The sequence below is a fragment of the Tyto alba genome, unplaced genomic scaffold, assembly GCF_018691265.1.
Source record: "Tyto alba isolate M040663 unplaced genomic scaffold, T.alba_DEE_v4.0 Super-Scaffold_42, whole genome shotgun sequence".
Lineage (NCBI taxonomy): Eukaryota > Metazoa > Chordata > Aves > Strigiformes > Tytonidae > Tyto > Tyto alba.
The window spans coordinates 27,368,069-27,944,784 of record NW_024881318.1 but is presented as its reverse complement, the minus strand read 5'-3'; the positions used below and the strand labels follow the sequence as shown (position 1 = coordinate 27,944,784).

The following is a 576,716-nucleotide window of genomic DNA, read 5'->3' as shown; positions in this document are numbered from 1 at the left end:
CAAAATAGGTCTGTGGACTGATTCAGTACAGCTATTTAGCTGGCATATTCACAGAACAGTTGTGAGATTTTTATTATTTGTTAAGAATTATTTTATATTTCCAAATCATGATTTTTGCAAATGTATATAAAGGCACTAATTTACTACCATAAAAAATGAACTATGATCATGCATTTGAAATCGTTGTGAAGTTAATGAGGAAGAAGTCTATTCCTCATTATAAGTCTATCAGAGTGAGATGAGAAGAAAACAAACAAAAATGCAAAAGGGTCTAAATCCCGAGGAGGTAAATAACACCAGGGGTTTTTTATTCTTGATGAACAAGTAATGCTATTTGAATGCAGTTAGGATAACAATCCCAAAAATGTCATAGAGTAGGAAATAATCAGTTTTTCTCCAGATTATTTCTTATTCCTGAACTGCAGTTTTGAAGATCCAAAACCTGGGAAGATGGGAAGCAGATATAAGGGTGAGCTGGTCAGTTGGTTGACAGGTGACACAGTTTCCAATGGTTTGTCACACTGAAGGAATGGAAAGCGTCCTGGAGAGTTGTGTGAGTTTTGAACAGAGGGAAAAGATCTGCAATTGTGCAAAAGTAGTGGAAGTCCTGCACAATTGGGGAAGACTTTAATTAATTCCTGTGAGCTGAAGCTGAAACAGCTATCGAGGCTTAGTTTATAGGTGACATTTTTAAGCTGTTTTCTTCATTTGTAGATTATTCACTAGTGGCAAATGAATTTGAAGCCACACAGGAGGTAGGGACTAGTAGTCAACTGGGTACTACATTAGACAGCTCCAGCTGCTATGTAATGGTCATGTTAGGTAAAAGCACTAAATAAATTTACCTGGAATATGTTCTGGTTTAAATTTAGCTACTAAGAGGAAAAATTAACTCTATCCCAGATGAAACTAGGACAGTATGAAACAGCCCTGATCTTTATAGCAGGGTTAGCATCACAAATCTGATGGTTACACAACTCTAATCAGGCTGGCACTCGGCAGAAAAATGTTCCTCTGAACAATGCATTCTGCTCGGTTACAAAGTGTGATATGAAACCTTCAATTTCTGAGAAAATATGGGTACTCTGAGATGATATGGAGTGAAGCATGGCCACTTGCAAGATGACAATCTGAGGTCTGCAATATCCATATTTCTTCTCTGTACTCCTGGTCATAGCATCCCCACTGGCCGGGCTGTTCACTGGAGGACATGGCTTCAGACTCCAGCCCAGCTCTGGCTGAGTCCCACCCAGCTGAACCTTGGGCTGCAGCAACTTGAACACCAGCTTCAAGTTTTGCAGTGTGTTTGCTAGGCAGTCCCAGGGGAGTTGTTGGGGTGATTTCCCCTGGAGATCTGCAGACCAGCATCCTGAAAAAGAAGAGAGCAGGATTCTGCAGAGGAAAGATGGGCATGGTGCCCCAGACAGACTTGCCAAGCGTGCTGCTGGCACCAGGCCCTCTCCTGCTACCACTTAGCCTGTGCGGGCTAATTGCTGTTACAAACATCCATTGAATTACACCTGCCAGGGTAACCTCCGTGGCCAGATGTGGTGACATGGGAAGTCAGGACCCTTGTGTCCTGGAGCACCCACTGAAGAGTTTCCCAGGGAGGGGCGGCTTCTCCAATCCACATTCACCATCTGTTCACAGCATTAAAGCAACTGCATGGCAACTGTGAATGTAACTGTCCATTTCCTTGCCACAAGTGAAGATCTTCCATTAATCCATGTTTTAAGGAGAAAATAATGTTTTTGTGACTTGTGCCTGGGCTTGGCCTTGCTTTGAAGCACTTTCATATATCATCCGTATTGACTTTTCTGTATCAGAGGCAGGGCTGGAACACACAGCACATCTGCACTGAAGCTGCTCAGAAACTATTTTGCCTGGGGAAAAAAAAAAAAAAAACAACCAAAAAAAACAACAGCAAAACCAATTTTTCATTGTAAAATTTCTGAGCAAAATATCTGACACTTGAATGTTTTGTCTGAGGACCAAGACTTTTTTGGCTTTGGGATGTCCATTTGAATGGAAGTTAAGCAGATGCCTTGAGGGATGTGGACACTTCCTGTGAATCACTGCTTTCGTGAAATGTGGCTTCATACTGAAGCATGCTTAGACATAACATTTATTGACTGGCGGTCTTGAATCGTATATTTCAGAGATGGCTTACAGGTCCAGACAGTATGACCAGCACAGGACTCAAAGGAGCAGCAATCCCCTAACAGTGAACTGAGCTGTAATATTTCTACAGACAAGGAATCCTAAATAAGCCACAGTTAGTAGCCTTGGGAACAATATTTATTTCTCAAGCTTAAATCATCTCCTATAAAACAAAAGGTAGCAATTTTTTTGGGTTTTTTTGTTTTTTTTTTTTTTTGTGAAAGAAGTGGTAAATATCTAGTTGTAGTTCATTAATGAAGGAAAAACTCTATACTTCAGGACAGTGAAAACTATCTGCAAGGACCATATCGTCCTTGTCCATGACATATAAAGCGATCTCTTCGGTTGGAATTACCCCCTGTAATTCAACACTCTGACACACCACATTTGCAAAGGAGGTTGGAGGGAGGAATGGAAGAGGCACTCTTCTGTGTATTACTCACAAAACAAATCCATCTGTACAGACAGCTCACCAGAATAGGTCATCACTCTTTTTAGACTTGTAAAGAATCACATTTTTTTATCTCCACAGAGATCCTTGAGCTTGGCTTTACCACACTGGGAAAATGTTAGGCTTTTTGAGTTCATCTCTCCACCTTCCTCACTGTGGCTTAGATGTCCTATTGAGTAATTCTAAGCTCCTTTTGCTTGGAAAAAACCCATAGACTCATAGAATATCTCAAAGTGGTAGGGATCCATCAAGTCCAACTCCCTGCTCCTCTCAGGACTACCTAAAACTAAACCATATGACCAGGAGTGTTCTTCAGAAGTTCCTTGAACTCTGACAAGCTTGGTGCTGTGACCACTTCCCTGGGGAGCCTGTTCCATGACTGACTACCCTCTCAGGGAAGAGCCTTTTCCTAATGCCCCACCTGAACTTCCCCTGACGCCACTTCATTCCATTTCCTCATGCCCTACTGCTGGTCACCAGAGAGAGGAGATCATCACCTCTCTGTCTGCTATCTCCCTTGAGGAAGCCGTAGGCTGTGATGAGGTCACCCCTTGGCCTTCTCTTCTCCAAGCTGAACAAACCAAGCGATCTCAGCTGCTGCTCCTAAGTCTTGCCTTCGAGACCTTTCGCCACCTTGGTTGCCTTCCTCTTGAACACACTCTGCCAGTTCGATGTCCTCCTTACACTGAGGCACCCCAAGCTGCACACAGTACTCACGGTCGGGCCGCAGCACTGCCGTGCAGGCTGGGACAATCACCTCCCTCGACCGGCTGTGCTGTGCTGTGCTCGATGCACCCCAGGACACTGCTGGCCCTTTTGGCTGCCAGGGCACACTGCTGACTCATATTGAATTTGCCATGAACCCAAACCCCCAGATCTCCTTCTGTGGGGCTGCTCTCCAATCTTCCCTCAATCTGTACATATAACCAGGAGCACCCTGTCCCAGGTGGAGAATCTGGCACTGGCTCTTGCTAAAATTCATACGGCTGGTGATTGCTCAGCTGTCTAGTCTATCCAGATCTCTCTGTAAGGCCTCCCTACCCTTGAGGGAGTCCACAGCTCCTCCTGGTTTAGTATCATAGGCAAACCTACTTAATGTACAATTGATTCCTTCATCCAGGTCATTTATAAAAACATTAAAGAGCACTGGCCCTCCGATTGAGCCCTGGGAACCCCACCGGTGACCGGACACCAGCCTGATGTAACCCCATTTATTATGCCTCTTTGAGCCCAAGCCATCTGCCAATTACTCGCCCAACGTGTTATGGTCTTGTCTAGCTGTGTGCTGGACATTCTGTCCAGAAGGATACTGTGAGAGACAGTATCAAAAGCTTTTTTAAAACCCAAACCTACCACATCTACTGGCTTCTCTTGGTCAACTAGGTGGGTGATGTTGTCATAAAAGGAAATAAAGTTGGTTAAGCAGGACTTACACCTCATGAACTCATGCTGGCTATGACCAATGACTGCATTGTCTCTCAAGTGGTTTTCAATAAATCCCAGAATAACCTTCTCCATAATTTTACCAAACACCACCAACTGAGGTGAGACTGACAGGACTGTAATTACCAGGGTCTTTCCTCTTACTCTTCCTGAAAACTGGGTCAATATATGCCAGCTTCTAGTCATCTGGGACCTCTCCAGAGTCCCAAGACCATTGAAAAATAATGGAGAGAGGTCCCAGAATAACTTCAGCCAGCTTCTTCAGTACTCTTGGATGAACCTCATCAGGTTGCTTCCAGCGGGAGTAGCAAGTGTTGAACAACTTCAGTCAGTTGGGAGTTTATCAACCCCCCAGTCATGCTCTTCCAACACAAGGCTCCAGGGGTCCCAGGGCCCATCATCGGTGTTGAAGACAGAGGTGAAGAAGACATTAATCATCTTTTCTTTCTCTAAGACCCTATTTGTGAGGTGACTGACCTTGTCAAATAATGGACCAATGTTATCTTTGATTCTCCTTTTGTTATTAACATATTTTAAAAAGCCCTTTTTGTTGTCCTTCATAGTGTTGGCCTGCTTGAACTCTAAATAAGCTTCAGCCACATGAATTTTCTCCATACAATGGCAGACAGCTGGTCCATAGTTTTCCCATGTTACCTGTTCCTGACTCCAATGTCTGTACAGTTTCCTTTTCTGCCAGAATTCTAGAAGAAGATCCCTGTTCAGCCAAGTCAGCCTTCTGCTCCACATGCTTGACACTTTGGAATTACCTGTTCCTCTACTCCTAAGAGATGGCTGTTATGGAACCAGCATTTATGGACCCCAATACCTTAAAAAGGATATTCCCAAGGGACCTGCTTAACTAGCTCCTTCAACATCCCAGTCTGCTCTCCCCATATCCAGGGTCGAAGTTTTTCTCCAGTCAAATGATTTGAAACTCAGCTACTTCATGGTCACTGTGACCAAGACAGCCAGTGATCACCACTTCACCCATGGGTCCCTCTCTGTTTGCAAACAACAAATCCAGCAGGGCACCTTTCCTAATCGGTCCCTTAGTACCTGCACCAAGAAATAATCTTCAACACACTTCAGGTATTTCCTGGACATCTTTGTGTCCACTATATGATATTCACAGTAGGTAACTGGGAAGTTAAAATCACCCATAAGGACAAGGGTGGTTGAGACAGGGATAACCCTTAATTCCTTGTACAATAATTCATCGGTGTCACCATCATGGCTGTGTAGTTAATAGTAGACTCCTACAACAACATCTGTTTTATTTGCTTTCACCTTCATCCTTTTCTAGAGGCTCACAATTGTGTCGTCACCAACTGTAAATGCCATACAATACAACCTCTCCCCTACCTTCAGCATCAACTCCCCACCTTGCCTGCCCTACCTATCCCTCCTGAAGAGCCTATAACCACCCATCAGGGCACCCCAGTCACAGGACTCATCACACCAGGTTTTGTTTCTGCCAGTGATGCTGTAGCTCTGGGACTGGGACAAAGCTTCTACCTTCTCTTGTTTATTCCTCATGCTGCATGCATTAGTGTTAAAACTCTAGTGTACAAAACACATTGTGGAACAGCCCAAAGGATCTCACTTAGCACACTGTCCCTCAAACTTTGACCTGTCTCCCCCAGGCTTATCTCTAATATCTCTAATATCTCTGGTTTTATCACTTTCCCCCTTTGAATCTAGTTTAAAGCTCTTTCAATGACCCCTGCTAACTCCTGTGCAAAAATCCCTTCTCCCCTTTGACACAGGTGTACTTCATCCATCATTAACAGGCCTGGTGTCATGTAGACTGACTAGTGTTCTGAAAACCCCAAATTCTGCCAGTGACACCAGTCTTGGAGTCAGGTATTGATCTGCTGGATCTTCCTGTTTCTTCCCTCACCATTTCCTACAGCAGGAAGGGTAGAGGAGAACATCACTTCTGCTCCTGATCCCTTAACCAATCATCCCAAGGCCCTGAAGTCTCTATTGCCCTTGGACTTCTTACTGCAACTTCATCGCTGCCTACATGAAAAATCAATAATGGATAATAATCCAAGGACTATACTGGGGTAGGAAGCTTTCTCTTCACATCTTTAACTTGGGTCCCAGGGAGACATAAGACCTCTAAGAAGCAGGTCCAGTCTGCATATTGTGCCTTCTGTTCCCCTCATAAGAGGGTATCCTATGACAATGACTTGTCTTTTTTAATTTATGGAAGTGGTTTTGATGCAGTGAGTAGGCCGACTTAACCTTGGTGACACTTCTAACCTAGAAGAACCTTCATCCTTGTCATTGTTCAGTTCCATTTGCAGAGCCTCATACCTATTATGTGAGTTCCTCTTCCTTCCTAGGCAGGAACTTGTCACCATTTCCCTCTATCCGTTAAGTCACCATGTTCTTTTGGATGGAAAGAGAATAGGGAATCCTCTGTATCAATCAAACTAACAGAGATCTCCCACACCGCACCTGTTCATTGTGCCCAAATGATCACATGATTTTAAAGCTCTTTAATTCCCTAAGTTTCATTCATTTGACAATAAGCAAGGAAATAATTTTGGTTTTATATAAATTATGGATGTGCAAAGATGTAAAAAAAAAATTTTCTGCTGAAATTTGCAAAATGTGTATGCTGTAGAGACAGTATATCCTCTGGAGAAAGAGCATACCTCTTCCTTATAAAAGGTGTCTCTAGATGCTGCAGAGCCAAAGAAGAGACCCAAGTATTCTTAGAATGAGAGGATAAAACACACAAGCTGTGAGGGCTGTGATGCCTCCCCCTCCCTTGACAGCAGAGCAACCTGGAGAAAGTTCTCTTCTCTGCAAATATTAATTTGAAATAAGATAATGAATGGAAAACTGTGAACTTCACAAGATACTATTAAAGATGCATAGACTTTGCCACAGGGATTTCAAGTGAATATCGGTTGGTTTATCCTCTCTTCTAGAGGGCTGCGTTTTATTCTCCATTATTGTGAACATTCTTTTCTACAGAGAAATACAAACCAATCTAGAAACATAAAAAGCTTTGCCTTTTATTCTCAATCTCAGCTTTGACTGCAGAAATGGATTAGAGCATCAGAAAAGAGCAGCAACTGCAACCGAATAATCTAATTAAGATTGGCAAAGCGCTATGTTAGGTACATTTGTGCATGCCTCTGCATGTAGATGCAGATTCATGTAATTGGACAGCACCTGACCAGATGCCCTAGTTCAACCAGGACAAACACATTAGTTAATTTGTTGTTTTTTTCCAATTTCTGTCAGGAATCTGTGGTCTCTTACATCATACTCACAATTGGAAGCCACCATTAAAAGGTAGCTTGTCACTTGTTGATCTATACCTCTTACTTGTCTCTGCTGTACAGTCATGGTTGCCATGGATGCAAAATGAGGTATTTCCACTTTCAAAATTTATCCAGTGTTCATTTTCTGTGTGCTTTTTTCGTACACCAATGTTTCTCCTTTAAAGGTCCCACATCTCTCACTGCTTTCCTTTTTCAGGTTCCCTTGCCCTGATGGGATGATTTTTTTCTCCTGCTGTCCCCTGCACTTGTCATCTTCTTTCCTACACAAAGATGGCAGAAGTACACAGCAATGACTATGTTGTTATTTCCAGAGGGAAATGCTGATAAGGGACACTTGTACCAAACTCTGTATTCTCCATACAAACCTCAGAGTCTTGTTCTTCTCAGAAGCTGCATATTTTTAGGTCACTGGTTATCTGAGGGGTTCAAAAAAGAAATAGGCTTTTCACTCTTTCCCCAAACACAGAATCTGAGCAGTCTTGACAGGTTCCACAACATCTGTGAAGTACCACCTTAGCCACAAGTGGATAACTGGATAGCAGCACTACTGCAGCTGAGATCAACAGAAAGCCTGGGTCTGGGTAAGCTGGGTTTTCGGGTCCTTCCTCTACTGTTTGGTTAAGTTTTATGTAGCCTAGCTCAAAATTGCACAGCATTACAAGTAGTCTGAATAGACAAAACTTCAGACCACTAAAAATCCCGAAATTTCAAGGACACCAGAAAAGTGGGAATAGAGATTGGTGGTGCAAGAATGAGAAGGGAAGGTGACTCAACTGCCAAGACTTTTTTCTGGTGAGTTGTCTTGGTTTGGGCTGAAATAGAGTTAATATTCCTTTTCAGGGACTAGATGAGTGCTGTGGTTTGGATTCAGCTTTGGGTTTGGTATGGGAAGAATGCTGGTAGCACACGGATGTTTTCAGCTGCTGCCGAGACTTCAAGGACTCCCCGACTCCCCACGTCCTGCCCGTGCGCCAGGGCACAGGGAGCAGGGAGGGAGCACGGCCACAGCACCAGACCCAAACTGGCCAGTGAAATATTCCATATCATGGCACGTCGTGCTCACTGTATAGAGGAGGGGTGGTCGGGAAGGGGCTCTCTCTCTCTCTCTCTCTCTCTCTCTCTCTCTCTCTCTCTCGCTCTCTCTCTCTCTCTCTCTCACTTCTGGGATCGCGATTGTGGGATCTTGGTATCTCAGGGTCGCTGGCCGGGAACGGGCTGGGGATTGGTCAGCGGGTGGTCAGCAATTGCGCTGTACATTGCCTGGTTATATATTGCTTTTTGTTTTCCCCCTATCATCGTTATTGTTCTCATTTTATTGCCATTATTAAACTGTTCTTATCTCACCTGCGAGTCTCCCTTCACCCCTCTGATCCCCACCCCCATTCCCAGGTGGGGAGGGGGAAGGGAGGGTGATTAGCTGCGGGGGTTGGTTGCCGATCAGGCCCAAACCACGACATGAGTGAACAGCTCTGCTGCATTTTAGGTCTGGTGTGGACATTGCTGTCAACCTTTTATTTTCTTAAACCCAGAAGAAATGAAGGAAACATCGTCATAATGCATTTACCTTTCTTTTTTTCTTTCTTCTTTTTTTTTTTTTTTTCTTTTTCTGTGATCTGTGCCTTCCTCATACATGCTGAACTACTTTTCCATTGTTATCCTTCTCGCTGAACAGACAGATTCAAATATGTGAGTCTTGGGGCCAGTCTCCCAGCAAGGCACCAAAACAGGCTGACAAACTTCTTTGGAGTATCCCTGAGCCAACCACACACTGGTTTGGCTCTCTGGAGCCTGCAGCCATAAACAAATTCTTGCAGAGAACCTTTCTTACATTGAATTTGATTTATGTTTCCAGTTAGAGTAGATTTTTTTAGCTCGTTTCCCAGCTCTGCTTTATTGCTGTTTACATGTTGTCTCTATTTCCCAGTTGCATTTAATAAGCAGCTTAGGTTTTAAGGGTGACTTTTTATTTTGTGGAGTCTGGCTTGGATTCCAAGATGAGGGACAAAACTTATAGGACTCCTCAACCCTTTACTTTTAGGGTGTGAAGAGAGCTTGGCTCCACTTGTCTGGCTGCATTTAAGGAGCAGACTTCTCTTTTAACAGCTCCAAAGAAATATCCTCATGCTGCACATTTCTATTGTTTCTTCCAAATGTCTTATGCACTCCATTCACCCCAGACTTCCTACAAAATACCTCATGGTATATTTCACAATAACCAAGTAATAAACAGTATCATGATTGTATCTTTTGATAATGAACAGAATTCTTCACATATGCACATGCTATTAGACCAAGCAGCAATATAATTATCATCTGACTTGTTGAGTCAAAGAACTGGTCTTTCAGGAATCCTCTATTGCTAAAGCCGCAGCCAAGCCTCACCCTTCTCATGGCCAAGTGTTTCTTAAGAAATTTTCCAGCCAAACTCCACATAGGTAGGTAGCAGGGGATAGACCTATGTTAAGGACATCTCCTGGTATAGATGCTTCATAAATGTCCCACTACACATTTTCTATACTTTTTGTGTGTACCATTCTGTAAATTACCTGTGATGTTAGATACGAAAATAAGAAAGGAGGTCATCACTAGGAATAAATACAGTGCTAAAGATTCATGTAGAAATGTTTTAGGCTGCAAATATTACAAGGTTACTGCCTTTAGCTACTCTGTAAAAGATTACTGCACAGCAGTCACTAATAAATCATTCTTCAGATCTGTCAGAAAGAGCACAGGAAGTAAAAGGCTTAAACTGCAGAAAAGAAGATTTAGGTTGAGAGTGGTACCTTCTTCTCTCTACCTGTAAGGAGACGGAAGCAGGACTCAAGGAAGTCATGAGGTCCCACCTGTAAGAACTTTACAATAACAGGTTAGACAAGCATCTGTCAGAAATGATGCAAGTGTAATTGCTTCTGCATGTTGGGGTAGGGGGAAGAACTATATGACCTCTCGAGACCCATTCCATTCCCTCTGTGTATTTGTGTGCGCAGTTCTGCTGTTTAAAGAACTGCTTCAACCTGGAGTGAAACAGGATTCACTTATTAAAAACATCTCAAATTGTGAGGAAAACTGTACCAGTTTTGACAGTTCTGGTCTTAGATCATTTCAAGTGCTTCAGAAGCAGAAGAAATCTGACTTGCAGTTGTATGCAGAAACAGCAGACTGATAATGATAATTCTGCGTTTGATCAGCTTGTGTGTTTGTTTTGTCCCTCTCCATGCATGTTTAAAGAGAAAAAGGACCATTGTAAGAATCCCTAAGTAACCAGTATGCTCAGCACTTCCCTGAAGACATGTCGCTTCCCCATCAGCCATCATGATACACTCACGTCCTGGTTTCTGCCAGTTTGTGCTGCTCTGCAGTTTTTCCAGGAGTGAAGCTCACTCCAGAGAAAGCCCTTCCTGCCCTCATCAGGCTCTCTCTGACTGCCCTGCATGACACCTTTTGCTTAAATTGGTGAGACAAAAGCTGTGTATCTGTGTAAAAGGGTAGGTCTGGATTAGTTTAAGGAGGGCATGAAGATTTGGTACATTTATTATAATCAAATCTGCATCTTGACTGTTGTTAAATGTAGTCTACTGGTTGGCATGGTAACAGCTAATGATATTTAAGTAATATATGTCCTTTTTATTCTTAGTTACAATGTCTGGGACTTTCAAAGCAGATCATGGAGAAGGAGTAGTGAGTGATGATAGAGAAGGAAAGTCAGAAATGAAACACTGGGATACACCAGTTTCTTTCAGGATTACAGCTGTAGCTTGTCTATTAGTTTGCTGTTCATCAGACTGAAAAAATGCACTGCTACCTGTTTCATGACCTGAATTGCAAGGGGACTCCACTCTCTCCCTGGTTTGAGCCTGAATACTCTCCATGACCACACACTAGTGAAAAGGACCCTGCACTTGTTCCTTCAAAGCCTTTGTGACTGGAAGTCTCACAGATGTGCTTTGCTTGCTCTGGCTACTCAGCAGCTGCAGGCTACAACTCACTTTATCTTTCAGGTTTGAACATGGTTCACCAAGGTGCAGAATATGAGACAAGACACATAATGAAAATCATATGACATTTCCCAGTGATCTGGATTGGCTAATCTCACTTCAGGCTGTGAGCAGGATCAGTTCACCTCAGTTCATTAGAAACTAGTTTCTCAGTGAAAGAAGCTGTATGTGAAATATAACCTGATCCACCTGGAGAGTCTCAAGTTAAAAAAAAAAAAAAAAACAAAAACAAACCCAAAAGCAAGTTGTGCTTCTTTGAGTCAGCGTTTACTAACACAGACAGACAATGCCCTGAAACATACAGTGCCTGCTCTAAGGCTTGTAATTCCCCCTGTATTACAAGAGGAAATTAATTTTTTTTTCCTGATATCTAAATTCTCTCATGTTATCAGACAGGCCTACATTATCTTTGGTCAGGGGCATATACAGAATAAACACTTTTTTCAGAAATCCATGTTGGCATGAAGTTGCTTAATACTATTATTTGTGCGTTGCACTCTTTTCAGATTCACAAGGACAAATCAGTAATGTTAATGGAATCCTACTGCATTCCCTATAAATAACATCTTAGTCCTAAGCAGTGACTACACTGTATTTCAACAGGTCTCTTATTCAACTATTTAATGTTTGCAACACATTATTTTGCATGAAGCCTATTTGAAGTATTTGAATATGACTTTTCTCTTTGTTGGAGCTTATTTATCCATCTTGGAACTAAAAGTTGTATTGTGAGAACTGTGTTTATTGAATATTCAGCAAAGAAAAGCCAGGGGTGCAGAGAAGTAACACTCCAAAAAAAGATAAACATGAAGTCTAGCATGAGCCAAACATACCAAGAATGCATATGGCTTTGCCTTTGCCACTTAGGCTATTCCCCTTCCTATTCCTGTATGGAGTTTGGGATACTCCTTGACTGGAGCCTGGTTTTGAGTGAGGGGTAAGATCTTCTCCCCCTTCTCTGGAAAACCACATGTCACTTCTGTCTGCCAAGTCACAGGATCTAAGTTCCAACTGCGACATGAACACAGGGCAGCTCTAAGCAAAGTGTGCACATATGTCAACTCTATAGGCTTACAGCACAAAGCCAGAAACCTGCAATCAGGCAAACAGAAACCTTTTGCATTGTAGAGACTCTAAATGCAACGTTCTTCTTTGACCTGAAGGTTTTGCCTAAAACTCCAAGTATCTGGGTCACTTAGTGGCTTGAAATGTCTTTTTTGAAACATTGTTTTTTCAGACTCCTGCTGGCACTGATATGCCCAGAGCATGAGTTTAACACATGTTGGGAGTGCATAAAATCACTGTAGCAGAAAAGCAAATGTATGAGCAATGGTGGCACCGAGAAGCATCATATGTCAGCCCTGGCATCAGTAAGATTAAAGTGTCAATGAAAAAAGGAGGAACAGTGACATAAGAGAAAAAGGTAGAAGAAAAAAGCAAGTAAGATAGGAAAGAGTATGCAAAAAGATGATCTATACTGACATCATTTGTCAAAGACAGTAACAATGATTCTGGCAGAACTTTTTCAAATAAACAGTTACTATAGGCTTTTGATTAAATTGCACCCAGGAGTGACAAGTTTGTAGATAATTTCAAAGCCCTTACAGCACAGCCATACATACATAATATGAAAGTAGATATAAACTGCTTCTGTCATTCTCTTGCAAAAGCCACCGTCATGTAGGACCAGTCCTGAAATAAATGGTATTTCTTTCCCCTCATCCTGCAAGGTCGAGTAAAAATCAGCACTCTGAATGCAAACTCAGCTTCTAAAGCAGTATCAGTATTCATGGCTGGGAATGAAAAAGTGAATTACAGCTGAGCGCATTCAGTATGCCAGCTGGTGAATAAAGAAAAACAGCTGCTGGTGGCTGCCAACTGTGGAGCTCATGTGGACGATGTTATGTTCAGAACATAAAATGAACAAGTTGCATGCTGGCATGGAGTCTGTTGCAACAAAAGTGCCCAATGCCTTGTAAAATTTTGCAAATGGAGTCCAACTCTACAGATTCACCGTCCTTTAGAAGCAACACAGACAGAAATATCATAGTTGTTGCAACACAACTACTGCAGCTAGCGTGGGTCTTGTCTTGCACCATGCACTGGAACCGAATGTGAACTATGCACTTCCAGTGCAGGGTTTAAATCTGATTCCTGCTAACCTGTTGAAAAGGATATGCAGAACTGGTGAGCCAATAAATCACCCTTCAATATCCATGTCAGCCTGAGCAAGAGAAGCACTAATTCATGATGACACTTTTATAGATCTTTCTTATTTCAGAACACTTTACACCAGAACTGGGATCCATAGTTTGGAGTGAAAATGAGTCCACATTAAGGAGAGGCAATACTCTGTTATCCAGCATAAGTATACGTACTGGGAATCCAAAGACCTGGAAGCCTGTTACCAAATTACTCCCTGGCCAGCTCTTCCAGCTGGGCAATTTCCATCTCCCAATTACAAGAAAGGAGGGTTGGCTCCTACCACACTTTTTTTTTTTTTTTTTTTTTTTTTTTTTTTCTCTCCCCATGCAAATCTTCTGTGATATGCATAGGAAGTGTGAAAGTCCATGTGACCACATCTCCAACATGGTGTCATTGTGCAGGAGGATGGGGTCGCTTGACATATATCTTGTCATGGGTGATGACGACAGAAGCATCTTTTGCAGCATAGTCCCTTTTAATAGAGAAATGTGTCTTATCCAGGTACAAGACAATGTCTTGTCATATTTTATCCCTGTTACCTGCTGCTGTGAACACAGCCCTCGAAATATGTAAACCCTGAGGACCCTTGTGGTAGTGGAGGCTGGGAGCCTGGCACACTGTAAAGAAGGCTTGACGGCTCTTCAAAGGACAGTAATTTGTTGTGATGCTAAATCACCTCCATAGTGCAGCACCTCACTTCCTCCTTATTTACTAATGATTAACATTTCTCCCTAGCATTTCTTTTGTCTCTTTTCCTGGTTGTGGGACCCCTTGTTAAACTTATCCATGCAGGCCACTGTAGGCTGAACATTTTTGGGTGGTTAGTTGTTTCTCCCCTCTTCCATTTCCAGAATATGGTCTTTTTTCCTCCTCAGAAGGCCATTTGTTAAACTACTTCAAATATTTTGTATTTTGAATGCAGTAGTCACCTGACAGGCAGAAATATGAATCCTACGTGCAAAGCCTGAGTGATTCCTGTGTATGTGTAAGATGCATTTACAATAGACTTCTCCTCTAGAGACAGTTGTTGCACTTGGAAAGCTCCTCCCACCTGGGATGTTTTCACTCCTTAAAAAGGTGTTCCCCATCTTAAGTACCAGAGATGTCTCCCATTAGAGCCCTCTTGGATGCTCATGTGGCCCTTTTCACTGACACTTCTGATATTTTCAGCACTTCTTCTGAATGTGTCCCTATAGGAGGTGTCCAGGCCTTTTTCACAGACATACGAGTGGAGATGCAGAAAGGCTAATGGTGGGATCAAGCTCTCCTCACTTCACCTACCCCCAAAATCAGGCATCTAATCAGAGCTAGTCACCTAGGCTCTCTATAGTCAATGAAGAAAGACAGGAGCCTCCAAAGCAGAATTTGTTCCTCCTTTCTCAGACAGCTATCCAAAAAATAGGTTGAATCATACTTCGGAAATGCCTGCTTAGCTAAGATACCTATCTGCTGGATGGCTTCATCTAAGTGCTGGGCTCCTGCTCCAAGTGATGCACCCAAGCTCAAGTGTGGGGTCTGGGGCAGAGTCAGGAGTCACACTTTTTCTCTCACCTCCCAGGCACCTGCCCAGCTAGAGGGTCTCTCTTCCCCACAGAGACATTCTTTAAAGCAGGAAATTATTAAAAACTTTCTCCCTGTGCCTCTGACATCATGTCTCTGACACCATCATTGTCCCATCCAAAACCATTTTAAATCCAAAAGCTGCTATTAAAACATACGTATTGCTCTTCCACTGTCTTTTTGTTTTTTCTTTAAAACAGCAGCAACAAGAACAGAAACCCACAAGCAGGAAAATTCAGGAAGAAAAGGCTCAAGGCTAAGGCATAGTTTCTAACTCAAACTCAAATAAGATTTTCATTATTTTTAAATTTAATTATAGACTTCAAATGTATAAAACTGTATGTGAAAACAGTACACAGAGCTTAAATATACCCTAGAACACCAGACAGAATCACACACACTGCTAATTTTCAGACATGCTGTTGTCTTGATTAGTGGTACCTTCCTTTGTGTCCTCAGCCTAAGAGGTTGGAGAAATACCTTTTATATACCTTACAAATGTGTACAAACATGGCCTTATCTGAGGTTCAGTGAGCAGATTTAACCTTCCTGGGGTTGTTGGGACTTTTCAGTTATAAAGTGCCCTGGAGAATGTAATCGGAACCAGTAATTTTCCAGAAGTACCATTTAACTAACCATAATTGTTCTTATGTCACATATATAATTTCCTAGCAAATGCTATTGGAGATTTTCAAAACTCTCTGTATCTCAGCATTAAAATGTAGTGCAAGTGTCTCAGAGGACTTTCTATAATTTCCCCTTTCAGTCATGTTGAACCCACTTGGCCTATTCCCCTTATATTCTCAACAATGTAATTCATAGTAATAAGGGTCTAGGGCATGATCCACATGCAGTGGCTGTTTCTCCTCCTTTGTTCAGTGCTTTCACAGAAGTCTATCTTGCTTTTTCTCAGAGAATATAATTAAGATTGGGGGTAATAGTGAATTGCAGCAGGTTTTTTCTTTACAACTCCTGAAAATAATTTTATGCAACAAATGAAGGGTAGCTTTTTAACCCGCAGGCTTTCAAGGTCTTTTGAGAGTAGTAAAGATGTCAGAATCTCTTCAAAAAGTCTTTAAATATATTATCTTTGAAATATTAGGTAACTTAATTCAGTGAGTCTTTAATAGCTCTCACAACGGTATACCAATAATGATGAACAGTTATGGAGCTGAATGGGGAAGTTTGTATCTTTCCAAAGACCTGCATTTTTGTTTGTTTGCTTGTTAAATAAGACAAACCTGCAGGGCTCTAAGATCTACTCAGCATTTAGCTAGCAGTCAGAAAGACAAAAAATGTACAACTGTTTATTTTCTTTTTTTTTTTTTTTTTTTTTTTTTTCTGTAATGGGAATTCAGATTCTTGTTTTGGGTTACCCTAGAGCTCATTTGTCAAGAATTTGATGATGCATTGTGAACTAATTCAAGCTCCAAATCTGTGTCATCCCAGACTAAGAAAATGTGGGGGTTTTGTTCTGCTTCTAGCTCAACGTTTAATTCTTTTTTATTGTCACAGGTATTTCAATTATTGTGTGTTAAGGCTTCTGTATGACACACATCGCCTCCAGTGATAGTTTGCACACTGCTTTCCCCTTGGTGCTCAGACCTCAGAATTTCTCACAAAATTCATCCATGAATGTATACAGCTCTGGTTGTGGAGGTTATAACATGTGCTGGTGCTCAGAAGAGGACACAAGCAGTTTTTCCTGCAGTGACTAATATGCATAATGTATTTTTCATAGTCAGATGAAAATATAATAGTGTATTCTTTCTGTGTGGCAAAGTTTTTGTAGTGGGGGGACTATAGGGGTGGCTTCTGCACGAAGGTTCTGAGGTGCTAGAAGCTTCCCCCATGTCCAATAGAGCCAATGTCATCCAGCTCCAAGACATCCAAGGCCAAGCCCATCTGCAACAGTGTTAATTTCTCTGTGATAACACATTAAAGAGGGGAGAGGATGTGTGGGGGTGTAGGAAACTGCACAATTACAACCAGAGAAGAGAGGAGTGAAAATATGTGAGAGAAACAACTCTGCAGACACCAAGGTCAGTTCAGAAGGAGGGGGAGGAGGTGCTCCAGGCACCAGAGCCAAGGTTCCCCTGAAGCCCCTGGTGAAGACCACGGTGAGGCAGGCTGTGCCCCTGCAGCCCAGGGAGGTCCATGGTGGAGCAGATCCCCACCCGCAGCCCATGAAGGACCCCATGCTGGAGCAGGTGGTTGAGCCTGAAGGAGTCTGACCCCATGGTAAGCCCACACTGGAGCAGGCTCCTGGCAGGACTTGTATACCTATGGAGAGAGGAGCCCATAACAGAACACGTTTTCTGGCAGGACTTGTGACCCTGTGGGGAATTCACGCTAGAGCAGTTCATGAAGAACTGTAGCCCATGGGAAGAACTCATGTTGCGGAAATTCATGGAGGACTACCTCCCATGTTGGAGCAGAGGAAGAGTGTGAGGAGTCCTCCCTCTGAGGAGGAAGGAGCAGCAGAGACAACTGGTGATGAACAGACCGCAACCCCCATTCCCTGTCCCCCAGCACCACTCAGGGGGGAGGAGGTAGAGAGTTCTCATTATTCTACTTTGATTTTGATTCATAATAAAATTGAACTGATTTCTCCAAGTTGAGTCTGTTTTGCCATAATGATAATGGTGAGTGACCTCCCCATCCTTATCTTGACCCGTGAGTCTTTTGTTATATTCTCTCTCCCCTGTCCACCTTAGGAGATGGAGTGATAGAGCAACTTTGGTGGGCATCTGATGTCCAGCCAGGGTCAATTCACCACTAATATATTAATTGTAAATTTATATCAGTACACTGGAAAATTAAGGAAGTGCAGTGTGTTATTGACGGGAGAAGTGAAATTACCTGGCTGCAAAAATACAAAAAGGATGTAGGGTCACATCACCTGCTCTTTCAGGCACGGAGAGCTGAGCACAGCTGCCATTGGATCTGCTCCTAACCTGCAGGGCAGGCTGCTGCTCACTGGAGACTTGTCTTTGGAAATTTCTGAGTCAGACCCTTACCCAGCCACTGCTAGCCCTGTTCCCTTGATGCTGGTTCCCATTCCATCTCAGCAGGGTCAGCCACTAGCTTCCAAAATGACAAGAATCTAGACAAGCCCTCTCCCACCACTCAGTTCTTGCAGAGACCCTACATGGCCAACTCAATAAGAAACAGAAGCAAAAAAGGATGCATGAACCTCCTTCATACTGGCATAAAGTGCCAATAAACCAACAAACTGGTGGCTTAACCAAGCATTTGTGTCTAGGTCTCACACTGTCTCTTGCAACATTTTCCCTTTCTCATGCTCAGAATTTTCTTCTCACCTTTGGAAAAAACATCTTCAACCTACAGCCAATGTGCTCCATCCTCCATTAGTAAAGTTCACAATAACTTGGCTTTGTTCCCACTTGGGAAATGTCCTCTGCACTAACAAGCCACTGGCCAGATTTCTCCCTGGGCAGCTTGGAACCTGCCAAACAGAAATGAGATCTGTAAAACTGAGCTGACAGCACAAGGTCTATATAGACTTTTACAGGCCATTTGCCAGGCCCTAGAGGCCTAGTTTTAGAAAGACAAATTGAAATCATAACTAGCTAGCTAAGCTCTCCTCAAACCCTTTTACAGTGACAAAACTCTGCCCTTGCCAGGCCTAACCCCTCATTCTGAAACAACTGCCAATGGCTCTAAAAAGATGTAGCAGAAGAAGTCAGGGAGATGTTGATAGAACCAAATCTAAGAGACCCTCCAGCCACTTCTCGTGTGTGAGGCTGCCCAGGGGGATGGGGTGGTGGCAGGTTCTAGAATTTCCCTTCATGTGTCTTGGAGGTTATCTCCTGGGTACCAAAAGGGAAGAAAACAAGCCCCCAGGATCCAGCAGTGGTGCAAGTGCATGCCTGGGAGACAGCATGAGCAAAAAATTAACCCAGAACCTGATTTCCTCCAGTATCCCTTTGGATGTGATCCTCCAGCCTGCTCCTTTCCCCCAGGGTCACCCTCCTCTTATCAGTATCCACCGCCACTGCTGCCTCTCACATCCCATGTGCTGTCCAGGGGTCCAGCTTGACTAGGGACTGGTTTTCAAAAGCCAGGACTTTTAAAGCATTGTATATTATCCACATCTGGTTTTGTATGCATGGAAATCCATGTAGGACACAGACATACAATAATTTTTAAGCATACATCCTAAATAACACTCAGAGGTGACAAAATATTTGGACTTAAGTGAATAACATGCCCTTTCAAGACTGAGGAAGACATTGCCATGGCTTGATAATAATCAGCGTTTCCTTTTTCTTTTGAATGAACACGTAGGAATTACTAAGTCCAGAAAGTGGATTTTTTTAAGTGGTGGCACTCTTCTGTTGTTAATGTTCTACATTCCCTGTAAATATATTGGGGAATAAAGAGGAAGTAAAATACTTTGTGTGTTCGAGTATTAGCAGATATCAAACAGAAAAGTACATGAGATCTGGTGTCTGCAAAAACAAGCTATGCTTATGAGATATACAAATGGCTACAGAGACCAGCTCTCTGAGGACTTAATACATTTATTTATAGCTGATTGATTTGGGACTGAAGTACTGGAACACGTTCACATATTCTTGTTTCTCTTGCCTCAGCTTATAGTTGTTTTATCATTTTTTTGCCAGCAACCAAAGGAAAGAGAACATTTTTTAACCACAGCACTTGTCTCCTTTCCAAGGCATAAAAAAATAAATAAGTGTTTACTAAGCACAACCCACAAATCGAGGGGAGGATCTTTTCTATCCAGCAGTCTTTCATCCTGGAAAACAATAATATTTGCTCTCTCTTACACAGAACTCCAGTATATTATAGAAATCTTTCAGGAGAAAGGGGAAAAGGCTGCAGTCACGGCATCTTAAGGAAGAGAACAAGACTTTGATTCTTCAGCATTCAGTGCAACAGCCTAGATTGGATCAGAAAGTCTTGGAAGTAGAGGAATACAACAGTATATAATCCCTGGACAGCTTTCTTACCTTAACCACAGTTTCCCCAATCCATAGTATTATATTCTTGAACTCTTGCCTTGTTCCCTGGTGCATAAAACACGTGTATGTTGTTAGTGTTTTTTCTGCAACAGAAAACGATGTTGATTTTGAGGCTAATCTGTGATATTTGGGAACATGTTGTTGCATATCTTGAAAAATTCCTGGCATGGAAGTAATCGTGGTTTTTAATATGCTCATCTGTGTATTACCTAGTTTGGTGGAGAATCTTGCATAAATCTTTTCCTGTATGTCTAGGTTTGTATTTTGGATAGCTTGTCCTTCCTTGCTTTTTGACAAAGCTTTGTAGTGTATCAAAAGATGAGGCTGTTTCTCAAGAGTACACTTTGTGCTATGTATAAAACAACATTAGTGACAGGGTGTGCTTTTTTCAGTTGGATCTGACATTTGATACATTAGCCAAATGGGGACCACAGCCAGATCATAATTGGATATGTATTTTCAACATCCTCAGCCCTTCAGCCAATTGGCTGGGACTCCAGGAGGCTTATTAGTAGAAATGCAGCTTTATCTTTTTTGCTAATCTGACTAAAGTGAAACCATCAAAGAAGGAGCCAAAATGAGGGAACAAGGAAAAGATAGAAATACCAGACCTTAGGCGGCAAGCTGCAGTTCAGGAAGATTATGGCTCATTAGGCTTTGCAGGCAATGGCAACGTGCAGAAAAGGTAAAACAGAATGGCTTTAAGATGAAGAATCTTTTCAAGCTGTATATATCTCTCGTAACCAAACATTGAATGGCCTAAAGGAAGATTCCATAGGGCAATACTGGCCAAAAGCTAGAGACTTTAATTCTGTTTTCATTTTCTGCTAAAGCAGATTGAAGAAAGGCTGCCGTTGAATGCATTTGAAAAATCACACCAAGTCTTTTTCAGACACTTTGTTTTGCCAAATGTTTGTCATTGCACATCTGGAAGAAAAGTTTATATATGATGTCACAGAGAGAAGAAATAAATTAATTTAGATTTAATCCACAGATTTTGTGGGCTATCTTCAAAATGAAGTAGGTTAAAAATCCTTCCTTCTTGCATGGTTCATCCTGATGAGGAGTTCAGTGCATTTTAGTGAATAAGAATGATCATGACAAAGAGATGGCAGGAACTGGGCAAATGGCTGTTGTAAAAGGAATGGAACAGAAGTTTTGCAGGAAAATTTGAACTGTGTACAAATTAAAAGTCCAGCATTTCTGAAAAGGAATCCTCCAAAATAGATCTAATCAAAGACTCCTGTTGAAGTAAGGCAGCAAATGGATACACTTACAGAGATTTCTTTGCAGAATATGAGCTTGCATGTTCATTTAGCAAACCTGCAAGTTATATGACACCTCAGTAAACTGTGCTTTCACATGTCCACTTCCAGCTGATATCAGCTTATGCCTTTGCCATGTGTGAACTGGTAAGTTCTGCACTGGCTTGACACACGAAGTTAAACAATGAATCAGAAGTAGTGCTTGGTAAAAGTGGAAGCTGTAATGAACATGGTAGTGGCAATCAGCCATCATTCACTGCAGGACAATAGAATGAATACTAAAAAGGAAGATCACCACCCAGAAATTTTCCATGAACAGTTCAACTACTGTAATATGGAAACACTTAGAAAAGGTTTATCTGGACTTTTTTGCTTTAGGCAAAGCAAAAATTATGAAACCCATGTCAGACATTGGTCTAAGTGGTTTAGTATTTTGTACCTGACACTGATCAGAACCAGATGGTATCTACAAGCATTAGGAGTTGACAATATTCTCAGGTTTTCTTCTTAAGTGGTTAGAGTTAATATAAAAGTCAAAGAGATATGTCCAAGCACTTAGTTAATTTTAAAGCCAGCAAGACATCTATCTTTTAGCCCCTAGCACAGGGGAGGTAATTTAAACTAGTTTAACAAAACACTTGAGGAATCCAAGTCAAGCAAGTTGAGTTTCACCTCCCATCTACCACTGGTGAAATTCAGTCACATGATGGAGATCGGGGGTGAGAAGAAGTGCAGTCATTTGTTCTTCTCTGGTGTTTTTACCATGTCTGAACATCATGTGGAGTAACTGGGAAGGTCTGTCTGAAGGTATCTCACAGCATTGCAGTCGGTGGGGTGCCTGGTTTCCTCTAGAGCCACAGCTCTGGAGTGAGACATGACAGGCCTCAAGGTTTTACCCTTTAGGGAAAATCCATCTGTTGACGGCTGTTTGGTCTCTATCTGAAATGTTCCACTTCCTGAGATGTTCCTGATGTATAAACAAGAAGCTGAAGGGGTGTTTTTAAACCAGAGCAAATTCACATCTAAAAACAGAATGCCCTGCAAAGCCTCATTGCTCTTCCAATAGTATAGTGCTGCCTTCCTTCTCTTCCCCTTTTCAGCTGCCCCCAGTAATGCCAGTGAAGCCAATGGATGACCTCTCTCCCCATAGTCAGAGCTTTCTGTTTTTCCCTGCTGTGTTTCCCCCTGACTCCCTGGCCACAGTGCTATACCCCCTTGGGGTATGGGGACTGTTCCCAAACACTATCTTTCCACTTCTTATAGGGATAAAACCCTAGAGCTTCAGTCACTTTCATGGTTTAAACAAGTTTAGCTTCACATCTAGGGTGGGCTAAAACCAGGCAAGCAGCAATTTGATCACTTATAATCATCTGGCTGTACCCTTTGCTGATTTCTAATCCGTAACAACATTTTACCCAGCCAGACAATATTTACAGTTTTTCATTAGCCTTTGGAGATGAGGTAATGAGAAGGGGTGGCTAAAGTCCAAAATAAATTGTTTTGCACTGTTTTACTCATATTCACAAATAATTCAAAAAAGCTCTTAGCTTTAAGCACATGGGGTGCTTAAAAGTCATGGATCTAAGCATGTGCAGAATTGAATTTTTATAAATTATGGTTCTTCTGTTTCGTTCTGCAGTGCTCTATCTTTAAATGCTGCCTCATTTTACGATATATGTTAACATTATGTAAGCATGTCTACTGAAAATATTTTTCTTAAAGAGTACAGGTGGCTGACTAAATACCATCCCTGGTAAAATATCTGTATAACAGTGTGCTACCAAACAGTTTTGTTGTTTACACCAGAACCATAAGAAGCCAGCACTGGCTAAAGACACAGAAGTTGTAGGTGTCAAAGCTGCCTATATTTCTTACAGATTTTCCAGGCTAAAACTCAGTGCTTCATGGGTTGCCTAAATTGGCTACTGTGAAATATCTTCTTTAGTTGATTATTTTGCTAATATTCTTCAAGAATTTTTTATCTTTTCCCTCTTCTACGGGCAAATTTTGTTCTGCTGATCAGTTTCCTGGCCTTTTTATTTATCCCATCTAGTGAAGAAATTTAAGATAAAGGAATAGGTGATGGATAGTAAATCCAAACCACATGCTTCTGATAAGAAGGTGGCTAATCCATCATGCTGAAACATGAAACTTTTGAGATATGCAAAAATTATTCATGATTACTTTGATACTGGGCTGTAGTTAATGCAGACTAACTACCAACAATAAAGGGTGTAGGTTCAAGTGTCAGAAGTACTCCAGGAAACCAAAGAAAAGAGGGCAGCAAAGCATCATCTACAGGGAGAGTATAGTATAATGATGAATTAATTTACTGTAAGTCTACACTGTCAGTACAGTGTTGGTAGCCTGCAAACACAGCCTGGAAGCAAAAACTCCATATGGCTGCTTCAATCCATGATACAATTTGAAATGTTGGTGTCCCTTAAAAGAAACCAAAAAACAAAAACAAACCACAAAGCAAAGCACACACACACACACACACACACAAACCAGAAAACAAACAAACAAACAAAACAATCCAAAAAAACCCCCACAGAACTCTATTTCTGATCCTGTGAAATAAAAGAGTTGTGAACAACCACAGCACTTGGGGGCCCTATAAATGCATGAGGATGCTTGCTGCCAAGTGGGGTCATTGTGGAGTTGTACCGTATCATAGGAGTATATATGTTGCAATAACTTCAAGCATATGAAATGCACACATAAATTTTGATAACTGCACTTTGGAACTGCATGGTGAATGATTTATAATACCACTGAGTTAAACCCAAATCAAACAAGTAAGCCATAGTTTAATTCTCTGTTTAGCTGATAATTTGACCATGCCCCAGAATGTATTTTCAAATAATTGGAGGAGTGTCTAGTGAATTACACCTTCTTTTTCAAACATTATTTATCTGCCTATCTCTGTGCTTTTGTGGATCCCATTACTAACAGAGCTGGAAAACTTCCAATATGATGAAGACTTTATACTCAATACAAAGCGTACTTAACTATCTTTGGCTTGTCTTAAAAGCAAAGGTCTTTAGTCAGGTGAACTCCTGTTGACTATAGCTGAGGTTTGCAAAAATCTCTTTCAATATAATGAATCTTTGTCCTAAAAGGAATGCAGGAAATAAAGTCTCCAGGAACAACCTTCAGAATTTAATTCTTTGCCACTAGTGTGAATCTGGCCCGAGGAAAGACAACAAGCTGTCTAATTGGATACAGGTAAGCAGCAGCAGGATGGAGGTCCCCACTGCTGGCTGCAAGTGTGTCCCAGTGAAACACAGGGAGGAAAGCTATGGTACATCAGCTCACAGGAACACATTGGAACATGCTGTATTTTTTGCCTTGAAGCTTCTTGACTTGTCAAACAACCTACTTTTAGCCATTAAAATGACTGCATGCTAGATTTCAAAGCACTATGAACTGGCTGCATGCAAAAAACAGGAAGACAATATCTGTAGAGTTGTTGACATCAGCTGAACCTCATGGACCAGTTAAGTCTGTTAGGAATGAGGCCCCAGCTACGCTGATGAGTCAGGAAACCTTGGGGCCCTCCCACAACACAGGGCCCCAAGGAGGGTATGTGGTGCAGGCTGAACATCAGTGAGCTGGCCCTGGGGACTGTGCCCCTCATGCTCACATGGTTGGTGGCAGCAAGGAGAGGACAGACAGCTATGCAAACTCTGCAAAAAGGGACCTTTGCTTTTTCACTGGTGTAAATCCAGGTCAGTGACACTGGTTTTGGTGCTGTTCATTCAGATTTGGTGGAGGGCTAAGAGTCCAGGCCAGATTTGGGGCCCCAGCAAAGTTGTATAAAATAAAAGGAGAGTAGCTGAGAGTGAAGGGGAAAGTCAGAGGAATATGAAGTTGCTTATGATGCACATCTCAGGGCCTGTGATGTTCCCAGCTCCTCTTTCTCACTGAGGTGGGTGGGAATTGCCACCAGGGATGAGGGAGACATGCCTCTTCTGATATCTTTTGGTCAGCCTTAGGGACAGTGCTCCTTCCTGGCTTGTGCCTGCTGTCTGCAAGTGCTCGGCCAAACAGGCTCTGGAGCCTGTCTGAAATGCCATACTGAAGACTAGATCAGATGCAAAGATATGAATCCCCATCTAGCTCTCCGAGAGGGAAAATGGGGGAGCAGTCCCATTATTAGCTCCACTGGTGCTTATCACATGATTAAAATCAAGCATATTCTTGCTTTCTCTGCTGTTTTGCAGCCAGTTTCCTTTGCTTGAGTCCCATAAAGTGGAGGCAAGGGTGGTGCTTGGGCTGGTTCGCAAATGGACGGCTGTAGGACTTGGAGGGAGGCTATCTGAGAAAACACTGCCTGGTCCCCTGAAGCACATGTACCAGTCCCAGACCAGAATCCTGCTCAGTGGTGCAGGTCTGGGCTGAAGGACTGACTGCCAAGGTTACAACCTAATTAAGGAGTAACAAGAGTATGAAAAAATATCACATCCACTTTGAAGTACTGGGTGAACAAGATGCCATTAGTTTAGCTGTTGACATCTCCATGAAGCAAGCACTCCCACCAGTAGCTATACTGCTGCAGCACAGCATGCACATGGGTTAGGACAACGCTCCAAGATGAGATCTGGCAGAGCCACTGGCAAAGATCTATGCTGGCCCATGACATGGTTTATAGAGCCATGCTCAGGGCATGATGGTGAGGTCTGCAGAGTGTTACAGCTGGCTTGCACAGCCCAACCCTTTCTTCCTGCTCTGCCCCCATCAGCTGCACCAGTGCAGCCTCCCCACGAGTCCTGCTTCAGCATGTTGTGTTACATGGTGTCTTGTGTGCTGCCACAGAATTTAGGCTATATCAAGATGAAAACATAATTGTTCTCAACAGTGGTATAACTGTAATAGCTACCTCCAGGAGCAACCCATCTGTATGTGAGGTTTATGCCAGAGACTCAGGAAATCACACGTCTGGTTTGCTTTATCTCCTTTCTCTGGGCTTGCTGAAGACTGGGCTGCAGATTTACCCCCTAGCCCAAAAAGGAGGACAATTTACTCCCTGAGACAAGCTAGGGACTGTATTATAATTCAGCTTCTGTCCAGACTATGCTTTCTTGTAGCTCCATGCCCAGCCTAGCCTCCTGTCAGTGCAGACTGGCCCTGGGGGCTGGTAGAGACACAAGCACACCGTGTAGGAGCCACGAGGTGCAGTCCTTCCCTGAGACCCATCCCTACAGCCCCTACCGAGTGTGGGCCACCAGGAATAACCCTGGAGCAGCAGAGGCCTTCGCCACAGATGGGGAGAGGCGGTGGAGGCGAGGCAGATGTTTTACCTGTACTGAAGAGAGAGTTCTAACAGAACAGGCTCAGACTCCAAAGCTTCATTTACAATTAGTGTCCTCTGATGGCAGCAGGCTGGGAAACAACCAGCTGCTGCTGCCTCAGGGAAGGGACACAGTGCCGACCAGTGCACAGTACCAACACCAGTGGCCAAGCAGCCAGGTGCTGCTTGCCAGAGGCAGTCCCTCCTCCTCCTCACAGGGCAAGTGGCTGAAACACAGGCAGTGTTGGGATGGGATGTTGGAGACCCCCTTCCCCCACACAGGGTCCCACAGAAGTAGACTGAACACCCTGGTTGGTATTAGAGTGTGGCGGTGCAATATCCGGGCCCTGTTTTGACTCTGTGAGCACCACTGTTGACCCCAGTTCTCCATTTCTGCAACAGAAAATAGCTTTTTGATGAAACATGAGTATGAAAGGTAGAAATGTTTTCACTAAAAAGGAAATCTTCATGAAAAGTAGCAAGGGCTTGGAAACTCAAATTGTTCTCTTTAAAGACGGCAGTGCTGCCCAGAAGGCTAATGAACACTGATTTGTAGTGTAACTTTGTTACAAACATGGGTTCCCATTCGCTCCTGAGAGCCAGCTTATTTCTACCCTAATTAGCAAGCTGAAACATAACCTCGTGTATACTGCCGAAGGCAGAGCCAGAATTCTCCAACACAATAAAAATTCTCTGTTGCCCTCAAGCCTTCATCTAAAATTGTATCCAAACCTGAACTGAATTATTTCTAAAAGGGTAATTACTTCTTGATTACTTTTTACCAACCTCTAGGCTCCCAGGCTCCAGGCAGAAGTCGAACTGTCAGATGTCAAAAGGGAGAGAGAAAGAAAACGTTCATACAGCAACTCCAGCCCAGCTGGAAGAAAGAAGTGCAATAAATCTTTTCTTGTGGGAGCTCCAGACCGCTTTCCAGAGGCTGTGTTTGTTCTGATGCATTTCTGATAAGGCTCCAAACCCTGCCAGAATGGTGACCTGCCCTTGATGAACGAAGTGGGAGAGGAGGGGAGAGCTTGGCACTGGCAGTGCATCGCAGAGATCAGAGCACACGAAGGGCAGATTGTCTCCACTGAGTCACTCTTCAGCCCCCTGTGGAGGTGGGCTAGGAAATTTCAACCACAAGCCAGCACAAGCCAAGAGGTTATCCACCCTGCAAAGCACCACTCACCACCAGTGAGTTGCCTGGTGCTGTTGCTGATGAGGTGCAGAAGGGAATTGGGGTTCATTCCCCTTGCCAGGAGTCTCCCACCAGCCCTCTGCCAGATAAGGTGACACGTTTTCAAAGTCTCCTTCCTCTCTGAGCCTCACACTTCATAGCAAACACTTCAGGAGAGAGGGCTTAAATTCTTCTCTATCTGGCTCTGTCTTGTCTGGGCATGACTGCAACCTTGCACACCGCCCAGCTGATTTTCCACATCATCTTGCACAGCACACGAACCACTGGCATGCAGACATCCCTGCTGGGACCAGACAACAGTTCATTCAGGCTGGGGATTTTGTGGCCCAGCGCATCACCTTTCTGTTGCCTGCTTTCCAAGCCAGAGAGTCCTAACACTGATCACTTTCTCTACACAGTAGCCCCTTCATATTCCTAAATCTTCTTCGTCATATTTTTAAAAAATCTTTTCCTTTCTGAGCAGGAATTGTAGGTACTGGATACAGTATGCCTGGAATAAGTATGTTTCTGTTTTCTATGGCAGCATATGATGATTTCTATTTTGCTTCAATCATTTTAGGAGTTCCTCACATCCAACTTTCTCAGTATGGAGCTGGTGCCGGTGAAGAATAATTTTCAGCAATTCCAGTCTTCCTGGATTTCTTCTTGAGACATATTTACTCATTTAGAGTAGCCGTATGTATGCAGGGTTAGAGTTGTTTTCCACTGAATGCATAATGCAAAAGACTCCTTTTAACATTAAATTTCAACATGGCAGTTTATCACCCAGTCATTCATTGTTGGTGAACACTGAGAAAGTAATTTTTCCCCAGAAAAGCTAATGGAATTATGCATGGCTTTTCCTTTGTGGCGCAAACAGCACCAGTGCTGCATCCCTTGACCAGATGTCTGGGTTATAGCTTTTGTATTTGAGTGAAGAATGCTGCAAAGAACATGAAGCCCAATTCATTCTCAAAAGAGAGTCTGATCCTGAGCATCTTTCATTCCTTTGAGTGTTTTGAATGGTGGATTCTTTCCTTCATTTCTCTTTGATTCAGCAGATGCTGTGTAACATCAGGGCTAGTATGGGTAATATTTTGTACCAAATCACCTAGTGGCAGGATGTGAAGTTTTTCTGTGTGTATGTGTGTGGGTGTGAGTCTATTCCTAGGATGAGAAAGGAAAATCAGAAGTGGAGTCACAGCACAAATTGATGTGTAATGTGGGACCTAAAGTTTCCATCTTGCACATCACCCTGTCATCTCAAGGAGTCTTTGGAAAGGAACCACAAAATTATATTTTCATTAAACAGTGGAGCACAAATAGGCCCGGCTGAGGGAAAGCAAGGCTCCTGTGCTGACTGAAGGTGGTGTTAACATTGGGCAGGACAAAAGGGAGGTGTCATGGGCTTTTAGACCAAGAAAAAGGTCAATGGGCTTCTTAAGAAAGCCAAAGCCAAGGAGAAAACTCAAAAGAGATCTCTGTTGTGTTCTTGACCAAGTGATCCAATTTCAACAGAGAGATGCTAATTTGGATTTTAGTTCAGGCTCCTCATGTCTGGGTGAGAATTGGTAGACAATTCAGTCTGCTTATGGATCCAGAATGACAATGTGTAATTAATAGGAGTAGTTATTATTACTAACTCTGAAACATGCAAAACCTACAAGAAACATATGTAGCTCAGAGAGATGCCCGTCATCAAACCACATCAGTTTCATTTGCCCTGAATAGTGCGTGTATGGGCAAACAGAAATTCAACTAATAGAAAAGCATAGGAAATAGAAAAGTGCAGCTTTGACCAGAAAATTACAATACTCCATGGTTTCCAATTCATGTAGGTGTTTTCCAGTGGTATCAATGTATTTTCTGGTGTTGTCTACACATATTACTTCAGTCACTTATTTTCCTTTTCAAGCTAAGCAGCTATTTGGTTCAAATTCCCACTTATTTTTCAAATAAGTTAAAGAGCTATCATCTCACAGCAGGTCATGCCTGTAAAAATGATACATGACAAATAAATTCATATTTATTTGCTTACTGAGTATATTGCTTACTGAGTATATCAACATCCATTTTTGAGTGCGTTCTCCTTTTTAATTTTAGAGAAGGCCTGTAAGACTTTTGATGCCATGTGACTGTTTCTCCTACTCATAATTAATTACATTCAGAAAGAGTCAAACTCTTTAAAATGAACCAGTAGATGAGTATTCACAGACAACAGAAATACAGGAAGAAAGAAAACATGTTGAAAAGCTTAACCTAATATTTTATTTTAATCAGGCCTTTTATTTTTCCCTCAAAGTGTAATAAAGAGAATGCACACAGTCAGCAGAGTTTCATTTCCTCAGGAGCTATGCAGACTGAGTGTTGTATCAGGTGCTACAGGGGCTTCTGTGGGAAGTGTGGCTTCTTTGCCTGTCCTTATATCTTGTCAGGCAGTGAAATCTGAGTAACTTCTTGAGACAAGACCTGTGAGATTTTCCTCCCCTAGTTTTTTGCTGAGGCTGGGCGGAGAGGCAGATGTTGGTGTTTGTGGGGAGAAAACCAGCGGAAGAGGAGAGGGTGGGGAGGGAGGCTGCAAAATCAACACCTAGAGCAGGTCAGACTGGGACCCCAAGGCTTGCAATGACAGAGGCATGCTCCACAGCCTCTGATTCAGCCATCTCCATTTTGATGAGAGATGGGCACAAACAGGAACAAGACTGATGTAGCAGCATCTCCTTGGTCAGTTGCTTAACTCAAGTGGCTTGGATCGGGGAGCTGTTTTATTAAAACCAACCACATTTGCCTGGGTGCATGTTTCAGATAACTGGCTCTGGTTTGGACCTATTTTCATGTGCAGCTACAGGCTCACACTCCCTTGCTGGCTCCTTTTTGCAGCTCCCTCTGCCCTAGCCTGTGGCCGCAAAAAGAGTGTTTCATTGTTAGAAAACCAGCGAATCAAGTTTATTTACTGGGAGTGACTGAGTTAGAGCAGAAGCTGGGAGGGGGGAGGGGGTGGGGGAGAAGACACATCTAATACAGTTTATGATTTTGAATGAGCACTGAAACAACTGCTAGCCATCCCCTGCATACTTCACTTCTTGGATCAACAGAGGAGTCCTGCCAGACATCAGATTATATATTCCTCAGCTGAAGTGTTTGCATAACTTTTCAGTGGCTACCATTTAAAGAAAGAAAACCACTGATGGGCCTTTTCTTAATATATTCCCCCAAGTTTGACATGTTCACGGTGTACTGCCAGCAATCATTTTGTACTTGGAAGGCGAAGTTACTCATATCTCTGCCATAGCCCTCGTGCCAGCTAGCAAGACAGGACTGGTCTTCTCTGTTTTCACAATCTCGGCATTTGACTGTGGGCAGCGTTGGGGGGTGTGAAGCCTTTGTGCACCCACAGGGGGTCCTGCCTTCCAGCCCGGGAGTGTGTGGACTTTTTGCAGTGCCAGTCACGTGTTATCAATAATGATATCTAGAAAATGTTCATTTGGACATTTTGGTTGGTTGCCCAATGACTCAAAAGGAATTGTCTGGTATTTCTCTTTGGAGGAAAGGAAAACGTGACTCCATCCAACTTCAACATTGGCTTTCACAGCATTCCTATCACTGCCCAGATTTTGTCCTTACTAAGGAATTATCCAAGAAGCAGATTTCCTTTTCTGAGCAGAAGGTATTCAGATAAACCTTCCAACTCTGTGGTTATTGAGTACATCCCTCAGTATAACTTTGCTCCCTTTGAACCCTGAAGGTTTTAGAACACTTCTGTAGCTTTTTTGTCAGCCATCACCCTCCTTGAGTGACTCAAATTATGGCTTGACCAAATCCATGCATCTCATGTACCTTTCCCCTGCAGTGGGCTGGTGCTTGGTCAGCCAAAGAAGGGCATTTTCTATTCCTGCTGCAAGCCAAAACTCCTGAGTATCATCTCTGAAATGACAGGTTGTATGCCAAATGAGAATTCACAAGCAAACCCTGTAATTAGACAATGTATTACAATCAGTGAAAAAAAATGGGTCCAGGAAGATAATTAATATTCTGTTTAACTGTTTTTGACTGCCCTGTTAAAGGGCAGAGTGGACCTTTGATGTTCTTCTATAGCTGAGACAGACTAAGACTCTGTATACTGATTTACATTTGAAGACTTTGTAGATTGTTTTCCTGCCCCATTTCTGTTCTCTTCCATAAAATAATGCAGAGTTTGGAGTTAGAGCAAACGAGCATCTTTTCCTGGAGATTTTCTTAGAAAACCGACCTTTTTCAGAATGTTAACTCCCTCCTGTTTTCAGGGAAAGAGATAGTCTTATGATGCAAGTTAGATATCATGAACAATGGGATGGCATGCACGAGGGAGATGGATGGTTTAGAACAGAATGACATACTTTTTAAGCACCTGTTAAACTTGTAGGAAGTTTCTCTACATGCTGCTGAGGAATTATGGTATTTCACACCAACCATACCAGGGATTTCACCCTCAGGGATTTCTGGTGGAGGATGTAGTCACTTAAGTGCATGAACAGTAAAATTCTCAACTCCTAAGAAATTAAATATTGTCATATAAATGGGGGGATATTATTTATGTCTGTTGACACTAACTTTGAACATCCTGCTTGGAGCAGGATGTTAGACAAAATGACCTCCAGTTTTCCCTTACAACTGAAATTTCTCTACAATGTTCATTAGATCAGAATCCCTTTCTGTACTTGCTGTTAATGTCAGTCAGTATCTTCAGATAAGCTATTGCATATTGCTACGTTTTTCTTGTCCTGTCTATTCAGACATGAGCACTTTTTTCTCCTTTGTTTTACATCTTAATACAGACACTATGGGTGTAGACTACAAGAGCACACTCTCTACAGAAACATGTTTTAACATCCAAGAGATCCGTCATTCCAAATGCAGGATGCTGCTTTGAAGGTAGCAGGCTTTTGCCTACCTTCAGTTTCACCCATCCTTAACTACTGCAATAACTTTCATCTTCAGTACAATAAATTCTAGGTTAGGAGAGGGCAACAAAGGGGTTAGTTGTTACACGGCAGTGCTGGGGGTGGTTGTGCAAGGAACAAACTGGCTATGGTCTAAAAGGTCAGTACCCTACTGAATGGTCATCTGAACACAATCCAGCTCAACTTCCTTCTGGCTGATTGATTTACAGGTGTGTCCTGTGGCTTTTGAGTCTTTCTGTGTGCCAAGCTTCATTTCCATGCCAGTTTCCTCAACTAGACAGTTTTCCACCAGCTTTGTGCCAAATGCAGCAACTGCTAGACAAGGCAACAGAGTCCCCAGACAGGCCTCTGCTCTGTAAATGACAGACAATCCCAGTATAGGGTTTCTGAAATCTTTGCAGGTTCCATGCAAGGTAGAATAAGCCACAGGAACAGATCTAGCTATTTTATGCCTGTGGAAAGGCATGAACAAAGCCTAAACTTGAGTCAGTTGAATCCCGTGTAGACTGACTATAGGTATCATGCAGAAAGTCAAAGCCCTGCAGCCTGTATTGAGTTGGTATTGAGGATACCTTCTCCTTCACTTGCAAACTGTGCTTCAAAGCATTTTTTTTTTTCAGGTTAAAACCATCTAACTTTGGCTGTGCTCCATTTTTCAGGCTGTACAATATTTCACTGGATTCCTTTTCACATGTGGTTTAACAACACCCCCACACCAGCTCTTAAGTGCCGAAGAAATCAGGGAGTGGAACAGCACAAACAAGGGTGGACACTGTGAGGGAGGGAGAGTTTGCAAGAGGGCTTTTGTGGAGGCAGATGTCAGGTAAATATAGATTCCTGTTAACTTCTTTGAAGAAAAAACAAAAATAAATACTCTAAAAATAGAATATATATAGCCTAGCTGAACCCACCAGCTTCATCAGTTCTCATTATCAGTGGCCTCCATCACTTTGTTAACAGCTATGCAACCAGTGCTTTTATAAAAAGTTATTTTCTCATGGGCCATGTGACATCCGCCTTCTCTAAACAGACACCCTTTACACATAGGCATCTTACATACCGTTTAGGTGGGATGTTTTTACAAGTTTTTCCTCTGTGAGGTTTACACAGAACCAAGGAATTACTGTGAAGATCATCATTAGTCTAATAAAGCAATACTTCATACTGCTAGGTCATTCACTAAGAAGCATGTCTTAAAAGTATTCTCAAGAATACGCATTTTTTCAGGGTTATGCTCTCTCCTTCTCTTCCTAAAAAAAAGTTCACAAAGGAAGGAAGGAGAGAGGAACTAAGTGCACAAACTCATATGGCAGCAGGAGACATGCTGGTGCGAGGAGATCTGTGGTCACTGTTGTGTCACCATGGCCAGTGATTCCCCAGACTCCATGTAGGCTTTTGCAGAATGGCTGGCCCGTGCATTTGAAAGAACCAGGGGCCAAGGAATACATAAAATTTTCAAAAGAGCCATGGGCTGTTTTCAGGAGATGTGGTTTAGGTGCCAACTGATAAATAAGAAGTCCAGCACTAGCTCACGCCTCTGTGATGGTGCTCCATCACTGATCTGAGGAAAGATAAGATGCAGGCTTAGGAATAAGCAGAATTTAAAAAAATAATGAGACTTTATTCTAGCAAAACCCTCAGTTCTGGCCTGGGTGCAAACCACAGCAGAAAGGTACCCTTGCTTGGAAACAGTAACTGCTTCTCTCTGCTGGGCAGAGAAAGAACCATACTTCAGCAGCCCTTGATAATAAGCAGAGCGTGTCAGCGTTGTGCATTGTCCTCTCTGGAAAAATTATTGGAGCTGCAGTGGTGATTAAGTCAGATAGCTACTCTAGATGGGCTCTTAACTGACTAGAGGCAGGGATCAGAAACACAAAAGTCAGTTCAAAAATCAGATAGGCTCCCAGAGGATTTTCAAAGTTGCTTGAGACCACTGATGGATGCCTTGAGAGACTCAGAAAGCAACTGACTTTCCAGGGAGATAGGCTTTGATTTCTGTGGAATTAACAGGGGAAAAGACATTTAAAATTTAAATTAGAAATGAGTGAGGAGAAAAGTTTGAAGAATCTTAATCTATATGCAAATTAAAACCTATAAATATATATTTCATATATAGATATATATATATTCTGAATAGAGTCTTACAGGAGTTAACCAATGAGCTTACAGAACCACTTGCAGCAGCATTGGAAAAACCTGGGTTCACAGGTCTTCTCCATTTGGTCACTCTCAGAGACCTTTAGGCCAAATGTCACCACTGTCACTAGCACTGAGTCATCTGTCACGTCAGCTGCTGGTCTTACTGGAAATGTGTAAAAACACAGTGAAATCAGGAAGCTTTTTTTGCTAAAAAGTTCACCTAGTGACTACTGATAAAGGTGAAATTGCTTTTGCATCTAAATATATTTGAGGATATGTATCTAGCATTAGGATTTTGGCTTTGGTTTTCTGAAAACTGGCTACCAGTTGGTATATACACAGCTTGCAAACTTGGTTTCACTCTAAGCATTGGCATGTGTTGCATTTTTCTGATATTTCTTGTGGTAGCACTGACTGCCTTATTAATCTGCAGGAAGGAAGGGAATACTGGCACCTGCAAGTCTGCCTCTGAATTGGCAAAGTATTAAAAACAATTAACAAGTAAATGGTCTGTTTTCCATGCAGAACAATTGCTGCCATCAAGATAAGAAATTGTTTTTCAAGTCTGGCCTCTTGATGGCTAACCCAGAAAAAGACAGTCGGATGGAGCCCTTGATTATCTATCTGATGGGTAGATGTTGAGGTTCACCTGTCAGAGGAGGCTGGAAGTTATAAAAAGACAAAAACTGCTGAGACGTGGCGTGAAAACAAGACCAAACAGGAAGCAGAAAGTGGGTGAATGCAGCAGATTTGTCATCTTCCCACACAGCTATTACCTCCTGGGGTGAAAAGCAGAGTGGGCAAGGGGTGTGTGAGGTTGTGTTGATTTTTTGGTGCCTCGCAGGTGCCATCTGCATGTAAAATGTAAACAGCTTAGGTGGCTCCTTTGCACAGCCTGTACATTCCTGCATTGACCAACCCATGCTGCCCGGGGGTGTGGGCAGGAGAGCAGGTTTGGGACAGTGTACCTGTGCTGCCCTTTGGAGGTCTGGGCTTGGCACAGAGGATCCCAAAGGGCACTGGGACACTGGACTGCTGTGACAGGGGCCATATCTGGTGACTTGGGCAAAAGCCTGCCAACATTTAGAGGCTGATAAAGCAGATTTACCTCAAGATACCAGTCCAAGTACAGTCATGTGGAGTAGCTGGTCCGGCCTGAGATCAGGAGTCATTAATCTCTGAGAGCACCCTTGTCTGGTAATGAGTCTGAGCTGGGCATGGCTTTTTGCAACCCACAGCTTTGCATTGCAGCTGTACCCAGGCTTCCTCCCCAGTGGGGACATGGACATGCCAGGCAGGAGTGGCAGTCATGGACAGTTGCTCTGCAGAGTCAGGAGAGAGGACTGTAGCCCTTGAGTTGCCTGGTGGCCAGGTGGGCAGGCACCTCTTGGTACTTTTTTACCTTACTTTGCATCTCCCTCTGCCATCACACAAAGAAAACCTGCAGTGACAGCAAGTGAGGTGCTGGTTCTGTTTTCCACTTATTAGCATGCACAAAGACACCCCACGTGCATTTGTGCATGTGATGGAGCTCCCCCCAGGAGCCCCTGCTGCTTCTTCCTTGAAGGAACAGCATGTCTACAGTGTGGCTCCTGGTCCTTTGTGGCTGAGAAGCCACCAGGTTACTTACATTCACAGGGAGCACAGCCGAAGGAGTCTGCTCCAGACATACACCCTGACCCCAGGGTTTTCTCATGTCCTCTGGCTCCATTGTTCATGTTTGCATGGATTTCTTGCTTTATCTCCACTGAAACTCTCATGTAAGAAGTCATTGAACGTCTCCGTTGACAGCCTGCTCCTTCACCTGTTGTCCTACCAGCACATCTGCATAGCAGGATGAGGTAATTGCTCTTTGCTGTCTTCTCCTGGACAAGCCAAAGTAAAACACATCCCTTTACCTGAGCTCTCTGTATCTTGAAATGAATAAATATATAATGTATAAGCATTTTCTGAATGATCTGAACTCTCTCAGTTCCTACTTTTGCCTCATCCGAAGCTCTCTCCTGCTGCCACGTTTTTCTTTGCCATCTTCAATTCCCATATTCTGAAGACCATCACATCAATCTCCCTTCACCACCTGGTCTGGTGCAAAGTGATGACTTCTGCCTCAGCATCACTGGTGACAGCGGACTACTGACATTTACAACATTTCTCCCTCCTCCTGACCCAAGGTGCAGCTCTGCACAGTAGGGCGCTGCAGGGCTCTGACCCAACATGGTGTGAAGGGGATGGGAAGACCAGGCAAAACGGGGTCCTGTATTTGCAGTCACATAGCAAAATGTCCCCCCACAGCAAATGGCAGAGAGAGCCTGAACCATGAATGGACAGAGCTCTACTTGTCCTGGACAGCCGAGGCTGGCACAGCTCCAGTACTCAGCATGGCACGCCTGACGTTTCCACCGCTCAAGTGACTGCGACTGGCACTTCCCCAGGGATGTCTGTAATCCCATCACACATGATGAGGTCACCCAGGCATGACAGGTTTTGGCAATGCAAGTGACTGGGAGACCCCAGGTCTGCTGGTGTCTGAACTCTCTCCAAGCAAGCTGGCTATGTCTCACCAGATTTATTCTCCAAGTGACACCTCCAAGCTCTCATACTCTGCTAGAAGCAATCTGCTTCAGCCATCACTGAGTAGTATCCTCATTCACCTCTTCACTGTCTCACCTCTACCTGGTGTGTCAAGCAGGATCCTAAAGTGGGGAAGGATGGACCATGATGGTTTTAAGCTGCCCCTTAGCTTTTCTGCAGCTGCAGATGCTCTACTCAGTCTGTTTTTTCAGTGACAACTCAGTGATGCCAACATTTCTTGACGATGAGGTATTTACTTCCTAATATGTTCCAATTCAGTGCCATAGCCCAGCAGTCACATGCCATGGACTGTCAACCTTTTCTTCAGAGCTATGCTGGCCATCCTCAATTAACATAATCAAAGTATCATAGCTCAAATCCCAGATTTGTCACTTCTTCTTGAGCTTCCACTGAACTAGACTCATATCTCATCCATTAAAAAACGTAGTATTTTTCAGAAGAATGGAGCCTTTATCCAGCTCTTACATGCCTGCTCTGAAGTGTAGCAAAACTCTGTATATGCTGTTGTTCGACCATTTGATATAATTTGCCTACATGTAGTCAACATTGGTAATTTTGTTTTATTTAATTTTATCTTATTTTATTTTGTCATTTAATTTCATTTAATTTTATTTTGTTTAATTTGATGCACTATGTTTCTTTGGTCACAATATATGTCAGGCTCAGCAGTGAGTTGATTCCCCAGATTTTCTTTGCTGTCCTTCTCAAAGCTAAACATGATCATAGAACTCAAGTAATATCTGAAAATTCCTGACAAAATTATCCTCAATAAAGTAAAATTAGTATCATCTGCATTCAGGCCTTTGTTGAATTCACTTCTAGCAATGTTCCATTAAGTACTGGCAGCACATTACCAAAGAGAAGTGAATTTGAATTAATCCTGACAGAACTTTTACTGAAGTTAATTATAAGCTCATAATTGTACCTGTTTGCAGCAAAAATCTTATTTTAGGAATTATATATGTACAGCAAGACAGTAGAAACATTTCTGTGCATTACTTTGTGCCTCATTAAGTGTTACTAATATACTTCAAATGACAAATGCTTGGAACAAGCAGTTCACAATGACCAGGCCAATAATTTTTTGTAGGGTCTGATTTCTTCTGTAACCAATTTTGAATAGCAAATGCATTCTGTAAAGCCACGGGCATGAAGAGCAGCTAAAAGTGGAATAAATTGTAAGTTATATCCCATTTTTTAAACTCTGAATAATTAATTTTTTTGCAATGTGTGTGAAAAGCACAAATGGTGCCTGTGAAACAGAAGCACCTGGCCTATAGGTGAGAGATTTACTGCTCTGCAGACATCCTCCCATGATGAAGTAATTGTTCCCAGGGTGTTGAGGGTAATGTTATTGCCATTCACCTGCTTCCATGTTTCCTTTTCCAAGGGCATAGGAACTGAAGCAGGAGTACAGTATGTCCTACCTCCAGCCCCAAAAGCAGGGATGCATAGCTGCCTGACAGCCCTTCTTGGAGATGTGCCAGCTCTCACCATAAGAATGCAGATGCAGGCCCATTAAAAAAAAAAAAAAAAAAAAAAAAAAAAAAAAAAAAAAGTGCACAACAGCACTGCTGATGCCCCAAGAATCACTGGCATGCAACAGGCGTGTGGCAGGAACCCCTGGGCCCATTGCTCTATTTTGGCACAGGAGAAACATCAGGGCACAGGGACAACAGAAGCCCTTCCTGGTGCCAGCACAAGAGGATCTGCCCCTTGGTAACTTTGATCCTGAAGTCAGCAGGATTAGGTACCCGCTGGGAGATAAGCACATACTTATATTCGCAGCTGGGTTGGTGCCAGCCTGGAGCCCAGGCTAATGCCTCCTGTGGTGGTACTCAAGAGAAGGAGAGAGACTTAGGAATCTCTGGACATCCACTGAAATGTCTGCAACAGCCCAGTACATCAAGATAATTGTATATTTATTTTTGAGTGACTATATAATGAGCAAGAAGGGAATTAAAAAAACAACTTGTGTAGGATGACATGTTTAGGTCCTAGACATCCAAAAGATCAGCAAAGTTATTTTTTGTGTTCAGTCTCCTTGGTAGCTACAAATAACCTTAGTTTTTCATAGGCTTTTCCTTACATGTATGCACCCACATGCAAACTTATAAACATATATGTATGTATGTGTATGCATTTGCCCTTCACATTATTGACTTATAAGTTAGCCCTGAATATCTGGGTGGGAGTAGGTCAAAGGAGTCAGAGCTCTAGTTTCCACTCCATCGGCGTCCCCAGGGAATCCTCCCAGTGAGCGCAGTGAGCAGGAGGGACGAAGCAGCTCCTTTCCTGCAGCTGGCCGTGTGAGTCCCCCCAGTACTGCGCTGCATCACTCCGATGCATGGCTGCCCAAAGGGGAGCCTGAATGTCTTCCTGTTACATTTTTAACATTATATGCCCTGGTTGCAGCTTAAAACTGACCAAGCAGTCTTTATTCTAAATGCAGGAAGTGCATTTCATTTGCATAGCTCTGACAGGATTAAAGGAGGCATTAAAGTAATTAAGGTCAGAAGGGTTTGCCATTTACTAAATCCCTAAATCCACCTCCGCTCCAACATAATTCAGTAATATCATGGGGCAAAAGGTCACTGTAGCAATTTATGTCCGTCTAGCCTTCCATCACAAAGAGATAAACCCTTTTTTGGACAAAAAGCTTTTTCTACACAGGCATCACAACAAACTTTGCCTCAGCTACCACCTGAACCCATTAACTACCCTCAGTTTTGTTTTTTTCTGTTTTTTTATGGGAAAATTAATAATACCTTTTATGCACATGAGCTTATATGGTTTCAATTTTTAAAAAGGCTCAGCTGATATGTATCTTAAATATTCATTCCAATAAATTTCTTCCTAAGTTTAAAATATTAAGGAACCCCTCTGTTAAAATGAGAATAATAAATGCACAGGGAACATTTGGAAGTTAATGTGTTATTGAATATTTTGTGTTCTTATGAGTAAGCTTGCATCAGTTATTACTTTTAATTAAGCGTACATGCATTTGACAGTGCTGCTGGCCTTAGATCCCAAGGTTTCATTGTTATTTGTAATCAAAAGCTGCTCAATTCAATTGAAAGAGACCTGAAAGAGAGTAATGCTGAGCAAAGCTGTTCTGAGGACTGACATGCATGCATTTATTGTCTTTTGCAAGCTCAGTTAACTCCAAGCCAAACAGATTGCGCTAGATGGAGATCCTTCTCCATCACAGCCTCAAGGACCAACTTGCTGTAAGTTGTGTCAACACAAAGCAGTCCTAAAGGGGCTCCACAGTGCCTGGTGCCAGAGGAATGGGTGCCTTGCTGGACAGAAAGGGGGTTTGCAAAGCTGTCAGCCAGATAATTGCTTTGTAATGATATTTTAGTGATGACCCTGTCACTATGTCGTACTTGACCCATCACGTTTCTGAGCTCTACCAGGTGGCTGATTCAAATCTCCAAGCAAAATAAAGGGAGTTGAAGGATGAAAAAAAAAAAAAAAAAAGGCTTTGAAACTGAGGAGATTCAATGAAATTGATTTGGCTGTACTATGGATAAAGAAATCATGGATTCAAAACTGGTGGAAGTAATTGAAGCAGCTTCAGCCCTGATAAGGGTTGTCAGAAAGTTATCAAGTTTTCTTAAGACAGCTTTGGTGTCACATTTGTCCCCACTGGTGTCCCTTATGTCATTCAGCTCTGCATCTGATGGAGTGCATGGCAGTTACAGTAGTGGGACAGCATATACAAGTGGGAATTAAACCCCAAGCAACAACTTTCATACCAGAGATAAAGAATCAGAAATAATTATTTTGCTTCTAAGCAATGAAGGGCAGAGAATAGCCCATACAGTCCATAGCCAGGTGCTGCAGCACAACTACATGCAAGGAAATAAACTGAGGGGGTGGTGAGGGGCTGGATGATTCTCTAGCAAGGGAGTTAGTGTGTTGCCCCTGAGCAGCTTTGCCCCTGGGACAGACTGTCCAGGGAGTGCAAGGAAACTGGTAGAGGACTTTTCCTGGCCACTTGCTTGTCAACTTGCACTTACATAAAGCAGCAATTTTCTTGAAATCCCTGGTTTTGTTAGTTCACCAAACCAAATGATTTTCTTCAGCTCCCCACATGCAAGAGTGTCTTCTCATTCCTGGCAAACTTGTGCTTGGCTCTTATGCAGAGGGGGCTTTGTGTGTACATGTCCCCACGCTCCCTCTCACCAGAGACTGATGCAACATTGATTTCAGGAGAAGCCTCATGGGCAGAAACTGACCCTGCCTTGCTTGTCTGGGAAGCATTGGTCAGAAAGTCAAGAAAAAATCAAGTCATCCTTAGCTATAAAGAGTCCGACATGGTGAGAAGAGACAACAGAGCTGATATGGCAGATAACTCTGTCCTGCTGGCACTCAGGTTGTGCTGGTGTTTCATCCCCCAGCACAAGGCGAAGGTGTGCCCTGTCCCTGATGACAGAGCCCTGCCTGGCCACACTGTCACTGCGTGTGCTCACCCAACCTTTCTCTCACCCTCCTGCCTCTTGGAGCTCCTGGCTCTTCTGTGCTGAGGAGCCCCAGGACTAGTGACTTGAATTAATCTCCAGATGCAAACAATGGCTGGATCTGCATCAGATGGCTAGGTGTTGTCCATCATGTCCCTCTGCATGGCAGCTTCCTCATGCCCCTGTCCTTGTCCACGGCAGTGACATCTGAAGGCAGGGGTGGCTCTGCCGAGGGTGTTCTGAGTGTAGGCTTGATGTGCTGTACAGACCTGGTGATACTGCACTGTGCCAAGCCATTATTGCAACATTTTCTTCACCCAAGAAGCCAAAGAGACAGGTATTTGGGGAGTATTTTTTTAAATAAACCTTCTAAGTGAATAAAGAAGAAAAAATCTGCTCGATGTCCAAAAGAATGTAACTTCATGAAGACAACATAAACAAAGAGAGAAAAGCATGCTGTGAAGCAAGAAACACCTGAACACTTCTGTTAATCAGAGGGACCAACAAGGCTTCTTGACCACTCACTGTTCCCGGCATTGCTAAAAGAATAGATGAGACGTTTGTGCTAAGTAAACAGCATCTGTCATTTCCACGGGCTGTTTGAAAGTACTGACTAGCTGGTGAAGAGTTTAGCACCATCTGACTCCTCTACTAATAACTGATTTGTTGCCCAAGCTTGGCAGTGTCTTCCTAATTGTCAGTTAGAACAGCTGACATTCCTGAATATTGCTCTTCAGATGTAAATAATATTTATTTGAGTGTACTGTGGTCTCTGTTTTGATTCTACAAGTTCAGGTGAGTTCAATCACCTGAAAACACCAAAACAAGTTTTACCTTAGCTGGTACATCCACTTGTAACTAACATATCACTAGAATTGTTTCCCTTACAAGGGTGTATTTTAGATCATATGCTTGAAATGTTGGTAAATATCTTGCGTTGGGCTGGTATGGGTAAAGCTGCTTCACAATGGGTTTAGTCTTTCAGAAACCACTAAGCAGGTCTTCTGAGTAATGTTTGAGTAGTTCTGAGTAGTGTCTGAGCAGGGCCATGACTAGAAACGCTTTTATTCAGAGGCAAAAATGTAGACAATTCCACATTCTTAGCAGAAAAAATCAAATGTTGAAAGGACACGGCTATGTTTTGTCTATGATTTGTTTATCTAGATTATATACCAGCTAAAGAAAGTGCCTTTTATGAAATTCTCATTACGGTTATTTATGCCACTGTCTTTTAAAATAGTCTGGGAAAAAATGTTCTTATGAAAATCATAAGCACGTAGTTGTTCTAAGTTCAAAATATAAAGTAACCATGAGTTGTGTTTTTATTCTGCTTTCCCCTTTTTTAACTTCTTTATGCTTTTTTACTACATCTCTGCTGAACAGATGGCTGCTAGCTCCTGACAACAATACTTCACTAGTCTTGGCAGGATGATGATGGTTCAGTCACCCATTAATCCCACGGCAGATAATGGCTCAAAGCACCAGATCAGGTCACTCTTGTTGACCAGATTGTGCAAATCTATATGTGTTGTTTTTTTGTTTTTTTTTTTTTTTTTTGTTTTTTGTTTTTTTTTTTTTTTCCCACTGATTCATTTGTAAGCTTTTTAATCTGAATGTGGAATATTTATGTGTCAGTCATTTTGAGTCTCATCACAAATCCTCACCCTGTCCTCCCATGATCCTCCCATCTGGTGAAAAAGCCTTTACGCTTTTCACCTGAAAAATAAAAATCCCTCCCAGAAATGATGGGTTTTCAATGAAAACCACTCCTGTGACACAGTCAGATGTGACAGTAGATGTGATACCTGATCTCAGTTTGCACCTGGAGGACAGGATGCAGCCCAGAACAGAGACTGTTGTGGGAGGCATCACACCCTTGCTGGCTGGACACTGCGCATCCCTGAGAGCTGGGAAGGCACTGGGACAGCTGGTCCTCCTTCAGGGGTGGCCTCTGGTAAGCGGACAACTGGTCCTGCAGGCAGCATACAGTGGGAATGGGAATCACACGACAGCTTGCTCCCCCTTTTTCCTGGTGCACTGCTTTGAAACATCCCAATTTTCTACACACAATAATTCCAAGCAGTTTCTTCATTTAAAAACTGTAATTAGTGAGAAATAAAAACAGAATACCACTGATCAACACTGCTATTTTGATTGTTCTGTAAATGAGAAAAATACAGAATGATTTTACTTGCCTTAATTTCTTTCCTGCCCGCTTGCATTTTACCTTTTCCGTATGATTGTGTGGACACTGAGCAATCTGTCTCTAATGAATATAGACAGTAGCAGTAGATAGAGAGTTGCTTATTTGCATCCTTTGCACATCTATGTGAAATTCATTACCAGATTATGTTACGCTGAAAGGCTCTTGGAAGATGGTCAAAACACTTGCAAACCTGTGCTGTCACAGCCGAGTGAATATCGCCTGCTGGTCTGAACTGTGGAGTTGTGATTCAGGCCTTACCTGGGCAAAACTCCCCACACACTCAACAGCTGGAAAGTAGTGGAGGTTTGCAATGAGTGATGTTGAATTGGGAGCCATCACCTCCTACAGCAGCAGCTGTGGCTCCCACAGCTGGTTGAGAAACATTCTGATTTAACAGTTGCCCCAAATAGTTGAGTAAACAAATACTCCAACTGATGCATAGGTGGGGAGATTGTGAAAAGGGATTTTTGAGTGTGTTAGAAGACCCCTACCACCACTCCGAGAGAAGCCAAAGGCTGTTGTTATCTGTGGGCAGAGGAGGTTGCAGGAGTCGGTAGCAGGCAGATCTCTCCCTGGCTCAGTAGTTCTCTTGAGTCACCTCCCTGATCTGGGTCTGTTTGCTGTCAATGCCTGGGTAAACAACAGTAGGAAAACACAATGAAAAGGCAAAACAGAAAATCAGACTCGTTTAGCTATGCATAGAAAGTATTCACATCCTCAGGGCTTGCTGCAGAGTGGAGGCAGAGGAGACAAGCCTTACCTCCATAAGGCACTGGCCACAGATAGCCTTCCCCACACAGCCTTTTGATGGCCTAAAGCCTGATGTCCCTCTGCTGTGGGACAGAGCAAAAAAAAGGTGCATTCCCATTGTCCCCCTGGGAGCCAGAAGTGGATGAAATGCTACGACTTTTCTTTTATCAGCTGTGTGTTAGCTGTGATTAGCCTGGATGTTTTTCATTAGGCCTGGAACATCCTTATCCTCCGGTCATCTTGCAATTTCTGATGACCGGTCATCAGATGAGTGGTCACTCTGTTCCTAAACCATCTGTGCTCCTCCAGTCCTCTGTATGCTTCCGGAAAAGGAATCAGCCTTCTGCAAGTCCTGACCCTGCAAAACATAGTTTTGCTGGAACAGCAAAGCTCAAATAATGACTGAGATTTCTCCAAAGTTTGAATCTATTGGACCCCAGGTCTGGACTAAGTCTCTTCTCTTTCTTTTTTTAACATAACCCACCAGCATATATGTCCTTTCTGAAATATCCATCTTCACCAAATGCTTACCTAACTTGAGACAAGGCCAGATATTCTTCAGATATTTTTAATGAGCACAGCAAACAAGCATCCCCTACAATGCCTGGGATCCAGCCAGAAAAGCCCTCCACTAGTGTCCTGTAGTTGTACCACAAGGACAGGGCAAGGTGCAAACCCTCAACATATCTCCAGCAGGAGTGGCATCACCACCAGACCCACCATGAGTCAGCCAGCCCAGAGGCGACCCACTAGCTGGTTCTGTTCACCAGCAGCCTGGTCAATGGTCTGATATGGGATGTTGAAATGGAAGTTTATGGAACAAAAGACACCCTTCAGCACCCTTCCTCTGCCCCTGGGGCTGACGGCCCCTCTTGTTTGATGTGTTTGTAAATAAACCTCAATTTCCAAGGAGGCTGTTTCCTGTTAGACCCTATTAAACACTCTTCCTGGTATCCTGGCTTCCTGTATTTGAAAGACCTGAATGCTGTTTGTCATTTTACCTTATCTAAAAACCCTAAGTGAAGCAAAGGCTCATTTAAAGCTACATTAAATGGATGTAAACAATGACAAATACAGTCTGTAACAAACATGCAGGGAGATGGCCAGAGGGTTTCAGTTATGGGAACAGACCAGACTAGACCAGTGCTGTTGTGGGAACCAGGACACATCCACAGCACCAGTGTTTTGGCACTGAGAAAAAACCTGAAAGGAACAGCAGAGAAATATTTTCCTTGCACAGCTTCAAAATGTTTGGATAGCTACCTGAGATGCCTTCATACAGGAAAAAATGTATCAAAAAAATGAGTAAATCACATTTTAAACAGGAGTACTACCTACAGTACTATCTCCATTTTCTGTGACTATTATCCTCTCTTTCCTATTCCCAGCCAGCTTTAACCCCCTTTATAACCATAGACACTTTCTGCATATAAGGATATGTATTTCAACACAATAAACAGGTGGAGCAGCAACTCAGATTTTCTTCCTAAACACTTCCTCGCCATTTTTTATAAAGGCTATTCCATAAGACTTTTCTAAGAAATCTCTAAAACCACCTCAGTGAATTGTTGACTTGTCTACAACCTCTCAAATTCATCACCATCCACCCACTGGGTTTAGGTTCTGTTAGTCAAAAGTTCCCATACTACAGAAGAAGGTACAAGTGTCACGTGGCACATGACATAAATTAAATTGTGTGATCTGTGAGCATTTATAAATCATTTGTAGGCCCAAAACAATTTCTTGTTGAAATTCATGTCTGTTTTAGAATAGGAGTGAAATTCAAAGACTTCACATTGTGTTTACAAGCAATCTGCAAAGAGTAAAGAGGGCCAAAGTAATGTGTGTTTATCCACTGCAATTAGCTCACAATTAACACCTGTATATTGGACTTGCACAGAGTGCTTAAGTTTGTCTTTTTAAAAAAACTTTACCTTGAAGGCAAGAATTACTTTCCACAGGTTTCCCACTGAATAGTTATGTTGACTGGGACCAAATAAGTTAAAAATATTTAAATGTCATTGCATCATATAATCAATGCATAAAATAATCAATGCATAAAATATGTTTACATGGAAAAAATGGTCTGCTTTGCTCTGATTCAATTATTTCCATCACACATAAGTGTTGAGGTCATTGTGAGTTCTGCCACTGACTTAAATATGGCTCAGGATTTCCTCCTAAGAACTGATTAATAGGAAGATCATATTTCATACAGAGATTAAATACAGACATTACATGTTGGCATTATGAACTCCTTCATACTGTCAAATGATTAAGATTTTGTACCATATTTCTTTGCAATGCTGTGTGACCATGCTTACTTTGTTCAGACCTTTGAAACAAATCAGTAAGATGGGAGTGAAGTTAAGTTAAATATTAAAGCAGTTAATCACAAGTCCAGGGGCATTTATTACTAGGCCCAGGAATGAATAGCTATAAGAAGGTGCCTAGAATATCATGTAGGAGGTGGCTATAAATATGTCTTTTTTTCTTTTTCTTTTTTTTTAGAGGGAATTGCGAAAACCTGCATCTGCACAATTTATAAATTTCTTTTTCAACACAATCAAGTTTATTTTCCTTCCCACCTTGTGCAGCTACTTCTCAGGATGAACAAGGGTTCATGCTACACTAACAGAAGCAGTTTGTCTTACACGATCTTTTAAACTCAAATTTGTCTGTCAAGTATTAGAAATAGCACCAGAGGCTCCCAGTTCCTTTCCTTGTTTTCCCTTGTCCTTTCTGTCCAAATGTGTTGACCCACATGGGGTGGATTTTACTACTAAACTTAGAAGTGGCACCTTTCTGTTTCATCTCACTGTAAAGTGAGGAAAATAAGTTCAACAGATATCTGCATGTAAAAACTGTAATCATATGCCTTTAATGCTTTTTGAAAATAAATACTTTTCCAGAAAACTTGTGTCTTACTGAGTGCTTGTAAGGGTCTGTACTATCACTTAAATGATACAGAGCAGGAAAATGATAGGGAAACAAAAGAGCTAAAGAACAGGGAAACTTCAATTTTCATACTCTGGGTTTCCAGAAGTTTGCAAATAGTCTTTTCTGTTGAAAGCTAAGTAGGATTTGATTCCAGAAATGTCCTGTCTTGAAAACAGTTCTTATAGGGATTGCTCTGCTTCTTCTGTGTTATCAATGTTCTATAAGTGACGTTGCAGTCAAGTAACTGATGAATGATAGAAGTGACAGACACCATGCCAGAAGGGTTTCTAAAGAGAAATAACAGTTCGAGCTATTTGCTGCTATTTAAAAAAAAAAAAAAAGGTGCTTATTATAATTTTTCTCCAAGTAGAATAGTTTTATAAGAATTGCCATCATTATTTTAGCTTGTGATGACGCTACTATTTTGAGGTATGCTGTCAGGTCTAGAAAAGAAGGACATGAGAGTTACAGAACAGGAAAACAGGCAGTGAGAGGAGACCTTATCAACAGCAAATACATTGAATCTCACCCAGAATATCACTCCCATTAAAAATCAGTTCTGGAGTGCTCACATCTGTTGAGATTATTGTGCAGCCTAAGGCCACAGCTTTCTCCAAATCTCACTTACACACAGACTGCTGTAGGCAGCTCATGAAGATGACATTGTTTCTTGACCTGTAGGCACTTTTCTTGTTGCACAGATGTGTTGAGTGCTCCCAGGAAATCCAGGATGAAATCCAAAAGCAAGCAAATTTTCTAGCAGCCTGTTATGATTCACGATGCAGTGAAACATTCAAATTAGCAGCCGTAACAGCAAGAAGTCAACCACTTGGAAAAAAACATAAATACAAGGATCTCTAATTTCGTTACATGTAAATGTCATTCTACACCATATATCAATAAATGAATATGAAAAATGCAAATTATTTGAAGGCAAATTCAGGATTAAACTCTGTCAGAATTTAATTTTTGACAGGAAATCCTGTGTGAATTAATACTGTCCTTGCCACAAGGGCTGGTGTTGATAGAGTCTTTTTTTATACTTGCTTCTAAAGGTGATGATCCAGCTTCCCCGAATCATCCCTTGCAGATATGAAGCCATAATCAAACACAAACGCGGACATCTCTTTTTCAAGTCTGTGCCTATTTCATTTCCATGTAAGCAGGAACTCCACATACGTGGAGGCCAGGCTCCCCCCCAGGCTACTCCCTGGCTCCCAGACCCAGGCTCCCCTATCACCCTGAGCACCTCAGTGCCATTAATGTGTCTGAACCTGCCACTGCTTGCAAAGGTGTAGTATTGCCATGAACTCACTACATCAGGAGATCTCTTAGCTGTGCCACAACAGCTGCAAGGTGCAGGAGAAACTTGAGCAGATAAGATTGCTATCAAGATATTTCTAGTTTAGCAGCCTCACCACAGACATGCTGCTTTCTCACTCAAGCAGGAATTTTAGCCATTTTTCTCATGTTCTTGCACTTATTGAAATGGGATGATTCTGAAAGTTTATTTTCATTTGAGCATTCCCCTGAATCATTCTGTCTGTATCAACAAATGCAGACAGCCTCCTTTCTGGCCCCTCTTCCAGCAAATACTTTGGTTCAAGAGCGTATTGCTGGAAAAGTTGGATTGAATATAGCATATTCATTGCACACACATACTTCTCCCCAGCCTGTATGCAATGACTGTGGGCTCAGTGTCTCTGAGACCTGCTGAGCAATGGGAATGCCATCGTTCCCACATCTTTCTACAATAACAACAAAGTGGATAGCCCGTTCAAGATCAAGAAAATACTAGTTCAGAACTTCTCAATTATTTTTCCATTACAGTACAAACTCTCCCAGATCAAACTGGGGTGGGGGGAAGTTTGCAGGATGGAGCATTCTCTTTTTCACCTGCCTTTAATTGTGATCTGAAAAAGTTGGCACTTTAAAATCAGCAACTGTCTTCTTGACCAACAGCTGTTTCTCAGGTACTTAAAATCAGAGCAACTCCTAACATACAGGAAAGCCAGCCTTGGCTAGAAAGTAACCTCCCCTACCAAAACTCATGCTCTAGGTGATCACTCTCTGTGCTCCTTTTGCTACATTGACAGTCCTCTGTCCTCTTAATCTAACCAGCAACAGCAAGGGGAGAAGTGTTCTTCTGCACCACAACCCCTGCAGCAAAAGTAGCTGTGTGTAACCTGAATGCAGCACCTCCTAAGAGCATTTCTGTGTGCTGGGGTCAGTCCTGAGGAATAATTTCACTGTTGTGAAGTAGAGTCCTTAAGTCAGAATTTATAGAAAAGAAGAAAAACATAGCAGGCCGGGTCAAAAAATACCCAAAAAGGCTTTGTTGATTTTCGGTTTACAATAGAAGACATGGAAGGTTTTGCACCAAAGCGTGTATTGTGTTTGTGTGACAAGGCTTTGGTAACAGGGGGCTGCAGGGGTGGCTTCTGTGGGAAGCTGATAGAAGCTTTCCCCGTGTCCAATAGAGCCAACACCAGCAGGCTCCAAGATGTCCAAGGCCAAGCCCATCAGTGATGGTGGTAGTACCTCTGTGATAATATATTTAAGAAGTGGAAAAAATCTGTGCAATTTCATCTGGAGAGAGGAGTGAGAATATGTGAGAGGAACAGCTCTGCAGACACTAAGGTCAATGAAGAAGAAGGGGGAGAAGGTGCTCCAGGCACCAGAGCAGAGATTCCCCTGCAGCCCGTGGGGAAGACCATGGTGAGGTAGGCTGTGCCTCTGCAGACCAAGGAGGTTAATGGTGGAGCAGATACCCACCTGCAGCCTGAGGAGGACCCCATGCTGGAGCAGGTGGATGTGCCTGAAGGAGTCTATGACCCTATGGAAAGCCCATGCTGGAGCAGGCTCCTGGCAGGACCTGAAAAACCTTTGGAGAAAGGAGACCATAACAGAGCAGGTTTTCTGGCAGGATTTGTGTCCTGGGTTGAGTGAGTGGTGGTGGTTTTTGGTGGCAGGGGAGGGGACTATAGGGGCTGCCCCCTGTGAGAAGCTTCTCGAAGCTCCCCCAGCTCCAAGTCAGCTCCACTTCTGTTTGGAAAATTGAGCCAATCAGCTGCTCCTCTGTGATAACATATTTAAGAAGGGATGTGGTGACGGGCAGTGGGACTTGTGACCAGGAGTTGCTGCAGCTGCATGAACACCAAGGTCAGTGGAGGAACAGAGGAAGAAAGGAGGGGGGAGGTGTTCCGGAGCAGAGACCCCTCTGTATCCTGTGGTGAGACAGCAGGGTGCCCCCTCCGCCACACATGGAGGTCTACGGTGGAACAGACATTGATCTATGGCCTGTGGCTTCCGCCGGGATGATCAAGGTGCTGTGCCCGAAGAAGGCCGGGGTCTTGTGGGAAAAGGTAGACCCGCTGCTGTAATTCAGCGCTGGGAGGATTGCAGCTTGTGGGGGTGTCCCACGCTGGAGCAGCTCAGGAAGGGCTGCAGCCGTGGGAGGGAATCCAGTCAGAGAAAGTTAGTGACCCACGACAGAGCAGTGTGGGGAACGCTGTGGCCCATGGGAGGGACTCACGTTGGAGAAAGTTTGTGGAGGACTCTCTCCTGTGAGAGGGGGACCACGATGGAGCAGGGGGAACAAGTTCCAGAAGCTCCCCTCACTGAAGATGGAGAAAGTGGCAGCGCTGACTGCACCCCCCGTTCCCTGCCCCTGCGCCACTGGGGGAGGAGGTAGAGATATCGGGAGAAGAGATGAGCCCGGGAAGAAGGGAAAGGTGGGGGGAATGTGTTCTCAAGCTGTGGCAAGGTTTCTCACTGTCCTACTCTGTTACACGTTGTTAGTGTCTATAATAAATGTATATTCCTTTTTTTTTTTTTTCCCCTACCGAGTCTACCTTTTGCTCGTGACCATAAAGGAGGATATTTTCCCCATCTCAGTCCTATCTTGAACCCCAAGCCTGGCTCTCTGTCCCTTCTTATTGCCAGAAGAGAAGGGAGAGAGACTGGCTGTGTGGTGGTTGGCTGCTGACCAGGCTAAAACCACGACAACTTGTGACCTCACCGGGGACCTACACTGGAGCGGTCTGATCCTGAAGGACTGCACCCTGTCAGAGAGATCCATGCTGGAACAGTTCATGAAGAACTACAGCCTTTGCTAAGGACCCAGATCGGAGAAGTTGGTGGAGGACTGTCTCGCATGGGAGGGACCCTACATTGGAGCAGAGGAGGAGTTGAGGGGTCCTTCCCCTGAGGAGGAAGGAGTGGCAGAGACAACGTATTATGAGCTCAGTGCAACCCTCATTCCCTGTCCCCCTGTGCCACTTGTTGGGGAGGAGGTAGAGAAACTGGGAGTAAAGTTGAGCCTTGGAAGAATGGAGAAGTGGAGGGAAGGTGTTTTTAAGATTTAATTTTTATTACTCATTATCCTACTCTGATCTGATTAGTAATAAAAATAAATTCCCCAGGTTGAGTCTGTTTTGTCCATGACACTAATTGTTAAGTGATCTTTCCCTGTCCTTATCTCAACCCATTAGCCTTTTGTTATGTATTCTTGCCCCTGTCCAGATAAGAAGGGATAATGATAGAGTGGCTTTTGTGCTGGTCTCCATCCAGGTTCAACCCATCACAAGGTGTAAGATGGATTTCTAAGTGCCCAGCACTTCTTGGTTAAAATCTTCAGGGCTGATGGCTCCAGGGTAAAGATGGCCAGGGTCCCTGCTTCCCTCCTCAGCTCCCAGGGCCTAGGGGGTCCTGGGGGCCAGTGAGATGCCCAGACTCCTGTGAGAGGAGCTTATCTCAAGAGTGCTGTGAGGCTCATGTCTAGATGGTGTATGGTGCAGTCTTTATGAGAATAGACCTGCCAACTCACTACTGCCCTGAGATACCCCAGGTCTGGTCAAGGCTGAGGCAGGAGAAAAACGCCAAAATATTTAATAATTCTACCTGGAAAGAGGTTTTATAACTTCCCTGTGCCTGTGAAGAAATAAATTAAAAATGAAGTCATACATAGAAAAACTGAAAAAGCAGGGCAGAATGCAATTCAACAGCATCCTTGTTAGCACACTCAGCACTGTAGCCTGGGATCATTTCTCTGGGGAGGGAAACAGCTTTCATTCTCTGAGCTACTGGCCTATAAAATACTCATTATCATCGTTGTATGGAAGTTTCCATCCAAGGCTAAAGTTCAGCCAGAGATGTCTGGCAAAACTACAGCACTTTTTAAACAGAAAGGATGCCAACTCCAACACTTTTTACGTAAATGTTTTTATGTTGTATCATAGCAATCCTTGCTACCAGAGAACTCTGAGTATAGACCCAGTTTATACACATGCATATGTGTGTGTACATGTGTTTAGTTATGCAGGCTCCTCCCTAGGCCTGTGGGCTGGGAACTGGCTGGGAAAACTGGCCACATAGTGGCCTCTTGGCAGCAGGCAGTGCAAGTGGGACCTGAGCATGCCAGGCAGCTCAGACATGACCTGCAGCCTGTGAAGGCCTCTCCTCTAATGCATTTTTTACAGTTTCTGAAATCTTTACCACAATCTCTTTCTTGTGTTACTCTGCATTCCTAGAAGCTTTAATTAATGGGGGATATTGCTGGGTGAAGTGAGGCACCAGCTCTCTACTCAACAAGATGTTGGCCAGGATGTGCCTTTGCCTAACACGACCCTGGCAAGACCACACCTGGGGAAAGCATGCTTCTCCAGCAGATGGGGGCCTCTCTTGGCCCTCAGCAGACCTGTCTTTATCACAGGTGGGTGCGCTGGTACTTGAGCTGGATTCCTCCTTCAGAGGACAAGCTCTGGTGACACTGTCAGAAGAAGTTGTGAGAAGAGCTGGACTAACAGAGACATGGCTCTTCTCTCTCTTCCTCAGAAGCAGCCTTTCTGCTTTTCCTGGGTCTTAGCAGATCCTGCAGCATTTTCCACTTCATTTAAAAGCCCTTGTGGTGCCCATGGATGTCTAACCCGCAATCTTCTGCTGCAGAAGCTCATAATCTACACCAAAGTCTAAGTCATGAAAGGAGAAGAAGACAATGATTGCTATCCTTAAGACCAGGTCACACATTTTCACCCTACCCTGCATCCCTATGGGAAATCAGACTTCAATTTGTTAAGTTTTTCCATGCATGCCGTCAAATTTAATCTCACTAACACCACTTGACTGAAGGAAATGTTGCTGAACAATGCTCAGGGCCAAAAGCTGGCATTTAGATCATAAGCCAGTGAAACATTTCATGGTACTAAATGACTTGAATAACCTGGTGATGCAACAAATGACATTTTAAACTCCAGACAACTGGAGTATAAAATGCCTCCCTATTCAGGCCGGTTTTGTGCTGTGCTACTATATCTTCAGGAGAGCTGTTCCTTGGTTATGTTCATGGAAATGAGATATGACAAAACAGCACTGCTGCCATGGGTGGGCTTTGGTGTACACACCCTCTCTTGCACTTAACCCTTGCAGCCTTCCCTTGAGCTTTCCCTGTGGCTCCATATATAGCAAATGACCTTTCAGTCTGGTAGTAAATTCATAGAATGGCCCCAAGGAGAACATTAGACAGTGCCAAATATCTCAGTGCATTGGAACACGGAGAAACAGGCCCAAGGTGTTCAGTAGCTAGCAGAAGTCTATTAACTGGTGTGAACAAACCTTTGCTCTTTGGGCCTTCAGATTTGTGGGAAGATCAGTGCACTTGATGATGTCACAGCTTTTACAAACTTGACAAGAAATTCTCAACTTCTTACTGTCTGGCAATGTTATTTGCTTGTGGGAGGCAGGGAAGACTTTGGTACAAACCAAATCCATCCAGTCTAACGTAATCATTTAATTCTGGGTATATCTTAATCCCACCTTCCTGGTTTTTGCATGGCTTTGAAACACTTGTATGGTTATATAACAACGGTTTCTGCCAGCCAGTTTATAAATGTCCCTAGTGCTTGGATCAAAGAGCGCTATCTGCCCTTGGTTCTTCTTTGATACTACAGTGTGGGAAAGATAACAGCAAACCCAAACTAGGAGCATCCCATCACCTTGTTAGCTGTGCAGCAGGAGGTGAAGTGGGAAGAAGGCAGGAACAGCCATATGGCTGCATCCCTCTCTCTCCTGATGGCTCAGGAAATCACATTCCAGCTGGTTGACCAGGCTCCTAAAAGCTGGTCACACATGCATGCACCACAGCATGTAATACAATATTGTACGAGATTAATAAAAGTAGGAAATCAAATAGTCCTTCCAAGTGCTAGAAATATGTATCAGTTATTTCAACTCAGAGTAAATTAAAAAATATCCATCTTTTAAAACTTGGTGTCTGAAGGTGAAGTGGGAGGCCCACTCTCTCAGGATCCAGGCATTAACATGTAGACGCTCTCTCCCAGGATCCAGGTGCTAACATGTAGGCTCTCTCTCCAGAGGAGGCAGTCTTACTGGAGACACACAGAGAGCTGCGCATTTTGTATGTGCTGCTGTGTCAGGGAAGAAAGATTTGGTGCATGAATTTGCCTGGTGACATTCCTTGCTTTAATAAAGATTGTAGAGCACAAAGCAGCTGAGGAGAGACAGCTGAGCAACAAAACAAATACTAGATGAAAATGAAAACTGCTGGAAGAGGTGCTCCAGAAGATCCCAGGTAGGTGCCCACTGCCATAACTCTGTGCTGGCTCCTGCCAGGAAACTCCACCAACAGGCCAGGCTGTTCTCATACTCTCTGCCAAAGGCCTGAGAAGACACACACTCAGGAAACACAAGAAAAAGTGAAGGGAATGGGCAAAATTCTCAGATTACAAATACTGTTAGGATATAATACAAAAACATTGGAATAAACACGGATGGAATTGGCATTCCTGCTTCACAAAATGTGCCAGCATTTCTAAGACTTGGCTGCCTGAACTTTACCCCTGGTTGCAAACTCCCATATAACTATGGTAATGAGTATTTTTCAGGCCAATAACAATAGCTCACGGGATAAAGAGGAGTATTTCCCCATGCAGATTATCTTGATCTCTAGTGCAGTGCTGGGTATGTTTTTGTAGGAATGTAGCAATGTGTTAGCTCTCTAACCTCAAACTCTACATATACATCCCTTGCACAAGGTTTGTTTGCACATGTTTTTTATAGTTTGCATGCTTAATTACTTAATGGTTTATGGCTGTCATTAAACACGTCTGTTCTGGGTTTGAGAGGCTCCAGAAGCAAATGGAAGTGACTTGGAATGGCTCCATCTCCTTGCCTGGTGAGGAACAGAGAGGTTCGGAGGCATAGGTGCTCCTCCACATCCTTATCATCTGCCCATGGGCATCTGTGAAGCCCACACTTTGTCAAAGTAGGACAAGCAAGTAAGGACACACAGGACTGAGCTAGCTACTGCTTCATCACATCTGACTTAAGCTCAGTCTTTTCCCCAAGCAAAGCAGAGCCTCCCTGTCCCCCTCAAAGGACTTCTGCACATTCCCATGTTGTCCCCAGGTATGGGGAGGGAGTATTCTGGTGAGCTCTCAAGGAGGCTAAAGGAGCTCTTCATACAGGGGAAGAATTAAGGTTGTTGTGAAAGTTTCAACTTTCTTGGCATTGGGAAGTTTAAGTCAATTATATTTCAAGTCTTTAAGCACTGACTTCACATTCTAGAAAGCATCAGGAACCACTAACCTCCTTACCTTACAGCAATTAATTTTTCAGGTATTTCAAAGATGTGGCAGCAGTGGTGCTTTTCCCATGCAGTCTGGTGGCTCCCATCAAACCAACCCTCACATCCCAGTGCCACCTACATGAACTGTGGCAGAGAGAGGGCTGGGGAAATGACACTATGGGTCTGTGAGACATCTGTCCAAAATCTACATGCATGTGCACCCTTCCCTGGCTCACACCTCTCCTTGGTGCCTCTCATGCTAACAGTAAACTTCTGCATGGGGGAGGATTAGTGCATCCAGAGGGCAACACTCAGACCTGCAAGCTGCTCTGGGCAGGCTGGCTTTGGGCAAGGAGGGAGGCAAACCAAGGGCAGCCCCAGAGGTGAGTTTGCTCATGGACAGGCAGCATATGACTCTGCCAGTGCTGTGCCATGTCCGCATATGGCACGAATGTATGATTGGGCTCTATGGGAGTTTGCTGATGGATCAGTGTCCCGCAGTGAGGGGGAAATGCTAGGTGTCAAGTCTCTTCAAACATAGGCAGTGAAGCATTTGGTCTGTGAAAACATGACATATTTGAAGACTGGCACATGGTCAGAAAACCTATTTGTGGAGGGTTTGGTAATTGTGCTTTTTTTTTTTTTTTTTTTCCCTGATATGCACTGCAAAAGTTGTGAGACTGGTAAATGCTGTAAGCAGCTCTGTGGTCCATACCTCAGGTACCCTCTGACAGAAGGACTTCTCATTTCCACCAAACATGCCTGCTGCAGCAAAACAGTATTTGGGCTTATTGGGGTTGGGCAGGTTGGAAGTTTTAGAGCAATCTGGATATGAAAAGCAGCTGCATATGTGCGTGGGGCAGGCAGTATCTACAGAACATGCTATGTCAAATGACCCCAGACTAAATTTATCCTCTGTCCCTGCTAAGGCATAGCAACTTTCAGAACAGATTGAGCATGCGTGTGAATTTCAGAGCTGGTTGATACATTGGCTCTGAGAATGACAGCTTTGCTGTCAGGGATGAGGTGCGACAAGAAGCCCTTGCAGCTTGCAAGTGGGAAGTTATCAATGCTGCAATTCATATCCCCAGAGCTGCCAGAAGCTGCTGAGCTGTCCATAAACCATGTCCTGAGGTGCATGCAACCCTAATTTCCTTTAAATTCTCACCTCAATCCAGAAAAATCTAATCTGTAGTTCCATTACTTTTTCTAGTATTACCTCTCTCAGGGTCCTTGGGTGTCAACAGCCATGACATACCAAACACCATGTTCCAAGTAGATGACTTGATAATAGCTTGGAGAAGACAAGAGCCACAGCACAATACCCAGATGTGTTCATCTAGTAAACGAAGTACTATAATAGCAGTAATATTTGGATGGCATATGACTGTTTTAAGAAGGGGTTGCATCTCATGAGTTCCTTGATCAAATTACCTCAAATTTGGCCTCTACTCCATACTTGCAGAACAACTTTCAAGGGAATTCTGTTATTCAGATGAATTATTTGAGTATGTCCACATTTCATAATGCAATGTACTGCAGAGCTCCTCAGACTAACACTGGATGAGCTGGCTCCCAAACCAGAAACAGCACAGCTGCCCCAAACAGAAGATGTCCTGCCAATATTCAAATTTATCTCCATACACACTGTGTCATTGACATGAAGATACATTCAGAGCTTGCTCAGGACCCAGTGAGGCACCATACTGCCCTGCACAGACATGTCTTCAGAATACAGACTATACTGTGAAATAGTATGGTAACTTTATTTTTAACCTGACTTCCTAAGGAAACTAGATTTCCTTAACAACAGTGTTTATGTCTGTCAATTCCATATCCCTCTCAAAAGTTTTTGAATCTGTTGGCTTCCTTGCCAGTTATATTGGATAGGGATGGAGGCAACGTGTGATGGCATTAAGCGGCTATATAAAAGGAAGGAAACCAAAATGAACACTCCTAGTGAGGGAAGGGCTGCAGCATGAGCTCACCTCCAGTGCTGGAGAGCAGGCAGGGTGTGTGGGAGAGAGACCCAGCAAACCAGGCTGGCAGTACACCAGGATGGCTTAGGACGGAGAGTGTGAATGCCAGCCCTGGAGAGCAGAAGTGGGGAGCTTTGAGCAAACCCTCCCGCCACATATTTTAACATGTTTTAGCATGCAATAGCACAACTTAAGATAACAACATTAAAAGGAAGGGGCTTTTCATTACTTATTTTGAAAAGCAGTTGTATTTTTCAAATCACTTTCACATGGTGCAGCAAAGTTGGGAGAGTCCGGTTCCCCAGCTGCAGTCACAGGCTGTTTGATGTCTCTGGTTGTCATGCTGCAGTAGCTGGGTCCTGGCTCTGTGGGAACTTGCATTTGTGTGCAAACTTTAAAAAACAAACAAACAAACAAACAAACAAAAACAACAAAAAAACACAACAAAACAAAATTCAGGGCTTGAGGAAGGAGGAATGCCAATTTTCTAAAACTGTGCATGCCTTGATATAGAAGACAGGGTTTAGTCTGGATCATTTATGAGTGCCTGGGCCAATCCTGCCAGGCTGGGACAGGAGTTCTGCACTGGAACAGGAAAAGCTGGCAGCTGCTTCAGAAACAGTCCACAGAAATTCCTATTGTTCATTTCTAATGACTTCCTAGCAAGGAAGAGACCAGGGGCATGTGGAAGCAGGGCTGGCCCAGCACAAGCCAGCATTGGTCTGGTGAGAGTCATTAGCCTGGCTTCAGCACCTCTCTGATGGTGTGATTGCAGCTCAGTTCAGAGGCATACCTCTGCAGCTGCAAACAGACGCCCTCCGGCTCCAGAAAGTTGGATAAAGAAAACCAGGAGTGTAATTTATGCCACATCTTCTTATCTCCTCTTATTACCACCAGGATGCAAATTAGTCATAGCTTTAGTAAGTGATTACATAAGCATCATATTAATTTTGTTCATATTTCCCTGAAGAAATCAGCAAATTGTTAGAACAACTTGGACTCGTAGATTTATTTTCCAGGCATCATTGACTATTGGCAACTGGGGTGAAATCATTTATCATTTCACAACAAAGATAATCTGGTTAACAATCCAAATTTCTTCCAAAAAAAAAGAAACAACAGTAAGTGAACAGGCAGTGACAATCAAAAGCCATGAGAGGGTTTGGAGGAGAAAGCAAATTTGATTTAGCCCATTGTTTTTTGCATTACATTCTCTAGAGCTGCCTGAAGATTCATTTGTTCCCATCCAGAATATTCTGTTACATAAAGCATTGTTCAAAGACAGAGGGAGAGACTGCACATTCACATATGGAAAAGGTCTTGAAGGAGTTCAGTATACAAATACCCAAACCCCTCAATCCTATAAACTTTCAATAGTCCCAGAAGACCCATCAGGGTGCACACCTCCCACTGACTGTCACCTGTGTGAATCTTGTTGGATGACATGCACACGACTGTGTCACTGAAAGGAAAAATAAGTTCAATAAGAATATTTCCTGATGCATCCATTCTAAGTGCAACAATAGGACGGGGGGGGCAGGAGCTCTTGGAGGGCATGTGACATTGCCTTAGCACAGTTTAGAATAACTTATAGTGTGCCGGTGATGTAGATCCACAGGGCCTTTGGCCAGCCCTGGCTCTGCACCTCCTTGTTGCTAAGTGCCCTCCTGGGAAGAAGTTTCTCCTTGAATTCCTACCTGAGATGAAGAAGGACCTGCCTGATGCCTCTTCAAGAACTGGGCTTCTCCTGGCTGCAAACCTGAAATCCAAAGCTGGTAGAAGGCCAACACTTGTAATGCCCATCTTAAACCTGGGAGCTGAACCAAGGCTCATTCTGTAAATAAAGTGAAATTCTTTTATCTTCCCAAGTATTATTCCCAGCCATGAGCACTCTGGCTGGAAGCAGGCTGATACATACAATGAATCTCAAACTGACAGTTTTATTCATTTCTTGCAGCAAACAGCCAAACATACAAAGGGGACAAAAGGTGATGCCTGAACATAATGCTGCCAAAGGTGTCCAGCATACAGCCCCCCGTCTGTAAGCACTAAGCAAATACAGACCCAAACAAGCTCCCATCTCCCCTGCAAAATTTGCCACCCTTGGGCTGAATGACACTGCATTGTGGTTCCCCCCATGGAGACAACCAGCTGCAACAGACCAGGCGAGGTTCTTGCTCAGGACACAGCAGAGCACATGATAGTCCTGCTGCTGAAATACCCTTTACCATAGGGTCCATGGCGAGGAGGGTGGCAGGCACCCTGTAGCCATCAGCTTCCCCTGCCCATCCTTGGGAAGATGTAGGTCCGGTGGGTTTCTCTGGGATTGCACAGCCCTTCCCAGCAGCTTCCCCCCATCCATCCATACTTTGAGCTCTCAGCAATGTCCCTGCAACTGCCTCACAATCCCTGGGCAAGGATTCTCCAACCGGGGGCACTGGAAGAGACTAAGACAGAATGGATTATGCTAAAAAATATAAGGAAAGTATCTTTCCCCAAGTTTTAAGCCTGCAAAATGCCTGGAGAAAGTCAAGCATCTAAAAAACAGAGCTAAACAACTAGCAAGAGTATGCCTTGCATCCTACCAGACTCAGCAACATTTTTTGACTGCTATTTACTGTTTCCTTCCACAGAGGGCTGTCCCCAGGATTTTTCTTGAGGTAGCACAATTATTACAAAATAAAAGAAAAAAAAAGGGCACAAAAAAAGCCCTTTCAAAACAAACAACTGGAGGAAAATGTCTTTCCTTTCTATTCAGTGACCAAGCCAGAGCAGTTGTTTAGAGCCAGAGAAACCATGGCTACGTCCCTCCTCAGCTTGATGGGGTTCACCCCAAAGGTCTCTGCAAAGTGTCCTCCCACACCAGTGTGTTCAGGAGACCTGTGGCTTTCTCTCTCCACAGTCCTTCCTCTTTGGGTCAACATATATTCGCCAGATTAGAGAGAGAGAGGGGGGATCATTCATGCCCATGCCATCTCCCCCTCCTTCAGTGCTAGACCAAAAGAGCATCAAAAGAAGATGATACAAACACCAACACCTACACACGCCTGCTAACGCCATATCACACAGTACCATGCTGCCTGTGTGCCAGGTCCCTGTCCTCACAGGCACAGTTTCCAACAGGAGTGCCCCAAGCCCTCCTTTTTTTTCAGGGTACCACTAGAAAGAACTTGGTGTGACAGGGATGGCTATGCTTTCCCCCATGCTTGCTGCGGGGGACTATCCATTTGTGGATGCCTGCTGCACCAAGCCCCGTGGGAAGGGGTGTGGTGAAATGGGCACCACACCGTCTGGACTGGGGCAGAGACACGCATGGGAGAGGACAACCCAGTGCCAAGGAATGGGAAATGCTGGAAACCCCGTGTGACCTTTGCCTCCAAACAGTTTCCCCCCAGCTCAAACTAGGTTTTGTGCATCGAAATGTCAGACCTGGGAGGAGCTTCATCCTTCTTCAGATGAGGAGACCATTCACTGTAGAGTTACTGGAGACTGTGACATTTCTTACAAGCTGATTCACGGCCATCAGCTGGAGGCAGCATCATCACTGATAGCCTGAGCTGCATGTGATCCACGTACAGGATTTCAGATACCAAACAGCTATAGATGAACACTGTAAGGAATGTTTCTACACTGGTGAGATGATGAGCATAGCAGTCCAGATAACTCTTTAACTTTTAATTGTTCTATACCCAAGAAGTTACTGTAACAGCCAAAACTGTGTTCTGTGGAGCTAGGGTGTTTTATACATTAAATTAAGAGCCATAGTAGACATCCTAGAGCATGTTTGACTTCTGTCTGTGTTAAATTATGGCAGTCCCTCCTCTCCACTTATCTGAGGAGTTTAAATCCTGAGATATTTAAGGCCTAATCCAGCAAAGTGCTTTGGTATGTTCTTAGCCCTAACAGCACAGAAGGTTCTGGAACTAGTAATAAGAGAAACCAATTTGAGTTTTACTTTATATTGGGGATATTGAGTTGATGTAGTTGGAGAAAGCAACAAATAAAAGAGCTATACACTTTCACTATATATCTAGATTATATTACAGTAATATTTGTATCTCCATAGTTCAGCTGCACCAGCCATTTTGCTGCACACGATTGCAATTTGGAGGTTAGCTACATCTTTCCTGGGGTAAGGGGGGTGTTGTTTAAAAATGCCTGAGACAATTTCATGAGCATAAGATAGTCTTTTCTACTTTATTAAGTAAACTGTGGTTGCTGAACTCCCTCAAGAGTGATTGCTTTTCATTGATAGGTGAATTGTTTCCCTTAAATTATGGAGAGATGATGGACTATATATAAGCAACCTTTAGATTATATTTTTAAAATGAAGAAGCATAACATATTTTAAAATAACTGCTAACCTCTAGCCAACTGTATTTCTTTGCAATTGTGTACAAACGATTATTTGTTTCCAAGCTGAGATTTGATACACTGAGTTCCAGCCCCAAGCACAATTCTGAAGCCAAGCTTGAACTTCCTGAAAATGAAAATTCATTATGAAACATAAACAAGCCTTTAACCATGACATGGAGAATAGGAACAAGAGGTGAAATCATTCTGCTGTGATAAGAATAATTTTTCTCTGCAGTTCAATCATTGTTCTAGACTGAGCATGTGAAAAAAATTAGGTTAACCTTACCTTCGCTGTCTTAGATTTGGACAAGTAATTAAAAGTTAACAGAAGGTAGACTAAAATTAGCTCAAAATGCCACAGCCATATGATAACCCAGAAATAAAAACCACAGGCCTGTCCATGACAATTTAAATCTAAACCAGAACAGGACTAGACCTACAATGGTTCCACTGTGTTAAATGCAGGTCTGTCTGCTTTGCTTGCCTGTCTGCTGACTGCTTCTCCATCCTCTGCAGGAACCTATTCCCTGATCTTAAATCCTCCAGGACCACAGTTCCAAATTTTACCCCCAGGTTTTCACAGTTCTGCAAAGACTAAGCCCTCTATCTGGTAAAGACACTGACCCCAGAGATGCCATGCAGGTGCCAGGCCAGACATACTTCCCTTCCCAGCAACTCTGACCAGTGCTGCGGCTCCCAGTTCAGCATGCTACATCATGGCCTTGACCAACGAACAGACCTGGGCTATTTGTTCAGTGACAAGAGAATGAGTTGCTTCATTGAGGCATGCCGAGATGTTGGTTGCAGGAACCTGCCTCTCTCCACCAGGCACAGCAGGAACCAAGGCAGGTGCCACCAGCACCTTCCCACAGCCAGGTCACATGTCTACCTAGATATCTCCAGAGACAGGGAACGCTGCTTCCAACAGCTTTGACTGCGGGGACAAGACAACAGCTTCTACTGCAGGGACAAGACAACTTCCCCTCCTTGACACAAACAGAGGGACTTCATGAATGCTGAGTTTCAGCTTTGCAGTGGTGACCATGTGTCAATAGCTTTGTCCTGAAGATACAGACAGGAAGACTGACAACGATCCTACTGGCATAGTCTTTGGTGCATATGTGTCTGTAGATGCTTACTTAGCCCCTACAGCAAGTCGGGACAAGTCACAAGCGTGAGGTGGTCTGCTGTTGCCATCAGCAGTGAAGATGGCATTGAGACAGAGTGTCCTGGGCCAGTGCAGCCCCGACAGCAAAGGGATTGCACCTCCAGGCACCACCGCACCCTGTCACCAACCATCATCTGGTCCACTGGTACCAGGACATAAGCATGGGTCGCACACCAGGAACATATAACACCTGCTTGCAACCTGCTATGCTGTTTACTGGCCAGCGTCCAAGCAGTCTCCTTCCCACGTACCTTGACATACTTAGGTATCAAAAAACAGGGTCTAACATGGCTTTCATTCCTAGCAGGGAAGTGAGCAGCAAGCAGGCAGAAGAGCACGCTTGCAAAGCAGACCAGAGCATGTCGCTTGTCTGCGCTCGCTCGTACCCACTCATCCTCCCACAGATGAGCAAGAATAGTACCTGATGACATTGCACATGGAGTTTGCCTTCCCTTGATAAAAGCACTGCAACTTGCAGCACTAACAGTGCTTCAGAAGTCTTCCAGTCCCACAAATGGCAGGCTTCTACATCCCTGTATTTGTGAACGGTCAGTTCATTCCTCAACAGCAGTCAACAGGACTGCTACATAGCCAGCAGGTTTAATCTTCAGGGTTGTGAACACATAACTCGGTTGCCTATTTGTTAGGTAGCCTAGAGTTAGGGCTACCTATAGGATATTAGAGCAACAGACAATAGGACACCACTAATTCAGCATCTCCTTTATAGCCTCAGTCCACTGGGCCCCCCACAAAATCCTCAGTCCATGCTGCCTTTCCCTGAAGGGTCCTCCCCCTTAGGGTTATGACCATACTTTGAAGGAGACACTTCTGGGTACTTGATACATGCAGCTCTGGAGATGTCGGTTCAGAAACATCTGAGACTAATTCTTAAGCTACAAAAAAAGAAACCCCACAGCAGCCCCATGTTATATTTCTTACATGCAAGATACAGCACCTTCAGATTTCCAGAAACCACAGTTGGGGTGTGCAGCCAATTTACTGCTTCCACCACTGGAGAAAAACAGATCCACAGAGAAGATATACAACTCTCTGGGACACATCACAGGGCCCCAAGGAACTAGGAAGAGATGATGGACAGACATGCCCTCTAGAGCTGGAAGAGTCATGAAGATGTGATGAGGAGGTGAAAGACCCACATAGCACTCAGCAGTCATGATCCAGGAGCCCATGGAACATGTCACCACTTTTTTGGATAAGAGAAGGATGAACACCTGCTTGAAAGTGTTGCAGAAATAGCTCGTCTTGCCTAATAGTCTCCAGTTCCTGGTCTCCTTATTTACCCTCTGTCTCTTCTCTTGTACGTGTTCTTCTTATATGTCCTTAAGAGCTAATATTCTCTGTGCACTGCAGAGCTGCAGTCCCAAAACATCCTCCTTGGGCATGGCAAGCAGTTCGCAGTAGGTCTCTGCAGCTGCACAAAGCCTGATTGTGTTTGTGTTTTCCTCTTCAGCCTGTCTTTCTGGAAGCCATGTAATTTAACCCCCTTGCAGACACATGGATGCGTGAAGGCAGGATGATCCAGACCAAGAGCTTGTGGCTGCTTCAGAGCAGCTGGAGTGTTGGTGCCTTTGCAAAGCTCTGTCTGCTGAGGACTTTGTACACCATTTCTAAAAAGGGTTTTGACATTCCCTTTGTTCCATTTTATTTGATGTATTTGCTCTTTTGGCCTATGGTTAAACACTCTCCTTTCATGACCTGCTGCACATTTTTAGTTGAAAACCTAAAAAGTGGTATGTTTGCCCCACTGAGGGAGAGCACAAAACACTGGGATAATCTTGACACTTATTACCACAGTATAACTGGGGAGTGTCAGCTGTTTTACAGTGTGTAGAAACCATAGGATAGATTGAAAAGGGGAAGAGAAGGAAGTCTGCACGTGTCAGGATAGTTGGAGTACACACCTGGCCCCCAAACCTGGGACATGTTCTCACATGCTGATGTAAAAACCTAGAAATACATAATGCCCAGCAAATTTAGTAGGTAGCAATTTCCCACCTGCAAAGTACTAGGTAACAGAGAAATGATGGTTAATGTATTCCCCTGACAGATCCTCTACAAATCATGGGGAATAGGTCTGTAGGGCAGCTTGGACTGTAAGAGGGATGGTTTGGATGTCTCTGCTCTGCTGGATCTTGAGTTACAAGGAAAACTAGCCACTCTACCCACCAAACTGCCAGGTCTGACCCAGAGCCTTGTCCAACCCAGAGGTGCCCAGGGAGTGCTTTAGCCCACTGCCCAAAGTCAGAGCTCAGTCCATATGCTTAGTTGGTGTCAGCACAGCATGGACACCATGGCTGCTCTGGTTGTTTGAAAGAGTGTGAGAAAAAGCCACTGTTTGTAAATGGCCCCATCACTTCTGCTGGCTGGCACGGGGGGCAATACTGAACAGCAATGTGGGGGCTCATATAGGAAATACAGCTCATGGCACATTGTCGCTGATGGATTTTGGCCTGGGGTAGGGAGACCACAGCAAAGTTACCCCCACTGACCACAGTGGGAGAGGGGAGAGGGACCAGGGATGTCTAGAACAGGTTAAAAGGAGGGGGGACACCAGCCAATGTGGTGAAACACCTCACATCTCTCACTCTACTTCTCACACTTAGGGTTTTACCCTCAGTAGGAATTAAGCTAAAAGTCAGCCCATGCTGCCTCAGTGCCACGGTTCTCTACCTATAACATCTACATAGATATTGCTTTCTGAAATGCAAAACACATGGCTCTTAAAGCAAGTTATTTGATTTTCTTAAGTGCATTTAGTGCATGACTTAAATCATAGACTTCTGAACTCACAAATAACTTTCAACACAATTACTGGGTGCAAATGAGGATATAGTCTGCAAATGATCAATTGCTTGAATGCAGTAAATCATTCTGGTAGATGTCTGTGTAGTCTCACTTGAATCCACAAGAAGTTGCAGGTCCAATTATTTGACATATTAAAATTATATCATGCAAAACAGGAAGCAAAGTAAAGGATGTTTAAGAAATTGGAGACAGTATTTTGTGGGCAGTAAACCAAGTCTGTTATCTTCTTCATCTCTACATGTAGGAGCTATTACTTGTAGGAGCTAATTAAGATACTGGCTAATACCTAGATATTTTGGTCTTTGCACTTTTTCCTCAATAAATATGCAAAATAAAAATGTTGCATTGCTATATAAAATTAACTGTACTTTTCTTCTGGTTTTAATGCAATTGTGGTTGTCTCTGAAGAGAGTGATATTTATTAGACTATGCCTATCTCTCAGCTAAAGCTATTCCTTTGTACATGTTCCTTCAGCACATCAGGTCCTCAAGTACACAAACCTGCAAGAAGCACTGCATGCCTGAACTTGTAGATACATACTTACCCTATGCATACTAGCGCTGAACCAAAAAGCCCTTAAAAACTCTCTCAATAAATGTTACTTTTAATTCACCACTATATCAATAATGTCTCAAGTGCAATCATTTTTCCAAAAACCCCCATGTGTTTCTTCGATAAATACTTTTTGCTCAGTAGATTAATAGTGAATACACAAGGCACAAAGCACCATTACCCATGTCTTGAGCCGAATCATTGAGTGAGTCTTAGCAGTTACAGGCCTTACAGAATGATTTTTCTGGAAGAACTTGGTTGCCTCAGTGCCGTGCCTCCTCAATTGTTTGTGCTGTCTCGGCTGTATGAAGAGTTCTCTGTTTCTTTTAAAAGCCACAGTAGCATACAGGAGAATCAAATCCTCCAAGTGAGGAATAGCTTATGAAAGGACAGCAATTACTTCTTTCCAAAACATTTTTTTGAGGAAAAAAAGCCACAAGGTCAGAAGTTTACCTCTGAGTACAGCTCTTTGGCCAAGGAAAGCACAGTTTTGACCCACAGGGATTATCACATTATGCGGCATGTCAGTGCCAAGCCCAGGAACAATGCCACAGCAGTTTGACTCCTACCCATGGTGCTGCAAGCAGAGCTGAGCCCTGAGTATGGAAGAAGAAAACAGCATACTCAGGAACGCACTGTTCAACATCGCCCCTGCAGCAGGAGTTCACAGAGGCCTCAGCAGCTCTTAGACATAGTTATTAAGAGGTATTTACAGAAATAAGATGTAAGCCTGTCACTGAGACTCCTGTTCAACTAGTAGTTCTCTGTAAACAGCTGCCTAGGAGAGACCTTGTCATACTGCAACCATAATAACTAGCACACAGAAAGTCCCAAGTCCAGCCACAGAAACCTTTGTTTACTGATTGCAGAGAACAGGAGGGACACACAATCACTCTGAACATCCCTCTTTCCTTTTGAACTACCATGCCAACTACAATGTGAAGCAGAAGTGATCAAATAATATTTCATTTATTTCTATCAGTTAAACTAACCAAGGAACCTAAGCAGTGTAGCAGCAGGTGCTGCTTCAGTTCCAGTGAGCAAACAAGCAGCTTCCCTGATGGCTTACCAATCCAGCTTCCCCAACAATGCTGCCCTCTTAAATGATTTTCTGCAAGAATTTCTTCTCCAGAAAACTTACCATTAAAAGAAAAGACAGCATGTGGGTGTAACAGATCATTTGAAAGCCATTTATAACTCCTCTGACAGAGGCTTGTGCTGTTGGACTCAAGACACTAAGCAATCCTAGCTCTAGACATTGAGCAGAAAGATGGTAATAATGCACCTCTGCCAACATTTAAAGTTTCTGTAATTGGGGGGAAGATGTAAGGTGGCAAAATTAGCTTGTTGCACACTTGCCTTGAACTTCCATTTATATCTAAGGATTTTTCTTGCTCTGGATAATGCAGTCTTTCCCAAATGATCAGAGCTTCTATTCCACACAGAGGTGTTCACTCTTTCCCTCTCTCTCCTTCCATGTACATGTATTTGTTAAGTACACAGTCACATTGCCATATCATCCATTTCTGGTACTCTTCTGTCACACACCAGTTGGTATTCTGACCTCAAAAGACAGAATTAACTTCCTGAGATGGTCTCATCTGCTCTGAGCTCTGCCATCCTTCATCCCCGGCTCTTGCACTTCATTTACACAGGCAAATGATCAACAGCTTCGTAGGTCAGTGTGTTGATGAAATTACCTTTAGTCCTCTGAATCCTGATGCTTAATGGCCATTCTCTGGCAACCTCTGTCTTCAGTGCAAAAGAGACTGAATTTTCATATCAGGATAGCTAAGTCATAATAAAATGTGATCCATTAGCCATTTTCCTATCATAGCTAGTCTGACAAAAACAAAGAGCATGCATGAATTTCCCACAAACTTTTAGTACAGTAAGAATATTGTACATGCTGGAAATTATTCCCCAGAGACACTCTTGAATCTCCATCCTTGTAAATTTCCAATGTTCAGCTAGACAAAGTTGTGGCTGACCTGGTCTAGCATTAGACGACACTGCTGTTTTGAGCAGGAATTTTGACTGGGTGATCTCCAGAGTTCCCTTCCAAGCAATATTTCTAAGCTTATATGAATTTATGTGTATAGAAAAGTAAAAACGACATGTACATTGTCTCTAGAAGTCTCCCTTAGTTATCTTGACTTAAAAAACAAAACTTCTATATTCGATGGAGATAAACTTGGGTAAGAATGATCAGACTTGTAAAAGAGTGGTGACAACAGCTGTTCTATTAACACAGCAAGATGGCAGATGAATAATTATACCATCTTTGTAATCCTGTTCCATCTATGGAGATATTTCATTGTTTTCTAATGACTTTTTAATCAGTTTACATGAAATAAATTATAAGCAGGAAAGCTCAACAGGAACCTCAGCAATAAAGCAGGAACAGATGCATGTCTGCATCTCAGTTTTGCAAAGGAGTTTAGCTTGACTTATTGGATATGATTTCTACTACCTTGCACAAACATGTGGAAAGTGGGGGCAAAGGAAGTGTAAAATCTGGTCATTCCTATTTGGAGCCACCAAGAGCTAAACACAACATCCATCCACATCAGCAATGGGAAGGCACAGTCCTCCCAAAAGCAGCATGTCTTCTTGTGCCTGCCCTGTGCTGGGCTTCTCTGTCTGAAGGGAAGGGCTGCCGTAAAAAGACAGTAGCCAAGGACACTTCTTCTGATTTCTCAAAAAAAGCACAGATAAATAATCTTGGATTCCTCTGGCATGAACCTACCCTTGTCCACAGTTTAAACTATTATTGGAGATTAGATGCTGAGAAAAATCCCAAATGAAGGAGGCATGAAAAGTGTAGGGGTTTGGAAAATAATTTGCAAAAAGAATCCTCCTAGGTAGGCTTTATGAATCCCAGAACCACCAAAATACATCTTGTTGCTCCAATATCACACAGCATTAATGGCCCATTTTACTTTTTGTCTGCCTGAAGGGCACACTCTATCTGGAAAAAAAGTTCTTTGCCACTCAAGAAAAGTAAAAAATCTGTATTGAATTTCTGTTTTTCCTAACTTCACCTCTAAGAATAACATTTACAGTAAAGCACATACAAAGAAACTTCCTATAAATATAACACTAAAGACAATATTTAGTCAGTCATTGAGAAATGAACAAAGAATTTTCCACTTATGTTATTGTAGCTGGAAAAGTTTCACATTCTGATCCTTATAAAAGGATTTATATAGTGCTGTAAATTTACAAAACACTTTCCAAACACAGATAAGAGGACATATTCCCTGTCAAAAATGTCATAGAAGACAAATGCAAGAGGAGATGCAGGAGGAATTCTTAGAAAGAATTAGGGACTACAGAGTCTTGAAAACATGTGTTATGTGGATATGGGTGCTCTGGAAAACATATAGCCTGATTCATCAGCTCATACAGGTACAATCAATTTCCTGACGGACCTGATTTCTGCTCAACACCAATCAAAGCAGAAAGATCCTGCTTCTTTCATTCTGGCACAAAAAATATTTAGAAATTAGCAGCAGCTAGAAATCTCACCACTAGATTTGAACTGGAGATTCAAAACTGGATATGTTCAAAACCAAAGCAAAATATTAAATATACTGAACTGAAAACCAAACCCCAATTTTCTGACAAAGACCATTTCTAAAATGGGATTTTCCAGAATTAAAAAATCAAAACATCATGAAGAGATTCAATTTTGAGTACAGTTTTGGATCCAGACTTCTGACCTAGACCAACTACAGTAGACATTTAAGGATGCCTTCCATGCTGTGCCATGATTGAGGCTTGGGAGCTCAGAGCTGATCAAAGTCACTGAGCTAGCAGTTACATCATTCTGCAGAATTAACAACAGAAATGTTTGTTAGAACAATTTTGATCAAGCTGTATGTTTCCTCTCTTATTTGATCTTGCTGCTGTAGCAGTTCTTCCTTAAAACAATTTAATTTTAGATTAGTCAATAAACTGGTAAAACTCCATTCCATGAAAGCTTGTTTAAAAGTCTCAGCTTTAAAATCTCTAAAATACTTCTGTTAAACATTATGATCTATTCCCAGGGCCTGGGCTTGGGCCTTCAGTTGGGGAACCTTCTGTCCAATGCTGTTACTTTAATTATAAAACTGTGTGCAATCACAGTATCCTCCAACAACAGGGAAGGAAAAGAAAGTGCTTCAAACAAACAAGCAAACAGACAAAGACTGGAAGAGAAATTAAGAGGGAAGGAGTGCCCTGACTGTGACTTTTCTGCATCCATATCATGATTTGATAAACCACACTTCAGTTTAAAGCAACATTTGCACAACTCTTACTTATTTTCAAATTGGCATCAACAATTTATGGCAAGGATCACATCAATTTTCTGGTGCATCAGTATTTCCTGATACCCTGAAGGTCAAAATAAAAGTCTGTGTGGTGGATAAAAAAATTACAATAAACATTGTCAGAGCCCTTTGGATAGCTCACTTCCTTTATTAACCTTTCTGTCAGCAGGAGCCCTGGCCAGATTTCAGTAAAGGAAAAGATTCAGAATTTCTCATGGGAAAAGTGTTGGCTTTTCTGACAATATTAAGACAGAATATTAATGTAATAATAATTCAAATCTGAACACTGGAGCCAAGCTCTTTTACAGCTCTGCAGTGATCTCTGAGCTCCTCAGACCCCACATTTTCAGTTGTGTGAAGCAAACACCTGTGGGGTTTTGGCGCTCTGCCCTGCTGATGTGTGGAAATTTGAAAAAATTCCAGGGCCCAAAATCACAGTCTCATCCTTTCCTTATCACATATCTCCTTCACGCACAATGCTTTCCCAGTTCTCCTAATGTTATTGCTACTTCTTTGGTCATCTTTTGAGTCTCCCATCCAAGGAGGGTGACAGTGGTACCACCTGCCTCTGACCCACTGTGCTTCCCAGACCATTGTGTTACACCTTAGCTGCAGACCCACCTCCTCCACAGTGCTGGTAAGTGGATTCAATGTTCATGGTTGTTTTTTAGGGAATTATCTAGCACGGGCAGTCCAAGCAAGATGATGACATGGCTTGCTTCAGCCCAGTCCTCATGGTTTTAGCCCATGCCTTTCTTCTGATCATCTTTGGAAAAATGTGAGGAAAATGTTAGAGGGACAAGACACACAGAACAAGTAAATTATATCTACCTGGGGTTGAAATTTGGACACTTGAAGATGGAGAGTATTCTGGCTCCCACAGAAAGACAGGGGGAAATAATCAGAGAGACAATACTGTAGCAGAGCTGGAGTGGTGGGTATCAGGCTGTAAAACTGAAGTATCTGGTGAAACTAGTAGGTGGATTTGTTGTGAACAACTTTGTCAGCAATTCTAGTCCCCTGTGTCCCCTGGAATGCTTCTGTAGTATAGTGATTTAAATGAAAATAGTACCCAGTCTAGTAGTATTAAATAACAAGTACAATTAACACACATTCCTTAAAATCATAGACTCAGAATCATAGAATAGTCTGGGTTGGAAGAGACCTTTAAGGCTCATCTAGTCCAACACCTCTGTAATAATAAAGGACATCTTCAACTGGGTCAGATTGCTCAGAGCCCCAGCCGACCAGGGATGGGGCATTTACAGCCTCTCTGGGAAACCTATTCCAGTGTTTCACCACCCTCAACATAAAAAATTTCTTCCTTATACCTTGTCTGAATCTGCCCTCTTTTAGTTTAAAACCATTACCCGTTGTCCTATCACTACAGGCCCTACTGAAAAGTCTGTCCCTGTCTTCTTTATAAGCCCCCTTTAAGTACTGGAAGGCCACAATAAGGTCTCCCCAGAGCCTTCTCTTCTCCAGGCTGAACATTCCCAACTCTCTCAGCCTTTCCTCACAGGAGAGGTGTTCCACCCCGCTGATCATTTTCATGGTCCTCCTCAGGACATGCTCCAACAGGTCCATGTCTTTCCTATGCTGGAGGACTCCAAAACTGGACACAGTACTCCAGGTGGGGTCTCATGGGAGCAGAGTAGAGGAGCAGAATCACCTCCCTTGACTTGCTGGCCACAAATTAACATTGATGTATTTGTAGCCGAGACACCTGATAATGTTATATGTAAGATTGGAGAAGAATTCAAGACTAAATTCAGGTTGCAAGGTCAACTCATAGTCTATATGAGTGAGGGCAGTAGTTAGCCAAAGTTTAGCTCCTTTAGTTCAAACTTTTGGAGCTGCAGATGACACTTTTTGTAATATTCTATAGCAAAACTGGAACAAAACTGAAGCAACAAGAATAGTCACAAAAATAAGACTTCCCTTTTTTTTTTTTTTATAAAATTTACCTAACATTCAAAATGCCTGTAGTGTTCATAAGTGATCGGCCTTCACATTCAGGAGCTGCTGTACAGAACCTAAGCCAGGTTATCAGAGGCATTTTGGTGTCTGAAGATGCAGGGAGTATCTAGCAGTGCTTATAAATGTGGCAGTCACTAATCTGGACTTCAATTTAGTATTAACTGCACCCATGTGCTAGGGTGCTTTTAAAATTCGGTGAAGATGTTTTCTGCATTTTAAGACCACAAGGTAAACTTGAAAACCTGGACCTTTTACTGTCTGGTGAGATGCGAGATGCTCAGTTTAGCAGAGCCTGTGGCTAGTACCCATACATTCCTAGGGATCTGACATCACAGATCCAATCTCAGTCTGCACAAAATGCTCAAGGAACCTCCAAGGTGACTTAAAATTACCTTTGGTCATGACTTCCAGCTAGTATTCATATCCTCTTGCTAATAAGTCTTATAAATGAGTCCTGACTGTGCATGTAAGACACACATCCTATTTGTTATGCTGTATTAAGAGTTAGGTCTTGATAATTACATGTTTATCACACTAGCAAGCAAATAAAGTAATTGTTTTTCTGTAAATCTAGCAGTATAAAATAAAGTTTGTGTTTCTAAAAATCTTTCCAAATTAATTGGCCTATGCTTATTTCTATGAACTTTTTCTTTCACTGAGTTTTCCCAAGGCCTTGTAAAGAAACCAGCTGTCACTTGGCCCAAAGATTTGGTATTCCCAGCAAGTTGGTTCTGTTTGGGATTAACTGACAAGACTGCTAGAGATCATTTAATGGTCATCAGAAATATTCAGGTTACTCTATGGTGCTACTGAAGCTGAGCGTGTTCCGTTAGGCTAATTTTGATCTTAGGCCAGTTTTGAGACTCCTTCAAGTTTGACAAAAAGATACTCATGCCTCTCTGGAAACAGTTTTTCCAAAGGCCAAAGGAGCCTGCAAAGTGCAGTCAGTTGGTATTATTTATCCAAATCGTTGTATGCAACCACATTTTTAATTCACCCTTTTAGTCACAAAACCTTGATTTTTACATAGTGCTACAGGGTAGAAATGTTCCTTCATCAGTTCCTACAGCTTAGCCTGCAGAAACACCATGCAGCAGAGCCTTTACATAGGTATTGCTATTGAAGACAGACCAAGAGTGATCAACATTTAAACATCAACATTGTACTATTGGTGAGGGGAAAAAAAAAAAAAACAAACCACAAACAAACAAACAAACAAACACTAAACCCAAGAACCTGGAAGGCTTACATGTTCATCTTTTGCCAAGTGCATACTAGTGCATCCATTTGCAGTCATACTGACTTATCTTTTAAAATATTTTTGCCTGTCCCAGTGGTAGAGTAGATGTCACATCAAAAGAAGGCATAAATCTACAGTTACCCTTATTACAAACTTTGGAATTTCTAGTGACTATGTCCAGCACTGTTTCATTAATGAGTTACAGCAAGTTACTTACATATCATATCTTTCCTCTGCACTGTTGGACAGGAAGCACCAACTAGCAGAGCAAGTCTTAAACTGTGGGCAGTAGATATCAACTGCTTTGAGAAGACCTGTCTGATTACATCAGTCTGGCCTTCTCCCCTGTCCCCAACTGCTAAAATCACATTACAAAATAACTACAATGTACGAAAATTATTCCCCACTACTGTTTAGTCCTTTAAGCTATGGATACTATTCTTGGAAGACTATAGCTGAGAATGGAATAAGTAAAACCAGTTTCCATGGAAAGATTTTTCCTCAGGTTTGGAACTCTTAAACCTGTGTGGAGGCCTGGCTCTTATGAAGTCAGACTCAGGATTTCATTTCAGCGTGTCTCAAATTTCTTTTGTCAGCTCTTTTGATTTCAAGATATTTAGCACTGCTCTAGTACATACTAGGCACCTTACAACTGTGCATGAGATCATGTAGTTAGGATAACTCACATGTGAGGCCAGTGGCCCATCACAACCTCGCTACTGCATCCAGTAGTGTGATTTGAAATATATAAACAATTTTGAGAGCAGAATCAGGACCCCACTGTCTTCCCTCCAATGTGATACCCATACCGTCCTCCTTTTGCACAGCTCCCTCCATCACTAGCCTATTGTTTTCTTGAAGTAGTAGCTGCCGTAACTCTTTTTTATGAGAACATTAATCCTTTTGATGCAAGTTAGGCGTGCCCTGGGAACACCTTCTGGACTGAAATCTGATGTTTGCAAAGACACCTGGTTCTTTGTTCCAGTAGTCTTAGATATCAGTTCAGATTTAATTTCTCTGCCCTGTCAAAGTTAGGGCACTTTGGGAATTAAGCAAAATATGAGGCATCTAGGAAAACTTCCATTAAAAAGTGATATGGCAGTGGAGTTTTGTAAGCAGGTTATTTCAAAATGTTTTGGGTGTATGTATCTAAATTATGATTAAATCTGAGATGAAGTGCATAAATCTATGCCTGGATGTAGCTGTTAGGGCCATGGGAAAATTTATGGGTGTCAGCTTGATGCATATAGATACTGGGTGCCTCTGGATTAGACAGCAACCTGATGACCTTAGAGAATATTTTAAGACATTTCAGTGCCCAAAGAGACAATTAGATATGAGCTGACTCGTGAGGTTTTTTGTAGATCTAAATATTTCCCTGTTTACAGTTCAAAACCCTTATGGCTTGTCTATTACACAACTCATATTAACAACATTCTGCAGCAAACACTCAACAAGCTCTGTTTTTCAAGATAATGCTACCACAGTTTCATTGTGGTTGATTGCTTGAAAATAGTAGTGGTATACTTTTACTTGCAAGTATCAAGATATAAACACACACACATAAATGCACACATATACATACATCAGCACTGTCAGATTAAGAGAGTTAAAAATACTACCACAACGTATTTTTCATCCTGCCTTTCACCAACAACTAGAAAAAAAGTTCTAGAAGGATGAAAGAATCAAGATAAATTAATGAACCAAATTCTCAAGAAATGTAAGATGTCAGAGCTACTAGATGAAGGTTGAGTCAGTATACTTGAAATGAGGTAAATATACAGGGATTATTTTGAGTATCATATTCTATTTAATTAATTATAATTTTCCAAGTATGCAATTTCAGACATAATCTGTATCATGTGTAATTAACAGACTGTAAGCAGCATCTCATTTCCTTTCTTTTATTTTTCTGATCTTCTCTATACTTGCACTGTCTGTGATCCTCCGCCACTCCACCCGACAGTCTTGGACTACTGATAATTCCTGCTCTGGCTATCTGTATTTGCAATTGGATGGTATTTAAAATCTCAAAGGTAAATTCATAACTATTTCTGTATACTCTTCAGCATATTAATATGCTGAATATGACTATGTCTACACCAGCAATACAGTCTTCTCTCTGATTCCCAAAAGCATGTTAAATTGCCCTGTGTCCTTACATAAAATTTGCCAGTTCCCTGAAAACTTGAGAAAGACTCTTGTGGCCTCTGGGGATATGTGCTCAAGACTAGTGTCCCGGTACTCGTAGATTTCATTCCTTTCTTTCTTTGCTTTACAGGGAAAAGGGTAAAGTTATTTTCCTCTCCTGTTCTGCTGACATTGTAGATCTGACTGCCACCTTTGACCATCTAAAACATTTTTCTGCAAGCTTAAAGGAGTGCAAAAAGCACCTGCATCTACTTTACTACTATTTGCCAAATTGCATAGCTGCACTGTTGAAACATTTGGGATGTTGTGGACCTCTGTTTGTAACACCATGAGTAACATTGCTTCAATTGAATAATTACATCATCAAAGACAAAAAAGTATTTTGTATGATCCCTATTTTACTTGGGCCACGAATAAAGTCTTACACAAGTGATGATCACTATAAAATGGAAAAACCTACATGTTAGAACAAGTCACAAAGCACATAGTGTTCCAAAGAATAAGCCAAAGTCCCAATTAAAACATGAAAGGAACACATAATCTGCTTGTACAGAAAGGAACCCTTGTTCCCAAAATTTGTGTAGTACCATAAATACATGGAGCATCACATGGACCAGACATAAAGTATGAACTTCAGGGAACCAGTGAAAAACCAAGAGGCAAAAAATCAAGTACAGATGTTGGCCACAAGAACTGTGAATTTTTCTAATTCTTTCTTTTACCTTTTTAGAAAAAGTTCTGGTTCCACATGCAGACCATATTAACTATTGTCTTTGGGTTTTACACAAGTTTCACTGTCATGATATCTTCTGAACAGCAACTACAAATACCTTCTTTGATACTACAATGTTTTAAGGTTTTCATTAAATCAGAAAGTTTAGAAAAAGAAAAGAAGTATTGATTCAGCTTTGACCAGTCAGGGATTCTGGCCTCTATTCAACATGGTTCTTTATTATGGAGAGCAGGAATCATTCACAGGTCCATACAGCCATTAAAAAAGAAACTCCTTAGAATGCAACCATCCTGATTTATCAATATCTGACCAATAGGTCATAGGAAATCCACCACTAGCTCTGAGGAGCAGCATATTAATTTCTCCATGGACACTTCAGAAAAGGACACTTGAATGAGAGTGAGAACAGTGAGGGAAGTCACAGCTGCAAGGAGATGATTCCTTTTTAATGGTCACCTGGTCAGATGCGAGCCCTGATCTTTCTTGTTCCCCCCTCTTTTTGTCCTCAGCTTCCCACTACCCTTTCTCCATTTCTGCCATGTGATATGAGGAGGATTTTGTGCTTATTCAAGATACACTGGAAATAATAGAGGAACAACATGTGCTTTGACTTGACAATAGACCTGGTTAAGAGAGTGCATTTCAGCATCTCCAACAACTTCCCATGGTGCAATACCCAGGCCCTCTTGCGCCTCTTTATCTGCACATGTCCTATTATTTTTCTCTAGTTCATAATAGAGTCCAGTTTGCTGATCACACTCCTCTCTCTCTGTTCTTCCAACTTACTATCTCACTCCTCTGACTCCTCTTCCTTATGAAATTACACAGCATTACTAGGCACATAGGAAGTACTGATGACTATTACTTGTAGTCACAGATGTTCTAGTTGATCTTCTTCCTCTGTAGCTGCAGCTTATAAGAAACATATAAAAAAATTTCCAGATGTTCTCCCCAGACAAGAAATAGAAAGCATAGAAAGAAAGAAATCAGAGAGGTGTCCTGCCAGCTCTCCGCAGACCGCAGGTAAATGCTTTACGAACCAGAGTGGAACCAGAAGCCACAGCCTGAGCCTTAGCAGTAATTAGTAATTCTAATTACATACTGGGTTTGCCCCACAGATCCTTCCCTTCTGAGAGGACAAGATGACTAGAAGACAATCCTCATCACACCTCTTCCTTAACCACACCTAGCCAAGTACATGTTTTCATTCCTGGAAAATTTCCCCATAAGCCTGTTCCTTCAGTGCTTAAATATTTTTGTGGTTCTTTTAATAGTAAAACAGGAAATACAACCAAAGTAGATGGAGTAGAGTTGAGCCAACTTCAAGAATTCCAGATGTTTGGAAGGTATAAAAATGTCTAGATCAAAATCACTTTTTGGCCTAGAATTCAATCTGGAAAAGCATGCCAAGAATATTAACAAAGTTAATTTTGGTAGTTTTTCTGATTTTTTTTTCTCTTGGAAATGTTAGAAAACAAGCTTTTGACATTTCCATTTGGAATCCTACAAAACCCAAGGAAGTGGAAAGACAGAGGAAACAATAAAAGCCAATGGTTGGTTTCCCTGAGGCTTGGAAAGACTTGTAGCAGTTTACATCTCTGTCCATTTGCTCATCTCTAATTTAGGACCCCTGTCAAGCTCAAGTCTCTTAAAGCACAACTCTTAGCCTCTCTGTGATACCTGCTGTGATAAACAGTGGTCAGCTGAAGCTTAATTTGGGCACTTGAGCTCGTATTTGGCCCCTCAATTCCTCTCTCTCCCGGATGTGTCTATGGTCACCATGAAGAGCAGCTCCAGTCTTGCTTGACGCCTCATATAGCTGAGAGCAACACCTTCAACCCAGAGACACTGCTCTGCCCACACATCCAGAGCACTTCAGAATCTCCCAGCTGGCTGCACCCAACCTGCCTAAGACACTGACTATGTCATCCGGGTGCCCACAGTATGATTGTACTATGCTGTTTGCCAGGTCCTCACTTGAGGACAGCAATGTCTTTTTGTCCAGCATTGACTAACAAAACCATGTCTTGCTTTCAGCACTCATAACACTGCTGTGAAAATCATTACTCAGTTGCTTATTTATGTCAAGCCATCTCCATGGGCTAGTCCTTGCCTGACAAACCCAGGATAAGTAACTCACCTCAACTTTAAAGCCCATTGTGCTCTACCTCAAGTTTCACTCATCTCACATTTGCTGACTCCTGCCTCCAGGAGAGCATTTTCAAAACAAAACTTTTGCTTTTTCTTCCATATTTTCCTTTCTGCCAGGAAACTTAAGGAAGTAAATACCCATGGAATTATCTCCTCATGTTTCTTTGAATCCTCCCTTAAAGCTCAACTTTGCTCTGAAACCCACAAAACCTTGGCACTGGCCAGAATGCCTGTTTGCAGATACCACCGCCATTTTTGTTACCCAAGTACAGCAGAGGGGAAAAGAAGGTAAACCCTCCTTTTGTGAGAAGCAGGGCTGGTTGGTGAGATCCTGACACAGGCAAAAGAGAGGCTGCCACTCCCCACTTTTTCTCTTTGTTCTGGCTGGACACCCTGGCATTAGCATCTTTTGAAGAGTCTGTGAGGTGCAGCGATGGTGGGAGGTGGCAGCAGGACAGACTGCAAAGCCAGGATGTGCCCCACACAGCAGAGTCACTACTCAGGACTCACTCCACACTGTCATCAAAGCTTGGCAGTCATCCCAATCACTTTGATGAGAACATCACATTTTCCATAAGCTCCATCTTTATCCTTGCCTGATTTTTCTACCCAGCTCTTTCTTTAGAACAGGGAGAGGTCAAAAGTGTGTCTCGGAGAGGTTTTTGATCATTTGATCTGAAGCCCACTGGAATTTTTCTACTGACATCAGATAGGATTTTTGCTGGGGACTACAAATAATGTGCTACCTCTTCAGATCTCATAAAGAGTTTTGCTCAGAGAACGAACATAAATTGCCATGAACATGGCTTCCATTGAGCGAGCTCAGATCTCATTCCAAGTGAGTGGTGACTGTGTCAATTGTCCTTTAAAAAAAGCTGTAATTTGGGCAAATTTACATGCCAGGTGCAAGGCAGTCATATTAGTATAAATGTAGAGTATACATTTTATTTTTATATCGTTATAAATTTATAAGTAAGTAGAAATTAAAAATATAAGCATTTATCAATCCATATACTTTAAACATAAACACAAAAAGAGAGGTTCCTAGGCTCACCTTTTGGGCAACCCAGGCCACAGGATGCCAACCTACACACATCATAATCTTTTTTTTTGTATGATATCCTCATGTGATCAAAAGCCGTGCAGTATCTTTAAACTTAGAGGTGATTCTGTGTTGAAAGACATGGCGCAAACCAAGTTGGAGTTGTACGCTTTTCTGGAATACTTCATGAGATACTTTTAACACTGTGGTGGCAGTTTGTGATGTTATTTTCAATCCTTAGAATCACATTTCTGGTACAAACATTCATAACTGCGCATTGGGAATAACTTGTTTCTCATTCATCACAAACTGTGCTTTACAGACATCAGAATTTCACCCTCATCTTACGTTTCTAAACTGCCACCTGGAATTTATTTATTTTAGTCTGGAGGCTGATGGTTGCTCTCAGACACCTGAAGTCCTTATGTGAACACCTCACTGATTCCCATAGGGGATCTCCCTGGACCAAGAGTGCAGGCTTTGATCCACCACAAACAACAGGAAAGGGCAGAATCAATTACAAATTGTTCTCCTCTGCTTTACTAACCTCTAAACTCTAGGGTTGGATGTGAGGGGCATGGGGGTGGACCAGCATCCATCTGCAACAACTATCATTTCTGATGCAAAGCAGAAATGGATGGTGAACCTGTCCTGGACAGTGAGCTTGTAGCTCTTCTGTCAGGGGTGCTGGGGATGTCCTGGCCATGCAAAGCATATCACCCATACAAACTGCATTCCCAAAGCTTTCACAGAGGTCAGAACTACACTTAAACACCTGCTAAAGAGCCAAACTGTTTCAGTGGCATTACAGTCCCAGGCTGAACAGGGAACAGGAGGTGATTCTTGCTTCTGTCAGCCCCCTGGAACTTGGGAATAGTTGCCTGCCTTCTCTCTGCTCTACTCTTCTGCCTGTAAAATGAATTTCCATTTTCTTGCCATTAAACAGGAGGAGAGGAGGAGGGACTTTTGAAAGAAGGATGTAAATACATAATCACACTCTGTAAAACACTCCGAAAACTACAGATTTAGTTAATTTAACTGTTTTAGCTCAGACGACTATTTCTTGATCAGTAAATGTTTAATTTCAACATCCTGTAAATTAACTCCTTTGACTTCATAGAAATGCTTTGTTTAGGTGTTTCTTTAAAGTTTATGTTTTCAAATGGTTGTCATGGTTTAACTATGACAAGAAGTGTTTTCTGCTGAGGCAAAGTAAAATGTTTGCTTCACTTAATATGACTTTATTGTCACCTTTATGTTTCTGTTGATATGAAAAAATCTTCTGCAGACCAGCTTCCAAAGAATATCCCTCTTCCCTTCTATCCAGTTTTATGGTTAGGCCAACAAGCAGCAGAAGCAGCAGCATAGTGCTTCAGGCTTCAGCCAGGTGTGCACAGTCCTTGTACAACAGAACCACGAGCCAAGCACAGATCTCCAGGAATGACTGGAAAACTGAAAAAAAATACAGACAAAATCAACAGCCGCAATAACACATGATTCATAGGAATAGTCAGAGGTAGAAAGACATAACTGTAAGCCAACAAGGTTTTCGGACAAGAAACTAGGAACTAGGAGAAATTCACAGCTGAGCCAGCAATAAGATGACTAAAGTAAAAAACTAGATCATAAAATAGTGGTTCCTATGTCATTACTATTAAGCAAAGTGGTAAAAGAGAGTATAGACATTGTTCCTCATTTTAATGTTTTTAGTCTAAATTTAAAATATTGGATTATTACACAAACAATCATTTTTTTTTATTTCTCAGTGATCTCAGGGCAGACATAACTTGCACAGCTGTAGGAAAGGTAAGGATTGCTCAGAGCTTGAGAGCTAAAAAAAAGGTGAAATTAAGGGTAGGGGGAAGAGACAAGGGGCAGGTTGCGGAGAGGGCATGAGAGGGTAAAGGGAAACACATGAATTTTCTATACATTTTTTTTCCCACTTGCAATTTAAACACTTACTAAGCTTTCCTCAAAAGTTAGGGAAATCATAGTTTCTAGTTGCTTATGTAGAAATTTTAAATAATGTCATAACATTTTCAGGCAAAATTTATTAGATAATTTTGTATCTGTGAAAGATGTTTTCAATCCTGAAGTCTATTTCTGAAAGGTATGGGAAGATATGAAAAATAGTAACCCCTGATATTGGAATTCTACAAGGTTTATATTCCTGGGATTTCTCCTTTTTTTTTTTTTTTTTTTTTTTTTCTGCAGGTCTATGCCTCTGTTTTGAAACCTATAAGCCCTTTTCTACATTTCTTTAAACATAGCAACTATGTGTGTGTGTGTGTGTGCTTATTTTGGCCCATGGCTATGTAGAAAGGAAATTAAAAGTTTTATTGAAAAATCTCTTTTGTAATAATTCAATTTTGAGGGATTTATTTTTCCCTTTCAGGAGATAATCTGATCCATTGATGGCAAAGACCTTCTGCTGGAAATGCCTGAAAAGGCGTGCTGGACAGAATTTGTATTGATTAGCTAAAGGTAATGAAAAGCAACAAGTTTCCCTGCAAGCCAGAGGCAGGGTTCTCAGGTGCCCTGGGGCCCAAACCCTACTTCATATTGTGTTTTTTAATAGATTATCATGCACCATTATGCAGTTTGTACTAAACTAATCCTGTGGGAATACATTTGGGTTTGATCGCAAAATACTGAATACGTAACATAAGTCTCCACTGCCCTCCCAAGCAAACAAGCTTGCCCCTTCAGCCACCGACACTGGATTCTACACCCCACACCCTGGGGTGACCAATGGGGTGCTCAGCTGGGGCACAGCATGCATGCATGTCCTTGCCCAAGTCTGGCAGGGAAGATGGGGATTTGCAGTAGCTCCTTTCCTCTTGCTTTCCATGTGGACATGATTGCCATCTCTGGTACGGAGACGGGATCCACAGGATGGGAAGAAGAATTGGGACATCTTCTCCTATGTGGACAAACTGAGAGAGTTGGAGCTGTTTAGCCTGGAGAAGAGAAGGCTCTGGGGAGACCTTATTGTGGCCTTTCAGTACTTAAAGGGGACTTATAAAGAAGACGGGGACAGACTTTTCAGTAGGGCCTGTAGTGATAGGACAACGGGTAATGGTTTTAATCTAAAAGAGGGCAGATTCAGACTGGGTATAATGAAGAAATTTTTTATGCTGAGGGTGGTGAAACACTGGAATAGGTTTCCCAGAGAGGTTGTAGATGCCCCATCCCTGGAAACATTCAAGGTCAGGTCAGCTGAGACTCTAAGCCATCCGACCGAGTTGAAGATGTCCATACTCATTGCAGAGGGGTTTGGACTACATGACCTTTAAAGGTCCCTTCCAAACCCAACTATGATTCTATGAGAGCATGGGGAGTATGGGGGCATTCACTTGTAAAGAGGGTACTTGTTGCAAACGTGCATATAGAAATACCATGAAGCAGGGCATTTAATGATTAGTTTCACGTTTTAAGAACAAGAGGCATTATATGAATGGGTTTAAATAACGATGTAGCTGTGAACTCAGTACTCTCTGGAGGTTTAAGTAATATAAGCCTACAACGTGACAGTCACAGTGGCCCTTTAAATAATTTTCAGTTCATAGCAATTAACTCATAGGTGTGAGCTATTTTCTAACGTAAATGGTTTTCATGTAATTAAAGACCACAGTTCAATACTTGAGATCAATAGAGCAATTATGGTCACAATGGCACACAAAATCCTGATTGCAAAGAAAAAAAATGTCTTTCAATGCTTTATCCTGCACATGGCAAACCCAGGCAGATGATAAACAGAGAAAACACCCAAGGTACCTTGATCCACTGGCTGGTATACCTTAGCTCTGTCCTACCATGGAGCCAGCATTTAGCAGGGACCAGGGGGTCTGTTGCACTGACCATCAGCACACCGTTCCCCATGCCTGATTCCTCCCATAGACACACTTGCTGTGGTGAGGGAAGGGGCTGTCTCTGCAGCCTGGCCCTGCACAAGTGCAGGGGTTCCCTTGTAGGGTTGAACCCCAAAGGCAGCGTGGGTGTGTGGGCAGCAGTGGGGCCGGTGGAAGAGCTGTAGCATGGTCCCTGCTCTGTCGGCTCAGCCCAGCGCTCCCCCTGTGCTCACGGACACCGCACCGACACTGACCGGCTCCTGCAAAAAGGGGTGGCTCTGACCCAATGCTCCTGCTTCCTCCTTGTGCCAGAGCTACCAGGCCTGTTGCTACACCGACTGTCAGAGCAGAGACCTGATCTGGCAGAAAAGTAACTGGGAGTAAACCCAAGGCTTCATTCAGCCAAGCCAGGTCTCAAATCCAGTTCAACAAGGAGTGGTGCAAACAGTTCAGAAGAAAAGAGGCAATAAGAACTGAGGGGAAGAAAGGAGCATTTCTTGAAGCAGCAACACCATAACATCAGCATAAAGTGACTTTTTGGTTCCTCATAAAGATGGGAATAAATGATCCTCTGCCATCTACAGATGGGTCATGCAATGGAAGAACAACAGAGCAATAACATTAAGGATGTTGTGATGGGCTTTCTAACAATCTGGATTTGGTTACTGGCTCATCTCCACCTCACTGAAGTATGTCATCAACCCACCCACACACCTCCTTTCCTTGTTTAATCCACAAAGCTATTGCTCCCTTGCCTGCAAGGGACAAAACCCCAACAACGAGTGGGCTAGAAGTGTAAGAATAAATAGTATTTCATCTAGTTTAATTGAAACAAAATAATTGAATTCCAATCTGAGTAAAGCAAAATTGTCTCAACACATAAAGGTGCAACCTGCTTTGAATGGATGTGCAATATGGGTTGCTCTAGTGCTGACAGTCCTGTGAAACCCGTATAAAGAGAGAAAATGGACCTGAATACAACCAGTTCTAGATCTGCAGCACTGTCCCCTACAGAGTCAATAAAATGCACTTACATACAAAACATCTATTGAAATACCCTCCACTGCTTGCAGTCTTCACAGAACAAGGGTGGAATTTCTGCAAACACATTTATTTTCATGGCACCATTCAGGGTCCCCAGGCCCAAACATCTTGCTCAAGGCAGGGCCAACTCTGAAGCCGAATCCAGCTTTGATGCTAGACCAAGCTTCCCAGAGACTTGGAGCATCTCATCAGACAGGGACACCAGCCCTCTCTGGTCAACCAATGCTAGACAGAAGTTCTGTCAGGAGCACCTCAACTATCATATAATCCATCCAAAGTCCAAGGGGGCAAGAATATAGAGACATATGGGCAAAATTCAGAGTTTATAGACTTAAGCCAGGGCCGGTGATGGGTGTCTCAATCCAGCCTGGTACCAGCCAGTGTGCAGGAAGGGAACTTGATCTGTTAAAATCTGAGAAACCTGATTTTCCAACCAGTTATAGTTTGTGTTAACTAGTGGCAGACTGAGAGACCTGGAGTTACCATACCCTCCTTTTCAGCCCTGTCCCTTGTGCCTGAGGTCAGCTTTTAGCCTGAGCAGACACTAAGCCCATTTGTTTGATCCTTTCCCTGACACCCCAAAACATTATCTGGGAGGAGAGGGCCATGCTTTGGCCACTGGCACAGACTTCGAGTAGAAAGCTGCTTGTTTTCACTTTTTCCAGCTGAACCTTTTGTTGAAGAGCAGCTGGTAGCACAAACTGGAGGCTCACCACTCACTGGAGAGACACCTCCTCACCCAGCAAGGAAAGCCACAGGGAGTTGCCTTCATTTTTTTAAGAAGGTTAATTTAGACCGTGTTTCAAAAGGACACCAAGGTGCTATGCTTGTCATGGGCATGATGCAAGGAGAATCCAGAAAAGAGCTCTGAAAATGCAGGAGAAGGAACTGAGAATTAAAAAAAACAGAGTAAATACTGAGGTGTGCAGTCTTGTCTCCCTCTAAATCTACAGGGACACTGTTGTTGGCTTCAGTGGAGACAGACTCAAGCACCAGTGGTGCCAGAGGAAGGGATAGCAGAAAGATTTCATTATCCAAATAAACAGGGTGATCCAGTTTCTTCAACTTATTTCAAACTGGAGTCTAATGTTCAAATAATTAAAAGGATGTTATGCCTCGGTCATCATGATCTGTGACTCATGCTCTTCTCAGTTCAATCAAGTTGCTTTTAAATCAGTCAACAGGCTTCTCACTGATTGCTGCAGCATGTCAGGGCTTCCCACCTGTTCCAAGAGAACATTTTACAGGCATGCCCCACTCTCATCCTCAAGATCTCTTAATGCATCTTTCTCTGCAAACCTAGCCCAACTGCACTGAGCTTGTAAGTCTTCAGAAATCAAAGCAACATTTATGGTAGCAATCAGATATTAAAAATTAATTAAAAGCAAAGAAGCCACTGCCTCTGTAACTCCTTATAGTTCCCTTGTCTGCAGTAGGAAGCTTTCTGAGGGGTCCATTTCAAACAGCAACAGCTGTTTTAGGGAGGCTGAACACAGTAACCACAAGGAAAACAGTTTTCGTTTTGCTAACAAAAGAGATTTCGTAACTGTTGCTTCGTCAAGTAGCAATCTCCTGGCCTTCACAAAAGCATGCTTAAAATTGTCACAGGTCCTTTTCCTAAGTACACAGCTAAGTGGGCAAATTTTCAAAGCAGGGAGATTTTCTGTGAACTCTAATGGAGAGAAATGAGAACTGCTGCAAATATTCACCCCACATGCATTTAGCACCGTACCTATACAACTGGATTCTGAGAAAAAGCTTTCTATTAAATATAAATAATATCTACCTAATCATTAATGTATAATAACTCTCATCATATACTAGGAATCCTAGCATTAATTAACTTACAGGAGGCATGACCAGAAGATATCAATGATATCAAGAATTTAATATGGTTCAAAATATACATGAATAATGAAAATGTTCACAATACTATTGTGCAATAAGCTATTTCATATGAATTGGAGGGGGGGGGGAGAAAAAGAAAAAAAAAAAAAGGCACTATATTGTAGCATCAAGCATGTATTTTGGAATACGGGTTAATCAGAAGCTTCCCAGCTGGCTGGCTGTTTCCTGATCTCCCACTACGGATTTATTTCTCCCTCTTCGTTCCAAGGGTGAGGTGCTGGCCTCTCCACTCCGGACTGCTGTGCTGGACAGACCAGTTAAGATATTTGGCAATTTCCAACTGACTATTAAATTACCCATGCATATTTTTGACCTAGTTATAAAATATAATTGCTGGGCAACATCCAGGAGAATGTAGAAGACTGATAATAAATTGCAGATCCTGTGTCACTAGTTCAAAAATCCAACCCTGGCAGTGAGCTAGGCTAATTTTCTGACAGTTGTTTTCACAGTCCTTTTAACTCGGAGGAGCAGGGAGTGGCAGAGCATGCATCCTTGACTGGAGCTGGGCAAACAAGCTGCCCCATCAGCACCAGGACTGTCTGCTCCACAGCACTGTTGAAAGAAATGGAAAATTCTTCTTCAAACAAACACTCTCAAATAAATGTGATAATTCAGCATCAACTGGGAATGGGGATGGAGTTCGGAAAAAGAGGATTTTTTTTTTTCTATTACTTTTGCAAAATTAGTTACTCTATGTGGCACTGTCCAAATACAATCGATTTTGCACCAGCTTTGGGGTTTCTTTTCATACCCACTTCTTTATCTTTCCACAAGCAAAATAGAAACAAAGGAGATGCAAAGAAGAGAAAAACAAAGTTTTTTTCAAAACAAATTTTTTTCAAAGAAAACCCCAACATTCCCAGCAAAATTTTTAGTTTCCCTCAAAAATTGTCGAGTGAACCTTGTAGGCAACTCTTCTTGCAACTATTGGATTCCCCACAAAGAAGAGACCAAGAGCTTATTGCTGTACCAAAAGCAATAGGAAACTAGAGAGTCTCCCATCCAGCAAATTCACTGAACTGGTCACCGGGGCCTCCCAATGCCTCCATTACTAAAGCTCAACTTTCTCATGGGCACAGTGATGCCAAGACGTATGTTTTACGGTCTTGCTGTGAAATGTAACTCTTGTGAATGAAGACCCTGCTAGCAAAAAGCAGTGCAACCCCACATTCAAATGCTGCTACTACTTTTCCCAAGTGTGAACATGAAAATTTGCTTTGAGCCCTCCCCTCTCTGTCCTGTTATTCCTTTTCCACTGTTTATGAAATTCAGACTTCATTTTCTGTGTGGCCTGTATTATGTCCCACGTTTCTGCTTCCAGCGAGGATGGCCCAACATGAGTGGCAGCCCACTTCAGCAAACAGCAGATGGCACAGCACACCTCCTTCAGAGTGGGAAGGGCTCCTCTCCCACCAGGGAAATGGTCTGGCTGTAGCCAAAAGAGCTTTCTGCAGTGAGAGCAGTGAGCATGCTTTGGACTTACTACACCACCACTGTACCGCAGTGTAGACAGCACCACTGAGCAGTGAGAGGGGCGAGTGCTACTACAGCCGAAAACCCCATCTCAACAGGGCATTGTCCTCTGCTCAGTGCTGGAAGAGTCCCAGAGCCCAACCCCTCACAGCCACCCCTGCGGATGCTCAGGGATAAAGTTGTCATCATGGATCCTCGACAAGGGGGAGAACTGCCCTCTGACAAGCTTTCATTGCTTTTAAAAGGACCACATTTTTAACTATCTATAGCTTTCTCTGAAGTGTGAGACCCAAACTGCATTAATTCTGCCACAGACACAAGGCAGCAGAAAGAAGACAAACATGGCAGCAGGATGAGGTTCGGTAAAAAGGAAGAAATGTCAAAGACAAACATTAGTAAAGAAGATTCTTACACAAAGACTTTGAACCCATTCAGGCTAGCTAATATGATACTCTGTATGAACACTCTTGCTCCAGTTTAAGAGTGCTGTTGTCCACTTTAGCTTAAACCTGTTCCCTAACAGCTAATGCAAAGCTGAGATAAACCTGGATTAAATCAAGACTCGAATGTACAGAGAAGGACTACTTGGAAATTGTTTCCCAAGGCACACACTTACTTCAGCTGACTGAATCGTTGATCTATACAATGGTGTTTCAGGATGGAAAGTACGTATTAATAGAGAAAGCATATCAACATCTAATTGAATGTATGGGACATTTTGGAAGACCTTTCTTTGGTTGTTTTTTTGGCTTTTTGTTTCTTTTTTTTTAAGTACTTCATGAGACTTTTGATACTTGAGAAAAACTAGAACCAAGAAAAACGCTAAATGATACTAAAATGATGGTAGTAGTTATTGTTTCTAGATGAGAACAAAGAGCTGCATGAAATATGAACAGCAGAGGATCAAAAAAAGACCTGATTTTTTTTTTGTATAATTTTCATGATAAAAAATGCCCCATCTGTTTTTCCACTTAATAACCAGCATTTCCAGTATAATAGGACATACCAGGGAAAGAATACATCCTGGAGTGCTATGGGTGACTTTATAAGTCCTGAAAGATCAGATGAGTAACTCATAGCCCAGCAGCTGTGGAAACAAGACAGACTTTCTGGGACACACTGGCATGGACCCGTGACCACTCACACCAATGCCCAGAGAAAGCAGATTGCTCAGGGTCCTGGGTGTGGGGTGCCCTGTCTGAGGTAGGCAGCTTGCACACAGCTCAAATTTGCAACAGTCATGATCTATGTACAACGAATTTAATGGCCTGATTTCATCTGCAAATGGAGTTGTGCTGTTTTTGTTGCAAAACATACTGCCATTTATGTTGGAAGGTGTACCAGAGAAGTTAGTTGAATAACCAAAGACTGGCTTTATCATCTTTTCACAGAGTGTACCCTTCCCTACGATCATGGTGACAAGGAAACAGATAAAGTTTGCACTTTCTCTTCTAATACTATAAAAATACCTCCAGGGGGGAAGGACAGAAGAAAACACCCCCACCTTGTTCTCTTTCAGATGAGGGGATGGAAAGGTCAATTGAAATTGCATTTAACTTCATTTCAGGGCTGCAAGACATGCTGTTCATATCACCATGGCTATTCCTATGCCCCTGACCTGCTTGGTATTCATTCCACTTGCAAAGAATAATGATAATTTTAGGTATCTTCAGTCCAAGACACACAAATCTCAACTATTAGTTACTTCATTTCAAGTTAACATTGTCCCAGAGTTAATAACAAAACTAATCTTCTATATGGTTATTTATAAAATTGCCTGTAGCATGCTATCAATAGATTTCAGCATTTTAACTTCCAGTTCTCAGAGTACTGTTAAGAGAGATTCATGTGAGAAAATAACCGGTAATTATGTTGGCCAGACAAAATTGTGGAGAAATCTGCAAAAGCATGATTGAGTTTACGTCTGGGACCTACTTGTCACCGTTCTAGGAGAGCAGTGAGAAGATATGAAGAATTTAGGTTTTTTCCATCTTGAGCAATGTCCTGCTCCATCTATACAATAAGCTGCCATCCACTAAGTCCATTTGAACAATTCTGAAATGAACAAATGCATGTAAGAGTAAAATCTGACTGGTTAAATGTTCATGGAAACCAATTATAAGGGACATGCTGGCAACTTCAGCCTTAGTTTGCTTCCAATTCCATATGCATATTTCTAGGAGAGGGTGTGTACTTGTTCTGTTTCCAGCTTCAGCAGCTATGTCACAGTTTGTGGTCTGCAAAATTGGAAATTAATGAAGTATGCTGGTATTGAGAGAAAAATCCAGCAATAAAAGGCTGGTAATTGCTGCTGAACAAGGAACTGATGGATAGCATACCACAGAGGTTGTAGGTAGGTAGGCAAAGTGACTCATGAAGTAGACTATATAAAGCGATGAGTAATCAATGAAAACAGAGTGAAAGAACAAATTGTCTCGTATGAGAAAGACAGCTGCTGCTGGAGATCACCCATCTAGGACACAGAAGCAGTAACAAAAAATTCTTTGGAGTAGAATAAAGAAGGGTAATGGAAGAAAGAAATAGAGCAGCAGTTCCCAGTCCCAATTTGTCTAAGAACTAACATCACTCACAGCAGCTGCAGCAATTCCTGACCATGGGCAGAGAAAGAAGAGGCAGCCAATTTTTTAAACAATGTACTCTGATCCATCTTGCATATCCACAGCAGCATGTGGAGGGGATGGAGGCAGAGAGCCTGTTGTGGACAGTAGCTAGAGATACATCTGTTCTGGGCCCATGGATAAAGCCAATCAGACAGTGAAGATTTGGAAGTAAAGGGAATGTGTATTTTGAGGCAGAAATACTGGCATGGTGTTTGGATGTTAGAGCATGAACATTCATGTGGTCAGCTGTCACTGCAGAGGACAGCAGAGCAGAGCTCAGTTACTAAAGGCACTTCCCAGATCCCAGTAAAGAGCCATGTGTTCCAGTGCCATTTCCCCCACCCCTGCTCCAAGGAGCACAGCAGCAAGGGAGCCCACAACTCCTTCTGCACATACCCGGAGCTGGGGGAAGAGGAGGTTAGTCTCCCCAATAAGGGGACCCCACATGGAGCCAACACAGGCCAACATGTGCATGCAGATCCAGGAGTGCAGAAGTGGTTGCACCCCACTGAGAGATACAATGTGCTGAGACTTTTCCCTTATTTGGATAGGTATGCTGCATTTACACATTAAATGAAAGCCAGACCATCTCTCCTCTGACTGTGATTATTGAATCACAGTCAATAATAGAGTCAGGGAACACTCTGACACTCTTCAGACCTCTGATGTGTTGTTTACCTAATTCTCTCAGACTCTGCTGAGTCTTAACTTATTCCTCCAGTATTTTTGTGTATTTGGACTGTATACCCAAGCAAGGCTTTAGAGTTAATCACAACTCTAGTCATTGGGACTGAATAGGAATGGGGTGGATTTGTCTTTATTCTCAGATGGTGTAAACCTAACCGTTAGGAGAAAGTTTCCTGGTTCATGCTCTCAGATTCGAAAAATTAAACTCGGTATCTGCATTATCCTTGCTTAGACTCTGATCCTACTCTCACTAAACATTTGCAAAGAAGAGGAAATGCAGTCAAATCTTACTAAGTCATAGTGAGCAACAATTCTATTGCAGGACATTTATGTTTTCTGCATGTTCCACTGGGAGAGAGGTCCCTTTAAAGCTTTCAATATGATTTAAGCACAAATGCTTTTTATATAGGTCAGGAAAGAGAAATGTAATTTCCCCTAGTTTTGTTTGGTTGAAGTTCTCTGTTCTAGCACTTAATTAATGGTTCTGGTGAAATGCTTTGAAAACAGCAATGTTTCTAACCCCAAATGCATTACCAAATTGAGTACTTCCTGTTCGTTGTCTATTTTGGAGAAGATGCTGAACTTACATCCATGCACTGTTAATAAAACTAAGGGAACTATTTTTATGGCTGTGGAAAAAAGGTATTTCTTCCTCCATGCCCATCTCTGTCAGTTATAGCTGCAGGAAAGAAAAAACTGATGTAAGAAATGTGAAAAGCAAGGGCGAGGAGGGAAGTCACACAGGACAGTGCAATATTACCCCAGCTGGAACAGTCAGCTTCATCTGTTGGCTTTGAGACATAACTTCCTTTCTTATACATTCACCCTTGAAACAGAAGCACTCTTAGGAGCCTCCATGTAAAGACATAAGCACCCAGAATGGAAGTCAGGCAGAACTGGGTCCAGAACACAATCCTCAAATTTTTACCTAATCCAGTGAATGCCCTGTTTTTTACTTGTAAATTTGCCCAGGTTTTTAGGCTTTCATGTCTCTTATGGCCCAGGACCTGCCATGGATATAAGACACTGCATCCCAGAGGGTATACACACTCAGAGCTCCCTAAACTTTGTGCCCAGGTGCCACTACAAACGGACAGCGCTGCCATCAGAGACCTGCCCAGATTAGGAGGTGACATTCCCCCAACGTGCCACAGCCTGCTGACCACGTCTCCACTCAGCGAGATGCAAGCATGGCTCTCTACAGCCTGGAGGGTGTGAGCTTGATGCCCTAATAGTCAATGTTCAGATTCACTTCACCCAGGGGGTTTTTGCACCAAAGTGTGATAGGAACAGAGATAAATAGGGACTTGCAGCAGACGTTGCAGTCCAGCTTAATCACCCTCCTAGCTGAGTGCAGAGGGGCCCTAGGAAAACACCTCCCACTGCCCTGCAGCAACAACGGGATGTGCAGACAGTGCAGGGATGGGCCTCAGCTCAGGTCCGGCAGCTGCTCCACACATAGTGGATGTTGCAAATCCTCTTTTCCTGCAAGTGACTCAGCTCCTCCATTTCTAGTTTCTCTGCTGAAGGAGCAGCACCCATGACCCGGGCCCCTGGCAGCACTCAGGAGTTCACTGACCAGGTGGGTGCAGAATGAAACCAGTTGGATCTGTTGCCTTTTGTCCTGTGGGCAGATGGTGACATAGGTCTCTCGCTTTTACCTGCATGTACTTTTCCCATAAAATCTGCAGCAACTAAGGCAGCTTCTGGTTTGCATTTGTATTTGGTTGATGTTTCAAATGCAGAAGAAGCTTTTGCAGAGGGAATGGGGGATGGTCAAAGTCATCACATGCATCTCATTCCCTCAGACAGGTGTACAGCATTGGAGCATCTGCTGAGTCAAAGACAGTGATTTCCATTTGGTAAGCTACAAATGTGGGCGTTGTCTTGGCCATTCTGCTTCTCCCAAGAACTATTGCACCTAGATGCTATGGCAGGTAGAGTCAAGACCAGACACATCTGCTTCACGAGATTCAGGAAGAGGAAAAGTAAATAAACACAAATTGGCCAAAGTCTCTCCATCTTAGAGATCTTGAACATTTCAAGGCAAAACCATATCTCTAACTGCTTATCTATCTGTGAAATGACAGAAATTAGTATTAGCTGTTATTAAACACACTTAGTCTGCAATATGTTACCTCCTGGAGGCAGCTTAAACAATGCAGGAGACTTTAAAGCACCAAAAACATCATTTTTCCTGCAGACACTTCTGCTCCAGGCACTTTCCACCTGCCATAGCTCCTGATTGCCATAGTCCTAAGACTTCATGCTCTTAGACAGACTGATAGGACTGCCCTGTCTCCAAGCAAGGCCAGACTTCATATCCTGCCTCTTCAGCTCTTTTGCCGATGGACCTATAGCTCAAGAGTTGAGAAAAGTTCACTGATAAAATCCCTTCATTTTCTGGAGGATGTCCCTTGCAAACCGTTGCTTCACCATGATATCACTCAAGCAAACACATGTTGTCGGAGAAGGCCCTGTCTGGAAACACTGCTTGGTTGCTACAAGGTCCAAAGATCCTAAGGAAGACACCAAAGGTGTTCAAAAATCTTGAGAGCTACAGACTCATCTTTACTAGGAAAAGAAACTCTAAACGCTTGTCAAGGTTGTAACCATGAAAGACTGAATCTGCATGGCAGGAAAAACATAGAATAACATCTGGCCTGAATTTCTTCTGAGTGACTGGAGTAAGTCCCTATCCTGACACTGATCCTGATGTAGTGTGTGCTGAAGGGAGTCATGGCAATGATCAGGTGAAGCCACAGTAAATTGAGCTGAGAAGGTTTTGCTGCTAAGTGAGGAAGTCAATGATTTTGATTCCGATGCAACAAGACAGCCTTCCCTGAAATAATGGTGAAATAGAAGATCTGTGCAGGAGAAATAACTATATGGATATTGAAATCTCAGGCAAGGGTAACGATACAGACATCAACTAACAAGTAAACCATGAAGCTGTTACTGAAATATTTGATGGGTGCATTGCCTGTCTTTAGCAGAAACACCACTCATTTAATGTTGTTCCACAGACTCACAGCATCTGACAAAATAAATGACCGCCCAGGACTTCTCACTTGGCATTTCTGCTTTCTGCTGGAACACAATGATATTGGCTAAAAATGTGTCTTGTAAACATTTTCCTGCAGTGTTCTTGCTTTGTATATTTACACAGCCCATGTAAATTTTGTGCTTTACTTTTGACAGAGAAATCCTGCAGTGACTTTATGTTTAATGCATTCATTCTGAAGCTGTTGCTTCACCTACTGCCAATATGCTCTTTTTTGTCTAAGGAACATCAGAACATACTAAGAAAACGTATTTGTACATGTAACCCTTACGCTGCCATTACATGCACTACAAGTTTCAGTGGCCAAGAAAGTGGCATATTCCCAAGTTTTGGATCAGTAAGGCTTCTCTGCATCGTTAGAGTGACCTGACAGAGCCAACAAAGCAGAACTCAAAAGGCCAGAGGGATCCCACGCATCAGCCTGCCAGCCCGGGAACAAAGAAAGCAAGGCAATGCAAAGTCACAAATAATTGAATTTGTGAAGCTGGATGGTGCTAGCAGCAGGCACGACACATGGATGAAGAGAACATCCCAGAGGCTTTCTCTTAAGAGCAACATGCAACACCTCAGAAGAAAAGTGACTACACTACCAGTCTGCAAGCTAGTATCTTCATTTTAATCTGGGTGTAGGCTTTAGGGGGCTGATGATATTATTGGAGAAAAAAAGCAAGACACAGAAAATAGAGAAGTGAGATAGAGGACTTGCAATATTCACTTGCTCTTCACTAGAGGAATATAAGAACTAAAGTTATTACAAATATTTACAAAAACAAGCAGTCAGGAATTGTAGCAGAGGTATTACAATACTCATTATTTTAAAAACAGACCACACATGGATCTCATCAAGCTGACATCCCTAGGAAGAACCGGTCATCCTTGCAGTTAGGGAAGAGTTTGAGGGCACTGTGGAGTCAAGAAGCCAATAATAAAAGCAATCTAGGGCTGAAGGAACAAAACCATCCTTCTCATCATGACTCAAGAATTATTTGTCTGTCTTAACAGCTGAAACTTAAGGATTTTCTTTCTCAGGGAATTATCGGGCAAGTAGAACCACCAGTAGGATGGTTAAAATAGAGAAAAGGGATTTAGTCCAAAATCAGTTATGCCTTTTTTAAGGAAACTCATTACTAAATGAAACTGATCTTAAATGAAGGACCATATTTTCCAAAAGGTACCTCACAAACATCTTCCTGACCTACCAAAACTCACAGATCCTAGATGCAACTTCAAGCATCTAATCTGCAAAGCAGATAAAATTTTAGGAAAGTGTAACTGCTTTTCTGGACAGAACAGTCAGAAGAGAAAAGTCCAGAAGTAACATTTCAATCTGATTCAGGAAAGAAACCTGCATAATCCCAAACAGATTTATACTGGGATTGCAGAGCTCATGGACGCCTCCCGCAGAAAGAGAGTCAACACAAACAGCAGTTCTATCAGCTTCTACTGGGAAGCTAAAAGGAGGGGTAGGACTCTCAGTATTAGATAATAAGGGTTTTTTAGGATAGATATTTTCAGGATTTACAGAATTTTAACCCCTCCAATGCTCTCCAATAGCTTTGACACTACTTAACTTTCTATCTGTAAAGCAGAACTACATTCTTCCTGCAATGTTTTGGAGAGGGAATGAGGTCTTTTAAGGACTGGCAAAGCTAAAACCAATGGTAATAATAAAATGAACCAAACCAAACCAAACAAAACAAAACAATTAAAAAAGGCCAGACATCCTTTATGTTACCTCAAAATGAAAAAGACTTTGAGGAAACTGTTAAATGGCTGTGTGTGTCAAAAATCAAGTTAAATCAGGCAAAGAGTCCCAGCAGTCACACAGAGAGGAGCAGACCTTGCAGTGGAGCAGGCATGTAAATTCATATCCAAGACCAGACTTCTCTCAGAGATAATCTCAGCAAATATGAGTAGGAGGGCAATGAAAAACTCACACTGTTTTGCATGACCGTTTGCATGGGTCGTGGGACCGCTGACAGAGGAACAGAGCTCCCTGGCTAGCAGGCAGGAATTGAAGCACTTAGCTGCAGTATTTAAATGTAGATATCTCATTAATAGATTTAATCCTTCATCCAGGGGGATGGTAGAAAACAGGGTCAAAACTGTAAAGCCTGCACGTAGAGCCTCAGCTCAGGCACGTCTGTTGGTTATTGCAGAGAACAAAGACAAAAAACTTGACTGATAAAAAACCATGTTCATGAGAACAAAGCAAGTGTGTGAAAAGGGAATATATAAAACACTTTCACAAGGAACAGTTAGTGCCAAATATTTCTATGTTCTTGAAGTGTCAGCTGGGTCTGACAGGTGCCTTTGGAAAAACAGCAAGTCAGAGCAATAACTAATGGCTCCCTAAATCCCCACTGTCAGGCACTGGCATGCTAGTCATTTCCACACTTCTCTTTTCTGACGGCTGAAGGAGAACCATGTCTTCCCAAGACACCAAACCTTGCTCATCTCCTAAATAAACAATAAACTCCCATACCCTCTCAAGGGCTGACACACTTGGATGAGGACACAAACACTGCTCCCCTCATTGGATATCCTGCTCCACCTGCCTCCCACCATTGCCCCAGGCTCTTCAGCACTAGAACGATTTGACCAAATTGTATTTTCACCTGCTCCTGCATCCCCTTCTCGGTGTAGAGAGGACAGCCTGTCCTGTGGATCTGACATTAAGGAGTTATTTTGTTTGGTTTTTTAAGACTTAATTCCCTGATCTGCTGCATTTCCCAGATCCCATGCAAATCACTTACCCTCCCTTTGGAGTAACAGAGTGCCATTGCTTGCTATCACCCCCAGATCCTGGGAGGATGCAAAGAGTAAAGGCTGTGAGCTGTTCCACAAGGTTAAAAAAGGGCCATATAAAGATGTTACCTAAACGTAACATAGATTCCTGTTCGACACTTTGGTTTCTCAGGGCAATGGATTTAAAGATTTTCTGAGCGCTTTAAAATACCACAATAAAGTTAACATATGCTCACCAGGAGGATGGACTAAACTTTCATCAAAATAACAGTGCTACCATGAAATACTGATTCTGAGGTAACCACTTACCATTGGTAGGAAAAGGATTCAAACTGGTGGCTTCAAAGGCCTAAAAGCATTTACTAATCTTTAGTCAGCAGCTGGACTGGAGAAGATAAGCCTGAGCTTTTATTTTGATGCTTTCTTGAATCAGTGCTGATACAGAAATACAGATCCGGGGTGGTTGGTCTTACTGTGCAGCAAGCAACTTTTCAAAACAAAAGTATGAAGTAAGCAACTCATTGGGGTCAGGAGAGGGAGGAAAGCAATGGAATAAATGACTGATGAGTGAGAAAATTATAAGCAGCTTAACTAGACTTCCAGAACACCAACTGGGGAAGGAAAGGTGGCAAGAGAACAAAATTGGTGCATACTGAGCCAAGGATAAAAAAAAAACAAAACAAAACAAAACAAAACAAAACAAAAAACCAAAACAGATGAAATAATCACTGTATTTTTGTAAATTATGCTGATCTCTTGCAGATAACTCTTGCAAAATTAGGGGCTAATATTAGGGCCAAAAAGTCCACAGACATTTTGACACAGAGGCTAGCAGGATCTGGCCCATGGATAATATAAAAAAAAAAAAAAACAGAACCAAGCCAAAGATTATTTTCTTTTCATTGGTTGAGATTTTAAAAGGGAACTAGAGATTTACTGTGTTCACCACAACAAAAAACATTTATAAAAGTTCTGGTTTTCAGAAGGAAATTGTCCAGTACACCCTAAAAAAATCAGAATTTCTTTAAAAATATCTCAAGTTACTACTGAAGAACGTTTGAAACTAAAAATCATGACTTTTCTGGAGATTTCATAGAAAAAAACAGTTATATAAAAGTAAAGCCTAGTGGTTTCTCTTTTCATGGTGGCAAGTTTTGATTAAAATTTATACTTCTTATGTGTTCAGTGGCTGGCCTAAAATGTAATCATATGACAAATCTGATACTTTGAGCCTATGAATATAAAAAAAGAAGATTTAGACTTTGTGGCTTTCACCGCATTTTTCTAAAGACCAAAACCAAAAGCACACATCTGACAACCTCAGACTGCAGTAAAGTTCAGTTCTTGTACCAACCTGGACTCCAGAATCCTTGGCTCTTGCTCATTTTTAGTTCTGCTGGGTTGTCATTGTTTTACAGGGAAAAAAAAAAAAAAAAAAAAAAAACAACAACCAAAAAAACCCAACAATTATTAGAGTCTTTTATAACAAAATCACTGCTTTTGAAGTCTGACTAAATAAATGAAGAGAACACCTGAAGGAAATGCAGCATGTCATTTAAATGAAAGATACATGAAATCTTATAATGCCTATTAACCATAACATCTACTTGAAGAGCTGTTAAGTTTATGGTGGTGTTTTATTATTCCAGCATAAACCAAGAAACTCTCTTTCTGTACACTTTAATTAGTATCCTATTACCTATAAAACTCAGTGTCCAGTCTACCCTGCTATCTCTTTTTACTAGGCTGTGTAAGAGTTAGGACCTAACAGTCCCAGAACCTCCGTCACTTGTGAGGGATTCTCTTACTTAACTGTGTTTGTCACCAGCTTTAAATAAACCTGTGAATGACATGAAACATGGTGATACACCTCCACCACCAACTCAGCCAAATGTAATTTTCAAGTGGAAGGGATCTCAGGACTTGGTTTTAAAACACCTGGCTGGCTTTAGTTCAATGCTCACCTACTGTGGCTAGCATGGATGAGGCTAATTAATAGCATGACCCTGCTGCAAGCAAACCCTCTGGGAGCACATAGCTCCAGTTATCCCCAGAGGTCACTGCATTGCACCTGTGATGCTGTTGAATTATTGCCTGCCACAGGAGTCTGCCTGGGGCCACAGAGCCTTTATTCCCACTGAGGTGCTTTTCAGGTGCTACACACTGTGATGGAATGGTAGTAGTGTGTTGTATGCAACACTAAGACAGTAACTCTGAGTTATGCCCTTATAGAGGCTTTTACCCAGAAATGGGCGAATGTTTAAATTTTAAGGGTTTTATATTGTTTTGAGGTTTTTAGTTTAGTCTTTAGAAAGGAAACCTAAGAGAGTATTATATCTGAATTTGCCTGCTGCTGTTGAGGAGCAACAAATCAGATGCATCTGTTGTCCCTCCGATATGGCCCATGTCACCCAGAGAAAACCCTCCTCTGACTCCACAGACAGGCACTTGTGCAAACAGACTGGTTCCTGAAACCCACTGTCACGTAGCACAGCTGAAAACCCAGATATGGCCAGAGACATGTGAAATGGCATTGTACGACAGCCTGAAGGCCATCAAATGATAACACCAGAAAACAACCTAGGGCTGTGCCAGCCCTGAGCACCACGAACTCTGTTGGGGCTCTGCTGGGGAGAGGAAAAGTTGCCGGTGGGTGAGGAGCCCATCTCCTACTCCAATGGAGCAGCCCCAAGCTGTGATATATGCCAGAGCCCTGGCAGTGCCAGCCCAGGCCTTCAGAGCACAACAGGATGCACACGGCCATGTCAGAACATCATGCAGTGGTGAGGGTCTTTTCTTCTTCTTCTCTTTTTAAACCAAACAGATTTACTTTGCTTGCAAACATCACTATATATTAAGTGTGAGATTTCACAACAGAGAACATCAAGCATCTAAAGCATCCTACTCAAAAGGCTTGACACTGGAGGGCTCCTTGGCCACTGAGGAGCCCTGACCATCACCTGAGAACAGCCTTTGACTGAAATGTCCAATACTTCAAGCACAGCAAACCACCACAAGGGACCCACACTGAAATCCCAGTGTTTACACACATGTACATGCTACCTGAAATCAGAAACCTAAACCAGAGTGGAAATACTCACTTTACAGCGATAAGAAAAGAAACTGCTGAGGAGAGGAGAAAAATATATCCAGGTTATTGAAGCTGCCAAAAAAATTAAGAAAAGATTTAATAGTCTTGGAATCTATTCATCGGGAAAACTCTCTTCATACACTGCATGAATGATACCCAGGTATTAAAAGACAACCTTCTCCTCTTAAACTGCTGTGCCGAGAATGCTGATTAATTAATGGGCAGAGGAACAGCTCAAAGCAGGTTCATCTCTATAGAGAATCAGGGTCCCCCTTCACAAGACCTGAGGTTTAGTAACATGGTGATTCAACTCAGGGAGCCTATTTTTCCACTGGAGACTTCAGACTTCTCATCTCAAATTTAACCAGAAATAATTGGCCCTTTTGAACAGTAGGAATCTTGGCTGCTACCAAAGAGCATTGCCAGGCTCTGGCTGTTCAGGAGCTGCAGTCCTGCTGCGTGAATGCGGCTCACAGCTCTCTGGGACAACCTCATCCTCCTGGGGGGGATGCAGCTCAGCACCCTAACAGGCTTCTTGGGACCTGAAGGGAGAGCAGTGCCCATTTCCATTGCATTTAATTGGAAAAAAGGGTGACATGCAATAGAACAAGAGGAGAATGTTAACAGATGTTGCATCAACTCTGTAAGGGAGATGTCCTGATTGTAAAGTGCTGGATCAAAGGATGTCTCAGGCAGATCCTCAGTCTCTGAGAGCTGTCTGTACCCTAACTCTAGCAACTCTTTTAATGTGATAAACCCTGCATTAAATTCTGTAAAATGAGTATGCCATTTAAAGTTTCAGTGGTGCTATTAAGCATGCTCACACAGAGAGCAGGTGCGTGTGTGTGCACATGGCAAAAGAGTCACTGACGAAAGGCCATGGACTCTGTTGTCAGACTGATGCCAGGGATAGTACTTGGCTCTGCAGGGGGAATTTGGCTTCCAGGAAAAATGCCAAGAGCTTTTCCCAAATATGAGCATGCAATTAGGAGATGACAGGGAATGACTTTCAAAACAATACACAGTGCTTTTATACCAGTGATGGCCTTGTGCAAGAGATCTCCATGCTGCAGAAATCACAGATAATGGGGAAGAGGATGAAAGGGAACTTGTGCAAACATTGTCTGGAGCACAGGAATGAAAAATGCTCCAGGGAGGGATCCTTTAACCACTCCAGCAAACTCCATTATAATCAAGGTGTAGGCAAATAAAAGGCCATTGTATTCACAAGTGAATCAAAAGAGCTTTTGAAATGCTAAGAGGATTTGAGGGGAAAAAAATGGAAAAATAGGAACTTTTAAGGGCAGGCAGGACTCCTGTTGCATATGGCTGACAACTAAGTTTTGTACTGGGAACAGGGACAGAAATTAATTAATTTCTTAATGTAGCACTTCCAGTCAAATATCATTATCAAAGGCAGGATGCTTTGTTAGTAATAGAGTACTAACCCGGTAGGCCTCCCTGCCCCTACTAGTAGTGAGGCGGTTCAGACACATTTCATTATATCAGAGGAACATAAAATAGATCTGCAAGACACAAAAGAAAGACTCTAACAACCTGGGAAAAAGAAAACAACAGCAACAATAAATAAATAAATAAACAAACAAACAGAAACAAACAAACAATTAAAAAACCCAAACCCACAGCCTGAGAGAAAGATGTGACCCTCAGATTTCTCTCTGGTTTTCCCAAGATAGGAATCTCACTCTTGTGTGTGGTTGAGTTAGTTTGGTCAAAAAGACTAAGTGAAAATAAAATATATCGGTGCAAAGGACTAAAGGCAAATTTTTTTCTCATCCCAGGAACTGGCCTTAATAGACAGTTGGAGCTGGATAAAATGAGGTGGATGAGAGACTTAGGTACATTACAACTTGCAGCAAAATAGCCACAAATGAACAATAGTTTAAAGATTAAAGCTATGTTAGATAGCACTTTTTCTTCCGCGTCTCAGACTGTGCTTCTTTTGGCTTGTCAACACCATTTCCATTTCTTGGCTAACATGACAATCTATATAAACTGACAAAAATCTTATGACTGAAGCAACAGACAAAATTTTATGCTGATTTTAACATTGCATTGTTCACTGTGTCCTCATAGTGTTATACCTTATCTGATACGCATTGCAGTTGTCTCTGGGCAGGGTCAATAATAAATTATATACACATTCTGTAAGTACGAATGACTCCAAGGAGCTAGTTAAATTAGCAATAAAGATACAACAAGCACAGTAGTCATTAATCCAAAGAAAAAGTACTAGTTGCTGTTCTTATAAAAAGTTCAAATTGTCACAAAACATTTGCAAAATATTCCACTCTCAAGTTGCTTTGGCAATTGCAGTGGAAAATCTCCGGGGTCAGAGTCTCTGCTAAACTGGGCAGAGAAGCTCAGCCAAGGCAGCAACATACTTGAGGTTGGGATATAATCGTTTGACAATTCCTGTAAGGAACTATCCTTCTTTTTTGCACAAGGGAACCTCCTGCAGTAGGATTTTGCAATGGCCAGTTTTCTTTAGAAATGAATATCAGGAAAGAAGTCAAGCATATTTTGGAATGACTCTGCGACTCCAGCCTGAGACTGAACAGGTAATATTTCTCAATTAGACATGCTAATCCTCCTTACAAAAGCCAGACAACTATGCTGTGCATTCATAGGTTTAGCTGAAGGGCTTGCTACAGAGACCTTCTTATGGTACATAGCTGAGACAACCCAGCTGTGTCCTGGCCTGAAGGGATCCTAGGTAACAAATGAAAAGTAATCCTTTTATTTTCATACAGTGAGATTATATGTAAGTAACACCTGCAAGTGCAAGCCACTTTGTTTCCACTAGAAGTGATGGTACGCTCGTAGTAGGATCAGTTAGTGTGTAAGAGAAGAGAAAAACAGACGTGTAGTTTTTGCCCAAAGAAATGAAGGCTGACAGGTAAGCGAGCCTGCTCTTAGGCAGGAAGTAACAAACCGTTTGGGTCTTCATTCTTTAGGGGTGCTTCACCATCCATTGCTCTCCTGTATTTAATAAGTCAGGGCCAAATTTTAAATGTTGTGCTATGCAACTCCACAAGTAATGTGGGACAGAACTGTGGAATGGAGTCAAGACACTGCAGTTCTGGGGCCAAAGGCCAGAAAGTGAGAGCTAAACGCAGACTGGATTTGGTTTTACTGGTAAAGAGAGAAGTGAGGGAGCCCAGTGCCCTGTTCCTTCACAGCTCACCATAGCTCCCTCCACTGCATTTCTGTTCTTCCCTACATGCTTCCAGCGTGTTCCAGTCACCTCATCTTCACATGAATTTGTGATGACATTCTCCTTCAATCAGACTTGCCATACGACATTCAAGAGTTTGGAAGGACAGCCTAATTTTTATTCAGCCTACCTGCACCATTTTGCACTCACTGTCATTTAAAGCTTTTTAGCAGCTGATAGGACATAAAAAAAAAAATCCTTCTAATTACTTCTTCACCTGCCTGAGATTCATAGAAACAGTAATCAGCATTAGAAAAGTTTCCTTTTCGAAATCAAACTACAAGAAAAGATTTGAATTAAGAGGTAATTTGAAAAAACATAGGATTTTTTCACCAAACAATGCCAATAATAGGAGGCCTTTAAATCCTATGAAGTATAATTAAATACATGCTCACCTCAAAAATTATTTTAAAGAATTAAGCTTTACTAAAGCCATTCAGTAAAACCCATTGGAATCTATTATGAATCCTTTTAACAACTTTTTACAACTATTCAGTTTGGGGATTTTTTTTTTTTCCTATTGGTTTGGTACATTTTCTTGAGAGCAAAACGTCCTAGTGCCATTGTGTTAGCTTTGGGGGGAAATGCTGTGCTATAAGCAAATGCAAACTCTCTTTTGTTTTTCCCTCATTACCCAATAGAATAAGAATAGGGTTGTAATTGAACAAGTGACCTCACATTTGGACACACATAGGAAAGAATGAAATGTATGTTATTGTAAGTTTTCCAGAGTCCACATAAGCAAACCTCTCCAGATACTGCACTAAATGTCAGATCCTGCTTCTTATGAAGTCAGCAGGAGGTTTGACATTGTCTTCTGTGTCAGCAGGATGGAGCCTCTAGTATTTGTCTTCAGATGTGGTGACTTGTCCATGTCTGCCAACGTCAGTAAAGCTCTGGCTGCTTAGATTAGTTGAAGATCTGCCAAGACATGTTTATACTCTATTGCTATTGAAATCACAGCATGCAGGAATTTAAAAAACAAACAAACAAACAAAGCAACCAACAAACAAACCAAGCATCTTTGTTAAAGGAAGTCCTGGAGGACTGTCCTGTACCTTTGGGGAAGGACTGTTCGTGCACAGAGCTGAAGAACATGGGAAATATTTTGGTACAGTAGCAGCCAGGGCAGGGGAGCTGCAGCGCGGAGCAGGCGCTTGTTTTGCTGGCGCCCAGTAGCGCGCTAGCTGCAGCTCTTCACAGATGGATACACGAGGGATGGAAGGGAGGATGCAGCAACCTCTTCTCCTTCTCCTGTGGGACAGAGGCAGCAGAAGGAAGGTGTGAGCGCTGGGTGGCATCAAGGGACAGGGAATGCCAGGGTACAGGGAATGACATCTGGGGGGACAGAGGGACTGAGCCAAAATTCCTGCTACCAGCAAAGCCACTGAGCCAGTTGCCACTGAGCCACTGAGCAGGGACTGGCTAGCAGGGCCACCATGGGCTGGGAAGGGAATTGCGTACAAACCTTCCCATTTTGCCTTTTTGTTTTTTCTCCTGTTCTGTCTGACCCAGTCACTTTGAGTTTTCTCTATTTAAAAACCTAAATATTTTCAAATTAAATATTCACTTTATATAAGACTTCCAGTTTTCCTGGAGAAACTTTTTGTAGGGGAAAGGCTTGGCAGGTCTGCCTCAAACCTCTGGTCATTGGACTCCTGTCAGAAGTAGCAAGAGATATCATCTACAATGGCTCGTGGAATTTAAGGTTTTTTTGAGGCTGTTTTTTTTTAAGCAAACCCAGCCCACTTGCTATCACCTAAACTGGAGTATAAACATACTTGTCTTAAAACTTCAGTGCATCATTGTTTTGTTTGAATGTGACTCTTTGGAAAAAAAATCATGCTGTTGTTTACATCTTGCTAAACCTTTTTATTCAGTGCCAGAAAAAAGCAGATAGGGTGCAATACTTAATAAGGACAATAACTACACTTTATTTTGGAGTCAGCCCACCACAGAGAAGAGATGAAGTCCAAACAGCTGTGATGAGATCCATAGTCATAAGGATCTTCCAACAACGTTTGCATTGCCATAATGCCAGCCGCTTAAAGAATATGCTCAACACCTCAGTGAGGTAAAATAAAAATAATACTGTCAGTGGGAAAATGGAGATGTAGGTAGTAAGTTGCTTTTCTGAGGTCACAGGACTTGCATGTGGTGCAGACACCAGCCTGACCCTTTAGTGCAGGGCTTATTGAGATGATCAAACTTGCCCATTAGCTCCTTAGTCACTGTATGCATAATCACAGTACCAGCAACAGGGAAGTCCAGGACTGCTGTGACAACAGACTATGAAGCTGCTCACAATTACAGATGTTTCTGCTGACCCCTCAGAAGAAAGCGAGCTGCTGACGAGGAGCAATGCTGGATCCCAGAGCTGCCATCACTGGGGTGATCACAGAATCAGCATTTATTGACCTTAATAGAGCCACTCCCTCAGAAATAGCAATAGTTTTAAATTTTGCCGTATTATACCTCATTCCATGTAAAAACCCTAAGTAGTCCGGTAAGAGCTGAAACGTATCTATCCACACAGAAAACTATCTGTGACTTCTTTAACCTGCCACTAAAGCAGTAAGAAGGGACAGGTGAAGTCCAAGAGCTTCTGTCTGATCACAGGTGGAGAAGGGTCACCCTGTCCACACCAGCCACCAAGGAGGAGACCACATGGGTGTGCACCCTGGATGCACCATGATGCTCAGCTTGGCAAGTCACATGTCTCTGCCTGGGGAGGACCATCTATATGGAGTTTGGAAGGAAGATAAAACCCTTTCCCTACCCTGGGGCACCCCAAGCCCTTCTAACTGTGACCCACTTCCAGGAACACATCTCACCTTGGTAACACAGAGAGTGGCCTTCTCGCAGGCTCCTCTCCCAGCTGCTGTGGTTGTACCCATGCTTGCGGCTGGCACTGTGGGAACCACTCCCCAAAGCAGAGCCAGTTGAGCAGCTAAACTCACTCAGGAGGGATCTGTGTCCTGACAAAAAATGGGGAGCTGGCAGACAGAGAAGTGGCAGTGTTTTCCTTCTCTGCTGAAGGGACCCAAACCAACAATGGCAATGACCCAAACCATCGTCAAGGAAAGCTGGTGAAACTGCTGTGATGACAGAGGACATTCACTGTACCAGGAGGTACAGGGCCAACATGTTAGCCCAGCATTTCTAGCTCCAGGGAAAAGGCATGAAAGGCACAAAAAGGGATTAAGGCAAGGATATTCCTGGGACAAATGACAGATCTGAAATCAGGGAAAGAGACAAAAACTTGTATCCACATTACTCAGATCATCGTTCAGTGAGTAAAATGCGTTAGATGTGCCTGTTTCCTTTCATCATTTTTTCTTTTTCTCATTCAGATTGTGGAGAACCTGCAATAACTGTTACAAATATTATTGTTAACAATGTGAGGGTGTTCCTGCTCATGCAGAAACTCATTACCAACCCAATAAATTCTTTGGCTTTTGGACTTGCAGTATTTATTTGCAGTGGGTATCCCTGGGTTATGTCACTTCTGCACTTTTGGGCACCAGGCAGTGGATCTACTTAAAATGACTTTTTCTGAGAAAACTGCACTGTGTCTGCCTGCTGATTACTAAGCGAGCTTCAAGTGAGCAGGTCAGCTGCAGCCATCCATGCTCAGAAGATGGACCCTGCCCAGGAGGAAAGAGGGCTATTGGTTTCCTGAGCTGTCACTGACATTTTTTCCACCTGAGGCAAGAAAAACAGAGTCTGTCATTTCAAGCTCAGTGACTTCTGAGAGCCATGTTGTTTTAAAAGCAACACCTGCTAGATAAGCCTTTCACTGCAACCAAGTTCATAGATTTTCCTGGAAAGGGAAATGAGTTGCCATTACTCAGCATAACCATGAGGAAACACAGAGATTCCTTTCCATTGGAGCCCTCTAATTAATAACATCTTGAAGTAAACTTGAAGTAGGGATTAGATAGGGTCTCAACCACTCTGAAATAGTTAGAAATATACCTACAGCTTCAGTGCTTTGTAATCTGATGTATAATTACAAACATTGTGCAATATATTTCAGAGTCATCGTGGTAATAAATGATAAATAAATTCAGCTTTGCAGGAGAAAATGGTTGCAGTACTATGAAATCTATGCAGACACTGGCTATACCATATCTGATTTTAACAGTTTATTGCAGGTGAGCTGTTGCCTTCACTGGTACAATTCGTCTTTTGTTTGTTGTTAGCCTAAATTGTGAAGAGTTTTCTTAAATCATCTGAATAAAATCAGCTTTTTCCATCTGTTTCATTTTCCATCTGAAGGGAATCAATAGCTCTTAAACACCTTAACTATTCAGATCTACAGCTGAAAAATTTGCATGTGAATACCTCCAATAATCAATTAATTCAGAACAGGTTTTATTTGGCTTAAACTCCCATCCATTAAATGAAATGGCTCTATAAAAATCAGTGTGATCATTTCATGCCTGAACCATTAAATGCACTGTTTCATAAGGAGCCAATCTTACAGTCTTTGAGATGAAATAGATTTTTGAAACCCTGCAGGTAGAACATGTTCTTTCTACCTAAATATGTGCCTTTGCAAAAGCATGGACTCCTCCACTGCTGAAGGAGTTGGTGTTTACAAATATCTCTGTGTCATTCTGCTGTACTTTGAAAAAGTCACTCCTGCAAAGCAAAAGCACTCAGTCACATTAGAAATGTAAACAGCTGTCAAAAATATGCTTGTAATTAAGGTCCAGAGTCAGGAAAGCATCCCTGTGCAAAAAGGTTAGTTAAGCATGTGTTTAAATTTAAGCACATGTTTAAGTCACATGACAGGAAGTAATGCTTCCGCATTTGTCCTTGCACTGACTGTCATACCCACTCTCTACTGGAGAAATCAGTACGTCACCCAACGAACTGAATGCCGTGCCTGTATTTCCTGAGACAGGTGACATATGAGTTTAAATATTTTCCTAGGTAGGGGTGGGATTTCAGTATATGCTCCGGTGAGTTCCTAAACCAAGGTCTAAAATCAGAAAAGATGAAGAAACCCAAAAGAGTTAGTCATCATTCCCAAGGAAAAAACCTTTCTTTTGAACACAGCCCACATTTTTCAGGGAATCACTATTCTCTATAATTTTGGAACAACTGGGCTCCAGCTGGCAAGATTTAGTTTGAGTAAAGTTAATGGCTGCCACCTGATAAAATACACTCATTTCCCAGCATGAAAAATTAGCAGCCTGCACAATGTTGGGTTTGATGTAAATAAAGGGGTATGCAATTTCAAAACAACCTACTAATTTGTTTTAAATTGGTATAATAATAATTAGGACAATTAGATAACTCCTGGGTTTTGATAAAAACTTTTTTTACTGCAGGCTCTATATCTACCAGGTTGGGTTTTTTTTTTTAGATAAGCACATCCCTACATAATTAGGGGGAGCAATTGTTTTGCTTTGTAACAATGTAGTCCCATTATCAAATTTTGATGGATTAGAATAATAAAGACCATGCTGTTTTATAAAGGACTTTCAGTGATTCCAGTTTAGAGTCTGCTTTACAGCATTGTTTGCTTCTCTCATAATCTTCCCATAAAGTATGTCTGTTTAAAATATTTATTTCTTTACTTGGATGTATTTAATTGCCATAAATCATGGAGCTGTAAGAATTCCAAAGATGTAGGGAATGATTCCATTTGTCACAAACTTTATGCAACTGTGACTTCACTAACTTTAGCTGTATCATTCAGTTCACCACCTCACACAGACATTCTTCTGTACAAACTTTACAAATGTTTTAGAATTCTTTTTTATTTTATCCCATTTTGATGAAAATATGAGTAAATTTGAGAACAAGGTGACATTTTACATACAGTTTTTCTTTTCAAAATTATCTAGTTCTTTGGACAACTAGAAGGGAGAAAACACCTGTCTTATACAAATATGTCCCCAAAGTGTGACTATTAGCTGATAATATAGTTGATTAGTTAATGTCATAACTTCAATGTTTGAAGAAAGACCATGAGTAAGAAATTATTTCTGTATTCAGATTAATACCATATTTTCACTTTATTCATCCCAAGACTTAGAAAGTGAAACAGAAAACATGCACACGAGGTTTGCTCAGCACTATATAGTACAAACATCTGGTCTGAAAAACACACATTCATGTGATTTGTACATAAAGATGAAATAGTCTAAGTCTCCCCCTGACACTTGCCCAAAACATCATGATGAAGAGAATACAGTCACAGACACCCCAGCACAGAAATAGCCCTGTATCAGCACCTTATTTTGCAGCACTGCTTGCATTCCTCATCACATGGTGCATGAGCAGATTTGGAGACAGTCCCTCTCCAGACTGCTCTTGTTCCTATTCCCTGTCTGGTGTTCCATGCACAGCCCACAACTAACAAGGGGTTTCAGCAATTTCTTGCAGCACCGTCTGCAGCCCATCAACATCCCAAAGGTGCTTTAACCCCAGTGGGCTGAAAGCTGAGGAGGCACGTACAGTGGGAGGAGGAAAGGAAGTAAAGTGTCAGAAGCAGGCAGATGATTTTTCTCACCAAGTACCAAAACCAGATAGGAAGATGAAAAGCTGATAGGACAGAATTATTTCCAAAAGCACTATCTGACCTGTTGCTGTTGCTTGTGGGACTTTACTGCTGGTAAGTATGGCCTGGCAATTGCCACTGAGGGCAGAAATCTCTGCAGGAACCTCTCCACAGACATCTGGATCTGACTATTGCAATCCCACCCTCTGACTTACAATCAAGGTGTTAAAAGTTTTCTCTGAAAGATGGAAAATCTGTTTGCTCTTTGGAGTTTTGGTCTATGGTAAGACAGTAATGCAGTCCATACTTATCTCTTTCAAAACTAATCATAATAATATTTAATAAGGAAAAAAATAAGGAAAAACTATCCAAGTCAAACTTATTTCCAAAGATGACTTTTATTTCATCTGCTGTGGCTGGTGGTCACATCAGCACTGCTCAGAGAGGGATGCAAAAGCCTTGTAAATGGGAGTTAAGGATTTCTGCATAAGCTAGCTCTTCCCAGATGCAGCATCTGGTTTTCAGCTTGTAAACAAACTTACAGTTCAGTTTATTAGAGCACAGGGAGATCAAGTGACCTGCCAGAGGTCTTCCAGCGAGTGCTGCGTAGCACTGAGTTTCAACTTACCTGGTTCCCAAACTTCTACTCTTTTGTTTGGATGCTTCTCATCCATCAACACCACTCATCCCTGTCTGCTCCCCAACCACAAAAACTTCCAGACCAGGTTTACAGGTGGGGGTTTTTAACATTCATCCAGCAGGTACTGAATCTGGTGAATTCAGTAAATCCTGAGTCTGTACTGAAGCTGGTTTTTGAGTGCACTGAAGTGGGGAAACAGGACCAAATCCCTTTTTGCAATGCACCCTCCCCACTTAGCACTCTTACAGACATATTCATGGACAAGAGAATTTCTGTAGTGACTAAGCAAGGGATATCCAGAGCTGGTAGGGATAAGAAGTGTTACTGCTCTCCAAATATGCCTTCTCTGGGGTGAGCCAAAGTCCCAGAAAATACTGGAGAAGTACATATTTTCTGTTTCTCTTGGGCAACCTGCTTCCCCTATTGCACTTGGAAACATTTATTAGCTGAATTCCTGCTTCTTAGAAGTAGCACCTTTCTGAGCTGTTCATCACCACTCAGCTCCAATTTGCGTCCCAGTGTTTCCTCACTCCTCAGAGTCGTGAGTGAGCCCATCACAGTCCCAGGCTGAACTGCTTTTTAAATCAGTAAGAGCTTTTAAAATAGTGAATTCAAGGGGAGTAGGATAAGGAACAAAATAAGGTTTTTTATTATTGTTATCATTCTTAATTGAAAATTTAACAGTCAAATACACCTGCTCCCCCATCATAGGTCTTAATAGAGTTGTGTTCTGGGGTTTTGCTCACCCAAAGCAATGGATTTCTTTCTGGAAATGTGGAAATCTTTTGCTACCTTGACAGTGGACATAGAATCAGACCAAGAATCAAAAAAGTCAAAATAAAATCCAAGGTTTCTTATTGAACGACTTTGCAGTGTTGGATAATTCACAGCACTTTTCTGTGCTTCAGTTCCTCCTCCTGCAAAGTCAAGCTATTAAAAAATGTCTGCTTTTGCCAAGCACTGCTTTTTCCAGGTAGTAAGGACCATACAAGGTATAACACTTCTAAAAGTTTGCAGGATTTGAAGCACTCCCTCAAAATTGAAATTATGTTCCACAGGGGGTTTTTTGACCATCTAATAAATAACTTGATTGTGTAGGTCCCCAGAGAGAAAAGCAAACACAAATTTTAGTAGAATGAGCCTGGTCATGGGTACAAGGAAGAGATGTTGTCCTTCACACAGAGCAGTAGAACATGAGGCCTTGGACAGTCCTGCCTGGCCTCCACCTCCTTCATTGCAGCTGTAAGTAGGGCTGGGGTCTGACACCATCTGGGGAGCTGACCCAGATTAGAAAACAAACCTACAAATCCAGTTTTGCTAAAGGGTTCATTTGAGCCAGGAAAATCAACACAGGAGTTTACCACAAAACAAAAGGACTGACATTTACTAAATAACTTAATTGGGCTTTCTACTCAACCTGAATCTAGCAAGGAGGGGTCTTCAGAGCTGCTTTCCTGAGTGGGGATGAGCACTCACAGTGGAAACACCAGTGCCAGCTAGCTTTACAAAATGCTGCTTGGGACCATCCTTGTGATTGCCAGTTGATTTGGAGTTTACCAAGGATGTACATGTGGCTTTGGATATTCCTTCTGAGAAGTCACCACAGCTGCTATTAATGATCCCCTCCTATTACTCGTGGTTGTGTTCACATTTTTTTCTAAAGCACCTTCTAACAGATGCTGTTTTACAAATGCTGCACTGAAAAAGCAGAAAACATGACCTTACAGTCATTTCTACATCCTAGTATGATACTACGTCTAAGTGAAGTCTGTGCCTCTAGGAGTGCCTGAGACAGAGACTCTTCCTGACCCAGGTGCCAAAGAATTTACAACAAAAACCCCTGTTTCTGACCAGGGCATACAAGACTGTGTCAGAGTGCTCTTTCCTTGACAGTACTGGCTCAAAAGTGACTCTCAAGTGACAAATCATGAATGCCACCTAATTAACTCTGTCCCTACTGAGCATGATTATTTTATTAAAAAAAAAAAAAAAAAAACCAGAAACAAAAACAAAGAACAAAAAAAAATCCAAAACCAAAAAACAACTAAACAAACAACAAAACAAAAACTAAAAATGAATTAAATTGCTGAGATTTGTTTTGTTTGTTACATTCACACCAGAATGAAAGGTCTTGTTCTACTTTGTCACAAAGAATGTTCCAGTCCTTCAAGGGCACATAGCAATTACCACTTTTCTTAATCTGCCCCCAAATATGAGCTGTAGCTCCCAGGAGAGTTCAGGCAGGTCAAGCCTCCTCCTGACCTCCCTTGTCTGAGTCCCTGCAGTTCAGGCAACCAGCATCAGGCAGCCCACTCTCCAAATTGCAACATGCTCCCATCATATTATTCAGTACAGATGAATTCTTAATCTGGATTACATAGCAAGACAAAAATGGGTGATTTCATGGCATCTTTCAAATGGGCACATGCTGGGACCCTGGGTGGAGGGGCACTGTTGCTTTGTTGACCCATGCTAGGAAGGTGGATGGCTGTGACAGGTGGGTCTTGTTAGCAGCAGTGCACAGCATAAAAAAGGGTTTGTGTCCTCCCTTTGAAATAAGCAAGTTTAAATTATAAAACATCTTGTAAAATAAAGCCTTACAAACAGAAAGTACCTAAAAAGGCCCAGTGTTTGACATCGCTTAGTTTTAGATTATGAATAAAAAAATCCAGGTCTCTTTTCAACTCAGAAAGCAGAAGCTTTGCACACGCTCTTGCCTGCATCTCCATGTTTCCTGCATCAGACAAGTTATGTGATACATGGCTTCACATTGCTCAGAACCATCTTCTGCTTTAGTTTTAAACAACAAAAAAAAAAAATGGTACATTTCTCCTCAGTTCAGCTCTGGACTTGGAAATACAGATTTTGAGATGAGAAAGAAATACATTCTTTTCCTAACTACACCACATTTTTTTTCCTGTGGAGGAAGTGAACATTGGCCAAAAAGCAAAAATATAATCCACGAGTTCCTGTATTTTAACTGTCTCTCATCTTGAAGCAATAAACAAAGGTTAATCAAATACTTACTAGCTGAGTAAATATTTTTGTTCATATGTATAAACCAACCTAGGTCAGATCCTCATGTTTTGGCTCTGCATTAATATGTCTTTGAAAAGCTTTTCAAGGTTGGCAGATTAAAAATGAGTTTTGTCCATCTTAACTCCGTATGTTAAATTAAGGAACTATGCATATATACATACATATGTATATGTAGACACTCTATATACATTGGTTTTTACAGACCCTCCAAGAACTGTTTCTTTTTCCTTTAAACAAAGCCCATCAGTGTGTTCATGAAAGTGTCCCCTAAGGAACTCTGCAATAAAAAAATTAAAATGTATTTGACAGAGCTCAGCATGTTACAACAAGGTAACACACTCCAGCTGCCTACAAACTAGGTGGAAGGATCTTTCCAGTCCACCTTACAGGCAGTGGGGACCCTCCAAAAGCTCCAGTTAGGCAACGCACTCCCATACAAGACCTGTTACCACGCATGTTCACTCCTATCTGGCTCTCAGCAAGCCCAGGTCCTATATCTCTCCTACCATACACCAGCACATCAGAGACCCCTGCGCTGTGGACTCTGTCAGAATTAATCATTTCCTCCACCTCTGTGGAAGTTGTGGTTTAAGCCCTCAACTTCATTTTAATGAGCCTTTCAAATTTTTCCGTTGCCTGAGAACTATGAAGGCCCCAAAAGTCATGCCCTTACATTTTCCCCACAACCTATAAAGAAGGAAATGGAGAAGTAACTGCCTGTTCTCCAAGGACTTCCCAGAGGAGACCTGACCTACTAAAGGGCAGACACCCTGCCACTACCTTACCTGAAGACAGCACCAGACAATGATAATGTCAAGTAGTGTCTGCCAGCATGATTATCTATGCTTTTCAAACTTGTGTTGCTCAGCGCTACAAAATCTGTGGCTGTGCTTTGAAAACTTTCCTTTCTCAGGTCTCAGGTTTATTCCAAGCTCTTCCCACACTTTGGCAAGATAGCATATATGGTTGGGCCAAACTATTTCAAGCTCACATTTCTGCTGTAACCTTTGCTTGAGACAAGTGATCGTTTTATGTCCAGAAAAATACATATCAGGACAGACTTTGCTTTCGGGAACCATGTCACCCTCCTGGTCTTCTAAGACTCAGTTTTCTCATGTGAAAGACAAGGGGGTGAGCACTTGTAGCCTGAAAAAAGAAGTCTTACCCTTTCCCTGCAACCCTTGCTAAGAGGTATTGGAGTACTCCAAATAGCAATAGCCTTCAGCTTCCCTATAAAACAATCAAGCATGAAGCTCTGCTTGAACCTTTTTTGTAGGGGAGGTGTTATAACATGTATTCCCTGAATATGGTATGTGTTGAGAAAACTGCCACCATTTTCCCCTATTAACTTAGCTCATTAAGGACCACAGCCTTGCAAACCAGCTCTGTCACTCTGCCAGCAAACACATGGCCCTGGGCCATACCTGAACCAGTGACTTTGGATCCTGAAAGCAAAAATGCACGGCAAGTGTTATCCAAACAGCCATCCATTCCCAGTCTGTAGACCAAGCCTCTTGGTAAGGCATTTCTAACGTTATCTTTTCAACTGCCTCTGTGGTTGTACTATGCCAAATCCACAGATGCCAGATGGATCTGACACATTGGCATGTGGGACATGACCCCACAAGCCAAAGTTCCCCCAGAGGGAGGAGGGACTTCTTTTCTCCAGGAGCTAGCTATGCTCTTTTACTCTCAGTGAGGAGGAGAATGCATGTTTTGTCTCACAGACCATTAAAACATTTTAAAAGGGAAGGTTAGACCCAGACAGTATTCTGGTGTTTTTAAAATACAGTATGAGGCAGATCAGACAAAACAGATTGATAAGAATCTAATTTTTGCAATAATCACCAATAATTTGGGGCTGGAGTGAAAAGCTTGCACAGTCATTGCATTCCTTCCTCATCCATTAAACTCTGCTCCTCCTCCATGGGCCCCAGTGAATTCATTTGCCCCAAGGGACCAAGAAGCCAACTTTCTCTGCAGCTGTTTTTACTAAACTAACCTTTCATGGATCCAGGCCAGACCGCAAGGAAGCAAGCCACGGCCATCTGCCCATTTTATGCCTTATCCTGGAAAGATATAACATTGCAGGTCTTTGTCAGCAGTGGTCTAGCTTGGCTCTATCCCCAGCCTGGGATTTACCCAAAAGCCACTCCTGGGAAACCCTCACATGACTTCTTTTTACAGGATCTCAATTTGAGCCAGTTTTCTCTGGATATTTTTCCCCTTTTACTTACCCACCTATGGATTTTGTGGTTTTTTTTGTTTTTGTTTTGGGTTTTTTTTTAACCTTTTAATTTCCCAGTTTGTGGCCATATTTTTAGGAAGACGTGACTGCCCTTCCTCAGTCATGTGAACTAACTTCTGACTGTTGTTTTCTCTGAGAGACTATCCCACCATTGGGATTGATTCCTTTCCCTCCTATTATTCTTTTACAAGTCCCAACCCTAGTTCAATCTTTAACCATAAGACTACTTAAACAATCCATATGTACATCAATGATGTTCTGTTTCTTTGGACATCTGTAAGTCAATGAGCAGTGGAGCCTATGTGTACAGCAGTCTAACACAGCCTTGGTGGTAAACAGGTCTAGAATGGAGAATAGATGACAAAATGAACAAGCAGAATGACAAAATTAATGTGTATTGACTTCTTCTCCTCTCCCAGCTCCATATTCTCCTTCTCCCAAGCTCAGTCTCAGCTCCTCTCCTCCCTGCTGGAGCCTTCTGGTTCTCAGCTACAATTCCTGCTATTACAACTCTCAAACAGGGGAGCAGGGTTAGGACAATGTAAGCTCTGATCGCCATGGGTGATAAGGGCATACAGGACCTTTCCCAGGCTGCTATTGGGGTGTGGGCTGCAGCTCTTTGCCCATGTGTTACAGGGAAGTGCTTCTGCCAGGAGTGCCTTAGGCACCCCTCAACCCCCACTCACACAACACTGTTACCCACCTCTTAGGAAACCAGTAAACCATGACATTTCTGTCTTTCCTACCCTTCTTGCAACTTGCAAGTAGACCTCTTCTTTTCTTACTGGCTCCTTTGACTAATCTTGGGGGGAGTTTTTTTGTTTGTTTTGGTTTGGTTTTGTGTTTTGTTTTTTTTTTTTTGCTGTGGTCACTTTATGGGAAAGAGTGTGGTTGCAGAGGGAGCCAGTCCCAGTGACTAAACCATATGCCACGGTTCAGCAGGAGAGCTTGTTTCTGACCTTTACACAATCCCTCTGTGATCACATCCCCTCAGTACTAAGATCATAGGCCACTACTTTTTCTGTAAGAGTGAGCTGCATTTTCTCCAGTGGTTTTTCCAGCACCTTCTAAAAAAGCTGAGCTGCCATTAGAGACACAGCCCTTCAAGGAGATATGCAGCCACTAGATGTCTGTAGTGGGAGAATGTAACATTTTCAAAACAAACAAGTACCTATTAGCCTTCTTGTATTTCTAGCAAGCCTGTACCAGTTATGTTATTGCTCTCTCCTCAACAATGGCAAAAAATTATATTTCTATCAATTTAATAACCACGCATATTTAATTCTCTAGTCGTGACCCTTATGACTGTTTTCATGCTCCAGTTACATTATTTTAATTGTTTCTGAATCCCTTGGCTGGTACATACGATGTGTGGTCATGTTTTCCACTGTAAACATGTCAAAAGCCTGTGGTCATTAGCAATTTAGGTATGGGTTCTCCACCAGATCCACCTGGCCAACAACTCTGGTGGATCCATCCAAGCCCACATTGTGGACCTGGCATAGTGTCACCTCATGGGTGCACAGTGTAGCAGCGTGGATGGAGGCAGGGACAGCACACAGACTGCCAGCTCACTCACCCAGGTCATGCCTGCACTGGGCCTCCAGCAGCTCCTCTGGGAAGGTGTTGCAGCTCCACCAGCCTGCTACAGATTCAGAGAGGAACCTGTCATCCAGTGCTGTTATTTTTAATGGGGGTTGAATAGCCAGATCAGGGACGTGCTTTTACACCAGCCTAGGCAGGCAAAAAAAAATACATTCACATGCAGGAATGGTAAAGGCAGAAGGGGCTTTCTGGTCCGTACTGTGGTCAGGGGGCTTCCTTCTTTCCAGCTATTTGCCAGATTTGTAAAAGTTCAAGGTGCTGAGTTTTTTGAGAAAGAAAAAAGACAACTTGTACTCTGTCCCTGCTGGGTGCTTTGTCCTCTCCACACCCATGAGAAGCCACAATCATGCCTCTCAGAACTGTTGTGACCATGTTGCTGAATTCAGGAGCTTCTGGTATCTGGGAGGATGTATCTCTGGCTGAAGGTTTGTGTGCATCCACTTGACTGAGCTCAACACTGGAGGCTTGAGGGTGCATCCTCACTCACATTCAGTCATTCAGAAGATAGATCCACTTCAAGCAGACAGTCAAGGACACCTGGAATCTCTATGGTTCAGAAACCCCATTTCCCTAGGAATCAGACTTTCTATGCATTTCCAGAGTTTGTTTCCATAGGTATTTGAATGTAAGTCACAACCACAAACCCTGGAATCAGAAGCCATTGTGTATATATCACCAAGTGTCCCTGTTAGGATGTATGTTCATTATGGCTTTAAATTCATTCTACACCCATGGCCCCTCTCTGGTCCCAGATGTCTTTCTCCTTTCCTAGGTTGGAATAGAGAAGCTCACCTCTAAGGTTTGTCAGGCAGGAGAAGCAGTCAGAGGAGCAGTTAGTAACTAAATTTAGATATGCAAGAAAAGACTTAGATACAAGGCACCGACAGTAGTTAAATTCAAAATGCTTTCAGTTATGTGTTCAAAGATATCTCTGCAGGATCTCCTCTGAGTTTTACTGTATGGATGAGAAGATTTTCTTTTGTTGCTGCTAATTAAAATTATAATCAACAGAGGTTTGTGTACAGTCCTGAAATTCAGCAGTTTGTATCTGTCTCATCTAGAGATTTCCTAGGGCATGTTTTAGTCTAGATATGTCTCTGGTAGTGAGATGGCACTTCTTCCCACACAATTCCCTCCCATATACCTCCTTTAATAAACATCTTAATTCTTCTTCAGCTTTCAGTTTCTTGCCCTCATCCCTTGAAATTCCCTTTATATGCCCTCTTTAAGAAGGAATGTTTCCTGAAGCCACTAGAAGTCTTTTCTTGTCAGGTACTGGCTTGGAATGAAGCAGTGTTCTTCTCCTCAACAAGGTTTAGCATAGCCCTCCTCACATTTCAGCAACCACTGTGGTGAGTGCTGAAGGCACAATGTCTTGACCTAGGTTGTAACTGGGGTATGTAGCATGCTGAGTAATGAAAGCCTTGTTTCCCAGCTTTGTCCCTTGCTCCCTCTTCCTTTCCCCCACCCTCACCCGTTGCAGCTTGAAATTATGCCTACACAGGCTTGTGAGTGTGCACATCCACTCCACTGAGATGCCTCAGCACCAACATCTTTCACTTACTGTCAGAAATGACATATTCTATGAGGTTTGCTGGGATTAATGTGAAGCAGTATCAGCTTCTAAAAGAATATTAAATCGTTCTCAGTAGAGTGTTGAAAATGAATAGAAATAATACATCCAAGTTGTATCCAGCAGATGTAAGTATCAGAATTCAACTTTACTCTGCCTGATGCTCAAGATGTCTTTGCTTGACAATTTAGTCTGTAAATTAATCACTGCCATTTGGCACATTCAGAGATGTTTTAGCCAAAGACAAGACAACAGCAAGGACTGCTGTGAGAGCAAGGGACACAGAGATAGAAAGAAATACGAATTTTATATTCCTCTTTGGTCATCTTCTTTCTGAGTCCTTACCAGACAGCCAAACAAGATGACATTTTTCCTCTGCAAACATATGAATTATGAAGTTCTACAAGCACGAAGTGTGCAATTATGGCTGGATTTTGCATACAGAGCACAAAGGAGAGTGATGTGTCTTCCTATGGCTTCCTTTATGCATTTCTGCTGGAATCAAGCCACTCCAATCAGGTGACTACTGAGCACAGCAGGAAGACACAGTCTATTTTGGTCAAGTGGGAGGTTCTGCCACCATTTTCCAGAAAGGGACGAGTGCTGTGGCTGAGCTGCTCAGCTAGCAGCAATGGCCCATGCGGAAGATTTAAAAAAATCATGTGGGCTGCCACAGCAGTCAGCTCCCAGGGGAGTTTCACTCCCGAGGAAGGAGGAAGCAGTGATGATTTCTGGACAGCTGGCATGTGTCAACTTCAATGCACATATTGAAAACTTCATCCTGCCCCAAAACATACCTTGACTTTTAAGATGGAGCAAAAAATTAAGTAATGGCACTGACAAAAAATATTCAAGACGATCTTTTTCAGAGACAGATGATTGATATGTAAGTCTGAATATAGCCACAGTCCACATCTTAGTTGAAGCCATGCAAAATCTGCACATTGTGACTGAGTCTCAAGAGGCCATGTTTCAAACCTGCAAAATCTATGGATCATGACTGAGTCTCAAAAGACCATATTTTTGTAATTATGTGTACACGCCCACTGGAGAAAGTGTGAAAACAGCAAAGGTAATGACTAAGAGGCAGGAAAGGCCTTCTACAGAAATTAGAAGAAACGTGCCTTAAGAGTTATGAGTAGCAGCAATGAAGACAGAATTAATATACAGTAATTAATAAAGAGATAGGAAACATAGACAGATAAGAAAGGGGGAGAACTTGAAAACCACTGCTAGCACTGGAGAAAAGTGACCTATTAAGAGCTGTTACAAAAAAAAAAAAAAATGCGTGGCACACTTTTATTTAATACTACATTGAAACACTAGAGAGTCATCTGCAAAACTGTAATAATAAAAAACCCAAGTGTTTGAATTCATTGGCTTGGTTTTCAAAAATGTGTTTCATTGAAAACCACAAAGAAAGGAGAGCTATTAAAACAAGATTTTCAGAGGGTTCTGCCCTAGTAAAATAAATATGATAAGATGAGCAAAAGTTTATGACCCTTTTGGAATTTGATCGTGGTGTTCCAGGCTCACAGTGAGTATAAAGACATTGCATGTTAGATTATGCCCAAAGGATTATTCCTTCTAATGATAGCTGTAAACAGTATGTCTATTTGAAACCCTAAATAAGAAAGGGCAAAGCATACTGTGTGACTCAAACACACACTGCTTGCTGCAAAAACCCCATTCGCATTATTATACCTAAAGCAAGCCCAGGCAGCTTGTGAAAAATACATCAGGGCGTGAGAATTTGCCCACCAGTCTGTCGTTAAAGTTGGGATACCCTGCCCCAAAAAGTCTGAGAAAATCCCTATTGTGATCCAAACCAGTCAGGTGGGTCCCACATCTATGTGTCCAAGTCAAAACCTATGGCTCTGAACTGAGTTTGGAGAGAGACTGCATGTTGCAATTTGGGTCCAGGATTTAACTGCAGGGGCACCCCACTGCTGCAGGGAAGTTCAGATCAAAAACACATGCCAAATCTGCCGTGAGAACCAGACAGGAGAGGATGTGGGAGCAGCTTGGAGGATTATATACGATGGCAGCAAAACAGCAGTGGCAACCCGTTTCCGTGCACAGGAGCGTGAGACCCATGGTCCCACAGCGCACAGGTCCCTGAACACTGGGAGTCATGCCGCACCCCAGCACCAGCTGCTGCTGCCACCACCACTGCTGTTACCACTGCCACATAATCTGAAGCTGCACTGATGCTGAAGACACCTCCGAGGACGCAGCCAGGCCCCGGCACCATCCCTAACAAGCAGAACTAAAATAAACCTGGGACTGAACCAGCTGCACTGGGCACACAGAAACATCCTCTAACTGGGGCTATTCAATTTGTTATTGTCAAGGGCTGCTGGGTAATTTTAATGAGGCTCAGCTGTTTGTTTTTGGTTTTTTTTTCTATTCTTTTTCCCCTTGTTGGTCAGCTGTGAGGGCTGGTGACAGGAGCCAGACCAAGCTTGCTGGACCCGAGGCCCCTGCAGCCAGCCTCCTCTGGAGCTTTCCCACAGGTTGCTGCAGGGTTTGTACCTTGTGCTCTGCCTGTGAGCATGTGTGCCTCTGTTGCTGTGTGGGCCCAGCATATGAACACTGTGGGAGGAATAGGCAGCCCTAAGCCTTTTTATGCCCCAAATTGCTTACTTTTTGTAACAAGTTTAAATCATTCACTTTTTATACCGCTAAAGTGCCTGGCTAGTGAATTTTTCAGCAGCCAGTACTACTCTTTTTTGATGTGTACTTGCCATCTAAACTATTATCTTTTTTGTTGTTGTCCTTGCTTTCTGCATGGTTACCTGGTCCCTGCTGACGCTGACTACTCAACTACAATTACACACCACCGTTTTCTCAGATCTGACCTGTCTTATGCTGGTAAACTCTCATTGCCCACCATACTGCACTAACACAGCACACTCTGCACATATAAAAGGGAAAAGACTAGAGAAATACTTTTAAAAAAAAAAATCTTTCTGTTTCACTTCTGGAAACCTGAAAAAAAATGCAGAAGGAGAAACAAAAGTGGCAAGAAGGAGTTAAACAGAAGTCCAAGGAGCCCACATGGAGGGGCAGGGCTGTAACACCAAGTGCAGTTACAACATCTCGTAACTGCCTTAATGAGGAGTCAGTTTATTTTTACAAACAAGGAATCATATCTCAATGTTATTATTAAACAGGCCACAACTGATACATCCCTTTCACACCTTCAGAGAGATCTGCCTTCCTACTTTTGATAATGGAGAGTAGGCAAGCAGATCTCTAAGCCGGTCTTTCTCGTGTGTGGTGGAGCTGTGGCAGGACTCTAGCAGGGCTCTCTGCCAGCTGGTAGTGCCTTAATCTAATAATCCCATACAGCACTTTCCTACAACGCAGTGCAGGGTGTTATAAGGCTTCATTAGCTAAGACTTGTAAAGCATTGTGAGTGCCTAAATAAAAGGGACTGTTTTAGTGTTAAATATTGCAAGGATGTTTTTTCACCATGCAAAACTTACAGTTTCGGCTTGGAGAAGTAAACTCTGGTAAAGCATCTGCTACCAGCAATAGTATCATCATCACAGTTTATGAACAGCATTGCCTGGGGTGGCCTGAAAGCACCAGTGCTACACTGGTTTCTTTCACAGCTAAAGGAGCATTTAATTGATTTCTTAACAGAAATCTTAATTTTTTCCACTGGCAACAGCAGCTAAAACTATTTGCAGGCCAATCATGATTTTACCATGACATTTTATTCAATTACATTTAAAACCTTTTTAAAGAGTCATTAAAGAAAGAAGAAAATAACAAAAAGGAGGTAAAAAGGCTATATGTTAGCATAAGAGAAAACCATTGCCATTACTATTAACAGAACAATTCACACTGAACAGCAGTAAGCTTTTACTGATGCATTAAATAAATAAATGACAGTTTAAATTAAAACATTTAATCAACCACTAGCCTTTACAAACCCTCCTGCACTTTGTCATCAAGGCTATCTACCCATAGAAAACAAGGACCTTTTTGTCCAGAAAATCAGTTCTGAAGAGCAGAGGAAGCAGTCCACTGACTGTGACCTTAACAAAACCATTGTTCTGCATTATACCCTCCAAAAAGAATGAAGCCAGATTATTTGCAGGAAGTAGATCTGGAAAATTAAGAGCATCATTCTGATGCCAAAGAAAAAACATTAATTTTACCATCGTTTAAATGTGCTGGAGATTACTACTATAAATGACAAGGGTCAGTTTTCTTCTTCATTTTATCAACTTGTGTCCATTCATTTCCCAATAGTCACCAAAGTACACTTTCTTCTACTTTCCATAATACAAAAACCTGTAAGTTTAGAAAGTCAGACTTGTGACAGGGTTGGAGACAAGATCTTTCTCGGGAAGAAGGGATGACATGAGCATGGCTGGATACCCAGCCATGGACGCCGGGTAGCCGCAGGAGCAGGGCTGCTCCATGCTGAGGGGGACAAACAAGGCACAGCATCACATGAAGAGCGCTATTTTGGGGAGCAGAGGTGTGGTCAGGTTCCTCTTCTCCCCACCTTTGCCATTCCTCACTCCTCCTGAATAAATTGGTTTAATGATGTCTGCCATTAAGTATAAGAGTTGATTTTCCTCTCCCCCTTTCAATGTGCAGAAGTCCCTAAAGAGATCCAAAAATCCGATTAAGTTTACTGTAGCTGGCATTGCTGCTACCTCTGATATTCTTAATTCTTTTAAAGAGAGAAGAAACAATAGTATGTTCATATTTCTGACCCACACAGCCATTCACACAGAATCTACCCTTCAGCAGCCAGGATGGATTCTCAAAAGCATGCTCTGGTATGGGTTAAATCCAGACAAAATGTAAGTTCAACCTTGTAACCCACATTTTGTGAACATTCATGTGGCAGCTGAAAACACTGCCTGTATTGTCTTCCTCTGTCTGTCAGGCGGCCTCCTTCTTCCTTACAGACACTCAGGGTTTTTACTTCATTTCACCCAAACACTTTTATCATGGTTTTATACAGCACAGTCATGTCAAAAAGAGTAGTCATTACTTAATTACTTGATATCTAAATCAGAGAGTTTAGTCAAACATCTCAAGTTTTCTTAATTATAGCCAACTTTATATAAACATATGCTAGCAAACACCAGGTTCTCAGGCTTGCAGGAATTACACCACAAATGACAGGAAGGCTTGGAAGAATAACCTGGGGTAACAAAATAAACACGGTGGTTCATCTCAACTTGCTAATCTTCTGAATATTTTCATTCTCGGGTGATTTTGACAAGCATTTTTGAAATTCAACCAGAAGTCTATGTATCATTGGAGTGTTTTACTTTGCTACTACAACAGACCAAGGAGTGAGACAGTATTTTTATCTTACATCTGGTTTCTCAAGGAATTGTCATCAATGTCATACCAATACCTTCTTCCATAAAGCATAACTAACAAGACCTAAGCCTGTCAGAAAAATGTATACAGTTAATTTCATATTTATAAATTTTAGTTTGGCCTCCTTTTCACTCACAGAAAGCTCTCTTAGGTATGGGCAGAGCCAACTTTATGGCAGAACTTTTTTCCAGTATGCAGTGCCCCTTACTATGTGTATCATCCTCCAGCCATTTTCTCCAAACAAAATCAGCCTTTTTTAAATGGAAGAGGAACCTTGCCCTCTACCCTTAGTTAGTTGCTGAGGATTTCTACTAAGACTAGATCCAGTTCTTTCCTTGCTGTTTTTTCCTTCCAAGAAGAGACCTTAGATCTCCAACCTAAGTAAACATAGGTGCTAAAACTGTTCCTGGCACATCCAGGCTCTGGAAAAGCTGTAATTCAAATGGAAAAGAGCTAAAGTTTGGTTCTTCTCACATGCTTTGGTCACCACAGGACACATACAACAAAAGTGACCCACACAGCTGAAGTCCATGATCCTGGAGATACTGTGTGCCAGCGCAGCCATTGGAGACTGTGGGCAGAGATCTCACAAAACTCACCAAACCTTCAGTAGAAGGGGCCATCAGAAAAGTAAATGTCAATCTATTCTGTGAGTTCTCACCCCCAGCCGTCCTTGATGGCAGCTGTGTTGCTCTGAGGAGTGGAGCCAGAACACAAAGCATATTACCAACCCAGCTTTTGTATTATGTTGTGCTTTCTAGCAACGATAGGAAAGAAATTATTTTATCAAGCTTTTTTTTTTTTTTTTTCCTTCTCAGTAAGAGGATGCTGTACAGCCTTAACCCTTCATTTTGTTTTGAATCTCTGAAGGTTAGTGTCATCTCAGTTCTTTGTAGCTTATCCCCCTGTAATCAGCTGTGCTTCTTCTAAATGTACAGGCTGACATTTTTGCCTTGTAGCACATGCATCCTGTGGAAATGCCTCATTCCTCAATTATGGCTCAATCCTGTCTCTCCTCAGGGGAAACCTTTCCTGTCTTTTCTGCAGGAATAGGAGGCAGATATTGTTATACTTGCCAAATTTAGCATCATATAACCTTCTTATCTTTAGCAGAGTTGGCTATGGGCATGAAGTACAGTGTTTCCACCTGGTGGAGGTGCCCAGGTTCCTTGGAGAGCAGGATGGCCACTGTGTTTTGCTGAGACAGCAAGCCACGGTATATTAACAAGACCATTTCTGTACTTAAGCAGGGCGAGAAGGAAACACGAGATCCCTCATTGCTTCATGTCCTGACCTATTCCTATCCCATTTTATAAGTCTACATAAAATTAATTGACTATCTGCAACCTCTATTATAGTTTACACTTGATAAAGATCTATTAGAGTTACAGAAAAATATATGCAATCATACTTCCTAAGTGCATGAATAGAAATACACAGCAATATACAGTATTTAATTGTGAGATATCCAGCTGTTTCTAACAGCATTACATGATGTCTCAAGGGACAGTTGCAGCTACATGTGCAGTTCTTGCTGTGGTGTAACATGGCTCTGGTCACCATGGCAGGTAACCTCTCTTAGTATTTTGCCTGGTAGATTTACAGTATTAACAGCCTAGAAAACTCTTAAAAACAAAAATAGCAAGAAAGCTGTTTTAGTAGAGTAAAACCTATGCCTATTCCCCAGTGCTTCTGGAGCCTCTTAAATCACCCAGGGGAGGAAATTTTTCTTGTTTGACATGGCTTAATGCTGGCCCCAGAAAAGAACTAATTAACCTAATGCTGGGAAACCTAATATGTAATATTGAGCATGACATTATTAGCTGTGCAAATGCCAAAGCATTTTTTTTATTATTATGTGATTTTTGTTACTGTTGATCAAATTATGCTGAAAGACGTTTGACCTACCTACATGATCTTTTAAAATTTACATTTATATAGCTTCTTCTATGCTTGATCATCACCATATACCTTACCGATAGAATTCTTTACAGAGGGTGAGAGAGACATTTTTGTACTCACATGGAAAGTAATCAATCTATAGAAACAAATAGGTAAAAATCAAGCAAAATTTTAAATTAATTAGGTCTGTTGTGTCCATAGTGCTTCAAGGCAGAAGAGAAAAAAATTCCATCTCCTACATCTGTATGGACTCCATCTGATGTGGGCGGAGAGAGAAATTTTAATATGGAAAGTTAGTAAACATAAGAAAAAGAGTTGAGTATCTCCACTAAGATGCAATTTCATCCCTTCAGTCTGCTTTAATTGACTGAAGAGTCTTTGCTGTATGGCTCCTTGCTACCTGTCAGTAAGCTTAAACTGCTTCTTAGAACATTATCCTGAATAAATGTACCTCTAGTTTAAATCACTGTGACAGACACCTAAACACACAGGTGAAGGAAAAGGAAGAATTACAAATATCCTTATAAAATTCCATCTTGGCAATTCCTTAATGTTTCAGCATTTTATCCCATTTGCACTGCATCAGAAGTGTGAGCCCAAGTGGCTTTCTCTTCCCTACCATGAAAAAATAATGATTTGATACCAAATCAGGTAGCCAATTATTGTTTCTGTGAAACTAGAAAAACATTACTGCCAACCTGAGTTACAGCCATGTGTAGCTAATGGTGGTAATCTCCTTTAAAACACTTATCAGCTTACTGTAAATTAGGTAACCTTCATGTACAAAAAGTGACAAATTCATATTCAAGAACTAATGTATGTGATACTTATAGAAATGTACAAGGTAGGTAAAGGCATGAGTCCAAAATGTGCTCAAGGAATTAATGATTGCAAAGCACATAAAATCCTTAAAGAAATTGTCTAGCTTCCATATTTTGAAGGACATAAAGGCTAAATATCCCTAAGCACTTTGCCTACTAAGAAAGGAAAACCTTTTCAACCTAGGATTTTTTTTTTTTTTTTTTAGTACATTGGCATATTGATCAAGCGTTAAACTATCACCCACTGGTCAATAATTCATTACATTGGTTAATGCACTTAACTGCTAAACTAGCTGTGGCAGACTCCTTATCCTGAGCATTAAAGCTCTGAAATTAAAAGGGAGAGAGACTGCCGAACTCTGGTTGCATCAGAAGCTCAGAATACCCAAGTTCCTTCCTGATGAAAAGTGTGTAAAGCTATTAGAGGCTAATCCTGTTGTTTTACATTTAATTAAAAAAATCTTGCAAGTGAGATGCCCAGCTAATTGCAACATGCAGAAGATCAAGCTACTTGGTGAGAAAAAATTCTTGCAACAAAACAGGGGAAAAAAAACAGTAAAAAGGAGGAACTCTCACTGCTCCCAAAACCCATCTTCAGACACAAACATGTTCAGCATTGCTCAGCCTACAAGAAGACATACTCAGAGCCGTCACCAGTGCTTTTGCTGGGGTGAGCATGTCAGAGCATCAGCTGCCACACAATGAACATAACATGTGGGTGTTCAAAAGCAAAGTGCTCTCTGTCACAGTCATATTACAGCTTGTCATGAAAGGAAAACACTTTAAATTTCGTGTGGCAGATTTTAGGAGTAAAAAAAAAAAGACACAGTTCTGACATGCAAAGCCTAACTGTCTGGATTTTCCTTTTCATTTCTCTTTCTAGTTTAGGCAATGAACCCCTGTGACTGCCTTCCTCCCCCAAATTACTGATTCACACAGACTCACTCTTCCCCAGGAATTAATTTGTGACAGTGAAAGGAGAGCAGATTGCTGTGCCTTTGGGTTAAGAGCCTCCTGATATGTCAGGGATATTTAAGACAAGTTACCAGTGACATTTCCAGACTTACATTTCATACTGCTTATTTGTGAGCTTATTTAGGGAACCTGGGGAGAAGAACATGCTGGATGGGGCTGAAGTGTCCTTTTGCTGGTGTCCTCCAGTGCTGTATCTCATTGGGAATCCTGGTTAGTGTCAGGGTGTACTTGGATGACTACAGCTTCAAAGAAAATATGGTTTTCAGAAATAGTTTCTTCTCATTCGTTTTCCCATTACCATTTCCTGGTTTCTGATTCTCTTTCAGTCATCAAGATCAGTTAGACATGTACCTCTAAAAAATGAGGAAATGAAGACACCAAATCTATGCTATAGCTGCAAAAGTCTTAACCCATTCATCTTGTAGCAATGGCCCATCTCTAGCAATGGAGATTCCAATTAGACTAAGTATTTTCAAATCAGCTGGACAAATTCCTTAGCCAGAGTGGAAGGTCTCTTTGTATCAGTAAAGCTAATTACTACATAAAAATTAGAAAAACTCCAACTTTTAAGTGGAATATTGTCATGGTTTAGGCCTGGTTGGCAGCCAACCACAATGCAGCAGCTCTCTCTCCCTTCCCCTCCAGCAATGAGAAGGGACAGAGAGCCAGGCTTGGGGTTCGAGATAGGACTGGGATGGGGAAAAATCCCCCTTTTATGATCACGAGCAAAAGGCAGACTCGTTAGGGGAAGAAAAGAAAGAACATACATTTATTACAGACACTAACAACACATAACAGAGTAGGACAGTGAGAAGCATTGCCACAGCTTGAGAACACCTTCCCCCCACCCCTCCCTTCTTCCCGGGCTCAGCTCTGCTCCTGATATCTCTACCTCCTCCCCCAGTGGTGCAGGGGCAGGGAATGGGGGGTGCAGTCAGTGCTGCCTCATTCTTCATCTTCGGTGAGGGGAGTGTCCAGAACTTGTTCCCCCTGCTCCATCGTGGTCCCCCTCTCACAGGAGACAGTCCTCCACAAACTTTCTCCAACATGAGTTCTTTCCATGGGCCGCAACGTTCCCCACACTGCTCCGTCATGGGTCACTAACTTTCTCTGACTGGATTCCCTTCCATGGCTGCAGCCCTTCCCGAGCTGCTCCGGCGTGGGACTCCCCCGCATGCTGCAATCCTCCCAGCGCTGAATTACAGCAGTGGGTCTACCTTTTCCCACAAGACCCCGGCCTTCTTCGGGCACAGCACCTTGATCAGACAAGCAGAAGCCACAGGCCATAAATCAATGTCTGCTCCACCAGAGACCTCCACGGGTGGCAGGGGGGGCCGCCCTGCCGTCTCACCACAGGATCCAGGGGGGTCTCTGCTCCGGCACACCTCCCCCCTCCTTTCTTCCTCCGTTCCTCCACTGACCTTGGTGTTCACACAGCTGCCACAACTCCTCCTCACAAGTCCCCCTGATCATCACCACATCCCTTCTTAAATATGCTGTCGCAGAGACACAGCTGATGTGCTCAATTTCCCAAACAGAAGTGGAGCTGTCTTGGAGCTGGGGGAGCTTCGAGAAGCTTCTCACAGGGGGCCGCCCCAATAGCCCCCTCCCCTGCCACCAGAAAAAAACTCCACCATTCACTCAACCCAGGACAAATATATTCAAGTATAATTTTTTTGCTTTGAAACAGAGAAAGAAGTTTTCCAATCTGACATCAGTTTGCCAGGGATTTTTCAGGTTTTTATCAAAAAAGAGTTAAGAATGTAAAAGTACAATGAATACCAGACAGTGTAGTTTCATGGAGAATAGGTTCCATAAACACTTGTTCTTTCATTTTTTAAAAAATACACATTTTAATTAGTCTGTATTGATGCAAATAATTTTCTTACTATCATAGAGCATTTTGACTAAAAAGCTTGCATTGTCAGGAATTAGTGAGTACTTTCTATGGATCTCAAAGTGGCTCACTGATAACTCTCCAAACTATGATGTTAGTGAAAAGATCTCAAGAAGTAGGGCTGTGAGAAAAGAGATACTCCTAAGAAAATGCTTTTGGTTTGACATATAGTTGATATTATCAGTGATCCAGGTGACCAGAATGGCAGGGAAAAAATCTTACCAAGTAAATATGCAGGTGGGATGGCAAATAACAACAGGTCGGTCTTCTGGACCAACATGAATCACCCCACTAAATGGTCTCTATACCATGTAAGAATAAAGTTGCAATGCATTTCATCAAGAAAAATAATGGAGTAGGTTATAGCTAGGCTTAAAATTCACAGATGGGAGTTGAAAATAGATAAATGTGATCTTGCAATAAGGTATTGTCTCACAGCAGTGAAGGTAATTAAAAGGTAGAGGGAATTACTGGAAGAATCAGTAGACTTCCAGACAAACTTTCAAATGAGATTCCCTGCTTTTCTAGAGGACTTGCATGCTTTAACCCTCTTCTGGAGAAATTAAAAGGCCCCTGCATAGCAGGTCAAGAGTAGATGGCCACAGTTGTTCCTTAGGGCCTCACAGCCTGTGAATAATTTATTGACAAGTCAGATGTTAAGTTTACAACATGTCAAAGAGGAAAAAAAGCCAGCTTGGCTTTGGGCAACATCTGTAAAATGAACAGGCTGTCTTTAGACATCTCTGAACACCAGCTCAGGCCACCATTTCTTCAGAAAGAGTCTTGTTAAAATAGGCTCTAGAGAGGAACAACAAAAACCATCCTGACGGTGATTTTGGGGCAGAAATTCTGGTGTGTGACCAGATCAGACACATTACCACTATAATATCTTAGAAAGATCAATACAAGGGTGATACAAAAGCACTTTAACTACAAGAAATAGACTGTAATTAAGAAAAACAAAATGTTTGGGACTTGTAGGTTTTGCTGTGGACTTGTAAAACGACATTAAAACACAACAGGAAAAGAAGTCCTGCATTTCAAGGATATGAGCCGAATGGTTTAACAAGATTTTATCTTTAACTTGCTTAATTAATGCATCATTTACAACATTTCCATAGCTCCTGGATTTCAGCAGTATATCGCACTCCTCACATCACACTGACAAGGGATCTGAGCATGGAGCACCCTCCCATCCCATGATATGCACTACACATTACACTGGGTGATATTAATGCATATAACTACAGCCCCTGAATTTTCCTGCTCACTGATATTGGAAATGCAAAGCGAGCTTCTTGCCTCTGTACAGCCCCTAACAAGCCAAATCTCCAAGGATAAATGATAGCCAAGACAGAGCAGGGCTCTTTGAATGAGAGATACCATTCAAATTCAAAGAAGTGTAAAAAAAAGAAAAATAGAGGATGGTGTGCCACTGAAAGGGAGGCAGAAAAACACAATACATGAGCCTTGAATAAAAATGAAAACCTAATCACACTATACTGAGGCTGTGGATAGAACATTTTATTCCCTTTTTTGTATTCTGATCAGTCAGGCAGGCATAAAAATGACCTTTCATGCATGCATGTTTTCCGGATGGATGTCAGCTGGCCTTCAGCACAGGTGATACCAGATGTTTTCTATTTAAGGACTGTTCTCTGGAAAATTAATCCTGGGCAGTACAGCAGGTGTCTGTGTGTGAGCACTTCAGCTTGTGCATCTCTGGCATCATTCAGTGATTCATGACTTCAACAGAGGCTGCCGGTGAGCAGGAAAGCTGCATGTTCCTTGACTGCTCTTTGAAATGTATAGCTCAAAAGCTCTGGGTATGGTTTGAAGGGTCCTGCGCTGGTCCCAGGCCCTTAACAAGCAGCATCGGAGGTGCCCATCAACAGCTTGTTGGTGTGGCCTTCCAGCAATGGCACCACACAAGCCTCTGAGTCAGCCCTTTCTCCTACTACAGTGAGGTTTTCTCAACAATGTACAGGGGTTAAAATCAGCAACATTTCCTTCCTTTCATCCCCACTGCAATGGACTCTAGACACCTCTCCCACTGTGTTCTGCCTGGAGTCTGAACCCAGAGAAAGCTGCTTGCTGAAAGTAAAAGGATAAAATACTACCTCTTGCTATTTATCTTACCTGGTACCATGTATGAGACCACCTCAAACGGGCCATACCAAAAAGTCTGTTTGTCTCAATATCTTCTCTCTGACAGTGGCCAACAACAGGTGTCCATGGAAGGTGGCAGATAAGGATGCACCAGTAGGATACTTCACCCAACTGATGTTGCAACATCTGGTAACATGTGGCTGAGGGCCACAGTGAGCCAGGGGCAGTTCCTGTATATTGGGTAACACCCAGTGCCTTTATCTGTCATTAGCACATTCAACCTTCACACATGAGTTTGGGCATCTACAATATCCTGTGGCAGAGTTCACAGCTGAGCTATACATCATTTGAGCAGTGAGCTCAACACTTCAACAGTGAGTAGGTGAAGTTTCACAAAGACCTGGACTACATCTTGCTGTAGCTACCTGCCTGTAGCCCTGCAGTAGTCCCAGCAACAAAATGTCAGCAAGCAGAAAGGTGGAATGAAAGAGGGGCTTAAGTGAGCAGAAGAAGAGTGGTAGAGAGACGTCTGCCAGTCCTAATCCATTTATCAGCCAGGATTTTGGACATTTCTTAGTCTGGACAGACAGAGGAAGGAAAGTGAAGAAATAAAAGATGTCTGTTTGCTCAATCACTTTGTTATGAATCTAAAGGATTTGACTGAAGGAACTCATATGGACTTAAATTTTTCCAATATAAGTGTCTTGATTTGTCTGTGTAAAATTATAGAGCAAAGTTCACAGAGCAGTCAAATTTCCTTGCACATATTGTTGGGGATTGTAAGGTTGTTTTCAAGACATTCATAGCCCTTTGGAGTTTTGAAGCTGTCACCCACATCATATAATGAGTCATTATTGCTGCCATATCTGAGAGCCTGCAGGCAAAACCAAGCACAGACTAATATGTCCAGCACCAGTTTGCATGCTTGCAAAGAAGCAGTATATATATATATATATATATACATATATATATATATACAGACAGATGCATTATAAGGGACAAAAATAACTCTGAAAAGACATCACTACTGTCCCTAGGAGGCAGTTGGCTCTCCAGCAAGATCTTTTCACCAGTATATTCCAGGATTTAATTATATTTCTGTGGATGATGGGAAGTCATCTTCCTTCATCCATGTCGGGATATAGAGATTACTGAAAGATATCTAAAGATCTGAGTGTACTATAGCATTAAAACTGTTTTTTTTTTTTTCTCCCATTTAATGAACCTAGTCTTAAGAGAATAAAAAGAAACACCTTTGATCATACAGAGAAAAAAAAAAGCATCAACATTGAAAGATATTCAGCACTAAGGGAAACTTTCACAATTGGAAAAAAAAAATAAGAAAGCAGGGGAGCAATGTGATACAGTCTCAATAAATACTATGAAAACAGCCCAAATGCTTTTTCACATGATTTCTGCAAAACTTCTTCAGCTTACAACATGCTGCTGCATTTACCAGTTCTAGAAAGAAACCATATACTTTCACATCAACTACTAGATGTCAAAATAACTGGGACAGTTGCATAACAGCTGCTGAAGCACAGAGGAAAAAAAAAATCTATTTTTTGTACACACAATATGGAGCAGAAGGGCTATTTGTGTTTAATTTCTATAATATTGTGAAAGGGTTTTAGCATTTTGATGTTTCAAAGTACTTTTTCCTGGCTTGTGCAGGATGCTTTTCTACTTCCTGTGCTTTTTCCTGTATTTTGCTGACAGTTTAAGGCTTAGATAGATGGACCTCGATGCAAGACCAGGGATGAATTTCTTCTGATCAGCACTAAGTCGTGAGCCAGATGCAACAATCACTTGATTAGGAGCTGTTTTCCACATTCAGCAGGTTAGACTGGGAGTTGGATGGTCCCTTTTGGCCTGACCCAGAGGGTGTGATTAATGCAGCCCTCATGGCATACCTAGCTCAGGCCAGCCACAGCTGAAAATATGTTTTACTCTTAGTTTGCAAAGTGTACCTCTAACCCTCAACCACCTTTAAAAACAAGGCGAATGTCACAGACTTGCTTCACAAAGAGCTATCACATGCTAGTAATTTTATCCACCAATACTGCCATCCATGCTCAGATCCTTACAACTCAGAGGTAAGAAGTAGCTTATTTCAGGTTTGTGTGGTGACATCTCATTCCCTAGAAATGTTACTTGCGATAGAGATTATTTGCTGAATGAAACCACTGTGCTGACCTGAGACACGTACGTGACTGTTTCCACTCACCCTCTTCTGCACGACATGCAGCAAAAGTCCAGAGTTTAAATTCCATTGAGAAGTTTACTCCAGAAGTGTGATCATTTAATAGGATCATAAAACCGCTTAAAATACACAGTCAACTTTAGCATAAGAGAGCATGGATTTTTTTATACAGACACATTTTTGTTATGTTTCTTAATTTATTAAAATTCTAAGGAGGAATTATAAATCTACACTATCTAACACAGCAATTTTAAACTTTATTCAAAAAATCAGATTTATCAAAGATAAAAATGCTTGCTGGAAGTATCAGAGCACAAAATTACTTACATGTCTAGCTGCTATGCCCTGAAATTAGGGCAATAATCCCTGGTAAACCCTAGGTATTTGAGATTACCATGGAATAACAGTAGAAATTGTTTAGCAAATGATTTAAAAATGTCTCTGACTGTAATCATATGCAGAGAAAGGTCACCGAGTAGAATCTTCTTGGTGTGGTTTGGCGTTCATAGAACAGTGAGGGTCTTTTTCCAAGGTACTTTTAATTCCATTCTGCATAATAGGGGTAGAAAAGTAACAGCATGGTAGTATCCGATTTAATTCCTGGGTAACTGGTACACCTCTGATAGGATTTTTCCACTCAACAATGGGATAGGCAAGAAGTATGTGAAGCAAGGGTCAATAAAAGAAAAAAAAAAAAAAAAAAAGTGAGAGGTCAGAAAGCTCAGAGGGAGAAGCACATCTCGAGCTACTTGCTCCTCTTCAAAAATGAAGAAGGCAGAAACTTTTGCCAAAACACAAGGAAACTTCTTTGTGCTCATCCTTCCTGCATGTTTTCTCCTTTTACCTTGAGCTCTGCCCTCCTGAGACACATTCCCACCAAAGAAGCTCCCTCTGGAAAACAAGTTGGAAACAGCTGCTCCCCAACTTCGCAAAACCGAGGCTTGTCTTGTTAAGTCCCTGCCTGGGGACACCGGGATTTTGTTTCTTTGCTGACACCGGTTTTGTGCAAAGGCGAATCTCTGTGCAGACCCCGCATCCCCAGCTCAGAGACGGAGACCTGCCACATGCCCGCAGAGCAGCACCGGTTCGGAGTGAGCAGTATCGGCGGCTGGGTCGCTGTGCCGAGCCAGCCCGGGCTGCAGCACGTTGGTACGCCTCCAACGGCACGTCCGTCGGCGAACAAGGGGTTATGCCAGGTAATGCACGGTGCCATGCCCAGCTTTCCTCGCCTGCCCGGGCTGGTGGTCGCTGTGGGCTGTGCTGCCAGCTGGCTCCCCGCTCCCACCCCAGCACACCTCCCGCGATTCTCTACTCAAGCAAACGCTGAGAAAAATCTGCGCTTCTTTATCAAAATTCCCGCATTAGCATGCAAAGATGGGATCTCTCATGCTAACAAAAACCTCTGCTACTTGTTGTTAGCCAGCACAGTTCGGGGCTTCAGCGGGGTCCTGCAGGCCAGCCAGCCCTCCAAGCACCCAGCACCCCACCACCCCGTCTGACTGACCACGCACGCGTCCTGCAAAGGCTGCAGAGGGAAGGCGAGCGATGTACAGGCAGCCCACCGTCTGAAAATCCTCCGCTAATGTCAGCGCCTTCCTCCCTCTCCCCCTGGTAATCATAGCATAGGAACCAGAGAGAGAGAAGCTTGCTCGCAAACAATTTATGAACCAAAAAAAAGGTAAAAATATCAATTAACACGGTGTTCACAAATCAGCTGAACAAGCTTTAATTACTAGAAAACACCTGCTGTCACTGTGATCAAGGTTTGGAACGAAGCTATAATTACAGCATTAGCTTTCATTCCCAAAAGACTAATGAATCAGGGAACTGACATTTAGTGTGGTATTTAATTTTTTTTTAGAAATACAAAAACAATGGCATACCAAATTTGCCTTTTTTCAAGACACAGGAGTTTCACTAACATCCGGGGATCCTCTGGAAAAGAAATAGATTAATATGGATGTATTATGAGGAAAAAAATTCATTATAATAAAAATAATGTTTGGAGAAGTTACATGTAAATCATATTTTACCAGGAAGCCAAAACTGACAACTGAATAAAAATTCCCTGAATAGTCATCGTGGTAGCACAGACGTTCTCCTGCCACTTTTCACTTCAATTCTTTCTATTCAAGTTGCTCTAAAATAGATAATTTAATAAAAGGCTGTTACAGCAGAGTACAGACCTTTCCGTCCAACTCGGGCTCACAGATCTTTCCTTTCCAGCTTTATTCACAAACCTGTTATTGATGGGCCATATTTCCTGGATATTGAGCATAACAAACATTATTTTAAAAGAAATATGGTTTGCAGAAATACAAGCTCCGCAGCTGTTGCAGTGCTTTTCTGTTTTCTGGGATTTTTTTTAAAGTCCTCTTGCACTGCATTTCGTTAGCATTTCATAGAATTTGACTGAGAAGTTCAAAATGAGGGCAAATGTGCAGTTCTCAGAAGATCAACTAATTCAACAGCTTGGAGAGAGTAAGTGCTCTGAGAAATCACATTAAAAACTGCTGAAAGTGCTGAGTCAACACCAAACTTTGCATACAGAGTCTGTCAACTTGGTTTCACAGAAAAATTATGCCTGTGCCTACAAAGCCTTGCTTTTTGCTAACGAGAGCTATTAAAGATTTTCATTTCAAGTGGGTCTCTGTAGATCAAACCTCCACAGCCTTCCTGAAAGTCCCTGATAGTCTGGTGCCATCATTTGCTTAGGAGTCATATGATTAATTGATTTTTTCAGGTTGCTATGTTAACACAAAAGAGAAGAAAAAACGAAAAAGCTAAAAAACAAACAAACAGCCCTCAAAACATCAGCTTCCTCAGCAATGTAAGAACTGGGAAACTATAATGGGCAATTCACAGAGGTGTTTCCAATGGTCCAAGTTGGAAGCTGCATTTTTTAAATTAAACACAAACAAACATCACAGCCAAAGGTTGCTTGTCCCACTGCCATTAATATTTCATTCTTTTATCATGGTAACCCTTCCATTCAAACCTATTTAACAACTCTGCAATTATTTTCAAACTTGCACATATTGACTCCAAATTACTTTATTTTGCCAGAAAACCATGCACCTAGCGAATTTCAACTATCTTACTTGGGGACCTCTGGGAAAAGCCACATCAAGTTCTGTGTCCGCGTAGATATTGTCCTTAAATACCGCTTCAGAACAAAGCACATTTATTTCACTTGACTCTCAAAAACTGTTGTGACTGACAGAGCAGACCTTCGCCCATCCATGCTATCAGAGCTTCAAGCATGTAAACCTCTCTAAGAAGTAAGCCTCTGTCCTAAAAATAACCCATGGTATGGTTCTCTGCCCTATCCCCTTGCACACAACCCCAAAAAAAGGGTACAGATCACCATGGCCTGAGGCAGGGCAGGGGCAAGTCAGGTAACTCCCTCCAAGGTGTTATGCACCCTGATCTTGCTCTCCACTGCCCAGTCAGGATTGAGTTAATTTGCTTCTACCACACACAGACAAATCGATAGCAGCACTCTCGTTCACATGAGATGACTCTGCTCCTTGCCCCACGCTCAATCAAGACCAAAAAACGGAAAAGGCTACACTTTGCACATACTGAAGCCACCCCACATGAGCCAGACCTCACATCAGGAAGTTAATACAATTGTGAAAAACTATCCTGAGCATCAAGTCATAGTCCACACAAATCACCCCTGTAGCCCCAGAAACACCAGATCGATGCATGGTCCTACATGGAGCTTTGCACTGAAATCAGTTTAGGGGTACAGGCTGGTGCTGTTACTTGTGAGGGCTATATACTGTGCATCTGCAACAATTTCTTCTCTGTCTGCCAGACCTTTAAATGAGATGAATCTCCTGTCCTTGCCTCAATCACTAGCAATTTTGTCTTTAGATGTAATCCCTTACAAAAATGCTCTCAGATTCATTAGTTCTGTTCTTTCTTGGAGTAGCTCCTTGTGGCTGAAAGAAAGTATTTGAGCTCAGCTGATTAAATCGGGTAGTATTTTACTTGTAGCATTTCAGTTTGGAAAAAGACAAAGTAGCACCAATAAAAGTTTGAAAGGCTGAACTATGCCATTGGTTGTTTTTAGGACAGAGCAGTTCCTGGTACTACATTTTTCAAAATTTCACTCACAGGTGTTTAGTTAAATTGGTTTTTTGCTTTCCTTCCAAGACATCCAAGTCCCAACATTGTCCTTTGTACTTCAGCAAAAAAGCCCTGAGACACCAGCATGTGTCTTATCTGAGGAAAACTCACGCTAAATCCTGAAACACTCCTTTGGACCCTCCTTGCCTAAAAAGGAGAGCATCTGAGGAGTCTGCCAGTAAATAAAGGAGGAGTTTGGGCAATAAGGCACAATTGTTTTGGAAACAAGCTGCATCCTCTGCAAATAGCTGAGCGACATGTCATGCCAGAGCTTGATGGTACAGACCCAGATTGCTTATCCTATGCAAGAAAAATATGATTTCCCTCAGCTCTCTATTTGTAGTTTTCTGCTTTTTATAAAAGGATTCAAGAAGTGCTGCCCAAGCTGTAAGGCTCTGTTAGATTGCCAATCTAAAGGACTTCTAGGGATAGCTGGAGAATATTTTGCTGCTATGTCTGAGAAATGTGCATGCCACAAAAATTGCTGATGTAGGGAGAGCAGTTTCTTACGTTTCCTTCTGTGATTCACGTATCTAGATTTCCATGGTGTGGCTGAGGGTTCCACTGCTAGCAGCTACTTGTGAGTTCAGAGGACTTAGTGTACAGTGTTTCTCACTGCCTTTTGTCTGTAAGTTGCTGTGCTTTTTTAATACTTGCCGAAGTGAGAATGTTAGGGTTTCTCCACAGCAGTGAGGCTGTCACATTCTGGCCTGAAGGTCTCTGATCCATGAGGCAGCTAAGTGACCACTGTGCTGTTTTTCCTCTCACATTTCATTACCAAACTACCTCCGGATACCACAATTCTCAGCACATTTCCTGCCAGAAAAAAAAATGCAGCACAGGCTTTCTAGAGTACATAGGTATGTGATTTTCTACCACCCATTTCAGTCTATGAGTGATTCGGGGGAGCTACCAGGGAAGGACATGTCTGTAAGGCTGTTTTCTGCCCCAGTCTGTCTTTCCCCCTTATTTTATAACCTGAAGCTGCCATGATAAACTTGTAAATATCCATCCTTGTTGTGAATGGGAACCCTGTTGCCCAGCCTGGAGCATAACCACTGCAAAACAGAAAGTTTAGTTATTTTTCCTCCTATTGCTCTCCCGCCAGAACACTGAAAGACCTCAGGCTCTGGACCTCATCGGTAACAGGGATAAATTGCAGAATGTAGCAGCCACAAGGCCATTAAACAAAGCCACCCTTCACGTTCCTGACCCATAAGGAGCAGCACTGCCCGCACCCGGGACTGGCGGGGCTCAGGGAGCCCGGGGGAAGGCAAGGCAGCAAGCAGCATGTCCCCAGCGAGCAGCCTTGGCTGCCAGCAGCCGCTGGCGTCGACGCCTCCTGAGCCAGAGCTCACGCCCAGGCTCTTGCGTTTGCCTATCTGCCATGGGCTTGACTAACGTTTCTTGTGACCCCATTCATACCTTTGGCCTCCCAAACATCCTGTGATGACGAGTTCCCCAATTTAAGCATGCATTGTGCAGAGAAGGACTTCCTCCTCTTTGTTTTAAACCCACTGCCTGGTATTTCCACTGGGTGCCCTAGACTGTGAGATTTCGGTGAATAGTCATTCCCTGGTGATCTTCACCATACCATTCATGGTTTTTTACAAACATTCACCATCTTTCTCAGACCCCAGAGTTGCCTCCCATGTTGAACACAGCTTACCTGGACCAGAGAAAATCACTCAAAAGCCTCAGTTCAATTAAACAAAAGCCCTCGTATTCTTTTATTTCTCCTTTGTTTACACAGATTTCTAAGTTACTCATTGCCCTCAAGTAAACACAGCAAAGTTAAAAAATACGAGACCAGGAGTACCACACTTATATCATCAGCTGGATTAGCAGGGCTGCTGCGTGTGTAACAAGTGGGACCAGTGATTTCCAAACTGAAGCCTCCTGAATACCCCCACACACACATCAGGACCACGTTGCTCTGAAGTGCTGAGTGCTCCCTTTTAGGACCGGATGTCCCAAAGGTCTGCTGCAGTTCAGACACCAGAAATCTGCAGCTACGTCCCGTTGCCCCATGGCAGGGAAAAGACCCCATTGTGGAAAACTGAGCTTCGACTATCACAACCAGAGCTTTTGCACCCCAGCACTTTGCCATCCAGACCTTATTCTAGTGCCTGATAACACAGCCAGCACTCTGAAACACTTAGTCCCAGCTACACCTGTGGAAAAACAGACCCTATGACTTAAAAAAAATCTGTCTCAAAGGAACTGTCCATCAACAGTGAGTTACAACAGTATTACCATGGGGATAAGCAGTAACGGAACAGGGGTAACAGAAACATCTCACCGCAACCACAGGGCAGAAAGAGAGGAGAGCTTCATCAAGCAGGAACAACAGGGATGTTCACACAGATGTGTCACAGTTAGGAGACATTCCTGGTTTTATGAGAACTATCATAGGCTTTTTACTGGTAGATGTATATTTGAAAGTGAACTTTGCACCTAGTTTCTCTATTTCCTTTCTTCTTTTTGAACCTGCAGAAAAGTCGTGAATATTATGATCTCAATCTCATTTTATATGAATAAGTACCATGAGAAACTCAGCACAGCTTTATCACAAGAGCAAGAGTCTGTGTGTAGTGTGTGTTTGTAGGTGTGTATTAAGGTTAAGAGAGAAAAATCCACTTAAAATAATTTAAGATTCCTACAAATAGGAAATAGAAAGAGGAAAATATGGTGTTCACTGAACAGGATTTAAGCTTTAATCAAAGTGGACTATTTTCAAACTGTAACTGCCATTTTGAACCCAACAAATCAAGGTAATACCCAAAGTGCAGTTAAACTAAACTGACTATTTAAAGGCAGATGAGTAGCACATACTGTGTTAATTGTTTAAGTGCAGCTCATTCAGCCATCACAAGATTTCCAGCCAGGAATCCCCAGCTGGTTTATTTCTCTTTTTTTTTGTGCGTTTGTCAGATCACTGCTGCACTCAGCACCATGCTTCCTCCTCTCGAGGGCAAAATCTCCCTGAAAATAAGCAGCAGCAACCCCCAGAACAGAGCTATAGGAGTTGTTGAATTCGACACCAGACTCTGGTGACAATGCCACAGGGAAAAGCCTCTGGTTTAGCTCCTGCCTGTGGTGCCAGCACTGCTGCAGGGGTATTGCCACAGGCCAGGACTGGAGGTATTGGTGCTGGTAAGTGCCAGCACTGCTGAGAGCACCGTCAGCAAATGTGCCTCCCGTCATCGATTTGCAGAACAGGCCTTCCAACACCTCGTCAGCTGTCACAGCGAGACGCCACGCAGGGGAAGGAAGGTGACTTGTGTTAAATCAGCTTCCTGGAGAAAGGAAACATCAGTCTCTGTATCCCAGCAGACCCTGGATTATATCAAAATGTTATTTTGATATCAGGAGTAGCAAAAAAGGGGGAGGGTTTAGAAGAGCCCAGGCACAGCCACAGTGCCCATGGCTAGTCGGGATGCCCTTGCTAATACATTTTCTGGAGCAGGGTCTTGTCACGGGGGCCTGCCCGCCTCCCCTGCTCAGCTGAGCAGGGTTCCCCGGGCAGGTCAAAGGTGGGTGATGAAACACCCACAGCAGCGGTAGGTTCCAAAGTACCAGACTCATTGCAACTACCTTAGGATCATATTTTGACACTGGCATAGACATTGACTTTGAAAGGGATTATCCTGTGTTTCACCTCTATTACTTACTAACGACCTAGCCAAAGTTATGATGAATATGGCAAAAGAGAGAAGATTGCTATGCAGATCAGATACCCATCATTAACTGAGTGATAATGAATAAGGTTAATAGCGCCACTTTGCTGAGAAGCTTCAATGTGCTGAATGTAGATGAGATCTGCAGCCAAATTTCCCAAAGATTTTGCTGAGGGATGTGCCTTTCCTTCACACATAGGGGATAGGAACCCACATCACAGCTCCAGACTGGATCCAGTTGAGCCCATCCCTAGGACTAGTACTTTTCAGTTTGAACACTTCTCCTCCTCTGCCCCTGAAGACTCCTACTCTGCAACCTCCAGGCACTTTCATCTCCACGACAGTTTTATAACACACACACAGTGGAAGCTCTTTAAACATTTCCCATTGCTTCAGCACAGAACAGAACAGATTAATCTCCCAAAGATAGGACTTGTAATGAGGCTAGCAGACCAAGGTAATGTAAATGCCAGAGCAATCAGGAGTAAGGGAAGGTGAATATCACATTCTACTGATTTATAATTACACTGGTTGACCTTGCTAAAATTTTCTAGAAATACATGTTAGTTTAAGCAAATCTCAACCTGTCTTCTGGCCAAAATGTTCCTCACAGGACAGCATGTCAAAACATGTATTATTTATTACTGTTTGGTTCCCAGTGATTCATTCAGTGTAATTTCCAAATGCTCACTAATAATGTGTTGGACCAAAGTAATAACTCCCCATGGATACCAAGGAAATAAAGTGCTCTACAATTCTATCCCACCTTCCACCCAGAGAGCACCCCAGCACTTTACGCACTCATGAATTTAATCTCACTGCCCATGAGGCCTGGGGAAAAAAAAATGTTGTAAAGAGTCACCTTTAACACAGAACTGTAAATTCTTTGTAAAAATATAATATAAACATATTTTAAATCAGAATTCTTTTCTACAGAGATTTTCCATTACTGTTTCTCTCACTGCCGTTTTTAATTGCAAAATATATTCCAGGTTGACAAGATAAGTTTTAGCACTGAAGAGGCTTAATAAAACTGATTCTAACAGAGCCTTGAGTCACCTTGATCCTTCTCCAAAGATAGGACATACTATATCTAGAGTAATATTTCTACTTACACAGTGTTTTTCTAGTTATTCACTCCAAAGCCATTAAAAGAGTTGTATATGGTTTAATGTGACATGAAACAGGAATTCTTCAGCAGCTTAAATATAAGCAGCCTCTCCTTCCAAGGAGAAACATAAGTTCAGCTGCCTTTGGGTCAGTGAACATCCCAAACATCTTAATACCCAAATGATGAGCGCTATGGTTCAACAGCAACAACAACAACATATCTCAGATAAAAACCTGTTTGCTTTCCAGTAGATGTCTGAGGGAGATTTAAATCATTCCTGCCAAAGTGATCAGTATTCCACATGACACTTCATACAGGAATTAAAGAAAATCAATTTCCTTCAGACCTTCCTATTTTGGAGCTTTTTTATGAGTCAATGACAGCTGAAGTGTTTGCATCATTAATGAGGTCTTTCAGCACATAATACCTCAACCGCTGCACAAGGGCTCTCTTGGGATGGATAAAGCAAACTCGTGAGTTCTGAAGTCCAGACTTCAGAGCAAGAACCAGGAAGCGCAGCTGCATTACACCTCTCATACATGAATACACATATATCCTCTTTAAACTAGCTTGTATTATGCAGGATAACATTTTTTGCTAGCTCTCTGAGCCCAGCTGCATTCATATGAAATATACCAGACTCCATAGGAATCAAGAAAAGCAAAGGCATGACTACGTGCTAGACATTTTAAATCTTGGAGGCAAAGTCTCAAGGAAAAAAGGTAGTTATTCAATGTTTACCAGAAACGCTGTATGAACTGCAAGACATGTTACGGCCATTCTTTTCCTCTGTAGTAATTACATTTACCCCAGAACTGGAAGGTTTGGCTTGGGACATCTTCAGCCTAAAAGTATAATTTAAAATGGCAATCATTAGCAAATTTCACAGCAGAGATGTGCAGAAAAAAAAATAATAAAAATGTATAGAACGACTATTACTCGTGCTTGCTCCCTCTTAGAATAAATAACCAATAACCTTGCTAAGAGTTTTCCCTTGCTGTGGTACCCTGCCTCGTGGAAAACAATGTCTGGTAAGACCAGTACCTGTGGGGGAGCCCTGTCTGCTCAGCATCATCTCCCACAGGCTGCAGGAGCCTCCTGCTGACTGCTGGGCATGAGAGTCACAGAGGTCTTTAAATTCCCTGTTTCTTACTGGGAGGAAACTACAGTTGTACTCACACACCTCTGTGGCCTCCAGCTCTCCGTGGGTCAGAGTCTGGGATCCTCCTCCTGCTTCTGGTGTCCTGGACATGGCTCTTCTCCTGCAATCTGCTTTTTCACCTCAGATTTGGAACACAGCTTGCTGTGTCCTGGATTAGTTTGCCAATCAAAAGTTCACTGTCACACTCTTAGAAAGCACACTTTTTCAGGTTTCCCTCCTTTCAAACACATTACTCTTTAAGAAGCCCTGTACCAACTCAGGTGCTTTGTGCAATACCAGGAAAACATCTAACATATAAGCCTCAAGGCTCTGACAAAAATTCCTCCAATTACTTTACCTGTACTGCTGCTAGCCCACAGCTCTGCAATGGCTGCATGATTTGCTCTGCTGGTACTTTTTTGTCCCACTTGCCAGCTGACTCAGTAGTGCTGTGCCCGCCACCCCATTTCTTTGGCACAGGGAGTGTGTGTGTGGTGGGAGCACAGCAGGCGGGGCGGGAAGGACTGCAACTTGTGGAAAGTTCAAACAATGTTCATCCTGTGTATCCAAAAAGTTGTCCAGCACCTGGAGCTGCCCCAGCAAGCGCAGCCCTGATCTGATCCACAGCGGTTGGTTCCACCAAACACAGCCACGGGGCAGGTTCCCAGCTGGGCGGTCACCTGCGGGGTTGTGCCAGAAATTCCCTTTGCAAGTGCTAGGCAGGTCCTAGGTCCTACTCTCATGTCGTTTGGTTCCCTTGAGTGAAGGTTTCAGTCAAGTCTATCTTGTCTCAGCTGAACTTACCTTCTGGGCCTGATTCACTGCATTTTTACACCCATATTATGGCAGAAAAATGCCACATACGTATGTAAAACTGGTAAAGAAAAAAGGCCCTCCAGACCCAACAGTAATCAAACCAGAAAGTGGGGTTATCACCTCTACCTCAATGTTTGGTCTTTACATCACTGTTTATGCAAACTGTGGGGTTTATTGGTTTGTTGGTTTTTTTGTGTTTTTTTTTTTTTTTTTTATTATTTTTTGGTGGAAAAAAAAAAAAAGAAATACAACAAAAGAATATTTGCACAAATCCCATTTTTCCTGAAGGAAAGGTTGTCACCAATGACAGCAGCAACAACTGACACCCGACCATTCAGCAGGAGCTTTACAAAACAAATACTTTTTAGATAAAGACTCAAGTTTAGGAAAAAGCCCTTGCTTGCTGATGCTTGAGCTACTGCACTTCATTACAAGAGTCTGACCATCCTGTTAATTGGCTAGATGATGCAGTCATTAAAATAAATGCACTATACTTCTGCAGGGCTAGCAATTCAGGAATCCATACTACCCTATTATCTTACAGCAAATAACAGACTGTAAATAATGCAGACATGTAATTAAGCTGACTGAACATTAAGAGAAAAAAAGATGAATTCTAAGGATTCTCTTGTTTTTCCCCTTCTGCCAAAAGTCATTACCTATCAGATATCCCACAGGCTCCCCAACAAAGCCCTCCAGAATGACTTGCATGAAACAAGTCTCTCAAACATCATAATTAGTTAGATTAAAGGTTTTAACTTTTTTTCTTCATGAAGTGACTAAATTAAAGGCACATCTAAGGGAACGCAGCTATTCCTGCACAAGAACCTCCTACCATCTTTACAGTTTGGTTATCATCTCTCTTCTGTAAAAAGGAGGTGAAGCAGGCTGGATGCTTACAAGGCAGTCTATGTAATTTAAGTGATGCCAGACACTTAAAACATGTAGTGGAGGATGCAATCCTAACACAGATCTACAGTAAATTCAAAACACAAAAATTAATCTAGTGTCAAGACTCAGTCTTGCATGGAGAGTTAGCCAGAACATGTACTAAAACTAAGTGTAACGTGTACTCTGTGCAGGGACCTTCTGCAGGCTGGTCCAGCTACAGGTACACAGCTTCCCCTCTCCTCCACCCTGCAAAAGAGGTTGGTCTTTCTCTACAGGTCCAATATCATCACTTAAATAGAACAAAGGATAAGGTTGAGGAAATACTCTGTTCTTCCAGAAGACATATTTGCCTACACATCTGCTGGCATCAGCTAGGACCAATATGGTCTCAACTCACCAACTTCAGCCCAAAAGCCTCTACCACCCAAGCCAAAGGACTAAAGTGATTATTACTGGTTAGGACTGTCCACCAAAGAGGTTTGTATTTGGACTATAGCTGCTGTTGAAGCTTTTTACTGTGAAAATTTTACACAGTGAAGGAAACCTGACTGTAACCTTGTATAAAGAGTTCACTTCAGGGAATACAGCTCCAAGGAGAACATAGTCCAAATCCAGGATTACCAAATACTCTGGTGAAGGTAAGAAACATCCTACACAGCCACTGCCTGTGACTTCAAAATATTTTTGTGAGACTGTTTCTCAGTTGGATCTACTAATAGCACTTCAGGATCTATCTTTTGTTTTCCTCTTTGTTGATCAGGATCATTAGCTCTTATTCACATTGATTTTTGTGAATGAGGAGAAGGGAGTTAGGACCTCTTGTACAGAATAGGATTTACAAAATTCACTTTCACTACCTCTTCAGAATTTGTCTCTGACCTCCTAATCCTGAATAAGCCTTTTCCTTCTTTTTAACCAGACAGAGCGCAGACCCAGGAGATGTATGCTGCTTGGGTAGATCTGAGATATGTGTGCTCTTTGACTAATAAAAAATTCTCTGAATGAAGTACTTGAGGCAACATGTGCAAGTCTAGGAAACAATGGGCAGGCATATAAATATGCGTAAGTGTATATTCAGACTTCATTTCTCATATCCTGTGTCTGAGCATTACCAGCCATGGGGCGGGAGGAGGAGGGGGAGCAGAGGGAATAAAAACAAAAAACCCCATGGGTCTGAGGACCCTTTTTGTTGCCCTGCAATTCAGTATCTCTTCTGCCCCAAAGTGCAGACATCTAGTCTGCATTCTAGGAAACACCTGATCCAAATCCAGGAATAAAATATTTGAAAGCAATAATCCACCCTGAAATGTTTTTGCATCTCTTAATAAATGGCAATTATCCATGTACTATATATTGTAAATGAAAAAAGAAGCCTACATAATGAGGCATGTAATACTCAGCAAATGGTTTGCTGGAAAAAAAAAGTCTTCTGGGAAGTATCAGAAATACACATCATATCCCTGAATTCTGGGAAAATACATAAATCTGATTTAGCTGAAATTTGTCTAACAATATATGGAGGCAAATACCTTACAACTGAAAGCACATTTGAAAGATCACACGGACTTATTTATTCCAACTGAGGTCAGGAACAAATTATATTCCAAAACATATGTTCCCTACCTGCTTGTTTCATAGCTTATGGCTAGCTGACATGCAGAGCTAAAATCTCTCACTTCCAGTCAACAGGAACCTCATTTACAGAGCAAACCTCATTTTTAGGTCTTTAAGCACAAGCAAGTTGGACAAGCATGTCTCTGTCAATTTATTCTCTGGAAAGGCAATGATGTCCTGGAGGCTATACAAGAATTCATGCAGCAATTGCTGATCAAGCCCTTAGACACGTAGAGTATGCCATTTTGATAGTGTTTGCTGAAAGATCCTAATGGTTGCCAGGAGGGGAATTTCAGAACCAAAGACAATAATAGTCCTCATTAAAACACTGGATTTGCCATGCTCATTTTAGATTCAGTTGAAGGAGCAATGAAACTACTTTTTATATAACAAAAAGCATTTTATAGTTGCCTCACAAGGCATTAAATTGCAAAAGAGGTCAGGGCTAAGCCATTTAGCCTCAGAGCTTCCACTCATTGCGAAAGAAAAGGCTGGAATATTAGTTTTGCAGGATTTGGACTTTGAAGACATGAAGTCAGGTGAAAGGGTTTGGAGAGGAAATTGGAGAGATGGAACTTTCTGAACGCATAACTCCCTGGAGTTACAGTCATTGGATATACTAAGAGCTGTACCCGGTGTGTACTGGTTTTGTTTTGTTAAAGAAAAGGTACATTTTTCATTAACTGAGAGTGTAATACCAACAAGCCCAATTCATAATCTCAGTCTCCATATGCATGATTCATAACCTTGTAAATTCTCTCCTTTACAGGTTTCATTTTCTTAATGTTTCCAAAATTTCTGAAGAAGCTGACTGGAGTTTTCAACTCTACACAAAACAAAATCCCAGCACATCTAGGAATTTACAGAAAAATGTGACAATTATACCACAAAGAAACCCCAGCAATGTCCCTGCAGGACTCCTGAGACTGTTGTTTCTGACTTTGTCCCAGTTCTAAAAATGGGCACTGAGCAATGTAAAGGCTGAAGAGGAAATTTGAAAATTCTACCAGTAACTGATAGATTTAAAAACTTTGAGGATGAGAAGGCATGGTAGGGCATGCAAGTAATACTAAGGAAAAGTAAATCCATCTTATAAATCAGGTGTCTGATGATTTAGCGAAGTGTCACACACCTCTTATGTTACACTTGGGAACTGAGGAAAAGGATGGGAACAGATGAATAAACATCATCTTTTGATTGTTATCCATTGGAGCAGTACTAGACCATTGCTGAAATATGTACCTTTTAAAAATAAAAAAAAAAAAAAATAAAAAAGAAAGGAAAGAAAGATTAGCAAGATTTAAATCGATTCATCCTTTTGATCTGAAGAAACTGCTCATTTTTGTGGTTTCTCTGTTCACATATTCCCTGATACTCAAGGCTCAGAAGACCCATAATGGCCCATTCTTTCTCTTCCTTCTTTGAATTGATTTTTTTCAAGAATTTATGTAGATTATATATGAAGTGAGAGCTCCATGGTTATTTTCATTTGCACTCTAAAACCTTCATGTTCCCCTCTGAAACCTTGGGCAATTATTTTGCTCTCTGCTTTTTTATTTAGAAATTCTTGTGTTGAAGTTCCGGAATTTTCATTTGCATTTTGCATTTCAAAGCTTGGAGGATGAAGTGGGAATTATTTTGAAGTGGCTTTTCTGTTTTTTTTTTCAAGACCACAGAACACCTTGAAGCTAGGTTTTTTGTTGGTTTTCCGCTAAATCTTTCTATGCTTTTTAGCTGAGTGTTATTTTACCAATCTGAGAAGCTGTACTGCTCTGCTCTTGGACTGGAACATGCTATCATATTCCCTTCAAGAGCTTGTAAGAACATCTCAGGTTTAAGTTAGATGCTAGTCTAGACAAGGGCACTATTCATTTGCTGTGGCTACAGCTGGTAAGTAGTTATCAAGGATTCTTTCTTCTTTCTGTTTTAGGAAATATGTATTTCTGCTTTCAATATATCTTAATCATGTAAATCTGCAACTTGAACAGATCTGCTCTGGGCATTTGCCCATTTCACTTTTGAATATCATCACATACTATTCTGTGCACTTACTTGTAAAATCTTGGATTCTAAAGCCTTTCCATATGTGCAATAATAATAATAAAGTGGACAATATTCTATATCGGACTGAATGCATTTATGAAGCTACTGACAGAGGTCATCTCATTAAATGACATGTGGTCCCCAAATAATAAACCAAATCAACAGCTGAAGGTGTAGGTGCCCATAAACCTCAGGAGCCCTCTAGCTGACTGCTTCTTATATGCAGGAGTTTCACTCCTTGAGCATTTTTTATGTGTTAACTATCCAGTTACCCAAAACTTAAAATGAGAATATACCTAAGTCCTGATATACAAATATGGTAAGATTCAGACCTATGTAGCATCAGTAATCAGCTGTCATAATTCCACCTGCTGTGCCAGAACATCATCTTCCCAAGAGGAATCATCCACCACAGGAAAAACGTAACACCAACTCCATTCAAAGAAAAAAGTTTTGAGTCAGCTCTTTGCTGCATTTTGTGGCTGTGGCTTATTCTTATTCTGAAACTCTCCCCTTGTCATAAAAAAGCCAAGGTAAAATGAGAAGCCTGCATGTGGTTAGGATATGGATTTGTGATCATCAATAATATTTGGTCACGTATTGAAGTGCCTTGTTTTTCACTGGTACACAAGTGTGCTGTTTATTAATCTCTGTGGGACTATGGAATATGAGAATTAGAAACACTAGGTATGGTAGTTGCATGGGAGAAGCAATCCACGTCAGATGCACAAGCGCACCCTCCCTGTAGCTGTTGTTTCTCTTGCTGGCCCTTTCCACTGCCCGGTCTTTGCAACCTCCATGGAACTTCTGCAGACAATTCCACAGCTGGTGTGATCCAGGGACCCTACACAGCTGTCTGCAGAGAGTGGAAGAGACAGAAGGCACGTAGTCTAAAATAACCATGTCTGACTTGTACGGACAGAAGCGGTATCACTACTAATGAGTGCCTCAGTCACCACAGCTGAACCACAAAAAACTGCACTGATCATGAACGTAACATAGGTTTGAATGTAAATTATTATTCATATTAACACATAACTGTATAATAATAATATGAAGAATACAGATTCAATATCATAGGTTTGCATTAAAATCTTCTGATTGATAATATTTACTTTAAGTGGTCCCTTCTACACATTAAGGAAACTGACATTATGCCACAGAACCCAGCTGACCATGAAGTTAATGACCAAGATGAATGGCACATAGGCAGTTCATTCTCTGAAAAAGTAATTAACCACACTACTCACTGAGTCTTAGCAGAGGAAGTCCAGTCAGTCCCTCTATGAAACAGTCCGTGGCAGATAATGGCAGAAAGCACAGAGGAAGTTAGAGCAGGCTCTGCTTTTCAATAATGTTAATGTCTCTTTATCTCCTGCCAGTCCAAAACCTTCTTATAGCTACTTAGAAGGCAAAGTCGAGGGTTTCAGACCTGCTGTCCTGATGATCACCATTACCAACTTCTAGAGCTCCCAGAACACCTGGGAAGTCAGTCCTGTGAGACTGGGGAGCAGCATGAAGTCTGCTGCAGGGGTTATTCAACATCATATGCAACACATGAACACCCTGCATTTGCAAACAGGTTTCACTTGAGTTCTTTTCTCCCATTTTTACACTATCTCCATGTTTAGTCTCAGCACACACACAGAGCTGTGGGGTATAAAAATCTCTAGAGAAGTCAGCTGGCAGACTAACATAGAGATCAAATTTACACCTAAGAATGATTGAAGAGAGAAGATGGTTGTAGTTTCACTGGGAATATCAGAAAGGCCTGGGGCAGCTCAAAGTGTGAGATCAGAGCCATCAGGGAGCAATAATATAAGCCTAAGAAACTGGAGAAAGAAGACAGAAAGGGCTTAGGGTATACTTGAGGCAGTAGATCAAAGAGATGACTTGTGAATGAAAAAAAGTCAGATCCAAAACTAATTGAGTGAAGGGAAGAGCAGACAGACAAAAATACTGAAACAAGTCTGGTTTCCTTTAGTCTATTGGATCCGAACTGTGCTTACAGTAGTTACCATGATTATCACGGGGATATTACAAGCAAGGCATTGGAGGAAATGGTGGCGTTAACACACAGAATGATTATATCAGAAATACTGTGTTAGACTAAGCTGTACCCTCTGTAATTCAAATGACTCTGTTGTTACTTGCCTATTCTCTTTCCCTGTCCAAATAATACTCAGGCAGGGTTTAGAAGAGGAGGAGCCCAGGAGCTTTGAACCTGAGATGCTTTGCTTTGTTCTGTAGGCACGGAGTCAGAGGTCACTCACTGGGGGCACTCGAAGGAAAATGTTCCACAGGACACTGAGCCGGAAAGGGGCCAAGGAGACTTCCAGACGCTACACAACATAAAATTGTCTCTAAGATTTAAACCACTGAGGAGTGGATCTCTGTAAAAGCAAAGCTGTTTCATCCAGATATTTTCAGTTTTGACACACAATTACATAAATTATGTCACAAAATGAAGCAGCGGCCAGTATCAGGGCCTCTTTTCTACCTGTTAGGGGAGGAGTGAACTAAGACCATTATTTTAGTTCCTAAGACCTTTTTTCCCTCAATATAATGTTTGTGCATTTCCCTAGTCATCTTTAATTGTGGTATAGAAATCTTTTGTCTTAACTATCAGAAGAAAAACCAACTTAAGAAGCAAACCATTTAGAAACTATTGCAATAAAACAGTGATAATAGGAATAAAATCTCAACAGCTTTCAATTTAAGCTAGACTAAATAAGATTTATAACAGGATCCGGTCCATTCATTCACAGCAGCCGAAGGTGAGACTTCCACTACAGAAAATGCTTTAAGGAAGAAAGGACCCCCACAGACATCAAAAGCCTGCAAGAGAGAGACCACCCCTACAAGATTAGCTGCCACACCAGGACAGCTGTGATCTTGCAGGTTCCTCCATGCATGCTTAATGTGAGGCATGTTGGTGATACTCCTTATGTGCCTGAAATCAGGAAAGTGCTTGCCCACCTGGCTAAATGGAGCTTCTGGTGAGAATTACAGCTGTCAGAGCTGTTGCCCCAACAGAAATGTAAGTTACTTCAGGGCCAGGTGTCATCCAGGAAGATTAATTGCAAGCACTGTAGAAACAGGTGAACATTACTGCAGTGACTGCTCCAAACTGAGGAAGACAAAAGCAGGCAGTCTACGCTATAAGCAGACTAGATTACAAAACACCTTCTTTTCCATCTCACTGTGACTCCCTGTCTCCTTCCCCCAGCTCTGCAGTATGCACTACTGCACAGACATTTTCTATTTGACATTTTCATCCATAATAGTCCTGTAAGTTGACTGACAGACTTCTCATATACCACACACCCTGCCCCAGCTCACCACAGCAGGAAGACAGAAATAGGTATGTCAGCATGGCTGAATCTCAGCTCCATCAATCAACTCAGCAGTGATGATGGGGCCAAATGAAGTCTTTCCACTCATTAGATTCCTGTGGTCTACGATGTGCCAAGAGTTTGACCACAACTCCCTGGCGTACATAGATGGCTTCTGAGATTCCCAGGTGGTCTCACATCAAAATATATCCCAGTTCTGGGTCTGGTTAGCTTCCCAGAACAGATGAGACCGACACAGTAATGGCCTTTGAAGATAATTATTTCTTGAAGAATACAGTTTTTGGTGTAGAAACAAAGGTCAGCAAACAACCACCACTTGTGTAGTCAGAGATAAGAAGCCATAGCAAACCTGAAGAGATAGGGTTATCTCCCCTGTTTTGTTTGGGAACAGCAGAAGAGGAAGGCTTCTATTGTTTGGTTGGTTTTTTTTTTAACCAAAACAGTACCTTAAAAGTAAGACCTTAAAAAGCAATAATTTTCTTTATCTGCAAATAAGAGATACTATCACATTCTCATATAAACTAATCCCCCACAGCCCTGCTCTCTCCCTCCCCTGTTCTCGCCAACTCTGCTCTGACACCCCTCAGGCCCAGGTGACTTCAGAATTAAAACAATAATTCTTATTGTGACAGTAAGATAAATCTCTGTTTTTTACAAAAGCCCCTTTTCAGTGGAATTTGATACCATTTTATGATTTGATTCTGCAAGAGCACCCAGCTGAGCCCCGAATCAATACAGAATTCATTAAAAGACCCAGGCACTGGCTTGATCTCTAGACCGAAGAACAAGGTCTCTCTCTCTCTCTCCCTTTTTACCACCTTGCCAGCATAAAAAGGTATGAAACATGCAAGGAAGATTTAATAAATCAATAGAAGGACTTGTAGCTCTTAATTTTTTTTTTTTTTTTTTTTTTTTTTTTTTTTTTTTGTGGAAGGATGAAATATAGGAAAAGGACCACAAGAAGCAGGGAGGGAGAACTAGGGAAAGGCAGCAGATGTTGTAAAAGATCTACTTTCATGTTCCCTGTGCACCAGAAATGTGCAGACGTATGTTGGCAGAGCTACAGTCAGAGTCCACAGTGAGGCTACATCTTACACATCTGGAATATATTTGGCAGAGTGTAGAGTTCAAATGTTTTACGCTTCAGCTGGTTTCAGACATAGCTTTCAGTGCCGGGCTGAGCTTGGGATAGCTCAACCTACAGGCTCATTAAAGAAGGTGTTCACCCCAGCTTCAGTGCGCTCGCTGCAGCTGTTGTCAGCAGCAGGCATGGGGCTGGGCTTTGCTCTCTTGCCTTTGGCTGCAGGGTGCCAGTAACACTCAGCAATGAGAATGATAATAGAGAAACAGGGAGGAGAGCAGGGAGAAGAAAACGGCACCACAACCCAGCAAAGCCTGGCCTCATATCAAGAAACAAAATGTACTTGGACAAAATCCAGGGTGTGAGTTAACTTGAGTGCAGAGCAAGCCATTCAGGAAATAAGAAGGTCCGTGCAGCACAGGAACACGGAAGGGTCACATTAGAGTCCATGTGCTTTTTTGCAGAAATCCCTCTGTTTTGGAAAAGAAATAAATACAAGCAGAAAGGAAAGGTTTGGTCTCTTTGCCCTAGAAGAAAGGCCACCTTAAGCCAGCAGGAAAGAGGAGGCATGTTGCTGAGTCCAGGGCTGCTGACATTGCACTGGACAGCATGGGAGCTCCCAGCAGTCACCAGCAGTTAACCCTGCTTTGGTAAGAAATGTTTCCCAGAGATGCACTTCTGGGACCACCCGATATTCCAGGCACCACGATCCAGTGCCTGCAAGCTACCCTCCATGCCTAGTGAGGAGAGAGCAAACCACCAGCATGGTGCATGGTTTACCTCGTCAGAATGAGGTTGCAGGGTGCAGCACAACTCACAGTGACCAGTCTGCCTGGCAGATTGCATTGACCAGCTAATTGCCCGACCGCCCAAAGCCCAAATCCCAAAGCCCTGCTAATGGCATGCACCCAGCAGGTATGCAACAGCCTGCATCAGGGCAGGGCTTTCCCCGCCTCCCAGCACAGGTCCCAGCTGTGCTGCTGCGGGAGCCAAGCCAGGGACTTGTGCTGGTGAAGAGAGATGTCTTGTGCAAAGAGGAGACAGGGCCAGCGGCACCCCTGTGAACTGACCTTTGACCACCCAGCCAATGTTTCCCCCATTTGCTCCCCTCTGAGTCTCAACCATGCTCAGAAAATTAAAGCAATACATTGATCCTTTCAGTGATTGACACACTTCAGGCTTTCATATCTGCTTAATTTAGATGTAGAGTATCTTATACACCTCCAGTTCTGCCTTCATCTCCTCTGTCCAGAGACACCCTGGAATTAAAATAGTGAAAGAGGAGGAATGGGATGCATCTAAAAGTAGCATGCCAAGATATTATCACTGAATAACGCTGTTGGTGGCAGGAACATTTTGCAGCACAGCATAGCTCTTGCAACACCTCCACCTCCAGCTTCCCCCACCCTCACCTCACTATTTTTATTTGCACTCTGTGATCTCTGACAGCGTGCGTGCCTGGATGCAGGCGATGTCGCACGTCTGTTTTCTTCATTCTGCTCAAAACTTGGAAAATGGCAATATTTATCCACTCATTTTGTGGCTAAGGGCACAGACATTAGTGGGGATGACCCAGAGTGTGCAGCAGAGGGGCAAGGGGGTGGGAAGCCCCCATGCCATGACATTTCCACATGGCCACTGCAGTCATCTCTACCCCCAGTGTAGAGATAGCCTTAGTTTGGAAATGTCCAGCAGAGGGTCTGTCAGCTGGAATCATGCTTGGAGGGTGCTGCTCATCTGCCAGCCCAGCCATCAAGTCCTGCACACTGACATTTTCCCTGGGTCAGTGTTTCCAAATGTTTTCTCAGCCTGACCCTACCACCTCTCTCCCCAGACTCCTCCTTCCCCGGCCTCCTCCATGCCATCCCCCCACACACCCTGACAGCTTTTCCAAAACAAGCATCCACCCCCTCCTCATCCCTCAGCTACCCGTGCCGTGGCCCCCTTCACCCGCAACCCTCCCACCCTGGCGCTGACACAGAGAAGCCTCACTATTTCTTTAGCTGACATAACGAGAAGGTCAGTCAGGAATGAAAAAAGCCCAAGAGAAACACTAAGATGTTTTATATCAACTTCAAATGAACAGCAAGACAGGGCTTTCAAACCACTGGCCCCATATGTCAAAAATACAGCCAAGCCAGAGGAAGAACCCACACTTGTGGCATAACAAAAACTGAACCCTGGAACAAAGCTAAAATATATCTGATTATGGTGGCTGGAAAATCCCAACAGACTGTGACCCAGATAACTGGTCTTTTTCCTACAAAAAGCTTTACTAGAAAATACATGTGAACCATATATATCAAATTCACTTAATTTTTTTTCAACCTGGAGTACCTAGCTTAGCAATACCAATGTGACATTGTGCTGTGAAGCTGGACAATCTGCAGTGGAGAAGGGTTTTAACCACAACGTCCAACTGCTCTGCCTCCACACAGTAACTCACTTCCACTATCGCCAACATAGTGGAGTAAACGGAAAACGGGTTTTGAAATGGGAAGGCACCTACTGGAAGCATCTTCAGTACCTGTGTTTGGCTTGTATTTAAATGATCTGAGTTACAGAGCAAGATACAGGTTGTCACCTGCTGATTTTTCATTTAGAAGAAGCAAAAGTGTCTGCAGACCAGGAAACAAGCACCAGTCCTCCTTGCAGGTGTGGAGACCCAGGTAGGGGAAAACAAACATCTCGGTCCAAGCTGTGGCCAGGAGCCCTGGGACAAGGATGCAGCATGACCTCAGAAATGTGTGACCTTTCCCAGTGCCCAAAAAAGGGAAAGGGGAGAGGTGCTTTGGACACCAGATCAGCTGTTTTCCTCAAGATTGCTTCAGAAAAAACATTACCCCAGCAGGTTGATGTGCCTGAGCTCTTGGTCATGGTACAAACGGTTACCCCAGCTTGGCAATGATTCTAGCAGCCATGGGGTGTAATAGTCTAAGAATATAAAGCAATAAGGTCTGTGGACAGCCAGCAATATCTCTTATTAGACCCAGGACACAAGCTTTTTCTCAGGTCTGAAATGGAAGTGTGTTACTCTGGGGAAGAGCTGTGACCCACGAAGAGCACAGAGCATCTGAGAAAATAACTGGATGCTGACAGTCAGTAGATTATTCACGCATATTTGAAATATTAAGTAGTAGGGTGACTGTTGACTAGCGCAGCATTTGGCCAGGGGACGAGGGCACCCAGCTGCCTGCCAGGGTCTCTCCAAAATCCATCTGGAAGCAGCCACACTGCGATGGGCAGGGCGGAACCTCCCGCCGCCAGCCAGGCTGGGGCCAGGGCTGGGAACCCGTGTGCCTCTGACACCAACCAAACCAGCAACTGAGGAGCAAGTGCTGCCCAGGTTCCCAGGCTCTGAGGGATTTCCCAACAGCATGTCCACAACAGCACATAGCTCTGCTCACAGCCCTGGTGGAAGCTACATTTATCAGCAAAGCTGCCTGGCTTGGTGAAGCTGCAAAGGCCGGTGCCTCGTTTGTGTTAAGGCTGAGCTGGGACCCTGTAAGGAGCTGCTGCTGCAAAGTGCACAGCGATGGGGCCCTTTGTGGGTTTTAGAATTCTGCAAAAAAAAGAGGTTTATAAGATAACATTTTTTTTTTCCAGCTGTTGACAAAACTTGCCACATCTCTACAGAGCAACTTCTTTGAAAGAGTATGAAAGTCTTATAGCCATTCCCAAGTACACTCAGAGAAATAAATACTTTCTTCCCGCTGAGATAAAGGTCTGGTGGCACATGAAGAAAAGTGTATGCTTACTTGGAGAGATGACAAAACCCAGTGCATTAGTACCATTCTGGCTGTGCTGAGCCTCCTGCAGCTGCCCTGCCTCATTCTGTATTCTCTTTCTTGCAGTCTACACAAAGGGGAAAACAATGAAAGTGTAGCCCAGACCTCTTCCTGCTGTTGGAAGGCAAACAAGAGTATGGAAAGAGAGTTTGTGCCTGATTTTTAACCGCTGTTTGCTGAGGAAGAGATCTGCATGTGACAAAGTTTGAAAATACTTGGTCTGGTAGAAATGTGTAAGTATGTATCCTTCAGATGAGGGGATGAAACTAATTAGACAAGAAAGTGAGGAGGCAGCTAGTGATAGGGTTGAACACATGGAAACTGAAATTTCTTCCATTGGCATTGAACAACTCCAGATCCATTGCTGAATGATGCTTTCTATCCTTTTTCAGCAGCAAGAAACATTTCAAAACTAAAAAATCATGATATAGTCAGAAGTAATACCTGAAGTTCCAAGAAATGCAGGAATACGGATTTTTTTTGCATATCAGGGGTCCTTGGAAGAGGAGGGGAAAAGCTATTCTGAGTGAAAGATGGACTGTTGAGTTGCATGGGCATAATTTTTACCCATCATCTCTCCACAACACATTTTATGCTGTAATGAAATCCCAGGAGCTGGTGAGAAGGCTAGCTGCCAAAATGAGTGAGGTAATGTCATTGCAGAGTGGCCTGAAGTTCCTGGTGCTGTCACACTTGTGAATCTTTATATCTCAGGTAGGAGTTATAGTTGACTGCTGGTTTTCTTTCATATATGAATCTTAAAAATCATCTTTCTCTGTTCAGATCACAAGAAGCCAGTTTGCTTTTTTTAAAAATTATGTATCATCTAGTGTTAACCAAATTGAAAATAGAACCACCAACCGCCTTTAAGTCACGGGGCCTTCCTGGAAAGCCGGAAGACATCAAATTGTCTATCTTCTATCCTTCATCTTTCCTAGGATGTTACCAGCTGCAATTCTCAGTGGCACACCCTCCTCCAGAGGAAAAAACTGCCTCAGACTCAGCTCAGGAAGAAGAGTAAGTGTCGGAAGAGCCACCACAGATGCAATTATCTTCCTGCTTCATATAAAATCAAGGGGAGATTGGAGCACAGGTTTTGCTGCAACCTTAACTTCGGCAATCAGTGCTCTGGCCAGCTGAGGTTCATCTTCAGAATTTTGTAGGCAGAGTGTTTTTCTGATAAGGAAGGACTGACACCGTGGCATTGATACCTCATAATTTGCCACTACTACACTAAGCGATTGGCCCAGAGAAAGACTGAGAAATAGGACATGTTGCTTTTGCTGGTTGCCAAAAGCAATGTGGGAGAGAGATGTGGCTCTCTGCAGAGCTTTAAGACAGAGAGGAGATGTTTCTCCCAGCATGACAATTAAGTTTTCCCATCACAGCAATGACAATATTGCTGAGAGGTGTACTGGGGTGGAAAGGCAGCTGTGCCACGCTTCAGTTGCCCTCCAGCTCTAGTTTTGGCTGTTCTGCCCTCTTAGGCTCAATGAAATTTATGGCAAGCTCCTTGCAGACTCAAACCATGGTGACAACCTGACTTGAGTGGCTGCCACAGAGGAGACACCTTATATATGACTTCTAGGTTCAGTGTTTGCTTCACATCCAGTGCAGTTCTGTGTTCTGCCACACAAATTTATTGCTTCAGATATGCTCAAGCCTGTCCATTCCTGTTTGAACAGAAAGAGCCTGAGCTTGGATTTGAAGAGGAAGCATCATCACAAATGGGGGGTTCCTTCACCATTAGGTACCAATACCTACGATGAACACCAATGTTAGGAAGAAAACTAGAGAAAATACAGACCTTTGAAAGCAAGTTTTCTTATTACCCACCATACCACAGACCACTATTCTCATCCAGTAACCTAACCCTGTGCTTCAAATGAGCTGCAGAAGAGCACAGCATACATAACTGGGGTGAAGCCTGCCCAGCCCTGCCCATCCCTGTGCGCCGGGTGCTGCGTCGCAGGAGGGGCAGGACGTGGCGTCAAACCCACAGAGCCGCCCAGTGTCCCGGGCGCTTTTCTAATTGATTCCAGACATTGTCTGAGGGTTTAAAGTTCTTATATACTACCTCTGCCAGGCCATTTTCCTTGCAGTGTCGTGGGAGCTGTTTCCATTTAAAGCATGGATCATTTCGCTATTTTTTAACCCTGTTCTCTTTACTCTTACATTTTTCCATGTTAAATCATATTGTACCGTCTTTACTGAAGCGTAGAGGGAATCCTGATGTTTTACCCCAGTTACTGACTATCGTCTTGTACACAGAGGATTTGACATGCAAAAGCAGCCAGAGCAGCCAGGAACTTTGCTGTAGAAGTACCTGAGGCATTGCCAAGGAGCAAGGACCACAAATCCTCCCTGGGACAGTGAAGCAGGGTGACAGCAACACCAAGGCTTCATCTGGCTCAAAGAAAAATCTATATCTCTTTATATCATTTCTACAATGGAATGTCAACAGCATTGTAAATAAGTGCAACCACTCTTGCTGTAGGCAGTCCCACTGCTTTTTTGTTTCTGGACTTTTGTGTTTCAGAGACCACAGAAACAGAGCTAATGGGTGAGAGGGGTGGTTACGATTAGAGCTGCAACAAAATAGGCAGTTTCAGAGATGACGAAAATTTGGCTGTTCATAATTCAAGTCAAATAGTGTTAGACAAACAACGGTGAGAGAGAATTTTTAAACAAACTCTTTCAGTGTTTTCGGAGTGTAAAAATTAGAATATTTAATCTGAGACAAAATGAACACATTTGGTACCTCCAAGGTAAAATTTTCCTTTTTATTACATTTCAGTGGAAAAAAAAAGGACATCTAAATCTGCTATTTTTTTTCTTTCCCCCCATTCCCTACTTGGCAGCTGAAAGTTCAGTCCAAGCTTTCATTACTCAGGCTTTTTATATTCATTCCTTTCCCGTTATTCCTATCATCCACATTAGTTCTTTTACAACAGCTACTATTTCTAACCAAGACATAGGTTTCTTATCACATGAGCCTCAATATGTATATAAGACAACAAGAAAGGACGATATCAAATTTGTTTTAATAATCAGCTTTATCAGTCAGTGGGAAAAAGTGAAGAGAAATCAAGAAAGGGAGCACTGATGATGTTTTACTTACATATTTTCATATGTGAATTATAACTAGATCATTTGGTAATGTTTTCTATGGAAGCCAATATCAGCTATGACCCCATTTGTCTTTATCATTATCTGATAACTGCAACTTCATCGACATCTTGGAAGAGGCAGTCTTCAAGAACTGCAAGCCACATGGGTCCGTTATAAAAAGGCACCACTTGCTTTCATCTTCTCACCTTCTGGGTTTGCCGAACAGAGATTCAAGTCTTTAGGAACTGCAGAGAAAGCAGAATATGAAACCAGGGAAGAAGGAAAAAAGAAAGTGTATTTGAGGAAGATAAAGCTACAGAGAATTACCCTGCTGCATTAGCCACCAGCACTCTTCCTTGACCACATCATCTCTCCTTGAAAAGGAGAGACAACAGGACTGTAACAAGCATGGAAGAGAGTTTCTTTTTATCTGAAATGTTAATTACTGGCATAGAGCTCTCTGAGGCCCTGGTAGCTCTCTCTCACCATGAAGCTGGTCTACAAAGCCCTGCCATGAACAACTTCCCTTGGGCAGTCAGGTAGAAATCCTATTCCATTAAAATGTCAAACACTTTTATCCCATATCAGAATGAAAACCTGACCTACAACATTTCTGAGAGAAAAAGGCAGAATTAAGAGAAAAAGACAGTCTTAAACTTTGCGTAAAATAATTACCAGAAAGGCTGAGGTTTAAGTCTTGTTTATGCCTCTTTCAGTAAAGGGTCTGAAATCTAGGTCTCTGTCAGTTCAAGTGACCCCAGTGAGACAGAACATACCAAGCTCCGGGTTTTGCAAAGAAACCCCGATATTCAGAAAAGAAATCCTGGTGTGACTGTTACTGTTGAGGGATCCAGGTTTCAGGGTGCCTTGCAGCAAGCACAGTGCCAAGACTACAGGGCACCCTTCAGGACAGATGCAGCCATCGTCCAGCTTAGCCTCTATGAAGCTGAAGAGCTTCAAGCATGTATTCTACTGGTGACAGAGAGAGAGTCTCACCACCTTTTTTTTTTTTTAACTTTCAAGAAAAAATTTCACTAAGACAAACCATAAACTGTCAACCAGCTCTACCTGCCACAGAGAGCAGCTCTGTCTCTTGCCTGCAGTGTTAAGTAAGCCAGAGATTTATGGTCCACATCAGAGTGTAAGTCTGAGTTCCCATGTTTGAACACCTGAGACACCCGAGTGAAAGTGCTGCTACAAAGGGAACCTACAGCTCCAGCTTGCAGTCAGCTAGTTCTTCCTCTTGCATTCCTCTATATCAGTGCTGCAGTCTTCAGACCTACCTTACATCTTCTTTGTTCCTTCCCCTGGGGAATAACCTGACCTTACAATGTCCAGCCCTGCTCAGGGAGCCTGGAAGCACCCCAAGAGATGCACACTGACTTCCAAATCTGCCAGCCTTCCCTGAAACAAAGTGCTATGTTTAACATCGGAGGGTGCCTGCAGCCAAAGGCCTCTGGAGATTTCTGCTTTATCTGGAGTGGAATAAATGGGAAGATATTAACAGCATTAAACTTTCAGCCAGCAACACAGATACAGACAACAGACAGCACAGGCTTATGAAGAAATTATTGCTCAGATCACTGCAGTTGCTTGATCGGCAGGACTGTAAACTTAGTGAAACACAGCAGATGTAACACAAAGGTACATCCTAAACTCAGCCTCAGTGCTTGGAGGCAAACAGGGGACCTGCTTTGTCTTTTTTAATGTCTCCAGCAATCCTTTGTCAGTAAATGGAAGCTTCAATCCCCAATTAAAGAAATAAAGCAGTGCAGGAGAATTAGATCATTGTCTTCTAGGATTTAGATACACTCACTTCAGATGCACAATGTGATGAAATAGTAACTGCATCAGCTCCACACATCCCCTCTCTGATGGGGACCTATGGGCTGGAGCCAATTCTGTGTAACCAGTGAATCAACCGAACAGTGTTTTGTTTTACCAGTTTTGCTTTAAATTCTTCTTAGGGAGGAGCTCGTAGTTGCAAAGGAACTTTCCAGTTAGTAAAGATGAGGAGGAAGTGGAAATGACATGCCACAACTGTCGACTAATCCTATTCTGTTATGGGACTGTTTTATGCAGGTTTGGCAGCCTGCATTAATCCCTTCACTTCTCTGGGGAAATGCTCTTTGAGCAGAGCATGGCCACATGCTGAGCAAAATCTGCAGCAGAAATTGCACACAGCTCTTCTGCATTAAGCTCTGCACACAGAGAAAAAGCATCGTGGAGACTCTACCACTTCAGGAACAGATGGGGCAGAACGGAGGTCCATGCTGTGTCTGATGAAGTATTTTTGACAGTTGCATTGCAGTCCTCTGCTGATCACTTTCAATAAGCAATTTCAGGCAGTGGGGATGTCCCAGGGCAGTGCCAGAGGAACACAGGGCATCTTGAGGTGGAACCTCATGCTTTAGATGGTGCTAGCTGGTGGAGGCTTTGGGAAGCTTCTTGTCATTAGGCTTAGTTTCCTAACTATGTGGTTCAAAATCTGGCTTGCTAGGACAACTTTGTTTCTTCCCTTTGATCTTCTTGATGGCGAAAAGCCATGAAGTGAAGGAGATTGTAAGTAGAGCTGTGCAAGACCTGTCTCTCCCCGATCAGGTTGGAGCATGCCCCTCAAGTTGTCACTTCTTGAACGAGGCAGGTTCTACAGCAATATCTGGTTTCCAGTCATCCAAACATTCTGGAATCAACAAAATCAAAGCATCTCAATATTATTCTTACATATTTATTTTACTGCAATATTCAGTGTTCAGTTAGGGTGAGGGTGGGGATCTTGTTGGAATGTTTAAAAAATAATTAAAGTATCTCACCAGAAAAATTTTAAACTCTTCTACTGTTCTCCCTTCTTTGTGAACTTTCAGGAAAATTTACCTGATTTCAGAAAATTCAATTTTAATGGAAATGGTTGAAATTTCTTCTTCCATCTGGATGTTTCCATGTCCCATAAAAAAGTGACTGAAACTCTTCAACATGAGACTCCAGAATAATTGCAGAAAGGCTGGAAGCAGCATATTTCATATGCTTATTTAACATATTTGACTTAGCCCTAGATAACTGCTTAAAATTTGATTATAGGACATATACAAGAGAAGCAGCTCAAAAAGATATTATGTGAGAAGGTACTTGCTGCTTCAGCTAGAGTAAAAAGTTGTCTTTGGTGGTTAAGAGATAGCAAATCCAGTCTACCTTTCCACATGCCCATATCACTAGATCCCACCTGGAATTTTCAAAAATCATTATCTCTCTCCCCTATACCAACCCATCTTTTCTTCCCTTTTACAGACTATGTCTTGCTCCTCTGTCTCTTTACGAAGAAAAACCACCAAAACCACATTCCTACTAATACTATTCTTAGCTTTTTGTTTCTCCTGTAAGAGTCATGGTTCACATGCTACCACAAAACAGACTTACAGAAATTTAATTGCCAAACCAAGCTGTAGCTTGAATGAAGTTCCCAACAAGTTGCATTTGATAGTTACCTTTGTTTAGCCAGGCTGCATGCTACAAAGGCTAGTATCACATTGGCCAACAGACACACAAAAATGGGAGCCGACAGGGAGCGGTGACATTCAGAGGTCATGGTAAAGCCACATTAGAAGTGGTGAGATTCCAAACATTCAGCCATGTCAGACTGCAGACACAATTCATTGCAGAAGAAGCTATTCCTTAGAATGCAAACTTACTATTTTTTCTTTACTTTCGCACCACCATCCCTGAGAATGAGCCAAGACACATATTCCTGTGAAAAGCAAAGCCACAATGATGCTAAATATATCAAGCAAGAGAAATCTGAAGCCAGGTTATCTTCTCTTTCAGTTTTCTCAGTGCAAAATGCTTTGAAATATTTGTCCTGTAGAATCATAGAAGTATACAGCCCAAAAGGATTTGAAAAGTTGTGAACTTCTTACCACTGTCCCAAGGCAGAATCAGCTGCTCCAGTGTCATTACTGAGAGATGTTTCTTCCAGCTGTTCTTGAAAACTGTCATTGGTGTTGGGTTTGTGTGTTGTGGGGTTTTGGTAGTGGGGGGAGGGGCTACAGGGGTGACTCCTTTGAGAAGCTTCTGAAGCTCCAGTGGCTCCAAGTCAGATCCACCTCTGGCCTTGGCCAAGCCCATCAGCGATGGTGGTAGCACATATTTAAGATATTTATTATACATATTTAAGAAGTGGTGATAACGTATTTAAGAAAGGGAAAACCTGCAGTGAAGGGAGGAGTGAGATGTGAGATATAACTATGCAGACACTGAGGTCGGTGAAGAAGGAAGCAGGGAGTTGTGCCGGGGCAGAGACTACACTGCAACCCATGGTGAAGAGGGCAAGCTGTCCCCTGCATCCCATGGAGCTTCATGATGGAGCAGATGCCCACCTGCAGCTTGTGGATGACCCCACATCAGAGCAGGTGGCTGCACTCAGAGAAGGCCAGGACTCTGAGGGAAGCTTGCACTGGAGCAGTCTGTTGCTGGGAGAACTACAGCTCGTGGGAGGGACCCACACCAGGGAAGTGTGTGAGGAGTCTTCCCTCTGAGGAGGAGGGAGCAGCAGAAACAATGTGTGATGAGCTGATCTCAACCCCCATTCCCCATCCCCTTGTGTCACTATCAGGGAGGAGGTAGAGAAATCAGTAGCAAAGATGAGCCCGGGAAGAAGGGAGAGGTGAGGGGAAGGTGTTTTTAAGATTTGGTTATATTTCTCATTATCTTACTCTGATTTCATTGGTAATAAAATAAAACTAATTTCCCCAAGTGCAGTCTGTTTTGCCCATGACCATAGTTGGTGAGTGAGCCCTCCCCCTCCTTGACTCAATCACCAAGCCTTTTGTTATATTTTCTCCTCCCAATCCCCCCTTGGGGGGGGAGGATGGAGTGAGCAGCCACAAGGTGTTTAGTTGCCAGCTGGGTCTAATCCACAACAGCATCCTATTCCTACAGCTCACCATCATTACCATCAGAAAATGTTTCCCACTTTCAAACAAAAAAACATTTCTGTCTTCCCTCCTCAGTCTCCCATTCTTGGGGCTGAAAATCCCTCTGTTTTTCACCATCAGATGTTATTTTCTACATCCCTGAGGACCCTTGCTGCTCTTTTATGGAGTTTTTCCAGTTGATGCCCAGCTTCTCTTGTGCCAACACAGCTCTTGAGCTGGCTTGTCCAGTAACAGGCTCAGCACATCTGCCTTCAGCTCACATTGCTATCCCTAATTGCACTTTTCCCTCCCTCCCTGCAACTGGAGGATAATGTTTCCTCATGTTCACCTTTGTAACTAACTACGTCCCAGATCCCTTTCTGCCAAACTCCTGCCCATTTAGCCCTTCCCTACCTGTGCCCATTCGTCTCATTGCTTCTAAGACAGGAGAGCTTTGGATTTGTCTGTGTTGAGTTACACCATTATTTTTCAGCCCAAATCTTTAATTCATTGAGACCTTTTAGAATTCAAATCCCTCTTGAGGTGTGCTCATTGCACTCTCACCTTGGTATCATCTTCAAATTTAATAATCTGTCTCTACTTTATGAAAAAGTTGACTAGTGGTGGACAAAAACCAACCTCAGCCAAACCTCTCACAACAGTCTTCACTTCTAATTCACCAGTTTTCCAGCCTCCTTGTTGACTAGGGCTGGTTTATTGCTAATGACTTCACCTGCACCTCCCCTCTGATTATAAAACTCGAGTCTAGTCTTTCTTATCTACTTAAGGTGAGTTAGAAATAAAGATATCACTAATGAGGGGTAAGATTTTCTCAAACATAAGCCATCATGTGTAGTTGGAGAGAGTTGGAAAGACCTGTGCCAAAGGAATCTCCAACCCAAATGAAGAAACCTCACATTAAAATGGATCGGTATCTACTGCTTCATCTTTCTTTCAGCAGTTTAGCACATTTCGTCTTTAATACTTCTAATAAATCAAGCACTAAGGTATCATGCAGTTTTTTCTTACAGCAAAGAACAGAGACCAAAAACAAGCAAGGGGAAAGTAAAAGGTCAAGAAAAGGTAAGATATCTCCCAGCCCCTGTAAGAAAGTCTAAAGATTAGTCTTTAGGGAAAACAGAGCTACTGGCGCTTTGCAGTTTGATATTTGCATTGTAAGTGGCACTCCTGGTTTGGCTTGGGTTTTTTCATTGTGCCCAGTGTTTAAGACCTGGCTAGCTCACAGCTGTTCCTCCCTGATTTGGCATTACAACAGCTTCTTCACATAGATTATTCCCTGAAGCATTAAGCACAATTAAAAGCATTAAAAAGATCAATGTACATTTCTAGGCAAATCTTCTGGTATTTCTCCATTGCCTGTCCTATCTCTGGCTTTTCTTCATACTATTATTTTTGTCTGCGTAAAATTTGACAATAACTATGTATTTCAAAATGTCTTGAAGATCAGTGCTGCAGCAGAGTATAGCTGAAATTCTTTGTGAAGATCCTCTTGGAGTGAAAGCAATACAAAAGCTAAAGCTACAGATATTAGAATTTTTTTTTTTTAATTTTTTTGGTAATAGCAGATTCTTTCATGTCCCTTGGCTGAGGCTTCTGGTCAATAACAGGTCACAGTGCTGGCCAGGCTGGCTGCTGCTCAGGTGCCCCAAGCAGGTACTCCTTGCCCACCAAGCAATCCAGATAAGGTATTCAGACAAACTCAGACTCTGCCAGTGGCATGGCCACCGATAAATTTCCCCACTCCAAGGGCAGATTTACCCATCCTTACTGTAGGCAGTGCAGCATTCATCCATTTCCCACAGTCAAGACTGGGCCAGCAGATGAGTCAGTCTGTCCTTTTCATTTACCACTGCACCACTGGTCTTTGCCCCAAGGGCTTTACAGTCTACTTTGAAGCAAGGCATGAAAGAGCATAAATGAATGGGGGAAGGACAAATGGAGATCAAAGATGACCAGGGCAATGAAGATAAGATCAAGTAATGATGCATATCTGCCCTTTCCCAATTTAATGGTTACAAATAGACTTAAAAATCAGCTGACCTTCCAACAAGTTGAGGGTTAATTATATTGAGTGTGGTTTGGTTTTCCTATTTTCAATCAGATTTTTCTCTTTCCTCAGAATTGTCCCAGCAGAAGTAATTCTGAGTGGAAACTACCTGTAAAGGCCAAGGCTTTTGACCTAGTTCAGAAAGGGAAGTCTGAAAACAACATAGGGCAATTCAAGGGAGGAGTGAAAAAATGAGTCATTTAGGGTGCCAGCCAGAGGAAAAGGGGAACAAGGTCACAGAGGAGGTCAGATTAGGAGCTGGTGGTCTAAGATACTTGGAGATCTGAGGATACAAATCCAATCCCATTTTTGTGGCAAGCAACACAACCTTGTGCCAGGGCTTCACAGCTGCAAAAGGAGGGCAGAATTGTCTTTTTTTTTCCCTACCAGAGGTATATACAGGAAAACAAGAGAGATTAAAAAGATTGATGTCTTCAAATATGGCAATTGACAGCACAGTACAAGAGTAAGTGCAGGAGCCTCCGGAGGAGGGCTAGCGCCATGAATTTGTGAGCCCAGTACTGCAGGGAAACCACAGAGCTGTGCAGAGCTCTAATAAATAACAAGATGGAGACAAGAAATATAGAAATTTAGAAAAGCCATGAGGTGACCCTGTCTGCTGTGACTCAACATTTAATAAAATTAAGATTTAACCTTTTCTGTAGTTTCATGTGGAAAAGTCACAACCGCCTAATATAGATTCAGCTCAGCAGCCCCCTACTATCATTTCATGTTGTGAAATCATATTATTCCAAACGCTTGACTTCATTACTATGGCAGACAGATTACTGTTGTTCCGGTACCTTTTTGTGTATGATATGCACACCATTGCTTCTCTGCTCTGTTTACTACCCTTTTTCATTGTCTCCATGAGGCACAGGGTAACAGGAAACCCTACGGGTTTCATTTACTCAGTATGCTATTTTGCTAAAATATTTTTCTTTCATATAGCATTCTCCCCCCTCTCCCCCCCCCCCCAATAAATACAAGAATATTACTATGGTTGAAAAATCAAGCTAGGTAGGTAATGTCAAATTGGCAGACATTCAGCATCCTTCAATTACCCCCCTTGTACATATGCATTCTGGCATAGCCTTTAATTAACGTAATCATACAATTTTTTTTTCCAGTGAAAACATGTCATTAGGTACCCAGGATGAGTGAGGACCCAGTACAGAGCATTCTGCTCTCTCCTTAATGTTTAACAGGCTTATTTTCTCTAATCCTCAAAACCCTGCTCTGAAGACAGACTAATTAATTTCTGCCTGTTTTTCTCCCATGCCACTACAGTATGCAAGTGCTTCAGAAACAACATGTTAATTTTCACAGTAGCCTGGGGAGATGGGCAAGGGATAAGGAGGTGTGGGAGGTAATAATTTTCATTTTACATGAAGCGGGCCAAAACTGTGATTCTCAGTGGGGGCCAGCCTCAAAGACAATCCCCTTGTTCCCATTCCACCCCAGATCAGAAAAGCATAAATCGCCCATCCCCAAGCTGGAGAACAACGCTGGGCTCTGTGAGGACAGTGCACACTTCAGTCAGTGACAGAGGCACCAGGAGGGGTTGGTGCAATCCTGGGACGTGTGGCCCTACCGAGCTGCCCCAAGGGATGCAACGAGCCTGGGGAGCCCAGGGGATGGTGTGCACCAGGATTTATGTGTGCAGGATTTGTGCTCAAAAATGGCCAAGCTGTTTTGGCTGAAATTTTCCAGCAAAATCAGCCTGACCCAGAGATCTGGTGAGGAAGTGCTCAACTCAGGGTGTCACAGTTTATCAAAAGCTACAAAGAGACTCAAAACCGAATTTGGCAGTCAGAAGCACCAGATAGCTGTAATAGTAAGCCCTAACCCTCACAGTGAGATAAAAAGTAGCCTGCCTGGCCATATCCAAAATTGAGATTGATTTCCACAGTCTGACACCGTAGTTTTAACTGCTGTTCATGCACAGCACTTTTGTGTGCCCACATAATCAATTAGAGCTGCCAGCAGCTAAACACAGCCACGTTCACACACCAGCTCAGGGAGACAGACCAGGGCAGTCTCGCCTGCTCTGGGCTGCTGATGGGCCAGCTCTGCTCTGGCCATTACCACTTCTGCCCAGGGCCACCTCCTGCCGTCACCAAATTCAGGGGCACAGCCACCTGGTCACATTAACGTACGTATCCGTATGCACTGGAAAACGTTGTTACAAGGGTACAGCTCAGGACCACATCCAGCACCAGGTGCTTTCTGATAATCAATCTGCAGGAGTTTGAAGGACTCCACTTTAATCCTGACGGGTGAGTGGAGCAATGTGGGTCCACATTGTCCAGCTGGTGGCAACGTGCGGCTGTGAGGATGAAGGACCCTGGGCAGGATTCTCTTCCAGCCATCACATATTTAAACATCACATCCTGCTACAATGAGACCCCGTTGACACAGAGTGATTACTGAAGAGCAGTAACAGTCAGAGACCCCTGAGCACAAATAATTTTCTGAAGCACTGACATGACATTTTTACCCAGCTACTGCGAATAGAACAGACATGAATAGGTCTGAAACACAACTGCTTACAAAAAAAAATTAAAAAACAACATATGTGAAAAGCCGACAGCTCAGGCACACAGTCAAGCGATCACCAGAGTCAGCTATATGTGGCAGATCTGTGCTGCAGACCAAGTGCTGTGGCTGAAGCCTTCCCTGCTGAACCTGGGAAGCCTTACGCTGAGCCACATTAAAAACCCTCCATCAAGTGACATTAATTCATCTCTATGACACTCAAAGACATAACAGTGCAGCACCACCACTGCCAGTTTTTACTCCAATAGACAAAGACTGGAAAGCCTCTGCAACAAACCTTCATATGCCCATCTCTCAGAAACTTTTCTGATCACTTTCTTTAACCTGGTGTCGAAGTCACCCCTCTTTTGCAGGTTCCTCACCAGGCAAAGAAAATGCCTTGAAGATACACTGTACTTATGCTCCACGAGAGAGGAATCAGCATAGGCTTCAAACAGCACCTCCCTCTTTCTTCCTGAAGGGTACTGAAACAGGGATGCGTTCATCTCAAAGTCAGTGGAAAACCAGATTGTCCCAAAAGTTAAAGATGTGCTTGCAGGGCTGGACTGAAAAATATGCTTTGATGCTTTTCTGAGTCAGTGCCAGAAACAATTCCCCTGATTCATCCCTTTTGCTTGAGACTCATCACAGTGGCAGAGAGATGGCAATTTTCACTAAAGTCTTGGTATCAATGTGAGATTCAATACATCCTTAATTACAATACTTTGACTGTCATGTCCACTATATTTCAAGGAGCATGCAAAATCTTAATCTCCATAGGACTGTACCAGCCCACAGCAAACAGCTCTGGGAATATCACACAGCTCCCTGTGGGACACAGGTATGACAAACCATTCCACATTACAGCAAACACATATTTTAATCTTCCCCTAAAAACAGCAATTCTTACCCCAGTTTGCTAGGTAGCAGGTGACTGATTGTGCTTTAAGCAAGCACAGACTCTTACTGAGGAAAAATAAGCAATTTTCTGAACATTCTTACAGTAAGCAATCATTTTAAATCTAAAGTCAAAGTAGAGACTTTCTTTAGAAAGATCTGTCTGCCAAACTCTCTGAACATATGTGCTTTTTAAGCAGGCTTGGGCAAAATATTTTATATATATTGATCAAGTGACACCAACAGGCTCAGTAAAACCTTCTAACTCTGCTTTTATGAGCTGAGAATAAAGAAAGTTACATTTTGGAGGAGAGTAGCAAACCATAGCTACCAATATTCAAATGCCAAAAACGTCTGAGTGAATTCCAGATGTCAGCCATGTGTTATGGTTTCATAGTTCAGCTCTGAGTCACAAGCACAAAAACCTGTTACGAAACACATGCTTGCCCGTGTGTGTGCGTGCACACACCAGTGTGAACTACTTAAAAAAGGGAAGTTGTATTTTTTGTGGCGTTAGTAGCACTGGAGAAAAGTGGTTAATCTGAACTGAGGTGGGAGAAAATGATCAAAGTTTGTTCTATGTCATGGACCAAGGGTGTGACAATTTGTCATTTTAACTTTTACAAAGAATGAGTTAAAACTTAAGAGAATTTAAAAGCCCACTTGACAAGCAAGTATAATCCTTTCAAATCCTAAAAGTCCAATCACACCCTATGTCTTGAATAATCACTAGCCAAAATCACCCACATCCCTGCCATGTAAAACTTGTGGAAGTCCAAGCAATTCTAGCACAGATCTTTCAAATAGTAATATTTATATTGTGGTTTACTAGGTCTTTTCACTGTTTTTTTCTTCTCACATAAAAGGAATAAATATGTGTGGCACCGATGTTTAGCAAGAGATATCACATACCTCATCTTCTTTCTGGCGAAGAAACATAGGGACCCATTTATCACTCTGTGTACAGTTTGTGGCCATGATCAGGCACCCCTTGCCAAGTGTTTTCAGCTCTCCCTGGCTCTGGATGGTGGGCTTGCAGGGGAGCTGGCAAGCGAGATGCTGCCTCTCTGCCATGCTTCAGCTTGGCTGCCTGCCCAAAGCAGGGACCTGCACACAAGGGGAATAATCTACTTTGGTTATCAATTTTTCACCCATTCCTTCCTCCTCGAACCAGCATTGCCTGTGCTGCACTCCCACACGCTGCAATCATCCTGCTCCCTCCCTCCCTTCCTCCGTCTGGGTGGCCCTCCCAAGAGGAGAAGGAGGTAAGTCAAGAGCTGGTCCCCAACTGGTCTTGGGGAATTTGCAGAGCAGTGAAATCCATAAGGAGCTATGGACACTTTGCCACCCCCAAGAATTGCACCCCTGAACACCCACAGGCAATCTCACAGCACATGTTTTCTTGGTGTATTTCAAATGCCCACTTGTATTTGGACACACACATGGCAAGTCTGTGCACCCACATAGCCACTCGTGTGTGCAAACCTGAGCCAGATAGGCCAGCATGTCAAGTGCACGCACACACACATGCACAAGGTGTGCAGTAACTACATGTTAGACATGCACAAATAGACCCACATTTTAATGAAATTTAGGCCTTTAAATCTATGTTTAAATAAGCGCTATTAGAGGATTTTAATGACTCCTTGAAAGGACAAGTGGGATGGGGCAACGAATTGGCCCAAGCAGAATGACTTCAAAGAGGACCTGCTGGTAGGCTGAAGAGGGGAAGAAAGGAGGAACAAACTGCAGCCGGGGGAACCACAGCAAGGTGCTTCTCAGCAGCAGAGCTGGCTGGAGGCTGTCTGCTCTTTGGGGCCGCCCGGCTGCACTCCTCAGCTGCTAGAGGATGGTTGACAGATTAAAAAACCTGAAATTATGCTGGTGGTGTCTTTGTCCCAGTCTTGAAAAGCAAGAGACAGACAGTGCTTGCTAAGTACCTGTGTGCCGACAGCACTTCAGAGGTTTCAGCCTGCCCCAGAAGTGCCTGCAAAGAGAACAACCTGCTGCTTGGGAGCTCACAAGGGGGTTTTCATATTGTCTCCAAAGCTCCCACCGCCATAAAGTGTGAGCCTGGGGGCAGGGAAGGACGGATGTTAAAGCACGTTGAAAAAAAAAAAAAAAAAAAAAAGACAACTACCAAACACGGTTATGGTCCAGTCTTTGCAAATTAAGATTTCACACGGGAATTTGGACAGGTACAGTGTTTCCAAATCTAGCAATGGCAGTCCCCTGCCCTATATAGCTGATCCTTATTTATCTTGCTGTGGTTTCCACCTAGCCAAGCCCCACGGCAGCAAGGATTTCAGACTCGGTGTGGCTGAGAAGCAGCAGCCAGCTCCCTGATGTGTCAGGTGTGGGGGGGAACTGGCCCCAGCACTGGGCACTTGCTTCAGAGGGGAAACCTCTGCCACCAGCTCTGCGGGTGGCTGTGTGCTCGGGGGCAGGCCCGGCTGCCAGCGACACCTTATCACAGAGATACCACTTACCTCCCGTGTGCAAACGGAGAACACCACCTTCTCATGGCAATGCCAGCACAGCCCTAAACAGCTCAAAATGCAAGCAGCGAGGAAGAGGCTTTCAGGATACCTTCTTTTCAAGCCTTACATATACTGCATATAAACCTGGCCCTAATTTTGACAACGCTGGTAGAAACTCCCCAGATAAAAGCCTCTTCCTGAGCTGCTGCTGTTTGCAGGGGCTGCAGTGGGAAAGCATGCCCAAACGACAGGGGCAGGAGGAGCTTGGCTCCACGGGCATGACCCGGTCAAAGGCAAGGTCATGCCATGAGGTTTGCAGATGGACATCACAGAACAACAGCACTTGCACATTTTTTTGTCTGCAGTGTGACTCGATGGGAAACAAGGCTGATGGGGTCGAAATCGAGGCGGAACAAGCAGGTCCTGCAGGGGGGAGAAGGCAACGTGTGGAAACAGACAAAAGAAGATGAAAAAATTAGATGTAAAAGGACAGACATGTCACACGAGGGGGTCATCACTACTTGGAAAACACAGGTGGATGACCCCAGCTGGTTGAGGTGTGCAGACTGGGGCTGTGGGCAAGGGCCAGTGGATATCAAAGGGCCACCTCCCCAGGCACATTCAGGGTGGGCCCCCCCAGAGACACAGAGCATTGGAGCTTTCTTTAGCCACTGCAAAATAAGCCATCTGGAGAAGGGAGGCTGGATGCATACCCCACCAGCTGTCTCAGTGTGGGTCAAAGGTGCTCTGCACACACCTACATCCCCTGCAAACAATTTTTGCAAGGTTTTTGACAATGCAGCCTGGCAAAATGTGCGTTGAGCTCCAGCAGTTTCTGTTGGGTTTGGTTTTTTTTTTTTTTTTGGATGATGATTTTACATAAAAGCCTACCCACTTCAGAAATACTGTCATAAAAATTAAAATATGCAGTAGTGTACTGTTCTCTGGGGGCTGCTGCCAAAGCCATGTTAGAATAGCTCCATCTCGTGGAAATCGGCAGTAGAAGTGGGGGCAAACAGCGACGAACTAGGAGAAAAGCTGTAAGAAAATGCTGGCAACTTGCTCCTTGGCTGTGTGTGCCAGCAGCGACTTTGGTTCCCATCTGCAGGGGTTTCACTAGCCCTGTCCATCCCTGAGTTTCACTCCAAGCTGCAGGTTTGAAAAAAAATTAAAATATCTTTGTGCAAAGCCAACAGAAACAGCATATTTTATCTGACTTTTGACATATAACTGTAATATTTACATGGTTAACTTGTAATCATGCACAGAGCTCACAGGAAGGATTGGGGCTGCGTGGTGGCTTCAAACTCTGCCACATAGAGATCCACTTCAGACCATCTCCCAAAAAGACTCCTTCTACCTCTGTCACTCCCTGCCTCCATCAGTTAATTTACAGCTGCATCTGCACCTTGCTCAGCATTTCTCCCTTGTCTCTACCATCTAGTTTCCCCTTATTGTTTTGCAGCTTGTTCCAGGAGTGTCTGTACCCCTGAGTGTGTACTCATAAATCAGAGGGAACATCTGTACTGCAGAGCTCAAACACATTCCTGTCTTTGAAAGATTTTTCAGTTTAGATAAGCAACCCATTCAATCATGAATATGAAGCAAGTACACAACATTAAATCCATGAGGTTACTTTTTAAAATAATAATTACTCCCTCTTTCCTAATGTACTGCTGGATTTATTATCCTGTTTATCCAGACTCTGAGTTTTACCCTTTGATACCACAGTTTATCTTGCAAGTCTATTTAATCCCTGTCCTGGGGGACAAGAAGTGGATTTCAGCATCAAAGACATGTCCTTTTAGTTTTGCACTGTTACCAGCACTTAGAATCATCTGAGAAAATACAAAATCTTTCAGAATTAAGAGGTCTGACAAACACCCCATGAACTGCACAAGATGTCAACAAGCCACCAACGTAGATCCCCAAGCACAGGTGCAACAGTCCCCTCAGGTGAAACTGCACTCACCTGCAAGGTGCAAAAACACAAAAATAATGCTAAGAAGATGAATTATCCCTTGGATTTCAGGGGAGCTCTGCATTGCCTTGCCATGCTCAGGGCATCCTGGGGTTGCCTCAGCAAATGGTGCCCATTCAGCGCATGGGCACGAGAGCTGGGGCTCATTCCCAGGAGAAAGTGCCAGCAGAAAGTGCCAGCAGAGGAGGTGCCAGCAGAAAGGCACAGCAGCGTGCACCACAGAGATCCCGTACGGCTGGCCACCACGCGGTCCGGGCTGATGCCAGTCTGGAAATGTGACCTAGAAAAGAAAGGCCATGGAAAATGCTGTTAACTGAAAACCTAGACACAGCCATGGCTAAAGGGAGGCTCCCCAGTGTAACTAGCCAGGCTTTCCTCTAGCAGTGGGTAACCCACTAAACCTGTTACAAATTCCAGCTCCTTCCCCCTGCCCTGTTCCCTCTGGGCAGGAACCTCCCTGACCCCCTGCTCGCTCCATGATGCCAGCCATGACTCCGCTGCACCAGATAACACAGGATTTGATCCAGCAGCAAACCACACATTGCTGTTCATGCTGCTTAGGCAGTTGAAATCCAGAAGACACAAGTGGTGAAACTAAATAAAAGTATAATACAGAAGTTGAATTCTGGAAATCTCATCTGGATCACAGGAATTTCACTTTCTGCCATTGTTCACCCCACCATACTCATCCAAAGAGTTATTTCCACTCATTTCTAAAAAAAGACCATTTATACAGTACTATTGCCCGCCCTAACTTGTGTTGTTTAATCAGGCCAAGCAAACTCTGGCCAGGGCAGGCTTACTGCTCACAAACAACTGCATATTGAAAGAGACTGCTATTTTTTGTCACACCAGCACATCTTCAGGATCTACCTTTTTGTTTATTAAAATGTAGGGCCAGCGCCCATCCCCTTATGTTTCTTTAAGACCCACTCTTCTGTGATCTAAGGAAAATATACATCCTGTGTTGCGCTGCAGACTGACAGAGACATGTGTCTCTGCCCCCAGGCTGTGCAGCTCAAATCAGCACAGCAGCATGACAAACTACAATTCACACACCTGCTGGGACCACTTCTTCAAACATGGTTTGTCTCCAAGAGCTGGCGATGGTGGCCCTGACCAACACCTGCTAGAGCCAAACAGGCGGTGATGTGACGCAGCGGTGGGAACGGGGGCTGCAGCACCAACAGCCTGTGGATGCTGCAGAGGATGCTAGGCGGAGGAGAGGGTCAATTGTTCTGAAAAGTCAACAGCAAAATAAGCATTGAGTTAAATTAGAGCAAGGAAAATATAGCTATAGCAAGAGGAAAAAGCCAATAATCAATGGCAAGTGTAATTAGGCAAGAGGCCCCAGTGCAAGAGGAACCTCTGACTATCAGCCAACACCATCCCAGCAAGGCTTCATCACCAGTGTCTGCAGGAAGATGGAGCTGGGCTGGAGGAAGCTACACAACCTGCTGCTGCTCCCTTCCTTTTGGGCTAGGGAGATTATCCATCCCAGCCCTTCCCCGCTACCAGCCAAATAGTGGGATGGTTGTTCAGCTGCTCCCAGACACCCCAGGAGAGCACAGACCTCTGGGGTATGGTCTCTCAAGCATTTCACTGCTTTTTTTAAAGTTATTGCAGAAAGAAAGGGAAGTCTACTGCTTGCTTATGGCTTTACTATGAAAGCAATTGATATTTTGGAGAGATGGCAATATGCAAGGGATTAACATCAAGCCAAGCCACAGTGTGGAGCTCTGATGTGCTTTCTCTGCTGGCAATAAAACCTTGCCAAAGATTGAGTTGCCAAGTGAAAGTCAAAAGACTAATCGCTAACCTGCAGTCAGTTACCCCCAGCAATGCTGTAGGACATTCATCCAGCAATCTTTCAGGGGAATGAGGAGTAAACCAGCCTGTCTCTGACCTGGGTCTGACAAACTCATCAAGTCTAAACGTTAAGTGATTTCTGGAGCCAGTACCTGATGGAAGGAGGGACCCTGTGGCCTCAGGTCGTTGGTATCTGCTGAGGCCAGCAGGCAGAGGAGGCACAGCTCCAGCAAGGACCACTGTGGAATTGCTCCATAAGCACAGGACCACTGACCTCATTTCTACATCTTTAGTCTGGCTCAGTAGTAAGAAATTCCCCCTTCAAAACCATCTGATAGAAAGATCTCATTGGCAGCACCCAACCTCAGTCTCGTCTCCCAGCAGCTGCACTGGGAACAAACCCCTGGATTTTAACCATGAGTTTGGTTTGTTCTCCCATCAGCACATCAGATCGGTCAAGGATTCATGCTTGGCAAGAAAGACAAGATCACTGTGAGGACAGAGACTTTGGAGCCACATCTCTGAAGCATATTGAGGACAGAGGAACAAATGTTACCCCTCTGGCAAAATTAATTTAAGGCATCGACATATTCCCAGCTGGAGCAGCATGCATATTACTTTGTTACCTCACATACAGTCATAATCAGCATAGGATATTACCTGACATCTGTATGGATGTTCATTGGCCAAAGACCATCAGTGCAAAATGAGCAGATAAGAATTTGTTGATATGAATGAGGAAGAAAGAAGAAAGACACTTGAGAAGTGAATTGAATCAGTCAAAACTGTGCAGAGACATAATTTCAGGTTCCCAGGACACCTGGATGAGTACAACCTATGGGGTTTTTTTAGCTCAACACAGCAATTTTACATTTCTCTCATTATTCTCACCCACCCTGACCAGAAGCACAGCCTGCTGCTGCATTTCTGCACTCTCAGGTGGAGGAGAAGAGGTGGTTCTCACCTTCCCACATGCTCTCACCAGTGGCCATCCTGCACCAAAGGTCATGGAAACCCTCTCTCAGCTGGGACAGGGCTTGGGACACTATCAACCTGCTTTGGACACAGCTGTGGCACCTGGGTTATGGGTGCTCCTCACCAGCATTTCTTACTTGAAACTGTGGGGAGAGGTTTTTCTCCTCTCTTCCTGGAGCTCTATACACTGCAATTAATGTCACTTAGCAACAGCAATTCCTTTTAAGATGCTCTTTCGTCATTTCAAAGCTTCTGTGTCTAAAGTTCTTTAAATAGCCTGAACTCACACCCACTGCCTCAGTTTGGTTCTTTATGTCTGCCTGGTTTCTTCCCATTGCAAGGTTAATATCTGCAGCCAGCCAAAGCAAACCAAATCCAATGAAAATGTAACTCTCAGGGTTCAGTCCAGTCTCTCCATGAAAGGGCTGAAAAGCTCCTTCTCCCCAAAGCTGGGCCAAGCTACAGTAAAGACCAGCTGAGGAAAGGGGAAGCTCAGGAGGGTTTTAATTCTGGTTCTTTGCTTGTTACTCAAGTTGGACTTAGAGATGCAACCAGATTTCTCTTTCATCAGTCTGAAATTTAGCATGCAAGACTTGCACAGCCCAGTTTGTCAGATTCTGTATTGTTCAGAGAGAGGAAGAATAGCTTGTTACTAATTATTGAAATCTACATTTTATCTTAGCTTGATAGTATTGATACAACCCACAGAGAGTGAGAACTGGGTATTTTGCTTGTTTAGCAAGGAACAAAGTCTGTGTTTTAGGGACAGGGAGAAGTCTCACAGCTGTTTCACAGAGTAGGTGATTAATGCTCTTGCTGCATCACCATGTTTTAGGCTTTTCCTCAGAGTGCAGCCTGAGCATGCAGCACCCACTTCACTGGCAGCAGAGCCCACACAGGTTTTACTGCTGGAAAATGGGGGTTCATCGCAGGGCAGGTCAGGACAGGTGGTCTTGGTCCTCCCTAGATGCCATGTCTCCTCTCTGGGCACTATGCAGATGCAGTGGGGGGAATGGTCACAGCCCAAATCCCACTGCCTCAAGGAAAACAGCAATCCAGGTTCTTACCATCCAGCATTTAAAGCAATCATTTGGATTCCTATCCCTTGTTTGTGGTACCAAAGAAAACAACAAACAAGAAAAATCTTAAAATCCATACTTGAAGGCAATGACTGAAAATTATTTTAATCCTTTGATCCTGTACAGACAGGTATTTTGGAAGCTCTGCTGTGTTGGGTTGCCAATCCTTTCTTCTTCAGAGCTACAGAAAACCCAGATATTGACACGATTCATCTCTTATTTAAGAGAGAGTTAACATCTCATAGGAATTCTGAGGGTGCTAAAGTCTGTTTAGTATATATAGACAACTCATTGCACTTTTTTTCTTTCCTTTTAATGTCTTAGATTGATTCCCACTTACTTTTACAGTCATTACACAATTTTTTCCGGGGCAACCCTGAAAGGGGAGCAATTTCCCATTTTCATTCCACCTGCAGCACCCCGCAGAGGCCAGGCTTTTTGCAGGTGCTGTGCTCAGGGCTCTGACAGGGAGCCTTTCCCAACATGAGGGCCAGCCTGCTGGATTTGACACCAGACAAGATTTCCCCTCAACCCGACCAGCCACTCTCCTTCCCAGGCAGAGAGGCTCCTGCAGGACCCAGGATCCCGCCCAGAAATGGGACCCACCTTTCTGCAGCGGGGCTGCAAATTGTCATCCCATGACTTCGTCATCGTGCCAACTGCCCACGTGATGCCCATCTGGCATCACTGAACATGCCAGCACTTCATCACCATAGGCCCTGCGAGGACCAACACCACGTCACTGGTGGTTTTTAAGTGGGGGAAGGGCCACCGCCCATAGGCACATGCCATGGGTGACTCACCACATTTTGGTGAACCTCAAGAACCGTTCCTCCTGTCTAGCTCAGAAATCAGTTTAAAATGGAGAACCTGTGGGGAATGTACAGCCCCCTCCAGGGGACATTTGTTTGCAGGGCAGAGCGACTTTTTCTTTTTCGTGGTGTGGCACAGCACCAGAGGGGCAGTGCAGAGGGAATAATGTGCTCGACTCCTGGCAGTGTTCGCCGTCCCACCAAGTGCTCAGCAACAAGCACTGTCGCACTAAAGCCAATTACTACCACTGGTGTTTGCATGCTGTTAAGGTTCCCATCGTCAGAGCGGGAAGATTTCAGCCAAGCACAGAGAAAATAAAATTATTATCAGAAAAATACTCGTGACGGGGCTCTCCCAGCAACCCCTGTGGTCTGACAGCCCCCTGAATGCAGCGATGGAGGAAAGGATCCACCCAGCACTTGGACAGCATGCAGAAAAGGAGTGCTCTCTGTTTAACGTGGGAGGTGAGTCAGCCTGCAACACCTCTGACTGCTGCAGTCGGAGGGGGGCTGCAGCCTGCCCAAGCCCAAGCTCCCATGGCAAAGCCCCCTGCCAGCACCAAAACCCCCTCCTGATAACTGCTGACATAAACTCTTACCCCTCCCCATTTTGCTTTACAAGCACAAAGAGCTAAATTAATCAGATAGACACATGTAATGAATAATTCAGATACCTCTAGTCATTAGTCATTTTTACTAAGCCCAGTGATTCCTTGTGCACATGGATGAGGAAAGGAACTTCAGTCACCCAATACCAATTTCGCAATGAATTCTTCACTACCCTAAATCGAGGCAGGCCCTGGAATTAATTATTTGCACTGTAAAGCTGCCCATTTCCTCAAACTCCTCCCTGCCCCCTTCCTCCCTCCCATTCCTCCCCCCACCCCCCCCCCAAAAAAAAAAAAAATCTCTGGAGTTATTTCTACTTCATTACATCACACATAAATTCTAAAACACATAATAATATCCTCACTGCACTGCAGGAAGAGGTAGGATTAGCTTTGGCTGATATCCCCTCCTAATTCAGAGGACAGTTCTTACAAACCAACACGTTCATCTTAAATTGGAGGTTTCTGGTATGAGTGGTTTGAGGAAGCTTCCAGAGCTTGTAGCCTGCCAGAAACAAGACACAGTGCAAGTATGAGTCCAAGCTGCCACAAGCCAAGAAAGCACAGTGGGGATGACAGAGACACACCAAGCCTTAGTCTTTGAACATTAGCATGGAAAATGGCAAATAAACAAGGAGCAAACAAAAAGCAAACATCCCAAACAAATTTCTCTGAGATTTTTGCTACCAGTTGCAGAATGAGGAGGATTTCCAGCAAACACAGAGCTGGCTGGGAAAGAGGCAGAGCTGTTAGTGGAATGTGGACTGAGCTTTTCAACTTGGCATTCAGATAAGTTATTTTCTTTTGTATTTTATAAATTAAGGAGGATGGAAAAACCCCAGCCAAATCAGGTGGGCACAGAAGCATCCTAGCAGCAGAAAAATACATCAGCAGGGCACTGGTGCCGTGGCCTCTACGTGCCCACCAGCCCACTCATGAAGTTTAAGTGAAAATGCAAAAGGGAGTGAGCTCTGCACTAGATTCCACTTTGTCTGCTCCTCTCTCCCCAGCCGCCTGCAGGGATGACCACAGCACAGCTCAGGGGTAACCTGATGGACAGACCAGTGCAGACATGGCCTTCATACACTATTTCGGAGCTGAAGCTGCTGATTTTGTGTGTGTCCTTGGCATCAGAGAAGCCCAGATGTGTCCACTTTCCTGGGTGTCAAGCTTGATGCTCTCCAGATGACATCTCGATTGTTTGAAGTTTCACTGATAGTCACCTGGGCTGGAACGGCTCTGTTGTTCAGCCCATCCCCACCATGCCAGGATGCACTTGCTGAGTCCAGTATGTTTTCATCATACCTTTCTTTACTGGGTGGTGAAGAAAGACATCCACATACGACTGTTGAAAAGAAATTGTTAAGCTAATAACTTGGCCATTAAAGAAAAGGAAAAAAAAAGGCAGGTTGAGCTGTCTGGCTAGAGCTACCATTCAGTGCCATCCTGGGCAGCGAGGACCAGACACCCCTGTCCTGCTGGCAGGAGATCCCCTCCTGCCTGCAGCTGTCACACACATACCTATCCTAGAGATTGTTAGAAGTGCTGTCCCCGTCCAGAAAACTAATCATTACTTGCAATCTAAATAAAAGAGGGAAAGAGTTCATTTTTTGATTGAGCTATTGCTTTTCAGCTTTACTCCTTCTACTGAGAGAAGCACATTTCAGCATCATGATCCTTTTTGCAGTTGTTTTACGAGGTCTTATGACTTTCATAAGTGATGTATCAAATTTTGTTCAACTCAAACTTCCTATTACATTAAAATCCCCTTTGGTGGGATGCTGCAGTCTCATCTGCCCTTTTCTTGCTCTATCTCCTACTTCACACTGAACTACACCGTACTTAGTGGAGACATTTCACTCTAAAGAGCATAAAAAACAACTTCCAGTAATTTCCATTTTTAAAAAAATTGTTCCGCACCAGAAAAGTATCAGTGCACAGTAATTTGACTATATTTAAAGCAGGGAAGTTCCTCTTTCACTTCTAAATTACTGTTTTGCTCACACTGAGCCCAGGAGGTTCAGAAAGCTTTCCTTATCCTTAGAATCCCCTTTTCTAGCTGACTCACCCAGTTTGTCTAACCTTTGTTGCTCAGTCTCACCCTCATTAAGGGAAGATAGCACAAGATCATCCACTTTAGCAACCCACCCCTCTCCATAATGGCCTGTGATTTCTACTTTCTGATTTTCACAGCTCTTGCCTGCATTAGCTATGAAGCATCCAGCACCACAGAGACACCGTGCATGGAGGTGAGTGACAGTTGCCAGTTCCTCTCCAGACACAGGAGCTGCGGCCGGTCGCTGGTGGGTACTTGCCTGCCAATGTCCGCCTGTTTTCAGTTCCCGAGGGGTTTCTCTTAGGGGGATCTGAAGGTCTTTTTTGGAGAAATAAGGCAGGTGTCTTGAGATGTGCTCAGGGACATCAGTCGCTGATCGCCCTCCTCCTCACAGCCATGTATCTGCGCATCCTCACAATCTCTCTCACTGCTGCTGGGGACTTTGGGAGCTCATCCAACTGGCAATGCACTTCACCTGCCAGAGAGCTTGAAGGACAATAAAGTTTCAGAGATGTGTTTAGCAGATATTAGAGCTAGACAGAGGACTAGTAATAATAATTAGGATTTTGTCTGTTGTACTGTGCTTCCCATACAGGAATTTGTACACAGTGGTGGGATGATAGGATATCTGCTTGCCATTTTGTCAACGTGCAATACTACATGAGAATAGCAAGAAAATACCAGGGTTTTTCCAGGGGCAGGAGAAAAAGCTGATCCATAAAATTTTTCTTTTCTAAGTGGGGGACAAGGCATAAAAAAAGGAACAATTTTGAATCAGGGAAGAAGTACTGTGGAAACCCAGCCTTATGCAGCATATGTTTAGTGCCAATAGGAAATTTCTTACTGAGTTAAATGTACAAATCCCTGGGTGTTCAGAGTTGTACAGTGGGATCCCCCAGGGGATGGTTGTTCCTCAGCTCCCTGTGAGATCCACTCCATGCTCCATACTCGAAGTATACAGAGAGAGAGCACTTATTCACTGCTTTATTTAAACTGTAAATCATAGTCACTGTTCTCATTTATGGCTAAATATTTTTTATCTGTCAGCTAAATATTTTTTATCTGTCTAGACCACACGCTGCAGCAAACAGCTCCACAGGTAGTTCTTTGCTTATCAGAAAAGCCGATGCTTTCAACACTAAGTCTGTGTTTTGCCATTTTTACAGTTACTGGAACTGCATTATTTTGGTGCCTTTAGGCTGGACCCAAGTCCCTGTGCTACGGCCAATGTTGTCACGGCAGGTACAGGGCTGGCTTTCTGCCCCCCCACATCATGCCAAGCACCCACGCATGGGGGGCTTGTCCCTCCCTTCCAGTGCCATCCCTGGCGCTGAGCTCCAGCCAGGACCCAGCACCCTGGCGGGAGCAGGACAGCACAGGAACCTCACTCCCCACCCACGTTGTTGGTGACAGTCCCTTTCCACTTCTTCCCAGCTCTGCCCTGCCACTGCCAGCGTCTCTCTGCCCCTGCCCACCAGGCAGTCATGTGGGGCCATGGCACTCCCCACACACACCCCAGCACCCTCCAGTTACAGGATTTCTGCTTAAAGGAAAGGAGAGAAGCGTTCACCATATTCCAGCTCATGTTTTGCAAAAAATACTGCTGTTCCTCCCCCTCCAGCGAGGCTACTGAGTACCATCAGTGCCTGTCTGCCTCTCCTGGGCCACAGATGGGTGGAGGCATGGTTTTGTCTCAAACACACACGGTCTCATGTGAAGTGAAAGACCCAAACCCCATGCACTGCTCCCCAGGGTCCACACACGTGAACCTAAACAAAACCACACCGGGCCATGTGCACCGGCCCCACAGGGCACACACCTGCACTATCCCCTGCTTGTCGCCAAGTCCAGGCTCCCACCCATTTCTCTCTGGACACCCCAGTGCTATCTGTGCTTGCTTTCTTCTGGCTACTAGAATAGTTTTGAATTTAATGCAAATGGTCGGATTGACCAACTGTGCAATATGGGCATTTACTTCCCCACGAGCGGGACGTCTCTGAACTTCCTGACAGGATACTGCCAAAGCTGCAGCTCCCTCATGGCCCAGGGGATGCCCTCCCTCTCAGGCTGGCCCCATGACCACCCAGGACAGGCTGTCCCCTTGTCCTCTGGGAGCAGGCCTGGGCGAGGAGGCAGCTGATGCTGCGTTGGCTGTGCCGGTGCTCCCCGTCGCGGCTGGGCTCTTGAGATGCGTGCGATGCTCTGAGCACCTCCCCGCTCTCAGCGCAGCAGGTTATTTCAGGGTGGCACTTCCTTGCATGCCATTGTCCCAGGCTCTGGTTGACTTTCATACATTCACCAGGCAAAGGCAGGTCAGGCATGTTTGGTGAATTTCCCTGGTATCCAGAGAGTAGACTTCTCTATATAATAGATTGGTATATCTTCAGTTAAACTGAAAAGCTGTCACAGACATTTTAATGACTCAGTGTATCAGGTATGATCTTTGTCTAGCCTTGGCTTAACTCTCCCACCTCTCACTGCAGCATGTGACTGAAGTTCAGATCAAATTAATTTGGACATGGTCCCTCTAGAAACATTCCTAAACCTGCTCTTTTTTTACTTCCTCTCTGCAACATTTTCTTAAAGACTTCTCTTAGCTTTGCTATAAGACTCATGAAATTCATAATTTAAAACTAGCTTGTGGGAATGCTTTCTTAGGGATTAATAATTCATCCAGAAGAGTAAACAATCTTCATATGTGATAACTTTGATAAGAAAGTACTACACATGAGAGACACTTCAAATTAGTACAAGAGAGATTCAAGGCATTCGTTTCAAAAACACACTCCACAAAACATCAGGGTGTTGCATTTCAAGCCTGTCTGAGGCTTCCTAGGGCTCTGGCTGCTGTGTATTTAAATAATTCAAAATTCTGTTTGCTTTTGAGTTTGGGTTTTTGTTGTTGTTTTGGTTTGTTTTTTTTGGATGCAATAGTTTCCTATTTATATTCACAGTAAATACCTCTTGTGGTTTCACTATACTTTTTTCACAGATCACAGTAAATAAAAGCTATACCTGTGAAGGTTTAGGATTGAGGGAGATTCCTGAAAAACTACCTGTCACAACAGAAATCCTCGATTTCAGCTTCAATGTGCTCCCTTCCCTCCAGAATTCAACCTTTTGTAAACTGAAGTCTCTTCTCTACTTGGACTTAACAAGGTATGGAAGGAGCATCATCACTTCTGCTCACCACGTTGGTGAAAACCTCTGCCCCTGTTGGAGGCAGAGGCTCCTGGAGCATACCACAGCAGCACCTCCTTGCCTTCATAGAAAAACCACCAGTGGTTTTGATCAACTTAAACAATATCTAGGCTTATCCTCTGATGACAATCATTTGCAGGCCAGTGCGTGAAATATGCATTTTCCAGATATTACTGCTGCTAAGACATTAGAGCAAAGTCACTATAGGAATTTTGTAATTCAATTTTCTATATTATTCCCTAAGCCCTAGAGAAAGACGGGTATGGTCCTTGGAAATGCACAGCATTTTCCACAGGAAAAGAGAGTTTGTTTTCATTAAGCTGGACAGCAAAAACGTCATGTCTCTGTGACTTTCACAAATACTTCCTTACCTCCATTTTTCAGGGCAGGTTTTTCTCCTTACCAGGACCCTGCATTTAAGTGTGAACTTACAAATACCAGGCAAGCACCCATGAAAGAGACAGACAATTTTATCCTGGTGAAGGCAGCTAATGAGATTTTACAGATATGAAGTGCAGTTTGGGTTATCATGTATACCAGGAGAGTTTTGTGAGACATGACACTGATGATGGTTTCTGTTGCTTTCTCAAGGTGTCAGATCAACTGGGTGTATGATGGTGCCTTTCACAACAACAGGCAGCTGAAGACAATTGTGCTGACTGGAAACCTGCTCATGTTTCTGTCTGACACAGCCTTCACTGGCCCATGGTCCCTGAAGCAGCTTGTCTTAACGCAGACAGGAATAACCAGTATGTCCTTTATTCCAATGACAAATCTGAACAGCTTGGATACCCTCATCTTAGGCAGCAACCACATCTCCTCACTGCAGCTTCCTCCCAACTTTCCCACTCAAAACCTCAAATACCTTGACTTTCAAATGAACAACATAAGAGCAATCACAGCAGAAGATGTCCGCGTTCTGCAAAAGACGAGCAATGTAACTCTCATCTTTAAAGGCAATGACATTGTATACATTGAACCTGGAGCTTTCCAGTCCTATTTCTACAGTTTGGACTTTGGGGGCTGCACTGACATCCCTGGGGTCCTGGCAGGGATACAGAACACCACAACCCAGACCCTTTGGCTGGGAACATTTCACGGTGTGGGAAAGGAGCCCTACATAAGCCCGAACGTTTTACAAGGCCTCTGTAATATCTCTGTCAAGGATCTCTATCTGCAGCTACGGCACTTCCAAAACCTAAATGCTGACACGTTTCAGTGCTTGACCAGGCTCCAAAAGCTGGACCTAACCCAAACCCACATCAGTGCGTTGCCCCCTGGCATCAGTGGCATGAGCTCGCTAGCAGAGTTAATTCTCAACGCTAACTCCTTTGAGCACCTCTGCAACATCAGCTCTGCCGCCTTCCCCTCCCTCACCCACATGCACATCAAAGGGAACTCGCAGGTCCTGCAGCTGGGCTCTGGCTGCTTGGAGAAATTGGCAAAGCTTCAACATCTTGATTTAAGCAAGAGTCATATAGAAAGCTCTGACTGCTGTACCAAAGCGCTGAGCGGTTTGAGCAGTCTTCGGTACCTGAATCTGAGCTACAACATACAGCTCCACCTCCAAGACATGCTCATTAAGGACGGTGATAACCTGGAGCTGCTGGACCTAGCTTTCACTCCTCTTTATATCAACACTTCACAGGGTCCTTTCCGAAATCTGCATCTCTTGCAAGTGCTGAATCTTTCCTCCTCCCACATTAATACTAGCATTCAGCAGCTCTTTCAAGGCCTGGAAAACCTCATGCTCTTGGACCTTAGTCACAATAACTTTGAGTCAGGGATCGTGCCAAAGGACAAATTGTTCCAACATCTATCCAATTTAGAGGTGCTAATTTTATCATCCTGTGAACTCACAGCAATAGATGTCCAAGCATTTTACAGCCTCAAGAAGTTACAGCATGTTGATCTAAGCCACAACAAACTTACAGCATTCAGCACAGATGCATTTTCAAACCTCAGGAGCACTTATCTCAATTTTGCCCACAACAGGATCCGTACTGTATCACGTAATAAGCTACTGTCCCTATCTGGCCACTGCATAATCAATTTAAGTTACAACCCTCTGGACTGCACCTGCTCCAATATTGGTTTAATCACCTGGTACAAGCAGAATCTGGATAAAATCGAAAACCCTCAAGAAACAAGATGCTCTGAACCCAAATCACTAGCTGGCTCTCAGCTGGCCACCGTCTCGCTTTCTTGTGGGATCAACACAGCAGGAATCATTGCAGCTGTCCTGGCTATTTTAGCCTGTGGTGCCATCGTCATTTGGGGTGCTCGCTATTTGAAGCAAAATTACCAGCAAATATAAGTTTATGATGGAGATATAGGAAAGATCTACAACAATTGTATTAAGATGACAGGCAACTTACTGTTTTTGTTTGTGATCTGTTTTTTCTTAACTTTTGTAATACCATTTCCATTTGTATTATAACTCCTAGAAAAATAACGGAACATTTTTATCAGGCAGTAACTGCGGGGGATCCACAAATAGGAGCAGCTTAAGGGGAAAACTGCATGTTGAGCTGATGCTTTCTGAAATGCCTCCTTCTTTGGAGAGAAGACAACAGGATTTAAACACCACCAGTTTCTGAAACACCACCCAGTGTCATGGCATAATCTCATGTGCAGACTTCAGCTGGTTAAAACTCAGATGGCTGAAAAAGTGAAATGGCAAACATGTTTCTGTGCAATATCTATTTGCAGAGTATTAAGTACAGATTTTCCTGCAACCAATCTCTGTTCCTCTACACGAATTGTTTTTGATGACCGTATCTTCATCTGTTGTCATTTTTATTTTGTTTTTGATTTACTTTACAGGGTCATGTCTGCTTTCTTATTTGTCTGCAAAATACCACTCATGGGACACCATGTAAACAACACTGCTGAATAGCATACACTGTATGTTTCAGGATACACAAATCCTAAATACAGGGACTGATTATTCTGGAGGAAAATTTAAATATGTCTACAATACACCAAAATATCCAGATTATATATTAAAATTATTTGAAGCCCAAAGATTTAATCTTCTGGGATTACTTAGACTACAAACAGAAAAAGACAGATCTATTTTTCTTTATAGAATTTGTTTGCCCAGCCAAGCTCTGATCTGATGTAGTCGTTGGTTCCCAGTCAGGCCTTTTATTTCTCATTTTTTCAAATACAGCTGGGGATCCAGCACACAAAGATAGCAAGGGCATCACCTGAGGTGAGTGGTGCCTAACAGGACTGAACTCACCACCATCCCGGCTCCTGGTCTACAGCAGCTACAGAAGTCATGGTACAACACAAAACTGCAAAATAGAATTTGTTATCAGTATTTACACTGCGAAGAAACTTGAGAAGATTTTAGCTAACAAGTCACATTTCAGAGTGGTAAGGACTTATCTTTATTTCAATAGGACAAACAAAAACTCAGAGCCAAGTTCCTTTCTTCCCCAACTGTCCTTGAACAAGAAACTATCCATAAGATGCAAGCCAATTTTTGAAAGAGTATTTTACTCTAAATAGGATGGTTGAAGAGGCTAATTTCGAAATCTGTTGACTTAAAAAAAAAATAAAATCCTGATGTCAATGACGGATCTTCTAAGAACTTTCTCTCATTCACTAGTCAGTGACGGATCTTCTAAGAACTTTCTCTCCTTCACTAGTCTTGTCCGTACCTGGAAAAAGAGAAGGTGAGATCCCTTCCCAACCACTCACTCATACCATACCTCCTCATCTGGCAAATACAATGGAAATTCTTCTTCCCCAGCAGCAAACATCCTTCTCCAGCGACTCTCGTATCTCATTCTCTTGCTCCTAATTCACACATGCATTTTGAAGGTCTTGCTGTTTGCTAGAACTTAATTACTTTGTTACTGTTGTCTTACTCTGCAGCCTTCTCCACTCTTCCTGATGCTCCCAAACCTTTGCAGCTTGAACCATAACCTCTAGTGTCACTTCCTACCCTCAGTTTGTTCAAATCCATCCTTGGCAGATGACCAGATCGAGCTGGTCAGTGGAAAGAAAAACTGTTGTTAACCCAAGCCACGAACAGAAGCCATATGCACCCATATATCTTCTAGCATCCTCCTGCTCAGTTATTTATTCTTTCTGAGCTGCCATCTGAGCTACCATCCAAATTCAAGCTTGACATCCCTGCTAAATCTTGCAGACTACATAAGAGGAAAACATGGGGTTTAAGGGAGCATAGCAAACTAGGAGCTCAGTGTTGAAAAAGGGAGTTCACATTTCCCTTTCAGAGCATGAAAGCATTCCCATGCCAGGTGAGATATGGTCTCTTACAAGAGTAGAAGTGAGGATGACAGGCAATGCCAGACACAATACTAGTAACCTTTCTCTCCTGACTTATTCCTCAATGCAAACCCCTTATACCACTCATTTCCTCTGGCAGTGCACGTTTCTATGCCTCCTCAGGCAGAAATGACTGCTGCTGTCCACAGTCAGAGAAGCACAGCAGGTAGAGCAGATAGATCCAGAGTCAATCCTCAACTCTAGCCCTCCCCTTTCCCTGAGCTGCTGGATCCTGCTTTCCCCTCCTCGACTCATCACACTCCCTGACAGTGCACCAGTTTTGCAGACTAACTGCCTTCTGCTGGGCTGCAGCAAGTTGGAAACGTTGGGGCTGACCTGCAGCTTCCCCCCACCTATTGGTTTCAAACAGAGAGCACAGCAGCAAAAGTGATGCTGTAACACTGCTGCACTTTGTTTCATTCAGAGAAAAAAATACAGAGAAAACAATGCAGTAGTGCAGTGTGAACAAAAATAACCACCCTGCTGTGCAGCTGTGCAGAGCTACCAGCAATGCAACAGTGAAGATGCATTTTAACAGATGTCACTCCTCTGCAAGAAGTGGAAAGATGAAAATCAGGGGAGCAATAGTCCTGCTCTGTTGCTTCTCCTGCCAAAAGGATTTTTCTTCAGAGGCCACTGGATACTAAGGCACTCTGCTCCATCTCCCCTGCCTGGTTCACTGCACCTGTTTTATTCTTTTTTTCTCATAATAGAAGATAAAGGGAGATTTGATGACGCTCAAGAGATAGAGATTTCAAAACTGATGAAAACACTGGACTTACACATGCTCCAGCAATTTGTTAAGGCTGCAAGTTTAGCATGAATTAAAAAGAAAAAAAAAAAAAAAAAAAAGAATAAAGATTGGGTATTTCAAGAAGGTACTCAAAAACATATTGATCTATTGTAATGAATGATAATACATGCTTTGAAGGAAAGACTTAAATGCCACGTTACAGCCTACTGCCATTATTAGCTACCAGTCAGAATATGCCATCTACCATCACTCTGGGCTTAACTTCCCAACAGCAGAGCAGTGGTTCCAGCCAGTGTGTGAGACAAGATACTCAGCTATGCAGACCTCCTCTGTCTCCAGGCTAAACTGCATTTCCTCATGCAAAATCCTCAGCCAGCATGTACCTTAATGGGTGCACTGAGCTGGCCCCAGAGAAAAACCCCAAGTAACTGCTCTCCTCTGAGTAGAGCAGAGATGTGCCTTAAGTTACATGAGTTAGAGCAGTTAAAGGAAAAATGCTGACACAACAGCGTTTCATGCTGAATTTTTATTTCAACATTATGCAACTGCATAAGTATAAATAACCGTGTTCAACATACAACAATTATGACATCCAGAAGGTTTCTTAGAGAAAATAAGACTGCACTTTATTGCACAGACCCTAACAATTTTTTTTCATTTTTTTCTTTTTCTTTTTTTTTTTTTTTTCCCCAAGCTGAACAATCTACAGCAGGAAGTCTACAAAAGAACACATCAGATCTACAGTCACGTAAAACTGACCAAGTAAAACACAGGCAGGAGAATCTCTATCAGTTTATCTATCACTGATAAACACCAACAAACGTGTACTACATAAACACAAGCTTAAGCACTGTAACTTTTCCAAAATGTAAAGTACTTACTTGTCAGAAGTGATAATGAACTATACAAAATATACATAAAGGTATACTGTAAACAAGTAGCTAGATGTGCTTTAAACTAAACAAGAAGACAGCTGAAAAAATGCAGAAGAATGTAAACTAGGAAATACCTCCCAGATAGAAATGTTACTTTGAAGTGCATTAGCATTCATTTGTAGTAACTGCCAAAGCACAGATGAACTGTAAATGTTGAGACCATTTCACCGTTAAAACTGCTCCAAAAATATCACCCATTGCTCGCTAGCTCCTCTGTGAACGCAAAGGCCGCGTTAATGTTCTAGTGCCACATGAAAATTCAGAAGGACTTCTCTGTGGTATTATCCTTCCATGACAGGTTTGCTGTAATCCAACTCAACTAATCAGTATACTAAAGTCTTCACCAGAGGGAAATGAAGTCTGCAGTCAGCTGTCATACAAACCTCCAGGTCAAGATTACACTGTGCTTTTACGAAGAGTTTTCTAGCTTTTGAAACAGAAAGACAATCCGTAAGCCCTGATAAAACAGGTAGGGGCCTAGCTCTACTATGGGTATATGTAACAGAAGTAAGTAAAACAAGCATTCTGTTGATCCCAATCATCTAAAAACGCACATCTGCATGGGTATTCTGTAGTGCTTCCATACAGGTTTCAAATTCTACCTTTCCTCCTTCAAAACAAACTCAATACCTCCACACTATAATGATCAAAATCTACATGTTCCACAGTATACAAAATTTAAATAAGGCTTAGCAAAAGTAAAAACGACAGTTACATTCTAGCACCAAATAGCTCCAACAGGTTCCTTTGTTACAAAATGCTTCTTTTTAAGTTACAGTATTTACTTTTTTGCATACAAATAATAAGATTATGTTATGAAATGTATGGAGCTACTCAATGCATTTAGAAATTAATGTGAAACTCAGAATTACTTGCTAAATACAACATAAGGCCCCAGCTATGTATTAAAACATATCGGATGTCCTGAACTTTTTTGAAGATACGATACCGAAACTGCTGTTTTTATCTTTTTACCTTTCCTGTCATAAAATAGAAAAAAGCTATGCCTGTATGAAGCTAACTGCCCTATATACCTTGATAATATGTACTTTCTAAATGTATTAGAAAAGAGAGATGAACATACTTGTACTGCAAGTCATGTGCTTATATTTGTGCCTCACACTGTAAGGGCCTGGATTTAAAAAAGCACAAGTCAAGAGAAGATTGCAGCACAAAGCACACTGTATGTGCTTCAGTCTCCGCCTTGTCTGTGGTGCTCACAGAACACAATCTGACAGACTAGATGAGAGCCACCATTTCACTACAGAACACAACTCTTGCCAGGATGCCCCGATAACCAAGTGGTCCTCCCACAGCTTTAACATCTACTCTGAGACAGGCTTTGTGTGACAGGGAGATGCAGTTAGGTTTTGTGTTAGATCTGGTGAAGCAGTCAGCCAAATACAGTACTATCAAAATTGGATTAGTAAAAATACATGTAAAAACTCACAATAAGTAACCTTATTTACTCTGTACTAGTATTTTCTTAACCTCTAGATAGAATTTTTAGTGAGTAGAAATGTGGCCTGTTTTTGCTTTCCAGTCAGACCAATGCTTGTGCATATCCATGCCAGGTCTGGGTTTTAATAATTCGATTTTATATTTGAGTATGGCAAGTAAGTGGCGAAGCAACTATCTTAAAAAAGGGGAGAGTAAACAACGCAATCAGCAGCAAAGTATATATGCTACATTCAAACCCCAAACACATCACTAGGTATTTACAAAGGAAAACTTTTCTTCAACAGCTCTCAGCTGTAAACGTATTTTTGTACAAATACTATATGGTAACAGTTTTACCGGTTACAATTGCGAAGGCATTTTGAAAAAAAAGTCCTCTCTTTATATATCCCCTTGTTCTCTTTTCTTCAGTGACATGAGAGTTTTGCCACACAAAGACATGACACAGTGCTGGTTTAAAGGCAGCCCAATATATTGGTATTGTTTTAGCTAGTCTTGAATTCACTCCTGCTGGGTCTTAAGAGTTAGCAGGATTTTTTGTGAGGACTGCGTGAAGCTTCCTTTCCTCGCCGCTGCCGAGATGAGTCTTTGTCATCAGAAAGTGCATTAGGGCAGTCAGCTGTGGTGGCTGACTTGGATAAATCTTTACCTACATTCTGTTTTCTTGAAGCAGACTGCTGAGCCTGAATGGCATCTTTTCCCTTTACATCCACAGTGTTAACAAAAAAAGACTTTTCTTGATTTTCAGGTTTCCCCCCAAGGTTTGAAGCGGGGCGGTGGGCTTCTACTACAACAGTAGCACTTTGCAAGGCCGTCAGTGATACACTTTTAGTCATTTCTGCCTTACCACTCCCTGCGGAAGAGGTGCTTTGCTTATTTAGTTCCTTGCAGGTTGCAGAAAGCTCAGGTGAGCCTGCTTTAACCTTTACTGAAGATGCATCACTCTTTGCTGAAGACAAAACAGATACTTCTTGTCTACATTCAGAGACATTTGCTGAACAAGTCAGCAGCTTTCCTGGTGTTGCAGCCACACGACAAGAACTCTGGCTACTGGCAGCTGACAAATGCTTTATTGCAATCTGCTTGTTTGTATTCTCTAGCTGTTTTTGATTAACTTGTCCTTTCCCTTTTGAATCTTGAGAGCTTTTGCTACTTGCAGTAGCTTTTTCTGCTGCTTTCCCTCTGGCATCACAGCTTGTGAGGCAAAGGGTAGGCTCTACTTTCCCACTGTCAAGCTGAACATAAAGTGCGTCAGTGCATATTTTTCCTTCAGGTCTTTTGTCTGAAGAGATCATCTCGTTACTAGGACTTGCTTGTTTGCTCAGCAAGACAGAGTCTTTCACAGTGGAAAACTTTGGAGACATGGTATGTTTTTCACTGAGGTGAAGTTGCTTTTGATCAGCAGATTCCCCCAAGCCTGCTGGTTCTTGCCTCTGTACCTGCTTTTCTCTCTCTGGGCCTGCTCTTACCAGGTTGACAGCAGAGGATATGGGCTTGGTGTCAGAAGTGATGATGCTCATTTGGAGGGTGGCTACTGAGTCATGCTCCAAACTCACAGGCCTTTCAGACTGCACATGTTCATTGCTCATTTTCCTCAAAGAGACTGAAACAGAAGAAAGAGGATCTAGCACATTTTTACTGTCATGTTTCCCATCTTTCCGGGAGCTGCCACGCACCTGAATGATAGTTTCTTTTTCTTTTATGGTTGGGGTGCATGGTTTTTGTGACAATGTCTGTTTATCCAAGTACTTAGACTTAGAGGAACTCATGTCAGAGGCTGGCCTGTGTTTATTGCCATTGCTTTCCGCGTAGGTGGCAGCAGGCTTCACATGTTCTTGGACACTTACGTGAACATCTTCAGCACAGTTTCTGCTTATGGTGTCTCTCACAGCAGGGGAGCCTGAAGTGTTAAGTTGCTGCCGAGGAACTTGGCTGGACAGCTCTCTCTCAGTAGTTTGAAACCTTGTGTCAGTGAGCTGCTTCTGATCCTTCTTTCCTAAATCTTTGGCATTGTCCCTCTGCACAGAGGAAATCAGTGCAGACTTCTCATTTTTAGGATCACAATCTATTGAGGGTTGCATGGGCCGTTTGGGTGGAAGAATTTCACTCTTTGATTCTGTGATAAGTTTCTTAGAGTCATTGAGAACTTTCTGCTTGGTAACGTCCCTTTCCACAGAACTACTAGCAACACAGTTGTCATCTTTGTCTAGCTGTTTCAGTGATTCTCTGCCATCCTTTGATTGTGCCTTGGGGCCAGCTGCCTGCATTTTCCCTTGCATCTGAGGTGGAATGGCAAAATCAGCAGAATTTTTTTCATTGCCTTTGGAGTAGCTCGTTACCAGGACATCTGAGATGGATACCTTCAGAGATGACTCTCTGATCACCTCCACCTTTGCAGGGATAGGCTCACAACTTCTCTGGGCTACTGGCTGTTTAGCAGGCAACTCCTTTTGTATTTGCTTCTCTTTTCCTACAGCTTTTTCAGGAGTGCTTTGGACAGCAGAAAGTTTGGAGTATGTTTGAGTAGTTTTAACGCTGTGACTTTGAATAACACAAGACTTTGTCTCTATTGAATTGTCCTTCTGTTTTGAAGGGGAGGTGTCTTTCTTTTGAACAGCTTCGGTAACAGAAATACTGCCTTTAGTAGATGGACTAGAAACTTTTTTCTCTGTCACTACTTCTGTAGCCACAGGGATGACTGGTGGATTTGGAGAACCCTTGTTTGTTTGCAGAACCTGAGGCTCTGATACATTGACTTTGCCAGATTTTGAATAGCTTAACAACTGCTCTTTCTGACAGGCCAGTTCTGCCTTCCTACTGCTTCCTTGTGGTGCTGGCTGTTTAGGAGATCCCCCATCATTGCTGGTGCTCTGTCCTTCTGGCAGCACACACAAAGGCAGTTCAGCCTTTGAACCCTGTGGCCCAGAAAGTAAGGCAATGTCTAGCGTGCCTTCTATTGGCTTCAAACAGGAAACAGACCTCCCATCAAGTTTATATTCTGATGGACTTTTTCTGACAGGTGCCTCAGTGGAAATAAGGGCTGATTTTTCCACACTCATGTCCGCTCGACCATTCAGGGTCTTGAGAGGAACAAAAGAAACTGAGTTAATCTGAGCAGCATGTGCACTGCCAATAAATGCTCTACCATCGGCAACTGCTGCAGAGTCCTGCTGTATGTTTATGGGTCTGCCTGTATTAAGTTGAAGGCATTCATGAACATTTGATGTCAATTTGGGTTTTAGCACTGGACAGACACTGTCATCTTTTTCTTCCATAGACATTTTCTTTCTAAGATAATCAATATTTGCAAGTTTACCATCTAATTTTTCAAATTTGACAAATTCTTTTGTTGGTACATTTTTATCTGTGTTGTCTCCCTTTCCATTTGGCATCTTGTCAGAGGACTGAGGTAGCACATCTTGCAGTGTACATGGAGGGGAAATTCTTTTGAAGTCGTAAGAAATATGACTGAGTTCATTAGGTGGAGGCCCATGGCACAATATCTGTGCATCTAAAGCAACACCATCATTTGATCTCAAGTTTGCATTCTTTTGAAGGGTGTCTTTGAGTATGCCAGCAGCTGACTGGGTCTCCAAAGCAACAATTTTTGTTTCAAACTGATTTGATCTTTCTAATACCTTCTGAAATGCTTTTTTGTCTCTTTCTTCTAATCTTAAGGTATTGGGATTTTCTGGTTCACTGCTAGGCTCATGTATAGCAGTATTTGCTTTTTCAGCAAAATCTTGCTTTTTTGTAACTATCTTGACCTTCAGCTTCTCTCTGTCTAGCTCATCAATGGATTCTTGTCTACCTAATTTTCGGGAGATGGGTCGTTTCAAGCAGCCCTGCTCCGCAGGCCTGACTCGTGTAAGTGAAGGCACATCACATACATTCTCCTCCAAGCTCTGAAGAGTTATTTCCCTTTGGGACAACTCTCTATTCACTTCTTCCTGAGTCACTTCCAGACTGTGTTTTCGTGAACATAAGTGTTTCTTATCACTGCCATAAGAGGGTGCAAGTTTCTCTTCAGATTGGACTCTCTTTAACAGTGGAGATCTTGGTGGCTCTGCACTCTTTGGCCTCACGATATGCCTTACAATGGTTGGAGGGGAGTGCATTTTGCTAGGAAAAGACTGAACTATTTTTGTATTTCCAATTGAATGTCCTAGCAATGGTGATGGAGATCGTTGAGGGGATGTCGGCTGGGGTGTTGGAGAAGGTGTCCGTGCAAGAGGAGAGAGAGGAATGCTGCCAGCTGATTTGCGTCTTCCTGATCTGTATCTTTGCCCACCAAGCTTTGGACCCAGGCCATGAAGAGTGCTGGGTCTTATGTGTCCTGAACCAGCTGGAGAATTGGGAGCACTTGAACTCGGGGAGCTACTCTGGGAAGAGTTAGTACCTACAAAGGGAACAAACAAACAAACAAACATAACAACAACAAGTTTTTTAAAATGTTGTCTAAATGCTCAGTGCAACACAGACTTTCACTGGTCCAAAAGGCCTACGTGCTGTCTGCTGCCACAATGTTCCAAAATTTGGGAGGTTTTGAGGGACTGAGCTGTAAACCCCTCAGCATTCCAGTTTATGTTGCTATTTCTCCCTTTCCAGCTCTGTTCCTTCATCTCCTTTTAGTTATAGCTTCCTTCTATCTAAATAAAATAGCTAATGCTTTCTGCCACTTCAGAGCAACAATTAAGGCTTTCCAAATAATTCACCTTTGCCAAGGGATTGTACAACAGCAGCCACTTTTAGTACACACTGAAATCATGACAGAAGCAAAACAGGAAAAAGGGGTAGGCTTTCAGGAGCCAGAAAGATGCATATTTCAGCACCCAGCCAATTATTTAGCAATAAATCTGCATTCATGAGAGCCCATGCTAGTTCCATTATGTAGCAACTTCTTCCTCAGTTTCATCCTTTTATCCATCAAGCCTTGCCTAGGCTTCAAACTTGGACTGTTTATTACTCAATTTATAGCCACTGGATTTGGATTTAAACTCTGGGACAAACCTAACAGACAGTTCCCTTTTAGATACTTCTGTATCATAAAAGCACCTTTGATTTTGCATCAGGAATCTTTTTTCTTTTCAAGACAGAAATCATCTGTTCAGTGATTATGCTTGTCAGACCTGACTACTCTTAGCAGAGTGTAACAGATGTCCAGGCCTCACAAGAAATAGATTACACTTCATGTCTTTTTCTTCTGCCCTTCACTCCTTCACACTCACCAGATGGAAAATCAGGAGTAGAGCGGTAGCTTGGGGTAGGTGATCTAGGAGATAAGCTGTGTGTTGGAGACCCAGGCAAGCTCTCCCCTGATGAAAGTGATCGGTTCAGGCAGGAGAAACTTCTGCTGGTGTGAAGAAGAGGAGAGGGCTGCTTGGCCAGCTTTTTGAAGAGAGATCTTCTCCTAGCATGAGAAGAGCATAGCATTAATCAGAAGTTAAGATGCACAGAAGATATTATTAACAAAGGCAAAACTCTTGCAAGCTGACATTGCTTCCCTCTCACATTTCCCTCAGAAAAGCAAATATTAAATCTATGTTTACATGAAAGCAAACTACACTGCAGAGCATGAAGTTTAGAAAATATCCTGATTTGCTAATAGGTGGGATAGATACTGTAACTAAACCTATTTGTACTAAACATTTACTCACTGTATTTCAGAAGCATTATCTCCTTATTTGTATAAATCTTAATTTTATTAATTCAAGAGCCAACCAAAACTGAATATCTATAAAGTACTAGCAATGTATTTACAAAATACACGTAAACTTATCATCAAACTAAAAATGCCCATAAGCTTAGCACTAGAAAGTCTAATTAAACAAGTACAAAAAGATAAACGAAATTAAGATGCAGCAACCTCAGTTATTGACTTTCTTCCTCATATCTATGGGTGTGCCATACAAAATTTTCAGGGGTTATTTTAACAGATCTAGTTTAGGCAAAACAGGATTGGAATGACCTGTTACAACCACAGGTTTTCATAGAAGGTAAAAATATGCAGAAGACAAGAGAAAGAACTGTATTAACTTCATATTTTAAATTAATTGTTATGTATATACACACAAAAGGAAACGTATTTTCCATGAAGCAAAAGGATTACTTACCTCTCTAAACTCTCCTTCTTCTTGGTTTTCTTACTGCGCCTGACCATTCGGCTCCTGCAGGTGTTTCGCCTGGCAGGTCCTGTCTTGATGGAAGTGTTTTCAAAAGGGGTTGTCGTTACTGAGACTTTGTTACCACTCTGTCAAAATGGAGAAGGAACCTTTAGGCGTGAGTAATACAAGATGACTCTGCCTTAAATTGAAACTATGCCACAAACATGAATGCAACAAGACACAACTCCAGCACCAGAGTAAGAGCTGGCAGTGTAAGGAACCCTATGCAGATGTTGCCAGGCTAACTTATGTCAGATAAACGATTACTGGAAAATTCTCAAATTCTGCCAAATTTCCTAAACTTCCTCCATTCCAGCTCCAGGACAAGAAGAAATTCCAGTAACTGTAGCTAGACAGAAGGAGACGAAGGATTGATCAGGACTGCAATTTCCAAGATGGAAGCTTCTACAGAAACATCCTATTTCCTCACAAAGAACAGCTATCACTGCACAGTGGTCCATACAGTGGCCATTCAGATCTCAGGACACCGACTATTACAATGATGAAACGGAGGAGAAAACTTAATCTTCATTACCAGTCCCAAATAATCATTTACCTTGTTCAAAAGAGATAACCAATACAAGTAAGTTAAACTTTTTAGGACTTTCTGCATGAACAGATGATTCAATCAATAAAACCAACTGGAAATATCTATGTTTTAAAAATCCCTACCTCCTGCCCAGAACTGTATACCACTACAGTGAACTTCTTTTCAAAGGAATACCAGTAGCCCAAATTAATTTATGATACAGCACATCTGGATAAAAAACAGTCTCTCCTTTTGAGTTTACTCTCGTAATTAGTGTGCAGGGTTGCCATATTTCTCTTTTTCTGTATCTGACACAGAAAACAATGCACACCCAACTGCCTAAAATTACAGAATTTTCTCTTGTACATTTGTTATAAAACCAGAAAATTTGGAAGTTCCTGCTGGTTTCAGAGAAGGAAAATAAAGACTTAAGGAAAAGTGTCTTTTGCATCTTTCATCAGCCCTCTATATCTCCCCATTTCTTCACTGATTTCCAATCTTCTTTTATAACTGACTACTCCCTTTGACAGGCAAAGGTCTGCATGTAACACCATATATTGTTAATAATAGGAAGTAACTATACAGCTGCCTAAAACAATCCTGATTTATGTTAGTATGTGCTGGAAAGATTACATAAAAACTGCTATGTGATAATCTACAGTGAAAATTTCATTAAAAAGGTCAGTTTTTTTGTTTATTCCTTTCTAAGGAAAAACTATAATTTTCTAATAGGATGGACCTCGGAAAACTCCACAAGAGAAAAATATGACAGATTATTAATAAAAGTCCAACTGCAGGATCAGAGTTTCTTTAAACAAAGAAGCTCTGTGGGACATGCCTGGCTATGTGAAAGACAGAAACCTTTTGGGCCTTAAGATTATGAAAGGCAAATTCCTGAAAAGTAGGTAAGAAAATTTTTCATATTCTTTGCTTCCACTTTTCCTCACTGATTTCACTTTAAAAGGAGAAGACGAGAGGTTATATCATCATCAAAAGCCTGAATTACCTGGTGAAGATAGGGGAATTCAAGAAAGTACTTGAAACTGTCAAATTTTTGAGACAGACATTTTTTTGTGTCAGTGCCTCAAACGTACTTCAGCTACCTCAACGGCCGTGCCAGTTCATTGGAGAGAAACTAAAAAAATCACAGCAGGATATATGAAGCCATTGACCTTTCTCCAGATTTGCACAATTGTAGCTCAGAGTTTGTACTTGAACCACCACAAAATCTGGTAACTAATCTCTGAAGGAAACAAACGTAACACTCCTCAATCCTTGGTAACAACAGCAAGCGCTTCTGTATCCCAGTTGTCCAAGAGTTACCTTTAACAACAATTCAATGACTTCTGTATGAACAAGACCATGCACTGGTTCTCCGTTGATATGAGTGATCAGGTCTCCAGCTTTTAAACCCGCTTGGTAAGCCACACCTCCTTCTTCCACATTCTGGAAATCAGAGATGAAGAGAATATACACAAAATGGCCTCCTGGTTAATCTTCATACTTTCAAGAGTAGGCTTTTTTTAATGAACTCTTTCTATAAAACCAGTTGGCAATGAAGAAAACTTACAGATACTAAGTTATATAAAGGAAGAAAAGAAACAAAATCAGACCAGTCATTTCACCATCAATTACTTACTCAAACTTTATACTTACACAGGGCCTGGAATGGTTTCAAAGTTGACTGAAACACTGCTTGTTGCCACTGGTATTAAGTAAGCTCTGTATAGCAGGGCAGTTTTCATGCATGATAAAGACAGGGCGATTCACTCCCCGTGGCAAAATTTTAGAATCAAATGAAAATTTTTAGCATGTGACAGCAAGAAATGTAATTAAGGTAGTGGTCACATGCAGTACCCTAGTCATGATAAAAGTTAACACGACCATATAGTTAAGGGTTGTTTTCATTTGGTTCAAATTCACCAGGCTGCCCAATATAGGGAACAGTGTGGCACAAAGGTGACGATGGACCAAAACAAACCAAATTGCAAGTTATTTTTATGGTTGGCTTGAATAAATTATTGTATTTTAAAATGAGCTTTGGAAGAGCTTTAAGTCATGCAGCCACTCATGAAGCCTATATAGTGCTTACAGAGCTTAAAAAGCCCAACAAACCTATAGTGTTTTGAAAAATTGCAAGGTTTGACTTTTACTGCAATGTGCCATCTTTTTCCCTTTCTATCATTGATGTGATGCTACACCAGTGGCAAGAAATCCATTTTTTTCGTTTATTCCATTATCTATCAAATGTACCCCATTCTCCAGATTCAATGTTCTCGATGGATTAACAGGTCTGAGAGGTAAAAAACATAAATGAAAAACGAGAAATACACTACCACACAAGTAGCACTGCTACTTCAAAACCCACAATACATATTTAAAACAAAGCACTGATCAAAACTTCAAAGCTTTTTATATATTTGTAATAAATTTTTCAAAATTATTTTAAGGTAGTTGAGATATTTTAGTTTATACACACACACACGCACATTATTTATGTATGTATAATACATAAATTATAGAAACCATAATTATAAACCTCAATTATAAAATAAATATATATTTGCATAGATATATATTTATTTTACAAACAAGGAGGTTGATAACTAATGAAATTCAAGAACTGATGTCTTGTTCTTTAGCCTCCCACTTCATTCAAATCAGTTGTGAACAGAGGATGAAAAACACATGATTTATTCAGAACAGTCTTTTTCCTGTGCCATAGAATCCTCGAAGGTGTTCACAATTCCAAACAATTTGCACATTTCTACACAAAAGGAAGTCAGTGCTTGCAATCAGCCTACTTGTGTCTAGTAAACACTGCTGACTTTCATGAATCCCCTAATGGATGCAGTTTAATAAACTCATGTATATTTTAACAATTTCTGTTTACAACCTCCTAGTTTTTCAGATACTGCCCTCTATCAAAGAGGGGCTGCACCAACACTTTGGTTTTCTAACCCACAGTATTCAGAACTTAGACACGGTGGTTCACAATTGCTAAACTTAACAAAAGTGAAAGTGACCCATGCAGAAGGTGAACATCATATGTTGGTACCGCTTCTGCCAAAGGTGGCTTGTGTTGTTCCTACAGTCAACATTGGTCCTGTGTACAGGCACTAATCTCATTTTAAGAAAACTGTTTGCTACAACATCAAGAGTTACACAGTAAGTCTCAACAAACAGATACCATAGGGTTAAAAAGCAAAAGCAAACACATCATTACAGTTTCCTGTGGCTGTATATAAGCAAAAAAATCTTATTCTCTTACCCAAACAATATGGTGCACGGTGTAGATATCGCTGTCCCCAACATAAACCCTGATTGCTCGGATGGTGAAGCCATACTTTTTTCCCGAACTGTGAATTACTATTGGTTGATGAGGACTTACAGTAGCAATTGATGAATCACGGCTGGGAGATGAATCCCGGGAGGATGAAGGATCAGATGACAGGGAATGAGGAGACATAGGACTTCCCAAAGGAGAAACACCAAACACATCTGGATGAAAAAAATCTGCCTATTAGACTACATTCTGAGCACACACAAATACAAACACAGAACAGGGAATTTGCTTAGTTTTGTAACACCTTTTTTGTCAAAATAGGTCATTGTCTTTGCATGAACACTCCTCCTCAATTGGTGTGTATCTTAGTGAATGAGAAGCTTAACCAACAACCAAATCTTATAATTAAATATCTTTCCCTGTAGTGTAAACTGTATTTTTTAATGCGAAGGTTAACTTGACAGACGTAGACTGCTTTTTTCCTTTTAGATAGGAAACACACACATTGCTAATTTCGAAAGAACAATTCTTGGCCTCTTCCTAACAAACCCTCATGAAAATAAAATGTTTGGTAAGCAGATGTTATTGTGAGAATACCCAAAACCATCTCCCAAATCATGCAGCAGTGCTAAACAAAGCTCTAGTTGGCTTTTTGGTTTCAGTTATATACAGATACAGATAAAGGCTACTGTAATTAAACCACAGTATTTAGTAGGTACGTAGGACAGTAACCCAATGCTTGTATCATGCCTCCATTTCTACATTCTGCTACATCATGTAAGACCAGAAGAACTTGCAATTATGGCTTAGTTTTTATTTCACTGTTTTGAAAGCACTATGTGCTCATGCTTGTGCAAATGTAAACACAATTGCAGCAGCTTAAAATGCACTTTGGTGACAGTTCTGGAAGAGAATGCAGCCCAGAAAGATTCTACATTTTGAGTCTGTACCAAGTCATGTCACGTGAGGGCAGATACTCTTTGACAGCAGAGGTGCTACTCCCTGGATACAAGGCATCAGAGGCTCCTTGAAATTGGTATCACTGGGTTAGTGCTGAAATCCCACAGAACAGCCAAGCCCCGAGGGGGCTGTCACTGTCACTCCCTGGCTCTGAAACATGCCCACATCCCCTGTCCTCTGCTTTCTGCTGCATGTGGGACATGTCCTGTGACTCTCAGATACATGACTCAGGTTGGGAACACTGGCCATCTATTGCTGTATTTTATTTAATGGATAAACATGAACAAGGTACATTTTTTGGACAGTATTAAGTACAGCTAACATGTAGGATTCTGGTTGATATAGATATAATGACAATGTTTTTAAGTGTAGGCAAAGCTGAGTTTGGATTTTATAGACCAATGCTGAGTTTAAACTGAAAGAAAGCAATAGCTTAATGAGCACAGTAACTCAGTCTATATGATCTCTGAACTTACCGATTTTTACTTGACAGCTGTGAATGAACTACTAGAATACAAACTGATGAATAACACTTAAGTGTTACTTGTTTGTGTAATTACCTGTATGTATAACATGCTCCTGTGATAGCTAATCTCAATAACTAGCATACACAACAGGCCCTTTAAAAGCAGAAAATATAACCATGGTGCTAACTGTTACAGGGGTATACCAAAACAACACTCATGACATATTGGAACAAATATTACTTGAAAGAAAGAGTCAACACAAGGAACAAGCTCCGAGTGTTTGCAAGCCACCTGCAGTTTCCAGTGTCAAAACTGCCCTGAATAGGCTGAGCACACTGTCACTATCTTTCTCATTGTAAAAAAAAGTAATCTTCAACTCTCTTATGCATCTTGTGACAATGTTCATTCACATTCGGATAGTATCACAGAAATGCTAAGTATTCTTTCCATTGTCACCTACTTGTCCTCATTCAAGCAGAGGCAAAATACTCTACATGAGACTCAGTATTTTCCTCTTGACTTGTTAAAAAATCCTCATAGTTAGCTGCTGGAATTACAGGTACTGCATAGGAAGCCTATGCTGTTCTTTAGACTGCGTGGTGAAGATGGGTAGAGTACAGGAGGTGAATCAAAAATTCCTGCAGTAATAGGGATCAGATGGCCTCTCCCCTCTCCAAGGTCTCCAAAACACATGCATAATAGCACAGTGTTTGCTCACGAAGGTATTAACGAGCACATAGGGCACATGTTCTTTACAACCCAAAGACAGGTGAAGTCTAAGAGGAGAGCCAGAACCAACTCTTCAACATTGTACAATTCTCCACTAGCCTGAGGACTCAAAGCAACCTGCTGAAGTTACTGTCAAAGAGAGCAAGTGCAGGGTTTAAGTTATTAGACCAGCAGATACTTAAATATTACGCCAAGGGTCTAAAAGCAGCATATGGCCAGTGTGCAAAGTTGAGATCTAAACCCACTTTTGGAAATAATCCCTCAAAGTTTGGGAAATTTGGACTTTGACTCTGAACTATTAAAAAGCAATGGTTTATCTGAAAAAACACAATACTACTGTTATAATTCCACTTACTTACAGAAATATTTCTGACCTGAAATTCTGAGCACTTCAGGTAAGGCAATGTAGTACAAACAGGAGCCTACATGCTATTTCTACTTTTGTGACACTTCTCCCCGGCTTATCATCTTTCCTTGTGGGAGATGGGAGAGAACTAATCAGGCTGAATGCACTGCTGTAACAAACAGCTAATTCTTGGAGCTGTACATGATGAACTACTTAAAACTTAAGCTACACCCTTACTGTAGGATGTGCCAAGGACAGACGCCTGCATCCTGCTGTGCGTGCACATGGTCAAACACAAAGAAGTCACCACTAAGCTATATTTTTGCCTGTCAGAGAAGGTCCCTCAGCTGTAACGCAACCACTGGAACTTGCTGATGAGATTGCACCATCTAGTAACACATGTGAACAACATGAGAAACGAAGAACTGTGACATGGAATCCATTCTGGACTTTCCAAAATTTTGCATTTACATCATAAACCATCAAGTATGTATAAATCATAAAATTTCAAATAAAAATATTTATCTCTACCTCCTGGGATCATGAGGGACAAAGCACTTGCAGAAAGGGACTTTGTGACTTTTCCAGAGATCTTCTTTTTCTCTGTGCTTTCCAATCGCTGACGAGCCATGTGAGATGCAACTTCACTGGGTGGCTTTGAGGAGTTATCTGTACTGTCCACACTCTCGCTTCTTCCATTTACCTGATCTAAATGCTCTGAAAAACTGCCCACTGTACAAAGAAGAAAGGATAAACACATTGAAGGAAAACTGGGGGTCAGGGATGTGAAATGGTACAATTGTGAGACAGGAATTTTTCTTTCTGTTAAAAAGTCTGTAACACAACATCACAGACATCTGTGTAATTCTTCCAGACTTACAGAATGCATAAATGTTAACTGAATTGAAGCAACAGCTTTTTCTAGTCACTGACTAAAGTAAAATAAGAGACAAAAGCTGAAGCAAGTCTGGTATCTCAATATGCAGCACTCACCTTAGAGAACTTGATTCTGTATTTATTTTTCATAAGAACTCCTCCTGAAGTAAATGTAAGGCTCTGATTCTACATAACTTGCTACCAGCTTAACAACTTTTCCAAAATCATTAAAACACTAAGTACAAGTTTATTTTTAATTATTATCTTTTGCTTTTATTCTTTTGGTGGTTTTCTACCACACAGGAGAAAGACACCTGGCATCACTAAACTCAGTATGAAAACCGCATTGGTATTAGCCTATCATAGGTAATGTGCTTCCACAATACGGAGTGGAAGGAGGACAGCAACGTTTCAAACAATGAAAAAAAAACATAAAGGCCTTGTGTCATGTGAAAAACTTGCATGGGATTTCTTCAAAAATTCACAGGGAACTTATATGACCTTATGAAACATGCACCAAGGGTAGGTCACCTGTTTAAAGACATAGCGGTAATTCCTAGTATTCCTTCAAGGTCACTGAATATCCTCTTGCTAATGGACCACAGAAAAATGAAATTACTCTTAAGTGTAACTGATAAGTGACAGAAGAGGTGCAGATGCTTTGAGTTATCACTGTGACTGCTGTGCTAATGTCAAGACCATAACACAGGACTGGGTGGAGTGAGCAAGACATGGGATACAGTGCAGTCAAGGTTTTAGACAAGGGACGGAGGTAGAAATGGCTGTACAGCTGGATGAGCCTGAGGAAATTTATTTTCCCAAAAATGGAGAGGAGGAAGGGGGAGGAAAATGCAGACTGTAAGGAAAATTATGGGTATAGGAACAGGAAGGAGTATCTTGAGAAAACTCAGTTAGGTACAGACGAGAAATAAACTGAAGTCAGGTTAAGTGTGTAGAGAAGGTAACTGGAGCCTATATATGAACAGTCTTAAGATTGACATAGGCCTAGATCTCCATTAAGTATCAGGTCTTCCAACAGTTATGCAAGTCTTCTCTGAAAGTACAAAGCCAGCAAGATGCTAGGGCCCTGGATCCTACTGAAATGCATGCAAATACTTGAGCTGGAAGAAGGAAATTAATTATTTAGGTAGGGAATGGTTTACAACACTCCCTTCTGGATTCCTAGTAACAAAAGTGACTTCCACAAGTCAAAGACAACCCTGTCAACTCTGAAAGGCATACATCATCAAGATGCCTTTAATTAAAATCACACAATGATGCAGCACAGAGTGTTAGAAAACAGCAATACAGATCAGTTAGAATGACTCCAGGATGATCAATCAAAAAAATCACCAACTTCAGAAATGTTGCTTAAAGCACTAAAAATAGTGCTTTAAGTGCTCAAGAGAACTAAGACTCCTTTCCTCCACAGCAGGATCTTGCAAAAGCTTTATGGATAAGTCACCATTTTATTCACTTGACTAGCAGTTCTCCAGTCAGTGGAGCAACACCAAATGTTGAAATTTCCAAAAATGTTGGCATTTTCCCATACATATTTTCATGAGATTTGAGCCCAAACCAGATCCCTTTTGTGATGGCTTTTTTAAAAAGCAAATCTGAAATACAGGACTTCTAAATCCATGAATGCTACTGCTAAACGAAGAAGGTCCACAACTGTTTATAATGTCATCAGTCAAGAGATCTACTGTAAATTACCTGATAACGTCGAGCTGCTGATCGTACTTGCTGGAGTGGTTACTTCAGGTTCATCTTGTGCTATTTCCTCACTGACAAATGACGGCTTTTCCTGTTCCTCCCGGGGTCCCACTAAGCCGGTGGAATCATCTTGTTCTCCTTCAGCTGATATGGCCAACTTTGGAAGCAAACCAGAACTGTGTCGCTGCCTGCTACTCTCAGTGTCAGAGGAGACAGACGTAGATATTTGTTGTCTGCATTAAAAATAAATGAATTCTCATGCAGTTATTGACATAAGCAGGCCTGCTACCTGGCTAGTAGGACATGGACCACTTCCAACACCACCTTCTACTTACATTTCGGAATATTCTGAACTCCAGCTTAAAGATTCCACAGAAGGCAATGTTACACCTTTTGTTTTGTCTCCTGCTTCTTCCTTCTCTTCACCTTGTATTTGCGTGACTCGATCTATGCTGCTAAAAACCTATTACAGACAAAAACCCCCAATTAATCACTGACATACTTGATATAAAAAGATATGCAGGAAAGCACATTTCAGGTTGTACTGTGCATGTTCTTAATGCTTATACAGTATTTCAGAGTGCAAATTTCAAAATTCTTGAGCCTTTTTAAATTTCCAGGAGTTTGAGTTCTTAAAGTGCTTTCCTATTTTGCTTCTTTGGCTTCTCACATACAGGGTCATGAATAAGGTCTCTTCTCATTATGAATTCATCAGCTTTATCCCCATTTCACTGTGTGAACCAAGAACATACGAACAAAGTCACAGTCTTGGGGTCTCTAGGTCACAGGATGAATTCACATCTTGGATTAATTCACAACCATAAAGCCAATCAAGGTTAAAAAGCCCTAACCATGTGATACTGACTTAATATCTACCAGTAAGGGGTGGAAAGCAGAAAAATTAATTTGAATTGACTTTGAAGTTAAGAATAAACTACTTGGCTAAAGGAAAATAGAGAAAAAAATAAGAAAAAATAAACTCTGGCCATTAGAAGTCTGTTGTTTGTTTAGCTGACAAATAGCACACAGAAATTGTCAGCTATGTGTTCTACACCCTGAGAGGCAGAGCTGGAGATGCAATGACATAACAACATTAACAAATAAAACTATTACTGTGGTACAGAGCTTTCAAAAGGATAGAAGTTCACAGAATCACAGAATGAGGCTGGAAGGGACCTCTGCAGATCATGTTATCCAACCTCCCTGCACAAGCAGGGTCACCTAGAGCTCGTGGCTCAGGACGATGTCCAGATGGCTTTTGAAGACCTCCAAGGATAGAGTCCATAACTTCTCTGGACAATCAGTGCCAGTGCTTGATCACCCTCACAGTGAAAAAGTGTTTGATTGTCTTCAGACAGAATTTGCTGTGTTTCTGTTTGTGCCCACTGCCTCTCATCCAACTTACCTCCAAAGAGACCGCATCATTTACCAGCATCTGCATTTGAAACATACTACCAAGTCAAAATAAGGAATTTATATAGAATGAGGATAACTATATACATGATTCCTGTCTCTGTTATTCCATGCTATCACAGATACAATACCTATGTGGTACTGCAGAACGAGAATAAAATCCACCAATTCATAAAGCATGACCTAGGACAAACAAGATACAAACACAGACTTTCCAAACACATGTGCTGGGTTTCTGTGGCAGGGTTTTTCGTAGTGGTGGCCCTCTGTGGGAAGCTTCCTGAAAGCTCCCCCAGCTCCAAGTCAGACCCACCTCTGGCCAGGGCTGAGCCAGTTAGCGATGGTGGCTGCACCTTTGCAGTAACATATTTAAGAAGGGGAACCTGAGTGAGGAGTTGGGACTTGTGAGGAAGAGTTACAAGAAGGACATGTATGCGAACACTGAGGTGAGTGAAGGAAGGAGAAGGAAAGGGGGGAGGTGTGCCGGAGCAGAGAGCCCCCCTGTATCCTGTGGTGAGATGGCAGGGCTGCCCCCCCCCGCCACCCATGGAGGTCACCGGTGGAGCAGAAGCCAACCTGAAGCCTGTGGAGAAGCCCACACCAGGACAGGCATCTGCACTTAAAGGAAGCTGGGACTCTTGAGGGGAGATGTGGCTCCATTGTTATGGCTGGGTGCTGGGAGGACGGCAGCACGCGGGGGGGACCCACGCCGGAGCAGCACGGGAACGGCTGCGGCCCGTGGGGAGGCCTCACGCCGGAGAAGGTTCGTGGGGAACTGTCTGCAGTGAGAGGGGAGCCCCGTGGAGCAGGGGAGGGGTGTGCGGCGTTCACCCCAGCTCCCGAGGGGGAAGGAGCGGCGAGCTGGCTGTGACCCCCATCCCCTGCCCCCTGCGCTGCTGGGGGGGAGGTAGAAAGATTGGGAGCAGAGCCCAGCCCAGGGAAGAAAGGAGGGGTGAGGGAGGTGTTTTCTGATGTAGAGATGCTTCGCACTGTCCCACCTTCTCTGTTAAGTGTCATGTTTCTTAGTGTTTGAATTAAAGTGATTTTTTTTTTTTTTCTCCTAACAGGTCTGTCTTTGGCCCTTGACAGTAATGGGTGAGCCACCCCTCCTTGTCCTTATCTGAATTCCTGAGTCTTTTTTGCTTCATTTTATGCTTTCCATTCCTGAGGGGGGGAAGGGGTGAGTTGTGTGGTGCTCAGTTCCCTCTGAGCTCAAACCATGACAGTACCTTTAAACAGTTCCTAAAGCAGATTAAAGACATTTTTAAACGGAAACCTTTTGAAAAATCACTGCTGGATGTTATGTTAAAACTAAAAGCACGCTCATCAGGCATTCCACTTCCATTACTTCCTGCCAATTTACCCTCCACAGTCCAGCTCTTATCTCAACTACCAAAGTACACCACCATTTGGACAGTCAGCTTTACCTTCAATTCACAGCATTCAAGTCACTCCCTCAAACTCACATCTCTCCTTGACCAAAACACATGCTAGCTATATACTTTGCTTTTTCTCTCCTATCTAATGTGATTTAATTAATAGCTACTATAGGTTATAACTGTAATTTTTGTTATGCTATCACCTGCAAGATACCCAGGAAACAACTGGAGCAACCTGCAAACTAGGTACAAGGAAACCAATGTAAAGAACATGCATTAGCATTTAACAGAAGAGTTTCCCTAAACTTTCTCTTATGCTATCATGAATTTCTATAGAAAATACCAACCTATTTATACTGATTTCTAGTACCTTCTTGAGGGTTCAAGAAATAATTTTCCTACAGAATCTTCCCATGTTTTGATTTAATGGTATTCATTTAATTGTTGATCAATTTCAGTTAACATTTCTTAAAGAAAGAATGTCCTATACATCTCTTCCATATTTAACATTTCCAAACTCTATAAAAGTAGCAAAATGTTTATGCACACAATACATACTAATTTTACAGCAATTTTTACTTACTTTTGAAAATCTGTGTGAACATGAGGAAAACTGTCTTATCTCCAAATTAAAATCTTCGTCATTGGTATCATCTTCTTCCTCAGTTTCCAAATGGTGGTATTTCTCAGAACGAGCTATAGAGAAGGGAAATAAAGTATCTGAATCTATTGGGAAGAGTAGGCATCAAGATGTAATACTAACTAAAAGTGTAATTCTATTCTTAAGATGGTTTCTGCTGAAATGTCAAACCACCAGTGAAATTGCAAGCTGCCAGTAGTTCTGATAAAGGACATTTTCAAATCAGTAAGCAAAAGTCAAAGGCAGTGATTATTTAAGCAAGGCATTCATCACATTTTTTTAATGCCAAACACTTACTGTCAAAATAACTTGTGTCATCTTCAGACTCCAATTGTGGAATAAATTCTGCTTTCTGCCTCAGCAGACTATTCCAGTCAAGGCCCCTGAAGAACTGATGCTGCTTTACTTCATATGCACCACCTGGGGGAGCCAGAGAAAAACACTGAGCAAATTGTACCAAATCCTGTAACATTAGTTCAGCTAAACCCCTGGCCAAAACACACAAATTATTGTGGAAGGGTATAGTCATCACCGTAAGCAGGAACATCTACTACCAATTTCCACCAGAATCTGCTAAACCTGTTAGAGCACCTCGCTGTCGCTGTTTTGTTGTTGCCACTTCTTTAACAGTGGTGACATTGCCTTATTACCTTCCCACTTTTAACATTTATATTTTTCTGGATGTACTAATTATTATGTTAGCTATGAACTATTCAGAAGCATTAGATGTAGTAATAGTAGTCATAAAAATATCAATATGTGCATAAGATGAGTAAGTGCAAGTTAGAAAGTAATGAAGAATAATTCTTAATAGTTGCTCACAGTGAAAAAATACCGTTGTTGATCAGGAGCTCTTTTCGGTGTTTCATTGCACTAATACATAATTCTTTAGGAAATACCTTATAATTTGTCTTCTTATCAATTACTGTCTACTTGCTATAATGTGTGTTAAACACATAAATTACTCTAGTTTCAAGTCTATAAGAACACAAGGAAATAGTGGAATTTTCGTCCTTGGGGAGGTGGGCAAGGATGTTATTAATAAGCATAAAACTAATCTTTAAAACTGAACAGATAACTTGCAACAGCAAGAATTACTACCAACTTGATTGCATTGGGTTTACATGGCACGATTTTGGTAGCGGGATGGAAGCGGGGCTGCAGGGTTGGTTTCTGTGAGAAGCTGCCAGAAGCTTCCCTCATGTCTGACAGAGCCAATGCAGCCGGCTCCAGGACAGACCCACCGCTGGCCAAGGGCGAGCCCATCAGCAACAATGGTAGTGCCTCTGGGATAACGTATTTAAGAAGGGAAAAAAACCACTGCACAATAGCAGCTGGGAGAGAGGAGTGAGAACATGCATGAGGAACAACTCTGCAGACACCAAGGTCAGTGGAGAAGGAGGGGGAGGAGGTGCTCCAGGCACTGGAGCTGAGATTCCCCTGCAGCCCCTGGGGAAGACCACGGTACATCAGATCTCCACCTGCAGCCTGGGGAGGACCCCACAACAGAGCAGGTGGAGGTACCCTGAAGGAGGCTATGACCCCCTGGTAACCCCACACTGGAGCAGGCTCCTGGCAGGACCTGTGGACAAAGGAGCCCACACTGGATCAGCATGTTTGCTGGCAGGACTTGTGAATACATGGAGGACCCACCATGGAACAGTTTGTGAAGAGCTGCATGCTGTGGGAAAGATTCATGTTGGACAAGTTCATGGAAGACTGTCTCCCATGGGTGAGACCCCACACTGGAGCAGGGGCAGAGTTTGAGGAAGAAGGAGCAGCAGAGAGAACATGTGATGAATTGACTGCAACCCCCATTTCCCATCCCCCTGTGCTGCTGAGGAAGAAAAGGTAGAGAAATTGGGACTGAGTAAAGCTGAACCCTGGAAGAAAGGAGGAGTCGGGGGCAGGTGTTTTTATATTTGTTCTTATTTTTATTATCCTATTCTGTTGTTAATTGGCAATAAATTAAATTAATTTCCTCAAGTCTAGTCTGTTTTGCTTGTGACTAACTGCAGTGTGATCTCCTGTCCTTATCTTGACCCAAGAGCTTTTTGTTACATTTTCTCTCCCTTGTCCAGTTGGGGAGGTGAAGTGATAGAGTTGCTTGGTGGGCAACTGGTAGCCAGGCAGAGTCAACCCACTACACTGATACAGCATGTAAACTTCCCTATGTCCAGGTTAAGTCAGCAGAGAGCCATAGAAAAGGTGTGAAGTCTCCAGGATTGGTCTCTAAGTCAGAGTGTCAGGATTTCTAAATTGGGTTCTTTGATTTTCTGACTGCACCAGGGAAAAACTCATAAAAGCCAAATCTGCCCTGAGGAAACCAAAATCACATCTCAATGTAAGTCACTAGCCAAGAAGTAAACATTTCCCTGATCACAGTAATGGGTTATTATGTCAGAATTGTATAATTCTTGATTGGTATCAGACATTTCAAATCCAAAGTCTTTTTTTCCTGTCATTTTCCTTCTTCAAAACAAGTATAGTATCGCTTTTCCTTCAACTTGACTATGCCACTCAGGTCTCCTGAGCAAATACACAATTAAGATTTTCATGGGGTGTTATGCAGCTAGCTAATATGTATTAAACAGATAAGGCTGTCATTTGAAATGCATGGTGGAGTCTGGGATAAATGATGCAATCTTTCAGTGTCCCTGTGGGACCTGTCACACTGCAGCCTCTGTTTCTGTGAATTGCTTCTGACACTTAAAAAAAAAACCTTGCTACAGTTTCTAAACACCCCTCTGTGCTTCAAAGAAATGGCTGCCTGGTTTCCTTCTTTAGACTGCCAGCTCTTGAGAGACCTGCAATCTTAGAAAGAAATCAGCCTGTAAATGAGCTGCACAGATGCTCCATGTAGTAGCACTGACCATTACAGTAGTTAAGCCAGGCGCAATCTAGACAATTCATTTTCTCAACCAGCTGTAGAAAACAAGGCAGAATTTGCAATCTACTACTGATCCAGCCTCTCACAGGGTGACAGTCTTGAATTAACACCATGTTTACCAGAAAAAAGCATCTTGGCAACAAAACAACAATGCCTTAAAAGAGTACACTAAAACAAGGGAATCGAACTAATAGTGGCTCTTCATTCTGCTTTTGGCAGCAGTGCCTTTTGCAGCAGATGAAGCTGGTAGCAAGTGGAGAAGGTGACAGAGGCATGACACCTCCCTCATTCTTAACTTGATCAACATGGAGCAAGGGAGAACAACCTTTGCTGGATGCTGCTTACTCCAGACCATCAGCTACAGTGAAGTCTAAGGGCTGTTCATACAGGTCCCAGACACTCAGGGAGCAAGGGACATGCAGTTCACTCATCTCAAGTCACATCATCATGTCCCAAAGGGAGACCCTGTCATTTGGGACTGGGGTTATACTCACGTTCCCCCATAGTGGCTGTGGTAAGGCCAGTTATGAACTGATTCCTAAAGCTCCTTTTTATATTAGCTCTAAAAATACGCAGTACAGTCTGACCAATGGACACCATTTTGCCAGGAATTTTCCAAGTACTCTCATGCTGACTCAGCCTTGGTTTCCATTTTCAATGGCTTCCCTAGCATCCCCAATGTATTTATAGACATGTTGTACAGTGTTCACACTATAACGTAAATAACACTATACCTTTATATTCAGGCTCTTTTATGTAGGAGGCCCGTTTTTGCTGCGTTTATACAGTACTTTGCTTGGTGGGATGGCAGTTAGTGACTAGACTTTCCATGTCTTAACATTCTAAAGATCATGTGCAATGTTCTTCATTATTGCCTCTCACCCAAATTACCAAGTAAATCCTGTTCCATCAACTAACAAATAAACTCTAATTGATAAATGCACAATATTTTTGTTAGCCTATTCAGGCTCACTGCTGCTAATATCACATGCCAGGTTCTTCTCTCAAAATGAAATGAGCACAGCACTGAATGACCACAGTGGAGTAAGTTGGCAGCTTGTGTTCTCACTGATATCCATTTACTTCCTTAACATTCACACTTTTGGGTATTATTCTTTTTCATGTAAAGCGATAGTGCTTGCTGAATGAGAATGACAAGACCTTTCACAACACAACCTCAGACAGTCATTTCTGAATAATTAGTTTGAGTATTCATCACCTACCCTCAAGCCTGGAAGAACTAATTTGTCAGGCTAAGATACTTCTGAAAAAGGAACCATCAGTTCTGTATTGATTCCCCTGCTCTGTGTTTAGTTATTTAATACTGTATTCATGAAGGAATCTTACCCAATGGCTATCTGGGTCTTTGAAAATTTTTGTTTAATTATCAAATTAAGAGAAAACGTGAATGACCACATGTAAACTACAAAAAAAGGACAGCAGTCATCTTGTTAGGTTCATATTACTGGTCTGCATCTACAGAATACCCTCTGTTATAATGCTACTGGTCCTGACAGATGTTTCCCGGGAAAACAAACAGGTGAACAAAAGCTTCGAATGCCAAATATAGAAACTATTTCTAGCACACTAACAATTTAAAATAGTGCTTCCTAACCTGTTCCCAGTCTTTCCAAAGGATTCTGCCTGAGCAGCAGGGTAATCAGATCCTGGGCATCTGGAGGTGGTGCTTCATCCTTTTCAGGCCAGTTGATTTCATCTAGCAAAACAAAGTTGTTATTGCTGAAGTCTGATCACAACGTTCAGCAGAAACTGTGTGAAAGATCTCATGGTGAGCTAGCAGTACAGTCAGAGTTAAAGCAACTTCTTCTAGTTGTCCTCTGTTGAATACCAAATACTTCTGATTTTTATACTCTATACAGATTCCACAAACATATTGCTATGTTCCCATTTTCCTCTGAAGTCTCCTTTAACCAAAACAGTGTTTAACAACAGAATACAGGAATGCTTGGATCATGGAAAACTACTGCAAAATATTAGCACAACTTTTATGATGTCCCTTCTCCCTGCCCCCCCAAAATCATGGTCTAAATTTAAGTTCTGTTCCATGGAATCTGCTGTTAAGATGGACACAGATAACTTGACCCAGCAGTCACTACTTATCACATCTGTAATCCTTCTCTAATGCTAGATGACCCACTGAAGTCATTACTCCCATGACTAAGGGCCAAGGTATCAGCCTCTGCTCTGGAGAGATACGTGCCAGTAGAGTTTTTCTTCAAGTGTCATGTATTTCAGAGGAAAACCACCTCACTCTACTGAATCTTATACTACTAAAGCTTTTACACTTAATAGCAAGTTGGACATAAATCTTGCAATCAAGATATTAAACTCTGAAGTATTCAGGTAAGGCTAAATAAAAATTCCATCAACTTCCATTTAAATTAAACAATGGAAAACAGGCCAGTTTCAGTATGAATGTGAAATTTATAACAGCTTACACGGCAACTTTTGTCTGATTTTTAGCAGACAATGCCTCCACAAATGTAATACACTGTAGGTTTAGACAAAACTGTGCAGAAGTTTCTTGGGAGGTACAAGGATTTTGGCATCAGAAAAGCAGAATGCTAGGAGCTCAGGAAATACAGAAGGATATTAGGGATTTTGTTGTCATATGATCTAGACTTTTCCTTCAAAAGTATCATAATTGTAGAAATCATCATCAGAAGCTACGCAATAGTTTAATCTTTGTATTTCAGAATTTAAGGAAAGGTACTGAAATAAACAGGCATGAAATGTAACCTGTTTCTCAAGTATTATTTTTAACCCTGATTATTTTGGGCATCTAAGTTTAAACAGAGGCCTCCTACTATTGTACTCGTATGTACTAACATAACCTGGAGGCAGGAAAGGCAACCTGCAATGAAGCAGTGAGGTAAAATGAAGGGGCAAGATTTTAAAGTAGATTTTCAAGTAGAATGTAGATTTCACCCACAGGAACTGGAATAGAAGTCTAGGTTATAGCTTGGGTTCTTTAACACAGCTTTTACAGTTGAATACAAGGGGCCCATATATTTTATCACAGGAAACTTATCCAACAAAAGAGTTCACCTGCAGATAATGACAGTAAGAATGATTTCAGTAAAAAAGGATATTTAAAATGAAAGAGAAGAAACTACCAAGTCAGTATCAAAACAAGAAATTAAGCTGACCAACAGTCTTGGATTAAGTGGCAATCAACCAGTTTTACAAACATATACTTCTAAAGGTAATTTCCGGAAGATAAATGGACACATTCAAACAGATGAAGTTATATAAGTAAGTATCAGCTAGATTGTAATACATGACAATTTGTTTTATAAAATGTAAAATCTATGCCACATACAAAATGAAGTCTAAAGTACAAGTTTTGTCATTCATTTTATATCTCCTCTCCTCCTTGTCAGAGAGCATAAAGATAAAAACACATGTGCATGTGTCTGGAAATAGAATAAAAGCATGAGTTCTTTCCATGTTTTCCTGCCTACAGCTTCCGCTGTGGTTTAAATCTGATTTGGAAAACAAAGCATGAATACGCATCGCAGCCATGAGGCACCCAGAACAAAGCCAGCATTTGTTGCTTGTGTTAATTAAACAGTTGATTCTCCTTGCCACTCAGGCCTTGGCATATCACATCAGAAAACAACATGGTTATAAATCCATGAACAGCTATGATGTTGTATAAAGTGGCCATATACCAAAGGCAGCTCACAAATTCATTTCATTACAGTTTACAAACAAGTCTGGCTTTCAGAGATGAAGGAAAAAGAGATGATGACAGTGTCTCCTGAGGTACAACTGGGGATTTGTTGCATTTTCAAGGAATAGGGAACCAGAGGTGTGGTTAGTTTTGTAGTTTTGTTTCTGTTGGGTTTTCTGCATGGTTTTTTTTTTTTTTTTTTTTTTTTTTGGTCTCAGTTACTGGACCTTTTAAGCAGATCGTAAAACAGACTGGGAAATACTCAGTAACAGAGGTGTCATTCTGTTAAACTTCTGGCATAAATAGAGGCCCTCTACATCTATGCATCTGGGAAATTTATGGAAACAGCAGGTAGGATAGTAAACAATTCTGTTTAATTATCATTCAGTTTTGCCACAAGCCACATAACAATACTTAGGGTCAGCTTGCAGGTTAAGATCTAAAAGGTTATTGAATTTTAAATGGAAGAAGAACAGCTGCTAGAGAAATAACATTACACTACAACAATCACCAATTAAATCATTAACAATCTGTGAATTGAATTTCTTTCCTTCTCTTTCTCATTATTTATTATTCGGGACACATTTGTTTTAGGGTTTTATTACATCTTTGTTAATTTCTTCATTATGCCAGGAGGCATTTTCCCATTTATGCAAATTTATTTTAACCGTTTCTTCTCTGGTATAATTTCTTTACTAAAGACTGAAATCACTGTGCTATAGTGGTACTACTTTTCTAATACTGTTTTTCTTTTTCGACAGTGCTGCTTACCCATTGTACTCTACATTATTGCACTTCTGTACTTAGCAACAATATACAGTAAGTTCAGCTTTTAATCCAAATTTATTCTTATTGCTTTGACAACAAATTGCGTATTAAAATATTATTATAATGGTGGTTACTTGAGCCAAACTAGCCTGAAAACCTAGTCTACCAGTAAAGTTGTGAGTATCTTTACTATTAACAGAAATGGAAATGTTCCATAGCAAGGTAAGAAATCTGGGTTTTTTGTGATGATCCTCACCACTGATTACTTGTCCAAACAGCTCTTCTGGTGTATCTCCAAAGAACGGTACACACCCGACAAGAAATTCATAAAGGATAATTCCCATTGCCCACCAGTCCACTGGTTTTCCATAACCCTGTCTCAGTATCACTTCGGGAGCTATGTATTCAGGTGTACCACAGACCTAAAAGGAAGAAAATAAGCACGATGGTAAAACAAGATTGAGCTATGGCACATCACTTATAACTCTTCAAATGTAAAATAATATGGAAATATGGAATTCACTAGGTTTCAGTCTGCTAATTTTCCATAACAGCTAATATTTGTAGAATGACTTAGCTACAAGCATCATAATCAACATTTGCATATCTGTCATCGATGTATGAAACTGTCCTTTGCGAGTGCATCATGGAAAATATTTTATTTAACTTAAACTTAGCCTTCTCTTTACATGAAAGTTGTGATGGTTTTATCTTAAGTAACTTTTACAGTGAACAGATTGGGAGCAATGGTAATGAGGCATGCTTAAAGGGAAATGGGCCATAGTAAGGGTTTTAGCACCCTTGGTTGTACAATGCATCATAAGCTCCACAAGCACTCTGCTGAGACTTCTGAATTCCTTACAAAAACAGTTTTCCATTTGTGTGTCTCACAGATTCCCTTGCACACAATTAGGTTGTTCATCTTACTAATAGATCCTAATGTAGAAAGAAATAAGCCTAGAATAATCTGCAGGGCATCAATGAAAGTAACTGCCATACACAATTGGAACACCAATGCAGAAATAACAACAGTGTATACAGTATTATGATATATTCTGCTGGCAAAACATCACTTAATTTGAACACAATGTAAAAATGAAAAAGGCTGTGTCTTACTTGTTTGTCAAGGAATTCTCTGGCATCCTTCTCAATGTGACCCTCATACAGATTGGTTGTCAAACTCATTAGCCCCACCTTTGACAGGCCAAAGTCTGTAAGCTTTATATGGCCCATGGATGTTACCAATAAACTGAAAATTAGAATGATCTGAAGTTACTGTGATGTATGCAACATTCTGTGCTTATTATTATACTTGGAGGAAAATGTTTCATTAGCACTGCAAAAATATAGACAGTTTAACTAGTAATTTAATCAGGTACAAAATAAACAGGCTGAAAACCTGACAGTCTTATATTTGTTACTATTATCAGATGCAAACAAACTTTATATATGCAATTGCAGAACATCTTACAGAAACATAAGTGTTGAGAGCTGAATGCTAGATGTTTTGAAGAAAAAGAAACAGGCATCAAAAGACCTGGAATAGAATAAATGTTGCTTTTGAAGTAAGGTGAGCATTTTCTGTCTGTAACAAGCTAGGTCATTCATTTCAAAAAAATCCAGGTATTAAGTTAGTTAGTAACTAATACTGTACTGGCCTGAGGCATCATGCTATGAAGGTATTGTTATTCAACACACATAACTCCAATTATTTTTTTTTTTTTTTTTTTTTAATGTGAAGCAGCAAGATTACTGGAACTGTGACAGCCACTTTTTTTGCTACACCTACTTGCTGTAACTTTATTTACATGTATAGGAGTGACACTGTAACTCTAAATATTGAAAAAAGAACCAAAAACCATGTAACAAGAAAGATTTCTTGATCTTGTCAATCTTGTCTTCATATATGCAAATATCTACAGGTTGATGATACTTTGTATTAAACAGTGGTTTAAGCATACTTTGAAAGATCTTTTCCTTAATGACCAAAATGCTTTTCCCCATTCCAGCCAGAAGAGTAAGTACTTTTTTTTTTTTTTTTTTTTAGCCACTCTGATAGCCTCTTCCATCTTAAAGATGGAAAATTTTAAGGAGCAATTTTGGAAGAAATGCATCTTCTGTAACTGCAGGTAATGAAAATTCAAATATTGTGCAGAAATTGTGAATCCACGTAACATTCTCAATAAAAAAAAAAAAAAAATCAGAAACATTCAGAGCAAGCTTACACCTTTCATATTTTATCTAACAATTTTCAAGTCCTCTTTTGATTATGTTCTACATACGTACTTGTCTGGTTTCAAATCCCTGTGTACAATTCCATAATTATGAAGGTATTCCAAGGCCAGAACAGTCTCTGCGAAGTACATCCTTGCCATGTCCACAGGTAAGGGACCCATATTCTTCATTAAAGTAGCACAGTCTCCACCTGTGAAAACAGGACACACGTTCCAGATGACACTATAAATCATGATGTGTATCAGTACAATCCATATGCGCTGCAGAAAGAGACACAAACTATAGTCAGAAATATTTATATTCAGTCAGAGGATTCAGTTGAACATGTAACCACACCAACTACTATACCGAAACATAATGGGAAGGTGGGATCAAGCAGTACAAGGGTTCAGCTGGAAACCAATAAAGTCTGTGCTACTACTTTAAAAAAACAAAAGGGGGAGAGGGAGGAGCCCACTCGACCATAGTCTGGGTTTTATATGACCATAGCATCTTGCACGGCACCTCTGTCCACTGTTCTCCTTCAGCATCAGCACCTTTTCAACTTGCTTCCTGTTCCTTCTTTCTTCGTAAATACAAGTATTACAAATATCCCAAGATGTGCTAATGAAAATTTGAACTCCAGAAAAGTGAACAGCATTTCCACATGAACTTTGAATGGTAGAACACTTACAATTACAGTCTATGAGGAACTTATTCAAAGAGCAGCTATTTCCCATTATAGCTGGAGCATAAGTGTTTTACAATCTCTCACTGGGAGATAATGACTGGGAAAAAAGCCACCTTACTGTTTGATTTAGATCCTAAATCTCTATTGCCAGAGTACAGAGGACACTCAGGGGGCCTTTCTAATACAAGTACCATAAGGATTATTATTCTTTCTTGGTGTAAGAAAACTTCTTCCTCTGTAAAACAGAACAGACATTTTACCTTCTACATATTCCATGACCATGCATAAATGACGTCTTGTCTCAAATGAGCAATACATGCTGACAACAAATGGATTTTCTGCAAATGTCAGGATATCGCGCTCGACAAAAGCCTGTTGGATCTGGTTTCGGAGGATGAGATTCTGCTTGTTAATTTTCTTCATGGCAAATCTTTGTCTGGTTTCTTTGTGTCTCACAAAATAAACCGCGCTGAAGAAGTTCAAATGGGAGAGAAAAAGAAAAAAGTCTGAATTACTATTAAAAATATTTAAAAATACTTTTACAAATAAATACATATTTTTTTAAAAATGGTATATATATTATATAAGACTTCTTTTTAATTTAATGTATTTGATCTGCCTTTCACATTAGAGAATGACTACAAGCCTCATTTTGTTTCATAACCAGGATGAGTCTTAAACAACACAGATTAGTACACAAAATAAAAACGAACAACTTCCCCCCTCCAGCCAACAACAGTTATAGCAAATGCCCCCCCAACAGATATAGCAAATGCTCTTGGCTCAAGCAGATTTTGGGCATTTCCATCAATGAAAGACTTTATACAAAACTCAGCTATGGCATAGGGTTATAATTAATTCCAACAAATGCTTATTCCGTAAGTGTGCTGTCAGATAATTATGACTCAGACTTCATCCAGGGGATTTTAAAACATGTCACCGATTTCCCATTGAAGGTTGTATAGAAGTTGTTCGATGGGGTGCCTCCCTCATTGCCAGGTGCAAAACCTTCTGTTCTTGTTCAGTCCTTGACATAAGCATTGATCCATATCAGGGGTAGGTCACCAGTAGGTAATCCAAAACAAAAATCACTGTGTTAACTACACGGTAATAAGGGATTAAGATGTATTTTGACATGCAGAATTTCCACTGGGCTACTGGATACAAAGTTTCCGGTAGACTTGGTTAGATAAGGTCAAGGCAGTGAGGGAAGCAAAGTGAAATAAAACCTTACATGGACAAACCTTTTCTTTCAAGGTTCCAGAGAAGGAATCACCCTGCTGTGAAACACTGACCCAGGACATTACTACTGCATTTATCAAAATCTCTTGAGGCAAATCCTGAAAACCTTCACCTTGCTTGAAATCTACTTTGTATCATTTAATGCATATAGCATCTCCAGTATCTAATCACCACAGTAGTGGGTGTTTATGGAAACAAAGGACTAAAAGGAGAAAATAGAGGGGGTGGGAAAAATGGGACTCAATTATGTAGTTTTGAAATTCAATTTATTGTCCCCATGAGGTCCAATCATCAGCACAGAATTATCTGTTTAAACACAAAAAGTAATTCTTGCCTTACTATTAAGATTTTCCCACAGCTACCAAAGTTACAGGCACTCAAAAAAATCAACATGTTTCTGCTTTCCTTTGTGGAGGAAACTTCTTCTAGACAAGAAAGTTTCTCTTAGTGATTCCAAAAGCTCATTAGTCCCTTGCTCTTGTCTGAGCATGGGGCAGGTAAAAGACATTACACTATTATGAAAGTAGGGCAAAACCACCTTGGGCAAAATGCAAGACAAACCCCACCCTTCATGCCTCCTACTAAGTCTGACTTCGTTCTGCCCCTCCCAAGATGGAATAAAGACTCAGTTATTCAGCTCTCATACTCCTGCTCCTCCCTGCTGGCTTCAGGCCTTTTGCTCTCCTGCACCTCTTCCTACCACTCCCCTCATACCACTCTCTCTCCACCCCTTCATTACAACCTTTTTCCTTTGTTTTCTTCCCCTTACATTCTGGTTTTCCTCTGTTTTGTTGCTATCTCCTGTCAGTCTGTTCTAGCTTCTTAATCTCCCATAATTTAGTTTTTTTCTTTTCCCTATTTCAGTCCCCTTGTGATCTGGTGCATAGAAAAGTGAGACCTTCCAGGCTGAAGCCACAATCCTTCAGAAAAAATGAAGTTATATGAATGAACTGAGGACTGCCTGAGGACTCAGCATGCAGATCTTTCTCAGAGCTTTAATGTGGATAGTGTGCCAAGATGAACTACTGAAAGACAAATGTTAACCAGAGAATATTACTACAGCATCTTAATAAAACCCCTCTACAGATCACGTGCATCTGTAGGATCATTACTACAGTATTTAAAGACGAAGACCAGTAAGTTCTAAGGGCTATCTAGTCCAGTAAATATCTGGGATATGGTGGCTGTGTCTCCCCAGCTCTCTAAATTGCCTTCTCCAGTCTTTAAGTCCCAAGCAGGTAACTGTATACATGCATACACTGTTTATGCTCTATAAAGTGCTTTTAAATGATCTTCAACATATTTTAAATGATCTTCAACATATAAAAATGTCTAACATCATTTATTCACATCCTCTGATCACAGTAACCTCAGCAAACAGCATTTATGTTTTACAAAGAAAACTATGCCCTAGCCAGCAGCATGTTATTCCTGCAAAAGAACTTTCTTCCTCCAAGACACTCCCAGATCACAGCAGTGAAGCCATTTCATCAGTCCACCAGTACACTAAACTAAAGACACTGCAAAAATTGCACTGGGGACTGCCTGTGACAGCAGTGTTAGCTCCCACACTTTGAAAGACCAAATGAGAATTTGCTGAAATGTCAATAAAATGACAGATAGAAAATGAAATCTTCCCAAAGATAAACAGTTAAATAAAAATTAATAAATAGCCTGGAAATTAAAAAAAAAAAAAAAAAAAAAAAAAAAAAAAAAAAAAAGAAGAAGAAGTTAAAAAAAGAAAAACAGGAAATCTTCCATGTTTCTGCACATAAGTAGGGCTTCAACTTAATCTAAATAGAAAGCTTGGAGTAAAGTACACATCTGCTGCAATTCGACTGGTAATTTTGAGGTAAAATGATTGGAATTTAACAACTTTGTCTTGGGTAATTTTGAATCCTGATTTGCCATCCTTGAAGTATGCTTCTGTTATTGTACAACTTATTGTGCAGATTGCTTGAAGCTGTCATCTTGCTACATTCTCCTAATCCTGGCACTGAACTTGCACCTTGTTTTTTGCCCCCACAAGCACACTTTCCCACATCTATCTCTATTCTTTATTTTTTCAGAATGAGACAGCTGGAGCACTAGGCAGAAACACGTCTTTGTTTTGTATGTGCTTTCAAGAGAAAACAAAATACCTTAGCTCCTGGTTTCTTGGCCATGATCATTAAATGCTGCTCATGATTTTTCAGTGCATTATAAAGACAATTGTAAATATAAGGATTCCTTTAACACAAGAGCAATGTATTAAGATCATCTGGGCCATCCAATTGCCCTGTTGGTCCATTCAATGACAATGCTATGTCCTGCCTGCGTACAAAGACACAATCAGAGTGGTGGTGTTGCAAGCTCCTATGGTTTCAAATGAAGAACTTGCTCTCCTACTGTTGTGGTTTGAGCCTGGTCGGCAGCCAAACACCCTGCAGTAGCTCACCCACCCTCCCCCCCTCCACCTGAGAATGGAGGAGGGAATTGGAGGGGTAAAGGGAGACTTGCAGGTTGAGATAGAAACAGTTTAACAATCGTAATAAAATTAAAACAATGACAGCAATAGGAAATATAAACAGACAATGCACAATGTAATTGCTGACCACCCGCTGACCAATCCCCAGCCCATTCCCGGCCAGCGACCCCGAGATACCAAGACCCTGCAACTGCAATCCTGGAAGTGAGACAGAGAGAGCCCCTTCCCGACCACCCCTCCTCTATACAGTGAGCACGACGTGCCATGATATGGAATATTTCACTGGCCAGTTTGGGTCTGGTGCTGTGGCCGTGCTCCCTCCCTGCTCCCTGTGCCCTGGCGCACGGGCAGGACGTGGGGAGTCGGGGAGTCCTTGAAGTCTCGGTAGCAGCTGAAAACACCAGTGTGCTACCAGCATTCTTCCCATACCAAACCCAAAGCTGAATCCAAAACACAGAACTGTTCTAGTTACCAAAAAGGAACATTAACTCTGTTCCAGCCCAAACCAGGACACCTATCTCCCCTCTTTCTGTTTTCATAACATGGTGACAAGAGATTTCCAAAACATCCTCTGATTTCACTGTATAGATCTCAACAGGCACACAAGTGCTCTGTATTTTACTGATGCTGTATTTCAACATAACAGAAAAGTTTACTTTTCAAGAGAATTAAAAAAAAATCATAAACATTGGCATTGTCTAAACATTACCTTATTCTACTTCAAACATAAATCTCAGCTTGAAAAAGTATCTCTGAAATACCTTCAGCTAGGCACAAATATAAGGTATTGTGCACATGTGTTAAGATGACCAGAAAAAATGATAAAACATTTAACCAGGTTCCTGAATTGCTCTTACTTAAATACTGTGCAATCTGTCCTTCCAATCTCACAACCAAGATTCCTGGTTTTTTCTCTAAATTACTTACAGGCTTCAGGCCCAGTTTACAGCTCTTCAGTAAGTTCAACTTTCAGAGTAATTTTACAATCTAGACTATACTCAGTGCTTGAGGCTAATGTAGCTGTGTCATTTGCTTTGACCCGATTCTCTAATTTGTCAAAGGACCTTGAACTCCCTGTGGAAACACAGGTATTGTACTTATTGCTTGAAAGTTACAGCTGATCACCAGGAACTATGTTTCATTTTCACAAGCAATTTCCTGAGAAGAGTCTGCTAAATTCTGTACTACCCTGGAATTACGTTTGAAGTTGCCTCCAGTGAAGAGGAGCCACTTGTGAGGCTGTGATTTGTTACAGCAATATGGTGAAATTTAGGGATAGTTCCTTAAGATCAGGATTTACAAGCACCATTGCACCACATCCTAGCTAGGCAATGCCCATGACCAGAACAAACTTATTTGGGGGCAGGTGGAAATGCTGCCTAGAGCACTGGAGCGTTCCTGACATGAGCATCCTGTGCTTTGTGGGTCTTCAGAGCCCTGGGACAATGTGCACAGCCCCCTCAGCAATATTTTAGGCTAAACCTAGTCTGCCTAGAAACAAATGAGAAGCTGGCCATCTAAAGAAGAGAACGCAAATGCTGTGATCCTTCTCTCACAATTGGGACTAGTCCTAGTTGTTCCAGTATGTCACAGCCTTTGACTAATAAAACCACCTCTCCATACATAGCAGTAGCAATGCCTGCTGTCTTTATGGCAGTGCTAGTAAACACAGATGCAAAATTATGAAGCTGCTGTCCCAATCTCCTATGAGTAAACTGTTCTGTATTTGCAAAAGAAATACTTGAGATATTGAGCTCCTCACCAGTTTGTAGCACACTGCACATTCAGGAAGGACAGAATTCAAGACCTTCAACATAGTAACAACCTTTCTCTACCACCAAGAAGATTGCAGTAGCTGCCAATATCAGCTACAGAAGAAAGATAAGGCACTTGGCCTTTGTTGTACTGGGAAGGAAGGCTCACTCCAGGGCAATAAGGCACATGAGTTTAAAGTTTGCAATTTTGAGTAAGTCCACAATGAACGATGAATATAAGATCCCAAGCATAGAAACTGCCAGCCTCAGCATCTACTTTTTAAACATCTCTTTAAAGCTATGTGCTTCTTGGAATCAAAGCCTCTTACTCTGCATAGACCAGTCACCCACAGGGGTGAACAGAAAAGAAGGAATGGAATACAGCTTTTTAGATCTGTAGTCCATTCAGAGCTGGTGCTACTTGAGAGAACCTACCTCCTATACCTTTCCACTTCTGAACAGGTAGCTGCCAGGCTGATGATGAATTAACCTGATTGACAGGGTGTTATTCTGCAGCTAGGTAACTTTTAGTTCTATTCCCAGCACAACTACACATGAGCAAGTACTGCCAACTGAGTGCAGAAGTGACAGGAATAAGTACTCACAGGTTAGGGGCAGCAGCTGATCAAGCCAATACTGTTTCAGAGCTTTTAAATTTATCAGGCAACATCATTAGCCAGTATGTCATATGCATACTGACATTATAATCTTTATAGAAGTAAAAGCATTCTAGGCAGTCACAAAAGTGGTATTGTGTATTTTCTTTAAGCAGATGCAATTGGACATTAGTGAAGAGCAACTGAACTGACATCACTTGCTTCCCTGAAATCAAATGTAATCTTTGTTTTGTTGAGCTGGTTCAGGAAATCAGGCTGATGACAACTTGAAGAGATGAACTACTACTACCTGATACCTCTTGCAAACTGGACTATGAGAAAAATATTGCTGTGATTGCAGTAAAAGTTTAAAACTTGAGAAGTATGAAAAGTTTGGGTTGGCTGAATAAAGTCAGATAGACAGCTTGTGAAACCATTAATGACTTGGCCAACATCCTACATGTTTACTGATTCACAGCTTGTTTAGCTTCTTGTATATTCCTAGCCATTCCCCAAAAGCCTGATACACCTCATCTACTATACAGTCATTTAATTGCACTACAAATGAGTTTACCCAATCAATTAAGAGCAGAGAACTGCTAAGATGTTTACTCAAACCTTCACAAAACCAATAGTTTATATTTAAACTCATCAAGTTTAACGTATCTGACAAATCTCTGCTACAGCATGCCAAGACCAACAATTACCCTGTCAAGCAGTTAAAGCTTTCCATTTCACTAATGAAGGCAAAACCACCACAGCAAAATCAAAGAGAGAAGAATGTATGCTTTTTTTAAAATCGGTTCAGAATGAAACCCTCCGTTATAGCCTCAAAATAAGTAAAATATTACAATTGCATACTGAATCTTTAAGTTCCAGCACAAAACATGCCCACTGATATATTTTTGAGAATAAATCAATGAAGCACAGGAAGAATTCACATATATTTAGGTTATTTAATAAACTTAATGGCCTGGAAAAACACGGAAGCGAAAAAAAATAATCTTTGTAGCATAACAACAATAACTTTTATTTCATCTGCTTATACTTGTAAATAAACTGCAATAAATGCCTATGGGGCAGTTTATTGCTTTGCATTCACAGATGGAACAGGTATTATTGATTTATTACACTCCATTTTGAACTTATAAAGCATTTAGGCTATCATTATGTGTTCCCCTTAAATTTGACCGTAACTTTTGTATAAATTAACCACCAGTCATATTGGTGCCAACAGAAAAAAAACACTTCAATAAAGATCAAAAAATGGTCTGTCGATATTCTGGTCCCATTTTTCTGACATACCACAGTGGAGATCTTCAAGAACACAGTTTTGAAAAAGTGATATCCTTGAGGATTTAGGAGCACATGCCTCCAACTTACAGTAGTTGGGGGGAAGTGACTAGGTGCTAAAATCACTTTTAGAAGTGAGTAAATACCTTCTAGAGTTTGTCTCACGGATCACTGAGTGTGTTCCTTTCCCACTACATTAACTAGTAAGGGGCTGTACCTTTGTTTTCTTTCTTGTTCTTGATTCTTCTTCTAAGTAACTATTTAAAACAAAAATCCAAACCAATAAAATCTATTTTGTTATTGTTTGCTTAAGGATGGAAGCAAAAGGACCCTACTAAACTGATGAGATTTTCAATTTCCACTTCTAATACTACCACAGTACAGCCCACCAGCCTTCCCCTATTTTAACATTTGCTAAAGACAATAATGATTCATGCAGAATCCAGATACACTCCAAGCTGTTTACGCTCTATCAGCTCTGCTTTTCCTCACAAATTTATCAGGGTCTCATCCAATTTTTACAACATTTATATTGCCAATTTTGCATATTATTGGCATTAAAATGGTGATTCATAAGTATTAATTTTCCCTGCCACAAACATGAGGAAAAAAGAAATCTGACATGCCTACATCGTATGTGCCATAAAAAGCCATGGCTTTTCATCCTTTCTTTTCCAGTTTTTCAGTTCCCTAATTGTCTCCAGTTTCAAATGGACAGTTGTCTCCAATCTGTATTTCTTAATGGCTCATCAGGTGTCCTTCTGACTGTAAGACCTATGGAGCAAGAGGCACAGGTCTACCCAACCTCTGACTTTAGGTGGCCAGCCTTGCATTGCTGGTTGCAGCATGCCCTTCTGCAGCTGCTCCCTCCTCTCCCCATCCCTCAGCATCCCCAAACCGCTGGGAAGCTGGGCAGGTGTAGTGACCAGACACCCTTTTCTCAGATGAGGACCCACCCCCCAGGGTTGTTCTTACCCTCCCTCCAATAAGACAAAGAGGAAATGGAGTAGGAGATGAAAGGATGAATGGAGGGTATTAAGCATCTGCCAAAGGAAGGAGAATATGATGCAGCCAGGGAGGGGAGCAGCAGCTACTGCTAACTGCTGCAAGAAAGGCTTTTGAAGTCCTGAGGTAATTGAGAGAAACTGGCATAGGGTTAAGTAATGAGTTTGCCTAGGGAGAAATTCTGAGAAAATGAATTGTGCAGAGGTCGACTAGTGAGAAGTTGTATTTGGATATTTACATAAAACTGTAATGCAAATTATGCTATTTCCTTCATGCTTTTGGCTGAGCTATGTAAGCAGGTCTGGACACAAATAACAGCTTCCACACGTTATCATGACTAACAGTACTAGGCAGTACTAAATGCCTCCCATCTCAGCGCTCAGGGTTACCTTTAGCTAAATATGATCAGAATACTACTGTGCCCATCCGCCTCAGGTCATTAAAACCGCATGCAAAACTCCAGTGGGTAGATAGAAGACAAAGCACCTGCAACGCACAAGGTCTCTTCAAAGAACGCTCAGTCCTCTCAGGTTTCTGCTGCTTCCTACCTCAAGGGGATGTAGTGCAGAGTAGAGCCAGTCTAATGGGGTCTGTGCTAGAGAGCAGCACAGCGCTCTTCATTGTTGGGCTGTGACACAGTCTCATTTGGCAATGGGCTCCTCACCTCAAGACACAAACACCTTTTTTTGAGCTAATATATCCCTCCTGGTCCTGCGGGTTACACAGACCAACAGTTCCTGTCTTGACACATCTCACTGCAGAGGAGCAGCCAATCAAGGGTCTAACAGATAGTACCTGACCCGAAAAGGGGACTGAAGACAAACTTCTGCCTGCTGATAGACACAATCCCTGCACGGTACTTCCGGAAAACATCTCATGTTCATTTAAGGCCCAGGCTAGCATATTTTTTTATCAGTCTTCTAGGGTATCTCCAGATGATTCACTTACTACTGGGCAGTAAGCTGTGCATTGTCCAAGTATCCAAAAATAACCAAGTAACAGCAATTCCTTAAAAGCTAACTGGTTACAATTTAAGGATAGAATAGTGTCCACGGAGAAGCAACAAAACAGTGTTGCCCTACTTAAGGAAATTTGCTTCTACTTCACCAATACTTCTAGGTCAAGTAAGCATTAATTTTTAACAATCTGTCTCCCTACAAATGCAGTTTTATTCTGTTTCACATCTGCATACACACAGGCTGTTTCCAGTATCATAAAGGTGGCTTTAAATCTGCCATTTATTCAGATTTCTTCTTTGGCATTACATGATACCTACTTCTGAAATATCTTTGTGATGTAATATTCAGTATTTTAATTTACTGCAGCACACAGTAATTCATTATTACCTAGCAGCCTTTCCAAGAAGCTTTTCTTGTGAACTTCAAATATTAGCAACAGAACAGGAAAGCAGAATAAAAAAAAGCAGCACTGCAAACCAACTCTCTCACATAAACGTCTCTGCAATAAGAAATAATGGGAAGTTAAGCAAAGCTAAAATATGAAAGAACTGTTGCGCTCATGGATTACTCACCCATAAGCTCCATTACTAATCAGTTTAATTGTTTCAAAATCACTTTCCCGAGGTTTCCTCTGCAACTTCAGTGAGGTACTAGAGCTCTTAAAAGTAAAAGAGGAGAAAGAACAAAGTTAATACAGGACCTTTTTTGAAATCAGGGAAAAATAAAAAACAAACAAAAAACAACTATCACCAGACTTTCACACCCTGATGAAGCAGCTAAAAGTTCTGGCCAGTTAGCCACACAACTAGCACAGAGAAGGACCAAAGGGATTCCTGAAGCAAAGCTGCTTTTTCATCAGAAAGGTACTCTACACTGCAGATTTCTATGCACTTGTCTACATGCACAGGTTACAGCAGACAGGCACAAAGGCTTCACTGCAGTGAGTAAAGGAGCCACTGGATATTCCTATCCGGAGTCACAGACTTCTGCAAATCCCACCAGGCACTTGTTGGCCACTGCCTTCCCATTTTAGTAAATCTTACTCTGGTAATACAGCCTGGTATGACAAAATGGAATGAATGAGAACTCATCTACAATAAACTTCTGCATATTTCAATTAATACTAGGAAAGACTGTGTTATAACTTAGGAAAGACTGTGAAAAGAGACATAAAATGAAAGAGAAAGACACGGAAGATAAAAATGTAGTAATTCTGCCACTACAGAGGTTACTTTCACATACTTGTAAGCCAGCAAATTTTTAAAACTAAGTTGTCTCAAGTACTGCACAACCTCTTTTCTAGCTTTAATTTTTAATTAATCTTGAAGATATAAGTGTTAATTAGAATTTGGTTGCAGGGAGGATGGATGACAAGGGCACAGGACTCCAAATACAGTATTTCAAACCCACAATAACCTTTTCAAGAAGTTTTCTAAATCTCCAAGAAGTTCTACGATCCCTATCCAGGCAGTTTGGTAATTGTTAAGGTTGAAAGTAGACCTGGTTGGAACATTTTCTATTCAATGCTTGCTAAAGAAAATTCAGTGTAAGAAGACTGATGAATAGGTTAATATAATGAACTACATAGGAGCAGAGAGATGATTTATTAAACTGTTAAGCCCACTTACCTACCTGTACAGGATTCTTCCTAATTGTATATTTATGATGATTTTGAATGGTGTTGTACTTTAATGTTATGCTTCCCATCACTTCACGTGTGTTTATTCCACAGATACACTTTGAGAAAATATTTCCAAATATTCACCCTGTATTTGTCTTTATAGATTTCACTTCATCACCTCCACTACTTACATTCCTTTATTACACTGCTTTATCCTTCCTGTATTTCTTTAACATTTGCACAACGCAAATAACTTTACAATTGCAATTTCTTAGCTACTGCTAAGCCAGTTTGCACCTTGGATTCTCCTAAGCACTTCAGCAATTCCTTTAAGTCTTCTAGTTATTCTTTCTGTCTTTTCTTCAATTTATCTATCTCCTTCCACTAAATACTGCTCAGGTCTAATACAGTATTTTCAGTGAAAACGAATGAAAGCAGCAGAATAAGAAACACCCTTTATGTCACAACTTTTGAAGCCTTTATGGGTGGCATTTTGCCAGAAAGTCAGAAATTGTCTCAAAATACGACACATACCAGAGAATGATATCTTTTCTGTAGCATATCAGAACTAGTTAAGGATACCCCATGCTTGTATTTTGAACTCTAGTAACATTTCTAAGTACCTGTGAAGCACCGCTGAATTCCCCATGCATCCCCCAAAATTGTGCTTGTTTTTTCTACCCACTTACACCAAAAATCAACACTAAATTGTTAGAACTCCACCTACTCTGTTGACTGAAATCCAAGGTGTAAGAACAAACTTTTAAAAGTAAGAATTTAAATTGAGAACATTTAAGCCCACAATATTCAGACCAACCAATTTCTCCAAACTGTTTTTCTTTTTCCAAACTGAGTAAGCATCTGACAAATTATTACTGGAAGATATCCATTATTATAGACAAATATTTTCAAACAGATTCAGAAGAACAATGCACAATTTTCCAGATTACAAACTAACTTTCTGAATCCAGGCTTTTTGCTAACTTCCTCATTTCTTCCTTGTCTCTTTACTGGATCTATTCAGAGTCCCTCAATTTCATCATTAGCTGCCTCTGTAAATGAACTATTTAAAAATCTGTTTAAAATATTTTATTTTTTTTATGAAATGGTTTAGAAGTCCTTCTAAAAGAAAAATAAATACCTTAATTAAACAGAAAGCAAGCAGTGGTGGACTCTGTGGTGAAACAATTGCTACACGGTGAACACTTACTTTGTAGAAGCTAAAGATACTGCAATATCTAGGAAAATAGGTAGAAAGTTTTGTTCTAATATTTTTTGTGAAGCTTCTGTCTGCTGAGGACCATAGCATTTGTTTGAGAATTAATCCCTGTTCTTGCCAATCTCCTTACATACACCAGGAGAAAAAATGGGGCAGGGCTGAGGGGAACACAACACATTTATTTTTCCTTGTTCATATTCAGCAAAAGTACCAACATAACAAGAAAACTTACACTCATTGATTCATCTACTTCCAGAGTTTCTGGTGGTCCACTGTCACAGTTAGCTAGCTGAGCTATTTCTGGAAACAAAAATTAGAAACTTCATTTTAAACTACAGCAAACACGAAACTAAATGAAGCACAGAAAACCTGAAGTAACACTTTTCTGCCGTACTTAATAAACACACTGTCCTATCTGTAATACTTTTGAGATAACTTTTAGGGCATTTCCAAGCACATATAAAAAAATCCCACACAGAACATGAAAATGTGCTATTGGATGCCTATGTAATCTTCCACTGAAGAATTCAAACAGCCATGAAGCAATGAAGAGCAATACTGCCATCACTGCTGAGACATAGGAATTCTGAGATCCGTGTGTGATCTGAACATTAAGAGAAAGGCAGCACTAATCTGCTAAAACTCCTGAGGATCTCAGCTGCTGAAGGGTTAATAGTAGGCCCTTGCTGGGCTCCTTCACAGTTTGAGCAAAAAGCTTTTAGATTAGACAGAGATGGACTCCAAATGGTTTGCATCTTCTACACAGAAGTGCTGATATGCCTAACAGAATAAGCTAAAAGCCATTTTCTTAGAAGCTTATCATTTATTGAGTCACTAATATAGACAACTTCTTGGGGAAACGAAGATTTTGGGAGTCTACAACTTGACCTGGTTGTCCCTGTCAGGGTCAACCTATGCTGCAGAGCTCCTAAGTCTCTCCTGTTCTTCTGGGGCCCAGTAACTAAGAATTCATCTGGGTAATAAAAGCTAAACAGGACAGCTGGTAGCTAAAAGACCCTGGGAAGCTTAGTATTACTTTAATCATATACATAGTTAATTATATACTCCACATAGCCAAATATGCACATTTTATCATAATTTATGTGCCAGGGATCAGAGATAAGACCACCTGAAATGTGCGAGATGCATTTTTATCTCAAAACTGTTAAATAAATTTATGAATATGAAAATAATTGAACATTCACATAGAATATCTAAACTGGATTTTTTTCTATGTAATAATGAGTATTACAAGTCAAATTCTGCACAACACTTACTGTAATCATTCAGAGCAGATTAATCACACAGATAATTTTCTGTTGGAATAGCTAAAGATTTAGGGAGTAGCTGTCATTTGTGTTTTGGATAGCGATTACAACATTTGTAAAGTCCAAGAATCAGAACGAATGAAAATGTCACTTCAAAAACCAAACAGAACTTTAAAATGTTAGAGGAGCTAAATCATTACAAAAATTCTGAATATGAACGCAGTAAGCAGTGAAAAATATCAACACTGAGAATAAACAAATTAAAAAAAAAAAAAAAAAGAGAGCCTAAGATAAAATTATATAGGTCAAACTCGAAACTGGAGTGAATTTCCCTGGCAAAAGTCACAGTTTTATGTATGTTGGTTTTTATAATAGAAGCATTGATGAAACCTTTATTGTATGGGTCAGAACCAAGCAAGCTAGAATAATATAATTTTAGTTAAGGCTGATAATGTATTTTTATAAACAGAAAATTAAAATGAGCCATTTTTAAACAGAACTTTTGCAAAATAACCATTATCTGAGAAATACGTATCATTTGCAAGCAGTAGGTAGTAATGGAATGGAACCAAGAGTCAGCTTTTGAAACAGGGAGCTGTGGAACCATTTTGCAATGCCTGAAGAGATTTTTAAAACTCATCTAAACACCATTAAACATCTGCCCTTTTTCTTTCATTGATTTAAACCATTTCTGAAGACTCATGATTCAAAAAGGTAAAGACGGTAATTTAAAAACCATGGGGAAAAATTTCTCCCTGGGGAACTCTTCAGAAATGCAGCCACCAGTCTCTGCTAAGTGATGAATCTGTTGTGGTATTGCTTTCAGTACAGTATAAATTTATCTAGCATTATCTCCAAGTAATGCATGCATCATTTCACTCAAAGAAAGGGCACTTCAGCTATGGCAGCAAACAAAGGAGGTACGTAGAGCAAGGTCTAAAGAAGTAGGTTGCTTTCCTGTGCAGAGCAAGTAAAATCCTTTGCATAAACATTTATGAACATTGCAGACATAATTTAACAGCTTGGTTGAAAATACAGTTCTGTGTTTCAGGATAAGTGGTGTTACTGAGGCGGGTTTTCTTTGTTTCTTTTGAAAGAATTGGTGGTTCTACTACTTACACATTTTAAAATACTTTCTATTTTTGCATACAAGGAATTTAAAGTTCTCAGGAGGATGATCTCCATGAAGTATTTTTTTATAACAGTGAATGCAGTATTTCCAAATAATTGTCTCTGTAAATGATTATATCCAGGGCATAAACCCATAGTGCCATTCTTTTATTTTTTCTTAGGAAATATCCTTATATATAGAAGCACCAATTTAAAACCCAAACCAGATCATTTAAGAAGTCACTGCACAGTGATATATACTGCTTATAAATATCACTTTTTGTAGGGAGGCAGGAAAGCATTAATACGAATCAGATGGCTTAAATTATTTAATCACAAATCTACACACATATTAACCATTAAAATGATACAGAAAATAATTCAGTCACCCAAATTTCCAACTGAATCCAAAAATCAGTAATCCATACATCATACACTCCTCAGTATTTACAGACAAACTACAGAGGCCATTTTTCCTCTCAGAAAAAAACCCAACATATTTAAATCATCCTGAAATGTTTCAAAGTTTACATTATATTCATTAATATTCTATTTATGAAATGTAATTGTAAGATGTGTTGATGAAGTACACTTGCATAAAATTATTTAGTCTGAGAAAATAGTATCCCTTATTTGTATACAGCATTTGTCTCTAGATCTCTCTCAGAAACTGTCTAAAAAAGGTAGTGTCTGATTCTTGACTCACATTGAGGAACACTTTTATCCAAGTGGCCAGAATGATTCAATCAGTAAAATAAGGTTCAAGTGGCAGAACCAGGGTGAATAAATTCTAAACCCTCAACCCACACTCCAAATTAAACCTTGCATGCTTGATCAGTGAAGAATTTATAAATCATCAGTCCAGGCCAGACCAACAGCTCTCCAAATGCAGAAGACATCTCTCCATCTTGCGAAGAATTAAGCTACTTCTTGATTTTTTACAGTACCACATCAAAAACTGTACTTATGTATATTTTCCCAATTTATCTGGTACCCTTGCTGCACTCCAAATCCACGCAAAAAGCAAAGCTGCTTTAATGTATAACTCAGATAAAAGTAATACTAAATTTGGAGAAGAAAATTATTCTGTGAAGATAGAAAGCAGACTAATAATAGGCATAATAGGCTTGACTTCCTTTAAATCTGTTAACATAACATGAGCATCACCTACAACAATATCCAACCTAATTGAATTAGATCTAATCAAATTTCTGACATTATCTGTCAGTGCTGAACTTCACAAGCTGCTGAAGCCAAAGAAAAAGAAGTTTTCTTTTAACACATAATATACTACTCCTTTGATCTGAGGAAATGTTACCTTGCATCATGAGAACTGTCTAAAAAAAAAAGTTTATCACAGTTTTTTGCTATTATTTTGTGTTATCAATTCCCCTCCTAGAGATCTGCCTTGTCCTGGATCATAACACAGAAGACAAGCTAAATGGCACTACCTAGACCCATTTTCCATGATGGCGTTTCTGCCAATTTCTTCCAAATTGCAGGGCTAGCACTGAACACAAGGAACCAATTTCAATTTGTCACCAGTCACAGAACCTGTTCTAAGGATGGAAGAGAAGATAGTCTGGTTAGGAGAAAGAAGCAATTTTAGTTTTCCCAATGCTGTCCTTTAAAAGAAGAAGCAGGCAGACAAAAATTCTGAAATGACAATACCTCCATCGGAAACAAAGCTCTCCCTATAAAAGTCCTCAACATGGACACGTGAGTAACCCAGAAAAATAAATATTTACAGTTTTAACTGGAATGGAAGATACTCTTCTCAGGGACTCTAAGGTTTGGGAGCCTGGGGGTACTGAAAGGCAAACAAAAGCTCAGCCCCGTTTCATTTATACCTATGGCTGGATAACAGTCACCATCAAATTATACCAGTAAATTTCAGCTAGAGCTGAAATAAGAGAGTTGCATTGCCAGGCTGAAAGAAGATGGCTAGTATCATTGACATGGTGTATTTGTGAGTGATATTCACAACAAAAATCTCAGATGGCCTTTTCAGCACCTTTGAGCATTAGCAAATGCTTGTTTTGTTACCATCTTTACTTTGACCCTTTTCTGGTATGCACAGATTATCAGAATGATTAAACACTATGAGAAAGAAGAATCTAGGAACCTACAGCTGGACCAGGAGATGCACTTACCTTCCAGAGGATCTTTATTTAAGCCCAACTGGCTAATAATATACCGAGGGATGTCTGTTTTAATGCCTTGTCCCTCTTTAGCATGGCCTTCAGCAGCTTCCAAAAGATAGTAAAATTCCTCGGGATCAAACTCCTAGAAGAAAAATAATCACCATCATTCTCTCTGCAGGAAGTGAGGTCTTAAAGCCTAACATAAGAACTTCCTTTGCTTCTTCTACTGCAAATATTTGACATTTTCCTTATTAAAAACAATACCTCCTTATTCTATTACTAGTAGTCTATTACTCTATTACAATTCTTATGCAATATAACATGCTGTAAGCATTGAAATTTCATACCATTATTTCAGAGCACTACTTTAGAAGAATAGCAAGTCCTCCACCCTCAAAACTTCCCATAATATCCAGAGTGAAATGACCTATAACCAGCAGCGATAAGATTTCACATACAGAAGATTATCTCCTTGCAGCCATGTGCATATAAAAATCCATTATTGAAATAAAGAAACTATGGAAATATATTGCTCTTCATTTTTACTTCCAAATGAAATTTTGGAGTATTTTTCATCAAAATATATATGCACTATGTTTTATGAAAAATACAATTAAATAAATTATTAACTTTAGAATTAAGCCAAAATTGTAATTTGCTGAAAACATCTGAACTTCATTGATCCTATTGTTCCAAATTTAGAAATGAAACATTCTCCTTTGAGAATGAACTATACTACAACTATCATTTATACCATGGCTAAAAGGCAAGCCTCAAGGATGAACAAAAAAGTCAAAACTCAAACTCCTGCCTATCCCCCAAGTCTCTTGCAAATACATTTATTTTACCACCTTTATAGATGGTAAAAACAGAAAAACATTGAAATGAACAAGGAAGTTTATTAAAAGGTTTGGGGTTTTTTGTGTGTGTGGTTTTGTTTTGTTTTGTTTTAAACAGACTTCCTCTATCTGCCAGGATGAATTCATACATAAACATCTCTCACCTAGTCATCACACTCTTCAAGATATTCATGTCAACCAGAGATCACATCAGGTGAAATGCTTAACAGAGTGAGAGCCAGTCAGAGAACACCGATGTAACAAAATAGACTTTTTGCTGGAGTCAGTTCTGTCAAAGATATCTGCACAATCGAAGCAGACTGATGAGCAAGTTAGCTTCCCTGCTGGTCATTTCTGGCCTGCCATAACTCCTTGGAGCTTTAGTCTCTATGCTGGGTCAGGAAGCTCCTGTCCTGGCTGCTTAGACTACCCAGGACTTGGGAACTCAACATCCCAACCTGGAAGACAGCTTGAAAAATTACACTACGTTTTGGAAGCATCCAAACTGCTGTGGCTACCAAGAGGAGTTGCAGTGCATCTGAAATTAAAAGTCTTTGGAATTTTCAGTCTTGTAGAAACAATCTTAGTTTTTCATTTGTCATGGAACAATTTTTATCATCTCCAGCCTACTCTAAATGATCTACCACAAACCCATGAACTGCCCAAACTCTCTTATTTAGCTCAAAATCTCAGGATGCTGCCAAGTTGTCTAAAATTCTGAACAGTAACTAAGCATTACGTGATGTTTTAGCTTTACTCTCTTCATCTGACATGCTGTCCTCAGCTGTATCTCTTCTATGTTACTCCTTGGCACTGCAGAACAGAATGTGATGATGTGTGCCAAGAATTCATATCTACCTTCATCATGAAAACATCATCATCTCCTTACCTGCTGCAAGTGGCAGATACATAGCTTCTCCTCCACTTGCTAGTAAGTAGAGGTAATTTTAAAACAGATACTTTTATTCATATGGATATGTGTATATATATCATATGGATACGTGTATCTATCTAAATATACACACACATATGCAAATAATGAGAAGCAACAAATTTATTTTCTAAACTTCATTTCCAACTCTGTTTCATTTTCCATGTGCAAATGAAGAAAAAACTTTCAATATTTGGCAATAGCTCTTGGCACATATGAAACTGCCAAAGTTTTATTCATATGATTATTAAGTCAATAAAAAAAGGAATTCACATACCATGAACACCTGAGCCAAAATCACCACTGGAAAACTGGTAACATTACTGCACAGTATCTGAAACTTCTCATGACAAAAGAGCTAGGTTTATTTCCTAGAATGCTTTGAAATTTCTTATAGAGGATTGACTTTTCCATACCTAGTATCTATTTCAGACACATTCTAAAATATCAGCCAATATTATTCAAAAGTTTCCAGTGACGCTGTGGAAAAACAACTATACTGTTTCTGTAAGATTACATGATTCCAGTGACGTTTATAGAGCAGGCTTAACTCTCATGCTTCTTGCATGAGAAATGTGTTGTTTTGTGAAAGTATGACTAAATTTATTCAAGCTACCTGCCTCTGTAGAAATATACTGTGCAGAGTTCTTACATTCCATCTTAAATCTCTTAAAGATATAATCTGAAGTACAAACAGTCTAAGGAAGCTGTGCTGGCTTTCTCTGCAATTGCTGCTCTGAAACTGTCAACTATGAGATAGTCATCTCCCAGTCTCACAACATTGTCCTTCCATTCGCATCAGCAGGCCCTGCAAAAGGAGGGGTATAGGATGCACAGCAGTTCTGATGTGTGATAAGACAATCAAGTAGACTAGGATAAAAACCCAGAGGCAGGAACTGGGAACTAGGTAAATAGAGATCTGGACTAGATAGCTATGAAAACCTAGCATTTAGGGAGAATGAAGTAATAGGCAAATAAATAGGTCACCGGGAGAGAACCCGAAATAAAAAGCTAAAAGACAATGATGATGCTGAGGACAGTGGTAGGTGGGAGAGAGTCAGGAAGCACAGAAGGGAAGAACAAAACATCATAAAGAAGCCACAGTCTGTCAGCCTACAGTATGCAATTATGGGCATTTTTGGATGTGTGATTATAGAGAAGGATGCAGACCAGAGGTAAAACAAGCCATTGTATGAGTAATTGGGTGAAAAGGTGAAGAAAGATTATGTGAACCTGGGAATGCAGGGAAGATCATACTAGATATGGAATGAGCATTTCAGGGTTCAGGGCAAAGTATTAATGCAAGTTTTGATTCAATGGAACAGGCAGGACATGCTAGGGCATCCTCTTTTCTGAAGCCTGCCTTATTTCTTTAAGCATCTCGTTCATGCTGATTCAGAGCCCATACTTTATTTCAGATCCTCCTGAACTGCGAATCATGAACAAACTGCAGCTGGGAACACTGAGACATGGTGTTTCCTAAACAAAACAGAGGCAGCTCAAAATGCCCGTGGGTGAACGAGCCAGGTTGTGGATTAACTGTGCCACAGATGAAGAGACACAGCACAGAGCCAAAATCAGGTTGGAAAGACTTACTATCTCAGATTCAGTGCCATGCAAATGCAGTTATGACACTTTCAGGCATAACTTGAGTGTAGCAGCAGGTTAGTGGCTCCCACATAAGCCTTGCCAGCCTCAAATAGCTGTATGCAGCATCAACACTGTGATCCTGGCATTGGCAAGCAGAGTGGCTCAACAAAGTCAGCCTGGGCTGCCTGCCAGGTCTGTTGGACTCAGGCTGGCTCTTACATGGTATTTAGGTGTCCACGCGGTCCTTCTGAGTACACTGTGTTCTGCAAGGGCTTATTAGTTCCACTGAACAACTGAAGCACACTAGTTCTGTGCGTAGGAGCAACTTCCCGCACCTGAGCCATCCCAGCTCCCACAGCATGGGCAGGCAAAGCAGAAACACACCCACATGGCCCCACACAAGCTAGCCCAGTCTGGCAACATCGGTTCTATGCTGATGCGTAAGTTAACTCTTCTCCTCCCTCTGGTCCCCAGACTCTGACTATCTGTATATCCAGATACACTAATTCCTTTGCTGCTGTTGCTGTCAGATCAGGTAATGCAGAGCTGACTGCAAGCTGCTTATAGCTCTGGCAGCTGTTGAGTGAAACAAAACCGAAACTCGTAAGAACAACAATAGGAAAACCACCAAGCAATTAGGATTCTGGAACAGTCTTCTCAAGGAATAGCGAAGTCTAACAAAGCAACAGAAGAAGCCAACTGGTTTTGAACTGGAGCTTCCTCAGTTGATGAAAGGGATTCTAAACCACAATATTTGCAATAGCAAGGAACCAAACACAACTGTAGCAGGTCCCCGACAGCCTCATGTTCCTAAAAGAAAAGCAGAAGGGATCCCACCAACAATTAATCCATAACCCACTGCTTGACATGTTTCAAAAAAACATTGTAAAGGGCCTTGAATACTAAGCCACAAACCTTCCTATATTAACAAGTGAAAAACCTATTATAAGTATGACCTTACCAAGCATTCCAGTAAGCGAGCTGGACGAGCAATAACTATCAGGATTTTTCGGACTAATTGCTTAATAAATGCCATTTCTCCACTCTCTGATCGCTCTTGAGCCTAAAAGAAAGTGATAATAAAACAAACAGCATTTAAAGCACTACTCGGGAAAGTATATCTGTTATTTGGGACACCTTTGAGGGTTTGAAGCATGTACTTGAGACAAACAGCATGTCAATTTCAAGATGTCAGCAGAAATAAGGATTTGAGCAACTCTAATTTCGAATTGAAATAATCCTATTTGTATAACTGTAACACTTTAAGAACAAAATAAAAGTGCCTACAATGGGAATAATGTCTACTTTTTTTTTTTCCCCCCACTTATACAGTATTATTAATATCTGTTTTGCAAAAGGGACTACATTTCAATACAACATAGTCTCTCTACCTGCACAGCTGTGTTGCAATTTGTTAACAATTTTAGGATGAAATGAAAACTGACCGACATAGTATTATATAAAATAAGCAACATCTATGCCAAATTGATATTGATTTCCTATGGTCACATGTCCTACTAAAATTACAATGATGTGTGTGTATATATATATATATATACACACACTCACATACACACACTCTATGCTTGCAGAGAGGCTCCATATGAAAGATAACTGTAGAACGAAAAACAATGAAAAATTGAATTCTACAAAGATTATAAGAAAGGGGAGAAAATGCTTTAAAAGAAGACATACAGAAAAGGTAATTCTAGAAGATTTGGTAACATTTGCAGTGGTCTGAACTGCACTTCAGATTTCTTTCAAATGTCCCCCTCTAAGAACAGATTATACTATTTAAGGATGCTAATGATTGCAAAGAAACCATATCATTTTCCTTCTGATTAATATATATGAATAGTTCTTCATTCAAATATCAAAGCATTTCTTTGTTCTGAATAGTAGAAACTGTAGACTAAGTTTTTCATCATCTCTTACTTATTCAAACCACAAAGAAAATTAAGAATCCAACATTTAAAAAGTGATTAATATAGACAAATAAGTACTTTTCATATAATATATACCTTATATTTTTCAAGTTAAAAAAAAAAAAAACCTTTGAAAACTATGCTCTTAGCATAAGCACTACAATTTTTAAATTTAAAAAACCCTTGTAAATTTTGTGAACACTCAGGTGTGTATGTGAGTAAAAGACTCAATCCACGTTACATTTAAGAGGGATGAAGCAGGGAAGCATTCAGGTCCACTTGACCTTGACCTCTGAATTATAAAAATGTTGGTTGAACAAAGCTGCTCAAACGTCAAGGAAGTCTTCCCCTAGTTATGCAAAGTAATCACAATGTGCCAAGTAGCAGTAGGAGATGCAGCTTTCTACTGAACGTCACAGCTGGGAATTGAGAACAAAGGAATCACATGAATCCAAAGCACAACTGAGTGCCCAGGACAGAGTTGTGCAAAGAGAAAGTTTTCTTACTGTTATATTATGCTATTAACAGGTATTATGGAGTTGACTCAAAACTTAAGTCTGAATATTTTAAGGCATTATGATTTTGCAGAACAGGAAATTTTCACGTAATAAAGAATTAGCATAATAGATTATGACAAAATGACTATTTTGATTTTTTTTAATAATGCACTGTTTTATATGCAGATTGGAGAATAACTTGCTAGAGTGGGTTTTGGGGGAAGGTATCAAGTGAATAAATGAACATGTACTCTACTTATTACATAGCCATTTTAAGAGATACATTCTTAACAGTGGTTCAGTGAATCTTAGCTTAGACACATTTCCTTGTATTTTGATGTTATCACTAGCATAGCATAATTCATAGTCAGACATCTCCAGTCAACTGGCCAACTCTGCCTGCACTTTGGCATCATAAGAATGTGATTATTTCACAAGGTCACTAGTTCAAACTTCCTTTTGACTATTAAGCAAGCTCTATGTACTTCCTCTGTCTAAAAAACAGGGTTTCAATAATCTAGAAATAAATCACCAGTGTCTTAAGTTTTGCATTGCTTTATGAAGAGAAAAAGTTCAAAATGCAGCAGCTGCAGAAAACCTATTTACTGAATAGAAGTTAACAAAAAAGTTGCACAGGAAAAAAATTAACAACCAAAACCTTTATCAACTGCTCCTACATTAAAAAGAAAGCAGAAGACAAAAATTAAGACAGGCATGGTATCTTCACATCTTAGTTGAAAAATTTCAAGTCCACATCAAATCTGCTGGTCTATCAGATTAACTTTGGCTCATAATGTATTATCAAATCCCACACAAAGAAATGTACATTACATGCTGCACTCATTGTTTTAAAAATGATACATTCATAAACTGCAGTGACTTATGTCAGAGCACATTTATTTTATCAGGTTCCAAGTTATGCTTTATTCATTTAGTTGATTACTCTATGGAAGTTTCAACACTTTCAGAAATAACATTATTTCTGTTAATAAACAGTTTAATTATGAAAGAAATATTATAAATATTTAAATAATGAAGTAACCTCTAGCTGATAGAAAGCTAAGGGTTGCTGTCTGCTTTCTCAGCACAGCAGGCAATTAGTAGGGTTGATAAAGTGGAAAGTGTATATGTTTCCTCATTTATCCACAGTAAATGGAATAGCAAGCCTCTTCATTTAGGGCTTATGCACACACGTCTGTAAGCAATTTATAACTTGCACTGCATGACAAAATGCTGCCGTTACTGAAATCTTTACAACCCATCTATTCCACACTAATACACTAGGATGCCTTATAGTCTTCATAGTGGTCATTATGAAGACTAAAACTGCTATGAATACCACTCTGACAATTATTTGAGTGAACAGTCATGATTATTTCAAGACAACAACTCTTAGGCAAGCAGATGTAAACAATTTTTCAAGCAAACATAACAGTAGTCTCATGGCTCATACCTCCTGTAGCAATTTGTCTAATTTCTGCTGTAATTCAAGGAAGTATCGTGATGTGATGAGGCCCTGCTGGGATTTATCCAAACAATCTCGAGCCAGTTCTGTGATCTGATGGTGGGTAAAACTGAGCACTCCATCTGCCAGGGGAAGGACATTCTCTGGAGAATGATTTGTTATAATGTCCTGAAGCCTCTCTTCCATTTGAGCTGTGGCCTACAGACAAACAGATACATGATATATTGAATCAGCTTTACATGAAGCAGTCTCAAGGCTTATTTCTGACTCTACAACGTTTCTGTTCTGCCTAAGAAGTTACCTAGCTGGAATGTGTCAAATGACTCAAGCAAAAAAGCAAGCAAACAGAAAGGCAAAGTGACAGGTGATATTTCCGCACATTATCAGTCCAGAAAAGCAACGGCCTTATTGTTCTACTACATGGATCCCTCCCTCTGCCACCGGTGATTAACTGCACATTAATATTGTGATGATCACTAAATAGAATTAAAGGAACATCCATGACTAAAATATTAAGTCCAAGTCAAAATAATAAATAATAATAATAATAATAAAGAATGCACGAGTGTCTACCCTGTTGTGCTAGAACTGCAGGTACTACAGACTAGAATATCCTCCTTCCTTTCATACAGGTTATACCATGAAAATATTTCACTGAGCAGAGTTTGAATGAACACTGACTAATTAAAAGCACCACAGGTCCTGCCAGATGTGCCTGCAGGTTGCTAGATTTGTCTCTTTTACAGAACCAACTGTCCGGTTCTCACAAAACTGCAGATGCTTAAAAAACCCCTTAAAGGTATTTTTATTATTAAAAAGTAATACAACAAATCTTAGTTCATACTTCAAACACTGAAATAAGTGTGTCATTCCACACTTCAGATAGTTGCTCAATCACTCAGCAAATCCTGACAAATTTTTCTTCATATTTCTATGAAGAAATATGAAGAAGTTTCTTCTATTTTTCAGGCACTTTTTGGAACAGTATCAGCTTTACCTTATTTTATCTTCCAGGGGTCCTCAAAATCCTTGAAGCAATCAAGAGTGCAGTGCTCCTAGGTATACACCTGCACCCAGGAACTAATTTACATCTCAGACCTCTGGATATGACAGCAATGTGTCCTCATTGGGTATCTCACAGTCAAACCCCCACAAATGTGTACTAACCTTCAAAATTAAAATAAGTATATAACGAGTGTTTGGGAAAAGGAATAAATGCCACTCAAGGAAGGAATCTGCAGCTACATCAGCAGATGCTGCACAAGACTTAGAAACAGAAACAATTTTTTCTTTACTAATTCAGGATACATTTGCCTCAAGTACTCACCACCTATTGAAATGAAATGTACCATCCGTTTCCAATCAGCAGGATATATTACTAGCATGACTCATTTCAAAACCAGTTTGGCAGCTTTGCCAAACGAATGTCCAGTTCTCAGCAGGGATTTTCTTTATTGTGATTTTATCTTTGTAATAGGAGCTTGGTGATGCTTTATGAAAGCCATTACAGGGTTGGATCATTAGTTCCAATAATAAAAACACTGCTTACTTAAAACCTATGTAGCCTATCAATTTAGATACTCGGTATCTCAAATATAATTCATTACCTTTGGGAACCTTTCTTTGTAGACATGGTTCATCATAATTATTTCATTGTCACAGCAGGCAGGAGAACGTCCAGGGCTGCAAGCAAAGCAAGGCAAATTATCCCTTTAAACTTGTCTCAGTATGAACTACAATTAGTTATTATATTTTTGCAGTTTATTTGTAACAAAAAAAAAAATCAACATAGGCTTCACTGAAAAGGTGTCTTGGTTCCTTTCTGCTATTACTGACCAGGCCCTAAAGATTATTTCATGTGCTTGATATCTAACCGCTAACTGTTATTTTATTAGTTTGTAACTACACTTCAGAATACAGGCAGTTTTGCAACAGTTGTGAACATCGGCTTTTCCTCAGAAGGGCAGAGATATATTTAACTATTAATTATCGGCATACTTGCCTCTTTGAAGGTTATATACAATCAAAATAGCAAGACCTGACCAAGAACTCTGTTAGCTGCAAGTGAAAAAGTTGAAAAGAATAAGTTGGTTTTTTTTTTTGACAGATCATTACAAAAAAAAATGAAAACAATCTATTTTCAATCTGACCAGCAGACAGAGGCAGCAACTTCCTACAACTAATGCCATACATATGCACGAGTTCCATCAATGCTGAGGCACTGTGTCCAGAAGAAAAGCATGAGACTTGCAGAAAAACAATCCATAAATGATACCCATGGCCTTGGCTAACCTACAAAACTGCTTTTTGCTATGTTGAGACTCATTCTCCATTATAAATTCCTCTTGAAAAAATCTCCATCTGATTTTCGTGGGTTGGTGACACTGGCCTATTCAGTCTAATCTAAAAGATGCGGAGTAGGAAAAAGACCCCACAAAGGGGATGCTATCCTCTAGGAGTAACTTTATCATAACATGTATATTAGGTGTTTCTTGCATGAGCAGAACTGGCTTTTAGCTTTCTAAAAGGGCAAAACTGAACACTAACATTTATCTCAAGATAGCACAATGGTGGGTCCTTTAACTGATATGGACAAATCCACTGAGGACAGGGTAGGTGCATAATTTCATTGTAACACCTCTGCAGTATAATCCCCTTTCTGAAAATGCTTGGCTCTTGATTTTTCCCTGAAATATTTGTACACATTCTGTGAGTTCAAATGGAAGATTTTAATTTTTAAGTGTGCCCTAGTTTTGGCTGAGATAGAGTTAATTTTCTTCCTAATAGCTAGTAGAGTGCTGTGTTTGGGATTTAGTATGAGAATCATGTTGATAACACACTGATGTTTTAGCTGTTGCTGAGTAGCACTTACTATAGGTTAAGGACGTTTCAGCTTCCCTGCTGTGCCAGCGAGGAGGTGCACAGGGAGCTGGGAGGGAGCACGGCCAGGGCAGCTGACCCGAATGAGCCCAAGGGATATTTATTCCATACCACAGAACATCATGCTCAGTGTATGAACTGGGGGCAGCTGGCTGGGAGGGGGGGATCACTGCTCGGTCAGCAGGTGCTGAGCAATTGCATTATGCATCACTCGTCTTTTCTTGGGTTTTATTTCTCTCTCTCCTTTTGCCCTTATTATTATAATAACTATTATTATTACTACTATTTTATTTCATTAAATTGTTCTTATCTCAACCTACAAGTTTTACTTTTTCAAATTCTCCTCCCCATCCCACAGGGTGGGAGGACTGAGCAAGTAGCTGCATGGTACTTAGTTGCCAGCTGGGGTTAAAACACAACAGTGTTAAAAGCATAACAGAAATTGAAAAAAAAAAAAAAGATGTGGCAATAAGTACAATACAGTTTCAATCTGTAATCTTCTAATGAAGAAATGGGATTTTTTTTATTAGTAATCATTGTGGAGTTTCATGTAGGTAGCAACTACATTTGTCACAACAGTCTACACAGATTTTAAAATAAAATAATCAAAACCAGAGTTAAATATATTGCATTAAAATACTCATTCCTTAAGATCTGTACACCTGTGAAATTACCTTAAAACTTTTGAAAGGATCCGTATGACAATTAGAAATATACTACTTCCTGTTTTTTTTCCCCTTCCAGTTCTTGAAAACTTATCCATAACATTTTTCTGAGTTTTCTAAACCCAAGCTATTCTGACAGTTTAGAACTGATCTTGGATAAAACACATATTACACAAGCAGCCACTACAAATGAAATGCAGAGGCCTCGTCCTTGGAAAACAAGAAACTGAAGTTCATCTTCATTAAACAAAATAAGTGAGTGCATACACCCCAGCCTGCTCATTTGTTCACATTTCTTGCCATATAGTCTGAGGATACAAACACATTTTGAATTACTTTTGCAAGTAAAGACTTTATTCTGTGAACAGCTTGAACTCTGAAAGAGAATCAGTGCTACAGTCAGATCAATGATGACTAGCTCATCAAGACAGTTCATGCAGGTTAGTTGCCTTCATTAAGACCTAGCTTACAATGGTAACTACTGAAGTAAGCCATGATCAAAACCAGAAGCAAAAATTTGAAAGTATTTGCAATTCAGCCTCAGATGTGTATTTCTTGTACTATACTTCAATGATTTCAAAAACAGTGAATACCCCCAGTGTACAAAACCACGATGCTCCAGAATATGTGAATTTAGATCCAACCCCTATTTCTAGACAGACAAACTCACCTGAGACTTCGGGACCGAGGGCGCATTGCAGTGGTCATGCACCTGTTATCACTGGCAATGCTCTCAGTGGTACAGAAATGCTTAGACAAAAAATGTAGTTCGTCAGGTGTTGGTTGGTATGGTAACTGGTGTAGCTTCTCTTGGGATGAGCAGGATGACTACAAGAGCAGAAGAGAACACAAGCTTCGATCAGAGTGAAAAAACACTTTCAAGACCATATTCAGTGGTCATGAACAAAGCCATTTAGTTTAAAAATTATAGTTACTGTTTCCCATGCCTGACTAGCAATTGAAAGAAGAAAATAAATAATTAGTCTCAATGAGCTAAATATAGAGTAAGTACAAAAAAACTACTTCAGTCCCAGAAGAAAGAGCCACAGGATTTAAAAAGTTCAAATTTCCTCTAGGGCAAAGATGACACCTAATGTCAATAACACACAATTACACGTACAAATAGTAAAAATGGGGTCTGCTTAAAATTAATTGAGTAGGACAGTATAAGTATGATAACTGTAACATACAACTTATTGCCACCACAAATTGTAAATCTACATAATGAAGGTACCTTATTATCCATATTTAAGACACTATTGATGCTTTTTAAAATAAAATTAAATATAATCTGAATTACTGCTAGAACAATTCATATCCTATTTTCTTATAAAACTCTGTACATTCAAAATGAAGTGAAAGAACTTATATACATTTATCAAGACAGGTTCTATAGCTGACAAGAGTGAAAGGGATTACACTGAAACCATCCACTAAGTATAAAATTGGAAGATACAGACAGGTATGAAATTGGAATAACTACCCTTACACAATTGCATGTATAAAGCTGCACTACATAAAGCAGTGAAGATGACCACACTATCATATTTTACGCTTCCTTTTTTGCAGCGTGGCTAGCTACCTGAGCCATGATAAAGGTTTGCAGGTAGAACTTTGAAACTACTTCCCTGAGCCTGTAAAGAACACATACATAGTTCAATGCATCCAGCCTTGCTAATCTGGATGACGAACGTAGACAGAGAGATGCTCTACTCTTTCTGGTACCAAAACTAGTTTCCAAGGTAGCTCGTTCACAAATACCCTTGTATGACTGCACAAAGCTGTCTGGTATCATGCAGACATTCCCTTTATTTTACCTGTGGAGGGGAAGAAGTCCAAAAATTTCTAAATCTTTCTGGAGCTCGTCAGACTCCAGCTGGCATTTTCAAGAAAGCAAGTTTCTTCTATATGTCAATCTTCATGTGCACATTATTGTTCTTATTTGTCTTCTCATATAGGATACTAAGGCCCCTGCCTGGCTGCTCTTTTACTGGAGGCCAACACAGTAAGAGCTTCTTTGCTATATCATCCCTAGTGAGGGAAATCAATACACTTTCATACCATACAGACATTGCCATACATTGCTAAGTTCAGAAGGTAATATCCAGGCTGGTAAAGCACAGGAACTGGACAGTCTTCATAATTTCCTGGCAGTTTGTGTGGTAAAGGCTGGATATATCCTAATTCCTAGGAACTCAAGAAAAGATCACTCATCACACTGGATCTCATGAAGTCATCTCTTAAAAGCAAAAAAGAAGAAAATCCACGGGGAAAGTTTAGCTCATGTAGGATTGGCCTACAGGGGAAGGCTGCATCGCATCGGAACAAGTTAAAGTTGGCAAGAATGCATTACCTTGCTTTGCTGTAGGCTAAGAAGCACACATACCACAAATTTACCACAGTTCACATGATAGGTAGTGACTTGTCGAGTCACAGTAACTCATGAAATTCAGCCTTAGCACAGTACCATGCATAATTCAGCACACAGAACAGATAAGTTCTTTCTTATTCTCACACTATGGCAGCTAGTTGATGTCAACCCACAGCCACATTCCATAAAGTAGAAGATACTCTAGCATAGGGAAATTTGCCAATATAAACCATCACAGATAGTTATTTCTATAAAATCAATCTCCCTCTTCAGCTACAGGGGATGCTGGGAAGATCAGGAAGACCATAACCAGTATCACACTTTTTCTCATAAAAGGTGTCACAGAGTCTAGATCCAAGAGGATTAAAGCGAGAATCTTTCTTCCACTAGCAACTCTCAGTCGTATCTGGGCTATCACAGGCACAGAGTGAGTTTTCTTGGAGGTCTGAATTCTGATCTCTGTACAAATCCAAATTCTCATAGGAAAACTCTTTAAAAATAGATCTCCTGGCATTCTAGAAGAGCTGCTTGAAAAAATCACGTAAGATTTAACATTTTTTTAATATGCGCAACCACAGTGCATCACAGCAACACAAATTGTTCTTCCAACACCAGAAAGGCAAATTTGTAGCCAATACCAGCTAATGTAGCCCCAAAGTCTCCTCCTCCTCTCCTTAACCTACTTCCTCAACCAAATAAGCTTCCAAGAATACAATCTACTGGTAAAAATATACAACTGAGTGTTCTTTCACTTTATCATTTTTATAGGCTCGGTCTTCTAGAAACTCACATCATCTAAACTGCATCTCATAACTGGCAAGATCTTACCCAACTTGGCTAGAATATAACACACCAAGAATTTCTTTTAAATCAAATACACTTAAGGAGATACTTTCATTTAATTTCAACTTTGTTTTGAGAATGGGTATATGTGGTACTTGAACCACTTCTAAACCCATGAGCTTCCATTAAATTGGTAACTCCATCAATCCCTTCACTTTCAATATTAAAAAAAGAAAAAACAGGCTAACAAGAAATGGTGAGCTACACTCATAAGTATAATCATGATTTATCACAGACCCTTCTGCCTCTGCTTGGGCTTTCAGTTGCTTGCAAAGATCAAAGTTCTGCCTTATTGTGATGTGCAAATACTGTTTCTGGTCTCCAGCTGATACATCTCTGGACTAACGTGAATCTTACTTATCCAGCACTGAAAAGGGAGTGTTCTGTATTTACACTTAGGCTACTGTGTGTGAAGTGGTCTCTCCTTGCTTCTTCGAATTTGTAAGAACATGGAGGAGGTTGAATATTGCTAGCTGTTTCATATGTTGAAAAAGTACATGAAATCAATTAGATGAGCACACTTCCAGTTTTAATTTTCTCATTCATGTGTAACAACCAGTGGGTTAAAAAAGAAAGTGAAAAGCATCTCTACTGAGAAGCAAAGAAATAGTGGCTGCATTTAAAATTCAGAGGTTGTCCCAGTGCTTTTGCAGGGCTCATCAGCAGTAGAGGATGTTTGAGGGAAAAATAAAAAACAACAAAGTGACCAAAAGAAATATATGACACGAACACTCAACTGATGGTTTCTTCAACAAAATTCAAACTTACTTATTGGAAAACAGGTTTCTTTCCATAAGTCAGAAACTGTTTGTTCTATGACAGGGAAGACATCTATTTTAATACTTATATGATGTGTTCTAGTCAGGAAATATCAATGGAGAACTCAACAACAGTCTATTACGGAAGTTAAGATATCCAAATCCATAAATGACAGTGCTATATTTTCTCGTAAGAAATGCAAAAATTATGTAAAACTGATCCACATGCCATGATGCATACAGTTGTTAGTAAACTTAAGTGGGAAAGAAGTGTAAGAACTAGAATTACCTTTTTAAAATGGAATATACCAAAGAAAAAAGCCTGAGTATGGACTGAAAATTAAAACTGTGTTTTGGTATGTTTCTGACAGAGATTTTCATTTCCCTTCTAGCACAAGCCTGTTTCTCCTAATAACGATGGTGTTGCTATGGCAGTTACTTATCTGACATAACCCTCTTACATCAATATATTTTAAGAGAAGAGCATGGAATATTTGATCTAGTTCCAAGAAGAGGTGTACAAACATGCACTGTGGAAAACAGTTAGGAAATTAATGTGAAACCAAGCAAGTTGCTTGGCAAGAGTAAGGTCTACACAGGAAGGAAAGCATAGGTCAGAAAAATCAGTGCTGCTGAGGAACAGTTCTTAAAATACACGAAATCCCTCAGCCTGGTTTGAAGTCAGCAAGAATTGACTTGACTTTCCAGAAGTCTTTGTGGACAAAAATAAAGTAAGAGTTGATCGTAACATAAAATGGTCATGTTTCATCAGTGTACAGGATGTGGAACTCAACTATTTCACAAGAGAAACAGAACACATCCAAGGGAAGAGAAAGCTTACTTAAATTGACAAAGAAACATTATTTTTAAAAATCAGGTATCAGGTGTCCAGTAGTATGTATCATTCATAAAACAGTACTTTTTTTAATGATACAATCCTAAAGGTAAAAACCAAGATTCATGATACAAAACTAGTTTTGAAGAGTCATAGCTGGATCTACAAGGACAAAGCTCTTTACTGCAGAAGATCTAACGTAACTGTCAAAATGCCAACTATTTGCTATTTCCAAAGCAGGCTTCCTCCACAGTTCTAGCTCCCTAGTCTTTCAGGTGTGGCTATCACAACAGACAGCCTAGTTCCAGGTTCTAACATGACCCAGAGCTTCCTCTCCAGTATAGAGCTGTGCAAAATGTGCAGAAGTACAGATTCATACTTTTCCTGCTGCCTAGCTCCATTGAAGCAGGATCTCATGCACTGCCATGGTACACAACACAAGTCAGATGGTACAGGCGTGGCAGGAGGGCTGATACATAACAGGATAAATATGTCTAAGTTGTTAATTTTTGCCTGATCTTGTATCCCAAAGGATTCTTCTATTTTAATTATAGCCATCTAAAATGCTAAGTATCTAACCTATTATAGGTTAGATGCACTAACAGCTCACTATTGCTGAAGAAAAAAGACGGGCAAATGTCTGTGATTCATCCCATCTTAAGATAGTAGTCTAACTTAGGATGGATGAGTCATGTCATAGGGTGCTACTCTTTCTTTCTGTTATGAAGGGAGCCTCACTTAAAAATGGATAGCTAGCTACCATATGGTTAAAATAAGGCAATATGTCTCCCCTTCTACTGCCCCACAGATCAAAAGGGGGCAGTTAAACACTACTCACTGCCAACATCTCTAGGCAAAGAACACATTGCCTAAAATTTTATTCTATTTCCGTGAAGTAAAGCAGTTTTGTATCCCATATTAATTCAAAGTCTGCCAACAGTAACAAAATCTACACTGCCTTCTCCTAAGAGAAGGAAGCTACATTTGAGAAGAGAAATCTAGCACCACAGCAAAGTGGATACTTACAGAAACAGTTGAGCTGGGTGTATTTGTACCATAGCCAGAAGAAGGGAGAGAAGCCAAAGACCAGCGACGACCATCAGTCCTGTTGTGAAACCAAGGTTAGTCAAATGAACATTTCAGTATCCTAATACAGAAACATCTGTGGAAGTATTACTGTATAAAACTGCATTCCAAAATAATGACAAACAGGGTTTTTAATAGAGTAAACTCTCACAGGGTGCCACAATAAACAATCATTCAGCAAAGATGACTTAGGCTTACAAATTTATTCTTTTTTTTTTAGTGTGTTTTCTAGTTAAAAATCTAGGAGATGAAACAACTAGGAAGTGAATGAACAGCTCCACATAAATGGCGTCTCAATAATACACACAGAATGGACCAAAGGGATTCTTCATAACTCTCAAGTCCATCAGATGAACATTAATGAGAAGCAAATTAAAAACTTGTGAACAAATGCAAGCCACAATGCTCTGAACCACAGACTAACCACCACAGTCTGCTTGAAGTACAAGGATAGCGCTTATCTAAAGTGACATCAGTGCAGGATACCAGCAAAATAGCAGGTTAATGTCAAATAAGCGCAAGAAATGATTAGGTAAAATCAAACTTGTTAAATGTTAGATATGTAAATCAGAAAAAACAATTCTGCAGCAAAATCATGCTCACTCAGAAGAAAAAAAAAATCATAACCAAACCCAATTTTCGTTCTTCACTGCTTCAGGCGAGCTACACACAGACAACATGGAACTTGAACATTCAGAGCAACAAACCAAAAAACAACTATGGGAGCAGTGTTTGGATTTTTGAGGAGGTAACATTTACCTGTCATTTCGGTGCCCATGACTGGAGTACAATTGTATCAAATGTGTTGAAAAAAGCAAAATAATACATAAATAACAAAACAGGACAAGTTTTTATTAACAAACAGTATGATACTGAGGGGGAGGAGAAAGGAGAATTGAAGCTCTGTTTTACAGCCAGTACAAAGATCATCACTCAAGTCTGATTACACCAGTATAATTCCATAAAGGATAACTGAAGTCATGCGAAATCAAGAACCTTAAACCTCTTGATAGAACTTCCCTACCCTTCTAGCTGTCTAAAGAACCCTTGCTTCTCTCCATTCTAACACCTTATTTCCTACTCCCATATATCCACCCATAAGCTAAAACCCAAGTCTGAGGGAGGCAGTGTGAGAAAAGAAACTACAGTACATAATTAGTGTTAAAATATAAAGAGGACATGTGTTAGAGGAACTGTGACTATCAAAAACTAAGCTCATGGAAAAAACTTTCTCCTCCTCCATAATTTTTAATTAATTAATTCCCCTTCCTTATCCCCTTCCCCCAGGTATGCATGAGCTACCTCCAGATGAATGTACAATTCCAAAATGAACTTTCTCTTCATTTTGGCTCAGATGCACAAGTTGAAAGAACAAGATCTTGGAAGGTATTTAAACATGGGCAAGACCCACATATTCTGCAGCTGTGAGACAGAAAGTACTTCCCTACTGAATAACTCATCTTGAACAGGGCTCCTGCATCACACAGCAACTGTTACACAGAAGGGCTACTGAGGGCGGGGATGGGGTATCATGGAAAGTTACCTGGGAAGCAAAGCTGGTAGAATAGGAGGCATCCATAAGAGAAGAAGGGAAAAACGAGTAGCAAGCCCCTACAGCATTTTCCCCTGGACGCTCATATACCACTTGTCCCTGTCCTACAGTGCGGTCCTACCCACTTCCCAGGAGCTCTGGAAGGCAGGATCTGTCGCTTACCCATGGGCTTGTAGAGATGCTGGATTTGTCTGTACCAGCAGAAGAGGCCTAAGCAGTGACTGCCAGAGGCACAGGCTATTCCTGGGCATTGACCACCCCATCAGGTGTGGGCAGAGGAAGGTGATACTCTTGCTCATTGCGGAGGGGCCCGGGGAAGGCTGCCTCCAGCCCAGCGCACCGGCTGGCAGCGTGGCAGAGGGTCACCTTTCTGCTGCAGCTCCCTTTGCTGCTGCCACTGCGTGTTGTGGCCAGCAGCTGATGAGACAGGGCTACACTGGGAAGCCCTCCTTTTTCACAGAAGGCTTCCAAACTATTTCCTTTGCCTTTCCCTCCCTTCCTCACACTTCTCCAGCTTTCCAGTATCCCTGCTAGCTGGAGGGCAGTGGATGGAAAAGGAATATCCACACACCTATACCACATAGCGCCTGCTCCTTCAGCTTGGTCTGTCACACATACAGACACGCTGTCCTTCCTTTCCTTTGTATCATCATTGAATTTACAAGGTATCACAGAAAAGGCATAAAGTCAGAAGTCTGAGAACAGCTCTCAACTAATCACAGATCACTTTACTACCAAAATGCATCCCATCATTTTCACTATAAACATTGAACAAAATCAATGTCCATAGAAAATTGCTCTAAATAAGTTTCTTGAATCCCACTGAAGTGGTGAAATATTTTGAAATCACAGAAACTTCTTGTGTTAGCATTCCTTTAATTAAAGAATTTATTTAGAACCCATTATAGGGCTTTAAAAATGGTCAAAATCCAAATGAAACATAGGTAAACAAATCCATTTTTTCCTCCTGAATTTTAAGGTTTGCAAAAACATAATGATTTAAACTTTCTGATGATTAGGGGTGGGAAAGGAAAACCACTTCCTGCCTGCTGTACTTCTAAGTAATGCTTGGTCTTTCACATCTGCTTTTTCCATTATAAGCTATTTCTAGTTTTAATGAATCTTTCTAAAAATATTTTCACAAACAAATGTAATGTATAGATAGCTTTCCTTTTTTTAAAGACACTATAAAGAATAAGTAGGTTCAAAAGAAATATTCAACTATAAGGTGTTGATTAAAAAGTGGCATCATATGCTATTAGAAAAATTGACAAGCTCTGCTGTCACAGCTGAACTGGATTCAGAGAAAAGGAGTACACAAGTAAAGCTTTCTCCCCTTTGCAGCTTTTAAAAAGAGCTAAGCCATTTCCTCACTCTTCCTCTTAAAAGCTTGCATGTGCTACTTTACTAAACTCCCAAGATAAAGGAAGTAGAACTATAGCAGTAAGTGTTGTCTCATTGCAAATACAGCAGTTACATGCCTGGCACTGCTTAATAAAAAAGAAAGCCACAGCATTCAAATTTCATTTTTTGTGTGTATACTCTTGGGTCAAGATATAAAATCTGCCTACACTCCCAGGCTTAAGAGTTAATGAACATGTTATTTGAGGTATGTTGACAAGGTGTTAATTGATAGGGAACCAAACTGGCACAAACAGGCAGTCTCCCATGACATGCTATCAACTTTGGTTATGGTTCATTTAATAATAATTTACTTCATATATCACTTAAATTCACTTTAGACCCTCAAAAATTCTATTAACATTGATTAATCCTCATAACACTTCTATGACAGAGCTGACTGTCTCAGTGATACAGACAGTAAAAGTAGACAAGGTCAGGTATTAAAGGTATGGTGACAGTATTGCTGCTGCCAGTAAAAATTGGGCCCTGAACTCAGGACCTCTGTAATAGTGCTCTTATAAGCAATGCACTTCTTATAATGCTAAGAAAAAAAATAAGAAAAAAACCTAGACATAGCTTAAAATTTCCCCATATCTCAATGGATAAGGAAATAGTGTCTGAATTGGATCCATTACAATTAAGCAATTAAAATAATAATGATTTTTTTTCTTTTAACTTTAAAAAGGTGTGATTGCATTGTATCAATCATCCAGTACAGCTCTGTTGCAACTGATGTTTAAGAGTTTATGTCAGTGAGAAAACAGTTATCATTCTAAATGATAGACTTGACAGATGTATTTGCAATCATCTTTTAATATATGGGTCCAACAACATTTTCTCTATGCAAAATGCATGCTGCATATCACAAACAACCTCTTACCTTCGTGCAAAAGAAAAGTGGGCTGAGGCACTGGGAGAGAAATTCCTAGGGCTATCTTGTGGACTGTTTCCTGTTGGGGGGGTGGGATACACACACAAAAAAAAAATTATTAGGGTTAAAAAAAACAAAAACAAAAAACCTCCAAATCACTAAAAAACATTCAGACATACTAATCCAAGCATTCCCAGGCAGGTTAGAAACTAATTTCAGAATTTCTTCTCTCACAGTCTCTAAGAAAATAAACTCTGAAATAGAATCCTATTTCAACTCACATTTCATTTGTATTTTACATATTGGATTCTATATTCATATAAAATCCTCTATTCAGCCTTCTAAGTTGAGAATTCTCAAATTAATTAGAGAATTAAAGTTTTTTAAAAACAGTATATTAGCTTGAAAGCACATTTTTAATGTCAGAAACAAGGTGGGTTTTTTTTTTAAATCACACAAAACACTTAAAAGATAGAAAAATAATGATCAGTGTGATTTAGCCCTTACACTAAGTCTCTACAGCATTTCCACAGAAGCATTATTGTGATTTTCTTTTCCCCCTAGCTCCAAAACAAACAAGCAGAGCAAACACACTGAATGAAATTTTTTCCCCTCAGTTCTGTTATACCAAGGCACGGAAAGGTGACCACCCTCGGTGATGAGAAGTAATGGCACATTGTGAACAAGTTGTAACTTTATGTTCTGTTATTTTATATGAAAGCACCTGACCTCCTGCTGACCAGCAGGAGTGCAGAAAGAAGTCAGCTGCTGAGAGCTGATCCTGCCACCTCTGTGCCTCAGCACCTACAACTAGAGGTATTTGAAGAAGAAATAAAGACAACCCCTGAAAAAAAAAAAAAAAAAACCAACAAAAAACCTAACAAAGAAAAAACCAACCAAACAAACAACACACACCAAAAGCTAAAATGATTGAATTTAAAATACCAGTGGCATACATCTAAAAGTCAATCTTTCCTTAAACAGGGAACGGACTGCAACAATACATTAAAGAAATGTATTTGTTGTTGTAACATTTTATTTTTGGACATAAATGAGATCATAACATTAAGCAACGGAAGAAAAAAAAAAAAGCTCCAATGTACCCAGCTAGAATCAACGTTTAATTTTTGAGGAGAATACTACTTATGTGTACATAAGTACAACAGAATGAGTTCTTAAAAGGACTTCAAGTGGCCTTGATTTCTACTCAAATTTTTGCATTAACATTGCATTTATCATAGTGATGTCAATAACAGGTCCCATTATTTCTATATGAGATAGTGTAATGATGGAGCCATTAGGTACCAAACACAGTGAACACCCACATCCCCACCTTTTTTGGCTAGAAGCAGATGCAAGATGGTTTTTGAGCTGTGCTTAAATCACATCTTCACAGCTGCTCTACCCACAGCCCCAAGAGACAAATATTTCCCTCTCATTGGCCAATACCTCCAACTTTTTTTTTCCCATTTATTTATCACAGCTGAATTATGCTCAACATTCCCTCCTCCTCAAGACCCCAGCTTCTTCACTACCCTTCACACACTTCTCAGGGCCTCCATAATTTCCAGGTGGGAAGGACTTTTGGTCCCTGAAGCAGGTGGGGGTGGATGGAAGCAGAAGGAATGTGAAGCCATACACATTGCACAGATTTCAATCTATTTGGTGAACAACACAATTTATTATTGTCCTGCGTGAACTGCAAACACCAAAGTACTGATAGCAACAGTTCGTTTAATTTAACAGCTAGCTGGATTTCTCTTGTTGCTACCAGAATTTATTTAAAAAAAAAAAAAGTAACACTGTGCAAATGAAACATGCTCACAAACTTTAGCTACTGCACTAAAAAAAAATCAGCTGTAACCTGGAGTGTGTTGCGGACTTGAATAAGAGGAAAAAAAGACAAAGAAGCTACCTTAAACTCAGGCAGAAAAGCAGAGAATTAGGCTTAATGCAGTGAGACATTAACAGCTTTTGACAGGAAATAATTTGACCAACCAGCATACGGGGGTTTGCAAGCAAATTCCTTTCCTCTGACAGCTTTTTTGAAGTTATATATGGATACATACATATATGATGCACAACAAGAACATGCCTAACTGTCTGTTAGTTAGTCAGAACATACGTGTAAACTTTGCATAGAAGAAAAGCACCATGGTGGATGAATGCAGTAATTTTACAGCTATTGCAGTGGAATTGAGGAGACACAATGCTACAAACTACCTCACCACAATCAAGAAAGTTAAAAAAAAAAAAGGCAAAACTCAAAGAAGTCAAAGTCTTACTCAGGAAGAACATCAGATCCTGCTATTAGGAAATTCAGTTTGCAAGCACTATTTCCAATAGAAAACAAGTTTTTAAAATAACAGAACTGGTAAAGCTGCATACATAATATCTGGATACCAAATCCTGCAGGTTTATGTAGAAGTCTAAAAACTCAGGCAAGCCTTGAAACAAAGAATGGAAATCCAAACCCCAAATGACTAGAGAAACAACTAGTGCTATTAAGGGTTTAAGGTGTGGTGTTCCAGAAAAGCTAGATAGGTTAGGAGCAGAGTCCTATATGCGACCTTCATCCATCATGGCATTCATCCACCCATCTGCAAGTCAATACCTGGGAGACTTTAAAAAAAAAAAAGCCAGTGTCAGTTAATTCTCTGTCCATATGTGCTGTGCTTGCTTATTAGTCAAATCCCACTGGTTTTTGGGATCTGCTGGCTGTTGTATGTTTCAGTCCTAGGGTATCTCTATACTGCTGAGATTACTGTCGATGCTTCTGACCTGGTAAAGTAAACCTGACTGGTGGTCAGACATTAAGTAAGTAATTAACATCAGCATCCTCTGGGAGACACAATGAATAGGCAATCAACATACCAAAACAATAGTCTACCTCACAACACCACACAGGGTAGCTCAATTTGCAAGCAGCTATTGTTAAGAAAACTGTATCAAGACTACCTGAAGCTACTTATAAAACAATCACAATTTAAGAAGTCCTGTTTCTGCCACAGACAGATGTTTTAAATATTTTAAAAAGGCATATGTTACAGTCACAGTATGTTATTAATGTATATTTACTAGCTGTCTACTTACAAAATAAAGTTTCAGATGCAATGGCTTTCTGTTAGTACTGAGGGAATAACACATCAATGATAACTGTTATCCCAAATTCCTGATGGACCAAAGACAAATCCAGCTTGAAGTCTAGATGTAATTATTTGAAGGTCTTTTAAATTGAATCACAGTACATCAGCACCACAGTAATACAAAGTAACAATGGGTCATACTTTCCTGGTGTCAGTTTACTTGGTGACTAACCCATGCTGCAAAGTGAACAATACACAAGAAACAACCCACCAACAGTTACAAGTCTGACTTTCATACCATAACAAATTGTGCCAGTCAGCAGAACACACAGCTGGGCACCAGAATAATTTGGAATACTTAATGCAGGTGCTTTCCACTGAGATCCACACAGAGGTGAGAAGCTCAAGCTACTTCAATACCTGGATTAATCATGCTTCACACCGGCAAGCAACTTTCCCCAGTAACAAGAAGGAAGGTTTGCACACTCCTTAAATCTGTTTGCCAGGATGCTTTGCGTGTTCTGACCACTACTTAAAATACATAGCACTGCTATGTTTTAATGGCATTTAATTTAAAAGTCAGTTGTATCTGCATGTAACTTACCACTTATACTTTTCTCTTCTGTCCCTAAACTAGTAAAGGTGTTCTGAAACTGCTGTAACAGTTCTACTTTACAACAACAACAACAACAACAAAAAAACAAAAAAAAACCCCAAAGTTTTATTTTAGCAAAACCATTTCTATAATTCTACATGTGACAAGTCAGAATAATTGAAATAGTTTTCCTTTCTGTAAATACCAGTTTTCTTCTAAAAAGAAAAAAAAAATATTCAGAATCCTGCTTTAGTCTTCAGCTTTCAGCATTCCCATATTTCACCATGAAAATATACTAAGCCTTCATTCATTTACAAACCTAGCTGTCCTTTCCCCAAAACCCAGTCAACACAGACTGCTAAAGCAGAACAGCACAGAAGCTACATATAGGAGAGATTCTTCTTTGCTTCAAACACACTGTAATAAGCCAGCACTCACTATCGCTTACCTCTGACTAAACCCACAGGATTCAAGTTAAAAATCCAGGGAAACTAACTCTCAATTTGATGTATACACACAAATGCTTCCAGTGTGATTGCAAGCCTAACAACTAAAATACGATGCAAACAGCATTATTCATTGCTATATTTCAATGTAGCTAAAGTATGTCTATCAAAGAAAATTATCTGATGCAAGCAATAAATCCTAATGTAATGAGAGCAGAATATTAGCAGTCAGCACTCTAACACTGCCTAGAAAGGTCTAGGCAGACCTAAAAAGCCATAGAGAAAGGATTACAAATGGAGGTAAGATCTCCTTGGTCTTGAATTTTGCTTTAGGCAATTGCATCATGTAATCTCATTTATAGATCTACTGAATTCAACAGGAAAAGTCATATTTGTTCCTGCCATGCTTAGTGGACTATTCTTCAGGAACCCTCATATTCTGATATATATGGCCAGTATGTATTTCTCTTCCCATTCCACAGAGAAAACACCTCTGACTGATTTAGTCAACAATACACGCTTTTCAATCTTCCTGTTGCTAGGGCAAACAACAGTCCTTCAGTTTTACGCAAAAAGTTCTCACATTCTATCCAACCAGCCTTTCCCCCCATGTGATCTCATCTGAACATGTATGGCCATAAAAGCATGCAGTATTCCAGATGAAATGTACCCAGGACATTCTATAGTGGCATGAAATCTTCCCAAATTCAATTGAAAATTACTTCCTTTATATATCTTCAGAGATTTTATCTTTAAAGCTACACTAGACTGGTCCTTGTAAACATCATCTGACCCAGAAAATGCAGTCAGGTCCTTGCATAAAGTCCTTATAATAGATCAGCTTACAGTAGACATTTTTGTTACTGGTCCCATGTTGCTATGTAATTTCATACATTTTTATTCCAGTCCTTGAGATCATTCAGTCACTTCAACAGTTTCCCAATGCTGTTTCATACTGGATGTCTTCCAAATTTATACCAGCTACACTAAAATGTCACTTATGAGAAGATAAATAAGATTTGGCAACAAAACTAAAACCTGAGGACTCTACTGATAACCTCTGCTCCCACTTTATAGTATTTCTCACTTTAGCACAAAAGTCTTCTGCACTTTAAACAATTTCCTACTTATCTTGCAATTCTTGTCCTAGTACCTGTCGTCTTAGTGGCACCACATGAAACATTTATTAAAATACAGACAAGTAAGGTTTACAGCCTTGCTCCTAACAGCTAAATCTTGTTCCTACAGCAGATATAATTAAACAGCACCACATGTGACTATTAATCATTAGGGGTTAGTATTACCCACAGGAACAAGCTCCTGTGACTACTGAGGTGGGGACACCTGAGTGCCCTGACTTGCTGAGATTATAATCATTCACTTTGGAGGCTGGGTGGTACAGATGACCTGCCTATGCAGCAGCAGGCAGTCAGCTGGAAAAGCCCATTAATGACCATGGCACCAGATGTAGTCCAAGCTGATGCTGCAATCTTTCGCTTCCCATAATTCTGCATGTACCCACAGTTCATGTAAAAACTAAAAGGATCTTTCAGCAGGTTTAAGAGCTTACAGCCCAGATACTAAAGGGAAAGGATGTCCAGACAACTAACGTAAGACAGTTACTAATAATGATGAAGGTTTGAACCCACAAGAGTGACCTGGTATAGATTTGTTTTCTAATTTCATAAAAAAGACCAGGGAGTGAAAGCTAATACTATTCTTGAAATCTTTTATGATCTTTACACATATGCATAAGGCATAGTGGGAGACTTCAGTTGCAAACTAAAACCTGACTTTCCACCAACACAAATTATCTCCACAGGTAGCTATAGGTCCTGCACAGAGGAAACGGGCATTACATGTATTGTATTAGTAATTAATGTACATAATGGAGATATTATATATCTGTTGCACACATTGTCTTTTTTTAGATCCCCTCTTTAACCCTGAGACTCAGACCTTATACGTTTCTGTGCACTCCCAAGCCCTGGACTACTTATTGCACTAATAACTCTTTACTACAGCCCATGAGACTACATGGTCACTGTTGCTTTCAGCTGAATCTGTCCCTTCTTCGACAGGTGCTACTCATGCCCTGTTTGAGCCCTGCATAATATACTTCTTCAGTTTGGTGTTGTCTCACTTGTCTCTCTACCTCCCATCTGACCACATGAATCTGAAAATAACTGAGATGGTAAAGCTAACAAAAAACTAAGTAAGTATTCAGTGTTTGTTGAATTCAGCTTGCATCTACAAAGATTAACAAGACTCCTGTGCAGCAGCAATCCTTTATTATCCTCAGAACAAACAATAGAAATTGGGGAGGGGGAGAAAATTGCCCAAGAACTCTGTATGTCTTTCTCATATGGGGCAATTACCATCCTCCTAAACTTGGGCCACTGGTTCTCCTCAAAGAATGTCTATTTAAACTAGAGAACAGCCAGTGCCTTCAGTTCAGACTGCATTTGGGATAAAAACACAACTGAAAGGAAGAACATGGGTATAAAATGCACCTTGGAAGACTTACGATTATGTTCAAGAAGCTTTTCTTGTAAAATAGAGCAATACTGCACACACACAATCTGTTTAGGCTAACTCCAGTCCAGATTGCTATGATTACACCTAGTAGCAACCTGAGCTCTTCAGGAGGTTTGAAGTAATGGCACATTGTTTCCAAAGGTGCAGCCAGATCTCTAAATGATTGCTCTGCAGATATAAAAGATGAAAACATTCTTAAGCAAAGTCACAGATACTGGCATAAGTGCTAATGCAGTACACTCTGACTAAGAGAGCTCCACCTTAAGATTCATAACATGCCTTCCACACATCTTGCTTCAGTTGACACAGAGGATGCATAGCACTTTTCTACCCTCAGAGATATGAGATCTTGGGGGGGGAAAAAACAGGCAGCTTAAACTAGTGATCCAAATAAAACTCATCTCAGATATGCAATGCAAGCAAAGTTAACTAAGCATGTATTTTGTCCGTTCTCCCAACAAGCAATGAATTAATGTGGAAGCAAACAAGTTGTAGATCCAAGGGTATCCTCACAAAGGATGAAAATACTGACTTCATATACCTCTGAGACACTGAATTCCCAAGCAATGCCAACAGTCTCATTAGGACTATACCAAAAGGGCCCAGGATAACACTGAAGATTATCAAGATGATAATTAATAGAAATTGATCCTGGGTGGATTTTGAAAAGTCTGACAATCTTGATTCCCTTCATCCTGAACAGACTATAATAAAGGAGTAAGGACCTGCAATACAACTAAGATGGTACAACCATGAAGTCAAGAACCTAGTCTGCTTAAATAAGAGCATCTAATTAAGCTATTTTGAGTAAGGGCAATAGCAGGCTCTCCCCAGAGATGGCTGGAGTACCCTGACAGTAGGGAGTACAGCAGTGGGATACAGTACTCTAAGAGATCTGGCAGAAAAGCATTGATAGCATGAAATTAGGAGCCAAAATGGTTTTAAAAAGGCATGAGCAACTGAGGTCATGTATAATCTATCCATCTGAATTACTCAAATCACAGCAGGTTATATCCTTTATTTTCCTGTTTCATGGAATCAGGAAGGTACCCAACAAGAAACCTCTGGGCACTTCTTATCAAAACCAAAGCAAAGTGACTTCAGAGTATGTCCAATACCTTGAAAGTGCCTCAGATTTCCCTTCCAATCTCCCACCCTGAAGCAAATGTGATTATTTTTAGAACTGTGTCAGAAGATAGGCAGTGGCAGCATAATCTGATGCCAGCCTGACATACCAAACCCAAGTTCAGTTAACTTTCTAAGACATGAAAAGACAGTAAAATGTAATCTTGCAGCACATGGACATAAATAATTGAATATCATAATTTTTGCCTACCAAGTCAACTCCAGGCAGTGTCTAAGTGATCACTAGACAAATCAGAAAACCTGTCAAGGGTGACTTTGAGCATGCTCTAACTTCAAATTGCCCCTTCAGGGGACTAGTCTAGGCACAATAGCCAACTGGGCTAGGAGCCAATGGCTGTGAGAATATTTACTGTAATTAACTATACATAGAGGCAAGCTAATAACAGGGCCAGCCATATAGATGCAAATTTTCATCACATATATGATATTTCCTAGTGCTGCTGAAGTGTTTGGCACACATACCTCAAGAGAATGCATCAGCATTAAGAGAAAGTACTGTATCCTGGGTAACTGCAGAAGTTGCCAGATTTCCACAGTAGGTTTTTGAATACACAGTACATATGTCTGAGTTTAAGGAAAAGAACAGCTTACACTTAACCTGTCTTAATCCTTGTGGTATCAGTTTTCCACCTTCAGAGACACTTGTCAACAGCTGTGACATCAGCAATACCATTCCCCTTTTATGGCTTGAGAAATCGATTCAAAAAGATGAAGCAACTTGGTGAAAGCACGAGTCCACTGCCAGACAGGAGCTCTCCAGCATTTATTAAATACACAACCTATATTCAGGTCCCATGTAATGAGTGCTGATCACTCCATACTTCTGAAGCCTGTTAGGCATCATTGGTCTAAGCTATCAGTTTCCAAATGGGTGGGTATAGTCACTCATAGCAGCAGACATGCTAGTTCTCACAGCAAGCATTGCTATTGCTTTCATCAAGTCTGCACAGCAAAACTAAATCCTCTTTCGATGGGGACCACAGGTCCTCAGTTTCAAATGTTGACTTCTGCATTTGGGGGACCCAGAGAGGGATCCCAAATATTTCAACAGTTAATTTTTCAGTTTTAAATTAGTCTGTACCATGTTTTGCTTTCTTTGATTGTTTCTTTTAAATGCTCTGCTGCCTTGAACTCTTCACAAATCTTCACGTTGTCTGGATTCCTGGTTGTGATAGCCTGCTGCTCAGAGTGAAAGCCACCATCATATTTTCTCTAATAATATTGCTTCCACAAGAAAACTGAAGATATCTTACTAAACTCCCTATTCTCTTCAAAAATTCAACTGAAACTCTGCACCTTCTCTTTTAGCATCCACCTGAGAGCAGTTATTCAAAGTATTAAGTATCATTGCCTACGCAAAGATTGGTGTGGGGCTTTCACTTAGGCATGTAGTTACAGTCAATGCCCCAAAATCATAAAGACAATAAACCTTTGAGGAGATGTGTTTTGATATGCTAAAAATGTTATTTTTAAAAAATTAAGACAATCATTATTAATAAAACATTTATTTATGGACTTTCATTCAATCTTTAAATGCTCTCAGGTGCTTTAGAACCAAAACAACACAATCATCAATTTATTGACACAAAGTCAAGCACTGAAATTTCCAGGAACAAGCTTAACCCCACAAATCCCAGGGAGCAAAAGCACTAGGAATAGAGTGAAATAGCCTAATCACCAGCTCCACTACCTTTACTATGAGTGCAAGCTATTTTATATCCTTTTCTGACTGAACTAGTCCCAGAAAGGGGGCAGAGGTGGGATGGGGATGGTGCTGGGGCAGAGAAAACACATCAGAACGTCAGAATGCAAAGTGAGGAAGTAAAAAATTGTTACACAGTCTATGTTAGGTATTTCTGCACCGCTTTTTACCATAAGGTAGGATTTATTGATCTAAACATAACAGAAGTTTGGATGGAATGATACGTAACTTTTTGTCATTACAAAGAGCGGAAACAAGAGTAGTGGGATAGAGAATTTGTCTGTTTTCCTTTCCACATACAGACATTCAAAGAATTTAATAACAGCAGTAGTAGCAAAGATGTAAAATCACCTGCATGAGCTGAAAGCGGTGAATGAGGTCGAGGCAGTGCTGGAGATTGGCCATTGCCCATCAAACTCTTCCTGTTGCTTGTTCTACAGCTGTGGGCAAGAGAGTAAAGAAGACATTAGAATCATAAATACAGCATGTACTGCATACGGACATTTTGAAATTCTGTTCCTTTGTTCCTTCACTTCCCAGTCTCCTATTAAAAATCAGAGCTATTGTTGTTTTTGTAGGCATGTCCAGGAAGTCTATGATCGTACTGGATAATGGCAAAGACAGCAGTTTCCAAAGAAAATGAACCACGGACACTTTTCAGGCTTCCATGTTTGCTCTTCTGTGCAAAGACGCACATTCCCCTGCAGAGTCATTTACAAAATGTTCTTCCCTGACTGCTGTTTGTTTCTCTGCTATACACTTTTTACGATACATAAAAATATACAAGTATAATGTGAAAAAACAGTCTGAAGCTTAGAATCACCATTCAGTGATTAAACCTACTTCTTTTGCATGAAGGGTAGCTTCAAACCACATGGCACAAAAAGCAATGATTTATCAATCTGAAAATGATACAATAATTATAAATCTAATTATTGAGATAAATTTCACATCTGTGCCTTTTGTCAATGGGACAGATGATCCCTAAGAAGATGAATGCATTTTTTTACTCACACATTTTTCATCTTCAAAGCCACTAATTTCCCATATCACAAGATCATTAGGCGAGATAAATAGTAAATTAACACATTTATTAGACTTGGGAAAGGAGGTATTTTTCTTAGCTACATGATACAATTTTTAAGTATTTGTTGGCAGAAGTGTTATCCTTTTTTCTTCTTTCCACTACAAGGAATATTCTCACAAACATAAATCCCCAGCACCGTAAACATTCATGCACAAGGAAAATAGTAACCTGAAATCAAAGAGAACATAACTGTGTATAAAGTGAAGTGCATATACACTAATGTTTTCTGGCACTGCAATCAGAATTTTTTTCCTGTACAGTTTCAGAAAAACTCAAACACACTAGAAGGGGAAAAATTTATATAAAACCCATTTCATTAACACTATAAGTTCCAATGGAAGCAAATTCAGGTCACATTTGTAGATGTCTCCAAAGATGAATTCTGTACCATTAGGATCTCTATATAACAGCCAGAAAGCCAGACTGATTAGTCTTGAATAAAATGCAAAAGAAAGGGTGGAGTTTAATAGCATAAGCAACTCAGTAAATCAGATTCAAAAATAATCTGCAAGTAATACTGAAAATGAGGAAAATAGGAAATAAAAACAAAGGCAGAAGAAATGTTGAGTATGAAAGAAGTATAGAAGACAGCTGCAACACACACAAAAAGTCGAACACTAAGACCAGTCTCACTTGAAAAATGTTTTGTGAAGCACCAAGAGTGACTTTCCCAACTGTTTAATGGGTTATTGCAAAGTTAATTTGCATTAATTGCACAATGAATTGCCATATTGCTTAATTATTATAATCATTTAAACACTGAGTTATCTCATGAGTATATACTTATCATTACTGTAAACCCATCTAAGAAAAGAAAGCACAATGACTGTAGGATTCACATTTAGAACACTGAAAAAGTCAAAACTTAGTTAAACATACACTGCAATTTCTAAGCTGAACAAACAGGGAGAACTTTTAAAATATGAAGTTATATACATGTGTTTTTAGGAATCTGTCTAGATTAAGCTCATCTTTCTATAGGTATTTTTAACATTCTCAGCACATAATCTACTTTAAATTATGGAACTTGAGGAAATATTCCATATTTAGTTAGATAACAATTTCAAAGTCATACTGTTTTCCCCCATCTCTAAATTTTGTCCAGGTGAAGAGTCATATTCGATTCTTCTCTTATCTAAGAATGGTCCAAATTTTTCCTTTTGGCTTCATGCAATGTCACTGTACTTGTCTTATATCATACTATGACATGACTTTTGGTAACTTTTCTTATATCATACTATGACACGTCTCACTATCTGCTACACTTGTTTTTAAAAGCTTGAATAACCGTTCCTTTGCAATTCTCCAATCTAAAACTGCACATATTAGAAACTTCTGGTATTCATTAAGGACACACAAACTGCATCTATCCATGATCATAGTGATGTGGGTATCACTACACCATCTGTAGTGCACGCTGGGGTTAAGAGACCCCATTACAAGACTTTAACTTGACATGGCTAAAGTCTGGGACCAAAAGGATCACCACACTTCCTGACGCAAGGAAGGAATACGTTTTAAGCATCTAATCCCTGGGCAGGGATTTGTTCTCAGGAAAACAAACCCTACTTTCAATAAATTCCAGGCACCCTTTACTGATTTTGCTACAAAGATGATTCCAGATAAAGGTTTATCAGTAACATTTCCCCTTATCTGCAAAAACTCAGAGTTTTATCACTTCTGCAAGAATTTCCTATGTAAATGACTGTCTTATGTTCACTTTTATATTAAAATTCAAAATTCACACTCTTCACATGAAGCTAGTGTAGTACCTTTCACAAATCATTATCAAAGATACCTAATTCAAGTTACCTTGTTTTTTTTGGGGGTGGTTATTTTTAAGAATTATTTATGGGGAGTATGATGGCATTATACTCAATATCAAAATCTTATGTAATGAGAAAACTTTCTCCCACTTGCCATTTAAAAAAAAATCATTGTTATTTGCTCAGATGTGGCTGCAACTATATGGAGAATTTATCTATTATCACATTGAAATTAAATGTTCTATTGAGAAATAGATATTTTAAAAATAAAAAATATGAAGTCTCCTCTGTCTTACCAGTAAGGCAAGATGCAAATCACTGCATGAAAGGACAAATACCTCCTAGAGCTCTTGCTGTAGCTTTGTTTCCTCAGTTCTGTTTCACAAAGATCTTGAAATCCTGTTATCCATCCTGTATAATCTGTGAAACACAACTCCTTCCCCAGAATAATACTATTACAGAAGAGGCTCTTTGTGGGTGGGGAAAAAAAAATAGTCTTGAGAGAACCCTGAAAGATGATCTAAACTGCTAGAACACCGCAAATGGGAAGCAGGGTTGCACTAAGGAAGTATCAAAGTGTTACTTACTGAATTGTATTAGTCTTGAAACAGCAATCTTCCAGTACAAAACAATCTCAGAAGTTAAAGCCCTTCCGCGGGCAAAATTGTTCTTCCTAGATCTCTGAGCACATCAAAAGTAACTTTCCCATTCTACTGTCTTCATAACACTATACTTCTCCCATTTGAATCTGACAAGATAAACTAACTGATGAGAGGCAGCCCTGAAAGAAAGCCTCTTTGTCTGCAGGAAAGCTACAGCAGTGCAGGAACAATCAACAGGGATTTTAATTTAGGGAAACACAAACCTGGGTAAACCACAGAGCACTACACCCTCAAAATGCAATTCTCTGAGCCTTGGCTTTCATGTTGTGATCAGGTTGCACGGCATAGAGAAAAGACTAGCAATCCAGGCAGCAGATACACCACAGGGTTTAGCACACTGAAAACAAGGAGAAAAACATCTTTTTCCAAGGAGAAGAAGAGAGGGAGAACAAAGAAACAAAAACAAATCAGTAATGTTCAACAACAACTAAACTTTGGAATGCACACAAAACTTGAACAGAATAGAAAGTTTCTATTTTTTGCCCTTTGTCATCTTCTCTGACTAAGGAAGATCCTTCCTGGACTTCAGTCTGTTGCTCACAATTTAAAGCGGCAGTCCTGGATGACTACTTACCTGGAAGTATTTGGCATTACACTGTATCAGCAGTGGCCTGGACTACTGGCACTGGTCCTTATCATGGAATCCAATTTATACTTTCCTACATGGTTTCCAAATCCCTCACAGACAGGTTCTGCTTTACCTACTGCTCTCCATCACTGACGCTCCTGCCCACTCACACCTCTCCTCCATATTCTGACTTCTCACCATATCTTACTGCTGGGGAATTCCTCCTTAAAACCTGCTCCAGTATCAGGCCCAACACACTAACCTTCAAGTCACTTCTCCAGCCACTACAGATGAACAACGTTTCCCATAAGTACTCATGATAAAACAAACATCAGACATTACCTGAAACATGCACTGTGCTCAACTTTTTTAATCACAAAGCAAGGGTGAACTACAGCTGCTGAAAGATGCAATCCAGTTGCAAAGAACTTTATCACCTTGCTCCTTAAATAGTCACAATCCTTCCCATATCAGGCAAGAGACATTTGGGCAAAGATGGTAGGAACTGGTGAGATTGAAATCAGCAAATCACAAGACAAAAGTACTAGTATGGCCATTAAAATAGAGTGACACTCCACAAGCTCTTGGAAGCACTAAACAGAGCACAGACTTGAAGCAGAAATCCAGTTCTTCTAGAACAGGCAGTACTTCATCCAGAGCTGAAATATTAAATGCAAGTTTCCTAATAAAGTAATCAAGAAATGGCAAAAATTGTGAAAGGTATGCACTGAAATGCAAGTTTCTTCCTCAGAATGAGGGCTAATATTTGAGGAAATTACTAGCAGTAAAGGTTAATTGTGTTTTCCCAAAAAAAGTAGGGAAAGAAGGCTATATTGACAGAGATTAACACTTGCCATGCTTTTCATCGGAAATCTGACATCTGCTTTAATCATTTATAATGGTTTCATTTCAACATCCTCAATTATTAATATAGTTGAAATGAAGATGGATTTGGACTCTAAGCTGTTACAAAACTTTCCACATTTTACAGGCTATGCTGAGCATACCACTACTCCACAACACAGCTTCTTAATATTGGTATCAGTATAATACAGTAGTATAGCTGACAGTAAGATTAAAAGAGGACTCCTGTTTTAAGGGAGACTGCAAACAAAGTGTTTTATTTGCCAATACAAGTGCAGAGAAATAAAGCTATTGCCATATGCAGAATGCAAAGACTGACAATGTAGATACAAGAGAAACTAATAACCCAAGACCAGCATTCCCATAAAGGCTCTAGGGATAGAAAAGTTGGTTACAATTTCTCTAGTGTTAAAATTGCATAGCTGAAAATTACTTTAGGAGGAACATGCTGTGCCTAGCAAGACTTGAAATGTGGCCACTTTGTTTATACAGGAAAGTTAAATTTAAGTTATATTACAGTTATATTTAACTTGTTACGAAGCTAGCTGGTTATTTATTATCTTCATAGACAGCAATGCTGAAGAGTCAACACTGCACACAGCACTGAATGGAGTTTTGTGGGTTTTGGGTGTTTGTTTTTTTTTTTTGTTGCTGTTTTGTTTTGGTTTTTTTTGGGGGGGGGGTTGTTGGTTTGTTGTTTTTTTTTGTTATGTTTTGTTTTGTTCTTTTTTTTGTTATGTTTTGGTTTTTGTTTTGTTTTGTTTAAAAAAAAAAATAGAAGAAAAAGAAGCCTTTGCATTAAGAAGCAGTTTGGTGAGTACTTCCAATCTTTCCAGAATCCAAGCAAGTTCTGTGGAACATTAACTTGAACAAATGCAAAAACCAGCTGCCATGAAGAGATGACGCACACTGAAACTGCAGCAGCTTCCTTGTCAAAAGGAGCCTTTAAGCTCGTATTTGATAAAACATCTCCTGATCTAGAAAGCCAAAGTAACACATGGTCTGAAAGTTAACTAGATCACTTCATAAAAGAAAATTAATCAACCAAAAATGTTCCTTTGAATAGTATGGATTAAGGTTACATAAACAAAATTCACAGGCTCCATTAAGTGCTATTTGTTGCTGCCCCATTCTACACTACAGCTAAGAGACTGAGGAGTAAGGAAGCAAAGGTTTACAATATTGAGAGATATTCCCTAGACTAAAGTAGATAAATTCTCAAATCATTGAGAGAAATGTGCAAACCATCCGAAAGCAAGTAAAATATACCATCAGTAACACCCAGAATTTTCTTTTTGTTGTTTTAATGGCTTTCAATGTTCCACACTCATATCCATTTAATACCACCTAGCATTATTTTCTGATATATTTTACTATGTTTGCATATACATTTTCCAAATTTGGCACATGTGTAGGTATGTATATAAGCATATACAGGGGTACATTTATATTTACATGTATATAAATATATATTTATATAAAGACATATATATAAAATCCTATATTTAAACCATTACACATACCCCACCAAACAGTCTATTTATTATATATCTCACTTTCTGTGAGAAATTATTCCATATCAGTCTTTAATGAACTTTAAATTTTAACTATTGTAACGTAGGGATTCAGGTTTTACTTTTTTCTATTCAAGGTGTAGTCAACTTAAATGCAGCCAGTTTTAGTCTGAAGAAATGACAGTGGTGTCAAAACATAATTACCACAATACACCAAGATTAGGTACATAGCAGCTTCTGTCAGCCCTAGTTTGGCAGAGTTTGTCCTGAATCTTTGAAACATTACGGTGAGCATTTCAGTTTTGGCTATTGGCCAGGTATGCATGCAGTGAGCTAAGGGTCCTCTCTAGGTACTCACAAGTTTGTGTCCACCTTTTTCCCTGCCATCACTACCACCTACCAGCTCGCCACCTGAACTTCACCTTTCCTCAACTATACAAAAAGAGAAGACCTCAGTCTCTTCTTCATCTTTCTAAAAAAGTCCACAAGGAAAATAAAACTTAAAACGCAACCAACTGGACATGCGACCATCTTCTGCATGGACTATCTGAAGGGTTCAGATGCATGGAAGACAGCATAATTGCAAAAATATCTACCAAGAAAAACAACAGAATTGCAAAAATATCTGTCAGATCTCTGCGGTTCAGACCTGAGGAAGACTGTCGCAAAGACAGACTTCTTATTCTGTAGAAGGCCTCTCAATCTCCATCCCTCCATTGTATTACAAAACATACCTTCCATTAAGCCTTCTCAACAGTACTTGCTAGTTAGATATGTGTTCAGTGTATTCAACTCCAGTGATTGCTCTCACTTTTACTATAAGCAATTTTGATTCATAATTTTTCTTCTTCTCAGGAGAAAATCAGTAGTTTCAAGAAATCTGAATTTCTTCTACAGAATTAAAATGGTATCTTTCCGTTCTGTTCCTTCCTAAAACAACTGATTCAATTTTAACTTGTTATAGAGATAAATATTTAATTATGTAACATAAAAAGGAGTATTAAGCTTACTACTAACTACACAGTTGTACAATATTAATAAAATAACTGCATACAAGATAAAGTCTCCAACGCACATAAAGTGGGCAGGCAGCAAAGAGCAGACAAAAAGAACACTCAGGATCATAAACCAGCCCACTGTGTAATTCCATCTCATTATCTGCAAAATGCAGTTTTTGCATCTTCGTATCATACAACCTACTGAGAACACACTGATGGGATCATTTAAATCCCACTGCTTCTTGAATTTCTTTCTTAATCTTGTTTGCAGTCTGGGAAGGGACATAAACCAAATTATTAAGCGAACAGCGTATTTGCTGTCTTATTATTTAACTACATTTCTTGACACACAAATATTACTCTTTCAAAACAGAAAGGTAAGTAGGAAGCTAGTACAGCAAGTAGAAGAAAAATACACAGGGCTGGCCTAAATCATCACTAAGTATTATTATCTTCTACATAATTCAGGAGATGCAAAAAAAAAAAAAAGGCAGAAACAGCTCACTGGGGGGAAAAAAAAAAAAAAAAAATCAGGAGCCACGGTGATGGGTTTATAATATTTAACAAGTGCTACCTTAAAAAGTCATACATACCAGAAGATCAAAGCATCAATAGTTTGGAGATGTTAACCAAATGAAGCTGTGCCTTGACTTGCATAGTAGATAACCCCGCAGAAATCATTTGCATTGGACAGGAAATACCCTATTTACTTGAGTGCATGCCTATCAAGGCATGAGCAGCAGAGACAGGAGGTTTAAAACACAGGTCTTGCTGTACTCTTGGCCACCCCCAGCAGTTTCATATTAACCCAGATCACACCAGATTTTGACTCTTTAACTACAAGATCCTGGTGCATCTCTTGGGATAAGAGGATGCAGTCGGAAGTCAGACACTTCTTATCATGATGTGGTGGTCAGGCTGGGGGCAGAATGTTTCTCACTCCAGCCCCTTGCTCATTGTTAACAGCTTGGAAGAAACTGGAGGAGTATGAGGAGCAGAGGGAGGTGAACTGGGGCTGCTGGGTGCCATTCGCTGCTGCTGCTCCCTCCCGAGCCTCTACTCCACCTCAGGCTGGAGTGCTGTCTGCCAGGCTGAAGCACAGACAATGCCACTGGTGGTGCTTGCCGCTGGCTCCGTCCCATTTGGGAGCTAGTCTGGTGCCCTGTGGCTGCTGCTGTTTCTGCTCACAACACCAAGAAGTCAGATGCAGATGAGCAGGTAGCTGAGGGATCTCCTCCTCACACTTCCATCCCCAGCTGAAGTATAAAGGAAGAGCCTTTTCCACACTTCTACTGAACAGAGCAGCCCATCTACTGGCAATTTTTACCGAGTCCAGTCCTTTGAAATAAACCAAACAAAGCCAATAAACAAACTGACCCTGTTCCAGCCATATTTCTTTGGAACAGCCTCCATCCAGACTCAAGGACTAACCACAGCCAATTCCCCAGGCCATTTCAGTACTGCAAGGGAGCCAAGAACATACCCTGAGCCTTCTGTAACTCCGGTTGAAACTGAGGCCACCATAGTTCAGAATTAAGATAAAACATGGGAGTGTCTCTAAACTATAGGTGGAAGACCAGTTTATCCAGATACCTACCACAGTGAAACCCCGTCCACCTTCTCACCAGCTTTCCTATTCTGTTTTCCACTTAGACTTACCACCTCTTGGCTTGCTTTGCTTTTTCCTTGCTGGTGGTTGTTCCCAACAACCACAGCTCTGTGCACCACTGTTCATAGCTCACCATATGCCATGGAATTAGTGGGAAAGGACGGTAAGCCAGGCAGACCTTCACACAGTGTTGAAAGCATTTCCAAAACAGCATGGACAATAGCTTTAGGAAGTGCTTCTCTTGGCCAAAGGAGTGTGCATAGCTTCAGTACTCAATAAAGTCTCAAAGGGTTAAGGTCTGCCATGGCCTGAGATTTTCACATGGTTATACACGTCATCATCCTAGAAAGTCTGGTGTCTCAGGAGATGTCTAAGACACCTAGGAAACAACCAATCCATTTCCAGTGGGGGAAGGAAAGAAGAAACAATTTAGTCTGCTCTGCTTCTTGCTATAGAAGTTGTTCTTAATATTCCTTTCAACCTCCTCGATTTTTATGTATCTGTCAAAATAATTTATGTTGCCACGGCTGCTTTCACATAAGAAGAATTAGAGGCTTCCTAAAACAACAGTCCACACATTACCCTTTATCACATGAAACACTGTCTGCTCTGCACTACACTAGAGACTCTTCCCATGAGAAAAGCCACTAAAAGACAAGCTTCTGGAAATATTTTTCCCTACATTATTTTGCAATTTTTTAGGACAGTATTGAGCTTTTTTTGTTACCACCTGCCCCCCTTTTTTCCCCTAATAATCATGAAGAAGTACTACTAAATTAATCATACCCTAAAATTCAGGGGTAGAAAATTAGGAGCTGACTGAGATAGATAGATTTTACATGTTTCCCTTTCAAACCCAGTAGTATTCTGCTGGTTTTAACCCTAAAATAATTTATAATTATACCTGACTCCATTGTCCTATCATTAAATAGTAACAATTAATTTTTACTCGAAAGAGTAGTGAGTCCAGGCAGGATTGCCTCCTTCCTCCCTTGCTAAATTGGGTAGATCTCAACCTGTCAAAACTTAATCATCATGTGCTCCCTCAATGTGTTGTCTTTACATCTTTAGAAAATACCATCAAAGACTCATGGAATGAATGGGTAATGCTATGGCACAGCAATGAACCTGACTGAAGAAAAACTACATTTCCAGATCAAGCCTACTAGGAACAAAAGAGTGAGGCTTTTTTAGTCCTACTTTAGCAGGATGCTAAAGCTAAAAGATACTTTTTCATGCCAGTGTTTGTTTTCTAACTGAAAAATACATACAAACTAACTGCTAAACAACTTACTATTCCTTGCAAGAAAAGATGTAAGACATGAAGAAAGTTGTTAAGCACTTCTAGAAGACACCTGTGTCTTCTTCTTCCAATTTTAAAAATACAATTGTGCAAATTATAGCTTGTATTGGCTCTTAAAATATTTTTATTATTCCTAGCTCATTGTTGATGAATGTTCCTGGGAGACTTCCGCCTTTTCTAGAGTCATGATTATTGTGAAACTGGTAGACTTAACTTTTTAATTAATTCACACCAAAAAAAGATAAAGACTATAGCTCATCTGTAAATAATGACATCCAAAAAGCAAGATGTGTGTGGTATACGTGTGCACCTGTACATATATAACTAACCTTCTGGCAGAATGTGTTCTACAACAAGAGAATGCTAGAACAGAAAAATTAAAAGAACACTGAACTACATTTTTGAAAAAACGTTGTATGAGCCTCATTCCATTATTCAGTACTTCAGTGCATTTTCTTCATGGCACTATACAACCAGGACTAAACAGAAGAAAAGCAAAATGGCGTTTAGTAGGATAAAAAACTGAAATTACATGTAAACTCACTCATAAGAAAAATACAAAAATAGAAAAACCTATCCTACCTTCATCTTCTCTCATAAATATCGTGACCTCACTTTATCTTAATAAAAAGCTTAAGCAAATGATTCAACAATGCTTTGTTTCAAATTTTGTTACTCAGAAGATCTTTGCCTTAAACCTCAAATGTGATTTTTAACACAAACATTTTGGGAAGCTATGACACTAGTCCAGTTCTCAAATGTGACTGTTCTGTTTGGAGACATTTTGCCTTTTGCACCAAATATCCCTTTTCTATAAACTTCAGATCTGCAAGAAAAACACATAGTTATCACTGAGAAGACAGCCTGCACACACACAGGCGTAAGTGGGGTTCACCAAAATCACTGTTGATCCCACCTAAATACATAAGGCCTATCACCACTTAAGAAGCACATGCTTCACACAGTTTTGAAACAAGCAGGGACGCTAAGTGCTTACTAGTGGAGGGGCATCTACAAGCCTCCCCCTCCTGTGCACTCCTGCCCAACTGCCAGGACCACATGATCTTTAAAAATAGCTGGAACTATGGTGAAATAGTACAGCTGCAGGAGCTACCACCTTAAGCAACTTAATTCAGTGTGAAGTTTCTGAAAGTAGTTTCCGAAACAACAACAAAACCAGGCTTCCTTTTGTGGCAGCCAGGGGAGGGAGGGAAGTGGGAAAAGCATTCAGGGATGTTAAGTCTCCAGCAGATACACCCTCCCAGTATGAGCAGAAAGTCCTCAGCATTGCCATTATTTAACCTCTTCAGGACCAGAAGTGAGGATACAGGTGCGCAGATTGGAAAGCCCTGCAACGAGGAAGCACAGCTACCTACTAAGGATTCGACACATGAGGGCAATGAGCTTCATCCCTGCTACAGGACTTCAGCATTAACTGCAGCAGTTCCCCCCCCCCTTCCCACCCCGCCTTTCCTCTTACATATATGACACCAAAAATTTGCAATAAAAGCCTGATTTTAAATCAAGCAATATGAGACATTCGCACCCTTTCTTCAAAGGATAGAATGAAAATAACAGGTCCTGTTCCTTTTTATTGCTGAACTTTTAAAAAAGGCAAGAGGCAGTATTATATAACTAAAGCATCACACCTTCCACACCAGTAATAAACATTTTGCAAATAATATTCTGTACTGTCTTTGGACATAAGTAGTCATTAGTGCTTAAGCAGTTAATAGACTGGAATTAGAAATAAGCAAAACTTAAAAAAAAAAAAAAAAACAAACAAACAAACAAAAAAAAAAAAACAACAAAAAACTAAAAATCACTACTTAGGGCAAAATATAGGTGTCTGAAAACTAAGCCCTTTACTGGTTAGGAGCCTGAATATGAACCATTAAACAGGAGGCATTCTGTTCCCATACGACCTCTGGCAGCACCAGCAGTGTCCCACATTTGAGCATGCACACATTGACTGCAGTTCAGAAATCTAGTTTGCAAACAAGAGACCCCCTCTCTTTACTGAGACCCATGTTCTCCTTCCCTTCCACTGTCAGCTGACCAAAAGTTTTTTAATTAAATCATAATTAAGCATCTAGAAGCACTATTTTCCCAGGCAGGAAAAAAAAATAAATCCTTTCATCCTGCCCATTCAGCTGTTGGTGTCTGTTGAGCCTGCCGAAGAGGGCATCAACTAATGCCAGCTATGGCAGTTTTCATGAAGAGGCCGTTTGTTCAGTAGGAACTGGCCATCTGGTAAGCCATGCTGAAATGTAAGCAACCAAACACTCCATGATCACAACGCTAAAACATCACTGGACACACATACACAGCCAGAAAGGTGGCATTCCCCATCAGTCATACAGAGCTGTAACAAATTAGAGTGGTTTTGCCCTTGGAGTTCCCAAACACAGCTACATCCCTCTAATAGCAAAACAACAAACAATCAATACAAAAAAAGCTGTCCAGATGAAAAGTAAGCTTATGTAACTGACATAACTATTGATTATTACTTTTTATTCAACAAAGCTTCATGAGAAATTTAACAGGAAAGAGAAAATTAAATATGTGTTGGCACACAGATGACACCATTTACAAAACTACAGAAAGTGCATCAATCACTTCTCACCACCACAAATTTTTATTAGATATACAGTATCTACACTTACTGTAGTGGAATATTTAGACAAGCATATTCTCTCTTCTACAGATGTAGTTACACCATAGGGCATAAGAGTCTTTTACTGGTTCAGATTTTCCCAGATAGAAACAAAAAAAACCTCATGAGAATACAAGTTTTTTCAGCTGTAATTGTGTATTAAGAAAGCTATATCAGCAAAATTAACTGACTAGCTATAGCTCAAATAACCACCCTGGTATCAAACCCAGTGTGTAGACTGGGTCTGGAAGCAAATTTCAGCTCTACACAGCAGTACATGTACTGAGAAAGGCAATCTATCACACATGCAGATCACACTGCTTTGCTGCAAAGTCACAGTGAGGTAATTGGAAACATCTGAATAATCTCCAGTGAAGCAATTCAAACATCTCCAGGCGTAGTCATCAGTGGGGATGACAACACAAGCCTTGACATCCACTCACTCTATTTTTTTGGTAATGCTTAATCATCAAGCACCACACAAGCCAGGAAAGATCAGATGATTTACGTGTTTCAGTTTGCTACCACAGACCTGGCACTTACACATACATGCACATTTATACTATTAAAAATAGTACAGTGCAGTATTTAAAAAAGTTTGTGACATATGTTTCAAGTGACTGGATTACTCAAACAGTGAGGTCAGAAACAAATTATCTAGGCCACCCCAAATAAGTACTGATAAAGTGTTCACGTTATGCCAACAACTGTTCCCTTCCCCCTGACATGCCATGCCACTTTAGTGATCCAAGTATTCAAATCTTTGAACCATAAATATTATACAACTTTAGAATCCCTTAAGCCTATCTCAGATAGGTTTTCTGGAGATCAAGACTCAATTGTGCTGGGTTGCAAGCACTCACACCAGCTCTGAGAAGAGATGACACATTATTCAGGGAGAGGGGAATTTTTCTTCTCTGCAACAGTATACTTCAAGCTCTTTCCTACAGCTGGTGACCCAGCGTAATTATAACACTATCTGACCTTAAATTTATCCACATGGTTGCATCTAATGAAAATCTGCTGAGTGATACTGGAAAATGAGTAGCATTTTCCTAGCAAAAAAACAGTACATGTTCCACACTCTAAGTCTCCATCTTCAGGAATGAATCCGGTCCACAAAATCCATCCATACTTTGTCTTTACCAATATTTCTTTCTGTGAGTAATTTTTTTACAGCAAATTGGAATTTTCAGGACCAAGTAAGCTTGATTTCTCATTTATAGTTCTCTTGATCCCTTCAGCAGCCAGCAGCACCCTACTTTCTCACCAAAATCCAACAATGCAGAAACAAAGCAAAACAATTTAAAATTGACTTTCATCCCCAGTATATTTTTCTATACTGGACTTACACCTATACCATGAAACAGTATCCCCAAAGAATACAGAGAAAATACTAAGTCCATCTTAAACACAGTATAGAGTATACTAGCAATTTACGAAAACAAATGTTGCATATACTTTACCCTGTAAAAATACCCATGACAGGAAAAGAGCATTTTACTACCAAAGTAATGTACTAATTGCTCACAAATAGAAGTAGGTCACAGGATTCATGAAAGCAAATGCCAGTGACTCAGTGTAGAAGAAAGAAGAAGAGGAAGAAAACGAGTGCAAGGATATGATTTATAGTGTGCAAATAGCTATGAGCTAATATTGTGAAAAGGAGCAGTTTCACAACGAAGATTTGTTTAATTCACCCTGGTGTGTCAAGAATGAAGTATCACATAAAATGAAGCATAATATGAATCACATAAAATAAAGCAACATCCACTATAGAGACAAAAAAAAGCAAGCAGTGATAATTATAGTTGACTTTTTAATTTTGAACACATCAGTTAACTTACTGTCCACAGCTGTAAGACTATAACCCACCTGATGCAGCATTAGGTGCCAGATCTATCAGTGCTGCTGGAAGTACAACCTGAGACGCTACAGGAACATTGCCTGTCAAACTACACAATACAGAATGGCATGCACCTGTATTAAAAACTAACTGTTCAAACAATATCTGCTCCAATACAAGCAGGATTGCAAGCAAACTAAAGGAGGCAAAACCAAAGTGAGTGTGTTGTCAGCTGTTATAACTGTATGAAGCAGTAGGTGAAGCTTTTCTTCAAGGTCAAGCTTCTGGATTCATACAATGACTCAAGAACTCCAAGATTTCAGTGTCTGAGGGTAGGGTTTTGGTGGTGGTGGATTTGTTTTTATTGCTTTGGAGTTGGTTTGGAAATTTTCTTGGAAGTTCATGTTTCAAACTCTCTCTTGTCAATGGAGAAATTTAATATGAACCTTAAACATCTGAAAACAGACAAAATTAACTTCTATCCATGAACACTTCTGGAGTAGAAAAGAAAGTGCTAAAATCTGTGCAGCAGTAATGAATTCCAAATAAAAAGGAACACTGGCTTGGATGCACACAACAGTTTTGAACAGTGCAATTCAGTGTACAGTCCTTCTTTACACATTGATCCCTGCAAGAATTCTAGTATTACATAGTTAAGAAAATCTCAAGACTTCATAACTCTGCAAGAACAGATCTGCCTGGCTTTTTAACTTCAGTTAAAAGTTCTACCGTGGAGCAGCAATGTCTGGGACAGCAAAGACACAATGGTGAGAAGAGTAAATCTGAAAGGGAATTAGTCTCAAAGTTGTCAATGAGGAGAGTTGGAACTCTCCTACAAAAAGTGATTTTATGTAAGTCTTTGCTGTTTATAAATAATTAATTACACAAAAGCTGTTAGCTCAGACATGAGATGTACTTACAGGAAAGATTAGAAAAAAATCTCACACTTTTTGCTTCCGTGGATCACAACTGTTTTGAATTAGAAGTTGTGCCTATGACTTATATTCGATTTAGACTTAAGAAATACTCAAATTATCATTAGAACACTACAATGGGATCCATATTGAGGAAATTTCCCCCTTTCCTCAACCACGTCTTGAAGTACCACCACATCACATTACGTTTCTCAAATTCTCTAAGCCATGCTACTATGCCAGCAATTAACCCTTATGTGGACAAGCTAAAATCAAGACTGTCCACACATTTCTGTAAGGTGTACTGCCACGAGGTTACACTGTCATCATTATTATTCTGAGATTCACACCAGCGATTCCACCACAGAAAGCAGTCTTGGCAGATTTAAGCAGCATGGATGAAGAGAACAAAGTAGAATCTACAGTTTAAGATTAATTCAGTAGTTTCAACACAAGACTACTCTTTTTCACAAAAAACTTGCTTCAGCACAACTTCCACATACTGTCTGATGGAACAGAGACAGGTTCAAGTGGAACTATGACATGTAACATTCTGTGATCTTCTGCCCTTCTCAGTAGTAAAGAACAACATGCTGAGAGTTTGAATATTAATCCATTATTTCCTGGATTTTGCAGAATAGAGGCCCCAAACCTCTAATTTGGTTCAGTGGTTTAATCAAACATTAAGACTTTCTAACAACATAAACTCTAGCTCAGCTTTTCAAATAATCACTACAAATGACCTCAAACAGACTATGTTCATCTTGAAAGCCAAATGTAGGCTTACATCTGAAAGACAAAATGTCAACAAAAGCCACTTCCCCAAATATCCTGAATATAAAAGAGTAGAGACATTCATTGGGATTATCCTTTCTTCAAATCGTAACTGCAAGAATTACCACTATGCATATAAACAGATTTTACCTTCGAAGACGTAAATTAAATAATGCATTCATATAAATCAATGGTATTATCACATGCTTTTTAATAATCTTCCTTCTACAAGTCTGTAACTAAACATTAAATCAAATTGAATTTTCAGTCTTTCAAAGCCTTGAGAAAGTCTGTTCAGCTAATGGTAGCACACAGTTTAAAAGGGCTGATATACATATGGGTGTGTGACCAAATAAAAAGTGACTGTTCTCTCAACCTAGCTTAAATTGATTATAGAGCTCTGACTTGTTTTTATGGGTATGTATAATCTCTTCCCTCATTGTGACTAGCATAAATTTAGCTTATACAAGAAAGTAATGACAGTGAAATTTTTAAAAGTGACCAATAAAAAAATCCCCAAGACTAATTGGTAAAGTGGCATTCAGCAATTCATATTTCCTCCCACAGTTTGGTGAAAGCAATGTAATCTGATTATCTCTTCCTTCCAAAGTGTTACATTAGATTTCACACAATTGGAGAGTGTTTATGGATTGACACAGATTCTTTTTTTCTTCATATTCTTCACAGAAATAGCATACCATGCTCTCAAATTTTCTTTATTCACTTCCCCTGCCTCCCCAGTAAACGAATGCAAACACAAGAATAGCAGCTTCACACCTATTTAACATAGGAGAGGTCCAGTATCATTTTGCAAAAATCTGCTAAACTCCCAAGAGTTTCTATAAAACTGAAGTTGAACTAAACATTACATTACTGATACTCGTACGTTTGATATTGCAGCTTAGAAGATAGCCACCGAAACATCACCTACTCAGAGCTCTAAAAATAAGTTATGGTAATAATTTCAGATAATAATATTCTGATTTTAAATTCTGACTATTCAGTATGTTATATTAGCTGTATCTTTAAAACAGATAATGTAGTCACTCTTTCCAAAAAGACAAATTCTGGTCTTCCTATTCACCCAGCACATTTTATCACTGTAAAAAAGTGGAAACATGTCATTCATGTGTGGGGGAGAAAGGAATCATGCTGCAATGCGATACAAAGCTACATGTCATATCCTTTAGAAGTCTAGCTTTAATAGTCCAAATGCCTGTAGCCATATCACCTCGTGCTGCGATTTTGTCACATCTCAGGCTACACAGCATTAGACTAACTAGCTGCTGCAGGAAATGATGATCTCTGAGTCACAGCTAAGCACACACCCCAGTATGGTGCTGCAGGGCACAGTGCTGTTTTGCAGATGAATCTGGGCTGCCAACCACGTGAGATCATCAGAGATCACTGTTTTTGTTAAGGGTAAGTTAGTCAGCAAGGGTAGTCAAGCTTGCACATGTGGAAAAACCCACCAAACATTCAGAAACCCAGGTCAACTGAATGTGTTTTCTTCAGTCCTGGGTTGCCTTTTCAAAATATCAATGAGCTAATTAAAGTTTAATCATTTTGACAGTATATTGGTGTTGAGCAAACCCCTGGTTACCTGAAGCTTTTCTCTACCAATGCTTAACTTAAAAACAATGTGTCTTTTGATAGAATCAAGTTACTGAAAACTACTCAAACTAACAAAAATAGCTGTTATATATTATATATACACAATTCTATCACTCAAGAGAACTTATTACTGACCATAAAGTGCAACGAGGACGCTTTGAGACTAAATTTAGCAATAGTTAATTATCCAGTTTAACAATTCAAGTTTTTATCAAATCACAGGCCAAATATAAAAAGTAGGTACATTATACTGATAAGCTCTTCAGAAGGTTATCACCACTGAGCATGCAAAGAGAAGCATGGAAGTTCACTGATTTTGTTGAGGCGAACAGGTGGTGTGTGGCCACAGTACAGATTAGAAGTCAGATTTTCACAATCAACTAAATCATACTCTCCAAATACATACAAATATTTTCAACAGAAAAAAGTATTCAGTACAGTTCAGCATTGTCATTTTATAAATTCAGTGTGCTGGAAGAAGGAAAGGGAAAAAAAATCCATTATGTATTAAGCAAAACTATTGTCTTAAGAGTGTTACAGTAAGGTGCCTTCCAGCTCACTTCAAGCAAATCAAATCAATTGAAATTGATACATTATACATTAGGCACTTGCTTGAAAATCCTGGTAACCACGAAACTCACCAAGTACATTAGCACTTTTGTACATTTTCTATTCCAATATTAAAATGCATCAAGTATGTGAAAAAATCATCTGAAGCTTTTGTTTTCTATGTATCTCTTTTCTTCTAGAGAAAAAACTGTAGGTACTCCTATGTATGACCCTACAGCAGCCATGTGATATTCCTCCCAGCCAAAAAAAACCCCAAATCAATTATGCAACTACACGTAGATACAATGGTGTTTTATGGATGAAAAAGTCTTTGGAATAAATGATAATTTATTTTAGATGATTTTACTCTAGATTTTATCTAAAACTAAGTAATGACTGGATTTTTGGTTTGTTTTTCAAAACTGTACAATGATTTCAGACTGTAGCCATCCTTCTTAAGGCTTCAATCAAGTCGATTTGCAGAAACTAGAAAACTGGAACAGGTCAGCTTTGTTCCAAGACTTCTAAAGAAAATCTGTTTTGAGGGAAAATCTGTCATAAATGAGAAAACCCTACATTTTCTATTTGCAAGAACAAAACCACTTGATTGAGCCAGAGCCCAGTGCTAAGAAGCATTGTTACTCCTTATATGTGCAATAGCGCTACAAGACCTCATTGTTCTAGACATCATAAGAACACAACAAATGACAGACTGCTGGAAAGAGCTTACACAGTCCAAAAACCCAGGCACAACAGACAGATGAGACAAACATCTCGGACAGGTTAGAATTGGGTGTGGATGAAGTAAGGTGACAGAAAAGGGTGTGCTATAATTTTTGGTCATCAGGAAGAGTAATCACCTTACTACTCATCCGGCCCATTAACCCATTAGCTAATTTAAGGTTTCTATTTGCATCACCACAGAAGTATGCCTGAAGAAGTGATGTGCAGAAAGCATAAAACCACCATTTCTGCAGTCTGTTGTTTGGAAAATGTCTTATGAACACCACTATCAGAGGATTCAAGAAAAGAAGCAAATGTGAGACTGGTCCAAAAATCTGCTTTAGTCGCCTCATTATAGCAGCCAAATCAAAGCCAGGAGCAAATTTACCTTCCATATCAGTTTCCCTTCTTCTGTAAGATTTTTATAAGGTACACAGTACCCTTCACTTTTGATAGGACTTAAGAATCCATTGCCTAATACACACAGAATGACATTGCCTAATAAATGAATTTTAATGACAATCAAAAGCCAAATGCCTTAAAAACAAAAAGTCTGATACTGCACACTTCTTATCCTAAGAACATAAAGCACCACATTCTTTCCAAACCATATTATAAAGAATTGTATTTTAAGTACTTGGGCTTCTACTGTATTTGAAGTAGAAGTCCTATACTTACTTGCCTTCTCTTATCTTGAATAGTTGTGCCAGTAATACTTGCTGCCTTTGCCCTCAAGATGGCTATCACGTGGTGATAAGTGAAGTCATCCACTCATGGTTTATGAGTTTTATGTTTACAGGATCTTGATATCTATCAGAAGAGTGGTTTTGTAAGAATACAAAGTTTGCAGAGAAGAAAAACAAATTATTTTTGGCAGCACAATCTGTCTAGGTGAAATATCTGTAAACGTGTACAAAAACTAGAATGAAAACTGTGTCTCCATCCTTGCTTTTGGTTGTGAAGCATTATGTGCATTGCTACTGTGCCTCCAAAGATGTCACTGCATAACACAGAACACCAAGCGAGTTCTCAAACTCTAATCCCTCCTCTGACATTAGCAATGTCAATAACTAAAAAATGTTTTCTCGTAAGCTTTTCCATAAAATAGGGGAATTACACTGACTTTCATAATCTTGTATCTTGCCACATGTATGTTTAATATGCATATTTTTATTAGCCTAGCAACACCTTTGTATAAAAAAAAAGTAATCCTTAGAATTTAGTAATCCTTAGTAACTTCAAATAATCTAGAATTTGGCAGATATTCTAATATTCTACATGCATATGCTACCACTGTACTAAAACTATGTTGAGCAGCCTCTCATTTCATTAAGGTGTTGAATTTCTAGTATGCAATGCGTGTTCCTACTACGTATGATGTTCTGGCTCCAGGACCCTGTTTTTCTGATTAACCGTACTGCATGCGCTTTACTTCATTACTGTACCATGTTTTGGAACAATACAACTATTTACCTACAAAATGAAACCTGGGAGCCGCTCTACAGATCATTTCTTAGAGTCTACATGAACAAGGCCAATGGGACACTTTTGCTTCCCACTGCACTTGTCTTCCAACAGCACCTCAGGAGGACATGTTCCTTTATATAACTCCTGCACACTTCCACCTTTTCAGAGAGTCTGACCCACCCTAGAGAGAAAAGCAGCACACAACCTCCCCCACCCATGTCCTTACACACATCCAATACTTCCACAGGGACGTGGGTTAAACATTCCCAGCATGGACAGAAGCCACACTGTGCTGCTGGCCCATAGGGCAGCTTCCTGGGGCGGGTGCCTTTTAAAAAACACAACATTATTGTTCTCTCAGTATGATTTGAAGGGAAAATTCATTTTTCCCTAATAACTGAGGCAGAAAATGCAGACAGTCATTTAGACTTCTCTTCAGATTGTTTCCTTCTATTAATAACCATGAGTTGACCCTTGGACTAGATTTAGGCAGTCACAGTCTCAAAGAACATACAGAACATTTTTTTATGTTTATAAAAAGTCTGGACTAATGTCTCCAAGGCTGTTACTAAGGCTAGTGAGAGAGACAATAGCATCAGTGATAAATTAGTAGTGGTAAAACAGGTCACTCACTCAGCCTCATCAAGAATCAAAGAAAATCAGAAGAAAGCTGGCCAGAACAGTGTCAAAGCTTTCAGATTTTCTGACTTGTCAATGATTAAACACACACATTATCTTGACTGGGAGGGGCAATTTACTAAATCTCTAACACTATTACTCTGTGTCTTGTGTCCTGCAGACTGTCAGAGTAGGTGATCCTACTGGTTTCTTCTTGCCTTATAATTTATGAATCAGAAGAAGGAAACACATGATGGTTAGAAGGTATTAATTTATAGATAATGCTGAATGTTTAGGTCTGACCTACACAAACAATTTGCCTATTTAATAAAATAACCTCCTATATTCATACACTCTAGTATGTTTTGTATTTCCTTTGAAACATTTCCTTTACAGAAAAGAAAAAAAAAAGGCAGTTTGCTGTTCTACGATTTGAGGAAGACAGGTAAGAAAAAAAAATGAAGAAACTTACTTTTCCAACTCAAAAAAACCCAAATGTGGACGAAGTTTCAGTTTTTGGTTTTGAAACTTTCTCCACCAACAGAAATCAAAGCCTTGCAAAAGATGGCAATATTTTGACATTTGGCAAGACAGAATAGCGCATGAGACACAATAAAACAGGAAGGAAAAATCTAGATAGAAGTGTATTTCCCAACAGAACTCATGCTCTCTCATTACTCATAGGTCACAGACGGAGAGCAGATGCCTCCCAACACAACAGTTCAATCATCAAAACATGGCAGAAGGTCCAGGGAAGAAGCCAAATGACCAGGCCTCAGGTAAGAGGGGAAAAAAAAAAAAAAAAAAAAAAAGGTGTGTGGGGGTCAGGAATAAAAGAAAACCAAGTTTACAGAGTGTGCTGCATATTTCCTTTGTCCATTATGTGGGGGAAGCAAAAGGGAGATGTTCTGGTAAGACCTGATGGTACAGTGAACTGACATCATCATCCTTTTGCGTAGGGTGTTCATAGACGAAGTGAATAGAGCATATTGGACTTGTCGGACTGCCTTTGCTTCTACTATTACAGCACTTACTGAAATTCCCTTGACATACCCATGCATAAGAACAAGCTAGACAGGCCTAGACTCACTGAAGAAGCAAATTTGTAAAACAAATGTACACAATCTACTTTTTATTAGTTAATTCCGAGAGGGTTAACAGTATTATCACAAAGGATATTAGTTAATTATAACTTCTGACTGAACATCATTGTCAGATGAATGAGTTAACATTTGAGTATCCTCTTTCCAGTTTCCATAAAAGGGAATTAAAAAAAAAGCCATGTGTTAATTTACATTATGAAAACTGTCCTGACAACAGATTCTGGTAAACACCAAGGCATCTGTTAGTAGAAACATAAGTCTGATTTATTCTCATTATCAGTATCTAACTTCCATTTCAGCAAGGAGTGGACTATTATGTTTATGTTTGAACTACATTAAAACTATAAAGATACATTTATCAACTAAAAATTCTGATAAAGATTTTTGCCTTCTCTCAGCATAACCAACAGGAGATGTTGATAACTGATGGCAGAATTTCACCCTAGATTTCTAGGCTCACTGATATTAAGCTATATATTGTTAAATTAAATTACATCTGTTACAAATCTGTTACAAATAACTCTGTCAAGAGAAGAACCAGGGAAGATCCGTTTTCTATGGTTTCATGTCCTCTCCCTGAACCAGAGAATTATATTTTCTACAATCCTCCCACAAAATTTTCATCTCATGCTCCATTCACTACCTAAACTCCCCTCGGGGTCACATTCCCTCACTTTTGGAGTTACTGAAATGCGACCTCTGGGACACTTTGTCAGAACATTACCACCTTTTGGCTGGAAGAAGGTCCTGCCTCCCAGTTACAGAGACTTCTGTGCATCCATCAGGCACACCAGCAAGTTCTCATGTTCCTTTAGAGTTTGGTTTGGGTTTGAGGAGGGAAAGTTTTGTCATTAATGTACCTACTTACAAAATATGCATTTTTAGGACTACTTTAATTTGTTTTCTACTGTTGAGGTTTCTGTTTGTTTTTATGTAAGAATACCTTTCCAGAAAATTTTCGCAACTTATCCAATAAGTAGTAATACAGTTGCCCAAAGAGAATTTTAAGAAGAATTTATGCTACAAGCAGTTTCACTATACTCGGATTTATCAAAGAAAGCTCAGCTAGTTCAAACTACTGTACCCATCTTCTCTGTAACAACTTCAGGATTTAAAGCTGATGCATAAAAACATCACATTTAAGTGCATTTCAAAAAAAAAGCAAAAGATTCTTATAAATATCCATTTGTGATAAATAGCTTTAATAAAACAAATAAGTATTATATAAACTCCTCTCTCCCAGGTACACACAAAAAAAAAAAAAAAAAAAACAAAACAAAACAGCAAAGGGTCAAAAAAGGCATTGCAAGTTGTTTCACATGTGCAAATCTATCTCTTCTAACAAGGGGGATTTTGTTCAGAATCCTGTGCCAAATCTCGTACAGGATGGGGGCCCAGCAGGCCAGAGAGGGAAGACTGACTACACAGTGTTCCCAAATGCATTCAGGAAAACAGCTGGGGAAAATGAAGAAAAGTCTATCCTCCACTACCATTTCAGTTATGAACATCTTGAGTGCTACTTAACATCACAGGTAACGAGTACCACCATTCAAACAAAGTAAATTTCAATCTATTAAAAAGTCAAATTATTAAATTTAATTTTAAATAACCTTTAATTATTAAAAGCAACCTCTCAAGTTGAGCTTCAGACAAAACTGATATTCACAGTATTACCTTAAAAAAAAAAATACTATAAAGTGACTCCTTCCCCTATTTCTCAAGGGAAAAATAGATAGATATCATGGTATTTCACAATGTAAATGCTACACTAGTTTGAATTAATCAAATTCAAAAAATTCAGAGAAGTAAGCCAGTTTCTTCCAGTGGTGGAACAAAGCTGACAGTCTTGTTCAATTTGGGAAGACAAGCCACACTTCTCAGAAACAAGATTATATATGGCTGCACTCTGGGAATTTTCAAAAGCTGTAGTATAAATGTACACAATAAACAGCATAAATACCCTTGTAAGCGGAAAAGCATCTATCCTGTTTATGACAAGATGAGCCTCCGAACATAGCACAAGTAAGAAAAGTTTTTTCTGATTGCTGAACTGCCCTCATAGTATTAATCTCATTCACCTTCTCAACAGATATTATTTTACAGTTGCTGCTTGAGTATTTACATATACAAATGTCTGTGCAGCCTTTGTGAGTGTGTTTATTTGCAGTCTGTACAGGTGTATACATATATACTGATACGTAGGAAAATAAAGAATATTGATAACATATCCTCTCCAACCTTGCAACAGATCAGTTTACATTCATGCAAGTCCCCTGAAAACAAAAACAGGAATTTTGTCAGACACACAAAAAAATGTTCAATCTGATGTACTCCCTTACTGACACACATAAAAGAGTTTGTTTTACAACGACCTTATTGTCTTGAGAGAAACAGCATTTTATAAACTCTGCAATACAATACTATAATCAAGAACTAAGAGAACTGAAGGTAGGTACATTTTTAATCTAAATTATTTCAATACATAACACTTCGCATCATCATTTGTTTCAGCAAATTATTCAGCATTAGAAATGGCATTTCTTCAATAATCAACACCCTTGACAGGACTACCTTAGTCTGCCCAGCATTAACAGAAATTTTTAGAATTGCTTACATGTAAACACTCACATAAAATGATTTTTTTTAATAAAACCAATATATGTATCCTTGATTTCCCCGTAATTTATTTGGATGTTAATAACTATGTTTTAAACCAGTCGAGTTAGAAAAGACAGACACTTTGATCATACAAATATCCATTTTCCTACCAGTAAGCAGTGCGTCATTTGACATCATCATTTTTATGAGGGGAAGAAAAAAGATCCACTTGTGTGTAACCTTTTAACAATTTTTCCTTAACGTATGATTTTAAACCCAAGTTAAGGCCAAATGATAGAGATCAAAAGCAGGCTATTACATGCTAGAACACCTATATCATTACCGCATATGCAGAAAAAAAGAATGGGTGGGATAAGGAAATTGCAACAGTTTTTACTTTCTAATCACCAAACTCAACATGCCAGTATTCCATGGGAATAACAGATTTTACTTACAATAGCTAGATTTTACTTACAATCTTTCAAGAACAATAGAGCATGGTGGTTTTCCTTATTCCTGAACAATCATTTAGGGAAGACCATTGCTAACTGAAAGAAAGGGTGAAAAAGCCAATATATTTATTCTGGCATGATCCCAATATTTCCGTACTGATCTGTCAGTGGTAGGAACACCAGTAACATGCAGTTTGTAGCTCTGAAGTCCCTCTATTTGGTAGATCAATCTGGAAATTGTTCCAGTTTACTTCTGATATATGTTTATATTTCCTGGGAACCATACCAAAAGGAGTTTTCTAGTTCACTACTATTCAATTTGGTTTGAGCATTTTAACTAAAACCACAAAACCGACCTACCATGAGATTGAAAGCTGCACTGTAAGTATCCGTGGGTGTTTTTATCTTGGCTTTATTTGGTGGAAGAGTCTACTGAAATAGATCTAAATAATATCAGTATGCATCAATAGTATATAAAACATGCACTGCTACAAGAAAAGAAAAAAAATAAAAAGAGACTGAAAAATTAGTGCTGAGAAGTATGTGGCCTCAGAAATGGTTAGAAAAACCCTAAATATGTTAACTGTGAGTGATCTCCTTAAACGTCTCTACCAGTATACATCCAAGTCACATGAAAAATTAAGTAACCATGCAGTGTTATGCAGTAGACCCCCCCATATCAGATGAAACTCAGATTCCAATATAGGACACTTGCATATTATGCCTAGACACAATCTTATGTATTAATACTGTATATTCTTGTGGATGGCTTTAAAATGTCACAATTACAGCAGTAAGTGAAGTTGTGAAGGTTCAGAGACAAAAATTCTCTGAAAGTTCCCCCAGAGAAAATCCAGGAGTTGTCACTGAATGTGACACACCTGTTGAGTAAGGCTGAATCAAAGATAAGTGAGCTTTCTGGTTTTCCTCAGTTTGGGAAATACGGTATGGCACGTATGCATCTGTCCTGGTGCCATCAAAGTGTTCCTTCCAACGTATCTACCTCCTACTAAACAGTTTTCTATTGACATGTAACATGACATCCTGATCCAGGTCTACAGCCTGCAGACAATGTGGCAATGCACACAGAAGAACTGCATGTGACGTTAAACAGTTTTACACCATTATTGAATTCGTGTGACATATTTAATAAGCTTCATTAAAGATGTTTAACCTAAATCAGTTAGCATTATTTTCATATTCTAAACACAGTGGCTCAAAATATTCAATGATTTCATGTCTCATAACTAACCAAATTATTACTACTCATGGGCTTTGTAAGCCATGCACACTGACATGTGTAACAAAATCACAGGGAACCTACTCTGAAATCCACTTATCTGATCACCAGAGGCAAGCCCATCAATCAGTATGTGTAGCCACACAAGCAGGTAGACTACTGCTACCAGAATTTTGAAGCTGTCTGACAGAAGGTGCAGCAGAAGAACGAACTATTATCCACTGCATGAGCGAGTTCCTGTGTGCTTTAAAATTACATTTGAGAAGGATCAGTCAACTTCTAATACAGCAAGAACTGTAATGGCTCTGTAGAACATCAACAGCAGATGTAAGCCAAATTCAATGAAGTGGGAGGACTGAATCTCTGTGTAATGTGCCCACAACATGTGATGTGTCCCAACAACCACAGCTCACGAAGGGATGTCTGGACTACTGTCTTTTTGATTCCCTGAGTAAGAAACACAAAGACTGTCTTTTCCTGTGTAACAGCAGTCATTAACCACAACGGTGGAAAAAAAAAAAAAAATATAAAAATTACAGCTTCTTTCAGCATGTTCCAGCACTTTCTTAAGCTTCTTTATTTTGCTGTTATTTCAGCTTTCCTCAAGTTCTCTACAGTAAGATCCTTTGGTCAAACTCTAAATTGGGTTTGACCCTAAAATTTAACAAAATAGTATTTTTTCCAGAGTAAAAACTAAGCAAAAAATAAGAATATGACCAGATGAATCCTCAGCAGTCTGGCTGAAGCTAAGAAACAATAACGGCTCATTGGAGAAAACCGTTTGTTGCCAACATTCAGATTGTAAGAAGAACTTGAAATACAGTAATTGAACAAAAAGATTGGCCAAATAAAGTAACCAGAATAAACACAACACATTCACTTCAACGGTAAGACTGTAACACTATCCCCCTAACACACACCCCTTACTGTGAATGAAAGGAAATTAAATTACCAAGATACATTAACACCTCACTATGTAGCACAGAAAGCAGTGGGATCGTTAGTCCAACAGATTAACTTCTAACAAAGCATTTTCAATGACAATGTGTTTTGAAAGCACAGGTAGCCTGCACAGAGGTATTTTTTATTCCCCCCAGTTTTGGGATAATGATCTTATCTCTAAAATATTTAACATCTATTAAGATAATAGCTCCCTCTCTCTTGGATGTAGGAATTAAGGTGAATGAAGAGGTTTGAAAGGGTGAAGGAAGAGGTAAAACTCTTCAAATCACCGCACTCCAAAACACACATTAAAAGTAACACAACAAAAAGAAATTATTTTCTAACTTTTAACTGACATTTACTCATGTGGAACAAAAGTAAAATAACTCAACTTGGAGCACAAATTCAGTGGCATCAATACAATTATACTTCCTTTCTGTGGCTGCTTTTATGTTAATTAGTGTGCTTGGTTTTCTTATGTCACCAAGAAGACCACTTTAAACACCTATTATTGAATGTAACAACCCATTTATAGTGTACTTACATATAATACTATGTTGACAAGGGAAAAAAAACAAGATCTATACAAGAACCAATAGCAAGAGTTTACACTGTAACTTTAAAATCACTGCATATACTCAAACTACCAACTCAGAGAAGTTCAAAAAGCCTACTCAGTATTTTCCAGGAAGCATGCTGTCCCAAAACTAGTAATACTACAACAAAGTTTGACAACTCATGTCTCTGAGTTTCCAATAAAAGTTACAATTTTCATTTGAACATTTCACAAATTGTTATGAACTGTTAGAATGTATTGATTATTACTTGATAATTGATGGATATTTTAATTCGGTATCAGGAAAGTCTCAGTATCACTTCAGTGACTGTATACAAATAATGAAGTTTCAACACAAATCATCCAGGAGTCTACTTTGGCTGAGAAGCAATTGGGCAAGCATTCATAATTCCATGCCTTGGGAAAAAAACAAAACAAAACAAAACCAACACTAACTCAAAGGAAAAGCAATTGTAATAACACTGCTGCAGTGCAACTACTACAAAAAAAAAAAGCAAGGGAAAAGCACTTTAAAAAAAACAAAAAAAACAAAAAAAACAATGAATCACTGGCTTGTCTGTTTTGTAGAAGATACACAGAGAAGATCTGAGACAGAAGAGAACTAAATACATATCAAAGAATGAAGTAGAAAATATTAAAGTTATTTTTTTCCATATGAAAAAAGTATGTGCGTGCACACCCATCCATACGTAAATCTACACATCGATCTATATAAATAAATGTATACACATACACACAGACCCCTACTCTCTCTCTAGTCCTCTAATCCAGATGATGTCATTTCAGGCAGGAACCTGAAGTTAGTACTATGAAGGGTCCACATGCCTATAGCAATAGAAAAGTAACATAATACGTGGTGATATACATGTTTCATTCTCTGTAAAAGCACATGGTGTAATCCATGTCATTTATAGGCTCAGTGATTTGAATACCAAATGCCTCCAATTTATAATTGAAGAGAATTTTTCTACCCACCAGTCCTGAAAACCCACTCCGTGACTTGAAAGTCAGGCTGGGATATTTCTTGTTCGGGTATCACTTCCAGAAAGAACTGCTGCAATTGAAATTCAGCTAAGTCTACTGTTGGAAAACAGAAGTAAAAAAATCTTAATGACAGACTTCAATCAGCAAGTAAGACCATAAACTATGTTTTATGTCCATTTTATAGAACTTAGCTGCCAGGCACAACACTACAATCTGAAGGAGAATAGACTATCTTCATTCTTTACTTCTAGAACCTCAAAGATAAATAAATGCCTACATCAAGTAAATCCACACAAAGAAAGAAAATTTTTAGTCCTAGTAGACAATTCTCATTACCCCAAGTGTCAAGAAAGTAGGATAGTGCTCATAGAAAGGATGGGGCCTAGCAGGCCATAGGAGTCCTGATAGTATAGGTAAAAGTAATTGAACAGGCAAAAGGAACGTATCCAAGAGGCAAAAGTGCCCAACCAAAACATAAAATCAGTGCTCTCACACTGGCAAGGAGTCCCAAAGCCAACTATGGATACTACCAGAAAGAACAATGAACATCCCTTGTAAAGCTTTCATGAAACATGAAGGCTTCTCATAATCTGGACAACAGTTTCATATGCAGTGTTACTGATAAGAAAAAAAGAAAAAATTCCTTGAATCAGTGGACCTGAAACTTTCACTTAAGCACAACCTGGTGATTTCGATTACAGGAATTAGACTCTCTTCAAGCCTACTCATAGCCTACTCTTTGGTCTCTAAAATGCCTGGAAAACTACAAAACAGGTGTTGCTACCACTACCCAGAAGTGCTCTTTTAGAAAGGGAAAGCATCCTGTAGCAAGTAAGCAGCTATCCTTCCACTCTTCTACAGGTGACTGCGAGCCTGTGAAGATAGTCCGGATGAGATAAAGTTCACAACACACCCACCCAGCTGGTACTTTAACCCATGCCCTTTTCTGCAGCAGAACTGGGAGAATTTGTACTGTCTGTATTGGTTTTACTCCTCCTGACAGTTTTAATGCTCTAGGATCTATCACTTATATTAGTAGATGAATTATGAATACAGGAGTGCAGGGAACAGGTCTATCTTTAAGAAGAGAGCTTAAGAAGTGGGCCAGCCCTGGAGACGGCAAGAGAGCAGATGCTGAGCTCCCCATCCAGATGAGAGAACAGGCCTGAGAAAGGAGAGTATCTGGGCCCATTAAGAGTAACCAGCCTTCAAACTCCACTGATGATTTTTAGTTTCACAATGCTGTGACATACTGATTTTGGCACAGAGCGCATTAAATGTCAAATATCTCTGTAATACATAAAATATAAGTGCATATATGGCTTGTACTATTCACTGATATGCCATATATGTGATACGCTGAGGCAGAATTCAGTGCTGATTTAAAAATTCTTTCGAATATTTCAACAAACCCAGTATAGTATTAAATGTTTGAAAAGCAGGAAATCATCCAAATATAAAACAAACAACAACAAAAAAAAAACAAAAACAACAAAATAAAACTAAACTGAAACAAACAACAGGAAAAAAAACAACCAAACAAAAAGACAAACCAACCAATCAAAAAGAACTCACAAGTGGCACACATGTATTTCATGCTTCTTGTGAAGTCTACCAAATCTCTCTCCTCGACCTGCCATGCAGCCATACACTTTATAAAAGTTATTTTTAGGTCTTTACCACAGGTGCAAACCTACTCGAGTAAAAAAAGTGAAAATTACTTGAAAAAGCCCCAGCACGTTCCTCTCTTTAAACACAGACACATTTGCAGCAGAAAAAATGCATAAGGCCTATTTGGACACTCAGCTGATGCTACATAAGAGTTAAAAAAAAAAAAATTTCCAAGGGAGAAATAATAATTAACTATAAAATACCTCAGCACTTACAATTACTTCAAGTTAGACACATAAAGAATAGCTATACACTGAAGGAACAGTTGTGCATTGATGTGAAATAGGCCACCTGATCTTCCTATCTTAACTTTGTGCCATTCAACAGACAGACTGTTTCCTTTTCAAAAATATCAGTACATAAATATGTAAGGCTTAGGAACAGCCAGATCTAGGTGACCTCTGCTAAGCCTCTATCTGGCTTGCTTTTCAGCCAGCAGGAAAAAAAGAATTTCACACACGTTCTCCAAAGATAAAACAAAACCTAACATTCAAAGTAGTTTCACAGACAGAAGCATGTCATAATTTAACATCACAATTGGTATGTCTCAAAATGGTACGCAGGGCACTAGTTAACAAAGTCACAAAGTTGTATAAACTTTTGCTACTTCTTGTGATAGAGGCATATACTTCATTGCAAGGGATACCACGACACACACAAAAAAAAAATGACCAAGATGTAAAAGCTTGTCAGTAATCTGTCCGTTGGACCACAGAACCCTTTAACTTTTGCTCAGCATTTACTGTTTCCAAACCTTTCTTCCCTTCTGACAACAATCAAAATGCTACAAAAATTTTAAAAAATAAAACCGCCATTCCTGTATTAACAAACGCCAGCTAGACTGCCTAAAAAAGTAGTTACAGGAACCTGTCTCTTTAAGAGCACCGCACCGAACAAAGTAGGCTATCCTGAGTTGCCCATATAAAATGTATCTGCTCCAGATAAAAGGTCAAATACTTGAGAGCATGCTGAGAGCGGCTTTAAGAAAAAGGGGGAGGGTGGACAGGCAGGAGAAAACACCACCTTGTAAAAGGAAGCAGAGTAATAAGCAGCGTTTGCTTTAAGAAAAACCACCAAACTGGAAGAACCCCAACGGACTCCCAAGGAGAGCCTCACAGCTCTCGTCGCTTAAGCCCAGGAGAAGCCCAGAGGCCGAGCGTCCCGCCGCCGGCCGCCGAGCGAGAAGCGCGGCGGGCCCCGCCGGCGCCGCTCACCTGGCAGCGGGCGGGACCCCGCCGCCCCCCGCCGCCCCCCGACTCACCTCTGCGTCCGGCGGAGGCGGCTGCCGCTCCTCAGGTGGGGCAGCGTGAAGCTGAAAAGCACCATCCAAGAATTTGGGTCCGACATATCCGATCACCCTGCTTTCCAATCCCTTAAAGACTCGGTGCCATAATACAAGGAGGGGGAACGAAGAGCGCCCCGGGCACCCTCAGCAGAGAAAGTGCGGAGCGGCAGGGACCCTCCCCGGCCCAGACAGCGACACCTCCGACCCTCAGCAACTTTACCGTGCGGCTGCTCCGCGGGGCCCCGCCCCGCCCGGCGCCGCCCCGCCCCGGCAGCGACCATTCGCGCCCGCGCAGGGGTCGCCCGGTCGCACCTTCTTTCTCCTCCGCTCGCCGCCGCCAGCAGCTCCCCGCCTGCCCCCCCCGCGGCGGGCCTCCCCCGCTCCGCTCCCGCCCGGCGGCGGCGATGCGGGCGCCCGGGGGCCGCCGCCGGGCCACCAGCTGCCGCCCCCCTCCCCCCCCCGCGCCCGGGAGCACCGGCCGGCGGCACCTCGCGGCCCTGCCCGCACGGTGCCCACAGCGGGGCCCGCGCGCTCTGCTCTGCCGGACACGGCAAGCGAAGACCCCTGACGTTCCGTTTAAATGTACAGACAATGTATGCCGCTGCTAGAACTCGTGCCTAGCCCAGGAGAACTGACAGCACAGGTACTTCGTTGCGATCTTCCACCTTGGCTACCTGCCACTCCAGAGACCAGGCGTTTGCCACAGAAAGCTGGGACGCCTGCCTCCGTTACCAGCTGTCCCTCTCAAGAAAGCTACCCTGAAACACAGGCTGGCAAAAGAAGGGTACGGAAAAGCTTTGAGTACCTTTTCCACCCAAAACGGTGACCTAATTCCTCAGGTATTTTGAATCATTTCCTCTTCTTCCTCTTCCCAACTTTCCTCCTTTGCTTCTCTCTTTGGCTCCCAGCTCAGCTGGTTTGTTTTCTTGACATTCCCCCTCACAGCCCCCCATCATTCCACCATCACTTCACTTCTCAGTTTAGCCCCCTGTGTGCTTGCTGCTGTCCTCAGTCTTTTCGCTCCTAATTCCAGCACCACCCTCAGGCCCTCTCCTCTCTCCACAGCTCTGTCTAGACTAGCATTTTTCCTTACATCTCTGCTGTACGCAAATAAAAGTGTTTCTAAAGTTGCTACTGTAATGCACTGACACTCAGTAGTGCCAAACTCCAGCTGTCAGAAGCAATGGTGGTCACCTATCAAGACAGTTACTGTGGCTTCAAAAAATTACAAGGTTTGTTTTAACATACTTAAAATTTCCATTTGCCTTTTTGTTTCTCTCAGTGTAGCATTTAAGGGGCTTGGTCACATCTAAGGTTATGGAAAGGACACTAGAAGTTTTGTTAATGAGACTGGTTACTTATTTTACTGAAAGCAAGGTTACTGCATCATCTCAACACTGCAAGCCCTACGCTGCACTGAGAGAGATTATGTATCACTGTGGTTAAATGGTTGTCTGCAACAGTAGGAGGAAAATCATGAGAAACAAGAAAAACCCGATGTAAATACAGAGCAGTCTAACGCTTAGGTAAGGGTAAACTTGTGGTGCATCGCACTGCAGAGCTGGAAGGACTCACATGACACTCGGGGTGAGACAGATCTCTGTACCAGCTCAGCATGTAACACAGCATTGCAATGTTAACCCTCATTCTGAAAAGCCTTCAGAAAGACACATTGCAAAGAAGGCGCCAGTGTCCTCTAACAAACTAAAACATGTTTATTTTTGGGGTGCAGAGAACATTTGGGTAGTTTTACAAGTCACAGCTACAAACTTGTATCTTATTCAGGACGTGGGTTTAGATAGGCATTTAACAAGGTGTTCACGCAGCAGTTACCACCAAAGGCCTTACTACAAATCCCCAGCAGACACCATTTGCTGACATGCCACTGTAAGTAAGTCAGTTTAGCACTGATCAAACACAAAAGAACCATCTAACACTTATCTAAAGATGTTTTAATTTTAGAAGAGACCAGTTCCATATGAGAAGAGGGAACAGCCCAATCTGGGCCCCAGGTCAGATTCTCTTGTACGAGTAAATCTGAAATGGCTGCAGAAGCTGGTATTTGGGACGATCTCCACCCGTGCCCCCCACAATGGCTCATCAGGAGGGCACTTCCCAGACAGCCTGCATGCCTGATCTTTTTATACCCCTTCATTAGGACGGAGATGTAGTATTCACATCTACTCTAGCCAGTAACAGAAAACTGCTCATCCACTTCTTTCTGCTTTGAGGCATGCTTGCCCACACAGAGTGCAAAGCTTTAAAAGTTTATGTGAAGGCAAGTATGGCTGACAAACCTCCTTTCTTAAAACTTAAGAAGAAAATCCACAAATCTCTACATATAAACACTGAGAAACGTCTCCTCCTCCATGTACTCTACTACCTCATCTTCTCTGCTATGTACACAAGTTTCTGCCTGTAATCACCATGTTGGGAGAAAGAATTGCACATAATCATGAAACCAGGGGATTTTACCTATCTGATGTTGTGAACAGCAATAGCTAAAGAGTAACAACAAAGTTTTCTACCTATCGTGGGAAAAGTTTCAGTGTCCCTATCGCCCCGCAAGCCTTCCCCTCTACTCACCCTTCCTAAGAGGCAGTTAAAGGAGTATCTTCCCTCTCAGAGTAACAAAAGCAGTTCAGGTTTCATAACTCAGCCAAGTGTATCACGTGTGAGGTGATGCTGGAACATGGAGGCCAAAACTCATTTCATACCAAGGCCAAAAATTAGCAATCTTTTATCTAATTTTTCTGTAAATAAACTCACAATTTCTTTGTGAAAATATCTACCACTTTATCAACAATGATGTGAAGCCTCCAATGCTGAAACATACCCTAAAAGTTATGAAAAATGAAGCAAGACTAGCCTATCATACTTTGGGCAAAGACCCACCTTAAAAACGAAGATGAATGATGCTTGCAAGTAGACTAATTCTGATGGAAAAGAAGTTTAATCTTCCTGTGTATAATCAGAAGGATGATTATACCAAAAGCCATTACACAGACCTGGCTACTGCAATACACATTTCACAATCTGACAAGTTGGATCTTTGCCAAAGCAGAAAAGAATGAAGAAATTCTAGGTAAAAGTTTCTGTCCATTTATATAGCAACAGAGGATATCCTAATCACATCAGAGTGTTGTTCTACATTCAATACTGAACATTGTTTACTTCAAATTGTGGTTTCTCATGGTCAAAAACCTTGCAATTCCATCTCCTGACCCTGCACAGATTATTCACAAACAATAGCTCTCTGAGTTACGCGGCCTGTGAATTCAAACATAGCTTTACCTTGACTTTCTGTGCACAGTTAGATGCACACACAGTCCTGCTAGTCAGGCTGTTTCTAACATGGGCTCAAAAGCAAGGAGACTCGAGTATTTTTATGAAGTGCTTGGTGGACATACACATATTAAGGCAATAGAGACACTTTGACAAAGGCATGGAAATGACAGGAGTTGTGAGAAGACCAGCACAATCTCACAACAACCTTGTAACAATTAATATGCTTCATAAAGGGAAACATAGGCCTTATACTTAAGGGCACAGCACGTAAATGATGGTGAAGACTTTGTAATGCCTGTCAATAAACAACATAGCTTCCAAAGTGGTGCCTGCAGTTTGTGGCTTTCCATGCCACAGAAACACCTAATTTCAAAGCAAACACCTCAAGGGAGAGTGAGGTTTTGCAAGCTAATTAAGCGGGCACTACATGGCTACTAAAGGGCCACCTTTTCTCCCAATTTAGTGAGCTGGATCAGCTCACTGAGGGACAACCCAGTCCTAGACAACCCAGGACTAGACCCAGTACAAGGGAAGCAGATGGAGCAAATGATCAGGCAGAGAGGCAGTGGCAGCAGGATGACTTCTTTGGCAGTGGCTATCCCTTAAATTGGGATATCAGTACTGATAGTGCTGCTTATCCTCTGCAAACACAGGCTCAATAGCCAGATTTTGTCTTGTTTTGTAAGCCAGCACTCACCTCTGCCATGTAGATGCTAAGATTAGTAAAATCCTAATAGCACAGGCCTAATACTGAGTAAGGAGGTAAATTCGTGAACCATGAAAGAAGAAAGGTTGCCTTAAGGCATCTTTTGTACTTTTGTGGTAAAGGAAGATTATATAATCATATCTTTTAGCATCAAAGAAATGCTTCTCATTCCATCAATACCTTGGAAGGATGTTAGATTAGAACTGTATTTGCAGATGGATTGAGAGGAGTTAGTCTTTGGTTCAGTTCAGCCTTTTGTCCTGGGTTTGAGTGAGTGGTGGGGTTTCTGAGTAGCAGGGGAGGGGGCTACAGTAGTGACCCCCTGTGAGAAGCTTCTTGAAGTTCCCCCAGCTCCAAGTCAGATCCACCTCTGCACCAAGGCTGAGCCAATCAGCTGCACCTTTGTAATACTGTATTTAAAAAGGGACCTAGGAGGAAGTATTGGACTTGTGAGGAGAAGCTGTGACGTCTATGTGAACACCAAGGTCAGTGGAGGAATGGAGGAGGAAAGGGGAAAGGTGTGCTGGAGCCCCCCCCCCCCCCTCCCTGCCACCCGTGAAGGTCTAGGGTGGAGCAGACACTGATTTATGGCCTGCGAGGGGCCTCAAATGTAATTTAAGGTGATCATGCCCAAAGAAGGCCGGGATCCTGTGGGAAGAAGCAGCCTCTGCTGTTGTAGTTTGGCACTGGAAGGACTGAAGCATGCAGGGGTGTCCCACATCAGAGTAGCTCGGGAAGGGCTGCAGCCTGTGGGAGAGACTCCAGTTGGAGAAAGTTTGTGGAGGACTGCCTCCTGTGAGAGGGGGACCATGCTGGAGCAGCGGGAGGAACTTCCAGAAGTTCAGCCCCCCCAGATGGAAAAAGCAGCAGCACTGACTGCACCCCCTCACTCCCTGCCCCTGCACTGCTAGGAGGAGGAGGTAGAGATATCAGGAGCAGAGCTGAGCCTGGGAAGAAGGGAGGGGTGAAGGGAAGGTGTTCTCAAGATGTGGTAATGCTTCTCACTGTCCTACTCTGTTAAGTGTTGTTGTTAGTGTCTGTATTAAACTTACGTTCTCTTTTCTCCCTGTAATGAGTCTGCCTTTTGCTTGTGACTGTAATGGGTGATTCATCACTCCTTGTCCTATCTTGAATCCCAAGCCTTTGCTTATTTTCTCCTTCTCAGCACTGGGGGAGAACGTTGAAGTGAGTGGCTGCATGGTGTTCAGTGGTCTGCCGAGCTCAAACCACCGAGCCTTTTGCTTTATTTTCTCCTCAGCGCTTGGGGGGAAGGGGGAGTGGGCAGTTGTGTGGTGCTCAGTGGCCCTCTGAGCTCAAACCACGATACCTTTTTAGTCAGATCATTATTAAAGGAACTGGCTAAACTCCTCATTCAATTATCGCTATTTTCAAAGTGTCTTGGAATACCTGGAACTTCTAAAACAGTGAAACTAAGCTGTCATGTCGCAACACTCCTTTAAAAGGATAAACAGGACACTAGCTGCCATCAGGAATTAATTCAGGTACAGTAACGTGCTTGGTGTCACTAAACACAGTTTTACACATAAAACAGTCTGCTCAAACAGATCTTTTTTCAAATGAGATTTCAAGTCTGGCCAATAAACATCTCAGCTGACGATACATTGAGACATCTGTTAAACATTCAACCTATCTCCTCACAATATCTTAATAACAACCAGCACAATGCAAATATTTTTGCATGATACAGGAAACATTAAAACTCACCAATACATTTGAAAAAGTAACTGCATATTAAATGTTTCTAGTGGATCATACAGGGTTATATTCTTTGCTTAATACAATTCAATACTGCCATCAGTGATCTGGAAAAAAAAATATTATAATCTTTCCGGCAAACAACATAAAAGAGGAAAATAACATCATGAACAAGACATTTTATCATTGGATAACGCTGCCTTGTTCGAACAACACACATTCTAGTCTTTTTAGACATTAAGTCATATCAAAGCTCAAAAAACTCCAAAGACATAATATACGGCAAGATTCTCAAAGGCAGGAACAATGCAAAGAATTGCAGTACTGTCACAGATAAACATCTGAAGAGGAGCTCTTAACATGATGGTATTGCTAAAAGAATCAACATCTCTCAGATCTACAAGCAGGAAAATCTCTCATGGGAGTAAGGAGATGATACAGATGAACACTGAGGAGCTTGTGGCACTTTCTAAATGTTGCAGGAAAGTCAGGAGGTGTTCAAGAAAAAAAAATATTATAATGAAAGCTGAACAATATTGGGCAGCTTGAAAAGCTTTAGACCTCTTTAAAAGCTTTAACCAAGGCTAAAGGAGTACCTTGGTCATTTGGTATTTGTATCTCCAGCAGGAAAAAATTTCTGGGAGGAGACAGGTTGTAAGAACAGGGAACTTCATCCTGTCACTCCTTCACACATAGTAGAGTTAGGGGTTCAAAATGCACGAGGAAGATGAAAAAGCAGTTTTAAATTCTTTCACCTTACCCATTGTAACACAGTGGATTTCCCATCACTGTAAATCTCACGTGTGACATGCCTTTCTACCTAAAAAAAACTAATCACATTTCAAACAAGAGTTAGAGGATGGATTAAAAAACTAATAAACAACGTTCTACTGCTTATTTTATATGGTAAGACAAGCTAGAAGATGTTACTGGTCTATTCAGTCCTTAAAATGTACTAATTAATAATTATTTTTACATTACTCTTAATTACAATCACTGAAATCTTGCTCCCTCTAGCGGTTGATGTTGATGTTTATTACCTTCTATTCACAAGATTTTCACTGTGGGATGTACAGTGTAAAAATAAGTTGAAGAAATCACAGAAAGAAAAGAAGTATTTTGTAGGTATACAATGTATATCTTCCCAATTTCTGAATTTACTTAGAACTGTTTATAAATACACATAAACACTATTGCTGTAACCAATTCTGAAGTAACATGCAACAGTCAAATAAACCTCCCACTGCTCTAGTTTATTATAGCTCATTTAATATAAAAACATTTAGGAAAAGCAATGGTTCCAGGATCTCTTCCCGTTCTGAAAGGTTCTAAATAGATGCACATTATTAATTCAAAGTTAAATGCACTGTGTAGTCATCTGCATCAGGGAACACTATTTTTAATCCAACATCTCGTTAATTGCAGTGAAGCGAGCCAACCACACTAACAACTATGCTACCTACTTGCTCTGGTCACAGAGACTGGCTGATGCTTCTGAGCTAATGTAGCAAACAAGCAGACTAATGAGAAAGTGTGAAGGAGCCATTTCCCATTTTTATCACTGAATTTACATTTATCTTGGCAAGTAGAGAAAACATTACTACAGTTCAGAAGCGCTACTTTATGTGGTAAGCAAGTCCAGAAAGGGAGAGAAAACAGAAAACATCTGATAAAAATATAATAATTTTCCAGATACCGTGGTACTTGGACCTTGACTTCATTATCAGAAATACCGGGGGGGGGGGTGGGGGGGGTGGGGGGCGGGGAGAACAACTAAAAATACTCTATTACATAGCTAAGCCTATCCTGCTTTGTTTTTCTTCAAGTGCCTTTTTGCTAGCACTTAGCAGCATCCTAAGAGGATCACACCATTTTTTCAAATCAATAATTAACCTTTTTTTGTGGCTGCAGTACCAATGGTATAAATGTGAAGGTAGATGTGTTGTCCGACAGATACGTAAAGAGCCGTAATGAAGTTTTCCATGGTTTTGAGCATTCACATGAAGCAATCATACACTTAAGAGACTTATTTCATTGCACTGGCTCAGAGCACTCTACATACTTAGACCTTCTCCCGACCTCATACATGCAACCATATTTTACCATGCATCTTTTAAAATCAACAGCCATAGCCTACATGGCAAATGGCATAGTCTTTAAGGGTCATTGTGAAATTCCTAAATAATTTATTGAAAAAAACATGGATACAATCATTTTTCTAAAACAGTATGCATTTAGCTATTGTTACTCATTGTGCACCACAGCTGCAGTCAACTTAAGCCATATTTTCAGAGAAAACTGAATTCAATCATAGAAAACCTTTTTATCATAAGTTTTGGGGTTTTTAAACTGTAAACCTAAAATTGTGTTATTTAAAGTTTTAAACCAAGTAATTCTAGTAGACTGTATAAACATTACATATAGCCTATAATTTTTCTGCACCTTTTTTAGACGAAAATATTAATATCACTTTTTTTACTACAGGAAACACATTATTTAAAATAAAATTTGAAAGGCATCTGTAAAGAAGACTGTTCATTATTTGCAAGTTTTGTGTGGTTTTGTTTTGCTTTAATAACTTGTTAACATATGGAAAAGAAAATCCAAAGCCTACTGCCTTCAGAGGGAAGGGCAGTTAAGTGGAACATTTTGTTATGCCACCGCCATCATTCTGGTTTGGAGAATGCAAAACACCACACTCCTACAAGAGGAATACTCCTTCTTATGCAGAGCCATTTCTGTGTGTTCAGCTCTGCCCTGGCTACTCCACTGCCGTACTCACCAATCAGAGTAACAGTCTTAAGGGGTTCTCTATGAAAAAGTCAAATGAACTAGGCAAAGAAGTCGAGCTCAATTCCTATTTGATAGCATTCCTCCCTGATAGGTTTGGGAAACCTGTCATCATGAGCTATAACTTTTCTTATTTTTAAAACACCTTTTGAGGTGGGAGGGAGGTATAATGGAGGTCAGAACAGTAAAGCACTCAAGGTTGTCAATCAAAGTCTTAATAGATCGATTTGGTGATACTGATTTTAGCAGCAGTTATTCAGCATAAATGCTGTCTTCAGTGAGACAGAAAACATCATCAGCTGTAATAGTTACACACAAATGTCCTAAATTAATCACCCAATCAGCACAAGACTGATGGATATAGATCCATTATAGGTGTCAGAGCAAGGAAATTAAATGCTCCTCCCCAACACTGACAAATACTATGTTTATTTCAGGTATTTCAAACACACAATTTATTTTCAAATTCTGATTTATATCACAGAGAATAAACATCAGGTGCTAAGAATTCAGATCTTTGCAGTATACACTCAAGGAGTTGCATTTCCTGAGCTTTTCCCTGCACTCATCCGGCTTCATGCTTCAGCTGATCTGTGTGATGGATTTGTTGTCAGTAGAACAGTGTGAGATGGAGCACCTCACTGCAGTGCAAGCCAGCAGATTGGAATTCTGGGACATAGAAAGTTAAAAGGGGAAACACTATGCTTAAAGGAATATTATGTAGACTGCCCATTAACATTACCCTTGGTATTTCAAATAATGAGCTGAGCACACACCACTGCAAGTTGATTACATCCTTAAATCTCTTTACACATCACTCTTAATGCTCTCCTACTCAAAAGGCTAAATAACAAATAATAACAGTTCCATTTCAGCACACACCCCACGGTTTAAATCTGAATTTCTGAATAACTCTAATTGCAGTCAGCTCATACTCTTATGTCTGTAGGGTTTTCTAAATGGTTAACTGCTCTGTCCATCGGATAGTGCTGCACCAAATAATCCAAACTGTACATGCAGATGATATGGTTGCCAAACAGAGCATCACTGGAAGCAGCAGAATTAACTACACAGGAAGAAGGAAATTTAACAGAAACAAAATGGAAACCAAACATCTAGAAGTACGAGAGTAGTAAAGATTATTTTAGTCAGTTCTGCTTGTCAAAAGGAGAGAAAACCCTCAAAATGAAGGACAAAAAACTAAGAATTATCTCACAGCTAAGATGCCTCAGGGTCTAAGACCTAGTGTCATCTAGTTATTTAGTCTCTGTGTTTCGGTTCTCCACCTGTAAAGCAAAGATAATAATGCCCTACTACTTCTTGGGAGTGCAGTAAAGATATGTTCAGAAACATTTGCATTAAATGCTCAAATACTAAATAAGGAGGAAAGTAAAGGAGTGTGGACACTATCAGGGAGATCTTCTTCAGGCTGACCACTCTACAGATTCAGAGGTACTCAATGACTTCTACAATCCCCTATTCCCTACAGGCAAAGATCATACAAACAGAAGTTGAGAGGGACTCAGATGAGTTAAGAAACAGCCTTAAAACTCTCACACTTGTCATAGAGAATGACAAGAATCACAGAGGACAACGTGACAAGTCACAGACTTCCACTTTCTATACCCAAAGACAGGCAGACACATTTCATTTTAGCTTCGTAGGACTGAGAGTGCACGTCAGCATTCTGTAACATACAAACTACAGTCGGCACATCCATCATCACCAACACTGTCAAAAACATGTGAAACAAGGAATGCAGGATCAGTACATGCTGATGTTTATAACTCCAGCATCCTGGAAAACTCTATCAGTTATAGTGGAAATGAGGGAATTAATTGCTCAGCTTTCAAATAATAGTTCAAACCACTGTCTAAGAGTCTTAATTTCACTGATATCAGACAACCTGATTATTTCTTTCATATAACTGCAAAGGCTGTTAGTTTATGGAAGTATCAATAACCTGAGACAAAAAAAGGGACTTAACATTTATTACTGCAAATACACATTCTTCATATGCCAGCAATAAAAAAAAAAAAATAAAAACCCCAAACAAACAAACAAAAAAACCCAACAAAACAAAACAAAACAAAACCCCAGTCTCAAAACCCCCTCACCACTCAATCAGCCTCTCCTTTGACCATCTCCAGTCATATCTGGACATGAATTACCATGAATTTTAATGGACCTGTACTATGTGTTTAAAATTACCTGTTTCTTTCTCTCAAATCAGCATGCTCATTTATCTTGTTATTTTGTTGTTTGCATTTTTTTTTCTTTTGTAGAGTCATTGGTTCTTTCAAAAATTATGCGACACCTCAATTCTGCAAAATTTACAAAAAGCTACGTTTAATATTGACAAAGAATTATCCCAACATATTCCACAAAAGGTATAGCCTATCCTCTATCCTACTTTTCCTCAACAGCCATGCTTGAACACTTCTACATATGCACATGAGGAAAAGATTTCATCTGTCCACTGGCAGACAGCGCATAGAGATCCTAAATATTCTCCTGGCAAAGAAACAACAGTAAAGAGGTGAAGGAGGAACATATCAGACTGATCATAATGAAAGAGACTGGCTTCAGTTGTTATATATATATATATATACCAGCACTTGTCATGATCTCCTCCTCTCAGGTACCACAGCAATTTTTAGAGATATTTCCAGCTTTTATCAGCCTGGGAGGTCACAAGGCATTAACCGCCTTCCCAAACTCAACAGCATGCCAACAGTACTACAGCAATCAGACTACAACTTCTAAAACATGACAAGAACTACTTCCAGACTGTTGTGGCTGTACTTTGGGGTCCCACAGACGTCTTTTATGGTCTTTTTGTTGTGTGAAGGTTTTAGACCCATTTCTGGCCACTGTTTACTTCTCTATCAAATTGAAAATTTGCCTTCCTGGCCAAGCAGCACCAGGTCATCTCCCATCTGAGAACCTCTCCTGAAGCAATGCCCCTCTCAACTCCTTCAAGGTACACGTTTTGGCTGTTAGACACCTTAACTTTTTGGTAGGTAGCCCTGAGGCTCTAAGGTCCCATTGGCTTTGCTCTGCTAAAGTGTTACTGTGCTTGAGCTGCTAACTGCAAACCACCTCCTCTTTTCCAGCCCGAAGAGGGCCTTTATAATCTATCATAGTAGCAGGTTCTGAAGAGCAGAAAAAGCATCCTCCATCACTCCTGGCAGGTAGAGAGGACGAGCCATGCTTTTGCTCTATGACAGCAACTTTCTTACTGCTAGGAAGGAATTTTGCAGCCCTGGGTCATTCCTTCCCACCATCTGCAGAGTTAACAGTCAGTCTGCTGCAGAGTGCCCTGAGGATTTGAGCACCTGTGTACAAGCTCAGGAAGTCATCTTGCTCATCAAAGCCAGACATCACAACATATGCCCAAGACAACACAGTATCATATGAATATTGACATTGTTGTCACACTACCACAGGGAATGGTTACCACATATTGACAAACATGCTAGTGTTTGAAAGTAGCGTTACCAGGAGATGGAGACAAGGACACTTTCAAGTTGGTGTCATTCCAACATCAGGCTCCTCAACACCTCCTGCTTCTTAGCACTGTGCTCTAGCCCAGGACTAGCTTCCAAGATCTTCTAAGAAAACCAGTGTCCCAGCAGCAGGCAGAATCACTTCCTCAGTGATGCTCAGGACTACACTCACTACACTGGCTCTGGGACCACACTGCACATTTACCAGTTGTATCTCATCTCACAGCAGAGGATGAAGTAACTGGGAGAGCTGATCAAGTTTATGACCGAATCATGCCACGAGCTGTCCTTCCCCCACAACATACAGGGGAACAGGCCTCCTGTTTAAAGCCAGGAGACTATTTTGCTGAATAGCTCTTCAGATCAGGACTGCTGGCCATCCCTGCTCTAATCACTAGCACATCTTGTGGATCAAGATGACAAACTAGCCAAAACTGGCACCAGTGGAAGGGCTACTAAGTCCTGATAATATAGCAGATTGGTGACATTTGTCAGTTTTCTACAGCTACCAGGCACTGCCTCTAGCACCTACATGTGTACTTTTCTTCTGAAATGGTTAGTGGCAAGGAAAAGGAGAAACAAAATACCTGAAAAACAAAAGGACTGAAAAGATTTCTAGTTGTGGTCAGCTAGGTCTCATGTTTCTTCATTCCTATTTACCACTTTGTTTCCAAAACATTAATTTTTAAAGGTTTTTTAGAACTTGCAGTTGTGAAGTTATCACTTGAATAGTATTTGACGTGAAGAAACAAACTTTACAACTCACAAAGAGTTATAAAGCAGGTATGCTTATTGCAGCGCTGGATGCAAGGGGGATCGCTCCTCCGAGCTTGCACGCCATATCACAAAGCAGGCCCCATTCATGATACAAAAACATGCATACTCATTAGTATAGGCTGGGCTATTACAATTAGTTCTGGGAACAGGCATAACTATTGTAATTATTTCCGGACACTCATTACCCTAAGTCTCCTCCTCCTGCTGCATGCTTACTGCCATCTGGTGGTCGTGGGCCAGGGTCTTTTGGAGGAAGGCTCGTAGTCTTCTTCACCGTTTACTCTTCACCTTTGTCCCAGAATGCTGAGCTATCAAGGCCAGTAACCACAAAATCCAGCTCTAACCAGATGGCTACTTCTTGCAGACAACAGAGTTCCCTTAATTAACGTACAGATACCCCGTTATCTGTGAAGGCCTCTTGTAACAAAGTCTCTGCTTATCTTTCAAGGTCCCTTATAATGAAGTTTCTCATTATCTTGCTGACCCATTCTTCAGAGTGACAATATTTTACTGAGTGTTCATTTTCCCACATCATATTCTGGAATAAGCTAATTCCAAAGCAAGACACTTTCCCTAAGCGATCACCAACTTTCATTGCAAAACAATTTGGCCTTCACTGCAGTGAAAACAACTTGTGTTCTGTAGAGCAGAAATAATGAAGCCCTCAAAAAAGGCCACTGTATAGACAGCAGTGCCTTTCCAATACACACCTTCTGCATTCCTCACTTAAAGGTCTGAGAGTCTTAAAGCATTTCTTCTGCTGAAATTGTGTGTTGTAGGGAAGGCTGATGCCCTGCAATACTAGTTTCTGTTCTGCATCTATTTTTGTCAAGGTGCGATAAAATGATGCAGATGCAACATAATGCTGCAGCGTTGGCACGGAGCAAAGTTGAGAATTTCCACCTCGAGAATTTCCATCTCAAGGATTTAGCCGCAGGATTGTTTCTCTGGCAACTCATACAAGGAGCAGCTGAAATTGGTCACTGTGCTGCACACAGGCTGCAGAATTTCTGAATTTGGGATAACAGGAGTGGAATTACCTCAGGAAATACCTCTCCTGGAAGGCGTGAGCTACTGACTTTCCTATCAGACCAAACTTTCTAAGAAAAGTAAAGGACAACTGGCAAGCTAATGTAGCAGTTCTCCCATATCTACAAGAATTGATTGGCAAGAGACTACAGACAGTAGTCACATTTTTGGCAATAAACGGGACTTGAATTCATGATGTTTTAAATGCTTTCCTATTAAATCAGAATAAGCCAATTATGAAGCCATACTACAGAAGTCTTAATTTCACATGCAGGTTAAGACAACTGAGCCTCAGGACATTTACAGTCATTACTAATAGATATGTCACTGTCTGATAAGCAAAGCCTCTAGGTCAACAGGAACAGTCACTGCAGTGACTAATGATTGCTGTTAGCAAGTAATTTGCATGTATGTGAAACTGTGGTATGACAATTTAGAAAGACACCAGACTGTCATTTTCAAGTATGTTTCAAGACCTGTCTATAGAGTTAATTTCACATATAAAATGTGGATCAGTTATTCGAATTTTAACCACCACCTTGGCCTGGAGCGATTTCTTAACACCACCCCTGGAAGTACTCAACTCACCTAGTCTCTACACGGCCCCAAACAGAGCTCCATGCCAACCTCCCTCCTTCCACTTCACAATTTAGGTATGGCGTATTTTTTTTTAAAATATTACAAACTTTTGCTGTCGCTGGGTTTGTTGTTTTTTTTTTTTTAAATTGAAAATGTGAAGAAAAAAAAATTCTACAGAGCTCCTCTCTCCACATCATTTTCATTCCATTCTTTCATCTTTTAAAGAAGACATAGGGAATGTTATTAAAAGCTTGGACCAGCTCTTTATTATGGTATTATCTATAACAGTTAAGATAAACCAAAATTTGACTCAAAGATAGACAAAAATCTATCCAAAAAGTAATGGCAAGTTTTGGTATTCAAAAGAGGACTATACCAGATCATTCATCTTTAAGAGCTGTATGGCAAAAATGTTCACAGATTGGCCAGTGAACACTTAAACATTTTAGGCTTCAAAACTAAGTAATCTGAGCAGCACATCAAATTACAGTAAAAATGAGTATTATGAGGGTATAACTCAGTGGAAAATAGTTCTAGAAGACTTTCATTCTCTGCTTTACAAAGTAGAAAGGCAGTTCCAGAAATCTCCACTCAGGTCATTCGTATGACTGTGCAGCTTTCAAAGATGTTAGAAAGACATTTATTTAAACAATACTTCGAACAAAAAAATAAAAACTCTTTACTGTCTCCAGACCCAGTGTTCCCATGTTAGAGCACTATTCAACAACTATTGTGATTTTCAAACTCAAATTAATATTACTTCCTCACAATGCTTAGAAAGCCTAGCCTACTAATGTGAAATTTTAACACTGAACAGTACATAAAAAATACAACCCAAAAGTCCAAAAGATGTAGTAAAACTAGCACACAACTGATTTGTGAGGATTTTATGAGAGTTCAGGGAGAGATTAACAAATTGTCATTTAAAATGATTCAGACAAGCTCTTTTCCATAAATGAAAAAGTAGCTTTCAGACTACCACAGGAAATAACTGTCACAACAACCTTCCCTGATTTCCTGAAATGTACCTTACACATTAAAAAAAAAAAAAAAAAAAAAAAAAGTAAACCACAGCACTACAGCAAAGAACTATATTTCTGGTAAACTCTCTAAAATTCTGTTATCTATGTCTGTAAATTGTAACATGTTGAAGGGAGATGGGGCTGCTGTTCTTGCTTTTCTTGATCTAAATATAAATAAATATTTCTTCTCAACAACATCAAATAGCACAAGCCACAACACAAACTGTCTTATTCCACATAACTTTTTTCAAAGATATATACAAGAATGCAGCTTTCTCCTCAGAGCTTTTAAAAATGTACTTAAAACCTAATCTCTATGATATCAATAATTTTTTACTTGTATTCTATTCCAGAAGTTGTACAAAACATCTCTGTAACAACAAAGGCTTAGTCTCTCTGATTCTGCATCAGTGTGTGTGTAAAGCAGTGTAAAACTGCACTTTCTTTAGCACCAGCCCCCAAAAAAACACATGGGACCAGAAATTCGCATCCCCCATATCCCTCTTGGGTGCCAAACCAACAGTAAAGATCCTTCAGGGGACCCACGCTCACAGGCGACAGCGGTGCAGCTCCTGCAGGTCTCAGCTGGACCCTCATTTATAACCATGCAACCCTATGAAGACACTAATAAGCTTATACAGATGTAACTGACTGTCACTCAGTAGAATACTGATGATTCACAAGCGAAAATAGAAACAAAATTTTACCCAGTTCTACAGCACTAAAATCTCAGACATGCAATGAAGTTGTTTATCATTTTCAATTTTCTGAAGTCCCAACAGAAAAAGCTCTTGCTTTGACCTGCCACAAGTCTTAATACGGGAGGGTATGGGAATTAGCTGAGGAAAATGTGTTTCGTATGGTTAAATAAATGCTCCCAGAAACAGCCAAAAGAACGTCAAGGACATAACAACAACCTTGGTGTAGACAAACTACTTTTGGAGGAGAAAGCCAAAGATTATTTTATTTCACCTTGAGGAACTCGTGCTTTATGGTAGGTGTTCATGAATGCTAATCAGATTATTCTGAGAGATGAAACAGCAGGTTTTCCTCATTTTAAACAAAAATGAGCAATTTGTTAAAGAAATGGAGCCAAATGATTGTTTACCTCATCCACATCAGCCCTTCTCATGACCTTCCTATTTCAGGGTAACAAATCACTTTCATCATTCAGCATAACCTTATGGTCAGCATATTTTGTACTGAACTCAGAAAGCAAAGGTGGGAAGAAATTTTAAAGAAAAATATTTCCTTGAGCATCCCTGGGTATGGCAGCTGTGGCATTGAGACACAGGGAAAGGAGGCATCTTCTGACATACATTCTTTCTGTATCTTTTCTAAAGCCTTACAAATCCAAGAAATAGCAGTTCTACTGTAGATTACACAGAAGTAAAGAAACTACCCTAAGACCAGAAAGGTCCAAATTTAATTGCTAACTCTTCTACAAGAATTTTGCTCTACCTTGAGAGGACCATGTCATGCCTCTGCAAAAGTCCCTCCTTATCACAGAGGAAACACTAACACTTCCTTTTCTGCAGTATTCACTGTCTGGTCTGTCTAGGCTATAGGGTTACACCAGATTTAATCATTAACCAGTGTGTCTGTCCAACAGCTGTCACCTTGGCTATTACTCAGCTCCCAGCAGGCAGCTTTCAGAGCTCCAGCACAGCACTACCAAAGAAGGTGTCCTCATATGGGCGGCACGCCAGCCCAAGTCCACACTGCCACCACTTCTTGTGACACTGAAAACCAAGCCCCTGCTCCCTCCCCACTCCCCTCCTCAGGCAGGCCTGTTCCCACTCGCCGTGGAGATTCAGCTTAGGGTGCAGCCACGCCATCACAAGAGCTAACACAGAAGAGGGTAAGAGCTCGCTCATGGCAACAGGGGCAAGGTCAGGACTGGCACACGTTTCGGTCATCAGTTAGGCTGCGAGAGTCCCCAGGGGCAGTTTTGCCATAAGCAAGTGCCACCCTGGAGCTGCCTCCCGCCAACCCCACAGCCACCCAAAGTGCCCCAGCCCAGGTATCTTGCACCACGCAGCAGAACAAATGAAGACTGACCACACTACTATCCCCGCTGATACTACTGTCTTCTGTAATGTAAAAGCCAAACAGCAAACTAAATTCCCGCTGTCCATTATATTTTTCACATGGGTGCATACGCTCACATGCATACACAGCATCATACAAAGCTAGGAAACATTTAACAGTTCTTTAAACATGCTCACTTTCAGAACAACAACAATAATAAATGACTAGAAACTTCCCTGCTCATTTTTCTACAAAATCCATCCACTTCATCCCGAGTTTCATGAAACAGCCCAATACAGTTGTTAGAAAGTAGGTATTTTAAGCTTGCTTTCTTTATCTGATTCAGGGATGAAAGAATGTTGGGGTGGGGGGGAAGAGATGCAGGCAGAGGAAGTGGAAAAATGGGAGGATACTAACTAGATATTGATTTCTGTATTGAACAATTTGGTATGTTAATAATATTAATAATAACAGCTTAAATATGCTTTCAGGTAAAATATTTTTTTTATTTTTATAAAATTCTAAAAACATCTAATATTAATTCTTCTCTGGGCTTATAATGGTTACTCATTCATATTATATATTCAGGTTACATCTAATGAAAATGTGAGTGTCAACGTTTTCTGGCAATCTCCAGACATAAAAACCTAATACTGAATATCAGCAAGTGGCTAAGAGCTCTGAGCTATCTGTGACACTGCCTTTTTTTTTTCCTTTCAATTCAGTGCCATAGTATGACGTTAAATCCATGCCAGTTATACTTCTAATTGCTGCTCTTGATAACACACATGTAATCAGCTGACAACACAACTCCACATAAAATGCACTGTTTTAACATGGCACTGTCACAAGCCTTACAAGATAACAGACTACATTAGCAAAAGGTGTAGTTAATAATCCTCATTTTCCTTCCTACCAACTCACAGTTTTAGGATTTTCCTAAAGAAAATGGACTGTCTATAAAAAAAAAAAAATTAAAACCATAAAAAAAAAAAAAAAAGGGTAATACAAGCCTAGGCTCTTTTTACTTTACACCTTCCTTTTCAAGATTTCAGAATGAATCCTTCCAAATCCCCTTGCCAGGCTGAGGTGGTCAGTAACATATGTGTCTTTGTGGCACCTGACACTCATGTATTCCTCATGCTCCTCAGTCAAGGCTTTCTGGAAACTTCATGACAATGTGTTTTTTTGGGGAAACTAAGATCTTTATATCAGCTGAAAACTTCTCCCTGAGGATGAGGATGATCAGGAGTTCCAATTAGCTCTCCATATGAAGGACTTTTTTTCTGATCTTCCCTACAAGCATTAAATTCCTTTACATTTTTGTAAATGTCCAAAGGCAGGGAAGAATCACAAACTAAACCAACATACCACACACAACTCAAGCAGAGAGAAAACATCAGCCAGCACACATCCTATATTGGTCATGAAGAAGAATTACAGAACTCAAGGGCAGCAAACACAAATTCTCCCCCAGTAGCCCCTATTCCATATAGGCAGCAGCAGAAACTGTTACCACTATTACATGTCCAAGCCTTACAGACATTTTTCTTCCCAGTCCTGTATCAATGGCATCAGCAAAGCAAAAGGTTGAACAAAATATTTCCTTTGTTGACAATCACCATCTCTACTAATCAAGCCCAAATGCATGCTGTTCCACATTTTTCAATTCATTATTTCCACTTTCTTTACCCTTTTTATTAGAAGCTACTACAACTTCTCACACTTAGTGCTTCCTTCTGGTCTTCCACTAATTTCACCACTCCACTCCCCACAACTCTCACAAAGGACATTGAATTATCCAAAGAAAAGAAAAACACACTCTAAAATTACAGAAGCATCACTATCTTAAATCTCTCAGTAGCTGTGCTCAGCTATTTATGTTATCTTCACCGTATCTCTTTCCTTGTAAATCTGCTGCTTTTATTAATTAGTACTAGAATAGTACATACTTTTTACCCCCCCTAGAGGAGTTGCAAGTTTTCAGATGACCCAGACAGCAGGTATAAAGTTGATGGCAAATGTGTGCCTAGCTGCTGAAACTTGAAAAACCTCTCCATCCTCCATCCTCTCTGAGGAGCATCAGTAAAATACAAATAGCTTCATGCTGTACCAACAGGTTCTGCTACCACAGTTACTTCTACTCACAGGATGGTACTGTTTATTTTGAAAAGATCATCATCATCTAGCTGGCAAAAGCTTCCCTTTAAAGTACTACTGTATGCAACAACTGCTGTAAGCAGAAGTTCAACCAAACAACCGCCTAAGGAGCAGCTGTGCAAGTCAAAGGCCCTGAGGGAGATAAGACAGCACGTTAGAGAGACGATACCACAGGAAAATCCTATCCATTCACTCTGGTAAGGCTTCCATGCTGCTAACACTTCCGAATATGAGCAAAACTAGTCACACTGAATGAATTCCTCTCCTCCCACATACAGGATTACTCTGAACAACGGAACAGGAAATGCTAATTACTTACATACCCTAAAAATCAACACATCTGTTCTTCCCTGATAACCTAGGTCAAGTTGAACAGTAACTAATAACTAAAACATTTGCTGTTCAATATGCCAGCAGTCCTATAGCTACACAGAGCACAAAGATTCAGAATGAATCAAACTTTTAAAATTTCCATTCCAAGGAAAAATCAACCATTCTGGCAGAGCTTTAAATGCATTTCAGGACAAAACAACCCAAGAAAAATCCCTACAAATTTTGACATTTTTCAACAAAATCTGGGGAGGAGTCTTTACACTAAGCAGTATCAATAACTTCCACTCTGTTTCTTCAAAAGGCATCTGAAATGTTTGCTCCTAGCGCTCTCCATCATAAGACAGAAATCTCAAGCTTGGCACTGTTGGGAGCCTCTGCCCCCCAGTAAGGGGAAACTAAAGCCTCGAGGGTTCTGGTTCCAAAGACCATAAAAACACTGAGGGCTGTGTCCATAGCACAGTTTGAATGGCAGGACATCCACACGTCTGGAGATGTGGCTCAGCAGGGTTTGCAAACTAAAAACTTTGTACACAGCTTTTTGATTCCACAAAACTGACATTTTGAAAAAGAGCATTTCCTCCCCCACAAAGGTGATTTGTTCTGGCTGTATAAAATAAAGACCCCATTAAAAAATGCTAGTTTTTACTGAGCATTCACTATCAACAAGATAAACTCCATAGAACATACTGATTTTGCTGATAATTCATTAAACAAACACTACAAAAGTGTTTTCACTGAGGAAACAAAAAAGTATGTTTCTTTAAATCATACTGAAAAGTGATAAATGAGGAATTCTCATCCCAGCTCTTCCCTAACAAAATAGTATATATAAAACATTACAATATTTCTTCAGAGACATATAGCAAGTCACAGTGTTACTGCTCCATTTTTCAGTGTCATATGAAACCTCAATAGAAGGACTCTTAAATATTAGTTTATTTTACTTTAAAGTACACTGAAGCAGATTAACACATGCAAGCAACTCTCTTCTCTGACATGCTACATTTAAGTGGTGGTACCAAATAGGCACAAATGTACCTTATTATATCATTTAAAAATGTGGTGGTTCTCTAAGAGTCCCTCATCCTCACAGTATAAAGTGAGACCTTTGATCAAAATTAACTTTTTTTTTTTTAACCCATGAGGCATTGATAACTCATTAGTAACTCACTGTAAAAGCTACTTTCCTTATGGAGCAGAACCTCAGTAACTCACACCTATGATAACCCTGGCTTGCAATTAATTTTTCTGTATTAAAAAGAAAATAAAGAAGGCAAAACCCCTGTTTTTCTGTATCAGAAAAATCCTTCAATTACTAATTATGATGATAATCTTACCATCAGAGCAAGTGTTACATAGTATTTTTTAATCAGTTAATGATTTCCTGATCTCATAAAAATAACTACCTTCCTGACAAGTACCAAAAAAATTATTATTCTGAATGACCTTGGAAGTAGCAGAAAGAAGGGAGTGAGGAAGATCTTGTATGTTGCTGCTTAGGATTCATCTAAAATGTTACTGTATTAGAAATAAGGTTTAAAATCCTCCTAGTTCTGAAGAGTAAACCAGTCCTACCAATGTATTATGCACGACTTTATGTTTTTCTAAATGGATGTGCATCTTGGATACTCGACTCTCCTCTCACCTGACATCACTAAGCATACTACTACCTCTCAGGTAAGCAAAAAATAACCATGCATTTCATGAATCACCTTCATTTCTGAACTCACCTTAAACTTCTGATATAATAGAATACAGTCTGAGGTATGATCACAGGAAACAAACTATAAAGTTTCAATAGCAGATACGTTCCTAAGCAAACAGTCAGAGCAACACAGCGTTATGCATCAGTATCTTGAATCTCTGTACTAGGTCTCAAATATTGACTACCCTGTATTTTTTTCCATAAAATACATAACTTCAGAACAACAGCTCTCAAGTAAAACATATTTTTGAATTGCAGAGACATATTTAATTTTATTCCATGTTCCCTTTGCAATACGTTTTGATTATCAGGTTTTGGATGCAGAAGAAAACCATCAACAATGGAAGTTTACTCGCTTACCTCCAAAAATGAAAAGCGAACAGAGGACTGCAAGGACTGCAGGGGCTTGTTGGGGTTGGGCTCAGGCTCCTTGGGGTGAGACTGCAAGTTAAAATAATGTCATCTCTAGTGAACAGAAGGTTTAGCAAGAGTCGCATGTTTTAGCGTAGGAGTTACAAAAGGAGATTTGGTTAGAACCAAAACATTACTGTCCTCCTGAATGAAGTGATTGACAGTAGCCACACAGTTTTTGACTTAAGATGAAATTGATTTAAATAAAAACAGTTATGAAATCTGGTGCTGGTGCCTATACTTGACTATGTTAGAGTCCCTCTGGGAACAATACTTGTGTACAAAGTCCACAGACAGGGGAAAAAAGGCAATAGCTTGTTTCAGACTTCTAAGCTTTCTGTATGAAACAGGATAGGCAACTGGGACATCTTTTTCTTTTAAAAACAATCTTAGGTGTTTTGTAAGTTTTTCATATGGAAATTAGATTTATTAAAACCAAAAGGAAAATCAAAATTGATTATGAGCTTTCACCAACAATAAGAAAATCGTAATAAAGATTTCCAATTTGAGATCCTAAAATTTGTGCACTTACTAAAATTTAAATATGCCCTAGTTAGGCCGTATCAATTTCACTATGAAATGTTCCCTCACAGATATCAAGTCCTTTACCTAGGCCATCAAATATCAATATAAACAACTCGAGCCATACTTGAGCATTTGGCTTCAAATGTGCCTTCACGAAGTTGCCTCAAGTGCATCTCCATTAAAAACATCTCTCAATAAAACAGTAGGCCACTGACAGATTTCACAGATGCTGTTTTAAAATACACTCATGCGATCATGTACACTTGTCCCATAAAACGTGAAAGACAGTTTTGTTTTGTTTTTTTTTTAATGTTTAACAGCATGTCTCCTGTTGCAATTAGGTGAAGCTATCTGTCCAAAGAAACCACACAACTCTGCCTTCTGTGCAGACTGAGTGAAGACAGAAGCTTACGGGGAATTTTTTCCAGATCACCTTCATAAAGGTTTGTTCTGGTACATGTTAGACCCTTTCAGCCAGCCAACACTAGCACTTTTCTCCTGTCCCCAGTGGAAACACAGATGGCCAATATGTTAAGCATGGCTAGCTCCAACTCCAAACCCTTGTTTTCAGTTACATGACACTTTGCCAGATTTTAAAACTTTCCCATCAAAACCTTTCAAGGTGCATACCTGATTTAGTTTTTTTTCTGAACATTTCATCAGGAATAGTACTACTGCTTCTAAAACAGGCTAGGGATGACACTTTTTTTTTTTACATTGCACATTCTTGCAATCTTTCCTTCCTGAGATGCTTTGGAGAGGACACAAAGTTTGGCAGGGACACGCACACAGTGTCAAGGGTGGGTCTGTTCCTTTCTGACAGGGTTATGTGTTAGGGCAAACTCCTCTGGCTGCTGGCTGTGTCTGCATAATCCCTGAGCCAGGAGCACTGAAAAGCACACGACCAACACAGCCCAGGAGCTGGGCATGAGCTAGCTTGATTTCAGTTGCAGGCTAGGTGTGCTAGCACAACAGTATGTCTGAGCTATTAAACTCCATTAAGAGCCAACGGCTCAATATATCACTCTGCAAATGGCTAAATTGAACCCAGGCTCACATCAGTCAGCCCACGCAGGCCTGGGGAGAAAGGGGTGGATTAACAGACTCAGGTTTCTGCTGTTTCACTGGGGCACTCACCATTGCACTGCAATGACCTGCCACAACATGCACTCAAAAGGTCTTTGCATATGTACAGGCTTGTAAAAAGTTCTTCTGTACTTCTAAACTCCATCTGCATTGTCTCGTATTCTCCTCTGCGGGTCTGCTGCAGCAGAGCCAGCAGTTTGTCCCTGCTTGTTCGTTTGTGCATTCCCCTTCTGTCTGTCAGTGCGGCCCTCCTTGCTGACCGGGAAACTCTCCTGGTGCTGTAACCATCAGTGCTCCTTCCTGGGGCTGCACAGCAAGGGAGGAGGAGGAGGCAGGTGATGCAGGCAGCAACCAACTCCGCCAGGACCAGAGGCAGGGAGGGGAGCTGACTGATCAAAAGAGAATCCAGGTGGAGACAGAGAACCAGCACCAACTGGCCAAGAGGCTGTGCCAGGGAGAGAGTATGGGGACTGCTATGGAGTAACAGCTAGGGGCAAGGAACCTACTAAAGCCAGAGTAGTGAGAAGGAAAGGGAAAAAAACTCATCTGGCACTAAATGAGAAGAATCTATTAATTTTAGACCCCAGAACAAGATTCCTAAATAGCTTTGCGGTGAACAGTTCCCAGTGACACCCAGTGGCAAAGCGCATCTCCCTCCCCATAGTGGGTGGCACATACACAGCAGGTGGAAATCCTGCACCTGCTAGTAGTTACTCATAAATGAGTCTTGCTCATTTTCATTACCGTCACACATCAGAATCTCAGTCATGGAGCAGACTCTCAGGGCATTTAATATCAGATACGCTTGTACTATGGATCTACAAATTCCCACCGAGTGATGACACTGGAGTGTCACTCCAGTTCTTCTATATAACTTGCTTTTCAGCGTTGCTTTTTTAAGACTTACAAATTACATGCAAAAACCTGTTAAAACAAATTATCACAGTGCATATGCACGAGGCTGACAGGCAGCCTTAATTCTTACATTTACTAAATTTGGAATGCTATATTTTGGATCCTTAATATTCTTTGAAAGCTTTCTGCAAGTAATGAATGTAACGTAGACAGACTGTACTAATTTCTCAAAGATACAATGTAATTTTAGCCTCAACATTTAAATGTTATTGAAAGAAAATTCATGAGAAACAGTGTGTGAACAATGTTTCAAGGAGTAAGTTGGATTTCCGCCCCCCCCCCCCCCCCAAATATGTGCTTTTATAGACAATTGAAAATAAGAATTTGGGGACACATCTTAAGTCTGCATCGAGTCAACTCTGACAAATCATGAGAATGACTCTATGGGAGTCATTAAGTGCCAGCAACCAAAATATTATACTCTATTTTCTCTGCAAGTAAATTAAGTTTAGAAAGTAGCAAGTGTGATGGCAAAAGAAAGTCTAATATATGAAAAAATTAAATACAGCCAGACAATGTTTTAACAAAACCAATGAACAATGCTGAATTTAAAACATAATTATTAATTTTATCAGTATTAAATACTGTCAAAATAGGGCAAAGCAAGTGTAATTATGTCAGGTTACCATGAAAAAGGAGGAAGCAGTAAATGATTACCTCATATTACAGAAACACCTATGTTGAAAAAACAGTAATATGAATCATTTTTTGTCCTTTACAGTTAGTGATGTTATTCTCATATGATGATTACATAATTCAGTGAAGATTGATTTAAAAATATTTAAATTGCCATATCTCAAAAGGAGGATAATTATCAATTATTCATGGAAACCATTTTAATGAGCTCCCTAATAAGACCCCTCCTCCAAAACTCCTGAGAAATTAGCAATGCTATTTTTTTTTTTTTTCAGAAAAATATCTAGACCTTAGTCTGCTCACAGCTAATACACACTGCTCTCAGCAGAAGATGCCAGATTGAAATGCAGAATTTCTCTCTGACATTTCACAAACGTAGTTCTGGGGAACCCGATATAACATCTACACTTGTTCCTTGGAATAAAGTGCTCTGTCACCTTCATGTGATTATTACAATAAATTATTTGCTACACTGCACATTTACCTATAGCCCTCTTTTTGAAACATGGCAGATGTCAGAGATAATACCTTTCATAGCTAAATAACTTTACCGCAGGCATCTGCAGCATTCAGGGTTTTTTTTCTCCAGCAAGAATGGGGAAGTCCCAGGGAATACTAAAGGATCTGACGTAACCATATCTATTTACCTAGATAAAATTTGCAAGTTCTCATGGTGATTATAACATGCATACATACATGTCTGACATGTCAACATAGACTGTAGGTATGTTTGTATAGAAACAAATATTTGGCTTTGACTGAGAAATCTTGGGTAAACATATGCTGTCATTTATGAATAAAAGACTACACTTACTATCACTATACATTAAAATTACATTAAAATAGTTTCATGTAGTTACTCTCTAAATAGCTGAAAGCACACAAATGAGTTAATCAGTTTTAAGCAAGTACCAAGTAAACATACTGCTAAATAAGGTAAACATACTTACTGCAGAGACTATTAGGAATCCTCCAGAATGTCAATACAGTTCATTAGTGTAGTTACGTATGTAAAATACAGCTCGCTCCTGATTTTCAAGAACAGCATTTCTATAACGATTTAATGTCTCACAGCGCTCTCTATTATTCAGCAGAGATAGAAGCCTCTCTAAAAGGCAGCACTGGGATAAACAAACAGCAACAGAGAGCTGGAGAGAAAGACAGACACCATGGCCTACTGACAAATTCTTCCCCTACAAGCTGACAGGATGCTCCATGCACTGAGATTCAGTAACTTTAAATATGCAGAAATGCTTTCTTTCCAAATGTACTGCAATATCCTGGCTCCGGGCTCCCACATTTGCTGAAACCAACTGCAATGCATTTAAAACGTGTTCCTTCAACCTGGAGCTGCAGTGCTCCCAGACTGTCAGCACAAACGTATGTTAAACAGCTCCTGGGTTGCACGAAAGCCGGCATCATGCAGAAACCATTAAAATATTAAAGACAGACAATACTTACTCCAAGGTCAGCCCTGGAATTTGTAGCCTTTCCCGCTGGGCTTTCATTGCTGTTATGTGTTACCACACTCTATTGTAACCATGACACACGTTCACTGGCAGCATTCTGGTGATGACAGAGAGCCAAAATGAACCACTATAAAGGAACGGACTACCGATCTCTTGGGGGTGGGGGAAGGACCGCAAGTTTGGGTCCTTCCACCTCTAGCCGTCACGAAGAGCTGCCGGCTGCCTCTCTCAGGTTAGCAGCAGCACACGCCACGCTGATTTTGTGAAGCGAACGGCGCTTTCAGTCGTGCACGTCAAGTAATTCATTCCCGGTATTCTGCAGCGGCATCCACCGTGCCGGCACACACACGCACACACACGTCGCACCTCAGAGGAAGGAGAGGTCTCCCTTGCTCTGCCAGCCCACAGCGCATAAAAAGCCTTTATGCTTAAGCCAGTTTATCTCAGCAAATGTCAAACATTCACCACCCCCTCTGATCCTGCCGAATAGGATTTAGCCATCTTGTTTAAGTCACATTATCCCTTTTCTTGGTAAATAGACAAGCAGTTTCTGCAGTGATAGAACAGCAAACTGCTGAATGAAAAACAGGCTCTTCTCCTTTAACAGGGAAAATGAATTGCCAAGGCATTTGAACAACAAACACATTCTTGTAACACTGAGGTTAATACAAAAGGAAAAGTTATAGTTCTTGTCTGACATGATTGCACTTGAATTTTGAAGGGAAATAATCAAGAATTTTTATTAAGGGTGAGAGCCAGACCTAGAAATTGCAGAAAAGTATATAAATTTCAGGTTTAAAAGTAACTTTACTTAAAACTAAACCAGTGTGTAACAGTTTATAAAGACAGTTTTAAATCAGTGCCACTGTGTAGTATGCTGGTTTTAATTCAGTTATATTCCTTGTTTTACGTACCCTCTTTAGTCTGAGGTTATATTTTAAAAAAATAAATGTTACGAATTGTTCCACAAGGACTAGCATTTTTTAATGCTCTGTAAAACATGATGAAAAGCAAAGGCACTATGCAAGTATTTATTTTTAGCAATTTAAGAGCTAGATTATTTTATCTTACCCGCATAGTTTTCCTCTCCAATTACTGATTTGTACCTCTTGCACAATATGATAACTGTCAACCACATGATTTTATTTTTTGCCAGAGCTCTGGCCTACTCTGGGCACAGACTTCTACAAACTAGTCAAACCACAGGACCAAATGAAGCTGATGCTCTTGGGGTTCCTGGCTCATTTTTGGAAGAAATTATTAATGAGTTCACAGATACAGAGCCATTGGTTTCTGAGACAGAGGGAAATCTGGTTATGGAAACTTCTGATCTGGACTTGGTGAACCAGGCTGCTCTTTCAGGCACACCATTAAAGCCTCTCTTTTCTTTCTCCTACATTTCTATTGGAAATTATTTTAAGTTATGTATTAGCTAGAGCTTTCATTTACAGATACTGAAAGCAAAACCAAAGGATACACAGAACTATGCAGTTGAATTTCTAAAACATAACAGGCATCTGGATTCTGATTATTGAGCTGAGGCCCCAGCAATCATTACTAAGCCAAGCATCCTGTAAGTAGTCTGTCTAAGGAAGTTCTAAATTCTTCTGCCTCTCGAAAGAAAGAGAAGGGACTAGATCTAAGGGGTTCAATTCAAGTTCACAAACCATCATGGTTGAATTCACAGATTTGCAAGGTGACACAGATCAGTTTGGCGCCCAACTCTGACTGGCACTTTCAAAACATGTTCTTCAAATTTTACTCAGAACACAGCAAAACATCGATTTTTTGAAGATACTCTCAAGCTTGAAAAAAATAGTACAAGAATCAACTGACAGTGAAACAGCTCCAATACTGAAATTATCAGGTGAATCTGCCCATGCCTACAGGTTTTTTCATGACTGAGTTTGGAAACAACCATTTAAAAACAGAAATTTAATGAGAGAGAAGCAGAGTGTAAGGTACTACTACAGTCACAGGACCCTGACTCCTTGCTACCAAGAACAGACAGCTCCCTCTTTCCATTGCTCAGCATCTCTCAAATCAAGCTCTGTTCCCTTAAAATTCCTCCAATAAAATCTCTTGTACATAAGACTTACTCAGTTGCTGTTTCTGATGGAGACAGAAAATTTTGACACATCAGTTGTGACTGTCTGCACACCACACGTATACATTTATGTAAGCCTTATATAATGTTCAAAGGGCTTAACTTTATGCATATTAACCTTTAGTTACTTCATTCCATTATCTATGTATGTATATGCACACACACATAACATCAAAGTGCTTAATTTTTGTTGTATAAAGCTGCTAAATTTTCACTGAAGGCATAGAGAGTAGGAGAAAGCATAAAAAAAAACCCCTAGGACAACAGCCAGCTCCGCTTCATCCGGACAGTACAATTACTTCCGTACACAAACTAGCAAAAGGACTAGCTGGGAAGGAGAAGGTGTATTTCTTTGAAAGCACAATACAAATTTTACATGTTACTCCTATAAGGCCAATTTTTATACCGGGCTGAATGGAAGAGACGAGTCCAGAATGTGCTGGGTTTCTGTGGTGTGTTTTTTTGGTAGCAGGGGAGGGGGCCACAGTGGTGGCCCCTCTGAGAAGCTTCTCGAAGCTCCCCCAGCTCCAAGTCAGATCCACCTCTGGCCAGGGCTGAGCCAATTAGTGATGGTGGCTGCACCTTTGCAATAACATATTTAAGAAGGGGAACCTGAGAGAGGGTTGTGAGGAAGAGTTACAAGAACGACACCTACGTGAACACTGAGGCCAGTGAAGGAAGGAGAAAGAAAGGGGGAAGGTGTGCCTGAGCACAGAGCCCCCCTGTATCCTGTGGTGAGACGGCAGGGCCACCCCCTGCCCTCCCCCCATGGAGGTCCGTGGTGGAGCACAGGCCAACCTGAAGCCTGTGCAGAAACACAGGACAGGTGGCTGCACTTGAAGGAAGCCAGGACTCTGAGAGGAGAAGCAGCCCCCACTGTTGTAGTTTGGTGCTGGGAGGACTGCAACATGCGGGGGTGACCCACGCTGTATCAGCCCGGGAATGGCTGCATCCCATGGAGAGGACTCATCCTGGAAAGCGTTCATGCAGGACTGTCTGCAGTGAGAGGGGAGCCCCGTGGAGCCGGGGAAGAACGTGCAGCGTTCACCCCAGCTCCTGAGAAGAAAGGAGCAGCGAGCTGCCCCCTGCGCTGCTGGGGGGGAGGCAGAGAGATGGGGAGCAGAGCCCAGCCCGGGGAAGAAAGGAGGGGTGTGGGGAAGTGTTTTTGGATGTGGTGGTGCTTCTCACTGTCCCACCTTGTCTGCTAAGCGTTGGTTTTGTTAGCGTTTGAATAAAAGTGATGTTTTCTTTTCTTCTCCTGCAGAGTCTGTCTTTTACACATGACCATGATGCGTGAGCTACACCTCCCTGTACCTAGATGGATTCTTTGAGCCACTTCTGCTTCATTTTCTCCTTCCCATTCCTGATAGGGGAGCCAAAGCTGCGTGGTGCTCAGTTGCCCTCTGGGCTCAGACCAGGACACACAATCAAGGTGGGGTCTTCTCCCACTGTTCCCAAAGCAACAACAAAAATCATGCAAAATAATAGTCTGTCACTAAACACTTCTTTAGTGTGAAACATTACAATTAGGCAACAGGTGTATTTTACCTGCAGGAGGAAAAAACTACCAGCTTGTCATGTCTAAAGGACAATGAGTTGGACTAGCAATTGGGCTTAGCAGCTTAAACATAAGCAGCTGCATGTAAAGGCTGTTTTGAGACCATGATATATCTGTCTCTTTCCTGAGCTAATTCATGCAGGCATGTCACATCACATTAGTGGTAAATTACACTGAGATTGAGCTATATGTTGACTTTTAAAATTATTCTTCTATGCATTTTGCCTGATCCAGGCAGAAGTTTGGAAAATCATGATTTACTGAGAAAGATTAATACATAGCAAGAGAGCAAATTCTGCCCATTCTTACAGTCTTACAGTTTTTTTGCAGGAGTAAATGGGAACTGCTTCACGTATCTGGGGGCAAAAAATAGCAGCAGTTTAATTAGATGAAGCCTTGCAACTGAAAGCTGACTTCAGTTTGATCAAAACAATTGTTTGCTCTCAATTTCAGACCACTTAGATATCATCCTACCAGCATACAGTTGGGGAAGCAAGCAGAAGTTAAAAAGAAGGCTTATTATACCACAAAAGATAAATTTCATTCATTCACCTGAAGTAATTGTAGTTTATTCCTAGGATAAATAACATTCATTGTACTTGCAAAGGCTACAGTAAAGTCACTGTCCCCAAGGTAGTGATTTAAGAGTTTTCTTCATCTTTGGCATTATCCCTAAAATAGGTATAATGAGTGCTACTTTATCGATAAAACCAATTCCATTAGTTTAACACAGCATTGCTACCGTAAAATATTAAATTACACAAATCCTGCAATATCTGTGGAAAGTAAAAAATTTAATTTATCATTTATGAGATTTTAAGTTGAAATCTGCAGCACCTGTGAGTTAAAATGCTTGGATGTTCACCTCAGGGCTCTACTGTATTATGGCTACTGGAAGAAGTTCCACTCTTTCCTGTCAAAAAGTAGCTTTGTTTCACCAGAAGGATACTTCTACTAGCAACATGGCATAGACCAGAAACGTTCACTAGGTTGGTACTAGGTATAACAGAAAGTTTTTGTACCTAAAACTGAAGAAAAAAAAAAAAAAAAAAAAAACAACCAAACAACCAAACAAAACCAGCAGCTATTTCAGGTTTGCACATCACTTTTTTCTAAAACTATGAGGTACAATAGTATCAGACAAAGCAAAGAGTAAGAAATGCTATACACTGTTGAGGAAGATGACAAAACAAGAAAAATGTTATTCCATGAGAAAAACTAGTTAGACTTTAACTTCCTGAAGAATTCCATCGAACATCTTCTGGTTTTGCCTCGCCTTCTACACATGCCAATCCCCACAGCATTGCCAATTATCCTCTCTCCTGGTTCATGCCCCTTTTAATATCACACACACTGATCTGCAATTTAAAGTGTTCTTTTTATCTAGATTAACCTTAAAATACTGACAAATTTTGCTTATATTGACACAACTTCTATAGATAAAATTTCTAATCTGGAAAGAATCTGAATCAAAAAGTCATGAACAGCACTGAAAGACTTGAAGAATTGTATCCCCCTTTGCAGATGTAAACCCTGGTCTCTTAGATAGCCCTACAGATGAAAACCAAATTTAGAATTGCAATATAAGAACACATGGCTCAAGTTACTACTTTAAATCCTTACCAAGGTCTCTACGGTTTAGTAATCTCAGATGATACGGTTAAAACCAAACAAAACCAGCAAAACACAGTGGAATGCTTTGTTTCCTTGAAACACAAACCTGAAATACTTCTCTTCCATACCACAGTTAAGCAGTTCAGTATTCTATGCTTTCAAGGTCCCCTTCTTCTGCAGCTGTTGACCATGCTCGCTTCTTCACTTAAGTGATGGTAGCACACAATAATACCATTAGCAGTGCTGGTGCCTTTGGCTTTCACTAGTCTTTTAACATGTAACAGCAATTACACTGAGATAATAAGCAAGTCAGTGTATCCTGTGGTTCTGCATGCACTCTTGGTTAGTATTTTTCAAAGGTACTCGAGAGTTAGTAATCAACTGTCAAACAACAACAACTGACACCTTCTTTCTGTGACAAACCTTAAACCAAAGATCATTTAATTTGAACTTCTATCATCTAAACTGTTTAGAACACCCATTCAGACATTGATGCATTTACAGAAGACACAATCTGTGTAACAATGCTTATGTAGACATACAGCATTAATTCTTCCCCTTTCAAACAGGAATTCTGTTCTGAAATTGTAATACAAAAAGCGTGCCTTGATTTAAAAATAGTCATCAGAATCCAGTGAATGCAAGATTAAAGAATACCAAGATTGTAATACCAGCAAAAAATGACTTATGATTTGTCCCTGTTTTTCTGTTGGTCAGGTTTCTCAAACTGCAAGTTAAGGACAACACTTATCTACCTTCATGGAGATGTTACAAGATTTAGCTGTATACCATGCTTTGCAGATAATAAGCAAATACCTGAATTTACTAATACTTTTTAAACAGATTTCAAATTTTAGCATGGGCTAGACAATTTCAGAGTGACAATTTATTTAGTATATTTTATCTTGGCTTATTTTTCCAATTATTAGATTATAAAACCCTTACAATACGGCTTTGAAAATTAAAATTGTGGTGCCTTCATCATCCTGGAACTCACAGTTACTACTTGGTTTCTAGTTCCTTCTTCGTCTGGAGAAGAAAAATGAGTACACCTTAAAGACAAAATTAATTTTGTTCACTGCAGCCTTCATACTGCAGTCTGTAATTCCACAAGCGACTGAGAGGCCTAAGAATAGTTTCAAAAAGTCACAGTGACAGAAACAAATGTTTTTGTCCACATTTTCTATGTAAGTCAAGTTGCTGTTTTCTTATGCTTAAAAGGAAAAGATGAAATGTCTACTTCCCAATTTTCAAGAGTGCACTGAATGCCATCCCCGTAACCACCTATCCAGTGTGCATCTTCCCAGAGGGTCTATCAGGCAAGAGCTTGTGATTAGCAGTTCTAAACTGGAATCACAGTCCCAATAAAGTAATCTCTAAATGAAACACACCAGTGTTGCTAGTAATAGCAACACTAGTGTATTTCACCAGTGTATTACACTGTAATGTAGCAACACACATATGTGAAAGTCAGCAGCATACACTGAGTGACTAGGTATTCAAGTCACTGCATGAGAGTTAGAATTGTAGCTGAGAAGTGTTACTCGTGGACTATTTTTCCTCAGTTTAGTCTTGTACTGCATGACCTGTGAGGATCAGAAAATATTAGCAACGTATGTGTAAATATACGTGTGTATATACATACATATATATAACGTGCATCTCTCTCTATATATGAATATATATTTATTTTTTTTAGCAGCACTGTCTGCAGCATGTGATAACTTTTCATCCTCTCACATCAGTGGGCAAATTTAAGATCTCTGAGTCTACTGTTAAATAAACAGCAGTTCACCATGACACCACAGCAGCTCTATCTTCTAGTACTCCTGCTTGTTCAACTGTCTGCCTTCTTTTCCTGTGTTCAAAACTTACCTTAGTGAAATTCTCTCAGATGAGCAAGTAGGTACTTCAGACTGAACGTTCAAACCTGAGACACTGCAGAATTTTCTAGCAGGTGTAAAGCAAAGATATAAATTTGAGAACATTCAAGATCCTAACTGCTGCTTCACTGGTAATACTGTAGCTTCTAAACAAGTTCTAGCAGGAATGATGAAGAAGCAATCGAGTGCAACGTTGCTCCCTGGCATCAGTGAGAAGCAAAACGCAGTACTAAAGAAACTGGGTGAAGAAACAAGCCTGACCTCTTTTTTGCATTCTTTCCAAAACAGTGTGTCTGGGCACATTATTAAGTAGCCACAAAAGAAGTCTGAAATATGAATCTACCAGTTTGTTACCTCTGGCTGAAGTCAACAGACTGACCAACGCAACATGTATAAAACAACTGTTATGCTTCAGCTATCTGCCAGAAAGGAACAAGAAGTATTCTTCTGATCAATGTGTAAATCACCAGTCTATTCTGGGTTGTTTTGTTATTTACTATATACTTTCTCCAGAAGTATTTGAGATAGGCCACATCTAAGGAAGCAATACCAGATGGTAAAGAGAATCCTTTTTCTTAGATCCCTGTCTGGTATGTCTTGCTCATATGCTCAGACTCAAAATAAGTGCCAAATTTGCAATGGCAAGGAATTTTTCCTCTTGGTCAGATTATATGAGGAAGAGGAGAGGGGCTGTCTTCCATTTGTTTCCCTGGGGAAGGGAGGAGAAGTGGGTGAGGATGACAGAAGGTGTTTGCGGTTGCCTGTTCCAGGGAGCTCAGTTTGCACAACGGGCTCAGCACGACATGCCAAAATAAAACCCTCGTCACTGCAGGGCTGTGGTTAGACTTTGGCAGAACCTGCACGTTCCTTGGTTATCTCCATTCAGTATGTCAGCCCACACCACTAAACTCACACAGTAGGGGGAGGACTGCCTGGCACACCATGACAGAAGGACATACTCAACGACCTCTCCCACCCTTAAGTTCTTTAAGTCTCAGTATCATGATCTATTGACATTTACAGGCATACCCATAAATCTGACACCAGCAAGCAAGTTATAATAATGCATTTTATTAATGTGTCACCTGATTACATAGTAAAAGCTCAGGTAGTCTTAGAAAACACTTTGCCAGAGCCTATTCAGAGCTGTTATTCTTACTATTCTGCAAGGCATTTGTTTTTAAATATAGTTTTTAAAAGCACTCTATTAAATTCAAATGTATTTTTATTAAACTTTTTATAAATAAATTGTATATTCTGCTGATAGCTCTATGTTATTGTTTATATTACTAAACAAAGGAATAGAGCAAAAGAAAACATGTTTATTAGGAATGTGAATTAACCATTAAAAATAACGGAACTGCTGTGTAGGCCTCTGGTAAGTTAACCCAGCAACTGGTTGCCACATCAAACATCTTAACTAAAAACACTGATCCTAAAGCATTGCAGACAAAAGGAATCAAAAATGTGCACCAGCCAAGATCTGGCAAAATCTCTTTGCAGCCTCACTCACTCCCACTCCTCCACAGTGAGTTTCAACAGATAGCTCTGAAATTTTCCCTGCAGCCACAATAGCCTCCTCGTATGCAGGAGCAGATGATTATAAATTAAACTGGGACTGATGCTGGCTGCATCATTGAGAGCTCAGAAGACACATAAAAATAATGAAGTTATCTAGCCAAAAAGTGAGAGAGGCTCTTTATTCTTTGTCTAAATATCATTTGTATTGTTATTACAGATGACAGCAAAAAAACAGCAAGAGGTGCCATCAAATGCAATGTGCTTATATAGCCTTTCTCATATTCCACCAAAGTCTCCCATCTCCCTTTATTAGGCAGCATCATTTTTGCACCTGCCAGTGAAAGCTCAGAAATAACATTCCATACAACACTGAAGGCTCAACCAACACAATGGTACACCTTTTGTCAAAATTTTTCCTTCTGGAAAAATCCCAGAGTAGCTACTTCAGATTTAGGCAATCTCCCACCATAATTCACATACTGTAAGAATTAAAAAAAAAAAAAAATCCTAATCTGAAATTACAAAGCAATAAAAATAGCTCAACTAATAAAGTCTCTTCTTGACAGACATCAAGCTAATATAAAAACTGTAAAAAGCTTGAGAAATCAGGCTTTAATAATTACTGTCTCAATGTGCATTGCCTTTCAATACAAAATAAACAGCATTAGAAGAATCAGAGACAAAACCAGATCTATTTCTTGAAGAGTTCTACATTACAAAGGATTTAAACAGGGTTGTGATTTTTTTTTTTTTTAAATTCAAGAGCCTTGTTACACAGGGATAACCCAAACTCAGTGTTTTAATGAGCATTTATCTGGTCTTTATTTAAACTATATTGCAGTGCTAACTGATACCATTTACCTTCCCTGTATTTATTTTTCCATCAAAAGAAACACATTGAAAAGATAAAAAAGTCTTCAATGGGATAGTTTTATAAGATCATGATGGTATCTGAGTATCTTCTTCAAAAAGTTAAAGCAAAATAAGAAATTTCATAATTATATAATCCAGCCTCCAGCCCTTCTCCCAACACCTTACACCTGTCTGTCAACAAATAATATGTACCTAGAGAGTTATTAAGCTCTATTTTGCCTGACTCATTGATAACTGATTCCTTATTAAGGCCCTGTCATGCACACAAATACAGATATGCCCACAGAAGCTTCTACCCAACAGCTCTGTAAGGCTACCACATGTATACCTGATTTTTTTAAAAAAAACCACACCTCCTGGTTCTCTCTAGACAGTCATTAGACAAACAAGGGTAGGTAGGCCCTCTGAACAGAGGCGAGCAGCAGAAATAGAGCAGTCAGACTTTCACAAAAACAAAACAAAACAATCAAACAAACAAAAAAACCCACAACTCAATAAGTTTGAAGTTCATTGTCTTTTTAAAAATCTGTTTTATGCTAATGTAAAGCCCTATCCCTATACACATTTCCATGGGGAATTCTGTCATTACAGACAAGCACAAATGAGTAATGTTTCTGTTATGAGACAGTACTTTCTTCCATGAAAGCAGACACTTAAAATATGGCATCAAGTTTCAGCAGAAAGTTTTGGCAATTAATCCCATGAAAGTGATGATACATTATAAAGGGGGCTAGAAGGAAGTCAAGAGATCATCTTCTCCTTCCCCAAGAGAGGTCCATTATACCTGTATTAATCCCACCTCTCCAACCAGCTGTTTGTCTCATCTGCTCTTAAAAGCTGACATCAAATCCACAACACTCCCAGGTACTCAACTCCTCTGCTTTGCTATTCAGAGAGTAAATGTCTCAACAGTGTCTAAGCTGGAACTCCCTTGTTCCAATTCAAACACATTACGTCTTGCTTTACACCACAGTAACATAGAAAACACTCTTATTTCCTACTCATGGTAGATGTTCCACACACTTGAAGACTTTCACGATCACCCCTAAGCCTTTCCTTCTCCAAAGTAAATAACCCCAGCTTGGTAAATATTTTACATAGGTCATGTCAAGTTTTCAAAGCAGTTGACAGTTGTCATTTGCTCTCCTGCTGATCTGTCTCAACACACAGCAGTCAAACATAAAATGCAGCACTCCGGCATAAGGCCTTGTAAATTCTGTATGGGGTAGAATAACGCTGCATGCCTTGCAGCTCAAGACATTAGCCTCCCAGCATGATGCACTCTCTCCCCCCATCTTTTTTTCCCCCTCAACAGCATCACACAGTGGAACCATTATACCTCTCAGATTCTCTTCTGCAAACTGATGCCTATCCAACTATCTTTCATCTGAAAACCTGAGTATTTTCTGTTGAAGTAAGAAGTCTCCAGCTTGTCCTATTTTACTTTGTGTATTTTCAGCAGGTTGTCAGAATGATTTAGAAACCTCATACTGTTCTTCAATATATTTGCATTCTTCCCAGCTTGTCTGCTGCAAACTTAAGAAATACTATCTATTCCATCATCTAGGTCACTAATGACAAATAATTACCAAAGCCAGTCATCCAGGTTTCCTACACACGCAGCCCTGTGTAATTTCCAACGTAATGTTTCTACACTACATGCAATATAACAAAAGGTTCTCAAAAGTGACAATATCCCCACCCCACACCCTCCCCCACCCCCAAGACAGATTTGCTGGTATGGCTTATAGGTAAAATTTGACTAAAAAAAAACCCAAAACAATGAAACAACAAAGTTCAGATTTAGAGAGCAGTTATAAGCTTTCTGGACTTAGATATATATAGATATATTCTTGTTACTTCTGACAGACTCATTTCAACCATAAAAACAGCTGTATTTTTAAATGTAAGTGAAAACATTTTGAGTGTCTCCTAGCAGAATCTAGGAGAGAAGCATCCACAAAGTATGACAATGATCTATAAACACTTATCTTCAGTAGCATCTCAGTGATACTAAGAAAAATTACGGAATAGTTGAGGCTAGATCTCAATGCCATACCCACACATGGATGTAGAATGTTCCTGGTTTAATCCCATTTCCATCAGATGCTGTGTTGAAGTGGGATGTGCATGTAGTCACTTGACTGCAAAATAGTACCACGTAGCAGAGGGGAAGAAAGCATTCCCAACATCTGTGTACCCTGCACAACCTTTACAAAGGCATCAGAGAGCTTTACCATTGGCTAGAACAGCAAGAACTTCTTTGTTTTCAGAGGCATGCTCAGCCCCATGTTAGGGACACCTGGGATAGCATATTTGTCTCAAATGCTACGCTTGCCTTCACTGCCTAGAGGCATGACCACATGAAACACTCATGAGTGAAGCCTCTGGGATATGAGGAAATGTGATTATATGCCATTTACAATGCCTTTTGCACTGTGGCAACCAACGCACAATGAATATAAAGTAAGAGACTCCCCAAACCTGTGTCAGCCTTTTAGACTGTCACTCGTTCCCCCTGTGGCAGTTATCTGCCATCCCTTTCAGGCAAGCATGGCAATATTATGGATCCACTTATCCCCAGTACTCTTTCTGACCTTTTCACATGCCCGTGAGAGCTGTCGCAACACACATCAGTAAACCTCACAGGTCTAAGCTTGACTGGCTTGCTAGGAAAAAATGTGACAGAGAAGCTGAAACAGTACAACATTTGGAAGAAAGGACAAGAGGACAGAGATAGCAGAGAAGAGCACATGGATGGCAGGAAAGTATGCTAATGCCAGGTTAGCTAATGCCACGACTCAAGGAGCGAAGACTTGTTAGAGAGGCAAACTGGCTCATTAGTCTTTGCAGAATAGAAAGATATCCTGCCAAAGCAGCATTTCCCTTCTCCAAACCTACAAAGAAGAGCTCTGTCCTGATGCTGTCCATCTCCCCTCCCAGTGGGGGGATCCTTTTTGTTTTCACCCTGCCACAGAAGCCACCCACCTTCCTGCTGCCCACGCTTTTGGCTGAAGCAGTGTATTCAGTTTCTGCAACCTCCAGTCTCAGAGTGAGCCATCAACCCCTCACCAAGTACTGTTCACACTCCCTGCCCCTCATTTTAGCCCCAAAAGCCATCACTTATCCTCCCATACACAAAGCACTTGGCAACCAGGTTCTTGGCATGCCTATTCCCATATGAAAACTATGTTCACAGAGCAAGTCCTGCAAGCCTAAACCTGGCTCTGGATCCCCGCCCCAGTTGTCCACTGCTCTATCCCAGAGAAATTACCTGCAAGGAAGGTGCTTGGCTTCAGGCAAAGGCTGAAAATACAAATGGATGGAAAACCTCCAGCAAAACATAAGTGTATCAAGAACTGCATCCAGTCAACAAAACTTCGTAAGAGAGTAAATGTGACCCATAACTCCTATGGGGAGAAGGAGGCAGATACTAGAATGGAGAGAAGTCAACAGAGCCCAGAAGTTATAGGCAGAGACAAAAGTGGTCTCTGAGAGACAAAAATTGCCACAGCAACAAACATTATTCCATATGTTCACAAGGTACTAACAAACAAGAAACAGCCAGTGTGACCTAACTATAGAGCAGGCACCACTCCCAGCCACGGACAACGCAGGCCCTGACAGTCAGCACAGGGTGCCTCCTGCTGCCACACTGGCTGCTTTATGCTTAAAAGTCTGTCTGTGGACTATGGACATTTATTCCTCCCCAAGATCAAACCAGCCTTCCTCCTCCCCCAACTCTTCCTGCAGTTGTCTGACCCATGACTGCCCAGGACTATAGCATAAAGCCTTCAGTGGAAGATGCATCAGGATTTTTAGCATCTCCCAGCTTGTTCAAGATCTCTGCCAGTGAAGACATGACTGCTTTGCTGCTTCTCAGAGATCCAGCTGTTGTCCCTGGTCCTCCAGAAGGAAGCATTCACCTTCTGACATTTTATCTGACTACCAGTCCCTCTCACATCCAGCAGCAACTTCCAGATACTGACACTGAAGTAGCTTTTATTCTTCTCATGGCAAAGGTTCACAAGCAAAATCCATTCCTCAGGGCTCCAGGATGACATTTTTAAGAGGGCAAACAATTAATTGCTGGAAGGATAGTTGTAAAAAGAAAAGGGGAAAGAAAGGGAGACCAATCATGAAGACCTAAAAGGTTCAGAAAGGAGCTATCATGGGGAGACTGGCATAGAAGGTAGGTTGGGTATAAAAAGACTAGCAGCTATGACAGCTTAGTGAAAGAGGAAGGTGAGAGCCAAGAAGGATCATGGGTTATGGATGACAGCCAACATGAAGGCACAGATGCCATACAGCTCCTGACGTAAAAGGAAGCATGTGAGGACATTACATGAAGTCAGTGGTCCAAGAGCACTTTCCTAGTACACATGTGCTCTGTACACACTCACTGTTTGGTCCCTCATTTCCCCATTAGGGGTAGGAGCACATTGTATTAACAGCCTGCAGAGGATCTTCCCATTTGGCTTCATGCGAAATAAATTGCTAGGGTGAATGTAACAGAACAGTACAGTACAAGAAAATTTAGTAGTACGCTAAGTACAAGAAAATTTAGTAGTATGCTACCGCAAACTAAGAGACTAATATTAGAAAGCATCCATACAGCTCCTTTTTCAGGTGGTCTTTCCAATAATTTTATCGCAAGCTATACAACAACTAGGATGAAAATCTTGGGAGTTCTGGAGGAAGCCAGCATATGGCAGCACATTTCCTTTGCTCCTCAGAAGGTACTAAAGCAATCTCAGTAAACAGGAGTTTCCCAAATGCTTTATGCTAAGGCATATAATGTGGTAGTCTAGCTGCATGGCAAACAAACTGCAGATAACAAATTGTCATGGCTTAAGCATAGCTGGCAACAAATTACCGCGTGGCCACTCTCTCACTCCTCCTCCCTGTTGTGGTTTGAGCCTGATCAGCAGCCAACCCCCGCAGCTAATCACCCTCCCTTCCCCCTCCCCACCTGGGAATGGGGGAGGGGATCAGAGGGGTGAAGGGAGACTCGCAGGCTGAGATAAGAACAGTTTAATAATGGCAGTAAAACGAGAACAATAACAATGATAGTGGGAAAACAAAAAGCAATATATAACCAGGCAAAGTACAGCGTAATTGCTGACCACCCGCTGACCAATCCCCAGCCCGTTCCCGGCCAGCGACCCCGAGACACCAAGATCCCACAATCGCGATCCCAGAAATGAGAGAGAGAGAGAGAGAGAGAGAGAGAGAGAGAGAGAGAGAGAGAGCCCCTTCCCGACCACCCCTCCTCTATACAGTGAGCACGACGTGCCATGATATGGAATATTTCACTGGCCAGTTTGGGTCTGGTGCTGTGGCCGTGCTCCCTCCCTGCTCCCTGTGCCCTGGCGCACGGGCAGGACGTGGGGAGTCGGAGAGTCCTTGAAGTCTCGGCAGCAGCTGAAAACACCAGTGTGCTACCAGCATTCTTCCCACACCAAACCCAAAGCTAAAGCCAAACCACAGCACTCATCTAGTCCCTGAAAAGGAATATTAACTCTATTTCAGCCCAAACCAGGACACTCCCCTGGTGGGATGGGGAGGAGAATCAGAAGAAAAAAGGTAAAACTTCATGGGTTGGTATAAGGACAATTTAGTAGGACAACACAAGGGGAGAAGTAGCAATAATAGCAATAACAGTAATAAAAGAATACCTAAAGTGAGTGATGCACAATGCAATTGCTCACCACTCAGAATCCAATGCTCAGCCTGTTCTCAAGCCATGATCCCACCTCTCGCTGGCCAGCTCTCTCAGTTCTGTGCTGGGCATGATGTTATATGGTATTGAATATCCCCTTTGCTAGTTGGGGTCAGCTGTCCTGGCTGTGCCCCCTCCCAGCTTCTAGTGAGCACTAACTCTATCCCAGAGAAACCCAGGGCACAAACACACGAACATCATTTATTATAAGCAACAGTACTGGTTTGGAATAATGACAGTAATAAAAAAATATTCAAATTCATTTCACAGGAAAGAAGGAGGGAAAATAAGGCTTCCTTCCTCCTCTAAGACAAAACAGGATTGGTTCATAGGGATTTCATAATCCTGACATCTCTAGAAAGTCAGCCTATACTTCACATAACAGAATGGCAATAATACTGAAAAATTCAAAGGGAAAGTCTGTAATGCCAGAATGCCTAAAAGAAGACACGGGGCAGACAGATCCCTAATGTTCAGCAACTGCCTCTTTTATCTGAGAGCAGATATTTAAAATACAGGTGGTATTATTGCTACCAGAGGAACAAATACATTGTGCAGAAACCTGAGTGCTTCTTTCCTTACAATCAAGTATTTATTTGTAGGTTATACTTAACTTTTAATCTTCACCAAGCAGAAAAAATAAATAAAATCTATCATTAGAATTCTTTAAGCAGAGCACAGGTTCGTCAAACAATCATGTATCTCCCCATAGCCCCACCATGACCGCAATCCTACAGAGGCTAAATGTGTGCACACTAGAAATTGCACCAACTCAGAAAGCTCTCTCTGTAGATTAAGAGATTATTCAAATATTTGTAGCATCAGTGCCAAAAAAAATCAATTAATCAATACAGCATAGGGCAGCCTGGATCATTCAATTCGTGAGGACGTTTCAACTCCTTTGTAACAAGCAATTCTTTTTGACAAACAAACCTTGAATTTCCCTTAACTGAAGAAAACTGGACTTCCCAAAATAAATGCCCCTGGGAAAAAACAATGAACAAGAAGTTGTTTAAGTATGTCAGATTTCAAGGTTTACTATTTAAAATTCAAGCTGTGCTGACTAGCAGTAATTACCCACATGATATTCTTCTCCCAGTTTTCTCACTGGGTAAGTACTTTCTCAGGCAGCAGAACAGAACAGGTGGTTATATGGTGATTTGTTCTTTTTGTCATACAATTTTGAAGTTTTACTAAAATACATATAGAAGAGAAATAACTTTTCTTACTCATAATGCAGCTTCTGTTTACAAAACAAACAGGACACAGCCAATGCCAATTTGAAAATACTTAGAGCAACTATGTTTCTGAAATATTTGTTATTTAACATGCATCTATCACATTTGCCACTGAAAATCAGAATTTAATCATGTAACTACTGTGCTCACAAACTAAGTTACTCCTAGACCCCAACCAGCCGCTCAGAGATCACTAGTTCCTTGCCTCAGCAGCTCACATTTCCAGCCACCAAATTCCTCTAGCATTTTCCCTCTGCTCTTGCTATATGCTTTGCTGCTTCTGAGCACACAGAAACACTGCAAACTCCACAAGCTGCCAGTTCAACAGGTAATGCAGGATACAAGGGCAGAACCAATAGAAACAGAGCAGTTCAGAGAAAAAGGCCACAAGCTGAAAACACTGAGCAGGGGAGCAGACTGTCACATGGGAAGAGCAAGAGCAGGTTAGACAATTTGTCAGACCTCCATCCCATTACTATTTTTGCCTCATTTTATCACTATTCAAGTTTTAGTAGTGAACTGATGAGATCTTTTCTCCTGCTATTTCTCTGTAGAGATTCAATTATTTTAGTACTTCAGCACCCGCCTTCACATCACCATCAATCCACTGGCTATGAGATCTGGCCCTCAAACATCTAGACTGAACCTCATGCACTATAGAATAATTATTTGCCTGCATACAAATATTTTAAATATTTAAAATTTCATATAAACTCTTCTACTGCAAAAACATTTTTTTCATTTAGGCAAAGCATGGAGGCACCCAGATACTTGATTCTCTTTGCTCCCTCCAAGAATCATGCAATTCCCCCACCCTGAAATTCTGCAACATTCGTAACAGGACCATGACTTGATCCAAAAGGCTGATTTCATTTTGCGTTTTTCCATGTGGCTTAATCTGATCACAGTTTTGATAAAGAACTTCTTCAGATTATTTTGCATTCTTGACCTTGTCCCATCCTTGCCTAAGTAGCCAAAACAAAATTCCAACAGGGCATAGGACACCCAGCGCACTGTGGAGAAGCATGGTATCTGGTCAAGCATGGGTCAGATGATAATTTATGTTATTACTTAGACATCACAGCAACATTACTTAGACATCACAGCACTCAGAACAACAGTAGATAAATATCAAGTTACACAATCAAGCTTTAAAACCTGAATGCCTCATTTTCTGGACATCAATCCTCCAGGTAACCATATTATTTCAATAAATGTTGTGATGTTCTTAGCCTTGTAAACGTATCTCTATGATTAAAGAATATAATGGACTATGCTGTATGAACATACATCCCATTAATACAACAAAGAATAGTTTTAACATATACAAAAAAGTCATCACTACCTGACATCTTTTTGCATGTATACATAAATTTTGTGTGCATGCACACACACAAACAGATGAGCATGAATTTACCAGCAACAAGGTTTCACAAAGCTTTAAAATATCCTCAAGCAGTGTATACATCTTCCATTGAAAAGCAACATGATGAATTACATTAAAAGAGATAGTTCCTCTCTGTAATGTGATGTGATAAATCATAAAGAGAGGATGTCACTGTGTAAAACACACACATATACCAGTAAAACAAGAGTCAACAGACAACATGCAGAGATATGTACTAATATTGGTACAAATGAAGCAGGGATGCAAATGTGAGTGTGAAAGCACCAAAATAAACAATGGAACAAAATTAAACAGAATGGCCTATACTGATAGCTAAGGGATGTGTTGTTTACGTCAAAATCAGCCCTGTGCTCTCCACAGCACAAAGGACTCATCCACAGAAGACCCTGTGCTGACAACAGGAAGATGGCAGCAAGGCTACACAGCATGCTGCACATGCCATTACTCTTCCCATTAGCCTAACACAACCTTAAAACAAGGAAACACAGACAATAGGCAGCAGACTTGCTTAAAATTTATGGAGGCTGAAGTAAGTGGGACTGTGATGGAAAAGGAACATGATATGGTAACTGCTGGCTCCTAGACAATACAAAAAATTTGTCCAAAACCAAGTTTTTCATTGTCGATCACAAGGAACCCTAGAGACATGATGATGATTCAACAGCTGGTGGCCCTTGTCCCCCATGTCATACACTAGTGACCTGTCCAGACACATAGATTTTGTGAAGCATTTGAATTCTTTGTTCAGACTTTGCATCAAAATCTCAATAAAGCATACATTAAATGCATTTAGAGTTCATTAACACACCTCAAAAAAAGTTTTCAGTGGAGGAACTTCCTTTGTACAAATAAGATTTTTTTTTTTACAAGTTCATAGGATTTCATCATCTGGCTTGATGCTATTCAGAATTTTCATCAGTGATGAAGAGATGAGATTCAAAGCCACTGCTGAAGGTTCAAAGGTGAAACACTGAAGAAATGATAAATATTGAAGACAACAAGGTTGTTGCATATGAAGTGATCTGGATCTCTTGGTAATCTGTGGTCCTTTAAACAAAAATTCATTTTAATGACAAGTGCAATGTCAAGCATCTAGGACCGTACGAGTGTCCACTGCATGTAGGAAGTCACAACTAAGAAAAATAATGCAGGGGTGCTTAGAAGACATTGTTCTGCCAGTGTCTTGCTGTGACAAAAGGTGCTGATAGAAACAATAACACAGGGCTATAAAAGGGAGACAGGATTTTTGTATCTACCTGTAGCAAGAGCAAAGCATCACAAAATCACTTTCAGAGAAAAAAAAAAAATCCCCTCAACAACAGCAGTAGAAAACTCCTGAAAGTTAAGGACTTTAATCTACTTGGTTTGTCAGAAAGACAGAAATGTGGTTATTGAGCACCATACAGTATACCAACTATAGCACACTGCCACCAGGGAGAAAAACAGCTAAACATGCATGTTCTCATTTAACACAAGTGCATACAGAAGAAATAGTGCTAGTAACACTTAACACTAAAGCATATGCATCCTAAGAATCAAACGTGGGCTACAGAAAGTAGTCTTCTCAGCACAATCCATCCATATTAGAATCAAGAGATTCATTAGGTGTCAACAATAATTCATCTACCCCACTTTCTAAATTTCAGATAATGGCAATCTCCCAAATAATTTAAGACATATTAAGTGGTTTTAAATAGTGACTAGTTTTCTTTTCATTATTAACACTTTGTTGTTTATTAGAAAGGTACAGGATGAGTATTTTGGACACAATCATTTGAAAGTCCAAAGTGGAGTTTCCAATTATTTTAAATGCAGATAAAGCTGAAGAAAATATGTGGATAAAATTTAAATGAAAACTAAATGGATGAAAAAGATAAGTGGTTCTACTTTGAGGCCTCTAAAGCATAAGACCTGCTCAGCTCTACCCACAGCTTCCACTCCTTTCAGAAAAGCTCTCTGGTCTTGACGTACAGTTTAACAGTACTCTGTTACCTGGTGATGCCAAAACAGTTACTCTTGCCTGTGACACTGAAAAAGTAAACTTTTTTTTTTGCTACTATGCCTGAAAAACCCTAAACATGGATGCAACTAACCCAACAGAAAAAAAGTTACTCTTTTCTAGATATAATTTAGATCAGCAAACTAAGTCTATTGCTCTAACACATGGGCAAACAGTGATTAAAGCACCTGATGAATATGTAATGGCAGTGGAACTTTATGGATAGGTGGATTCATAGCTAAGCATAAGCTGTACCCACAGTACAGACTGCACCACCCAAGCTATCCAAGTCTGGAGACAAAAAGGGCTAGCTGCTGTCAATCGTGGCTGAGAAGCCTTCTTGCTTACCCATTTTGCCCCCTCCACTTCCTGCCAAAGGTCAACACAGTACAGAGATACACAACAAAGACTTTCCTGGGGGCAATCTTACCCCACTTCCCTTGTCTAGGCATATAGAATTTCTTAAACTACCATCAGAGAGAGTCTTCTATTAGCACACACTAATTTGCAGTAAAAGTTCCTGCCAACAAAAGATATGTGACCCTCAGCTACAGAGGCAGACACTCTGAAGAACAAACTGATGTAAATCTCTATACTCTCTGTTCAACAATGGTACTTATCAAAACACTCACCTCCGGTCAACTTGTTTATTTCATCTCTATACAAATATGAACAGCAGCAGCACCAAAGTATATACAGAAGAATTACAGCAATACAAATTTCCAGTTCAACACTGTTTCACAGCATGAGGAACTCACTGCTCAGATTTAGGCGTAACTGTTACATACTCTGTAGAAGTCTCTCAAAGTATCAGTTTCTCTCCTGTAGTAATTTTAATGGGATATTTCACATTAAGGCAGCCAATTTCTCTCAGTGAATACTAGATTGCAGAGGCTATACCCTTTCAGAGAGAAAAATCCAAGAAAGCCCAAAACTGTCATAAGCAGAAACTATTAGGAATAAAAATTCAGTAACTTGAGTATCTCAAGACTGCATCTTGAATAGCTTTTATAATTAACATGGAAAATATTTAATTTCTCAAAAATCTAGTACTATTGGTAGTGATCTGTCTGAAATTGTTTAGATAATATTTTCCAAAACTAAACACTATTTTCCAGAACCTAAATGAAATTTCTGTCTTCAGATATAATGAATCAAATCTGAATTTCTGTGCTTTGCAAATAATATACCACAACTTGTGCACTTTCAGCACAATAGTGCCCTTCTGCAAAAATAGATTCAGTGAAAAAAGCTGCAAAGCTGTATGCATAAGCATACACACAGGTCCTGAAACATACACACATAAGACACAGGAAGCAACAGTCTTACATGTTTTGGGGTGGTTGAAGGCTTTTGTGTTATTTTTTAATTCTTCACTGTTATTCAAAATTAATGTCCTTGACTGTCTTTGACAGTTGAGTCCTTCAAGCCACAAAGAGGCCTACGCAATTCGGGAGATAAAACTCAGAGACAGATGTTGGGAGAGAGTTAAGCCTGTATAATCAATGTATTTCACTTTTGAGGTTTCCTTTCGGTGCTCTGGCACACCATCTAAACAATTTTCCTTCTCACAGGTCACCTATATATATAGACAATTTTTCATGGATATCTCTATTTGTAAGCATACATATATACATGCATACAGAAGGTGTCAAATTCCAGTTTTGTCCACCTGCATGACACTGGCCTCAGAGCTTTTTGTTTTGTTTTGTTTTTTAAAAATCATAGTTGGTATGATTTCATAATTCCATTCTACTCAATTTCTCATTCCCACTTTTCCCCTGAGGTTAATTGATAGTCCATATTTGTCAGTGACAAAAACTTTCTTATAAAACTGTTATTAACTTTCTTTAAATTTACTTAATTAGGCCCCTAAGTAAGCAGTAGTTTTAACTAGTGTTTCTTTTGAATTCTTGTCTGGTTACACTCCTGTGTTGCTGTTTTCCAAGGATATCAGCTCCTTCACTGTAATGCATAAATGAATTTTATGAAAATTTGGTGACCAACTTTGACATTTCCACAGATGCAAGCAGATTATATAATTGCTGCTACTGAACTAGGTCCATATTATATAATTACAGAAAATAGTTTGGGAATGTCAAGAGGGCAGATGCAGCAAAAATAAATATCTAAAAGTTACCTACCTCTGAGTTAAACTGAAACTGACAAATGAAAGAAAAGAAAAAGGAAATAGAACTGATTTAGTCTGGGAAAGTCAGGTATTTTACTTCTAGGGCAGGTCCTTTAGCCACTGAAGCTCTAAAGAAAGGAGGAACCTCCTCTACCTACTCACTTACTCCCTTGTAAGTACTGCTGTTTCTGAAGGCTCCTCTCCACCTCACAGAAGCCTGTTGTTAAATCATTTTTAGAAGAAGGGCATTTTAAACCAGAATGTGCCTCCTTAAAGCTGAGTATAATTTTTATGCCACAGCCTTTGAGTTCATGCCCTCTCTATCTGTAGTTCTCATTTTGCTGTACTCTGTGGGTATGGGGAGGAAACAAAAGAGAGTAAGGACATTGATACCTTAAATTCAGGGATGGAAACTCATCTCACACAACTTATACTGAGAGATCTTCTCTGGCTACCTACTCCAGCTACATACACTCCGAATGTGTAAAGGATAGGGATTTTTATATGCAATCAGGCGTTCTCTGGCTCATGAGAGGGTCTGCAAGTTTCATACACAGATGTTAGCAACACTTAACTCCAATCAAATTAAATCTGTATTTCTGGGTCTGACTTAACATTAAGCACGAATATCTCCCTTGATATCTGGAAGTGTTTGATGAAAATAAACAAATCAATAAAAATATCTGAACAACATATAAATAATCCATCCCTGTAGTGGCTGCATGCAAAAATACACTTAGATACCATTTTCTGATAGAGTTGTAAAGTAGGAGAGTAACAGCCGTGCAGGTTTGCAATCACATTAAGTTTATAAAAGGTCAGTCTTGCTGCTGGAGACAGCCCTAGAGAAAGCTCCCAGCCATTCATTCTGCCTCCATGCCACCACATCCAGCTGCACAGTCAAACACACTGCAGAACCCACCTGAAACTAGTTGTTACCTGGATCAGTTCTGCTTGTGTCCGCACATGCACTTGTGCCAACACAGCCAAGGGGTGCTCTGATAACGGAAAAGCTCACTTCTTTCTCAGCCAGCATCTCTTATCTCAGTTTATGCCAACTGTGCTAAAATTAAATTTAACCTTTAGGAGTTGATGTATAACAACTATGTAAAATCAGAATTGGGTTTCATTGTAGGAGGCCCACAAAAAGCTTAACTTATTTCATGAGATCCAAAATAAGGCCTCACAGCCACAGACAATCTGGGGAAGAATGAAAAAGTTAAGACCTCTCCCACTCAAGTTTCCTTCACTTTATGTCCTCAATTCTCTCTCACAGTCCCTCCTACAGCACATCACATTTCCCATGCCTCCTTTTCCAACACCTCTTGATTCTTTCTTGACTTCTGCCACCAACATGCCTTTAACCTTTAGTCTTCTCTTTCAAAACCACGAAACAGTTTCATACTATCTGCCCTTACATCAGCTGAATCTTGTGTAACAAAAAGCAGGAAGCTGTTAGTTTACAGAGAAGTCTCCATATTTGGACTGATCAATGGTAACATAAAAAGATCAGTGACAACACAGGACGTATTTAACTGAAGGCAATTGGGCTTGTAGGTTGACAGTCACAGAACTAGACCAAAAGGTCAGCCACTACGTGGAGTAACTCCACACATGGCAAGAACGTATGTGCTCGAGGGTACAGTCAGGCAGATGAATGGCAGATAAGGTTCAACAAGTAAACAAGCACTGCCAGGTAACACCACGTGTTGGAATGGATGCCAACAGATATTGAACTCAGAATAACAGCTAATGCACAGGTAGACTCATCTGCTCATGGTTTTGCTAGCTGTAAGTCAGCATCACCCTCTTTCATAGCATATCTGATCAATATAATAAAAGAAACCCAAGTACCACTTCTGCCATCAAGTTGAGCACACAGCTAAGTAAGTCCAAGAGCTCTGGCTGGTTCAGCAGAATAGTTAGGGAAAGGCTATTATTCCGTATCAGTCAAACACCACTTCTTTTCAAACAATCTGTTACTCTGTATGCTTCCTGCCAAATACCCACCACCTTTCCATATCATCATGTTATATATACACCATATTCCATCCCACTGAGACTTAGAATCAGCAGCCTATGTTGTCATAGAAAATGTATTTTTAAATTATCTGCATATATATGGAAAACAACTCCGTATGGTCTAGCTGGTAGCCAGTCTGAAAAAATAATGCAAGAGATAGAAAAGAAGCTGAAACGTTTTGCACGCTAGCTCTTTGAAATATATGCATGGTGAATCATAAGCAAGACACCTTTCTTCATGCATCCCTCTTTCCTTTCCTCCCCTGATTGTATCATACAAGAGAGTAAGAGATCATTTCAAAGAAGGGGTGGAGGAGGTGGGGTAGGGGTGTGAGTGGCATGAAGGGAGGGGGGGATGTGGGTGATCTGTACCAAGTACCAGTCATTCATCAATTCAAACCTCACTTTCCAAGCTTCTTCAATAACCAAATACTTGATGTAGAATTAGTTTTATATTTTCTCAGCTTTTCTTAAATAATGGGTTTGCTTACTATTTAGTATAAGACTTTTCATATGTCAGAACCTAAAACAATAAAGTCTTTTCCAAGTCAGCAGATGTCCTACGAAGTACAGAGTTCTGATATGTCAATTAAGTCAGAACTACAGAGCACTTAACTGCATTTTCCCAGCAATTACATTTTGTTTTCACATACCTAACCATACTATCACAAAAAGCTACACAGCACTATCAAGTTGAAAACAAGGACAGAAAAATAAAACCAAGGAACTGGCCTTCTGTGCAAGGAATTAGGGTTTTAGTCACAACATGTTGTCACAGTAACACAAGCTTATTCAAGCACAGCTATAGCCTTATCATCCATAGGTATTTTTTGAAAGAAAGTAGCAAGTGAGCAGATTGTTTCTTAAAACATCTTGCTATGTTCTTATCCCAATACTTTCTCAATAAATTACTAATAAAGAACAAGAAATAAAACAGATACAACTAAAACCAGAAGCTTTGAAACCAAACAGCTCAAAAACACTAGAAAAACAAAGGCAAGGTGCAGAAATCTTATCAAAGCACAACTAAACCACAATATCCGAATCCATACTATTCTAACTCAGTAACAATTTTTACAAGAATATACAGTCTTTACTTCCACTAATCAATACAGTAGCTTAACAACCCTACACATTTAGAACTCATCTGTTCTTTGTTCCTACCTTTTCATTCACAGGTCTGATCACAGAATTTTATAAGGAAACAGTTTTACTTCCATGTCAAGTTTCATTTATATCATTCATGAAGAAACTAAATTTCTTCCATGATTTTTAATAAGAAAAATCTTCAATACAAAACAGAAGCTTCAAAATATGAACTTTTTGTCACTTTGGAAATCCCTCACAATAAATCCTCTAGAAGAGGGGGATGGGCATAAAATGCCACTGCACAACCGATAGGTTTTCATTTACAATCTTAATTTCTTTGTGTGCATTTTAAGGCAGATCAACTACCACATCTAACCTTTATTTTAAGTGCTCTGAAAAGACGACTAGCCTACTCAAAAACTGTCAAAACTACATACTATACCGTGAGCATGACAGAAAAAACTTCATATACTTACAAATTTCCTCTTCTTGGAAGGCTCAACTCCTTCTGCAACAGAAAAAAAATTACACTGTATTAGGAATAAAACATTTTAATTGGAAGTCGCCTTTTTAAGACAAGTCCTATAATCCTCCCATCCCACCAGTAGCAGACAGATAGACGTGGTATATTTGGAGTACAATAAAAGACGGTACAGATTTTACATGCACCATCTTTTACTTGTTATCTTCCATTCTTATCTGAAATATTAACATTAGCAATGGGAAAAGTCTGGGCCCTTTTGTAGCAGCAATATTAAAATATTTCAAACAACAGACAGATGTTATAGAAAAGCCTTACAGTCAGAGCTATGATGCACTGGTAACAGCATTACAATTTGCAAGAGTCAGATACTAAGTTCTTTCCAGCTTCCATCATTTGCAAAAGTTGTTAACAACAGGATCAAGACCTAAATAGGTGACTATCACCACCAAGCTTTCTGTTCTTTAACACAAAAAAGATGAGGTACATAACAGTTCTGTCAATTATAAATCATCACAACTTATTATAATCTTCTGCAAAGTACTAGCATCATAATAGAATTACTGCTGTACAAATATTTCTACAACTTTTGCCAAGAACAGCTGAACTACTGGTTATAGGACTGACAAGATAGCCTGCTAGCCAAACAGAAATTGCAAACAAACATTTTACTAGCATTTTCTTGTAGAAGAAGATCCATGAATTTTTGCCCACCAGAAATAAGCATAATATATATACCCATAAATAGATTATCTTGGTTTGTATAAATCACGGAATAGCTGAGGTTGAAAGGGACCTCTGAAGATCCTCTGGTCCAACCTGCTCAAAGCAGGGCCAATTAGATCAGGTTACTCAAGACCACATCCAGATGTGTTTTGAACACCTGCAAGGATGAAGAATCCACACCCGCTCTGAGCAATCTGTTCCAGTGTCCAACTACCCTCACTTTTTTCCGTTTCTCACATGAACTTATATTCTGAATCGTACATTAGTTAAGTTGTCTTTGCAATTATGTCCAGCAGGGAGCACCATCTGTGTTTAAACAAAGGGACAAGTCGTCTGACCTAGAGGGTACACAGACTGACACATTTAAAGTTGAAAAGCATCACAAAAGACAAGGTTGCACATGAAAATGATTCGAGATATGTAGACAGATGTCTTTAGTCACTCCATTGCATTATTTTATGTTTACTTTCAATATCCTCACAAAAAGCTATTTTAAAGTATCTAACAGACACTCAGTTTCTATTCTAGAAGTTATCGAAGGGAATAGTCAAAAAATTCTCTCTCAGAAGTGAATATATATATATATATGCATGATATGTATGTGTGCACATGTGCTTATTTCACATAGCGTATAAAGTTATATGTATCAACCAGAAAAGGCACATGAAAATACAACTGAATGGATAAAAATAGTTCAGCCAGACACCTTAGAAAAGGCCATAAGGGAATGAATAATTATGTATTCTTTAGAGACTTTTAAATGGTGTACAGTAAATAAAGCCCAGGCTGGTAACTGAATGATAAGGATTAAAATATCAAGTAGCTGCTCAATTCCTGAGCACCGCCCATCCTGTTCATTGAATGAGGCAGGAAAAAATAGTGTGAAACAATATAATTAGAGATCATAACGCAAAGGCATAGGAGAGCAGAACTAGGGGCCTTGGTAACAAATTCTGGCACTTCCTAGGAAGTTCCAGCAACTGTTCAGAATTTACAATTTAAAACAACATCTTTTAACATAACATGTGCTTACATACAAAAGAACAGTTACACCTGCATACAATATTGCATTATGAAGCTGAGTAATTCCCCTAAATTTAAAATGTCACATTCATCATGAACAAAATGTAACTGCAATTTAGAACCCACGTACTTCCCTTTGTATGTTTTTTTTCTTTAATATTTACAATGCCATTGTGTTCTATTTCTAACATAAAACTTTACTTGTAATTCTAGGTACTGTCACACTGTAACAGACTGCTTGTGGTCGAACTGCCAAACTGTGTGAGCAAGAATCATACTTAGTTTTGCACCCCATTTAAGAAAGTCACAACATGTACTTTAAATTTGTTTCTTATGATTCAGGTCTTTTTTTTTTTTTTTTTTTTAATCAGAGTATTTTTTTTATAGTTTATCATTACAGCAGCACAGCAAATGACAGACACTGCCTTCTGTAGACACTTGAAGTCACATTAATCTCTTGGCCCATTCTCATCCATGCCATCTTGAAGCACTACTTCTGACTACAGAATAAGACTCCATAAGAGATGATTCACAGTAATGATTTGCTGGTGAAGATGTTAAAAACTGCTAAAATCTCCCCATACAAAGTAAAAAATGAACCAAAGCACCAGGTATGTAATTCATACAGGAAGCTTGACAAAAATGCAAATAAAGCATTTGTAAGGGTGAATTTTAAAACAGTATACACATAAACAAAACAAAGAATGAAATACAACAAATATCCTTTTTGAATAATATTTATACCCTAAATTTTCCTATAGATCACAGCATCAATGTTAATATCCAGGGCCACTTCTCTCATGCTTCTCAAGCTTGAGTATCTCCAAGGATTAAAAAAAAAAAAAAAAAAAAGTAACTGAAGCTTGTTTTTCTGCCTCAGATAAGGCTGAATTTTTTACAGCTCCTACATGATTTTTTAGTGTCACTTACAACTCACTTGTTCCAGGGATTTTTGCACGGTCTGAAGAAATTATCAGATTATCAATTGCGTCAGTACACACTTTCTTACTCCAGAAAAGGCTCACCAACATTATGCTAGCTTTGTAATAGTACAGCCGAGTTCCACAACTGCTGCTACACAAAGCAGGTGGAAAAAGTGTAAATATGCTCTACACATGGGGCTAGCCTATATCTTAGATTAATAATTTATTTCCTAGGTACATAAAAACCATCTGCACCATTCTAAAGCTAAAGATGTCATTTTCACTCCGTCCCTCCCAGCTGTTTTACTCACAGCCACTGAAGACAGGGAAGAGCAGAAGTATACCATACCAAAAATCACTCAGTTCTTCAGGCTTGCAATGCTCCAGCTCAAGATCTTGGTTACACTGCAAATGCCCTGTAACAACTTCACAGTTTTCTGGCACCGCACTGCTTCCTTTCTGAAAGTCTCAATAAGAGACTCAAAAGACCAGCTGTCCTACTTCCACTGCACAGCATCCAACACATACAGACAGCTTAAAGTGAAAAGTTGGTGGTGTAAAGACTTTCAGATCACATACTTAGCAGGCAAGCCCCTGGAGTATTAAAAAGAGAAAAAGATGCTTTCACTACCACTCTGCATGTTTCTCAGGCACCAGCTCTGCCCCAGAGGACAACACTATGCTCTTTTGTGCTTGCCCTGCATGGAATCCTCTGGCCAGTTCGAGCTGGGCTGGTTTTAGGGCTGTTTCAATCCACTACAATAACACAAAGCAGACTTAATGGACCAGAGACTCTTGCCCTTGAGACCCTTTGTGTCACAAAAATCGTGGTCTGAAAACATAATAAACCTTGCCTCAGGTTCAAGAGATGTGTGTGCAAGCTGTGCCAAATTGCTGCGATGTTGCATTAAGACCCATGTGTACTGAATTTAATTGCAGCTATCATTAATCAGTTCAAACTCCATACCCCGCACATTTTACTATCAATAACACGGTTTTACAAGCACAGATGCTTTTTGATTATTTTAGTAATTACGAATCTTCCTCTGGTCCTACACATCTATAAGACACTTCAGTATGGACAAGATCAGTCAATAGACCAGAGTGCATATACCCAGCCTTACAAAGAAACCACACTGACCAAATAAAGCACATTGAACTTTATTCTGGGCCAAAGTCTTCATCTCACTAACTAGAAACATGGTTGAAATAACAGAACGATGCAAAAAGGTTTAAACAACAGAGGTGACTTAGGAAACACTAACCTTATCTCACTTCTTATAAATATTACCAGCAAATTACAGAAAAATTAAAATATTGTATTTCATCTCCTATATGGGAGGAGAAAAGATGCCATTAACTTATTTCTTGTTGCTGGATTCAATTTTAAAGAATCAGTAAAAAGCTAACACATTCATAAGGTGCTAAAAATATAGCTAATGTCAATACAAGTTGATTTTAGAACCACAGTAAATTTGCTTCATCTTCCAACAACTGCAGTGTTCAAATATTCAAAAAGTCTTATCTTTTAGAGTTTTCATTTCTCCATTAAGTAGTCTGAAAAAATGAACCTTTTCAAGACAAATTTCAGTAATGCATTCTTCATCTGGGGAGGTGTTAAGTGTGATAAAATTAATATGAGGGGTTTTTTACACTGTTGCTCTGCCCATCCGTCATAGGCTGTAATCATCTGAGGGCTTTCTGGTAACACTTTAGATACTGCATTAAGAACAGGTTAACATTGCAACATTAACACTGTAGTAATAACAGTAGGAAGAAAAAAAAATATCAATGGCACACAATTCACCTTTTTATCATAATCACTGACAGCAAGAGTTACTGCTTTGACAGATGACTTTGGATGATCTTCTTCTTAAGCAATTACTATGGTTTTGCTGAAGAAAAGTTGGGAGATGACAGCAAATGTTGCATTTGGATGTGGGAATAATGAAAAAAAGCAGAGCAAGTAACATAGTATAGGATTGTTTTGATCTACCAGTAAAAGGAGTTGCACTGTGCAAGGGCTTTTTACAAGCTGATCTTGAACTCTTTGTAAAATTAATACATCAAGCCATTGTATTAATCCATTCTAAATACCTTTTAAGTGAGGCAGTGACAGGTTATGCTTTTTATTTGATTGCTTCCAACTTTACCAACATTCAGTTCTTCAGATGCATGGAGCACATTACCAAGGGGCTCAGTGTGGAGACACATCAACCACCTCAAATGCCCCAGTGTTAGCCTCTCACACCAAATGTCTCTCCTACTGTAAATCTGTTTCTCTGTCAAAGCTGTCCTTTGCTCTTAGGACAACTTACAACATTTCCTGGCTCCAAGAACAGTAAGCCTCTGCCTCAGAAATGGTTTTCTATTAACACAAGGGTTGAATTTTAGGAATGACTAAATTTCTAGTTCAAGGCAGGATTAACTGATTTTCAGAAAGGTGCAGGAAAGTGTTCAGCTCTTTCTTTGTCTGTCAAGGTGTTCTCACTTGAGTTTGATATCTTACAAAACAGGTGTAACTATAAAATTGTTCTCCCTTCCAGATGATCCAAGTGAGCTCATGTCTGGATCATCACTTTCTCAGAAATCTTAGCCTGAACTGACTTGTGCAAGACAAAATTCTACATTCACTTTGCTCGGGAAAATTGTACCGATACCTTCTTCACTGGTAACATAAATCCTAGGCAAGATCACCGTCTTTCCCTTTCCACACAAGATACCAAAGAGTTAGGCACTATTAATGCCTTACAGTAAAGTCTGATGTTCCACCTTTCAGCTGAAGGCTTTCATATTCTTTCTAGTCATACAGAAGCAGCCAGCAGTTTACCAGCATTTTTGCTTAGTGTGTATCCTCACCAATTAAACAACAAGTCATTTCTTCACAAGCATTTTCATGAATAAAAATGGCAACTTCTGCATTGGCAAGCTCTGGCAAGTAAGACTCTTCAGTTCCCCATGTCACCTGCAGAATGTTCCTTGGCACAGAACACATGGCTTCTTTTGAGTATTTTTGAATGTGCATTTCAACGTACAAAGATATTATTCTGCATGGTACCTTACCCCCCTCACAACCCCAAACATTAAAAAAAACTTGTAAATAATGAACTTGAAGCTGCAAATTAGCAACAACTACTGCAGATTGTAACAGGGGACATACTGTGAAAGAGGCAGTGAAACTCAGAATAACCAGAAAAGGTCACCTTTTGTCTAAATCAATATTCTGTGTTCTATACAGTTCATTTTTATCTTCTCAGTTAACTTCCTAGCTTTTGTTACAGGCACAGCTAACTGTATATTTCAAAGCAGAAACATATCTGTACGTCAGCTCTATGGGTTCTGAAATGTGATATAAAAGGAATACCCAGGTGCCTACTTAAAGCTAGGCATTACCAATTTAAATGCAAATTAACTGGATCAAAAAGAATGCCAAACAGGGTACATATAAAAAACATACAATAAAAAGAAATCAATTGCTTTATTATGTACAATACAGCAGCAATTTAAATAATCTATATGCATTTTCCAATAGATGAAATACATACAACATTAAGATTTATAATCAGCTAGACTCAACTAAGTCAACAGTAGTTAAACATGTTTTGCATCAAAAAAACACTGATTGCTATGGAAGAAGGTGAGACATTTCAGAATGATCCCATGAATTAACAGTAAGGATTTTTCTATGAGCCACATCATAGTCCAAAGTCTTTCCAATTATGTGATTATGGGAATGTAGCAACCAAAAAATTTGCACAGAAAGAATGACATTGTTTAAGAGATACAATTGAAAGTTTGAACTAAATTTTTAAATACATTAACAGAAAGCAGCAAACAACTCCTAAACCAGAATGCACTAGTAAAATATAGTGAAAAAATATTACTTTAGGTTTGTTGCCTGCCATGTTGCATTCATAGTCGAACTTTTTAAAAATCAATAAATAACCATGTTATTTAATGAAAAAGCGTGAACATTCTGAATGAACTTTCCACCTCAAAGTATACAAAAACATTTAATCTAACAGTGTTACAAAATCCATGCTCTATTCTGATATGCTGTCATACAGTCTATGTCACTCCTTGGCAAAGTACCACATCACCACATGATGAATGGAGAAAGTGCATGGACTGCAAAGTGTTTGAAACACCAACACTAAACAGATTCCAGCCAGCAAGTTCACACGAATATTCCCATTTTAGGAGATTAAGAGTGCTACCATATACTAAAGGAAAAGCAAGTGAATAAAAAAAAAAAAAATCACACAAGACACAAATGCCAGCTGCTGGTACAACCCTTCAGCTAAACAAACATGAAAAATTATAGTTTACAAGAACTGGAAAACCCTGAATCCACTTTCACTAAAACCAGGAATTTCTCTAGGTGCTGTTTGATTCTGTAGGTTCTTTCATCAAACAGAAAGCAGCAGTTTTTATATGGCCATACCTACACAGGATTTTACCTACTATTAAAAAGAAAAAGAAAAAAGCAACACCACAGCATGCAGCTGCCAGCTTCGACACTTCTTGACAATACAGTTGCTGGAGACCATTATGCCCACAGGAATCTAGTTACCTTCCTCTTCCCAGATGCAAAGCATGTTTTGCATTATACAATGTTTTATACTATACAACAAGTATGTTCAGCAGCTGCTGCTAAACTCTGTTGAAATCAGCAACTAGAAGATAAAATGATTAAGCCTGCCTTCATCATGAAAGAGACTTGACTTCTCTTAGGCTTTGACTGTAATTGTTTTTCTTAGTCATTTTGCACAGAAGGGGCTAAAAAACCTCCAAACTTGATTATTCGTTTTTTCGAGGACTGACTACCACTAGCAAAACACAGGCCTTGCTCAGCCTTGACATCATCAACAATCATCAACTGGAAGAAACAATGTGTGCTGAAAGGGAAAAAGTACACTGGAACTAAATTTTAAGCCATGTTAATCAGAGGGATTGAGTCACAAGAGTTCTGCCAAGGAACTCTCGCCCCCACTGTGCCCACTCTAGAACCCACGGACCTGAGCTCTGCAGCTGCAGCTGCTCTTCACACACAAGGGTAAAGAGAAGATTTTGGGCCACCCAGGAACAAAAGGCACAAGTAACTCACTTTTTCCCCCAAAACATCACATGGAACAGCAATTGCAAAACACTACTTCTTCTCTTTCATCAGACAACAGAAATACCTCTTTTGCGGAAAAAGGCTAATTTCTACTTGCTTTTTTAATTATTCCAGATCTTCTGCCCCTTACGCAATTAAAGGTCTCAAAATTGGTGATTTTGCTTAATGTTGACATTTTAAACAGCATTTCTAAATTCAAATTTGATCAGTTCGGCTGACCCCACAGCTTACTGGTAATACACTACTCTACTGATGTGGAAGAAAGGTTCAAGTTCTAGGGGAAGGGTCACACTGGAAAAATTGAGACTGTCTGGAGACCAGTAAGGTAAATATTAACCCCATTTGTGAAAACAGCTTAATCAAAATGAAAGCTTTATTTTTTCACTTCAGAACTGTGGTCACATGTTTCTCTCAACAAGCTTAAATTCAATTATTTTCTATAGAGCTTTAAATGCCCTGAAAAATTTGAAAAATCACACTGGTGGCTGCCACTCCTAAAGAAGAGCCCATTCTAGCTTAGGGAGCCACATTCTCAAGATCTTTTTGTCTTTGTCTCTATTATAAACATAAACATTGCTCTTTATGGGCCTTCTTAACATGTTTCTTGCCTTGCCTCCTGCTTGCTTGCCACACTTACTGCTGAATCACAAAAGGCTACTATTGCTATTTCTCTTACCTTATGGTAGGTAAGAGGACACCCCCACCACCAGCTGTTGCACAAATATTCAATTACTAGTCAACACTCCAAAACAAGAAAAATTGATCTCCACTTCTCCACAGACAAAATGGCAAAAATCCCCCCAAAACGATCCTTACAGAAACCACACTGCTCTCCCTGCTGATATCCGGGTTCTTTAACTAGCTGCAATCTCAATTCTGAGTATCCATTGCAGGGAAGACAAGGAGAAACTGATTTTTTTCTTTGGAGATTTGAAAGCTCTTTTTAAGTATTCCTTTCCTTATCAGAAAGGGGTCATAACACAAAAATTACCAGTCTGCTACTTCTGTTTTCATCCAAAAGTCTCAAAATGTGCCCAACAACAGATATATCTGCTGCATTAATCACAGATCTAAAAACTCTGATGCAGGCAGGAAGCTGGTGTCTGGCAAAGATCATGTTGAGGCACAACCCCAGCTTCTTAATACTGAGAATTTCACTGGAAAAATCCTTGACAAAACAATGCAAATTACTAGAACAGTGCTGAACCACTGTGTATAAGAATTTGTGAACTCTTGACATTAAATAAATCACTGATTCAGCCTAGGCAAAGTTTGCAGCAAAAAACACAGTGGATAGACAATCCTCCTTACCTACAGAAAGCAAAAATGTAAGGGTGATCAATCCTTTTCCACAGTTTATATCATTACTTGGTCTTTCTGTACCTGGTAGGATTAAAGTCAGATATATTTTATTGTTTTTGTTTGGACTACTAACTTTCTACATAAATTGAGATTAGGATGCAGATAGTCTTTTGGCTTATTGCCATTTTATATCCAATTTCATCCCCCTTTTTGTCCAATATGGCACATGGATTGTTCAAAGTCAAACTACAGTAAATCACGAGCTACTGTATTGTTTGTTCAATCATTACATTTTTTAAATTCCCTTTTACTTCTGACTGATAATCAATCCTATTTATAATTTCTTAATAAGGCTTAACAGGATAAGTGAAGGTTATTCAAATTTATAGTTTGTATAGTATGTTTGCCTGCAAGTTTCTGTTAGGAAATAACTACTAATTAATGGGAACAACTTTCCAAAGACCACATAAAAAAGGATTAGGACAAACACCTTCAGTTGTGCATCTATTCAACATGAAACAAAGCTTAGAGTAGCCAACGATGGTTTCTACTCTACACTTTCTAGTTTTTAAGTCAGCAGTAGGCAAGCCAATTCTAAATAAGAGTCTGTAGTAGGGAATAGTATAAAAAATTCCTCCTAGTTCTATACTGATTCATATGAGTCATATGGTAGGCTAAGTCCAGCAGCTTTCACCTTTCCTGCAGTCATGCCACCAAGATATTTGAGTAAAGGAAAGCATCAGTGTATTTTCCACTGTAATTTCATTAGTGAAGGTAAGTACATGCAGAAAAAAAATAGCTCTCTGGGGGAGAAAAAAACCCTGTCTTTTTGATGACACAAATCTTATCTCAATATGGTTGAAATACCTCCCATCACTTATTGTGTCGTCGTCCCACACACACACACACACTGCCCCAGTTCTTGGAAAACATTTCAAATTCTAGCCCATAATTCTGTCCCCATTACACCCTTTTATTTGTATCCACACTATGCAGACATCCCACACCTAAATGAGGATGTATGTCCACTAATTTAACCATATCTTAAGACTAACTTCACATTTCTGTAATATTCTTTCACATACATACTGGCATTTATGCTAGTCAACAATTTGTAATACTATTTCTACCACAGCTATTTCTATTTTTAATCAGTCGGGAGGCATGCAAGTACTACTGGGATAGAGGCCACACATTTGAAGTAACAGCTGCAAACATCTAATTATAGCTTCTACAAAACTAAAGTTTTAGTAAGGAGTAAAGGGAGTACTGTGAATTTATTCTGTTTCCATTTTGGGGTAGAAGGTTATAAAATGTATCTAGTACAATTAATATTACACTACTGACAGACTGATGTGTTCAGGAAATTAATTTTATAAGGAAGACAACCTTAACTTGCCAAAGAGAGGAGCAGTTCGTAGTATCTGACTTCAAACTATCTTCTACTTCTATTTATACGTCTGCCAGACTGTCTAACCTTTGGTAAACATAACTTTCTAGAAATCAATTGGCCAACAAATCAAACTTTATCAGCTGTTGCCAGAGAGGAGTGCTAGGGAATAGTACTTCTTTCTCTGCACTTCTCTGCCTACTAGATAATTTCTTTTTCAAATGAGCAGATCTTATGATGAGCATGTTACAGTAAAACCCTACTCTTAGAGTAGGCTCTTCAGTTTGTGTTGAGTTATGGCAAAAAGCCATAAAATTCTAAGAATTCTTGTGGGTTTAAAACAGGCTTAAGGTGTAGCCTAGCAAGATATACAGTAGCATCTGATCCATCCAGCCATTTCTAATTGATAGCTATAAGCAAATAATTATTTTTACTGAGGCTTCCCACCCATTTAAGATCTCCAGTCTAGGTTTAGCAGGTGGAGACATGGTTCTCAACAGCAAACTATTTCTTTACAATTACAAGTCATCAGACACTGAGGCAGGAAGAGAAGAAAACAGTTCTAGAAAATTTTTATCAGCTTAGAAAGTAGAACATGTACAATAGTGACTACTTTAACTCCAGACGTTACTTCATAAGCAATAAAATCTGTTTTTAAAAAATCTTTATTTACAGATGCTGCAGAAATTTTTCAGTATGAGTTGAGGAAACATTACTGTGCTCTCTAACTAATTGATAAGGTATTCACACCAGAATGAATTAAAACCAAACAAATTCTGCCTCTAGTGAAATGTCCTCTCCACAATCATCTTGGAGTTTTTCATTTGATTCATTCTACTGTAAGTGTTTTTTCCAAGCTCACAAAATTCAAAGTAATCTTTGTTACCTACAACTGTTTCCAGTTTATATTGGCAGCCTATCTGGAATACAGCTTTATTCTTATTGTGTGTTAAAATATAACAAGAGTTTGAAAATAGTCTGAATGCTTTCCCTTGTAACTCCTTCTCAACCTCCATACTCCCATATCAAATTGATTTTTATTTGACTGTTACCCTTCCCACCTTTATAAATGTTTTAGTTCGTCCTTCAGATCATTACTCCTGAAGCACTTTCTTTAACATTGTCTAACTGTGTTCATATTTGTTACTCACAAAGAAGTTCTAGCAAATAAATTATTAAGTTTCTGTTTAAAGGCACCACCAAGTAATGTAATATATGCAGCAAAAGATACATAGAGACTACATCAATACTGGTTTTATACATGTCTGAGAACAAACCCTGCTCTGTGGGTCAAAATGGACTACTTAGAATCCACAATATTTCAGCATCTTTTATACCATCTATACTGCTTATTAGCTAGAAGATGCTATGCTGAAAAGGCTTGTTCAGAGCTCTGCATCACCACAGAGCAGGCAGAAGCTAGCATGCAGGAAGCACCGTACCCTTTGATCACAGAATAACTCGAGCTGGAAGGGACCTCTGGAGGCCATCTGGTCCAATTTCCCACTCCAAGCAGGGCTAACTTCAAAGTAAGATCAAGCTGCTTAAGGCCTTTCCCAGTCAAGTTCTGAATACTTTCAAGGATGAAGCCCTCCAGGTAACTTGTTCCAGTGGTCAAGCACCTTAATTGTGAAAAATTTATTCCATCTATTCAGATTTTCCCTTCTGACAACCTGTGTGTGTTTCATGTTTTTGCAGTGCACCTCCATTACTGACCCTCTATATCCATCTGCTAGGTAGTGAAAGACAGCCATTAAATCTCATCTCAGTAATCACAAGACTAAACAAATCTAGCTCCTCAGTCCTCCCCTGCACATCATGAACTCCAGCATCTTTCTTGTACCAGGGTCCCAAATCTGGACACAGTTATTACAGATGTATCTTTTAAGTGTCAATTAGAGGGTAATAATCACCTCCCTCAACTTACTGGCTATGAACTTAGATCTTACCTACTTTCTGCACACGCTATGATTAGATCAACAAATATATAAAGGCCCTATTCCTTCCTTCAGCAGCTGTTTAGCACTAGTTCAGTAAGCATATTAAATACTCCTTGTGAGAGATGACCTGTAACTCCCCTACACAGGGACTAAGAAAAACAGTCTGAGAAAGAGGTAAGGGATGGGGGGGAGCAGAGGCCCTCCGAGCCAAGTAATGCCTCAAATACTCACAGATAAAGAAACTATAGTCATGGGGTGAATAATGTGGAGTCTGGACCTGACAAGGTAGTCCAAACAGCACAGGATGCATTGGGAGAGTCCTGTAAAGGCAGAATAGCTCTGCTCTGGTGTATCTTGCAAAGTTTCAAGACCATCTGTCTGGTGAATGACCTTTGCTTCATTATCCACAACATGCATATTAAAGTTGACAACCCTGAATATGTTAATGAAGATTATCAAGATCATGCTAGTTACATCATCCCATAAAGCACCTTACTCCTCCCCATACATGTGATACATAGGCATGTAGGTCCATCTAGGGGACGAAGCCAAGGAAAGGAAAGTCTGTATAAATTGAGGGGGGGGCGAGGAGTGAAAAAGCAAGCAAGCAAGCAATAGAAATAAAGAAAAAAGAAGACGTGAAGAATTAAAGAAGACGGATGCATCCCTGATGAATTCAGATAGGACCAATGCCAGACCCCAGACCGGTGACCTCTATTCTCTCTCTCTCTCTCTCCCTCTTCTTTTTCCCTTTTCCTTATTATCATTAGGTAATGAAAGGCATACTGTATTGCTTGCCGTAATTCATCATATACTTAGCCAATTATTGTGTATCCAATTAGTACACTGTGGGAACTTCATAAATGTCTGTGCATGGACTCTGAGACTTGTCTCACTGTTGTCCACTCTGCTGAGGATTCACAAATCTAAGTCACTTGTCTCCCTTGTCTGAGCAGGATGTGACACTCCTGCCACTGCCTGTTGCTGCTCATTCTGCTGTCAAATGGTCTCTTTCATACCCAAAACATGACATAAGTCAGTACTAAACGGATGAAGGATGTAATTCCTCAAATATCTGGAGAAAAGAGTCTCCTCTCTCAAAACATTTTTATTACTTTTTCTCTCAGATGCAGGTATGAGTCTCAACCACTTCCAAGCTTGACCCAAAAAAGACTGAAGATATGAGGGTTCACAGATGGGACTAACCTAGGAGCCTAGAACCACCACCTGCCATAGGCCCTAAAATTGAGATCCAAAGAGAAATCTATAGAGAAGAGGTTCATCATCATTGTTTGAAGCCCAGATTTCCTTGACTTGCATCAAAACAATCAACCAATCATAAGTTTGGACACAAGCTCATAGTTGGCCAAGTTCACAGCACCGTATCTTTATAACTCTATCTTCTGTCAGGACAAGCCAAGATCCTCTCCCTTTAAGAAATGTTCGTCTCCACATGAGAAGTCAATACAGCATGTCACTTGCTGCTTTGGGTCACCCAAATCACTAACCCACAAATGCACTTCATCCAGGTCCAGGACAATCTGCAGAATGTGTGCTGAGATGAAGAATGTGCGCTGTAGTAAGCTGACCATAGGTGGAGTATCTTGTGGGCAAGTTGTGCCTCAGCGTCCTCTGAATCATTGCTGCTGCTTTCATGAGATATGCTGTCTTGCTTCTGAGTCTCCCAAATACTACTGTTCTTCCACACCCATGAGGTTAGGAGTGAAATGCAGTAAATCCACAGACCAGACTAGCAGAACAAAACACTCATACAAGTACATTAGGATGCTTTCCTTAGCACAAAAACAGTATTCCTTTACTGGTCTTTGATGGTCTTCCCTCATCTCCAAACAGTGTCCCTGATACAGGCAATAGTCCCTGCAAGCTGTGCAGCCTGGGCTTCCATGACATCCTGCCACCTGGGCAAACAGCTGCTGCATAGGAAGGTAAAAGGAATAAAAGGGATCTCACCAGTCTTTACAGAGCCAAGAGACAAAATACCATTTCAAAGTAATAAGTTTGTTTGGTTTGCTTTATTGTACTGTGGGGTTTTTGAAACTAGAAAGAGCTGAATCAACAAGCTTAAAGAAAGGCATGTCAGCTTTGTTGATGGCAATTTGCCAACTTCAGTCTAAAAGCAGCAGGCAAAGGAGCTCTTGCTTTAGGATGGCAACAAGACCATGAGACTGGTGGCTTCTGTGCACCTACCCCTACCACCAGGAGCAACTGGCAGCTTTTCCTGAGGCACTAAATTCAGAGGAGTGTGATAACACAAGCTGCTGGAAAAGCTCTGCCAGTTCTCTTGCCCTTCTATAGCTTCCTACTTCTGGAGTTACCTGCACAGCTGACTCTCACCCTTGTCCTCCTAGTCGTATCAAGAGAACTTCTCTGTCCCTCACACTCTCAAGAATGGATGATCAATGCCCTGCAGGCCTGAGTGTTGGAGGGGGCTGCCAAGAGGGCAGTGGAGCAGGTGTGTCTGCAGAGGTACACAGGGTATGCAAGTTAAGCCTTTGGTAGGGCTCAGAGACAGGCCATGCTGCTGTTACCTTTTGAGATGACTGGAGTCCAACTTCCCCAGCTGAATTTACAACTTTGTAAGAGAAAGTTGTAGGCTTTCTTCATCAGCTGCATTGCAAATGGATTCCTTCAAGCAGAGTGACGGTCAGGTTGTCACAGCAACTACTGATAAGGGTCCCTAATGCCTCACAACAGGAAGGAAGAAAGGTGACAGGACTCTGATGACACTTCTACTGACTTGCAGCAGTCTGCAGGTGAGTGTGAGTCTGCCAGAAAACAGCAGTTCAGGAAGTGCAAGCAGCAGTATAATGGAAAGACTCTTAAGAGTTTGTCTCTCAGAAGCTCTGTGCTAAGAGTACTTCCCTACTCTGCTTTCATAGTGATCTGAATGGCAAATACTGAGAATCTCACACTGCCTGAAGTATGCCCTTGGAACACAGATGAGCCTTCGAAGAACACAGTAGATCAGTCTTGCTTGTTACACAGCACCACTTCTACCTAGCCGAATCTGCTCAGGTTACCTTGTGTTTCTCCTCCCACCAGCATAAAACCAGCTGTAGAACCTGCTGCAGGACAGGTTTGTCTTCATCCCTTGTCTTGAGTACTCTCAAGTCCATGGAACAATACCTCAGTACAGCCTCAACAGTCCTGAGCAAAGGTGTCGAACACAGTGCTCTCACTGCTCTCATATCCACTTCCAGCGCCTGCCCCAGACAAAGTAGCAAACTGTGCCTCCCTTGTTGCAGAATCACAAGCCAATATCCCTACTCCAAAACTTCCTGCTGAAGGGCAGCTGTTGAGCTGCCAAGGCCTATTTGAGATCCTAGCTTCCATCAGCTGGGTCAGCCTGAGGGTGGTGAACATGACATTTCCCAGACTTAAGACCTACAGAAATATGAGGCAAAAGCACATAATCCAAGCCCCTTAGTTTAATCCAGGCACAGAAGAAGGGAAAGATGTGCAGGAAGGAGTGGGAAACATGCAGAAATTATTACTTCAAGTTACCTCAATCAGACCAGGAAAGTACGGTCCTTTCAGCTGTAACAGTTGATTCCAAGAACATGGTAGGCAAGGAAAAAAGGCATTTATATCTAGGACATAAAGTGTGGCAGCAATTACTCACTGAGAAGTGTGAACTGGAGAGAAGGAAGGGAAGGGGTGGCTGTCAGCACAGATGGGTGCAGGTGCCTGTCAGAATTAGTTTTATTGGACAGCCACGTGGAAATACTACACACATAGAGAAAGGTTCTCAAAGAACAGGACTCAGAAGACTACTGTTACAGGTTTGCACCGTTTTCTTGCATGGACAATCAGGAAAGAGATCAGGTGTGTGATCTGCAGCCTGGTCCATGCCCTGGGAACTACAAACTTGCAGTGTTTCTCTTCTGTTGCACAGGACTGGCAATGAAGCAGTGCTCCCTTCTTGCCTCCTTTCTCTTCCCTACAGACACATTTTAACCAAGACAAAACACTCAGCCAGAGCTATGTTCCTACTGTGTGCTGAAGAGCCTCTTCCAAGCAGATGGTCATTCTCAAGCTGCTGACAATGGTTGTAGGGGGAGAGGTGGAGGATGATGTGGTCTGTGATAACAGCCCCCTCTGGATGTTGGGCTGGTAACTGACTTTCTCCCAGTGCATCAGGATGTCCTCCTAACAGCAAAGACACTGACCAAAGAGTAGTGGCTAAGGGCTCTGCAAACAACTACCAAGACCTTTTCTGGTCCTTTTGTCCCATACAAAACCTAAGTACAAATACTGAAAAGGGTAGTCTGCAGCTACCAGACTGAGGTTTTGACAGCACACCTACCTTTAACAAGGTGCATCCAGGGGTACAGTAGGGCACTGGGGTATGGTGGACAACTGCTGAAAAACTAGATTAGAGAAGGGAGCAAAAGCTAGCACAGATTATATCCAAAGAACTGCACTTCAGTATACATTTTTCCTTTGGCTTTCCACATTGAGGGAATTACATGGAGTGATTCTAGTGTACATTAATGCACACAGAAAATAGCTCAAGATAATGGGCTCCTTAAGAGACAGTACAGAATCAAAATTAATATGCTTAACTAATCCTTTTTTAAAAATATATATATATATTATATATACATATATATATATATATACAAGCTTCACTCACTCTTGCATCTGTAACCTCCAAAATGCTCTTCCCCAGACCTACAAAAGGATAGCCTAATATTGACAATGTTGTTATAGGCTAAAAGGAATAAATAATACAAGCTGGCAACAGTAGAAGTCAACACAAGTAATACTTAACGAGTCAACACATTTAGCAACACAAAGAATTAGTCTGACAACAGCAACTGGAGTCATAATTTAGAATGCAAGACAAGACAACATGTGTCCACTTTTTCTCTTCCATAAAACCAGGACTTTTCGTTCACGACATGGACATAGACTACCACCATTTCAACTAGTACCAAGGGTTGCATGTAAATATGGTAAGCAATTCTGCAAGTATCTAAATCTAAAGAAGTGGAGAATGTGACTTCTGGGAGGGAGTAGTAATGGATACACAGTTTCATTTTTGCTGGACTCTCACAAAAAGTAGCAAAAAATAAATGGAGCTGAATAGTTACTGATGATCTAAAATATGCATTATAGTACATTTTATTAGTCTAGAGAATGAAAGTTTCGTAATAACATCATGCTCACCTAATATCTCAAACTTTTTTGTGTATTGTACGCAAAAAGCATATCTCTAAAAAGGTGGAACAGTCTTACAAACTAATCAGTACTTCTATTATATCTGCTAATATCATCTTTTGATGACAAAGCCTTTTTTTTTTTACCCTGAAACTTCCCATCACAGCTTGATATTAGACTAATTGATTATTTCCTATACGCTTGCCTATTTATTCAATGAAAACCTTTTAAGACTGAAACAAATTAATTGCACCTGTTTAAGACAACAGATACTACATAAAGTAATAAAACCAAAGTAGAACACTTCATACAGTTTCTATTTCACTTTGCAGATACAAAAATCTCACCCCAAATTTTTAAAGAAAGTACAACAGCTGCACTTGAATATGAACCACTCCAGTGCTGAAGTTTAACTTTAGAGACAGTGATTATATCACTTGCAGATGAGTAAAAATAACTAAATGTCCCACCAAACACAAGAACTTCTCTTTAGTAACAAATACTCTGCTGACACAACATTCCATTTTAAAAATGGTCCTTCAATAAAGGCACTCACTTTTGTAGCTGTTGGTTCCACTAGCCTCTGACGCTGGCGTGCTGAGCTGAAATGACTCTTCTGAGGCGCCCCTTCCTGACAGTGAATGGAGAAAGGGGAAGAAGAAGAAGAGAGAAAAGGGGGGAAATGGATCGTGGAGGGGATGGAATGGAGGATGTTGGAGAAGGGAGAGGGAGAGTATTTAACTGAACTGTATTTTCACTAACTTTGTAAAAGCTGTATTAAACCAATCTCAGTAATACCACTGTAAAAATAACAGAAAAGAAACTTTTGCTATAAGTAGCCTCATGAGGCTTTTATATATGTATTATTCATATGCATTTAATGACACTGTCTACTATAAATACACATATATACACACGTACACATGCCTGCTTCATTTCTAGATACACACACTAAAGTTTTAAAATTATTAATTTCACTCTTCCCACGTATACACATTATCTTACATTCTCTGTATCAATTTAAGAAGTCACACACAAAAGAACCCAACCCACTAGTGATCCCACCCAGCTGGATTCACGCTCTAACCCTAAGACCAGCATCTCCTCTAATAAAATACAACTTTTTAGGTTCACATTCTCCATCGAGAGCTTCAGTCGACTATCAATCACCTTATGTTTTAGATTTTTACCTAGCAGAGACTAATACCCTCTCCTGAGAAAACCTGAGAAACAGCAGGCTCACACATGTAAATCAGCATTTTCTCTTAGAGAAATTTGAAGTGTTCAACTGAAGAAAGTCTTCATCATTGTCCTGGTTTCAGCTGGGATAGAGCTATTTTTTTTCTTCTTAGTAGCTAGAACAGTGATGTGCTTTGGACTCAGTACAGGATTTGGTGTAAGAATGTTGATAATGCACCGATGGTTTTAGCTGTTGCTAAGAGATCAATGACTTTTCAGATCCCCATGTACTTCTAGTGTGCAGGTACACAGTAAGCTGGGAGTGAGCACAGCCAGAGTACCAGACCCAAACTGGGCAATGGAATATTCCATATCATACAACATCATGCTCAGTAGGTAGATTAGGGTTGATCCGGAAACTCTCTCACTTCCACGATTGCGGTTTTGGGATTCTCACTTCTCTGGGAATGCTAGCCAGGAATGGGCTGGGCATCAGTCAGCAGTTGGTGAGCAATCACATTGTGCATTACCTGACTGTTTTTTCTATTGTTGTTGTTTTTATTATTGTTGTTGTTATTATATAACTTTATTTCAATTATTAAATTGTTTTTATTTCAACCAACAAGTCTCCTCAACTTTACCTCTTCAATTCTCTCCTTCATTCCCCATAGTAGGGGAGGGTGAGCAAGCACCTGTGTGGTGTTCAGCTGCCAGATGGGTTTAAACCACGAGATTTACATGTGCAAAATTATTTAGGGTAATACCTCCCAGCAGCCAATCTTAACACTACCTGGACTTGCTGGAGCTAAAAAGGGAGGACTGCATCCTCGGCTTTGAACAGCACACCATTCATCTGCCTATTCTTGCTATTTCTTGTGGTTCCTTCTCACCGATTAAAACTGGTACTGAACAACCTCTAGAACAGGGACCTGTCTGTTGCTAACTCTTTCCTACACCAATGGAGCTGCTTGTCTTTCAAGAAAAAAAAAAAAACACTCTGTCTACATACTCAAACTGCTTAACTACCAAAAAAAATTGAAGCTAGAAACAAATATAAAGTTCAAGCAACAATATGTATTTTGAGTAACTATACTGTATAATCTGAAATTTTGAAAAGGAAAATATTAGAATTTGTAGCTCACTTTCCTACAATGAAAGGAAAGAATATTATAGATTTTTTTTTTTTTCTGGTCTCCCTGCCTCTCAGGCTTTCACCAGATCACATTATTGGAGAAGTTCTGCTTCTCTTTCACATTCATACTTTCCCATTTAGTGAAATAATCTTGATATTCTTAGACATCATAAAGCTATACTGAAGAGGTGCTACTCTAACACATCTAAGAAACATTCTCAGTTCAGGTATTAGGATGAACAGCTTTTCCAGAACCTGATTCAAATTATTCTCTACTTCTTGACAGCATAAATACATACTTTCAATTGAACAGACTTGCAATGTTTCAGCCACCTGAAACAATAGCACTTACTCTGTTTGCTTTCCAAATTAAGGAAACTTAAGTTAATTTTTGGTATGAATTCTACCAAATACGGCATCTGAATTTTCAGGATATAACATAAATTGTCACAAAGAGGACTAAAGATTAAGCCTCTACTCCATCATTTCTATGAAACTCTAGGGTAACCACAAGAATTAACATGCTCAGTAACTTCACAAACACTACAGTAGGAAACAAGGATGGTTTAGGCAGATTGTTAAAAGTCTTGGGAAGAAGGGAGAACACACATAATAACTGACGTTAAAATATGTCAGATCAAAGAACAAAACACATCAGCAAAAAAAAAATAACTCCAATTCTTCCATCAGTGCCATAAAATCTTAAGAAGTACCTATACTTTAATGAGTGATAACCAGATAGACAGGAACACCTATACACAACACTGCTTCCGCTAGAATTCAATGAGAACATCTACTAACATACCCAAAAAAACCCAAGGTAGTGCAGGAAGATGTCTCAAAACACTAATTTGTGTCAATAACTGTGCCAGCCAGCAAAAACTGAAGTATATCTTAGGTTTGCCTATAACTGGGTTTTACTTAAGCTAGTTTTAAAATGCAGTGCTGTTCCTGGTCAAAGCACTTGAACTAACCTGAGAGTTTCTTTTTTGGTTTTGTGTTCTCTTCACTATGTTTTAAGTATGTACAGAGGAACGCAAAGTTTTAATTAATATAGAACATAAACACTGTTATTGAAATTAGAACAAAAAGAAGACAAAAGGTATTTACCCAATGCTGTCCCACACAGCACAACAGTTAAAGATTTTTTCAGGATATGAGAAATACTGGTTCAAAATCCTCTACCTGCTGAATATCTAGGAGAGAGAAGACCTATATTTAGTTTCTTCCCCAAGATACTTTAAATAAATAATCTGTCTCAATCTCTCCACAAGCTTTCCAATCTGTACAACTCCTCACTGCTGTAGTGAGTATGAACTCTACTACTGCTACTTCAGGTATGCACCTGATGGGCAGGAGGTAAGGGTCAAGAGCCAAATCACAGGAGGCAGAGGATAAAAATTCATGAGGCTGTTTCCCTTTTTCTCACTTTCAGAACCAGTACACAATGCCTTCTAGGAGTCTTCTCCAAAAAAAAAAAAAAAAAGAATATTTTACAAATGCAAGATTGACTTGCTCGTATTTCAGAAAAGATATCCACAGGGTTCCTTAACTGAAAATGTAATTCTACTCAACTTTGCAAATATTTCTCAAGATTCCAAGACTGCTTTTCAAAAAGTAACTTTTATTCCTTCTTAACAAAAAGGCTTACACTCTCAGTAAGACACCAAGCAGAGCCAGCTCTGTAACTCAAAAAGATCTGGTGGAAACAATCAAAGATTATTGGTAAAATCTTGGGAAGATTACATCATATTCAACAAATCAAAGACAGTAGGAATAGTACAAACTAACCCTAATTAATAGAATCAGCATCACAGAAAAAGCAGTTATCTAACACTTGCATAAACATTTGGCTACAACTGCAGAAGGCTCTTCTGCTGATGGTAATGTCTTTTGATAACACTCAATTAAATTACCGGTGTAACTGACTAAAATTAGTGGTAAGTACTGGGGTTAGCTGACCTTAGCACTTCTCTTTTTAGGACATATTATTGAAACATTTAATAATTTCTTTTAAGATTTCTCAATGACCTTCCCATTATCATTTAACATAAACTTTAATATAGTTTAAAAATGGATGCTTGAAAAGGGTGTCCTTTCTAGCACAGGTTGGAATCAATGGTAGGATCAACTTAATCTTGACATTAGCTAGCAAAAATGCTGATCTTCAGAGGCCCTATCTTCTCTCTTATTAAGGTTATTAACCTGTATTCCTGTATCCCTTTCAGAATGCATTTCAGGAGCAGTTAGGAGCTGCAATAAACACAGTTTACACCTGGAAAAGTCCCAGTACAGCACAGATACCATTTCAGAAGCATAAAAGTGTACCTAAATTCATGTGATTATTCCTATGACAAAGGAAGGAGTCTTCAGACATTATTAAAATGCTTATGTGGGTTGTGCCTCCAGTGACACTAGCCATGTTGGTACACCAGTACAACATTCTGAGTCAGAATATATTAACAGTTCATTTCATTAGCACAAAATAATCAGATGGGTAGACTTGATGCAATACTGTCTTTTGGCTGGGTTAATGTCAGCAGATACATGAAACACTGCTGGAATGCAGAGAATCCATAGTAGTTTTGATTCTAACAGGCAGTAAACCTCAAGACAGATATCAGATTCATCATCCCCTGTGCAAGCAACAAATGATATTTCAATTCTATTTTTAATCATAAATAGATTCCATTCACTTTGGTACTGCTAGTCACTCGGTACTTTGGTACTAGAGGCTTCATCTCCTTGCGTGGACAAGGAACAAGTCTGGACAAGAGTCATGCCATGGCTTCCCACGATGAAGATTTCAGCAGTAACCTGATTCAGGAGCTCCTCTCCCCAGAATTCCCACCAGCTCAGTCGTGCCCTGAAGCCGGAGTTCACTACTGCCTCCACTGTACTTGTACAATTGTGTGTAGTTCTGTTCCGTAATGACAACACCGAACGACCCAGGTTAAACATAGCTGCTGTGGGAGCAGGAGGGTCATAGCCAGTCTGGTGTCAGCCTTTCGGATGAACTCAGAGCTGGGCTTCTGTGAAATGGGCCGCTGAAAAGAATAGCTGTATTGGAAACTCCATATGCCACTCTGCTGTTAAAACTCTTTATAATGGAACTTCCAGCAAAGCCTGGTAGGCAAGCCCAAGTAGGGATGAAAGTTTATCATTGCAATGTGTTAACATATGAAGAGAGCTACTGTGAAGGTGCAACTAAGATCAACAAGAGATTAACAAAACTGCTGGGACAATCCATACCAAAAAAACCCAACTGGAATTATAGGTAAGAATAAAGATGAGAGTAAAGAGAAACCTCCTCTTTTGCTATTGAATAATTCAATACAGAGCATTTGAAGTATGCAGAAACATCACACTGTACGCATACAGGCTTTTCATTACATCATCACCTTATGCCCCTTAATATTGCATTCCAGCTGAGAAAAAAAAAAAAAAAAAACACAAAAAAAAACACAAACAAAACAACTTCTGCAAACATCACCTGTATGTAGTGCTCCAGATAGGACTGTCTAATAAGGGCAGACAAATCACAGGAAAAGCAAAAGCTAGGATCAGGGTCAGTGACTCAGAGGCAGAGCTATCTCTCATTTAAAAAGCTAAAATAAAAGGGAAAGAAAAAAATGGATCCACACACTGAAAAGTCTATGCATTCAGAAACTACAGTTATTGCGAGTAAAGCACATGCAATGGATCCACAACACCCTTGCAGGGGAAATGTCCTTTCCAGATGAATAGGTCAATTGCAATTATCAGTTGACATAATGAAACAACAGTCAGAAAACTAGTTCCTTGCACAGCCCAACATGATTCACATCAACAAGGACAAGCTGAAGGAAAAACAGAAGGGTTCTAAATAATTCTCATCTATGGGAAGGTATTTTAGGTCAATGCAGAAAACTGGCTAGGAAGCAGGAGTCAGACTCATTTCATTTAACAGGTGAGTAGTCCAAGAAAGATCCGTGTGGAAAACAGGTATCTCTAAAGAAAACAAAAAACAAAACAAAACAAATGAACAAAACAAACAACCCAACCCAAAAGAGATAAGGGGCATCAGGTATTGAACATCTACGTTACATAGTTTCTTTCTGAAGACAGAAGCCTGAAAGCAGTTGTGAGAAGAAAACATGGTTTTGTCTGCATAGGCTTGTAGCTAATTCAACGATGTGTTAACATCAATACCAAAAGCAGTTTCCATATAAGAGCAGTTGCCATTTACAGTATGAAAACAGCAATATCAAGAGACAAGCAAGAGAGAATATCGACACAAGCACCCGCTCTTATCTGAAGAAATTTCTTCTACCTTGAGAGTGAAGCAGCCACCGTCCTTTTTTTCTCTCCATTTTTATTAGCTGCCAGACCAAGATCAGAATCAACAGTGGCAGTAATTCCATGCACAGGAGATGAATTCACCAAACACCACAGCTGACCACTGACAGCTCTGCAAGTATTTAGCACTGCAGAAGAAAAAATTCACAGCAACAACTCCACCCACATCAAGCTGGACAAATCCTAATGCCAGCAGGTTTATATCAATGTTTTTACGTTATTAAGTGTCGTGTTGAAGAACATCTCCTCACATAGCCCCAATGATTCAAGCATGCTTCCTCCTCCAAGACTAGAACTGTGCTATCTCCTCAAGATAAATCTGCACCCAAGATTACAGCCCCTGCCACGTTCAGTGCCCTACACTCCAGCCTGAGTCATCTCAGCATTGCATCTAGCAAAAGCTGAAGCAAAGCTCGTGGTAGAGGCCTGCTGTCACGGTTAAGACCGTATTTTGAACATTTTTTTGCACAAAGCAATCTACCTCCTACTCTATAGTGTCTCATACTAGATGCAGCTGTTCCACTCAATTACCTAACCAACCGTGCTGGAAGTGCAATGTCATGGTCAGTGAGAGACCACAGCTCTGTGCTGCGGCCAGCATAAACTAGCACAACACTGTGCTATACACATGCACTCAGAGTCTTAATTTCAAAGCACAGGTCAGGAATTAAGTGCCTTCCCTCTATCACCTAAGTGAGTTAGAGGCATATCTAATAAATGGGTCAAAGGAGATTGGGAAACACAAGCTAAACTAGTTTACCTTTTTTCTTCTTGATATGAAAACAGAATTGCTGTCTTTGTTGACAATAATGCCAGATCAGATCAAGGTGACTTAGTATTTGTATTTTTATATATATGCACAAAATAAATATAGATCTAAAAATCTTTATAATCCTACTAAATTGGACTGCAAGGCAAAGAAATGTGAAAAAAAGTGTTCTATTCTGGAAGTTTGAGCCTCAGTCCTTTCACTGTCCCTCTCCATGGCCCATAGTTCTTAGAATAAAAACACCACACATGTACCCTTCAGAGTGGAAACAGATCTCTTCATGAGGATATTTAGCTACTTCCTAGTAGCAGTTATGATATCTACAAGAAGGGCCGGAAGGAGGATCCAGCAACTACAGGCCTGTCAGTCTGGTCTCGGTGCCAGGGAAGGCTAGGGAGCAGACGATCTTGAGTGCCATCCCACGGCACATACAGGGCAACCAGGCGATCCGGCCCAGCCAGCATGGGTTTATGAAAGGCAGGTCCTGCCTGGCCGACCCGATCTCCTTCTATGACAAGGTGACTCGTTTAGAGGATGAGGGAAAGGCTGTGGATATCATCTAACTTGACTTCAGAAAAGCCTTTGACACCATTTCCCACAGCATTCTCCTGGAGAAACTGGCGGCTCATGGCTTGGATGAGTGTAACCTTTCCTGGGTGTGTAGGGTTTCTGCAGTGCATTATTTTGGTAGCAGGGGAGGGGGCTACAGCGGTGACCCCCTGTGAGAAGCTTCTCAAAGCTCCCTTGGCTCCAAGTCAGACCCACCTCTGGCCAAGGCCAAGTCAATTAGCGATGGTGGCTGCACGTCTGCGATAATGTATTTAAGAAGGGAAACGTGGGAGGGGGCTGGGGACTTGTGAGGAGGAGTTATGAGAAGGACAAACACCTAAGTCAGTGGAAGGAAGGAGGAGGAAGTGAGGGAGGTGTGCCAGAGCAGTGACACCCATATCCCGTGGTGAGATGGCATGGTCAATCACCCTGCCACCAATGGAGGTCCACGGTGGAGTAGATGCCAACCTGGAGCCTGTGGAGAAGGACACTTCAGGACAGGCATCTGCACTTAAACGAAGCTGGGACTCGGAGGGGAGAAGCAGCCCCCACTGTTGCAGTTCAGCACTGGGCTGACTGCAACACGCAGGGGTGACCGATGCTGAAGCAGCATGGGAATGGCTGCATCCCATGGGGTGGACTCACGCCAGAGAAGGTTCATGGTGGACTGTCTCCAGTGAGAGGGGAGCCACGTGGAACAGGAGAGGAATGTGCAGCATCCAACTCCTAAGAAGGATAGAGCAGCCAGCTGACTGTAAACCCCATCCCCTGCCCTCAGTGCCACTGGGAGAAGAGGTAGAGAGATCAGGATCAGAGCTGGGCCTGAGAAGAAGGGAGGGATGTGGGAGGTGTTTTTGGATGTGGTGGTGCTTCTCACTGTCCCACCTGGTCTCTTAACTGTTGGGTTTGTTAGTGTTTGAATTAAAGTGATGTTTTCTTTTCTTCTCCTAAAGAGTCTGTCTCTTGCCCAGGACTAGAATGGGTGAGCACCCTTGAGCCATTTTGGCTTCATTTACTCCCTCCCATTTCTGATAGGGGAAGGAGCGAGTGAATGGTTGTGTGGTGCTCAGTTGCCCTCTGGGCTCAAACCATGACACTGGGTAACAAACTAGCTGGTTGGCCGGGCCTGAGGAGTTATGGTGAATGGAATTAAATCCAGTTGGCGGCCGGTCACAAGTGGTGTTCCCCAGGGCTCCATACTGAGGCCAGCTCTGTTTAATATCTCATCATTGATATGGATGAGGAGATCTAGTGCACCCTTAGTAAGCTGGCAGAGGACACCAAGTTGGGCAGGATTGTCAATCTGCTTGAGCGGAGGAAGGCTCTTCAGAGTGGTCTGGACAGGCCGAATCGAAGGGCCAAGGCCAGTTGTATGAGGTTCAACAAGGCTCAGTGCCAGGTCCTGCACTTGGGTCACAACAACCCCATGCAATGCAACAGGCTTGGGGAAGAGTGGCTGGAAAGGTGCCCAGCAGAAAAGGACCTGGGGGTTTTGGTCAAGTCAGCTGAATATGAGCCAGCAGCGTACCCAGGTGGCCAAGAAGGCCAACAGCACTCTGGCTTGTGTCAAATAGTGTGGCCAGCAGGACTAGGGCAGTGATCATCCCCCCGTGCTCAGCACTGGTGAGGCCCCACCTTGAATCCTGTGTTCAGTTTTGGGCCCCTCACTACAAGAAAGACATCGAGGTGCTGGAGCGTGTCCAGAGAAGGGCAACAAAGCTGGTGAACGGTCTAGAGAACAAGTCCTGTGGGGAGCAGCTGAGGGAACTGGGGTTGTTTAGCCTGAAGAAAAAGGAGGCTCAAGGGAGACCTTATTGCTCCCTACAACTGCCTGAAAGGAGGTTGTAAGGAAGGTGGATGACAGTCTCTTCTGCAAGGTAGCAAGTTACAGGATGAGAGGAAATGGCCTCAAGTAGGGCCAGGGGAGATTTAGATTGGATATTAGCAAAAATTCCTTCACCAGAAGGGTTGTCAAGCATTGGAACCGGCTCACCAGGGAACAGGTTAAGTCACCATCCCTGGAGGTATTTTAAACACATGTAGATGTTGCATGTAGGGACATGGTTTAGTGGTAGACTCAGCCATGTTAGGTTTGCAGCTAGACTCAGTGATTTTAAGGGTCTTTTCCAACCTAAATTATTCTGTATGCTTCATGATATACAGAAGTCGTTATTCACACCCAATGGCTTGACACTCTCAGTAACAATGCAAAACAACCAAGTGAAGTGTTATCTATACAGGAGTCACCTTCTATGAGGAGAACAAGTAGACCAGTTGCAGCATGAGATACTCGGTAATCAACTGCTAAGAATTTCACTTTATTTACAAATGAACCTAAGGCTGTGGATAATATCAGTGCTTAATGAAGCTTGATGTATGTTTAATTAAGAACAATATAGCTTTCTAGTTTTAGAAAAATCATGCTGAAATGTACCATTAAAAACTAGAGTGTACCAAAACTGTCCTATTTTTATATCAGATATGCAGCCATTTGTAATCAAATGTATAACTGAAAAATGGAAGTTTAAAAAAAAGTTTGTATCTTTAAATACATTTCATTTTTTCCCCAATTTACACAACAGAAAGCTTCAACAAGTTACACCCAAAAGGCTATTAACAAAGATTGTAAACTTGGAAAATAGTAAATTGGGAGAAAATCCATCTCTAGTACACTGCAACTTCACTTTCTTTTGTCAGTAACTGGTAGAATTTTAAACTCTGGAAAGCATTACTATGTGTATAAATGTAAACTTAAGAAATCAAGTAAGAACATCTAAATGTCAAAATTACACTTACTACCTGCACCACTTACTCTGACCTCCTCCTAGGAACTCCATTGTTACTTATTTGTTCTAGTCTATTAGACTGAGAATAGTAACTGAGAGGTATTCATGATATTTTGTTTCTATTCAGACTGCAGAGCTATTGCATCTAAAAGTGAAGCTGTATTTCATCCTGAAGCACATACCAAAACTGTAAGCTAACTGCTAGCTGGAGAATGGGGTGGGACATGTGTGTACGGTCAGAAAAAAACATCTAAGGAAGGCAGACCAGCTGAAAAAGGCAGGCAAGCCCCAGTTAACGTCAGTGACCTTCAACCAATGCACACAAGTCACTGAAGAGCACATCTGACACACCACCCCTCAGACCAAGGCATGGCAACTGCAGCTTGCGGCCAACTACAGCTTCCAAAACAGTGCCTTAGAACCTGCACTTCTGGGTTTAATCCCAGAGGTCTCATTTCCAGTTTCAAAATGATGTCAACACAACTCATACTCACGCTGATACTCTAGGTGGTTACAGTGCTCCTGTGAAGGGAACACACTTTGATTTCTTCATACAGACAGACATGGAATCACAACAGCATTTCACAAAGAAAGTTCAGCTTGGTACTTTGGAGCAACATAGAATTGCCCAAATTTTCCTTAAAAAAAAAATCAAGTTAAATGGAAAGACTTTCCCTTTGATATTGTATGGCAACACAGGTCTTATTTTTTCAAGATAATTAGTGAAAACAAAGACTTTCCCCTTTTTCCCTCTCTGATAAAAGATTTGTTGTTCTTCATTATTCATGCTAAAATAAGTGGTCAGAAACATTTTGAAATAGTGTGCTGATAGAGGATGTCAGTCTATCAAAATAAGAATGGGTTGTGAAATTAGTCAGTTTTAGCAGAATTTTATCTTCAAACAGTTCTAAAAAAATCATGGAGGATGCCATTCAACATTTTCCAAGTGAAACATGGGACTGTGCTACCCAAAAGTAATATCTAAAAAGACAAAGCTTTAGTGAGACAAAACAGAAAAAAGGAGGGAAAAAAATATCAAACCACAACACTGCATATCTTTAAATGCTCCAAAGATTCATTAACTTTTTGCTTTTATTCCAATGTAATAAAAAGTCAAAACACAAAGTCCTTCACAAAGTAAAATTTCCACTCTTGTCATCATTCTTCACTTTAGGAGAGCTGCATAATCATAGCTGTGAGAGTACACAGAAAATACAACAAAGGGATAAAGCAAATAAGAAGTCTAGAAACAAAAATTTGGTTTTAGAATGTGGTACATTTGGTCTGATTTTTCTCCCTATTGCTTCCTAGAGGCCAAAAGACCATAATCAAAGGACACCACTCAACTTCCGTTACCTTCGTGTGTTTAGGATGTAACAAAGGAAGCAGTAAATATTGTGGAATGGATACCCAGTCATTCCACATTACTAAAAACTTAAATAGTATCATTGCAACACTAATTCACCATGTTATCCAGTTATGATTTTATTTATTATATGACACAATTCAGAAGTCAGCATGCTACATTAGCAGTAACATTTCTTCATATGCACAGCTTCCTGGCATTGGTTACCTGTTGAACAGATCTCTGAACACTACCAAGACCATCTTTATCAGATAGATGTTTGGTAAAAACATCTGGTCATTAGATAAGGGTCTGTCCAGGTGTTACAGTCATTTCTGTACTTAGCACTGTAAGTTCTTGAATTGTATTAGAAGATGAAACTTTGACATCTCTGTATTATGTTTCAGCTGATATGAAACAAAATGGCCAGTTATAAGATCATGGTAACAAGAGACAACCAGGAAACTCAATGTCATCAGTAGTCTTGAACAAATAAACCTCCCTGTGAATCAGCTTACCACAGAGATAATGAAATTCTACCTCTGTTTTAATGGTATCAAGACACTGGGAAGGAGGAAAACAGAAAGATCTAGGGAAACTTGAAAAGTAAATTAGTTTCAAGTCTTCAGTGTTACCACTGCAGATTGGTTAATCAGCTTTTCAATATTGCCATGGTTTGAACCCAGACACAGCCAAACACCACACAGCTGCTCACTTACCCTCCCCTGACAGGGGGCTAAAGGAGAGAATTGGAGGGTAAAGGAAGACTCACAGGTTGAGATAAAAACAGCTTAATAATTAAAATAAAATAAAACAGTAACAATAATAGAAAGCACAAACGGGTAATGCACAATGCAACTGCTCACCACCCACCGTCTGACACCCAGACTGTTCCTGGGTAGCAATCCCCAAAAAAACAAGATCGCACAACCGCAATCCCAGAAGCAAGAGAGAGCCCCCCCCCCTTTCACAGCTGACCCTCCTTTATATACTGAGCAGGATGTTACATGATATGGAATATTTCATTGCCCAATTTGGTTCTGGTGCTCTGGCCACGCTCCCCCCCAGCTCCTTGTACACCTGCACACGGGCAGGACACGGGGAGTTGGGGAGTCTTTGATCTTTCAGCAATACCTGAAAACATCAGTGCATTATCAGTACCCTTCTCATACCAAATCCCATACTGAATCCAAAGCACAGCACTGTTCTAGCTACTAAGAAGAAAAAGTAACTCTATTCCAGCCAAATCCAGGTCAAATATTAAGAAAAAGGGAAAAGGACTATTGACTCTATAGGCACAGGGAACCTTTTTCCCATAAAGCTTAATTTAAGGCATTAAAACAAGCTGGAGCTGACCTGGAGCTGGGGGAGCTTCGAGAAGCTTCCCACAGGGGGCCACCCCTATAGTCCCCTCCCCTGCCACCAAAAAACCCCAACACTCACTCAAATCCAGGACAATTCTACATAGGTAGAAAGGTAGCTAGGATGTGAAGGGGGGGGGTTGCATGCATTCTGCTCCCAAAAAAACTTTCACAAAACTAGATAGCAAAACACACTCTGCTTACATGAAATGACACTGAAAACTCACCAACACTTAAAGGATATACAGTGTGGAAAAATCAAATTACTCAAGGTGTTATGCAAGAATGCAACAGATTGATGACAAAACTAAGAAGATTAATTTAGGCAGAGCCAGACAACTTCAGCAGAGGTTCAGAAACCTGGAACTTACCTTTCTCATAATAAGGTATAAGACAAAAATGTACGCAAGCCTTGCACTGGTGTGAGAGGTAAAAAACAGTGTAGTATCTTCTCTCATCGTAGTCTTCATGACTTCAAAGTACTCTGATTTCAAACCACTTATTTTTGTAAAACAGAACAAGATCTTCAGGCACTAGGCAATTCAGTGTGCCAAGTGTGGAGGCAGGACCAAGTTACAAATTCTAACACACAGTTCTTCGCTCTCAGCTTTAGATTCAAGCTAGTGTGAAATGTTTTGGGGTTTACTGGGGGGGAGGGCTTGGTTGGGTTGGGTTTTTTTAACTACTAAGATGTTCATTTCTTGCTGATCTCCACTGCCTTATATTTAGATCTTCAATGTAATACTTAACCAGGCTCTGTGCCAAGTTCTACAGGATGATCAGGAAAGCTCTTCTGTTAGAGAGCCATCTCACATCACAGCCAACGCATAATAAGTAAGAAAGATCTCTATCTAGTTATAGAATTTTTTAAAGAGAAAAAAGTTATGTGTTGTCAGCTATTTGACAAAGAATGTCACATTATGGTACATCTGGCAATCCTTATAGGCAAAGTCAGAAATCAAGTCAATTAAAAACAATGATGTACATGTCTAGCTTCAATTTTAAACAGTAAGAAAACAAACCCTTGAAAGCTATCTCCCAAAGAGAACAGAAAAGGCCAGGACTGGTTCTTGCAACAATTAATCTGTCCAGCAACAGAAACTACTGGTAAAGGAAAAATTAATTTGAGGTAACTTTCTGTATCCCCTTCTGGCGGCGCAGGCACAGATGTTACATTTTGTGTAACAAAAACATGTAACTAACAGGTTTGCTCAAATTGCTTGTCAGTCTGACACATCAGTGTGCCAGACACTCTACAACTAGCAGTGCCAGTTATGGCACTGCCCTCTTCTCCCTAACTACATCTTGTTGAACACAAACAATCATTACAGTGTTTGAACAAAGAACACTGGGCCATTCTGAAGAGGAAAAAATAATTAATATCTGACAAGATTCTCATTGATTACTGCATTTCCTCAGTGATGCTACAGAAAACACACATGAAAAATAAGTGCTTTAAGTATCATCTTTTTTTCTAGAATAGCTCCTTTGCGGAAATGCATCAATTTAAAAGTACCTGAATCTTCTCTCTGCATCTCCTTAGAGCCTGAAGACAGGAACACACACTTCACATGCTTCTAAGCCTAACCAGCTTTACTGGGTTCTGCATCAGAAGAGTTTACTATTGATTTGTCGGATAAACTCCACATCAGAGAGAAATGATATTGAACAGGCAATCAAATGCATACACTGCTGTGCAGTGCTACTTTTGCAGCAGTGCTAAAAGACTAACTGGAATATTCCATTCTTATCGTTAAACCAATGCAAGGGGCATAAGGTGCTGGGGCAAAAGGTGCTACTGAAACTGTAAAAATACATCAGTCCTAAACATGCAAAAATAAATACATGGGAACTGAAGAGGAGAAAATAAAATGCATGCACAGAAAAGGTGGTTGTTTTGTCATAAATCTATTTTAAAACACCCAAACACCTTATAAAATGAGACATCAACTTCCACAATCTTGTCACAGGTGCTCAAAAATAAGCAAGCCCTCAGCTGCAATCAAAATCAGAAAAAAATAAGAGTTTTTCTGTGAGCTTAAAGAGAATGTAAGAAAGCCAAAAGACAAACAGTAGAAAAACAAAGTTGGCATTACTGGCAGAGTAAATAGCAAGTAACATAAACAAACCAAAATCCAAAGACTCGAGAAAGAAATCTATGCTGAAAGATGAAGACCTGTGCTGGGTCTCTAGAGCATAGACAAGAAAGTCAACCAAGTGCTATTTGAGAATTTAAATTGAACCAAGTTAACAGTTAAGCAAGCACATTCTCAAACTAAGGTAGAGACTTCTATCTTCAGAAGATCAGGGAGAAACTCAATGAGGTCTTTGCAGCCATCTCATAGAAATAGCTTTATTAGAGTTAAATCTCTATCATTACTGCAAAGCAAACCATGCAAACGCAGTAACACCACCTACACAGTGATAAATGTGATATGCTTTACATTAGATCTTCTCTGTTGCCAACCAACCCAAGATAATTGTAGATTTTGGCCACTTTGTCCTAAGAAAAATTCTGAACTGTCACTTACAGACAAAAGCAAATATTCAAGGTAAAAGTGACAAAACAAGAAAATACTATTCAGCTTCATGCTTGACTGTTAAAATCTTCAATTTTTTATTATCATATAGTCACAAATACAGTCTAGTAACACAACATATTTGATCACTACTCCACTTACACCAAATAAACTACTACAATCTTGTATGTTTAAAAACAAACGCATTACTGTGTCTTGAAGAACTGAGAAAGGAAACAGCACATGAACTATCAATGAATCACAGTACCATCAAATACAGCTTTTACCCTGGTTATAAACATTTGCCCTTCCTAATTTTTCATTTGTACTACTCCTTTTCTTGCACTTCTCCACATTTACTAAAATCTTGAAAAATCTGAAGTAATTTAAAATGAGGAAATTGTGTTCATAAGGGGCACTGGAATCCTAAAAGCAATTTTTTCACTCATAAACTAAATTTTCCAGCTGTGCCCATGAGCACTGTATTCAGAAAACATAAGAGGATAGGGATTATTTTCAGGTTCTTCTGAACACAAATACTGACTACTGAATTCCCTAATGAACCTGCAGAACTTGTGTAAAACTAGGCTTTTTTAGAGCAACTGAAATGATATCCTTCTTGTGGCACAATTTAAATCAAAGAGGTAAAATACAATAAAAAGCTTTTCACATCAAAAGAACTCAAAACAGAAGATAATGCAAGAACAAACTTTATACACTTTTTAGCTTGTCTCCCTTGTTTTTCACATAGGAAGAGAAAGCTACATTGTGGGACAGGAGAGAAATCTGCATTAGTTAAAAAGCATCTTTGGATATGTTTCTGTATTTGATATAGCATCATTTATCTGTGGAGAACATCAAGAAGATTCAAATACTCAAAATATTTGCAAAAACATATGCACACTCGAAGTTCTAGCTTTTCAGGGCTAGAATGCTACCAGAAGAATTGTAACATGACATTTATCCCCACACAACATAATAATGCACTTCAGTGCACTGTACAAGCTAGGTTTTTTAAAAAACTACCAGGTTCCAGACAGCTGAAAATGAAATTCAGGAAAACATAAATTATTTTGTAACAGGAACTACTGGTTACCAATAATGCCACAAGGCCCATCTTTTAACTAAGGGCCACCTATTAGTTTCTTCAACATTGTGGTTTTAATTACTTAAACATTTTCTTGAAATTTGATCACTTGAAAATTTATCTTTTATAGTACCTACATAAGGATGATATTTTTGCTATAGTGTTGCTAAACTGGATCTCCTATTTCTGACAGTAAAGCTTAAAAAAAAAAAAAAAAACACTTTTCAATACTTTTCAGTGCAATTGTTCCCTTGCTTTGACACAGTGTCTTGGTTGGGGAAGATACTCAGGTGTCATAGAAATGTTAATATCCCTATGAAACTAAGCCGGGTATATACATAAAATTAAGGAATTTCAAAAAGGATGAAGTACTCCAAACACAGCATGCATTTTATACAGAGAAACTCAGAGTTTAGCATCTGAAGTTTCAGAAAAGCTTGCATTTTCTCAAGGGCACAGAGTACAATTATCCTTCCTATCACTAATCCCAGTTGCAGCATGCCACTGTGGAGTGCTAAACTTGAGAACTAAAATCAAGGAGGACATGAATGAAGAGACAGGAGGAATCCAAGAGAAACAGGGAAGTAGACACTGAGACAAAGTAATTGAATAAGATTACAGAGGACATGAGTTGTTGACAGGAACAATGTTGTTCTGATTACATCAGATGAAGCAAGGATCCTATAGAGAATAGAGTTAGGGTTGTGGAATTTAGTCCTACATGTAAAGGGGAAAAAGTAAAGCCAAGAAAACAAAATTAAAACAAAATATGAAATTGTAGTTTTGAGTGTTTTGCTTTGTGATCATAACAATACTTTATGGATTTTTATGTAATTTTAATGTGCAGTTGGATAACTGGCAATGCTGTAAGCAAAAAAGTTTATTGTTTCAATCTAATAGAAAAATTAATTAATAGCATCTCAAAGCCCATGGGCAGTTTTGATAAAACTCCTAACTTAAGACTTTTAAAGCAAATGTAGTGTATCAGTAGGTAGAAATGAATCTCAAATTATTATGTTAAACATTGCACATGAAGCAGCATCAGTCAAAACTGAAAACTTAAATGTACCATCTTACGAAGACTTTCAAAAAGAAAAGACGGAAAACTACTAGTTTCATTAGTTGTGACAAAGTGTATAAAAACCAATGCTAACAAAACCATTTGTCAAACCAAGAACTACCCATGGAATCAGAAACAAACAAACAAAAAATACCCAAAACAAACAAACAAAAATAAACAACACACAACCTGTTTCAAACAGAAGTTACTATCCTTCATGCAGCTATTATTCTTACTAACTAAGCAGGAAAAAACAAAACAAAACAAAACAAAACAACAACAAAAAAACACAAAACACACACACCAAAAAAAAAAAAAAAAAACAAAAAAAAAAAAAAAAAAAAAAAAAAAAACAAACAAGCAAACAACAGAAACAAATTTTGAGGATAAGCCAAATGAATCAGAAACAGGAGCTAATGAGTGCACAGAGGCCTCAAAAGCTTTATGACTCTTAGACCACAACCTAGCTCAGTTCAAATCATTACAGATTCCATCACAGAGCTCACCAAAGGATTTGATATGAAGGAACATTAAGTTTATGCTTTGTCTTCCAAACCTAATACAGAACAGTCAGTCAGCTTTGTGACATATTGTAGACATTATCAGGAAATGTTACTGCAATTATCAGAAGGCATTAGTAAGAAGTGTGATATGGGTTACAGATACCAAGTTTGGCTCCACGCCAAATATTTTAGCTCTGTGTGCAGCAGGGGGCTTTTTTTTTCCTTTTTTCTTTTTTTTTTTTTTTTTTCATTTTAGCCCCTGAAATAAAGGGACCACAACAGCAAGAGAAGCAAAGACAGGGGAAAAAAAAAAAAAAGGTTAACCCTTTCAGAAAAGCTTTCACAGCTCAAATAATAGCAAAAAAATGTGTCTGACAGAAAGCCTTTTAGAGGGCCTGACAAATATGTAACAATGCATGAATGCCTGGAAAATAGAGGTGAATTAACTGATCACGAGACTATACACTCTATTAAGCCTGCAGAATTGACAGCTAATGAGGAGAGGAAAAGTATTCTTTACATCAGTGTCTTCTCTCAGAAGACTGGTCTTTTGCTTTCTAAAGGCAGCTACCACTGCCTATCACTATCTAGGCAAAAAAATCCAACTATTCTAACCTGCACATCTCTTCCCCTACAACAAAAATGGATTTAAAATGTCTTGTCTCCTATAACAGTGCCTAGAATTACTTAAAAAATAAAGATGCCTCTATCGGGAAAAACTTTAACCGTTTACTAAGAACATACAAAATCGGGGGGTGGGGGGGGGAGGGGGAGAGGTGTTGGAGGAGGTAGGGATGGGGGTGGGAGGTGTGGGTTTATGTTTTACATCTAGGTATGTTGCTTATGCAAACACCTCATAAAATGAAAGATCAAGCATCACAATTTAAGTAGCTCTGAGCATTACTTTGCAGATGCAGCCCCTGAAGAAATAATATTATATGGGACTGGACACAATTACTAAGCAGATAATGAATGTGTGCAGTCATACAACTATTCCCACACAACACCAGAAAACATATATCCCATCTTCTTCTGAATTGATTAATCTGAATCTGCTGAAAACTGCAAACTGTAAAGATTTCATTTTTTTTAATCCTCTCATTCCATGCCCTCCACAGATGACTTCTTCCATACACTCACCAAGAGGCAGAGACACATATCAGACCTGATTCACAACTACACAATTCCTCTTTCATACTGTAAATCCATTCCCACCAGTACAGAAACACCAGCAGAGAAAATGGATCAGGTCCCTCTTGCCCAGTGAGAACACTGGCCTAGGGAGAACACTGCTGTACACAGCATTAAAATCAGTGAAAATTAAGAACCTTTCCAGAACCTCATCTGTAAAACTGACTTTTCCACCCCTTCTCTTCAGTTTGTAACAGCCCAAAGTCTAATTAATATTCTCCAGCTTTTATAATAGTTTTCTCCTCAGCAGACCACTATATGAACACATTCCCAAGCATGAACTGCATCCACACAAGAGACAATTACAGTCTCCCTACTTCCTTTTCTCTCCTACAGAGTGTGGCTTCCCAGATGACCCTTCACTTCACATATCAATTTTCAGTATTTCAGAAATAATTGTTTTCCTGAAGTCTCTTACTCCAAAGAAATTGCACCTGTTTAGAAGCCACCAATAAGGCCATTTTTCCTCAGAAATTATTTCCTTTCTCTCTGATTTCTCAGAATGCATTTTTAGGTGAGCCAATAACTAAGGACTTGGAAAAATCTGTAAGGTTTTACTTTTTGCAGAGGTCTGGACATTTTATGTACCAAATTTCAAAAGGTTTGCCTACAAGATTAAATGATTTTTCTGTAGTGGAGGTGGAAGAAAGGAATAGTCGAGGCTACGTAATGATTGTGCCCCTTGCCATCTTTTCTAGAAATAGATGGAATTAGTATAAACTGACTCCTCAGTTCTGCCAAAATAGCAACGCTCCATTTACACCATGTTTTCATTTACACTGCCTGTTTCCATTTCTACAGCAATGAGTCTGAATTTTGTGATTAAATTCTTTTTACCTCATACCCCCTCAAAGCAATGCGTGAAGTACTGTATTAGATTTTCAATTGGAGTTTTCCATGTTGGCTGTAATCATATCTCTGCAAACTTAATGCAGTGCAGTCATTCTGAATTTAAAAAAGCCTTAGATTCCTATGAAAATTTTTCAGCATTTACAAAAAAAAACACACCTAGAGACAAGAAAACAAATAAACACAGCATTTTCTTTGACATTTGGGAAGTTTCATATATAGCCGATTTCTCTGCTGTTGGTCAATTCCTCTGCAAGTCTAATTAAAAACGCTCATGTAATTACCCCAAGATTTACAAGACACTGTTTACCAGCCACTTAGAGGCAGAATTGAAATTAGCAAAAGGAAAAGGGAAGGCCCAAAGCATCTGTTCGACAAGAGAAAGCTTCATCAGCTCTGAAAGCATGACTGAAGCTGGCTGCATCTGGCAGTAAGATTTCTCCCACATTCCCATATCCTTCTTACAGACTGAAGGAAGTATGTGTTACCCATACCCACTGCCACGTGGGCTTGTAGCCTTCGATTTAAGGCAGTACAAAACATACTGCTCAGATGAACACCTACTAGACAAATTCACGGAAGAAAGATGAAGCATAGGCTGTTAGAAGAATACAATCAAGAACCTTGATGAAGAACACACAAGTAGTAGGTATCTGTTTTCATTTTTTTAAAAACTTATTTTCAAGAGATACCTATTTCATCTACTCTACATTATACTTAGAGTTTTCAGAAGTTGAAAGAAATGGTCAATTTTCTCCTGATGTTTCTTAAAAATAAAATGTGTTCTTTGTAATTAAAGCTTCAGAATCTGCCTACCAAAAAGGTGAATTTTCCTATGAATACAGCCAATATAAGTAATTGGACAAAAAGGAAGATGTTGTAATAAGATGAAATAGGTGTATGTATTCAGGCTGCAGCAAATTAAAGGCTCAGTTTCTCTCTTAGAAGCCTGAGCCCCAGAAAAACCTTCCACATACCAACAAGATTTATCCAAGTCCACATATTTCCTTAAGGCTTATATTTTGAGATTGAATTCAAGCTGCTTCCTGGCTTTTTTTAAACACAGCATGATGGTACATGGCATTAAACACAACTACATCAAGTTCCCGTCTAAAAGGAAATGGTTTGTGTGTCCTGTAAATCAAGCTTTGAAGCAAATTGTGTACAAACAGAAAAAACCCAGCAGTTGCACCAATTTGGCTTTTAACTTAAGCACGGGCTTAAATATCAATGGGTTAATTTAAATGCACCTTCACCTAAGAAAGCACACAGCTTGTAGGCAGATTTACCTGCTTTTATAATTTCTATTTCTAACCAAAAGAACTGACAAACTCATATGAAGTAAAGTTAGCTGACCTTCCACTTAAGAGCACAGGTATTTCAGAACAGTTTTAGCCCAGAGCCTTTCTCTTTTGTTTTGTTTTGTTTGTTTGTTTTGGGTTGGTTTGTTGTTTTGTTTTGTTTGGGTTTTTTTAATCCCTGTCAGAATATTCTCAATAGCCTTTAAAGGAAAGTATCAGCAATATATGAAAAGAGGGGACAACAAATACATGGATTGCTCCCATAGAACAACATAATGGCAGAATTATTTCAGGTTTTTTATAATGGCAAAAAAATATACTTCTACTATACAATAACCAACTCATTACTTTCGGATGTACAATAAAAAGAAAAATTCAGCCAAGTAGACAACTCAGAAGCTTTATCTAATCATCTAATTTACTAACAAGAACTAAACAGGGTCTACACCCCTTGTCCTATCATCTGCTTTCCAGCTCACAAATTCATCATACCAGTCTCTATGCTAATTGCATGGACAACAGATGAAGATAGAAACAGAGCAACAGAAGAATGTAAAGGAGGCGAGCCAATATACAGATTCGGTTAAGGGTCTGATGAATACAAATTGAGTGTAAATAGGGTTTCTTCCTTTCCGTCTTTCTCTAGGTGACATCACGTCAACCTGAACGCTTATGACCACTGGCTGTTTTTTTCCACCCTAGGACCAGAATTCTAATGACAATCATGGGGTACACGTCTGTGAAAACAATTCATTACTGCATGCACTGCAAGTGTGAATTTGTCTTTCTGGTACTGGGATTCACTATATAGCTTTTAATACTCTTAAGTGACCACATAAGCAGGAGTAAGCAAGTATTCTGTGAAATATTCTTGGTATTCATTCAAAATTACTTGTTAAAGTTACAGAAGGCAAAACAACAACAACAACAAAACCTCAAAAATAACACTAGCAGAACTCAACAACGGGCTTTCATATTAAGGTTTAAGTTATCCCTTAATCAGAACAGACTGCTGTTCAATTCCTGTCAAACAGCAGAAAAACGGTTTACACCACTCAGTGGATTACAGTAGGTTTAAGAGGTGGAAATCCAGTTTCATTGTGAAGATCTACCTTTTGCAACTTTTAAATCCTCTCCTTTAAAAGCTGTCATGGGCAGTCCCAATCTGCAGCAGAGATTCGCCTTCCCACTTTACAATCAATTAGTAGAAAATATTTTGGATTTAAGGACAAATCTCAGAATCTGTTTATGAAAGTTTCTCGCTTTCCATCGGCAAAAGCTGTCACACAAAAAGTTAAAGAAAACTAATGGATTCTTAGAAGACTAAGAGGCCCCAGAGAGTTTTAGGGCTTCTCTGTGCTACAGAACAACACGGGCTAGAGATTCTACTCGTTCGTCTTCATCCCTCTAATAGAAATTGTCACGCTTTGATCAGCACCAGGTTGAAAGCACTGATAAGGAAGGGCATCTTTCTGAAAAGTTCAGAGCTGTGCAAGTTCAGTGCATTTTAAACATTATAAACAGTTTTACATTACTTAAGAGTAACGATCCCAAATGTAAGGAGGCTTTCCTCTTTACCCTCCTCCCATTGAAACATTGCGGATGTAAAGGAAAACAAAAGAAAGGAAGTACATTCATCGCTGAGATCGACTTGAGCAAAGGGGCTTTCTAAACAATGGGCCAGAATGATGTAGTTTGAGGTGGTGCTCCATTTTGGTGAAATAGTAAAAAAGTAACTACACCCTATAATCGATTGTTGTCACACGCTCTTAATTAATGCACTTTCCGCCAAGAAGAAAATAATTATTTGAGCGTTTAATACATTAACCAGAAGGAGCATGCAGCTCGAGTCTTGGAGTTCAACCACACGGCAGCAACACCTTGCCACAGCCCACGCTCCATTGGGGATCCGTCATTTTCTCGAGTTTATGAACGGCGGCGGCGAAGTCAGCCCGCAGCCGACCGAACACGGCAACGCTCCCGCCCCGCCGCTCCACAAAGTGTGCCGCAAGCGCCCCGACGGCCCTCAGCGGGCGAAACTTTCTCCCCCAGGTCACGGCCGTCCGTTCCCCGCCTTCAGCGCTCCGCTACCGGGGAGGAACCAGCCCGCACCGCTGCCGCGGCCGCCGCTCCCGCCCGCCCGGCTCCCCGGGAGGCGCCGGGGCGCGGCGGACAACTCCTCAGCGCCCGGGCCGTCGGGGCGAACGGCCGCGCCCCTCCCGCCCACAGGTGTCCGTCCGTCCGTCCGTCCGTCCGTCCGTCCGTGCCCGCCCCCCCCCCGCCGCCCCCGCCGCCGGGCCCGCCGGCACGCCTTTGCTCCTCACGGCAGGTGAGGGCAACTTGGAAACTGAGGGGAGGCGGGTCCCGGCCGCCCGTACCTGCAGCCCCCGCCGCCGCAGGATGCCCGGCTCGTCCATGTTGCCGCCCGGCCGCGCCGGACTGCCCGGACCCCGCGCGCCGCTCCGCATCCCCGCCGCTGCCGAGCGCTGACATCACGGCTGCGCCGATTGGCGCCGCCGCCGCACGTGACCGGGCGAGTTGTGCACCCCGGCAACTTCGGCGCCCGGACGGACCGACCGACCGACGGACGGACGGACGGACAGGGCGGCAGCACCGTGCACCCTGCGCGCCCCGGCTGCCCCTGCCCCACCGCGTCCCGCCCGTCCCTGCGGAGGGGGAAGGACGGGGCGCCCCCCCCCCCCCCCCCCCCGGGCCGCTCACCGGCACCGCGCCGCCGGCCGGTGGCACGCTGGGCGCTCTTCGCACCGGACCCAAACACGCTGAGGGGAAAAACTGCTTAAACGCCGTCATTAGGTGGAGTGTTAGCCCACGGCATTAGGACAAGCACTCAGAAAACAGCATTCCCGTCATGTGTAATTTCAGAGTCTGCTTCAGCTTGTTTACCTTGCTCCGCTTCACTTCCTTTCAACTCAAGACAGGCAGGAGAGGAATAGTAAGTTTTCGTTTACTTACAAAGTGCGACTAAAATAACATACTAAAACAGCGCTCCATCAGAAATTACCCCCACGGGACTTGCCGTCCGAAGCCGCTGAAAAACCGCGGAGCGGGGATGGACTGCCTCGGGGGTGCGGAGCACCGCAGCCGCCGGGTCAGGCCGCGTGTGACCTTGGCCGCCTCGCATCAGCTCAGCTGACCTGGCTGAAGCCGGGGACACTCCGCCAAAAACGCTGCCGAATCCAAAGAGGTTACCTCTGAAAACACAGATTCTGAGGAGGAAAAAGGTATTGGACTTTTCTTATCAGTTAAGCTGCTGGTTAAACAAATCATTGATTCTGCCCCCCGCCTCCTCCCCCCAAAAAGCTGTCACCACACTATTAGCTATTCACCCATCAACAGTCTAAGATGAGGATTATGACAATCACACCCTCAAATCTAGTATGAAAAAATTATTGATTTCCTGTCAGATTGCATCATTTTGAAAAGTGGTCCATGTACATCCCACGGTAGTAAAATCTGCCAGAGGCAAAAGCATTTAGAAAAAAAAAAAAATGCCGAAAGGGTAACACTGAGCAAAAACAGTTTATCTGAAGAACAGAGAAAAAAAAAAAAAAAGCTCCTGTGTTTGCCCCCCACACACACTTTTCTTCATATGACTGAAATGTATTAATATTATTGTTTTATACTTTTTATAATAAAAGTAAAATAAAATTTCAGCTCTCTCACTAAATTGCATTTCTCTGAGACCTCCAACTATATTATTTTACAAAACGGTCAGTTTTTATCAGTCACATGAACTGGATGTGTTTCCCCTTCCCTGTCTCTCCAGCTCCAAATGTATCCATAAGATCAGGTCAATGGCTTAAACTTAGGCATTACCGATTTCAGTTATAGGATCTGAGCTGTATTTCAGTTCAAACAAGAAGGAGAAGCTCATACTGACCAGAACTCCAGTTCCACAAGAGGTAGACAAGAAAATCAAACACATTGGTAGATTTATAGATTTGTGGGCCAGAAGGGAGCATTGTGACCATCAAGTCTGACCTCCTCAACTCTCCTGAATTAATTTCATTTTGAAGTATCACTTCAAACAGCATGCTGAACCTGGTGAAAACTTTTTCACTTTACAGAATCAAACTGAAAAGTGACTAGAACCCTCACCTCTCTGAAACAAAGTGAAAATTGAGTTACATTAAGGATATACAGGTATCTCCTTTAGGTTCCTGCTAATACTCCTTTTTTTCCATTTCCATTTCAAAATGTCATATTTTCTTTCTTCTTTGTTAACACTTTAACACTTCCTCCCAATCATTCACATCCATGTGCCCCCACATCCTATCTTTTCTGTATTTCTCTGTTTCCAAAGAAGACACGGGCAAATGAATCACAATTTGAATGCTGCTGCTATGCTTCCAGTGAGGACAGCAAAAATGAATTTGAGACAATACCAAAAGTTTGTCCGATTTTAAGGGAGAGAGGCAAAACTTTACCATTTATCTAATTACATACCACAGGTGTCAGCTGCAAGGCTGTTGGCATTTCTATACTCAATCTAAATACATATTTACATGAGTTTTATTTTAATCACTGAAATACAAAATCTCCCAATGCACAATTTATCAGTTCCTTTTAAAAAAATAATACTGAAGTGTAGTTGGTTTTGTTCCAACAACCATTTTAGCTTATCTAGCTATACATAACTGACTAATATAGATGTATGAATTAGAAGTGTTCTATCCCATCTAGCTGAGAGGTCTGTAAGGCATGAAACATTCTATGAATTCATTACTTGCACAACAACAGCACAAAAAAGTCGAATCACCAACTAATGTATCACTGACACGCAGATGCAAAAGGTCCACCACCTAACAAGCTACGTCAAGCATCACATAAATTATAACAACTGTGTACATAGACAATTTACAGAAAGAATTACAAGCATGCAAAGCAAAGTGTCACCTGCAATACAAAACTTTCCAACTGCAGATAAACAGGGTAAAAGTATTACTTTGTTTTACAAGAAACTAAAAAGTCATTGGTACAGCTACCTGAGTAATACTAGAAGGAAGGAAGAATGAAACAAAGACTGCCTTCCAGTAGAAAATGAGATTAATCCCAAGTAGAAAAGAACAAAACTACTTTTCAATGAAAAGTGCATTTACTGCCAATTCTAAAAGCTGCATTCTCCTGAACTTCTGCTGCAATTTATAAAGGCATATCAGAAGGTACTGAAAGGCAGAGGTTTGCAACTAATGAGGCAACCATCAACTGAATTTTCTCCCAATTTATGAACCTTTTCAGATATTACCAAAAGTGCATCTATGCATTTAAAATAGCATAAAGCCTGCTATTTTCAGCTGGAGTCCTTCATTACTCTTCAGCTTACTATTTCAGTAATAATAACTATGAAAACCATGGCAGAAAATATCGTGGTACTGAAAGAGTTGTGTTTTAGAAGGAAAATCATGAAGTATAAACATGCTCTTTGGAACATTTTAACAATGTTATCCTTATATTCATATGAAATACAGCAAACCACCTCACTGCTTCCTTCACATCACTTCTATCAGAAAGTCACTTCAGCTGTACATGTACCACAAAATAGCACATGTCTACAGAATATGAAGAAGGAAACTTCTTTTTTTTTTTTTTTTTTTTTTTTTCTTTTTTCTTTTTTTACCTGCCAGGGAAGGCAAAATTATTTTAAGAAAGATGATAAATAACCTCAACTTTTTCCAAAATCTTCCCACCATAAATGCAGCATTTGACCTGATTAAATGTGAAAGATATTTCAGAATTTAGATACACACCCCTAAGTACAGGTTTATTTGAAGCTGAAAAGAAATGTGGCAGCAGGTAGTTTTCAGGACAATTACACAAATTTAGAAAGTTTATTTCCTCATTCAACTGTTATTTTTTTTTGCACTAATCATATTGCTTCACTTAGAAAAGAATATTGACTGATAGAAGAGAATTTAGAAATTGCTGTGATTACTGAAATCACCCAATTAAAAGATAAAACCTAAGCATATTAAAATATATATGAATACGTAACTACAACTTTACAATGCAAATTTAATTTAATTTTATGTATACATGTATCTCATATGTGGCTGCCACTTTCATACTACACATGGTGGCAGCATATGACAAATTGTATTTATTATGCACCGTGGAACAACTCACTCACACCCTGCCCTCTAAATCTATCTCTGTCAGGGCTATTTCCTATACCTTAAATACTCTACAGCATCAAATCACCATCATTAAGTTCTAAAATAATTATTTTCTTCCCAAATGTGAAAACTCTAATGCTTAGAATAGATAACAAGCAATTAAATAATTGCCTTACATTCTGATAACTTGCAATCCATAATAATAGGAACTACTTTTCCCCAGCATGGGTAAAAAGGGAGCTTTTCACTGCATTTCTGTCCACTGATAAGCCACTCAAGTTACTGTTAGTAGAAAAACTAGAATATTTTAAGTGCCATATTTTCACAAGTCCAGGTAAGTGGGCACACTATAATTACAGATACTTGTTTTTACAAGTACAGGAATGGAAAAATATGGAAGTGTTTAACACTAATTTCTATGCAGCCTTTCTCTAAGCACAATAGAGATGAGCACACCACAGTGTACCCCATTGGATGTTGTAGTTATAATGGTTTTGAAACAAACTCATGCAAACATTGATCTTCCATGTGTGAAAACAGCAAAAAGAAGCAGTGCAAGTTAACTTGCCAGCTACATTTATTGCATCCAGCATACACATGCAAAAGTCCGTGCATCAATCTGTAGCTGAGTTAAAGATCTTCCTTCACATCTTTTCTATATATTGCTGTCTTCAGATCACCGCAAGTCAATCCACAATTACTATTTTATCATTCTAATCATTCAAGTTCAAGCTTTAAGAACCTGTTTCCGTTTTCTATAGATCTCCTGCCAGAAGAATTATGGCAGCGCACTATGCTGGATAAGGCTAATACATGACTAATAGAAAAAGAAGATATAGGAGGACATAGCTTTTAAAAAAAATTGTTACTGAAGTACAGAACTGAAGAAAGGTGGGAGAAAAATGTGGTTCTCCCTTTACCCTCATCCCCACAAAAACAAAACAAACCAAAAAGCCCCAAACAAACAAAAAGAAAACCAAACCAACAAACAAAAAAACCATCACCTGACAGCACTGAAGAGGAGACCAAATCAGAGTAGAGAAATTTCTACTCACTGTAACTGATACCCCACCAACTCCCAGTCAGCAACTATGTTACACCACCAAAACAGCCAAACAATTGCCAACACATACTTTTTTTATGGGTTTACTTTTGCCAAACAGCAGCTACCAGATGAGCTGCTTTACTGGCTGCCAAGGGCTACTGTCCTAAAAGGCTCAATTGCAGCTTACATAACAAACTACTCCTTCAGGAACACTGCACAGTCCTCATTTATTCTAGTTTCAAATTTCAAAATTTTCATCCCTTTTAAGACAACTTTGGATTCGAGAATGAACAAGCTCAAATAAGACAATTGTTGTAGCTCATAAATGCTTCTTCAACATTTTGCATACATTTCTATACCTCCCTTTTTCGAGTTTCTCAATGCAACAAGCTTCACCTAATCAGGCAAAGCATGAACATGTTAAAAAACTTGCAAAGGAAAACTGCACAAGGCTAGCTACAGAATTTAACAAAAGGAAAACTGAAACATCAGAGTATGAACCATACTGGCATATGGCAATAAGGCTTTTTATTTCAAGACTGAAATCCCAAGGCTGCATCAAGTTCAAATCTACCTAGAGCCTTCAAGTTCAATGAGTTTTGCTTCTTAGCAAAAGATTTTTAATCTGATCTGAGAGTGAAGCACAAACATCCTAGCAGATTCTTAACACAGTTTAGAAAATGCATAGCAATGATGGACCATTCAAAGTATAGTGTTCCTGTCTCACCACACATGTAAAGGCTCACATAAAGAGGCTCCTGATATCCAAGGTTCAGTAGCCCACTAGTTCACCTTCCTCCCTGCATATACGAATAACTAAAAGCTTTCTATTGCACAGGGGTATTTGGTGCTGCAAGTAGTGGTTCAGACTGTAGCTCCAAGAAATACATTTGGTAGTATTCATTATAACCTGCTCATCATCCGAAGAAATAGTGTCTCTTTCTCCTTGCAGTCTAAAGGCAAACACCAGGTTCAAAACAAAACAGAAAACACATAGACATACAGAAACCTTGTCTTAAACAAAAAGAGCTTGTTGCATGTACGTTCTTGATCACAAAGGAGATTTATTTCATCCATGCAACAACAGAGACTTGCAAACCCAGAAAAATATCAAGTTTTCTAGGAATGATACTTCAGAGCTGACTCTCTAAAGCCTTTCAGAGCCAATGGCAGTGTCGCCTCCCACCCGCTATGAATGACAAGTGAATCAAATTCTGGCAATGTCTTTGGCCATCTTCCAGAGGTGGACCCCACTTTGATTCTTTCTTCTCAAGACACACCATAAGTCTCAAAGTTTTCAAACACAAAAGCTGTACATTGAAGCCTTTTGAAGTTACTTTCAAGGACAGATTAGAACATAAACTGTCAAGGGAAGATGACATCGCAATTCCACAAAGTAGCCCAGCATTATCTTTCTGAATGGTTGTAAGAGAAACTGAGCTACCTTTATGTGACACACCAAAATAATCACACTCTGCATGTGAGTAACAAATCATAACACAGACCACATTTCTGTTCTGTAGCATTCTGAAAAGAGTTTCAGTTCCTAAAAGGAACTTACTTACAATGTCTTACATTGAATTTCAAACACTCTATACAGACACACTACGTTTCTGTCTACTCCACACAAAAAAATCTGTAAAATAACTATATCACCCAAAACTTTTCAACCCTCCTGTACACGTATATCCACACCAAACCTTCCATACTCTCACTCCACAATACTGTGGGATAATGGAATTTCATTAGAAATCATCATCAAGTGAAGTTACAGAAACATGAAAGCCAAAGCCATGTAAGATATTGCGAGCTGAAAGATGTGCACATATTTCTCTTATCAGTTTGCAAAATCACTGTGGAAGTGAATCAAAATGAAGATAATCTAATTTTATACAGATCAACACCTAGCCATCTTACATAAATCAGAAACTTATAGTATCATTAACTACTCTTACATTCCCCAAGAGTTTAATGCAATGCTTTTAATGTTTTCTGAGGAAAAAAAGGCTATGGGAACTCACTATCCATCTGCCTCTTGCTACTTCAAGTTCTGAAAGCTCTGTTACTCTGTGAAGTGTCACTGAAATCAGCTACAATATTGAAGTGAGATATTTCATCAAAATTAGTAGCCAGAATTGACAGACCCACACTTACGCTGTCACTGGGTTAAGGGCAGCTGTAATCCACCCAGAGCAACAGATACCTTTTTAGACTGTTATGTACAGACTAGCAGACACAACTGTAGCTGTACAATATAGTGAGCAAGATTTTTTTCTTCTACAACCACAGGATGGCTTGTTTGTTTCACTATTAACGGGAAAGAATATTTAAGATACTCAACCAGTAAGAGAATATAGGTCAGCTTTGTCACAAACTATCTGAATAGGGTAATGAAAATCCAACACTTGGTTTTCATCATTCATTTTCAAAGATCTCATTTATCCATAGAAGCTATGCAGTAATATTGTATGAATTTGCACACTACTTTAGGAAAGAAGGAAAGCAATTCTCCCATTTTAGCGTGTTAGGAGCTAAAGGTGCCTAGTTTAAAATTATGAGATTGATGAAGACAATTCCTTAATAACTATTAACATACATTGCAATTCTGAGAAACTAATTAACAGAATCAATAAGTCATAACATCGTCATCAACTACTAATAAGGCATAATAATTAATATACAATTTTAGACACTGTAAAAATACACATTTTAATATTCAGAGTGTAAAAGTTACATTATTTCACCTACACAGCTATTTATGCTGCTGAATACATTTCCCTAATGTCCTTTTTAAGGGCTTAGAAAAGGTATGGAATGTATGCTCCATGTGAAACCAACAGCTCTCTCTCAGGGCTCAACATGACAACCAGTATCCCTCAGGAAAATAAAATAGACATGGTTCACCAGCCAAATGTTTTCAAGGCACTGCTTCCTGTGAGACCCCAGCTACAGCACTGAGAAGGCATTGCTGGCCTAACAACAAAACTGTGAGCTCTTAGCAATACTTTCCTGTATCTCCTCTTCAGTATTACAATCCTAACTCTGCACAGAGATCAAAGCACATTACTCCTTTTACATCTCTTGTATCTCAGAAGACATTCAGGCAATATGCACTGAATGGATTGGTACTAGCGCTATTGAATTTGTGTCGCCCTTCACCACATTACAGAAAAACACATTCAAGATAAGCCAGGCTGGTTTGCTGTGTATCCAAGAGAGCACTCCAGCTACTAAGTACAGTAATGCATTAAGGGAGATTTTACCATTTTTCTAAGCCATTGTGTATTACTCAAAATCCACATCATGAGCAGGGAGAAATTCAAGATTCCTTAGTTAGCAAAACTCTAGTTCTCTTCTTCTAGAGCTAATAAATCCACAGAAGTGGCAAGCCACAGTGTAAGGGTGCAACAATGTCTTACACATAAAGCAGTACAGTTGACCTTGGTTGTTTCTTAAAAAAAAAAAAAAAAAAAGAAAATACTATCTGTTTCCTGATTATATCTTAAGATTCTTGGAAAGAAACTGCTTTTTCATATTAATGCACATATACCCTGACAACAGCCTCAACTATATAAGCAGGAGTACCCATTAGAAAAGGACGCACATTTCATAGACAGCATGGTTACACACTAGGTTTTCATGCCACCTGTCGGACAAAATCCTACTTGCACCAATCTATTTCTGGTTTAGCCATTCAGAGGGCTTAGAGGTAATAAAGTCATGAAAATAATAATAATTGAAAAAACATCATTGCAGAAGCAAACTTATTTTTTAAGTAAGTTTGAAATAAGTAATCAGCATCCCTTTCAATGACTGAACACAAAGAAGAACATTGGCTAGAACAGATATTTCAACTTCAGTGATTTTGCCTTTTGCATCAAATATTATGTTTCTCATTGCACCAAAAAGCATAGATGAATCACCAATCCAACCAAGATAGAAAGCCCTCCAATTTTCCCATATTTATACAATAGCATAAAATGGATTTATTTCTGAAAGCCCAGGCATATCATGACTACAGTCTATTTCTCTCATGGATCTCTTTTCATCAAGAACCAAGAAGTTACATACATAACAAAATGTTCTTCCTTTTTTAAAAAGTTGCTGAACTACTTGTCTCAGTATTTCTGCAAGGAATGCCATACAACAAACAAATAGGAGTTATACTATTTTAAATCTGAAAGTTTGCAGTTCCACATGTCTGGCTATGTTTTCAGAGAACAGATAAAAAGAATCCTCCAAGTTCAGGCATTTTCTAACAGTCAGCTCAACAGAATATTTTATATTCTGTGTGCGGAAAGAGAAGCAATTTCTTAAAAAATTCTCACAGCAAAACAATAACAACAGTGATTACATTACGGGTAATCCCTCCTAGATACTTAGAAGTTTGGTTCTTATGTGAAAACAGTAATAGGCAAGCTGCATTTCAACCACAATTATTAAACTTTGGAAGGGTTTAAGTTCTTTTTTTTTATTTTTAAATCACTCTGAACAATCATGCAGCTAGTCTCCTTTATTTTGATGCCCAATTGTCTTTTTCAGAAGCATTTAATCTCAACACTTGCAATACTGCAATATTTTCTCAATGAGGTAACATATTAATGTACTTTCCCTCAAAGATGGATAATGCTTCTTAGTGTGTTTTAGCTGTTCCTTCCACTGTAAGATTCAACTCTTCCCACTACACCATCATTTTTCTTCACAAGAGCACCCTCCTTCATTAGAGAGCAGTAGTTAAGCATTTCAACATTTGAATTAATTCAGAAGGTAGTTCACCTTGCCAAAGTCTTGACTCCTCATGGACCTATGATCCATTACAAACCAAACAAACTATGGAAGTGTGGAGTAAAAGGGAACACTCTCCTACTGATCACTAGTTTCCATTTGTCCCATATGTGATAAGAAGAGTATGTATAACAAGCATACCAAAAAAACCATATATTCACAATTACAGTTTTCTGGAAAAACAGCATCATGCTAGGGAAGTTTGTTCAGGATATGCTTTCACTAGTTACATAATTAATTAAATACACTGACATCCAGCTCCACTTTAGTTGTAGGCTACTTTTTCTTAGTTAACTTGAACTGACTCTCTTTCGTCTCTTATTTACAGCAGGCAATCTCATAATTCAACTTTGCTTCTTACTACCAACTTTCATCCTTTTTCAAATAGATAACCTAGCACAGAGAATTAGGAATCCATGATCAGCCAAGTGCATATTCCTATAAAGTTATTCTGTGCATTATAAAGCCAATCATAATTTCCAAATTTAAATGACCACACACTGAGTTTCCACTGCACCACATAATTGCAGATATTCAGCAATGATCAAGAGGTTAAATGTATTCATGAGAAAGTAGCAGTTAACCAATCTCCTGCTGATTATTACATCTTTTACTCAAGTTACAAATCTCCACAACACGATGAAAGAAAATTCATAATAGATGCAATGATCTTACTGTACTAATGCTGTACTAAAAATATGATAGAACTGGATATAGACATGCACCACAACAGGGCATACTGTGATGAAAGAAATAGTAGAGTAGAACATTTTCTAGCTTCACTGAGGTGAAAACAAAGTTGATGCTAAAAATCACCAGTCCACCGTGACAGCATACAGAGGAGTGGAACAAACATGGTGACTGCGTTTTATCAGTGAAGTCAGAATAACTTAAATCACTGTTATATCAGTCCAAGGGAGGGCTTGCAGGAATATTAACAGGTAATGTAAGGAAAAAAAAATCAAAGTCCACATTCCCACCTGCTTCTACAGGACAGAAGCACAATTTACAGTAAGACACCTGATTTCACATGAATGTACAAGAAAGCCTGACTAAAACCCAGAGGTACAAGTACCCAGCAGCATGTGCTAAGGCCAAACTGTGGCAGTCAATCCACTTAAAGTTTTAAATCAGTAAAACCGCATCTGCTTTTAAACCTGGAAACTTAAGAGATTAGAGGTAGCAGTGCATCATCCAACACAAAAGCAGGCTCTGCAGTATGTTATCAAATTGAAAAACACCTGCAGAAAAATCCTTGCTATATATCTTCACTTGTTTGGAACCAAGAAAAATGAAAGAGGTACTTCCATTCCCACCAGAGATCTGGGTAAACTACATTTCTCCTCCCTGCTCCAGTGCCTGTATGTCAGCAGTGTCATTCAACTCAGTTTGAGTCTCTGTGTTTTGAGAGTTTTAGCTATCATTGGAACCATGGGAGTACTCCAGCTTCAGGGATGAGAGTTATCATTCCCATGCTGTTTGTTTCCATCCTCTGCTACATTACAATCATTCTGCAAGTACCATAGGCATGAGAACATGTTGACATACAGAGAGCAAAACAAAAATGTTACTGCACCAATTTAAAAACATGCCCTACCTAGTTATCCCTTAATATATACTGCCCCACAGAAAAAAAAAAAAAAAAAAAAAAAAAGCAGAAAGTAATATAATTCATCAGCTTCCAAGCGAAGTCCACCATTTTTGGTCGAACATCACTAGGAAGTTCAAAGAGTTGCAGTATTTGCATTTCTCTTAACTGAAATTGCCACAGTAGAAATCAAGTTTTCTACAGTGATAATTACTCTCAAGCAGCAAATTTCTACAATGCTCAAGTGTCTTGACAATATACAGTTTCACTATTAAAATTCAGATCAGCGGAGCAGTACCTTAGCCTCTACAGCTTACTTTTTTTTTTTTTTTTAAATTAATAATCTCATCCTAATTATGCATGGGTACCAAATTCCTAAAACTGCTAAGAACAGTCAGAGAGGTTGTAGCTGCCCCATAGGAAATTCAGGTAACACCCTACCTTACTGCTACCCACCTATGCAACACAGGGAGCACTCGCTTTGAGGTTATCAACACCTCTTACTATGCCTTCAGATCCTGGGTGCAGACAGAAGTGTAGACAATGATTTTCTCACACTTACAATGGTATTACCTCATGCCTACTATATCTCATTTATTTCGAAGTCAGAGCTGTGAGTGATATCAGTTTAAAATTTCACCACATACTTCAGAGAGTGGAAATCAGACTATCAGCAGAAAGTTTGTACACCAGCACACATTCTTCAAGCAAAGCAGAGCCTCCTCGCAAATTGTTATTAAATATTTTCTCATTAAATGTTAACTATAGATGAATCACTGTTTGAATTAACATGCTAACTGCCTAGACAATGAAATCACAGTAGTCCGTTTTCTTCTGCTTTTTGTGATGGGGACCAGGAAAAAGCATTATACCCGAGTTTTCCTAAATCCATCCTTGTGCCAATCATTTTTCCAGCCTCTCCTCTTTCTGCTCTCCATCTCCTTTTTACCCTCTTTATCTCCCTCTCATTTCCACCCCTACAAATCCCTTAAGCAGTTGCAGAAGCTTCTGATATGAGGCCTGAAAAATCTATCACTATATTCCTGAGTCTTATTCCTTGTTAACCACAGATTATAACATTTTATTCAGTTATTCTCTAAGCAAAGTCAAACACAAGCTGAGAAAGCCTGTATTCCCAGGAAGGCATCTAAACGTCAAACACTATAAATGATTACACATCAATTTCTTCTCATTGTATAGTTCATTGCCAAATCACAATTACTCCAGTTTCTCATGTGGCTAATTTTACCAGCATGGAAGTTTGTGGCCTCACTTTTTTAACACTTTCCACTTTTTCCACTTCTTTCTTTTTAAGGGATACAAGTAACACAAATCTAGATGACATTTTAAGATAACCATCACTAACACCATGCACAGAGAACTAAAATACCACACTAGACAAGCAGAAAAAATCCTTATTCAGAGTCACTACTGACATACAGCCAGAAGCTTCAGTTCTAAGGGTGAAGCACTACATTTAACCCAGCTCACTGATCTCTACTGTACAGGTCCTGCAAACCAAATGAAAACCTAAAAGAATAAGCCATGCTCAGCTGACAACACAGGCTAAGGAAGGTAATTCTAACAGCTCTAGCTTCCTCATTATCTAGAAGTAGGAACTGGTTCTAGTGAGACTCTTCACTGTTCAGGAAAGGTCTCATGTGAGAGAATAAAATCATTATATGGGATGCCTGGAAAAGAGAAGCGTGGTATTCAGGTACAAAATAGAGATATTTTGCTAGCTCCTAAACACATTTGATCTCTACTGGTTTTCTGTCATTAATAGGATACAGAAGAGGATTATATCTACATTCATCTCTAATAAACTGTGCAAAGTACTTGGAGTAACATCTCTTTTCAACTCCAGAATATGCTCAAATATATCTTGTCAGCTGGAAGATAACTGAGGCTGACAGGAGGAAACCTACTTCACCCAAAGTGGGTATGTTTGGAAGATATGTTGAATATGCTTGCAAGACTCTTTAACCTAGGTCAGTCTTCTATGAGTGAATATTCTTTTACCTACTTTTCCCATTATTCTTCAACTAATAATACTCTGCAGCATGAGATGTGCTCTCAACTCTGAGAAATCTAAAGCTCTCAGTGGGAGGAGAGTTCATCTGGCAATCACCACTTCTGTATTTCATTCACTAAGGAGCAAGAAAAGCACCAGAATTAATAAAGCCATTAGTTTTAATTGGGCAATTTAGGAAAGGAGTCAAACATCTAGAACTCCATCAAGAAACTGAATCTAAAAATGTGTTTTAAACCCAAATGTGCAGTGACTATTTTAAAAACAGTGATCTAGACAAATAGAGATATATCTAAATTTGTGGAACAGAGTGCTCAGTGATCAACTTCTTGCATCAGTCTGTTAGAAAGTATTAGTTTCATGGCTCTGGACCAGGTCTACTCCAGCCTTTTGCTGTGTACAAATACTGAGTATAAAGGAGTGCTTATGAAGATGGATGTTCATTTCCCTCTCTCCACTACTAAATTAGAACTAACTACTGAATTAGAACTTCAATTAAGAACTTGTTAGAAGGCAAATACAGACAAAGAAATATGAATGCAAATACATATTCATAGGTAAGGAGTTACTGAAATAAAATACACAGGGGAGAACAACTCTCCAGTCTTATAAGTTAAAAGCAATTAAAGCACAGAAAACCTGCTACCATTGCCTAGCAATTTTAGCATTTCATAGGAATAAATACTCTACATTTTAAAAAGATTCTCAGTGATTAGTCTTTGTTGTTGACCTGGTATTTAAGTCAAAACAAGAATATGGCATTCAAATCTATACAATAGCTTAGCATTCAAATATAACTCCTTCAGTTCTACAGCTAACTATTTTGGGGAAATTTTTGAGACAGACTCAAGACTAGATACTGAGGCAACTTCTGTTGTATCTTCTTTCTGTTTCTCACAAGTGCCATCCTTGTACGTGCTCATTAACTTGGAGAGTATTAAATTGCTGCTCACAGACACAACCAACAATCATAGACATTGAAGATGTGAATTCCTGGACAGAAACAGATACAATTTAAAGCAACCCAAGTGTCAGATGTGGGTCCCTTTTGCTCTCTAATAACTGTATTTAAAAATAAATTCAGCTACGCTTGATACTTATTAGATAAAACTGAATACAGACATTCATTGATTTGAAAAATTCCCTGCAGTTCTAAAATAAAACATTTAAATAAAGGCCTTTTTAAAAATTATGTGGTTTGTGCAAGCACAACTGATACTGTCATTCACTTATCTAACCAATTAGTGTTTCTAAAGAATGTATTTTATTTGTTTGCAATCATTTATTATCTAAGCTATAATTTTGCTGCTTCTCGGGCAACAAATGGCTGTCTTGCATCTGGGGAATAAAACACACAAAAGGGTGTTGCTGTGCTGTTTGAATACATGCAATTACTGGTAGTTACATTCTAATTAGCATAATTAGTTTTGAAACAGTTCTCATAATAACTGTCAACATTATGTCAATTTAGCTGAAGTTAATGGCATATTTAACAGACACACTCATTTTCAGTATTATACTATTTAAAAGAAAGGAAGAGGCACAGCCCTTTCTGAAGAAGTAAAACTGCTTTTCATAGACACTGAGCATTTCTTATTTTGTTTCCTTTCAGCAATCCATCTTATAAAACAACACTCTATATAATTACCACCCTCCAGCTTCCATAAGACCATTCTTACAAATTAACACAGATAAAGTGGAAATAAAAAGCAAGTATACTAAACTACACATGCTTGCAAATTCAGTCTTCTGTTGTTTTGGGGACGAAACAATATTTTGGCAGTTGGTAGAGGGAAAGAAAGTTGGAGAAAAAAAGTCAGAAGGTAAATCCTGAAAAAACTAAAGAGGTAAATAGTATGCTAAAAAGTAGTAAATGCTTCTAGTCATACCTGACAAAACTTCACTTCTCTGCTTAGTAGGAAAGGGCATAAGCAATTCATAAAAGACAGTTTCGCCTTTCTTCCAGTTTTCATAAGTTGCTAGATGCTATTTACAAGTAAAGTCGTTCCATCATTAAACCATGTAAAAATTTAGTCATTTTACTGACATCTTTCAGGTTTCCAAGAAGAAACCACATGCCTTTCCAAGTTTGCTTTACTTCATATCATAAATATTCATCTTCAACAACAGTAGGAACAGCCAACCTATGCTCAGTACTTGCTATAAAGATGAAGTTACACACCAGTCTTGATTGAATTTAAAAGCCAAGTGTATTACAATGTACATGTATCATTTGAAGATCTTGTTTATAGTGTATTTTTATTATGTGGATATTTTAAAGAGCAAGTTACCATTCACTAGTTATTCAATATGCTATCTTAAAATGCTCTCTGGACTGTGAGAGGTCTTTGTTGCATGTTTGATTTTTTTTTTTTCAATATATATAGAACAGATAAACAAAATGGGAGACTTCATGCTCCTTAAAATAGAAGATTACTTTTATATTTAAAGAAAAAAAAAAAAACCACAAGCGAAAAAAAGCCAAAAATCCCCAGGAGTTTAATATTAATCAATGGTGAAGACAGAGCAAATCTACAGAAGTTTAACCCAATTAATTTAGACAAATTCTTTTCCTTTCACTTACACATTCATCATCATGTGTCATAAAGGCATCTTATGTTCGTGTCTCTCCTGTTTTTATGTATGCAGCTATCCAGAAAAGTTAAAATTGGGAACTTCATCCAATCCATGCCATTCAGAGACAAAATATCTTCCTGTCTATTAAATGCTAAGTAATAGCTCAGATAGTTTCAGACTCATTATCATAATTTTAAGTATATCAGCTTATTACAATGAAATATTAACAAAAATGGCTTTATTCCATTTTATTTTAAACTATTTTCCCAAAATTCTGCTAACAGTAATAAAAATGGACAAGTCAAAACACTAAGTAGCAATGGTATTTGTAAACACTGTGGAGTGGCAGAGGTGCTGGGAGAGGACAGAAGTACTCTCAGAATTTGGATATTGAATGAGGCAGCAACTTTAAGTTAACTCTCAAACCACTTCAGTAGAAAAGAATCACTTTCAGGGGCTGATTCATCCTACCCTGAAATAAATGCTTGAAATCAGGCAAGATGACCGTCAGCCTATAGGGTAAGGAGAATCAGATAAGCCAGCTCTACCATAGTTTCCCTACACGCTCGGAAAACTCAGCACTGAGACCCACACTCTGAATTGCCTTCCAGGAGCATGTATTATTCTCCACCGAGTACAGAAAGTAAGAGACTACAGAAAGGAAGAGACTGATCAGACCAACACCTGACCTGGAAAGACATCCTAAAGCAGAACTGCTCCATACCTCAGGTTCACCTTTTTACTTAGTGTTGAAGACATTCTGTATCATTTTCTTAATGTTTCTAAGTCGACTTTAATACTCCCTGCAGACTCCCATTGTCTGCATGGCCACTACAGAATCTCCCTGTTGTGGACAGCTCAACATGCTCCTGCCGCAAGAAGAGTAACAAGACTGTCAATTAGTCACCTCTGAATTAAGAGCCCCCAGCAAATCCAATACACTGCCCATTCATCTGAAAATCAGCATTCCTCATACACATTTTTAACCCACTTACATGGTTCCATATATGGAAACTGTATTTTTAATTTATAGTCCAGCTGCCTATATCACAGGAGTGAATCATGCATAGCTATCTAACTCAATCTAAGCAACACCTGCAGCTCATTGTTAATCAATATTCCAGAACTCACTCAAAAATCAGTAATTTCGCACAGAAAGGATCTGTATCTGTGACACAGTAAGTAATCTAGGAAAGTTTTTACAAATTATTGACAGAAAAAGGGAAAAGTCTTTTGTACCCCATTTGAAATTCCACTAAACACTAGTACATACCTTTGAGCTGCTAGCTTGTCATTCTTGTCTAAGCTGACACATAATCACTGCTCACAGTCAGGTCCACATCAGCTGGGTATCAACCCCAGCAAGAGTGATCAGTCCTAGTACAGGAACTAATAATGTGCTAATAATTTTTCAGATGAGTGAGACATTACATTTACAATAATTTCAGCTCAGACTGTGAACAGCTACATGGAAATTCTTCATCCAAATATCTTATATGTAACATCAAACCCTTTACTAAATATAAGCTCCCATTACATGACCATAACAATGGGCCTTCCAAACTCAACTCTTTCAAAGCACTGAACCAAGACCAAAAAAAAAAAAAAGGGAGGAAGGGGAATAACCCTTAACTTATGGCCCCTTTTAAGCAAAGGCCAGATTCTGTCAGAAGTCTGACAGCACAGTATTTGTCAAAGGAGGCTTGAGAAGAGTTCTGCCTGTGAGAGAATGTAACATTAACTTCCTTAGGAGGCAAGTCTGATCGGCAGTTCCAGATAAGAAATAAATACTTCTGAGGAACCTGCATCTCCACCCTCTGCACAGTCTGCTCAAATCTGCGTAGAAGGCTCCTGCCTGCTTTTGCACCAGCATGAAAGAAGCTGCAGTCAGGCACAGAAAAAAAGATGTGGAGAGACAGGAAGGAAGACGTCTGTGGCAGACAAATATGACATAAAACTCAATAGGTGATTGAGTGAAAGGCCCTTAAGGAAGCATGGCTCACTGAATTTTTCATTAGTCTGTTGTTTTATGACCGTTTAAAATACCTTTTGTCAAAATGCTGCTGAATCTCCCTCTTCCTATAGTTTAAGCATTACACAAAAAGCACAATGTTGCTAGTAGCATGACACCTAATAGTTGTACAAACAGAAACAGAGAATCAAATAGAAACACAGCACTTTTAAAATTTAGTTAATTTAGATCATTAGAAGAAATTACTTTGTTAATTCCAAACTACAGAAAAAAATGAAAAAAAAAAGTACAGTTTTGATGCTGTTTAAATTGATTTCTAACCATTCATCTACTTTTCTTTCCTTTTCAACTATGGATAACCCAAATGCTTCCTTCACAATGAACTATGTTTCTCCTAGTAAACTAGAAAACAAAAATACATATATTGATAGTGCGTTCCCTGGAAAATATTAGGGCTCAAAGCATAGACCTTCCAATAAAATCAAGTGTTTGTAATAAGTGTGGAGTCCAATAAATCACATTGGCCCCAAAGAGCCACAAACAACACCACCACTAAGCAGAAACCGTGATTACATTTGTAAGTGCAGATGTGTTGCACCTGAAGTGATATACTATTTCAGATAGTCTTACGCAGAAACCAATCATCTACATACCAAGATGATAAGAAAAACTGTCATGGTGGTATCTGTTCAGCATTTTCTGATCATAGCCTTCTTTAACCCGAACATTGTGTTGAAAAAAAAAAAATAAAATGCAAGTTTCCCCTAGAAAGTAGACGTGGATCAGCGGAGTTTTAATAACCAGCCAAAAGGCAAAAGAGGGAGGAGGGGAAACATTAATAAAACTTACCTTCTTTTTTATACAACATGAAATATATTACTTGAAGTAATTCTTTGAACAAAAACATAGGCTAGTATATGGGGTCCTGCATTAAATTTCAACACTTCTTAAGATCTTAACATACAGATGCACAAAACAGCATAATGGATGCTTGAAAACAAAAAGTTGGAAGTTTGTGTATTTGGCATCTCTTCCCCTTTCTCTTCCCTTATACCTTTTACCCAAAAGACTGAATTAAGCTCATGCTTCATACAACCATGTTCTCACAAGTGGAAACACAGGCATTGATAGAAAAGAATGCCCAGGAAAAAGGACAGTTAGGACAGTTACCTTTTATTACTGTCTTAAAAAGCACACTTGCTTTTTGTTAATATATATATATATATATATAAAAGAAATAAATAAACCATTTAAATGCAAACAGCTATATTAATGAAACAGTCAGCTCAGACTTTATGCAAAATCCAGTAACCCAGTTCAGAGTTACTGCTACCGTAAATGTTATTCAGTAGCACTAAACATAACTGAACATATTTAGTAACACTGAATGCAGGAATGCATTAGGTACTTTAAAAATGCAGCTTAAGGAGGAGAGAAAATAATAGATCTGGAAATAAGCTCTGGTTTGATCCGCATCCCCCCACCAACAGATAGAGAGAAGTGATACATTTTTTTAGACGCTCCTAGCTTTGAAAAGAATTACTCACCAAACTAGCAGTAAGTGAAGGTGCTGACTGTCCAAGTGTTTGGTAGTGCATGCGAACAAGATTAGAGGCTTCTGCAGGTTGCCACAGCTGCTGTCCAGTTGCATGGGGAAGCAGATACTTGCCTGTTGAGTTAAGAAAGAGTGTGTTAAAATATTAGAAGTTGCAGATGGAGCAATACAATGGACAGTGTTTACTATGAAATAACAATCTTAGCATTCTAAAACATTTGTTTCTTTTGCTACAGCCCTGACCATCGGGAATTCCATCAAAACAGAATTCCTACTATTCACTTGCTAGCCCTTCAGTTCACCCTTCCACAAGCTACACTTCTCTTAAGCAAATTCACTTTTTCAATATTGTCTCAACTGTACCTTTTTCCTACCTAGAAATGCAATTAATGCAACAACAGATGCAAACACCCAGAACAGGGGGTCTGAGCCAAATAAACTTAAATTCTGAAGGCTAGCCAAAAAAAAAAAAAAAAAAAGAAATTTAAATTAAAGTAAAAATATACTGCTAACTACCCCTTGAAGGAATAAGATTTCACGTCAGAGGCACAAAGTGAGGTTTATTGGAATAAGGCATTACTACATGGATAACAATTACACCACCCTCAGTGAGGACTTTTCTGCTTCTATTCCAAAATTCCTTATGATTTACCTAATAGGTCGCTCAATTCCCAAGAAAGCATCTTTACCTGGTGTCCCAAGGTAAGGGGAGACGCCAAGGCACCAGCCAGCCATTCCTCAAGAGTGCTCAGATGGGGCTCTCGAGGAGCGGTGGATACACCCCTCCTTGGCAGCTGCTGTGCTCACCGCCTAGCTGTGAGCCAGGCAAGCTCGGGCCTCATGCAGCGGGAGGTCAGAACCCCTGCTCAAAGCACTGCCACTCCATCTGGATGTCTCCCCACAGGTATTAATTAGGAAGAGAGCATCTCTGACTCAGGAAGCCCCTGAGCTGCAAACCAGCAGCAGGGGAAGTACTCAGGGAATTACATTAAGAGGACAAGCATGTGATGATACTGTTCCGTTTTGCTTACTTTCAGCCACTGTTAAGAAACAGGACAAGAGGCTACATACTGTTTTTTAGCAAATATATCCATCTTAAGTTCTTAGTTATCTCTGAAAACTATGCAAAAGTGAGACACACTACTAAAGCAATTGACTTCTCTTAGAACACCAAACAACTGATGCAAAGTGACAATTCAAGACTATTTTAAATCCAATCTAGGTTCAAAAACAAAATGCAAGATTTTGATTGAACAGCTGACATGAAAACCATCTTTCAAACCACACACCCTAAACATTTGTTTCCTGAAATTACTAATTCCCATCTCATTATTCTTGTCACCTCAGAGAACTATGGAGTGTGTGTGTGTATGACCACTGACACGGGATTTGCACCCTAGTAGATGGCCACAGGTTTGCCAGGAAATCAAAGGTCTCGGATGTGTATCCTCATTTTTAACAGCAGATCCACAGAGTCAATAGGGTCTCTGGAAACTGACCATCTTGGGAACTAGAGAGCTCCCAAGCAGCAGCACAAAATAGTCTTTCTAATACTTCCCAATTAGTCTTCAAAAAGTGCTCTTGTTCTCTGTTACACTGGTAAAGCAGAACCCACAGACATTTGTCTCCCAGTCTACTAAGAGCTTGCCTGAGACTAGAAGAAAAATGCTTAACAAAGCTGTGGTTTCTTGCCTAATTATCCAGGATAACGTTTTCCAGAGCTAGAAAAACTGAATTAATTTCCCATCTGCTCTCTTTGCCTGTTTCTGTCAAACTCTGCTTACCTTTTTATATAGGCTCCCAGCATCCTCAACTAAAAGGATACCATAAAAAGCTTAAAGCATTGATTGCAATGTCCACATCTTGATATTCCATTGATGTCAATCCTGGAATATATCAGTGACATATGCAGTCAGCTATAGCTTATATTCATAACCTCAAAAGGTTAATTCCATCTCATCCAGGCAGGAAAAGGAGATTTAAAAAGTGTATGGAAAAACTAAGTTATATATACCTTGCATTTAAACCCTAAGTTTTATTTCTTTAATGCCTTCCACATTAAAACAGGTCTATGCATTTTCTTTATTTGCTTTTTGATTCCAGTCCCGAGAGTTAATGGTAAAATGAGGTTCATGGTGTGAAATCAGACCTTTCCTAGTGCTGAGTCCCCAGTTACAAAAATCTCTCAGGCTAGAACGCACACAGCAAACGCTGTAATGAAACTCTGCAAGAAGGCTCCTAAAATTCCAGTGAAGTCAAGACAGCTCCAAACAAGACATCATATCACTGATGGTAACATCAGTAAAACGCTTTGGCAACACCTATTTTGTCACATAGACATACATTACACAAATCCCTCTTAGAAACTCTGTATTAAACCACTCTAGAAGCCACCAGGAAACTTACGTTAAACAATCTGTAACTTGATCACTGTAGATACTCTTAATACATTTTATCATCATACGAATCAATACTTAGAAAGTAAGAGGTTTTTTTCTGGTTTTTAGAACAAAGGAGAATGCAAGCAAGAAACAGGTGTGTTTTAACAAAGCTTGTTCTAAAACGGGGGAAGAACATCATTCTTTGGTTAACCAGTGTACTTTCTAGTAGGGGTTTGAAACCAGACTCAAAATCCATTGTCAGACATATGCCTTTCCCAGGCTACACTAATTTTTATTTCAGATTAATTCCACTGAGCTTCCCAAGAAAAAAAAATGGAAGTCAATCATTCATATTTTGCCCACAAATTCATCTAGTTTTGTTTAGCTTTGGATCCCAAGCCAAAAAGGTTTAAATAACAAGTCAATGAAGTCTAGGAGGAGAAAGGCATATAAGAAATAAGTGCTATTATTAATGTTTGTACTTACTTTTTGTTTTAAATGGGAATCAGACACAAAACATGGAGAGCTAATATTGTGATTCCTATTCATGTCAGTCACTCTAGCAGAGTAGAGCACTCTGTACCTTACCATATGCAGGGCAAAACTGACAAAGAACATCTCTAGTATCCACCTTTATTCTTTGTCCTTTACAGGCCTCTATACTTTATTCAGTTTTTGTCTTGCTCAAACATCTGAAAGAAAGTCTAAGATATTTTGGTACAGAGGCTAGAGGACAGGCAATCCTACTCTTTACAACAACAAAATCTTGTATTAAGCCCTTCCTTCAACTGTAAGATTTTGCCTGACTAACAAGAAAGCAGAGTAGATTAAATCAGCATCAAGGCCTGTGTCTGTAAGAATTCACTTAATATTCCATTATTTCTCTTGCATCATCAACCTCTAGAAATATTTAAAATAACATTGGAGGGCCTGTGGAGTGGCTATTTAGGTTGTCAACATGATCAAAATTGCCAATGAAAACATGAGCATGCACAATGCTGAAATGATCTCTTCTCCCGTCCTTACCCCAGACAGGAGCCTTGAGGGCACTACAGATTTCACAACACACTGAAATTAAGGCAAGCATAGCAGGCTGTCTAGAACTCCAGTTCTTATTTTCATAGTACATCCACACATGCTTTTAAACACAGAAATGGCACATAATAAATACGTTTTCTGTAGAAGCAAAGATAGCCATAGGTCATGCAAAAAGATGGTAACAGATAAAACTCTTATCTGGGAATAACACTAACCTTTACGCAGAGAGATACTACCAGGAGATTAGCAGTTACCAACAGGAATGCTAGCTGCAACAAGCATTGGGAAAGTAGCAACTGTACCTTTAATACTGTGCTTCTTAAAATAAAAAACAGTTGGACATACTTTACAGTAATTCAGCAAGGCTTTTTCACTTCCAAAGGCAAACAGAGCATCAACATTTGTTATAGGAAAAAAGATTTCTTTCAAAATTCAGTCCACTTTTTTTGAGGGATTAGGGTGCTACTGTGTTAAAACCACCACACAATAGAACAGTCCCTGCCCACAATGAGTTAGTCAGCAGCTCTCTTCGGACGCCTCCATTTTAAACAAAAAATAAATCAATAATTCCCTCAGACTATCCACTTCTTTTTCTTACTGCTATAGTACTTCTACACTTCTTCCTGTTACAGTTTCATTCATAGTTGTATGCATTTTCTTCCTTTTAGACATTGATAACCCCTTGAATTTACACGTATCCACATTTTTTCCACAGTTAGTGATTTAAATATCAGTATTATACATAAAACTTGAGCTGAAATGAATTATTGATTTTCACATTGCATTCATTTCTGCCTTCAAGTTTAATGCTCCAAGCAGCTACTTTCCTTTTTGAGTGAACTGACTCATGCGGGACAGAGAGGAAGACTTCACCTTGACTCCACCTCATCCCTTCCATCTTAATTCAGCACTTTGGCCCTTATACAGCATATAAACACTGCCAGTGTCCAAGGTAATCTCCATCTAACAACTAACCATTGCCACACTGATAGTAATTTTCTTACTATTCTCACCAGCTATTGATAGACGAGTCACCTACAGATGCAGGTTCCCTACTGCTGTGCCATTCAATCCTAACATGGCCTTTGACTTCCTCCCATGCCTTCCACAGGGCCTTGCTGGTATCTCTACTACCCTGCCTGTGCCTGAAACTATCAAGACAGCCTAAAGTCACAACACTGTTTCTAACCAATGGCATCTCTTCCCACATCCAAATGCAATCCTCATTAGTCCAGTACATTTATCAAAACACACGGTGATGAAAAGTGATTAAATTGATTACGTAATAGTAATACCTTAGCATTACTTACTGGTATTATGTAACCATGGGTGGACATAGGGAATACATCACTGGAGTTCAGTGTCATCTTCCCCTTGAACTTCCCTCTCATATGTCTAGCTTCCTTTATAATGGGTATTTGTAGAAAGTCCAAACAGAGTCTTTGTTACTACTTACTCCTTTTGCATCCAATGTGTGCATACTTGTTGTATGCCTTACTGTGTAAGGCCAAAAGAGACTAAACACATACATTTCCACAAAGATCAGTCACAGAAGGTTGGCTTTGCTTTATTCTAATTGGAAAAATCTTTCCTACTGCTGAAGTATTCCCATCCTTCCTCGTTCCCTCTCAAATCCATATCCCAATGGGATTGCTGACAATTACTAAATGAGCTTAAATCTAATACCTAAAAATCTTCCATTTTCAGTTTAAGTTTAAAAATTACTTGTCTCATATCTTTAGCAGTCTGATGTTTTAACAACTGCATATGATAGGGAAAACCTGGCATCCAAGTAAGTTTTTACCTTTACAAAATTACCTAGAAAAATGTAGACTGCACCACTGAAGTCTGTTTTGTAATCAGTCAAAATGCAAAGATAAATACAGAGGAAGCATCTTGAAAGTTTTTGATGGAAATATTTTTTTATGGAAATAATTTTTAAAGAAAATTTTAAAATTTTGTAAATGGGAGACAGGTATGCACTTTTCTAAAATGGAAGTTTCTGGATTTAGGCTGTGTCCTGGTTTGGGCTGGAATAGAGTTAATGTTTCTTTTTGGTAACTAGAATAGTGCTGTTTTGGTTTCAGCACTGGGTTTGGTATGAGAAGAATGCTGATAACACACCGATGTTCTTGGCTGCTGCTGAGATTTCAAGGACTCCCCAAATCCCCACGTCCTGCCCGTGCGCAAGGGCACAAGAAGCAGGGAGGGAGCACGGCCACAGCACCTGACCCAAATCAGTCAATGAAATATTCCATATCATGGCACATCATGCTCACTATATAGAGGAGGGGTGGTCGGGAAGGGGCTCTCTCTCTCTCTCTCTCTCTCTCTCTCTCTCACTTCTGGGATCGCGATTGCGGGATCTTGGTATCTCGGGGTCGCTGGCCGGGAACGGGCTGGGGATTGGTCAGCGGGTGGTCAGCAATTACACTGTACATTGCCTGTTTGTATTTTCTATTGCTGTCATTGTTTTCATTTCATTACCATTATTAAACTGTTTCTACCTCAACCTGCGAGTCTCCCTTTACCCCTCCAATTCCCTTCTCCATTCTCAGGTGCAGGGGGGGAGGGTGGGTGAGAGACTGCGGGGTGTTTGGCTGCCGACCAGGCTCAAACCACGACAGGCTGACACAATGAGCCCAAAGAAGAAGCTGTACATATGATTAAAATGTACTACAGACTGAACTGAAGCAAGCATCAATGTGTTTGTGTTAGCTGTTGTGAAATAACAGACTTCAAATTAGCTTCCTGCCATGCTGACTTCTTTAAGGCAAGGGACAAGAAATACTTATTTCACTTAATTGGCCTGATAAATCAAATTTATATAAATTCAGATTATTCAAAAACAGTTCAGAAAGTTAGATTCTTCTCCCTCACTACTTTGAAGTAAAAAAGGAACTGATCTCAAGAAGTGACTTCTGTGGTCAAGCCAGATTCACCAAGCATGGTTTCAAGTGTGTTGCTCACTCCACACCCCTCTTTGGGGAGCCTTATGAGCATGAGCTACCCCACAGCCTCAACAGGAACTAGCCATGGTGGAAGACAAAACTGGACCCTACTGCAGATCACACTGGGTCACAGAAATGCACTGACACACAGTTGGGTACGTCTTCCTCTTCCTACTCCTGCTTTTCTCTCAAAAAAACGGACAGAACAGTTCACTGACAGGTCTGACTGTGAATGGAGGAAAGAGCGAAGCCACCCCCCGCCACCCCGGCTCCCCAGCAGCGGTGGCAGCCCCAGCACTCCGCAGAGCAGCCACGGCCACACACCAAGGGCCTGGGCAGCGGGAGCCGCGGGAAGTGGAAAACAAAGCTGGAGGCAACACACCATCACTTCCAGTCCCACAGATACGTGAAGCCTCACTACAGCTTCAGAAACCTGCCAGGTGAAAGGCAAAGAGCCTCCCACTTTAATATTTTTTATTTTACCATCAGCTTAGGGCACTCTGCTTTATCACTTCAAATTTAAATGTTGCAGACAGTCCAGATGTAAGAAATGATGTGGAGGCTGTAAATTTTAGGGTCTATTCTTACATCAGTGGCAGGTGGTATTAAAGCCCATAATTCCCAGTAGCTGGAATTGGAAGGTAAAATAATAGTTGATGGATTTAAAGTCATCATGAGGAAACTTTACAATATTTTCCTTATTTTACTGTGGCTACGTCAACAGAATTTACTTAAATATCAAATGACCACCAGCAGACAAAAAAGAGTTACCATTTTATTCATGTCTCATTTACTGTCCACGACTAAAGAAAATTAGCACAGTTTACATATTACTCAGATGCACCTGGTTGAAGGTAATGGACAATCCCAATTTCCCAGTCTGATGCAAGGGGTGAAACTTTTCTTCCAATCAATCTGTCCACTAAACATAACATTACTCAGTTAAGCCTATAATTAAACTGATTCATTAATATTTTTTTTTGTTACTGTACAAGAAGCCCTCGTAAAAAATCCAGTTACAGTCATATATTTTTTTACTTTTTGATGCATTCCAAAATCTCCTTAAAATGCTCTATCTTGGTTTCACTCTCTCAAATTAGATGAAGAAGTGGTATCTGGGTCATTCATTAAATAAATGTGCCCCACCAAATGCAAAACCTTGGGGTCAGATTATGGTCTTAAAAAAAAAAAAAAAAACAAAAAACAAACAAACAAACCCCCAAACAAACAAAAAAAAACCAAACAAACAAACAAAAAAAAACAGACAAAAAAATCAACCAACCAAACAACAAAAAAACCCAAACAAAACAAAACAAAACAAAAAAACCCACAACCAATAGATCTGTCTTAAAATGTCATCAATATTAGAAAAGCATATCCAGTTTTGGGACAGAAACTGGCAGGATGCAGGTATAGATCTGTATCCAAAATAAATATATATATATATAAAAAAAAAAAAAAAAAAAAATCAAGCCTCCATTAACTGCAAAGGGATTCAGAATCAAGACTGTTCGTAAGTCAATTACCAAAAGTCATCAAATACAGTTAGATTTCGTCCCAGAAGTAAATATCATTTCCATGCCTGGAACAAATTTATCTCACTGAAAGACACTTAGAAGTCCATACAGAATTTTGCTCATATGGAAATTACTCAAAGTTGATCTACTAACAGATACTCACTGAAGTTACACTTTTGTTTTAATAATTTGCAATCTATTACTGAAGTGCTGTGACAGCAATAAAATATCTGAAAGGCATTTGGGACCACCAGCAAATCTCTCTAGTTTTATTTAGATATGGGGGGTGAGGGCAGTGTTTGGTTTTGGGTTTTGGTGTTTTGCTTTTGTTTGTTTGGATTTTTTTAAAGTTTTCCATACCAAAAATGTCTACCAGAGTATCAGTGTTAGCCAGAAACACTAATAGCTACATGGTAAAAAACCCCTACAGCCTGAAGTTATCATTTACAACTCTACCTCCCCACCTTCCAATTCTACTGAAATACAACTCAGAAAAATAGTAAAATAATTAGTTGGAAATATCTGATTTATCAGAGAGCTCAGAGATGGACATATTCTGCTGCTTCCTTTTCTTTATATTACAAAAAGAGCCTTTTTCCCATACTTCTAACGTGCATCTCCAGAACTTGCACACTGCTCATCCATTCTACAACACAAACCCAATACACAGATATTCTTGTTTTCCTTTCACCCTTTTTCTAATTTACATCTGTTCGATAAAAATTTGAAGGTCCACTTCTGAAACTCTGATAATTGGATAAAACCCAGAAATTTAAGGTTCAGACTGAATGCATGATGTTACCAAAAGCACATTTGTTCAGGGTTTGAGTGAGTGGTGTTTTTTTTTTCTTTTGGTAGCAGGGGGCTATAGGGGTGGCCCCCTGTGAGAAGCTTCTCAGAGCTCCCTTGGCTCCAAGTCAGCCCCACCTATGAGGGACTTCACATGGTTGACCAAGGTGACTGTGCCTGAAGGAGGCTGGGGCCTTGTGGAAAGAAGCAGTCCCCGCTGTTGTAGTTCAGTGCTGGCAGGATTGCAGCATGCAGAGGTGTCCCCCATCAGAGCAGCCCAGGAAGGGCTGCAGTCCGTGGGAGGGAATCCAGTTGAAGAAAGTTGGTGTCCCATGCCAGAGCAGTGTGGGTAAACACTGCAGCCCATGGGAGGGACTCAAGTCAGAAAAAGTTTGTGGAGGACTGTCTCTTGTGAGAGGGGGACCACGATGGAGCAGGGGGAAGAACTTCCAGAAGTTCCCCCCCACTGAAGACAGAAGAAGCGGCAGCACTGACTGAACCCCCCACTCCCTGCCCCTGTGCTGCTGGGGGAGGAGGTAGAGATATCGGGAGCAGAGCTGAGCCCGGGAAGAAGGGAGGGGTGGGGGTAAGGTGTTCGCAAGATGTGGCAATGCTTCTCACTGTCCTACTCTGTTAAGTGGTGTTGTTAGTGTCTGTTCTTTTTTTCTTCCAGTAACGAGTCTGCCCTTTGCCCATGACCATAATGAGTGATTTATCCCTCCCAGTCCTATCTCAAATCCCAAATCTGGCTTATTTTCTCCTTCTCAGCACTGGAGGAGAAGGGAGGTATGAGTGGCTGCGTGACCAGTTGCCCTTTGAGCTCAAACCACAACAACATTAAACTGTACTATACCTAAACGATGATGAGACAGTTGTATTGCTCCTTCTGACACACAGCCAATTTTGCAAAAACAAGAATCCTGCACACCAAAAGCTGACTGATAGCTCTTATCTGCAACTCGAAATACTGGCAGACTTGCAACGAAGTTACATCTAGAATATACATGCTCTAATTTTAAGAACTTCAGAAAATTCACTGTTGCTCAGTTCAACCCACTACACAAACTGCTACTTCAGCCAGCTGCCAGTATTATTGGCTCCCAACTCTCTGTCATCTCAACATTTGTTTTTTTGCCACCTACATCATAGAAATTATGACAAGATACAAAACAAACATCTGCCATTGCACTATGAAGAAAATGCCCAGCAACGCTATTACAAATGACAAGCATAAAGCAATGTGCCAACACACTACTGTCTCTACAGTCCCTACTATGACCCCGATTTTTGTTTCACATATACAGTGCTATGCCACATAATTAAATTATTTATAATTATATGCTCATAGTAATTTTTCAAAAGGTGAAGTTTCCCGATAGAAAAGCCTGCCCCTGTTTTCACTGGAAAACATCTATAAACTTTTCCATTCAAGCTTTCAACCTTAATTCTAAATATTAAGCACAGAAAGTGCTTTTCCCTCTTCTCAAACATTTCTTAAGCTGTACATTCAACTTATGTTAAAGCGTACATCTTGGAGAAAGCATATACAATTTCCCTCCACTTGTGGTTACACCACTGGCTTCACAGTATCCACTTGAGAGAGTCCATAGGTGAAAAAGGAAGACTTAAGCCTTTAGGAGTACAGATAATGCAGTCTCGATGTGCAGTTATAATTTATTTATAAATACACTGCAGGGACAGTTTTGCACTAATGAGCTCAGGTACTAGCAACAACAGGACTGCAGCCTCACAGAGCTCAGATTTAGGTAATTGGCTGATTAAACCCAAGCATTTAACGAAGTCCAGGCAAGTTCTTTCATATGCGCTTCTACAGTTACACTGCTGAGCATATTTGAGTCAGATAATTCAACCACTCTTGGGATATTTCTTAAGGAGCTACAACTCAAACTTCAGAAATTTAATATGCATATTTTCTCCACTTTTAATTTTTCCAATATGACAAATGATTCCTAACAACTTTCAAGCTGCTTTTACAAGCATCCCAAAGAGGGTTAAACTATACTTCTCCACCCTTCAAAACAAGCAAGTTGCAAATATATCTGCTAATTAGGCACTCTACTGCTATAGTTTGCTTTGATCTCAACAACAATCAACTTCTCATGTTCTGATGATACAAGCACTATTAAGCAGCAATCAAGGAGTTAAAGGCAAGATAATGAGACAGGAATACAATATCATCTGTTCTCATCTCAGACTATTAGATGATGCAGACTCCAAACATGTCAAAGAATATGGAAATTATCTTCCTAGGCACACAGGGAAGTAAAAATCAACTCAGCTATGCAGGCTGATTGAAGCCTTAAATGATGAAGACTACTGACTGACAAATATAACGTAATGTCATCTCAATCACCAGTGCATCAAGATCCATTTAAAAATGCGTATTTCATAGAATATATTTACTTCATCTGTAGAAGACAGCTTTATACTGCATGCTTTAAAAAACACAGTTTCTCAGGTGTGTAATTACAGAATAGCTTGCTTCTATCTCTTTCTACGAATTCTGAAAGAAGTTTAACACATGGTACAGTGCTTTAAGGAAGCCTCTGAAGAAGGCAGTGAAAAGACTTCAGGATATGCTCTGGGTAGGCAGTGCTACTAAATGATGTGTATTGTGCCTCCCCTCATGCACAGCTGGCTGTTGAACCTTCCCACTTTTTGTAGCCAGGAACTGAGTGGTGTTAGCAGCTGGGCTGCTACCCTCCCTCTGCTGCTGTTGGGGTGGGCCCTGAGGCAGCTGCGGCTGAAAAGCCTTTCTAAACTGGCTACATCCAGTCCTGTCATGCATCACGAAGATGAAAGCGATTTTGAAACATACTTCTGCTCTGATATGCGAGGGGAAGAAAGTGCAGGAAGTGAAGTTTCCTACAGAAAGGCATGTCTGTGATAGAGCTTTGGTGCTGGAAGGCATCCTTCCCCCACAGCCGACGGCAGCCCAGCTGACAACAGAGCGCACCAAGCTGTACCCCCAGAGACAGCTGTGAAATCACAGGCTTTTTATGGAGTGGCACATGCACAATTAATTAGTCCCATAACTGGATGTAGGTAAGCAACTTTGATATTGTACAAAGGAAACAGGGAACACTTCCCTTATCTACACCAACTGGGCACCATTAATAAAAATATTATTTTTAAAATGTTGCCACTAAAATAATCACATCATAGTCATGATAAGCAGTTGTAAGGAATGGGAAGGTACCAATGCCAAAGAGGTTTCAAGGTACAAGTCATGTGATTTTACATCCAACTTTCTCCATTCACCTGAGCCGTATCAAATATCTGACACTGTAAGGCCTAATGAGCTAATCTGTATTTTCAACAGTATTAGGGAAAAAAAAAATTATACAGCACAATGTTTGTGAAAACTCTGGATTTCTACCACTGCCAACTGCTTTCCTTTATGAATGGGACAAGCCTCCCCTTCCAAGTCCTGCCAGCACGTGGGTAAGAGAACAGCTTGTTCTTCATGGCCCATAAAGCTGTTGATCTTTCTGCTAATTAGTGTTAGTAGAGTGATGAATCTCTGATGCAAAAAAAAGACTGAGAATCCCCAAATTCATTTCAAATCAACCACAGATTAGTTATACGGGAATAGCAATAATTGCTGAGCATACTTAGATGACTGATGACTCAGTTAGAAAGCTGTTCAAAGCAGGAATATTAGAGAAGAAAAAATATGTACCTTCCAAGATATCTTAGTTTTTAGTTCTCCACTACATCATGAGGTAGCTTCATTAATGTAAAGTGTTTTAGGATCTTTGGATTAAAGACTCTATAAAATGAAATCTGCATGTATTATGTCACCAGTGTTTGTATAAGATCAATTTAAGGTTAGCAAGATAACAGCCCTACCACAGTTAGAGACAATTAGCCCAGCAGGAAATCTTTTTTCAGACAGTTATTGATGAGATAACAGCAGGCAAGATAAGAAGTTCAAACTATAGGTAACAAAGTGTATTTTTGTTCTTTATATCTACACAGAGCTTATCAGTACAGTATAGAGACAACTGAGCTAGCTGCAGCACTCTGCAAAATACAAACTCTTCCCAGCAGTATACTCTCATACTTTCCAGAAGTAGAAATGGAGATAGTAATCTCCACTTGCTGCGCCAGAGCAGCTGAGGAGACAGAACAGAGCTGCACCACACACTGTGGTGCAAACCGAGGAGTAGCAATGGGACATGAAAGCAAGGCCAATTTGATTTGCTTGTCTGGGTGCTTTGCCAGGTTAACCCCCTTCTCGGTAAAAGCCCATTTAATTCCTCAGCCTCTCACATCACTTTCTGTCATAAATTCTATTTAAGCATCTCTGAACACAGCAAATGAAAATCTGTGGACAACTTAAGCCAAAACCCTCTGACTGTGGACAGCCCTTTGAAGTTTGTGGAGATCAAGAAAACCAGCCACTGCAGAAAAGCAGCTTTTTAATTAAACATCTTTTGTCCTGATTAGAAACAAGTTTTAAAGCCTCAGTCTGTGCACTGTTAGGAATCCTTAAGAAGGAAATCTATGGCTAGGGTGAGAGGCATTTAAATATACGTGTACGCTCAGAAGCCTATTGTCCCAAGAAGAACAGAGCTGACCTTACCTGACCACGCTTTGCTCTCAGTCTGTCCATCACTCCTCCAATGCCCCTGCACCCAGAGGGTACCAGCATCCTTCTGAAGCAATGGTCTTTTCCCCTCTGTATTTGACCTAGGGCTATTAAACAAGTAGCTACAGCTCAGCTTTGAGACAGGGCTGCTTCTGCAGTTGAACAAACTGCGCAAGGATTTGGTTTTACACCATCTGTGGCACAAAGCAGAACTTTTAAAGCTCCAGTTTACTTCACAGGTAAAGGATGTCACAAGCACTGTTACAGCAATGTGTGCATGCAGGGAAGGGGGAAGCTGGAGCAGGACAGTAGTTATGATGCAGAATCAGAAGAAGGGGAAAAATGTAAACACTGATTATTGTGTAGGTGTTTTTGCTACCCAAAACTTCTTATCTCTTTGGAAACAGGACATTTTAAATTAAGAGGAACTGGTCACAAATTACTTTCACATACTTTTACTCTGAAGTTGTTTTATCCCATGAATGCCTATGTTTAGCAACCCTCATTATGAAATACCATTTTCATTCTTTCTTTTTATTAAGCAGAACTATTTCTATTATGCTAGCATTTCACAACAAGAATTATTAAAGTAGATTTGACAGACTAGTAGCAGGACACATCCAATAAAGTATTTTCATTCCAAATTCAGTCTGTCTTTCTCCAAGTCTTCCTGCTCCCCCTCCTTGGGGATGAAGATTAAGGAAAGCAATACTGTCACAACAATTAGACTGAAGTGGATTTTCCAAAATATAACAGCCTGGCGTCTCCAGGAAGAAGTATTAATTTCTTTTATTGGCCAGACTTTATTTAATATCAGTGGCTCTCCAGCGATTTTCAACAGGAAGCAATAGTAAGATTTATTCTCAAAAACATTGATTTAATTTCTTCCAGCTCTGAAGAGCATTCTTTGCTTGTCACTGAGAACGTGTGGTTGCTAGATTGCTTAAAACTGGGCAATTCAGGAAAAAAAAAGGGTTCCAGTTTCCCTGAAGCTGTGCAGAATGTAAGTTCAGTTTCTATTCCAGCTCTCCAAGTTTCCAAACCTCCTCTCCCTTGTGCTGATTTCCCATTGGAAAGACCTTGTACCTCATTCTCAATTTTTCTCATATTCCTATATAAAGTTTTGTAATTTACTTTAACCAATTCAGAGTAATTTCTCAATAACTGTAATCCATCAGGTTTTGTTAAACTCATTCAATATATTGCAACAATATAGATTTTGTTTCTTCTCATATGTCATGCATAACATTATTCCCTCTTCTAAAGCCCAATAAACTCATTTATTTGGGATCTATTCCCAGAGATAAAAATCCTATCTATTTACCTCTATTAGTATTCAGCCCTACAGGATTTGAACTATCCTGTTTTATAGAAACAAATTAAATTCTTATTTCTGTTTTTTTCATTAATACTACTTATGCTCTACAGCTCAATAATATTGTGTTTTTAAAAGCAAAAAGAAAGGCAAAGTAACACAGAAAGCACAATTCACTTATTTTCTAACATTTAGATTGAGGAACAAGCCTCAGCATAGAAATGCTCCACAAATCTGTAAGCTAGGAATCTTCTCTCTTGCTTTACTTACTCCCACTTAAAATATTTCTAGGAGTTTAGCAAAGATAACATTTTTGAATAGAGGTAGAGACTGTACCTTAAGCAATTTTAAAAATACCTTTCTGAAATGCTTTTCAATGGACTGATACCTATTGTTAAGCTAGCACTTAAATTGAAAAAGAGTATCAAAGGCAACAAAACAGAAGAATAAAAGAAGACAGTAACAAGTGTAAAGTGATATTAAAGATCAAGTGCTTTTCCAAATGACAGGTCTACAAATATTTTCTTCTCCTTACGGACCATGAGCATCTTTCCAGAAACATTAAGACTCAAACATAAATTAGGGAGGGCATGTATGAGCACAGAAGTAAACCCAAACCAAGGACAGGTCAGCTCACTCATTCTAAAGGAAAGCCTTTTCATCCACCCCCTGCTTTTTTTTTTTTTTTTTTTTTTAATGATACTGTGATTCTTGTAGTTTCAAATTGGAACAGTAGACCACTCCTAAGCATTAAAGTGATTTTTAAAACCCCCAAAACTTAAGTATGTAAAAAAGGTAGGTAAAAACAAGTCCCAAGTAACACCAAAATGATTAACTTCAGATTACTAAGCATTTGAAACAATTCTAGGAAATAGCTCTCTATCTGCAGTGGTTTCTTTAAAAACATTTTTTTTTAAAAATCCCAAAAGAATATTAAGAACCTTCTGTCATCAGAATGACTTTGATTAATTTAATCAGTATCATGAAAGCTGTTAAGATATTTAAACTATTTTAAGATACCAAAGCCTTAGGGTATTCAGGTTCATTTAAAGTGCATTAGCAATAAAGCAGTTTAAAACCATTGCACACTATATTCCCAAATCCTGACATGAAACCCTGCACAACATATTGTAAGCAGAAAAAAGGCCTATTAATTCCCCCTTATAAAGACTTCAAGCAATAATTCAAGCATAGAGATAAAAACCAGAGACTACAGCAGCAAAGCACATTTGCTTCATTTGTTTTTGATGAGACTGTCTTCTCCCTCTATACCTGGAGGGCTTATACAGGAAAGTTCAATTTTTAAAGATCACCATCCTACTTTTAAATAAAACAAAAACAAAACTAAAAACCCACACCAACTCCTGCCGAAAGAATAAACAGTGTGCTGGCGATTTTTAGTTTTAGTAAAATATTAGCTTGGTCTAAATCTCAAATTTTGGAGTAGTAATACTCCAAAGAAGCCACAGAGTTCACTGATAAAGTTAGCAAAACTGACACTTCAGACTGCTGTAAGTCACTTTTCTTTCATGAAAGTCCATACAGGTCAAATACTCTTATATTGTTTCTGAAACCTTCGTAATACAACTCTTGATAAAAAAGAAGTTGCAAGAGAAACTGCAAATCTTACCCTAGTGACACCAAAAATCACAGGAATGATTATGTGCTGATGTGACACAAGAAGTTCCTGTAGTAGTATCTGTCTCTCCTTCACATAAAGTATGAGACAACCTAATTTTTTAAGCTACTTAGGTAAAAAAAAATATTATTTGTCACTCATTATAAGCACTGTAGGTAATTCTAAGCTACTGATTACAGACAAAGAGAAGTACTGCAATAGCTTCTTGGAGCTTCTGCTAATGTAAGGACAAGGAGAGGGGTGGGAAGGAAGTGAGAACAAATACTTTAAAAGCACTCTGAACAACGTACAGAATTTAGAGACAGAATGCAGCTACAGCTCAAGTAAACGCCATTTCAAATTTCTCTAACCCAGATTACACATTCATTTCACTGCACACTCAAGAACAATCACTCTTCAGTGACTACCACAGCCATTCAGCTCCCAGCACACAATCACAATTTCAGCATCTGGCATCTTCCACAGATGCTGTCAGGGCAGGGAGGGCCTGAGACCTCCTCAAGCATCCTGTAACTCTTCATGGCTCCACGGAGGAAAAGTTGTGGTAATGCCCCTCCTCCCCTCTGAGGACTCCATTGGATAAATGAGGCCAAACTGGCTTTACTTTAACGAAGTCAAATCTAAAGGGACCATCTGTGCACTTCAGTTCCTCGAGGAAGCAAGATGTATGTGTTCCCATGGATGAAAACATGCGAGCACATCTCAAACAACCCTTAAGCTGGTAAGCTAAGTCAGCAAGATAAATGCCATATGCCTGAAAATTTCAAGAAATGGGCCATTTTCAGGCTGTGCTTGGTCACCTACCAGCACCCCATTGAGGTACAGGCTCCAACATGAGCTCACCCCACTGACAATTAAGGAACCCATGTGAAAGAGACTTAATGGAAAGTCCAGGTGGAGCTCACAACACCCTCAAGGAGTTCGACCACAAGGCAAAAGTCAGGGGTCAAGGTGCCATCAGCTCAACAGCTGCTAAACCTCCAGGTAACATTACACACACCCTAGACTCACCAGTCAGAGCTCCTCCAAGGCTTCCTCTTCTGAGCTGTCTTCCATCTTCACTCAGCTGCCTCTTAAATTTAGAAGACTTCCCAGGGCCAGAAGAGACTTCAGGACTGCTGGATTTTCGAAAAGGCATAGGTGGAGGGGACAGTATGTGATCAAGCTGCAAAGAAACAGGAAAAAATATGTACATATACTGTTTAAATGCTTACCTTCATTGAAAAAAAAATCTAAGTTACCTTTACCTAAAGATTATGACAGCATCTCAAAAAAATAAAGTGTGTACAAAGATCTTAAGGTAATTAAATTGCTAACTGAAACCAAAGATTTTGCAATTGCTAGATTTGTGGATGGCTGTGTGAAAAAGCTATCCTCTGGTACAGCTCACACCACCTCCAAACACACTCTCACACGAGGAGCATTTTCTGCACTGGTCCCATCTCAAGGTACAAAGGATCAGACTTCAGATTACTCGACCTTCCATAAAGCAGACTTTTTGCAGCTGTGAACCATCTGACCTTGCAACCTACACCATCTGCTGTTGCCAACATTTTTCCTTGGCAATTTCTCCCCAGCTTCATACAGCGGTCACTAGATGGCACTGTACCATAAACAAAATGCAAACCACTGCCCAGTCTAGGGAAACGCTGACAAATAGATTTCTCAATGCCAGTTAAAAAATAAATAAAAAATAAAATATAAAAATTAAAAATAAATAAAAAATAAATTATTGTGTTTATAAAACAGGCATTCATTTACACTGACTTTGAAATAAGTGTAAATACTGATCCTCATTCTTCAAAATCTGTTCCAGTCATCATTCCTACACAACATTTTAGCCCTCTGGTTTTGAATACACATTTAATGTATCGATACTTGATTAAATTCAGAAAAACAAAACACGAGGCAAGTGAGCAAATACAAGCAAAGAAAAAAAGAGTGGGGATATGAGTAAGGAAAGTAGAAAGAGTTTTACAAGCATCCTTCTCCTTAAACTGGTGCTGTCTCATGGTGTCACTATTTTGTAAACCATTCAAATGCTCTTCTGTAATATTTAAACCCTGACTCTTAGCATAATTTTTCAGGAAGTCAAATGCATAAAAGTCTTTTAGATTTTTACAGTTCATGTACTGAGACTTATCAGCTAGACAATCGACCTATCACCCACATGCCCAACTGCTTCATCCTCTTTGTCCACTGAAAGGAAGGAGTCAAGGTCACCATAGTCACCAATGAAGATACAGTGAAGCTCATTTTTTCTTACAGTTAAACCTACAGGAAAGCACTGTATGACCTACAAAGCATGTTGAATCTCATGATTAGAATTTCTTTTGTATTTAGTATTTCAAGCTAGTTAGCATTTTGGAGTTTGTTTTGTTTTTTAATCAGATCTGCAGCTTATTGAAAGTGCTTGCAGATACACTCTTCTAAAGCATCAAGAAACACTGTGGTTTCTGAATCTGCTTCTTCCGCGTATTCGTGTTCACAACTGACACTGAAGTAACTGATGAACTCACAGTCCATGCCTTTAGCAATTTTCTAAATTGGGAGTTTTTGGTGTCACAAAGAATATATAATTAACCATTGTTAGCATTTATCTTTTACAATCACAGGAATATCCCAGATAGTCCTATTTCGAAGTGCTAAGACACCTCACCTGGTGAATTTACAAATCAGCTAAAAAGGGAATGACTGACAACAGCTGGCTTCTAAGAAACATTATCTTGAGACTTTCACATAAGTCTATAAGCAAATACTTGAACTGCTTATTGACTGAAGGGCAACAATTGCTCAGTGCTGCACTCCAAGTGACTCCAAGCATATGAAAACAACATGATTTGATCAAGGCTTTAAGTGAGTTATTGGCAAAAATTCATGCACTTTCTAAAAACAGGTTCTTACTTCAACTAATCACATTTTACGCCTCTTTTTCCTGGCATAAGGAAAAACTTTAAACAATATAAATAAAAATTCATCAAAACTTTCAACAACAAAAAGTTAAAAAAAAAAATCAACAAATGCACTAAGTTCCCTGCACATTAGCAGTTAAGTCTACACGGCAGAATTAGTGTCTTCCACCCTGTCACCTTTTCCCCTTATAACCAAGTATATAACTTTTATGCCCAAGTCACTCCCACAGTGAGCAGACTTGTGTATTCCACAACATTCAGTCTGATTACAAAATTAATAATTTCCAATTAAGCTGTACTCCTTTTCCACAGCTTTCAGGGTTTCAGAAAAAACATTAAGATGGTTCTATAGTACAGAGCAGCACAGTACTGTCCAGGACCTCAATTCATATTTAAGATGCTTTTCCACTGTCTAAATGAGCAGATTCAGAAAAGTATGATGTTTGTAAGCTAAGACATTCAAATATCAACCCCACAGTAGCTCATCATTTTAACAGCAATGACCTGCCAGCACTCTCTTGCAAAAATACCTCCTTGTTGCTAAGTGACTCCACCACAACGCAAATTTCTGTTTGATACAATTCCAGCACCTGCTTTGGGCACACAAGTTCTCAACAATAAAAACTTGTTGAAGGACTTTCATGGAAATGGAGAAGGAGACCCTGCACAGCTGGGGAGTGCATCTTGGCAACTGGGACAGAAGCTACCAGCCAGGAGGAAGTAATTTTGACCCCACATGAACTGGCCATGCCTAAGCACATGTGGAGGTTCTTGGGAACATGACTGGGGAGATATCCTTCCCAACGTTTTTCAACATGATGTACTCAATTGGAAAGTCCATATGCAATCCTCTGACATGAGAAACACAGCATTGAAATGCAGTTTCTGAATCTTGCGTTTTTAAACACAACAGGGTGAAATTCATATTCTGTTGAAGGAGAACGTGATTCTACTACATGGAGGTAACAGAACAAAAATAAGCATTCTTTCATATGACAAAATAAGGACCAAAATATCACAGCAATATTAGGTTTCATTAAGTGCTTTTTGGGGGCAGAAGTTCTTGTAAACATAGGAACAGTCCAATTAAATATCATAGAAAACTCTTACACAGATTTGTCAGCTAGGCTTCAGCTGGATATAGAGAACTATATCTCATCACCTGAAGCAACTATACCAAAAGACACTATATGGTCTAGCACTGCAAAGAAACAATACAGAAATAAGAAATTTAACATTTTCATATTGATGGTCAACTCCTGTTCTATGGTACCAATTACACATATATCAACAAAGCATTTCTGGAAGCTATCCAAAGACTCACTTTTGCTTCAAAATGGCAAAATACATTGTATGATGTTAATCGCTATATAGCCCTCCCACTGTATGTCATCGTTACTATAATTGTTACATGCTATACCAATGATATTACAACAAGAATCACTTAGATTAATTGAGAATGAACTCCAATAAAACTGAGCAAAGCACAGTAGTGATGGAACCAGAACTGACTTCAGCTTGCCACAATCCAACACTGCGCACCACCCTCCTGCTGCGACCAGTGTCGCCCACCCGCCGCACTGGACCACAGCCTGATCTTGTTCTGACAACTGAGAGAACTTCACACCATCCCTCCTGCCCAGACAGGCTGTTATGACAGATGGAGCCCAAAGTCATGGTCTGAATGGACTCATCAGACATTTTATAGGGATGGACCATAAACTGCAGAAATTGTAATCTGTCTGTACATATTAAGAAACAAGAAAGGTGGTCATGATTAATTGGGATGTACTGAAAAGTGTGAGACCTGGGCATGATGTAAATGGTATAAAATAAGGGATGGGTGTTGTCCTCGTGTCAGCTGAAATAGGGTAGATTTTCTTCTCAGTAGCTGGTACAGTGCTGTGTTTTGGATTTAGCGTGACAGTCATGTTGATAACACACTGATGTTTTAGCTGTTGCTAAGTAGCACTTACCCTGTTAAGGATTTTTCAGTTTCCCATGCCCTGCCAGCAAGGAGGTGCACAAGAAGCTGGGAGGGCACACGGCCAGGGCAGCTGACCCAAACTAGCCCAAAGGATATTTATTCTGTACTACAGAATGTCATGTTCAGAATATAAACTGGAGGGAGTTGGCCAGGAAGGGCAGATCACTGCTCAGACATTGATCAGCAGGCAGTGAGCAATTACCTTGTGCACTACTTGTCTTGTCTTGGGTTTTATTTCTCTCTCTCATTTTCATTATATTCCTTTCCATTACAATTATTGTTATTATTATATTTTATTGTTGTCATTGTTATTATATTTTAGTTTAGTTTAGTTGTTACACTATTCTTATCTCAACTCACAAGTTTTACTTTTTTTCCAATTCTCCTCCCCATGCCACTGGGAGGAGAGAGGAGTGAGCGAGCAGCTGCGTGCTGCTTAATTGCTTGGCTGGGATTAAACCACAACAAGCATGTGCAGTAGTGCATATGAAAGGAGTCCCTACACTGTGAGTAGACAAGGATATATCCTTTAACAGGCCTGACATAACAATTCTGGATGCTGGGGAAATACAAGGGAAACGGACTCCAAAAAGTAGCCAGGTTTGCAAGCTCCACCTGAAAAACTTCCTGCGCTAATCTCACAGAACAGACAGCTAGATGAACCAGTTTGACCCAGAGGGCTTTTCTAGACCCCATTCAGACCTTATATCAAGGAAAAGCCTATGCAGCAGATGAAGAGGCTTTCTGACCTCAACAAAACAGCCTTCCCCCACTGCCAGGCAGAGGATTAAATTCCAAGTACATGAAACCAACAGAGAAAATTTTATTAGGTCCTCCTTCCTTGGAACACCCGGCTGATCCTGAAATGGTCTAACCCAGCACATATTCAAATCGCACAAAGTGGTTAATTTGGTCAAAATGACACTACAATTGTTCAGTAAGAAGATTATGACAAGTTTAAATAAGTAAGTAATAGCAAGACCGATTCAAACTTGTTAATATTTATTTAAAAGACCTCCTGGAAGCCTGAACACTATGAAAGTCCAGGCTGTGTGTCTTCTCGGGTGCAGATTCAACACTGCTGTTGGCTAGGTAACACCAAAGCAAGTATCTTGTGGAATTAGGGTTGTTGAAATTCTACCAGAGATATTTTAAATAATTTTGCTCAAGCTGCTTCTACTCAGCACATTGAATAGTTTTGCCCAGCCACAACCATTATTCTACTGACATTTACTTCACGCTTACTAGCTATATGGACATGTGCCGATGTTGGACAGAATACAAGCACAACAAGAGAACCAGGGTATGGTTGGTTGCACCTTTTTTTCAGTGAAACTTGCTTGGCAGCAAATTGCAAAAAATACAATAACTGTATCCCTGCAGGCAGTTTCCAACAAACAGACATTCACGTTATACTTTGAGGTTTTGGCTATCACATGCTCTGCCCACTGTCTTGTCACTGCACTCAGGCTGCAAGCATACATTTCTTTAAAAAGGGTGTGGAGAGAAGTGTTAGTGACTTAAGCAGAATGGTATAATGGAGGGCGGGTTTTCCACTTGTCTGTGGAATTGCAGGGAAGGGGAATAAAAGAATTTAAGAAGTTATTTCAGTCAGTCACTATTTCAGAGGCCTATAACAGCTAAGTATATGAAAACAAGTATCTCTGATTATCCCATATCTACAGTACAAAGGGAGTTAAGTTAGCTTAACAGCTGCTTAGAGAGGGATTTTTTAATCAGTACCTATCTCATCACTAGTCTCTGCTGTTAATATTCACGATGCATGGATAGTTAACTTATGTAAAAATGCTCCCTCCCCCAACATTAAATACTGAATAATTTCTTTCTGACAAGGGCACTTCGAAAGACAAAAAACACACAGCAATCTTTAAGCTATGCAGAATGTCCTGTTCTACAAAATGTATTTCTTCCAATACATTTTTCCATAAATTTGCTAAAACAAAATGCCTGTTTATGTTGTAGATATGATTAATTTCTACAGAAGCACTGGAAAATTTAGGAGATAACAGCTTTCACAAAACTCTATTCCCCCCAGCTTCCATGAACCTTACAAAAAGGAACAGACAGTACCATTAGAGGAGAATGGCTTAAAAATTACATAGCACAGATTTATCAAAGTATTTTTACCACAGACTTCAACATGTAGATTTAAAGATCCTATAGAGATACATGGATGGAATTTGAGTGACAGTCTCCTCCAGTTACACAGGAATTTCCTCCAGGGAATCAGGACTGAATCAATTTGTCTTCAAACACTTTTTTTTTTTTTCCGTATTTTGAGGCTATTAATTTTCTGTGTGAATAGCATCAGCTACATTCCTCTAAGGAAAATTATTCACACACAGTACTAGCCACGGACTTTTAACAGCTCACCTACTCAGAAAGGATTATCTTCATGGTTTCAAAAATCTCAGTAGCATTAAATCCAGCTGTCTACCATCATGTACTTATACTATAGCTAGAATGAATTCTCTGCTTGATAATTATATCACCGAGTAGTCACATCAAGTATGTCAGACTACATGTCCTTACGAAAATTAAGGACATGACAACCGGTTCAAAATAAGACCCAGCATCAGTGTTGAGAAGTACAATTTGAGCCAAGTACATGATGAGGCAACCAGAAAGAAAATAATGGATTTTAGGAGAGGAAATCCATGGTACAAGAAAGCGAATGAAACTAAGATAATGCAATCGTACTGATAACACTGGATAAGGAAAATAAACTATTCTGAGCTGCTGAGATTTGTTGCAACATGGAGTACTTTTTTTCCAATAAAAATTAAATTGAAACGAGAACTGAACTTGTCTGCCAAGATCTACCTTTTCTTGAAACACCCACTGTGGTTTTATTGTCCAAAGTACTTCACACCCACCCTCCCCTAATCATTCCATAGACGATATTCATACTTCTCACAGAAACTGGGAAATACACATCAACTACTCAGTCTTAAAAATATGAACAAAGATGTTCTATTAAGCATTTCTTCCTTTTGAGCGCTGCACAATTCACTCTGCCTCAGGTCATGTTGCATATGCACATTAAATCCTAACGTTTCCATAAAAAGGGTGTGCACTATCACCCATTTTAAGCCTCCTCCAGTCAGGCACCCATCCAGAAGAGATACATCACCTGAAAACTCTCACATATAGCGCACTGAAAGCAGAAAATATCCAGCATATTTTTAATATGTAGTTTTTTTCATTATCAACCAGAAGTCTCAAAATTAAATTCCACTAATAAGCATGCTGTCATTAAATATGCCAAATCACATCATATCTATCCAGATGTTTAAAGAATAAAGAATGGAAAGCATCACACTTCAATCCCACATAGATTAAAGTATAGGAGCATACTTGATGTTGAAAAGATATTCAGTTGTTCAGTAAAAACTCTCATCATTATAAAGCTGAATGCTTAAGAGGAGCATGGCTTCACAAACCTAACCAACCCCTCCTGTCTCCTCCATCTCCAGATGTAAGCCATGCCAGAAGCAAGTGTGCTTCTGAGGACAGTTAAGAGCCAGTGATAGTTCAACAGCAATTGGCCCTGTGCAGCAAAACAGACTGCTAGGAATATAAATCAATTTGTTTCTTCACATTATTTACACTGGATCCGTCTCAGTACACAGCCTCTCTATATGGATTCGTTGCAAGCATTTTAAGCACAGATGCTGAAAGATAATAGCCTGGCAAAGCACTTTTTTTGAGGCAAACTATACAAACTTACTTCAAGTAAGAAGTATGCTCTTATCACTTAAATATTCTCCCTAAATCTAATTACATTTGGCACAGATACACACGTTTTGATTAGATGCATTCACACAGAGAGCAACACTGCGAGCAACACTGAATATGACCTTATTAATGGATAAGATTATATCTTCCAAAAGCCAAAGGCATCTTAGAATTTGTTTTAAAAGATGTTTTAGCCAATTAAGAGCATAGTGCACTTTAACTACTCCAGATGCTCGATGAGAATTCAGTAGAAGCAAATTAGACTTGAAAGGAAGATGCTACAATGTGGTAGTGTAGGTGCCCAACAGGTCTGTCTTACAATACCATCACAAGTAGAGGTGCAAACAAATTTCCAGAAGATACCCTGCAGTAACTCAAGTCAGTGAGGAGCAGCTCCACTGCTTGTGGTCACGACAACATCAACTTTTGAAGGATCCCGCTTGGGGGTGCAATCTGAGCAATATGGGGGTACACAAGGCTCTCCACGAACCTGCATCAAACCCAACAGCTGAACGAGACCATTAGCAGTTCCAACTAAATCAGCTGATGGTTGGAATATTCTGCATTCACCACCACCACCACCCGGCATAGGTCAAGTGGGAAGATGACTATTCAGTCCACATTTCTTAAATTCTGCAAAGCCTTTCTACGCTCCCTTGGTGGATATGCTCCCCCTCAGCATGGGCTGAGAGACCTCACTAGTTCTCCAGTTGAATGGCATCAGTCATTCCTGTTCTAGCCTTCAAGCCTTGGACTATCTCACTTCCCACCATGAACTCCAGTTTCCTCATTAGGACAGTGACACCAGCCCATCAGCTACTGCACAGACAGAAAGTAAGTCAGGTCCTAGGTTCACCGTTGAAAGAAAATAGTAGCAGGCAGAAAAGGTGTTGTTTAGAGTCAGATTTTTATTTGCTAATCACTCATAGAGCAACTCTCAATTTACATATGAACACAACCTGCAGCTGAAACTGCAAACATGTCCTTACCAAGGTAAAGAGGAGAAACCCATGCCAAAGCTTTGCTGTTCACAAAGCATCATTTCTGTTTTATTGATTGATTTTACACACAAACACAATGCTTAAAACTCAAGTCACTGTTCAAAATTGTCTAGTTTATTATGCTGAATATATGATGTTGTATAAATAAACGGAATCAGTGAACAAAGTTTGTGATATTTTTCTATAGCATGTTCTTACCTATCATATCCTAGGCAGTATAGAAATATAGAAATATTTTAAGAAATATAGAAATATTTTAAGAATTTTGCTAAGAAACAATAGAGATATAGCTACATTATTTTGCTATTCACTTCACACCTGCTCTAGAAATGCAAATTTGCCTTTAAAACAGTTGCATTTTTCTTGAAAACACATCTGGCCTCTGGTCAATTAAAAATAAACAAATAAATACAACTCAGAAGAATATGAAAAATCAGCTATAGCTGTGTTTAAAAAGAAAAAAATCAGCTTGCATCCAAAGCTTTTTCACAAACATGAAATGAAGCGCAGCCTTCACAGTACTCTACAAGGCCGAGAAGTGGCCTATAAATATGCATGCACACTGATGTCTGAGCCGATTATTAATTTACCCTGGTTAAAAAAGAACAGTTCTGTTGCAATATGATCAAGTCCTTCAGTTCCTGAAAGCTTCCTGTGCACCGGCTCTGTACATGCAGATGGACGGACAGACTGCTCCCTTTCCAGGAACAAAGAAAGCTACAGTATTTGTACTGAAGCCACTGTTTCCAACAACTCAGCCTGCCCTAAGTGTCTTTGGATTTACTCATCTGGATTTAATGAGCATTAAGAAAAAGATTAACAAATAGCAGGTCCTACAGATCTCTTGTAAGGCCCTACAACATGAGCCAAAAGCCCAAACATAGTTCTAAATAAATACATACAGATATACCTCAACTCGTGGTTAAAGGGGATCATATACGGCACTTTATTTGCTGGTAGCATCAAGACTTTATTCTTAATCTGACAGTCATACAGGTATCTTTCAGGAATGCACATGATGTACAAAGGCCTTTGCTTCTGATAAAAAAAAAAAAAAGTCACTTTATTTCCAACCTAGGGAAAACTGCCAACACTCTCAGAAAGCAAGGTAAGTCAAAGCGTGACATGCAGGCTGCTAGCCAAGGTGAAGCTGCAGTACCTCAACATGTCAGCACTACTAGGACAGACACAGAGGGGCCAGACTTAATATAGCAGACTCTGTAAGGAAGTTAGTTTGACAATTTAATCCAAAAAAGCATGAAAACAGAGTAGGGTTTGAGGGGTCTGTCCAACCCAATCAGCTCTGCTCTAAGCGTAATGTCCAGGGGGAAAAAAAACCCCTTTCTGTAGGGATACATCTCCTCTGAGCGCTCTCGGAGCATCAGGAAGCATATCCATGTTTCACCTTTGCTTCCATAGTTTAAAAGGGATCTGACAAAGGAAGATAAAAAAAGAAATCGCACTCTTCACTGCCCAGATGTGCAGCAGTGCATGCCACTGCTATGCAGCAGGAAGGATACTCCCTTCCTGTCCCCATCCTGCTGGCCATCTTGGCAGGAAAAAGTGTTTCAGAGTGTTGAAATTTGGTGTCGCTGACTATTGCCACATCTGCCTGCTGCAAAAGACTCAGTGAGTAGACAGGAGGCAGCAAGAGGAATCCGGCAGAAAGCTCCTCAAGCTCCACCACTCTGCCTGAGGAGGAAACCAGGGACACAACCCAACTTACAACCCCCGTGGGCAGCTGCCAGGGTCTGGGAAAACACCTTTGCTGGGGCAAAGGGTCAGCAACTGCAAAACCACATGCTTGCAGTGTTGAAGGAGAATAAGCACCCATATACACAACATTATTTCAGGAATAACATGATGCTACAGGTTTAAGGTGTAGGCATTAGCACAAGCACTTCAGCAGTCCTGCTCCTTCCAGCAGGTCCACAGACGCTGAAAAGCAGTGTTGGGTGACCCCTGCTCTGTCCCCACAAACACACAACTTCACAGGGCATAGCATAGTTTGTTGCAAAAATCACATCTTCCTAACATAAAGCACAGAATTCAAGGGGGTTGTTTTGTTTCCATTGATTTATATACTCCTAAGTGGAAGAGAACAATGACAACCAAGTTTTCAGCTGAAAAACAGGTCAACAGGTTTAAATTAAAGTTACCAATATTGTGCATCACTAAAAATTCACATCACCCAAAGTAGCATGTTCTTACATAATGTCTCTTTTTCGGCAGATTTTTTTTTTTCTATATTCTGTGGCTGCATTCATTTTCTTACTATCATATGCAAAACTATTAGTAACATTAGCAATGCTATGCACTATGCTCTGCTGTAAAGAGAAATATCAAACTAGCCATACTGAGTATTTCTTTAATTTCTCAATGAAAGGAGAAATTAGGTACACAGCAAATGGAAAAGAATCTTGATATTTATAGACACCACAGGCAGAATTTTCACCCTTAATTATTTTAATGATCTTTTTTACAGCACAAGAAAGCCATGACAAATGAATGGAAATATGTATTTATACTTCATGTATAAGCAGGCATCCACATGCACACCTTACTTCAAACATTTGCAATGCTGCTGATCACACACAGATTTTTAAGAAAGATTTTTCCTGGCTCTCTAACAAGGATGAAAATTTAGTGAAACTAACCTTCAAAGTCACTTTCAATTGCAAAGAAAAAAAAAAATCATAAGAAAGAGACCTATTCATCTTCATCAGCTGTTGACACCATCATCATTTGTCTCATGAAAAAAAAATAATTCAGAGGAGAATACGTATCTCTGGAAAAAAAGGTGCTTTTTTGTTATACCATGAATAATAATTAAGTGAAAGCAGTTTAGTTCCTTATAAAATCTACTTCCATTCGCATTCACCAACGAGCTCCTAGACTACCTATAAAGGTTTCATTTATTCTATCACATTGAAAGTCTCAGAAAACTAATTGTTTATTCAAGTCTGTCTGCTCGATCCATGCTCAATTAGGTCTCACTTTTCCCCCAGTTACAGCGAAATTAAAAATAAAAATGCAAGGTGAAACATTCCTTGTTCCACTGACCAGCTCCCCATAACAAGCCACGCTGAACAACAGCCACTCCAAGCGCAGAGAGAGCTGCTTGACCATAATGCAGCATTTGAAGGATCTACTCAGCGACTCAGAGAATTCCTACTCATTAACTTATTCCTCTGACTAATGGAAAACACATTATAATCCAGCTTTCTAATAAGCACTACCAAGCACTGTGAAGTGTAACTGGGCATTCCAGATACAGCAATTCACAAGTACCTCAACTTTAAGAATAGGAGAGATAATATTTACATTCAATAAAATATATATATATTCTTACTTTATTAATCCTTATTTAGACCATTAAAATATTAAATAATCCATTTTGCCATATAAAGCTTCAAATCCAGCATCACTTTCATTAGGAATACCGTATCAAAAGGAATCACAACACATTTATGCAAGACAGGTACAAAACAAGAGAGAGAAACGCATGATGTAATGAGCTTGGAGTAAAAGGTTCTCAGCATGTAATGAAGCTGAAGTTGATCCATAAATCAATGCAAGATGAAAGCAAGATTATTTATGTGAACAGTCTGCATTGTTAATTTACCGTCTGATTTAGAAAAGAAACACTTTATTTGATCAATGTACCAGTGATGTGCATGTGTGTACTTGAGCACAAATTAGTAATAATTACTCATAGCTGTATCTCCTCATATTTTTTAATTAACCTTAACAAGCAGTATACACAGTTCCAGAAAATGCAGGTTTTCCCTGAGTTTGCCTTTAACATGCTCCTAAGTTTTTAAATAATGCAGCCTCGCCACAAGAGACCTTGCAGACCAGGGCTTTTTGATCTCTTTCTTCCCATTCAGTGCTGAGAAAGATACCATGAACAGTTATCGAACAATAGCTGCCATGAAAAAACCTTTCTCTGAACCGTTTTGAAAGTGAACTAGAATAAGGCATTTGATAGCTTTATAGTATTACCCTAGATGTCTAACACAGAATTCAGAGATTGGCATGCTTTAGTCTCACCAACACGATTAGCAAAAAAAAATGTCAGAAGGGCAAGCATATCTGGGGAAGAGGGAAGCACAAGCCAATTTGCATTTGGCAGATTTGTAGTTAAAGACAATATTCAAGAATCACGTTCATAATTTCAAGTGTTTCCACTGCATTTCACTCTTCTGTCAGCTGCCATTTGTCAGTCTCAGACAATTTACCCAGATCTATCATTACCAGAAGTGTTAATTAACACTATGTGGCTCAAGGAAGACTTTTTTTTAAGCCTGAAGACTTCAAGAACTATTACAATTAGTAAAAACCATGAACACTGTGTGAGAATGTAAGCAGAAAGGTAGTAAGGGATGATTTTAAATACTCCACCCCTCAAAATAATTGCATAATCTAAAAAAGTAACTGTCCATGCTTTTCTAAATACCCTCACTGTAAAACCTACACTTATTAAGTAGACTTATCCTCACTCATCCTGATCTCTTCATCCAGGGTTCTCCAATTAAATGGGTAGTTATTTAATAAAATGACACTGATGGGTGGGATAAAGAAAGATCCCTACTTAGATTTTTTAAAATCCTATATTAAGTCCCATTTGGCAGGGAAATGATAGCAGAATATACCACACATTGTATCTGAAAGAACACATATAAGTATGTATGTGTAGAAGAGCACAAAACAGACAGCAGCTAAAAAGCATGCAAGTCTAAACAACAACTGCATTTGTCTTTACAAACAGTACAGCACTGCTCTGGTTCCTTCACGCCCATAAGAAAGCCTAAAATTAACAGCAAAAGAAGATTTACTTGTCTGACATTTCAAGTTTTATTTACAGATCATATCACCTCAGAGATTTATATACATTTTCTTAAAAGTTCAGTATGACTTAGAACTCTCTAAATTACAAGGATTAGTCATATACTAAATTGTAGCAGTTGATTACTTTGATATCATCATGAATCTCATAAGTAATTTAATGGAAGTTTCATTAAAATGTCTAGAGTGTTGAACTTAGGAAAGAAGCACTACAGTGTCTACAACATGACAGTAAACTCTGAATTAGAAGAATTTTCTAATAATAATTCGCTAAAGTAACCCAATTTAATAAAAAGTAAAGTACAATTCCACCTATGGTATTTCACACTGTGTTAGAGTTTTATTTCATTTTTTTTCCACTTTCCACTAGTGAAAGGGGAGTGCTGTCAAAAGCAGGAAAATCACCACACATACACCCCCCCTCATCCCTCCATTACTGGGGTCTACTAAAGGTCAACTAGGATTCCTCATGTCTGTAAGGCAGCATGGACTGTATACCTTTCAATCAACTTGTAAATCAGCTTTGTGCCCTCACTTCAGGCAAGCAACATACCGCATCCTGTATTCTCAGGGTTATGTCTTCTTATTCAAAATAATGGAACCTTGCATCTTTTGTAAAACAAAAGAAGTTGTCTAAGTCAATGTTGAAAAGTTTACATCACACATAGTCCTTTTATCTGTTCCAGTTACAGGCAGAGCTTATGGACTAGAGTATCCCCACACTGGTAACTTCAAAATACAGAAGTATTTTTACCACTCCAAAAGCTGAAAACAAACTATAGTTATTAGGTGGCAAAGATACTGCCCTTTCTATGGTTTTGAAATTTGTTAGTTTATAGAAATCTAAGCTCTCTAAAAGACAGAACAGCACAGATTTGAAAACAGACATTTTATTCAAAAGTACTCAAATACAGTGTAAGGGATGAGAAGTCTAATAAAATAATGAGATTCAGAGTCAAAGATGTCTGGAAATCAACCCTTTTCTACTCAAACAGTTGACATGATGGCATCAACCGTATGTCATACATACAAAAAAGGCCCAAGACAACTTTTTTAAACCACACAATCTAATTTTTCAGGTCCTCTCAAGTGCAGGGAGAAGCAGTTTAGAAGTATTCAACATGAAATCAGGAACACTTCATTAGTTTCATCCGTACAGTCAAATAGTATCTTGTTTGGATATATCTGTATTGCCTTCAGTACAATTTCACTTCATTTTAGCCGATTTCTTTTATTCCGATAGATAGCAGACTATAATCCATGAGACCATAGCCTAGATTGCAAATAAAACAATCTTGCTAAACCATACTAATGGGAGTCCACAAGAAAAAACATGCAGTGCTAAAAGCTTTGAAATTCATGACTTGTATGACTATATACCACTGTGGGAGTTAACCTAGTTTTTTAGTGATGTTCAACTGCTCTATTAACTGGACATTTTTAATACTGAATGTAAAACTTAATAAAATTATTTCACAAAAAGCAAAACACTGAATCATCCTAAGATAAAGCCCCAGTTTAACCCCCAAGAAAATCTCTGCAGCACTGAAGCCAGAGTATCCCTCCAGAAACTTATCCTTCACTTGGATCAAGAGAAGCTCACTTCATCTTAGAACAAAGTAAAAGAGGCAAGGCTAGTAACAGGGAAATTTAAGTTCTAGTTTTATCATTTGGCTATTGGAGCAATATTTATTAAAAAGAAAGAAAAACACACAACACAACCCACCATGGAGGTTTTTCCAGCATTTTGTTCAAAACTTATCTGCTGATCCTTCTCTAGAAATCATTCAGTTTTTCAGAAACCCCATTCCCAACACAAGGTGACACACTTAAAAAGGTTCTTCCTTCAACACTAAATGTTCAAGAGTATACTTTCCCAGAAGGGCCCCATCAGTACTGTATGTTTTACCAGTAAACTTCCAAAAGAATAAAACCAGCCAACAGGGTCCTCTCCTCCAACACACAGAGACAACCAATAGTTGCTTGATTCACTAAGAGATGCACTGTCCTCTTGGAGTTTATTCTAAAGCTATAGCAAAAATTGTTAAGGAAAAGTAGAGCAACTGGGATGAACAAACTGGTTTCTCAGTGACTTAATCTGAAGCATATCAGCTTCAGAACATTATTGGTAATGGTCAGTTTCAATAAGTAGCATACAGACAAGAGAGCAAACAACTTTAAATTTCAAAGCTACTCCACAAGTATTTCTATATCAGTAATTCACTAAGCTTCCTTTGGTTAAGACTGAAATGTTTCCTTACTTACACGCAGGAGTTAGTGGTTTCCAAGGTTAGGACCATTTGGGAAAGAAAGACCATATTTTGTGTGTTTAAAAAAAAAAAAAATGTTTGAGTATGTGATTTCAATAGAATAAAGACTTGGCCAAGTTTAACATTTGGTTTTCCTGAAGACTAATCAATCAGCAGCATATCATACCGACATTATTCAGCAGGGAATAACTCCACACAATGTTTCTGCAGCACATCACTCCCCAGGAAGGAACCAATCCCAAATACTTCAAGGCCCCTTTTATAAAGACCAACTGTCCCATAAACCAAGGAATCCAGATTTCAGTTAGGGATCTACTCTTTAGGACTACCACCTCCATGGTGCTTAGAGCCCCTGCCCATCCAGGGAGTACAGGATCCAGAATTCTTTCCTGTAAAAAGTACACTACACTGTCCAAAGTCGATAAAATGAGCAACTTAGCAAGGTTTTCTAACAAAGGAAATGCAGTTTGCATGCACGCTCTCATTTTACAAAAACACATAGGAACTAGCATAATTAGCAGATCTATTTATTAAGAAATGTAACCACACTAAATTTTCCTTTATATTTAGGCAGGCAACCTAGATTCCCAAAACCACTCCCTCCCCAGTAATACTACTACTGCATCTATTTTTGCAGATAGAGATGTGAAGAACTGTATGCATGTGGCAAGACCCCGAGTGCCACATCACGTTTGTTCATGCCCCACACAAAGGCTGTAAATTAAACTGCCTTTCCTACAGTTTCACATCTCACATTGCTGGCATACCAGGAGGTCATACAAGAGTTTCATGGAACAATGGGATCTCCAGAAGTGACTACTGAAGAACATGAAAGAACATAAATCTCTTCCAGGCTACTACCACACTGTATTTGCAAACACACATTATAGCCTCATTATGAAATACGGTACTGTCAGAAATTTTAGCTCAACAGCAAGCCAAATCTAATGTAAGTATTTACTCTGTAACTGCATTTCATTAAAACAGTAAACTTTAGAAGTTTCTAACACCTTAGCTCAGGATCCTGGTTCAGAGTTCCCACAGTCATACCTTCCCCAAAACAGCAGGGAAGGGAGAAACTACACAGATGCCTGGAGGAAGCAGGGAGGAATGCGATGAGGGGAGGGAAAAGGCAGTTCTGTCCCTAGGCTCACATCAGTTCCAAAATGACAACATTCAGTGCTTCATTCATTAAGAAATAGCTCAGCTAGCAATTTTAGATTTCCTTTTGGGAATATAAAATAGACAGACCAAGCTTTACTGTTAGGGACACCACTTACCAAAAAGTACGTAGACTGTAGGAGTTTTTACATCTTCACATCACAGTCAAAAGTAAAATAATATTGACCAAGTGTGCTGGTCTAGTAACATGACCTGGTGTTAGTCCCATTATCATACAAACTTAAGTAGTGCCAATGGTTTATTCCTAAATATTCAGAAATCAGAAATAAAGGTTAGTTAGCATATGATCATAGAACAAGTTACAGTTGGTAAGACATGGCACAAACATGGAAAACTGAAGACCAATATGTTATCTTGTATTTGTAACATGCAAACATAAAAACTGAACAGATCAATTGTAAATGCTAAGACCCAACCTCTCCTTGCAATTATTTGATCTTCCTGGTACCCTTGAGTGAGAGGTTCCCCATTCACTGAGTGAGTGTTTGCACACTTTGGAGTCATCATTCTTATGTGTCATCGTTCTGCGTTGTTGTGTAGTAATAACTTCCTAACTGGTACACCGAACCTACACACTGGTTACTCCCGCTGTCTCACTGGTTTCTGCTGTTTGGATTTAGTTACAAATTAAAGTTTGTTCAAGTTTATTAAATGCGTGAAGCCAGTTTGGTTTACCTCTGTAACACCTGCTCATGTCAATCCCTGCTGAAAAATCTCAGAGAGGAAAGCCCACAGAGCTCCCAAACTTTGTTTTTCAAAGTCCATACTGCAGATTTAACACTATACCCAGAAACTGCTCTCAGAACAAGCCATTAAAGCATCAGTATCTCAAAACACCACTATGCATTTACTATTAGGACCATCACCAACAGAAGAGGGAAATTTCTTCCCACACTTCCCCATCTGGTTTCAGTCTGATTTGGTAAAAAATTAGACAAGCAATTACGTAGGACTCATATGCCAGGACCTTATGCTAATGTTTCTGGACAACAGATTAACTAAAAGTGTCTGACCTTAGGTCAAGAGTTATTGGGTTAGACAGAATTGTTGGAATTACAAAGGTGGTGTATGATTTATAATGGCGACTCTTACTTCTGTAGGCTTCTGTATTACACATACTGAAATGTGTAGCCACATCAGGCAGGACAAGCACCTGCACAGGTACAGAGGGAAAAAAAAAAAAAAGTGTTCCTTGCTAGGAAAGAGGCTGGAGTACATCAGACAAAAAAACCTGAAAAGTGAAAAAAGATCAGACTATAACTTGCACACATAGAATTTTCTTCTATCCTTCAAAACCTGTCTCCTTCGATGCTGCAAAAAGCTGGCATTCTCTGACCATCATTCAAAATTTGAATTTAGTCCTTCAGAGTTTTAAGAGCTAAAACCTGAAATGCCCAAGGTGAAAGGATTCTGTTACAGATCTAAACACCTGCAAATATATAACATTAAACTCAAAATCCAGTTGACATTGAAGCCTTGAGCAAACCAAAAATCCCACATCACTACTAGAACAACAAAGGCAACCTTTTGCTCAAGAAATTATACTCTGAAGTCTTACACTGAAAGATGGAAGTGAAAAGCTGGTCCTTGTTATCACCAACAAGGAGGGTGTGGTGGGGAGTGTAAAGTTCTAGGCAGCCTTTGCTGCAGTGACCATAAAATGGTGAAGTTCAATATCCTTATGGCAGCAAAGAGGGTGCACAGAAAGCTCGCTACCCTGGACTCCAGGAGAGAAGACTGGCCTCTTCAGGGATCTGCTTGTCAGAGCAGCATGGAATAAAGCCCTGGAGGAAAGAGGGGCCCAAGAAACCTGGTCAATATTTAAGAATGACCTCCTCCAAGCTCAGGAGCGATGCATCTCCACAAGAAGGAAGACAGGTAAGTAGGGTAGGAGGCCTGCATGGATGAACAAGGAGCTCCTGAACAAACTCAAACACTACAAGGAAGCCTACAGAGAGTGGAAGCAATGGCAGGTAGCCTGGAAGGAATACAGAGAAACTGTCCAAGCAGCCAGGGATCTGGTTAGGTACCCCAAATCCCTGATAGAATTAAATCTGGCCAGGGATGTCAAGGGCAACAAGAAAAGCTTCTACAGGTACATCGGTGATAAAAGGAAGAGTAGGGAAAATGTGGGCCCACTCCAGAAGGAAATGGGAGACCTGGTTACCTGCAATATGGAGAAGGCTAAGTGCGGAGCGGCGGAGGAACGACACTCCGAGACGGGTTCAGTGTGGGTGATAGAGCATCATATCTCGTATCCCTTTATTGGTCCAGGGTACATATATTTATACAGACAATGATAATTATTATGCCTACTAGTCACGAGCTGATTGGCTTAAGCTCTAAAGGTCGTATTCGCACGGTCCACCTACTTGTGGTTAGCTAGCAGCACAAGCTTCTCATAACACTAAGTTTCTCAGGCCACTATTTCTAATTCCTCTTAACTTGTTTTCGATACACAACGGTACCTAACACTAAGTTTCTCAGGCCACTATTTCTAATTCCTCTTAACCTGTTTTCGACACACCACGGTACACAAGGCCGAAGCATCCTTGACATTCTTCATGTATCAGCAGCTGCGAGCAGCTGCAGGCAAACCCTAGTGAGGCCCAGGATCAGACCCTAGAACAGGCTCTGATCGTACAACTGCTCGGTGGACTCATGGCCCTTGTCTCCGAGCCATTCTCCAACAGCTAAGGTACTCAATGACTTCTTTGTCTCGGTCTTCACTGGCAAGGGTTCCAGCCACACCACCCAAGATGCAGAAGGCAAAGGCGGGGACTGGGAGAATGAAGAACTGCACACTGTGGAACATCAGGTTCAAAACCATCTAAGGAACCTGAAGGTGCACAAGTCCATGGGACTGGATGAGATGCATCCAAGGGTCCCGAGGGAACTGGCGGATGAAGTGGCTACGCCACTATCCATCGTTTTGGAGAAGTTGTGGCAGTCTGGTGAAGTTCCTGCTGCCTGGAAAAGGGGAAACATAACCCCCCTTTTTAAAAAGGGGAAAAAAGAAGACACAGCAGGCAGGTCAGTCTCACCTCTGTGCCCATCAAGATCATGGAGCGCATCCTCCTGGAAACCGTGGTAGGGCACATGGAAGATAAGGAGGTGACTGGTGACAGCCAGCATGGCTTCACTGAGGGCAAATGGTGTCTGACAAATTTGGTGGCCTTCTACAATGGCGTTACAGCATTGCTGGACAAGGGAAGAGCAACCGATGTTACCTACCTGGACTTGTGCAAAGCACTCAATACTGTTCTGCGTGACATCCTTGTCTCTAAATTGGAGCGATGTGGATTAGACAGAGGGACCACTCGGTGGGTAAGGAATTGGCTGGATGGTCGCAGGCTTGAGAGGTGGGCCTGTGCAATCCTGATGAAGTTCAGCAAGGCTGAGGGCAATGCCCTGCACGTGGGTCGGGGCAATCCCATGCACAAACACAGGCTGGGCAATGAGCGGATTGAGAGCAGCCCTGCGGAGAAGGATTTAGGGGTACAGGTGTATGGAAAACTGACTCTGAGCCAGCAATGTGTGCTCACAGCCCAGAAAGCCAACTGTATCCTGGGCTGCATCAAGAGCAGTGTGGCCAGCAGGTCGAGGGAGGGGGTTCTGCCCCTCTACTCTGCTCTCGTGAGACCCCACCTGCAGAGCTGTGTTCAGCTCTGGGGTCCCCTACATAAGAAGGACGTAGAAGTGCTTGAGCGGATCCAGAGGAGACCATGAAGATGGCTGGGGAGCTGGAGCGCCTCCCATGTGAGGACAGGCTGAGAGATTTGGGGGTGTTCAGCCTGGAGAAGAGAAGGCTCCAGGGGGACCTTATAGTGGCCTTCCAGTACTTAAAGGGAGCCTACAGGAAAGATGGGGAGGGACTCTTTATCAGGGAACTTAGTGACAGGATGAGGAGTAATGGTTTTAAACTGAAAGAGGGTAGATTTAGATTAGATGTAAGGAAGAAATTCTTTCCTGTGAGGGCGGTGAGACCCTGGCACAGGTTGCCCAGAGCAGCTGTGGCTGCCCCCTCCCTGGAAGGGTTCAAGGACAGGCTGGACGGGGCTTTGAGCAACCTGGTGTAGTGGCAGGTCTCCCTGCCCATGGCAGGGGGGTTGGATCTAGATGGTCTTTAAGGTCCCTTCTAACCCAAACCACTCTGTGATTCACATGGAAATTAGTATTTTCAAAAATCTTCAAAATGAATGTACAGCATACAGCAGAATTATACTAAGCACAGAAATTTCATAAAACATTTTTTTCTACTTTCATCAATATTTACTTGTTTCAGATCAAAGTCAAAGAAGCAACACAGCCTTTGGAAGCAGCTAATTTGCATACATGCTGAAGAAAAATAATGATTTACATCACAAGCCCCCCTAAAAATGGCCCAGATTTATGCATGAGTTCAAAGTACCATTAGCACATCTTTACTATTACATCACCTGTTCTGAGTTTTAATCATGGAAACAGTTAAGTTATTTATTACTTGAAGACATGACCACACTTTCAGATTAATCCAGTTACAGTTAATCACCCACTATCTACTCCTTCCTGGAGTATCCTGGGTAAGAACAGACATTCATCAAGCATACCAAAAATATGGAGGTTCAGACTTCACTTCTCTGATGCTTTTCCTTTGATTTTATTATTTTTTTCAGTTGTTCTGTTAACAAGAGGGGCTACAGGGAAGCTTTCAATTATATATGTATACACCTCAAATACATAGCTACGCATATTGAGCAAGAATGGGTTGAGGAAGAAAAAAATAAATTTTAAAAAATCACACCTTTGCAGATCACATAGGACAATGAATCAGAGAGAGAGCAGATTTCCAATCACTGTTACTAGCACAATTGAAGCTAATGTGCATCTAGGGGATACATTTTGCTTTGCATTTGCCATTGTATAATATCATGGGTTTATAAAAGCAGAGTCTCAGAAAGAAAGATCAATGTACGACAGTTCTCTTTGATCTCTTGGTTTACTTACTTCTGCAAGTGAGATCAGATTTAAAAAGCCACAGGAATTTACCACTTTGAAGTATTTTAACTTTTCATTAACTGGAACAGTGGTACACGATTACAAGACAAATTCAGAAGGTAGAGCTTATTTTATTTTTGCAGACTTAAGCTTGTTGCACAACTAATAGGAAATCTAGTGCTTAATTCAATTTTCAGGTGCGTGATTTGTTAGTAATATATGGGAGTTGTGGGAAAGAAAAGGATACTTCAAAAGAGATGACCTATTTTGCTCTGGAATGAGTAGTGCAGTATCCCCTCTTAATTTCCAAGAAAAGCCACTAAGAAATAAAATACATTTTCGTTTCCATGTTTATTCAGCTGACAAGCATGACCCTAAGCACTGACCAAATTAATATGGACCATTTTTCCCCTTCTCAAACAAATTAAGACTAGCTAATGCTGACAGGAAAGGAAGACTGAACTATTTACTCTGAATAAAAATCGAGGCTCTTGATACTGTCATTCTTTAATGTCCTTAAGCTGACAATAAATACAGTGGAAGTGCCTAGAGCTAATAAATCTGTAGCTTTTTTTAAAGTGAACTTGGAAGTAGATCTACTATTTTGCAGATAATGCACGATGAGCTCAGTTTCCTGAATACAAAATAAAAATTTCTATCATGTAATCTAAATTTTTGAATACTTATTTTGAACAATTTAAACTGAGACACAATATGGAAGGGGACCTTATAAAGCTGCTTTTTTTTGTTTAGCACTTCTTGGGCAAGGTATGTATGATTTATTACTTCTACTTAAGATTTTATCATAGTAACTAGAAGGCAAGACAGCAGAGAAATGTAGAGACTGAACAAATACACTCTGGCTAAAAATGTTTCTCTAAGAAAATAAATACAAAAACTTCACTATATGACCATGAGTCTGGACAGGAAGTTATTATTTTTTCCTTTTTTGGGGAAAATCTTGGAAATCAGAAGAATAAGAGAAGAACAAAAAATTACTCGTTATGTTTTTTAAATAAGTAAGTAGTCCTGTTGTTCTAGTGTCAAACTCTTTCATCTTGTATCCATAAACTGAGAGGGAGAAAAAACTCACCAATGTAACAGCTGTGCTTGGATTGGTAACCTTTGAAAGGAAAAGAACCTTTGAAAGGAAAAGAACAAATACCATAGTAATGCTCTTTTCAGATTTGTTTATGAAAACAATCCATACACTGAAGGACAAAACAATCCATACATCGAAGGACAAAACAATCCATACACTGAAGGACAAAACTGCTATAGCAACACTGACACGACTGGTGACACTACAATGTATTGGGTTTGTGTGTGTATGACAGGGGTTTTGGTAGTGAGGGAAGGGACTACAGGGGTGGTCCCTCTGAGAAGCTTCTCAAAGCTGCCCTGGTACCATGTCAGACCCAGCTCTGCACCAAGGTCGAACCAATAAGCAATGGTGGCCACGCCTCTGTGATAATGTTTTTGAGAAGGCGAACCTAGGAGGAGGAGTTGCAGTTGTGAGGAGGAGTTGTGAAAGAGACACCTATGCCAACACCAAGGTCAGTGGAAGAAAGGAAGGGGGGGTGGTTCACTGGAGCAGAGACCCCACCCTGCAGCCCATAGAGGTCCATGGTGGAGCAGATGCCCACCTGCAGCCCATGAAGAACTCCATGCCAGAGCAAGTGGCCACACCCGACAAAGGCGAGGACTCTGCGGGAAGCCCCTGCTGTTGTAGGTCAGTGCTGGAAGGACTTGTAAGGAACTGAAGGAGTTACTGCCTCAAACATTCATCAACATAGAAAATTTTGAGAAGCTGAGGCTTTTGTGATTAGTCTAAGGCATGATGACCAAGGAAGCACAGAGTGCATCGAAGAGTGCACACCTCCACACCCTTGCAGTTGAATTGCCAAATTCCTTAGATAAGATTCAGAGGGGTGAGACAGACTGAATGAAATCAGATGTCAGGTTAATGCCTACACTTTAATCCACAAACAGAGGAAGGGCTCAAAAGTTTGATAAGAGAAAGGCTAGGTAGTTGCCCAAGAAGCAAAAACTCACGAAAAAGTAAAGGTGGTATGGGGGAGCATGACCACTGACTCAATTGGACAAGGGGGTTGGTGCACCCCATTCCCCCTCAACACACATGCAGAATCCATGCTCCACCTTGTCCTCATCTCTCATGGAAATGACTTCATGGAATACCTGCCTCTCTTCGTTTAGTATGCTAATCAGCTGATAAGATGAACTTGAAAGGTGACAGAAAACCTTGCTGTGTGTGCACCCACCACCCAAGACTACCAGACTTGAGACAACACTGGAACCTGGTCTGGTGATGCAGGTACTTTGACACTCTCCTTTTCTTTCATTTCTTTTCTTTCTTATAGATTTATAGGAGAACACATTACTTACTATCCTTTTCCAAGTTTAAGTTGTTTTTACTACAAGTAAAACATTTTAACTGGTCATTTGGTGTCATTTCACCTTTATTTAACCCAAGGGATCACAGAACTTTACAACTCACTGGGATCCCAGTCCGGGTTGTAACAGGACTACAACGCATGGAAGGGACCCACACTGGAGCAGCTTTGGAAGAGCTGCAGCCTCTGGGAAGGACTCATGTCAGAGAAAGTTTCTGGAGGACTTTCTCCCATGAGAGGTACCCTATGCTGGAGCAAGGGAAAAGTGTGAGGAGTCCTCCCGCTGACAAGGAAGTAGTGGTAGAAACAGCGTGTGAGGGACTGACTGCACATCCCATTCCCTGGCTCCTATGCCACTGGAGGGCAGAAGATAGAGAAATCAGGTGAAAAGATGAACCAGGGAAGATGGAAGTGGTCGGGGGGAGGTGTTTATGAGATGTGGTAATACTTCTCACTGTCCTACTCTGTTAAGTGTTGTTGTTGTTAGTGTTTGAATTAAATTGATGTTATTTTTCTTCTCCTAAGGAGGCTTTCTTTTGTCTGTGAGCATAATGGGTGAGTCAATCCTCCCTGTCCTCATTTTGATTCCAGAGCCTTTTGCTTTATTTTCTCCTTCCCATTCCTGAGGGGGAATGGGTGAGTGAGCTGCTGCATGGTGCTCAGTTGCCCTCTGGGCTCAAACCATGACACAGTTATCTAGGGGAGTATGAAACCACTACGAGTATCTACCAAGAAACAAATCCAAAACAACAGACACATTATTATGAAGTTCTCTTTGCTTATTTATACTCAAATTCTATTTCTGCCTATGTAATCAATCCACACACAAGTTGACCAAATACAATCCAAGATTTCCATTTTATTAACAGGACACCCACACACATGCTAAGGAAAGGAACAGACTTCACTGTTTCCTTATAAACTGGTTACTTCCTATCTAAAATAAATAAACCCCTTCTGTTCCCCAGCTTGCTGTTCATAAAATTAGTTTTCGCCATGAAGAAGTTGGATCTGAATTAACAGAGTCTCCTAAGAAGAAGCAACAAGATCCAAGTACTAAAACAACTTTCCAGAGACAAATCTTGTTGACTCACACAGGGATAACTTGAAACCAAAGCAAAAGCTCATGGAAGAAGGAACATTCTCAATCAAAATACATCCAAAACCTGGGACAATGTAGGGCTTAACCAGGGAGGTATCAAACTGCAAAGGAGCAGCAACTGAACTTTCACACATACTGAAATTCCCAGAAAAACTGTCAAAGCCAAAAGGGACATCAAGACCAGCAAATGACAGAAGGTGCTTTTCTACTTTACGCTACCAAAAGGAATCACATTAGAAGCCATCTGCCAGCTATCAACTGTCTTGATCACTCATCACCCAAGGAAAGAAAAGAGGGAATAAGACCACAGGATCACTGCACAAAGGATCTGGAATACATTATCCCATGGCTTTGCACGCCACTAACATGGATGGGGCCCTGAAGTCAGGACAGGAACATGCGTGGGTCCAGGTTGGAGATGCAATAATAGCAGCCCTCCCACTTCCCAAAGATGCTACTGACAAGGCACACAACAAGCCTCGGTCATAAAAGACTTTTTCCCAGCATCCCAGCACGGGGTCACAAGTCACAAGCCACATAATGCAACAGGAAGGAATGACAAGAAACTTTTTGTTTAGACAGCAGACAGTTACTATAAAAAACAACCAAAAAAACCCAAAACATGCAGCTCTCCATCCCCTCTCATTCCACAGAGCAGCCATACAGAGCAGCAGCATAGTCTGTCTTCTCTAGCATCTAAAAGTAAAAAAAAGAGACTATAAATACTACTAAGGAAGTAGTTTTAAGACAATATTGGGGGAGAAGAAAGTTCATTTAAAACCATTACTACGCTTTCTGCAGACCAGGCTGAAGAGCTGAGCAGCAAACAAGGAAGGAATCAGAGACCTTGCACTTCAGAAAAAGCAGGAATAATCATCCTGGTGGTAGCTCTCCTAGAGGGAGCACAGGGAATCCGTCTGAATGGCTACCAAGAAGCAGTAGGGTCAGCCTGAGTAAAAACACAGCAGATACCACAATGAGTTGTGTTAAATAAGTTTGTGTAGTTTAATCCTAGAAACACAACCCTGCTTTACAGATAGGTCCCACATGTACTCACCAAAATCCAGGAGTGGCAGAGCACACCTTACATGCTCATGGGCACATCCAATTTTGAATGAAGTGCACTGCTTCCCCTATGTTTTGACCATTTATACAAACTGTTGGTTGATTTTCAAATACCTACGTAATTAAATAACAACCAGGATTGCAATTACATCCAAATTAAGTGCAGCCACAAAGAATGTAATTAAGTCTTCCGTATACGTACTTACAATGTTTCAGTTTTCTAAATCCTGTATATACCACAACTATAAGTATCTTTTGGATAAAGTCCATTTTCTTCCCACAGTTTCAAAATAATAACATTTACCAATAGGCTTTAAAATTAACTGGTTTATTGTTGCACACTAATATTCATATTAATATAATTCATTACACATTAGGGCTGTATTACTTAAAAGGAATTTACTTCCCATTTTTGAATGGTGATCAGCTATTACAGGTCAGGATATCAGGTGTTCTTGTGTGTTGTGAAGACTCCTACTTCAGTTATTATGAAGTCTATTAGAAAATACCATCTTTCCCTGCCCCACCTTTAGAAGCAGAAAGGGGGTGGTGGGAGGGGCAGACCAAAAGTCTTCCGCATGGATTATTTCTATGCCCCAGCTCTGTCCTCTTCCTATTTATTACTCATAAGAAAACCTGTGTTTCCTGCCTTGTCAAGGAAATGTGAAGGCAGCATGGCTGATGTTGCATGAAGACAGCACAGCAGTGGGAGCATCAGGAAAACAGAAAATTACAAATAAAATACTCCAAACTGGAAGGTACCTTTTGCGTCATCCGACCCAGCCTCTTGCTCCCACAGTCTCCACCATCACTCAACCATGTCTCAGCAAAGGCAGGTCTCAAATAATCCACTCATGATTGACTCTTAACTAAAACTGTCAGTCCCATTTTCCAGCCTGTACAGCAACTATGCATGTAAACAACAGCCTCTCAAGCAGAGAACTTTTTGAAGCTGCTGTGAACCATTTCCCCAAGGGCAGTTACTCTGGTGTGCAGTGCAGTGCACCCCAAGTTAAGACTCATACCCAGTTGAGGGCACTACACCAGCCCCTGCTCCCCAACCACTGCCCACCTTCCCAGGGTTCTTGGAAATGTGGAGAGACCCCTCTCTGTCCCCAGAGCTGTCACATATCCCGCTTCCTAAGAAAACAAGACTCAGAACGGAGACTGGGGCTGAGTTCAAATAAATCCTGGAAAGTCTGCAGGTGACCAGGAAACCACAGCATAATGAACGCTTTGTTTTTAAGCTTATCTGAGAGGAGACATGATGGAGAAGCGCCTTTCCAGGCAGGCTCCCCCATTTCTGACTGGTTTATGGTGATAGGTTTAGAACTTCACAGAAGATCAGGTTGGAAGGGATCTCAAGGATCTTGTGGTCCAAACCCTCTTGGCAAAAGCATGGTCTAGACAGAATGTCCCAGCACCCTGTCCAGTGAATCTTAAAAGCGTCCAGTGTTGGGGAAACCACCACTTCCCTGGGGAAATTATTCCAATGGCCAATTGTTCTCAATTAGAGAGATTTTCCTCTTGTGTCCAAAAGGAATCTCCCCACAATTAACTTGCACTCATTACCCCTCATCCCTTCCATGTGACTGCCTGTAAAAAGAGAGTATTCATCTTCTTTGTAGCCACCCTTTAAATACTGGAACATGATGATGAGGTCTCCCCTAAGCCTTCTTTTGTCAAGGCTGAACAAACCCAATTCTCTCAGCCTTTCCTCATACGACAGGCTTCTCAGTGCTTCGATCCTCTTTGTGGCCCTTCTCTGGACCCTCTCCAGTCTGTCCACATCTTTTTTGTATAGTGGGGACCAAAACTGAACACAGTATTCCAGGTGTGACCTGACAAGCACCGAGTAGCATGGCATAATGACTTCTATATCTCTGCTGGTGATGCCCTTGTTGGTGCAACCCAGCATCCTGGTCGCTTGCTTTGACATAGCAACACGATGTTTGCTCATGTTGAGCTTGTTGTGCACCGGGAATCCCAAGTCCTCAACAGAGTTCCTCTCAGGCCAGGTACATCCCAGCCTGTGCTGCACTCCTCGATTATGTTTTCCCAGGTGCAAGACCTTCCACTTGTCTGTGTTGAACTTCATAAGGTTCTTGTTAGCCCACTCTTCCAGCCTATCCAGGTCTTCTGCAGAGTGGCTCTCCCTTTTGAAGTGTCCACTTTTCCATTCAGTTTGGTATCATCAGCAAACCTCATCAGGGTGTTGTCCCAAAAAACAGGGATTCTTCACCCAGTGTGCAAAGAGCCAACTAACACACAGAGTCAAGATATCTGTATTTATTACATGGATGTGTACACACAGTTGCCTGTCCAAAGACAACATACTGGTTCCAAAAACTATGATTATTTATGCACACCATTTATGCATATTCAAAACACTGATTTGTATCTAGTAAGTGATTGGTCATAATCTCTACATTTAGCATATAAATTAGCAGGCATGTCTAGTCTGTCCTCTCCACCTTTTCTTGAGTCGGTGGTCCATGAGTCAGTGGTCCCGGTCCTCCCTTGCCAGAATTGCCTAGTTTCCTCCTACTTTGGCAGACACTGGCAGTTCATCTCAGTTTGCTGTCTCTACTTCACATTAATCCTACCTAGGCTTCTGCTTTTTGTCAGGTATACACAATAACAGATTGTTTAAAGGTCAATCATCTGTTTTTACCATTGTCCTAACAGCTAGTCATTGGGTTAGAGATCAAAACTTAGATTCTGACCTGCAGATCATATAAGAAACATTTTTTTTTTTTTTTGTCATTTGGTAAATTTCTGCCCTTTTATCCTTTTACAAGGGCACACTTGATCCCATCATCCAGATCACTTCAGATATTAACAGCATTGAGCCCAATATCGATCCCTGTGGGACGCCACTTGTGACAGGGTGCCAGTTTGAAAAGGAGCTATTTCCCAGCACCCTCTGGATGCAGCCTGTCAGCCAGTTCTGACCCCCACCACACAGACCACTTGCCTAGACCATAACACATCAATTTCTCTAGGAGGAGGTTGTGGGGAACTGTATCAAAAGCCTTGAAGAAATCCAAGTAGACAATGTCTATCACTCTACCCATGTTAACCAAGCAGGTTACTTGGACATAGAAGGTGATTATGTTTGTTAAACAAGATTTGACCTTGGTGAATCCGTGCTGGCTTTTTCCAATCATGTGCTTTATCTGACTCCTGATAGCCTGTCTTGGTTTGCACCCAAATGGCAACTGAGCACCACGATGCCCTTCACTCATCCCTTCCCCCTCAGCAATGGGAATAAAAAAATAAAGTAAAAGGCTCTGTAGTCAAGATAAGGACAGAGCGGGGTGACTCACCTACTACGGTTACTACAGGCAAAAGACAGACTCATTAGGGGAAGCATTACCACATCTTAAAAATGCCTCACCCACCTCTGGTGTTATAACCCGATCCCCCTTGCAACTTCCCATCAACCTTGTAACACAGAAGGCCAACTTCTTTATTTTTTTAATGAAAAAATTGTCAGCAATGTAGGTATAAATATTACTTATTTATTTGGTATTCCTTTCCACAAATGCAGCAAAATTAAAATATTCAAAATTATATGTATGAATTTTCTGAATCTCCTGAAATTAATTCATTTTTACCAGGAGGTTTAAAGCTAACATTTTTCTAAAATTTTATTTTAAAAAAATGAAGCCCTAGCAAATTAATCAAGACACTAATTACCAAAAAAAAGGAAGTATTCCCCAGTTAGATTTTATGAAACTACAGTGTCCATAAACTCTGGGTTCTCAAAAGCAAGTTTATTATACATGACTAAATATTAAGAGCAAATCTCTCAACTTGCCCTGGGGAACTTCTCCAGAACTATTTGCTCAAGAATAAAAACCAAAGTTGAGTCAGACTAACACCATCCATAAGATCAGAGGAAAGGAGCAGGAGAGGAAGGCTATTTACAGTCCAGCCTAAACTTAAGAGAACAGTTAGATAGCTGTATATACAGTATTGGCATTCAAAAGGCTAATTGCAAATAGGAATAATCCAACCATAGCAAAGGGGCACATGCCAGATACATACAGATTTATTCAAGCCATCAAGCTGCTTGCATCAGCCTACAGAATCAGTTAGCAAATATTCAACTGGAAGCATCAAAGATTATTTAGAATATAAATGGAAGCTGTGACTAACAAGCAGACTTTTGTTGCTGGACAGCTATACTCTGTGCACTGCTGTACAATTCACAACACTTCAGAATATCACTCTTGATATGAAAGGTAACCCACAAGCTGTGTCCATGAAAGGACAAGTCAGAGGTCCTACTAGTAGGAAAGCCAGACTTACGAAAAAAGCTAACAATAATCATCTCAACCTTGTAAAAGTCCACAGTTTAACTCAGATCTTGTTCTGTGCTGTTTCAACACAGTCAGCTTTGTGGGTTTGTTGTATTGTATTACCACAGGTGATAAATTAATTTCCTTTTAAAAGCACAACAGAAAAAAATGTTTTAATATTGTTCGCTCACTGCTTAGTATAGATTTTCTGAAAAAAAGACACAATTGCCTTATGAGAAGTCTACCAGAAACAGCAATGCATGTTAGAGGACATATCTTCCTAACAAAACAGGAAATTCTGCAAGTTTCCATTTAGAAACAACTATCTTTTTTCCTATAGTCCGTGTCAAACAGCCATAACGTGACTAATATGGCACACCAATGCAGCCAATTATGGAACACAAATCAGTAGAAAAAGTAGACCCAATCTACCACAGCAATATGCATATCATGTAATGAAGGACCTTTTCACGTATACTTTCTTGTGTGTAAGTGGTAAGGAGTGCTTGCTGCAGGGTGGAGGGAGGTGGGAAATCAAGGCACTCTAGAATGAACAGATTCACTTTCCATTCTTTGTGACTAGCAAGAATTCCAACTCTCTCCCTTTATACCTAATATATTTCATTTTGTTGTACACATAATCTAATCTGCTATTCTATACCACATACTGAAGCTAAAGCTTTTATTTCTGACAATGTTTGGTTGCATTTTTGTAAGGATTGTCATCAGCTTCATGCATGCACTCAAAACAAATCAGTAACATTTATTTCATCTTGAGTTGGCTTGGGTTTTTTCTGTTTTTAAGTACCAAGTTTTAGAGCATGAAAATGTTTAATTCCTCGTGAATGGTAATTAGCTATTGGTACTTTTTGCTCCCGTAAAAGAAAAAGGTATAAAGAAAGGACTTTTTAAATTATTTAACTCCCTTCCTGAGCAACAGAAGAAATAACTGATCCCAAATATATTTAATTGAAAATACTGCTGTTTCAAATTCAATTTTTCTTTAACTGGTAACTGTAGTACATGTGAATTATTAACTAGAAATCCCTGAGAACAGGATATAAAATAAAAAGAGAAAAGACTTCCAATGTAGCTGGAAGATAAACTTGCATTTTTCAAGACACTCTGTAGAATTCTTCCCCTGTGCTGCTTTTTTTATTACCATCTACCTGAAGTTCTGCTGGAAGGTTTCCTATAAGGAGCCTACAGAAATCAGCTTGAGGATGACAGTATTATGGGACTTGTGTTCTCTGAAATATTAAAGATTTTTGGAAGGGCTACAGGCACAAGAATTTGTTCTGTGACTTCTAAAGAAGCTGAAAAGTAAGCAGGAACTTTTTAAAGTTTCCTCCGCTAATGTGTGTAACCGTGCAGCCAAGAACTGGTTCCCTATTAATGCAGTAAACAGACAAGTACCAGTCACAGATACTCCAAGCAGTCACACAGCAATGAACACAAAAACTTAACACCAGCAGCACAAAGCATGTAGTAGATCAGCATAAGCACATCCTTGAGCAGCAAGTGACAACTATTTTCCTACATTTTTGCATGTTATATTCTTAAGATGCCTACAGTTCTTTCAGCTTCCTGTTTTAAAGAAGGTTATTACCCTAGTTACCAGCATACTTACATTAGCTGCAGACATCATTACAAGCTCTCAATTTTATTCCAAATCTTATGCCACTCATCATTTACCTGAAAATGCTGATGAAAAGACATCCTACTTCTGTAGCTGCCATCCTTTGTGTCAGAACCCCACCAGCCTTGGTTGCAGAGCTGAGCTCTGAAATGCCAAAATGGCTAAGGTATATCTGGCACAATTTAATTTTTTTACCTCTATTTTTTAAATTAAAGTCCACCGAATAAGAGGAGCTGGCATCTCAGCTCTGCTGAGTGATGACCACCTCAGCTGAGATTGCACAAGTCTGTGAAGAATAAGCAAAAAGGGATGCTAGTAGCAAAAGGACTGCTCCATAGGTCCAATGACATCCTAGCTGCCAACACTTAGAATTTTCATGGATTGCCAGACAGGTGTGAATTTCTTCAGAAAGGTGGAAGGAAAGAGTCCCCCAGGCAATGAAATGTACATCCAAAACTTAAGGTAAGATGCCCTGAGACCCAGGCATGTGCATCAACTCAGTGTTCATCTCCTCACCAGCCACACATCCTCAAAGCATCCATCCACCCTCCCGAGCAGCAGCACCTCAGGTAACTCCTGCTGCCACTACAGTTCCTCAGAAATTCACTTGGTTAACACTGCACACCACACCAAGAAAGTATGCCATTTGGTACTAGATGACAATGTGAGCACAAAGATGCCTTTTCCTAGCCATTCATAAAAAACACATGGAAACTGTGGTAAAATACTAGTAGCAGAGGCAAAGCAGGCAGGGATTGCTCTACAGAGTACAACACAGTTAAAACCCTTGCAGGGAACAGCTAACTTGGAAAAATTACCTGGTTCCCAGAGTGATCTGGGAGCAGTCATGCTAAACTGAAGCATTATGAATATGCCACTCGAAGAGAGTTGCCTACCACAGAGGAAGCCACACGCAAGGTCTGTCCAGCTGTGCACCAGAGGCAGCCACAGCAGCCTCCAGCAGTCCCAGCAAACATCTGCTGCAGAGTGGCAGAAGTAAGCAGACAGTGTCTGGGCAGGAGGCACAGCATGAAATCATGCTTGACTAACACCTACCCCAGGCACAGAAAAAATTATCCTCCATGCTCACATCTATTTCATAAAAAGTCTTCTCCTGATTAGGAGGAGAAAGGGAAGCACAGCCTTCCTGTATATCAAGTGAAAACATTTTTAATTACATAAAATATTGGAATGTCTAAGTTCAAGACTTTAAACTGGCCTCCTATCTTGATCAGCAAGTATCCTGTGAGGAGATTCCTCTTCCTCTCCTACTTCCTCTGAGAAATGTTCATCATATTCTACTTAAAGCAACAGTAAATTATTGAATACTTAGATACATCTTTTTTCTAATTAGTTTTTTAGTTCAGCTTGGACACAGTTTACAGGAGCACAGCAGTTACTGATGTCCCACTAGACAGCAACTGATACAGGGAGTTTGTGCTAGAATAGTACTTTTTAGTCAATGAAGAAACCCAGCAACGCATTTGATCAAGAACACGAAATCTGATTCTTCCACAATTTGTATGAGATTGATTTTCTAGAAATTGCCAGCCTGCATTTAGTGGTCTATTTAAGACTTTTTTTTTAAAGGGGAAAAAAAAAATAATCAAAGACCTCTTTGCACTAATCCAGCACCAGCTTTCAGGATTTAATTCTTCACATAATCAAGTTGGAAAAAGTAAATGCATACTTTTCAAAAAAAAAGGATGTGCCATTATTCAAAAGGAAAACCATTCAAGGAAGCCCTGTGTTGTCTGTTGCATAGCAAGTCAGGTGGTATTATTTTCTCAAGCTTTAATCTGCAACTGTACCAAAAAAGTTGCCAAACCAAATTTCTTCCTAAAAATTTCATACAGATTTGTCAAGTAAAACATCTGTCTCCCATTAAGGAAATCAGCAAGCTTGCTTTTGGTACTAAAATAACTTTGCAATATATTGTTGTGCACCAAGTCTTACGACGACTGCCCAAACTACTTTTGCCCTTGGTTAGGACACAACTATACATATGCTACTGTGCTCAGGAATAGAAACACTGAGGCAAGGTGTCTACACAATTCTTCAGTGAATCCACCGAGCAGTGCTTGAAACTGTCAGCCAAATGTAGTTATGCAAATAGAAGTCAAGGGTCCTGTGCTGCAGCCCTCAGGAGATGGCCTCAGCTGTCAGTCAGGAAAAGGAAATACAGAATATGCCTGAGAGTCAGCCCCAGAGAAGGTACCACCTCACAAACAGGGCCGTGCTCTAAAATGGCATCTACTTCAAAGTGAACTTTTGTAGACTGAGTAAGACATATGCTCCGGTTAATGCTTAAACTATAGTGATACTTTAATTTAGGATCAAATGTACCGCACTGATCTTCTAAGGAAGACCACTAAACATTGGCTCTATTGTGTAAGCCTGACACTTTGTATAAACAATGCAGGCCTGGCTAATAACTATAGCCTTGAAGAGCAGCTAAAAAATTATTGATAGGGGAGCATCCTGCCCCAGAAGGCACCAAAGGATGGATGATTGCCTGAGAAGTATGAAGCGAGCAAAAATCAGTGCTAAGTAGAGGAAAGGTAAAGGCAGCAGGGAGAGATCACGACCACCAACTCAATTCAAGACCAAAAAGAACTTGCCTCACCACAGCTGTAAGAAGCATGTGTGCTAATTTACATAGCAAGCAAGGATAATTTAAATATAATTTTGACCCAATGAGGGACAAAGTGATAAGAAACTAACCAATGGTCACTACAGTAAATGTGTATTGTTGTCATCTGAAGTGTATAAATACACTGAAGCTCTTTTGTGCAGTGTGCTGGCTTTGAAGAATTACCACCTAGCACCCATCTCTGCACAGACGTGAAATAAAAGAAATACCTCAACCCTGTGCATATTGGCTTGCATAATGGGGAAGAACCCTTTTTTCAGGATAACACTTTGGCAATTCAATTAGAGAAGCATCATTTGACTTTCATACTAAATGCATCCCCCTCCACAGAAGAAAATCTCAGTTATTTTTGAATTACAATCCAAGAGAGACAGTGGTTACATTATGTTTGATGTTAAAAAGCCACTCTGCTGGAGACTTTTGAATTTGTTAAGGGAAGGGAAATACAATGAAAGCATGGCCACTCCACAAGAGATTGCTCTTACTACTTCCACTCAGAAATCTACAGTGTGATTTCTGGAGTTCTGAGGAACAAGGAAAAGAAGGATGTTTTTTGAGGGTAAAATCTTCAAGCTCCCATATCTAAGCTTTTGAAAGGAATCCGTGTTCAGCTATAATCAGCACTAATATTTTACTGAGAATGGAATTTATTCAGAGTAATTTCTACCATCCATCACATCCCAGACTTAGAAGGGATGGGAAAGGGAATTACAATTTTCCCTCTTTACAGTGCTCATATAGGATAGTATTTCTAAATCGGTCTTTGCAATTTTCACTTTAACTGCAGAACTCCAGGAAACTTTATAACCATCCTTTAGAGTATGTATATAAATATACTTTAAAGCCAAAAAATGACATCTACATGTATGAATCAGTGTATCATTTTGTAGCATGAATCACTGTTTCACAAAATTGCAACCAAATCTTCTCCTGAAACTCTGTCATCATGTATGGATTATACATTGGTCATTCAAGTACCTTTTGTCTTAATTTTATAAGCATTGAGGGATACACACATAAAACCTTAAATACATGCTGCATGTTTTTTTTAATTCCAGTAATTTAACGAGCATTGTGCCTTCCAGGTAAAACCCAGATGAATATTTACACTAAGCACCTTCCTACAGAAATTCTGTATCCTGCATTATTTACCCCAAGCACTTCTTGTAAATTACTTACCTCCTGAATTTTCAGCAGAGCTATATACTGAACAGTATTCTGGCGTGTTACCACCTACTGCACCCAACTAAGCATCACAGAAATAGTTTTGCTTGATTCAGTATGAAGTTACAGCTTGGATTAATTTTTTGCTAGTTATATTAAAACGCGGTGGTTTTTAGAAATCTATTCAGCCAATCACCAAAGGGGAAAAAAAAAAAAAAAAAAAAGTATGGCCAGTGCTGGAATAAGAGGCTGTAACAAAAGAAATTAATCAGCTGTAGGAGTCCATAAATGCAAGTTACTTAAAGACACCTCCTGAACATGTTCAGACTAAAGACAGATATTCCAAAATTATTCTGCTAAATAAAAGTAGCCTCAGCGAAGAGAGCTGTGATCAGGGGAAGAAAAAAAAAATTACTTTTTTACTGCATCACTTCAACAGCTATCAACATTAAAATATGCCAATTGCCCACAGCAGTGTCTTAATTACACAAAATAAAGTCCTATCATCAAGCTTTTTGTAAAGAATTTCCAAATGTTCTGAAATTCTTACTGTAACCAAACCAAATGTACAACAAACAAGTATGGCACAATATCACCTGGAGGATGTACCAGGCAATTGGTTGGTATATTTGCAATTTGAAGGAGGAAACAATCTCATTTACCATTTAATCCTTCAACTGAACAGCTACTGAAGCATATGTTTAAAATTCTTTTGCAAGTTCTCACTTTCCTCCAGTTTAGACAGCATAAGAAATAGAAATAACCCTATTTGCATGCCTCTGTTTCTCAGTACTAAAGTCTTCTTCACCATTTAGACTCTAAGAGCTTTGAGGCTTCTCTCATCTTCCCTCTGTCCTTTTCCATTCCACGAGTTTGATGTTTTCAGTTTCAGTTTTGGTCTTCTCCCTTCCCCATCTAACACCACAGTAAAAGCTCCCCTCTCTACCTGCCATCATCTTCTTTGCTCACCACCCAAAAGAAGCATCCCAAGAAACACCTACAAGGCTGTTCACCTTCACTACACCAGGAGTTGCACACAGGCCGGCCGCCTCCTCATTCTGCTTGCGTGAAGTTTAATGACCTATCAGTACTATCTCTGTACCCCACAGGGGCAGAATTTCATCTCAAGAATAGAGGCAGAAGACAGGTGGGATCCCATTCAAAGTGGAGCATGCACTTAAATCAGACTCCACCCCCCCCAGATGGGAGTCTTCAGTTGCACACAAGCAGCTCTCCAAATCACTTCACTCCTGTGTTTGTGCTCTTATGTAAGATTTTTTTGCAAAAAGTACGTTTACAGTCCCGCCCCCACCCCCTTTTTACAAGATGAATCAAATTATTCAGTAGATAATCCTTGCTTGGCTCAGAGTTCTCTCACATTAGAAAAATGACACGATGAGATGATACACCCAAATCTTCATACATTTTAACTCATCTAAATGCACAGGAGACTGACGTTAACTATTTTACTAATAATCCTTCCAAAAGAGCAGATTAACACCTCAGTTATATTTGTCTGAATGCAAAACTTGTCAAATCTTTTATCTGCTACACCTGAAGATCATAGCCACAACAGAAATGTTACACAAGTGGTAACCAAATAATACCTAAAGTTAACATGCAGTTCTGTAACCAACACAGCACTGGAACATCAGACGAAACTGAAAGAATAGATAATTCCTAAGAACCAACACCCCCTGTTCCCCTAAAACAAGACTGCTACTGAAGGCTGCTATTTAAAAATAAAATGAGACTGAAGTATTTAACACTGAATAACTCAAATGCATAGAAGTTCTGAAAAGCATTAAAAGTTTCATACAGAACAAACTTACAAATTACTCACTGAAAGAAGTCATCCTATAGAAACACTTTCCATTTCTTAAATTTAATATTGGACATGTGATGCTCATCTTCAACTTTACAAACACACAAACTAAAACAGCAAGAGATAATGTTGCTGCGAAGATAAGGTCAAAGCACCTTCAACAGTTTCATGTCCTATATTAGTATTTAAATCAAATTTAAGTCACTGAATTTAAGTTTTACCTCCGTGAGGATACAGACACCAAAGGTAACAGGGTCAGCCCAGGCCTACCTCCTAACAAGCAGTACACTTCCATGGTTCCTTCACATAGTTGTATCTCATGAAAACATGGTCCCTTCTCACCTACATGTTCGCAAAAGAACATGGAGTATTTTAGTGTCCTGGTTCGGGCTGAAATAGAGTTAATACTCCTTTTTGGAAACTAGAAGAGTGCTCTGTTTTAGATTTAGCTTTGGGTTTGGTATGAGAAAAACACTGATAGCACACTGACGTTTTCAGCTGCTACTGAGATTTCAAGGACTCTCCGACTCCCCATGTCCTGCCTGTGCCCAAGTGCACAAGAAGTAGACAAGAAGCACAGCCAGAGCACCAGACCCAAATCGGCCAATGAAATATTCCATATCATGGAACATCATGCTCACTATATAGAGGAGGGGTGGTCGGGAAGGGGCCCTCTCTGTCTCACTTCCAGGATTGCAGTTGCTGGTTCTTGGTATCTCGGGGTCGCTGGCCGGGAACAGGCTGGGTATTGGTCAGCGGGTGGTGAGTAATTGCATTGTGCATTGCCCGTTTAAATTTTCTATTACTGTCATTGTTCTTATTTTATTACCATTATTAAACTGTTCCTATCTCAACCTGTGAGTCTCCCTTTACCCCTCTAATCCCCTCCCCCATTCCCAGGTGGGGAGGGGGAAGGGTGGGTGAGCAGCTGCGGGGTGTTTGGCTGCCAACCAGGCTCAAACCACGACAGCCTTTTTGGCGCCCAACGTGGGGCAGAGGGTTGCAATTTGATATGGATATTGATTGGGAGAGGTAACGGGCAAAATACAGACTAAACTGCATTAGTAGAATGATCTTTAAAATGTCTGTAGTTGTAGTTGTGGGGAAGGTTTTTTCCCTGGTGTGATAAAGGGACTACAGGTGGATTTTCTGTATTGTGTCTCAGTATTTTGTCAATGTTATTTTTTTTTATTTGGGTGTGGGGAAGTTTTTTTTTTTCCTGTTTCAGTTTGTTTTTATTTTCTCTTTGTTTTGATGTTGATGTATATACTATCTTCTGTATGGAATGTTGGATTTCTTAAATATGTGATTTGCAGAGGCGAAATGTCCTGGGTTTGAGTGAGCGTTGGGGTTTTTTGGTGGCAGGGGAGGGGGCTATCGGGGCGGCCCCCTGTGAGAAGCTTCTCAAAGCTCCCTCAGCTCAACTTCTGTTTGGAAAATTGAGCCAATCGGCTGCGCCTCTGCGATAACGTATTTAAGAAGGTACGTGGTGACGGGCAGTGGGACTTGTGAGGAGGAGTTGCTGCAGCTGCGTGAACACCAAGGTCAGTGGAGGAACGGAGGAAGAAAGGAGGGGGGAGGTGTGCCAGAGCAGAGACCCCCCTGTATCCTGTGGGGAGACGGCAGGGCGGCCCCCCCTGCCACCCATGAAGATCTGTGGTGGAGCAGACATTGATTTATGGCTTGTGTTTTTCACCTGGATAATCAAGGTGCTGTGCCCAAAGAAAGCCAAGGTCTTGTGGGAGAAGTTGGCCCCCGCTGCTGTAGTTCAGCACTGGGAATATTGCAGCATGTGGGGGTGTCCCACGCCAGAGCAGCTCGGGAAGGACTGCAGCTGTGGGAGGGACTCCAGTTGGAGAAAGTTGGTGTCCGATGCCAGAGCATCGTGGGGAACACTGCAGCACGTGGGAGGGACTCACGTCGGAGAAATTTTGTGGAGGACTGTCTCCTGTGAGAGGGGAACCACAAGAGAGCAGGGGGAAGAAGTTCCAGAAGCTCCCCCCACTGAAGATGGAAGCAGCGGCAGCACTGACTGCACCCCCCATTCCCTGCCCCTGTGCTGCTGGGGGAGGAGGTAGAGATATCTGGAGCAGAACTGAGCCTGGGAAGCAGGGAGGGGTGGGGGGAAAGTGTTCTCAAAATGTGGCAATGCTTCTCACTGTCCTACTCTGTTAACTGTTGTTGTTAGTGTCTGTAATAAATCTGTGGGTTTTTTTATTTCCCCCAACGAGTCTGCCTTTTGCTCGTGACCATAAAGGGGGATTTTTTCCGCATCCCAGTCCTATCTTGAACCCCAAGCCTGGCTCATCTGTCCCTTCTCATTGCCGGAAGAGAAGGAGGACACAGTGGCTGCGTGGTGTTTAGCTGCTGACCAGGCTCAAACCACAACTTTTAGTCATACATATTTCCACTAGCAGCATTCAAAGCAGCCTCTCCTTTCAGTGTCACTGGACAAACATCAGACTTCATTTCTTGCCTTTTTACACATTCACAGTATTAGGAGATTATCTTTATTACTATAGCAACCACCATTTTATCACTACAGATGAAGACAACAAAACAATCTGACCAGAATTTGTACATGTAGTTGAGCTTTCAAGAGCTAATCTGAATGACACCTTCAGTAAAATGTACATTACAAACTTTAGAATCAAAGCAGGACTTTCTCCAGTTCCAGATAAATGTTTAATCACAAGTATGTGTTTAAAGAATCATTAAGCAATAAACAGATTAAAAGAATTTACTACAAATTTAATTCTTCACACCTTATTTAACAAGTCTATCCAAGAAGTGGGAATCAAGATCTTTTTCATTTAATTAGCAGTAAGACAGAATTAATTTTAAAAGGAAAAACCAAACATTTTCAGGGCTTATTTTCTCTTTAATGCTAGAAATAATTTGCATTAACAATAGGAATCACTTTCACTGGTCTTATTCCACCTTAAGCATGATGGGAGAGCATCACTTTGTAGCAAAGTATCTGTTCTTTCTCCTGTTCCCCATCTTCCATGCACTAGGCAAATACTGCATAGCAAGAAAGAACTGAAAGTAATACTCATTTTACAAAGGGAATTTCTTTAGCATATTGTGGTGAAGGGAGGAATAACATTAAATCATAGTAGGTTTGGGGGTTTTTAATTAGGTCCTACATATGAGACTTCAACTGCCCTGAAAATGCTTCATTAAAAGTCTGAAAAGCAAGTTCACAAAATTTACTCTGCTCCAATCTTGATTTGTAAGGGGAGCTAACTGAAGACTATTTATACAGGTTCTCTGCAGCAACGGGTGGAGGACCAAACGGATGTTAACAGATCAATTTTCTGAGGAGCTCCATCAGTCTTGTTTCTACAGGGATTTTTCACAGAAAGAATAGACACAACTGAACTGAAAAAACAGACACAACTGAACTGAATGCCTGGTTTCCTGACAGAATTTTAATTTATCTAAACGAAGGAAGTGACAGTACCAGAAAGCCCACAATAGCAGTAACAAAAATTGCCAATTACTACACTCTGCAGCCCTATATTCACTCTTGGAATTAAGTGAGAAAGATCATTTTTTTCCCAAAAGTTATATTAAGTGAACAATTGTTCTACCCATGAATGCCTTCATCTAAATTATTAAGGAGTTAAAGACAAGATATGAGGTACAGTATGAAGTGGGTCCAGAAGCTCAGTTTCATTCACAATGCCAACAAGGCTGTATTACTAGATTGCAGTTCTATTCTGGTACAATCCCTTGATCTCATCCCCTTAGCCTTAAAGCAGAACATTTGTTTAAAAAGGAAGGTAACTGAATTGAATCATACAAGAGCGAACTAAAGATACCTGAAAGTTAAACTAGTTAGGAAATTAATTTTTTTATTTTACAACAGAAAGATCCTACATTTCATTCAGCTTTTTAACTAAAGAACTTAAATATAAAAGTTTCTTCGGACCTTTCCAAGTTACTCAATATTTCCAGTGTTTCTAGAAATAACAGGTGCCTAGGTAAGAACTGCAGTACATGATTAAAGCACCCCAATGATAATATGTTTAGCCCTGCACCTTAACTATTATCAGAACCAATAATTACACAAGGTGAAACAATTCCCCCTGTTAATTTTATATATAATCTTTTATTAAGGTGCATGCACAATTCAATTGTGCAAGAGGCATGAGATGTTCACAGATCAATTCAGCTTGCTAGAAGAAATATGTTTATGAATGTTACGCAGGATTGACTTTTTTTAATAAAATACAAATTACCTGCAAAACAAGGCATTAGCAGATTATATAGATGAGGCTTTTTGAGCAACCCCCATTATTTAGTACTGAACAACCATATTCCAACATGGAAAAAAAGAGTAGCAGAATCATTCCTAAGCCTTCACACGTGGTCAAAAACGGGGAGGGGAAGGAGGTGACACTTCCCATGCATGTACAAAACTTTAAAATATTAAATTGAATCCAAGCACATGTATTGGCAGAGCTAGACTACAGACTAGCTAGTTTTCAAACCTCAGCTTTGAGTCACTGCAGATTTGGGGGTACAGCTTCTGCATGTTTACTACCTGGAAATAGCATGACAAAGCCATATCAACAGCATTACAATGTGGGGATTCACAGCCTTCAGTCCTGCTGCAATGACCACATTGCTCTGGTTTAATGTTACAATCTCACCGCCTGAAATTATACTGGTTATCTGGAAGGAGGATTTTTGTCCTTCGCATTATCAGAAAATGCCCTCGTGGCATTTCTCAGTTGCAGTTTGATCAAAGACTCCCCTCCTAGTGGCAGAGAAACTCACCTCAGAAACTACCACCTCAGCCCTGCCAGGCTGTCCAATCTTTTCAATAAACTTCTAGTCACTGAACAGTTTAAATAGATAGTTTACATGTTAAAAAACTATACTATGATGAACTTCGTATTTAAATGCATTCAAGGCTTGCACAAAATGCTTCAGAATACCAGATTATGTGCAGTCCCTCTCTGTCTGGCTTAGAGAACACTCAGCTGGGTGTTGTATGCACAACAGCTACAAACAGACATAGGAAGTGTTGGAGTCCCTTCTTCCAGCACAGGGAAATGGCCCTGTGCACCAAGCAGAACGCTCAGGATGTCAGACTCTTGTCTGAATCAAGAAAAGCAAAGCAATGCAGAACCATATCACAACCCTACCAAACACATCCCCAGAGCTCGGCTGGGACAGAGGGGCATCACATGCTTTTTGGAAGAAAGAAAAAGATAATACTTAACAGTGTTATGAAGAGTCTGCTACTCAAGCACCTCAGCTTCATTTCTGAACAGAAAATCAGTGTAGGAAAAGACTCCAAGAACAGAATAAGGAGGCTTCATCAGTACAACAGGGCTTACACAAAATAATAGCCAGGAGTTAGCACCATTCCTTTTTCTTTTAGTCCACTGCAGCATTCCTTTCATTAAGGATGTTCAAGATTCAGTATCAACATTCCTAATTGAAACTCCACAAGCTCACACAGTCTATGCTCCTTACAAAGGGCATCTTCTACCAAAGTCAGACAACCAAAAAGTTCATATTTCAACATTTCCAAGGTCTTCCAAAAAGACAAGAAGACAAATTCATAAAGTAATTTATGGTTTAGCATTATGACAAGTAATTACATGAACTAATAAGCACCAGGTTTGCTTCCAAGAGCAACATCTTTCCATGACAGAAGAGGAACATTCCATTCAAACAGTGTAATCCCAAACACAACCAAGAAGATGAAAACTGGAAACATTTAAGAGATCCGAAAGTCTCATTCACCTCTTCCCACCTTCTTATTGAAAACAAGGGAGAATGAGACAGATGGTTATGCACTGTCAGTAACAAGCGCCAGATGCACTGTGTGCAGTGTCATGGCAGTCTGGATGACCAAGCACAGGCCAGTCTGAGGAACGATGCAGAAAAAAAAATAAGTTCAGGGGTAAGATACACACTAGAGGAACTGCTTCAAGTGTTAACAGTTGAGATAGGCTGTATGGAACATGTACAGCAAATTATAATTGATGTAAGCAGCAGTGTGAACCACATGAGTATTATGCTGAGATTCAGATACTCTTAATTACTTTAACAACTCATCCAAGCGTGTTAATAGAATGTTGTCCTGGTTTTAACTGGGATTCGGCTAACTTTCCTTCTTAGTCAACCTAGTGTGCTCCAGCTCCTCAGGGCTCACCATATAGATGCTAGTCTTAGTGATATCAATTGTGGCATACCACCTGGCTGGATTAAATACAAACTCTTCCTTTAAGGGACACCTTTCCCTCACACCTGACAAGAGCCACCTCCAGAAGCTGTGACTTTCTGTCCCTCTTCCAGTTCTCCACAACAGGTGTCTGGAAAGTATCTAAACAGCAACATTCATACACTATTCCAAAAGCAGTGTCTTAAATACATAACTCAATTTAGGTCAGACTGGAGGCTGTGTGAAAATCATAGTAAAAACAGTAATTTATACTGAAATGTTTCACAATGTGGGAACTCATTTTTTTAAAAAAAGTAGAAGCAAAACAAGCTATCTAATAAAGACTTTCATTAGTGCTATATTCAAGTGCCAACAGATTTTTACTACAATAACAATTCACAAGGCATGTGGGACAATACATCTCAATTACGAAGACCCAGGCTAAACATCTGCTGTTACAAATTCACCTGGGGGGAGAGAGAATCAAATCAAGTTGGACTACATAAATTTAAAGCAGAGAGATCTCAGAAAGCTTACCTACCATTTACATTATCATATCAGCAAGGACAATGCAGGTCAAAACCTTCCGTAAAAAATGTTGCCTTCTGCTACTATCTTTTTACACGTGAGTCTACAATAATTAGAGGAAGAAGAACCAGTCCACAAACCAAACTTTCACAAAAAGATTCAGAGTAAACTATTTGACTAGAATCCATCCTTATCTTACCTATAATATACCATTCTATAAGTGAAAAGATATGTTATATATTACATAGGTGTGTTATGCTTTATCTCTTTATGTAAGGTTTCCAATCCAGTGTTGCCTTGAAGCACAACACATAAGCATTCACAGTAACTTTCTCTGTTGTGAGCATATTTTCTCCTAGATAGTCATAGCAGCACAGAATGGTTTGGGTTGGAAGGGACCTTAAAGACCATCTAGATCCAACCCCCCTGCCACAGGCAGGGACACCTGCCACTATACCAGGGTGCTCCCAGCCCCGTCCAACCTGGCCTTGAACCCTTCCAGGGAGGGGGCAGCCACAGCTGCTCTGGGCAACCTGTGCCAGTGCCTCACCACCCTCACAGGAAAAAAATTATTTCTTACATCTAATCTAAATCTACCCTCTTTCAGTTTAAAACCATTACTCCTCATCCTGTCACTAAGTTCCCTGATAAAGAGTCCCTCCCCATCTTTCCTGTAGGCTCCCTTTAAGTACTGGAAGGCCACTATAAGGTCCCCCTGGAGCCTTCTCTTCTCCAGGCTGAACACCCCCAAATCTCTCAGCCTGTCCTCACATGGGAGGCGCTCCAGCTCCCCAGCCATCTTCATGGTCTCCTCTGGATCCGCTCAAGCACTTCTACGTCCTTCTTATGTAGGGGACCCCAGAGCTGAACACAGCTCTGCAGGTGGGGTCTCACGAGAGCAGAGTAGAGGGGCAGAACCCCCTCCCTCGACCTGCTGGCCACACTGCTCTTGATGCAGCCCAGGATACAGTTGGCTTTCTGGGCTGTGAGCACACATTGCTGGCTCAGAGTCAGTTTTCCATACACCTGTACCCCTAAATCCTTCTCCGCAGGGCTGCTCTCAATCCGCTCATTGCCCAGCCTGTGTTTGTGCATGGGATTGCCCCGACCCACGTGCAGGGCATTGCCCTCAGCCTTGCTGAACTTCATCAGGATTGCACAGGCCCACCTCTCAAGCCTGCGACCATCCAGCCAATTCCTTACCCACCGAGTGGTCCCTCTGTCTAATCCACATCGCTCCAATTTAGAGACAAGGATGTCACGCAGAACAGTATTGAGTGCTTTGCACAAGTCCAGGTAGGTAACATCGGTTGCTCTTCCCTTGTCCAGCAATGCTGTAACGCCATTGTAGAAGGCCACCAAATTTGTCAGACACCATTTGCCCTCAGTGAAGCCATGCTGGCTGTCACCAGTCACCTCCTTATCTTCCATGTGCCCTACCACGGTTTCCAGGAGGATGCGCTCCATGATCTTGATGGGCACAGAGGTGAGACTGACCTGCCTGCTGTGTCTTCTTTTTTCCCCTTTTTAAAAAGGGGGGTTATGTTTCCCCTTTTCCAGGCAGCAGGAACTTCACCAGACTGCCACAACTTCTCCAAAACGATGGATAGTGGCGTAGCCACTTCATCCGCCAGTTCCCTCGGGACCCTTGGATGCATCTCATCCAGTCCCATGGACTTGTGCACCTTCAGGTTCCTTAGATGGTTTTGAACCTGATGTTCCACAGTGTGCAGTTCTTCATTCTCCCAGTCCCCGCCTTTGCCTTCTGCATCTTGGGTGGTGTGGCTGGAGCCCTTGCCAGTGAAGACCGAGACAAAGAAGTCATTGAGTACCTTAGCTGTTGGAGAATGGCTCGGAGACAAGGGCCATGAGTCCACCGAGCAGTTGTACGATCAGAGCCTGTTCTAGGGTCTGATCCTGGGCCTCGCTGATGCTGGGCCTCACTAGGGTTTGCCTGCAGCTGCTCGCAGCTGCTGATACATGAAGAATGTCAAGGATGCTTCGGCCTTGTGTACCGTGGTGTGTCGAAAACAGGTTAAGAGGAATTAGAAATAGTGGCCTGAGAAACTTAGTGTTAGGTACCGTTGTGTATCGAAAACAAGTTAAGAGGAATTAGAAATAGTGGCCTGAGAAACTTAGTGTTATGAGAAGCTTGTGCTGCTAGCTAACCACAAGTAGGTGGACCGTGCGAATACGACCTTTAGAGCTTAAGCCAATCAGCTCGTGACTAGTAGGCATAATAATTATCATTGTCTGTATAAATATATGTACCCTGGACCAATAAAGGGATACGAGATATGATGCTCTATCACCCACACTGAACCCGTCTCGGAGTGTCGTTCCTCCGCCGCTCCGCACTTAGCCTTCTCCATATTGCAGGTAACCAGGTCTCCCATTTCCTTCTGGAGTGGGCCCACATTTTCCCTACTCTTTTATCACCACCGACCTTTTATCACCGTCATGAGAGTAGTGGTCAAGAGGACGTAATTTTAAATAAAGTCTTCTGTTCCTAGCTACTACCAGATTAGAAAGTGAGAGTTTTCTACTACATCTGGAACCATTACTTTTTTAGCGTATTTACTGCCTCAATTTAAAACAGCTCTATGCTTGCTAAGGTAGTGTTGCAGCTTGCTTAAAAATTAAATGGTCGGCCTTTCACGTACATTCATAAACAGGTTACAGAACGATGCACATAACATTTAACTGCTTTGGCACAGAGACCAGGACAGTGAAGCATAGAGATCTCTGTGGAATAGTACGGGTTAAATAAAAGAAATAAAAGTCAGTAAAACGACTAAGCTGCATTACTTTACAAAAATTTGGGTGTTTTGATGTTTGTTCTGCTTGTTCTTGGATATTCAGTCTTACCATACTGAAGTCTCAGTTTCTTTCTTAACAGTAGCGTTGTCTTCATATTTGTCTCCTCTCCCCTCTTAATCCTCCCAGTATTAGAATGACAACTGTATATACTGATTATTAACAAACCATCATCAAAAGAAGAAAAAAAAAAAATCATAACATATCCACACACTACTTCAATATCAGGGAAAATCTCCTAATCTAACTTTGAATACACACGGCTCTATTTGTGGCTTTCTTTTATATAAAACATACACCAAGCATTTCCTAAAATCAAATGTCTGGTATGTGTGCAACACATACTTAATCACTAATTCTAACATTTTAATCACTAAAAAAAATCATTAAAAGTTCATATACGATGCAAAGAGAAACAGGATAACTGATTTACCTTTTGACATTAATCAGCAAGAAGGGGAGCTCATTTGTGTGGCTGCACCACTAGAACTATCCATGTTTTTTTCTAACTGAAGATAAATGTGTTAACAAAGTGGTCACCACATTTCCGATGTCATGTACTGTTTGCAGAGAGACTGACAAAGCATGAACTTCAATTTGCCAGATCAAGAGAAGCCAATTGCAAGTGTTGCAGCTCAGTATTTACACATCATAAAAATATAGTTTAAATACTTGCTGTTAACATGAGTTCCCAGAGCTTCTCCCTTTTTCATATCGTGTAATCCATCATGCAGGCAATTCAGTTAACTTCCATGTGGTCACGCTGCCTGTAGGATTATTCCTCATACACAGTAGACTTTGGACCAAACCATTCCTCAGTGCCCAAAACCTACCCAAAAGCCCACATGTCCTCTTCCAAGCAACTTCTCCTCAAATTAAGTATCTAGCAAGCTTTTCATGAATTTTTAACGTTATAGCAGTATGATATGGAATAGCATAATATTACAAGGGGGAAAAAAGCAGAAAAATGCCAAGTTACTTGCATTTGTGGAAATTCGAGATTTAAACAGATAATGAACGGTGCGAGACTGAAGTCTTGCTGATGCATGCTCTTATGGCTTTAAAAGAATAATATTTTAATGTTGCCACTGCTATGTTTGAGAAGCCTTCCACTAGCAGCATACCTCAAAACACTTCAGCTTCAGAATTATTTACTTCAAAAAAAAAAAAAAAAGGTGCACATAGCTGTATCTTTTTCCCCCCCAGTGACTTAATGATCAAACAAATTCCTTGTAGGCAGATGCAATATGACAAGTACAATGGCTTAGAAAATTTAATAGCAATCTAATATAGTGTATCATCAAAATAGACATGGAAAACTAAGAATAGAAAATCATACCATTTTCTGTGGCATTCCAATCAACATAGAAAAATATTAAATAAGTTATTTTGCCAACATTTGCCTGGAAAAATCCTTTTCTATTGGGGGAGAGGCAGGTCAAAACAATTATTGCTTTAAAATCTTATCAGCATAAATTGCTTCACAGGGCCACATGGGACCAAGTCTTTTCAGCAGCCATATCCACACGTTTACAATCTTCCAGTTTAAAGCCCTTACAGCATTTAAAAATAAGGTTCTCCTTCACTGATCCAATTCCAGCCTAATGATTATTGTACTTGCATAATCTGTCTGTACCTGATCTAAAGCAAGCAGTCAAGATGCTCCAATCCAGACTTCAAATCCCTTCATCTCAATTTAGATGTTATCAAGTCTGAAGTTTCTGATCATGGCACTCTAATCAGCTAGAAGCCTGAAAGGTGAACAGAAATCTGTGCCTTTAACTGTAGCAAGCTATGATGAACAACATCAATAGGCAGATACATATAATATATTTTCTGCCTTCATTCTGAAAGCTATCCTGGAAGCCGGTGGGAAGCAGGCCTAGGTTCCTGCAATATACCTTTTCAAACGGTGAGACTAAATTTGGCAAGGTAATCAAGTTGAACATTCAGAAATTTTATAAGATGCCTTATTTTTTTTCCCCTTCCTTCTTTTACAGGTATTCTTTCTGAAATATAAAAGAGGAGTTCCTGGAAAAATGTTCAGTTCAGCTGTTGGCTTGACAGATGCCCAAAGTGCCTCCTCAACTAGAAACAGCCTGACCAGATGAAATTGTGCAAACTACTTTCCCTTTCTTGTGACAGTCTTGATGCCACCACAAAGATGTCTAGCCAACAATCCTTGCAACATAAAATGGACAGATTTTTCCCTCTTCCCTTTTTAACCCTTGCACTCAAAACCTAGTGACAATAGTAAATAATTTTCAACTAACAGAAACCCAAAATAGCAACAGTACCTGAGTACCAATAGTCAGCAGTAGCAAAGGTTACCTCAGTAGGTTCTTGCAGGAACAGCCCATCAATGTCACTATTTAGAGTCAGCATAATATCATTCATGCAGTGGACTTTCAGTGCACACACATTTTTACCATATGCCATTCTTACTCCCAAGAACACTGTCCTTACAGTAACAAGACAGTTACTCCACCTGGTACACTAAAAATCTGAATGTTGCATTTAGGCATTAGTATCAACTGACCCTTCCTCAGCAGCCTTCCTCATATGCATTAACCGAAGAAAAGTAGTTATCAGCTGTCAGCAAATTTTTATCAGTAGTTTTCTATGCTCTCCTATGCTCTATTTCCAATGAAAGCACAACTTGTCAGAGAAAAAAAATATAGCAGCATAGATTTCAGTATCTGTATTATTACCAAGTACTAAAATTTGGCTAACTTGCATCCAAAATCCATCATCCTCTTGTAGCACAGTGAAGATAGATAACTAACGCATTCCTCCACAGTCTACACACCACAAAACCACTGCTATACAGAAAGGAGCAAGTGTTTTGATCCAGACTGTGAGATTAAAGGAGAATGAATAAGGTCTCCCTAGAAGTGTGATGCCACTATGAAAAGACTTGTATGCATGTGAGCAATTCAGCAGATGAAATTACTAATACAGAGATGTTATGATAATCCACATCCTGGAAAGTAATAACACATCCTGGAAAGTAAGTGCAAAAGATAGCTCAAAAAATTAACAAAATAAGGAAGAAAAAGAAACCCAGAAACCAAGCAAAACTCACAAACCTTCTCAGACTTCCATGCTTTGTTTTTTTTCAGGTCACTAGTACAGACACACAGCTTTAAACAGTTTGAAAGCAAAATGTCTGCTAGCTCCAGTGTTTCTTCTGCCCAAGGATCTACTTTATTGGTATGTAAGAACTCAATACTGACATTTCAGATAAAATAGTAGTGTTACATGAAAATCATTAAATTAGGCCAATGCAAATAAGCCGACTACTCTTTTTCCTCTCTATTTTTAAGTAGTCAGGCTGCCTCTTACTTTACTTGCAAAACCTCCTCATCTGTACAACATCTTTAAACAAAGACATCCAACTTTAGCATCCAACGGAACACACCCCCCTGGAATAGAAGCCTCACTGGAGGAATTTTATTGCTTAGAAAAGCTCTTACAGGATTATTCTAAAACAACATGCATTTGTGGCTGAACTAAGGCAAGACTCACCACCTACAGAAAAGTAGCAACAACCAGTTTGGGGAAAATAAACTAAAAATACAGGGGAGAAAGCCACGTCTACAAAACCAATTTTGCAGTCTTAAACCTATACCAGGGACATAATACAGCTGATAAATCAGCCATGCTAGTAAACACTCGAGGCTGAAGCCAGGCACACACAGAGTAACAAAATGAAGGCAGCAAATCAAAGCTCCAGGTGCATGGTCACATGTATTCATCATGCCACCTGAACATAAAATCAAGCCATCAAACTGGACAACCTCAGGCCAGTGTGCTGCACACCACAGATAACCACAACACTGGTCCCACACTGTAGGTCCCTTAGCTTACCAGAGCAACATTCTTTCAAACCTGTCCCTGCCCTTGTGCAGACAGCCCATTTTATAATCAACAGAACAATGGAAAAAGAGATGAGTTTCTTGTGCCCTTCCTGAGAGCACACCTGTTAAGGGAGAAAAATACCTTAATCCAATTAGTCCCACAATTTTCAATCTTTCATATAAAATAAAAACTTTATTTCAGCCCACATGCAACTTAAATCCTAAACTCACCCAGTTATTCATTGAAGACCCTGATTGATTTAAGATGACCAAAAACGTTGTAAAACCTTGGTAGTTAGAAAACCAGTGAATCCAGTGTCAGCACAGACAAACCCTCAACTTTTACTTTATTAAAGGCTTTGTCTTGGCAATCTCTCGTCATAAATCTAAAAATACTGTAAAAAAAGTTTTAAATAATGATATGTTCCCCTGTCACATACTCCTACTCTTGCAGTACTTATAACATCCACCATTGACAAATTCCACATATTTTTACAAAAATATTTGTTGAAATAAAAGGGTACACTATAAATACTGATTTGATTTTTAAAGACTTCTCAGACTCTATTTACTAACTTAATCTTGTCCCCTCATAGAAGAAAAAGAAGTTACACCTCTACCTAGGTGAACAAACATGCAGTGGTGAGGCTACAGTTGTAACTGGAAGAGTAGATTGTGTTAGATAATCCAGTTTTTTCAAGTTCTCTTTTAATTTAACTACTCCATTTTATCCATAGACTTATTTTGTCTTCTCCCTAAAAATCAGTCTTACCTTTCCACAAAGTAAACCCACTTTGGAGATGCACACAGTTCAAATGTAACTCTTCAGATTATGAAATCATTATCAATGTTACTGTTTACACTTACCAGTTTCCAAAATACAGATTTTTCTTCTTATGAGATAACAACTGACAGATACACATACCCTGTAGAACTACAGGGATAGCTGTTAAAGCTCCATACCTGAACCCACTTACGTTCAGCTCTACAGACCTCAGCAGCAACAGTACCCACTTCCCTATACACATTCAGGGACTTCAGGGGGAAAAAATCTGGAAGAACATTTTACACATAAGTGACCTTCTAAAAATACTGTTCCATAAAGAAATGATTCACAGCTCTTCCCCAAAAGAGCAGTATCATGACCGCATACCTGCTGCAAATAATCACTTATGGACCCATTCCATATTCTGGTGGAAGAGCTGTGTTCCTCTGGAAACCAACATCAACTTCCACTTCCAACAGTGCTGCAGATGAGACACCACCTTATTTCAACTTTACTGTTCATAAGGTATGCAGATATTACTACAAGTTTAAACTAATGTCTAGGCATTGTTACATGGCAAGATCATCATGAACATGCAGAGAAAAAGTAAGGTTATGGCTGAGAAGCCAGGAGCCCAGCATCAGTTACCAGAGGTGATGTGAGAAGTGTTAAAAGCACTTAATGGTAAACCCAGCATGAGCTTAGAGCTGCATTCAGGAAAGGAAAAAAAATTCACTTGCAAACTGAGCAGAGTTCCAGCTGCCAACTTGTGTCAGCAAAAAATGCATGGAGCTATATCTACCTAAACCCATGGAACAACTGTTTTTGAGACAATTTTCTTTTAAAGAAGTTTTCAAAATGCATTACATACATAAATTAAGGACTGTGGTGTCCTTGACCTGCTGTCAGCCACCCACCCAGCCAGACACTCTCTCACTCTCCCCCTCAACAAGATGAGAGAGAAAAGACAGAAAAGCTTGTAGGTCAAGATAAAGACAGGGAGATCCCTTACCAATTACCATCCTAAGCAAAACAGGCTGAACTTGGAGAAAATTTTAATCTATTGCTAATTAAAACAGAGTTGGCTAGTGAGAAATAAAACCCCTTCCCTTCCTTTCCCTCAATCTCAACTTCACTCCTTCATTCCCAACTTCTCTATGTCCGTTCCCCCCCACGCAACACAGGGGAGTGGGGAATGGAGGTTGGAGTCAGTCCATAACAGCTCCTCCCTGCCACTCCTTCCTCCTCTTTTCCCTTGCTCCAGTGCGTGTCCTTCCCACAGAGCAGAGTCCTTCACAAACTGCCTCAGCATGGGTCCCCTCCTACAGTCCTTCAGGATAAACCTGCTCTAGTGTGCTATAGACGGCAGATTCCTTCAGCAAACATCCGCCTGCTCTGGCAGAGGGTCCTCCACAGGCTGCAGAGGGTTTGCAGAGTGGTCTCCTCCACAGCCTGCAGGGTAGACATCTGTTCCAGTGTGGTCTCCTCCAGGGGAATCGCTGCTTCAGCACCTTCTCTCCCTCCTCCTTCTTCCACCTTGGGGTTCACAAGGCTATTTCTCAAACTCTTTTCCCCTCTGTATTCCCCACTCCCATCTAGCATTTCGCCCTTTCTTAAATACACTTTCCCCAGGGTGCCACCATTTTGGCTGAGGTGCTCAGCTGTGCCCTGCAGTGGGTCCACTGGAGCTGGCTGTGTCTGGCACAAGGCACCCCTGGAGCCTTCTGCTCCTCACAGAGGGCAATTCTGCAGCTCCCCACTGCCAGCACCTGGCACCTGCACCTAGTACAACTGTACTTGCTGAAGGGAAACAAGAACACCCGAGAAGTACTTCACTGAGAAAAAAAAATGCACTTACTGAATCACACCACATACAATGAATTTATACAGTTGTTTATGTATAAACAAACCCGGGTTCCAGCTTTAGAGAGCTGAGGAAGGCAGACAGCTCACCATTTTGCAAGGGAAGACACACTTTTATTTATAGATGCTCTCAGCAAACCGGGCCTTGTGATTGGCCATCACGATTGGACTCTCCAAATCCACCCCTCAGTCACTAGCAGCGCAGGCCAGGGAAGTAGAGATCAAAAACAGAACTTGACTTCTTTCAACAACTTCAGCAAAGCCTCAGAAACACCAGCATTACATCTACGTGTAACCAAGCGACAAGTAATTAAGGCCTGACTCAGCCGTGTTATCTACGCCCAACACTGGTTTTTGCCTCATGACATTTTACATGGGCTTACATTGAATGTCTGCGCATCCACATAAAAGCACTTAAAGGATAATTGCCATTGGGTAAGAGCACTCAAGCAATGCACAATGAGTACAGTATAATAAAACAGACAATGGTAGCTTTTATGAAGTCTGATTATAAAAACTCTCAAAGTGCTTTAGTGGTTAGTTGTGTAGTGCTATGCAACAACTCCAAACACACAGAAGCTGTGCTGAAGTGATCAGCAACACATAGGACACCTCTCAGAGACTTCAAAAGGCCTTCTACCACATCACCTATGAATGTAGTCACCAGAATTAAGTGCTATGTCTGTAGCCTTCAAGGTTAATTCCCCCTCGCTTTCACTTACATTATTTGGATCTTTAAAAAAATGTGTTTATGTTTATAAAAATATTGTAGGAGGGTTCATAACTGTCCTAACACTAAAGGAAATTAATACAGCTATACATTTTTACATACAACTTCTGTCCATATTTGTTCTGGAATATCAAAAACAAATTCAATAAGCTTGTTCTGAAGTTTTCAGGTACATAAGTATCATTAACCTACTGAAGACCACCAAATACACGCATGCACTAAAACTGTGGAGTCCTTAAACTTTGGGACCTAGCTTTATATTTAAACAAATTTCTATTGTTATGGGAATATATTTTGCCCACAGGTTTATTTAAGCAGCTTAACTGACTTTATTTAGATGCTATCTGAACAAGTACAGACATTACACAGTTATCAATACCAAACCGCAGTAGGCATCTGTTAGTACCATCAGAAATGAAAATGGGTCATGCCATCCTACTTGTCCACACACTCTAAGACTATGTAATTTTTCCATGTTTATTTATGTACATAACATCTTTAAGGATTACAATCATGTGCAATGGTATTGCTTTGTCTCCTAGGAGACAAGCAAATCTGTTTAGAAGCAACTATACCTCAACATAGGGAAGAAGCTGTCAAGGAGTAACTGCATGTAGTAAGAAAGTTCCTATTCAAAAAAATGAAGGCAGACAGAAGTCAAAGCCTGAGACAGATAAGGCATCTAGGAGGTGTATTACCAAACTCAAATCTAAACAGAAAGGATTAACATACCAACCACCTGTTAATTCTCTCATGAAAGCACATTACCTCAACAAATATCAGTGAGGACAGAGGGATTAATGTCTAATGAAAAACACCACATCCAGCCAGAAACTTCAACTGAAATGATTTTATGTTTGCAGTATAACCAAAGCTCCAACTGCAGCTCTTGCAGACACACTCAACCTTATCCACAAAAAGCAGTTCTTGAGTCAACAGTTGCATGAAGCTCAACACACTTGTACCGGGATAGAGTTAATTTTCTTCATAGAAGGTGGTAGGGGGCTATGTTTTGGATCTGTGCTGAAAAAAGTGTTGATAACCCAGGGATGTTTTCATTCTTGCTGAGGAGTGCTTGCACAGGCAAGGCCTTTTCTACTTCTCACCCCACCCCACCCGTAAGTAGGCTGGGGGTGCATGAGAAGTTGGGAGAGGACACAGCCAGGACAGCTGCCCCCCAGTTGACCAAAGGGATATCATCCCATACCATATGATACCATGTTCAGCATGTAAAGCTAGGGGAAGAAGGAGGAAGGGGACAATGTTTGGAGTTATGGCTTTTGTCTTCCCATGTCACCATTATGCATGATGGAACCCAGCTTTCCTGGAGATGGCTGAGCACCTGCCTGCCAGTGGGGAGTAGTGAATGAATTCCTTGTTTTGCTTTGCTTGTGTGCACGGCTTTTGCTTTACCTAAACTGTCTTTATCTCAACCCATGAGTTTTCTCACTTTTACCCTCCCAATTCTCTCCCCCACACCACGGGGCGTGGGGAGTGAGCAAGCAGCTGTGTGGGGCTTAGCTGCTGGCTTGGGTTAAGTCACAACAACATACTAGAAAAAACTGGACAAGCATAAATTAAGAACTTCAGGTGGCAAAGATGAGCTGATTTGGGGCAACACCATCAGTGCCCAACCCAGCAAAGCTCCTACCACCCTTCTGACAAGTCCTGAAGCATACCCAGTTCCTGTACAAGTGGCAGTGTACCAGGTCATCACCCCTTGGGATCAGATCAGAGCTGGTCTGAAGTCAGTTTCCCAAAACACATATAATGTGAACACTGTCCTTAACACCATTTCAGCACACAAATCCATTCCCCTTGCATTATACTACTTGCTTATGTAGGCAAAGCTCTTTCTGCTGACTTTTGTTTTGTAGGAACAAGATTTCTGTGGAAAGTCTTTCTTTGTATCAGGCTCATCAGACAACTGCAGGATCCTTTTTCCAGAAGATTCACACAAGAAATTTTAGTGTCAAAATAACTTTTCTGCAACACCATCTATTAAAGTTCCTAAATGGAGATAATTAAAAGAAAGGCATTAATGTAGGTAAATACCAGCGTTAAAGTAATTTGTTTATAACAATAGCAGGGGTTTTTGTTTTAAAGAAATTCAAAAAGCATGCAAGATTTCAGTAACTGCAATTAGCTATAGGCAAGACGCTAGCACATACTTACTTTGAAAAATGTTCCCAAATTGTCCTGGATTAGAGCCCAGGTCCTGAGAGATGTTTAGTTTGATAATTCCAATTCTGCCTTTGTTTTCCACTGACAGATCAATGACTTAATACAAATACATTTGTCATCTGTGGTTTCTGCAATTTACCATTTTCTTAATTTAATTATTATGCCAAAAAACACTACTTATGGGCGTCATACTGGGAAAGCAGACCTGGAATTAGAGTGCTTTAACTCCTACATCTATAAAACCTGTCTCTACCTGCTTGGAAGTCACCAGGGCGCATATAGCTGCAAGGCTGTTCCTCTGTTGCGTGCAAGGTACAATGCCACAATTCCTAGCACAGCTGCTGTCTTAAGTAGCATGTAGGTGAGGTAATGCAGGGTTGTAACAGCAGGGCCTGCACCTCCCAGCTGTTTGAGTGGTTACCAACATACCAAAGTTCAGATGTACTACTTCTCACCCTCAAACAAGCATACACCTAAAGTGCCTGATGGTGTGGCTTTCAGTTTTTACCTATTTTCACATATTTTTAAGATACTTCTTCATTTGTGGTTAGTGGTCCTGTTAGTACAATGCTAATAGTAGCATACTTAGAAGCATAAAGGTTACTGAACACCAAGGAGAAGGTTTTACCCTTGTGCACATTATCACATCTTAACTGAACCTCTCTCCTTTCACAATCTCACCTTACCCATAACTCTCCTACTTCAACTGTCGTATCACTGCTGCCTAAATGTACCCCTTAAAGTTTGTTACCTCCAATTTTCAGCCATTAGTTATTACCTCTGATGAGAATTTAAAATTAAGCATGCCTAGTTTGGATGGAAACAAAGAAGGGGAAAACACAAACGGGTGTCAGAAGGGAAGGTAATAGCATAGTGATAGCACTGTCAAGCACTACTGATACTCTAACTCATGCCCTCTTTCTGGGAAGACCAGATGCCATGCAACTACCTTAACACATACTCAGTGTGACTGTATATATGCAGTTGCAGCAGAATTCAGTGCAACTCAGACCACACTATAATTCCAATACATAGTCTGTGGTTCAGCAAACTCCAGAACTCAATGAAACTCAAGAAAGTCAATGACTGTCACCACTCTGCAATGACCAGTAAGTGATATGCCCAAGGTTACCTCCTTGATGTTTTAGTCTGTAATTTAGACCCATATTTTCTAAAAGTAAGTACAGCCAATTCAATTCTGCTTGCTGCAGAGCTGCTCCAAGGAAATATGTGGCATCTTTAACTTTGGAACATGTCCTCCACTGCTGTAATATGTTAACATCATCAGCATTTGAACAAACAGGAAGGGGAAGGAACCACTGATAGCAGGTTAAAACACATGCAGAAGGTTCACAGTAGCCCATCTACTTATCAAAACCATAAAGACCCCATCAAGCTAAGGATTCCCCTGTGACTTTTTGCAAGTAATCTATTCTGTTAGCTAGCACAGAACAAAATATATCACGCAAAATTTGCCCTGCCCTTCCCTGTAATGTACTATGCACAAAACCTGAAACACAGCATGAAAGACATCCGAGACATTTTTGTTATATGGTCTGAATAACAGCTTTACAATGAAGGCATCCACTGAGCCATAGCTACAGCATTATTACATTCTAGTACAAGTTTCCTGAGATAACAATGAAAATTAAATTAGCAGTTTAGTGCAGTAGTTCATCTGCTCCATTCACCCACAGCTTTCTCAGGATTGCAAGGCTTTTGAAAACAATTGGATCATTAATAGTCCAGGTGCAATTAATTATACAGTCCCACTATCATGGCAGCATGGCCTCACAAAGGAAGTTTGTCACTCAGTATATAAGCACTACCCTCTAGAAATAAATAAAAAGTATATATTGAGATACACAGTTGTTACAATAAAACACGGCAAAATGCATGTATTACAGAAGTTTCTCTGACAGGCAACAGGGAATTAATCTTTCTTGGCTACACAGGTTGCCATTCTATAACATTATTTTCATCCACACTTAATAGTTTTGGAAGAGGTTTTTGTAGCTTGCACATGGCTCTTCCTTTTTTGCTTCTCCTGAAAGTCACCTCCAGAGCTGTTTGACCAGAAAAAGAAAAAAATTTCTCTTTCTAGTTCAAGACTGTAGGTGATATCACTTAAAAAAGAAAAAAAGTATTGCATTCATCCCTGGTTCCCACCTGAAATGTGGTAAAGAAACATGTGGCAAGGGCTACCAGGCTATTTATACAGCTGAATACTTGAGCTTTAACCCTTGGCATACTTGTAATTCACCTCTGAACAGTGCAAATTCATCAGCTTAGTTACATTTGTGCAGAAGGGCAAGGTATTCATCCCACTGCTCCCTGGCTCGAGCAGGACAATCTTTCAGCTGGGAAGTTTGATGAAAGCATCCCTTTCGGCTAGGAAAGGGTAAGTAAAACTTAGGGTTTGGTTTAATGAGCTAAGTAAAGACAGGTTCCTGGCTTGATTTCAAAGCAGAGTTTGTTTGCCAGCATTCTCCCATGTTTTTCACCTTTCCAGCTAGCTTGTCCTCAAGTACCTGCATCTTTTCTCCTTCCCCTCTATCAGTGCACAAAGACCTACCAGCATTCCATGATTTTAAGCACAAATCAGCCATACATCTTAAAAACCACTATCACGCAACTATTAAAACCTTGTTGCAAAAAGAATTTTAAACTCCACATCTGTAAGAGAAGAGCCAAAAAAGCCACAAATCTGGAAGCTGAAGCAACAAATGATAAAAATTTGGGGGAATTGGACAATAGAGTATTTGAAGCTCACATCACTGTTTTTAAAGGGGCTTAGCAATAGCATGCACAGCACTGCTTGTGATACCATAACACTGAGAAGCTCCCAAGCACAAGCTAGAATGTCACTGTGTTTGATACTGCACAAAAACAAACAAACAAAAAAAAAAGGAAACAAAAATTATTTGTTCTTAATCCTCTCCTCTTTCACTTCTCAAGCTATTAAAAAGAATGGTATTTCTCTTGAGTCAGAGCCTGAACAGGTCATTTCCCAATCCAGCAGCAGAACAGGCCAAGCCTGCCTCACTGAAGTTCTTAATAACAGGCATATGATTCGTGGTATTTGGCATAAAAGAAAACCTTCAGTCTGGTATCAAGAGCAATTCCACCTAAGGAAGATCTAATAGAAAACTTTAAGGACTTTGCCCAAATCACTAATCTTCTCAGAGTCATCATGCCCCTTTTTATAAATCCCCAAATCCTGCATTTCAGATTTTTGTCTCTAAAGTATGGGTAAATATCTTCCTCTCAGGCCTTGTACAGAAGATCATTTCTGGTTAATGTTTGCCAGCTGCAGGTAACCCAAACAGCAAAATCAGAAACCAAGTAACTGATAAGTATTACAGTTTCAGCATGGCAATCTGAGATCACAGTTGTGCTTTGGAGGTAGGGGGAGAGAGTGCATAATTTGCAACAAAACCATGAGGCAAGTTACCCCATAAGAGGAATTGTGGCAGTAAAAGGCTATCTAGCTGCTCAGCTTGCCAGCTCAAGATTCTTCTCATTTGCACTGCACTTGACAGTGCTCATATTTTATGCCTCAAGACTTGGGACTCTTTCATCCCTTTGCGTAAACCTAACTTTACACAAGCTGTTACTGCTACCAGAGCAGCCCCATCATATGGAGCTTCCTCATAGTACAAGAGTAGCACCACACTGTTATGTTTACTGACATTCAGTTCAAAGCAGCTTACATCTAGACAAAATGCTGCCAAAGGAAGCAGACTATGCTGGACATACGTTGTCCTCCTTCTACAGAGCTTTTCAGAAAAGATGTTTCTCTATGCTTGATTTCACAGCTGAACATACATATACTAAGGGATCCTGATGATTAGCCTCAGGACTATGTCCTCCTGCCTGTAAAATTTAAAGGGTGCAAAAGGCCCACTCAATCAGCTTTGCAAATGCATTCGAATTTTGGGTTGAAGACTGTAATTATCAGGTCCTTGTGCATCTCCTTCCAGGAGGATTTTAAGTATCTAAATATTTCTGGCACATGAAACCAGATATGCAACTCAATGTATGAATCTGCTTCTTCGTCTCTCACTTATTCCAAGTGAGAAAGGAGATGTTCTAGTTATAGGTTTATTTATACCCACCAAATGTCTTGAAAAAAGCTCCAGAGAGCTGCAGACATTACTATTGTACAGATAATCTAAAACCTCAGGCAACAGTGCACAGCTGTATTAGATAAAGCGCTCAGCAATGTGTCTCTCCTCATCCCAGTGTATTTCTGAGATAATGAGGGTGCATATCAGCATGCATGTTAAAGGCCTATCCTGCACACGGAAGATTTAAAGCAGGAGACAAACATATATTTTTCCATACTAAAAGCAAATCAATAAAGTGTTTTACATGACTGTTGCGACAGCCCTACACACTTAAAGTGTAAAGTATTTAACTTTGTAGGTAACTTATCACAAATATCTCTAAAAAACACAAGCAATGTTGTTTCTTCGGCTCATGTGACACAAGAACAGGTCTGTAGCTGATCTAGGCTAGATGAGTTTTTACTTAATCCCTCTGCAATCATTTTAACCCTGACACGTATACATTCTATGACTGCAGTACTATTCCTTAGTATGATCTAAGGATCACACTCTAGCAATTAGGCAATTCATCTTTAGGTAGCTGTAATAATATTCAGGGTGTGTTAGAACAGGAAATGATCTCTCTCAGAGACAAGAAGGTCTAAAGCAATTAAAAGAAAAATCTATGCTATCTCCCTACACAGTCTAAACATGGCCCTTAGTTAATACTTCAGCAGGCCAAGCAGGAGGGGAAGGAAAAAGGTAACAAAAAGATTACTGCTAGTTAGGTCACAGGGACATTTTGACAGAATGGTCACCATTTCCAATAAATATGAATGCTCATGTAAACATCGCCATCAATTCACACGCTCTTTGCTTACTTTATCCCAAAGCACTACTGTTTGGTTGGGGTGAAGATCTGGCAGACAATCTGTAATGCTGGAGGTACGGTAGCTCTCTAGTGGACATATGTTTAAGAACAAATGTGTAACAGAGCAGCTTTTAGAGCAGTACTTTCTTTACCACCCTCTTCAACTTGCTGTGAGTACTTTCATGACAGAACCTTAGCTTTCCAGTAACTAATTCTCACCATACAGTCCTCCTGAAGCCACAACAGATTGCAACATGAACAGCAAGAAGCCAGACTGAGGCAAAGAGCAGCAACAGAAAAACCTTCTGTACTTCTCACTCTGTGCAGTGAAGTATCTTTTTTTAATACAGGATATACATCAACTAAAGAACAGGAGAAAATATAGAATAATCAATTTCAAAGATCAGCGGACATTTTTCATTAGAAATCCTGTCTCTATGTTGCTCATGATCTCCTCAACACAGGATCAACTATTACCAACACTGATATCCACTTCAGTGCTGGACATTTAATTTATAAAGAAAAAACTGAAATTATTTGAGAACAAATAACATATATTCCCCCTTTTTTTTTGTGGGTGGTTTTGTTTGAGGTTTTTTTTTAAAAACATCTCAAATAATAAAGAGGACTCAATATGATAATTCAGAAGACACTGACTGGCAGGTTCAGAAGCTTTTGGATCCATTTCAGACCAAGACAGCTGTGCTATATGACAACACATTATAATCTCTGAAAGACTACCAATCCTCCCTGGTTTGCTATTCTACTCTGGTAAACAATGTGTATTCCCAGTTACTGTGACAAGGTTTATAGAAAGATAAGGTCTTTCAGTAGGTCAGCTGACAGAGATGGAAAAGACAGACAACTCCAAGACACACAATTTAACCTTTAGATCCTTGAGATTACTGATGTAGGCAATAAATCTGTATCTTGCCTTTATCCTCTTTTCAAGAAACAAGATTAACCCAAGTGAGTTTGCACCTGCCCTGCAAAACACTGACTAAGATTTGGAATCCACCATCAAAAAAAAAAAACCAAAAAACCACATATCCCATGTTGGACTGAAAGACTGTAAAACATTCTGAATGAGAGAAACTAATGCAGGCAATTACATTTGGCACCATTTGCCTCAATAAACCTCATAAAACATGTTTCCTGTTCACAGTCACTTTTTTTTTTCCAAAAGGAAGACTAATGTAGAGAAGATAAAAACACAACAGAAAGGAAAATGGGAAAACCCTGGGAGTTTTTTTGCATTTACCCCTTTCCCCATAATCCCAGCCTGGTATTGACTACCCACAGAGTGTAGAAGCAACCAGATTACAATTGAAAATATGTTGCTGCCCAGCCTCAACTCCTCACTTGATAGTCTGGAAAACACTCTTCCCAACTAGAAGAGTTCTAAAGAGAATACAGAATGATCCTTAAAAAAATAAGCCACCATGCTGCATTAGGAAAGCAGTGAGCCATCCTTTATGTAGCATTTGCCTTGATCGCCCTTCACCTGGCAATCCCATCCTGCCTGTTTCTGCCAGCAGTTAGCCACTTGCCTCACAAGAGCATAGGCAAATAATCTGCTTGAATTCAAGTTTCAGGTGTTTGCTACCCACAGCACTTCAATGCACTGCTGTTCCAGAAGCAAAGTACTTCCCACATGAAGTTAAAGCCATGTTTAATTCTCAGAGTAAGATATCAAAAACACTTTAGTAACTGATGGCCATAATCTTGTGAACTATCATTTGTTCCTGTTTACTGGAAATGAGAGACTGCTTTTCTTTGGTTATTTTTTAAATTTTTTTTTTAAGGTGAAATTTATGAAGCAGTAGGATGAAGTAATGATAATAGGGGAAAAAAAAAAAAAAACAACAACAACAAAGGAGTGTTGTACCTTATCTTCCTACCTTCCCCATGTGCCTCCACAAATTAAGTCTTTCAGATGTCACACCCAGAAGATATCAAGTTTTCAGTTCTACTATTTAATTTCTCGACATAAAAGAAGCAGCTCTACTCTAAGTGACAGCATTAAGTTTTCTTCAGTGAGCTGGGGATACAAACCATTATTTTTTCTAGTGCAGAAGTGTTAATACCATTCTTCAGAAAAAGACAAAATTCATAACGGACCACAGACTGTAGGAGAACAGTCTGAACTACATAAACAATAACACCACTCAAGAGATCTAGGAAATAATTCTTCTGTTCTAGTCAGCTCTGGCAAGGCCTAAAACTGAGTATGGCATCCTGTTTTTTATGTCACACTTCAAGACAGATATGACCAGCTGGAAAGAGTCTACCAGACAGCAATGCAAACGAACAGATGTCTGGAAACACATTCTGTAAGGGAAGATTAAAGCCACTGGGGTTGTTTAGTCTAAAAAAGAGGCCTAGGAGAAGACAAGATCAGAATTGTCAAGCGTGTTGTATACAATGCCACAAGAGAATATAGTTCTACTAGAATAGCACATGAAGTAATAATGCATATGGGAAAACATGCATTTTTTTCTAATTACCAATTTATAGATAAAATTGAAAATATTTCTTATGTCATGGCTTTGAAGATTTTACTGACAGCTAAAGTAGCAGCAAGAGAGGTATCAGGACAATCTGTTTCACTGCTGTCTAAAGGATACTGAACAGCCTTGATAAGACATTCAATTCTGTTATGTTGGCAACAGGAACAAGGACAGGGCAAGAGGAAAAATGAAACCTGGAAGAACAGGATCAAGGGCTGGGGATCCATAAAAACAAAAGAACTCAGAAACAGAACATTGAAGAGAACATCAAAATTTTCATTATTTCAGAGTAATTAGATGGGATGTCACTGTGAAAACGGTAAAGAATTTAGGGTGGAAAAGACCCATAAGACCACTGAGTGCAGCCTTAATCTAGCCCTGCCAAGTCCACCACTAAACCATGTCCCTTAGCACCACATCTGCAAGTCCTTTAAATACCTTCAGGGACGGTGACTTAACCACCTCCCTGGGAAGCCTGTTCCAAAGTTTGACAACCCTTTCAGTGAAAGAATTTTTCTTAACATCCAATCTAAACCTCCCCTGGTGCAACTTGAGGCCATTTCCTCTCATCCTATCACTTGCTGCATGCGACAAGACCAACACCCACCTTGCTACAACCTCCTCCCAGGTAGCTGTAGAAAGCAATAAGGTCTCCCCTAAGCCTCCTTTTCTCCAGGTTAAACAACCCCAGCTCCCTCAGCCGCTCCTCAGAAGACTTGTGCTCTAGACCCTGCCCCAGCTTCTTTGCCCTTCTCTGGACATGCTGCAGCACCTCTGTATCTTTCTTGTAGTGAGGGGCTCAAAACTGAACACAGGATTCAAGGTGGGGCCTCACCAGTGCTGAGCACAGGGGGATGATCACTGCCCTAGTCCTGCTGGTCACATTTCTCACACAAACCAGGACGCTACTGGCCTTCATCAAGGACTTCTCTCAGTGTTACACTTTTGGCAGGTAGGATGTAAAGAAAGCCTGAAATCATCTGTACATTCATCTCAGATCTTAGTCTTGTCTTTTTCCACCATCCTTAAAGGTTTCAGCATGCAAGTAACATAGATGCTCTCCATTTTGAATTAACATACGTTCATTTATTTATGCACTCTAACACATTGTGGTGTCTCTGCACAGAAAAATGATTATACAGGTGGATTTGTCAGGTGGCTCTGCAGGTAGGCAGGAATTCGGCTGCAAGCACTGACTACACTGAAATGGAAGGATGGGAAAAAAGCAAAGCACAAAACACACAGACAAAAAAGATTGGTTTCGGATAACAAAGGACTCCAGCAGACGGGAATAAAAGGGAGAGAAGAAGGCTGCATATTCTAAGCAACCTTTCCCACTACATTAAAATGAGTATCTTCTAGAATTCCTAACTGCAGGTGAGGTATCAGATTGCCCAGGTAAAATTTTCAAATTCCAATGAATGCAATATTGACTTTTTCCTGGGCTTACCTTCCCTATACTTTCAACTCAAAAGGTGCCTGTAATTCATCTCCAAAGTACACACAAAAATAACCAGCCTTACCCAGAAGTTAACTGGTCTGCCAGCAGCTGTGAGTTCTGCTAACTGAACAGACAGCCTCTGTATATTTCTACACAGTATTTTGCAGATTTACCAACTGAGCACCAAACCAACTAGACACCACATAGTTGTGGGAAGCACAGCCCCCCCATCCCACACATACAAGACCTGCTAAGAAGCAGGATATATTAATTACCTACCAGTGAGCACCATGCTAACAGCAGCTACAGAGTTACTACTCAGTTCAGTGAATAAAGTAAGTTCACATCTCTCTACAAAAATAAATAAATAAATAAATAAATAAAATTATGTGGATATATCCACATTCAATCCCCTACTGCACTTCACTGTAAATACATTCCTCCCTTTGTAGGTTCATGCAGTTGAAACAGATCAGAAACCTGGTCCAAGTTTAAGTATCTAAAGAAAGAAAAGAAAAAAAAATGGGGGAGATAAAGTTATATTTATATATTTAGATCCAATCCACCTTGCTATCTTACAGTTGTATCAATTCAACAGAGGAGGCATCAGGGAATAAAGGAGAAAACAGGAGCTACATATACATCCATTACTATGGAGGGAAATATTCCTGGCAATCACAGCTTAACTGGTTGCAAGTAACTTCAGCCAGTGCTTTGCAGATATTTCTTGAAAAATGTCAGGGTTCCCCCAAAAAACCTTTGCACATCCAGCTCCATAAAGGCAAAGAATAAAGAAACACCACCTAAGAACAAATTCAAAAGTTAACCACTACAAAAGGCACGTCAGACACTCAACTAAGCGATAACAGAGATTATGTACAGAGGTGAAGAAAAGCAGCAGCCAAACAAAACAATGCTCTTGGTTTGGGGGTCACAGCAAGAAATACCTGTATAGAGTGCGAACCATACAACAAAAAGTAAAAACAAAACAAAAAAAAAAATCAGTTTGAGACACAAAAGAGTCACTTTACTGTAACATGTTTAAGAGTGCAGTTAGAAGGTACTGCAGCTAGATCAGGAGGGGAGGGAAGGTAACAACACACTTATCCACGTATCACGCTACAGATCTATCACCCACAGAGGTCCTCCATAATCCACAGCCTGTCATTAGAGCTCCCAAGAGGATTAGTATAGTTTAGGGACTTGCCCATCACTTCCGTCTGACGTTGAAGAGTTTGCTTTAGACCAATGCTATCCGAAGGTGACACGCCAGGTAAAAATAAAAAAAAAAAAAAAAAAAAAAAAAAAAATGCCCCTCCATACAAAACCTCCCAACCCTCAATACCGGCAGCCAGAAGGGGCGAGAACTGGGGGAGCAGAACCAAGAACGCCACGGGTCCAGCAGGGGAGATGACACGAAGGGGCTGCACCGAGGCGGGCGCGAAGCCGCTCCCCGCCGCAGGGGGACACCTCCACTCCCCGCTCCGGGCGGGGGCTCCCGGCGCGCCCCCGGAGCCTCCCGGCGAGAGAAGCAAGCGCCGCCGCCCCGGCCCCGCGCACCTCCTCGCCGCGCACCTCCTCATCCCGCTCCTCCAGCGCGGCGGCGTCCTCCGCCCGCCCGCCGGGGCTCGCCTGCTCCTCGCCCGGCCGCCGCCGGAGCCGTCTCGCCGCCGCCCCGCCGGTGGCCGCCGCCACACCGCCGCGGCCGGGCTCCCCCTCCTCGGAGAGAGTTTCCGAGCCGGAGGAGGAGCCGGAGCAAGAGGAGCCGACGTGGCCGGCGCCCCGCAGCCGCTCGGGAGCCACCGAAACTTTCTCGGCCATGGCCGGGGGCTCACAGCCGCGCCGCCCGCATGCCCCACCGCCGGCAGCCGCGGCCCCCCCCGCCCCGTACCGCCGCCGCCAGCAGCAGCAGCCGCAACCGCAGCAGCGCTCCGCGGGCCGGGCCGGTCCCCGCGCTCCCGGGCGGCGGGCGGGGCCTGCGGGCGGGGCCGAGCAGGGCGGAGCCAATGGCGCGGCGTGGGAGGGCGGCAGGTAACGGGGCGGGGCGGGCAGGGGAAGGGGCCGCCGCGGCGGACCCGGTGGCGGGGCGGTGTTAGGGCGGCGCGGGCAGCATCGCGCTGGGTCTGCCTGCGGGCGAGGGGAGGGTGCGAGGGATCCTTCACGCTGCTCCTCGCCGCGAGTGGAGGCAGGAGGTGGGCGCGAAGCCGCGCCGCCCCGGGTCTGGCGGTCCCTGCCCCCGGCAGCCCGGTCCCGTTACCGGGAGGCGGCCGGCGGAGAGGGCAGAGGGGTCTGCCGGCTCCCGAGGCCGGCCGGGGTCGCCCCGCGGGGCGGTGCGCAAGGTGCGCGCCTCGGCGGGGTGGGGACGCTGCGAGCCACGCTCCGCGCCGGGGCGGTGCCACGGGGGTAAGCGGCGGCAGGTATTTCACATGACAATAGCGGTTTCTCCGTCTCTCTCTTCCTTCAAAGAGGAGCTGTCAGCAGTTTATCGCAGCGGCTTTGCCACCTTCGCATCGTTTGCAGAAGGCTACGGGCGCCTAGTTACGCTCTTGCGGCAAACAAAGTCCCTGTGGGTGTTTGACTTTGAAACGGACATTGACATTGGGATCTGTGGCCAGGCTTTCAGAGGCGTTGAAAGCGGAGCAGATCGCAGGAGCTAGGCACCTGAAAGCTTTTGCAGATCCTCCTAGACAACTCCTTCATCTTTAAGGACCTAAATAGCTTTTAAAACTAGTTGCCCCGACAATCTTTTTTAAATTTCTTTTGAAATATTCTCTTTATTCTCCTTTATATATATATATATATATATATATATAATTTATTTTTTGGGGGGGTCATGAGTTGTCTATAATGATAACATAGGTCTTCATCTAATGTACTAGTATTATATATAAATATATACTTATATACACCAGAGCCTTATTTGCTCATGCTAGGACGGCCCGGGGTCCCCTGGGGTAATCCAGTTGTGAAATCAAAACAGATTAAGTGCTTCGGTGATGAATAAAGTCCCACAGCATCAATACGGAGTAGATAACATCTGCATTTCATAGAAGACAAAATGTGAGCACAGACCAGTTACGGATGTGCTCTAATTAACACAGTACGTAGATATTGAAAGTAGGAAGCAGGATGCAAGTCTCCCCTTTTTCAGATTTGTAATTTGACCAGTTTATCCAATATTCTCAGATGATAAATGGATAAACTTTTTTCTTTTTTTTTTTTTTTTTATGTTATAATGACTAGGTGAATTATCAGATTAATAGTGGAAGGAAAAATAACTATACAAAATTCTCTAAATCTCAGTCCTTCTCTGCTTTGAATGAGCTATTAAAGCTGGATATTAGGTTGTAACAATGCTGATAGTTCTATGTCATTCTTGTCAGTACTTAGATCAGGCCCTTCAAATGCCTAGAAGTTTATCTACTGGAGAAGAGAATTATAACAGTCACTAGGGACAGAATTTGACACAGAAATTTGCCTATACCAACATTTAATGGTAAGGAATCATGAAACATATGCAGAAACACTACAAAAACTAATCTTGGCTAAATGAATTTTACACATATACTACTCCAGATCTAGCTATAATAATTTTAACTAATCAGAGAAACTAGTTCATCCGCAGTACTCCAGGCTCTACACATGAGCTCTTGTACCTCCAAAATCTGGATTTACTTATAACTCCTGAATTCTCAGATTTTAAAGCCAAACCTTTTCCAGTCATATTCTGCATCTGGTTTAGTGTCATTCTAATAGCAGAACAACTGGCTTAATTTCCTCCCTGGGATTTCGCAATATGTAAGAAAATTGCCAGGTGATGAAGAGCAACACTGCAGATCTTTGGCACTTCCTTTTTGTTCTCTTACTGCCTGATATGAGACTGGAAAAAATAAAGCATAGCCAAAGCTTCTACACTTCAGTTATTATCAGCTGCCAGAACAACCCCTGTAATCTGGGGGCAGCAAGGCATATATTAGAATAGTCACAGAACTGCTCTAGTTTATGCCATAAATTAAAATCTGAGAAGGCACTCAACATTTATTACATCACCCCAGACCTACAGAATACAAGTGACAGTATTGTTCTGCTCTGGCCTATGGACTACGCCAGATCACATGCTTTGCTAACATTATCTTTCACAAACAGAAGAAGGGTGCTATGTTGCATATAGTTGCTAAAAGGAAGCGAAAGCTAAAAGTAGTGAAGATAGAAGTTTACATCATTTTCCAACCTGGGAAAAGCAATGTTGCATGCACTTCAGCATCACAAATCAGTGATGTAGTTTGTGGCAAAACACTGAATATCTGGCATGACTTGAGCAGCAAATTTTGAAAACATATTTTAAGAAGTTGTCCATATTTAATAAGCTTTGAGCACTTCTTGTGAGGCATTGGATTAATTTGGTGGAGAGCAAGTAGAGGACTGTGTAGCTCAGAGTGGTTCAACCTCAGCTACAGCAGGAGCCAGGCTCAGCTTTGGGAACATTCACCCCTTCACAGGCTTTTTTTCCAACTCTACATTTATGAGCAGCCATCTCCTGAACTGTTTTACTTTCCCTTTCTGTCCTCCACCTGTACACATAGCAGTCACCCACTTCATGCTGCACAGCTGCAGCAGGCTACTCGTACCCCACTGCTGCTCTTTCCCTCTGCTATCCCCATACCTCAGGCAAGGAAATGCCCCTTTTCCTCATTTCCTTACAGCTGGATCATACCTCCTCTCCACAAGTTGTGGTCAGCACTGCACAAATTGAAAGTAAAACACGATCTTCACATCATTTATAATTAAGGAAAATAGTCCTATGGTTTGGTACCACTGTTTGCTATGTGTACTACTCAATGCTCTCGTGTCAGCTAACTGACAACAAAATACGAGAAAAAAAATAAAATGCATCTCAAAACTCTCTGATTATATACCCAGTTGTTAATACTTGGGAAATGCCTACATTCTGTGTGGTCTTGAAGGACTGGACAAATGAATGGCTAACAGATTTATTGACAAGTTTGGCACAAGGTCTCCAGGCATAAAGGAAACACTGGAAAAAAAGCATGAATAGGTATAGAAAAATGGTCAGTAAATCATAATTATACATGAGACAGCATGAAAAGACACATAAAAATATAATGATTGGTTTTGTAATTGGGCCTTGAAGATAAAGATCAGGGTCTTTGCCAAGAAATGATAGTGAGAAATCAAGGGTGCAGATATACGGTAAAAAATGACAGGCAAAGGAAGTCATCATTGCAGCAGTATATTGAATAAACCATAGAAAAGTCATAGAGAAAGAATATGCAACCCAAGACAAAGTTAAAAGAGGTGGAACAATGGTTTTAGCAGGTCAAACATCCGTCCCATGTTATAGCTTTAATGGGTCAAGTGCAAAAAGCAGAGTTTTGTAGTACCTATTGCATCAGTTTTCTGACATTTGTTGTATTCAATTCATTGCCTTTTTGAACTAGACAGTGTTCCACCAAATTCTTTTTTATACTGCTTAGAATATTCTTCTTGCCCTTTGATTCTGCATATTAAGGCAAAAGTCCACACCTGCAAGAAGCAGTTTTCAAAACACACTGCTAGAGTGGGGTTAGCGCCTGAGAAAATCCCTAGACAAGACTGACAGAACTAGCAAAGGCGAGGCACTCTGAATTATACAGTTACACTATCGGCAACAACTGTGTTCTGCTTCCCTTTCTGCATAGTAAATGTGCATTAAGCCTGACCTGGAAGAACCACTTTTTTGGATGAATACTTCTTCATGCTTACTCAATACTTGCCCTCCCTGTTGAGACTGCCAACAGCATTGCCAATTAGTGCCAATCCTGAATGCAAATTGTAATATGAATAGGTCTTTCAATATTTAATTCCAGACTTTTGCACTGGTGGTGTATAAATATTTCATTAGTGCACTCCTTTCTGTAAGAGGTGGTTCATTCACTCATATTTCTGCCTTACCTCTGGGGAAAAACACTGCCTACCTGAAGTACTAGCCAAAAATGGGCAAACAGGAACTTGTACTTTTGAGTGCTTCTCCCAGCTCTAGCAGTAAATCCTGGAATCAGAGTTATTTTCCTGGGAACCTGGATTTACTGAAAATACATATTACAGTGCCATGAAGAACACTTAGATTTTTACCTGATGTGCTTTATCTCCACATACTCACTCTCAAGCAATATGCAAGATCAGGAATTCAAAAACTTTTATTTGGTGGGGTACAACCCATCAGTGTTAGTAGCAGGAATACCCCCTCATGCCAACTGCAGTGGTAGGTTGGAAGTGGGTAAAAAAATGCATAGTGGCAACTCTCACCTCTGGGCTGGGGCAGGGACCACCAAACATACATCATAGTTTGGAGGTCCTTTCTTCTCTCTGAGGGTCTCCTTAGACCTTAGGATAGGGTGAATTTCCTACTTTAGAGTAAGCAGAACCCATTTCATTCCTTCTCAAGAAAATAAATTCCAAGACTCTCTCTTGCCATTAAAGAGCTTTTTTGACAATGAATGTGAAGCACAATTTACTTTCCATAGCACTTGCAGGGCATGAAGCGAGGGCATTTGAACATGATGATTAGCTTCAGAATAGCTCAAAAGGTATTAATAGGCTGGTCATGTTACATTATAAATCCCAGCAACAATATGTATATGCATGAACAGAAACATCCCATTCAAGTCAGTGGAACATGTAATAAACCTGACAAAAATATAACATATTGTCTATTAATTGAATGTGTTAGCAGATGTAAAGTGTCTCTGCCAGAGGAGGAAAAACAGATAGTGTAGGCCTCCACCTGCTGCAGATGCTTTAATCAAGTCCAAGTAGTGCCACCATCTTGTCAGGCAGAGATGATGTGATCTGGACTAAACAGTGTTAATTGCTAAAGACACTTCTCCTGATTACCAGCATTTAAGGAGCTGCATGAACACTGCATGAATCACTGTCAGGACACGTGCAGAAAATCACGCCTAGAGGAAACCTCTCGCAAATGTTTACACTCTGACATTTACATTTCTGACACCTTCATGGTAAAAAACAAGAACTCTGCTCAACACTCTTCGGACCTTTATGTACCACAGAGCATCAGGAGGTTGTACAGGAAGAGAGGGATGCATAGCCCACTGAGCCCCTTTTCAGGTCTCCTTCAAGGCATTGCTGTGGGGTTATACTACTGTGACTAAACACCAGAAACCCCTGCCCTCAGTTGCAGGCAGATTCAGGGAGATTGTGAGTCTGTGTGCTGGCAGGGACAAGTAGAAGTGATACTGTCTTAATCTGACTTCAGACACAGAAATGTGCTGCCAGCTCATGGTGCAGGGTTTTTGCACAAGTCTGCTGACAGAGGTGCTAGGTTTCTTTATGAGTAACCCTCAAGCAAGGAGTCTCCCACAGATTCTCCCTCACCTTCACAACATCTGTATATCAGGGACATACAGTGATGCACTGACAGCAGGGAAGAGCACTGTAAGCCTGGCACAAGCCTGTTATCAACTGGCATACAAGAAGAAGGTTACTCATTCTGAGAGCTCTGTTCCCAAATTCACATTCTGCTTTATGAGGTCTGTTTTTTATAAAAAAATTCAAATTCAATGTTATGACTCTCATAAAAATATGGAAAAATTCGTTTCTCACAATTTAATAAAGGTTATCACTGTTCCTTCACAGTGCTGTAACTGGAGAAGTAGGAAGGAGATGATTACTCATTCTACCATGCAGTATCCTAGTGGCCAGTCATGAGCTCTTACAAAGAACAGATAGACAGAAAGAGATGGTCCAGGCTCAGGATGGAAATTGGAGACAACCAGAGCTGCAGCTGCAGGTAGACTGGGGAGAAAAGAGGAGCTCTGAGATGCCTTCTGCACTGTGGTTATGTGGGCAGCCTCATGGTCTAGCGGAGAGGCGTAGTCAGCCATGGACTGCTAAATATAATCTAGACCTGCATGGCTGCACCCTGTGGTGTGTTCCGGTCACTGTTTTTAGCATTCTCAAACACTGTTTTAACCTTTAGCTCAACAGAGGGAAAGTAAACATAATTTACACCTGAACTCTGAGAAATTCTGGATTTTCCACACTCCAGGGGGTAGAGGACTTCCCCGGACAAGTTTAGATGTCCTCAGTTGTCTACACAGCACCCTTTCCTTAAATGTTAAGGCCCTAGTTGACAGTGTTAGTATGGGCTGCAGAGTTCATGGAGAGAAATCCTCCTCAGCAAAAGTTAGCAAGAAGCTCTTTGAAAAACAACATGAAAATGGGAAGAGAATATGAGATCCAGTGATTGCCCTGAATTGTCAAACCCTCCAAAGCTCCATGGCAACAACTGAGGCGGAAACAGGTTTGAGGCAGCCCACAAGGTTTCTGTAAGCTCTGCCTGCCCTCAGCCCAGGCCTCACAGTTCCTAAATAGAGCAGGCACAGTGTTTAAGGAAAAGCTGTGATTTTCTCTGAGAAATCAAGTCTTGTGTGGGAACCCTAAAAATGGTGCCACAGTATGTATACACTACAGTTTGTGCAGACATACTTGCTCTCAGAAAGAGTAAAAGCTAAGTCCCCACTGTACATGAAAATAGGATTAATATTGTGAGTTTCAATCTGTTCTGATCTCTTTCCCATTAATAACTAGGGTAATCTTCTCCCAAACTCAAAATGTCATGACTCTAAAGCTAGGAAGACATTACATGCTTAAGAAGATGCTTTCAATTTTTAGTGTATATACTTTGTGTGTAAAGTAAAATATTTGAGAACAAATTTTTACTTGCTCTGTCTACCAAAATTAGAAAACATTTTTGGTCTTTTTGAAGTATTGATTTACTTTTTTTTTTTTTTTTCTATAAGATTTTAATAGCAAAAATTACGTCTTTTGTGGCTACTTCCTATTTTTGAAGTAAAATCATCTGACATAGGTATTTAGTTTTCTTTATTCTATTATTCTAATATTATTATTTTTTGTTGACTGTATTTGCGTTCTACCATATATCAAAACTGAGTTCTGTATTTCCAGGGGAGACTGAATAAGGAGAAAATTCGCTGTTGTAACCATCATCCTCACTATGATATAAAAACTTACTTGAGATAAAGGTTTCCTAAAGATGACTGAATTCTCCATTTTCTTTATGTCCACTCAAAGTTTGTTCCTGTTAAGAGAGGTGCTTGGCCTCCAGATATTACATATCTTTTCCCAGGTTTTATGCATGGCATGAGGTACAGGAGTAAGTACACTCAGTGGATTCTACATCATAATTTGGTCTTTAGTTCATCTATGGCTTGATAAGCTAATTACATCAATACTACTCTTCTGTAACCATTGGTATACTTTGCTGAAAATATTACCTAAAGCATGCATTTTTAAACTTTTATTCTGTGTTGTATTTTTCTGATTGGCAGTTTCAGATTAGGACAGCTATGTCTAAAAATAAGTATTTTACAGTAGTGTTTTGAGAGCTGAAGTTGACAAATCCATTATCTTAGGTTCACTTACTGCCAAAATTTTAGTGCTATTTATACCAGTAACTGCCAGCTTAAAATAAAAACTCCACTTAATAGGGATGTAGGAAGCTCTCAACTTAACCAAACATTGCATGTTTAAAATCCAAATTTTTCATTTTTATCTTCCAGATTGGTCAGCACTTCAAAAAGAAAATGACTAAAGTCAGATTCCAAAACATGAACAAAGGATCTTTAAAGGACACTTACAAATCTGAAACCACATTCATTTTATGTAGGGAGCTAATGTGAGACAACTAGGTGTGAAAATAATAGACATTGTTGCTCATATGGTCCATATGAATTGTGGAAAAGATGAAGGGCATGTGCCAGATGGCTTCCTAGCCAAGGAAATAAGTTGAGATTTTGGAAACCCACACAAACTGTCATATGTATTATGGAAACAATTTTTTTTCCCAGAAAAAAAAAAAAAAAAAAAAACAGTATTTTGAAAATAATAAAGTATTTTGAAATAATGTAAGATTTTTATGTATAAATGCAATTTTTTACAGTTGATTTAATAATTAAGCAGTTTTTATGTCAACAGCACAGAGCAAATTGACACCTTCTCAGTATGTTATTTTCTCTTTTCTTTTCCAAGCAACTCTCACTAAAGATTGTTTTTGTGCTCCAGGTTATCTTTGCATATGTGACATTTCATCTTTCTGGCCTGTTTATGGCAACAATGTAATAAACTTGAAGTGCTTAAGCAAACTTGTCTTCATTTATTAAGTGTAGAGAGATGATGCTACTCCAGTGATAGCTTTTCTCTGTTGTAACTAATGAGTATGATAGAAGATGCACTGATTCCCAGACCTCAGAGACATGGTAAAAATATTCAGATTGAAAATTATAATCACATACATTAATAGAAAAGCTGCCTGTATGAATCACTGTCCCAGCTCAAGCTTTGCCAACACAAACAATTTAAGAAGTATATCAAAATTAGGGATATGTATGGAAAGAATGACCCACTTCTAATACCAGACTGAAATGTGGTAGCAGTGTGGCCCAATGCTTTCAGTGTCATAAGAGTGTCTTGGGCTGCTTACAATTATGCAAAATTGTACTCATTCAAGCTGAAACTTTATATGGTGAGAATTTAGTTGCAGTTGTAATCAACCATATGTTTTGTCTGTTGTTATTGTTGTGGCTAGTTTATTTTGCTTTTTTATTTTTTTTTCATTTGTGGAATTTTCAACAAAAACAATTCAGCCGTTTCCAAGAATGCATCAGAGGAAATACACTATCTAATCGCTATAAAATTCTCACTGCCATTCAATACAAAGATCCTGTGCTTTTAGGCTTTAGAAGGAGAAACAAAATTTGGTGGGAGGATTACCTTGCTGTCAGGGATGTGATTTTACCACTCTTACAAGAATCAGCCTAATTTGTTCATGTAAGACCAATAGAAATATCTTTGTGTGTAACACATAAATTGCCCGAATTTTGTCTGAAATGAGCCTGATATTCACCCATGTAGAAAAGAGAGTCACAAAACCTGAGAGAGGCTTTTAATGACACTGCTTTTTCAAAATGCTGAAAATTACTGTGAGTTGTCTTTCCTGTGCTTTCATTGCCTTTGCTACTGAATCCTTGTAGCAAAGGGCATGAAGATCCAAACTGGAGGGAAGCGAAAGGAGCAGGAACATGGGAAGAATGGAGATTAGACATCAGAGACAGGAAGGGTAAGAGCAGAAGGTAGGCCGGAGCAAGAACATGGAAGTGTGGCAGGTGCAATGAGCACGTGCAGAAACTGTTGGAAAGAAGAGTGGGCAGGATCTTAGGGAAGAAGAAAGGGAAGTACAGTGCATAACCTGCACTGGCACCTGCAGATGATCCCAAAATCTCTCACTCTTTGTTCACGCTTCTGTCAAATGACTGGGATGGAACTTTAACGATTGGGTTGAGACCAAACTGCTATGACAAATATGGTGGTATACGAGGTGCTAGTGGTATATTCACATACAAGGTAACTGGCCTGTGCTTGCTGTGGGTTGGCCCCGGCCAGCAGCCAACCCCCCACAGCCAGTCCTTCCCTCCTCCCCTCCCTCCCCACCGCGAGACAGGGGTGAGAAAACTCGTGGGTCATGATAGAAGCCAGGAGATTGCTTGCCCGTCATGGGCAAAATTCACCCTGCTTTAGGTAATTTAACTTAATTTATTGCAAATTAATATAAATAGTTAATTACTGATTCAGGAACTTGGAAGCAAAAAGAGAGAAAAGGCGCAAATATTAAAACATCTTTCCTCCTCCTCTGACCTCAGTGTCCCCTCTGCTGTTTCTCATGCTTTTTCTTCCCTCCTCCTCTGCCCATATGCTGTTTTCTGCCCTTCCTTAGATACCTTTTTCCAGGGTGACAGCACCATGGCCGAATGGGGTCAGCAGCACCTTGCCGTGTGTCCGTTGCAAAGCCGGCTGGAACCAGTTGGAACCGGCCTCAACCGTCCGGTACAGGGCCACCCCAGCCCGTCCCCACAGGGGCCACCCCATGGCTGCCCGCTGCCAGCCCCCACCACCCACACCCAGCACCCCGCTGCTTTTAGTGACGGCACGAATTCACGCAGGCGAAGGCTGCGCTGCAGGGCCTGGCGACGGGCAGGCTAGCTCAACAAGAAGCCATTGAAATGGAGGCTGGGAAAGGAGAAAGTGAGGGTTTGGGGTGGACAGGTTGGGTTGGTTTCCAGTGACGCAACCTGCTGGGGACAGCTGTGTGGCTGCATAGGAAAGCACCTCAAAAGTAGGAAACATCCGAATTGAGGTTTCCCTGGTAACCTTAGCTTGCCTCTGGCAGTGTGCATGTGCTTTACAGTGATCTTTAAGGATGTGTTCAACATCCAGCCTTTTCAAAAAGACTTGGCCCTGTTCAATGCGCTGTGAGGCGATTATCCGGGAGTTCACTGGACTGAGGTAGGGGGTCAGAGAATCACACAGGTGCCTCTTCTCCGAGTTGTGTCAGAAGCTGGAAAATGTGTCCTGGATGATAAGGGGGCTCCAAAACAGCACGCTAGAGAGAAAGCAGGCAGGCATCGAGGCTCTCTAATCAAAGCTCTTAGAGACAAGCAACGACAGCACTTGTACTGGGAGAAAAGAACAGAAACTCCTGTGCAGCAATTAAAATACAAATACATTTTGCTTTGTGTTCCTTTACTGCTTTGTGTTACCTGAGCAATAACAATCTATACTTTGCTTTATTACCATGCTTTACTATATGAAGGTATTACAAAACCACTAAAATGCAGCTTTATAAAGATACCTGGAAACAAAATAATTGCAAAATTAAAAATTGAATCAGAATATCCAGGAGAAATATAAGATTCTTTCTTTTTCTTTTTTATTTCTTTCTCAAAGATAAAGTTTAATTTCAATCAAAACTGTTAAAAAGAAATTGAATTGGAAAAATCCACTCAAAATTTTTAAATAAACCTTACCAAGCACTCTGAAAAATTGGCCTGCTGCGTCTTCAGCCAAGCTCACCCAGTCAGCCTCTCTCTAGCAGTCAAAACTCCTGTTCACCCTGAATAAAGATAAAATCTATTTCACTCACAAAACTGTTGCAGTAAGAAACTAATTCCTTTACAAAACACTCTTGTATTCCAGCAATTAATGTCACAGAAAACACTAGGCAAAAATTAATAATTCTATATTCATTGTAAGGACTGGAGTTTATGAGGTATGTCAGGCCTGAGGTCACCCATGAGGCAAGGGAATATATAGAAATACAAAAAACATACTCCCTCATCAAGCACTAAGCATGTAACCTGTAACACAAGTCTGTTTTTTAATACTATAATAATGCATCTGATCGTATAGAGCTACCCAGGAAACCTTTATTCTGACATATTCAAAATTAATTAGCTTAGTAATGTAGGTATACCACACAAAAAATTCTGAAATAAAATCATGAGATGCTAAGGTGAATAAACCATCTTAGTCATCCTTTTTAAATGAAAACCAGCAATTATTTCCAATAATGCAATCAACAATAGAGCAAAAAGAGGTTCGATAACTTCTTTAATAGCAGTTTAAAAGGTTCTTTCAACAGCCACACTTTCTTCTTTCAGAAAGAGTGTTTTCAAGTTTTCAAAACTATTTATAATCATTTTGATGTGTAACATTTTTTCTGTCATTGAAGTGCATTGAACGTGATGATTAGAACTGCTGGCAAATGCAGGGGAACTTTATAAGGATATTAAATCACTCTTAACACATCCCTAGGTCCTGATGAATTTGGAAATGTCTTCTAAAATGAAATTCCAGGCTAATCAAACTCTTAAATGCTTGGTCCAGTCAATGTATATATATAAATATTCTCCATGACATAAAACCTAAAGAAGTCTTGGAAAGGATAATATGTACATATCTCTCAACGATATGGCATGATAATTTGTTGAATGAAGGATTTACCCAAAGAACATTGGGTATTTTTCAGTTCAGCTGTTATGATAGGATTTAGGGAGTTAACAATAGTAAGTTCTCTTACCCCTGCAGCATTTTATTCTGACTCCAGGAGGGTCAGAGCCATAATTACTTTCCACAGGGAAATTATCCTGCTATTAAACCACCATTGTCCTTTATGTAGCACAGTTAATGCAAACACACTGTAGTGTTGTATAACCAAAGTATAATTTATTAAATGCATAGAAATTTAAGTAAGACAAGTAATGTAAAGTAATCCTTTAAATTTTCTAACACATAGAAAACTGAGGTGAGGAAGTTTATTGGGGACCAGAGAGTCGGTAGAAGTGGAGAGTGTCTGTCCTTCGTTGACTCTGTGTGGGAGGCTGGTAGCATGGGAAGATTTGAGCAGGAACTCAGGCTGGCCAGCTGTGATACTGTACCTCTGTCCCCTGTGACAAGTCTCCCTGCAAGCATGAGGAAGTGAGATACATATGTAGGTATGCCTGCTGTGACAGACTTTGCTGTTCATAGAAACATAAACTACCGAAGGCTCATAGAAATATTTATACATGGTTGTAAAAACAAAGAAAAACAAACAAACCAAAACATTCTCAATGCATAATCAGTGTTTTAAAGCTACAAAATAATTCCTTCTAGTGGAACAATAATTTTTTGGGTGACAAATGTTCTTCTCACAGTCACAGTATTTATCTGGATCTGTAGTTGGGTAAATATACCCAACAGCACTTCTCTAACTTAAAAAAATTGTTTCATTTTGATTTGCCAAACTTTTGGCTATGTAAATGAGCCAGTGTGATATTTAAAATCCATACGTATAATCAAGAGATCTGAATGTGCAGTAAGCTTTTAGTTTGTTTTTATATTTTGTGGAGAATGTGTCCATTTAAATATTAGCATATATTTTGGGACAACGTTCAGTTCTGAATACTATAAAATGTACATATTAGACCAGTGATTTTTAAGAATACAGTGTCATATCACATTAATAAATAGTACGATTTGAAATCACAAATCTCAAACAAATTAGACTTACTCTGCCACAGAACCTGAGTTGACTAAGGAGTTTTTAAAAAAGAAACAAAATTAAAAATGAAAGAGTAAAGTGCCTAAGTCCAGGAGAGGGCTGGAAGGCAGTCAACCATCTGGAAACAAGCACTCCTTTCTTTGTCTAGCTGTGAGGTCTCAAGGCCTCAGAGAAGAACAGGATTTATTCTCTACATTTCTAAATAGCTGCATCTAAGCTGAGTGTTAGTTTCAGGGTCTCAATTCTCCAACTATTCAGCCTGTGAACTTGGATGAATGCACTCCAGCTTCTTTAGGACAGGGTGCTCAGGATTCCTTCCAGCAGAAACCATGACAGGTTTCTGGGGTGTGAAGAAACAAGGGTGTACACAGTGATCTCACCCAAACATACAGCTGGGACAGAGCCAGGGCACATACCTGGACCTGGGAACTGCTACCAGCTCCCACAGTAGTCTTAATATCACAATTACACCGAAGGACCACCATAGGTATAGGCTCTATTTCCATGCAATATGATAGACAGAGAGAAGAAATGCCTAGCATGGTCACTGAAAAGCGTGGACAGTTCAACTTTCCTGCAATACTAAGTCCTTTAGGAAAAATATAAAAACTAGAATTGTAAGCATGTTGTATATAATGCATACGATTACATTGATGTATGCATATAGGTCATAAATCTTTATAAAGTTTGCAAACTTTCTTCATTTATTTCTTGCTGGGTTCTGCTCACATGTCAGTGTTGCAAAGCAGGGAGTGAGAGAACCACTCATTTCTGATATCCTAGAAAAAGAGTTTAAGGATTAGATGTAGCTCTCCTCATAAACTGGAAAGAGGCCTGGAGGTTAAGTGCTATGTAGTATCTATGGAAGCTAGACCTCTTCAGGCCATTCTGGTACAAATTTTCGGAGATAAATAGTGCCTGTCATCAGACCATGCTTCAGATTGGGTCTTTCATATCTGCCTTACTCATGTTTGAAAAGTTTATTTTGGCATTGTTTGCATGGTAGGAAGCCAAATAGGTGTCAGAAATGTTATATACACATATGCATTTGTATAAGGAATTTTGATGCATTATACTTAGAGATCATCCGGTTTTGCATTTGTACCAAGAAAATAACAGCAGATATAGCACAGGAGTCAAGAAGAAGAGACAGACCAAGGAAGAAGGGGAAAAGAAAATAAAAAATAAGAAGAATCTTAAAAGTTGTCACATATATTGAACATTTCCTTGTTGTCGCTCCTTTTTTTTTTTTTTTTTTGGCCACCAGGTCACCACTCCATCTAGACTATCCACAGCCCATTGGAAAGCAGTATGGCTATGAGCCCCCTTATTTCTGAAGACTCACGTGTCTTAAGTATCCATTATTTTCTATCTGTTCAAGTAGAAGTCAAGGCATTTACTTGCTGGCAATATCTATTTTTAAGCTATCATTCATTGCGAGAAATCAAACTCTGCCAAAATTATAGTGAATCACAGAATTAATATTAGGTATGTCATGGAAAAAAAGAATGGGATATCTTGATACGTGTGTCCACTTTTGTCATGGAAGGGCTGAGAACCAAAACCAAGGTATAAAAACTGAACATCACGGAATCAGACGTAAGCCAGGCAGCTTCTAATTTCAGCAGACTGCTTTGCAAGATCACAAACAATTCTTGCTATCACTTCATAACCTCAAGGCGCCCTAGAGGCAGATCAAGTGGTAACAGACAGTGCATAACACTTTAAATCATAGCCTAAACCCCCAAGAAACCCTCAGCTAAAGGCTGGGAGTTGCAGTAGTATCAAAGTAGTATTTTTAACACCACTAACTTTAACACTACTAATGACTAAGAGAAAACAAAGAGTGAAGGCTCACAGTTGTCATGTTATTTCATACTGAAAATTACATAGCAACAGCTCAGTTTTGAAGTGTGATCTTAGCATAGGAACCTTGCCACCTGGTATTTATGGCAAACTCCTCCTCAAGTGAAAGGCAGATGCCCATCCAACCTAGCTAAAATGAACAGCAGTGAATCCACAGAAAGAAGTTTATCTATTTTTCATCAATGTTTGTTTTTTTAACAAGTAGGATTTCCCTAGGGCATGCAGATCAGAAAACATTCCTCTGCAAAACAGCATTTTCAACCATTGGCAGCACCTTTCTTCTTCTTTGCATGTAGCAAGCACAAAAGAAGAAAAAAAAAATTACTACTTTCAGCAAGTTGCCATTCATATTTTGAGAAACATACAGCTCTAAATTGTCTGTCTCTTCCAAATATGTCCTACAGTTGCATCCACAGAAAACCAGAACTATCACCCAAATCTTGCCAGTTTCTATTCTCTTTCTTTCAGTAATAACAGTTTTCCAGGCAAGGGCTTCTGAGTCAAACCTATTTACATCCAAACACAAATCAGACAACTCTGCTCAATGTTGTTATTTCAGAAATGGCCCCTGTTTCTACTGAGGTTCATGGAATTTTATGCTATTTTTCTTCATCATGAGCAGATGCAACCAGTAAATGTGTTTTGACAAAATCTTTGAGTTTGCAGATTTTTGTGAGATATGAACATGACTGACTTGTTAAGAGAGAGGCATTCTGGGCAACTCAGTGCTTAGTACAGTGATAAGATTTTATTTTTGTATCTTTACATCTGGGTCTGCAGGGAGAATCCATGGGCTTTTTCCTGCTACTTTGATTTTAAATCATTTAGAAATAAGTGCTTTGCATAAATAGACTGTGTAGAAGGGCAGAGGAGTAGGCTGCTTTCCAGATAAACCCTAGGACAGAAATCTTTGTTTCAAGATGAAAAAAGTGTACTTTTTAACATAATTTCATGGCTTTTAAAATTTATTCCTATTACTGTAGTTAATTTCACCAGCTTTGCTGGCATAAATGTTGCTTTTATTGTACTATGATGTGGCATCCTGTACAATGCAGTACAGCTACCAGAAGGTTAAAAGACAGGTAAGATAGTTGGGACAAGTGAAATCCTAAAAAGTCTTGAGCTATTCTATCAGGTCATTGTAATGTCCATGTTTTTCTAGCTCACTTTGCATTTATGAAAGTAATTTAGCTCTCCTAAGTCATTTGTGTGTTTTGACAGTGCTAGTGAGAGAGCATGATAACTGGAAAAGGGCAGAGTGGCTCTCTTCCGCAATATATTTCAAAATTTGTTACAATAATCCCATATGCTTCTCTAGACCGAAAATTAATACCCATCCATTTAATAACAGACTGTACCAGGTGTTTACACTTGTCATCATGCAAAGGGGCAAAATACTTGTAGTTCTGAACTTTAGTAACCCCTGTGCCAAAAAGAATTGAAGTACTACATGAAGATTAAGCAGTGAAGGTTACTAGTTCAGACTATGTAGTGCACAGAGTTTAATTGGATTCACAGCAGGCTCAGCAGAAACATGGTATTTGCTGTACCTACTGCAGGGAAGTAAGCTCTTCTTCCATAAGGAGCATTTAAGTCATCAAAAATATGAAAAAACAATCAAAATCTTAAATTATTCAATCTCTTCAAAAAGAAGAATGCAAAGAATTTACAGAAACCACTTTCCAGAAACCACAATCACTAGAGTACTTACTGATTTGTGAGGCATAACTAATTGTTTGTAGTTAACTCCAAAGAACTGTGAAAAATGTGGAATTTTTTGGCCTCTCTCATAATTTGACACTTACACCAAAGCATAATTGGAACAAGAGGATTCAATGCCATCACTAAAAAGCGCTGAATTTTACTCTCTGTGAGACTGTGTAGAACTGAAGAGGTGGGTAAGCACTTTCCTAGCCTAACTGCCTGAGATGAAGAGATGTATCTGGCCTTGTCTTTTCCAGGTACATTACATCTTCACGCAGTCCTTCATTTTTTTCTGAAGTCAAAGCCCAGCAAGGCAAAATAACATCTTCACTGTGGAAAATGAAGTATCAGCCACCAGATGCACATGTATAATACATGTATACTTCTGTAATCAGAAATTGTGCCAGAAGCAATGAGATGGTGTTTATCTTGAAATATGCATTTACGTTTGCCTATTGAATCACACAGCACGAGAAATGCCGATACAGTATGCAGTTTTTAGTAGAAATTAAGCACTGTGATATATAGTTCCTACAATGCCTTTTTGAATTCTTAAATAAAGTGTGATCAATCATTATTCAAATTCCTTGCTTTGTGCATGACAGGCTGAATTGTACCTGCAGTGGGTAGTAGCTACAGTTCAAGCTTACAAATTATCCATGTTCCATAGTGTGCAATCTTAGTTTTCTGCAAGACGGAGTGGCACGCAGCAACTATTGGTAGTGAATTACAGTTTTTTATTAATTTGCTGCTTGAGTGAGTGGCAGGCACCTTTTGCATGGCAAGTTTTAAGCACATGTTACAGAACTAGGGGCTTGGCACCGAGCTGAGTAGGGCAGTGGGTAAAGAGCTTAAGTGAACAAAACATCTTGCTTTTGGATGTAGTATTTCCACCCAAGTCCTGGTTACTCCATCTCTCTCAAATGAACCTGACTGGAATTTAAAAACTAGCTTATGTTTCCTGGAGAGCCAAATTTGGTAAATGTTCTCTCAGTTTATTTAATGTGCAGGTAGGGTCAGGATCCCATAGAATATAGTTATTGCAGCTTTCTTTCCAAATGCAGCAGCAGTACTTCTCCTCTCCCCTGATTCTTTGATTAAACAGCTGGAAGGCTAAAGCACTTATTCAGGAATCAAGAAAGCAAGATTACCACCTCAATCAGATGATGGAAAAATGTGTATGTCCCAACAACGTCTCCTTCTGCTTCCCATCAGTGGGGCACCCCTCACTTCCATGGTTGAAGCTGTGCTGTTAACCAACAAGGAGTTCAGGACTAATGAGAAGAGTGAAGAAGAGAAAGAAGCAACCTAGCTCCACAGCCAGGTATTTAGAGTGCCCGACTGAGATGAGGAAGGCTCAGTTTTCAGCCACTTCAATGGCCATTTTGCTTTAAAATTTCTTCCAGCATAACTTAAACACATATCAGGTGTTAGTATACAAATTTCTTCCCTCCATGGGAAGCACCCTAGACATTAGTTTTATTGTACAGAGGCAGACTTTCAAGAGAAGAAGCTTATTCTGAGTGACACAACCAGATATGCTTCAGGAAAGAATGGCTTAGAAAGAGGAAGGTGAGGCCTACTTCTCTGGCCCCTTCTTGAGGGCAGCTTTGGGTTGTAGATCTCAAATGATAATAGTTTCCTGCTTACTATCTCAACATCTGGAGAAGAGACAGGGTGAAAACATGGCTGGATATCAGCTCGTTACCAGCTACCTTTACAGAGTTTCCTTTGCATGTAGGAGATGTTTATGAGAAGTGACTTACATTACTAGGCATTATATGGGAAAATAACACATCTAACTCAGAAGAGCACAGATTTAGGGTAATTGATGAAACACTTCAGTGCACAATATTTCACATGTGTGTTTTTCTTTTATGACAAAACTGGCCAGTAGCTTTTCATGGTCTCCTTTTAAAACTAGTGTGGTATAGTAGAGGTTTTAGTAAGACAAAGATGCAGGGCACTGTAACACCTACCTTTCAAATCCTGACATCTTTGGCACTATCCCAAGGTAAATATATGATCCTTATTGTTTGACAGCATTGTACAAACACTGAATTAATGTTTGTTAAATACATTAGATTGACTCTATCTGTAAAAGTACATAGCCTTTGCACAGGACATGTAGCGTAAGTACAAGCAGATGAACGAATGCTATTTAACAATAATCTCTAAAGTGTCCTTGCCTTTTAGGTTTCCATTTTACTTCTGGAATTACAAACAGAAGTGCTGGCTCTGATTGATAGCTTTGGCTACAAGAAGCTAAACCGAGATCACCATTTTGTTTAATCCATCTCTGTCATGTTTTCAGTATGTTAAAAAAAAAGAACAAGCAGCCCCCACACTCAGAAGTTATCTCAGCACCACCTGTCTGGTCTGTCTGATGTCTCATCAAAAAGTTGGACTGAAAGGTCACTGAAAGATCACGTTATATCTATACAGTATCTTGAGGAAAGAGGTTAAAATCTGGTATCTTGCCAGCTTGGCTCTATACACATATACACATGCACACCCACACATGCACCTATTGCTGCTGTGAGGTGCCTCTGGCTTAGCTACCAGCATCCATCTACTGTAAAGGCACCTTGAGATCAGGCCATCAACAAATCCAATCCACCCTCATGGCAGGAAAGTTCATGAGCCATGTGAGCAAGGACAGGTGGGGTCCTTGATGGCACCTGCAAGCACATTACTGCTCTGGTGCCTGCTAAGGTATGGTCAGGGTCTAAATTTTCCCCATGGATTTCTCTGAAAGTCACCCCAACAGGATTTACAGCTGTTTGGAAACACAATGAGATTAGATTTATGTAAAGCCTCAGACTTCCATTTAAAATGCAGGTTATATGCTATGTTTGTATGTCACGTTTAACACAAAAAGGATACAGCCTTTGGTGAGTACTTCAACATTATGTGTGATTGATAATAGATCACTGTTGCCTGATATCAGTAGTTTTCTGGTAACAGTTAAATAACTGTGGACTAGGAAAGAATTGATGCCAGTATCCTGATCAAGGAAATTCTGGGTTTTTCTGGACTGTGGAAACATAAGCATGTTATATATTCAATTATTAGGTTTGTAGCCAAGAGGAAGAAAATGTATGTCAGTTGCCTTATTCAGGTCACAAGCAGCATCTGCTTTTCAGCAAGATTCTTCTGTAGACAAGGTTTTATTGAATTATTTACACTTAAATCTCAGATATAAGTTAAACTGAATTTATATGCATAAATAGCCACAACCAGAACACCAGTCATGCACGTCTTTCACGTACAAACATAATCTATACAACTCAAACTGGTTGGACTGACTGCCTACACTGGTAAGGAACCCCTAAGCAAGCCTTCAGTTACCAGTTACAGAGCAGTGATAACTAGACATATATGTTAAAAATATCTGGGGGTCAAAAAAGGAATGGCCAAGGTCAGAGACAATTCCTCCTGAAAAGTTCTACTTCTACCAGTTCTATTTCTGGTATTTTCAGTATCAGACTGTGATTATCAAAACAATAAATTCCCAAATGCACAACTGGCCCTACTGCCTGATTCCCCCTCACTGCTCCACACGCACAAACAAACCAGTGGTACCCACTAATGAAGCAGCAGCTTTGTAAAGTTGTTTCCAACTCCTCCTTTTGATTACTTTTTCTAGGAAGCAATTAAATGCATGCAGAAAAATTAACCATATCCTGTTAATTCACTCTGGCGATGTTGCTTGGGAAAGTGACGGAAAGTAACATGTACAACTGTATGAGAGGCCTGATTTGTAATAATTTGTAATAATGAAATAATATGTATTAAATTTTATTTTTGCTAAGTTGTTTACCGTGTGCATTCAAATTACTTCAGCTGCTCATTCATCGGGAAATGGAGACTGGAAGGAACAATTATAGAAGTATCTGGCTATTAGTAACCATTCAGGACCATTGACTTTGTGTAACACATGTTGATTCTGCTAAACTAACCAAACTGGTTTAACACAGCTTCAGAAACCACAGCAGATTTCAGCACCTTTAATAGATGGTGCTAAAAGGTCAACTGAGCAGACATGTAAGACAAATAAAATGCAAGACACACAGTTTATAGCTAGAGTAAAAGATCAATATTGACTGACAATAAAAGGAAAAATTATTAAATTAAATCAACAAACCCATTGTCTGTTAGCTTCTTTTCTTATTAAAATTAAGTCATATTGAGAACAAAGTTGTTTGTGGGTCCCTTGTGAGTGGTTACAAGAACCTAAAAGGAAGAAATGCACATACCTGGAGGAGCTAGGTCAGCTGGAGCGTGTGTGGTCGATCCCCAGTGTTCTGTAACCCAGAGCAGTCCAGAAGATTAGAAGAGATTGTAGAGAAAGGTCAAGGTGCAGACTGCTTTATGCCACAATGAAGGGCACCCAGTTTCAGTTCACATTCAGAGGAATGCCTTGCAAACATCAAATCTGAAAATCTGTAGTTTACAAGAGTTGGACTAGAGTTTCTTAAATGCTGCTCTACTGAAGCCAGGTCTTTTAAGAATTTCAGTGGGTGTCTTCGAGCAAAAGCATTGACTTCATCAGACTGTTTGCTTAATAAGAATCAAACAAAATATCAGGTCTCCATCTGTACTGGCACTTCTTGTGCCTTTAGTTACAAACAGCTTAACAGAAACTCTTCCTCATATTTCCTCTCCCACTTCTATACCACATTTTTTCCAAAAATGACTATGTGAATAGTATGCTACCAGTATTGGCATTTCATTTAATGGAAATTACTTAGAAAAACAAAAATATCACAGCTAAAAAAATGAAAGATTTTAATATTCTTCTTAGCTTGCATTATTTAGGGAACCTGAATTTTCATTTTCCTATCATTTTTTCTTTATTCAAAATCATAATTTTTTTTTTTTTTATGACATCTCAGTGGATTGCTGTGGAAAAGTCCACTATGTCAGAAGCTGTATTGGGTTTTCATGGCAAGGTTGTGGTCGTGGATGGGGGTAGGGGGCTACTAGGGTGGCTTCTGTGAGAAGCTGCCAGAAGCTGCCCCCATGTCTGACAGAGCCAATGCAGCCGGCTCCAGGACAGACCCACCGCTGGCCAAGGGCGAGCCCATCAGGGATGGTGGTAGAGCCTCTGGGATAACTTAAGAAGAGGGAAGAAGAAGTGCACAACTGCAGATGGAGAGAGGAGTCAGAGGAACAACTCTGCAGACACCAAGTCAGTGGAGAAGGAGGGGGAGGAGGTGCTCCAGGCACCGGAGCAGAGATTCCCTTGCAGCCCCTGGGGAAGACCACGGTGAGGCAGGCTGTGCCCCTGCAGCCCAGGGAGGTCCATGGTGGAGCAGATCCCCACCCGCAGGCCATGAAGGACCCCACACCAGAGCAGGTGGGTGTGCCTGAAGGAGGCTGTGACCCCGTGGGAAGCCCACGCTGGAGCAGGTTTGCTGGCAGGAGCTGTGACCCCGTGGGGGACCCACACTGGAGCAGCCTGTTCCTGAAGGACTGCACCCTGTGGGAGGGACCCACATTGTAACAGTTCATGAAGAACTGGAGCCTGTGGGAAGGACTCACGTTGGAGAAGTTGGTGGAGAACTGTCTCCTGTGGGTGGGACTCCATGATGGATCAGGGGAAGAGTGTGAGGAGTCCTCCCTCTGAGGAGGAACGAGTGGCAGAGATAATGTGTGATGAATTGACTGCAACCCCCATTCCCTGTCCCCTTGTGCCCCTCATAGGGGAAGAGGTAGAGAAAACTGGGAGTAAAGTTGAGCCTGGGATGGAGAGGTGGTGGGGAAGGTGTTTTAAGATTAGGTTTTATTTCTTATTATCCCACTCTGATTTGAATGGTAATAAATTAAGCTAATTACCCTAAATCAAGCCTGTTTTGCCTGTGGCAGTAATTGGTCAGTGATCTCTTTGTCCTTACCTCAACCCATGAGCCTTTCATTATATTCTCTTCCCCTGTCCAGCTGAGGAGGGGAGTAATAGAACACCTTAGATGGGCACTTGTTGTCTACCCAGGGTCAATCCACCACACAAACATAATATTTAATGTTTCCAGAATAATGAGAATGGGATCAAGAAAACTTTTAACATCAGCAATATTGACAATAAAAATTAAAGGAGAAACTAACAAGGGTAATAACAGGAGACGTTGAAAGAAATGTCACTTATGAAATATTCAGGCTAGATATTTAGATATAACAGATGTAGACAATGTTTTCAGTTGTGCAAGACCATTCCCCTTAAAATGTACTTGTATTAAAAACAAACTGAAGGAGAGAACTATACCAAATGCCTCTGATTTCTAATTTTGGGGGGTTTTGCAGAGTTTTATGCATACAATTTCCTTAATAGTGACAACTGGAGTCAGGAAATTCTGACCTGTGTCATATAATTAGTAAGATTTTATAACCCTAATGTTTAGAATACGATAAGCTTTCATCATAAAAGAAAATACTTTATTCCCTTGAAAGTTAAATGAGAAAAATGAAACCTTGTGTGGAACTCTCAGACTAATATTCTTTGAGACAAATTCTGGCTTCCAACTCCCAGGCCAAGACTACAAAATCTGTCTGTAGTGTAACAAATAATCTTGTTTATTTTGCTGTCAGAAAGTCCTCCACATTTTGAGGTATAATCAGCAGACCAATTGTTAACAGTAGTTTTGCCTTGTCAATCTGTTTCTCCTAATACATTTCATAATATTTATTTTTTAGAGGTACATTTCATTTTAATTTTGTCCAGCTTAGTGATTGTCTTCACCCTCTACTTTCTTGCTAAGTGGGACATGTTTCCTGGCTGCTTATGAAAAGGACGCAAAACACTTTATATTCATATTGCCTTAATTTCCATGTATCACCATCCAGTATTTTATGAATGCTCTGAGACAACTCTCTTAACATTTTAAGAATACTAGCTATTCAATGTCTTCTCTTCAGCTGGTTTAGCCATAAACCTTTCGTTTTCTTTTCTTTAACTGGACTCCTGACAAAGACTGTTAATTTACAAGGGAAGCCTCAGTTACAGTTGGCATTCAGTTCCACATTTCTTATGGACATCTTCTAGTTACCAATGTCTTTGAAGCAGCTGCAGAATAATGACAGCAATACATTCGCTTTTGCTAGTTGCTGATTTTTACCCAAAAGCTTTTCTGTGAAACCTAGTAGCACAGGGTCTCATTTTTTCTCTGGCATACTGTAATGGATAATGTTCTAATGCATTTCTCCCCACAGCTTTTCCCCGCTGTATTACATTTTGCCTTTGTTGTATAGGCACAGCTGAGCCTGAGTTACTATTGGCTTAGATTCAGCTTGCTTTGAGATTATTCTCATGTGGCTTGGTTTAATTATTTTCTGATTTTCATGTTATGTCTTTGAACTAGTAGCTCATTTTATCTTATTTTCCCTTGTTTTTTTACCTGAAAATTGTAGTAGAATTTCTGACAGAGAATGGCCAAGATATTTTGTTACAGGGTTTGGACAATCCAGGCCTGCGATCAGACTGCTAACAACACCTGTGTTATGAGAATGACCTTGAAGGGCTGTGCTGTGAGGAACTGTATCTGTTAATGAGGAATTTTCCCAGCTATGTATCTGGCTAAGCTAAGCACAAGTATGCAGCAAACCGCAAGATGCTTGCCTATCACAGTTTCCCTTTGGGTGCGTGATAAGTTGCTTATGACCAATAATCAAGGGGTATGGGGCGCGTGAACAGCGGGTGCTTGCTGTGCAAAGGATATAACCAATTGATTTGGGCAATGAAGTGGGACGACATGTAGCTGCATCGGGGTGATTGTCGTTACTCGGGCCACTCTCCATATTGGGACCGTCTTCAGAAAATCAGATAAAATAGCTCAAGATTTTTAAAATTGTATATGGAATTATACAGATATATTATTAAAAAATACAGCCCTTCAGCCAACCAACCAAAAAAAAAAATTCCCCTAAGAAGTAATTGTTCCTTCTCATATTATATTTAGTCTTGAAATGTACTATTTTATAATATTTTTTTGGCTGTTGTTTTTGGTGGGGGCTTTGTGGGGTTTTTAACATGGAATTTGGAACTTTTCTGCTCTATATAGACTTCTCCCCCATATCTTATCTGTTGCAGTATCCCATAACTTCGTTTACTAAATCTGTAAGTATGAGCCTATCAAGCTTTCCTGTTAAGTCATTTTTTTTTATCTGTTTATATTTTGCTTTTTCTGATCCTTCTTGATGGGTATCAGATTATTTAATTTTAAGAAATAGACTATTAGGTGATGACACTGTCCAGTGTATCGTACGTGGCTAGGAATTAAGTTCTTTATTCCTGATTCCAGTAGTGTTTTATCACAGTGAATAAGACTACCTTTTATTTTCCTTTTTCTTTCCCCTTTAGATTAAAAATTTTGAAGGAAGATTATGTACTTGTACAATGTAACTCAGATCCTGGGCAACCTCTAAGAGCACTCCTACAAATTATTCAAAATAATTTAGCAGAAGGACATGTTCTAGCAGTTTGTGAACATAAATTAGTTTATATAAACCATGTCATTTTCTGTTTCCTCAGACAATAAGCAAGACATAGCTAGGCAAGGAAGCCATCCCACCTCCTGAGGGTATATTAAAAGGGACAGGAGAGTAATGCTGACCCTTAAAAACCAGTAAAATAAACAACTACACAGACTTCCCCATTTTTAGAAACAAGTTGTTGTAATTTTTACTTGTCCCTAATCTTCAAACCAATGGTCCAGGTTTTAGGACAAAAACTTTTGGTAGCAGCAGAAAGAAGTTTGCCTAAACATACCTCATTAATATACTTCTATGCAATAGCAATGAAAAAAAAAAATTCTCCCCAGAGGTAACAACAATCATCACATCTTGCCTAAAACCAGACAAAATGGTCAGAGACTCTAGTCCCCAGGATGCAGGACCTTAGCCATGACAAATCCTTGTCCCAGTGAACAGCAAGAGCTTTTCAAAGGAGGCCACTTATCTACCAGAAGACTCAAAGTCATGATGCAAACCACGGAACCTAAGCATGTACCTGAACTGAATCCAAAGGAGAGTCCATCAAACAAAACAAATAGATATACTTAAAAATGGCACCTCATGTAGGGCTACAAACAAAGCCATTACTTGTAATAACAACAGGCAAGAAAATAGAGGTAACAGCAGGGAGCTGGGAGGAACTTTCTGGAGATACCATGAAAAATCACCTGTCTATGAAAATTACAGTGAAACAGTACACTTCTGAATTTCAGCAGGATTTTTATGCAGGTGGGGATTTACTTTTTCTGCAGATTCTGTCAGTATGCATTAGACCATAAACATCAGCAAACATTGATTAAGCATATTGCCCAAATGAAACATTAGTCAAAGAAGGAAGGAAGCATCTCATGGACTCTAGATCATCAAAGACAAATTATTCATCCTGCAACAACTGAAGGCACAGTAGAATCATTGCTGCTTATCAGACTCAACTGTGTTGAAGGTTTTGTAGATTGTTTTTTAGTAAATGTAATCCAAATTTTTTGTTTAACAACTCCCAGAGATCAGTAGTCATCAACCCCAACAAAACTATGGAAATCAGATTACTGGTCAGCTGTGTGAAAGGGTAGTTCTTATACTGCAACTCTCTGGAGAAAATATGCAAAAAAGCACTTCTCTGGTAGCAGGGACTGGAAGCATGGCAGAGGAAAGGCTAGCAGAAGGTTCTTTTGACCCTGGAAACACCAGGCTAAAATATGACTCCTTACTCAAATGTTTGCTGCTTGGAAGTGTTTTGGGACAATACAAGCATCAAGAATCCAACTGTACCCCACGATCTTGCCTCATTATTAAGCATAAGCAGCCAGAATCTGGCCAATAGTATTTAAAGCAGTATGGCAGAGAGAAAGGCATGAAAGTTACAGATAAGCGTGGAAAATCTGAGAGGCTGTACAGTCTCTTTCTAGTGGTGGAATAGACTTACCCAATACTAGACCTCCAGTATTCAGTCATTATTTTCTTTCCAGTATCCTAAACAGTTCATCAATAATTGCAAGATGTGTGGGTCATTTTTGGCATGATTTAATCCATGTTCTAGCTGTTATTTTCAACAGCCTAAAGAGCTATAAGTAAAGGTTATCTATAACATATTGAAAGGCTTGTTTCTGCATGATAATGACATATTTCAGAAGGGTTTTATTATGCAGATGTGCTTAGTTATGGCTGAGCTTCAATAAATAATAAAATTGTTAACATATTGCTCCAGTAAATAAAATATGTATCATATAGCACTTGATTGCTGAATGGCTGTGTGAGTCCAGAGAATTTTGAAGTTAATGTCATTTACAGGAATCAGACCTGTTCTGTTTCCTGAGGATGGAGATCCTTATTGCCCCTGCGGTAATGCCCACCTTAGCTGGATGTCACAGCCAGGCAGTTTAGTTGAATACAGACTCATCTGTGCCAGGACAAGTGTTCCAAATATCACACTGCAACCTGCTAACTGTCCACAATCCCTGTGAGGCTTAATGAGCCTGGGCCCATGAACTAGCTGTCCACATCTGTGTATACCTGACTTACCATTGATCAATGACTTCTCTTCAAGCTGAGTTTTACAGATCTTCACAAAAAATTCCAACATTGTTTTCGTCCATCTCATCTGATCCATAACAAAGCAGTAACAATGCTGGATATTCTTTAAACTTCTCAGAGCAGATTATTCCTAGCCCACATATAAATGCTAGAGAATGTTTAACCTTAAAAAGGGTCAGCTGGAAAGTTTGGGGAAAGAAAACTGACAATGTAGGGAGTTCACAATAAAATGGGAAGAAAAAAATAAGTTACATTTTGACTTTTAAACCTTATTATGTACTTATGAAGTGTGTAACTTTAAAATCACATTTGTAATTCCCTGCAAAGCTGACTAATGTACTATGGCTCTTCATAAAGTGAAAGACAGTGTCTTAGCTGAGCATTTTGATTTGCAATATTTTAATGTCTTTTCACACCACATATTGAACACAAAGCTTACCTATCACGAATGTTTCAGTTCTGTCTTCTCATATGCAGACACATTTCATACACCAATCACTTTGCTACCCTGCTTTGTTTGCAGAAAACAGGAAGAGAAATAATATTTAGCACAGTAATTATCCTTTCAGCAAGGCCATTTTTCTCTTGAAAATAGGATCTTAAGCACCTACTGCAATTCAGTTACTAGAATATTTCACAGCCAAGCACCTGGCCTTACTAGACTTACTCAGACTAAACTCCATTTGATAAGCCTTTAGAGGAAAATGAATTATATATTGATGCACTGAAATTGATTTTATTTGAATTTACCTAACTTATGACTAAGAATATTCTACTTTTCTTTTTGAATTGTGAAAGCTGTGACAGGAAATATTGTGAGGTTCCAGTAACTGCATATTATTAAGGAGAACATGTTACCTCCATGTTCAAATGACAGGCATTCATGTCAGTGCTCATAATCCTGTCCGTTGGTCTGATGCTTAGGAACTTGACCATCAACTTATTTAAAAGGAAAATAATGCGTGTTTCTTTTGTTTGAGCTTTTTTGTTCTGTTTTTCTGTCAACATGAGTTGGTAGCACTTAGTTTCAAAGCAGGGATAAAATAAATATTGAAGTGCCAGTACCCAGAGTCAAGGAGATATGGTCCAGCCAGAGGTACCTTTTGAAAAAGTATATTTTGAAGCAAAAAAGCTGAGGCATTTTTAAGAACTATTGATCTCCTCCTTAAGTAACCAGAGGGAAGTTTGGATGCATATACTACAGGACCAGCTATTCCAAGCAAAAAGACTCAGTACTCAAAAAGCCTTATCTGCCCTGCAGGAGCCCTGATACCTTTGACAGTACTTGGAAACTCATCACTGCCCAAGATACCTGATCAATTCTCATAGCAAGAGACCTTTTAGATAAAGGCAGGGCCTATTTACTAAGTGCTGTTGCACACCTGGTTTTAAATAATAACCCCGTGACAAAGGCTGTAACTTCTGTGTTCTAGAGAGTGCTGAGGATGCCCCTGGGGCTCAGCAAGGAAGGAGAAGAATATATGGGCCCTCAGCTCCAGCTATATCACTGAGCATAGAGGGCTCTCTCAACAAAAATATGACTCTTACTTATTCAAAATTATACACTGTATATAGCCTCTGATAGGAGTCTACTCTTTTTATTTATCCACAGTGCAAACTTTTCAAGTTTTTGCAAACTGAGAAGGAGAAGCACAACAGCCTTTGGAAGCATTATTGTCTTCCAAGCAGCTCTATATTGCATGCTTTCACAGTGCAGTATCTTGGGGCCTTGCTCTCTTGCTGTAAGATCCATGACCAAGGACTGCCAGGAAAGCTGCTGTGCTTCAGTGAGCGAAAAAAAGAAAGTTGGAAGTCCTTGTGGCAGTCAGTTCTGTAGCACTGGAAGAATGAGATAGAGGGAACAGTGACCTGGAAAAAGCACTTTTGAGCCTGTGCTGGTTTTGGCTGGGTTACGGTTAATTTTCTTAATAGTAACTGCTAGGGGGCTGTGCTTTGGATTTGTGCTGGAAACAGTGTTGATAATTCAGGGATGTTTTCATTATTGCTGAGGGGCCCTTACACAAAGCCAATGCCTTTTCTGCTTCTCACCCCACCCTACCAGTGAGCAGCCTGGGGGTGCACAAGTAGTTGGGAGGGGACACAGCCGGGAGAGCTGATCCCAAATAATCAAATGTCTACCATATGACATCATGCTCACCATGTAAAGCTGGGGGAAGAAAGAGGAAGGGGGCAACATTTATTGTTAAGGCATTGTCTTCCCAAATAACCATTACAGATGATGGAGCCTGGCTTTCCTGGAGATGTCTGAGCACCTGCCTGCCAATGGGGAGTAGTGAATGAATTCCTTAATTTGCTTTGTTTGCATGCACAACTGTTACTTCACTTATTAAACTGTCTTTATCTCAACCCATGAGTTTTCCAACTTTTACCCTTCTGCTGCTCTCCCCCATCCTGCTGGGGGATAGTGAGCGAGCTGCTCTTTGAGGCTTAGTTGCTGGCTGGGGTTAAACCATGACAGAGCCCAAGTTCACATTTGTGTTGGTAATTCTTTGGTCGATACACAAAGATCCCAGTTTAGAATAGCTGAGGTCAATGAAATCTATGTATTTCAGTGCTTCATCATATCTTACTGTTATAAATCATGAAAACTACAAGAGAAGTATTAAATGAAAAAATGCAGTGGAAGTGGACACAAAAAGAAGCTAGAGGGAATGGGAAGGAAGGGAAGAGAGAAATCAAAGCTGCTTAAAGACATTTTCACTTTTAAAATCCAGCTCTGGAAAGTGGGGAGGGAAAGGAGGTGTGGACCAGAGAGATATAAATCCAAGTAAGGAGAGGAAGGAAGGTTTAACGAGGAAAGTTGAGAGAGAGCAGGCATACCTCAACAGCCCTAAAGGGAGCCATTGCTAACAAAGGGACAGAGGACATGTGTACACCAAAGCTGATTTAGGAGGTCAGCCCTAACATCTGGGGGACTAAACTGACAGTTTCCTAAACTAAGTCACTGGTGCAACCAGGAAGGATCTTGTTAATAAATTTTACCCATAGTTATCTTTAAATGCTTTTCTTTTGCGGCTGTGTTTGCAAACTTATGCAACAGCAGTCCAGACAAAATAATACAGGTGTTAGCACATCAGACAGTAATCCCAAGGAAGATTAAGGGCTCTCTGGCACTGTGACAAATTGTATTGGGTAAATCACATTGTCAGAGTCACTTAAAGTGCTACACATGACCACGTGTGCTCATACCTACAGGAATGACATCTTGTTCCTGACCTAAGATTCCCCAGCTTTATCCCCCTGAGCTTCCTGGCCTGTACTTGGAACTGGGACATGGAGACTGAAAATCCTGAGGCCTGAGGTTTCCCCTGACCTTCCAGAGTGGCAAGACTCACCTTTGCATGGGAACCCACTGCTGGTTGCTCCACAGGCTGAGGATGGTGAAGTCACAAAAGGAGATGCTGGTCTCTCTTCTCCAGTTCTGAAAATCCCTGAAAGACAGAAAGAACGTGACTGTCACCACAGTCAGATGTAACCACCCTGATATATGTAATATGATGTGTGCTTGGAGACCCATCTCTCAGCAGCACTTCTAGTGTTGAGGATTGAATGGGGGAACAGAAGAACCACTTGGCCTTCTATCCTCCAGAGTACCCAAACTGATACAGTCTGCACAGGAAAATGTTTTCTTGGGCCTGCTCATACTCTGTGCATCTCATCAGCAGCAAAAAGGAAACAACACAGCTGTCCAGCAAGTTCAGTGTGCTGCATGCTAATTGACTTAAGAAAGGCAAGCCTTTTCCATTAGTACCTCATCCTGGAAAGTCATAGGTTGTGCATGATGCATAATGACTTGGAGTAGACATGTTTGCAAGAAGTGCTTGGTATAGAGGTATGGAGGCAGATGGGATAATTTACCAGCTCTGCTGTGCTCCTGCCAAAATACAGTATGAACTTGACTGGCCCGAGACTTAAAGCAGGCAGTATGGTAATAAAGTCAGAGTCCCAAAGAGAAGGATATGGCAGAGCTCAGTCTTGCTGTGGCCTGGGTATGACAGAAATGCTCAAATGGAGAAAACAAACAAATGTTATTATGTAAAAATATATTCTCTTAAAGTTAGACTCTCTTTTCTCACTATTGCATTCCTCTGAGGTCTCATCTGACTCAGACATTTTATCCCTTGAGTCTAGAGAGACTAGAGAGATTCCCTGTGTCGAGAGCTGGGGGACATACACAAGAACAGCCAGACACAGCACTTTCCCTCACAGCAGCAGATCCATCGGGTTGTGGAGGCCTTTGATGCTTCATGCACAGACACTGGCTGTTGCCATTCAAAACCCCAAAAATTCTATGGAGCCACCAAGAGCAAGACCAATGCAAACAGCAAGTGTGCACTTGTTTGTACTGGACCAAGAGCAAAAGGGTTTGGTATAAACCTCCCTAGCCATTTATTCAAAGCACTAGATTTTCTCCATTTCATGCTGTTTGCTCAACATTTTGCTGTTTGCAAATATGTGCATCCACACTAGTAGGAAAGAAAGACTTTTGTTGCTGTTGAACAACCAGTTTGAAGACTTTTCACTTCTGCAGCCAAACATTTCTATAAAGCCATACCTACTGTCCTCTATTTTAAAAATCCTACCTAGACATAAGTGTTTATGTAAAAAATCTCCCATACAGATAGATGATAACCTCTTCTTTGCATTCCTTTCCCTCTGACACAGGAAGGCTCTAGCACTGATGTAGTTAATACCACAAACACACATACTTTCCATAGTGTGTTTGAAGAATTTGGAAAGATTCCTCAACTGTGACTCCCATGTAGAAAGTTTATTTTGCACATTGCTACCCCGTAAGGTAGGTACAAGCTCTGAGGTACCCTCAACAGCAGCTTCAAATCCACTGTTTTATCTAACATCAATGAAAGCTTGAGAGGCTGGTTAAGCAAATGTGGCAACGCCCAGCAGGCTGTGGCACTCTGCCAGCACTGCCCTAGCCCCAGATTGTGACAAGTAACTTAAAGGGTTGTGCTAAGTATATATCCAAAATAAAGCATCTCACTTCAGAGAAACTTCTTTCCTCTCTTCCCCACTAGCCCCATCCATTTCCTAAGAACAAGAAACAGCTGGCTGAAAAGTAGACTGTGTGGTATTTGCATGCAGCTGCAATGTAGCTTACATAGGAGACACTCTCTGTGCTCTTTTCACTCAGCATATCCTTCAGTGCTGTCTTTAAATTTTTAATAAAAACATGTTGAAGGTACGTGCTTCCCCTTTATGAATGTGAAATGTATTTATCAATTTGTGGTGGATGGAGATGAAATATGGATGCACATCTGCTACTTCTCAAAAAAAAAAAAAAATAGACTGGCATGAAGATGTCAAATATTATTCCTGCCTGGAGAGACCAGAGGATGCACAAAAGCTCTCTTTTACTTATAGTATTGGTCATCCTGAAATGACCCTTTGATACCTCTTCTCCTAAACACACAGGGTTTGAACATGATCCTGTACTTTGTGGAATCTTTTAAACAGTAGAAAAATGGGGATAAAACATGGTCAAATCTGAATAATAACATTTTACATACACTTTACCTGGGTGTAATTGATTGCAGAAAGGGCAGGCTGATTAGTACAATTCTCAGTAATTTTAATCAGGTGAAATTACAGAGGCATGAACATGAATCAGCACCGTATGCTGATAAATTTTTGTTATTTCATTAGGAGCCAGTTGTTTCTTCTTCTGCATAGAATCTATTATAAGATCATTTTACCTTTCTTTTTTCAAATAAATAAAAAATTTAATTTCCAGAAGGTTATAGGAGAACTCTAGTTATAAGCCTAATTTATTCTTCCAACACTGTGAAGTTCCTGACTGATAAAATTTGGAACAACTAATCCAAGTTTCAGTGATCTCATTTTGGGAACAACAAAAATACAAAAGCAGCCTCTCACTGAGCCTGTAGGTTTGCTCTGATCCTTGCAAAAGATGGGACTGAAATACAGGCTGTACTGAAAAAAAAAAAAAATAACGATAGACGTCACCTAGTTGCACAAACACCATTTAGTTTAATTGAATTAAAAGTGAATGCACAAGCAGAAAATTCTCTAGTCTGCTGGAGGAATAACTGATACAAACCACTTTTTCAAACTGATGTGATGTATGGACACATGCATCTGCAGGTACTGAAGTATCTCTACTTGTGCACCAACTCATAAACTCATGTAATTTCATTGTAGACCAAGTTCTGGGTATTCAGAAATTTTGATTCAAACAGGAAAGTTGGCTAACAATTTGGTTTGTTTGGTTTGCAGATTAGCTCTCTTTTTTCCCTTAGAAACTCAGTTTGGTTAGGTTTCTGATTCAAGTTCATACTTACAGACTCTTGCAAAAACTTGTTTAACTCTATGATGATAAATTTCACCGAGTTTTCTTTCTGATTGGCTGTTTGCATCACATAGTGGTGCCACGACACCCTCCCCATCTCAGCCTTCATACTGTTTACCAGCAAACCCTTTCCTTCATTCCCTTCTGTCCCCAACCTTGCCTTGCTCCTTTTTTTGTACTCTTCTCTGAGAATTTAACTAATTCCCCCACTTAAAAAAGACCCCAATAATCCATCCTACCACTCTGTATCATTATATCTCTTCTTTTTCCTTTTGTTATGCAGGCTCATTGGGAAACTAATTATATTTGTACAGAAACCATCATTCTATGACTTGGTGCTACAAATACCACAAACAACAGTAAATTTTGCTGGAGCTAAGACCAAAGTTGGATACTGTCTCCCTGAGATTCTGACTAATCAAATACTCAAACACACACAAAGCTGTTTAGAGTAGCACACAGAACAATTTAAGTACCTTAGATCTGACTATCCATGACTAATTACCAGGATGGGATTTAAAGTGCGCAGTTGTAAATTGAGTGTACAAAAACCCATCTGGAGTTCACTGTTCAATGGTTTGTATAAACTCAACATTAAATATCTAATAAATCCCCAAGCACAATAAATCAATAGTGCTATGCCTAATGTGACAGATGAAAGGACTATAGTACTCTTTCCAGTATTTTTCCAGACATATATCTCGAGAAATCAAATTTCAGGGTGGCTAGAAACATGCTTTTAAGACTTCACACTTTCGTCTCTGAAGACTTTTTCTCCTCTCCTCTACCCAGGTTTTTGTTACTACGTAGCAGGATGGGAATTAATTCTTTCACGTAAACCAGTTTTACTTAGGGTACTTTGAACGCAGCAACTAACCACCACCAGCAGTACCATAAACTCCAAGTATATAACCAGTATTTGGTGATGAGAACTGAGCACCTGCTCAGTGTTACTAACTCACTGTCACCTAACTCGGTGTTGCTGGGTATAGAAAGGAAAGATTATTTCTAAAATAGGGTAGGAAGAAAAGGGAATTACACTTCTAGTGGATTGAAGTGTGAATATTGACAAGTAAGTACTTTACCAGAAATCTCCATCAATCTTGCCAAAAAAATTAAATTAAACCCTCGCTGGGTACAACAGCTGAGTTTAGAGACAGAAGCATAGAGCACAGTTTGACTGAACTAAGGGGGACAGTAACCTTGCAATAGAAATAAGGCATGTTTTCTTAAATCTCTACTACAGACTTCAGTCTACTCTGACATTAAACTTTATTCAAAAACTGAATCTGGCTAATAAAGATTTTTTCATTAGATCTTTTCATTGTGATTTCAAAAGGCACTTGATATATCTGTTACATGTATGAAGTGAATTACATGTTTTGCACAGCATGTTTACCAGTAAAATAAGCATTTTAGGTCCAATCAATCATCCTCAAGACAAAATGGTACCTTTTTAGGAACTGTTAAGGAAGCTACTAAAAAACAAGCAAATATGATTTTTAACTCATAAGTTATCTAGCAGAAAACTGAGGAAATTCCAGAATTATGGCTGTTTGTTCAAAATTATTTTGTCTCCTAAGGCAAATGTACCCCTTAATTACAAAATCACATACCACATTCCCCATTAGCAATCTTAATTCTGTTTTTTGTATCTTCTGAGTATGAGTTGTCAACACTGATAACAATGATGTAAATATATAAAACACAGGAATAGACTGCACAACACAAAATAATGTAGGTCAAATAAATAACACAAATCATAGTAGGCTTTCAGATTCCAAAGGACAACATATTGGCTGCTTGTGTTTAAAATCCTATGGGTGGGGAGCTTGAAAGGGCTTATGAAGCTGGCTTGTGCCTTTTCACCGCTATCTTTAGTCCAATAACTCCAGATGCAGTCTTGCTGAGGTTATGTCATGTACATGTCTGTGCCTAAATAACTGAATAAACACAGCAAAGCTCTTTCTTGATCCTCCCTTCTTTCTATTAAAAAAAAAAAAAAAATGTTTGGTGCCAGTAATCATTTAATATGGTCACCTAAAATGAGACCTGATGTCTTTTTAAAGCTCTGTGGCCAGAAAAGATGCCTAAATACATAGTTGGACACATAAATAGCAGTCTGATGGCTCTAAAATTTCAACATGCCTTCAGCTTCAAAAGACAGCTGGAATATTTAGGTTATTTTCTACTGAAATCTACCATCTCAAAATGCAAACTTTCATGTAATTGGTCAAAATCGCTTGATATGAAACTCAACAAAACCAATCATATTTTGCACTTATGTGTGTGTCAAATGTTTGATCCGAAAAATATTTAATTTGATTAACAGGAGTAGTTCCTTCACATTATGTAGTATCTTCTTCAGATGAATTTTGTTATTCACCTTACTTAATTTTCACCTTAAGTAATTTTCAAGATCAGCCCTAACATGTCACATTTCATTCTCCTTTACTGTAGTTCTGTTGAAAACCATGGAGTGACATTTAATTTTCCCATCATTTTCAAAAGTATTTGCCATATCTCCATATCCCAGGGTTCAAAAATACCTTAAGGGATTTTCAATCAGAAGAAATATTGTTGTAGGCTTGACTTCTTCACCTTTTTTCACTGGCACCACACAGGAAAATAAACATATTCTATCTTGAAATTAATCAAATTCAGCAATATTTTGACAGTAGCGTTCTAGTTTCTTCTTTCACTGCTTCATCAATCACAAATAAATCATGATGGGTGGTGAGGCATGGGAGGATTGACACGGCAGTGTGTCAATATCTGTATCTGAAGTATTGTTGCTGCTTGGTAAATCATTAGCAGAGGGGATTGTTGACTGAGTAGCAATTCCCCAGAATTTTGGAGCCATTAGGGTACATTACTTTAAAATTCCATTGGCCTTGGAAGAGTATAATAACAGCTTAACCTTAGCAAGGCTATAATATTTGAGCTGGGCTATCTTATCCATGTCCAGGACCAGACCATATTCATTGATAGGTGTGGAGCTTTCAGTTGTCTCTCAACATGTAGCTGGGGAACCATCACTGAATAGACAAGCTACTAACACAGTTCCCCAGGGAACCTGTGGCCCTAGGACAAGTCACATTTTTTAATCAATGACTTGGAAAAAACCAGAGTCATTACAGATAACATTTCCAACAGTCACAAAGACTGATGGAAGGTCAAATATGAGAACAGGTCTTTAACCCCATGTAATTTTAATGTCTGGAAACTAGGCACAGACAGCACATTTAATAAAGCTAAATGTAAAGTCACACAGTGATGATTGATGATTGATATCCTCTGTGCCCATTAACACCCCAATGTGATTACTTGCCACCATTTTTGGATTTCAAACAACAGCCAGTATTGAACCATATGCATTGATATAGTTGTGGAAGGTGTGACTGACATAGCACAGGTTTTCTGAGTCCTATAAATTCAGCAAGTGAAAAGGCTTTATGCAGAACTGGAATAAAAGGCTACTCAGCTAGAAAGAGCTGAAGCAGTGATTTATTTGGGGGCAGTCGTTAACAGGTCATGTTAAGGTCACACTGGGAAACACCAGTGCCTCAGTGCATCAGTCAGTGAGGATGTGAAATGATCAGTTATTCAAAGCAAGACTGATTGTGTATAGTTTCCCTGTAATTTTAGCTTCCTTAACCTGTTGACGTTGGGAGCATACAAAATGAGAGTCCATTATCACGCGGTCAGGTCACACTGTTTGCCAGACACAGAGTAGGAGAGAATAATTTGGCCTTAGAATAAGCAGACATTGTATGACTGTTGTATTTCTGATACCTGTAATTGAACCATCTATCAGGGATTTCACAAATGAATACTTGAATTTGCTCTTACCCGAGCATGGCTGAAGCTAAGGGCATTTCCATGGCATCTGCTGAATACTCACTGAACACTCAGACATGCAATTTCTCGGACTGTGGTGATACATACTTTACAGTACCTAACACCATAAAACATGGTTCTGGAACCCAAAACATGGTTCCATCTGGGTTTATGAGTTAATTCAAGAGTTAGCAATGCAAGGAAATGCATTTTCACATTTTACAAGGGATCTGGTAAATCTTCTGGTGACATTCACTGATTAACTGAGCCTTTGCTTGCAATAGAGTAATAGGGAATATTCCTGCTCCTCCTGGGGCACATGCAACAGTACATCTAAATGCAGAGAACATAGGTGTGCAATATCTAGAGAAACATGGTTTGGGTACCAATAATTGAGCAAGAGTTCCAAGAGGCAATGAGAAGCATTAAATATTGAAAAACTTGGACTCTTTTGATAGATTGTAATGTGTCAATCCGTTTTAACTAAACACAGAGAAGTCTCATGGGCAACTTGATTGTACTGCGTAAGTACTCACATGCACCACAGCAATAGATAATTGAGAGCTTGTCAGTCCATCAGACAAATATATGACAAGATCAAATAGCTGGAAGATGAAGTGAGACAGTTAAAACTGGTAATACAATGCTACTATTGTTTTAAATGAGGAATTATTAATCAAGGAACGATTGAAAACATTGTGTTGTGATATGACCTATCACTGATAACTTTCAATTAAAGCTTCAGTGTTTTTCTGGGAGAAGCACTGTAGTTAAACAAGAATACAAGAATTTGTTTATTTAGTTATACAGCCTGTGCTGTAGAACTCAAGCTAAATAGCCACAGATTGTTCCATTCTATAACATAAACATTTCTTTAGTCTCAATAAACAGGAAAAAGAGAGTTGGGTTTTTTCCTGTATGTAACATACAAATTCCAAATCTTGTAATACATCACTAAAAAGTAACCAAATTTCTGTGGCTGAATCTTAATGCTTGTTGAAGAATATGATCTGCAGATGCTTTAAATTTAGAGGGGGTGTTTGTTTGTTCGTTTTTTTGGTTTTGTTGTTTTTTTTTTTTTTTTTTTTCCTGAATTAAAACATTTCTATTCCTGCAGAGTAGCTTGGGCTCAGCTAAGAAAACTGTCATTTCTCCTTATCAGAAAACACAAGTCCATTGTGGACAATTCTGCTTGGTATCCATACCATCAGGCTTTGTTTCCCTGTTCCACTACCTTGATTTTAATGAAACCTGTCCTTGTGCTTCTGCTCACTTTGAATTAGCTATTCTTCACGCAGTCAGATTCAGTGACTTTTTTATCTCATGACTGCCCAAGTATGGAACAAACTTATTTTGCAACCATCTGTACCACTTACAAATTGTTTTCTGTTTCATTTCCATTTATTCTTGTAAACACTGAAGCACAAGTGACAAAATGATTCAAACCTTACCATTTCTTTACTTAAGAAAACTGCTGAATTCCATGGCTGTTCCCTCAGAGTCCAGACATTGCTTTTTCATTTTACTGCTTCAGATGCTTATACAAAGATAGATCCTCTTTGGGCTAAGCTGATAAAATATAGTGAGGGATTATTCTATTTTGTTTTGTTGTGGTTTTTTTTTTTTTTTTTTTACTGCATGTTATTCTTGGGAGAAAAATACTCTGCAATCATTAAATCACATAAAGTGTACTATTCAATTTTGCTTAATTTAAGCAAATTCACAGTATTTTTTTGTGGATTATTTAGAAATCTGTTAAAATATTATGGCCATATGCTCTATTTAAATATTTTGCAACAAATGACAGAGCTTTGACTTTTAGTAATTTTACAGCTGGGGTTTTGTTATGGTATTAAGTACTACATCCCCATTTTATATTTTATATTTTATATTATGAATGGATAAACTGCAATACATAAGGGTTAATTGACATTTAAGAATGAGGACCAGGAAGTCTGATGTAAATTCACCTCTTACAATTAGAGTTAGTAGACTTCATTTTATAGTTCTTGTGTCACTGGTTACTTCCATTACCAAAATCAAAACTGTAGTATTTTTCACATTCCTCCATCAAGATGTATTTTACATCCAATAACTCTCTGGAGACACAGGACTGGAGGGAACCTCAAGATGTCATTAAGTCTGTTATTGCTTTGCTTCAGAAAGAACAATTATGCCAGTGTCATTTCTGACAGATATTTCACTTGTTGGCTCTTAAGAACTTTAAAAGATGGAGATTCCACTAATTCTCCAGGCATGTTATTCAAGTGCTTCACTGTCTTACCAATTAAACTGCAGTTTATACCCATTATTTCTAGCATAGAACATGAAGAATGGATTATTCCCTCTCTTTCCAACCACCTTTTATGTATTCGAAGATTGTTTTGTTCCCACAGTCCTCTCCTTTCCAGGTTAAATAACCCAATTTTTTCAATCGTTTTTCATAGGTCACATTTTTAGACTCCTGAACATTCTCATTTTTCTCTACTGAATTCTTTCCAACTGGTTCACATATAATTGGAAAATTGCTCTGAGTGAATCCTTTAAATGCTGAATCAATAAGAAGAATTCCTTCATGTCTTGCAGGCTACACTTGGGTTTATAATTTGATCCCAAAGAGCTCTGTTCTTTTTTTCATCAATATGACATTGCTGAATCATGTTGAGCTAGTCCAACGTATGACCAGCTTTAACTCCTATGTCCTTTCCTGCAGAACTTTAAATTACTTTTATCCATCCTGTCTACAAAATAGACAACTCCTGACTAATGTATGTCCCCCCATTGAATAATATCTGTTTATTTTCTGATCATATCTCCAATTTGTCAAGATCACTTTAAACTGATGTACCATTCTCAGTATATTCATCCTGAGCTTGGCTCCATCTAAAAATTTAATAACCATACTCTGTACTCCACCATCTCAGTTATTAATGAAACTACTGAACATCACATGGATTAGAAACAGATGTTAGTTTATGAAACCTTCTATTTTTACAGTGATAAATATTCTGTCAGTATTGTTTTCAAACCAGTTATGGGCCTGGATTTATACAAGTCATGATGTTTCTTTAGCTAGTACATAACGTTGTCATTGGAGAAGAATGCCAAAAGTCTTTATAAAATCAAGGTACAGTATGTGTGCATGCCTTTAGTCTGCAAAAATTGTTTTCCTGCCACTTGAAGGAAATTCAATTAATAGCTTACTGAAAATATCACATATAATTGGTGGAAAAAAAATGCAAAGCCTGACTGGGTGAATTCCTTGCAATGGATTGTGATACCCAAATTGTGATTCTCTTCCCACAGAGTTGTTGCTTGCCCTCACAATTGGTTTTTATTTTCTCTAAACTGCACAAAGTCTTGGGAATCTAAAGCAATTGGCATGTCTCTATAAGTAACAGAGATGTTTGAGCTGCAAAAGCTTTAACTTCTGTTAAATTAAAATATTTTTCAAATTTGGAAAGAAAAGAAAAATAGATACCAAACAATATATAGCAGGATGTTTAAAATGTAAAAAATTGATAAGGGAAGCTAAAGATTACAGAAGACTCTGTGAATGGCAGGACTGAGTCCAATAAAAAATTGTCTTTGAAGTCTATTTTGAACAAGTGAAATTCTAACAATGGTATAAGTTCATTGCTCGGCAGAGATGGTAGATTCATTTACAATAGTGTAACAATAGAAGTGTTTATGAAACATTTCCATGCTGTATTTGAAATTAAGAGACATCACAGAAGGATGATTCTTGCATGATGAAGAATTTCTAGGTCATTTGTGACAAAGAACATTAAACAGCTACTGCATTTAATAACTTTAAGTGAATGGGTTGGGAAAATTTGCATCTAATTCCTAAAAGCACCATTTGAGGAACTCTCTTTCTTACTTACTTTAACACGTATTAAATCCTGGGATACCTAGGAAATTCCAGAAGATTATAATGTCATGCCAAGAGTCCAAGGGGGCAAGCTGGATGAGCAAGATAAATGCAGAAGAGGAAGATCTACTAGAGAGGCAACATATGGTTTTAATAGATAAAATTTCATAGTGTAACAGATTTGCAACAGATTTATCAAAATTACTTTAAAAATATAGAAAAATCTGAATTTTTGCCCAGTCAAAACAGATGGCAAGCACTGCAGTGTTTCCAGACACCAGCTTCAAGTTTTGAAGGAGTCTCAAAATGAGGTAAAACAAAAAAGTAATTGAGCTGTCTGACATATTCTCTAGTAAACAATTATTCATACCAAACAACTTGTCACAGCACCACCAGTTATATGAGGTGCACACCAGAATTAGTCAGGATGTAATTGGTAGCAGTTACAATACTTTAGCAAATTAGAGAAAATGCATATCCTCCCGCTGATCTGTTTGGATACATATTGCATTTTCACGTTTATGCTTTTGTGAACACTACCATTCAGCAGCTGCCTTCATGTTAATGTGCTTCGCATAAGCATCTGTTTTGTATTATCAACAGACTTGTGCTCATACCTGTACTAATATATGCAAATTTAAGTTTTTTCTAAGACTGTCAGAAAAGCCTGAACAATGCCCAACTGGGTTGTGTGACAAGAGCTGATAGAGGGGCAGGGAGACCATTGTTCTTTGAAAGTCCCACTAAAAATGCTCCAGACCAAGAATAGAGACATCAAAACTGACCATTCCTGAAACTCTGGTGATCAGCTTTGATAGTCTAAGACACTCATCTTGCTAACCTATGAGTTCAGCTGGAAATAGGACAGGAATAGACATTAGGAGTTAAAGCAAAGCCCAGCCCAAATTACTTTCAAAAATAAAACCAAACACCTCGGGGACTCAAAGCCAACTTTTGAGCATTTGGCCCAAAGGACTTGAATGAGGAGTTTTGTCAATTTTGTGTGTGGCAGATATCTTTACTTGCCCTCATGGTTTTTTTTTTTTTAAAAAAAACCTTCTTCTTTATTTATTTTTAAATCCATACGTTATGTCTCTTGAAGCTAGATGTTCCATCCCTCAAAGACAATGTCACAAGCATCTAGCTTCTTACATTTTTACTAAAATGCATCCTTGGAAGACTGGGACAGAATACTGAGTCTGCAATTCTTCTCATCCCAAAGACCTTTCTAGGGCATGATACATCTTGTCCTAAAGTAGGCAACTAAACTAGGCCAGATGAATCAAGACTTAAGACCCCTGTTTCTCTCCCTTTTCTATAAACAGAAATAGGTGGACCACTAGATGTGAGTGTCTTCATTGTGGATCTCTAAGGTTAGGAGAGAAAAGTCCAAAACTTATGCTATTGCAAAGTAGAAATAGCCTACGTGATTTCATTTTATCACTATTTCCCCATCTCTAACCACCTCACTCGTACAAGCAATGCATTAGTTTTCTAGTTTTGTTTGCAAGGACTTCTCTCACAAAATTATTCTATTATTTTAAATGTTGAAGTTTGGATCAGTATATTAGTATCCATACAGATTTCCCACAGCTCAAAGCTTTAAGCACTTGTTTACTAACCACAGCAAGAATCTCTAGACACCTGCATAAATAGGTCTATTAGTTGCAAAGATTGCAGTTTTAAGTCAAGGTGGATCAACATTTGTGCATTTTGCAGCTTTCTGTACAAAATCAACTCTAATTCCTCTGCACTGATATCTAAACCATTTTTGGCTCCGTTCCATACCTTATTTTAAGTCTCATTGTTCTCACAGTCATAAATGAAGGACATAATACTTTGTGTCACCTGTAAGTGTCAAGAGGTGAAGCATTATCACCTATGTTACCAGTAGCACTAATAGCATTGCAGACTAGACTGCTCTATCTTCATCAAAGGCTATGCATCAGTTGAGACACAGTGCTGATGATAACCTGAGTCAGCTATCAGTGAAAAAAGCTCTTTATTATGTAGGTCACTACCAGGGTTCATTTCAGCAAACACCTGCAAATCACACTTTGCCAGAAAAAAATATTTTTTTCTTGACAAAAAACTTAAAAGCAGAGTGCAGAGAAGGCACATGAATGTACTCATAGCCTCATGCTTCAAGTAATGCATGCAAGAAGCTCTTGCTAGCCTGTTGAATATTTGTATAACCCCTCTCCTGACACAATTTTGGTTTATTTTTGCATTGATTTTTCTAGACTGTTTCTAAGCCATGATTCCTTTTTACCTATCGAGAGGCCATAAGAAAGACAGCAGATCAAAACCTACCAGACATATCATTAAAGCAGTATAAACATGTTGATATCTATGCCAGCAACAAAGGACACGACATAAAAAGATCTAGTGCTGAACTCCAAGCACAGATGTACGAGAATGAAATTCCTGCAAATTAGCAGAGTAAGAAACTCTTTTATTCAACCTCACTTAACATTTGTCCTAGACAGATATACACAGGAAAATTGCATGTTGTAGGGAAGAGTGTTCTGAATTACCAGGTAGGTTCACCAGCCCTTCGAGTACAGGTTTTCCTCACTGTCTGCACAATACTAAATTAATCCACAATTCTTAGATAGATTAAAAAAAAAAATACAAATTTTTAGACTAATCTGCAATTAATGAGCAATTTTTTTTTCCTTCTCTATAGCTGGCAAAGTGGAAAGTTTATGAAAAAGAGGTCCAAAGTATTGCTCAACACTGAAATCTAATTAGCTCACTATACAACTCATACTCACAACTAGTATGCTTAAATAATGTATCCTACCATGTCTACCATTGTCTACTATGGCTGGTGCCTTGGAATTTTTTCTATCTATTCTACATATTCAAGGGAGGATGCATTTAGGGCACCTACATGTTTATATGTACTGAAATTACACACTCTAGTATAAATGAATGTCTATTAAGATTATTCTTGTGTATTAAGTGAATATTCCCCACTGGGATCCCCTTGCTCTGTTTTTTCATAAGCAGATAAATAAAAGAAATATCTTGAGCTACCATGCACCATCTGGGTAAATGTCAGCTATATCCCTACCTAGAGGGTTTGGGGTTTATTTCTCAAGAGGGCAGGTATTGGTTTTGCTTTTCTTGCCTACAGTTTGCACAGCTGAATAATTTAAAAAGAGTTCAGTGCTGAAAGATAAAATGAAGATGGAGTACATTGTTTCTTGTTACAATCCCCAGTGCTGTAGGTGGCATTTTCTGCTAATACAGCTTGCAGAAGTATTGCTAACAAAACCAGAGATTTGAATCATCATAGTAAAGGCTGTGTCAAATAGGATTATTATCTGAAAAAAAATACATATATAAATAATACTAAGCACACATGCCACCAATGTATATTTAATCTATATATCAGTTATATCTCCAAAAGAATGATTTAGTCTTTCAGTGAACTCACTAAAATTCCTGGGTCCTAAATATCAGACCAAACTAGCAACTAGAGAAATGTTCTATGAGAAATGTTCTGTTCAAACATTTATTGTTTCTGAAACCCACCATTTTCTCCATAATTAGTGAGTTAGCAAAAGGTATCAAACTTCAAATTCTCTTCCTATCAGTACAATTAGAGTTATGTGTAGCGTGGTTGACACTGGTGAGATTCCATTGGAATCGGTGCAGTGTAAGCATATAATACAGGACTTTGTTGATATCAAAGCATTTGCAGCATCAATTAAAGTAACAGAAGTTTGGAAAGGTCAAAGTGAAGAAGCAATTTGCCCAAGGCCATACATCAGTTAAGTGTTAAAGCTCCAAGCTGACTCAAGATCCCTGGCCTAGCTAAGAGACACGCATTCTGTTTGTGTGACAGTGTAAGGGGAGGTGCCTCTTTTGAAGAAACACCATGAATCTGCACCAGGTACTAATCCCTGAATTTGTCTAATGGGGGTTTGCTCTTGCCTGCACTCCCAGTCCTGTGTGCAATTACAATTCTGATCTTTTCCTGTGCAAAATTCAGTCTCTGGCAAAAAGAACTCTATGTGTGCAGCTGCACACTGTTCTTCACCTGTGTCTTCTGGCACTATATGTAGCGCTTTATTAACAGTGACAGTATTTTGTAATTGAATATTCAGATAAATTCTGTGTCAAGTCAAAATGGTTTATCTACGATCAATCTCTGATTGATTTGGCTGTACAGCCAAAGTATTTGCATATCTCTTCAAACACTAAGATGAGAACACACTGAGCAGCATTGGTGAAGCATCCCTGAAGAGCCAGTAGCTAGAGAAGGGTCAAGGTGAGGGTCAATACAATACCTGCTAAAGCTGCAGTGAAGTCATCATTTTGAATTTATTCTTAACTGAGGGACAAGCTCATTTGCTCCTGTATATTGAGAGAGGACTAAAAAAGGGAAGAAAGAAGGCATAGATGGAAATGATTAAAAGTGCAGGGAAAAAAGACTTATAGAAAGAGAGAGGATGCAGAATAACCTGTGTAAGAAAAGTGGGAAAGCAATACTTCTGAAAGCAATATAATCTGAAGCAACATCAAGAACCAGCAGCTCAGTTGCTTTTTGTTATCTCAGAGTTGTTTTCCTGCCTTTATCTCCCAAAGGTATGGCTCATACTGGGGCTGGAAGAGACCTCAGGAAACCATCCAAAGCACCCCTCTACCTGAACAAACACCAGCTATATCTGTGTCTGTGTCACTCCTGGTAGATGTTTGTCCAACCTGCCCTTAAAGATGTCCCCAGATAGAGACTGCACAAACAATTACAAACAGCTTCCAGCCTCTAACTCAGTGGTTTTTAAACTTTTTCCTTCCAAAAATACCTTTAGACACTTCCAATTGCAGATGAAGGATCTAGTCAAGTGAGACCACACACCACAGCTTGCTTTTCTTAATTACTTGTCACAAATAAGTTTAAGGCAATCCACATAGCAACCTTTGACATATGTGAAGGCTAAAACCAATTAATTTAGCCTATTTCCTCTTAAGTAACATTTTCTAGATCATCCAATATTTGAATCCTTTTAAATTCTCTGTACCCTTGCTTCAAACATTTTACTGGACTGAGGCAATACTCCAGTGAGATATAGCTGTCCAGCTGAGGCATTGTCGGCCCAAAGGAAAGACAGAGTATAACTGCACATCCCCACAGACTGAAGTTTACATTATTCACTGCAGGGTATCTGTTCTTGGGTTTGTTTGGCAGAGGGGGAAAGGCGGGACACAATGTTGTTGACTTGCACTCAGTTTGTGAGCTGTAAAACTTACAAATAAGGATCTGCTACTTAAATAGTTGTTCCCCTCTTTTATTTGCACAGCTGATTATTCCTGCCTAAACGCAGTCCCTTATATCTATAGCCAGTGAATAGCATCCTGTTTATTTCAGACCATACCTTCAATTTGTCAAGATCACTTTAAATTCTAATCCTGTCCTCCAACATACTCACAGTCCCTTGCAGATTAGTGTCATTAGCAAATCTAATAAGCATGCTCTCATTCCTTTCATTTTTGGAGATCCCCTGAGATTACAGCACTTTTATGACCTTGCTGAATTGTAGGGATAAGATACATAGTTTTCTGCAACATTTTAAAACAGCACCAAACAATCAAATGGACTTTGAGGGTATTTGTCCTCAAGAATTCGGTACAGGTCTCCAGGAAGACAGGTTATGTCTATGCTGCCTTTGAAGGAAATCCCAAGGCCAGTGTTAAAGTGTTTTGTTCAGGCCCCTTACTGAGCCTCCCTCACAGCCCCAGGCATGCCCAGCTGCTGACCTCTCTTCTCATACCAGTGAAGTCCCATCAGGATACACACCAGTTGCCTTTTAAGCACTCAAAATGGGGAAGGTGTAGCAATTACAACACAGCAAGGAGCTATATTTCTAATAAAATAAGAGAATTTAAGGACATCTGCCCCACACCACTAACAGGTCTGTGGCTGCCTGCTGACAGCAGACTCGGCGAAAGATGCCAGATGTGACCTGCTCTGCAGTCACCAGTTCCACGGGGGCTGGGGAAGAATCTGACTCCCTGTTGGGATCACACAGAGCCTGTGGTTCGGGGAACCACTCCTGAATAGACTGATTAAAATTTAATCTGACTCCAACTGCAACAGCAAGCTACAGATCCAGTCTGCCACCAGCCCTGACAGCAAGCAATAACTGGAACAAGCCCTGGCAGTGGTGCCTTTCCCACTCCCCATCAGAGCAACAGAGAATCTGGGAGTTTCAACAACGTAATGTCTTAAGACAGTCACTCAACACAGAAATGCCAGCTTTTTAAGCAGTCAGAGGCTGTTTAACATAACTGCACAGTATTACAGGCAACCTCAATGTTGCTAAATCACATTCCCTCTTATTCTGGACCTGGAAATGCTCAGCTTTTCCAAAAATCAAATCCTCAATTATTTTTCTTCAACTGATATGATTCCTAAATTTAGAGAAATGTGATCTCAGATGGAATTTAACTAATTGAAAGATGTCTATTGTATTTAGGTGTTTGTGTCTTTAGTTGCTGTTTATATGGAGCAGACAACTTTATTTCCGAATAGCAAATTTACAGCTGTTCCCAACACCTTCAGCTACTTAATCTACTTTGGTTTACAGAGTTCTGAGAGAAAGGAAAATAACAGAAGAGGATCAGCCCACAAAAAAAAAAACAAAAAAAAAAAAAAACCCAAAACAAAAACAGTCTTTATCTGAGATATTTTTATACTCTCAACATCACAATGGGAATCATACAAATACTGAAAGATCCTGGTAACACAAGAAAAACCACTTCACAAAACAGGTGAATGACATATAGACTTGTTTGACACATTCAGATAAACATCCTTGAACAAGAGCTGCTATAAGCTAAATGTGCTGAAAATAGACTTGTTCAAAATTGCTGAGGAGGATAAGTTAATTAGACATTTAGGAGTCCATCCCTTTCTTTTGTTTTCCAGTTAATCAACTGAGCAATGTTAAGAGTCAGAATAACTTCCTCATACAGACACAGAGGAACAGGAGGCTCTTGTTAGGCTCCTGGAAATGATAGGAAAATATAGGAAATTAGCAAATGACTTTTTGATAGAAGGAGATGGATTTCCTTTGCTGGAAATAGAGGGAAGTCTTATTAGCATTAATAGATCTGTTCATGGAAAGCCCCATCATAATTAGTGATCATCATTTATCATCATCACAATTTCACCAAGAGGTCCTAATCACTCCTTCCCTCAATTACTTACAGAAAAAGAGTGGTATGCTAAAGTGTTGAATGCAGGAGACCACTTTATACTTGGTAGAAGACATCGAATGCCTGTGGCAGATTTGGACAATTAATTTTACTTCTCTTTAGGTTTAGCATAAGGGGGGGGGGGAAATGCCCATTTTGCCTTTTAAATTGCAACAGTGTAAAGGCATAGCTTTTGAAAGAAACAGAAAAGGGAGTCGTGTAGGTACAGAAACTCTGAGGGAAAAATAGTGTATCTATTCTCTGTATTTGTCTTTTCTTTCCCTTTACCCACATTTCCCAAATTCCAGAATATTTTCTGGCACTGGATATATTTCTCATCATATATTTATTATATGAGATTAACTGCTCTCTCCTCAAACTAGTTCACCTATATCCAGCTGGAAAGAGATGTAGGGTAAGTGCAGATGAGTGCTATACAACTCCCAGTTCTGAGACACCTCTGTACCACCAGCACCTGAGGTAAATCAGAGTTGGTACACCAGACATGTTGCCCACTCATGCCATTTTCTCTTTCTTCTATCCTTCTGCTTGAGACCATAACACAAAGCTGCAGTTCCTCCCTGCTAGAGAAAGTCACGGACTCCCAGAGTGGCTGGGGTTGGAGGGGACCTCTGGGGGTCATCTTGCCTAAAGTCCTGGGTTGGATCCACACATTTCTTGCTGCTTTAAGTCAATGAAACTGGAGGGGAGCAGGAACAAAACCGAAAACAACAACAACAACAACAAATAATTCTTAGGGCAACAGATCTGTTTGTTACATATTACTTCAAATGATGGAAAAGGGGATACATTCATTCATCTCTCCTATCTCATGTAACTTACAATTGTCTTTGCTCTGTGCCCTCTGAACATTGTAGACAGCTGGGCGTCAGCCAGCTGGGAGAGGGAAAGGGGGTCAGCTCCATAGATAATTCCTATCACCTTGTTGCTACCTGTGAAATCCTCCCTTTTCCCTTCAGTCACTGCGGCATACTAAATGCAGGAGGACTAAGTAAGAAGAGTGCCAAGTTCATAAATATGTTTATATATGTTTTTATTGCCAATAAAAGCTGACCCATTGGTAAGCAAGTTAATCAGTACATTATAAAGTTTGGGATGACTAACTGCCTGCTAGACTAAATAGTGAGCTCCAAAAGGAGATTATAATGTATTCTGTGTGCCACATCTGAAAATAAATTAGTAAAATCATTACTTTAAATTAAGAGACCAGGGTGTCACCCAGCTCTCTTCACACAATTCACCTCATACTGCCAGGTCACAGAAGGCTTAGTTACATTAGGTATTTTGACCTCCAACTCTTTTATAAGGATTTTACACCAGATGATTAGATAATATTCTTTACATGTTCTGGCTCATGTGTTCTTTGTCATTTTAACAGTTTATTTTGAGCTTGTGCATCTTTTATTCCTAGTATTCTTTTCATGCCTATATTGTCTCAGATTTGTAATTTCTGTCATTTATTGTCAGTATCTTCAAAAAAATTACTTCCATCCTTTACAGGAATATATACTCATAGATTTTCTGTTAGCACAAAGTAGGAAAGTACATTGACAACCTTTGCTATGAAAAGTAATAAGCAACTACATAGTTCAGAGATCTTTGCATGACTGTCTTTGTAGTATGATGTGCAATTACTTAAATCTTGTCTGATTAGCAGAACAAAAGATTGAATGCCCTTCAAAGTTGAAACAGGAACATAGTTTGTGTGTATGGTGTAACCACCTCTTTTTATTCTATAGAAGAAAATTATTTAAATGTTATTTGGATGCAATAACATTTAGTGCCCCTGTGGTTGTTCTAACGAATTCATTATTTCCTCTGTAGCCAGTTTCAGCAGTGATCTTGTATTAGAACACATAGTCTGTGTTCTCACCTAATTTTCTGCAGGCCTTTTTTGTTTGGCTCATTTATCTTTCCTTATCCCTTGAAACCACCCACAGTAATTCAGTTCACTACAGCTAGACCTTCCAACAGAGCCAGAAATAATCAGCTCCAGGCACTGCTGATTCCAAAGTCAGCTAACAAGTATGTGATGATTACGATCATTTTATGTTTTTTAGTTTAATGATGGCTTTTGGACAGCATTTCTTTCTCCTTTGTCCTGTCAAAGAGTTCTTCCTTCCTATTCCTTTTCCACAGAAACAGTCTGAGAAGTAGTACAAAAAACCCCACAAATATAAAAAATAATATTCTCAGCTGCTTTGTTTTTCCTGAACTCGTGAATGTCTCTCAAAACATTTCCTTCCAAAGTAAAGTAGTACTATAGAATATTTCAGTATGAAACAATTTGCTATTTAAAACCTTTTAAAATGTAAGAAAAATTAATGTAAATACAATATCCATTCTCCTTAAGCTTGGTTAAACAAGCAAACAGTTCTTAAAAATGATGTGTGGTTTATAGCTAAGTTAGGGTACTTAATATAAATTATTTGAGTAATTTGGTTTTTCCTACCAAAGAAAGGAAAATTTCATTAAAATTTCCCAGGCAGGCAGGTATACAGCATTGGTAGTCACAGCCCAAGCTCTCCATGCTCTCTAGTAGTGCGTTACAGGTCTGTTCTGGAGTACCAATTTAGATAGGGAAGTCCTTTGCCTAGTCCTAGGATAAGACACAGTCCTTGGAGTTTTTTCTTATCTAAATGGAATTAGAATTAAGACAAAAATCATAGAATCGTAGTATCATAGAATCATAGAATAGTTTAGATTGGAATGGACCTTTAAAGGCCATTTAGTCCAACCCCCCTGAAATGAGCAAGAACATCTTCAAATAGGTCGGATTGCTCAGAGCCCCGTCCAACCTGGCGCTGAATGTTCCCAGGGATGGGGCCATCTACCACCTTTCTGGGAAACCTGTTCCAGTGTTTCACCACCCTCATTGTAAAAAATGCCTTACTTATATTTAGTCTGAATCTACCCTCTTTAGTTTAAAACCATTACCCCTTGTCTTATCACAACAGGGGCTGCTAAAAAGTCTGTCCCCATCTTTCTTGTAAGCCCCCTTAGGTATTGAAAGGCTGCCATAAGGTCTCCCCAGAGCCTTCTCTCCTCCAGGCTGAACAACCCCAACTCTCTCAGCCTTTCCTCATAGCAGAGGTGTTCTGGCCCTCTGATCATCTTTGTGGCCCTCCTCTGGACCTGCTCCAGCAGGTCCGTGCCTTTCCTGTGCTGAGGACTCCAGAGATGGATGCAGTACTTCAGGTGGGGTCTCACAAGAGCGGAACAGAGGGGCAGAACCCCCTCCCTCCACCTGCTGGCCACGCTTTTTTTGTTGCACCCCAGGATACAGCTGGCTTTGTGGGCTGTGAGCGCACGTTGCTGGCTCACGTCCAGCTTTTCATCCACCAGTACCCCCAAGTCCTTCTTCGGAAGGCTGCCTTCAATCCCTTCATCCCCCAGCCTGTGTTAATACTGGGGGTTGCCCCAACCCAGGTGCAGGACCTTGCACTTGGCCTTCTTGAACCTCCTGAGGTTCACATGGGCCCACTTCTCAAGCTTGTCCAGATCCCTCTGGATGGCATCCTGTCCCTCAGGCGTGTCAGCCGCACCTCTCAGCTTGGTGTCATCTGCAGACTTGCTGAGGGTGCACTTGTCTGTTCCATTGTTGAAGATATTAAACAGTACTGGTCCCAAGGCCAATAAGAAGACAGGAAAGCTGTGTAATGATAGGTTCAACTGTATCAAATAATTCCTGGCTACTTCTGCTAAATGAATCTAGAAGCCTTTTCTAGTCACATGTCCCCTAGCTTACATCTCAAAAGATAAAAATGTCAGTGGACTCCATAATATTTTAGTGGTGGACTTGGCAGTACTAGGTTAACAGTTGGTTGTGATGATCTGAAAAGTCTTTTCTATGATTTGACAATTCTATTATTTATTCTATGTAATCAGGCTAATATCTGTCCTTCTGGATAAGGAAGAGAAGTCACTGCATAAGCATCTGCCTGTATGATGTTATCCAGTTTGGTCTCATCAGAAGGGATTCTAGGAGAGGAAGATTACATGAAAACCATTCTTTAGCATTGCTGGTAATTTGGTGGCACTCAAAGATGCCTGGAGCCTGACTGTTCATTGCTACCAGCCATTCTTTAACTTTCAAAAAATGATTATTCTATTTTGCAAATTCTGAAGTGTAAGCAATATTTGTTTTATCTCTAATTCATGTGCACATGGCATAATCTATATTTTTTTCTTTCCCTTGAATGGATTTCCCTAACTGATCCTGTGGAGCAGAGATTAGTCCATAGTAGACCTCTCCTTCTCTACCACTGTTATGAATAAATTAAAGGGAATGACTGGGATACTCTGCTGATTACCAATGAAGGAAAGGAGTTTTATTGGAAAATCTAATTTTGAAAGCCATGTGTTCTAAGAGCAGAATATTCAACAGGATAGATTTTTACATAAATAATATGTTCAATTCATTACATATGTTCTTTCAGAGAGCCATAAGGGATTTCCCATTTAGAATCAAAATGCAAGTTATAAGATATTGAGAGCTGCACTATGTTAGCATTTCTGTTTGGAGATCCTATTTTCCAGGGCTCCGCAGTGCGAGCTGGTGCAGATTCTGTATATATTATTATGTTTTAGTCTTCAGCTGCAAAAATAAACCCTTGTGTTTCAGCACTTATCCTGGAGCTTGTTATGTTAGGTAATTTTGAAAATGGTTTGAAGTAGGAAATCACATACCAAGGAGATAGAATAGCTTGTATATGACTCACAATGTGGAAAAAAAACAACCCCATTGTGACAAGCAGGTGTACATATATTTTTAAGGAAATGTTTTGTAAAAAGATAGTTTTGAATTGGTTGCTTTTAATAGAGGAATCCACATGCCTCTCTTAGATCTGTTTTAAAAATGGCCTTTCATTACAAGTGTTATTTCTGTGTACATGTGTGAATCAACATCCCCTTGTTTTCACTGTGATCTTTACTTTTCACAAAAATGGTAATAAAGTAGTGACTGCTTCTTTTCTTAATCACTACTTCCACAACCCTCCTGATGGTAGGGTCTGATCCTTGAGTTGGGCTCCTCTGTGCTTCTGCCATACTACTAATTTCCAGTGTGAAACTGAAGCAGCAATTGTGGGAGCTTTGTAATTTTTAGTTACTTATTCAAACACACCAAGTTCAGTTTTACATTTCCTTTCCAAGCAGTGATGTTCTGTGTTCTTGCCAGACTTGCTACAGCTGTGTTTTCCATGACCAGGCAGGGCTAACAAGACACTTGAAATATCATTCTCCATGTCTGATACACACACTCTTTAAAAGAGATGGCTTATCCTCTTCTGCTAAGAGAAAAATAGACAATCTCTCCAGCCTTCCTGTTCAAAAGCCTGTTTTCGATCTGAATCCATCTACAGGGTAAATATCTTCATAAAGTGCTGCTGAACTGTGAGGGTTTGTGCATCGGAACTTCTGTGAATAGTATTTTGTGCAGAGTGGTATTCAAGTGTCCAAACCGTCATGATCCCAGGAGTATGGAATATAAACCCCACCAAACAAAACAAACGATAAGTAATGTGAACTATCTCCAGGGTAGAAGCAGAAGGGACATTATCTCCAGGTGAAAATAGCTCTTTTATTTGTGGATAGTGCTGTGTTGCTAAAACTTTTGCTTCGGGCTGTGTAGCATAGTCTCACATCTATTTTTTTACCCCAGTAATTTTCCAGCATCCTTTACCCATATGCGGTCAGATGCAGATTGTGTTGAAGTGATCTACAAGGCTTTTCAAGGTAATGACCTGCTTGGCATTAAAGAAAGATGAATGTAAAGTCTTGAGAGCATTAGGGAAAGACCATCAGATGGAGAGGAAGCTGCAGTGCAGAGGCATGAATTGAACAGTAAATTTAAGCATATGTGTAACTGGGACAGCAAGAACTGCTAACGCTGACACAGGTTGTCTGGAGAGGACTTAGTATGTGTTCTACTAAACCTGTCTTCTGTGATATTAATATCATAGATGGTCTGCAACAAGAGCTGGAGGTGACCAAGAGATTGCAAGATTGATAACTGACTGTATGGCAACTACATTCTGTCATATTTAATGTATAAAATACTGTGACAGCCTTGAAAATATTGCAGTCCCCAGAAATGCCATGTAATCTGGAAATACAGAACATGGTAGGACTGCAACCTCAGAAAAGCCCTTAGGAATTGCTAAGGACTAGCCACAGCTGCATTTTGCAACTCAATCCAGAGAAGCACACAGGAGATAGAAGCTGAATTTCAGAAAGTAAGGGGAAAAGAAGAATGAGTTTTCATAATACATTTGGTAAAAGAGCTTCATATTCCTATCACAGAGACATGGACAGAGGAACAAGTTGCCACATCCCCATTTTAGCATTGAAAGTGCTGAAAAGTCTTTGGGACTATTTTTCCCACAGAGCTAGAAACAATTTGGGGGCTGATATTGTCATGTGCTAGGACAAGGGAGAAATCTTATTAAATTCATGCCCTGTTCTCAACTGCTGAGCAGTGCAGAGCCAGCTCATGAATTTTGGAAGTTTTATTTTGTCACAGTAAGTTAAAACTTGATGTTTAATAATACTGTATAGCATTCTGTAATCTTCAGCAGAGGCATAAACATGCATAACATCACACAACAGTTTAGAGGGACTATCATCTGTTTGTAATCTAGCAAGACAGAGATGTAGGATTTAACTGCTACATTTCCACACCTCACAAGACCAGGATGGTTGCATACAGCTGATGTAAGGTCTGTAATTGCTTTTGGGACTATATTACAGCACAGACATATCCAAGGCATCTTTAAATTAATGAGGTTGGGAAGTGTTAGCAATATTGTTAATCATCCAAGTATTCCTCTGATTTCATAGGTGGGTTTTATATCCTTTTCTGAGCTCTCTGCCACAAGACCCTGAATTATCTTCTATAAAATTGATGTGGATATGACTTCCACTATGTGGTAGTTACTGTGGTGCAGCCTTGTTCAAAACATCACTGCTTAGAGAGGCTTTTTAAACTGATGCACCTGAAAAATTGTTCCTCCTCTCAGGCTGTGTTTGCACAGTGAAGAAGCATCAATTCATTTGTCTGCTCTAAGAGCAACACTTAAGCTATCTTGAATTGATGTGTACTTCATATCACTTTGTTGTGCCATTTTAAGGTTAATAATGATATTTGTATAGCTTTGCCCTTGTCTGAAAGAACTATTCAGCAGTCTAACCACACATCCCAGCACACAGCCAGCAGGGACTGGCAGGACAGGGTGTGTTCGTGGGAGTGTGATAACCAGCTACGGCAGGTGAGCTGCGGGTAGACAGAAGCAATTTTTCTAAAAATCTTCATGGAGCTGCAGTGACAGTCACTGATATGAGAACTCCCCTTCTCAAGCTGCAGCCACTGCCTCAGAATATGCATCCCCCAGGAGCAGTCAGGTAATACTCAGTAGTTTCTGGCTGAAAGATCAGCTTCTGGGGTTATTGTGTCATTAAAGGTGTGTTGCATCTTCACACAGTCCCTTTCTACTTTTCAAGGATGCCGTTCCCTGCTCCTTTTAAAGCCTATTCTTCCTCCTGAGTCACCCCTAGCACAGGTGTCCTCTAGCAAAGGCTGTATATTTGAACTTTAAATTGTGTTTTCTTTTTAATATGGGTTCTTCAGTGATTTTGGATGAGTATAATGTGCTTGTGTTTTACATAACCATTTCATACAACTCAGTGATTAGATATAGGCTGGACTAGGGTTAGATATAGCAACCGTTGTCAAGGTAAGAGAATTAAGACTATGAAACACTAAAGATAGATGAGAGAGTGATCAGGGTCTACTTTAAAAGTCAGTATATTAGAAAATGCCATTACAAAATGAAGTTCAAGACAGAGAATGAGACACGATAGCAAAAAATCTGATCTGGAGTGCTTGGAAGTATTTAGGAAGAAGGAGCGAGAATCTGGAGCAACAGTGAGTGGCAAAGTGAACAGCACAGAGCAGCTTCTAGTTGTTGGAGGCTGTTTCAGATACCCAACAACATGGTCAAATGTCAGTTGAGTTCACTAGTCAACCCATGGCTCTCCCCAGCTTGATCAGATGGGAGAACTGCTGTTCCCACAGGCACCGGCAGCAGGGCCACGGCTGACACGGCTGCCGTGCCGGGCGGCTGGCAGAGCGCAGAGGCGGCCAGGGCAGGGCCACTACACCCCGGCAGGTTGTCAGTGGCCACCAAGCTGCACAAGTGGCCTGCTCAAAAAGGCAGGGGGTGATCCAGGGAGACATGAAGTGTTCCCATTCATGGTCTTCCCAAGTGGCATAGGAAGAGAAGGAAATAACAGCCACCGTGGCAGTCCTGAGCACATTGCTTTGCTATACGAGTTCAGGCTAGGATTAAGTCTCTTTTTGCTCCAATTTCTTTTATATAATACTTATAAATCAGCATAAAGAGAGATGCAAAATTAGCCACATTCTGTAGCAATTGTTACAGAGGTGAGTATGCAATCATGCCTTAGAAAAGCCATGATTTCTGACATGTCTCCATAGCCTGATTTGAGCCATTTATTTCTTGAAATCTCAACTTCAGAGAAGGTTGAGTGCACTCTCAATGCTGTAAGATAAAGTATCTTTTCTATCAGTTTTTTTTTTAAGCTTTCTGTACCTGAAGGCAAAACACACAATGTGTCTCTCTGTGTAGAGGTTTAAAGATCTGATTACATTTTTTTAACCCATCTGGTGCCAGCATTTCATAGTTGTATAGAGCCTGCTGAAGTGAGGAAGGACAGCAAGCTGAGAATAACCCAGGAAGTCTCTGTTTGACAAGAGCAGGCAATGCCCATGGGATTTCACAGTACAGAGAAATTCAGTGAAGCAAATCCTGTACCAGATATGCTGTGAGAAGGGACGTCAGTGACATGCAGGAAGAGAGAAACATTTAGCTCTGCCGTACTTAGATCAGGACAACAAAACCCATGCCTTTCCTTCCCTCCTTGTTTTGTAATATGATACGTGACACTGTCCTCCGCAGCAGAACTGGTGTGACTGTTTTCATTGAGATTTAGAGCAGGATCCAGATCTCTGGGGTGTAAATTTTTTGATTCTTCCAATGACTCCCCTCCTGGTGAAATCCCATGAAACACCTGAAGTAAGAAATTGAGTTTCTGGGGGAAAATGATTGAATGTGATACATTTTCCCATGTATCTTCTCCCACCAAAGCTGAATATGAGGTACACAATAAAGTCCAGGTCCTCTGTCAGGGAAGAGGGGTAGCCAAATAGTCATTACAGAAAGAGGCAACTTCTGGCTGCCCGCCATGATTAGATTGGTGACATCCAGTCAGGATAACGCCACAAGCAAGAGTCAATCCAATTAAAAACAACCTGACTGTGGACAATGGACACTTTTCAAATAAACTAACTACTACTGTAGCCTGGTACCATCCCATGCAGACTGGCTTTGACAATCTCACTGTCTCTGGCTAGCAAAAAGAAGTAGAACTGTCCTGCCATTTCTTAAAAGTGCCTTTTAAAAATCATTGGTCCAAGGTGTTCTGTCTCAACACCGCAGTGTTGTTTTTCCTAAACAGTGATTTTTCAGTCCCACATCCAGTGAGATATTTTGGACATTTATTTCTAAATATGGAAGCTGTTGAACAGTCTTTCCAAGATGTTACTTCAGCTGATCTCCAAATACTACTCAGGTTAGGATGCCATCTTAGTTATATCCTAGACCTACAATTTGCCTCAGATCATTTAGTTCCATTTAATATGACTGGTTTTATTTCAGCAACTCCTGCACTAAAAGGAAACATCTCTCTATCACTGACATGGGATGTAATATTTTCATCTGGGTGAAAATGTACCTGCAAAATGCTAGCTAGAGCAAGGTTCTGACTCACTTAGGTTTAAATCAAGAAATATCCTGTAGGGTGCCATGTTGTCTTTTTCCTGCAGTTCATGAGGTCTCTTCTCTCATTGGTTCCAGGAAAAGCAAGGAAACTAAACTGCATATAAGAACATTGATTGGTCTGATTAATTTTTCTTATATTATGCTTAAGAGCTGCTGACACGTGCAAAAACATTTTGCTAGGTGTGATCAGGAAGTAAATTGTCCCTGCCCTCCGGCATGCTCCAGCAATTACTGCCAATGGCAAAACCTCTAAGTTAATCACAGTATTTGTAAACTCGATCTCATTGTTCACATGCTGAATCTTTTCCAGGAGACTGTTTTCCATTGAAATTCAGAATTCACAGGAAGTTCATTTGAGGCAGGCGTTTCTTACTGGTAAGAATACTCTAATTATTATTTTCTAATTAAATTAGGCTTTTTGAAAAGGTTAACCATGACATTTTAATAGCTGCAGCTTATATTGATATTCTGAGGACACACTTCAGTTCAGCCACTTGTGGCTGAAAAGGATGTTTTTCCAATTAAGAAATCCTTTTCAAGGGCCTCTCCTAAATGACATCTATTTTACAGAGGGATGTGGACTAGAATATAATTTGTTTCCCTGGCTGCACAATCTCATAGTTCAGCAGGTAGTCCTCTCAAATAGTTTTATAACAAAATTTCAAGCATAATGATTCAATAAGCTAATAGTGTCTAACACACAAAAATAAATAATTAAAAGATTATTATTAACAGTTAGTTTTAGTCTATCCATGCAAATTTCTTTGTAAAGCATCAGTGCAAATCTTAAAAAAATCCACAGAAAATGTATAGATGTATTGGATTCATTAAGCAGTGTATCTGATACTTCAAAATATTCGGTGCTGTAAGCACAGTGTTGTTGAATTACAGTTAAAGTTTTCTTTCATTCTGTCTTTACTCTGCAGACTGTACATGGGGACACCTGCATGGTTTTTGACTTTATTTTGTTAGGTATTGCCCAGACAAAAGAAGAAAGACAGAAACTATCCCAGGAGGCCTACAAATAAATGCACATCAAAACTGTGTATGAATACAGCCAGATGAAGGTATAAAAAAAAAGTAATGAAACAATATTAGTCAGATTGATGGCAAGCACTATCAACACCAAAAAAAGCCAAATATTTATCTCATTCTTTGAAATTTTTCCATCAACTTTTGAAGAAGGAGTCTGAATGGGAATGATTTGGCACTTCCATAAATGTGTCTAGTGAATTCCTACCAAATACAAAGAGAAGGAAGAAAACATTTAAAGATAGGGAGAATGATGTGGGCCATTTTGTGATGGGACCTAACTCGTCAACAAAGGTTGGTGATAGGGTTGTGATTGTCCATGAAGGGCCTTGAAGATGAAGACAAATAGTTTATTTTTGTTGAAATAGAGAAAAAGTGTTGGAGAAAGGAGGAGTAAAGTATCAAACCAAAAATAAAAAGATCTTGTGGCTCTATTTCATTCTTCACTTGGGAATTGGTGACGATAATCAAGCCAAAATTAAACTGAGTAATATTGATTCCAAACAAACTTTGAATAGTCAAAATAGAAAGAAGCATTTTGATAGCACTGAATGTTTCTGTCTAAAGCTATGTTTTGTTAGTTGAATTTTGTAATAGAACTACACATCTTGAGTGGATGGACTGCAGGATGGGGATTGGGGGAGCAAAGTCCCTCCCACTGTAAGAGAAGATCAGGTTTGTGACCACCCGAGGAACCTGGACATGTATAAGCCTATGGGACCTGACAAGATGTGTCCCAGAGACCTGAGGGAATTGGCTGATGGTGTTGCCAAGCCACTCTACATGATATTTGAAAAGTCATGGCAGGCAGATGAAGTACCCAATGACTGGAAAAAGGGAAACACTGCACCCATTTTTAAAAAGGATAGGAAGGAGGACTCTGGGAACTATTGACCTGTCAGCATCACTTCTGTGCCTGGAAAGATCATGGACCAGATCCTCCTAGAAGTTGTGGTGAGGCACAAGGAGGACAAAAAGGTGATTTGAGACAGACAGCACAGCTTCACCAAGGGTAAGTCCTGCCTGACCAACTTAATGGTCTTCTGTGATGAAGTGACTACATCAGCGACAGGGGAAGAGCTATAGATGTCATCTATCTGGACTTTTGTGAAGCCTTTGACATGGTCCCTCACAACATCGTTCTCTCTAAGTTGGAGAGATACGTTTTTGATGGGTGGACTCTTTGATGGATGAGAAAATGATTGGATGATTGCATCCAGAGGGTAATGGTCAATGATGAAATGTCCAAATGGAGATCGGTGACAAGTGGTGTCCCACAGGGTTATGTATTGGGACCAGTACTGTTTAATATCTTCAACAATGGAACAGACAAGTGCACCCTCAGCAAGTCTGCAGATGACACCAAGCTGAGAGGTGCGGCTGACACGCCTGAGGGACAGGATGCCATCCAGAGGGATCTGGACAAGCTTGAGAAGTGGGCCCATGTGAACCTCAGGAGGTTCAAGAAGGCCAAGTGCAAGGTCCTGCACCTGGGTTGGGGCAACCCCCAGTATTAACACAGGCTGGGGGATGAAGGGATTGAAGGCAGCCTTCCGAAGAAGGACTTGGGGGTACTGGTGGATGAAAAGCTGGACGTGAGCCAGCAACGTGCGCTCACAGCCCACAAAGCCAGCTGTATCCTGGGGTGCAACAAAAAAAGCGTGGCCAGCAGGTGGAGGGAGGGGGTTCTGCCCCTCTGTTCCGCTCTTGTGAGACCCCACCTGAAGTACTGCATCCATCTCTGGAGTCCTCAGCACAGGAAAGGCACGGACCTGCTGGAGCAGGTCCAGAGGAGGGCCACAAAGATGATCAGAGGGCCAGAACACCTCTGCTATGAGGAAAGGCTGAGAGAGTTGGGGTTGTTCAGCCTGGAGGAGAGAAGGCTCTGGGGAGACCTTATGGCAGCCTTTCAATACCTAAGGGGGCTTACAAGAAAGATGGGGACAGACTTTTTAGCAGCCCCTGTTGTGATAAGACAAGGGGTAATGGTTTTAAACTAAAGAGGGTAGATTCAGACTAAATATAAGTAAGGCATTTTTTACAATGAGGGTGGTGAAACACTGGAACAGGTTTCCCAGAAAGGTGGTAGATGGCCCCATCCCTGGGAACATTCAGCGCCAGGTTGGACGGGGCTCTGAGCAATCCGACCTATTTGAAGATGTTCTTGCTCATTTCAGGGGGGGTGAACTAAATCGCCTTTAAAGGTCCATTCCAATCCAAACTATTCTATGATTCTACGGTTATGAATCTGTTTCACTGCAGTCAAAGCTGTGATGGCAGCTGCTTCGGGTACCAAAATCAACTCAGCTGTGGCTGCATGGAGCTCAGCTTTGGTGCCATGTGGATCATTATCAGAATCATCCATATGCAACTTTTGCTCTCAAGGGTACCTCAGTTTCCACTTAGAGTAAATATTCTGCTTAGAGTGGCTCCTTTTAATAATTCAGTAATGAACTTTAAGTGCAGAACTAGTTCCATACCTCTTCTGCAAAGCCCTTTAACATGCATTGAGACTCCACTGACTTCAGAAGGACCTGAGTACATGCTCAGGTGTCTCCTGACCTGTGGCCAGCCCGCCTGTTTCTGATCATGTCAAGCGCAAAGCAATAGCAGTTAGCAGTGTGAAATCTCCAAAGGCAGAGAAAGACATGGCGACAGCAGCAAGCCCAGCTGGTGACACGTTTACCTGAGGAAATCTCACTGGTGAGATGCTGCCATGAGATTAGAGCTGCAGGGCTGCATTTCCATGGAAAGGTGGCTCAACAGGGCTAAGACGGAGAGTCCACTATGTTTCAGCAGTCACATTTACTAATATAAGTAGTATATAAGGATTTAAAATAGTCAAAATTTCTGGTGCACTCATTTGTTCATGCAATTTATTTACTTAAAATTCATATGTTAGACTGCAGGTTTACTGAAACTTTACGAAAAATTTTTTTTTTCCCGAGGTAGCAATTAAGAATCAGTGACTGAAGCCTACCTGTTACATGCCCTATGATGGTTTTCTAGTATGTGCCTCTGTACTAATATTGCAATGGTTCCTCTTTACAAATTGCTTTGCTCTGTTGCCAGGTACCCTGTGGAAGGTACATGAATCAGACACAGCAGATCAGATACATTTTAAAATTTCCAAAGCAGGTGTAGCAGTTTATCAAGATAATTTATCATATAGTGGTTTTTCACAAATACATACGGGTTTTTAAAAGCAAGTGAAGCCAGAGAAGTCTATTACTGTTTATTTATTTAGATGGCACTGCAAGCTTTGTCAAAGTTACAAGTGAAGTTACACAGGGCAAAGTGACCCTCCAGGACTGTCTGTACTACAAAAAATAATCATGGTCTTCATAGAATATAATCTGATTCAAAATATTAACCATGCTTCTCTGACTAGATGAAAGTCAGGCAAAAAAATCCAGTGATCACTAAGGATTAAGATGAAGACACTTGTCTGAATTCTGCAAAAGAAGGCAAAATGCTCTGCATCATGAGATACGCATCAGCCGAAGCATCACTCAGGTAACCATCACTGGGTGCACACAAGGGACTTACTCATTCCCTGTCTCAGCTATTATTTCTGAGCAAACTGTTGATTTAATACTACATGAAGAAGGGAAGACTCATATTCAGTAATTGTCATGTAAATTCACTGCATCTTTCTAAAAGTCTAATGACTGCAGAATCTTTTGTTTTATTCAAGCAGTTGTCGATATCCTGGCTGCATTACAAAGTTAGGGTTTCAGACTCTTTGCTTGTGTCAGACGGATCAGCTTGCAGGAGCAAGCCGAGCTGATCCATTCAAATCATTGTGTCAGGGTACTTCCTTGACAGTGTTTTTCAGAATGTGGGTTTTGCACAATAACTTTGTACATGGAACAAAACTGTCAAAAGCAGTAGTATATGAAGACTCCTTTACTTGCTTGCAACACCTTCTTTTCATCTTTATTCGCTCAGGTCCAGGTGCTTGCTGGCATGCAAATATGCAAAGATATGAGACACTGGTCACATCCACTGCAATAATTCACAGGCAGCAAAAAAAAAAAAAAAAAAAAGAAAACTGAGACATCTTAACTACAGGTTCAAAATATTCCATCTATTTGTATAAGTGAAAGAGTCACTGAGTGCAGAAATGCACACAGACAGCATTTTCTCAAGATCACATCACTCTGAACTGTGTCGTTCTCTGCACTGCTCAGCCCATGGCCTGTGAACTGCTACCCTTCTGCAGCAGGTCACTGGATACACAGCTGCACACTTTGGTTAGAAAAAAGCCCAAACTATACACATTTCCATGCAGTTAGCTGGTTTTCAACAGAGTCTGCTGGTAAACATGGTGAAGAATCGATTCCTGAATTCTGTCAGCACCTCATTAAGATGTTTGCAATAAAAACAGTGAAATCATTATAGTTTTGTAATTATTGTGTTTTCATTTATGTTTCTTTACAGTTACATATCTATTAGCTCTTTCTCATCTACAAAATGCAACACAAGATAGTCTATGAGGGCTGGGGGATTTACAAAGAAAATGTTTCCTTCTGGCAGAGCAAGGCAAGGGCAGATATTCAGCTCTTTTCACTGATGCACAGAAATCACCCTGCCAGTCCTTCATTTTGTTTGCAATATGCCATGTTTCTCAAGAATGTAGGATGTGGGTAGGATGTATGCAGGGGAAAGAGGACAAACAACATCTGAGACATAAAGAAGCAGAGGGACTTGGAGCAGTGGGGACACATGTATTTCCCTTTTTTAGAATATATTATGCTCTTACCCAATCTTATCTAGCCTTGAAATTTGCAAAGTTCAGGCATACAGCAGTCTGAGGGGTCAGTTTCTTCAGGCAGATGTATCACCTGTCAGGAATGGAGTGCTACAGCAGAAATGTCTTTGTTGTGGAGTAGTAAGGTATCATGTCAGCCACAAAAGGCATCAATGCTGATACGGAATATCCCTGTGGATAAACAGGGAATAAATTGCAGGCAGAAGCAGAAACACATGTCAGTCTGAGACAGCTCATCTAGTCACTAGGATGTACTTTCCACCCTAACATCAATTGGGGAAGTTTGTCAGATGTTCTGCTCATGATGCAGGAGGTGGCATTTTGCTGTGAGGGAAACTTCAAAAGGAGCAAAAATGTTGGTGGGTTTGGTTTTGCTTTGTTTTTGCTTTGTTTTGGTTTGGTTTGGTTTTTGTTTTGTTTTTGTTGGTTTTCTTTTTTTTTTTTTTTTTTTTTTTTTCAGTAAAATAAACTGGTTAGAACAGAAAAAAGGCTGAGTTGTCTACTGGAGAAAGAACACTGACAACCAACTGATGCTTAGAAGAACAAATCCTGCTGTAAAACTATGCTTCTCTGGGTTTGGCAAAACGTGACTGTGTGTCTGGCTCTGAGAACAGAAGCAAGTGCACAGGTTGGTCTGTTCCAACAGAGCTGGATGGGGAGTGGTAGAGAGAGCTGGGAGATTCCTTCTGAAATAAAGTCCACAGCCTTCTTGCAACTCAGCACTAGGTCTTTCTGGGGCTGATTTTATTTCAATGCATAAAAACATTTATTGAATGTCACCTAACAGACATATGCATCATTTAAGACTAACAAACAAACAAATTCTTTTTTCAATATCCATTCTGACCCCTCATGATCTTTAAGATAGTACTGATCAAGATGTGGTCCATGGACCGGCACAACTCCACAAGTTACCACAAGAGTTAGCATTTTCTTTTATGGAAACCAAAAAACTAGCACTACAGAGGCATATTCCCATGCAGCAAGCATGTGATTGTGCCTACTGGCAGGTATAGTCAATTCCCAGCTCTCTCCCAGATTTTGAGGAATTCACTGGGGTTCACTCACCACTGAATATTCAAAAGTAGTCTCCAATTTTCCACCAAAAACTAAAATTGATGGATAAAGGTATAGTCAAAGTTAATCATCCATCAGGAAAAAAAAAAAAAGTGTGTATATATATATATATATATTGAAGACAACTAAAAGCATGTTTACATTGTGTGTAAGAAAGTTGAAATTACAGAGACCTATACTGAAAGATAACAATTGTATTGGCTCGTCACTTTTGACTGTAAAACAGCAAGGTACCAACACTGTGGCAAATTAATATTATAGATTGGTTCCATACATTTTAGTTCCATACAGGTTCTGATTGCTTTCATAGAGTCCAAGAAGCCCCAGACACATTGCATTAGGCAATAATGTCTCTTGTGTTTGTTCTTACACTCTTCCACCAGAGCTACTTAGCCTTTGTTGCAAACCACAGGATAGACAGCATCTCACTCAAAATAAACACAAATGAGTACTCAATTCTTTTTATAACCAAGTAACAAAGATGGTAAACCAACTATCTTATTTAGTTACAGTATTTGTTTCTTGTAGTTTTTATTCTCCAAGGATAAATCTAAAATTATTGTAATAGTTAATAAAAAAATATTCCCTTCGGTGACTTTATTTCAGATTCTGGGGAAAATATAAAATTGTGATTCAGTTTATTTTAGCCTATTATGATTTAGGTAAAGATAAAAATCTGTAGTATAAACATACTTGCCAATGTCATGACAGTAGGTGAAGAAGTGTTTCATATTAAAGATTTACCTTTACATCTGACAGTCATAGTTTCAGTATCTCTTTATTCTCTTCTCTCATTTTTGGTGAAATTCCATTTCTTAAAATAACAGCCTTCTTTCTGTGATGACTGTGTTATCATTATCCTGTTAATCTCACTTTAAGATTTTACACTATTCATTTGAACACCAATTCCAATCTGCCTTCTGATATTCTTCTTTTACCCTGTTCAGACAGGCTTCTGATTGCCCTGGCTCTTCACTGAGGGGGCTAGTGGTGATGACAAAGCCAGTTGACATCCCACAGTGTCATTCAGCAAACCACAGGCTCCTCTCTAGCAACAGGTACTGTCAAGGAGGTTAGGAAGTGGTCACAACATCTCACTGCTAAACTGTTCCAGCCATTATCCACATGCTATTTTTAATCTGTCCTTTGCGTCAAAACACAGTAGTTTTGACATAGAAAAGGAAGCTGTAAATCTTTTCAGGTCTCAGGCCCCTGCGCACAAGCATTCTTTGGCAACAGAAGAGAATGCCTTTTTGCTTCCCTATCAGTAGCTGCTGGTTGGTGCCTTTATCATGCAAAATGTTCTTCTCTGAGCATGATTTACTTTTTCTATTTTAACAGATGATTATATGTTTCATAGCTGTGCTTTTGATTTCATGGTTTCTTTGTGATTTAGGCTTCATAAGAGGTGCTGTAGTTTCACAATCAACCTTCAATGAACCTATAGGAGTGCTACTCAAATATGTATTTTTATTTTATTCTTGTCTATTGTCAAAAACTTCGATGATAGCAACATATGGTCAGGAGATCCTTTGTAGTTTTTGAGGAAATTTTGTTTGCATTATAAAAGTGCTGCATTCTGGGAACGTGATACGCTTGCTCTTCACTCCTTAAACCATACAGGAAAGAGGAAGAAAGTAATCTAGCACATATTTAAGCAGTATCAGCTTCCCTGTGCTGTGCTTTTGTCCCAGCTAGGATTCAGTCTCAGCAGGGACTTATATACAACAAGATGAAGCAGTTTACACAAAAAGCTTCAATACTAAGATTGCCATGTAGAGGTGAACAGCTCTCTTCACCCTTTTTTGTCTTGCTGTAACTTCCTTTGCCTTTAAAACTCCTTCAGAGACTCCCAACAGTGCATGAAAGGTCACTCACAATAAAAACAAGCACTAAATTTATCTCCATTGCCACATTTCTTGATCTCTTTACTATGCCAAAGGAACAAAGCAGCATGGTGAGAACTCGTCTGAGGTCGCAGAATGCGTTGGCTCTTGCCCTGGTTCCGGGAGCCGTGAGCCACCCCCCCGCCACACATGGAGCGGGCTGACATGGGGACAGCTGCTCGCCGCGGCAGCAAGCTCTCACCCGCAGTGCTTGAAGACATCGTGGACATGCAGTTGCAACCAGTAGACGTACAGGCATGCTTCTAGAGCCCTTTTCATCTTTCAAGTACTTTATAAACCCTCGTTTATGACACCTCAGCATACTATTCTGGGGTATCCTTGTCTAAGTCAACTGGTATGAAAAGGAACTGTTTGGTATCAGAACAAAAGGAAGAACCTATTACAGAGCACTTCAGTAATAAACTTGGTTGTAATGTAGGCCATTTATCAGTTTAGAGTTTGCTTGTCTATTTTACCTTAGCTAGGATGTCTGAAGCTCTTTTCTTCCCCTTTTATGATGCTGCACTTTCATCGTTTCTGTAGGGCATTAGGACATCGCTTCTTGTCCATAATACAGGGCTCAAGTTTGCAAGGCTCTGACAGGAGAATCCATTCCAGGTGCAGAGGGTATCACTTCACTCTGTGCTTATGTGCAACACTGGCCTGCAGAGCTAACTAGCACAGCATGTGGCACAAGCTGGGCCAAGGCAGACAATCGAGAGCCAAAGAGCTATTTGGCTCTTAGCATCGCTGCTGAGACAGTTTCACATCACTCCTTACACAGGTCTTTGTTTTGCAGTGTACCTCAACCCTAACCAGCAAAGGCATATGAAGAAAAAACAGCCACAAGAACACAACCAACAGGAAGAAAAATAGAACAGGGTATACACAAATATATAGAGGATGCCTATCTCCCTTACAGGTGGAACCCAGGGAAATGGGTTTTCACCCCTTCCTTTCAATTATAGGCTTTCAATTTAGAACCCATTTTTGTGAATTTATCAATCACAGTTGCTATAGAAAATCCTTGATGCTCCTCCAGGATAGGTAGCAGATGAAAGTGAGAGTGTTACAACTCAAATCATTTGTTTGGAAGCTCAATGGGGCAGTGCTTTTCCTCCCTGCCTACCTGAAGAGTATTGGTAATGCTTATGGGCACTGTACAAATATTAACAAATCAGCTGAGGATTTATGAGCTGGCTGGAAAATGAACAGTGCAAATAAGCAGCAGGGGAGGTGGAAAATGCATGCAAATCAACCCATACTTTCTGGTCCACAGGCCCCAAGCCTCATTACCTTTGAAACTTTTTCTTGCACTTAAGCAGCACTCTAGCTTCTTTCTCAAACATGGAAGCAGGGTCTGCCATCCACAATTTAATGAACCTCAAGGAGATCAAAAGAACCAAGTGAGAGAAATTCCAATTGTCATCTTAAACTAAATTGCTTCTGCATTTGTTTTATTTATAATTCTTTATCTTATAATTATTTTTCTTCCTGTTTTATAGATATATTTTTGATGGATGTTTGGGAAAGGACAGTATTGCTGCTTATTTGAGAGATGAGGAAAAGCACTAATGCACCTTTTATGATCAAAGTAGTATAAAGTAATGTTTGTCATATATTGCTTTTCATCTTCAATATGTTCTGCAAACACACATGTATTAAACCTTAATACATTCTCGTGAGGTACATAAGAAAAAATCATCTTCATTTGCTATGTGGAGAAAAACTATGCCAGAGAGAATTTTACTATTCTGTGCATGAGAAGACTACATAAAAAATCAAAATTAGCAACAGTTTGTCTGAGCAGTGAAGAGAAGTACAGGCAACCTAAAAGATCAGGGCAATGAGAGGTTTATTCTTATTAATCCCTGTCAGTGAAAATTGTAATTATAAAATCTGGGGTGCTAGAGGGGGGATTTTTTTCTTCAGAGGAGGTGAATTGAATATGTATTGAAAGAACTATTAAAAGGACTGTACATTTGGCAAAGAAAAATCCAGAGAATATTTCTATCATGTGACAAAGAACAAAACCTGAGCAGGTAGTCTCAGCACAGCTTCCTTGCATGCATTATGAAGCAGTCATTACCAGTAGGCACGAACACTGCTTTTTATTCTGTAGCACTTCTGTTCTTTCAGTAGAAAAAATGCTTATTCAGTATTCACTTTGTTATTTCCTTCTCCAGCATACACTTCCATCCTGCCTTTGGTGCCAAATACTCAACTGAAGAAACAAAAATATCCTCAGGGGTTTTCCCAGGAGGTCCTCAGCACTGCCAACTTAAGAAAGCTGTGCCTTACGGAGCTACGCCTGGGGCCTTAGGACAGAGCCCAGCATCAGTAGCTCCAGCACAGACCCCTGTCACTTGAGACACCTGGCAGATGCTGGAGGCTGGGGAAGCCACATACTCTGGCTGTATCCATGCTGTGGTGCAGAATAACCCTTAGTCCTGCTCTCTGGGTGTACACGATTACGTCCTCACTTTTCATCCTTCCTTTCTGAAGAAAGACCAGACGCTGGGGCAGGGAAGGGAGCAGAGTTTGCTTTAAGAGGTTGCTGGAAGACCTCTGACCCACCTCGCAAAATCAGCTCAGCCACTGTATTCAAAACCTTCTTCCTCTCTGTGCCCTCCCACACCCGGAAAGGAAAAGACAACTCAGTCTGAGACAGAAACCACATTTAGAAAAAAAATGGTCCACATTATGCTTGTTCTACAAATTAAAGAAGGGTTGGACAAAGCTGAAGTTAAAGCTACATTGCCAGCCACAGTTCTAGCACTTGTACCTGGGGTGAATGTGCATGTGAAAAATATTCTAACAACAAATACAGTTGGGGCAGCTTTTACTTCGTCTGCGTGAGATGATGAGAGTTCCACTGAGTGCAACCTCACTGAACACACATGGCAGGAAAACCACATGTGAAATGCCACCATTATTTTAATCCTGAGAGCAAAGTAGCTTCTGTATGCAAATATGTATCATTTAACAGCTTCTAAAAACCAAGATTATTTCACCCACATTGTACATAAAATAAGCTATTTCCATTAAAATTAGAAAGCTTACTGTTCATGTGTACTACTTGGAAGCCAGAGGTATTTCCCAAAACAAATGCAAACCTTGTTAAACGCTAAAATGACCTCACACTTTGGTCATTGCAAAATAGTTATATACCAGGTTATACACCAGGTGTATCCATGATATATGCATAGTGTTACCAGCTTTCACCTATGTTTTATGAGACCTGTATTGATAATCCCTGGCATTTAGTGACACCTAGTGGTATTTTCTTGAGCAGGAAAAGCCCATTCAGTCTTCATTTATTAAATATTAGACGCTTATGTCAGAGGAAGAGCCCATCGGGAATGTCCTGTGGCAGATTTCCTCCCTACCTTCCTTCTGCTTTCTGAATCCCATGGGAATCTGACAGCGTCCACAAAGACTGCCAGTAAGAACTGCACACTTTATAAATGAAAGAACAGTTTCATAAAATATGGGAGCAGGAGAAAAATAGTTGTTTTATCCATAGATCAGGCCTCCCGAGATGTCTGGGAGAGGACTTCAGCATCCTTGGAGATCACTATGTGGAGAAACGCAGCACATTCCTCTGCGGGTCATCTGGGACCTAAGTGGTGCCGGACTTTTGATGTAATACTGCAGTCAATCATGATGTGTCTTGAGTAATATGCATCAGGCTGCTTTACAGGGATGTGGTGGTTCTCAGAAAGTTTAATACCTTTGTGGTATTTTTCACTTGCACTATGATCTTTTCGATGATCCTTGCCACATATAATGTCTTGTTTCTGGGATCCAGTTTATGTTTAATTCATACTGAATACACATCTTCCCTGCCTAAATGAAGTTCCTTTTCCAGCGGGTGTCACTGTGAGGTAATAAACACAAAATACAAGCCCCTCAGTGAGGTCTGGGGATCTGGGTAGGATGCAGGACATGCCTAGCCCGGCCAGGTGAAGGGACCGTGGCTCAGCACCCTCAGGAAGCAGACAAATTCCTCACCTCGACACACACCACAGGCTGCCAAAAGATGTCTGGGAAGAGGCAGCCATAGGCCTTGTCCAGCACCTGATGGAGGAGACTTACAGGGTTCGCCTCATCTGGGCCATGCCCTCACCCTCCAGCAGCTCCACGAGCTGGGTGGCATGGTGGAGGGGGCCACTCAAAATTCATCAGAAGTAGAGCATCTACTTTTGAGTGTGAAATACCTGAAGTCCTATGCAGGATGAATTCTTGCAGGCTTCGGTAGCAGAGCCTACATTTCCAAGCTTAGGCTTCTCCGTTGTCATGAAATCCTTAATTTGACAACTGTAGGACTGATTTTTTGAAGCAATAAGTCATTCAAGGCTGTGACTGTATCACTGTCTACCCGAGGACTGGGTGCCTGGGCTCAGGAAGCCAGATTTGAAAATGTCAACATAATTTCATGTTTTGTTGCGGCCAAATTGAAAAATTCAGTTGGCTGCAGAACTCCACCTCAGGTTTGATAGCTTTCTTAATTTCTGTAGTGGTTTTATGGTTTTGCTGTTATAACAAGTCACTATCTATGTATCTGGGAAATTCAGTCTTAATAGCCTTTACGGGTAATTCAATTACAGAAATTATTATGTTATTGTTATACAATATAAGCCACAATTAGGCATAGATAAAGAAATGTATGAGAAATTTTTGACAGCACTTTTTCTTTGAAAAGTGTTAACACATATGAACATTTTGTGGAACAGAACCAGCTTTGCCTAACCTTCTTTTAGAAGAGAGTGAAGGAGGACAGGAGCACAAAAACTAAGAGTTTCCAAAAGCTGAGGATGAGGACACTCTGATGCATTCTGTGTGGCCTGGTCTCTACTCCAAACCACACTTGATTCTGGCTCTTGCCTCTCACTTTTCAGAGTACCTGGACTGTAAATCTCCTCTTGGCTGGAGAGTTCTCTCATTTTATGTTTTTCATAAGAACTTTCAAATGCTCTTTTTTGGTACTGATTATAAAAAAAAAAAAAAAACAGGAACATTTCTGTGAACATAAGTAATTTCCCATTCACCTCAACTTAAAGATAAAATATGTTTTTATTTAACGAAGTATGTATTAGAAATGTCTAGGGGTTTATTTTACTCTATTTCAAGAAATTATTTTCTAGTAGACATTATGGAAAGAGAAGCTCAATGTAAATTTTTTCTAGCAAAAAAGAACTACTATCAAGCAGCTCTTCAACCTACACAATCTGTCCAGACTGACAGAATTATGTAGACGTCAGCGTTACACAAACAAGATTATTGCAGTTAAAACAATTTCACATCAGCACAAGTTATTTAAACTATAACTTGACAATTCAAAACACTGCTGGTTCCTATAATCGCCGCTGTGAATTATGGCCTGTTACGTGCAATGGGAGTCAAGCGCCTTTATTTACTAGCAGCAGTTGAAATCAAGCAACTTCATTGTGCAGTAGTCTCTGAAAGGCATTCTCAAACAAATTTCTGGGGTTTGTCAGTAACTTAGAAATAGCTCAGTAGATTTTGCCATTTTGTCATATGTTTTTAACAAATAGAAAAACTTCCTTGGTATGATTTAGACATCTGAAGCTACAGAGAAGCTACACTCTTACAACCTGTACCTCTACTTTCACAAAGATAATGTTGGCTCCATCAAACTCCCAAGAGCCCCTAAAGAGAGATTTCACTGCGAGCATCAGAATCTCCTTCAACTTTAAGTTTTACTCTTTAAAGCATGGACGTGAGAGAACATATTTTTGAGTCTGACTTTTATCTTCTGATCTCTGAAGATAAACTTCCTTGAGGTGAGCAGATTAACTAGTACAGGATGCACATTAATTGCTCCTGGCCTGCAATATAATTTTCACTTTTAAATTACTTTTAATGAAAAAAACCTCTCCCTTAAATAAGTTGTAAGAAAATAATGTAAAGAAATGTAACCTTTCTTGAATTTTCCCCTCTATTAACTGCTTCTTTTCTTGTGCTAAGGTTATCCAGTACCCTGAGTGAGAACTTGATGTACAAAGATGTACAAAGCCTACACAACACTACTCAGAAACTTATCAAAGTTTCAGATCTGTGATGTGTGTGTTATTTTTTTCTTACTCTTCATGATTTAGAAACTCAGTTAAGAAAAAAGGCATTACTGGATTTGTGTCACCACAAGGCACTGCCAAGTTTAAGCAGTCCACAGAACTTGTAGCCAGGTTTTGTATGGAAAAAATCAGTGAAGAGGAAGATAGAGGGACGAGATCTTCTACCTTCCATCCAAGAGGTGATCACTGCAGAAGGGCTGACACAATTAACTCATGTGTGGTCCTTGGAGTATGGCTTTTTAGACCCAGATGACAATACTCCATCTCATTCACTGTGGCTTACAGAGGACCATGGGCATTGCTTGAATCATGGTTAGTTTTAATGCTAATAATTTCCTAGTCAGTGGAAAATTCTGGGTACTTTGGTAACTGCAGATTGGTAGAGACAGGGAAACAGTGAGCAGGGAGCCAGCAAAAGTCAGCATGAAATATTGGACATAAGTTAGATTTTGCATTTCACTACATACCCACCCTTGTTTACTAACAAAGGGATATCATTAAAGACCATTACACCTAGTAAAAATTAATTAATTGTGAATGCCTCTTGTGCTATGCCTTTGTTATGTCACTTGTAATGTAGTATAATAAATTAAGGAAATCCAGACCTTTGTTATTGATCTGTGTGGTGGAATGATTGCATCAATAATGCTTCAAGTTCCTTTTATCATATAGAGAGTCTGTTGTGTTTGGAGAGACTATTGCTAACCTCTGAGCTGCCATTAAACATGCAACCAGGGGGCCATGACTCCAAAGACAATGGATTAAACATAGCAGTGCCTTTCAAGATTGTATTCCCCTCTAACAAATACTAGAAAGGAAGAATGAAAAGTGATTTGTAGTATTGTGTTATAATTATACCTCCAAATTTTTCCAAGAGGGACTGATTTTAAGCTGGGGCCTGACCAACTTACAGACAGGCTGACTGTAAATGCTTTCAACTGGACTGGAACTGGTGACTCAGAAGCTTCCTTCTTTTATTTAAAAGCCTGAGGCAGAAGCAATAAATTAAATAAAAATTGTTCTCTAAGCATGGAATTAGTTCTTCAGGTTCTTTTATTACTGAAGTGATGCTCACAGCAAGTTGGGTCAAACAAGCCAGGCCACAGCTTTTATTTTAGAAGCAAAGCAAGGTAGCTTTCATAAACTATCTCTAGCTTTTCACAGCAGTGTAAGCTCCTGTGTTAGATTGGGCAAGACACCACAAGGCTGTTTACATTACCCAACGCTAACTGATGGTCAGTGGTTGCTTCCACCAGCTATCACACTGTATCCCAGAACACTCCCCTGTTTATTCAGGTCCTGATTTCCTGAAAAACAGGGTGGTATATAGATATATCAGTTTCATTCACATCCTCTTGTAACCACACAGCTGAAGCAAACCCCTCAGACGAATATATCTCAAATATGATTGTCCCTTGCCTTGAACCACTACAGAGGGTATTATCCCAGAGGGGCAGCACTTGCTTTGCCTGTTTATATAGCCATATATGATAGAGAATCGGATCCTTTAATACTTGCATTGTTTTACAGGGAAAATAGATCTCTTTTCTGTGTGCTTAGACTCTGTGTTTTATATCCACCTACCTCTAAACATTCAGAAAGAACAGAAATCTCAGGTGAGAGATCCTCAGGCAGTCCAGCTCATCACTCACTCTAGCTCTTTACCAGTAGTCCAGGTCTAGGAGTTGCAAACTACGATTAAGCATTTTCTATTGAGTGCAGTTCTACCTCATCTTGCAGCAACTACTCCTGTAACCTAGAAGGCTTACGTTTGCCGTATTTCTCATATCCCTCTCAGCTGAGTGCTGGAGTCTACATACTGACCAGATACTGTTTT

At 40.4% G+C, this 576,716-nt stretch overlaps 2 protein-coding genes across 7 annotated transcripts; one reads left to right on the top strand and one right to left on the bottom strand.

Moving 5' to 3' along the window:
• Nucleotides 1-184,645: 184,645 nt before the first annotated feature.
• Nucleotides 184,646-190,378, top strand: CD180 (CD180 molecule). The gene is made up of 3 exons (XM_009975399.3): nucleotides 184,646-184,768; nucleotides 187,568-187,734; nucleotides 188,368-190,378. The coding sequence occupies exons 1-3, from the start codon at nucleotides 184,679-184,681 to the stop codon at nucleotides 190,091-190,093; spliced, it is 1,983 nt and encodes a 660-aa protein (XP_009973701.2). The 5' UTR covers nucleotides 184,646-184,678; the 3' UTR covers nucleotides 190,094-190,378.
• A 2,968-nt stretch (nucleotides 190,379-193,346) lies between these two features.
• Nucleotides 193,347-501,767, bottom strand: MAST4 (microtubule associated serine/threonine kinase family member 4). Of its 6 annotated transcripts, none has more exons than XM_042804476.1 (31): nucleotides 501,394-501,767; nucleotides 433,934-434,087; nucleotides 416,670-416,791; nucleotides 373,577-373,651; nucleotides 355,409-355,440; nucleotides 271,048-271,136; nucleotides 261,193-261,262; nucleotides 258,116-258,136; nucleotides 257,297-257,375; nucleotides 252,134-252,291; nucleotides 249,526-249,601; nucleotides 247,907-248,116; nucleotides 244,993-245,094; nucleotides 240,681-240,813; nucleotides 236,382-236,449; nucleotides 233,882-233,967; nucleotides 224,254-224,462; nucleotides 223,375-223,513; nucleotides 222,205-222,337; nucleotides 221,345-221,510; nucleotides 218,239-218,340; nucleotides 214,031-214,153; nucleotides 213,677-213,789; nucleotides 210,637-210,764; nucleotides 210,302-210,534; nucleotides 208,241-208,441; nucleotides 205,193-205,422; nucleotides 203,245-203,367; nucleotides 201,342-201,478; nucleotides 200,457-200,638; nucleotides 193,347-199,627 (listed from the first exon to the last, which is right to left on the bottom strand). In XM_042804476.1, the coding sequence occupies exons 1-31, from the start codon at nucleotides 501,652-501,654 to the stop codon at nucleotides 195,753-195,755; spliced, it is 7,830 nt and encodes a 2,609-aa protein (XP_042660410.1). In that variant the 5' UTR covers nucleotides 501,655-501,767; the 3' UTR covers nucleotides 193,347-195,752. The 6 variants fall into 6 exon arrangements, with proteins under 6 accessions (XP_042660410.1, XP_042660411.1, XP_032864947.1 ...); XM_042804477.1 differs by having other exon boundaries at nucleotides 501,409-501,767; XM_033009056.1 differs by lacking the exons at nucleotides 355,409-355,440; nucleotides 373,577-373,651; nucleotides 416,670-416,791; nucleotides 433,934-434,087; nucleotides 501,394-501,767 and adding exons at nucleotides 325,086-325,166; nucleotides 329,760-330,032.
• Between the last annotated feature and the right edge of the window lie 74,949 nt (nucleotides 501,768-576,716).

Excerpts from the sequence above, each read along its gene's own strand:
- CD180 (XM_009975399.3), top strand. The coding sequence starts at position 184,679 with ATGGCCTGTGATTTCTACTTTCTGATTTTCACAGCTCTTGCCTGCATT. Across the intron at positions 184,769-187,567 it reads CAGAGACACCGTGCATGGAG|ATCACAGTAAATAAAAGCTA; the intron begins GTGAGTGACAGT and ends CTTTTTTCACAG. Across the intron at positions 187,735-188,367 it reads CTCTACTTGGACTTAACAAG|GTGTCAGATCAACTGGGTGT; the intron begins GTATGGAAGGAG and ends TGCTTTCTCAAG.
- MAST4 (XM_042804476.1), bottom strand. The coding sequence starts at position 501,654 with ATGGCCGAGAAAGTTTCGGTGGCTCCCGAGCGGCTGCGGGGCGCCGGC. Across the intron at positions 261,263-271,047 it reads ACCGCTTTCAGCTCATGCAG|GAAACAGTCCACAAGATAGC; the intron begins GTGATTTTACAT and ends CCCCCCCAACAG. Across the intron at positions 240,814-244,992 it reads CTCGCTTACTGGAATGCTTG|GAGTTTGATCCCGAGGAATT; the intron begins GTAAGGTCATAC and ends TTTTTCTTCTAG.